Source organism: Papio anubis, chromosome 12 (genome assembly GCF_008728515.1).
Source record: "Papio anubis isolate 15944 chromosome 12, Panubis1.0, whole genome shotgun sequence".
NCBI classification, from domain to species: domain Eukaryota; kingdom Metazoa; phylum Chordata; class Mammalia; order Primates; family Cercopithecidae; genus Papio; species Papio anubis.
The window spans coordinates 39,513,845-40,090,560 of NC_044987.1; the positions used below are offsets into that span (position 1 = coordinate 39,513,845).

Sequence of the window (576,716 nt, forward strand, 5' to 3'; positions counted from 1 at the left end):
CAATCTCGGCTCACTGCAAGCTCCGCCTCCTGGGTTCACGCCATTCTCCTGCCACAGCCTCCCGAGTAGCTGGGACTACTGGTGCCCGCCAGCACACCCGGCTAATTTTTTGTATTCTTAGTAGAGACGGGGTTTCACCGCGTTAGCCAGGGTGGTCTCGATCTTCTGACCTCGTGATCCTCCCGCCTCGGCCTCCCAAAGTGCTGGGATTACAGGCGTGAGCCACTGCACCCGGCCTCATCGTTCCCATTTTATAAAGAGAACACTGAGCCCTACACAGCGTCTTGTCTAGGGTCACACAGATCATACTCAGACCTGAATCTCCCTGCACTGTCTGCCTCCAAGGTTTGGGCTGCCTTTGCAGTGCAGCTGCCCAGAAAGGTGTTTGGCTGTCACTGCCACATGGCTGTGTGGGCCTGGGTCCTGTCCTGTGCAGAGGGAATGAGCCCTGGAATGATTTCATTTCTGCCACTGAGCACCGCTGCAAGACACAAACTTTCTGAGCTTTGGTTTCTTCATATGTAAATGGTGGCTGGTGACACAGGCCCCAGCTACTTTGTGGAGCTATGTGAGGATCACATGAGATGAGGTCAGTGAAGCCATTTTTTTTTTTTTTTTTTATTCTTTTTTTTTTTTGAGACGGAGTCTTGCTCGGTAGCCCAGGCTGGAGTGCAGTGGCCGGATCTCAGCTCACTGCAAGCTCCACCTCCCGGGTTTACGCCATTCTCCTGCCTCAGCCTCCCAAGTAGCTGGGACTACAGGCGCCCGCCACCTCGCCCGGCTAGTTTTTTGTATTTTTAGTAGAGACGGGGTTTCACGGTATTAGCCAGGATGGTCTTGATCTCCTGACCTCGTGATCCGCCCGTCTCGGCCTCCCAAAGTGCTGGGATTACAGGCTTGAGCCACCGCGCCCGGCAGTGAAGCCATTTTTAAAAGCACGGCATCAAGACAATTGTCCAGGAGCGTTATTATTAGTAGTGACGCAGTGTTCAGAGGAAAGTCAAATCTCTTTGCTTTTAAAAGTTTTAAGATGACCTTTAAACAAGGAGCCAGCTGGGTTCTTAGTTCACAGTAGTTTAGCACACTTTAATTCAGAGGCTTTGAAAGCAGAGAGAAGTATTTGGAGGCACGGTTCCCAGAAATAGCCGGAGTGGAGAAACTGGAGCTCCCATGGGGAGTGGGGTTAGGGGGTCAGGAAGCTGGCCCAGATCTCCTCTGTCACCAGTTTCTCATCTCCAGACTCAGGAAATCCTTTCCACCCTGGGGCCGTTCCCACACTGACGTCCCACTTCCTCCTGCAGGGGCAGTGCCCTCCTCTGGCCTCTGGATCTTGAGTTGGGGGTGAGGAAGAAGATGATGGAGAGTCTGCGTGTGGCAGTGGCCCTGCCTATGGGAAAAGCAGGAGGAGGGATGTGTGTGTGTGTGTGTGTGTGTGTGTGTGTGTGTGTGTTGGGGAGAACGCTCTCATTTTCTGATCTTCTGTTGTATTAGGCCCTGGGCTGAGTACTTCATATATTTTATATTATATAGTATATGCATGAGCCCTACAAGAAAGATAACTTTATTTCCATTTCAGAACTGAGAAAACTGAGACTCAGGGCTGGGCCAGACGCAATGTGAGAACTAACGCACAGCCATGAAGTGCTGGGGCTGGATTTAGAACACAGTTCTAGGTGACTGCACAGTCATGACGTCCTGCTTCCCCTGAGGGTCTCTCTGTGTGTCCATTTGAGGGATGTGCAAGCCCAGTTCTGTATGTGGTGCCTGACACCCCCTTTGCTGCTAAACACTGAACACGAAAGCGTGCTCTCCACCAAGCTCAGCAGGGCTTCAGTTATTTGGAAGGACTCAAACCCACCCCTGCACACACCCACCTTCTTCAGCCTTGTGTAGGGCTCACCTCCTCCAGGAATCATTTTAATATTGACTCTATCTCATCTGGTCTCCTCACATTGTATTAGCCACCTGTCATGCTGACATCCTGTACATTTGTGTCATTCAATTGTCCTCTGTAATCATTCACTAAGTGCTGGCACACAGCAGTCTTCAATTTAACTTAACCGGAGCCCTGAAAACAGCAATGGTTAAGAAATTCCCCCTACCTTCCCCACATTTAGCTAAGACTTGCTGCACACTCTTTCTCATGACTCCCTTAAGACTCTCAGTGAGGCCAGGCGCGGTGACTCACGCCTGTAATCCCAGCACTCTGGGAGGCTGGGGCGGGCAGATCATGAGGTCAGGAGATCGAGACCTCCTGGCTAACACGGTGAAACCCCATCTCTACTAAAAAATACAAAAAATTAGCCAGGCATGGTGGCGGGCGCCTGTAGTCCCAGCTACTCGGGAGGCTGAGGCAGGAGAATGGCGTGAACCCAGGAGGCGGAGCTTGCAGTGAGCCGAGATCGCGCCACTGCACTACTCCCGCCTGGGACACAGAGTGAGACTCCATCTCAAAAAAAAAAAAAAAAAAAAAGACTCTCAGTGAGATGAAATCTACTGAAAGGCCAGACACAGATCCTCCAACTCCCTGTTTTTTGTCTCGTGAATGATTGAGACTAGGAGTTTGTCTCTCTGAAACTAATTAGGCATAGAGATAAGCATTTCCTGTTCAGCTCACAGAGGCTCCCTCGATGGCAAAATCATCTCATCTGTAAACCACCCCACCTGTAGCCCACCTACTCCTCCCTGTAAAATCGAAGGCAAAGCCACCTTCTGCAATTGATACGGTTTGGCTCTGTGTCCCCACCCAAATCTCATCTGGAATTGTAATCCCCATGTACCGGGGCGGGGAGGTGATTGGATCATGAGTGTGGTTTCCCCATGCTGTTCTCGTGATAGTGACTGAGTTCTCACGAGATCTGATGGTGTTATAAGCGTTTCAAAGTTCCTCCTTCACGCTCGCTGCCTTCTGAAGAAGGTGACTGCCTCCCTCTCACCTTCCTCCATGATCCTAAGTTTCCTGAGGCCACCCCAGCCATATGGAACTGTGAGTCAACTAAACCTCTTTCCTTTATAAATTACCCAATCCCTGGTACTTCTTTATAGCAGTGTGAAAACGGACTGCTACAGCAGTGCTCTGACCTTCGGTTCTGAGGTATTCTCCCTATTGCAATATCTTAAATGAAGTTGATTTCTTTACTTGTTTGTTTTTTTGTCTTTGATAGAGGAGAGAGACAATAACCAAGTAAACAAAGCAGGTAATTTCTGGAGATGATAAAACAGAGTAATATGGTAGGGAGTTGAGAAGTCCAAGATCTGCAGTTGGCAAGCTGGAGAGCCAGGAGGGCCAATGGTATAGTTCTGGTCTGAGAGTGAAGGCTGGAGAATCAGGAGAGTTGATGTGGGTTGTAGTCCAAGTCCAAAGGCAGAAGAAGACTCATGTCTCAGCTTGAAGGCAGCTAGGCACCATGGCGAGATAAAGCAAGGTAACAAAATGAGTAGTGAAAAGTGCAAGGAAAAGAAAGGAGGGGGAATGAAGAAAGAGAATAATAATACCCCAAGGGACAAAGTTGCATAGCTGCAGTCGCCCTCTGTTCTGCCTGCACAGGGCCGCCCGGGATGTTCATAGGCTCCAAACGGTCTTATTTAACCCATTTCCTGTTTAGAAAAAAAAGTGCAGTTCGCTGTCAGTGCTCATTTAATTTTACATAAACACACTCTTTGAGGCTGAAGCAAATCTGACTAATTTTTCAATGTGAAAATGAAATATAAAAACTGTTCTTGGAGTTATTTCTAAACAGAACTTGTCTCTAATCCTAATGTAGCAGAAATGTATACAATGTCACATTAAGATTAGACGCAAGAGTATTCTCAAGGCAAATGGGAAATGGGTTAAAGGCAGGTGCTAAAGCCCACATGCATGTGAGAGGGTGTGGCCTTTAGAGGGGGTGTGTGACAGGTGACTGAATGTGTTTAAGATGCAACAGGCTGTGCATGATTCGAGGATGTTAAGAAACTTTAGGTTAGTGTAGCCTGTCAGGCATAATTACATCAACTCTCTTCACCATCTCTGTCATGCACACTGTCGTGTCTGCCCCAGATCCCATTCACCCACCCTCCTGCAGCGGCGTGCTGGCTGCTAACAGCTTGCAGCTGCCGCATTCTACAAAACTTTTGCCCTGTCCAGCAGAAGCCCAGGCTCAGGAAGTCCCCCCACTTGAGGCTGTCAGCCAACAGTTGACTGAAGTGGGAAACCAAAGGCAGCCCTCTTGCCCTAGGGTTGGGGAAGGATAATTCTGCGGTGCAGCTGATGCTCCAGAGCCGACCTTTGCATCAGGCTGAGGACAGATTTCACCTGACATCACCTCTTTGCCCAGCCCTTTCCCATTCCCCACCCTAGTCTCTCTCCCTAGCCTCTCTCCTTTATGGGTTTCACCTGAGATGACTCCCTCATGAAATGACATGGGCCCAAATCCCTGCACTGGGCTCTGCTTCCAGGCAACCCGGCCCAAGGCACACATGTCAGTTCTTCTAACAGTGGTTCAGCCTAGTCTCTGGGAGTGTTCGTCCTCAGCCAATTCTAGAGGTCCAGAAGAAAATACAGATACATGCAAAGTTTGCAGCATGCCTCTACCTCCAACAACTTTTTCAGTCAGAGGGCAGCTGGCAGTGGAATACGCACCATTTCCAGGGCTAAGCAGGATCCAGACCTTGCATCCTTGCCCTAGGCTTGAGCACCTGCTGTCCACCACGGCCCAGCCCTCAGTCCAGCAACACCCTCTGATATGTGGTGACCCTTTTCCCGCTAGGCTGCTCTCCAGCTCTGGTCAATAGGCTGAGTCCAGAGCCCTGAATTCCTGCATTGCATGGCCTTTTGCTGTATTAACCCCCATATCTGCTGTAACTAGAGGGTATCCCTCCCCTAAGTTCAGTCTTACCAGAGTCAGTATTTTCAGCTTCTCTTTTGGTCTGTGTGGAAATATTCTTTGGGCAATGCCTTAGGTTTGTTTGCCCTCCACATTTCGGGGGTCTCTGCAGGCCAAGTTTGGAGCATGGCTTCTGGCTCTGCCATTTACTAACCCCACGACGTTGGCCATGCTTGCTTCAGCTAATAAAAGGCAGCAGGGGGGTGGGGGATGGCTCCAATTGCACCTGCTTCAAATAGGTTAAATGAGACAATGCATGTAAAGCAGCAGTGCCTGGCACATGGAGAGAACTCAACAAGTCAACATACACAGGTGACTCTTCTTAGCATTGCCACTGTCTCCAGTAGCAGCAGCCACAGCTTGTGTACTGCCCCACAGAGTTCAGAAAGCACCTTCACACTGAGGATCTGACTGGACCCTCACCACAGTCTCACCAAGCAGGTGGGGTGGAGGTCTTGCTCCCCGTTGACAGATGGGGCAGCTGTGATTGGAAGATTGCTCTGCTTGAGGTCACACAGCTGGTACACAAACTCAGATCATTCCCTTCTAGATCTTGTGTTCCACCTCACTGGCTCGCATCCAGTCTTCTGGGCCTTCAGTGGGCCCCGGGCCATGCGTGGTTGGGGGAAAGGAGTATGTGATCATGGGAACTTGGTGTGTCTTCTTGAAAGGAGGAGTGCAGAAGAGACAGTCTGACAAGCGGATTCTGTGGCTCCTATTTCTCTCTGGGCTCTGCATCAGTTCTGTCCTCCCTTGCTTTCTCCCTCTGTCCCTCCTCTGTGCAGGCATTAACACCCACCGCATGCAGAGACAGGGCTGCAAGATGCGTATTATTTATTCATGGAGAGCACATCAGCTGATTCCTTCTCTATTTGCCTGGTGGAGGCAGGTCAAGATGTGCCACCCTGTGCCCTGTCACCTGTGCCCTGTCACTCCTGGGAGCTAGATTTGCTGGCCATACACATATCCACTCATAGAAAGCAGAAAGAGATATCCATAAATGAATGCAATGTAATTTGCAAAGAAAATGCACCGAGGGGTGGGAAATGGGAAAGAGGTGAAATCTCTTTTGCAGCCTCTGGTCACCATGGCAACAGTGGCACCTTTTTTAAAAAAAAGATAACTGATCATACTAAGTCAGATGCTTTTTTAAAAAAACACATGAAGACAAACTATATCCCAGCCTCTTCTATAATCTGGAATAGATGAGTGGAAGGGGGAGTCTATACCCCAACTCAACACACAGGTATAGAATCTTGGGGGCAAATGTGGATCTGAGCTGAGAAGCCCCTCATTTAGTCCCCTGACTCAGAGCATCCTTTTGAAAACTGTTGGTCAGGCTAGTGGGAACCAAAAGATCCATTCCTGAGAGCCCATGCAGGGAGTGACAGTGGAGAGGTGGGATTGGCCTTTCCAGAACAACCAATAGGGCTCACCCACCTGCAAGGGTTGGGGGTGGTGCTCACCACAATGGACAACAATATAGCAAGCTGTGTGGGACCTGTGATAGGCTAAATAATGATGTCTATGTCCTAATCCCTGGAATCTATGAATGTTACTTTATATGGCAAAGGGAATTTCGCAGATGTAATTGAGAACCCTGAGATGGGGAGCTAATGCTAGGTTACCCCCATGGCGCAACATAATCACAAGAATCATTATAAGAGGGAGGCGGGAGGATCAGAGCCAGAGAAGGTGATGTGCCAATGGAAGCTGAGGAAAACAGATGTGATGGTGGAGGCAGAGGCCATAGTCAGCCTCGAGAAGTTGAAAAAGTCAATGCAATGGGTTCTCTCCTAGAGCCTCCAAAAGGAAGGCAGCCCTACTGACACCTTGATTTTATACTTCTGACCTCCAGAACTGCAAGGTAATAAATGCATGGTATTTTAAGCTACTAAGTTTGTGGTCATTTGATGCAGCAGCAATAGGAAACTCACACCAGGACTGATTTCCATAATGACATCAGTCATCATTGTTGAAATAAGGGATCAGAAGACAATAACCTGCCAGTGAATGATCATATGCTCCAAACTTCTATGTGCCTGGCACCTGACAGCAGGACAGGCCCCTTGAAATGAGTACGCCTGTGCTGGATCATGGAAGAAGAGATGCCTGGAGGAGAGGAAGAGCCCAGTCTTCAGGGGAAGCAGTGTTCAGGAACACACAGCCTTCTCCTCTTTTCCATGGAATATCCAGGGCAGGGGTGAAGGGGATGGGAAAGGGGAACATGAACTTCAGGTCTTTTAGAACCTCAGCCATGGTCAGAGGTCTCAAGTAGCTTTCCCAGCCCATGCAAACAATTGGGGCAGGAAAATAGAACGAAGAAGGGACGTCAGTGTTGTCAGTGCTCATTAACAAATCTTGTCAATGATCCACTTTCTAAATGTGGAGTGGCCATAAAGTCTGGAAATGAATAGTTATATTCTTGAATTTTAATGTAATAACTACTTATGCACATGCACATGTGTACACCACATGTCTCTGGAAGCTGTCTTTCCTTCACATCCATGTGTGTCTCCTAATTCAGTCATATTCATCTGTTACCTGGATTGTGGTAACAACCTCCAACTGGTCCTCCTGCCTTTGCTGTTGCTACCCTCAAATGCATCCTCTACATGCTTTCCAAAATGTTGATGTTACTCTGTCATCTCCTAGATAAAAGCCTTTCCATGGCTTCCCATTGCCCTTAAAGCCAAGATCCTTCACTTGTCTAGGCTAGCACCTCCTCAAGGACAGTGATATTTGTTGGTTCAGAAGACTCACCAGCATGAGAACAGGGCATGTGCCTGGTAGAAACCTTTGCATATTAACTAAACATCTTACAAAAACTTCTATGTCTTATCTTTTGTGACCCCCCCACCACTTCTGCTCCAGACATACTAAACATTTCTTGATTCCTCGAAAGAGTTCTGTTTGTCCTTCAAGTGTTTGTATGTTCCTGTTGCCTCGATCTCTAGCCCTGATTTCCTTGTGTCACTAACACCCACTCATCCTTGAGGATTCAGTTCAAACATCCTCTACTCAGAGACCTGCCCTAATTCCTAGGCTGAGTTCCCTTATTATAGATTCAGACAGTATCTTGAACTTCCTCCACCATAACACTGTTCATACTTCATTTTAACTATGTGTTTAATTGTCATAGACCTTATGCTCAATAATAGGGTTTCTCAACCTCAACACTGTTGACATTTGGGGCCAGATAGTCCTTTATCATGGGGGCTCTCCTATGCATTATAGGATGTTCAGCAACATCCCTTTAGCAACCTCATCCCAAGTCATGACAATCAAAAATGTCTCCAGACATTGCCAAATGGCCCTCGGGAGCCCAAACTGCTCCATGTTGAGAACCACCTCTCTGCAACAGAGCTATGACTACCTCAGTTACTTTGGTATTCCCAATGCCTAGCAAAGTACTTGGGCCATAGTGGGTACTAATAACTAATTGAGCAATTAAAACTCATGGGTGCCCAGTTGTGACATTGTGATATAATAAGAAATAAATATTTGGGCTCTAACCCCAGTTCCTGACATGGAGCTCCCAAAGTGCTTGTAATTTCCTGAGAGATAGAGGTGTCAGGTATACCTTTTTTTCCTCATATTTGGGCTTTGACCCTGGCTCCTGACACAGAGCTTCTATCCCTTAGAATTTCCTGGGTGATAGGATCATCTTTAGTTATTTTCCTTTTGTAGAGATGGGGTCTTGCAATGTTGTCCAGGCTGGTCTCGAATTCCTGGGCTCAAAGGATCCTCCCTTGGCCTCCCAAAGCACGGAAATTACAGGCATGAGCCACTACGCCTGGCTAGGAGCATCTTTAGTTCTAATGAGGCAACTCTTGGTGGGTTTCTGGATGAGAGGCTGGTCACCTGAAAGACCAAGTCACGATCAGAAGCCTGGCAATTTCAGCCCCTATCCCTCATCCTCTGGGGAGGTGAGAGGAGCTGGAGATTAAGTTAATAATAGATCTTGTCTATGTGATGAAGCCTCCATAAAAATTCCTCAGCTATGGAGTTTGGAGAGCATCTGGGTTGCTGAACCCATGGAGGACGCTGTGCCCCAAGAGGACTTGAAAACTCCACGCCCCTTCTCCTATACCTTGCCCTATGCATCTCTTCCATCTGGCTCTTCATCTGTGTCCTTTGCAATATCCTTTATAATGAACCAGTAGATGTAGGTCAAGCACTTTCCTGAGTTCTGTGAGCCATTTTAGCAAATGATTGAACCTGGGGAGGCGGTTGTGGGAACCTCCAATTTACAACTGCTTGGTCACAAGTACTGGACGTCTGGACGTATGATCGGCATGTGAAGTGGGGGGGGGGGCAATTCAGTCTTGGGGGACTGAGCCCTTAAGCTGTGGGATCTGATGCTAACTCTAGGTAATGTCAGAATTAAATTAAATTGTAGGACACTCAGCTAGTGTTGGGCAGAAAATTGATGTATGGGGGGAAAAACCCATACTTCTGGTAGGTCAAAAGTGAAGCATTGAGTGCTGTGAGTGAGAATATAGTAGGAGAAAAGAGTTTGTTCTTTCGTTGTTCTTTCCTTTACCCCAGGCCTTTGTAACCATTAGGTTGTTCTACATGCCTTCTAGGCTGGGGTTCCTATACACGATGGCTTCTTCCCTTCCAGGGTCCATTCTGTCCTTAGAAGTCTTGAAAATGGCTTCCCCTAGGGTGCTGGGTAAACCTCTGAATCAAAATGAGGACTGTGGAGGTTCCACAGATTTTAAGTGTCTGTCTCTTTTTAACATCAAATCCCAGTTGAAGTTGGCTATTAAGGTGAACTCTGAGTCTCTGCGCATTAGAAATTCTGCACGGTAAAAAGCTGTTTAGAATGGTGGAAAGGGGCAGTAGTCTGAGTCAGTTCTACCATCAGAAGCTCTATGACCTTGGACAATTCACTCTACCTCTCTGGGCCTCAACTACCTTAGCTATAAATTAAGGGACTTGGACTGGGAGATCACTGGCTTTTTCTAAACATCTGCAACGCTGTGCTTCAGAAAATGGCATCATGGAAACTGCAAGAGAATAGCAGAACAGTTATGAAAAAAGATTATAGAGAAACAGCTGGCCTGGTGTGGTGGCTCATGCCTGTAATCCCAGCAGTTTGGGAGGCCGAGGTGGGAGGATCACTTGAGTTCAGGAGTTTGAGACCAGCCTGGGCAACAAAGTAAGACCTTGTCTCTAGAAAAAAACAAAAAAAGCCAGGTATGTTGGCACATGCCTGTATTCCTGCTTACAGCTATGATTGAGCCACCACACTTCAGCCTGGGTGACAGAGCAAGATCTTGTCTCTCATACACACACATACAAAAAGAACCCATCGAATTCAGTATCCCCCCTACAATACTCTGTTTTTCCTATCTTAGGATGTATATTGCTTTGACGCTTGTATGATAGTATTTACATTGTGTTAGCTCCACAGCTCAGCTCCCTGGAGGCAGGTACATGGTGTTGTACTTCCCTGTGTTACACAGAGCCTGTTACACAGCAGTAGAGATAGCAAGCACTGAAGCAGTGCCCACAACACACATAGTGCTCTGAATAATGTCTAAAAGTGCTCTTTTAATTCTGACACTTCCCCAATAACTCATTTAGTCTTCAAACCAGTTCACAAGGTAGAATCTATTATTATCTCCATTTTACAAATGTGGAGACTGAGGCACAGAGAGTTTAAGAAACTTACCCAATTTGCACAGGAAATAGCCAAGCCAGGACTCTAGCTTAGGCAGATGGAGTCCGGTGTCTATTTGTACTGCCTCAAGTAGGTGTTCAGCCAATAGGTGGTGACAAATTGGTTGACTGAATAAGTAAATCTGTCAAGTGAGGCATCAGGACAAGACTCCAGACTCTGCACAGAGCCATGGACAAACACACTGCAGGAAAAGCCCCCAGGTGAAGGGTTAGCCACCCCAAGACGTATATTTTTGAATTGTGAAAAATAAGACACCTATAATTCATAGGCTCCAATACCCACACCCGGTACAGCACAGCATTTACCAAGATTATATAACCAACCCCAGCACAAATATCCAAGTCTCAGTGAGCACTAACCCAGCTGTGCCCCAATTTAGCCACAAACCTATCTCTTCCAAAGCTTCATTCATGCTCAGATTCAGGAGACACTCCCCAATATTCATTCCCAAGTTTTAAAGGAAACAAATAGAAAGCCCACCTGGCTTGCTGCACATTTATGTGTTTGGGGACTTTGTCTCCACATGTAACACATGTCAATGACAGGCATCTGTTATTCACTGTGTGCAAAGGGAGCCGCTCTAGAGGTTATCAACCCAGTGCCACCGTTTACCAGCAGTGGAATTTATTTTCTGAGCCTCGGCCTACTTGGCTGTCACATTGGCGATAGTAACATCAACCTCATAAAGTCTTGGGAGGACTAAATATAGGTGAAAGTGATGAAACACATTTGTTCAGAATTGTTCTGAAAGGGGCAGTGTTTACATTGTCTGCTGTCCATCTTGGCCCTGGAATGCAACTCTAGCTGTTTGTTGATTTTTATAGTTGTTGGTCCATCCTGTCAGCAAATTTTCCTGAATAATTTCTAAAAGGCTCTTTTAATTCAGGATATTATGAGAAATACAAAAGGATTAATTGGGCAGAAAAAAAAACACATATTAAGAAATCAATTTTGGTTGGTTTGTTAAGTCTGGGTTGGAAATCTGCATGGTGGTGCAGAGCATAAGCCTGGGAGGCACTGAGGTCTGACCTGAGTGGCAGCTCTGCAATTGCATCTCCTTGGGCCAGTTATTTAACTACTTAAGTCAGTTTCCTGTTCTCTAAAATAGGAATAATAGTAAATACTTCATAGGGTTTTTGTGAATGTTAAATATGATAGTATTTCCATAGTGCTTAGCTGATTCAACATTAGCTATCATTATTGAAACATACAACCGTCTACACACAGTGCACAAGCATACCTAGTACCAAGTCTTAGAAATAAGGCTCCCCTGTAATCGGTTATGCAAGTGGCTAGGGTTGTGCATGTCCAGGTTGGAACTCTTGCCTCTCAATATCCCATTTCTGGGTCACCCTTTCCGGGCCAGATCCCATTTTGGTACATAGCAGTCTACAGCACAGAGGACTTCTTTGAGCCATGGTAGATCTGCTACTACAGATAGTTTCAGTCTCTTTTTTTTTTTTTTTTTGAGATGGAGTCTCGCTCTGTCGCCCAGGCTGGAGTGCAGTGGCCGGATCTCAGCTCACTGCAAGCTCCGCCTCCTGGGTTTACGCCAATCTCCTGCCTCTGCCTCCTGAGTAGCTGGGACTACAGGTGCCCGCCACCACGCCTGGCTAAGTTTCAGTCTCTTGATTGCTCAAAGACTTCTTGTCTTAGCCATGATGATGCTTTCAACTGCAAAAACTTGAATTGCTCTGGCTAGTTCAGTTTGTTTGCAATTGCACAGAGAACATCATGCATTAAAAGAGAATGTTGGAGATGTCTTTAGTGTTTTGCTCAACGAATGCCTGGATTAAAAGAGGTGCTTCGCCGGGCGCGGTGGCTCAAGCCTGTAATCCCAGCACTTTGGGAGGCCGAGACGGGCGGATCACGAGGTCAGGAGATCGAGACCATCCTGGCTAACACGATGAAACCTCGTCTCTACTAAAAGATACAAAAAAACTAGCCGGGCGTGGTGGCGGGCGCCTGTGGTCCCAGCTACTCCGGAGGCTGAGGCAGGAGAATGGCGTGGACCCGGGAGGCGGAGCTTGCAGTGAGCCGAGATCTGGCCACTGCACTCCAGCCTGGGGGACAGAGCGAGACTCCGTCTCAAAAAAAAAAAAAAAAAAAAGAGGTGCTTCATGCGTATTTACTAATGAATGAATAGTGTTATTGAAAAATGCCTTCTACAAAATGCTTACAAATAACCTCACCACAAGTGTTGGCTGCAGCCACAGTGGAAGAAGTCCAGACTTCTGGGCGCTGCCCCATTTCTCAGGAGCCTTTTTCTTTGCTAGGCATCAAATATTCTCTTTAAATGCAGCAACTGGAGCTAAAAAATTGTGTCCTTTCAATAAAATGTGAATAATTTTTTAGTTTAATCATTCACATTTTTTTAGTTTAATCGTTTTGTTTTCATGCCATGGGGATTTCAAATGTAGTTTGAAAACTGGGAAGATCTATAATATAAAAGCATAATACTATTGTTATATGTGAGTTACGCTAGGAGAAGTTTGAAGCAAAAAGAGCCTGGAATTACTCTCTAGTCCTAATATTCAGTAGCCATAACTATTTTTTTAAACTTATCATTTTCTTTATCATTGGAGGGGAGGGAAAGCAAGCAAGCAGGGGTGGGGGTATGGTTACACTATTTAAGGAAGAACTGAATGCAAAGACGATGAATCTTTCATAGTCTCAACAACTCCACAATGAATAACTGTGGATTATCTCATTTATAATTCACACTGGATTAAAAAAAATTGGTTCCCCTCTGTGTATATCAATTTAATTCAAACCTTATCTTCAAAATACAAAGATGAATATTACAAGATAAATTCTAACTGCAATAGGTATTTTCTAAGTAGAAGACCAAACACCAAAGGGAATCCCTCTTTCCAATGTCTTTTGATATGACAAGATTTTGCCAGAGTGGAAGTCTAACACTCTGGCATTCTCATGGCCAAGTAAGAAACTACAGTTGTTGTATGTACTACCCTACAATTACAATATGTATTACATATTAAAATCAGCATTCAATATGCTTGTATAATTATGCTATTAATGATGATAGCAGTGATGATGCTGGTGGAAAAAGCCTGTCTTTAGCCCAAGAAAAGTAAGGGAGAAAAATGTAACAAGCAGAAAGTAAACACAGAGTTGGGCATTTTTTGACTAGGAAAGAGAATTTTAAGCATAGGAGTATAAAAAGAAAAGTACTCCCTTACTTCCCCTATGTGGAGATAATATGAAACATTTATTAGATATACTGGACAAGAACAGAACTAAGTACTCCAACTCTACTGCAGCGTTACAGAAAAATCATCCCTTCACCACAGTGTAAGATTTAAGGACAACCTGCTCAATGATGCATGTTATATAAAACACAGCAAGATTGCTACTGCCCTGCCAAGTACTTCCAGTCCCTTCCCAGGTCCTACTGAAATACTGGTGGTCCCAATTAGTTTTATTGAAATAAATCTTTAAAGAAAAAGATAAAGCATTTAAAAAGACATGTCAAAATGCTTCAGGAACCACATATCCAACACAAACTTTATCCTCAAATGAGTTATTTTTGCCTCGCACTAATAAACATTTTTCACTCAAATTAGAGCAATAATCTTCCATACATAAGTATTTCCCCTGCCCAATAGTTCAAAGAAAAAAAATCCAAAATGATTAGTAAAGAAAAATATAAAAATTAACAGACCCTTTAAATTTGTTTTAAATATTTTTAAGGTTTAGAAAGTGTTTAAAGTGTAATTCCTAGTAGGATAGCATTATCTGAATGAACACCCTAATTGCAAACCACTGTAAAATGCTTCAGCTGCATTTGGGGGAGAGGGGTAGGGATTATCTTCAAAGCACCCCAGCTCTCTTGATGAAAAGGTCAGAGGTACACTGGTTTGTATTATTGTGACATCCATAAGGTGATCTATGTTGCTTTTCCTTCATCAAGGGCTTTATTTATCAGAAGGGCTTTATGCTTGACCTCCAAATTTGGCTGACAATTTATTGATAAGATTCATAACCTTTGGGTTGCTCTGGCATTGTGACATATTTGCTGGGTTCTGAGCCACATCCTGGAAGTCCACCATAACTCCTGGATCCTACAAGGCTGCAAGAACCTCTGTATCACTAAGAATTTTATTGAGTCCAGGCATTCTGGCCATTCCAGGCATGTCCCCTCCCATTCCAGGCATTCCTCCAGGAAAATTACCAGGCATTCCCCCAGGAAAGACACCTGGGAAAGATCCATACTGAGCTCCTGACTGTCGTCTGGCTTCTTTCTCCCTCTGGGCTCTCTCATGTTCTTCTCCAGCCTTCTTAACTCGTTCTATTCTTTCTTTGATCTCTCGCTCTTCACGTTTTCGCTCATACTTTCTCCGATGTTCTGCAATTTTCTGTGCCCTAGGTTGAACTTTCAGCATTGCACTAGCATCTTCATCATAATCCAATTTACAGACAAGGGCAAGATCATGGGCTGCTTCTTCCCAGTGGCCTAGAAGTCTATGTGCTTTCCCTCGCCATTTGCAAGGCTGAGCTGAATCAGGATTTATTTCAATGGCTCTGTCACACAGTCTGGGATGGCAGCATTTGACAAAGACACTGGCCCTATTGGCATACAAGATGGCCAAGCAAAGATTCAGCTTGATGGCATCTGTGAATAAGTCAATGGCTTTCTGCAGTTCACCATCATTTAGGGCTTCAATAGCAGCCACTTTCTTTCTTATCATTTGCCTGATCCATTATCTCCTGTGTTATCTCTGCATTTTCATCTCCCATTTCTTGAGGGGCATCAGTATCTGGTTCAATCACACCTTCATTATCAATTTCTAGATCACTTTCCTTACTTGATGTTTCATCTGCCTTTAAGTCTTCCTCTACCTTCTTACGATCAAGTTTTTCTTCCTTGGTATTTTTCTTCTGATTTAGCTTTCTGAGTAGCAGGTGGTACTTGACCCCCCATGCTCTCCACCCACTCCTTCAGGAAGCACATTTCCTCAGTGTGCAGAATGCTCGGATCCTACTTACACATTTTCACAAGGCCCGAAGCTCGCTCACTTTGCGGCGGTCCATGGTGGGGAGGCAGTGGGCAAAGCTGAGGGCCTGCTGCCCAGTTCCAGGCCCAGGTGCTGGCTAGGCATGACTGTGCAGAAGGGGGTGGCTAGTTCTCTATTTTTAAAGGGATTTAGTGTAGCAAAATTGTATTTGAGAGATACAAAGAAAGAGAAACACAAGATCAAATCTTTTGACTGACTCACTAAACAGTAGTTTGATTGCTGGGGGTCTCTTACTACTGCAGGCAACAGACATCAGTTGAATAAGTAAACAGCAAACCAGAAGCCTTAACACAGGCTCAGGCTACTTGTTTTCTATGGCTGAAGTACATCAATACAGTCATGCCCTGCATGATGACATTTTGTTCAAGGACTAACTACATATATGAAGGTGGTCCCATAAGATTATGACAGAGTGGTAAAATTCCCTATTGCCAAAATGCCTGCTGACATTGTAACTTTCTTAAGGGCACAGCACAACCTATTACTCACATGTTTGTGATGATGCTGTTGTAAAGACATCTACTTCATGGCCAGTCATATTAAAAAGTATAGCACATGCAATTAGATACAGCACATGACACTTGATAATGATAATAAATGACTATGTTACTGGTTTATATATTTACTATACTACACTTTTCATTGTTATTTTAGAGTGTACTCCTTCTACTTATCAAAAAGAAAAAAAAAGAGGAAACTGTAAAACAGCCTCAGGCAGGTCCTTCAAGGGGTATTCCAGAAGACAGCATTGTTAGCATAGGAGATGACAGCTCCATGCATGTTACTGCCCCGAAGACCTTCCAATGGGACATGATGTGGAGGTGGAAGATGATTATATTGACCTGTGTAGGCCTAGGATACTGTGGGTGTTTGTGTCTTAGGTTTTAACAGAACAGTTTAAAAAGTAAAAAATAAAAATAAAGCATTTTAAAGTAGAAAAAAACTATAGAATAAGTATATAAATAAAATTTGTACAACTATACAATGTGTTTGTATTCTAAGTGTTACTACAAAAAAGTCAAAGTTTTAAAAATTGACAAGTTTATAAAGTAAAATTATAGCAAGCTAAGGTTAATTTATTGAAGAAAGAAGACTTTTTCTATAAATTTAGTGTACATTATTTATAAAGTCTACAGTAATATATAGTAATGTCCTGGGCCTTCATATTTATTCACTACTCACTCACCCAGAACAACTTCTAGTCCTGCAAGCTCCATTCATGATAAAGGGATTCATTTATTTTATTTTATTATTATTATTATTATTGTTATTAGTATTATTATTATTTGAGACAGAGTCTCGCTCTGTCGCCCAGGTTGGAGTGCAGTGGCATGATCTCAGCTCACTGCAAGCTCTGCCTCCCAGGTCCATGCCATTCTCCTGCCTCAGCCTCCTGAGTAGCTGGGACCACAGGCACCCGCCACCATGCCTGGCTAATTTTTTGTATTTTAGTAGAGACGGGGTTTCACTGTATTGCCCAGGCTGGTCTTGAACTCCTGAGCTCAGGCAATCCGCCCACCTTGGCCTCCCAAAGTGCTAGAATTACAGGCGTGAGCCACCGCGCCCGGCCTTCATTCATGTTAAGTTCACATCTGGTCATGACCAAAAGCCAGCAGAACAAAGTTATCACAAAACTAGAGTGCGGGTTGAGGGAGAGCCACGATCTTGCCATGAGCACAATAGGAGCTTTATACAAAGGGTATCAGAGAGAAGCAAACCTCCTGAGCAACAAGATAATATTTGCTACCTAAAATGAATTTTGATTAATAATGGATGCAAAACTTCACCATTTAATAACATGGTCTCTGTTACAGAGAAACAGCTGCCCAGGGCATGCCAGTGTGGGCATTAGGACTCAGAACTCAGAGGAAAAATCCATACAGACTGTCCAAGAAATCAACTGGAATTGAGCTGGAAATCAATACCACAATGTTATAGTATTCAGTTATTTTTATGAGCTGCTTGAACAGTTGTACAAAATATAAACATATTTTAGCTTTAATTATCCCCATCTCTGGCTTCACTGGTACACCATGAAATCCAACTTTCCCATCTGTTAACAGCGTGCTAGGCAGATCCCATGGTGTAGCTGTGAATTTGAGGCATTCAAAGTCCAGTCCAGCCTAGTCCTGTGGAAAACTCCATCTCATCTGATTTAAAACTTTCCTCATCCAACTGATGATTCAGAGAAAATACAGAGAACACGTTAAACACATACCTTGGGGATGCAATCAGCAAAATCCAGACTTTAAGGAAATGGCATAGAACAAATGACCCAGTCTCTTCAAAAAATAAATTTCAGGGGTTGTGGGAAGGGAAGAGAATGGTAGAAGATAGAAGGGGAATCTATAGATTAAAAGATATTTAAAAGATATACCAACTAATTACAGTGAGCGAACCCTGTTTGAATCCAGATTCAAACCAAATGTAAAAAATAAACATTTATTACACTTCTGACACTATTGGAATCTTAAACACTGACCGTTTATTTACACCAAGAAACAGTGCAGTTTCCTTAAGTGACAGTACATACAATTGTACAATTGTGGCTATTTTTTTTAAAAGTATGTCCTTATCTGTTAGGGATATATCTTGAAATATTCATGGGTTAAATGACATCATGTCTGGAATTTGCTTCAGAACAATGCAGGAAGGGGAAACTGATGAGGATACCGATGAAGTGAGATTCGCTGTGAGTTAATTGTGGAGTAGCCGGATTTCTTCCTAGACTGCAAGAGGGAAAGTTTGCCACGCCTTCCAAATGCTTAGGGGGCCTCTGCCTCTTCCTCTTCCTCATGGTCAAAGGGAGTCACAGGCCAGTCCTCCCTCAGTGTGGAGGGAGGCACTGTTCTCAGGAGGCATCTGCCACTGGGGCAGTCCTCGGAGACCCACACTGTTCCAACAAGGCCTCCTGCCTTCCCTCCAAGCCCCATCCTTCTCACCTCCCAACCTATCCTCCTTCATAGAGCCCACAGAGGATGTTCTAAAACTCATCCCTAAGTGCATCTTACAAGCTACTATCAAATCTAGTCCAAACTCATTAATATGGCCCATAAGACCCTGCAAGGTTCTTCCTCTTCCTACCTTTCCCGTATCATCTCTGCATGCTGCACCCCACCACTTGCCTGAGCTCTGTTTCAGTCCCTTCCATGCAACCTGTCTGGCTCCTCCAAGTTGTCACACAGGCTATCGCCTCTGGCACTTCCCACTCCCCACCCATCCCACCTTATTACCTGGTGGTTTGTCCCTCAAATCTTGGTTTAGATGCTCCCTATTCTAGGAAGCATCCCTCTGAGGAAGACACGACACTGGATGACCCAGATCCCCCATCGAGGAAGGACTTGCCGTCCAGTTGTGAGGAAAGCATCAGGAGGCAACATGTGGCTGTCAGCTCCACATCCAGTGACTGTCAGTTGGGACAGGGAGGCTCACAGTTTCAGCCTGACTCGTGACCCTCTTGCAGGCAGTCTTCTCTCCAGAGCCCCTGCCTGGTTGGCCACAGCTTCTGCAGGATTGTACTGCAGTTCAGTTTCTTCCTCTGTCTGATTGGGCTTCACCCTGTTCCTTTCACAGGGGTTAATCCCTACTAAACATCTTGTACCCTAGACTCTGTCTCAGCAAATTTTTCCTGAGACTTCCATCTGTAGTACATTCCCATCTCATACCTCCTTCTGCCCCATTCTGGGTAAATGCCTTTTCTGGCTAATCTGATAACATGCTGCCTCTTCCCACCTTATGGTGTCATCACCCTGCATTGTAATTGTCTATGTGAGAGTCTGTATCCCCCACCTGGACTCCACAGGGCAGGATGTGAGCATATCTTGCTCATCTTGGTGTGCTCAGGGTATAGCACAATTCTTGGGATGTAACTGACATTCAATCAATGACTACAAATCTTAGGTGCGCAAGGAATTGGAAATCAATATCAGAATCCCACCATTGACAGTATTCATAAATGAATGAATGAATGAGGGCCCCTTTCTAGAGATTTCCCAAAGTTTGGTCTGAAAAGCCATTGTTTATTAAATGAAAGCAGCAACATTTCAGAGCCACAAAATATTTTAAAGAAGAAGCACCATTTTTTTTTTTTTTTTTTTGAGACGGAGTCTCGCTCTGTCGCCCGGGCTGGAGTGCAGTGGCCGGATCTCAGCTCACTGCAAGCTCCGCCTCCCGGATTCACGCCATTCTCCGGCCTCAGCCTCCCAAGTAACTGGGACTACAGGCGCTCGCCATCTCGCCCGGCTAGTTTTTTGTATTTTTTAGTAGAGACGGGGTTTCACCATGTTAGCCAGGATGGTCTCGATCTCCTGACCTCGTGATCCGCCCGTCTCGGCCTCCCAAAGTGCTGGGATTACAGGCTTGAGCCACCGCGCCCGGCCAGCACCATTTTTAAATGGTGCATTTTTAAATGGATCGTTAAGAGAAACATGCTACAATGAAGTATTCAATGGGTGAAGCCATTCTTTGGGATAGTCAAGACATTCGGGGATACTTTCCTACAGATGTGTTCAAAAGGAGGTTTTAAAAATACTCAAACTCTGAACACTGAATGGAAACTGGTATTCCCTGGGATATGGAGGGACTGAGGATAATATGTGTGTGTGTGTGTGTGTGTGTGTATATATATATATTAGACTAATATATTAGGCATATATATGCTATATATACTATATATAGTGTATATATACATAGTGTGTGTGTGTATATATATAGTGTGTGTGTATATATGTGTGTGTATATATATATTGTGTGTGTGTGTATATATGTGTGTGTATATATAGTAGACCTTTGGGCATTACTTCCTGTAATAGCCACGGGCCTACCTGAGATCATTTTAGGCCCATTTTGCATAAGTAATCTGCAGCCAGGAAGAGACTGGATTCCCTTCATTAGTAGCTGCAGCATAATCAGAGCACAGAGAGAGAAATGCACCTTCTCCATCTCGCTATGCTTTCTTCTCTCTTTCCTATGCCATCCCTCTGCCATCAAGCAGATTTGCCAAATCTCTGCAGAGCAAAAGTAATAAGAATATCTGGGCCAGGTTTGGTGGCTCACGCCTGTAATCCCAGCACTTTGGGAGGCTGAGGTGGGTGGATCACCTGAAGTCAGGATTTTGAGACCATCCTGGCCAACATGGTGAAACCCCATCTCTACTAAAAATACAAAAATTAGCCGACCGTGGTGGTGTGCGCCTGTAGTCCCAGCTACTGAGGAGGCTGAGGCAGGAGAATCGCTTGAACCCAGGAGGCGGAAGTTGCAGTGAGCCAAGATGGCGCCACTGCACTCCAGCCTGGGCAACAGAGTGAGACTCCATCTCAAAACAAACAAACTGACATTTACTGCATCTTCAATTCATGCCAGGGCTGTTTTGGGAACTTGACGCTGGCTATCTGTGTAAATCTCACAGCAGCCCTGGGAAACAAATGTCTGCAAACAAATGAGGAAGCTGAAACACAGATTAAGTTGCTGAAAGCTTACAGGAACATCAGAACCAAGGTTTGAATCCGTCTTTCTGACACCATAGCCAGTCCTCTAGGCCAAAACAATGTCACCTTACAAACATGGTGCCTATATCCACTGACTGAGGCTGCTCTCAAGGGCAGGAGAAAGAGATGCAGGGCAACAATGCAGCCCCTTCACAGGTGTGTGCTCTGTGATGTCAGGAGAGGCCCGGTTGACAAGGTCCCGGGGAGCCTGCTTCTATTTTCTGAAGCATGCCTACTGCATCTTTAGGTGCAGATGGAGTAAAAGCAATTGGCTGAGAGAAGCCAAGACAACTGTCACAATACAATGGAAAAGAACACAGATTCTGGCGTTAGACCTAGTTCAAATCCCAGTCCAGCCAATTCCTGGCTATGTGTCCTTGGACAAGTAACTTAGCACTCTGGCCTTGCCTCGTCTTCTCTGTAAATGGAGAATGGTTTTGTACATAACACAAGGGGTGGAGAGGTTTAAATCACTTAGGCAATGCATGTTAAATGAATCATAAATGTAGATTTCCTTTTCCTCTGCATAATATACCCTCTGAAGCCCCAGGGAAATCTCAGCAGTGACAAAGGAATGAAGACTTGGATGAAGATGGGCCTCTTGGGGACTGTGGGAAACAGACAGGAAGATACTATTATCACCCTTCATTTTTTCCTTTATTAGTTTTGAAGTTTTATGCCTATGTCTGTCCTTTAAGTAGTCAGCCTGGCCCTTTTTTCATGCATATTTAATAGACCCTAATGATAATATTATTCATTACCTTCTTCCCAAACTATTACAGAATTCTAGAGTTAATCAACTGTAGTCACCCTCTCCTAACTTACTGCTATTTTTGTCTAATATTTAAGTTGTATCCCTTTTTTTCCACAATACAAATTAGATGTCATTATTCAGTATTATCACTGTCTTTTTGTACAAGCAATGTTTGGATGTATACAATATTTAGCATATTTATTGTTTACTGTTATTTTTTAATAGTGGTATGTAGTTTTTAAAAATAACAGCTTTAATGAAATATAATGCATGTACCATAAAATTGTACACTCAAAGTATACATTTCAGTGGTTTTTAGTATATTCACATGGTTATGCAGCCATCGGGAGTATCAAATTTCAGAACATTTTCATCACCCTATAAAGAAACTCTGTATTTATGACCAGACATTTCCTATTTCCCTCTGCTCTCAGTCCCTGGCAACCACTAAGCTTCCTTCAGTCTCAACAGATTTGCCTATTCTGGATATTTCCTATTAATGGAATCATACAATATATACAGTCTTTTATAACTGGCTTCTTTCACTTAGCATAATATTTTCAAGGGTTATTGATGTAGCAGGTATTAGTACTTCATTCCTTTTTATTGCCACATAATATTCCATTGTATGAATATACCACATGTTGTTTATCCATTAATCAGTTGTTAGACCGTTGTATTGTTTCCACTTGTTAGCTATTACAAATCATGCCACAATGACCATTGTTATACAAGTTTTGTGCAGACATATGCTCTTATTTCTCTTGGATGGATATTTAAGAGTGGAATTGCTGGGTCATATGCTAAGTCTATGTTCATCCATTTGAGGAACTGCCATACTGATTTCCAAAGTGACTGCACCATTTTACAGTCACACTAGCAATATACGAGTGTTCCAGTTTTTCTATATCCTTACCATTTCATTATTGCCAGTCTTTTTATATTAGTCATCCTAGTGGGTGTGAAGGGGCATTTCATTGTGGTTTTGATTCCTTAATGACTACTGATGCTGAGCATCTTTTCCTATGTTTACTGGCCATTTGTATATCTTCTTGGGGAAAATGCCTATTCAAATCATTTGCCTATTTTTAATTGGGTTATTAATCAGATATATCAGATATATTTTTTGCAAATATCTTCCCCCATTTTATGGGTTGTCTTTTTGCTTTCTTGATAGTGTCTGAAGCACAAAAGTTTTACATTTTGATGAAGTCCAATTTATTTTTTTCTTTTACTGCTTTTGCTTTTTGTGTCATATCTAAAACACTATGGCCTAAACCAAGGTCACAAAAATTTGCTTCTATCATTTCTTCTAAGAGTTTATTAGTTTTGGCTCTTACATTGGGTTTTTGATCCATTTTTAGTTTTTGTATATGCTGTGAGATATGGATTTAACTTCATTCTTTTGCATATGCTATCCAGTTGTCCCAGTACGATTTGTTGAGAAGACTCGTCTTCCCCTACTGAATTGTCTTTAACTCTTGTCAAAAATTAATTGACCATAAATACAAGGGTTTATTTTTAGACTTGCAATTCTATTCCATTGACCTACATGTCTGTAGTTATGCATGTAACACACCGTTTTGATTACGACAGCTTCGTAGTAACTTTTGAAATGAGAAGTGTGAGTCCTTCTACTTTTTTTTTCTTTTTCAAGGTTGTTTGAACTACTCTAGGTCTCTGGCACCTTTATATGAATTTTATGGTCAGCCTGTCAATTTCTGCAAAAGAAAAAGGTAACTGGAGTTTTGATAAGAATAATATTGAATCTGTAAATAAATATGCGAGTACAGACATACCTCTTTTTTGTGTTTCATTTTATTGCACTTTGCAAAGACTACATTTTTGAATGCAGTTTGTTGCCACAAATTGAAGGTTTGCAGCAACCCTGTTTCGAGCAAGTCTATTGGTGCCATTTTTCCAACATGTGCTGACTTCGTGTCTTTGTCACATTTTGGTAATTCTCACAATATTTTAATTTTTTCATCATTATATGTGTTATGGTGATCTATAATCAGTGATCTTTGATGTTACTCTTGTGACTGTTTTGGGGTGCCATGAACTGTGTCCATCAAAGGCTACAAACTTTAATAAATGTTATGTGTAAATAACATCTATTAAATGTTAAAACTGGTTCCAATAAATAAATGTTATGTGAGTTCTGACTGTTCCACTGAGCAGTCATTCTCCTGTTTCAATCTTCTTTCAATATTCTCCAAGAATATTGACATTAGGTCAACTAATAAGCCTACAATGGCCTCTAAGTGTTTAAGTGAAAGGGAGAGTTACACATCTTTTACTTTAAATCAAAAGCTAGAAATGATTAAGCTTAGTGAGGAAGGCATGTCAAAAGCCCAGAGAGACTGAAAGCTAGGCTTCTTGTGCCAAATAGTTAAACAAGTTGTGAATGCAAAGGAAAAGTTCTTGAAGAAAATGAAAAGTGTTATTCCAGTGAACACAAATGATAAGAAAGCAAAACAGCCTTATTGCTGATACGGAGAAAGTTAGCGGTCTGGATAGAAGATCAAACCAGCCACAGCATTCCCTTAAGCCAAAGCCTAATCCAGAGCAATGCTCTAACTTTCTTCAATTCTGTGAAGGCTGAAAGAGGTGAAGAAGCTGAAGGAGAAAAATTTGAAGCAAGCAGATGTTGGTTCATGAGGTTTAAGGAAAGAAGCCATCTTCCTAACATGAAAATGCAAGGCAAAGCAGCAAGTGCTGATGTAGAAGCTGCAGAAGTTATCCAGGAGATCTAAGATAACTGATGAAGGCAGCTACACTAAACAACATATTTTCAATGTAAACAAAACAGCCTTCTGTAAGAGGAAGATGCCATCTAGGACTTTCATAGCTAGAGAGGAGAAGTCAATGCCTGGCTTCACAGATTCAAAGGATAGACTGACTCTCTTATTAGGGGCTAACATGGCTGATGGCTAAGTTGAAGCCAGTTCTCATTTGCCATTCTAAAACTCCTAAGACCCTTAAGAATTATATTAAATGGACTATCTGCGCTCTCTCAATGGAACAACAAAGTCTCAATGACAGCACGTCTGTTTACAGCATAGCTTACTGAATATTGCAAGCCTACTGTTGAGACTTACTGCTCAGAAAAGGAAATTTCTTTGAAAATATTACTGCACATTGACAATGCACCTGGCCACCCAAGAGCTCTGTTGGAAACATACAAAGAGACGAATGTTGTTTTCATGCCTGCTGACACAACATCCATTCTGCTGCCCATGGATCAAGTTCTAATTTCAACTTTCAAGTCTTATTATTTAAGAAATTCATTTTGTAAGCCTATTACTGCCACAAGTAGTGATTATTTTTATTGTTCTGAGCAAAATAAATTGAAAATCTTTTGGAAAGACTTCACCATTCTAGGTGCCATTAAGAACATTCATGATTCATGGAATGAGTTCAAAATACCAAAATTAACAGGAGTTGGAATAAGTTGATTCCATTCAATCCTCATAAATAACCATGAGGGGCTCAAGACTTCAGTAGACGTAAGTCTTTATTTCTGAGTTTTCTATTCTGTTTTGTTGGTGAATGTGTCTGTTTTTGTACCAGTACTGTGCTATTTTGGTTACTATAGTCTTAAAGTATAGTTTGAAGTCAGGTAGTGTGATTCCAGCTTTGTTCTTTTTGCTTAGGATTGTTTTGGCTGTTTGGGCTGTTTTTGGTTCCATATGAATTTTAGAATAGTTTTTTCCTAATTCTGTGAAAAATATCATTAGTAGTTTGGTAGAAATAGCATTGAATCTGTAAATTGCTTTGGGCAGTATGGCCATTTTAATTATACTGATTTTTCCAATCCATGAGCATAAAATGATTTTCCATTTACTTGTGTCATCTCTGATTTCTTTCAGCAGTATTTTGTACCTCTCCCTATAGAGATCTTTCACCTCCTTGGTTAGCTGTATTCATAGATATTTCCTATTATTTGTGGCTATTATAAATGGGATTGTTATCTTGATTTGAATCTCTGCCTGGACATTATTGGTATGTAGAAATGCTACTGATTTTTGTACATAGATTTTGTATCCCCAAACCTTACTACAATTATCAGTTCTAGTAGCCTTTTGGCAGTCTTTAGGGTTTCCAGATATAGAATCATATAATCAGTGAAGAGAGATAGTTGGACTTCTTCTTTTCTTATTTGGATACCTTTTATTTATTTCTCTTGCCTGATTGCTCTGACTAAGGCTTCCAGCACTACATTGAATAGGAGTGGTGAGAGTGGGCATCCTTGTCTTGTTCTAGCCATCAAGGTGAATGGTTCTAGCTTTTACCCATTCAGTATGATGTTGGCTGTGGGTTTGTCATAAATAGCTCTTATTATTTTGAGGTATGTTCCTTCAATGCCTAGTTTGTTGAGGGTTTTTATCATGAAAGGATTTTCAATTTTATCAAAACCTTTTTCTGTATCAGTTGAGATGATCATATGGTTATGGCTTTTAATTCTGTTTATGTGGGAAACCACATTTATTGATTTGCATATGTTGAATCAGTCTTGCATCTCTGGAATAAAGTGTACTTTATCATGGTGTATTAACTTTTTAGTGCTGGATGGTGCTGCTGAATTCTGTTTGCTGGCATTTTGTTGAGGATTTTTGCCTCTATGTTAATCAGAGATATTGGTCTGAAGTTTTCTATTTTCATTTTGTCTCTGACACATTTTGATATCAGGCTGATTAGGGAGGAGTTGGGGAAGAGCCCCTCCTCAAGTTTTATGGAATAGTTTCAGTAGGATCTGATTTTCTACAAGGCTGACAGAAACAAGCAATGGGGAAAGGACTACCCTATTCAGTAAATGGTGCTGGGATAACTAGCTAGCAGAAGAATGAAACTGGATCCTTGCCCTTCATCATATACAAAAATTAACTCAAGATAGATTAGCAATTTAAATGTAAGATCTCAAAAGACCACATTCAAGCGGTCAACAAAACATGGAAAATGTTAATCATTGCTAATCATCAGAAATGCAAATCAATACCACAATGAGATACCATCTCACACTGTCATTAAAAAGTCAAAACACATACCGGTGAAGATGCAGAGAAAAAGTAAAGCTTATACACTGTTGGTGGGAATGTAAATTAGTTCAGTCACTGTGGAAAGCCACCTGGAGATTTCTCAAATAACTTAAAATAGAGCTACCATTCAACCCAGGAATCCCATTACTGGATATATACCCAAAGGAAAATAGATCATTCTACCAAAAAGACACATGCGCTCATATGTTCATCACACTATTCACAGTAGCAAAAGCCTGTACTCAACCTAAGTGCCCATCAATAGTGGACTGGATTGTTAAAAGAATGAAATCATGTCCTTCACAGCAACATGGGTGGAGCTGAAGGCCATAAACCTAAGTGTATTAATGTAAGAGTTTCAAGAAAACCAAATACTGCACGTGATTACTTATAAGTGAGAGGTAAACATTGAGCACACATGGACATAAACATGGGAACAATAGACACTGCAGACTACTAGAATAGAGAGGCAGAGAGCGGAGTGTGGGTTGAAAAGCTACCTATTGGGTACACTCACTGTACATGTAGCCTCATATCTAAAATAAAAGTTGAAACTAAAAAAAGTAAAAGACTTTGGTGGAGGAAGTCACTGAAGATATAGTGGTAGTAGCAAGAGAACTAGAATTGGAATTAGAAGTGGAGCCTGAAGATCTGACTGAATTGCTGCAATCTCATAATAAAACTTGGATAAATGAGTTGCTTCTTATGCATAAGCAAAGAAAGTGGTTTCTTGAGATGGAATCTATTATTGGTGAAAATGCTGTGAAATTGTTGAAATGCCAACAAAGTATTTAGAATATTATATAAACTTAGTTGATAAAGAAGTGGCAGGATATGAGAGGGTTGACTTTGATTTTGAAAGAAGTTCTACTGTGGGTTAAAATGCTGTCAAACAGCATTGCATGCTACAGAGAAATCTTTCATGAAACGAAGAGTCAATCAATGCAGCAAACCTCATTGTTGTCTAAGAAAATGCCACAGATGCCCCAATCTTAAACAACTACCACCCTGATCAGTCACCAGCCATTGTTATGCCCAGACCGTTTATTCCCCGAAGAAGACCACCAGAGTCCAGAGTCAAAGCTAAGCAGCAAGGATCTTTATTACAGGTTCGAACCTGGAACTCTCCCTCGCTCGTGAAACGAGACGGGCAGGAGAGCTCCCCCACTGAGCTCCGAGCAGTGTTATATAGTCTAAGAAAAGTGGGCATAGAGTTATTATACAAATCAGATATATGATTGGCTAGTGTTTGAACAAGGCGATTTGGCTAACTATGATTGGTTCCCGCCATTTCTGATATTTCGGTTCAACCTTTGAGGCGGGAGAGCAGGTTTATGGCAGCAAGAGTTTATCTTACTTAAAACACGTCTTGTGACCTTGCTTCAGAACTTACAAAATCTCTGGTACGTGCAGAAAAGCAGGTACTCACAGAACTTACGGAATCTCTGGTATGTGCAAAGATTAGAGAGCAGAACAAAGGGTTTGGTGGGGGGGGGGGCGGGTACACATCTATCTTTATGTTCTTTCACCATCAACATCAAGGCAAGACCCTCAACCAACAAAAAAATACAGCTTGCTGCATGCTCAGGTAATTAACATTTTCTAGCAAAGTATTTTTAATTAAGGCATGTACATTGTGTTTTTAGACATGTTATTACACACTTAGTAGGTCAGGGTGTAAACATAACTTTTATATGCACTGCGAAAACAAAATTGTGTGACTTGATTTATGGCAATATTTGCTTTATTGTGGTGGTCTGAAACCAAACCCACAATATCTCCTTGTATTGCCATCTTAACAATTTTAAGTCTTTGGATCCATAAACATGGTACATTTTTCTATTTATTTAGGTCTTATTTAATTTTTTCAACAACATTTTGTAGTTTTCAGTATAAAAATCTTGCAATTATTTTGTTATATTTATTTCTAAGTAGTTTATTCTTCTTGATGCTATTGTATATAGAATCATATTCTCAATTTCATTTTCAACTTATTCAATGGTATATAGAAGTACTATCAATCTTTGTATATTTATCTTCTATCCTGCACCTAGCTAAACTCATTTAATTTTAATATTTGTTTTTGTGGCAGTGGATTACTTAGAATATTCTATATACATGATCATGTCATCTCTGAATAAATATAATTTTACTTCCTTTCCAATCTGGATGTCTTTTATTTCTCATTCTTGCCTGATTGCCCTGGCTAGAATACAGTATTGAATAGATGTGGCAAGATCTATCATTCTTGTCTTGTCCATAATCTTAGGGAGAAAGCATTTATTCTTTCATCATAAGTACAATGTTAGCTGTGGGGTTCTTCTTTTTTTTTGTAGTTCTTATCAGGTTGAGGAAGTTTCCCTTCTATTCTGATTTTGTTTAGTGTATTTTTCATGAAATGCTGCTAGATTTTGTCAAATGCTTTTTCTGCATGTATTTAGATGATCATGCTGTTTTTGTCTTTTGTTCTACTAATATGGTTTATTACATTGATTGCTTTTGAATTTTGAACAACCTTGCATTCCTAGAATAAACCTCACTTAGTCGTGGTATATAATCCTTCTTATAGGTTGCTGAATTTAGTTTCCCAGTATTTTGTTGAGGTTTTTTTCCTCCATATTCAAAAGGAATATTGTTCTGCAGTATTTTTTTCTTGTGATGTCTTGGTCTGGTTTTGGCATCAGGGTAATACTAGCCTCATGGGATGAGTTGGAAAATGTTCCCACCTTATTCTATTTTTTTGGAAGAGTTTGTGAAGGATTAGTATTAATTCTTTTTTAAATGTTTGGTAGAATTCATCAGAGAAGCCATTGGGTTTTTAGTATATTCACAGAGTTGTGCAAAACTCACTAGAATTTAATTTTAGAGCATTTCTGTCACTCCCAAAAGAAACCCCTGTAGTCACTAGCAGTAATACCTCACCTCCCTCAGCCTCAGGCAACCACTACTTTATTTTCTCTCCTTGTAGATTTGCCTATTCTGGACATTTTATATAAGTCAAATCATAAAATATGCAGCCCTTTATGACTAGTTTCTTTCACTTAGCATACTGTTTTCAAGATTCATCAATCCTCGTGTTGCTACTTCATTCATTTTAGCTGCTGAATAATATTCCACTGTATGAATATACCACATTTTGTTTATCATCTGTTGAGAGACATTTGGGTTGTTCTCACATTTGCCTATGATAAATAATCCTGCTATGAACATTTGCATAAAAGTTTTTGTATGGATTAGGAATGTTTTGCTTTTAAAATTATATTTGCAGATTTTTATCGGCACTTTAATTGTTTTCATCAGTTGAATTGCCAGAAACATAAATCAAATTTTGCTTTTCTCACTGAGCTCGTACTGCCTAATTGGAGCAAGGAATATGGTCAAAGGATGTGGTGGCCTAGCATTAAGAGAATCTCTAGCAGTTTCATACTTGAGGGCTTTATTCAGGGAATACATACTTGAGGTTATTTCATACTTGAGGGCTTTATTTAGGGAATACAGGACCCTAAATGAAGGAACAAAGAAATCCATCCATCCATCCATCCATCCATCCATCCATCCATCCATCCATCCATATATTTCATTCATTCACTAACTAATAGTTTTTGAGCATCTACAGTACATGTGCCAGGCCCTGTGTGAGGGAGGCTGAAAATTCAAATGAATGTAAGACAGACCTGGTCTCTGCCCTCTAAGAGCTTGCATTTTAACAGAAAACAACCAAACAGGCAAACTTCCACACAGTATGATAGCTACAATGAAAATGGAAGAACAGGTGCCTATGGGAGCAAAGAGGAGGGCTCACCACCCAGTGAGGAGAGGGCAGGAAGTCTTCCCAGAGGCGAAGGGAGCAAAAGAAGAACTTCAATTGTGTATTGGTGAGGGTGGGGGGTTGATGTGGGGGTGAAACTACCCTGTAACATTCAGTTCTTTATCTAGGAACCCTGATGGAGCAATGAATTTCAAAACCCAGGCCCACCTTTTGATAGAACTGCCCACAATGAGTTTAACACAGTGCTTGGCAGACACAGAACAGGTGTTCCGTGTGTGTGTGTGTTTGTGTGTGTGTGTAAACCATGGTAAACTGAACTGTGCACCCACCGCAGTTCATTGTAATCTAGGTGTCTTCCTAGATTGGCAAACTGCTGATAGAGATTTTTCTTTTTCAAGAGCAGAGATGAATTAGAGAATATAGAGCTTGTTCTTCAAATCAGTTCTCTAAACTGTAGGGCTGTCCAGTAGAAATTTCTGTGATGACAGAAACATTCTAGACTTGTGATCTCTTATATGATAGTCACTAACCACAAGTAGTTACTGAGTGCTTGAAATGTGGCTAGTGTGACTGAGTCATTCAGTTTTAAATTTCATTTAATTTTAATTAATTTCAATTCAAGCAGTCAGATGTGGCTAGTGGCTACCGTGTTGGATAGAACAGCAGAAACACTGCTGCTGCTAAAAGTGTGTTATGAATGCACTTTTCAATGAGCTTTACCTCTCTTATGCCTTATTGTCACTTTTAATCCTCACAACAGTCCTGTGAGAGACATATACCAGGCACCATTCATCTCATTTCACAGCTAAGGAATCTGAGGCCCAGAGAGGTGCCCAGCTAAAGACTGATCTGGGCCTCGAGTCCTGGGATCCTGAACAATTAAGGAGAGTGATATTCTTGCCCTCCAGTCATCAGAGGATGACTATAAGGCCCAAATAATGTCTTGCCTCATTGCTATGAGTGTATAAATGATTGGGCAGATGCCTGGAGCTAGCATTGGAGTAGCAGAATTTTCAAGTCTAGATCCTAGGGAGAATGGTGGTCATTCCCACGGTGGGCCACTAGAGGGGGCTTACTGCTCTAACACGAGGTTATTTCTTTCTAGTTACTACCTTTATAGTTCAGGGTGCCGAGACTTTGCAGCACATCTTTTCAAGGCGGAACAGATGACCAACTTCTTGGCAATATTTCTATGTCATTTGCAGGTGTTGACTCAAAAATACCTTTCCTTGAGATCCAAATATACTGATTAAGTTCAGCTTTTTGGCCTAAAGTTATTTAGAGGCAAATTTCCAAAAAATCATTAAGTTTTACCAATCATTTTCTGAAAGCAGGCTTGAATAGGAGGAAAAAAGAACAAGCAGGTAATGGGAGGAGAAACAGAGTTGTGAAGAGGTAAAATTTATGGAAAAATTAGGTCATTGAAAAAGGAGAAGAGAAAAATGAAGATAAACCTCATTATTAGTTCAACTCCTCTTTCACTGTAACAAGAAAAACACATAAGAACTTAAAGGGACTCCAATTATCTTACCTGTGGCTGGATGGGGAGGGAGGGAGGACTGCATGTCCTCCTGGGACAAGGCCACAGTCTGATTTTTAATACCTCCATCTTATCCCAAGAGGAGACACTCTCCCCCAGGACTTAAGCAACACTTCTTGCCTATTTTCCTGTTCAAAATTGTAAACAAGGTAGATAGACAGGCAACACTGCTTGCATTCTATCAGAAACTGAGCCTCGGCTTGCCCAGTGACCTGCCCAAGACCACTAAGCTAGTAAATAGGAGAACCAGATTTAGAGCCAGGTCTATGTGACTTAGCCTGACAATGCACAGTTGTGCAGGTTATTCTCTATCTAGTAGCAGGAAGTGACATGCACATAGGTATCTCCATATATATACATATATATATGCTCCACATATACACACACACACACACACACACACATATATATGTTATTTTCCAGCAAATGGCAATCGACTGACTTGAGGGAGGAATATTCATTGTCTAATTTGCAAAAGGTACCATTTGAGCTCCCAGTAGCCCTGGCATGGCTGCAGTCACTCCTCTATCCACAAGGAAGTGAAGCCATGACAGGCTGTTCCAGAAGCCTAGGAGCTCAGCCTTGAGGGCTGCTCCTGCTCAGTCAGCCTCCTTGTGCACATTTGCACAGACTAATTTCAAAGTCTACCGAGAACCTTCTGACTCCAAGCCAGGCCTTTGGGTAGGGAAAGAGGCTAGAGGTCAGAGAAAGATGCCATTGGTGAAGAAGAATTTGAAAAAAAATCTAAACCAAACAAAAAAAATTCACTCCTTCTTGACCAGGAAGGAGCGGAAGCACCAGTAGGGTGACAAAAATACATGGACTCTAGAGTCAGCCAGATAGTGGGCCAAATCCAGGCTCCATCACTCACTAGCTGGTTGACAGGCAGTGAGTCACCTGATTTCTCTGAGCCTGTTTCCTCATCTGTAAATGGTGGGTGAGTGACTGCATACTTTTTCAAAGGTGGTTGTGATGATTAAATGAAATAATACATGTAGAGGATTTGACATGGTACCAGGCATGGTCAGGGTTTTTAAAAGTTCAGCTGCTGTATCGCTATTTGATGTCAGGTCAGTAGTCAGAGATGTCAGCCTGGAGGGCTGGGCTGGGGATAGAGAAGTCACAGATGTAGAGCCAAGAAACCCTCTGCATTCCTGTTGTAGCCCAAAGAGACTAGGCAGTTGGAGGAAAACTGGCCATCCAGGCATCCTACCCTGAATTATTAACAGGAGAGTATGGGAAGAAATGATCTGATATGCGTGCTGAGCATTCCTGCAAGTTTCCACTAGATATACCAAGAACACAAGTCCCTAAGTGCTCTTTACCCAGATCATTTCTCAGAGTTGTGTTTGCAGCCAGCAATTTTTTTTTTTTTGAGACAGAGTCTCGCTTTGTTGCTCAGGCTGGAGTGCAGTGGCACAATCTCGGCTCACTGCAAGCTCCACCTCCCAGGTTCACGCCATTCTCCTGCCTCAGCCTCCCGAGTAGCTGGGACTACAGGCGCCCGCCACCACGCCCAGCTAGTTTTTTGTATTTTTAGTATTTTTTTGTATACTATTTTTAGTATTTTTTTGTATTTTTAGTAGAGATGTGGTTTCACTGTGTTAGCCAGGATGGTCTCGATCTCCTGACCTCGTGATCCGCCCGCCTCGGCCTCTCAAAGTGCTGGGATTACAGGCGTGAGCCACGGAGTCTCGCTCTGTCAGCCCAGGCTGTTGAGTGCAATGAGCGCGATCTCAGCCTCACTGACAAAGAGTCCGCCTCCCGGGTTCCCGCTCATTCTCCTGCCTCAGCCTCCCGAGTAGCTGGGACTACAGGCGCCCACAACCGTGCCCGGCTAATTTTTTGTATTTTTAGTAGAGACGGGGTTTCACCGTGGTCTCGATCTCCTGACCTTGTGATCCGCCCGCCTCGGCCTCCCAAAGTGCTGGGATTACAGGCTTGAGCCACCGCGCCCGGCAAAAACAGTAGATTTCTTAAGCTCAGTGTCCCTCAGCTGTAATGCACACTCACTGCATGTATAGCATCTACCTGGGGCCCCCTGCATTGCCCTGTATGACCTGGGGGAATGGAAAACTGATGCCAACATGGTGCTCATGCTGCTTGCTATGTTATGAATAACAAAGAAACTCAGCAGTATCATGTCTTCTAAAAGCATTCATAAAACATTAACAAACTTACTTACTACTTTGGAAGTAGGGTAAAATTCCAGACCCTGATGGGAGACTTTCAGAATCTTCTGGTTCAGGGGATAGCCTACAGAAACTTTTCATTTAAAAGCTTTCAATTTTGAAGTTGCATTTGACTATCAAACACACGAGGGGTGGGGTAAAAGAAAAAGAACTTATTGAAATCTATTAAAATACCTACTCCTCTCCCCAAAAGTCCCCTTTGACATTAACACAGCCTTGGATGGAACTTTGAGTGCAAGCAGGCAGGGGATTTGGATCAGGAGCTGCACCCCCAGCCATGCTACCCGCTCTATCCTACAGGGTGGCTTTGGCTTGGTGGTGTGGGCTGCAACATTTTATTAATGATGGAGTATACAGCCTCTCCTACCTCCTGGAAGTAGAGGGCTGAGGCTGAGTGGCTAAAATTTTAAGAGATTTCAAAATTAAGTTACTGATCTTTAGTATTATTAAAGAAGAGCTGAAATTGGGGGTTTTAAGTCACAATTAACAAGGGTCTTCTGTTTCTATTTTATTAACCATTTTGTATGTGTACGTTGCTGGTAGCCCCCTCAATTCCTTGTGGAGAAGATAAAAGATTAAAAACAAGCAAGATCAAGATGACTGATGGACCACCCAACACTTGCCTTCTCGACAGAGAAGGATCAAAACAACAAATAGATAACCACACATTAAATAGAGCATCTAAGAAAGAACACTGGAATTCATCAAAGAAGTGATAAAGACACTCTGAGGCACGGAAACTTGATGTATAGGAGGGGAAGCGAAGCAGCCAGCCAGAACTGGCTTGGAGCTGAGAGCCCCCTGCCCCCTCATTGCAGGAAAAAGGTAGGCAGGAGATCCCCAGCAGTCCACATGCCCACCACAGACACCTGAAATCCTGACTACAGGAGAGCCCCACAGCCCTCATAGGCCCTGAGCCTGATATAGGGAGCTTCCTGGAGTCCATATGACAAGTGGGAATCTACATTGGGTTCCCCTCATCCTTTGGGACCCAGGCTGCTGCAGTATGGTATAATTTTAAGAGCTGAGCCACTACCAAACTTTATCTTGCCCTAAGCCCCAATAGCCCCCTGCCTCTCCATACCACTGGGAAACCAGTGATAGCCACCCTATCACTCATCCAGAGGGCTGCAGCATTATGACACTAGCTGGACCCAGTGGTGAATTTGTGTCGCTGGCATATAAGCCCATTCAGTGCCCTCCATCCTGGGTAACAGGTGGTCCAGCACATCAGGGAAGCTGCCCCCAGGATATAGGAAGGCAAAGCATGGGCTCCTCAGAACCCAAGAGCCACCTGCCTGGGGCTACCACTGCTAGCAGTGATCCTGCCCCCTGCAGTGTCAGGGCTACTATGTGCCCATGTGTGCCCCACCCAGGATCAAAGGATAAGCCTGCCCAGGGGCCCCAATCCCAGAAATATTACCTGATGGCTGCCGCAAACACAGACTAAGCCACTGAGGAGCTCACAGACACCACCGATGTTGGATACAGCCAAAGAAATCATACAAAGAGTATACTACTGTGTTCACCCAGAACCAAAACCAAAGTGCCCCAACCAACCAACACTATAGATACATCTATGGGAAAACATCTTTTCCTACAAAAGCTACTCCATCAAATTGGAAGAAGTGACTGTTACACTAAATGTGCAGATATCAACATAAGGACACACAGAAAATGAAAATTCAAGGAATATGACACCTCCAAAGGAACATCATTCTCCAGTAACAGACCCCAAAGAAAAGCTAAGAAATGCCTGGAAAGAAATTCAAAATAATAATCCTAAGGAAACTTAGTGAGATATAAGAGAACACAGGTAGACAATACAAAAAAAAAAATCACGAAAACAACTCATGATCTGAATGAGAAATTCAATCGAGATGTATATAATTTTTTAAAAACCAAGCAGAAATTTGGAGCTGAAGAATTCAATGAATAAAATGAAAAATACAATGAACAGCTTCGGTAATAGACCACATCAAGCTAAAAAAAAAAAAAAAAAAAAAAAATTCTGAACTCAGTTCTTTTGAAATAACCCAGTATGACAAAGAAAGAATAAAGAAAGCCTACATGACATATAGGACACCCTTATGCAACAAATATTCACATTTTGGGAGTTCCAGAGGGAGAAGAGATAGGAAAGTGTGTAGAAACCTATGTAATAAAATAATAGCTGAACAGTTCCCAAGTCTTCAGAGAGATACAGACATCTAAATACAAGAAGCTTAAAGATTCCCAAATAGATTCAACCCAAAAAGGTCCTCTCAGAGGCATATTACACTTAAACTGTGAAAAGTCAAAGACAAAGAGGATTCTAATAACAGCAAAAGAAAATAATCAAGTCACATGTAAGAGAATTTCCACCAAACTAACAGGTTATTTCTAAGAAGAAACCTTATAGGCCAGGAGAGAATGGGATAATAGTCAAAATGGTTTTGTTTTGTTTTGTTTTTCAAAAAAACCCCTGCCAGCCAAGAATGCTACACACAGCAAAGCCATCCTTCAGAAATGAAAAAGAAATAAAGTCTTTTCTCAGACAAAAACTGAGGGAATTTAACACCACTAGACCAGTCCTACAAGAAATGCTTAAGGGAGCATCTGGAAACAAAAGAACAATATCTATCATCATGGAAACATACAAAAGTATAAAACTCACTGGTAGAGCAGATATACAAATGAGACAAAAGAATCAAATATTATTATTATAAAAAAACTACCAAACCCAAAAGATAAACAATAGGAGGAAGAAAATGAAAATGATACGTAAAACTATCAGAAAATAATTAACTAAATACAGCAGTAAGTCCTCATCTGTCAACAGCAACCTTACATGTAAATTGTTTAAAGTCCTCAATTAAAAGATGTAGACTGACTGAATGAATTTTTAAAAAGCAAGACTCAACTATATTCTGACTGCAAGAAATTCACTTCACCTGTAAAGACACACAAACTGAATGTGAAGGGATGAAAAAAGATATTCCATGCAAGCAGCAAAAAGTGTGCAGGAGTAGTTACACTTATGTCAGACAAAGTAGACTTTAAGTCAAAAATATAAAAAGAGGCAAAGAAGGCCATCATATAATGCTAAAGAGGTAAATTCAGCAAGAGAAGACAGCAATTGTAAATTATATGCACCCAACATCGGAGCACCCAGATACATAAAACAAATGTTATTAGAGTTAGAGACATCTCAATACAATAATAGTTGGGGACTTCAGCACCCCGCTTTCAGAATTGGTTAGCTCATCTAGACAGAAATCAACAGAAACATCAAACTTAAACTTTACTGTCAACGAAATGAACCTAACAGACACGTATAGAACATTTCATCCAACAGCTGCAGAATACACTCTCTTCATCAGCACATGAACATTCTCTAAGATAGACCATATGTTAGGCTACAAAACAAGTCTGAACAAATTTTTAAAAACTGAAATTGTATCAAGTATCTTTTCAGACTACAATGTGCCAAAACTGAAAATCAGTAATAAGAACTTTGGAAGTTGTACAAATAATTAAAAGTTAAATAACATGCTCCTGAACAACCAATGGGTCTATGATGAAATTGAGAAAGATATCAAAACATTTCTTAAAACAAATGAAACTAGGAATACAACATACCCAAACCTATGTGATACAGCAAAATCAGTACTAAGAGGGAAGTTTACAGCAAATGCCTATATCAAAAAAGTAGAAAGGTTTCAAACAAACAAGCTAACAATTCACCTCAGGGAAGTAGAAAAGAAAGAACAAACCAAATCTCAAATTAGAAGGAAAGGAATTGTAAAGATCAGAGAACTATCAAAATAGAGAAATAGGAAAGATAAATAAAATGAAAAGTTCGTTTGTTGAAAAAAATAAACGAAATTGAAAAATCATTAACTAGATTAAGAAATAAGAGAGTAGACCTAAATTAAAAAATCAGAAAAAAAGGAGACAATATAACTGATACCACAGAAATACAAAGGTTCATCTGAGACTATTATGAACAACTATATGTCAACAAATTGGAAAACCTAGAGGAAATGGATAAATTCTTGGGCACATATAACTTACCAAGATTGAACCATGAATAAATAGAATATGTGAACAGACCAATAATAAGTAACAAGATTCAATCAGTAATAAACAGTCTCCCAATAAAGAAATGCCTAGGAGTGGACAGCTTTACTGCTGAATTCCTTCAAACATTTAAATAAGAAGTAATGCCACTTTCTCCCAAGCTATTCCAAAAAAGTGAAGAGATAGGAATTTTTTTGTTTTATTCTACAAGGCTAGCATTACCCTAATACCAAAACCAGACAAAGACACAATAAAAAAGAAAATTACAGGCCAATACCCTTGATGAACATAAACACAAAAATCTTCAATAAAATACTAGCAAACTAAATCTAGCAGCACATCAAAAAGATAATACAACATGATCAAGTGGGATTTATCCCAAGGATACAAGGGTAGTTCAACATACACAAATCAATAAATGTGATACATCAACAGAACGAAGGACCAAAATAATATAATCTCAATAGATGCAGAAAAAGCATTTGACAAAACCCGACGTTCTTTCATAAAAAATTCTCGGAAAATCAAGCGTATTAGGAACATACCTCAGCACAATAAAAGCCATAGATGACAAGCCCACAGTTAGCATCATACTGAACAAAGAAAAGGCAAAAACCTGAATAAGACATAATGCCTATTTCTATTATTCAACATAGTACTGAAAGCAAGATAATAAGATAAAGGGCATCCAAATTGGAAAAGAAGAAGTCAAATGGTTCCTCTTTGCAGACAACATAATCTTATATATAGAAATACTCTACCAAAAAAAAAAAAAAAAAAAAGAAATAAAAACCTCTCAGAACTGATAAATGAATTGAGAAAAATTGTAGGATACAAAATCAACATACAAAAATAGTATTTCTATAAACTAATAACAAATTAGCTAAAAAAGATTTCAAGAAAGCAATCTCATTTATAATAATTACCAAAAAAAGACTTAGGAATAAATTTAACCAAGGAGGTGAAAGATCTCTATAATGAAAATTACAAATCACTGATGAATGAAATTAAAGAGAGTGCAACAAACTACTACAGGAACAGAAAACCAAATACTGCATGTTCTCATTCATAAGTGGAAGTTGAACAATGAGAACACATGGACACAGCGAGGGGAATAACACACACCAGGGCCTGTTAGGGGATGGGAGGGTGAGGGGACGGAACCTAGATGATGGGTTAATAGGTGCAGCAGACCACCATGGCACACATATACCTATGTAACAAACCTGCACATTCTGTACATGTATCCTGGAACTTAAAGTAAAATAAAAATAATTTTAAAAAAGAAATTAAAGGAGATATCAAGAAATAAAAAGCTACTCCATGCTCATGGATTAGAAGAATTAATATTGCTAAAATGACCATGCTGCCCAAATAGATCTATAGGTTCAATGCAATCCCTATTAAAATACCAATAACATTGTTTTTTGTTTGTTTGTTTGTTTTGAGATGGCGTCTCGCTCTGTCTCCCAGGCTGGAGTGCAGTGGTGCAATCTTGGCTCACTGCAAGCTCCTCCTTCCAGGTTTACACCATTCTCCTGCCTCAACCTCCTGAGTAGCTGGGACTACAGGTACCCGCCACCATGCCCGGCTAATTTTTTTTGTATTTTTTTTTTTTTTAGTAGAGATGGGGTTTCACCATGTTAGCCAGGATGGTCTCAATCTCCTGACCTCATGATCTGCCTGCCTCAGCTTCCCAAAGTGCTGGGATTATAGGCGTGAGCCACTGCACCTGGCCACCAATGACATTCTTTACAGAAATAGAAAGGCAATCTTAATATTTGTATGGAACCACATAAAAACCAAAATTACCAAAGCAATACTGTCCAAAAGTAGCAAAGCTAGAGGCCTAACATTACCTGACTTCAAAATATACTACAAAGCTATAGTAACCAAAACAACATGGTATTGGTATAAAAACAGATACACAGACCAATGGAACAGAATAGAGAACTTAGAAATAAATCCATGTGTTTACAGTCAACTGATTTTTGACCAAGATGCCAAGAACATACACTAGAGAAAGGATACCCTCTTCAGTTGTTCATACTAGGAAAACTGGATATTCTTATGCAGAAGAGTGAAATTAGACCCCTATGTCCCATCACATACAAAAATCAACCCAAAAAGGATTAAAGACTTAAATGTAAGGCTTAGCACTATAAAACTACTAGAAGAAAACATAGAGAAAATGTGTCATGGCATTTATCTAGGCAAATATTTTATGTAAGACTTCAAAAGCAGAGACAACAAAAACTAAAATAGACAAATGGGACCGTATCAAACTAGCAAGCTTCTGCACAGCAAAGGAATCAACAGAGTAAAGAGACAATCTGTAGAATGGAAAAAAATATTTGTAGACATTTGACAAGGGACTAATATTCAAAATATATAAGAAAATCAAACAACACAATTGCAAATGAAATTCAAATTGAAAAATGGGCAAAGGATCTGAATAAACATTTCTCTAAAAACAAACAAATGGCCAAGTATACAAAAAACTTCTAAATATCACATATCATCAAGGAAATACGAATCAAAACCACAATGAGATATTATCTTACCCCAGTTAGAATGGCTTTTATCAAAAAGACAAAAAAAAAAAAATGCTGGTGAAGATATGGAGAAAAGGGACATCTTCTACATTGTTGGTGGAAGTGTAAATTCATTACAGACATTATGGAAAATAGTATGAAGTTTTCTCTAAATATATAGGACTACCATATGATCTAGCAATCTTACCACTGGTATTTATCCAAAGAAAAAGAAATAGATATACTAAAGGAATACCTGTACCCCATGTTTATGATGGTAGTATTCATGATAGCCAAGATATAGAATTAACCTAAATGTTCATGAACAGATGAATGGGTAAAGAAAATGTGGCACATATACACAGTGGAATACTATTCAGCCATAAAAAATGAAATCCTGTCATTTGCAGCAACATGGTTAAGCCTAGAGTTCATAGTTAAGTGAATTATAATTAAGTGAAATAAGTCAGGCACAGAAAGATAAATATAGTATGTTCTCACTCATGTGGGAGCTAAAAAGGTCAAGTTCATTGAAGTAGAGAACAGAATTGCAGTTATTAGAGGCTAGGAAAGGGAAGGGGAAAAGAAAGGCTAGGAAGAGGTTGGTAAACGAACACAAAATCACAGGAATAAATTCTAGTGTTCTGTAGCACTGTATGGTGAATGTAGTTATCAATAATTTATTGTATACTTTCAAAAAGCTAGAAAAGAGGATTTTGAATGTTCCCAACACAGATGAGAAGTATTTGAAGTGATGGATGTGCTAATTACTGTTTTGATCATTACATGTTCTATACAACTATCAAAATATATCTCTCCCATAAATATTCACAATTACTACATATCAACTAAAAATAAAAGGAAAGAAAACACAAGCAATCAAATGTCAGAAAGGCAAAATACCCATATTCAGATATACTGAGCAAGACGCTAGTGAAGTTCAAAGGAGATAAGAAAAAGGAGGGAGAGATTTTCAGAACACAAAATTGATGAGCTCTTTGAAAGTTTTGGGTAAACAGAGTTTTGTAAAACTATTTGAAATGCACTGTAGGAAGTAAAGGATCATTCCTTGTCACCAGATCTCAGGAAGCACATGGCCACCTGTTAGGAAGGCTGGGTTTTTAAGCCAGGCATGTCTATATTTAGTGTTGTTGATTTGTTTTTGCTTTTTTCTTTTCAGAAAAGAGAGGAAGGGACAGGAATAGGGAAATAAAGGGAAGGAAATAGGAGAAGAAAGAGAAGGAACAAGAAGTAGATGTAGCTGAACAGAAAGCCTGAGGAGTTGCTGATACATAAGGAGGGGACGGGCATCCCACCTTTGGAGCCACTGGAGTGCTACTTCAGCAGGTCTTCCAACAGGAAGTCCACCGTGACTACATACAACGGCCTGGTGTTGGAAGGGAGGGTTTTGTTGTCATTGTTGTTGTTATTGTTGAGTCGGAGTCTTGCCCTGTCACCCAGGCTGGAGTGCAGTGGCGCGATCTCGGCTCACTGCAAGCTCCGCCTGCCAGGTTCACGCCATTCTCCTGTCTCAGCCTCCCGAGTAGCTGGGACTACAGGCACCCACCACCACACCTGGCTAATTTTTTGTATTTTCAGTAGAGACGAGGTTTCACCATGTTAGCCAGGATGTTCTCAATCTCCTGACCTCATGATCTGCCCACCTCAACCTCCCAAAGTGCTGGGATTACAGGCATGACCCACCATTCCCGACCTGGAAGGGAGGTTTTATGGAAGCCTGAGGGGCAAGGACTGTAATGTATCCTCTAATTACCTTTATTGTGAGCCCTTGATATGGTTTGACTGTGTTGCCACCCAAATCTCATCTTGAATTGTAGCTCTCACAATTCCCACGTGTCATGGGAGGGACCTGATGGGAGGTAATTGAATCATGGGGGCGAGTCTTTCCTGTGCTGTTCTCATGATAGTGAGTGAGTCTCACAAGAGCTGATGGTTTTATAATTCCCTGAACAAGCTCCCTTGCCTTGCCTGCTGCCATGTAAGATGTGACTTTGCTCCTCATTCACCTTCCACCGTGATTGTGAGGCCTCCCCAGCCACATGGACCTGTGAGTCCACTAAACCTCTTTTTATTTATAAATTACCCAGTCTTGGATATGTCTTTATCAGCAGTGTGAGAACAGACTAATACAACCCTCCATGTGCTTGCCTTACTTGGGCCTTTTCTGGCACCAAAGGAGAGTAACCCAACATGCTAGCTAAGGCTAAAGGAGAGATGTATTGGTTCACATAACCAAATCACCAGGACAGAGTGCACCTGGGCTGGGGATGATGGGAACTATGGGCAGGAACACAGCTAGGATGCTCCTAGCTTCTTCTCTCCACTCTCTCTGCTTTATTCTCTCTCAGACCTGCTTCCATAATGCTGGGTACCTGTCCACCAGCTGATTCCAGCTCTTCTGCCCGAGGGGGATTGGAACCTGGTTCAAGCTGAACAATTCTGAATGGAGGGGATGCAGAATGCCAGCAGAGGACTTTCTGCCTAACAGGTCCAGCATAGATACCTGCATGACCTGTGGTAAAGAGGAGGGGAGTAGTGAAGGAAGTAGCCTGAGCCTGCCAGTAACAGACAAGAGGTTTGGTCTGTAAGAAGACAGCAGCCCCTAGTCCAGCCATGTGGTTAGAGGCCCAGACAAAGGGGGAAGGGTGCCGGGCACCCAGGCAATGTAACAATGGATGTCCCCCAGGGTAAGTAAGCCAAAAAATGGGGACATTCTGGAGCTCTGGGTCTTGGTTTTCTATTCCCTCTTCTGAAAGTACCCATAAAAGCTTTCATAAAGACTGCAAAGCTCTTCTGAGGAACTCCAGCTCCCTTCAGTCTGGCTGTGGGCTGATTCCTTGGAGGCACTTGCCTGATGATCTTAGCAGAAGCCTCTCCATTGTAGCTCTTTTTTACTTATTTATTTATTTGAGACGAGGTCTCTCTTTGTTGCTTAGGCTGAAGTGCAGTGACACAATCATGGCTCACTATAGCCTCAAACTCCTGGGCTCAAGTGATCCTCCCGCCTTGACCTCCCAAAGTCCTGGGATTCCAGGCATGAGCCCCCCAACACAGCTAATTTTTAAATTTTTTGTAGAGATGGGGTTTCACTATGTTGCCCGGGCTGGTCTGAGACTCCTGGCCTCAGTGATCCTCCTACCTTGGCCTCCCAAAATGCTGGGATTACAGGCAGAAGCCATTGTACTGGGCCTGTCTGTGCAGCTTTATTAACAGTAGGATGATACCCCAGCCAGGACGATTCTCCCATGTGACAGAAGACTCTGGATAGAGTCCCAGCTGGTAAAACAATTGGACCGAATTCAAAGTTTGAAGCAGGTCCTTGCTTCATTGTGCCTCCCTGTGTATAACCAAGATACCTCCCTTCTTTTCTCCTCAAAGCAGAAGTGAATTTGGCTAAAAATGAAGGTCCTTGTTCATAGCTCCTTTGCTAAGCAAGACCACATAAGCCTAAATCCAGGGCCTCCTGCCCTCACCAGTCACCAGGGCGCAGACCCTGACTCAATGCATCAGTCGCACCCCTGGGGTTGGGGCCAGCTGTCTGTAGGTTCCAGCAACCATGAAGCTGCAGTGCATCTGTAAATTCCGCCCTTCACGCCCTGACCTCATTCCCCATTTCACTGGTTGCTTGATCCTTTGTGTGTGCCTAGGAAGATTTACCCCCGCCTCCACCCCAACAAGTCGAGTGTAAACAAGTTGCTTCCTGGCCCTCCGTAGAAAACAGTGCCGATCACTGAACCATGAAAACTCGTGGTCTGTGAGTCAAGCCCGAGGAGCCACGGGCATCAGCTCCGTGCTAATGATGATAGCTGAACAGATGGAGAGCTCTCTCTGTGCCAAGGTCTGCACTGAGTACTGTTCAGGCTTGTCTCATGCTCCTCATGGGAACCTCTGTCAGAAGGGGACTGTTATTCCCATTTGATAGATGAGGACACTGATGCACTGAAAGGTTAAGTGACTGACCCAAGGTTACACAGATAGTGGAGCTGGTTTCCAACTCTCCCAGTCTGACTCCAGAGACAGACTCTCCTAACCACTCCATGGCCGAGAGTGCATCCGTTCAGGCTATCACACTGCTGGATGTGGAAAGGATTTCATGTGGGTGGATAGATCCCTTGAGGGTGATGTCCCCTCATGTCACATCTATTAATAATGTCTTTAAGCCTAACAGTAATAACAATAATAATATCCATCTCAACGGTTACTGTGAATATTAAATTAGATGATGTCTGTAAAGGGCTTAGCACAAAGCCCAGCCCTTGGTAAGTGATCTGGAATTGTCAGCTCTAAGTCCCTGGTGTGAATATGGGGAGTGGATTTGCAGTGCTTTACAATGGCTAACACAATAAAAAGTCTGCCCTATAGAATATCTGATGCAGATATGGTATGAATTCAATTGGTCAGCAAGATCGGTTGGTTCAACTGCCTGTACAGCTCATAAATCTTCTTCCCTATTTAGTAGTAGCAACATTCTGGGACTGTCTGTCTGTCTCCGTGCTTTCCTTCCTAAGGCTGAGGCGGCAGCAGTGAGAGGGAAAGAGGCTTTGGGGCCCTCAGGCTTGCACTTGGGGCTGACTTCTCCGCTTCTTGGCTGTGCGACTTCAGGCAGGCCACTTCCCATCCGCAGGCCTCCACTTCCTGATAGATGAGATGAGGAGACTGATGCCTGCCTCACAGGCAGAGGGGAGAGGAAAATGAGAAAATGTATGTAAAACTTCTGATGCTGCATCTGGCCCACAGTTGATACCACTGTAGCAGACTGTTTTCCAAAGTGGGCACAGCAGTGTTTCTGGTCCTGTGTGCTTTTCTAGAACCTTGCCGTTTTCCTGTAAAGAGATGAAGCTTATCCCCTAACCCTCACCTCTCAAACCCAGGCGGGCTTTTGTAACTATCTTGGCAGTAGATGTGGCAGAAGTGAGGCTGAGTGACTTCTGAGGCTAGGTCATCAAAGGAGAAAGCGCCTGCCTTGTGTTCTCTCAACATGTCCCTTTGACATCCTGAGCAATCATGCAGCAAGCCCAGCTTCCCTGGACTATGTCAGAGGGACCCTGAGAAGAGACCACAACGAAATGAAGATGCCCCAGGACCCCCCACTGTTCTAGCCCCTGGTCTTTGAGCCATCCCAGTGGGGCCCAGCAGAGATGAACTACCCCCATCAAGCCCTGCTCAAATTGCAGTTATAAGCAAAATAAATGCATCTGTGCATGCTGTTCCCTCTACCCTCTAGCCTCAGCCCTGTTTCCCTTCTCATTCTTCCAAGTTCAACTCAAATGTCACCTGCTTTTCTATTTCCCCATTCCTTTAGACCAACAGAACAGTCTGTACATCTCATGAGTTTGACACTAAACACCATATTGTGGACCTTTCTTGTCTTTTTGACAAGAATGTGAGCTTCTCGGGGGTCAGACACAGCATCTTATTCATCTTTGCACCCTTCATCTAACATAATGAGAATGTTAAACTCATGTGTGTGTCTGTCTGTTACTTTTAAGTGTGTTTCTCAGTATGAATTATTTACATCATGAATTATTTGTGATGCCTTGTACAATTTTCAAATGCTAAGATTCCTAAGGAACCAGGCGCTACTTGTGGTCCCAAGTGACCTGGATTGATCAGACTGTGACAGGTAGCGTCTCTCCAACCCTATATCTCAAAAGCAAAAGGGAACTCCATTTGACATCAGCCCTGTTATCCCTGGGAAAGATCCCCTTTATTTTCATCTGCCACCTTGCTGCCAAGACCATTCGATCTCAGCCCGATGTAAGGTCAAGGGTTTCAAGGTTGTCAAAGAAAGAGTCCCAAAGCATTTTCTGCTGTGATCTCACAATACTGGGCCCACCCCTCCTGGCTCTGCCACTGGGGGAAATCCCAACTCCTCAGTCCTGAACAATGGCTTTGTGGAAGCAGTTGGCTCATTAGACATACAAGTAAGAACATGAAGCTTTTCTGAGGTGACTTCCTGGCCAATTCAGGCCAAGCCCATCACTTCTCAGTTTACTGATCCACAGGCAGGGTAAGGTGCAGGGCTCAGAAAAGACCCAGTGTCCACAAAACTTCAGCATAGATGGCCCACTTTGCCCAGAAAGCACCAACAGGGATGCAAGAGGGCCTGCCTCTAATTGGCTCTGCTGGCCTTTCACCATGACCTTCGGAAAGCACCAAGCTCTCTGTTTGCCTTTCTCCCAGTTATGTTAACAGGAATCATGACAGCCATCCCTAGCTGTTTCTTCCAGCAGTGTGAGTAGCATAAAACACACACCTGTGCTCTTCAGAAGAAGCGCATTATGCACAGGCTGGGGATATTACTAAGCAGAGATTTCACATTCATTGGCCACTCATTGAATGCCCAGTGTTACTCTACAGAAAACAGGAAACAGGAGTCTGGTTTTTGTTTGCTTGTTACCAGAAGCCCTAATTGAGTGGGCTTTCATCTTCCCCTCCAGAACACTATGACGATCTTGACTGAGAGGCACGTAAGACTTGAAGAAGTGGCTGGCTTTGCAGTTTCTGCTCATTACTTGTTTATGGCTGATGTCCAACATTAGTTGTATATGCCTGACAAGTTGTACCACGTGCCTAAGCCCAAGCCTGTGAATTTAGTGGCGATGAGGAGCGGTGATGCAACAAAACATATTTGTTATTAATCAATATATAAAGTATGGACACCTAATTTTTTTTTTAAAGGTACAAAGTATGGTTACCACCTCCAACTAACCCTCTTCCAGGTAAAATAAGATTGAGAACTTACATAGACTGGCAAGAGAGGACCGCAGGGGACACCACTGGCTCTTTTGGGGAGCCCCTCTCAGTGGCTTTTCTGGAAAGGCTTGGACAAGACAGTAGATGTCCCCTGCTGGTGGCAATGGAAAGGTCAGAGGTAGAAGTGGGGGAAGATTCAGACTGGGTTCTCTAAATGTATCCAAATGTGAGACTTCCACATGCAAACTTTGGTGGGGCCTCTGTCTGCTCTACCCAGGCAGGTTGTCCACAGTGCTGTCTCAGAGCCGGGGCCTGCAGTACATGGCGGGGTACCATCAGCCAATTTCTCTCCAAATGCCGAGGGTGGCGGGGGCTTGATAGATATGTCCAGGGATCCTGGTGTACATCCTCCAACAAGGACAAAGAACAAATTGTTTTTCATACTTGTGACCTCAATTAGACTTGAAATTGGAGGCTGCATGATGCAGTGGAAACATCCTGACTTTTAGAGTCATCCAGGCCTGGGCTCAAATGCCACCCTGCTCCTTGCTTGGGTAAGTGTAGACCATGGTAATCTGCTTAGCCTCTCTGAATCTCACTGTCCTTGCTGTTGTGAGGACCAAATGCCACGGTTGACATAAAATGCTTGGCGCACCATAGGAAATCAGTACACTTCCCTGCCCCTCCTCTACCTTCAGGGCAGGATCGCCATGGCATTCTGTATTATCTGGCTTCCCCCCAAGATCTGAAGCATGCTGGGCACATAACTAATTTTCAGTAGTAACCTGATGAGTGAATCATAAACTGGGCTTCTTTTTTCAGGCTATTCCTAAAGCTAAATATTTGTAAAACTGATAGATGCTCTGCAAAATGAAAGTGCCAGGGACAAGGGAAAGATCAATGTCATCAACTCACTGAACAAAGTCAGACAGGACTAGGGCTGAGTAGAATTATGCCAGCAAAATGTGTTCTCTAGGCCAAAGGGTAGGGCACTGGATGGAAAATCAGCCCCTCAGAGAGCTGACAGAGGATTTCTGGATGGAAACAGGGCATTCCAGGCCAGACTGGGCTGAGCCATCAGCTGGGGCCATGGTGCTGTTGAGTCCTTGGGATCCCAATGTCATCATAAAAATCATCAATTTTTTTAGTGCCTGGACAAGCGAATGGAAACATTTTGAGGCGCTGGAGGAACTCAGGGCCAGCATTTGGCCAGGCCTGGCTTATATATTGCAAGTTTTGGCCTCTTTCTTAGGAGAGAAAATATCTCCCCAGCTTCCCCATGCTCTTGGCTCTCCTTTATTGCTGGGGAAATGCTGTGAGGAGCTGGGTGGCAGTGCAGGAGCACCCTCGGGTTTCAGTAAGCTCCCCTTCCTCCACACAAAGGAACACATACCGCCATAAACCACAATGAGAGATCTACACATGCTGCCTGGGAAACCTGCCTATGACCTATTGTTGAATGAAAAAAACAAGTTGTATGAGTAGCATGGTCTTATATTCATTCACTCGTATCTATCTATTTGGTTGTATGTATCTGTAGAGGAGCCTAGAAGGAAATCCTCCAAACTTAGCAGAATTAATGGCTACGTGCAGCAATTTAGAGGAGGCAGTGGCTTCTACTTTGTATTCTCCTCTGTATTCTCATTTGACTGTTTTTAAAAACAAATATGTATTACTTGCACAGTAATTTTTAAATAAAATTTTACTTAAGGAGTTCTACTTCCAGTTTCCCTGACAACAGTCAATGAACATATATGCAATAAGAAGCTTGGGAGAATTCACAGTCAGTTTAACTTTTAATGAGCATCTACTCTAGGTACAAGTCAGGGTTCCTACCCCAGACAGATGAGCTGACAGACACTTGTGTATGTAGTTCACTATAACAGGAGATGGCTTGGGGCAAGGGCTGGATGGATGCTGTGATGCACGGCACTGTCATTTTAGATACGTTACAACTCTTCTCTCATTAAATCCTTGACTCATTCAGTCAACACTCAAGCACCTGTGGTGTACCAGGAACTGCATTAGGTGCCTGATTCACATTAATGAAAAAACAGACATGGTACTTGCTCCATGACCCCTTGCAAGGAAGAAGTTTACAGAAGTTCAACAACTTTCTCCAGGTGACTCAGCTAATAAGGGAAGAGGAGCAATTAATTTTGACCCTGGTGACTGGAAATACCTTCCTGAGAAAAGTGACATTTGAGCCTCACCTGGAAGAATGAGTTAGATTTGGACAGACAAGAGGGCATCCCAATCCCAGGGACCCCATGGATAGGTGCAGAAATGGAAACAAAGCAGATTATGGACACAGTGTGGTTCCTAGAGCAACTTGAAGGTAGGGGTAGAAAGGGAAGTGGAGAGAAACTAGTCAGAGAAGTGGGCTGGGGTCAGATTGTGCAGGGCATGAATGCCACAGCTTTATCCTGAAGGCCACAGGGGGCTAATAGTGCTGTGGCAATTTCCCTCAAAAGAGTGACATTATCAGACATGCCTCTAGAAACTCGGGTTGGGGAAGAACAGTGTGGTCTAGAGGCTCTGGAGTCCGTCTATCTGGGCTTGGATCCCAGCCTTGCCACTCACAAGCTCTAGGACTTTGAGCAAGAAGCTTAAATTCCCTACTTCTTAGTTTCTATCCATCAGTACTATGGAGCTATAATAACAGTGACTGTAAGAATTCAATGTGCTAACACAGGAAAGGTTCACAGGAGGTTGGGTGCATAATAACAATGAGTAAATGTCACTATTACTCTTGCTTTTCTGGTGTCCTTGTCAAGAGTAGAGTAGGATGAGACAGTAGGCAGAAGGTTACTGTAATTGTCCATGTGAGAGATGAAGTCTTGAACTAAGGCCATGGGGATGGAGAAAATAAAAGTACAGAAGCAACGTGGGAGGGTGGAGTGGGCAGGAACAGGTGACCGACCAGCTAAAGGAGAGAGTGGGGGAGGAGCCCAAGGTGACTGGGGACCCTAGCAGAGATGACTGAGTAGATGGGGCAGAAGCAGAGCCATGAATATGGAAGGGAAGGCACCAAGGTTCAGGTGATTGGGAAACCAGGCATAGATGCCTGTCAGGTACAATTAAGAATTTCTTTAGACTGACAGACACTTCCATTTTATAGTCAGCATTCCTGGACCACAAGCTCTGTGGCTTCAGTGTACTTGGGGAAAACCAAGAGCAGGTCCCCAGCCCCTGTGCGGACCTGACACAGCTTCTGCCTGTTGGTCCCTTCTCCACCATGCTGCCTACCAGGTGAATGTTAATAAACAAAGTCTAGCAGGTAAAAATTAAGTATACATCTCACAGACCAGAGCCACTGATCCAGCCTGTCTGTCCAGTGTATGACTTTGGCTGAAAAAAAAAAAGTTGCATTTCCAAAAAGGGCCTCAATGTTTTTTTCAATTAGCCATCTGCTTACCAATTCTCTTTAGAGTGATTAAAAACAAACGCAATCAAACAAACCATCAACACACACACAAACTAAAGTCAAAGGCAACAATTCAGTGCAGAGAGAGAGCAAAGGCTTTAGAAATGAGCAGGCCAGGCTTCTACTGCAGAGCCCAAGTGCACACTTCACTTCTCTTGAGTCTCTTTCCTCATTTGACATGCAGGGGTAATAATGTCCCATAATACCTACCTCTGGGGTTCTTAAGATGAAATATTATTCCAAAGCCAATTCAATAAAACTTAGATCCTGCCTCCCTTGCAGATTTAGAGGCAAAACCCATCAGGACACAAAGTTAGGCATTGTTAGTTTCTAACAATAGGACTATAATTCATATTACTGTACTTCAAAGCACTCAATGATGTAGTCTATGATCCTTATATTATCTGTGTACATATTATGAGTCTCCAAAAACTTGGGGAGAGTCACCCTTTGATAGAACTCCACATCAGATACGGAGGGCTTCCCAGGTTCCCATAAACTCCAAGTTCAATTTTAAAAATCACCTATATATCTCCTAATATTCTAAAAAGGGAGGAACTTTGAAGATGATAGACTCACCAAGTGAGGGAGTCCTGGCTCACTTGGAATGGTCTTGGGATGTCTGCCTCCCAGGAACAGAGGCAGATAAAGGAAGCACATCAAAGACACACTGTCACGCTTGATAAAAAGGCAACAGAAACAGTAAACCATAACGACATTCTTTAATGACAGAAAGCTTCTTTTATTTTGACAACACAGAGCTTTAAGAAAGGAATTTCGCTGCTTCTGGTTTATTTCCCGTTTGTGACCTAATTCCTTATCACCATGAGCCTGGGCAACTTAAAACACATCGCTATCTCTTGCGGTTCCTGAGGCTCCAGCCCAACAGGCAGAATGGAGGCCAGTGTTCCTTCAGGGCACAGACGTGTACCACTGGGAATGACTACACAGAACTGCTGGGATTGAGAACTTCTCTCCTGGGGTGTACAAGGGGCCAAGAGAAAGGTCAGAGCTCAGGGGGTGGCTCGCATGATGTACACACGTGGGATCAGCGTGGGGAGGCGACAACTCAGGTCCTATAAACCCTAAACACAAATGCAGTCCTCCAGCTGTCTTCCCAGAGTCATCCTGACAGGTGGAGGCTGGGGAGCTGCAAGGGTGCATCTTTACATGAACTGAGTCATATTTGCATGCACGCACAGAGATGGCGCTCCCTGCAGAGGATTCCTCGGGGTAGAAGCAGGACAGACAAGAAGCCAGGCAGACAGGAGCATGAGCTGTTCTGCCTCCCAGCATCCACCCACCTTGCACGTGCAAGTGCCTTGGCTCTGCATCAGGTAGACCTGGGTTCAAATCCCCGCCCTGCCATCTTTTGCACATTACTTTCCTAAGGTTGTTTGAGTTTCAGTCTCCTGGGGTTTAAAGTGGGGATGATGACGAGGTTGTTGTGTGACTGAAGAAGATAATGCATATAAATCACACCGATGATTATTGGGGGGCTAGAGATGCGTCTTTCATGCTCCGCCAGAGCTCACATCAAGGAAGCTTTCCCTATGCCAGGGCTGGGGGTGGGTGAGGAGGAGAGAGGCTTCCACTGAAAAGGCATGACCACAGAATAAACAGCAGGCACCACCCTCTCTTAAACACAGTGATCCCGGGGAGGGGCCTTCATGTGGATATTCTCATGAGTCTTACTCTGTTCTGCTTCAGTCCCCGAGGCTCCTGGCCTGAATTTCACCCACTTACCATGTGACTCCTTTCCACCAAAGTCCCGCTTTTTTCTCCTGTGACCCCAAGACGCTAACATAACAGCTCCCATCTCCCATTTCCATCCTCGGGCTCAGAGGCATGGCTGACTCCAGGCTGCCTGGGTGAATTCCTGAGACAGAGCCAGTTTACAGTGATCATTTGCAGGCTCTGATTTGAGGAACCCCAAAAGCGGTCACTCACATGTGATCAAAGTGGACAGCCAGGCCCACAGTCACCCTGCATTTCCTTTCTCCTTATTTGTCTGGCGGAGCCGGGAGTGGGCGGCCTGCAAGCCGCGGTGGTCTGGATGATTCATTTCCTCCTCAGAGTCAAGAGCTGCATGTTGGTGTCAGCGTGAGGCCCACAAGCGGGGAGCCGAGGGCCTCTGAAGCAAAACACTAAGTGGATTACAACGAAATGAAACATTTATTGAGCACCAGTTTATAAGTTCTTTAAGGAAGAAAAGAGCAAGCGAGAGGGAAGAGCCGTTTTGCCATTTCATCCATTTATTATGTACAATATTAAGGCACAAGTTTAAGCAGCAAAGAAGAGGAAAATCTTTGGCTGACCAACAGCATCAATATTTGCTGTGGGGGACAGGCAGTGTTCCTGGACTCCCCACACTGGTACACAGACCCATCTGGCTGTACGGCCACGTACACCACCCCTTAACACAGACCGGCAAAACGAAGATGCCAAACGTTACAGCCGGATACCAGCGTCTGCTGGGAAGAGCCCGGCACGAGCACGGCACACTGCCACCAAGCACAGCGACACACACACACACACAGAGTAGGTGGGAGGGCAGCGGCACTGGGATGGCTGAAACCGGTGCCCACACTCGCCCTTGTTTCACAGAATTTTACACAATTCTGTAAGTGCTCATGGAGGAGGAGGCTCCCTGTTCCTCCTCAAAAGGAAAAAAACAAAACAAAACAAAACTTTGATTCAAATAAAACCAATGTGGATATATTTGCTTACATTCCGTTTTGTAATAAATACTTACAGGTGTCTCTATGTGAACAGACTCCTAGGCACAATCACATGTAAACACAACACCGGGCATCCAGACTTTGGGAGCTGATATAAGAAAATGCTGTATATGTACTTCAATATAGAGGGAGCAGTATTCTAATTCTGTGAAGAAGCAAAGTTTCATGACAAAGAAACACCCCAGTCACATCGTAACATGACAATAACATGCACTAAAGTAAACACAGTTTTACAGAATACCTACCAGATGTTTATATGAATGATTATGCACTTACGTCTGTAGTGTATGCAGAGATGTGAACACATAGGAGGCATGGCAAGAGAATTGATTTTTAAAATCGGTGTGCTAATGAGGACGGTCCTCCCTTGAAGCGGACACTTTGAGAGGCTCTGAGTCTAAAAACTCATTCCAAGAAATTTCTTAGGGATTTTTTTAAGAGACAAAAATGGTGTAACTTACCTTAATTGCCATCTTTATTCATCCAACTGTGCTATCAAGTACTTGAGATTATTTCCAGAACTTAAATCCATCCTCAAAGGACGAGGATTTCTCATCTCTAAGGGGAAACCAAAGGAACGCTACAAGCCTCGAAGGCCGTTCTGGTAGAAGAGTTCCCAAGATCTTTTTACTTGGCAGCACTATAGTCAATCAGCACAGAGTCTCCCAAAAGACACCTTTTAAGGAGGGCGGGGTGAGATGAAACACTTTGATCTTCTGTATGTTAAGAAAAGAAATTCCCACAAACAACCCTATAGTCATACCTCATATGTATGCACTCACTTATACACATGTCTTTATATACCATTAAATTACTAAGTGAGAAAAGGGTATACTACTTAAGAGAAAGAGGAAAAATTGCTCGTTTGTTCCAGGAGAAATTCACTTACTGAAATGCTAACTTTTGCATTTCCCCAGCCGACCAATTTCTGGTAACTTCTTAATTACTTTGCCTATCTCCCATGGAGCCACAAGTCAGAGGCAAACTCATTAAACAATCGTCACATCTAATGAAGACATTTTAAACACTTTAATTACTTAAACAACAAGAAAAGAAACATTTACAAAGCATAAACCAAGGCTGTCTCAGGTTTTAGGATGTGGAGAAGCCAGTGGTAGGCTGGATACTCTCTGGCTACTTAAAACCTTACCCATTTAAGAACATTTGTGGGATCCCACTGACCATGGCCATGGTACTCCTTTGCTTAAAAGGAGTGCAAGATCATTCAGGGAACACAGAGAAGCATGCTCCACTTACTCCAGTGTGGACACGGGGCAATACTCTGGTTTTGAAAAACACATCTCTTTGCTCAGCATAACTCCCTGCAGTGAAAACATGAGCCCCCTGCCTCAAAAGCTCTGATTATCCAATCTATTATCCACTGCTTCGTAGGTCCCCAGCCTCACCTGAGGTCTGTTTCCCTAAGTCTCTGGGACTCAGGCCAGTGGGGAGGAAGAATTTCCCACTCTCTCAGCACCTGGCATGAAGGTGCTGCAGCCACCGCATCATGAGGGTGCACACCCAGGTGAGAACAAACAAGAGGAATGACTGGCTGCTCTGCACGGGGCATTCTGAGCACCTCCTTCGTGAAGCACTGACTTCTGTGTTCCGGGTTCAGAACTAATTTGGTGCAACTGTTTTGGTATCCATGCCAAGCCTTGTGGAGTCAAACTCATACATGAGTGCCAAAGAGCAACCCCAGAGGACTGCACCCAGAAGGGCTCCCATTGCCTGCTCTCCCAACCAAAGCCTGAGGGGGGCCAAGGCAGCCCTGCCCTGCATGCACGGTTAGAACATGCCGAACTCCACAGTGCCATTGGCTGCCAGCCTCTGGGAGGCAGAGAAAATGCTGAGAGAAGAAAATGCTGAGAAAGGGTTCTGCACATGCTCTGAAAGTTCTGGAAAATAATGTGTTTTTCCTGGCAGCATAGCTATATGGACCTGCAGACAGGAATAGTTCTTAGGTACAGAGGCATCTACTTAGTGAAACTCTGGCGTCAGAGACCTGACTCCAACTTCTCCAATTCCATATACTCTCCTGGCAGCACACAGAAACTGCCAGACAACAGTCAAGGGTGAAGCAGAACAATGCTGGAATACCTTCCTGTGAAGCCGGAGCCTCTCCCCTTCACCCTGAGACAGGACCCTCAAGTTCTATAATCAGGCTCCACTGGGAACGTTTGAAGTCCAGGTCTCTGCAAAGTGCAGAAGTATCTTTTAGGTATAGTTTGGAGCTGTGCTTTTGGTGGAACACAGTAATTTCCGTCTATGCCTGGCATTTATAGGCGATTCTAGGAGTTCTGGGCTTAGTCCTACTTCTTAGGCTCTGAGATGTGTGAGAGCTGTGTGTGTGTGCACCCACGTAGGTACATGTGCACATGCACATCACAGACAGGGATAGAGACTGCCAAGATGCAGCGCTGCATGTTAGAGGCCGTACAGGCACGGTCTATGCGCAGCGCCTCTCCAAACTTTGTTTTAAATCATCCTGGCTTCTCCTGGCTGTGAGATTTCAGGAAGGGACTTAACCTCTCTGAGCCCATTTCCTCATCTGTGAAATCAGAATAATAAACTCACCCCCTGTACTCCAGATGGGTGGAGGACTAATTAAAAGGTACTTGCCACACTGTTTGCATACAGTTGGCGCTAGAAAATATAGTTGCATTATTTTTCTGAAAACCTGTTTGAGATAGTGTGAGCTGCCCAGAACTCAGAGCAGGTGCTCAGTATATGGCCGGACTTCAGGAAAGCTCTAATGATAAAAGTATTTAGTGCCCTGGCTTGGCAGGAAATTTCCCACAGAAGGTGGCATTTTAAAGCTAGAGATCCCGTTCTTAAGGAAGAGTCTTAGTAGGTTAAGAGGAAAAAAATGTTGTCAAAGTCCACAATACAATGCAGTTGAAGCCCTGAAACATGGCCATGTGTCCATTTGTATTCTGACAATGAAAACACTTGGCAGCTCAGGCGGACCTTGAAAAGCAAGCAAGTCTGACACCTGACTAGGGCAATGAGGTGTCTGGAGCATGAAGACCAGGCTTCGGGAGAAACGGCTGGGTATCTCACTCTAACCTACGTCTAAGGGAGGCAGCCCAAGTTTGGGGTGGCCTAGACCTGATGGTAGGGGCTGGCAGAGCTGACTTACCTTCCTATCTCTAGACATTTTACTTTCTGGTCCATCCCCAACATACACTGGGGTCAAAATGTCCTTAAGATAGTTGCCATCTCCTAACCTCATCTCCTATTAAATGTGGTGGGAACAGAGATTAGGAAGGGATCTCTATGCCCTCTCCCCACCCATGTCCATCCTCAATCCTTTCCCCAATGGATGAGGCCTCCTGTGCCCTCTTCCCACACCCTAGGACATGGGGCAAGCTCAATGCTCAGCCTCTCAGAGCTCCTCAGTTTTCCCATCTGCACAACATGTACTCCGATGCTCAGTGAGAGACTAGAGGAGGTGATGAGCAAGTGGCACAATGTGCAGTGCCTATGGCAAAGCAGAGCTCCAGAGGGCCAGTTCCCACTCCTCTGTCATACTGGGTGGCACAGAGGCTGGCCAAAGCCACTGATTTCTTCCCTCCCCTCTCCAGCCTACACCTCTTGTCTTCCTTCTATCACCTCAATTTGGGGAGGCTATAACTTCACCAGGGTTACACACCCAAGACCAGTCCTAAAATAAGCTACCCGAGCAATGTTTCCTGAGTAGCACTGTCTTGAGTGTTTCATTTAGAAGGTACTTGGAAAAGGTACTCCCCTTTCTTTCTTCCTCTAAGCAAGCATGAGGAAAGGGAACTGGGAAAACACCAATCCAGCTGACCTGGAGGGACACAAACATCAGGACCCTGCAGGAGCATCTCTCTGATGGCCTGATGAGCTTCTCCTCTTTTCTAATCCAGCATCTCCTAGATTTGTAAAGGAAGCCAGTGTCAGAAGAGTTGAATATGCAATGTCACAGCAGAGGTCTAAGGGACCTGCCACCTAACACACGCCTGCCTCTTTTCCATGGCACTTCTGTCTCACTTTGAATAAACTGCCTCAAAACTGAAATCCTGAAAAACCTGACAACACTGTATATACACTGGCCTGGTAGGTTACAAAAGAAGTTCACAACAGAGGCAAGCTAATGCCATGGAGGTCTGGGTGCTGATCGAGAGCAAGCAGAGGCGTGTGCAGGGGTGGAAAGAGTGTGAATACGCTCATGAGCCTCAATACAAGAAGGTACATGGGAGCTGGTGGGATTCTGGAAACCACTGAGACAACTGTCTGTAAATTGTCATCTGTTTCCTGGAGTGCTGTCCTAAGTCTTCCCCAACAGAGCAATGGAGTTTGGAAATGTCAAGCTCCTTGCAAGAGAGCCGATGTGAGAGACAAAAAAGCAAGTGCCACGATCTTAATGCAAGATGTCACAGGGACCCATGGAATCTCCTGCCTCCTCAAAGCTTGCTTAGTTCACAGTCAGAATGAGGTTCACAGCTGCAACCCAGCTATGCAAAGGTGAAGCAGCCAGGAAGCGGCACATGGCTTTGTCCTACTGGTCACTATCAAACAAGCAGGAATGATGACAGTTCAGGTACTGCTCTCATAAATCCCATACCTAAGGAATTCTGCTATGTCTTATTAAAAACAAAAACAAATGAAGGAACAACAAAAAATTAAAGACCGTAAAGCAGAGACAGAGATGAACTCAGAAGTTAGGATGGATGAGGACTGAGATCATAATCCATCCTGCTTAGAAAATACTGCAGAATTCAGAAAAGCTAAGAAGCCCAATCATCTCTTGGAAATCCAAACCAAACAGGTAATTAGGTGAAGACCAGCTTTCATATCCCCCTCGCCCTCCATGCTTCTTCTCACTGCCACACTCACACACACGGGACATCCCATGGTTGGCACAAGTCACACTGCATTATGCCAAGACAGGCTCTCAAGATTTCTTGGAGGCTCTTCTTAAACCAAACATGCTAAGAGGCAAGGAGAATGGGGGTATTCCAAGGAGGATCCACATTTGGGTTTATCTGTTTATAATCAGAGAATGGGGATACACAAGCCCTCCCCAAGAGATACATTTTCTGTACAACGAAAAATTCAATTTCCTATTTCTTAACTTTGTTTGCAAACCTACACGCCTCTTCTCCCTTCCACTATGTGTAATAAAATCCATCGCATTCTCTTCTATCTTCAGTCATGTAGGTCTCCTGTTTTTGTGTTTAACATTTATAAAATGTGTTCTTATGAGTCTGAAATCTTTATCAGTTCAAATCATTCCTGATTTCCCACTACAACCTTCTAGGTCTTTCTTCTTTCTTTGCCACTTTCCTTGTTTGTCAATGCTCCGTTCTGAAATTCCACAGGGATGGCAGTTAGATGAGGACTTCCATCATCTCTCCGTCGGGGAACTCAGGCTTGTGCAGCAAGCTGCTGACCCGGCCTCTGTGGTCAGGCGACTTCCCATGGCCAGGAGAGTTCTCTGCCAAATAGAGGGGAGACATCAGCTGCCCATTCCTCAGGGGGGGCACAGGCTTTCCAGGCTCTCTAAAATGGACCCACGTCCAATACCACTGCACACCCAGGATTCCCACCACAGTGCATGTGAGATGATCCAGCCCACAGCGGGAACACACAGAATGAGTGGGCCAGGATTCAGACACAAATACAAACCAGGATGGTGATGGCAAAGGATTCAGAGGGTGAGGATGATAGTGGGACTCTGTACAGGGGCCCCTCACACCCTCTACTCAAAACTATCAGGTGCATATTCTGAGCCAGGCACTTTTTACATGTTCTCTGGCTTACTCGGAAAAGAATTACATCTTTAAAAAGTGACAACATTGTATTTACTTGTCTACTCTGAAAAGTGAAAATAAACAACCCTCTTGGAGGAAACAGTTAACTTAGGCCCCACAGAGGCTGCGCCTCCTCAAAAGAATTCCTGAAAAGGGAGGTCCCCATGACCATGATTAGCACAAGGCCAGGTTTATTCTTACCCAGGACACTTCGGGACTCACTGCAAAGCTCACCTCTCCCAAGCTGTCTTCCCTTAGATATTTTAAGCAGCTCGTTAGTCCTGGCCCAACTGCTGTGTCACAAGTTAACCGACTCCGCAGGTCAATCTACCTTCTCCTTCCATCACGATGTCCTCCACTGAGGCCAGAATCCCTGGCAAGTCAGAGCCCTGAAGGCAACAGTGAACTTGTGCCTTTGATGTACCTGGTACCTAATTCTGGCTCCCAAACATACTAGAGGGCATTCAGTCCCTCAGAGGGTCTGCTGTCACTCCTTCCGGGGAAGGGTTAGTTAAAAAGCATGCACTGCCAGGGCAGTCTCGAGCTCTGCACTCATTTCAAATAGTAATAAACTAGACGTGTCTATATGCATATTTATTCCCATAATAAGAAAGGGCACACATATATATCCTAAGTGCATTAGGATAGCCACACTCATAAACATCCCCACAGAGTAAGAGCTAATGGGTGCTCCTGCTTCCTCTCTAGCTCAACAAAAGATTCTCTTAGGCCAGACAGTTCCACAGTTTTCAGGGGCATCAAGGTGGGGTAGCCCACATACCTAGTTTCTCTGCGGTCCCTTTGGCCGCTGGGTGTTTCAGGACAGGGCTGTGAGCAGGGGTCGTGCTCAGCCGGCCGCGGCTGGGGAGGGAGGCCATGCTGGGCCAGAAGAGCTCGGCACTCTTGTCGGTCTGTGTGCTGCTGTCCTTGCTGCCCGTCTTGGCGTGGGCACTGCTGGCTGCCGTCGTGGAGGCTGTGGAGGACAGTGCTGAGCTGGGTGGGGGTGGCAGCAGTGGGGCAGAGGCGTGTTCATGGTGCTCCTTCCCCAGCAGCAATCCTGAGGGCAGAGAACAGATTTTTCAACGACATTCTTTTTTTTCCTTTTTTTTAAATCTAGTCTTGGAGGTCTGTTCCTTGTTGACTGATGACTGCTTCATTCATTCATTCATTGATTCATTCCCCAAGCATTTAATAAACACTTACTACAAGCCTGATAAAATACCAAACACTGAGAGAATAAAAAATGAAAGACCTAGTCCCCTTCCTAAAAAATTGTAGGTTTTTTTTTTTTTTTTTTTTTTTTGGAGTGGAGAAGTAGTTGTCAAGTAAACTGATCATAATTTAATATATAAACTGTAGGATACAATTACTCACAGGGTGGTATGGACGAACAGAGAAGTGCCTAATTGCCAGCAGGAGGGATAGGGAGGTTCCTGCAAGGCTTTGTAGAGACCATGCTTGCTGTCCCCAACGTGGCCCAGAAGGGCTGGCCTGAAGCATGGCAGTGTGCTTAAGAAAAGCTACAAGGCTTCCCCGGTCCTAGACATGTTCCCATTGGCTTGCTGCTCTTCTGAATAGTTCACAATTCCACCCTACTCCTCGTAATGGATGGATGCTCCCCTACAGGCTTGGGTTCAAAGATAAACATGCTACCTGCACATTTCTGCAGTGGAACTGTAGCCCCCCAGAAGCAGAAAGCCAGCCAGCCAGCCTCCTAGGAAAGGCCACTTAGCCCTCTCCTTACCCCCTTCCCCAAGAGGAGTGAGGCTGGGGTGGGGAAGAGGAGACGCTGGCTATGGAAATGGGAGGCGTGGTGTGCACAGGTGTCCATTTTCCTCAGAGCCTTCCTGGAAAGCTGGGCGGGAGGATAACTTTTTATTTTTAAATACAGCACACCAGAAGGAAAGTGCCAGCACCCTAGAACACTAGCCTATAGAAAATGTGGTAAGCACAATCAAGTATTTGTCCTCTTATCTGGTTAGATAGCCAGCAATTCATCAAGTCTCCTCGCCAGGGCTGTTTTAAGGTGCCCATTCAGAACTCAGGGCAGTTCAGTTTGTCGAGAGCAGTGCTTTTCAAAATGCAATGTGCATACCAATGACTTGGCTATATCGTTAAAATCAAGACCGGATCCAGCAGGCAGGGCCTGGGATTCTGTATTTCTAAGAAGCTCCCCGATGGTGACGGTGCCGCTGGCCCACAGACCATGCTGAGCAGCAAAGGCCTTCACCTGTGCTTCCACATCACCTCACTTCATACTGCACGTCCTTCCTGCGAGGCAGGCCTTATCCTGTCTTACAGAGAAGGAAATGGAAGCTCAGAAAAACTAACATCTCACAGCTAAGCAGCAGCAGAAATGGGACTCAAACCCAGCTGTGCCTGACTTGGAGTTCAACCTATGTTCTTTCCACTTCATCGCCCAGCCTGTGGAAACTCCAGAGTCTGCAGGTTGTCCTCGTAGGGAGTGACAGGCTGAGTAAGTCACTAGCCAGCCATAGCTCCTGGGAGCCCCTGGGCAATTGGGAAGGTATATGCTGTCACCTCCACCTCCTTCCAGAGCCCATCACGCAAGCAATGGTGACAACATGTGGGGAACTGCACAGTCACCTATGAACCTGCCTCAGCCCCTAGGAGAGTCCCTCCCTGTGTTTGTGACACGTGGACACCAATGACAACAACGAGGAGGACTATCAATGCAGGAAACACAGCAGCTCTTCCTTCAGACAAGTCCTCCGGCTCCCAGGCCTGGTTTACACATGCCAGGTCCTAGGGAATACAGGCACAGACACCAGAGATGCCTGCCTGGCTGCATGTCACAAACAGGGGACTCCCAGGGAGGTTTCTACCAGAGCTGAGCACATTTTCAAACTCCTTGACCAGGCCTGTCTCAGCACTGCCTCCCGGCTCTCTTGCTGGGCTGGGAGCTAAATGTCCTTGGGACAGTCTTTGATGATCTCAGCTGCCGTACACACATGTCTTCTTTGAAGTGTATTTCCTTTGGGGGCAGGGGCTGCTGAAGCTACCAGTGGAGGAACTTCAAACAGAGATTCTGGCTGGGAGCCTTTGATCCCCCCAACTCTGTCGGGTTCATATGGAAGCTCTTATCCCCTCTGGCCCAGAGCAGCCCGTCTCCTCTGGGGTCCTGTGCTGAGGACAACTGGCTCTCAGCTGCACAGAGAAACAAAAACATGATCTGATGTGGGGAAATGCATCAAAGAAGGGCCAGACCCCTGGAGAGGCCAGAGTGCAGGGAAAGGGTGTGGAGGACCTGTGTGTGGGCACGCTGCCTGCTTCCCCTCCAGCTTGGCTAACCCAGCCAGCCAACAAGCCCACCTGCCCCCAGGAAACCTACTCCTGGCTAAGACCACACTTAGAGAGTGTTCCTCAAAATTCTGCCCATGCAACAATACAGCAAAAACTTATCACCCCCACCTTATGCGAGAGAGCACTTCTTCCAATGTCCTCTCCCCATTATCCCATTCTTCCCTCCCACGCCCCATGGGGTAAAGCAGGCAGACACTGTCCTCCCTTTCTAGACATGGAAGCAGAGGTGGAGCCGTCATACAACTGGTCTAGAGCACAGCCAAGTTCAGAGGTGTGATGTCTCTAGGCTTTTCCATGACAGCCTTTTGTGTTACAAGGGTCACCTCAACTTATAACAATAATAGATAATTATGATCTGAGTCAACCCACGGCTAAGAGCTACTCCAGTGGTGCAGTCTTTAGAATGTACACGGTGCTTCCACATATCTCACTGCATTTCTATAACTGAAGTATGATTGATTTCCCTCCCCACTTCACAGATGAGTAAACTGAGACCAGGAACTATTCAGGGACATTTCCAGGTCCCATGAGTGGCAGAGAAGCTGTCTGATCTTGCTTTTCCAATCATGGCCTGACAGAGGTGTGGGGCCCACCTATGCTCCCCTTCCAGGTCTTCTCTTCCTTCTTTTCCTCGGCCAGCTGGCTGCTGGTAAGAGAGGTCTGGCGAGAGTGTGTCCCAGTAGCTGCTGCTATGGATGGAACGGAGCGGGCAGGACGTAGGCTGGAGGAGTCTGTCTTCCCAGCATCTTTACGAGATCGCTGCTGCAGGACCTTAATCATAGCATCTTTCTCTATGATTTTGGCATGGAGATTTTTAATGCTGTAAAACAAAACAAAACAGTCTTCATAAAAAGCCACTTGGCTAGAAAAACTTGAAACATTTATCTCAGGCTGTCCCAAGGACTTTAATTGTAATTTAGGGATAGAGGATGAAGCACAGTACGAGTCTTCAAATGTTGATAATCTCCAAATTGTTAAGACAGGTCTTTGGTCATAGGTCAAAAGAGTACACCCTTCTCTGGCACCTTGGGAGACTGGGACTTCAGGGAGGTACGGTTAGAATGACTGGCCACATTCCTGGACCGAAGTGGGCTGGGGACCATATTTAGAGGGTCTAGCATTGGCGGCGGGGGCTGGGGGTAGGTAGGGGATAGGGAAGCATAAAAACTCTAAAGCCTCAAACAGGGTGAGCTTTCAACTAAAGTCAATTTCTCTATTTTCTAAGAAAAAAGAACCAAGATGAACAGGTCCTCTGGTAGAAGACGATTTTTCTGGAAGAATGCTGAGTTATTTTCACAACTTTGATAGTAACTCACTGAGCCTGTCTATCAATGGCTCCACTACTCAGCCCTATTTTCACATCTGCAAAATAAGAGGCCTAGGGCTCCCAGGGTTCCACAAGCCCTCAGGTAGTGAAGTGGGACAGGCTAATTTTATTATGTCAAAAAGTCTGCTGGAAATTTTGTATAGCCCATCAGAAGAGTGCATTAGCTAAATATGTTCTTTATTTTGGACTGGAATATATAAATTCTGGCTCAAAAACTCTGAACCTTTGGAATATAATGTTTCCCCTTTTCAGCTCATAATGTCACAGACACCAAGAAATAACACAGACATCTAAATTCTTCTGTCACTAGACTCAGCCTGCATCTTAAAACCTGCAGGTGACATGCAATTTCCCCCAGACAACTCTGGCACCAGACCCATTGCTGAGTGGAACCACGTGCTTAGGTTGGAACCTTTTCCTTCTCTCCATGGCACAGCATGGGGGAGGAGAGTTTTTGGAGGCCTCATGTTCACAGCCTTTCGGAACATGACAGAGAAGCAATCTGTTCTGGAAGGTCTGGAGTGTGAATGCAAACATGGGCTGGCAGGTCCCACGTGCCACACATAGCCGTCCCTTACGTGTATTCCATGTCCTGACACCTTCTGTTGGCCTGCACCACCTCCTCCTCCTCTTGCCAGATGTGGGCCTCCAGAGAGCTCTCTCCGTAGCTGCCATTCCGTGAGTGGTTGATGATCGTGGTGTCCCTGGCAACACAAGGATATGCGTTTGATCACGGGAAACCTTCTTGCTTTGTCTCAATGCAAACAGACACAGAATGGAGGGGCTGGTGTTCATGCTGGAACAGAGATCAGCTCTGCATCTCCCACGGGCCCATGGAGGCCTTCCCTCTCAACTTCCCCAGCTCAGTTATCAATCTCATCTGATGCCCATACAGAGAAAGGTGTAAATGCTTGTGGAGAGGTGACCACAGGGTGCTGTGCTAAAACGCCACAAATTCCTTCACCCACTTTTCCTCTCCTGAATTCTGTCCAATTCTCTTCCTAAACTAGATAGAATTAAGCAGTATCTAAGGAAAACAAAAAAAATTCAAAAATCAAGTCCCCTCTGCCCTGTGACTACATTATGTATTTAACTACATGGCACGTTATGAATATGTAAAACGGGCACCTAGAGATTTAATCTACTAACATATGGACACTATGATGATGATGATGATGATGATATTTGTTGGTATTTCCATGGTTGTACTTTTTCATGCTTGTCCTATGCCTCACCTTTCCCATCAGAGTTTAGGTTTTATTTCTGTTTATCGCCCATATAGCATAGAATGCCTACTTCAGTATTTTACAGTAAAACGGGGGCTCAGTAAATACTTAAAACTGAGACTGGTCCTCTCAGCGAGTGAGGCTCCAAGCTGAAGTCTCCGTTCATGTTGTATTCTGTCTCACTTCTTGTTTTATGGGCCCTGCCTGGGATGCAGGTCAGGACAAGGTAATAGGCATCCCAGGGCCCAGGGCAGAAAGATGAAGGCAGACACTGTCCTTGACAAGTTCAGGTGAGGTGGGTGCACTGAGGGCAAGGGCAGACACAAGTAAATTAAGAAGCAGTTTCACTGCAAGCATCTGTCTGACTATAAACAACCAGTCACTGATAACTATTCCTGCCACTGGTTTTGACAATTGCTGCTAACTAACAATGATTAGTAAAAATAAGATCACTGCATCATCTAAGTGATATATCTCAAGATGAAAGGCACAATAATGGCTCTGACTACATGAGTACCTAATTAGTAAGACATAATGTAGCCAAGTATTTCACATCTTTTTAACTTCATGTTCCAATGTACAATCATACTGAAAAACTTTTTTTTTTTTTTTTTTGAGGTGGAGTTTTATTCTTGTTGCCCAGACTAGAGTGCAGTGGCACGATCTCAGCTCACTGCAACCTCCGCCTCCTGAGTTCAAGCGATTCTCCTGTCTCAGTCATCCAAGTAGCTGGGATTACAGACATGCATCACCACATCTGGCTAATTTTGTATTTTTAGTAGACACGGGGTTTCACCATGTTGGTCAGGCTGGTCTCGAACTCCTGACCTCAGGTGATTCAACTGCCTTGGCTTACCAGAGTGCTAGGATTACAGATGTGAGCCACCGTGACCGGCCTGAAAACTTTAAAGCTTTTTTTTTTTTACAGAATAGCCCAAAACAGAAAAATTGAGGCCCCTTTAATGACAGCTATCAGCTTCACACAGGGACTGGGTAGGGCATGGTACACATGGTCTCTCATTTAGTTCTCCCAACTTGTGCACGAGGTATTATTATCCTCAATTTCTAGATGAAGAAACCAGGGTTAGGTGACATTGCCAAGAATACTCAGTTAGTGAATAGTGAAAATTGATTCTAACTCAGGTATTTATGACTCCAAAGTCCATGCCCCAACCATCACTCTATACTCCTGCAAGTTTCGTATGTCTTTAAGAATAAGGTCTCAGCAAAGATGAGTAAAGATAAAAACAAACCAGAGGGCATATGTGAGAATGTGGCTCAGAAAAGTGCAAAGTGTCATTGAAAATACACTAAAGGCCAAGTGATGTAGAAAGCAAACAAAATGCTTTAAACATATTTGTAAAATTATAAATTCACACTATGGTGCACAAAATCATCAATATAGAAATTAGTGGCTAGAAACATTTTCAACAAATTTACTTTTGGAGACTCTACATGGAGCTGGAAACGAATCTAAAAATTCATGTTTACATTGCCAAGTAAGGATAGCAAACACAATTAGATAAAAACAACTTAGACAGTAAACATATAAAACTCTGAAAGAAATATTACATTGCTTTGAAATTTTAAAAAATTTTCAAAACCTTCTGCACACATACAAGATAAGCTGACTCTCTAAAAATTCTGACCAACAGCATCAAGAGGCGTAAAGATGGGAAAACCAGTTGGTGTACATAAGTTATTTTCTTTGTTTAAAAATCATTGCTTATAAATATAAAGTATGCATCCGTAGTTGAAAAGTCACAAAACTAATGGCTGGAAATAGTCATTTTTACCAATTTGTCTGTGGCCATTTAGCACCTGCACCTAGTCAATAAGAGCTCAAAATGTGTACTTTTCTCAAAAACGCTTCATTTTCCTTTTTTCTCTTACTGAAAGGAAAAAAGCAACGCTGAAATGACAGAGGTTTTCTTTGAAAAGAACATTAAGATTGGGGCTAACTATCTGAGGTTCTCTGAACCTGTTCCCCCACCCAGAAGGGGCAGTCTGAAATGGGAGGGTAGTTGCTCACAGAATTATTAGATGCTTAATAAATATGTGTAACAGCAAAGAAGGCGGGGTGATGGGGATGGAAAGGGGCTCCCTCTACCCATCCAAGACTTCAAATAAGGCAGAGAAGGGGAACGGTGGGACTGGGTAAATCCCACAGAACTCCTGCTCTCTGGGGTAAGAGTAATTTCCCCTTGCACAAAGGATAAGAATAAGGCTGGGCCTAGAATCCTGTGAGCGGGTAATTGTGATTGGGTCTGTGGTTTCTACTCGCCCCCCACCCTCCCTCCTCTGCCCACTACAGGGTTTATGCTTTGGACCCATTCATTATCCTACTCCTGATTTTTACTTTCTAGTCCCATTCATACTCTCAGGGCCCAGGATCCCAAACAGACATCTAACGCAATAAACCCACAGATGAAACAACAATGACACGTGGAAGCCCCTGTGTCATTTCTCCAAGGTCACACATTGACACTGCTACTGGGGCTTTAGTGTTCTCAGCCAGAGCAATGTGGTCAGGTTGCCTGCTCTCATCATTGATATTTCACATGTGATGTAAGTGACACTCAGAAGGGCTTGTCCTGGATCACACACGCACAGTCAGGAAGGGAGGGAGAAGCCCTGAGCGCAGGTGTCCTGCCTCCCTGTGCAGCGTTCTCTCCATTACAATCACAGGGAGGAAGGAAACTCCCAGGGCAACTGCGCATAGCAGTGCACTAGACCACACATGTCTAAGAAGGCCAGGTCCCTTTGTGACTTTGTGATGACCTGTTCTCTTCCTCGGAATGAGAGAGGAAATTTAGTTATTAGCTTAGAAAACAAAAAGCTGAAAAAAAAAAAAAAACATTTCAATTATGTAAAAATCAGCCGATGTTTCAAAAGGCTTCCCTGTGCCCATCCATATACTGCAAGGGCTGAACTGGAGGCTGCAACTTCCCTCCAGCTCTCAACCCAGTACCCCGAGCTTCACCGCACCGTCTCAAGTGTCTATACCTGCTCCCAAAGTCTCACTCTCATAGATACTGCGGGTTGCTTCCCGTCAAAGTGTAGACACACATAAACAACGTGGAAGCACAGAAAAATGATTCCCAAACGGGCATTTTCCACATGGGTCTGTAGGTCTTTCTCGGTGCAAGTGTGCTGCGGCGCCCACTGCAGACACTAACGCCTGAATGGTGGCACTGCTTTCTCCAATTCCTGGAGCTAACATCTGAGCACACTACTGGGGATTCTCCCCTACTTCAGTAATGAGCCTGACAGCCAGTGAATAACTTCAAGAGTATCCCCTCTCCACCCCAACAGGGCTTCTCGTAGTCATTAAAAATATAGTAATCCATCCCAAGGCAATGTGGCTTTTACTCCTTTCTCGGTTCATGTCCTGTCATCCAAATAGCACCATAGCCCTTATTTATTAAGAAGTCCCATTTTCTGGATGCTCCTTTGAAATTTGAGGATCCTTTCCACATAAATGACCCTAAATTTTGATGAATTCCAAACAACTTTAAGTTTAATGCCCAATATAACTTATGGGCAGAAAGCAAACTGGCTGGGAGGCAGTGAGGGGCTGGATTGGTCCCCTGCACAGCCACCCACGTGTGTGCAGCGACTATGCATGCAGCTGAGATCCAGTGGCCAAAGGCGAAGAGTGCCTTGCTCACTCTGACAACAGTATGTTTTAACAGAACATTTAGGAGCTTTTTTTGTGAATTACTGCACACTTTGAGCTAGTTTATAAGGACAGAATAAGTTGTGCACCTACAAAAAGAAGTAAGGCAACTGAGGTAAAAACTGACAGTAGCAGAAAAGAATTTCAAACTAAATGAAATCAGTTTTCAAGCCAGGCAGATCTCCATTTGACACACGGCCCACCACCCACTACCAGTGTGATTAGGAGTCAACCACTGTACCTCTCTAAGCCTCATTTTCTTTGCTTGTAAAATAAAGATGATAATAATATACCTGCTCTCAGGGCTGCTATGAGGATTATCTATTCTTCTAGTTTGGCCCATGATATAAATCCAGCATTAAAAAGTGCCTTAAATATACTTTCACAACATCATTCTTGGTGATTGCACAGTATTCCACTGTGTGATGTACTTTAAATTATTAAATGAACCTCCTCTTGTTGAAATCTAGGCTGTGTTAAATGTATTGATATTTTCAACAACACTGAGATTAACTCTTTAGACATTCATCTTTAGGCACTTATATGATATTTTAAAGATAAATGTCTAGAACTAGAATTGTGGACTAAAGGGAAAATATATATTGCCAAATTACCCTCTAGAAATGTTATACCACTTTGCTCTCCAACTAGCACTATAACCACTTAAAAATAATTTTTAGCTGACCTCACTCCCTAGAATGGGTCTTGGGCCTCTCTGGATAGCCCGTTTGTTTTGCTTTGATTGGTTTTACTACCACCAGAGTTCCACTGGTCTTACCTCTCAGCTGCTGCGGTGGCCGCGGCATTCATAGCAAAGTGTCGGATGGTGCTCTCCTCCAGGTACTTCTGCTCCCACTTCGTCATGTCGGCCTCTAGGGCCAGGATCCGTTCCTCCTTCTCCCGCACAAGTTCTAGGAGGGCTGGGGCATTGTATTCCGGCACATTGGCTGGCTGGCCATTTCCATGTTTCTGAAGGAGTAGAGAAAAACATCTTGATGCTCAAAACCACATCAATGCTGTCTACATAACTGCCCATACAGAACAGATGAAGTTCCCCAGATCCTGCAGCAATTCACACACCATGCTACTTCACCTCCAAATTCCTCTATTGTAGTTAATTCTCATGGTGCTCTGCAAAACAGACAATATTATCCCAGTTTTACAACTGAGAAATGAAGTTTCTGAGGGATTACATTAATGATGCAATGTCCCTCAGCTAATCAGTAGTAGGGTCAGGATTCAAACCTGGGTCTATCTCTGCAGGTCAAGGCCTTTGCATGACAAGAAGTGGCTTGTCAAATGGCATGCAGTTAATTACACCAAAAGCAAGAATAGGAATTAAGTCTTGGCCTCCTGGTCTAGGGTACTTTCTCCAGAATTCCACAAAGTGATTCCAGCTGTTTGTTTCCCCTGAGGCTGGCGGGGGAAATGGAAGGCAAAGGAAGTGGGAGATGCCCTAACTTGCATGCTGCCTAACTGCAATGCTGGGAAAGGAGGTATTCATACCTGCCCCACTCAGAGGCCTGAGAATGAGAATCAAACTAGATAATGCACATGAAAGCAGAAGACCTCTAGCATAAGGCAAGCTCATTTTTCAGTCTTTTCATCTGTGTCAATAAGAGAAAATAAAGCCATTTTCTGGATTGCTTACAAACTGAGGATGTTCATACTTCAGAATCTTTTTCCTTTAATTAGGTACGCTATTTCCTCTAAAGAGCATGACACAGAAGAAGTTGGCGTTCTGAGAAAGTTCTGCCTTCAGAGCAGCAGCAGAGAGAGGTCATCTCGGGGTCTCAGGGTTAGGGGCCCAGTCAGAGTGTGGACCAGGCTCCCTAGTACTCCAGGGAGAATGATTTCATCCCAGCTAGTCTATATCCTGGGGTACACATTCCCCTCATGTTTTCCAGTGATTGCAAATTTTAAACGCAGAGCTGGGTGCAAGATGAGAGGCATGTGAATGCTTTACCCAGAACCACATAATCCCCTAGATTAAGAAAACGACTGGGGAATTACCCAGAGCAACAGCTGGGCAGCCAAGCTGTACTGATGGAATCTAATCGTATCAGAGAGGAAAAAAGAAATGGGTCTATGGATTTTTTGTAAACCAAATTTTGTTTTTATTCGATTTTTTTTAAAGCTACAAATATAAATTACTCTAGGAAGTGGTATCTTGCCAGTGACCAACATTTTAAGTAGGAACACAGCAGAAGGGCACACCTATCCTCACCTGACCTGTGCAGGAAGGGCACTGACTCCATCTGGCTAGGCACCTAGCCTCAGGCAGGAGAACAAATGAACCAGTCCAGCGAGATGAGACACTCCCTTATTTTTAGAAACTTTCCAAGAAAAATCTCCCATGGCCTCACTAAGCTGCCATCTATGCTTGTCAGTTTCTATCTAAATCCCTTCTGTTACCATCTCAGCTGGCTTATTTTTGCAGAATCCTCTTAACCTCACATGAGATCATGACAACTCTTCATAGCCCCCCCTAATTCATGTCATTAAGAGTTATTTACATAAATGCATGAATGTCAACATTCAAGGGTACAGAGCTAGCATGGTCTAATGGGTAAATGTGCTACCGAGAAAAACAGATTGATGGTCAGGTGGGCCAGCTTCTGCCGCCCATTCAGTCAGCTAGACGGCAAGTATTGACTGAGCATGTACCATGCGCCAGGGATGCAACAGTGAACACTACAGATTAAGTCTTCGCCCTCAATGTGTTCATGTGGGAAGAATGTCCTCGTTAGCTACATGACCTTGGGCTGGTCCCTTTAACTTCCCTGTGCCTCATTTCCCTTTTAAAGAACATTCTTCAAGAACCTTCTCTCTTCTTTCTCATAGGACTACTGTGGAAGTAAGATGTGAAAATTAATTTGAGCTCTTTGTAAAAGAGATAAAATTGTGAGTTCTTAAAAATGTAAATTCCCCTCTCTCTCTTATCTTTTTTCTCTTTCACTTCCCTCCCAGTTTCTAATGATGTTGAAGCACTATTTGACCTCCCATGGTAGAGGGGCAACTGCTTATAAAACAGGAACTGTTGATTAAGAGCTTTTCTTTCTGCTAGTCCTATTGTCCCAACCTATCTTTCTCTCTCCATCCCCCTCCAGTAAGCCACACTTCTGTTGACCTTGTTCTCAATGAGGCTGGAAAATCTGGGGTAATGGCGGAATTTGGGAGAGGGTACCAACGAATGCCCTAAAACTTCAAATGACGCTGAAGGTACTGATGGCAATGAAAAAACAGCAGTGAGAGTGATTTGCTTTTAATCAATTGCTAAGTGCAAGGCATTCCAATAAGCACTTTGTTCAGATTTTATTTGTAGTTACAAGTGTGAGGTAAGTATAATTTATTTGCCTCACTTTATAGATAAAGAAGTTGAGGTTCAGAAAGATGACTTACTCTAGGCTACTTTTCTGGTGGGAGGCAGGATTCAACTGTGGCCGGTTTAACCCTGGGGCCCATGCTCGGAATCAACACACGATTCCATGCCTCTCTGCTCATCCTCAGTGTACCAGCCCTTCTGGAAAGGTCCAGAAGAAATAATTGGAGCTGACTCGAGGGCTCTGTGTTGTTAGACGGGGCCAAGTAGACGAGTTCAGCTGTGTCCCGGCATAAGTCAAAGGGCAGAGCCCTTGTCTGGGCTGTTGAATCAACAAGAACTCTAAGCCGCACTCTCAAAAGTCTCTTCAGAATCATGCCCAATGGGAAGTGGTGAGTCCATGCGGTTGGTCTATTGTTCTGTTGAGGGTGGAGATGACCAGGAGCTTTGTGACAGTGGGACCCCAGCATGCTTTCTAAAGCTGTCAGATAACTGCCTTGGACACAGGGATGAAGGAACAGGGTGTGGCGTGGATGGCGGAAGTCTTTCTCGAGGCTGCCTGAGGCTGCTGCCCAAGAACTGGCAGGCACGTTCATGAGTTGCGTGAGGGTGAATGAGGAGGAGGGGATCAGAGAGGCCCTGGATTCCCTTTCCCGGACAGGCTGAGTTCCTCACATGACCCCATGTTCTCAAGTAGACTCCGAGTCATCCCTGGTGAGGCCAGCAGAGCTGCCCCCCAGACCAGCCCACAGTCCCCAAAAATGAGTTTAGACACACTTTGCCCTTTTTACAGTATCTGCCACATGGAACTAGTAAAAACCTCAAGATGTTTCCAGTTGATTTTTTTGTAATAACGTTTTAACCTTTTTTCGGTTATAAGATCATGTATGCTTACTGTGAAAATCAGAAAATAAAGAAGTATTACAGGAAAAAAAATAAGAAGGCTGAGCATCCCGAACCTGAAAATACAAAACCCAAAACACTTCAGGTCCCAAGCAATTCAGATTAGGGATACTCAACCTCTACTTATCTTTTTAATGAGTATCAAGAGCAACAGGGAAATAATCCCTGAATATATTTCATATCATAGGAGGCAGATTAATGCTCTCATTAAAAAACAACACCAACAACAACAACAAACTGTAATGTTATTTTTAAAGAGATGCCGAGCATCACAGTTCTGTTTAGAGACTGTCTCCTCCTCTTTGGTCTCATGTCAGCCATACACAGCTGGGGGTCTGCCATCAGCTCCCGAACACACATTCAAAATGAAAGCAGAGTAATTTCCCAGGAGAGCCTCAATTCTGAAATTTCTGTCCCCCACTGGTGCTCCTCAGCCTGTCAGCAGCCTTCATGCACAGCAGGAATGTTGTTTTTGCCTGCCTGAGGAAACCGTGTGGGTGAGCGTGCATGGGTCTCAGTGTGCATACAGCCAACTATCCTCTGTGGCAATTAAGATACTTTTCAAATAATTCTAACATTATGTTTCTTCTTGATGAACAACAAGGATAACGGAGGTAAGTCTGGTTTCACAGCACGCAGAAGAGCCAAGGAGAAGTAATCTAACTGTAGGTGTGGACAGCATATTAACCGGGAAGGAACATTCTTTTTGTGCTCTAAGAACCAAGATGTGCCCATTTGGTCAGCCAAAGAAAGATTCATCAGTGTCTACTGTGGGCCAGTGCTGTACCTGGAACCAGGGAGAACCCCTGTCCTCAGCTGGGGAAGCGAAGATCTCAGCAACTGAGCAACAGAGAACAGCTGAAGGGTGTAACTCTGTGCCAAAGTATGCGGCACAGTTTATCAGTATTAGAAGTCCACAGACAGATCCGCCTTTTCTTATGAGCTATCCACCAAGCTAAGACAGTGGGAGGCGAAGTGGGTTTCTTAGTTTTCTGGGCAATCTCACTAACACCTCCTTCTCCAGCCAAATGCACACACCCAGAGGGAACCGTACGGGCCTGCCCTGTGAGAGGGCTGAGCTGGCCTGAGTGCATGCGCTCAAGTGTTTTCAAGTGTTTTAACCACAACCACTATGCCCTATCCAGTAGATAATTCCATGGGGCCCTGCCTTGCATTTCCCTGGTATCCCAATTTAGAGCACACCCTTCACCAGCTGCATAAAGGCCTCTGCTCATCATGCTGGGTGATGGTGGACAGGCTTGTCTGGGGTCAGGAGCTTTGACCAGTCTCCTTCCTGCTTGCTGTGGTGCAGGTGAACTCCAGGCTGGGCTTTTCATTCTGTGCTAACTCACAGCTGAGTTACAGAGAAGGACAGACAGCAGGAATAGGAGCTTATGGCCAATGTTATTTTCTAGGGATGGTCCTACATCCCTTCCTCTCCTTTACCTCTGAAAACTCACTGATCATCATGTGCTACTAATGTCACCTCTTATTGGCTCTTCCCTTCAACTCCTCCACGAGTTCTCACTGTCACTACACCCTAGGCTGCACCGACAACCTTCAGGCTGGCCTCTGTGACTTTAACATCCACCCTCTGGATGGTCCTCTGACATCAGAGGGCTCTCTCCCCGATCTCTTGCACCATATTTCTCTCCAGCTTAAAAACCTCCCAGTTGTTGGTACTCTGTTGACTATAGGAAAAAAGCCCAGTCTCTCAGCTTGACCAAATGCCCTCCACAAGTAGCCTTAGTCTCCTCACCAGCCACTGCACTGGGCATTCTCCCTAGCTACCTGCACCCTGCTGCCCTGGACCTGCCATGTCGTTTCATGGCCCTGTCCTTTACCATATTCTCCCTCTACCTATGATGTTCTTGCCCTCAAATACCCAACAAACTCATCTTTCAATGTCCAGCTCAAATGTCCTCCTCTCTGAAGTCATCTAATGCTGCATTCCCCTCTCCCTAGCCCCAAGCTGGTGACCACTTTCTCTCTGTGAGGACATCTGTCACTCCAGTAAGTGGACTGCTCGCCTTCTGTCCTGGTCGTTGTATGGGTTCACTGAGGACAGGGAGTTCCTGTTTCCCACTGAATCCTGGGAGCAAGGTGCAGCATCTGGTCCATGGTAGATGTTCCATACATTTGCTGAGTGAATATATCTAATTCTTTCACCAGTCTATGCCCAGTTCCTTACCTGCTGGGTTCTCAGAGCGTCCAGCTCTCTCTCCAGCCAAGTCCGCAGTCTCCGCTCCATCTGCTCTCGCTTCTCACATGCAGACTGCAGCTGGGTCAGGGCCTGCTGCAACTTCTCGACTTTCTCAACATATGCTTGCTTCTCCCGTAACTGAGTGGAGAACAGTCAAAAAGAGCACAGAATTTAGACCACTGATTCTCAAACCTGGGGTGGAGGAGGTAGGGTCAGATTACCTGGAGATCCTATCTAAACTACAGGTCGGCCAGGCGCGGTAGCTCAAGCCTGTAATCCCAGCACTTTGGGAGGCTGAGACGGGCGGATCACGAGGTCAAGAGATCGAGATCATCCTGGCTAACACGGTGAAACCCCGTCCCTCCAAAAAAAAAACAAAAAAACTAGCCTGGCAAGGTGGCGGGCGCTTATAGTCCCAGCTACTCGGGAGGCTGAGGCAGGAGAATGGCATAAACCCGGGAGGCGGAGCTTGCAGTGAGCTGAGATCCGGCCAATGCTCCCCAGCAAAAAAAAAAAAAAAAAAAAAAACCCCAAAAAAAAACTACATGTGCAGGTACCTTCCACCTCTCTTCTCCTATCCTTCAAGTGCCCTGGAACAGAAAAGATTTACACATAGGCTGCCAGTTATACCTACAATGGCTAGGATGTATGAAATTGAAGACCCTACTGGGGTACCTGCTTTTGGTAATTTGTGCAGCTTTGAGCTCAATACTTGTTTATTGCTTAATAATTACTGCATTTTCAGGCAGTGGAAGTGAGGTAAATAAAGAGTTTTTGCACGTATGTTTATTGCAGCACTATTTACAATAGTAAAGACACGGAAGCAACCCAAATGCCCATCAGTGATAGACTGGATGAAGAAAATGTGGCACATATACACCACGGAATACTATGCAGCCATAAAAAGGAATGAGATCATGTCCTTTGTAGGGACATGGATGAAGCTGGAAGCCATCATTCTCAGCAAACTAACACAGGAACAGAAAACAAAACATCGCGTGTTCTCCCTCATTAAGTGGGAGCTGAACAATGAGAACACATAGGCACAGGGAGGTAACAAAACACACCGGGGCAAGTTGGGGGGGTAGGGGTGAGGGGAGGGAGAGGATTAGGACAAATAGCTAATGCATGTGAGGCTTACAACCTGGATGATGGGTTGATAGGTGCAGCAAACCACCATGGCACATATATACCTATGTAACAAATCTACATGTTCTGCACTTGTATTCTGGAAGTTAAAGTAAAATTAAAAATAACATAAAATAAATAGAATTAAAAAAAGAGTTTTTGATATCATGAAGAAATGCGTATTCTACAATGTCAAGTGAAAAATCCAGAATCAAAAATTATATACAACATTATCATAATGATGTCTATCTATCCATGAAAAAAAGGCAGGAATGAAATACTTAGGGCATTAAGCATGCTTATCTATATGACAGAATGGCAATTACTTCTTTATTCTTTTCTATATTTTTTCAAGTTTTTTATAACAAGCATAAATTACATTTATAATAGAGAAATTAGATATGTATGTATATATGTATGTGTACCCATTTATGTATGTGTGAATAAAAAAAAAATCTTATTATAGACATCTATGGAGTAACTTTGTCCTAAAGATTTCAGAGTCCTTTATAGATTAGTTGGCAGCCCTGAAGAGATGGGAAGTGCATAGTGAATATTCAACAACACAATAACTGAGGAAATGGAAATTAAGGTTAAAATAATTTATGGAAATGTCACATCAGGTATGGATTTAGAATTATGACCAACAACTTCCAACTCTCACTCTCACACTTTGTTTTCTTCCAATTAGGAGTTTGGCCCATGTTCATAAATCCTGGGCATAGTGACAGCATTCTGAGAACTGGCTAGTGCCAAAAATCAGGCTTAGGCATCGACTTGATTTGGTCCTGGGTGAGAAGACACTGGATGCTATTTCCTGTCATTCTGCACCTGGGTGTATTCAATCTTGAGTTCAATGATGACACTGGCAAGTTGGAACACGCTAGTGATTCAGCTGCTAGGTGAGCTTTCTGACTCAGCAGGCAGCACTGCTGTGAGTTATACCTATATCCTGTCCTAGCTGAAGTCACTGGAATAAAATGGAGATGCTTTCACCTTTCAAGGAGGACAGAGCAACTTTACAGACTTTTTTACAGCTGTTCTTAGGATCGATTTTTATCTGGCCCTTTCATTCCTTGTGATTTTGATTGCTCAATTCCCCTGGCTTCTGAAGACCTACTAAGTGAAGGTTCCTGCAGCCTAATCTGACAAAATATTTTGTGTGTGTGATTCATACACCACTTACCATAACTTCCACTGAATATACTTCTCTGAATGTGTAGCCACTAGACTATAAGCACCAAGAGATTTGCCTATTTTCGTCCCCGCTGGGCAGAGTGAACAGGGTGTACCCAATGCCTGAAATAGCGCTCAGCATTTAGTAGGCACCCAGTAAGTATTTGCTAAATGAATAAATATTATCCTTAAGCAATTGCAAGAAGTTTGAAGGCAGGAATCTGTCTCCTTCACCTTTGTATCAACCTTAATTCTAATAAGGCATATATCCTGATGAGGATGATTAATAACAGTAATTACATCAGTCAACACTGTCAGAACACTACCATGCCAAGCTTTGTGCTTTATATGTAGTATCTCATTTAATCCTCCAAATAATAACAGGAAGAGGAGGTAAAGTCCTTTATTATCTCCATTAGAGATGAGAAAAGTCAAGGTTATGTGACTTGCTTAAGGTCACACAGCTGACAGGCCATACAGCCAGGACTCTCGCTTACAGCTGTCTGCTCTAGAGTTCACTCTTACCCATCATGGTAAATTACAGTAGGCTCTCAGTATCTGAACTGAATTAAGACCATTAAAGGAAACTCTAATTAGAAAGGAGTGATGCTGGAAGCAGACCTATGAGACATTCTGGAGAGGCTACATTCAACCAACTAAAGATTTCACAGAAATATAATGATAAAAAAAGACCCATATTGGTTGTTATAACTTGTCTTCAAGAAGCTCACAATGAACTCTTACTTTAATAGAAATATTGAAACTAAAAGATTTTTAAAACCACCATTTTCCTTAGCTCCACTCATGGAGATGGAGATGTCATTTCAGTAATGACAATAATGAGAAGCCCCAGCCTCCTCAAGCATAATAGATCTCCTGTCTTTAAGGGGTTGAGGTCACTTTCTGTGGCAAGTGTTTTCATATTTGATACATTCCTTAGTGGCAACATGGAAGATACCATGGGGGCTGCCGCCCCGCATCCTTATGCTAGTATTAAAATGGTAGTTTCTATGCAAGACTTATGGGGTTTTAAAGGCTTCCAATGGGCGAGACCCTCGTTTACTCCACCATCTTCCTCTTCAGCTGCTTTATCCTTCTGTTTGAAATTTGATGAAACATTCCTGTTACTTAGCATCGGGGGAGGTTTTCTGAAGAGACAGTTTTTTTAATTCAACAACAGTTGGGTTAGTACCAATACTGTTTCCTCTGTGCCCAGCAACAAGCTAAGCACTTTTGTAAGTGCTCAGTAAGCCTGCTCAGGTAAGCCTGTGTAACACAGAGGCACCTGCCGCCACCACCGCAGGACGCTGGAAGGTGCAGGGCAGCAGGCCCCTGGCTGCCTGGCTAGGCCTCTGCTGCTTTTCTTCTTCTTCATCTATAGCCTGGATTCCTTAGCTTGGACCTCAGAAATGGTCATTTTAATTCCTCAGTCAGGTTGAGGAAAAGGCTACCTCATAATGCTTAAGCTAAAGGGTTGATTTCATCAGAAACTACTAAATGCAATGCATGACGCCTGGTAGGACACATGTCAACCGATGGGCTGTAGGCTGGGCTTCACACCGAGTGTGAGTGCTTTGCTGATGGGATTCCCCTGTGCTTTTCAGACTTTGCCTGGCTTTAGAATGCATAGATTCTGTTTTTATTCACTTTTATTTGAGAAGTTTCCCATATTCCTCCCCTGTCTCAACTCCTTGGAATTGGCTCTGGTTAAGGTAGTTGGGTTAGGAAAAGAAAGTGGAAGCACTCTGGGCTCTGCTTCCCCACTTCCCCACCAAATCCCCACAGCCTGGTCTCACCTCCTCTTCCAGCTTGATGACCCTGGCCTGGGCATTGCTCAAAGCCTGGTCCAGGATCTCAATGTGTCTCCGATGGTCCTCACTTGCAGTCCGCACTGCTGCTAACTCCATTTCTAATTTCTCCTTTTCCTTCAAGAATTCTTTGTCTAGAAGGGAAACAAGAACAAAACTACCTCTATCAGAAATTGCTCACCCTCTGGGCTCATGGCCAGTCTACATCTGGCAAGGATTAAAAATAAAAAGCATGCAAATAGCGGAGGACTGAATTGCTGTTTCTGCTCCCTTTTAACAGTGGTGGTATGGAAGGTAACGGTTTTCTCAAAAACCACTGTCAACGCTAGATACATTCCAGGCCACATTGTGAACAGTACACAAAGAACCAGTGACCCCATATTCTCGATAACTCACTTCTCTACAACACTGACTTTCATACTTCAAATTAATCTTGTATCTACGATTACATTTTATGCTTACAACCTTCCCTGCTTCCATTTTCCAAATCTGTGATGAAAGAGTGGGTAATATTAATAATAATATTAACATTCTCATTCACAGAAAAATAAACCAAGTCCAGAGGGGTAAGCTCTTTGCCTGAGGTTAGAGAGCAGAGGGGAGCATCAAGCTCAGGCCTCCAATCTCCGGGTAGATCCTCTTCCCATATGACCTGGCCCCACAATTTATCCTTTTCCTGCTGAAAAGGGGAAAGGGACAAGGCTTTAAATTTAGGAAAACTGCTTTTCTCTCATTCAATGATAATGTAATGATGGCGATCACTGCCTCTCTTTGCATGTAGGAAGCCAAGGCTGGTGCGCTCTTAGTTACCCATCATCCTATACAGACTTCTCTACTGTTTTAGCTTAAGCAGGCAGTCGATAGTGTCATGGGATGAGCATTTCTTATTGAAAATACTTTTCATGTTGCAAAAGCAATATGTTGTTTTTTAAAAATAAGACTCTTTAGATACGTTGCTTATAATATGGAAAAACTTGAACAAACAATACATAAGAGATTGGCCAAATAAACTTCTAGAAACTCTCTGATAGGATGCAGCCATTAAAATTAAATAAGAGAATACTAGTGACATGAAAAAAAGTCTCCTTATTGAAAACAGGTAGTTACAAAACCGTATGCATACTATTCCGTATTTATAGAAAATGAGGCATAGAATTACAATAGTAGCAGCAACAATAGTAGTTAGAAATGGATTTCTGTGTGCCCACACCATTGCAATATTCCATACTGGCTATCTCAATCCTCCTAGCAACCCACACTGAACCATAAAGAACCCAAGTCTGGAAGTGACACCAGTGGTTAACAGTGTTTGCATGCATTCACATTTCCGCCTATATGCATTCGTTAATTTAACGAATAGTTAAAACATTAAGGACCAGCACTGTGTGTTCTGAAGCAATGGAAAGAATGCAGCACACTAACAGGGCAGAAAAATGTGGTTTTAAATATAGAGCATGGAAATTAAAATGACACTATAAGGCTGCAAATATCAGATAAACTCACAACTTTAGAGCCAGAAAGGATCACAGGAAACATCAACATCCAGTTCTCCCTCTTTTGCTTCATTGCTGAGAAGAGGAAAGCCCTGAGGAGCAAAGGCACTTGTCCAGGGTCTCCCAGCCAGTGGGGACAGAGCCAGGGCCAGAATCTGGTTTTCCTGATGTCCCAGTACAATGTCCTTCCTTCTTGACTGCACAACCCTTGCATCGGCGAATTATGTCAACGGAATCAGAGGGCAATGGAACAGCTTCTGAATCGACAGACTGAAGGAGCTGACTTGTAAAGCTAAGCGGTGGCTGTGCTTCCTAGAAGCAATGGCATCCCCTGAAAACAAGATGAGGCCACCAAGATCCCGACTCAGAGCACAGCATTATTTCTGGGTTCTTTATGCCCCACTGCAGTGACCCTCTGCACTGCCCCTTCTCCCTTTCTGTGGCATTTGAAATGGTGCCTCTGAAACTTCCTTCCCAATCCGTGGAAAACAGGCATGTGAGAGACCTAAACAAAGGGGTCGGTGGCAGCCCACTAGTGCTACCCACCCCCATCCACAGCCCTGAAGGGACCAAAGCACCTCACTTTGTGCAAAGTCACTGATATTTGACCACCTAATCCTAGGTTTGGACAACATCTCAATGGTCATAGTGCCTGCTGGCCTTGTCCAAGCTCTGGAGGGCACTCAGGCATTACTAAGCAGGCATCCTGGAAATGAACCTCAGGATCTCAGAGCTTCTACCTGGTTATCAACCTAAGCATAAACATTCTTCTCTTTGTTGAGGGCCACCAAGTATACACTGATGTTGACAAGAAGCAGTAAAATGAAAGTCTGAGCTCAAGAATAGAAGCCACAACCAAAGTTTCTCATGTTCTGTAGATCAGTGATGACTATTATTTATTGTTATATCACAATGATAGCTATTTAGATAGTCCCGAGTCAACAAACATCCCACCCCTCCAACACCCCCCTGCCACATACATACATGATCTCAGCGTTTGCTATTTGCTTGATAAGCAGTATCATATTGTAGCTAAAGAAAGGATTTTAGCATGAGAAAGACCTGGATTCAAATCCTAGGCTCACTACTTTATAATTATGAGGCCTCAGGTGAGGTATTTAACCTCTCTGTGCCTCAGCTCCCTCATCTATCAAATGGCAATGGTAACATCTACATCACAGTGTTATTATGATGATGCTTATAAAGTATAAAGGGACCTGAGTACTCAGGACTTTGTTTTAGTTATTATTGATTCCCTGGGCCAATAAGAGCGCCTGGCTCAAAAATATTGTTGAATGAATGAATGAGTCTTTATTATGTGCCAAGTTCAGTGTCCACAGAACAATAAATCATAGCTCCTGTTAGCTGTTAGGTATTCAGTATCCTCGTGATCTCCTAACAGCCTTTGTTATACAGTTGTCCACTCGACCTTCGAGCCCACTGCTCACTTACAAGCCGCTACACACCAGATGGCTGGTACTGACCATGGATACCTCTGGTTCCTTCCTCTGCCCAGGCTCCCTAAACCCCACAGTGTACACTACAGACAAACATGTGGAGATTGGACAAAAGCTACATTCGTTTCTGGAGTGTTTTGCAGACCTCTGAAATTCATGGGTCAAACATCTCTGTCCTGAATTTGGTGACTTTAGACTTAAAGCTCCAGCATCATCACTTAGTATCACTCATACTGGTTAAGAACTCCTTGACCACTGATAGGCAGTAGTGTTGTCAATTATAAAGTTTTAAAAACAATGTTCATGACAATAGTAATAACAATATCTTCCCATGTTTGTTGAGTAAGTACTGTGTTTCAGGAATGGTTAATTATAGTAGTCTCTTTATTCTAAGTTTTCTGTAGGAGGTAGGCAACATAATTCTTATTTTCCAGCTGAGGAAAATGCCACTAAAAAAAGGGTAAGTAACTTGCCCACAGAGGTGATGATCATCAATGGCAGAAATAGAAGTTGCATTTATATCTAATGTGTGTTCACAAACACGGCCCTGTACTGCTCCTCCTCTCCAAGCACGCATAGGGATAGAAGAGCTCCATTACAACATAGCTTACTATTGCACAGATATAAGTTATGTCACAGGTCATATATCTCTGAAAACATAGCAATTACATTCACATGTGTATCCATTTACAAATATTAACTAATGAAGCATCTACTACACAGAGGCATCAGAGTACTGGTTAAAAGCATGGGTCTAGAATCAAACTGCCTGGGTTCACACCCAGCTCTTCCACTTATGGTTCTGTGACTAGGGTGGTAAACAAATCTCTTTGTGCTTCAGCTTCTTTGCCTTTAAAGTAAGCATCACAATAGTACCTATTTCAAAAGGCATATAGTAAGTTCCCAATGAATGTCAACTTTGATAACACTGCGGTTATTATTGTTGTTACAGGAAGTATGATAAATTCTGGGGCTGTGAGGTGAGTAGGATATAGCATTCTGTACCTGATCTGGTGGGAAAAGATGCAAAGACGTGGGCAAAGGCAATGTGACAAGGTGCTCTAACAGATGCAGGCACAGGGTGCTGTGAGAACACAGGAAGGAAAACTAACCCAGGGCAGGGAATGAACAAGATGGGGTTTCAAGGCAGTCAGCCTACAAGGTGGGCTAGCTATGCTCCCCAACTCTTGGAGACATGGGGACCATGAAGTGTATCAGACTCACTCAGAGGAGTCATCCTTCGGGAGATAACAAGGGACAGCCCCACAGTGAAACCACCTCATAAGAAGGTCCTTCAGTTTATTAGCTAAGCCTCTTCAGATGGATCTCAAGAAAGACAAGTCTCGTGATGAATTTTTGGTAGGGCTCCAATATATATACTGAGAATTCCTAGAACAGGCAAGTTGACACAAGGGAATTCTTGCCCAGAATGGTCTGTTTACTCAGTGGATATGAATTACCCTGAACTGTGTGGCGTAGGGAGCTGTTTAGCTTGATGGCTCTCGTCCCATTTACATAGAAGGATGTCTGCTCATACACTGTTTACTCTTAAGCACAACGATGGCACAGGCTTTGTGGCCAGGCCGACCTGGTTTGATTTTGGCACCTTCGCACAGCAGCTCACCTTGGACACATGACTTTACCTCTCTGAGACTCCATCTCCTCAGATGAAACTCACAAGATCTATTTTGCAGAACTGCAGGTGAGGATTAAAATAAGTATCAGTAAAATGCCTACCACAGGACTTGGCACATAATACTAATACTTGATAAATCACAACAAGAGCTAACATACATTCCTGGGGACTTACTATGTCCCAGTCACTGTTCCAAGAGCTTTAAAACATATAATCCTCCCATAAGCCCCATTTGACAAATAGAAAACTGAAGCAAAGCAAGCTACGACACTTATACAAGGTCGAATGGTGGTCCCATTTGTGTCTCCCTTGCTTGAGGAAAGAACACAACTGGTAGAAAGAAATAGGTCCAATAATTCAAAGATGTCCCCTTTCTGTCTTACCCTTCTTTTTTGTCACTTCTGGGTAAGGTTCCAAGTGGACACCCTGCTGACACTGTTTCTGTGATTACTATCTGAGCACTAAGCCTAACTGCCAGCTGAACCGTGGGACAGAAGACCCCGTTCTACCGTCTTAGCCACTTCTGTTAGGAAATACTGAGGGTGGATGTGTGTATAAGGTCAGGGCTCTATGTGCTGTGCTACAGCTTCAAATTCAGTGCTCCCACTTACGGCTGGGGCTTCTGAGGACAGCAAACCTGTAAGCCAGTACTTCCTACATAGGAATTCATTTCTATGGTTTTCTGATACAATGAATTTTTGAGAAGTTTTTCCCTACCCCACGTAACTGGAGAGAGAGAGGAGTCCAGCTACTGCCTGCTTGATTAAGGAGTGTCTAAGTCACTGGAGTGCTTGGTAAGTAAAAGATAGGTGTTTGCTATGGTTTGAATATGGTCCCCCAAATTTCTTGTGTTAGAAACTTAATCCCCATTGTAACAGTATTAAGAGGTGGGGCCTTTAAGAGATGATTAGGCCATGAGGGTTCAGCCCTCATGAATTAATTAATGCTGTTACTGTAGGAGTAGGTTGGTTATTGTGGGAATAGGCTACTCATTTAAAAAATGAGTTCTGCTTGATTCTGTCTCATGGGATCACTTCTGCCTTCCGCCCTTTGGCCATGCAATAATGCAGCACAAGGCCCTCACCAGGTGCCAGCACCATGCTCTTGGACTTGCCAGCCTCCTGAACTATGAATCAAATAAACTTCTATTGTTTGTAAATTACCCAGTCTGTGGTATTCTGTTACAGCAGCAGAAAATGAACTAAGACAGTATTCTGTTCCTTTTTCAGCTGGAATCAAGGTTTGATCCTTAACCAACTGGGTTGGGGGGGTTTGTATCTCTCAGAGAAAGAGTGAGAGAGAGACGAGAGAGAGGAGAGAGAGAGAGAGGCATATGAAGGCATAAAAATAGGCCAAGCTAATTCTGTTCAAGCTCCAAATTCCAAATGCCCCCACAATGATACATAACTAGCCCATTTTGGCACCTGCTTCTGGAGAGTCAGGTATCTCTCTGGCACTTCTCGAAGAAGGTTCTTGGATGTGGGAAGAGGTGGTGGTGGTGACAGAGTTAAAGGAGGAGGAGGAGGCAGGCACAACAATGAACCTCAGAAATGCCAATGACTGATTTTAGAGGTACAGTCTCTGGGAGTCTCTGAGTGAAGACAGCTTAAAGGGCATTACCAGAGAGGAAGCCACAAAGGAGAGGCCGAGTAGGAAGACTGAGGGGAGCCATGTACAACAATGTCCAGGCCCTCTATGTACCATGCTGGAGCCCCAAGTCCAGCACTGGCGGTTCACTCAGAGAATGAACCTGTGTGAAGAGGCCAATGCTTCCTAACCTGGAATGCTCTATGAAATAGACAAGTTTCCTGCTATGCCCAGCTAGTCCAGTGCTGATCAACACCAAGGGCATCAATTCTGTTAACTAGAAGCTTCTCCACAATGCTGCTGAAATGAAATCCTCTTATGAAAAGATGTCCAAATAATTATCTGCCACATTATCCCTCCCTAATGTTTCTCCTCCATTTCTTCTTCCTCAGTGATCCCTCAGCTCCAAGGTCCCTGGCACCATATCTGATAATACTAAACAGATGTTGGAGAGGATTCTATTTCAAGGGACAGCTACAATTTATAGAGTAATTGAAGGGTCAGATTTATTAGACAGTCCTTGTTGATACCAAAGGTAATTTGTTTTTTTCTGAGGTTGTGGGTGTGGAAAGACAATAGGAAGATATTTCATTTACATTACTGTCTACAAAACTATTTAGGTTCCTTCTGCCTCAAAGATACTCCACACTCAAGTGCCCCTTCTTAACATCTGCCCCCACCTCCTCACCCCAGTTTGAGTCGAACTGATAAACATAGAAAGACTCAAAAAAGTAGAATCCAAAAAGAGCACTGTTTGCAAACACATACGAGTGATCTATTCACATGAGGCTTATTTGATGCAAAACAACATGAAACACGATCTACTTTTTACAGCCACACATGAATTCACAAACAGAAAAGTAATATGATACAACGCTGACCGTAGAAGTCGCTGGTTTGATTTTTTGTTATCTTTTAAAAATTGCTGATGGTTTCTTGGGTAAGGAGCCTTGTTATTTGGGGAAAGGGTCTTCAGCTTTCTGCTGTCCCTGAGTTCTGGTGCAGATTACCAGGGTTCTGCCAGGCGGCTGGATACATAGGCTGCAAGTTGAGTGGTTAAGTGGGTCTATTCACAAACAGGAACACTCCAGCGAGGGCTGGTTTTAAATGGTGGAGAGAGTGGAGTGTTTTTAAATGAGTTCTGTAATAAGGAAAGTTAAGAAGGGGAATTCAAACCAAACTGTTCTGCAGAGCCCAGGGAGAGGGAGAGGGAAGGGAGGGAAGGAAGAGAAGAGACGCTGTGGCCAAGTGGGAAGGAGAGGAATTCTGAAGATGAACCCATCTCAGCCAGAAATTTCTTCAGCTGTCCTGCATTTTACGTATTACACTTCCACACTATCTGAACAAGAGTTCTGAGTTTGAAAGCTACTAGTTTAGTCATTACAAAAGAGATAAAGATTTGTGGAAATGGCTTCTGTTAAAATGTGGGGAAGAAATCTTCCGGAGAGATGGATAATATGGGAAAATGAGGTAAAGCCTAAAGTGCAATGGATTTAATCAAACTCTGTTGCCTAAATGTAAAAGAATAGCAATGTCCCTGTTGACAGAGTGCTGTACAGCAAAATTCTTCTAAACTGTTAATTACTTTTCAAGGCCCACCCTAAAGGCTACAGGCTTCTCCCCCAACCCACTTTTCTTTTTGAGGTGGGGGTTCTTTTGAGTGTGGTTCTCTAACAGGTCCTTGCCACATTCTGCCTTGCACTCCAGGTCCAGTGACTGACATGTGTCTGTCTCATTTTTCCTACTGGATGTCTTCATAGTGACTGAGCTGTCTGCCTTCACAGTGCGTCGAAACCCTTCTATCTTCATAGGACTTTAAAGATCTAACATAACTGATGTGTCTTATATGTGAAGAAATATAAGTTTAGGCAACAGTTTATTGAATAAGAGGATGCTGTTGGTATATAATCAAATTCTAACTGAGTCTTTAAAACAGTTTCCAAATACTTGTTACTGGAAAGCAACAAAGCCTAACCACAGAATCCTCTATTGGTATAATACAGGAAAACAACACATTTTTGTCTTAACATAGTTATAAAATTTTTATTATTTTATATAATTTATCTATTGCTCTTATCCAGAACCCACAGTGAGTTTAAAGCATCAAAAGTAAGATATCTCAAGTACGATTTGGTAAAATATTTATTTTACTCTCTACCTGTAAAAGTTCTCTTAAATACAATTTTCTCTGATCTAGTCATTCTTCACATTGCATTTTACTTCTGGAAATTGTGCTTACACATTTAGGTATAATTCACAGGTTTTTTTACCCACCCAAGCTTATTACATATGCAGTTTACAAACTTGCTTGACTGAGGAGACACCCATTCATCCAGCTCAGCTTCCAAATGTACTGCTCAACCTTTCACTTTATTTTGTTTTACCTGAAATAAAAAAGTACTGCTACTTCGACGGCACTGCCGACAGCATAAAAACAAACTAGACAATGAATAATAATGCCACATAAATATAGGATGCACAGGGCTCTTGGTTTTGACTATACATATACTCGTAATTCCATTTTAAATCAAACCTGAAGATTTAAACTTTTTGTAACCACCACTGAAGAAAAGGGCTTTTTTGCCTTCTTTTTTCTTTCTTTCTTTTTTTGAGACACAGTCTGGCTCTGTGGCCCAGGCTGGAGTGCAGTGGTGGCATCTCGGCTCAGTGCAACCTCTGCTTTCTGGGCTCAAGCGATTCTCCCGCCCCGGCCTCCAGAATAACTGGGATTACAGGTGCATGCCACCATGCCCAGCTAATTTTTGTATTTTTAGTAGAGATGGGGTTTCGTGGTGTTGGCTAGGCTGGTCTCGAACTCCTGACCTCAAGTAATCAGCCCGCCTCAGCCTCCCTAAGTGCTGGGATTACAGGTGTGAGTCACCACGCCTGGCCTTGCCTTCTCTTTTCTTAATATAAAAAACTGACACTTCTAATTGCAGATATGACAAAGTAAGACCCTCCTAGACGATTTGGCTCCTGTGCAGAGAACAACCATAAAACCTGGCCATAATATAAAGAATAATGATCAGAAGGTGTTAAAATGTGAACAGAAGCAGACAGTTTCTGGTGGGGAGTAGCAGCTGGCTTACAGAGGTGAAGAGAAGCCATACTAGCTATACAAATTATGTACCCTGATTGTGCTCATTGTTACATTTCAAGATACGGGACATTTAAAAGTGTAAATTTTATTGGATGTAAATAATGTCTTAACTCTAAGCTCTATTCTGGTCTCAAGGAAATAAATCTGGGGCAGGGGGTATCTGAAGAGGATATACTGATATTAGTCCTAACTAAGACCTTTTATTATAATGTGTGCGTCTAGTTCATATAGATAGACATGTATATACACACACATAAGGCGCAGAATGTTAATTCCAGTAGTTGGAACCTCTGACTTGCAGAAGATGGCTGAACCACAGCTTAGTATTAAAGTCACAAGCTATGCTGGGCTAATCATTACATTTGGCGGAACCAAGTAAGTCTTCTAGTATAAAAATTTTCTGGTATAAAAACTTTGTTCATTTACCATCCAGGATCCTTCGTAGTGTAAAATCATGAAATCCTTGGTCAATCCCAGAGCCGACAGAATTGACCTTCTGGAAAAGGGGAAGGAAAAAATAAGAAAACGGAGGTCCTAATTCTAGTTGTGGTTTAGCCATTAAACACTTGCTCACTCCGGCTGCAGTTTCTTCTTTGCAAAATGTGAACGCTACACTAATGAGCTCTAAAACCACCAGGAGTTCAACATTGCCACCTCTCACATTCTAATATCTCTCCACTTGCCTGGTCCATAGGAGATGGCTTCCCCACGGCAGTTCAGTATGAGTTTGGGCTCCAGAATCGAATGACCTAGGTTCAAAATCTATCTGCTTCACTTATCAGCCTGTATGACCATGGACAAGTTACTTAATCTTCCTGGGCCTCAATTTCTCCATCTGTAAAATACCTGCAATACTTACCTCAAAGGTTTGTTTGGAACAGTAAAAGAGACAATGTAACTGTGAGGGCTAGCGGAGTGCTTGGCTCACAGTAAGTGCTCAGTTAGTGTTCAATTAGTGTTGGCAGCTTGTTACTGTTGTTAAATGACCACAGCCGGGCTGGCCTGAACCAGGTAGGACCCGAAGGATGGAAACTGGGGAGCAAACCTGCAACTCCACCTGAGCATACACTTGTAATCAGCAGCTCCACAGCCTCCAAAGACACGGACACTGGTGGCGGCCATCAGATGGCTGGTTAGTGGGCTCTGGTTCTGAAGACACGTGCATTGCCGGTAACCACACTTGTAACCTTTAAGGTACTCTCCAAATCTGATATCCAGATCTGCAGACCTCATTTCACAGTAGGATGCTTATGGTGAGAATTTATGGAACCACTGGCAGAGGCACCCCTAAGACCTCAATACCCAGCCGATTAACTATCATGGCTAACCACAGGGCTAGTCCTGCCCCGCCCTTTCTCCATCATTAGCTAATTTTGAATCCTCACTGGGTAACTAAAATTTTTGACTGCATTTCTGTGTCTTAGTTTTCTCTGTTTTTCTAAAATGATAATAATGATGTTCCCCTGATGTGGGATTAAGACAGAAAATAACAATTATATCTTGATTTACACATTAAGGCAATTTACAAAGATCTAGGGAATACTTTTAAAGTTCTTTATTTTGCATCCTCCTTCAATATTTTCTCCTTTTGTTAGGGTTCCTTCTTCTCCCTTTTCCATGACTAGTTCCTGGAACTGAGGTCGGCAAAGTATGACCTGCAGGCCAAACCCAGCCCACAGCCTGTTTTGGTAAACAGGGTTTTTATTAGAACACGGCTACACCCATTTGTTTATGATCATCTATGGTGGCTTTGGGGCTACAGGGACAGAGTTGAGTAGCTGTGGCTCTCAAAGCCTGAAATATTTACCAGCTGGCCCTTAACAGAAAGAGTTTGCTGACTTGCGGCCTAAAATACAGTGAGTTGATAGTAGATAGCCTATATGACTGTTTGCTTGAATCAATGATAATGATCATTTCATTCGATGTCCAGCAAATATTTATTAAATGCCTCTAAGTGCCAGGCACTATGCCAGGTTCTGAACATACAATGATTGGGACTCTAATGTGAAGATGACAAGCAGGGCCCCTCCCCTTATGGTGTGTACAGTTTAGTTGGGGAAGATAGAAAAGGATTATCCAAACAATTACTTATTTATAGTTGTGATGAGTGTTTACAGTGGAAAAAAGTACACAGTGCTGGGGGAGTATATAAACGGAAGATCTAACTGTGTCTCAGGAACTCCTCCCTAAGCAACTGCCATTTAATTTAAGCTTAGGCCTGAACATGGGTTTCCTGGTTCTGAATTGTTAGGGAAAGCAAGGGTTCCCTGATGCCAGAAGAAATGCAAATGGATTTCAGTATGTTTTCCAGTTTGTGCTTACTCCATCCATCTATCTGGCTATGTAGTGCAAGGAATGCTGAAAAGTTTAAGATGCTTAATTTTTCAGCCTTATATATAACAGGAAAGCCAAGCAAATAAATAATTTTAAAACCAACAACGTGAAAATCATAACCCATGTTTAGTTGTTAAAGGCCAGACATCAACACGTGACCAAGAGGCACTTCTTCAATCAGCTCCATTCTTTAAGCATGGCAAATCAGAGCTTAATTTGAGCCTAAATTGAGTAACATTAATTTTCACACTTGGGCAGGAGATTTGATTGAACATAAACAGATACCCTGCAGGCTGTGCGCGCTTCTGGTTGTCATGTAGGTTTGAAGTTTCTCAGTGCTGCCTGTCAAGGTTGATCAAGTGGGCTTAAGCACTCACATGCTTTGCTTTCCAAAGTCAGTAAGGCTCAATAAACCATGCAGGCATTCTTTGGGAACACGTCCCACTCTCCTACCCTGAAAGTTGGCAGGTCCTTCTGGAGAAGGTGCATGCCAAAATAGATGCAAGAAGGCAGGGAGAAGTGTTGCAGAATACATGTATTTTATAAACTCTGCTTCACATTTCCTATCACTGGTTAGTCCTCAGAGCTCTGGTGGCTAAACTGGAAGATTCATTCTTCTATTACTTTAAAGGAAATAGAGGTGCAGGCAGATTAACCATCTAACTTCAGGTCTCTGAGCCTGTTAGTAAGACACCAGGCCTCAGGAGATGTGGCAGCTGATCCAAGACAATTTGCTGGAGCCTGGACCTACAAAACTTTGATTTTTAGAACTGCATAGTCCTACTATATGTAAGGGTCATCTCTCAGGAGAATCAGTTAAGACAACTTTCTTGATCAAAATGATGTCACCCTGGCAGGCTTCTTGGACAATCCTTCCCCTCTGCCCATGGTGCAGATCTGCAGTGTCCAGCATGGTCTATGGATTGGTCAGTGTGAGCACCTGGCCAGTGGTTACCAAAACCTTTATATGCCAGACCAATTCTCACCTCCATCATATCCACAGCAGGGTAAATGAGAAGAAGTTAAAGGAGCCAAAAATGGACTATACTAACATCACCTTTCTTGAGAAATACTATTGTTCTTAATAATGAAAGACTCCCATTATCTGGATATTCTTCTATTCTAAAAAAAAAAAAAAAAAAAAAAAAGAAGAAAGAATGCAGAAAAAGAAATTCAGCTATTTTCAAATTGCTTTTATTCTGATAGTAGTTTGTTTAATAATTTTGCCCTAAAGTCTTGAAATAACAGAGGATTACCTGGGGTTTCTCTCAACATGACTGGAACATTGAGTTTAAAAGAATATTTTTATACTGACGCTGCATAAAGATAATTTCAAGCCTATTGTCACTAGGATTTTCCACTTTTATTCATTCTCTCAATAAACATTAATTGGATGCCAGGTACATGAAGATGCAAGGGGTTTTAGTGGGGGATGAATACTGGTAAAGAAAGTCTACAGTTCTCCCATTTAGTGGAGTGTCACCCAAATAAATCATGACCTTACAGGTTGCAGAATAAGTGCTGTAACAGGAGCTTCGCCCCAAGGAGCCCAGAGTCAGGAGGAGCTGCAAGCACTAGTGCTGGTTGGCCCATGAGAGGCGGTAAATCAGTGTGTTCACATGTGACAACATCTAGCCTTCCTTCCTAATGATGCTTGATAGAAACCCACAGCATCTGATGTAATGAAATCTAATGAGGATTCAGAATAATCTCCTTATGCTCTATGTGGGTCAACAGAATAAATGTTTATGTCATTTTAATTTCTGATCCGTGGTTCACACAAGACCTTATAGAAATACAAAAACCAGGAGGGATTTTCTTTTAGGAAATTATTTTAGTCTCTTTTTAGGTTCTATAAGAGACAGAAAACGAAAATAGCTAAAATAAGATTCAAGGGTAAGATGATTGCCGGCTACACTGAAAACAGCAAATTATTATTTTTAAAACAATATGGTCCAACACATTTTTTTCCAGTTAATTTTTAAACCCACAAGAATTTTAAGGGAAATCAAATGCATATAGTTCTGACTCATTTACACTCGTGACTCTTCAGTATGTTGTTTTAAACAAATCATTGAATGTCCAAGAAATCTTCTTGTTAAATGATGAGAGGTGCATCATTTAACAGCCAGAATCTTAACTTCTACAAACTTGAGTTTAACCAGATATGTGGAACCTGCAGTGCCCAGCAAATCCCAAAGCGGTGGAGATAGGCTCTTGTGCAACCTTTAAACATGACTTGGGTTTATTCCAGAATAACACAAACATGCCAGAGCTAATCAGGTCCCACTCAATTCAAGAATACGACAAAGCTTCAACATATCTATTTAAAAACCCCAATAAAATGAAATTTCATTTCTACCAGTTTCTTCACATCTAATGTTTTATTTTTCGCTTTCTGGCCTAGAGCTGATGGGAATTCTGCAGAGCTATCCATTTTCAGAAAGAAACAGTTTCAAAAAGTTTCTGTGACTGAGAAGACACAGCTAAGAATGGTAAGAGGTATTTCCAGGAGTTCTGCCTTTAGCAGACAGTAACCTGCCTCTGGTGTGCATGTGTGTATGTGACAAACAAATGGGAAAAATGAGAACCTTAGTTAAGTTGAGGCACAAAGAAGCCCGAGTTTCTCACAGCCAGACCAAACAGGAGGGCTAGAGGCCCTGGTTTTCAGGAGCAATTTGGCTTTGACATCACCATCCTATAAGCTATAAAAACATGTGGAAAAACAAACAAGCAAGACCAGAAAATTCACAGACAAACAAAAAGTTGAATTCCTCCAAAGAGAATGTTACAATACCATGAGGTGACAGGGGAAAAACATTCCTCAAGGGCATCAAGCTCCTAAGCACTTAATTCCTCAAGATTTTTGGTATAGACAAATCTCATGACTGGGAGGAACACAATGAGCCTGTTTCATGTCCACTTCAGTCTTTAGAATTAAGTAGTCATTACCCAGGCAGTCCACCAAGGCCTTCATAAAACTCCAACTTAAGAGGAGAGTTCAGTTTTTAGAAGAAAACTACCCTGAGCAGAGGGAAATGTTTACATCTGGCCAGGAAGGACTTCTTCCCTCCATTAACTGGGAGATCTTTCAAGTCCCACCTGCTGCTTGAACTGCAAGAGTCGGTTGAGTGTTCTTAGACTTGGATGCCTAGCTTCTGTGTGAACACCTAGCAGAAAAGCTGAGCATGTTATTCTCTACTTCCCCCTTCCCTCTGACTCTCCCATTGCCAAGGTGGCTGGCAAGAGCTTCACAACCTAACTTTGACTTCTTGGTATGTATTACCCTCAGATATAACTTTTTTTTTTTTTTTTTTTGAGACGAAGTCTTGCTCTGTCACCCAGGCTGGAGTGCAATGGCGTGATCTTGGCTCACTCCAAGCTCCGCTTCCTGGGTTCATGCCATTCTCCTGCCTCAGCCTCCCGAGTAGCTGGGACTACAGGCGCCCACCAGCACGCCCGGCTAATTTTCTGTATTTTTAGTAGACACAGGGTTTCATCGTGTTAGCCAGGATGGTCTCAATCTCCTGACCTCATGATCCACCTGCCTCGGCCTCCCAAAGTGCTGGGATTACAGGCGTGAGCCACGGCGCCCAGCCCGAGATACAACTTTTATTGCAGTCTTGCCTTTCTTTTAACCAAGTGCTAGAATTCCAAAAAACTCACTTGAAAAGGATGGCTTCCCTTAAGTGGGCAATATTTATAATTATAATCACTAGGGGTTTGAAATTTATTCTAACAATAGGGTTTCTGAACCAATACACAGATAATGGAACACATTAATAACTAGGAAGAGAGGCAGTAATTCATGCCTGCCATTCTGTACCCACATGCTAAATGAAAGTCTGCCAGAGAGCACCATCCAACCCTCTGCCTATCTTTGCACCTATTGTTATACCTGTTCACTGAGCTCTGGGTTGCAAGGTGAGATGACGAATATGTTCAAACCTTAAGTCATTAACTAATCCCAACCTCCTCCTGCTACATTTTATTGGTAAAGGGTGATCATCCATCCAGCTGCTCCAGTCACATCCCTTTCTCTCACTGCCATTATTCAACTGGTCAACCAAGTCCTACTATCATTTGTTTATCTGTCCCCTACTCTTTCTCGCTATTTCCACTGGCTTAGTTCATGACCTCTCCATCTCCTCCCCAGATACTGTACTGAAATACCTGCTAACTAGTCTCCTTGCCTGTAGGATAGTCCCTCATGAATTTCTCCTCTGTTCTGCCTCCCAAGTTAGCTTCCTAAATATGTGCCTTGGAAACAATGAAATCATACTCACAATTTGAAGAAAACATTGGTGAATATTATTATAACCTGGGAGGGTAACAAGTATTTCTAAGCATGACAGAAAACCTAGAAGGCATAAATATAGTCACTTAAAAACATCTTCTATAAAATAAAGAATAAAGATTAAAAACAACTGGAGAAAATATCTGTGACATATATATGTGGGGGACATGCTAATTTACTTAATAAAAGAATTTTTACAACTCACTAAGAAAACAACCTAACTATAAATTTGAAATAACATCTTGAGTCCATCCCTTGGCCACACTAGGAGAGGAAAAACTAATGTAAATAATTATAAAGCTGTGAAGGCACAAAGTGTCCTGCAAAGATTAGGTGTAAGAAAAATGGTTAGGTATCACCATTACCAAACCTGCTTCAAATGCTCTGCCTCGATTCAATTACACTACATATCGACACTGCGATCCTTTAAGCAGTTGAAAAATGCCTCTGGTCTCTTGTTTTTGCCTTCAGAACACAGTGGAGCATATTTGCACAGAACAAATAATTCCCTGTCAAGCTGGAAGGGCCTCTTTGCTTGATAATTGATGTTTCAGCTTTTAGCCAGAAGGTTAAAGTCTTTCTGAAGAACATTTCTGAGTTCACACAGCACTAAACCCTATTACTCCATTATTCCATACTAGCCTTGGCTGGGAGGCCAGAACAATGCCCATGAGGTGAAACTGACTGGTTTTTCCATTTTGACCTGAACTAAGTGATCAAATTATGTCCCCTGACAAGAAGGCAAAGTATCCACAGAGTGCACAACACTGGCATTGCTGACATACCTGCCAAAGACACTAACTATACCTAGGCATGCGGTCATCCAGAAGGAACGTGTCACGATCCTAAACGCAAGTAGTAAAGACAATTCACCTTTCAAATGAAACCGAGGTGAGATCTATTGCACCCACGGGAAGAGATATAAGATAAATTTTGTTACAAAACCAAGTAATTCAAAGTGCCGATATAGTCTTTTATGTGAATCTGGAACATGGGCCAATCATCTGAGGCCACAAAAGTATCCCAGGCAAAAGCCCTAGACAGTATTAGTGTCCATTTGCAAAAAATTGAATTTAAAAAATAGAGCTAGTATTAATAGCCAGAATGCAATTGTGAATCAATCTGGGGGACACACAGGAGGTTAAACCTAACCAAACAGTATTTGAAATTAGAAAATTTAACCAATTATTTTCCAGTCTTTAAAATGTAGGGCTGCATTGAGGAACCCACACGTCAGAAGACCACTATCATAAGACAGACGGCTAGTGTCTGAATACATTACTTTTTGTTGTTCTAAATTGTCTTAACTTTGTGAGCACTTACTCATAATCTCATTGAGAATTATGATATAGATATGAATTCAATTTTCAGAAAAAGACAGTTGGATTTTAAAATTTCTGGCTAGTGCAATGAATCTGTAGAAATTCAAACCTTGACCAATGGTTTCTCAAAATCCATTTGATTCTATCATTTGCCTCTGCTAAAATTAATAAAATATTCTCCCAATAAATCAAGGCTTACAAAGCAACTGTTCATTATTCCTGGCTGAAATGGGCTCAGTGACTTCTGGAAATGAGTGTCATACATGGAGATATATAATGCGATCACTCAGATAGCTTGCACACTGGCAAGGGGCAGCCAGTCTAGAACTCCACAACTCACATGAAGACAAAACCTCCCTAGAGAGAACCAAACCCCATCACTAGGCCGCCTTCCATTTTCTGAAGAAAAAGGGTTGTAACTTATCTGAAGTAGTGAGTGCCAGGACATGCTGTGATGTTGCTATTGCTTGAAGGGTATTATAGAGAGACAGAGAGAAACTGTAGGTCAGAGGGACAGAATAAACATTACTAAAGCAACATACAGTGACCTCAGCTTTGTCTTGGGTAGACCTAGGAGGGCCTCATCTGAGGCCAATAGGTTGTATGCTAAATTAACAAACTAAAAGCAAACAGCACAAAACCCACTTGAAACTAATATGATTCTTCCCTCAGGCCCTCGTTTTTAAACAAACAAACTTTGAGATAAATAAATAAGTGGAAACTCACTCTGGGAAGCATAATGCCCCTCTGCAGCTTTGTCTTCGTGCCCTTCGTATTCCCTGCTGGAGAGCTGCCTGTTGGCAGTCTCTAGTCGATCTATGAACAAAGAGGAAATGATTACAAAGAAATGTATATGGATTGAAGTCATCATTTAACCAAGAAATGAAATAGGTGCCAAGAGCTGGGGAGGAAGAGATGCTCAGGCAGGAGCTCAAAACTGAACAACTTGGGGACAGACAGTAACTATGTCCCAAAATATCAAAAGAAAAGGCTTCAGATGCCACAGTGTCTTTATGCGATCTAAAGACAAATGACGTGCACCAGCAGCATGCAGCTAGGGACGGGTGCTGAGAAAAACCACCTCACTGCCTTCAAGGCCAGCAAACCCGATTTGAAGTGTTCACAAAGACAGTCTCCTTGGCCTCAAACCCAGCCCTAGTCTAATCTTGATCATCACCTATATATTTTAGCCAGTGACAGCTCTCTGTATCTTAGAATCAAAGAAATAAAAATAACAAATACCAAAAAAAGTCAAAATGACCTAATGTACGAAGACTGTACACAGCAACTTCTATGTTTGCTCAAACCACTTGGTAAATCTTTCATTATTCAATAAATAATCCAACTCAACTAGTATTCACTGGATGCAGATGACACCCAACCCAAAAGAGTTTGTAGCAAGAGAAAAGGTGGGATCTAGCTACTGGGTACTACCAGGACATGGAGTGTTTTGACATATGAAACAACTGAAAATGGCTTGGCTGAAGGTAAAGTAACATTTATAGGTTAACTCATTGTGCACATTGGAGATGGCCAAAATCCAACAGCAGGTGACTCCTATCTTTCAGCAAGTTTATTGTCTACTTATTTCACAACTGTGGGGATTTTTTCCCCCAGAGGGAAAATATGTCTAGCTCTGTCTTCTATGGTCCACCTAGCAATAGTTAAGTGCTACTTTTCAAAGCACGCTACCAAATGACAGCCCCATGTGGAAAGGGTTGTGCGTCTAACATTGATCTTTTCAAACATTCAGATTCTCACCGCCATGAATCGCGGTTGAGTACTTTTAAAGCAAGAAGGAGCCACAAACAGAATCCCTTCCTTTGACAGACTCATGCATACAGGCTGTCACTTCCAAAGCTCGATGCTGCAATATACAACCCACAAGGCAGAAGAGAACAATTCTGCTTTTTCAGCACCTCCTCCCTTCCCCAGATGGTTGAAATATACAACAGGCAGACTAGCACCTGTGGCAAAGCATTCTGGCCCCAAAGTTGTGCTTTTAGCTACACAGGTGGTTTAGGTAGAGAGAACATGAATATACATGCCTCGGAGGTCTCTGTTGAAATCATGAAGTCTTCTAATCTCGCCTTCCAATTTGTTTCTCATCGCCTTGTCCAGTGACTCTCGCTTGGTGGTAGACTTGACCAGACTTTCATAGGCTTCCGAAATTCTCTGAAGTTCTTTTTCAAACTAAAAGAAAGAACTGGCATTAAAGTGGTACCTTTGACATTCATGCTGGTGTCCTGGTAAAACGGATTCTTAGACATTGCAGTGTGAAGGCTGTATCTTCAATGCAGTCTTTCTGCATCTGAAGTTTCATGTGCACCAAATTGTATAATCGATTTCACTCCCCCACCTGCTCTCCAAAGACTACATTAGGATCCTGTAAATTACAGGCTCACAAGTCTGGCCGAACTGTCTGATGTCACCTTGTAAAAGTCCCTCTGTACCAATATTAGAAAGGGGTAAATCTAAACATAACTTAAATCTCTTACACTTTTAATGGCAATTTATAGCTATTATGATTATTCCCAGTTAACATCAGGAAAATATTAAAGTACAAAAAAACTAAAGGACTATAATTAGAACCCAAGTTTCCAGACTCCAAGTAGAGTGCACTTTCCAGAGACACTCCTATCTGTCCCCAAAGGAACGTAAAATCCACTGGAGGAAAGGCTTCATTACCTAGTATTTTTATTCCTTTGTCTATGAAATTATCTATATGGCAGACTGCTCACGCCTGTAATCCCAGCACTTTGGGAGGCCGAGGTGGGTGGATCACCTGAGGTCAGGAGTTTGAGAACAGTCTGGCCAACATGGTGAAACCCCGCCTCTACTAAAAATACAAATATTAGCCAGGCATGGTGGTGGGGTACCTGTAACCCCAGCTACTTGGGAGGCTGAGGTGGGAGGATCGCTTGAACCTGGGAGGCGAAGGTTGCAGTGAGCAAGATCATGTTACTGCTCTACAGCCTGGGCAACAGAGTGAGATTCCATCTCACAAAAAGAAAAAAAGAAAAAAAAAGGATTAATGGACATGTACCTAATCATAAACAAATATATCACAGAATCACAGAAAACCTCTTTATATTCAGCAATTGATAGCCAAGAAATTAAAACCATTTAAAAAAATATTTCACTAAATCAAAAACTAACTGGGGCAGCCTTTAATCTATGGCACATATAAATTGATAACAAGTAGCTCTATTCTAACAGGAGTTTGATATAACAGTCTGGTTTTTATGTAGATATCAATAAATCCCATTGTATTGTTATGTAACATAAATGCAAGAGAAAGGGTAAAGACCAGGTGAGGGTGCCTGCAAACACGGACGGATGCTTGATGAGATGCTGCTAAGGTCAGAATCAAAGGCAAAACTGATGGGGTTGAAAGCACTAGCGCCCTTCACTGGGTCCCAGATCAGAGCCATGTTTTCAGTGCTTCCACAGGACAGCAATGGCACCAGGAGCCAGGGACCCTCTTTTCCCCAACTGCCCGGATCAGAAAGTCCCTGCCAAGACTCCTATAAATAATATATATCCAAACAGATATTCATTGTTTGCTTACATGTCAGGTGTTTTTCCAGATGCTAAGGATACAGAAATAAGGAAGGCAATTCCTGGTCTTTAGGAGCTAAGAGTCTTAAGTTGGCCTGTAAATATTTCAGAGAAATGGTAGTCCAGCGATGAGGGCAAGGTAGAAGTGGCAGGAGGTAGGGCCAAAAGGAAGGACTTTAAATTATGGGCAGGGGAGGCTTAGTGGGGGTCAGAGGTACTGGGGAAGGAAGATTCTAACTCTGATCTCATCCAAGTTCTCATAGAGACAAAACTAACAGATGGGGTTGGAGGGTGGGGGTTTGTGGAAGAGGAGGTAGAAGAGATATCCAGGTAAAAAGCTTATGTAAATAGCTCAATGACAGATGACAAGGGCCTGAACTATGACACTAAAAGGGCAAATTCCAAAGACACTAATGAGTAGAATCAGCAGGTTTTGGTGACTGGGTGCAGACAGTAAGGAAAAAAGCAAGCAAGTACAACATAAACATTCACAGCTTAGAAGATGGGGTAAGGAGACTTAACCAAGATAGATGATTATAAGAGAACCAAGCTCACTAAAGAAAGAAAACCAGTCTGGGTTTGGAGATACCATGTTTGAGGAACCTGATGCACATATTGGCGAAGATTTCCAGTTAGGAGGTGAACATACAAGTCTAAAAGCCAGGAGAGTGGCTGCGGTGTCCTCAATGTACAGATGACAGATGACATCAGAAAGCAGAGACCACTCAGGGAGATAAACAGAAGATGAGAGGGCCAAAAAAGCATTCATGCCAAAGGAGGGGAGGGGCACCAGGGAAAAAGACTGAAGCTAGTGGACCCGTAGGAGCCTAGAAGCCAAAAACTTAAGAAAATGAGAGATACTGTGGTCAGCACCCTCAGAGGTTACAGAGCAGCCAGGATATGGCTGAGAAGAGGCTGATGAATAGGCTGGAGGGCACCAGCGCTTCTGCTGAGCAGCAGCTAACTAGAGCTGAGCTGAGAAAACCAAGGCTCCTTTCGGTACCACCTTATGTTCCCAAAGGCCTCCTTATACCAGAGTTGGTTCTTCCCTGGTCCCCTCATTTCAACAAGGCCTTTCTGATTCGTCCACAGATATCATGAACCGCTGGTAATGCAGCAGCACAGAGGACAGTATGTCCTAAATCCTGTTCATAGCCTTACCATGAAGTATGATCCTGTCTTCAAATTTTATTTACCAAAGAGATGGCTCCCAGGACACACTCACACTTCTTTGCTGATTTTATCTATAAAAGGTGGCCTTTGCTTTCAGACAGCCGGGCATGTCACAGGAACAGTCCCCATCAAGACCAAAGGGTATCTTCAAGTCACCAGGGAAGCTGAGAGTACCACACACTCTTGAGGCATCCACCACGAGTGGTGTTCGGGCTTCCAGCCCAGAACAACTAGCGATGCTTCCTTAACTACACACACAGGGACCCTTCCCTTGGTCTGATTTTATAGTATTTTTGACCTGTTGTGTTTCCCTCATTGGAATTCTAATCTGCATCTATACTTTGCGGCTCTGATTCGAATGCTAACTCCTTGAAGGTAGAATAGCTCTTACTGTCCTAGAACTATGCCTTGCCCATAACAAAATACTGACTAATTAATCTTTAAATGTGTAACTTCTACAGACAGACTTGGACGCTGAATCATGCATTCTTTCCTTTTACTCAAAGAACTTCCCTCTGCATACTGTCAAAGGAAACTTCAAGATCCCTACCACGATATAGTTTACTATCTCAAATCCTAAAACAATCAAGACCTGACATATGGTTGTGTGCTTAGAAGGGACCTAGAGAAAAAAACAAGGGTCTTAGTTCAGAACAAGGTAACTCCTATGAGAACTGATAGCTGTAATGGTAGAGAAAGACTAATCTCCTTCAGTGCGTGCTATGGATATGGTTTGTCCCCACCAAAACTCATGTTGAAATTTGACCCCCCGTGTGGTGACACTGGGAGGTGGGACCTAGTGGGAAGTGTTTGGGTCATGGGTGTGGGTCCCTCATGAATGGCTTGGTGCCTTTCTCGCAGCAGTGAGATTAGATTGGATTTTGCAGGAATAGATTAGTCCCCATGACAGCAGGTTGTTATGAGGAAGGACGCGCTCTTCAAGTTTTGCCTCTTTATACATGTCTGCTTCCCCTTTGACCTTCTGCCACGTTGTGACACAGCATAAAAGCCCTTGTTGGAAGCCAAGAAGATACCAGCATCATGCTTTTCAAACTTCCCAGCCTGCAGAATCATGAGCTAAATAAATCACTCCTCTTTATAAATTACCCAGTCTCAGATATTCAGTTATAACAACACAAAAGGGAATAAAAAAGTATGGTTGCAGAGGACAGAGTTATGAGTAAATATAGGAAGTTAAATATATGCAGGGTTTTTTGGTTTTTGTTTTTTTGACAGTCTCACTCCATCACCTAGGCTGGAGTGCAGTGACACAATCTCGGCTCACTGCAAACTCCACCTCCTGGATTCAAGTGATTCTCATGCCTCAACCTCCAGGGCAGCTGGAATTACAGGGGTGCATCACCATGGCTGGCTAATTTTTGTATTTTCTTTTTTTTTTTTTTTTTTTAGTAGAAATGGGGTTTCACCATGTTAGCCAGGCTGGTCTCGAATTCCTGATCTCAAATGATCCATCTGCCTTGGACTCCCAAAGTGCTGGGATTACAGGCGTGAGCCACCGCACCCGGCTGAGATGCAGATTTTGACTCAACATAAAGAAGTATTTCCTAACTACATTTTCCGGAAGTGCAGTATACCCATTAGTGAGCTTCTCTTCTCTGGAAGCATTCAAGTAAAAGATGAACACCTCCTTTCAGAGAATGACACAAGGATTACTAAGGAATGGGAAGTTGAAGTAGACTCATTTCAAGAATTTTAAGACTGAAGCTTTTTATTTCTGACTGTACACTCCTTCAGAGTAAAACCACACCTTCTTCTTTCTATTTCTCCATGTTCAGAACATCTTAAGCACCCTCTGATATTTGTTAAAGATACAGGAGGGTTAGATAGGCTGGTCTGACACAAAAACTATCCAGACCAGCTCAGACTCTGAGTACAGTGCAGGAGGGGAATCCTGGTTTACCTTCCCAGTTTTCATTCTCCTTTTTGGCCTAGGTGTCAGGGAGCTCTTAGGCCAGGCCGTAAGAATCCCTGCAATCACAGAAATACACTCGATGTCCCAGAGACAGAACTACAAGCAGAGCAGAAAATAAGCAAATGGGCAGAGAAGGCCCTGAGAAAATCTCAGCCATTCCAAGCTCCAGATACTGGTTTTTTCCCTGAGCACCTTCACGTGCAACCCTGAGGGATGCGCAGGACCAAAGAAAGGCATGCTGTGCAAGCCACGGACTGACCAATCAAAGCCACCTTTGTTTCACTCACAAAAGAGGGTCTTCACTAAAGCAAGCCTGGGGTAACTTAATGCTTGGCCCTCTCCCATCAAATGCCCGTCTATTCCCTGATGGCTTTCGAGGCCAACCCACTCAACAGCCCACAATCCGGCCCTGGTAGAGACTCCATCGTTAATTAAGTTTCAGAGAAACTGGGAGGCAAAAAATGCAAAAAACATAACCAAAAGGAAAGACTGAAAACAACAGCTCTTTCTGGGGGTCCTTGACCATCATTCCAACAGTAACAGTGATAATCACTACCTTGTGCCTCTTTGGAAATAGGGTCTTCATATCTAGGCTGGGATTTGACAGTCTCTGAATTTAATCATTCTCTTCTGCTGTGTTCCTGGCACAGTATGCATAGGCTAAACTCTGCAATTAAAAATTCATCTATTTTTAGTTCTGCCCTTACAATGCATCTCTGCAAGGGCCAAAACATTCTCAATGCTGCGAGAAACTCAGATGGGATCAAACTGTGGGCATAGCGGGGTCATATCCTACAACATCGTGCAGCAGGCCTACCCCAAACAGGGGTCACATCCATGCCAGGAGAAATGGCAGCTATCATCCCTGAGAAGCAAAGCTGTCACCTCATCTGACCACCCTCTCTCCAGACCTAAGGCTCAGGCAGCTGCTAAGAACGCTGAGTGACAAAGCTGGGGATGAGGGAGGATCTGGGACTAGGGTGACCTTAGGAACGCAAGGCCTAATACGCCACGAAGTTCATGCAACTCTTGTGTCTCTTGATCCTTGTTGTAAAGAACAGCAATCCAACTTGTGATAAACATGGCAAGTATCCATCAAAATCTGAGGTTTTGAATCGATAATTCCGGTTTTACATATGACAGATTAATGTAGTACAGTAAGTCCTCATGTAACATCATTGACAGGTTCTTGGAAACTGCAACTTCAAGTAAAATGACACATAGCAGGCCCCCAAATAACATCAGTGTTTTCAACTTCATTTCATTGTGATGTTGATGAGGAAAAAATTGGCTTTGCTTAAACTGTAGTTTCCAAGAACCTATTGATGTTATTAAGTGAGGACTTACTGTACTTGTAGAACAACTTATAACATTCAAGGGACTGAAAAAGTTTTGGGTTCACGAAGGGACACAGCTTTTGATTTGTCTCCTCTTCCAGAAGTCATCAAAGTCCTTTTGGCCACAACTTTTAAGAACCATCCTTGGTGCAGGAATATTGAGACACTGGGAGATTAAATCATTTTAGTTTTCAAAATGGAAATGTGCATCAAAATCAAGAAAGAGATGTATGTTATAGGCCAATAAAACGTACATTTTTAATACCAGCACTTTGGGAGGCTGAGGTGGGCGGATCACGAGGTCAGGAGATCAAGACCATCCTGGCCAACATGGTGAAACCCCATCTCTACTAAAATACAAAAAAAAAAAAAAAAAAAAAAAGTACATGTTAATAAAAAGGCAATGAAAAATAACAAGACCTCCAATTTCTGCATCATTTGTGTAACTCTTCAGAAACAGCCATGGGAAAAACCCCAGCACCAAACTCAGCCTTCAAATGGGTCTGTATAGCTTCTGGACATGTCTGCCTTGGAGCTTTATTAGGAGAGAATAAAGAGATGTTTGTTTCCCAAGAAGTGCTGAGTCTGCACTTCCCAATTTTCAGATCATACTAAAAGGAAGCTGCCCAAAAATGTCAGAGGCAAGCTTGGGCCTGTACAGTGTCTTATAGGCTGAAGGCTGAGACAACACACCTATTTCCCAACTTCTAAGGGTGCAAGAGGGGGTGGGAGTGAGGCCACAATCTTTAGGCGGCCCCTGTTTGTTTCTGCCTCTCATTTTCCCCCTCCAATAAAGGCAGCCAAAGCTCCCTCAGCCAAGTCTGGTCTTGACTCCAGGGAGCTCCAGACCTTTTCAGTGGAAGCTCTGCACAAACATGCTGGGACAAATTGTCTGTAAACATATGCACCATCAAATCCACTGCTCCCTGACAGCCCTCGGGAAGCAAGCAGAGCCTACTACTCTCAAACTCTTGACCAGCAAAATGACCAGCTTGACCTGTGAAATCAGCACTAACTGATGAACACTAAATGGGCCAGCTGGAGCATTAACTGTCACATAGAGCCAAAGTGACAATGTTCTTGTAGTCAAGTGGGGTTTATACTCCTATACTTTAACTTTACAGAAGCCCTTTATTGCCAAGGGAAGAGCCCGCACTTACTCTTAGAGGATCACTACTACTACACATGCCTCCTCACCCCCAGAAAGGAAACTCAAGTGCTCTATGGCTGTCCTGCCCTAAAACATCCTATTACCTTTGCCCAACCCCCTTGCATCCTACCTGCAGCACATCAGATGCTGACTTGAGGGTCATCATGAAATCACTGCCCAGCAACAGCTTGTTCTTGCTGGATGTTCCCCTATTTACTTTGGCTCTCAGCATAAATCTCTAAGAATAATGGCTACCATACATTTAAATATTCCAACAGTAACTACACAGGCTGGAATTACTCAGCATCTCCCCACCTGGTAAGTCACAAACGTGCAGAAAGCACACAATAACTTGTACTCTTGACCCTCTCATGTTGAGGCAAGACTGCTTTTTGCAAAGACCAGCTAATGAAATGAACATGACAACACAAGGTTCCTGTCTGAGATTCCTAAATGCAAAGAAAATTTGGTATCTCTCACTTCATTTCTCTGTGGTTTTACTTATTTTTTATTTTTGAGACACGGTCTCACTCTGTCACCCAGGCTGGAGTGCAGTGGAGCGATCTCAACTCACTGCAACCTATGCCGCCCCAGCTCACGTGATCTCCCGAGTAGCTGAGATTACAAGGCATGGGCCACCATGACTGGCTAATTTTTGTAGAGACCGGGTCTTGGCATGTTGCCCAGGCTGGTCTCAAACTCCTGGGCTCAAGCAATCCACCTGCCTCAGCCTCACAAAGTGCTGGAATTACAGGCATGGACCACCGCGCCCGGCCTCCTCTGTGTTATTTACTCTCCGTGTTCCCTCTTCTACATTTGTCCAGGTGGGGTAATCCTACTTAGCCTCAAGTCTCTGGTCAAGAGCCACCTCTGTTGTTCCTACAGTAGACCCTTCACACTCTTACTGAAGGTGTTAGCATATGCAACTCTCTCCGCTTTTGGAATGTAAGCTCCTCCAAGGTCGGAACTGGGTCATATTTATTTTCATCTCCCTAAAGCCTTGCAAAGGGTCTAGTATAAAAAGGGATCTAGTGCAATGTTGGCAAGTCAGTCAGTGCATCAACTCCCCGTGACCAGGTAAAGAATTTTGTCTCCCTCCCATTCCCCAGGGAAGTCACGTACCTTGTGGAGCTTGTCGGCATTGTCATAGTAACCCTGAAGTTCCTGGTGAAGCACCCGGTTCTCCTCTGTTAATATTTCCACCATTTGCTGGGCTCGCTCCACAATCGCAAAGGCATCTGGACCGAGCTGCTGGCTGGGGGAGGCGGCGGGCGGGGGCTGTGGAGCGCCCAGGGCCATTGGGAGTGGAAGCGGCAGGGAGACAGAGTGCAGTGGCCCGCTGGCGGAGGAGGTCTGGGAGGACATGGGGCTGTGCTGCTGCATGGTTGACGGGAACGGAAGTTGGCACGGGCGGCTGCAAGGCAATGGAAGGCAGCAGTTAGAGCCCGGGGAAATGGTGGGAGCAGGAAGGAAGCCCCAACAATACTGGCACTGTTGATGGTTTCCACGGTCAGAAGCCATCAGTGCACTTCCCAGTGGGAGGTATTCACTGTGCTCCCATCTCAATCAGCACCATTCCGGCTATTGGGGAAACAGCAACCAAGACAGACCAGGTCCCTGCTCTCAGACGTTTACATGCTAGGGAGAGACAGGCAAGCCACCCAACAAGAAAGCCAAGTATCAAAACTTAACAAGTACTCTCCAAAGATAAGGTGGAGTGATGTGGCAGGGAATGACCCCATGGCTACTTCCTACTGAGAGGGCAGAGAAGGAGTCTCTGAGAGGGGTGGTTTGAGATGAAGTCACACTGACAGACAAGAACCAGTGGGTTGGACGGAGCGGGTAAAGAAGTGGGGAAAAGGAGTATTCTAGGTAGGAGATGTCAGCTAGCACAGTGGTCCCCAACCACTGGGCCATGGACCAGTACCCATCTGTGGCCTATTAGGGACTGGGCCACATAGCAGGAGGTGAGAAGCAGGTGAGTGAGCAAAGTTTCATCTGTATTTACAGCCGCTCCCCATGGTTCACATTACTGCCTAAGCTCTACCTTCTGTCAGATCAGCAGTGGCATTAGATTCTCATAGGAGCATGAACCCTATTGTGAATTGTGCATGCAGGAGATCTAGGTTGTTTTTTCCTTATAATAATCTAATGCCTGATAGCCTGTCACTGTTTCCCATCAACCCAGATGGGATGATCTAGTTGCAAGAAAACAAGCTCAGGGCTCCTACTGATTCTACATTATGGTGAGTTGCATAATTATTTCATTATATATGACAATGTAATAATAATAGAAACAAAGTGCACAATAAATGTGATGTGTCTGAATCATCCTAAAACTACTCCAACCTCACGATTGTCTGCGGAAAAACTGTCTTCCACAAAACAGGTCCCTGGTGCCAAAAAGGTTGGAAATGCTGAGCTAGCGCACAGGGCCTGAGGCAGGAATTAGCACTGGCACAAGCAAGAAGTATGAAGTACTGCCAGCAAGTAGCAGTGCAAGATAAGACTAGAGTGATGGGCAGGTGCCATGGCCAGACTTTACCTTGGAGTGTACAGAGGCCAGGGGAGGAGCTGCCTCTCCTGTGGTGTGCACAGAATGCAGTGCATGGTGGCAGGAACACATGTACGGAGTCCAATGAGGCCCAGGTGTGGTCTAGGTGAGAACTGAGGAGAGCTCAGAGTAGTGGCAGAAGAGAAACACTCAGAGATTGGGATTTGTTTTGTATATATCATGGATGGGGAGAAGGGAAGTTGGGAAAATTAAAAATTACTCCTGGATTTGGGGCGCTACACAAATTGATAGGGGCACCATTTAATGAAATGAGAAGACTTGGGGAGAAACTGATTTGTTCTGCTGAGGTGAGGAAGGTCTAGAGCTCAAGAGTCTAATTTTAGCCATGTTAAAAAGAACACATAAGGGTGTCTCTTCATGGCTCAAATACCTGGTATTAGTTCCTATCTTTGAGATCATGAATTTCCATCCCCGTCCCCATTCCTAACAATTCCATCCTAACTATTCAGTTAACCTGCTTCCTAAGAATCACTGTATTTTCTTTCAACCTAAGCCAAGGGCTCCTAACAACATTTAGAAGTATAAAGGGTATGAACCAAAAAGTATCTGAGACAGATCTCAATCAATTTAGAAAGATTATTTTGCAAGGTTAAGAATGTGCCCATGACACAGACTCAGGAAATTATGACCACATCTGCCCAAGGTGGTCTGGGTACAGCTTGGTTTCAAACACATTAGGGAGACAGGAGAGACATGAGACGTCAATCAGTATGTGTAAGATGAACATTGGTTTGGTCTGGAAAGGCTGGACAACTCCAAGTGGGGGAAGGGGCTTCTAGGTCATAGGTAGATAAAGAGACAACTGGTTGCATTATTTTGAGTCTCTGATTAGCTTTTCACTGAATACACAATTTACATGTGAGAGGAGGATAAAAGAAAAGTCATTTACACCTTAGTCTGGCTTAGTGAAACAACAGGGCAGAGGAACTAATAACATATGCATTTGTCTCAGGTGAGCAGAGGGATGACTTTGAGTTGTGTCTGTCCTATGTCCACAAGGAATTTCCTTGTGGGCAAATTGTGAGGCAGGTATGTGGCTTTTTTTATCTTTGTAGCTATCTTATTTAAAAATAAAATGTGAGGCAGGTTTGCCTGATGCAGTTCCCAGCTTGACTTTTCCCTTTGGCTTTGTGATTTTGGGGTTCTGAGATTTATTTTGCTTTCACATCTTTCAGAAAAAGCATTTTATAAGAACATGAATGAGCCTCTGGTCTCAGGTTTTATCTGCTCTCTCATGGCTAGGACAGTTTACTCCTAGAAAGGTAGGTGCCAGGTTATTAGGAAAGATCATTTTTAGTAGGTTGTAAAATCTCATATCCTATGAAGAGAAAACAGGATGAGGAAGAGAAAAAAACAAACAAAAAAGATGAAGAAGAATCCTGGAAAATTGATATAGGCCATGTTACTCTGAAGTCCATACATCAATAGGCAGGTATGAAAGTGGTTTATGTATGTAAATAACTTGCTGTTATTTTCTTCTGAAGCTTACATTGTCTAGCTTCAGTTTGCAAGGCTTTAAGAAAGCACAGCTTCATTTTCAGGGATTTTAAATCAAGAAAAAAATGGAGGGAAAATAGGACAGGAAAGAAAGAAAGAAAAAAAAAACAATTAAAAATATTACTTTGGAGACGTGTAGCCAGGAAAAATTTTAGAATTCAGTCCAAACTATAGAAAATAATAAAAATGGAAAAACATTAGATAAGACTAGAATCTAATAACAAGTGTAGTCCAGTTTATTTTGAAACATAATTTTTCTCTCTCCAGTCCTCATTTTCATTAAAGATAAATCACAAGACAAATTTATGTGTAAAATAAGTGTTGGTCTTACTATACTTGGCCTGAGTATTTGCATAAAGTCAGCAAAAAAAAAAGAAAAAAAAAATTTGCCATATAGGCTCTTTTCTTTTTAATTGGCTTTACTGGAACTTTATTTCACAAGGAATCTCAGATTAGACTTACATGCTTTGAGCCCAGCCTGTGCCTGCAAATACCTGTATTGGGTGAATTCCTCACCTCAACGGCCCAAGAAAACAGGGCTCCTGGGTCTGTTAGAAAGTGACATTCTTTACTTACTGCAGGTCAGGAACCTATACAGGGACTGTGTAGACAAAGTATAAGTCCAGCTTTCCCAAAGGGTTTTATTTGGCTCTACAAGTCAACCTCCATTCCTTAAAGCAATCTGGTTATATCTAAAAGCATGCCATTCCAATGAAAGCCCTGGTAAAATAACCAATGTCTCCAATTGTGTCCTATTACAAAGAAAAAGATTCTTATTGAACTTATGCAACTAACTATACTGCTATAAATTAAATACACTTGCAAATAGTTTTCAAATTCTGGAGAAATCAGGTAGAGAGATATATGCTTCAGATTTTGCTCACAGGAGTGTAGCTGACCCAATTATTAAAAGCTGTAAATAGCTCAAAGAAAAAGGGTTTTCTGGATGCAGAAACAAAAGAATTAGCAACATTTCAAACAAAGTCATAAAAAAATTATTTCAGTCTTTCATTAGTCTATGTAATTAACTCATATTCTGCTTGATGTTTATGAACACATTAGCTTTCTATGGGAGTCTTGCAAGTTTTTCCTCTATTCTAGTGTCACAGTCTCCAAAGTCATCAGAAACCTGCATTCAAGAACAACTGTCAGAGTCCTATAGCTGATTATAAAAAACACCTTTTGAAAAGAATAAAAGTGAAACAACTAGATGAGGAAAGTCATGGTTAAAGACACAAATGACAAGGAAACTGGATTATTTCTGTGGCATACAATTTTAGATCAGAATCACCATTACTACTAATAACATTTACTAAGACATATTAGAATCACAGGAATCTCATACAATTCTGGAACACATACTAATAACACATTTATATAAATATAATCCAAAGAAGGTTAAACCCCATTTCATCTTTGACACTACTTCCTGTATGATTTTATTACATCAAATAAGCTGAATATGTCTCTTTTGGACTTCAAGGGATCTAATATCAAAAGATTAATGAGGACTAAAGTTAAAATTTGATTTTGGAAGTCTGTCAAATATAAAAAGTTTAGAACACTTCATATCACAAAATAGGATCACAAGTTGTTGTAAAATAAGCCAATCATTTAGCCAAAGTGATAACTCAATGATTTAAAAAAAAAAAAAGCAAAAACCTTTACTGAGAGAGATTTAACTTCCCAAACAACAAGCCCTAATAAAGACAGCATGAGGCCAATTAAATGTATCTTTTAAAATTCTGTAAGTAAATTTATTAAATTTTAATTATCTTGACCATAAGATATAATTTCCATAAACCTTTTTATAACTTTTATAACCTTTTATTAAGGAGTGAGTTAATGCTCCAAAAAAATCATGTTCATCTGACACAGGGGCTCATAGGCTGGTCTTGCATCAGTGTCATTTGGTATTAATGGTTAATTTATAGAGAAACTGAACTAATTTTCTCTCTCAACATTGGCCCTTACAATCTCATGCCCACCTCTTCCACAATAGTCTGTGGGTCTTGAGGAGTTGGATAGTTTTAATTTCTGGCCCTGTGTCTTACAAACACAGTTTATTTTGGTTGGCATCTTCTACCAGATCTGAAGATGAGGTTTTAACTGCTGTCAGGGTTTAAGACTGAAGAGGACTTGGTGTCCTGTTTAGACCCAGAAGTCAAAGCTCTGTAACTTAATGACACAAGGACTTTAAAAGCAAAATACAGAGAGTTATATGAATGTGATAACTTTAACTTGAAAAAATTTTTAATCTCAGTTTTTTCTAAGCAAACCAAAACTTAATAACAATGGTATAGGAATTATTTCAGTAAAACATAAAATGTGTTTGTTAGGCCAGTTACAAAACGACAAAAGAAAAGATCTTCTGCAGTGCCGCTGCTATTCCCTGTGGGGTGTCCATTTAATATCAATAACCTGAAAGTCAAACTAATAAAAAGGGTATTTCAATTAGACATAGAAAGAGTGTTTCTTAGGTAACAAGTGAAAAATTTTAGATTCATAGAACCATCTAAAGCCAAGAGCACAGACTGATACACTGGAGAGGACATTTCCTTTAGGCCTTTAGGATAAAACATTTTTAGCATGAGGCCACAACAAACAAACAGCACCTGAGGAATAAAACTTACGGAAGCCAAAAGTGAGTTGAAGGAGATATTTAACTATTTCAGGGCTTTTAAAAGGGGAGAGAAAGCTGAAACAGCAAGACACAATAAAAGTTAAACTTTGGGTTAAAAAAAGTAAAATGTTTTGTAATTTTGTTAAGGGTAAATCAATACCTTAAGAAAGTTTCATTGTACTACCCAATTCTTTAGTGCATAAGTGTTTTCTTAAAATATCAAAATGCAATCTCTAGAAAGACCATTATAAATAATTTCTCTTTAATTACAGACAACTTGATCATATAAAGTTTTTCTTCCCCCATAAAACTTTATTTTTACAAATCTTATTATGACTTACACAGACTATTCATGGCATACTTGGACTTTCTGGTGTATCCTGAACATCCTTCTTTCTTAACCAGTCATTTTATTCTAGGATAAAAATTTACCATATAAGATTCTTTCTCATATAAAATTATTTTCCTTTTTAACCTTTCTTGCCAAAAATACCTTTTTATATTTATAATTTTTTTTACAATGCTTTTATATACTGGTTACCATTACCTTGTTTTATCAATAACTTTTAAATAAACTTTGAATTAGACAAAAATTATTTTCCTTTAAATAAGAACACATTTCTTTTTTAGAAAAACATTTTTCTATAATTTATTTAAAAATCAGAAATGACTCAGACATTCAATGAATATGTATTATTTAACTTTAGATTTTAAATTATATGATAAGTTTATTTGTAGGCATTTATTCCACTACATTTATCTAATTAATTGTTTTTTCACCCAGATTACTTATTAAAACTGTGATAGTTATTGTTAAAAATGTTAACCATTTTGTAACCAGTGGAGTTCAGGTTTTCCTAAGAACCTTAACATTAGATAATTTTTGTTTGTTTTTGCCAGTAACTCAGGATTTAGCTGTTTTCATTTACTGGACAATATTGAATTCCTTATTTATCAAATTTTACATAAAGATAATTTTCCTTTGTGCTACATTCATAACTTTATAGCCCTCATGCCAAATTTTTACATCTAGCAGAGATAAATATTAAGCCACTTTACCAATGAATCTAAACAATAATGTATGTTGACAATTCTGAAGCCATTTCTAATTACATTTCACAAATACTTTTAAAACTAGCTTATTTATTAAAAATTTACTTAAGTTTACCCACAAACTTGAAAAAACATTTGGCTCAAAGTCTATTTTTTTCTGATAAAGTGTTTGATTTAAGCACTTTTTCCTTTAAGCCAATTAATTAGAGCTTTTATGTATTTTTAGTAGTGAAACATATACATGACACAAATACACAGATATATTACACACGTAGATAGAAATAGATCTTATAGATTCATAACAACTTTTTTCCTACTATTTTAGACTTCCAATTTCTTGATAACCTGTTTTATTACTCCAGGCAGATGTCAGCTATATAGCACTAAATTTGCATCTTAAAGGACCAACTCTTAGGTGAAAAATCAGATAGTGAAATTTATATTATCTCAAGGTACAGAGAGAAAGAGTCTGGTGGTACTACAGGGAGATTAAAAATGGATGCCAAGTCAAACATAAAATTATAGAAATCTATCATAGAATTGTATAAGGAAACCAGTTTTATTTAGATAGGTAGTTCTAAATTTAGTCTGTCTTTTAACTGGATCTGTGAACTCTGGGCAGAGCCCACAGTGAATCCTGGGTCTCCAAAAAGAGAACTAGTATAGGGCTAGACCATGTGACACTTTCACAGTGCACTTTTTTTCAAACAAAGACATTTCTCTAGGTGTCTAAACTACACTCTTTCTTACTTTAAACACCCCAGAGTAATCTCTGCTACAATAACTATTTCAGTGCAAAAAAAAAAAAAAAAGAAAAGAAAAGAAATGAGGTAATACACTACCAAAGCAAGCAGTTTAAGATCTGAGACCAACATATCTGTTTACACTCTTGGGGTTCCATAAGGAAAAACAGAGGTTTCTCCCCAAAAGGGAGTCCGGTGCCTTCTCTGTTTTCTTTAAGGAATCCTGGGCTATTAGAAACTATTTCAGTTCCCTTATGCAGCAGAGTGTGGCAAGGGAAAGGAGAGAGAGCAGAAGTAAATGGAGAAAACAGAATTCAGTCAACTGAGAAGAGAAAAAAACGTTTTCTCAAAAAAAAAAAGAAACATCCTAGGAGAGAAAATAAATATAAAAGACACACACACACACACACACACACACACACACACACACACACACACACACACACATAATCTTGGATATTAGCTTTTAATTGACTGCTAACCATTGAGCTACTTAAGAAAAAAAAACTTTTAAATCTCATTACCATATTTTAGCTAAAACAAATTGCTGATATTTCAAAACTAATACAAATGTCAAACCAGAAAGAGCTTGATTTAGGAACTAAACCCAGGCTGTTGTGGTGACAAAAAATTGGGGGCGGAACCTTAGCTACCTTTAGCTACTGAACTGCAGAGTGGGGCAACGGCCATTGCTACTCCAGTTTGGCTTGGCTTGTTACGTAAATAAAGGTGCCCTTGTTATGTAAAAAAGTCCCTCAGGTGGTCAAAATCAAAAATCTTTCAGGCCTGCACTGGAGCCTGTAATCCCAGCACTTTCGAGGCAGGTGCTTTGCCTGAGGTCAGGAGTTCGAGACCACCCTGGCTAACATGGTGAAACCCGTCTCTACAAAAAATACAAAAAAATTAGTCAGACATGGTGGTGGGTGCCTGTAGTCCCAGCTACTCAGGAGGCTGAGGCAGGAGAATCGCTTGAACCTGGGAGGTGGAGGTTGCAGTGAGCCAAGATTACGCCACTGTACTCCAGCCTGGGCGACAGAGCAAGACTCCATCTCCCAAACCAAAAAAAAAAAAGAATTTTTTTTTTTTTCCTTTTGCTGGCTGTCATTTTCCTTTTCCCATTTTTTTTTTTTTTTCAGTTGTGGGAATTTAGCCAATTCAGAGGCCTTGTTCACCATAATTTGAAACTCTCCCTTGGATTTGATCAAATCAGACAGAGCTGGTCAAACCCAACAGGAAAAAGATGGAAACAACAACAGAAACAAACAAGCAACAACAACAACAAAACAGTTATGCAAAACAAACAATCTCACAATTCATACAATTACTGAGCACTTTAAAGGTAAGGAGAAATTAAGACCAGCTGGTTGTTAAATTTAGCCAAGACAAAACCCCAATTCAGCTACTTAATCAAGGAGTGGGCCTCAGGCTGATGACTGCTCTCTACCATCTAAGAAACAGGAAAAATCTCTAACTTGCCTTCCCTGTTGGAAGCAAGCTAAAACTCCAGAAAGGCATTACCTGCACTCCATCATGTAGAAAAACTTGCCTTCCTTGTTGGAAGAAAGCAAGACTCCAGAAAAGGAGCTGTACAGCAAAATAAACTTTATATCTTGATCACATTGGGGAGATCAGGGATTCTCTGGAGGGGGAGTTCCCAGGCCTCAGCAAATTGTCCTATTGATCTGAGCCATAAAGGTAGCTTAAGCTGCTACCAAGCACCCGTAGGAGATTTGCCAAAGGACAGAGGAACCACCACTCAGAATCCCTTCAGGTTTCCAACTTGTGAACCCAAAAGTATCTGAGACAGATCTCAATCAATTTAGAAAGTTTACTTTGTGAAGTTTAAGAATGCACCCATGCGGCCGGGCGCGGTGGCTCAAGCCTGTAATCCCAGCACTTTGGGAGACCGAGATGGGCAGATCACGAGGTCAGGAGATCGAGACTATCCTGGCTAACCCGGTGAAACCCCGTCTCTACTAAAAAATACAAAAAACTAACCGGGCGAGGCGGCGGGCGCCTGTAGTCCCAGCTACTCGGGAGGCTGAGGCAGGAGAATGGCGTAAACCCATGACACAGCCAATGAATGTAAGATGTATATTGGTTGGTTCAGAAGGGCAGGACAACTTGAAGTGGGGGAGGGGGCTTCCAGGTTATAGGTAGATAAGGGACAACCTGTTGCATTATTTTGAGTCTCTGATTAGCTTTCAACTGAATACACAATTTACATGTGACAGGAGGGTAAAAGAAGAGTCACTTATGCCTTAGTCTGGCTTAGTGAAACAATAGGGCTGAGAAAGAATCACATGCATTTGTCAGGTAAACAAAGGGATGATTTTGAGTTGTGTCTGTCCTTTGTTCATAAGGAATTTCCTTGTGGGCAAATTGTGAGGAAAGTAAATAGTTTTTTGTTTGTATTGTTTTATCTTTGTAGCTATCTTAAGAATAAAATAGGAGACAGGTTTGTCTGATACAGTTCCCAGCTCAACTTTTCCCTTTGGCTTAGTGATTTTGGGGTCCCGAGATTTATTTGCCATTCACAAAAGCAAACAAAGTCTTGATGTGTAGTTCTCCAACCACAGCTGTCTCTCTTCTGCAGAGATTTGGGAAACTCATTTTCCTCTTAATCTCAACCACTGGGTCGCAATCGGGGAACTGCAGGTTAGATACTAAGCATTAGCATGAAACCCCAAATCATCCACATTCCGTATCAAAGGGCTGAGTCAGTCCTCTGAAGAGCCAGCTGCTTCTAACCAGTAACAGTGACATGTGCGACCTTCCATAACTTGTAGCCATCCACAGCCAAAGCACTCAGAGTTACCCCCATTCTCCACAGGAGGTCACCTAGCCTTATATTTTCCTTTTAAGTATATTTGCTGAAATGTTTGCGAGCCTGTCAGCCTCTGTATCTCTCATTTTGTAAGTATTTCTCATAGCCAGGTTTCCTCTGAATGCAACTCCTAACAGCTAAATGTCAAACTCTAGAAGACAATTTGACAAGGATCACTTCAGCCTTCCCTACATGGATACGCAGACCTTCACATAAATTGCCTCGGAATAAGTCCAACAGATCCTAACAGAGTAATTAGCCTCAGGCCTTGCTTGGTAACTAAACTCAGGATGTATTTCCCAGCTGGATTTCCTTAGGCCTTCAATTTAGCAGCCCTTCCATTTCATGTTGAAATAACTGGGATCAAAGTTCCCCAGGCAAGGTAAAGAACTGGAGAGCTCAATGCAATTGTTTATTCCATAAGTGACTTCACCTTGCAATCATCCGCAGTTTTCAGAAAGGAATGTTATCAGCGGGGACACCTAAATCATCCCTCCTCTCTCTCGCTACACACCCACTGCATAACCCGCCATCTCTTTAGACACAAAGCGTTTCTGCATCTTGGTGAATTTGTGCCCCTTCCACGCTGAAGTGTGTGTGAATATACACGTCGTCTCATATGTACAAAGAGGTCCAACTCCACCACAAGAGTGAAATTCACAATGCCCCGCTTTCACCTCAGGTCACAGGAGCTTCGATCAGGAATGGACACAAAACACCACACATCTGTCACTGAGTCAGTGCTTCCTGCAGGCTGGCTAAATCCTACAATAATACATTTTTCAGGGAAAGAGGTTATCTTGGTAAGAGTCAAAATACCACAAATACACCACTGCTTTCAAATGAAAGGGCAGAAACCCATTCTCACCTCCTGAGTATTCCCCTTCACACTTCACTTAATGTGAAGAAGAAACGCAGCTGTCTCCTGCAGGCTGAGGTGGGCACAGATGAGTCTACAACTCCCTCCCCTCCTACTCAGGTAGCTTCGGGTGGGGCTTCCATCTTTTAGCATTTAACTCTGGGATTTGGAAGTCACTTATGGTCAACTGGGAGCTTATCTTCTCCATCTTTTTATGTCATGTAGCGATTACAAGGAAAACCAAGGAGAGAGGCCAAAATCAGGCGATAGTGCTTTCTTGATGCCAGCATACGTCGTCAGTGATGGTGACTAGTTACCTGAATGACAGTGCAGAAAAGGCAGGTTTGCCAAGCTTAAGGGACAGAAAAGAATGGGCTTTTTCAAAATGGGAAGTTTTCTATCAGAGAGCACTGGCCTCACAAATAACTCAGTTACACATTCATGCTAATAAATACCACATTAGGATGGACAAAGTGCAAGCAGGACAGAAACTTCTATTCCTTGGCTCCACTGCTCAGCCAGCTGGGGTGAGTGAGCTCAAGGTTCTGTATAAGCAGATCTGAGCTTAGTGCAAATGAGGGAGAAAGAGTATCAGGAGGGAACAGGACAATTTCACAGAAAATCATACCAGTGCTATGAAACAGCCCATCCTCGGCTTGCAAAGATAATGTTATTGATGGGTCCCTATCAGGATAAACACGTCCTAGTAATGGGGACACAAAGAAAAGGGGAAAAGAGGTTGGGCGCGGTGGCTCACGCCTGTAATCCCAGCACTTTGGGAGGCCGAGGCGGGCGGATCACAAGGTCAAGAGATCGAGACCACAGTGAAACCCCGTCTCTACTAAAAATACAAAAAATTAGTCAGGCGCTGTGGCGGGCGCCTGTAGTCCCAGCTAGTCGGGAGGCTGAGGCAGGAGAATGGCGTGAACCCGGGAGGCGGAGCTTGCAGTGAGCCGAGATTGTGCCACTGCACTCCAGCCTGGGCAATCGAGCGAGACTCCGTCTCAAAAAACGAAAAGGGGAAAAGAAAGGATGGGAGCCCACACTTATTGATAAACTACTTGTGACTAGAACTCCATGCTCTAATTGTCTATTTGTGAGCCTGTTTCCCTATTAGATTGTGAAATCAGAGAGGAAGCTTACTAGACATCCTGTGTCTCCGTTTCATGGGACTACAATGCCACTTATACAGTTGTTAGAGTCTGATACACAGTAAGCACTGCACAAACGTTAGATGTTCTTACCATGATTATAATTATTATCATTGTATCCCACAGCCCCTAATACAGAGTCTAACACTGGACATTCATGAGAAGCCTGGTAAATTTTTTCTATGATGGCAAACATTTATTGAACAGTTTTTGCAATCCAGCCACCAGGGTATCCACTGCTACATGCATCATTGCATTTTGACCTTTATAGAACAGATATCATTGTCAGCTTATTCAGAAGAAGAAAACAACACACAGGATGGTAACCTGCAAAATATAGAAACAGATAAAGATGACACAGGCATAAACAAGATTCAGGCCTGAGCTTTCCAATTCCAGAGTCCCTGCAGTGAACTACTTCTCTACACTGGTGAATGCAAAAGGGAAGGCAGCCATCCTCTGGACCTGTGCTCCTGAGTTCTTAACGCTCACCTGCGGCCCAATCTGAGCCATCATTGTGTCCACGCTCTACACCCTAAATGGGTAACCTCAGATAAGCAGGAGGGCTAGCAGCCTGCCTCTGAGTTGTTTTCTCAAACTGGAACTTACATTCAACATTATTATCTGCTCTCAGGCTAATATCTTGCCTACAAAGAGGATTCAACTAGCATTTATTGAAGGTCTGTGCTATTTCCTAGGCACTACATTCCATCATCTTGCTTAATTCTCACAGAAATGAGACAGACACCACTGCCCCTATTTTCATGAGAAAACCCAGGTTCAGGAGGTCAAACAACAGCTCTTTCTCCTTTCTCTAGGAACCACATGAGCTTTGGAACACACAGGAAGTGACTGTTTTTCCCTCTGCTACCAAACTGACTGACTATTTATATATGTCTGAGCAGGGCTGCAAGTGCCTCTTCTCCCAAGTCCACAGTTATATATGAAAAACCGAAACCATATGAATTTAAAAGCTATGTGTAAGAGACAAAACATAGCCTCCTAGGCTGGTCCTCCATTGTCAATGATCTGGGCTAAGCTTGTCCAATGCGAGTCACATGCAGCCCAGGACGCCTTTGAATGCAGCCCAACACAAACTCGTAAACTTTTTAAAAACACGATGAGACTTTTCTGCGATTTTTTTTTAAGCTCGTCGGCTATTGTTAGTGTCAGTGTATTTTATGTATGGCCCAAGACAATTTTTTTCTCCCAGTGTGGCCCAAGGAAGCCAAAAGACTGAACACCCCTGATCTGGGCCATGCTGTATACAGCCCAACTCCCAGAATTTGTATCCATTTCTTTCCTCTGAATTTACAACTCTGCCTGAGTCACCCTCACTGGCTTTATGTCATGTTACTGGTTCTCTTAAATTTCTATTTAAAATAATACCACTGAATATTTTATATATGTGCATCTTTTCTCCCCTATCATTAACATGCAAGTTTTCTAAAGACAGACAATTATGACTTACACTGAGTTGGCACCCAATAAACTTTTATCAATTGATTTAGTCCTGAAGCTTAAGAGTAAGTTAGACCATATCTGCTTGATGGGTTTTCAAATAAATAGATAAACCTTCAACACTATATTAAGGGAGAGCTCTCTGGCATTTAGATTTGTTCTGGATATTATAAGTGGACTCTGGAATCATAAAGTTGCCAATATGATAACATAGCTCGGTGCCACTGCCCTTCTTCTCATGAATTTGAGGTCACAGAAGGCAGCTCAAACTGGAGCAATGACATATTCGGATTGAGGAAACAAGGTCATCAGTAACATCTGATCAACCGTCCATTTGCTCCTCTGCATACAACAAGCCTTCATAAAAAAACTCACGTTTTTATATTATGCTTGCAAATAAATGTGCCTTGAATAAATAGCACTTTACATCACTGTGTTCTTTAATTCTCACAAACATTCACCCAGCATTCACTGCTCTCATTCCATATATGGTATTATCCTATTTTATGAGCATCCAAATCAAGGCTCAGAGGATTCACATGACAAACCACAGAACTCACAGTCTGTACAAGGCAAATAATGGGCCTAGAGCCCACCATATTCCCACCTCATCAGGGTACCCCACCATGTGGGTACAGGAGTGCACTGTTCCTTAATACAGGGTCTCTTTCTTTTATGCTAGGATTGCCCTTCTTTAGCCTTGTAATCATGGACAAGTTTTAACCTCTTCGCCATTAAATGGTGATAATAGTACCTACTTCACAGAGTTATTGTGAGAATGAAATGAGATGATGTGCTTAGTGTCTCTCTTTAGGAAAGCACTTCATAATGGTTAGCTTCTGTTATCATCACACACTGCTAATGGATGACAGAAGACAGGCAAGAAGCACCACCCTTGGATTGCCCTTCCTCTTCGAAGACCATGAGCTAAGAATCACAGTCCCTGTCCCTACAGCCTGTGTGAGGAATCACGGCATGATCCAGCACCACGGAATGCAATGCCATGCACAACCAGAGCATGGTCTGGACTGATGTCAGTGCATGTCAGTACACGCTCTCAGACACAGATTCTCATTCCTTCTAGTCCTACACTGTCCAGACGGTGGCCACTAGCCACTAGGCTACTGGGCACTTGAAATGTGGATAGTTTGAACTGAGATGTGCTCTAAGGGTAAAACAGACATCAGAACTTTAAGACTTAGGGCCAGGCACAGTGGCTCATTCCGTAATCCCAACACTTTGGGAGGCCGAGGTGGGTGAATCACTTGAGGTCACGAGTTCGAGACCAGCCTGGCCAACATGGTAAAACCTCATCTCTACTAAAAAATACAAAAATTAGCCAAGCGTGGTGGCACGTGCCTGTAGTCCCAGCTACTTGGGAGGCTGAGACAGGAGAATCACTTGAACCCAGGAGGCGGAGGTGGCAGTGAGCCGAGATCGAGCCACTGCACTCCAGCCTGGGCGACAAAGTGACTCCATCTCAAAAAAAAAAAAGAATTTGGAGACTTAGTAGAAAAGGAAAATACCTCACTGAGAGTTTTTAATATTGATTACCTATTAAAATGACAGTATTTTGGATATAATGGGTTAACTAAATTTTTTTAATGTTTCTAAATGAGTTAACTAAACTATGCTTTAAAATTAATTTCATTTGTCTCTTTCAAACTTCTTAAGATGTCACTGCTAGAGAATGTTTAATGAGATACGTGGTTCACGTTACATTTCTATTGAACAGTGAGTGCTGGTCTAGACCATTGTGCATGTACCCCAGAAGGCCTGGTTCTGGAGAGCCAGTTCCAGATTTCAGTGAGCATCAGAGCAACTCATGCAACAGACTAGCTGTTCCCACTCTGTGGTCTCCAGATCCTCAAGCATGAATGGTGATAAGCAAGCCAAACTCAACGTATTAAACTCTATGTTCATCTATAATTAGGCCATCAGGCTAATATGTAATAAAACACAGCTTGTTTGACAAAAATTTTGCAAAACATGGCAGGAAAAGAAAAACAATCAATGGGTAAACAGACAAAGGATGTAGTAAAGTAATTCATAAAGAGAAAATGCAGGGGCTAAGTACACATTTTCCTATGCAAAATTAATAGAGAAATTAAAATCAAAACATTTCTCAGTTTATCAATATTAACAAATTTCTCAAGATATAATACATATCTGGCTTTTGCCTTTGTAAAAAATAATCCCAAGAAAAAAGACTGCAAGGAACTATTACAAAAGGAAAAAAAGACCAGAAGGAGCTATTACTACAAGTAATGGGACTACAGATTTTTCTTCTACTCTTGATACTTTTCTGTTCTTTACACATTTTCTACAATGAATATGTATGGCTACTTAAAAAAATTTTATTATCTAAATAATACATGTACATTATATATAGAAAAATTAGAAAACATAGATAACCCAAAAACTCAGCATTGTTATTTTAATAATCAGAAAAATGTAAACAAAATGAAATTTAAATGAGGTTAAATAATATAGGGCTTCTTGGCTGTGAAGAGGTTCAAATTTGAATTCCGTTGACTCAGTAAAAATACTTCTTATTTATATACGGCTTTGCAACTTACAGTATTTTCCTATAATTTTCTGGTCCTTGAAGCAACATAGTGAACAGAGGATTTAACAGTGGTATCTCTGGATAATAAGACTGAGGCAATTTCTATTTTCTTTCTTTTGGGGGGTGGAATGGAAGTTATCTGTAGTTCTAAATTTTGTGCAATGAATATGTTTTATTTATCTAAGGAAGAAAATCAGTTATTATGGCAAAAACCACAATTACTTTTGCACCAACCTAATAGCTTTAGGGAAAAAAATCAGCTGTAACATTTAGCAGATAAGGAAACTGAGGCTCTAGAACTTATGCAATTTGCTACCAGAAGGAAGAGCCAGAACCCAAACCCCCTGAATTTTTTTTTTTTTTTGCAAACTCATGGAACTCCCCACCTGGGCCCCTTTGATCATGTAGACACCTTAAATCTCATAACTGTTCAAATGAAGACTCTACTCTTGGGTAAACTAAGATCAGAATCATTGCTATCCAGGGTGGCTACAGATAACCCTCCTGTTTAGAGAAGTCACTCATTTAATGCATTACAGTTGGAATTGTTAGGTTTCCTGAGAAAGTAACCTGAACTTGACCCTAGCTTCTTGAAATACCCAGGCTGCAGAGCCGTTTGTCAGGACACACAGGGCATTTTATTTTGTTCATCCAGCCATAATTCAGCTTAAATACTGGAGAAACTCCTGAGTTCCCATGCTGGTATTCAAAACACATGTTTAGCTGGTGGAATTTAAATAAGGCTCTATGGCCTCATTTTCGTTAAGGGCAATGAATCGTTTTTAATCCAACAGCCCTGGGTCTGGCTTACCTTTTCATCCCACAAAGCAATTCATTTTCATGATTGCATAAACTGCAAATCATAATTCCCCATTTTGGAAACATACACTTACTCCGAAAATTCTCCTCCCTTCTCCAGCCATGTCCAACACAAAGTAAGACAGGACCACCAAACCTTCTTTCTTGTAATACAGCACATTCCAAACACAGAGCCCACTAGGAGTAAGGCCTGTGATTTAGCAAATATCTCCATGCTTGTTCGTGTTTAGACTGGACTCGCTGCACTGCTGAGCTGACAGGGTTCCCTGAGGATAGGCGTTATCTTTAATTTGCCAAATGTACCCTTGGGCTGCCCCCACTTTACTTGTCCCTCCTCCCTGCACTGTCAGTGGGCATGTACCCAGAGAATGTCAGTGCCTCTGACTCTATCTTCAATAAAACCAAATCAGGTTTTCTGGGGGAAAATGCATAATGCATTTTTTAAAGGAAAATAGTGATTTGGGGACTAGGTCATACCACAGGTTCCCTCACTTAATGTATGACACTGCAAGCCCCCTGCCCTGATGAGAAAGAAGGTGGTGGTGATGGCTGTCCTGTGACAAGGCAAGAAGCCTGCTCTACAATAGGAAATCTACAGCTCCTCTGGCTTTGACATCATCTTATATTTTAATCAACCCAGGATAGGAGGGCTGGGCCAAACACTACCATGTCATGCTTTTATAAAATATCTATCTACATACCAAAAAATCAAATTAACGTATTCATAGATGAACAAAATATTAATAAACAGTAACCACTCTTCTCTCCACTTCCGGGAAGCTAGTAAATCAAGTCCCCTATGCTGAACAGATAAGACTGAGCCAAGATAAAGGCCAAAAAGGCAATGCACAGGCTGAGAGAGTGGAAACAGAGCCTTAAGTGTTCTTTTCATTGACAGGAGTCATTCTTAGTCTTTTTCCAAACTGATACTGCCTAAAACACAAATTAGTCTTAAATTAGTATTTATCATCTTCCATAATGGAAACATTCTAATAAAAATGTCTAAAGAAAACCCACAACCCTCCCCCTAGCAATGAAAGCACCTCCAAATAAAAGCAAACCAAAAGACAGACGAAAGCCCACACCCAGAGCTGTCAGCCCCATTAAGTCTGATCTGTGACAGTCTTCCCAGGTATCAGAAGAAAAAGAGGTATCCAGACAGCTTTCGCCTACAGTCTAGAATACTTCACCAGATTTCTGGTCCTGTTGAAAAAAACAGAAGGTGGGCAGAGCACAGGCTGGACATCACATGTGATATATTCTATAAATCTGATTAGAAATTCACCAGATTTAGTGACCCCAAGTGAAAGCTTAAATCTGTGGCTCCACTGCAAAGTACAGTGGCCAAGTGTTTACACTCGTGGGAGACGCAGTGTGCACAAAGAGTTCCAGGTTTGCACCTGGCTCCTGCACTTCCAAGCTGCAGGCTGTTATTAAGTTAGTTAATCTCATTCTTTAAGCCTAAGTTTTTATTGTATGTAAAAATTGTGATATTAACAGTACCCACTCTTTAGAGTTGTTGTAAAGATTAAGGGAGATGAGTAACCCACACAAAGTGCCTGGCACACAGTAAGTATTCTTCCTCTTGCTACCACTACCACAAAGGCTCCATTGTCACCCGCTAAGGGTGAAGACGGAGTTCTAGAGAATGGACAATCAGAGCAAGTATTAGAAAAAAACAGATTTTAGTTTATGCTGAATCCATTATAATATACAAGTCTTAAGAACAAGAAACATAAAAAGCCTATTTTTGAGATCAAATAAATCTAAATAGCAAAGCATACTTCCCTCCCCTCAAAATTAACCTAGCTAGTTATAACGAGTTCAAATAGGAAGTTAAGACTATTTGCAGGCAGGGTGCAGTGGCTCACACCTGTAATCCTAACACTTTGGGAGGCCACGGTGAATAGATTGCTTGAGCCCAGGAGTTCAAGACCGGTCTTGCCAACATGATGAAACCCCATCTCTACCAAAAAAAAAATTACAAAAGTTAGTTGGGCATTGTAGCACATGCCTCTAATCACAGCTACTAGGGAGACTACAGTGGGAGGATCACTTGAGCCTGGGAGGTAGAGGCTGCAGTGAGCTGTGACTGTGCTGTTGCACTCCAGCCTGAGTGACAGGCATCTCAAGACAACAACAGCAACAACAAAACACTATTTGCCTATTAAATTAGCAAAGATTTTGCAATTATAATGATGTAATAACTAACATGGTCAAAGTGCAGTAAAACAGGCATTGTAATATTTTTACAAAGTTTTCTGGCATCAGAAGCTTTTAAATGTTTATTATAATTTACCCAATAATTTCATTTCTAAATAATGATTCCTAAGGAAGTAAGCCAAAACATAGATAATTTGATATGCATGATGTTGTTCACTCTATTATGGAGAAAATGGTGTAAATGGTATACTTTATGACACATTATACAGCAATAATAATGTTGGTTTTGAAAATATAAAGGATTGAGGAAAAAAGCTTGTGATACAATGCTATCTTTCAAAAGCTAGGATACTAAACAATATAATTTATGATTATAATGTGAAAAAATTAATTTGTACAGGAAAAATGTTAGTGGGTGTATTATGAAAGTTGGATATTGTAAGTAATTTTTCAGCATCTCTAGTTCCCAAATTTTTTGAAATATGGATAGCTTTCTTTGGAAAACAAATATACATGTTGACCAATATATTCCAAACTGCTTTGATAAAAATCAGATCATCCCTTGGTATTCATTCATGCATTTGTTTCCATTAACAGTGTAGACTGCATAAACCAAGTCACTACTTCTGTAAGTGGTCTGTTTCCACAAAGAGTCAGAATTAATATCCAAATGCTTGCCTTTGCTAGGGGGTGAGGGTGGTCACAATTCTCCACAGTAACAACCTGTCTAATTCCCATCTTGTCCTCATTCTTACCCATTTACACTTTCAGGTTGAGGAAAATGTATAGTGGAACAAGAGGAAAACCAGAGCCTTCATCCATAGGCAGCACATGTTCCCTGCAGGCCTCTGCTGCCTTAGCACTCCCATCCCCACCAGCTACAGTAGCTCACCCACATGGGCCAAGGTGGGTCAAGTCAATGAGGTCAAGGCCTCATCTCCCAGAGAGTTCCCATGAAAGGAGCCTAAAGGGCCTTAACAATCATCTACCAAACATCTCCATCTTTAGGGCATCAGAGCAGGTGAGAGAATTTGTAAGCTACGGTGAGTCAAGAGTGATCACAAAAAATTCAAATTCTTACTCTTCTCGTAAGTTCTATCACTTGTCTCTTTGGAACTTTCTGCCTCTAAGCAAAAAGGAGTAACGTCTCAGCAATGTAATGGGTTGGACCAAACCACTGAATATTCATTACACACTGAGCCCACGTTTGTAGCACCAGCCAGGGAGATGGACTCCATGATCTCCATCAGAGGCATCTCCTTCTAGTCCAGGAGTCTATGTGGTTGTATGTATGTACACAATGGCCTGCAGCTTCCTAAACCATCATGATCAATGACAAATAAGATAACCCTTTAAGTACAAGATAATGTGTCAGTGAAATGAAAGGGGCCCTACTTGTCTTCTGGGTCACAGGTAAGTTGAACATCACACACTGCTGAGTTTTAGGTCCAATCCTTGGAGTTCGGGCCACGTTAAATGTGTTTGAAGCAGGGCTGCTGTGGATGCAACACTGTTTACCCAGTCAGCCAAGGGCTGCACCACTGGAGCCATGCTGGCTAGCCATGGCCCTGTTCACAAAGGGGCCTTGTGGCTCTGGGGCCCAGCCTCAATGGCCTGTCTGTTACGTCTCCTGAGACATTTCATGCGTCATATCAACCAGCTGCCAAGCCTGGCAGTCAGCTCAAATCTCTCACACATTTCTTCTTCTTTCTAACGTCATAACTTTGAGACAAATGACCTCCAAAAGTGTTCCCCTCCTCCCCTGACCATTTCTCCCACCTCACATCACACCTATTACCAAATAACAAAAGGCAAAGTGATCCACTGTATGTATTTTATGGTATGTATATATTACTTTACAAAGAGTAAAGCAAAGAAGAGGAAGGGGATTTCATTTCAGGACAGTTTCCCCTCTATCACGCTCTAGAAGCTGAGGTAAATTATCGGGAAAAAGGGTGAAATATAATAAGTCAAACTCTGGTATGACGGTGGAATGACATCATGGCTTATTTTAAACACCTGTGGTAAATCATTGTGATGCAAATACCAGGGGTTTGATCATTTATGACACAAGGAGCTATAAAGGGGGAAGAAGAGCCTCCTGGGTCCCATCTTGGATTCCTGGGAGGAGTCGGGTTATGCCCACTTAGGGAGAATGCGTTCTCCTGCCTGGCCAATATCTCACAGTTGGTTATGCTGCTTCCGAGCTGGCATTCTCAGCCTAATGTGGGGAAATGTGTCAGTGCTGGGAAGCCAGTGGCAGATCAGGCCACTCTCCCTCTGCCAAGCTCCAGCCTCTCCTTTTTCAGAAGATGTACAGCCAAGGTATGTCCTGCACATAGCCACTGAGGTCGTTTGGGGAAACCCTGGCTTGTTCAATTTAGAAACAGATAAATAAAGCCCTTCATGAAAATGACATATCCAATAACAGGCAGTGGCCACGTGTCTTCTCTGTTCATGTTCCCTGCTCCTCCTTCAAAGTCAGCAACATCTAAACACTTCTGACTCCCAAAGTGTCATCTTCAGACCCAGTTTATCTCCTGAGAGCTTGATTCGTAATTCCCTTATTTCCATCTTCCCTGTTCCAGAACTTCTGTATCTAACCAATCCCTAAACCCTGTCAATTCTACTTCCCTACTTCTCTTAGCACATAATGCTCCTCTATTCTCACTGCCCAAGCTTCAGCCACCCTCACCAATTCTGATCTGGACTACTGAAAGCATCCTGGAGCTCCTTGTGGCATCGGTCTCCCTTCCCTCTAATTCATGCACTGCCACCAAAATCAGCTGTTAGACATCCACATACCATCCCTACCTAAGAACACCGCTTTTCCCAATTGCTTATGGATAAATTCTAAATTCCTTAGTATGACACCCAGAGACTGTCATCACCAACTTCCCTGTCCAAACATACCTCAACCAAACGGGTCCCAACTTCCCTGTCCAAACATATCTCCTGTCACTTCTTACCACACCCTGGCCCACCAGTGCTCTGCATTATTGCCACTCATTCAGACAAAAATCCTCATGACATCTTTGTCTGAAAACACGGCACTCCCTCGCACAGCACATAGTGCTACTTCATCTCTACCCTACAATTCTGATTTATCCTTCAAGTTCCAATTCAAATGTCACCTCCTCTGGGAAGCACTCCCCAACCCCTCTAGTTGTGAGTTATACCATCCTGTTATCCTAGCATTCTCTGTCCTAGAACAGCACATTGCATGGCAATGATCTGTTCAGATGCTGATTTCCTCCAAGATAATGCTATAGGGTCCTGAAGGGCAGGGACCCCATCTCTGAACCAGGAACAGGGCTGTAGAGTAGAGCATACACTCAGTAGGTGCTGCTGAATCCATCAATCAACTGGAAGAATACAAGTGAAGGCTGTAGGGAGAATTAGGGCAAGGGAATGAATAGATTTTGGCCATCAGGATACTTGAATGTAGCCCCCAGTTGCCTCAGAGTTCTGTCTATGAAATTCATTAATCTCTCCAGGCTTTAATTTCTCATCTGTTGAGTGAGGGATGGCACTATGTGATTTCTACAGTCCCTTTAACTCCTCCATTCTAGCATTCAGACTACATTTTCCTTTAAAATCTACAATGAAAAAACCCTCTGGTAATAATATGTTCCAGGAGTTTGGACGGTCTCCACAAAGCCACTGGAAAATTGCTACTTTGCCAGGCCACTAGGCAGAGCTCCCAAGGATGGCTAACAAGTGAGGTCCCTTCCCTAAACCCATAAATCCCCAACTGCCTGCTGCTATGGTTGGAGAAAATCTCCCAGTTGCCTTCTACTCTATTTCACCCTATATATTCTGGCCACAAAGTGTTTCATTAAATACCATGCACAAGGAAAAGAAAAGCCTGATGACAAAAACCTAATCTGCTCTCAAAATAATAAATGCTAATAACATGACTGCTGAATTTGGAAAGCCTCTACAGTTGATAATCACCTCGTTACCCCATATTCAGGGGGTGGCTGGTACCGCAGGACGGCCACATCTGTTCTCACAGGCTGAGGAGCAGGGTAGGGCTTGACCATCTCGTGGAGCATCCCGGGGTGCTGGTCACCATAGAAAAGTCCGTGCTCCTGGGTCTTGCTGACTGGGGACATCATTTGCTTGGTCTTGAAGGGGTACTCAGGTGGAGGACCCCGAGGGTCCAGCACTTTACCTGCAGGCTGAGCAGGGGAGGGACCCCCTCCTGCTTTGAAGCCCTTTCCATTCCCCGAGCCAGGATGGTGTTGCTTGGCCCCATTCCTCTCCAGGGACAGCTGCATGATTCTCTCGCTGAGCGAGCGGACGTGACCCTGCTTCAGTTCCTTCAGTGCCTCGTCCTTATGCGCCTGTCCACTGTTGGCACGGTTCACAGTGGGCCTCCCCTCAGTTCGGGACTTCTGACTGGTGCCTCCTGCCATGTAGTAACCATGGCCCACTGCCCCCTGCTGCTGTTGCTGCTGCTGCTGCTGCCCCCTGAAGAACTGCGACTGTGCTTTGGCCTCCTCGTAAGTGGGCAGTTCCTCGTTGTTCTGCTGAGGCTGCGTGGACCGGACCTGTTTCTCCATCACCGTATTGTCCACCTGGTGTTCTTGACCCTGCGGTTCTTGGCGTGCTGACTGGTAGACCATTTGTGGGTCTTCTTGAGTGAGGTTTTCCGTGGAAGAAAAGTTGTTTGTAGGGTGGGCTGGTCCTGCACTCCCTGTGGCCTGGTGCTGAATGGCCAGCAAGTTCATGTTCTCGGTTGGGGTGCCATACCGCAGTTGTTCCTGGATCAGCCGCTGCAATACTGTTCCAGCTGCCGCATCCTCGGAACCTCTCATTTCCACCTCTGAGATCCTCAGGAAGTTTGGGGAGTGGAAGTTACAAAGAGGATCTTCAACTAAAAGATAAACATAGGAAAAAATATATCAGGCAGTTCCACAGGAGATACACGCCTGTGGCCATGTGGTACATAATTAACATTCTAACTACAGCAAAATTAAAAATAAGATTTCAAATGCACCATCACCTCCATGTACCTGGCAATGTCTCATGGAGTTTTCTTCTCCAATTTAGAGTGAGTCTACTATTCCCCATTCCCTCTCCTCTGCTTCCCCCTAAACACTGTTCCATCCTTCGACCCCCCTTTCCTCTGATCTCCCCACTGGCCCTTTCTCTTCATCACATAAACATACCCAAGTCTTTCCCATCTTAAAAAAAATACAAGAGAAAACCAAATCAAGCCAAAAGAAACCACCTTTTCTTGGCCCTCCCATATACCTCTAACTACCACCCTGTATCTCTCTTTTCCTTCTCTTCTAGTTGTCTTTGGTAAGTACCCTACACTTGCTGTTGTCTCCCCTTCCCAAATGCTCCATCCGCTAACCTCCCCACTGCTCTGACCAGTAACCAAATCCAATGAGAATTTTCCAGCTCTCATATTATGCACTTAACCTTTCTGAAGCATCTGACATGGTTGGTCACCCTCTTCCTGCAATGCTCTCCTAATTCGGCCTTCAGGTCACCCCACCTCTTGGTCCTGGCTCTTGCCTCTCTCTATGCACCATCTCTGGCTCCCTTCTCTCCACCTGTCCTTTTAATTCTGGTGTTTCCCACAGCTCTGTCCTGAGTGCTCTTCCACCTTTACACATCTCCCAGTGACATCATACCTACCCCTCGTCATCAGCTACTGACTCATGACCCATACATCTACAACTGCCAGATGATGGCCCTGAGTCCTTCTAACTTAACATGTCTTCCTCACCCTAAATGTCTTTACCCATCCATCCCAACCCCTGTATTCCCTGCCTCATCTACTTTCTGTCAAACCAGAAAACTGAAGGTTTTCCAAAATTCCTTCCTCTCCCTTAACCCCAACATCCAGACAGTCACTGCCTGTCCATTTGACCTTCTCAACATCTCTGCCAACCCTCTTTCTTATTCCTGTGCCAATCTCCAAGTTCATCATTAATAACTTCAATACAAGGACAAGAAATACTTTAAACATGTATATGATGTGCCAGGTATTGTACTAAATTCTCTCCATGTGTTATTTCATTCATTCCACATATGACACTAAGAGGTAGATACTAATTCCCTCAACTTACAGGTGAGGAGAGAGATTCACAGAAGGTAAATCGCCAAGGCCACCAGGCAGGAAGAAGCAGAACCAGGATATGACACCAAATGTGTGTTCATTCCGCATTACAAGTTCTCGGCATCACATACCCAGGTCATTCCAATAGCCTCCTTATCGATTTCCCTGACTGACACTCGTCTTATTCCCACTTCCAAACCCACCCCTCTGACCCCAGTGTATCTGGCACACTACCTTGAAAGATTGTTCCAATAGGGAAATCTAATCATGTCACTCCTCTGCACCAAAATTCCTCAGTAATCAATTACAGGATGAAACTGACATTCTATCATATGATGTAGCAGGTACTACCTACCTATCCAACAACATTTCATGCTGCTCCCATCTCCCACTGGCAACCCTTTGGAGTTTAAGCTCCAGCAACACTTATGTACATATAGTTTCCAAGACATGTTAGCTCTCTCCAGCCTCTGGACCTTTGCTTGTCTTCCCTCTGCCTAGAAAGACGCATCTTACCATGTCTCTTGGGAAAATTCTTGGACAAGTGATAGCTCCAAAGCTACCTTCCAAGTAAAACCTTTCCTGCTGCAGCCCTGCAGGCCTAAGCCTCTTTCTCCAATGTCCCCACTCCATTTGTATATATCTTCATTGCAGCAATTCTCACAGTAGATGGCAATTATTTATTTATACAAGACTCTAAACTCCTTAAAGGGAAAGATCATGTCTTCTCATCTAGGTCTCCCCAGAACAAAGCCCAGTGACTGGATGTCATAGGGGCTCAGATATTTAACCAATAAAAGAATACCTACATGAGCTCCATGAAATAAAAAATTTAGCCCATTCCACAACAGGACTATTAAGTAGTGCATTAAGGATATTATTATAGCATTATGGAAGTAAAAATTCTACCACTAACTACTGGCATGACCTTAAACAAATCGCTTTCCCTCCCTGAGCCTCAGTATCCTCCTCTGTGAACTGAGAGAACTGAACTAGACCATCTCTAGGCAGCCTTCACTCCTACAAATTCATGTAATGATGGCTCTATGTTTTATATGTACATACGGCACATCATTTTCCCAAAACAGTCTTTCTTCCCCAAGTTCATCTTTTCTTCCTATAAATGAGATTCTCAAATATGAGTCATCCAGAGAGAAGTGTCATATTCACTTCTGACCTTTTTATCCTTTGCTCTCCACATTTAATCAACTGCCGAGCTCATTTTTCTCAGTCTACAGTGAAATAAGAAAAAAATGAAGGTGGTGTGATATATATAATATACATATACACATGCTTATATATGTATATTAATACATCTATATGTGTATGTAAACAGATATATGCTATTAGAAGGTTCATAACTGCCCTTTCTGAAGCAATGGACTGTCAAGAATCACATCCCTCTTACTTTTTCGGTATTAAAATATGAAAAAAGGTGACAGCAGATGACACTGTTACTGCCCTTGCAATAGCAAAATACTGTAACTCTGTGATGGACCCCTAATTTTCATTAAGAAATGTCACATTTGTAAGAGTTACAAATCACAACCAAGCCCTAGTTTCTACACCAACAAGCTCCCCCATCCAATCCATTCTTCCGTGCCCTCAGCCACTCTCTGGGTTCCAAGTCTCCCTGCCAGCCATTTAGACACCCTGAATGGCCTCTCAATATCTCTTGTCCCTGGCTCCTTCTCCTTTCAATCCATATTGTATTATGACCTGCCTTCCTCTGCCAGATTCAGGCTCCAGAGAGCAGAGAGTTCTGTCTGTTATATTCATGTGTTGCCTCTCCAGTGCCTTGAACCCTGCCCTGATACACAGAAGGTGTTCAGGACATGATTGTTCAGGAAATGAAGCGAGTATACAGACTGGTTCCTGAAGCTCAACTTTGATCATAAGGCTCTCCCTGTCACCCTTACCCCCAAAATCTCAGTTCTGTGGCTTCTCTGAACCTCTCTCCTCTGAAAATGGAGAAACTTTCATATCTGCCTCATAGGAATGTATGTGAAATAAACTGAAATTTATCCCTTACCTTCAGAGGATCAATACTGTAACTGAGATATAAACCCAAAGTTCAACAGCAAAAAAATTTTAAACAATAAAAACAAGCTATTAAACCTCTACACAAGATGAATTGCCAAATATTTGTAATAAACCATTAACTACCCAAGGAAACATAGATCAGTGTGGGTTGGACTGGTCTGCTCATTCACTCTACCATATTTCCTGAAAACGTGTTACAGTTCAGGCATTGGGACAGGAGCTGGGTTACGAGAGTAAAGAGGACACAGTCCTCCCCTCGGGGTAACTGATTTGAAAGACTTAATGGAACAAGCACATTCAAATAGGAATAAAATTTTAAAATAAAATGAATAAAACTTCAAATAAAAATATATTTCCAAAGGAAAATGATATATTTGGATGAGTAATAAAGGAACAGATCTCAACAAGCATGAAAACTATTGAATTCCCCTTTCACTGAAGTAAGAGAGAGATGAGTTATATGCACATTTAGCAAGAACCATGACATCCTTCCCTAAAGTGGTTTAAAGATTCCCTCACAGTTTAACCAGTCTTAAAAGCCCTCAAAAATAGATAGGAAGTTTTTACAAAGGAGACAGCTTCTTCCTTGCTATAGTTCTGAATTACTTCTTTTAACTTCTAAATTATTTGCAAAAAGAGATAAAAACGAAAGCAGAGAAGGAAAAAAGAAATGAGATTCTGAGAAAGGGGAGAAAAAAGTATTTAGGAATCAGAGAAAAACGGGAAATAAGTGGTATAATTCTGAAGTTCCTACACGTTTAGGTATGACGCTCTCAGAGAAAATCACATATTAGAGTAAAACAGTCTATTAACACCTTAGCAAAAGATGATTAAAAATAAGGCATCTATCAACAATCGATAATCCAATATGATGATTTTAAAAACAAGATTAGAGAATAAACATCTGAATTATAAAAAAGAGCTAAAGATGAGAAATGTAAGATCATTTTGCTTTTCCAACACAAGTGCCAGTAAAAGGACTTACCAACTTTTTCCCTGATGCTGCTGGTTGCCTCCACCGTCAAAGCAGATGTTTCATGCCTCCCCGAATAGAGCTGAAAGTCTGGGGAAAAGTAGGTGGCGTCTTCCAGAACCTGGACAGGACTACTGGGGCTATAACAAGCAGGAGGGGGGCCTGGGGGAAAGAAAGCGAAGTGAATATGAGTGCCAATCAAGTCCTCCTTCCTTCCTGCATGACTCACAAGAACCCACCAGGCATTCTCCCACAGCGTTTCAACTTGGCCGAGGGAGCTCTGTCTTTTTGATTCATAAAATTCCAAAGTTACTATTCAGAATTATCACAAGTCCAGCCACCCACCAAAATGACCCGTGAAGTCAACATAACAGTCCTCAAGACACACTGAGTGAAGGCACGAATGCTCTAATGCTCTCACACAACCTGGCAGCAGCACCAGTGAAAAGTCAAGCCCTCTGCGGGACTGAATGTATCACAAAATTCTGAATGGTCAAGGTTGGGGACAGAAGGGAGGGAAGCGGGGAGGCCGCTGAAGGAAAGCTAAAATGGGAAGAGCAGCTGTCTCTCAAAATATATAAAAGATACAGAGAGGAGTGGTCATTCTGCCACACCATGTGTTAGCAAGAGAATGTACTCTCTGCCCCACTCAAAGACTTCTGGAGTCTCATGTTACAACGTGGAGCTGGGGCTATGGGGTCTGGTCTTCTGCCAAGCACTGGCCTTTCAGCTGCAGTTTATCTGCTTCACATACAAACTGGAGTGTGCTTCCTGTTCCAATTAAACGTGACACTGTATTCAGTCCTTCAGTCACTGAACATGAGATAGTACTACAGTAACACTGATACCACACACACAACATCTGTGGGAACATTCGGCAGGACGGGCCCAGGCTGTTTTCCCTCTCTGCACTGATTCCTCTGCGTGGGCATCAAGTTTAAGGCTCTTTTCAGCTAAAGTAACTTCTTTTACTCTGGGGAAAGAATCATAGTACTTTTTTAAAAACTGACATCCTTGCCCAAAAGATAACTTCATTAAAAGAAAAATCCTGTTTTTCAGCTATGGCTTCCAACTGGTAATTTGAAATTTCTCACTAGGTTTGTTATCTACCCATTTCCCACAAGGCCATAGTTAGTAGTAAGTGACTAATTATTGATACCAAACGACCATAAGACGGGAATGTCCTCATCTTCTTCCAGAGTGTCTTTGCCTCAACATATGAAACAGTATGTGCGTGCATGCTCACATGTATGTATTACAGGCACATTTTGGACTAGAAAGAAAAAGGATTCTGACAACAATTTTTTTCTTATATATTTAAAATAATGTAGTTGTAATGCCCATTTTAAAGATGAACATAAACCGAGTATGGATGATACTATATGAAGATCAGTCTAAGACTTCAGTTCCAATGCATTACAGTATCTGCCAGCCTTCTCCTTTTGGCCAACCTGGAAAAACTAACCTGAAAAGAAACTCAGCCCCTTTCTGGGCATCATCCTCTACATCTATAAATCTAGAAGTCTAGGGCTAAAATTAGGAATCACGGATGACCCGGATACAAAGGCAAGTCCTAATCTGGCTTCCTCTTTCAGGCAGGTGGAAAAACGGTGGAAAACGAAAAAGATACGAGGTGCAATTCTGGCTGCACATTAAAATCACCTGAGAAACTTTAAAAATCTCTGTACCCAGGCCCCACCTAGACCTATTCAATGAGAAGCTCTGAGGATAGGGCCCAGGCACCTGTATTTTATAAAGCTCTCCCAACGATTCCAATGTGTAGCAAAACTTGGGAAGCTCTAAGCAAGAGGGAGAACAACAACAACAAAACCAAACCACAAAACACCTTTCTGTGCCTTCATCCCCATCCCTCTCACCAAATCAGAGTAAGAGAGGAGTTGAGAGCACATATGCTTCAATCAAAGAAAGTGTGGTGTTTTCTTAAAATAGACACTGAGTCAGGAATGCCATGTGCCAGCATATTACAACTTCGGGTGATTCTATCCACTCACATGACTAAGAATGTTAAATGAAAACAGAGCAAACTGATAATAAAACTGAGATCCAACTAAAATATATATGTGTGTGTGTACATATATATGAATATGCATATAAAGAAGAGTGTAGGGATGTGTGTGTGTGTGTGCATGTGTGTGTGTGCACGTGTGCTCTCAATGTGGAGCTCAGTATGGATCCCAGCACTAAGCCATTCACAGTCACTACAAGGTCGGTATGAGTTACTTTTCCACGCCTTATCTCAAGGCCTGCCAACTGAGAGTGGATTTAAGAACTCCAGACCACAGAACACTACAGAGGGCAATCCTTGAAGCGGGGTCGGAGCACAGAGGACAGCAAAGATACGCCTTCATCCTTCGCCATTGTTTCCTCAACGTTATGAAAGAACTAAAGCATTTCACACACCTTCACACACACCTGAATTCACACTGAAGGACAGGATGCCTAACTGTCAAGACATGTCAAAGATCACTTAGGACTTCTTCACACATACCCAGGGTCCCGCACGCCACTGAGTTACACTCCCACTGCTGCCGACCACTCCTCAGTGCTGAAGAAAGGCTGGCGAGCAGAGCAGATGAAAACAGACCCGGCAGACGAACATGCCAGGTACCATTCACTCCTCTGAAGCCAAGAGACAACTGGCTGAGCTATCCCAGCACTGACACAGCCTCAAGGAGTCACTTTAACTGCTAGCTTTCTCACTTGAAAGACAAGGAAATGCGACAGTAATGTGAGTCACAGAGTCTACCCCGGATTCCAGGGCCACACAACAAAAATCTAACGGAGGTTGCAGTTCCACCCTACATGTACCTAATCCTTTCCCGCCTATTTTAGTTCACTGTCTTCACTGGGAACTCCTGCAACACAAATTGAGTCTACTTTCTTAGGGAAAATGCAGGGCACGTGATCTAAGCGACAAGGTCAAGGATATCCAAAATGAGGAATTGGAAAGAAACCTATGGCATGAGAGGGAATCTGTCCACAGGCCAATAATACAACAGGCTCAAACATGTCAACAGTTCATGGCCAGGACTGAGAGCTGGGAGAAACCACAGAAGCCTCCCAGATACCACTACCACCCAGAAAGCCCCTGCAGAGCCTGGCTCGGTCCCAGGGGCTGAGCAACCGTGCCAGTTTTTAGGGGAGCCCACAGCCTGCCAAGGACTCCACTGGCCCTACAGTGTGTTCTGTGTACAGTGTAGCTGCCTGTAGGTGCTTCATAAAGACCATTCCCATACAAGCACTTCCGGCCGTTGTAAGTAACTTTTAGATATTTCTTTCAAGCCAGAACCTTATCTAAGAATCACCACTCACACAGCTTTAGTCTGCACAGGGAAAGTGGCAAAAGCAATGGAAAACGAGCTAAGTTCTGAGTAAAGGAGTCAGCTCTCTGGGCAGTCTCCCACTGGGGAGGAGAAAGTACAGCGCCTAGGGCCCTTAACCTGAAGAAAACCTAAAGATCTGTTTTTGCTGCACTCAACAAAGGATGAAATTCTAACATTCTAGTTTAAGGGTACAACATTTCTGCCTTATATTGCCTATGACCCATTTCACCAAGAATGGCTCCTTTTTCTTAAAATCTGCACATCATTTGTCAACATGAAAACTCCTTTGCTTCTGTCTCTCTGAGCGTGACTGCTTTTTTGGCTTGCTTTTCTGAAGCACTGAAAACTTCCTTCCTATATGGTTTTATGCATTACTTTCTTTGTAACAGAGGCCTTTAGGTAATGTGACTCCGAGCGAGACTGTTTTCCCTACTCAAGAGTGGCAATAACAAGGGCTTCATTGTTGAAGGGAAAAAAATGAATTAAGGTAAATCAAGTGAGGTGTCTCGGGGAGGCAAGAGGAGCAACAGAAACCATGATGAGCCACTCCTCTGCTTCACCTGCCACTGGAACGACTAATTCCCGAGGGTCAGTTCCTGAATTTGTCCACAGGCCAATAATACAACAGGCTCAAAGTTTCCATGAGTTTTAAACCCTGGAGGAGGTGAAACTGTCACTCCACTATCACAACACACAACTAGGAAATCACTTGTCCTTAAATTCTACTTCCGGCATGCCACTCCCTTACACATAATGATTTAGGCTATAACTTCAGGGTGGAATTTTCGTGGTTTTCAAGGCTGTCTCTAAACAGGGCGCCTCTCTAGCTGTGCATAGTCCTGCTGGTCCCCTCAGCAACCCAGCATCCTGTGAGCATGTCATCCTCATTCTCCAAGTGTCATCTTCTGGCTTCACATGCACCCCTAACTACTCTAAAGTGCATCCTAGTAAATGCACCTCTTCAGTTTACCTCCTCTAGAACGCCTCTCAACACCACCCCCCATGCCCTGACTGGTCTCCCTTCCCTCAAGTGTCACCACAGTTATGATCTGAGGCACACAAAACTTGGTACTTAAATTTCATCTGCCTAGTGTTTTGCAGCAGTCATTTAATAGGCTGGTGTTATGGCCCTGGTGAAGTCATTAGCCCTTTGAAGACAGGCAGTGTACTGTGTACTTGCTAATTTCTGCAAGCATGTAGCTTGTAAGACGTATGCTTCTTACTATGTGCTGACTGATGGCAAGAACACGGCGTTATTCTCTGGAATGGTCTCATTACCAAGTAAGAGTTTAAGAAAAGTCAAAGATCCCTCCAAAGCCAGTCTCTATGAGAGTTCCAGATAATTCCTTGTACCTTTCAGCTCCGTAAGATGAGGGGGCCCTTACTCTCCCCTATGCAGCAAATACTAGTGCTTTCAACTCTCCAGCCAGCGACCCATTCCTCAGAGAGGCCACTAACTGCAAAACAGCTCCCAGGTGTTATGTTACCGACGTGCAAAGCTTTCTGCCAGCTACATGTAATCCAAAACCTCCTAATGATTTAAAAACCATTTCACTGTCTAGATTACAATAACCTCCCATAACTTTATAACAGAGATTTTAACCACAGCAACAAACAATTCTGTGGCTTCTATCTTACCTTTCAAAGAGCTAAGGAATTTGCTGAGTGTGCCAGCGGCCTCAAAGTTAAATGTAAGCCATCAAGCCTTCTGATTCTGGCAGAACGCGAGGTTTTTCTAGGGAGTTGAATACTCTGCTCAAGGAGAAGGATACTCTGGAAACAATGTTTTTAAAAGGGCTGGAGAACCTATGACCAGTACCTGAAAAATAAGGGCCAGCCTGTTTAGGAGTCCTCATGTGAAACCAAGCCAGCTCATCTGGATTAGCTGATTCACAATCTTAAGGGCAGCACTGACAGGTGGCAGTGCCTCCTCCAAACACCTGCATGCAACACATGTTTTTAAAAAGGACACAGTGTCGGGCGCGGTGGCTCACGCCTGTAATCCCAGCACTTTGGGAGGCCGAGGCGGGTGGATTACTTGAGGTCAGGAGTTTGAGACCAGCCTGGCGTGGTGAAACCCGATCTCTACTAAAAATACAAAAATTAGCCAGGCTTGGTGGAGGGCGCCTATAATCTCAGCTATTCGGGAGGCTGAGGCAGGAGAATAGCTTGAACCCAGGAGGCAAAGGTTGCAGTGAGCCAAGATTGCGCCACTGCACTCCAGCCTGGGTGACAGAGCTAGACTCTGTCTCAAAAAATAAAAATACAAAAACCAAAAAAAAAGAAAACAGTAAGCTCCACCACTAAACTAAAAGCACTCCATGGAATATGCTTTCTCACTCTCTTTTCCCCCAAGCAACCATTACCTGAAACCCAAGGTTTGGAGTTGGGGGTTAAGGGGTGGGGTTTACAAGATTCCCAACCCCTACACGTCAGGTCTTTTGAACGGGCATCAAACTTGAATTCTAAACCCTGGACCAATGCATATGTTCCAGAAAACAAGTGAAATCAAAACCCCAACACCTATTTAATTTAGACTCTCTCACTGAAAGTGGAATGTGTGTTGAATAACTTCAAACTCGTCTGAAGTTTAATTTTGTAATGCTTACTTAAAAATATCTTTGAGATATTATCAATATAAACCAAAATGCAGAGCACATGCTTAACCTTTAAAGTAACAATTGAGTCCAAGAGCTCACTGTGATTGGAGCTATAAATAGCAAGAAATGAGTAAGACTGTCCTTGGCTCTTAGGATTTTACGATTTGGCTCCAGAGACCAACGTGCACACAACTACCCATTTTGATTGCAAAGTTAAGTGCTCTATTAAAGGAACAAACTGCTTTGGAGGTCCATGAGTAATCACTACTACCTGTTGACTGACGGAAGGGACATAGAGCTTCAGTGACAAGGAGAAAGAGATATGTGGGCTGAAATTGAACCGGAGGGAAAATAAGGAGGATGTTAATCCACTGTGGGGTGCGGAGAAGGTGGTAGTGAGGGAAGACTGGCCCAATATGGGAAAAGGAAAAGCATAGGACTGGGTTATGAGAGTGTTGTCTCTTTAAGAAATAGAGAGTTCAGTGTAGCTTGGTTATGGGTAAGGAGAAGGATGAAGCTATACCTATAGACTCAGAGTATTTACTGGCAGGAGGAGGGGGTTAAAAGCATTAGTACCTTATTTTCCTAACATGTTAGCACTGGAAAATAAACTAGAGATTAGGTAGTTCAACTTCCAACTATTACCTACCATATTCCCTTCCTGACAGTCACCTAAGTAAATCCTTTCAATGTTAGAGAACACTGAACTCGCTGTCTAAGTCTAGGGGCAGGTCTGTGTACCTTCCATTACAGAAGCCAAAAGGTCCCCTCCCTGTTCCAGCAGTTAGAATGACCTAGGCTCAGTCAACTGGATGTGCACTGAATCTTGAGGAAATGATGCAAAGACAAAAAGGTGTTGATAAACTACCTGCGATAGCACTATCCCCTGGAGTCCAGGAGCAGCCGCAGTCTCTACAGTGACCTCATCCTAACAAGACAAGTAGCGTGTCTCTGGCTGGGTTCCCATTGTCTATCTGCCTAGATTCCTGCCCATTTTCTGAGCCTTCCAATTAATTTGTGAGCTGCCCAATACATATTTACAATAAATGTCTCTTTTGCTTAAGTTAGCCAATGTCACTTTATGCTTCTTACAATGAAGAATCTCTGATAGATTTATTTTTTTAAAGCAATTGTTCTGATTCTCATTCTAGTGCAGCCTTCCGTTTTGTATCTTAAGTACTACATAACTTAGCACCATCTGCCTGGAATTATAGGAACTCATGTACACTGCCCTACCTATCCTTGGCACCACCTTGTGCAAATACCTGTGATAAATACTTGCAGTTCCCCCATGGTTTCTTCAACTAGAGGGCCTGTCTACCCTTATAAATCTATGAAACTTTTACTTTGGCACGTACTAAATGCTAAAATATATACCAATTATGAGAAAGTCTTTTGAAGCTCTATTCTAGTGCCACTTCCTCCAGGGAGTCATCTTTTCCTCCTCCCCCCAATTTCTAGATGCTACTCAGTGCTCCCCAAGCATTCTATGCATACTGATGCCATAATGTATTAAATTGCCTATGTATTTAGTTTCTTTCCCACCCCTCCCCCTTTAACTCATAAAGAGACTGTGTCTTATTCACCTTTGTGTCTCCAGTTACTAGCAGAAATAAGATCACAGCAAGTACTCAATTTTTATTTTACATATGAATCGTCTGCATATGTTCCTACTACCTAAGAGTTTCTGACACATCATGGGGACTCAACAAATACCTTAGCTTAATAGATATATTAAGATACATTTTAAAATAACTAGTTATAAGCATGTTCTTACTACAGAACTTAGCTCAAAGTCAAGTTTGCCTTTTTTAAGGCCTCTCAAACTACTCAGGAAACTAAGGAACCTATTGGGGGCAAAAGAGAAAGCCACCTAGTGCTGAAACAGGTTAATTACAAGGGTACTGTGATCAGTTGCACAAAGGCTTTGTACATAATGTTAGAAAACAACCACACAGGGATTCTGTAGCTTGAGCACAAACTCACACTTAAGAGAAAGGTGCGCTCCCCTCCTCCTCGGCCCCCACAGGCAGGTCCTGAGCCCACAGGACTGTGCTCTAAATGCGGCCCTTCCTTGGGCTTCCTCCGCAGGTCTGGGTACCGGAGCAGAGGCAGGAGTCCTCCCTTCTCACCAGCCGTAAATACAAAAAGGAATATTCCCAGTCCCACCTCTCACACAGAGTCACAGTGAGAATGCAGTGACAGTATCCATAACAAAAAAGCTTTCTCTACAAAAATAATTTTTAAAATTTAGCCTTTAACATAAAATTCAAAGGTCCTCAAATATCTTGACTCAAATTGTAATATTTATTTTATGTTGATATATTTGTTGCTTAACTTATCTCAAACAAAAAGACTGAAAGTACCTGAACTCCAGAGATTTTTTTCCTCAGGTAAGTTTTAATAAATAAACCCTGTATTTAATTAAGTTACTGAAATTTAAATAATCTTTCATCATAACCTGTTTGTTTATACCTATCTAGAAGTTAAGTATCTCAGGACCACAGTAGTATTCTTTTGGGTGACTCTGGCACACACTGTGGTCCCACTGAGAGTGAACAAGTATTACCAGTGTGTAATACTCACTGCAGACAGTAAGTACTTAATATTTTTTGAACAAAGGAAAACAAACAGGATAGAAAGCTTTAAAATAACCCCCCAGACATGAAATGACAATTATGTCTGCATAATTATGCTCTGCAAAGCTCCCTCTCTCACCCCCACTAAGAGAAAGGAGCAGTTCAGATATTTCCTGTCTGCCACGGATTCCTCCAGCTTTCTGGATCCCATTAGTGTGTATTGTTGCAGATGAGTGACACTGGGATGTCTGTCAGGCAGTGGCATCCCACAGGGACTGGGACTCTCTCAAGAGGCAAGCACATTGCTTCTAATCACACTCAGCCAGCTCCTAAATCAATATGTGCTCATGAATGAATTACGTAATTTAAAGCAACCAACATCTCCAAGAAACTAAATATCACTTAAGTAATAAAGAGTATAACCAGTAAGAGCAGGAGCTACCATTTATTGAGTGCTTACTAGTGCCAGGATATTATAAAAATCATATTATTTATCACCACTCACTCCCATTTTGTTGACAGTGATACTGAGCTCACAAAGGTTACATAATGCCCAGAGTTACAAAACCAGCCAGCAACACAGCCACTCCAACAGAAAAGCTCTTTTGACTACACCATTCTGCCCTCCAAAGACCCCTCAATAATGCAAACTAATTCTAAGTCTTTTTTTTCCCACCAAATTTCTTAGATTAAAATTAGGAGAGCTTTAATGAAATGTTCTTAACTTGTGGATAAAGGGGAAAGTTCCTGGGAAAGTTTATTTCTCTGCATGTATGAGGCAGAGAAAGATCCAGAACCATTTTCTTTGTGTTCTTTTTTTATTTTTTATAAGATCTTCAGGGAATAACAGTGCACTCCCTGCCAAACACCAGAACACCAAGACAACTGATGAAACCACCCTTCCTCATCACTTCCATCTGGCTGCATATTATTTTCTTTTTTTGCACATTATTTTCATGACCATGTTGCCACTTTAACAATGAATCCCAAACCTACAGTGTGTCCGAAACACTCGTGGAGCTTGTTAAAAACATCACTCCCAAGTCCCCACATCAGACCTGCAACACTGGTTTCACCACAAGTATAGACCAGAAGTGATGTTTTTGGACGATCTTTCACAGACAATTTGAATGCAGTCAGGTTTGGGAAGCTTGCACTTCTCTGCCAACATAAGCTCTTATACAACAAACATATACACTCCTGAAAAGTTGTGGTAAACTGAAATGTTGTAAATCAATCACATTTTAAATGCAAAATGTGTTGGATTTAATAAATCCAAAAAATAATGGATAAGTAAAGGAGATTAAACTCTTTCTAAAACTAAACAACTTGCAGTAACTCCTTCAGTAATGTGAAGAATACTTCCTACAATTTGTTACTTTTCAATAAATTCAGATTTAAAGTCAGTAGTTTCAGTGTCCTAGATTTTATACGTGCAAACCTGAATGACTGGATATGAGAATACGGCTATTTCAGTCACATCTAAAATACTGTTAAACAGAAACAAGGTGATTATATTAATAACAAAAAAATACACTCATTTCAACAACATGATGAGATAAAGCTGTGAAAATGCCTAGCATACCATACATAAATGCTTCATAAATCTGAAATTCAAAAATCCTCTGCTAAGAATGGCAGGGTAATCCTCATAAAGTTGTTATGAGGATTTAAGTTAGTTAATGTGAACCAACTACACACTAGTTGGTTGTAGTGGCCAACTGCAGGCAAAAAGTCCCAGTAATATAAGCAGCCATCTAGTTATAGGGAAGGAAGACACAGAAAGTAACATTACTGAGCATGACACGCTACAAGCATTATCTCAGGTAACCTCACGTTCCTGAGAATTAGGTTTCTTTTTTTCCTTTGTGCTATACAAAAACAGGAATGACAGGCCCTGGGTCACAGGGCTCATAGCCATAAGGCTAAGAGGCAAACTCAATTTTGACTGCTCCAAAGCATTCACAAACAACAACAACAACAACAAAAACAGATACATGTGATAGTAGGAGTTACAAAGGATCATGGGTCATTGACAGCAAAAGGCAGAATTATGCACTCATTCATTTGTCCATTCAGTCATTCATTCCACAAAGATATATGACATTGAGCATCTGCCATGGGCAAGACAGTGCTAGATATAAGACCCAAATCTGAAAGTCTATCAAGAGAGACAAACACATAAAGCAGAAAATTGTCAAACAGTGCAGAAATAACAGGTTCAAGGAAGTGTGGAGTGGTGAGCTGGGATACCAGTGCCCACGTTCATCTCAAAGCACACACACAGGATCTAGAACTGTGCTTGGGGCTATACCTACCTCTTTCTCCTCTCTGACCTTCTTGTTTTGGCTCATGATACCCCCTAAAAATGTGTCTAAAGCAACAGAGCTTCTCCCTAGATCTAGAAGGTTGTATACATATAAATAACCCATAATTTATCATCAGCCATGATGCCGAGAGGGAGACTAAGAGGGAAACATGCTGCAAAATAAAATTTTCTAGGGACAAATCAACTACAGGCAAATGGACGTAACCAAACACTGCTGGGAATTTTCTATGTGGAGGGCATTGTTCTGTTTTGAACAATTTGTATTAACTCACTCAATCCCCATAACAACTGTATGATGATTATCCCCATTGCTCAGATGAGGACACTAAAGCACTGAGAGTAACTTGACTAGTGCCATACCATCAGTAAAGAACAAAACTATGATTCAATCCCAGCTAGCCTGGCTCCAGAGTCTATGGCTTTTGCCACTGTAGCAATAGTGCTCAAACTTTTTGGTTTTAGGATCCTTTTAGTTGCCAAAAGAAAGCGTATTTTAATAGCCTCTTCAGATAATTTTGACTATTCTGTGAAACCACACCAAAACTCAACAACTGGCATTTTCTTAAAGGCAATTGCAACATAATATATGAAACCCTGACAGTGGTCTTTTCATGGATACTCCTCCGTACTGTATTACATTAAAATCTATTGGCCTATCTTTCACTTTGAAGGGAGTTGTTATTTTTTACATATGCATGTAACATCATATGTGGTCATCTGGAAAACAATGGTTTAATGAATTATAGAGATCTTCCATACATTGAAACATTTCAAGTGTATAATATCAACAAAATCCCATTTGTTAATATACCATGGATCTCAATCATCAGAAAAGTCTTTTACATATTGGGAAGTTGTCCAGTTCACGGTGGCAGATACAAGTTTCCCAAAATTCCAAAATCCAAGTTTCACTTGAAAGCTTGAGTTTTATCAAATTCAGCAAATAGTAGTTTTTCTTGAAGTGACAAGTTTCCTTTATTTATTCTGGAGAAAATATCTACCTAACGCCCAAGTCAGAATAACCACAGTTTGTCAGTTGTTCTTTCAAGTAAATATGCATTCCATGAGAAAAGCATCTAGTTTCATATTTATATCCCAATTCCATCACACAATGGGTTTTTTTCAGTTCACAGCGGAAGCACTTTATGTATCTTCCCATTTCATCACACAGGATGTTAAAAAGACACACTCAAGATTTGAGATTGAATATAATCTTCTGTACTGCCTGAACTAGAACGTTCCTAAGTGGAAATGGGCTTTTTTGTTATTCTGAGTGTGTGACTAATTGACTGACTGCTACCACTGTCTTGATTCATGGTTGAGAGTATGTCTTAGTATTATTATGAAGATGGTTTTTTTTCTTTTTTTATTTTTTGAGACGGAGTCTCGCTATGTCACCAGGCTGGAATGCAGTGGCGCGATATCAGCTCACTGCAACCTCCACCTCCCAGGTTCAAGTGATTCTCCTGCCTCAGCCTCCTGAGTAGGTGGGACTACAGACATGCACTACCACACCCAGCTAATTTTTGTATTTTTAGTAGAGACAGGGTTTCACACGTTGGCCAGGATGGTATCGATCTCCTGACCTCGTGATCCACCTTAGCCTCCCAAAGTGCTGGGATTTCAGGCATGAACCACCGTGCCCGGCCTATTATGAAGATAGTTTTTAGGTCTCAGAGACCTCCTACCTCAAGGTTCCATGGAACACACTTTGAGAAGCATTGTTCTAAATGACACATCCTCTCCCATGGGGAAAGTCCAAAAGATGTAAATGTTACAGGAGACTTTTAAGATGAAAATGCTGACAATCAATTATAACTGAGAATGAGTTATCTCCTTGCCCAGGCAAAGGAAGACGGCCATGGCCCATGGAAGTCAGCGAAACCTGAAGACACACAGAGGCCCTTTGATATAAAGCACTGCTTGAACTCTATTAGTCAGGCGAATGGACCTCTGTTGATTAAAGAAAATGCATCTGGAGAGAGCTAGATGCCCACCCAGAAAACACCTGCACAAGAATGCACCTTCGGGTCCTTGAGGAATTCTTATAAAGGGGAATATAAGTCAACAATGATTATTTCACTAGGGAAAAAAAAAAGTTCCATGAGATTAGTTTTAGGTGAGGAGAAAAGACATTGCAATAACTTGCCCCGCAGGAAGTCAGGTGATCCCGGACAAAGGGAAGGATGTTAAGACATGATGACTGAAGGGGAAAGAGAATGATGTTGTCAAGCCAAAAGACCACACTATTAGAAAGATTTAAAGAACAAAAAAAGATAGAGGAGAAAATATCCACTAAGCAGGAAGAAAGGACATGCCATACTTTGTTTTTGTTTGGCAAATCTGCTTTTTAAATAATGTAAGAATCCCGGCTGTGCCGTTGATGAGCTATGCGAACACGAGCAAATGCTTTAATTTCTTGGTACCCATTGCCTTATTAGTAAGTGAGAATAATAATAGGGCCTACTATATAGGGCTGTTACGCAGATTAATTGAGACAACAGAAAAGGCTATTAACAGTGTGTACAAGCACATAGGAATTTTTCAGTAAATTTTAGTTTCTGTTCATGAAGACGGGAAAATATAACAGGAATCACTCCCGTAAAGTTCACTTTCAAGAGATGATCACATCAGTGAGCTCTTTAAAATAGAACAGCAACAAGATGCTCAGGCAGATAAGAGATGAAAGCTTTTAGAGTTTTGTTTTGGTCAGACTATTCAGCTAACAAACTACGCTAAAATTACATTTTCAACTTTCCAAGAATTGGGGATGAGCGAAGATCTAAAATACACCATTACTCAGAAAATAAGCTTAAAATATCCAGTTCCATCAAAGAACAAAATAAAAGGCTACATGGTATAGTCAAAAGGTTCTTCAGTGTCTCCTTACCTGGCCCCCTTGGCATGCAAGTCAAGGGCTAAGTGGCCCTGGAGAAGATATCAGAAACCGGACTAGCCTGAATACCCCTCAGCTGCCTAAGAGGCTCCATCTTCAGAGACAGTGACAATAGGGGAGTTACTGAGGGAGGGGGTGACGGATTTGTCCTCTGTACTGAGCGTTACAGATAAGAGGAAAATAATTTTCCTCTCCCTAGCACCTTTGTTCCATAACTTCCCTTTCATTTCATCTCTGATATAACAGGACAGAGATCAAAACACGAACTTCAAATCTCTTCTTCGCAGTGATCTGTTCCTTTCACTGACAACATAGGAAAAAATAACTCTTTACTACCAAAAATGCAGAAAAGTCTATTCCTTCAGGATCATAACATATATGGCAATTTAAAGCCTATTTTCATTCTCAAAACAGTGAGCCTTTTAATGGACTAGCCAATTAAATGATAAAATTTTTTAAAAAGGTCAACCTCACTTCAAGGTATATAATGTGTAACATTTTCTCTAGTATCCTATGCAACAGGTAACTGGATAATTTTTTCAAGTCAAGGATCTCAAAATAGATTTACAATAATTATTTGAAAAAAAAAGTCTAAATCAATGTGATCAGCCATCATAATATAACATTTCTGGAGATTCTATCCATATTCTGTGGATGCTGATCAAGTTCTACCTGACAAGTGCCCAGGGGTCTTACAGTACAATATCTTAAAGGGAAAAAAAATCATGAAAATAGGGCTTTCAAGTGTATTACCCATTATCTCTTGTTTACAGAGCATATAAATGCATTTTATACTAATTCTATCACCATTTTGGACCTTCAGTTACTGTCTATTTTGGAATCATAATCTTGACTATGGAGAGCAAAGCATCTTCTTGGAAGAAAACTATCATGCATTCTTGTATTATCTATATGTCTCTCCCCACTCCTGATTCAAACGACACATCATATTACCGATGTTCATGATGATTATCTGAACCATCAAGAAAATGTTACATAAGGCAGGAGGTGAGGTAGTGGGGAGGGGATCAATCTTACAGAAAAACCACCACCAAAAGTATTTGCTTTCAACTATACAGAAATTCACATCTTCAGAATAACACAGTTTCCAGGTAATCCAAATAGTCAAAGACTTACTGTGGGCTACACTTTTAATACTTTACCTAATGATAACATGATAATGATGATGACTGTAGCAGTCATCCATATCTGTATCTGTATCTGTAAATTCCATATCTGTAAATTCTTTGACACACCTGTAGAAAGGTGGATCCACATCCTTGAATTTAGGCAGGCTTATAAGTCCACTTGGCCAAGAGAAAATAGAGGAGTAACTCTATGTGTCTTCCAAAATTAAATCATAAAAAGCAATGCAGTTTCCATCCAATTTCCTGGAATACTCACACCTGGAGCCCTATGCCACCATAAACAATTCTAACTAGCCCGATCCTGTAAGGAAGCCAAGTCATGTGGAAAGGCAACTTGTTGACACTCTAGTCTGCAGACCTAGTCTTCAAGTCATCCCAGTCCAGGTGCCAGACATGTGAATCCAGTCACAAACCACCCATGCACTCCCAGCCTTCTTGTCCCAGAAATCCCAGGAACGATGGAGCAGAGACAGGGCATCCTACAGTGTCTTGCCTGAAGTCCAGACCCACAGAATCTATAAGCATAATAAAATGTTGCAATAGTAACTGCAACAACCATGATAACTAACACTTAACTCTTCCAATTTGTCCAATATTGTTCTTATACCTAGCATGTAATTCTCCTAACCATTTTTTGAGGTAGGTGTAATTAAGAGCCCTACATATCACATGAGGAAAGTCTACTTGACAGAGAGGTTAAGTAATTTAGCCAAGATTATAAAGCTAGTGAGTGGCACAGGTGAGGTGTGAATACGGGTTTCCAGCTCTGGAGTCTTAACCATTAAGCTCCACAGGTAATTACTGAAATAAAAAAAAAGCTATCCAAAGGGCACATCACAATTAGCCCATTAGGGTCCTCTTCCCACCATCAGGCAGGACATTACATCATACTTTCTCAATTTAAACAGAGTTCTAGTAAGATACCCCTAGACTTCTGTTAATTCTTTGGTTGCCTCTTTGCCCACCATATCCTCCTAATCTGTATTTAGCCACCCTCCCCAGCAGAGAACTCTTCTAAGCTTCTAGAAGTCATGATATCTGCGATTTAAGCTCATTTTAAAGTGAAAATAAAATAAATGCTTGAAAGATAGTTATGAATCCTTTCTTCTCTTCTTAGAGCAGAATGAACCCAGTTCATTTGTTTTTTGTTTTCTAACATCTTAATACATTACATTCCTTTTATAGAATATGAATTCCATGGGGAGCAAAGGATATATACCCCACACCTAGCCCAGTTCCTGGCACATGACAGACCCTCAAATATCAGATGGATGAACTATATATCCTTTTATTGTAACTCCATCAATAAATATTGTAACCCCATACTCCACCTCAGTATGGACTTGTACAATCCAAAGTTATTCACTCAACAGATATTTAAGCAGGAGTGAGTGATTCTGTATCCAAATTTCTGCCTAATTTATATCCTGTCCAAAATAAGAAATGTCATGCTCCCTAATGTCTCTTCTATAAGAGCAATTGAAAATATTCAAAGTAAATTTAATTAGCATAATTGTGACTACTGCCTAAATAAATTACTAAATTTAATACAAGAAATTCAGTATTTTATTTTATGAACAAACAATTACACATAACCCATTTTTTTTGTTCCTAACCTAATAAGTGATTTTAGTCACTTAATAAATATCATTAAAATATAAATATGTGTCTTTATTTCAATTTTTTTCTCCAAACTCCTGGAATTTATTTTGAAGAAATTTGAAAGTAAGAAATGTTAGAATTTGGGGAAATGTAATGCCTCAACTCAGGGCTAAGCTAATATGTATCTCAAAGTAGACTTTTCAGACTCTATTCTTAAGTTTTTTGATGAATATCATACAGGATCAACTCTAAAAGTCAGCTAAGGTAAATTTATTCACCATTTTTATGCCACTTACCACTCATTTTTGATCTGCTAGGCCAGTCAATACCACAGGAAGATAAGTCTGACAGGATTATGTCCTTTAACAAACCTACTAGTTTAAACAAACCTGACACCGCCATTATCTTCAAGGTTTGTATAAATGGTTTTGTGACGCTTTTAAAATTACTTTCCCAGGTGTCTTAATTGAAGCTTACTGTGATTTCAGAAGGCATTTTCTTTGACTCTTTTAGATAAAAGGACCATTAGACCATTTCTCTTTTCAAGAAGCTAGACTGGTTTTACATGTGTTTTTCTGCAATGAATTTAATACTACGCACTGAGTGCTGCATCCACTAATTTCCATAAAAAGTACATTTCCTAATCTCTTTGTCTGCCCTTCTTCTATCTTCCAGCCTTTCCCACATCACCAGGATGAGCAATCAACCTATAACTGCAGTGATATTTAGGAGCCAGTCCCTCAGGAAACAGGGCTTTACCAGAGGATTTCATATTCTCTACTTTTCCCAAGACCCCCAGATAGAGGAGGCTTGCTCACAAAACACTTGGTTCTCAGAGCCCTCCAGAACACAGCCCGTGTCAGACAGGAAAAGGCCTGCCTCACACCTGCTTTCAGGGGTCACATTCCTGGGTCATACCACCCAGAGTAGCGCTCACAGCTAAGAAGCAGCAGCTGAATGTGAGATACCTCCTTCCTCCCTGGCACGTGGCCACAGGGTGTGTGCAGAGCCCTACCTCACAAAGAGAAAGCAAAGCGAGCTTGGAAGACAAGATACCTATCATCCCTGTCTTGCTGGGCCTATTCTGAGAAGGGTGGAGGAAAGGTTGGAGGAAGGAGGGAAAGAAGGAAGGGCAGACTAGGTCAGAAGAGGTGCAAGAAAACAGAAGTGGGAAGACCTGTTATGTGAGTGGCTATCACAATAGTCCAGGAAACAGGTAATTAGCCCTTAAACTGGTTTAGCTGTAGAGACACGCAAAGGAAGGGAAAGTAGGCAAGAAGTATTTTGGAGGTCAACTGCAAGGACCTAAAGACTGACTGGATGTAGGGTGGGCAAGGAAATGAACCTTATTACAATTTACAGAACACTTTCAAAGGAAACAATAGTTAGGATGATGCAGTGTGGAATGGTATCTGAGCATGTCCAAACACTGGAGAGATGAACAAGGGCCAGCTGCCTACCTCATGTTGACAAAGGTTGGTTCAACAGTGGAACAGATCCAGAGTGGAGAAGTTCAGGCTGACCTTTGATGGTCCTCTTCAGGAGGACCTTTCTGTGCTAATTCCACCCAAGCATTTCTATTTGCTTCTCTCAAGGACCAGATCCCTGGAAGAATCCTATGGATGGAACATCCCTAGAAACAGCAGACATTTCTTGATAATGGCCTGGTAAGCTTTGCCGCCAACATAACTCAGTTGCCATGCTGACCCAGCTTTCAAATGGAATGAGCCTCCAAAAACAGAAGTGGTTAAAATGAGGTCCAAGTGAATAGAGCATTCTCAATCAGTTCATACCAGCCCTCCAAGGGAGATGTGGTACATTTCATTCAAAAATGTGTCCCTGTCTTATCATCTGAAGCCCAGTGGTGTTGCCATCAGACAACAGAGCCAATCTCACTATAGAACAACATTCCTCAACAGAAATTGTTACAATGATGGAAATGGCTATTAAGCACTTGAACTGTGGCTAGTGTGACTGAGGGCCTGAATTTTTCATTTTGTTTAATTTTCATTAAGTTAAATAGCCACAAGTGACTAGTGGTTACTATGGACAGTGTAGGTCTAGAACTTTAAAAAAATAGATGTGGGCCAGATCACATCTGTCCTAAACTGCCAGGAAAAAAAAAATGTCATGGAGTTATATTTCTCTACTCTGAGGAAGCTGAATCTCTAATATTTCAACATCTGCTCAAGCAATTTTCCAGCACTGGATTCTCCTTGTTATTACTACAACTACTTATCAATGTGCCTCCAAAACATTTCCATTTGGAAGGCCCTCCGAGACCCTAGCTTAACCATCCATCCACTGCCTGAACCTTCTTCATGACATCCCTGAGTATGTCTGTGGTCCCTGCATATGTCTACGTAACCGTTACCAAGTCCCCCAAGTAGCAGTGAAACTTACTATCAGGAGAGGCGGAGCACCCTAAACCCAGAGACACTGCTCTGAAAAGATACTGAGGATGCAGAAAATAATTTTAAGAAAATCATTTTATACGAAATTTCACCTCTTATGAAGCTCTTTCACACGCACTATGTCACTTAAGCCACACAATAACCTTAGAAGATAAATATTTAGTAAAAACACTTATTTTACAGAGCCTAAGTGATTTACCAAGGCAATATGGTAGCCACATACCCAGTTGTGGCATGTCTTCCAAGGAGCAAGAGACATATGATAGAAGAAAAAGTCATGGTCAGGAAAGTGAGGCACAAAAGAATAGTGATTAGAGGAAGAAATATAGCTATATCAACTAATAACCTTAGAAATTGATCCATTTCAAACTCAACTGCTTGTAGATGAACAAACTCCATTAAAAGGGTAAGCATCTCAGTCCAGGCTATGTTTTAAAATGGTCATTCTTAACATGTGTTTCCAGGACCAGCAGCATCAGCATTGCTTGGAAATGTGTTAGAAATGCAAAGTCTTAGGCCCTATCCTCAATCAACCAAGGAAACAGAAACTCTAAGTGTGCGGCCCAGCAATCCGTGTTTCAATAAGCCCTCTGGGGTATTCTGATGCTCAATCACATTTGAGAACAACTGTCCTGGAATTGTACATCTAAGACCCAATTAATTTCCTCTGAGAAGTAAACAACTTGGTCATCAAGAAGGAAACAGAGCTGCCAGTTAGGAAATTTGAGACACGGCCTGGTGACATCAGCCCTGACTTACTGCACCTACAGTACCAAGCACCATAAACTCTGAGCTAGCCTCCTGAATGCAGAGCCAGCTCCTCCCACCTCCTGCGCGCAGGGGCACAGAGGAAATCATTCTTTCATCGCAAATCATACTTTTATAGATGCAAAGAAACGTTTATTATATAGATAGTAATAGATTGTGAATAGAGCATCCTAGCTTCTATCTCATTCACTAAGTAGTATTTGGTACATGACACAGTGCTCCCAACTGTGAAAAGGAACACTTCCATGAGTAAGAACCGGGGTTCCAGGTTCTCAAAGAAGGTTCTCAAAGAAGATACATGTGAATTTATATATCATTAAAGTGATTTGCCTTGCCTCTCTGCTGTTTTAATAATAATAACGGTAGCAGGCATTTATTGAATGCTTTCAACGTGCCTAGCATTGTGCGCATTGCTTCACTTTGCCCTCATGCAGCTCCATGAGGGAAGAACTATTATTTTCCCCATTTTACTCATGAGGCTTCAGCATGTACAATTCCGAGGTCACACAGCAAGGAGGCGGCAGGGCCAGGATACAAGCAGAGCTACCTGTTCTCAATCCAAAATACTACCTCTCCTTTTTCATTTTAACATATACATAACTCTTAATCTATTCAACTTCATTCATACTGTTTATGTTACTGAGTTTTAAGTACTGTGTTTTCACCTTCTTTTAAGCTATCACGCCATGTACTGTTCAAAAAGGTCCTCAACCACTCAGTTTATGCCAACTCAATCAGCATGTGCTCAAGAATCAGAGTAACACACTCTAAAGAATTCATGGCAATAAAGATCCAAAACTGGATCAAAAGCAAACCAATTTTATTCCCACCATGCTTGAGCAGCATGCTCAGGGAAGCCCTCCCTGACCACCTGGACCAAAGCGAGCCCTCTCTCCTCTCTGTTCAGAGCTCCCACAGTACATCACATGTGTCCCTATCATAGTAGTAACACATGGTAATATCCACATGCCACACCGCTAATCTGTGAGCACTTCAGAGTGGGAACTACACCTGATAGTCCATCTGTGCACATTCAAGACCTAATAGATGGTTTATAAGATCAACAGCAAGACATATAAACTCTTAAGAGGGATAAAAGTGAACTATAACTTAAAAATAAAATGTAAAACTATAAAACTTTTAGAAGAAAACACAGCAGAAAATGTTTGAGACATGGGTCTAGGCAAAATGTTCTTAGATGTGACACCAAATGCACCATCCTTAAAGAAAAAAGGAATCTATAAACTGTACTTTATCAAAATTAAAAACCTTTGATCTGCAAAAGACCTTGGTAAGGACATAAAAAGACATGCTACATACTTGGGAAAATATATGTGCAATCCACAAATCTGACTAAGGACTTGTATCTGGAATATATAAAGAACTCTTAAAGCCCTACAGTAAAATAAATAATCCACTTGGGGAATGGGCAAAAGGCATGAATAGTTATTTCACCAAAGAGGATATATGGATAGCAAATAAGCACATAAAAAAGGCAGACTATTCTACACATAAAAAAGGCAGCAATGCAAATTAAAACCCTGATAAGATTAGAACACCTATTAGGACAACTAAAATAAAAAATAGTAATAACATCAAATGCTGGTGAGGATGCAGATAAACTGGATCTCTCATACACTGCTCATAGGAATGTAAAATGGCGCAGACACTCTGGAAAAGTTTGGCAATTTCTTAAAAAACTAAACACACACTTACCATACAATCCAGCCATCACAATCATGGGCATTTACGCCAGAGAAACGAAAACTTATGTTCATACAAAAACCTATATATAAATATTCATAAAAACTTCATGTGTAATAGTCATGAAGTGGAAAAAACCCACAGGTGAATGGTTAAACCAACCATAGTACATCCATATCATGGAATACTACTCAGCAATGAAAACAAACTATTGATAGATGCAAAAATTTGAATGGATCTCCAGGGCATTACGCTGAGTAAAAAGTCAATCTCAAAAGCTCACATACTACATGCTTGTATTTATGTAACATTCTCAAAATGACAAAATTATAGATATGGTGAACAGGAGTAGTGGTTGCTAAGCGTTTAGCAACAGGGTGAGGGTGGGGAGAAGAGGGCCCACGCAACTATAGAGGTGTAGCATAAGGGAGATCATTGGGGTAATAGAATAGTCTGTATCTTGATTGTGGTGGCGGTTACATGAATCTACACATGAAAAAATGCACAGAAGTACACACATAGAAATACAAATTTTACATGTGCATGTGAAACTGGTGAAATCTGAATATGCTCTGTGGACTGTACCAACGTCAATTTCCTGGTTCTGCTATTGTACTATGGTTATGTAAGATGTTACCAATAGGGGAAACTGGGTGAAGGGTACACAGGACCTCTCTACTATTTTTGCAACTTCCTATGAAGCTATGATCATTTCAAAAAGAAAACTTAAAAAAAAGTAAATAGCAGACATTTTACTTAAAAACAAAATGACAAAATAGAGGTATATAGCTGCAATATTGGCCAGTGAGGTCTCAAACACAGGTTTAAATACACATCTTAGGATGACAGTTTTTGAAAACTTAAATCTAATTCTCCAGTATCTTAACAGCGATACATTTCCAACACCTTACAGCTACTCTCCTACTCCCTCCTAAAAGATGGGGGGAAATGCCTGATGTGTGAGCCCCTTTAGGAGTCCAGGAGTCCTGTGCTGAGTGTACAAAATGAATATACCCTAAGGTTTCACCAGGCCTGGCCATGAGGGCAGAGCCAAGGGCCTCACAAGTTAAAGGAGAACTCAGCTTGGTGCCAATACATAAAGCAAGAGTAGGAGTGGCTTCCTTCCAGCAAAAGTGGAGGACTGCCCTACCCACAATGGCCAAGATTTACATTGTACCTCTCCTCCAAGACAAAACAAAGCCAAGCCAACAAAATTAACTTTAAAAAAATCACTAGGCAAACAAAAACAAAACAAAACAAAACATAAAACCACAACAACCTCAGACTATTTCCAACAAACCTTGTAATCAAATATCTCCCTTTACTTGACCTCCACGCTACCCCTTGCTTTTCGAGGATTTTATTACCTACTTAATTCTGAGTCATAAGAACCTGCCAAAATTAATGAAAAATAGGAGAAAAATTATTCAAAACACTGCAGAATTTTCTGACCTGAGCTTCCTTATGCATTTAAAATGCAGATAGCCACACCCCCCCACCACCAAAAAAAAAAAAAAGAAAAGAAAAAAGGTTACTTTGGGGTATACATCAGAAATATTAGCAGGTCTTACAAAGTTACTTCTTTTTAATTTATTGGCCTGAAAAATCAAACTTTTACAATTTTCACTAGCAATTCCCATTTCATGTCATTAATTATTTTTTTCAAAAGTGTTACATTATATACTGTTTTATCATTTTCAAAGCATTTTCACAAATTACTATGAATAAATGTAGCACTGATACCTAGGGGCTGTACTTTTCGACAGAACTCTCACCAGCCAGCCGGCTCATTTCAATTAGTTCAGCCATCTTTTCCCTAGGCCCTAGGTCCACACTTTTCCACAGGGGTAGACATCAGAAAAGCCGAGTTCTACCCACAACAGCCTCTAGACTAACTGGCCCAGGGCAGACACTCTCAAGTCTGATCAGCAGAGTGCCTTCCCATAAAATCACTCACATTTCTGCATTCATGTGCTTTTCTTAACGACAGCACTTTAAACTCTCATTTAAACTGAAAATCGTCCATTAGCCTCCGTGAAAAGATGTATTTTTAAATGCTTTGATCTCCACATGCCCTTTGGAACATTAGTATTCTACATCCTCCATCATCTGCAAAGAACCTGAAAGACCAAGACTTCATGCATTTTAAAAAGAAGGCGGAGGGAAAGGGGAGTTACAGGTACAGCACCTTCTCTCCTGTACACCTACAGGTTTACAAAGGTTTCCTTATTTATCTTGAAAAATGCATCATAGAAAAACAAAAGTGCACTCCAAGACCTAAACATTCCCATCCTTCCCCCCCCAACCCCCACCACCATCATAAGGAAAAGTAGAGCCTTTATAAAGCCTTCTACTCTATGTCCTACTCTTTTCATTCTGGTCGAATGGGTGTTTTCCTTCATTCTAGTCAAATCAGTGCTTTTCCACCCTTTTTTTTTTTGTTTTGTTTTGTTTTTTTTTTTTTTTTTTTTTGGGACGGGGTCTTTCTTCTTGGCCCCGGGCTGGAGTGCAGTGGCGCGATCTCGGCTCACTGCAAGCTCCGCCCCCCCGGGTTCACGCCATTCTCCTGCCTCGGCCTCCCGAGTAGCTGGGACTACAGGCGCCCGCCACCTCGCCCGGCTAATTTTCTTGTATTTTTAGTAGAGACGGAGTTTCACCGTGTTAGACAGGATGGTCTCGATCTCCTGACCTCGTGATCCGCCCGTCTCGGCCTCCCAAAGTGCTGGGATTACAGGCTTGAGCCACCGCGCCCGGCCAATCCACCCTTTACTAACAGTTCAAAGTATATTAAACTACTGTTCCCACATTATTCTCACAGCCAGCCTTCAAAGTAATACACTATAAGGCTCAGAGCACCTTACTAGGAAGTAAATGTCAGTTGCTCTAGGTTCTTTAAGACCCTGCAATCTAGAGAGCTCCTTAATCGTTAACCTGGGTCTGACTTCCACAGCAGCCGGGGCCCACGAGTGGTAGGCAGCCAGGGGAAATCTCATCCAGTTTGGCAGTGACCCATTAGGCCAGTTTTGGAAGCAGGGAGCCAAGATTGTTTAATATTTCAAGCCCTGACTTTTTGCTTCCCGAAAAGGAAGGAAATTTTCTGAAACTGTAGCTATTAATATCCCTCTATTCTGGTTTAATTCGTTTATGGTGAGCAGGTTAGCACGTTACTGTTTTGGTTAGCCGAAAGCATCTTCGAGGTATCACAACTGGCTCTCCAGACTACGTACCCCACCATCACCAAGGCCTTCTATAAGCCGTACAAAAACTAAATTCTCACAACATGCCTCAGGAGAAGAAAATGGGCAACCAAGGCCTCACAGAAAAAGGGAGCTGAGGGAACACGGGGACAAAATGTTGGGTCCAAACCGCATCGTTTCAGAAGGCCGCACGCCCAGGGCCCACCTCTGAAACCCCAGTCCAGGTATCTACACGCTAGCCTGGCCGAAAGCTGTTTGCCACTCAGAGACAGGAAACCAACACCGAAGCCAAAAAGGCAAATATCTTCGGGAAAAAATGGAAAGGGAAAGTCTTCCTAGTCATCAGTCAAGATAGTAAGAGTAGGGTGCGCGAGGCGCGTGAGCTTTGAGCAGAGACCCGGGATTCTCGGCCTGGGGCTCTGAAGGGGGAAACTTGGACACGTCGCCGCGAACGCAGTCCAGGTGGGGGAGGCCCTAGAGGTGCGCGCCAGGGCTCGTCCGCTCTGCCGCCGCGTCCTCCAGCCCGGCCGCCTATGGGGCACGCTCGGCCCCTGTACCGGCACTGGGCCCCCGCTCCGCTCGGCTGTCATCGGCCGACGTGCCACTCTCCCTTCTGCCACAATGTCACATTCCAACAAAAAACGGTTCCATTTGGAAAGTTTAAATGTTTCCCCCTGAAAGCAGATTATTGTAAAGGCAGCCTTAACAGGCAAGCGGGAGCTGGATGTAACTCGCCAGTTTGTCAAAGAAACTTGTCTGGGGAGAGAACAAAGAAGGAGCAGCAGCTAACGCAATCCGAACGCCTGGGGCTGGGATGCGACCCTTTCGTCGCCCCCACCCGCCAGAGCCCGGTCTGGCCGGCGGGCAGAACGGGTCCAGTCCCGAGCGCCGGAGCCCGTCGGGCGGGCCGGTGCGCGCGCCTTTGTCTCGCGCCGGGGGAAGCGGCACCGGACACCCCTTCCGTCCCCTCCCTGGCCGCGAGACCCGCGCGCGGGCGCGCCTCGGCGTATCGGGCCATATGGCTGCGCCCCTCCGGAAAGGCCAGCCCCGCGTCGGGCGCGCCGCACCCCGGGGCCCAAACTCCGGGGCCACGACTTCAGTCTACGTGGGTCGCGGGGCGGCAAGGCGCTGAGGCCCTGCCCGCTGGCAACTGGACCTGGAGCGGGTCAAGGGAACCCGCTTAAAAACAACAATCTGGGATCTCAGCCCCGGGCCCCCAGGAGCTGCCCCATTCCCTGAGCAGCAGGGGCCGGGGGAGCCCGGGGCGACTGGGTTCTTCGCGTGGGAAACCCGGAGGCGCCCTCCCGGCACCTCGAGTGGGGACTGGTTACCTTTCACCGCAGGCTCACAAGTTCCCCGGCGCAACTTTGCCCTCCACATGAGGCAATCATGGCTAGTTCACTCCCTCGGCTGGGGAAGGCGGCCGCTGGGCAGTGCGCTGGACATGGCCTGGGGCAGCGCCGGGAAGAGGCGCCGGACAATCAACCCCATTCACACAGGGCTTCACCTCCAGCCCCAAACGCGACAACCGCTGCTGGGTCCTAGAGCTTCTCGCGCGCTCCCGCCGCCGTCCGCGCTCCTCGATCCCCGCGCGCGGGCCGGGGAGGGTCGCCTGGGCTCGTCACTATAACCCTACACTCCACCCCCGCCGTGGCGCCCGGCCGCTGGGCCCTAGAGCCCGTCTGCAGACACCCGCCGCCCCTCCCCGGGCCGCGAGACTGCCAGACCGAAATTGCCCGGAGCTCAAGCTGACGTGTCTCCCTGAGACTTAGGAGGGCGACAGCCTCCCTTGCTTTGTTCCCTACCGGGTTTTGATTAATTTCAGAGTCACCAGTTCTCCCTCCGCCTTGTCTTCCTTCCCACCAGCCCAATGTAGGCCAAAATTCTGTTTCCGGATCTGCCAAAAAGTCTAAATCTGCTTAGGCTGTTGTTTTTTTTTTTCTTCTTCTTCTTCTTAAGTGGAATTTCCAGGTGGAAAGTGGCCACACTTTTCTCAGCATTCCCCAGGCCCCAGTGCTTCCATCTCGCACTTGAGATTGGGCGATAAGCTGCTACTATGTGCTCCGCTGACAAACAGAAGGGCCAAAACAGACCTGACAGCCTTGGATATTAAATGTGTTCGCAGAACCGTACATCCTCTGGCCACAAATCCCCAGGCTGTTATCTGCCTGAGCAGAGGTAAAGAAAGTAAGCAACTCTGGGAAAATGTTGCCCCACCTCTTAAAATCAGGCTGCGCTAAGAACTACTCATTCACCTCATTATATTGGTTTATACTCGCCGCTCTCTGGATCCCTGTTCTGGGGTGCCCAAGCGTGCCCCACAGCACTTCTGCCTGGCTATTTCTGGGCAGCTCTACTGCTTGGAGAAGAGAACGCCAGGTTAACTGTGCAGTTGCTGCCCAGGATGTCAGTGGGAGAGTCAGCGCACACCAAGCCTCTCTTATCCGGTGCTCCCTGCCTCTGTTTACCTGCTCACTAGGCCGGGCCTTCAGGGACTACTCCCTGGATTGTGGCAGTTCCCTAACCGGACTGTCAGCAGTTTTACGTCTCATCAATTCGGGTGGGTTGTGTGCCCTGATTCTGATTCCCCTGATGGGCCCTCCTACTGAGTAAACTGCTCTCAAGATAAAGCCCAAATGTAATCACTTAACAATTATTTATTAAATAACTACTCCATTTAAAGTCATCTACCCTGGTACACACAAAAGAAACTTAGCACACAAAAGAAACTTAGAGCAGCTCACCATCCCTTCAAGGATCTGTTATCTGTCTAAGAAGACAAGCTATGTGAACAGAAAACAGGCAAGCAACAAAGCATGAGATCCAAGTACTGCAGATGCCTGGGAAAGGCGGAGAGAGGCACTAACTTTACACAGAAGGAAGAGCCTGGGAGGATGGTGGAGTTCAGACACAGCAGGAAGAGGAAAAGGCAGCACTGGGCAAGCAGAGGCAACAGCGAAGAGGGAGATGACAAGGTCTGGGTGCTTGGGAAGAAGTCATAGAGGAAAGAATTTTTACCAGAAAGGAGGAGAAAACAAGGGAAGGCAGAATAACAACGTCACAAAAATGTAGGCCTGGAAAGAATCGAAGAAAGTGTCAACCAAACCTTTCACTTGCCGGATGAAGAAGCTCAGGCATAGCTGTTGAATGACTTGTCCAATGTTACAGAACAAGTTTAGTAGCAAAGCCAGGGACAGAAACAACTTCTGCCTCAATGTGCCTTGTATTGCACATTGTGAACCCTGAATTGCAAATTCAGCGCTGAAGTGGTTATCTTATGGACAGTGAAGGGACCACTGATTGACCTAGCATTTGTGTGAATTCAATACAAATTGGGGAAGAAGTGATGGATAGAAAAAGAAGAAAGGAAACTAATCTTTACTAATTGCCCACTCCTAGATACCATCCTATATTCTAGGAAGCAGCAGAATTTCCAAGTTACAACCATCAAGTTTAGAACAAAACAGGCATGAGCTGAGTCGGAGCTCCACCATTCAGTAGCTGTGTAACGTTGAGCAAGCTGTCTAACTTCTCTAAACCTCAGTATCCTTTTTGGCAAGATGGAGAAAATAGCATCTCACAGAGTGGTTGTAAAGACTGAATAAAGTAACAAATGTAAAATACTCAGCACAATGCCTGTGGTATTCAACATGCATTTGCTATTATTATTTCAAGAGACTATCTGGGATAGTTGCAGGAAGCAATGATAGGTGAGGTTGATAGAGGTGATAAAAAGGAAATGAGAGATACCATATCTTTGAAGATACCAAATGTCATAAAGAAAGATATCAAATCTTTGAAGCAAGATTTTATTATTCTCATTGACTCACTGTTTATCCTGGGGAAAAGGACAAAGTAATCAAGTTAACCTAGTGATAGAAAGAATAGATCTTGCAGTGTTAGAAGAATGGATCATTAGGCCAATGACAGATGAAGCACAGTTGAGAAGAGGAAACGGTTTGAGAAAGATGCTGAGTGACTTACTATCATCTGGGCAAGAGGAAACAAGGAACAAGGGACTGGGTGAGAAGTTGAGGACAGAGGTGCAGAGGAAAAGAGAGATGAAGCTTTGAAGATCAGTTCATTTGGAGAATGTCCACAATTGGAAAATAGGGAAAGAAGGAGGGAGAAGAGGAAGAATCTGGAGAAGTAGGAGAGCTGGAAAAACTTAAAGGCATGGAAGTCAGAGGAAGTTTCAAGAAATGGGTCCCTCTATCAAATGCTACAGATTCTTAGACCCACAATGAAGTGCTAGGCACGGCTTGTGGGTTCAAAAATCTTCTGATTCAATCAGGTGGACCTAGCCTAGACTCCTCAAATTAATACCCAGTAATCAGATACATGGAAGCACAGGCAGAAAGCACTGCTGGAGGCCAATGTTTCCCTCCTGTGTCTTAATTTCCTCATCTGTGAATAAGCTCTACATCAAATGCAGAAAACAAATCATCTTTTCAGGCCTTAACTTAGTTCCTGAATCTATTGTTCAGGAACTAAGGCCTGCAAAAAAGACTTTGAATCTGACTAACAAGAAATAACATCTTTCAGTACACTTGGCTGGAGATTCTGATGTCTGGTTTGTGTCAAATGAAAATAAAGTATGTTTACCATAAAAAATGAACACACCTTCACTAACAGCAAGGTAATGAACCAGTCCATATCTGTGCTTTCTTTGGATCTATGCACTCATCCTAAAGGTCAGCATCCTTTCTAAAGTGACCCAAGTTGTCATTCACTCACTCCTAGGAAAGTTAAGATGATGGGCCAATTTTAGTGCTCTTTGGGGCAGCCCAGAGAGCAGTCTTTCACTCAAAACAGGACGAATACTAGGATGTTCCAGTGATACCAAGCTATTCCCAACAAGCATAGAGGCGGGAAGAATGTTGAGGTAACAGAGGCATCCTGATAGAGGAGAATGAGCAGGGCCTTTACAGTAAGACCTGTTCTATCTGAGTCCATGTTCTATCTATTTCGAGACACGGACAGCCTCAGCTTCCTCCTCTGTAAAATAATAACACTTGCTTCATAAACTTATTGCAAGGGTTAAATGAGATACTACAGGTCAAGTGCTGGGCACATCTAGGAATTCAGTAAAAGTTAGAAACCCTCCTCTTCTCCAGTAATTTGAAATACCAAGGAATTTAAATACTCCGTTAAAATGCAAATTTCTTTCCCCTCTCACTCTTCTCAGCACCCCTTCTTGACAAACATTTAAAGTCCTTACCAGTTAATACTTTGACTGAATGGGCCCTAAGAATGGGCTTGGGCTTGCAAAGACAGAGAAGCCAAACAGCAAAAGGAGAGTGAATGAACATGACTACATAACGGACAGCTACTACACACAGCCTCACCTGGGACAGGTCACTACAATTGGTAGTTCTCCATTAATGACTGTTGAATGAACAAACCAATGATTGAATGCACCCAGGCTGCTTTGATCAAAATGCTTGTTTTGCTCCTAGAACAAGTAAGGATATTTTTTAAGTTCAAGTTCAAGCACTTTCCGAAGTGTAACTTATGAACCAAAGCATGTAAAAATTTAAATTCCTCATGTTCCACCTCCAAATTTCTGAATCTCTAAAGGTGCAGTCCTGGAATCCACTCGAAATGACTCCTAGCACATTGAGGTTTCCAGCTGGCTCACTGGGGTTAGTCACAGCGCTCCTGCAATTCTCTTTCAGAAGTATTTACTACATCAGAGTGTAGTATGCTAAAGATAAAAGATGATGGTGAACATACTAGAGATTAGACACAAAGCATTATGGGAGCATAGAAGACTTATGCACAGGGGAAAAAGGGCGGGTTCCAAGAAATCCAGGTGCTGAGAGGAGGAAATTTCTAGCAAAGGCATGGACACAAGGAAGGAAAGCGTATACTGCCATGCTTCTAAACACCTTTTCTTTTAACCTCTTCTTTTTATAAACATCAAATGGTCACATCAACCCCAGAGTTAATAAGCCCCCATATGATCACCAGGTGAGAAGTTTTTTTCCAAGCTTTTCTTTCAGCTCTCTGTTTTACAATGGCAATACAGTAGACCCTTGCACAACACAGGTTTGAACAGTGCAGGTCAACTTACACACAGATCTTCCTCCACCTCTGCCACCCTGAGCCAGCAAGCCCAACCTACCCCTTCTTCCTCCTCCTCAGCCTACTCAATGTGAAGATGACAAGGATGAAGACTTTTATGATGATCGTCTCTTCCTCGTGATTTTCTTAATAACATTTTCTTTTCTATAGCTTATTCTTTACTGTAAGAATACTGTATTAATACATATAACGTATGAAATATGTGTTAATCAACTGTTTATATTATCGGTAAGGCTTCCAGTCAACAGTAGGCTATTAGTAGTTAAGTTTTTGGGGAGTCAAAAGTTATATTTGGATTTTCAACTGTATGAGGGGGTCAGCGCCCATGACTCCTGCACTGTTCAAGGGTCAACTCTAGTGTGTTTTTTCTTGCCTTTTTCTAAATATAAAATCATATTCTCAAATAAGCTTTTCCACACAGCACATGTCTCCTCTGAAGATTCTGACACATGCCCTGCCCTGCAAACTGTTGGCAGGAGCATAATTCAGGGAATACTGACAGTGCCTGAAGCAGAGGGTGCTGTGTGTACATTGTCGTAAGGAGAGCAAAGGGCAAGGGGATGAGCCCTTGTCAGGACCAGATTGACTCAGAGTGAAAGAACGAAAAACAAAAAGGAGGAAAATGTGGAGGGCAAGTGGGAAGATACACAAGGTACGACATTTGTGTAGTTCTGGAAATATCAGGTGCCTATGGATGAAGAAACTGCCCCTGGAACAAATAAAATGTTATGCAACAGAAGAGTCATTTGAAAATCCCGCTCCATTTGAAGCTTACCAAGGACTCTGTGTGGATTATGAAAAAAGTTTCCCAACAAATATTTATTAAGTACCTACTGAGGACTAGGCTCTGTGCTACCAGGCTACACAGGTGGTTTGGCTGGATTATTAAGTTATAGATCTGAGGCCTGTTTGCCGGGATGTTTTTAGTTTCACACCCATAGTGAGACACCAGTCTCTTCTTGCTTGACTACTTTCTCCTGTAAGCATATTACCCAATATGCACTAAACACATAATTTTATCTATATAAACACAAGAAACTGAGGATAGATATGCTGATGTCCAGAGAAAACGCACCTGCACCAAATGGGGTTAGGAAGAAGAATGGAGACGTTGGCCCCAAACAAACCCGGTGTCAGACCCGGACTGAGACAGACCAGCTATAAATATAAAGATCCTGGCATGGAATAGATATTCAATACATGATGGTTATTTTAAACATTATTTGCTACCACTACTACAGAAACCTTGGGAGTATTGAAAACTTGTAATACTTCTTTGGCTGATATTATTGCAGGGTTTCTCAACCCTGGCCCTCTGACATTTGGGGCTGATGATTCTTTGTTGTGAGAGACTGCCCAGTGCATTGTAGGGATGGCCTCTACCCACTAGATGCCAGTGGCAACCACCCCCCCCCACCTTCATTTATGAAAACAAAAACTGTCTCCAGACATTGCCAAATGTCCCCTAGGGGGCAAAATTGCCTCTGATTGAGAACCGCTGAGTTAGTTGATTAATTGATGTTGCCCACTTGAAAAGAAGCTCCCAAGCTTCTAATCATATTGATCATTCCATTGAGATACTGGGTGAATCCAATTGCATACTAATAGACAGCAGCTTCAGTTCCATCCACCCTACAATATATCATTCTATTATGATTGCTTCCCTTTCCTCTTTTCATGAGCAAAAAACTAATCATGTTTTCCTCCCTGATTTCCAGTGATGATATAAACATGTTTTTGTTTCTAAAAATGGAATCATACTGAGTTTCTAAAACAACACCATAAAGCCACTATTAAAAATAAGGATTTTCACAATAGCTGAAGACAATGCAGATCAGAATGTTCACCCTAAAGAACCCTTGTAATCCCCATTTTGAAAGTAATTATTGGATGTTTATACTGAAAATGTACCTTTTCAGTTCATAGATAGAAAGAACAGTGAGAGAAATGACCCTTCCACAATCTGTACAGCAATTTTAGTTCTTCTCTCTCCAGAATATGCACTACAGACCAACAGGTCTTATACCTTTTTAATAGCCAAGGAAAGACAGAGAAGTGGTGAAATTCTCACCATTCCCAATGGCTCCAGATGCTCTAGATAGTTCCATTCAGGAGAAAAATTTGTTTTACAGCATAAACTCAAAGTGACGGAAGAAGTTAAAATTCATGTCTTAAATGTTCTATAAGCTATTGATCAAGAAATCAGAAAGCATTTATTGCATCTCAGTCATAGAGCCAGTGTCATGAGTATCATGCTAGGTACAAGTCTTCAGAAAAGTCGAAAGTATGGATTGGGAGAGAGAGGGAATAATTAGAAATAACTAGAAAAAATTAAGTCCTGGTCAGGCGCAGTGGCTCATGCCTGTAATCCCAGCACTTTGGGAGGCCAGGGAGTGCAGATCACTTGAGGTCATAAGTTGGAGACCAGCCTGGTCAACATGGTGAAACCCTGTCTCTACTAAAAATACAAAAATTAGCCGGGCATGGTGGTGGGCACCTGTAATCCCAGCTACTCAGGAGACTGAGGCAGGAGAATCACTCAAACCTGGGAGGCAGAGGTTGCAGTGAGCCGAGATCATGTCACTGCACTCCAGCCTGGGCGACAGAGCGAGACTGTCTCCAAAAAAAAAGAAAAAAGAAAAAATTAAGTCCTAAATAGAGGATTAACTGAAAGCACAACAGAGTTTGAAAGAAGGCAAAGTATATGAGAACTATAATGGTTCATTCATTCATTCATTTATTCAGAAATATTGGCAGGGCACATTGACTTTATTCCTGTAATCCCAGCACTTTGGGACGCCAAGGCGGGAAGATCTCTTGACGCCAGGAGCTCAAGAACAGCCTGAGCAACATAGTAAGACCCTGTCTCTACAAAAAAAAAAAAAATTAAAAATTGACCAGGTGTGGTGGAGTTTGAGGTTACAGTGAGCTAGGATGGCACCATTGCACTCCAGTCTGGGTGACAGAATGACACCCTATTCCCCCAACACCACCAAAAAAAATTATTGATTATATTGATAATCCATGTACTCTGCTAGATGCTCGAATACCCTGGTATGGGCTTTGTCTTACTAAAACATATAAATAAGTCTACAGTTACAAACTGGCCTATGTGCAATGAAGAAAAGGAGCAGGCTGAGAGTGCAATAACAGAGGGGTTAACAATTAGGGAGAAAGTGGCCACTTAGAGAGGATGAAAAGGGAAGCCTTCTCCAAGGAGATATGTAAGTAAAGACCGAAAAGACAAGAAGGTGTGGCCACATAAAGGAGGCAGGAAGAGCATTCCAGGCCAAGCAAATATCATGTGCAAAGGTTTTGTGGCAGAAAAGTTCTCAGAAAGTTCCAGGAACTTAAAGGAGGCAAAGGAAGTACAGTCCCTGCAGGTACTCTGTGCTAAGGATGCAGGGATGGCCGAGGAAAGCTCTTTAGGAATGTTACTTGTCTCCTTTACCTGGGTGTCTGGGAATGGCCCCTTTCTATTCAACCTATATGGTGTAAGGTATATACAATAGGGGTTTCAAATTAAATAGAGGAGAGAAAGAGAACATAAGAAAATGGTCAGTTTGGGATAAACAACAATAGAAAGATTAAATGGAAACAACCTGAAAGTAAACTCCACAGTCTATGTATTTGATTACAATATCTACCCAAAGGATACAGCCTCTTTAGAGCTTTGACTGAGTCCTGTTGAAAACAGGAGAAGACTCAGAATCTTCAGTGCCATTAGGGCCGTGGTTCTTAAACTTTAGCTGTATCAGTATCACCTGAAGGGCTTGGTAAAACACAGATTGCTGGGCCCCACTCCAGAGTTTCTGATTCGGTAGGCCTGGATGGGGCCCAATAATTTGCATTTGCAAGCTCTCTGATGGTGCTGATGCTGCTTGTCCATGGACAACACTTCGAGGGCCTATTTTCTATGCACTCAGAATCTCAACCTAAATAACGCAGCAGGCACATGATATTGTAGGAGAAGAAAGATCATAATCCAGTTTTCTATGTTGAACTAGCACATATGGAGTGTCTCCTCTGAACCACATTATTTCATTCATTATCTCATTCCATCAGTATGGTAGATATCATTACCCATGTGTTACCCATGTGGACTGGAGGCTAGGCGAGGTCCTGTCAATTACCTGAGATCACATGGCTAATAAGTGACAGAGCCAAGATTCAAGTCTGTCTTTTACAGAGCTCTTGCCCTTTTTTTTTTTTTTTTTTGCACCTAAATGATGAAAAACTTTATTCTGCATCAAGGTATCGGAAAATGAAGCTGCATTTGGGGGCACATTATAGATGAGGAATGATTCATATATGGTGAGTACAAAACTCAATTATAGAATTATTTCTCAGCTAGTACCAGATACTCCAAACTACAAATGCTTAAATAAAAGTAAGATATGATTTGCCATACTAAAAGTCTAGAAGTGAAATATGACAGAATTTAAACCAGCAGATATAAATGCAGCACCTATGCGTATATTTTTTAAAAATCAAATATTGGGGAAAAAAATCAAATATTGAGAAAAGCTCTGGCCTTAAACACATCTTACCTGAAATCCAACCAGAAAGCCAGTCCATGATTTTAGCAAATTTTAATTCATTGTATGAAAAAAAAAATTATGAAAGCTAGGTGAATCCAGTGACAAAAAGGGCACCTTTTTGGTTAAAACCACAAAAGAAACTTGTTTTCTGAGAACATTAATGAAAATATTTTAAGTCATTTTCAAAATGTCTAATTGATATGATCTTCAGAAAAAAATATATCTAGTCTGTATAGAAATTCATCTTGAAATAAGAATGAGGCAGAATTTTTTTTTAAAGGGTTATGTATATATATGCCCTTCAGATCAGTGTAACATGACTGTGATCATCTTACAAACAAAACTCAAAATCAATTCAGAGAGCAGCGTGGCCTTGGAGACCACCCACACCCAACACAGTTGTACATACTGGGCTTTGCTATCAAGTTAAGGAGTGAGCAAATGAGTTCGGTGTCAAAGGTCATGTTTTCACAGTCATTCAAATTATATCCCAAAAACTTTTCTTGTATTCTCTACCTTTTGACATTTTTTTTTTCAAAAAGCTGATTGCAGAGTATACAGGAATCCTGCTATACTTTATATACTACTTTAGGTGTAGTCTAATTTTTTTTTTTTAATTTATCATTGCTTTAAAATCTTCAAAATAGCTTAGTGAGGCTCATGACAGCGCTGGCCACATGGAGTAGCCTTTTGTTGCCTTTAAACACTGTCACACCATCTATGACTGTCCCATTGGTCTGAAGTGTACTGGCAAACTAAGCATCCTGTAAGACAAGCTAAAATTTGCTTTTTGCCAATCAGTTGAAAGTCCTGCATCTCTTCATTGACATACTTTCTCTAGGTATTGATAGGCAAAAGCACAAAGCATTTATTATGCATTCAATCATGTAGCTAAACAAAAAACTGAAGTCTCCTGAAGCTACTTAAACCAGCCGTTCCAAAACCTCCTGCCACCACTTTGTTCTGTTAGTACCATCAAAAACTTTCTCAACTATAAATGAAAGAATAAATGGTAGTGCTGCTCTCCAGATATTAGGCACTGCTCCATATCTTTGAACATTTGATTTTTTAGCTAATGACTGTGTCAAAAGCCTCAAAAAACCCTGAAATTAATTGGAAATTAAATGAAATTAACAGATCCAAGATTCAAGTCTGTTTTTGCAAAACTCTTGCCTTTTTTGTTTTTGTTTTTGTTTTTGTTTTTTTTGAGATGGAGTCTCACTCTATTGCCCAGGCTGGAGTGCAGTGGTGCAGTCTTGGTGTACTGCAACTTCTGCCTCCCTGGTTCAAGTTATTCTCCTGTCATCCTCCCAAGTAGCTGGGATTACAGGCATGTGCCACCATGCTCAGCTAAATTTTGTATTTTTGGTAGAGAGGGGGTTTCATCATGTTGGTCAGGCTGGTCTTGAACTCCTGACCTCAGGTGATCCATCTGCCTCAGCCTACCTAAGTGCTGGGATTACAGGCATGAGCAGCTCTTGCTCTTAACCACTATTTTATGTTGCCTCCCGTCTCATGGGCACAAGAAATATGTTTCCTGACTCCAGACCTTACTTCCCGACTGGAAAGCACTCTGAGGCCTGCCCCACTGTGGTTAGTGATGAATCTAGACAGTTTTCACAGACTCCTGAGGACTCTTAGTGGCCTGAATTTGCTGCTAAGCTCTTCCCTTTCCTTATGGGAGACACTAAGAGCTATTTATTAAGCCTCCATGTAAGCATTACGCTAGGCATGTTATAGGCACTCTCTCTTTTTAAACCACCAGAGGCTGCTTCCTCTCTGTGGGAGGCACAGGCTTAGCAGTCAGATGGGCCTGGAATCACCCCTTCTGCCACTTATTAGTCCTATGATGTTGGCCGAACGATTTAAACTTCTGTAAAGCCGTTTTTATCATTTCATAAGCAGTGGTTACAATAGTATCTACCTCAAAAGACTGTAAGAAATTCATGAGTAAATTACATGTAAAGCTCTTAGTTCAGTGCTTAACTTGCAGCAGGTGTTCTAGAAACATTAACTATTATTAACCTGTTAGCCATTTTCTTACAAAATATGATCATTTTGGTGGAGTTTTAATTATTGCTGTGCTAGACTGTGCTAGAAACATTTCTTTTTGTTTATATTTCCTGAATTTTGGGCAGATCCAGGAAACATGAATAATTGTCATCTTGATTTGAGCTCTCCATCTCCCCACCCCCACAAATAGGAAAAATATTTCAAGGTACCATAATAGACAAAACAGAAAAAAATTGGGCTAGGTTAGGTATTTTATATAAATTAATAATTATAACTATATCCAAATGAATATTAATTAACTGATTGATATACACTCAGACAGGGGAGTCGAAATCAAGGGGTCTAATGATCCCACAATGCCAAGTATTGGCCAAGCTATATGTGAAGTGATGTGCTCATGTCTCAGTGCCAAATTTTAAGTGAAGTGTTTCTCGGCTAGAAAGCACTCAGAAGGTGTTGGGCAGGATGGGAATGAATGGGGAAACTCGGTCATATCTAGTGTAGAAAAGAGAAGATTAAGACATTATATAATGACAACCTTCAAATATTTCAAAATCTTTTAGAAAGAAATGAGGAATAGACTTATTCTATATTTGCTCTGTAACACTATATAGCAATAATTTTTTCAAACAGTAGTTGGTCACCCAATTGTGGGTCAGGAAATCAATTTAACAGGGTCCTGACCAGCATTTTAAATAAATGAAATAGAATATAATAGGAAACACCAGATGCAGCCAAATAAGAGTAATTGCTATTCCATGAAATTCTGTTTAGTTATATTTATATTTGTATTTATATTTGTATTTGTGTTTGTGGGTCTAAACATAAAATATATCCTTATGTTGGGTCATAATAATGATATGGGAGGAGGGCAGGGAAGTTCTGGGTAGAGATGGGCGGGGTCCCTGGCAAGGGCTCCATCCTCGGGCCTATGCCCACAAACCTAAATGAGGATAAGCATTTCTGTTTTTGCACCCAAAAAGTTGCTTTTGGCCTGCCACGCCCCCCATCCTGTGCCCATAAAAACCCGAGACCCTAACAGGCACAGACAAAAGCAGCTGGACGTCGAGAGGAGCAGAAGAACACACCAAGAGACACCACCAGACACTGCAGGCCATCGACAGCGGAATTTGGTTGGGGGCAGTCAGAGGAGAGTCTGGCTGCTGGGCAGCCTGACTCCAGGGGAAGGTCACTTTCCAACTCCATCCCCCTTCTGGCTTCCCATCCACCTCATTCAGAGCTACCGGCACTCAATAAAACCTTGCACCCATCCTCCAAGCCCAATTGTGGTCCAATTTTTCTGGTACACTAGGGCAAGAATCCAGGATACAGAAAGCCCTCTGTCCTTGCGATAAGGCAGAGGGTCTAACTGAGCTGATTAACACAAGCGGCCTGCAGACAGCAAAACTGAAAGAGCACACTGTAACACACACCCACTGGGGCTTCGGGAGCTGTAAACACTCAACCCTAGATGCTGCCCTGGGGCTGGAGCCCAAAAAAACGCTCCCCACAACCTTCCTGTCTGCATGCTCCCTCTAGGAGTTTGAGCAGCGGGGCACTGAAGAAGTGAGCCACGCCTCTGGCCTCTGTCGCAGGCCCTGTGACAGGGGTATGGGAACTCCTCCCATTTCAGTAAAATAAATGTTTGAAAGCTCTAGAAGGCAAAACATGGACAACTAATTGTGTGTAAGAAACAGTAAGTCAGGTTTCCGTTCTCTATAAAGAAATCTTTATAATAATGATCACTGTGTAACAATAGACCAGGTTTTCTCAGGAAGCAGGAGCCCCTCCCCCATTCACACAACACCCCCTTAGAAGATGTTCTAGCAGAGGCTGAGTGATGATGCGTTGAGGAGGACGGCATTGGGTGTTCCCTCCAATGAGGACACTAAGATGCTCTGACTCTCCAAAATGGAGTCTATCAGACATGAGCTTCTGCTAAAAGAAAGAATGGAAGAAGATCAAAACCTTAACATTCAGAGCCCAGAAGCCAAATAACCAGTCCAGGAGTAGGCAGTCTTCTGTGTTTATATATTGTGCACAGTGGAGCATCAAATCCCTGAAGTTGTTTAGGATTTCTACTGTAGGAAGGGTTAATTTCAAGCATCCATTTTCTAACTGAGGTGATAAAATAATATGCATAGCAGCAATCAAGTCTCATTGATGTAAGCACCTAAATGGAATCAAGTGGCAACTGAATACCTGGTGACATGGAACTGAGTCACCATTTATTACACCTACTAAGAGCAAGTGGAGTCAAGTGGCAACTGAATACCTGGTGACATGGAACTGAGTCACCATTTATTACACCTACTAAGGGCAAGCCAAAATCCAATGCAAAGGGCAGAGCATCCCCAGATACTGCTCCTACACCTAGGGCTGCCAGATGAAACACCATTTGGATCTGAATTGAAATTATGTGCTTATCTGAAGATAAACAACAAAATATTTTAGTGTTATATGTCCAAAATATTGCAGTGGACATATTTATACTAAAAAAATTGTTCACTGTTTATCTGAAATTCAAATTTAACTGGGTCTCCTGTGTTTTATTTCCTAAGTCTGGCAAATACCAACCTACCTACACTAGGTTATATCCCTAAAATTACTTTAGAAGAGCCTTTAGTCTCTCATTTGATAAACAGTGTGGAATGTCAGCTCTAAGAAGCTGATAGTAGCAAAAAGCAATACTGATAAGGATGGAAAAAGGAGTGAAATGCAAGTGAGCATGGTGTAACAGCTTTGTCCCACTGAATAGTACAGAGCCAGATTTAAGGACTTTTTAAGAGTAAGAAAAACAGATACTGTGAGGCATGAGGGTGTGGACAGCATTTGAGGAAGGAGATAACAAAGTTACAGTCCCACTTTGCAGCGTGGGATACAATCTGAGTTTGTATGAAAGACAAGATTCAGCTTCATTCTTCTGCACTTTATTATTCAGCATTCGGTTGCAGGGACCCCAGAGGAAGAGCTCACAATGGCAGCCGCCAACTGTTCTGAGGCATACATGATACCGTTCAGGTCACACTGTGATGGATGGATCTCATCCGGAAAGCCGGCCTGGCATCTCCTTGACCTCCATGACTGAGTCAAGTTCCTCTTCTCTGGGGTCCCATGTCTCCCTTGCAGTCACCATATAATAACAACAATAATTGCAATTGCTCACAGAGTGCCAAATATGTGCTAGGCATGCTACATGTATTATCTCATTTTACCCCTTCCAATAACCCTATGAAGTAGATATTTACCTTCCCATATCATAGATGAGGAAATTGAAGTCCACAGGGGTTAGATAACTTGCCCAAGGTCACGCAGCCAATAAGTGCTCGTTGGCCTGAAGGAGCTAGAACTCCACGTTGTAAATGTTTCTGTTAATAGATCTTTCTTCCCAATTAAGTTACCAGTTCTTTGAGGGAAGGACTATGTCTCACTCACCCTCGCATGGCTGAGCCTAGCTTTCAGTGTGTGGCAAGTTGTAGGCAGTGTTGTGAGTGGGTCATGCTAAGGTTTTGTAGTCAAACATACCTAGTTGCAAATTAGGGCTCTGCCAAGAATCTGTTATTGAGAATCAGGAGTTTGGGTTCTAGTGACTTGCTCTGGAATTGAAGACGGTGGTTAGGAATCCTAGCAATAGAGAAGAACAGGGCTGGGTTTAAGCCCTGGCCCTACCACTTACCAGGTGTGATTTGGCAACTTATTTAACTTGTCTTAGCTTCAGTTCTCCATCTGTAAGATGAGGGAAATAATAGTACCTGTCTTACAGGATTGTTTTAAGATGATTGACATAATGTTATAATCTAACACATGAAAAGCACTCAATAAATATTAGCTCTTTTTATTACAATACATTTAATAAAGTCATTTGTAATTTATTTCCTTTTTCCATCTTTTTTCAATGTCAGCGAGTGAATTAAGAAAGGAGAAACAAAATGGACTTCAGGGAAAGAAGCCGTACTTGAGAGTGACAAGGCGAGGAGGGGAAGACAGGGGAAAAAAAAAAAAAAAAAAACCAGGAAAGCAGTAGAATGAGAGTAATATTTATTAGACGCTAGTCATTTTCAGGCACTGTTCTAAATGCTTTAAATGTGCTAACTCTTTTGATCCTAATCACCCGTCTATAAGATAGGAGGGGAACCAGTGGAGGGGGAGGCATCAGGTGTTCACCTGAAGTTAACCCCCACCACAGCCAGACAGTGACATACAACTGCCTGCCACACTCCTTAGTTCACAGCAAATATTCAGTCTGGAGTCCCCATTCGAATTTGAGGGAAAATGACTTTTAGAGCTAACAGGTAAATATTTGTATAAAAGGAGCCTAAAGTCTAACACTCTGGCTGACCAACCACAAGAGCAAAAGTAATGGACATTTATTCATGGTCAACAGACAGTAAACAGCAAACCCTTGGGAGAGAGACAAAGGAGCCCTGGCAGGTTTACAGATCCCAGCAGTAGACTATCGTACCCCATCCCACCAGCCCTAAACCCTGTATTTCCCACAGGATTCATTCCAGACCAGGTTTTGTACCCACAGGCCCCTTCTGTGTTTTCTTAAGAACCTAAAGTTTCCAAAAGCTATTTACTGTTAGACAGTAACCTGAAAGCAGTCTCAGTGTCCACTCTTCCCAGTAATCTTTTAAAAAATCCCTGAGAAAAGATTAGTAAGTCTTACCACCAGGTGGTCAGTAACTTTGTCCACTCTAGATTTGGGGGTACAAAGGTCACAGGGGAGAGAATTAAGCAGAAATAAATGTTTATACATATTTGACATTAACATAACCACACATATGTGCCATGGGGATAAATGTTCATATGCAGCCGTCCTGTAAGGAGTGTATTTCAGCAGGCAGCAGACAGCAAGAGACAGCAAACCATCCCTGAACATGTTTCCCCCATTTCGTCAAGGAACATTCTTTTTGTATCCCTTTTTATAATCTGACCTGTTCCATGTTCTGGCAGAGAGCCCTAGGAAGGCAAGCACTGCCTTTTCTGTCCATATTCCAATCTAAGATGGAAAAAGGAAGGGGGAGCAAGAGGAGGCGAGTGGGGGCTGAGGAGGGTGCAACTGACTTAGGGAAACAGAGGCAGAGATGGAGGAGGGAAAGAAGAGAGTGAGAAAAGGAGAGAAACTGGAAAGGAGAAGGGGTGAGCAGGAGAGAGAAAGCAAACCATGAATTTTAAATTAATTTAATGTGTCCACACTGAGCAAAACTGATTTGAGGAGTGTGAGAGTAATAAAAAACAAACAGGATAAATTCCAGAATGATCATCCAGCAAGAACGCGCCCCAGAAACCATAATCATGGTATCCTTGAACAAATCACACTAGTAATTTATACACTCTTTAGACTCCCTTAGTGCTTAACAACTGATGAAATATCGTTTCTGGGGAGTCAGGCTTGTGTTTAATTTTCAGGAATGAATGACCACAGTTCCATTTATTTCTAGTAGAAACATCTCTTTGGCAGGGAAAATGCCCTTCCCATTTTCCTGCATGTGTGTGTGTGCGTGTTTGTGCGTGTGTGTGTGTGTGTGCTGTGTGAATGCATGTGAGCATGTGTATGTTTTATCCCATTACTCCAGATCTCTTTGCTTGATTTTTTTTTGCCGAAGCAGATAACCATTTATCTTCGGAATTTATTGTCATTCTCCACCTTCCTACTCCATTCTCCCTCCCAACTAGAATACCCTGAAATAAAACTTACTTCCTGACCCCAACTAGAATACCCTGAAATAAAACTCACTTCCTGACCAATGTGTAATATCACTTTGCAAACCTGTATCAGGGGAGTGGTGATCAATTTTACATCCAAGTTTGAGTCCACCTGCCCGAACCGTGCTTTTGTATTCTCCTTAGGCTTCTACTACCTTGCCCCAAATTGTGCTGCTGCAAAGGTTTTGTTTCTTTTAGTATCAACACTATTGGGAAACCAGAGGAGATTTCGTGTCCCAGGGACTCTGTGCTGCAATACACAGGAATGAATGGACGGAAAGGGCAGAAAGGGCAAGAAATAAATGAAGGAAGTGAAGAGGAGTTTTTATGGTTGTTGTTTCAGATCAATATTCAGATAATACTGATCATTATCTGGTGGTCTAAAAAAATAAAATATATATATAGTTTTGAGTGCCTACCAGTCATTTTGTTCAAGAAATACGTACTGAATGTCCATGTATTGTACTGCCTGTCCCTGTGCTGGATACTTTAACATATTTTATTCAGCTCCCAATACAATCTCCCTAGGAGGAGACCAACTTGTACATTCTCCTTCCCAGAAAACCGAAACTGGCTCTGGAGCTGGAGATTATATGTTGAATCTAATCTTTGCCTCTAGCCGAGTGACTCCGGGCAGATCCTTTAACCTCTCTGAGCCTCTGTTTCCTCCTTCAGAAAATGAAAATAATTCCATCTGCTTCACTGAGTTGTTCTGAGGATGAAATAAACTAATGTGCCCAACAAGATCAATCATGGAAAAGACTGAGTTACTCAGATTTGGGGAAGTGTAACAATGCTGAACTATTCTGTGATTGTTTTTTTGGAACAGGAGGCCAAACCACACCCCTGTGGTAGGGTGAGGCTTCCTGTGAAGGGAATTGAATTTTCCACTGTCAATCATCCTGAGAAAAAGTTAGCTCTCAGAAGCTGTGTTCAGGACTTGGGGAGAAGGATGGCAGGATACATAGGCTTCTAAGGGGTGGAGAGATATAGGGTACATCCTGGGAGTGAGGTGGGGAGTAGGGACACCCCTGTCAGTTGGAGGCCGGCTCAGGGCTATGCACGCGTAGCCAGCCCAATCCCAAAACCTAGGATAGGTGTGGGCTTGTGTCGCAATCAGAAGGACCGGGGCCCACTCAGAATGTGCACAGGAGAGTAGCATCCTCATCGCTGCAGCCAGGAGAGGGTAGGACCCTGGGAAACCAGTCAGGCTCTCAAGCAAGCGAAGGCCAAGCCTCCAAGTTCTGGTGTGAGCAGGTGCAGCAGCAGCAATGGCCAGTGTCAAGTGGAGAAGAGAGGGCGTGGAGCAGTTATCATGGTGTTCACTGGCCTCAATATGGTGTTTCTGAATCCCATCTCCCCTGACAAGGCTAGAGCAGCCAGAACTGACTCTGTGCATGCAAATAAGCACCATCTAAGGATTTCTGGACATACAACTGGAGGGTAGCCTTTAAAAAGACTTCATTTCTTAGTAAGATGGGCAGGCAAATGCTTGGAAATTGTTATATTTGGGGGTACCATGACCCAAGCCAGTAAGCTGCGTACAATGGTTACATGTATAAAGTGCCTGACACAGTAGGTGAATTCAGCCTGGTTCCTTTCTCCTTATTCATCCCCATATAAATGGGAGGGAGGAAACTTTGCATGCAAGGTACATTTGTCTTAGAACAGATTTGTTCAAAAGTTTTGAATCTCGACTCATCCTTCTGAAACAGGGTAGGGAAGAGGAGGTAAGTGACAGTATTATTTAACTTATATGCCGAATCTTTCAGAAAGCTTTGACCATACTTGAAGGTATCAGAGCACTTGTCTAAGGACAGAAAGACATTTAATGGTACTACAATTGGGCATTTCTCATATAATGCATTTAATCCTCACCACCATGGGCTGCGGTCAGTACTATTATTATCCCCATTGTATCAGTCAGGGTCCTATCGGGAAACAGATGGTATATGCAAAAGGAGTGACTGAAGACAGTCTAATGAAGCAACTATTTACAAAAGGGTTAAAGGAAAACAGCAAATGATGATGAAGCACCCTGGGGCTAGTCACCATGAGGAGCTGCTACCATCCCTATGATGGTTAGTTTTAGGTGTCGACTTGACTGAATTCAGGGATACCTAGAGAGATGATGATGCATTATTTCTGGGTGTGTCTGTGAGGGTGTTTCCAGAAGAGGCTGGCGTTTGAGTACGTAGACTGAGTGGGGAAGATCTGCCTTCAATGTGGATAGGCACCATCCAATTGGCTGGGGGCCTGGATGGAACCAAAAGAGCTGAAGAGAGGCAAATCCTTGCTGTCTTTTCAAGAGCTGGGACACTCTTCTTCTGCCCTTGGACATCAGAACTCCAAGTTGTTTGGCTTTTGAACTCCAGTACTCGCACCAGAGGTTACCCAGGCTCTCAGGCCTTTGGCCTTGGACTGAGAGTTACATTATCACGCTCCACGGTTCTGAGGATTTCAGACTTGGACTGAGCCTCACCATGGCTTCCATGGTTCCCCAGCTTGCAGACAGCTTGTCACAGGACTTCTCGTCCTCCATAATCACAACAGCATATTCCCCTAATAAATTCCCTCTCACTCAACTATACCTATATATATATCCTATTGGTTCTGTCTCTCTAGAGAACCCTAATACAACCCATAAACTGGAAGGGGAAGTTATCAGAATCCAGCAAGACAGGATGCTATAAGAGAGGGCCATTCTATAGGATCTGCGGCCTTCAGTAGAATCACACAGCCCACACAGCCATATTATCCCACAGCCTGATGGGAAGGAAGTAGGTACACTGGGTTCTCTTTCTCACTACACTCCTGTATCCTGCCAGTGCCTCTTATTGGTCAAATCTGACAGGAATCCATGTGATGCATTCCAAAAGGTAAGTGTTTCAGAGCACAGAGAAGAGTGATAAAGGATGGTAAGTGGGTCCGGAAAAGCATCAGAAAATAGTACATGATTTTAAAGTTCAGGAAAAGAAGATACAGATTAAGTAACTTGTCTATGGTCATAAAGCAACTAAGAGGTGGAGCTAAAATTCACCACTCAGTACGGCTTGATACCCATGCTCTTAACCACTAAGATGTGCTTCCTATAACTTGTTAGGAAGATTGCTTAGTCATCCAGCACCTCTTTCTCCCTGTACCCTACCCAGCTATTCTCTGATAATAGATTCCATCCTATCCCCACCCAATTTTCCCAGTTTTCTTGGAACTGTGGGTAGCCATGTGACTAAAGTTCAGGCCAATGGAATATAAGTGAACACCATTAGATGTGTGCAGCTTTCAGGTTGTGCCCACCACTTTCCTTCTCCCTTGTCTGCGGACTAGAATGTGGATGTGATAGTAGAAGCTGAAACAGTCACCTTCAACTACTGCATGGAAATCACATTTGAGGATACAGTTTACCCTAAAGCCACAGATCAGCACTGGACTGCTCATGCTCTAAGTGAAAAAGAAGTAAGCTTACATATTGTGTAAGTAACTGTCATTTTGGCCTTTGTTATAGCAGCCCAACCTATATCCTAAATAATACCAAGACCAGGCACCCATATGGCCCTAATGAGGCTCAGTCATAATGGTTTGAGCAATAAGAGAAATACGACTGGTAGAGTCAACTAGTGATCACCAATGTGTGTGTTCTCCTCTTTTTCCTGGCATATAACTAGACTACATTTTCCACCCCACCCCATTCCATCTGGGTGAGGCTGTGGGACTAGTTCTTACCCTTGAAAAATGAAGGGAAGTGAGTATTTTGCCTCCAGGCTGAGGCAATCAAGGGTGAACATTCTTTGTTGCTCACCTGATTCACTTACCTGACAAATGGATACAAAGCATCAGTGAAAGAATCTGAGCCCCTAGAAATTGGTGAAGCCAGGAAATAGAAGCAGCCGAGGTCCTCAACGACACATGAAGCACAGCCCTCTGACAACTCCACACTGGACCACTGCACAAGCAAGAAATGCAGTCTTCCTTGTGTTAAGCCACTGACACTGGGGTTTAGTGTATCCTGACTAAGGCATAAACACCACGATTCAGAGCTGCAATCTCATCCCATATTTTTGGAGTACAAGGGGGTAAGAGGAGACTGGGAAATATTTAAGTTACTATTTTAAAGAAGTTATATAAATGTCATCATTTGTCCTAATAAGACCCAGCATATATCCTGCCTGAATGAGGAAGGCCAGAATAGCACAAGAAAACACTTTCTCCTTGCATACTGGCCCTCAGGGCAGTTAGCCCTGGTGGCTCCCAAGAATGCTGTTCTCATGACACACTCCTCTCCTGGCACTCATAGGCCAGTTCACCAGGTCTGAGCACAGACAGCAGCAATTGAGCTTGAGGCATGCCAGAGGGTCAAGCAACCCCAAAGGGCAACAAATTATGAAAGGTTAAGAAAACAAGGAACCAGTTTGCTTGTGGGTGGTGAGAGTGAGCTCCCCCACCTCTTCTTTCTAATGTCCAGATTTTCTAAAATAAGCATATATTACTTTTATACTAGAAAACTTAAGTTTAAAAATTGGACTTTTAAAACTTCAATTTTTAAGAAAGATAAAAAAAATAAGCTGGATAAGCCCCCGGAATAAACACAGGAGATATAGGTCACAGGAGAAAGGATCCAGTCCTCAAGGCACTGTTACAACAAGCAGAAAGGCCAGTCATAGAGATATACAACTGAAAAGATAAAGTGTCTCAGCAGTGACACCCTCCCTCCGTCATTCAACAAATATTTATTGAAGATTAACTTGCGCTGGGCACTGTGCTGGCTGCTAGGTTGACACAGAAGAATAAGGTGGCCACAGTGTAGCGCAGTTGTTCACAATCTTAGCAGCATATTGAAATCACTTGAGATGTGATTAAAACCAAGCAAACAAACAAAAAACACAATAACATGGATGCTTAGGTCCACATCCCAGAGATTCAGATGTAATCATTCAGGATTGGGAACTGGTCTCAGGACTTCTAAAAGCTCCTCCTGATTCTAACGTGCAGCCAAAACTGAAAACCACCAGGAGGACCTGACACATGGGATTAGTGTTGATGGCTGGATAGGAGTAAGCCAGGGGAGAATGGGAGAAGGGGGAGGAGAAGCATGCAGGAAAGCATGGAGGAAACCAAGCCAAATATAGAGGATCCCACCATAGTTCCATAAAACTAGAATGTCATAGTGGGTGTGAGTGATGCAGGTTATGGTGTTCCTCCTATGTCAAACCAAATATCTATCCTCCAGGTAGAAGACAGTCAGTCAAGGCTATTCACAGGGCAGACATGGTCACATCTGGGTTCATCCCAACTCTCCACACATTCTTTCTAACCCTCTCAGATTGGCCGTAACTTCTAGCTATGGATGGAACTACAGAAAGGCTATGGAAAGGTGTGGGTTTTGCCTCCTCAGAAAATGGTACCACCATCTCAAGAAAGAAAGCATATTTCTTCACACTCCATCATGGCCACTTTCAATACAGCATTCATTCAGAGATACACCCCTTTCTCTACTGCCTTTTAAAAAATCCCCTTTTTGGTGTCTTAATTTTATTACATGATCTTGCTGCAACACTGAGAATCAATCCCCCAAGGAGCCAATATTTATTCATTTACAGACTGATATAAAAATTCAGAGGTAGAATGGACTACCAATCACGAGGCAAAAAAGTAGCGGAACTACCACCAGAACCTCAGATGGAAAACCGTTCCACATGCCGCTACAGGGACACATCACTAAATAATTCCACTGACCTAATCACCACTCCTGACTACCTCTTTTTGGAGACTAGATAAGTTGTAGAGAAGTTTCCAGAAACAAAAATGGTTTGATTAGTAGGCGGGATAACTGATAAAAGCTATTTCATCCTTCAATCTTGGGAAATAAGTATGTTTTAAATCAAACAATAGGCCGGGCACGGTGGCTCAAGCCTGTAATCCCAGCACTTTGGGAGGCCAAGATGGGCAGATCACAAGGTCAGGAGATCGAGACTATCCTGGCTAACACAGTGAAACCCCGTCTCTACTAAAAAATACAAAAAAAAAAAAAAAAAAACTAGCTGGGCGAGTTCGTGGGCGCCTGTAGTCCCAGCTACTCGGGAGGCTGAGGCAGGAGAATGGCGTAAACCCGGGAGGTGGAGCTTGCAGTGAGCCGAGATCCGCCACTGCACTCCAGCCTGGGTGACAGAGCCAGACTCCGTCTCAAAAAAAAAAAAATAAAAAAAAATAATAATAATCAAACAATAAAATAAAAGCACTTCCTGAATTCCAAGCACATTCAATACATGGACTTTACATACACCATTTACCATATCCACACAAGGTCCCAACTGAGTTGATTAAATAACTGAGGCTTGAAGCAGTTTAATCACCTGCCCAACGTCACAAGAAACTGCAAGAGAATTCAAACTAAAATTTTAGGACTTCTGTGATGATACAATATAATAAAAAATATACATATATTTGGTTTTCATCTCTGGTTCTCAGCACAGAGCTCCTAAAACCCTTGAAATTTCCTGAGTGGTAGAGGTGACAGGAGCATCTTTTTTTTATTCATAACAAGTACCTTTTAACCATACCTGAGTTTATGCTAATGAGATAACTGGTGACTGAAAGTCCTTAGACAGCTTCAGGATGGAGGCTGGTTGTGGGAAGAACCAACCATATTATTAAAAGGTTGGAATTCAATGAGAACACTTGGACACAGGGCAGGGAACATCACACAACGGGGCCTGCCATGGGGTTGGGGAATGGGGGAGTGATAGCATTAGGAGAAATACCTAATGTAAATAACAAGTTAACGGGTGCAGCAAACCAACATGGCACATGTATACCTACGTAACAAACCTGCATGTTGTGCACATGTACCCTAGAAATTAAAGTACAATAATAATAATAATAATAAAAGTTTGCTAGCAGGTCAAGGAAAACAAAGATCAAGAGCCAAGGAAAGCATTCCCTGGAATAAAGATAATAAATTTCAACAAATCAACACTAAAAGTAACTTTATAATATTGATTTAAAAAACTGTGTTTCTTCAATTCTAAAGTGTCATCTTTTCACATTTTAATATCATAGATATAATAGCTAGCATTCATCTTGCACTCACTTTGTACCAGGCTCTGTCACAGGCACTTTACATGTGCTGACTCACAGAATATTGTGTATTTCATCTTGCACTTACTTTGTACCAGGTTCTGTTATGTGTGCTTTACATGTGCCTACTCATAGAACATGGGATATTTCATGGAGTGAAAAATTTCATCTTCTGCTCTCTGAAAAGTTGTTAGTAAACCAATGTTACAAACTTAAACTCCATGACTGTTTAGAATCCAGGAACCATTGTAGGTGCAGAAATAAATAGTGCTTACAGATATACATTAAAAAAAAGTTACATTGAGGGAAAAAAAAAAAAAGGTTGGAATTTCAAGCCCCACCCACCTATTCTCCCCACTTCCCCACCTCCTTTCCCCGCACCCTGCCACACACACACCTGACCTCTGGGGAGGGGAAAGGGACTAGGGATTGACTTAATCACCAATGGCCAATGATTCAATCAATCATGCCTAATGAAACATCCATAAAAACCCTAAATGAAGGGGTATGGAGAGTTTCTGAGTTAGTGAACCTATCCATGTGCCAGGAGGGTGGTGCACCCCAATTCTAAAAGGACAGAAGCTCCTGTGCTTTGGACCCTTCCAGACTTCACCCTTTGCATCTCCTCATCCAGCTGTTCATTTATATCCTTTATAATAACCTGGTAAACATAAGTATAGTGCTTCCTTGAGTTCTCTCAGCTATTAAAGTAAATTATAGAAACCAAAAGAAGGTTGTAGGAAGCCCTGATTTGTAGCCAAGTTAGACATAAGTGTGGGTAATACGTGGGCTCACCACTTACAGTTGATATCTGAAGGGTAGGTGGTCTCGCAGGACTGAGCCCTTAACCTATAGGGCCTATGCTAACTCTGGGTAGTGGTAAAATTTAATTAAATTGTAGGACATCTGGTTGGTGGCTGCAAAATACTGAAGAATTACTTGGTGTAGAAAATCCACACATTGGGTTTCAGAAGTCTTGTGAGTACAGGCCAGGCACAGTGGCTCACGCCTGTAATCCCAGCACTTTGGGAGGCCGACAGAACGGGGGGCGGATCACCTGAGGTCAGCAGTTCCAGACCAGCCTGGCTAACATGGCAAAACCCCGTCTCTACTAAATTTCCAAAAATTAGCTGGGCATGGTGGCGGGCACCTGTAATCCCAGCTACTCAGGAGGCTGAGGCAGGAGAATAGGTTGAACCCAGGAGATGGAGGTTGCAGTGAGCTGAGATCATGCCACTGCACTCCCACCTGGGTGACAGAGCGAGACTCTGTCACAAAAACAAAAAAGAAGTGAGTAGAGAAACAATTTTATTTTAACTTTGCTCTGCCTCTTCTTATATTCTGGCCAGGAGTGAACCTGTACTCATCTGTGCTCCAGAAAGAATGGCTGCTTGACAAGCTCATCAACTGCTGTAAGAGGCATTTTTCCTGCTGTGTGTCTAAGAAAAGCACCAAAAAGCCATCATGACTCTTTCCAAGGGAGAAATGACAGCTCTGTCTTTGACCTGAATAGCATGAAAACAAGGCAGTCTGATCCAGACAGCTGCTCTGTCATGGAGAGAATAACCCTTGGGGACACCATGTACCCAAACAGCATGGCACATGAATATAAACAATGAATACCCAATGGCCATAGGCCTCCTTTGGCTTACAGCCCCTCACAGCACTTTAAGAGGCGAGAATAGAACTGGAAGACACCTCAGGGATCACCAGGCACAACCCCTGCTTTTTGCAGATAAGGAAACTGAGGCTAGTTAACATGTCTATTAAAGAAGCTGGAGCAGGGTGAAAGCTAGAACCTTGATCTCAAACTCTCAGACTTCTGTTTTATTTTCTCTATCACCCTGCAAGCCCAGAACCCAGAAGGGAACCCCACGGTTCTCATCATGCTGCTAAAGACTGAATATTTATATCCCTCAAAATTCATGTGTTGAAACCTAATCCTCAATGTGATGGTATTTGGAGGTGAGGCCTTTGGGAAGTGATTAGGTCATAAGGGTGGAGCTCTCACCGGAGGGATTAGTGCCCTTAGAAAAGAGACAGCAAGAGCTCCCTGGCCCTCTTCTGCCATGTTGAGGACACAGTGAGAAGATAGCCATCTATGAACCAGGAAGCTGACCCTCACCAGACACTGAACCTGCCAGTTTCTTGGTCATGGAATTCCCAGCCTCCAGAACTTGTGAGAAATAAATTTCTGTTGTTTACAAACTACCCAATCTGTTTTTGATATAACAACCCAAATAGACTAAGACACACACTCCAATCTCCTCATGAGAAACTGGGTTTTTACCATAGGGGAGCTGAAGAGAAAAAAACATTGCTTTTTATTTTGTACTGCTAATTTGAAAGGATACCCATATTTATCAGTGCCTCATGGGAGCAGTTCAGTCTGTAAGTCCAAGAGGGAGATACGGAGATGAAAAAGGGTCAAATACCTGGGCCTTCCTGCAGCACAAATCATTCCGTGAATGCAAACAATTTAGTAGTAATATAGTCGGATTTCTCAGAGCAAGCAATGCTCATCCTACCACTGCTTATGTTTGTGTACGATTTAAGAGGAACAAATGGCTTCGTCGCACTGTGGAGTGTCAATGCTGGTGTCATTAACATACAATTATACATGCGTGGAGCAGATCATCAAGTACCTGCCCTCTTAATAAATCACATCATGCAAAGCTATGGCTTAGATGTCACTTTCATTTCATAAAATGATTCACCACAGTATGTCTTAAAAGCTAGTTTTGCTCATGCATTTAGTTTACGATTCCATTGATAGAGATGTGATTGCCTCGCAACTTGTCAGAAACACATCCTCTGAATAAAACATGGTACTCCTCCCTGCCACAGAATGCCAACCTTGATCCAGATTTATTTTGGGCGCTTGGCTCCTAAAAATGAATGAAAGTCGTTGTTGAGGTGGAATTTTGCTTCAGGTCCTGTGGGACTTGATGAGGACATTCTTCCCAGCACAAGAGGCTGACCAGGGACAGGGTGCCACAGTTGAGCATGTTACTGAGGATAAACATATTTAAACCACTGTTTGTGGACAGTTTCCCTCCTCCTTTACTGTCAACATATATCATAAAATAAATCCTTTCATTTCATCTTAGGAAGGCAAGATATTCAGGCTAGTGATGAAAGAACAGTAAGGAGAGACTTGATAGCCCAGACCAGTAGCAGCTAAACTAACCTTGAAAGCAGAAGGAAAAAAAAAAAGAGAGAGAGAGAAGAACCCAATCATTAAGCCACCGAGTAAGAATGGGTGGCGGGAAGAGTTAGAGAGATCTGCCCATTCGCATTTCTTTCTCTTCACTCTCTCTTCAGCCTGTCTCTTGACAAGAGTGTCCCGGTTCACCCATCACAAATCTCCACTTACCATGACAGGCATGAGGATGGAATGTCCTATCTCGAGACACCTACAGGCTAACTGAGGAATAGAAATCAGGGAAGGAAGCAGGTCTTATAGTTTAATAATTACACCGCCGTTTTCAGCCCCTGACTTCATTAAATTCAGGGTAAGGACGACCCACACGACGTCCTTCTCGTGCCAGGTACTTGGCAAGACAGAACCAGTCGCCGCTGTGGCAAGATGAGTGCAGGTTACAGAAGCCCCAGGTCTGGAAGTTTGCTGTGCCAGGCTCCTCGGAGCAGCATCACTGACCCAGACAGACACACACACACGCACACAGACACACACACACGCGCGCGCACACAGATACACGCACACGCGCGCGCGTGAACACACACACACACTCACGGCTAATTGGACACTTGCCCCGCCACCCCGAAAGCACAGCGCCAAGGAAAGGCCAGTTCCCGCTGCGAAGGCAGCAGGTGTGCCCTGACCCTTTTCCTCCGTCCCCCAACCCCACCCCCATCTCTAGCTGAGTTCATCTGGACGCCCCCCAAACTCGCAGTTCTCGGGCAGAATTGCGACCAAGAAATAAAAGACAAAAGGAGCACACTTACCTAACTCGTCTGGGCTGTACGATGCGGGCGAGGCTTCCACAAACTCACTGTCTGAGGGAGAAGAAAAGCAGAAAACAACTCGAATCGCTACCATCCAGGGCGAACCCACCAAGCATCAGCTTAAGCGCAGGTCCCCGGGAAAAGCGCGGGCTTCTCCTTCCCAGCGCTCAGAATCCGTGAGCCGTAGGCCCCGCGGGATTCGGACCGCTGGATCCCCAGGGAGTGAGAAATCGCCGCAGAAACTTGGGGGGCAACTCGGCCCGGGCACCGCGCGGCTTCCAGGCGCGGTCAGGCGCGCGCCAACTTTCCCCGCGTGCCACCCCGCGGCTCCCCGGGCCGGGTGCTGGGCCGCGGCGGCATCCTCTGCCCTCAGCCCGGGGGGCGCATTGCTCTGTCTGCCGGGCCTGGCGCCGACGCCCCAGCGCGGAAGAGCCGCAAAGTTTTCTCGCGGTCCCGGAGGCTCGAGGGCGCGCGGCGGCGGCGGCGAGCACCCCTCGCCCACCCAGGCGCCCAGCGCATCCCCGCTCGTTGCTAGGCGACCGTGGCCGTCACGCTCCGCAGCGGCGTGCGCCGCCTCCCAACTCCCGGCTGACGGAATCCTCCCTAGTCCCCGCCCAGTTTGCCCATTTTCCAAAAAATCAGAGCATAACCCGTTCTAACCCGATTCTCTGCTCTCTTATGTTATGTCTGCCCTCCTCTGATGCTTGGGAAATCGTTTGTTCTGTGGCTTCTCCTGAGGAGATGGAGGATTTTCAGAGCTTGCAGAAAGGTAGGAGGAGCCCCAAATGCCCTCCAATCCCCTCCTGTTGGAACCAGAATTTCAACTCCAGTCCAACATTATTTCCTACTCTTCAAGAGATCACCTGGCTCAAGTGGGCAAAGTAATGTGAGCTCCATTGCAGAGGTAGGGAAATCGAGTCTGAGAAGTTGTTAATTTATGCGTGACATCATTATGATAGGGGTATGTAAGGGAGAAGGCGGGGAGGAGAGAAGAGCAGTGCTCCTTCTACTCTGTAAAAGATTGACTGCTTTCAGATACAGAACGTAAAAGCAGTAGTTATGCTCTGAGAGCTGTAAATTCTGAAGTAATTAATGTAACACTGTGAGAACCTCCCTCTCTGAGTCAGTGGCCTGATAACTTGGACAGATGTGTTATGTATCTCCCCCTAGTCCCCAGGCCTGACTGTGACTGCTCTGCATTAAGGGGGCAAAGGTGCTGGACTTGGGATGTGCTCCAGAGAGAGCCCTGCAGCTGATGACCCATAACGGGGTCAGTAGGAAGGAAGAAGCAAGTATGGAAATGTCCTTTCTCCATCCTTGGAGGACTATTGGAGGGTCAACAGTCTGAGCAGCCTCCTGGGGGCCTTCTATGGACTCAAAGTGATCAGAGCACCAGCTGCAGCAGCCTAAGGGCCCCGATCTGAGCCAGTGTGCTCTCATCCTGTAAACACTCAGCCATCTCAGGCTTTTCCACTGTCAGTTTTTGGTTTACAAATCACCATGAAGGACAGAAAGCTCCTTCAGCCAGCATTGCTCACCGAGCCCAGGGAAGCAGGGGCGGGGCTGTCCTTCCCCAGCAAGGCAGCATGCTTGAGCTGCTGAGCCTCTCTCTCCAACCTCTTCTTTTTCCTGCTTCTTGTAATCTGAGCTCCCAAATCCAGGAATTAAATATGTTTGGGTGAAGGTTTGCACTCATCACTCCATCCCCTCCCACCTCCTAGAATCCTCCCATTTGTCCTCTGGAACTCATGGTTCATTACTAGCAAAATCTATATGTCCTCAGCCTCCTCTCTGAATGTTTCTTTCAGTGACTTGCTCTGACCCATACCTGGCTTTCCTTGAAAATAACAGGCTGCATTACTTGCCTTTTCTACTTATTTCAGCCATCTATGGATCCTCTGGTTGTTCCACCTCATTTCTTGAAGATAATGGCATCTGATTCACTGTCACTTTTCCCAGTATCATTCCTGTGATTATTCTTATTTTTCTCCATCTACATAGTCACACTCTAATCTCTCAACTCTTCTGCATCCTATCCCTTTCTTGACCTGCTGCAACCACACCAGCCCCCTGCTGTCATGGCGACACCATGCATAATATCAATGTGAAGCAATCCACTCTCCTACCTTTCCAGCTCATCCCCTCTGTTATTTTAATCCAATGTGTCCTTGACCCCACCAGCATCTATAATTTACTTATCCATGACCTTTTCTCTGCCCCTCACTCTCCTCATGACCCTCCTTCCTTCCTTATGGACTTTAGTTTCCAGTTTCATTATTATTTCTGTCTTACTTACACCTTCAAATCCATGTTCTGCTCTCTTTCCGTGCTATTTACCTGGTAAAATCACAACCCTAGTAAAATATAACTCCACCTTCTTCCCATCTACACCCAGCTAAACATGATTGAAGAAGCACAAAATTTGCTGGGTGTGGTGGCTCACGTCTGTATTCCCAGCACTTTGGGAGGCCGAGGTGGTCAGATCACCTGAGGTCAGGAGTTTGAGACCAGTCTGGCCAACATGGCGAAAACCCATCTCTATTAAAAATACAAAAATTAGCCAAGCGTGGTGGCGCATGCCTGTAATCCCAGCTACTCAGGAGGCTGAGGCAGGAGAATCGCTTGAACCCAGGAGGCAGAGGTTGCAGTGAGCTGAGATCACGCCATTGCAGTCCAGCCTGGGTGACAGAGCAAGACTCCGTCTCAAAAAAAAAACCCACAAAATTATGCTGTCTGGTCTTATTTTCAATTCATGACCACTAAAATCAAACGGAGCTAGCGCAGCCCAGCAACCACTCTGCATTTGCCTGTTTATTTACCCTCCTGCTCTCCTGTTGCTATGGATGAATCATCTAAGGCCATTATGGCCTCCAGTATGAATCAGATCCCATTCATGTGACTTTTCCCTCTTCCCACCTGGATTAGTATTTTCTTCTGTCCTTGATCACTCCCATCAGTATACAGACATACTACTATGATCTTGTCTTTTTAAAAATCCTTTCTTGACTCTACATATCTCCAGCCATTACTCCAATTCTCAGCTCCCCTTTACAACAGAATTCATTAAAATAATTATCTACAGTGATAGCACCCATTCTTCATTTTGCTCTTACAAGCAGCTTAAACAGGTTTCTACCTCACTCTGCCAGAGTAGCTCTTGTCAAGGTCAAGAATGGCTTTGCCATTGCCCATTCCAGGGATCAGTCCTAGGTCCTAACAGCAGATTTTGACCTGCTGATCTTATGAGTGGATGGGCTCAGATGGGCTGTCTGCAGAATCAGTCTCCTCTGGTTTCCCATAGAATCAAGAAGCAAATAACATTTGTGTCTCAAGAGAGGTGGCCTATAGAGGGCCTTGGGATCAGCCAGACCTGGGTTCTGATACCAGTTCCAATACTCACTAGTAACTTCATTTCTTTCAGTCTTAGCTTTGTGTAAACATGGAGATAATAATCATAGCTAGCATACCAATGTGGTGAGAGTGCAATAAACTAATGCACTTGGAGCCCCTAGGAGAGAGAGTGTCACACTGTAAAAGTCAAATAAATGTTAGTTGATATTGGATGCCATGCTCCTTTACAGCTGACACAAATGGACTCTTTTTATCCCTTAACAATTTAGAGTTACTGAAAGAAGATACTAACCGCAGAGTATGTTTACATTAGGGGAATAGTTCATTGTCTCCAACTTTTAGTTTGCGTTCCAAGAATTGGCTTGAAAGTTGGTTACTTGGAGCTGGCAACAGGTTTACCCCTATGAAGATGTTGCCAGTGCTCCACAGGGTGGTTAGGTTCCGGAGCCTGCCAAACTGTTCTCACAATGGACTTGCCTTCAATTTGTTCACATTAATGGATGACTTGTAAACTAGGAACTATCCTTACAGCACCTTAGTTATTTGAATTTCCTAATCAACTGAGGGTTAATGAGAAGACATTTCTCTTGTTTCAGTATTTGCTGTTGAAAATTCTCTAAAGTAAATGATTCCAATTTTCTATCTTAGGAAGTAGAACAGAGCCAACAATAATGTTTCATATTAATAAAACAAACTTTTATTGGGAATTTACCATGCTTCCAGCGCTGTGCTAGGCACTGCAGACACAAAAGTGATCAGTGCCCTTCTAATAGGGGATTCCATGACAGATCTTATTGAATCTCAGGGCAATGTCCAAAGTGCCTACCCACACTTGACTTTTATAGGTCTCTTATAAAGAACTGGTTCTGCCGGCATGTCACTGAGTTATAATGAACAGTGCACTAGTTTACAGATTTGTATCTCAGCTCTGTGAATTATTGGGTGGGGGGCATTTTCATTTCCTAACAATAATACACACCTCACTGGATTGTTAGGAGCAGCAAAATAGGTAAGGTATGAGACAGACCAGGCACAGTGTCTAGCACACAGTGGTTACATAATAAATATTCATTTTCTGGCTGGGTATGGTGGCTCATGCCTGTAATCACAACACTTTGGGAGGCAGAGGCAGGTGGATCACCTGAGGTCAGGAGTTCAAGAGCAGCTTGGCCAACATGGTCAAACTCCATCTCTACTAAAAATGCAAAAATTAGCTGGGTGTGGTGCAGGCGCCTGTAATCCCAGCTACTCAGGAGGCTGAAGCAGGAGAATGGCTTGAACCCGGGATGCAGAGGTTGCAGTGAGCCAAGATCGTGCCACTGCACTCTAGCCTGGGTGACAGAGCTAGATTTCGTCTCAAAATACATACATAAATAAATATATATTCATTTTCTTCCCGCATAGAGGGCTAGAGCATGCCTGACTGCTCTCCTTTTCGTCCCAGGTGACAGGTGGGCCTTCTGCTGCCATGGCCCCAGCAGACAGCAAGAGGGAGTCCCTGCCTCTATTTCTAGGGAAGCATATTTATTAGAGGTGGGACGTGTGGGGAGGAAATGACAAGGTGGAAATATTTCTGGGGCTCAAGAGGAAGTTTACCATAGAAACAGATTATACAGGGGCCTGGTGTCTATTGGTCACTGTTACTATTGCCATGATATATCATGAATTGAATGGGCTTCTGGGAGCTGGCCCGGGAACCCAATTCCTAACTCTAATGTTCTTTCTTTCCTTATATTATTGTAAATGTTTTAACTTTATTTTTACAGTATAAACAAAATGTGTTTACTGTAAAGGAAAGAACATTTGGTATAGATGAGTATAAACTGAAAAATAAAAGTCTGCTTTCCTGTCCTCTCGTAATCTCCATCTGCAAACTAAAAACCATCCACAACTTCTTATGTGTCCTAGTAGGAGTTTTTAAAGGCATATTCAAATGCGTATACAAATTGTTTAAACAAGTTGGATACTATTATTATGGATTCCAAATTAAAAGCAAAAATTTCTAAATGAAATTTTTCTCCACTCCCAAACATAAGCTGGGGTATGACTCTTTTCTGTTTAGGAAGGCAAGAAAGTATTAAAAAGTCATAGAAGAAAAGTCTTATCAACCATTAGAAAACAGTAAAATCTTAAACAAAATTTAAGTGTTTAAAGGGTAACATAATACTTTAGTTATCTGGAAAACTCAATCATCTCCCTTATTCCTCAGTAAATGAGGTATGGTTATATAGTAACATTGGACATAATGCCAGGATCAAAAGTAATCTCAACTGCATTTCTAGAGCTAAGAGCACACTCTACGTACTTTTTTGGGGTACAATGCCCATCACAGATATTCTGCTTAGTGTGCAGGGACTCCAGCTGTGAGTCAGGAACCTGCCCTGTAGCAGTCTGGGAATGCCATCAAGCCCCTGCACAGCCTCTACTGCAGAGGTGGCAGGGTCTGCTTTGACTGTGGGATCTACTTGGAGGAGCGGCCAACAGGAGGGCCTTTACGGGCTGTTCTCACTCTAGGGGCCCCCAGGGGTTACACAGCTACTTGATTGTGTCCAGAAGAGAAAGAGACGGAGTCTCATGCAGATATGCTTCTTCCTTCAAGAGATGGCTGAGGGGCTAAATGCCACATGGGGAGAAACTTTATCCAGCCAAAGTGTGCTATTAATTCTCTTTGCAAGAAAGAGTTGCACAAATGCCATAATAACAAGTTAAGACAGTAGCTAGGCCCCACTAGGATATGTGTATGGCCTTCCCATCCCCAGCCCCCGAGGAAATCACCAATTTCAAGCATGAAAGACAGAAAGAAGTGAGCTGAGCTGAGTCATCTCTCTGCCTTCCTCTCCTTCCTGGTATTGCCCTTTGATCATCTTCTCTGCAGGTAGCCTTCTATCTCCTGGAGGCCCTCTGCTAGTTAACAGCAGAGCACAGCGGGGAAGCAATGCCTGCTCCTCCTCCCCTCCTCTCCCAGGGGAGTGTGGGCAGGACTGATTTAGAGGGAAGAGGGGCTAAGGCTGCCTGAGCTCAGCATGACTCTCTTCTGTTATCCTTGTCTCTTATCTGCACCTCCTAGGACAAGCCAACAGGTGAAACTAAGGACAAACACATGCCCATCAGTAAGGTTTCATCAAAATGAAATTTGCAATTGATTGGTTGAAGCGTTAGCTTCCAGGCTGAATTGGCCCAATGGGCATTTGTTGTTCTCTAGGATTTAATAGTTTTTCCGTTTAGCACAACTCCACTTCTTTATAAGACTTGATGAAAAGGAAAAAGAAAACACAGTTGTTTTATTTCCCTTAAATGAAAATCAGGCTTCAGGTAACTGGTTTGTTTCGTAATTTCCAGAAGAAAGGAGTGGGCTCCATAGGAAGAATAATTAACCATATCTCACCTAAAAAATTCATTATCCTAAGCAGAAACAATACAGATGTTGTGTGGATCTGCCTCAAGGCCTACAACCAAGAGATAAAATGAAATTAACTCTGACAGGAAGCCAACGATTCATTTTGGTAAAAATGCTAAATATGTCCTCTAAAAATTCCAAGTATCAATGCAGGAGATGATACCAACAAAAGGAAGGTGTTTTGGGAAATATATAAATAAATTAAATTTGTCCCGCTCCTGCACTGCCTTCCCCACCAGATTCCTGTTACCAAGTATAGTCCAGAGATGCAGATTTAAAAGCATCTTCACTCAATATCATATCAAAGGAAATAAAACCTGGCTGAGCCAAGAAGCTGCTAGAAGGTGTACTTGGACATGATTCAGAATAAAGAACGATTCCAAAAATACATACAAGAAAAGGTCCCTGCAGAGGAAAATCATACACTTCCGACTTACACTCAGATCTATTGAGTGAAATCAGACAAAATACCCAGTGTTAAGATTAAGGACAAAAACACTTGCTGCAATTGAAATCTATGACTAAACTATTAAAAAACAACATCTGTAGGATAAATGTGAGTTTCTGCTGAAATGCAGAGACCATGATCTTATATTTCCACCCCAGCATCTAAGGCAGAGGCCTGAGGGGGAATTGCTTCTTTCAGAGCTGCAAATAGAGTCTTCTTGGACCACACAGAGGCTTCTCTTCTTTCACAGAACAGTGGTTTTCCCAAGACGCTATTGCCTTAGCAGTCAGCATAGTGTGGGTGGTGGAAGGAGAAGCAGGAGACCTGGCTGTAGCCCTATTTTTGCCACTAGTCTTTAATAAGTGTCCTAGTCTGCTTAGACTGTGCTCTCCTCTGTAAAACAAGAGTTAAAACAGATGATGGACTTTAAGAAACTAATTGAAACAAGTGCCAGTAGGAGATCACGGATAATGGATTCCATTATATGCATCTGTTTACTATAGAGTATGCAAGAAAGACAGACAAAAAGGATCAAACTTCTCAGAATGGTGGAGATGCAGAGTAATGTTGCCCTTAGAAACTGACAGACAGGAGTGAAATGGATAGAATGCTGCTCTGGAGTACAAAGACCTGAGTGAATGTGAGCTCTGCTGCTATTTGCTGCCTGAGCTGAGCTGAGTTTGCCTTTGCAAGACTCAGTTTTCTCATCTGCAAAATGAAGATAAGACCAGCTACTTCACAAGATTTCAATAAGGGTTTAAATACAATGAAATCATGTACATGGCAATACTTGGCACACAGACTGCTGTCAGGAAAAGTTGCCTCCTTCCTCCTTGACCAGTATTAAAATTCTCCCTGACCCTGAGTGGCTTCAGAAAGGAAATCTGCTCCTTCCTGTTTATATAACCATAATGGGAACAGTACCACTGAATTTCTATGACGCACCTGGCCCACGCTACCAGGCCGTGTTTCCCAGACTTCCTGCCTCTCCCCTAAAGAGGAGCTTAAGCAGGTTGAGTTCCCTGGGAAGCGTGGATGACAGCAGGATTCCCAAACAGCTGAGTGAGCACATCTATAAGAGGAAGAAGAAATATTTTATGGATTTGCTGAGAAGGAACTCCCCTTCCGTACCAAATCCCCACATACATGATGTGGCTGGCGACTGAACAGCCCAATCAACTTGTAATGCAACAGTCAGAAACGCGATGGTGGCCAAACACTGTCTCCCTTTTGTTTCGTGTGTCAGGGGCTGCATGTGATTTCTTTTAGAAAATGTGCTCCAGACCTTTAAAATGAGTTTGAAAACCCACTGGCCCAGATCATTAGGAATATTTTTAGGAATGTCAGAAGCGGGAGTGGAAGAGGGACTTTCCTTCAGAAACTCCTTATCACCCCCAAACATCCGGGGTTCTCCACAGCCAGCTTCCTGGAAGCTCTCCTACCCAATTGCAGCCTGAGATGTTCCGAGGATAATACAAGGGCAGATGTTGTGTGGCTCTGCCTAAAGGCCTATGACTCAACAGGATGACAGAGCCTCCCTGGCAGATAATGCAATTCTCTGAGGACTGCAGGAAGCCAACAACAAAACCCTGAGGTTTGGACACTCCAGGGCTTTCCCTGGTTCCTCTCTAGAAATACAAGCCCCACCAGCCCATATTGGGCCTTATAGATGGAATAGCTGGCACTAGCCAGTGATGGGGAGAGGTGAGGTGGGGAAATGGAATGTTGAGGAAAGGTGCTTTGAAGTAGGTGGGTCAAGGCCTCGGCAATGCATGAGCTGAGATGGCTGTAGGGGAGAGCCCTGCTGTGGGCTTGGATGAGAATGCACATGTTACAACAGCACTGTTTATTTTCTAGCCCTGCTCAGGGTGGCTAGGATTGGACTGATCTCGGTTCAAATTCCAACTCTGCCATTTGTGAGCAGAATGATGTTTACAAGTTTCTCAGCCTCTTCAGGCTCAATTTTTTCATTCATGAAATCAGAATAAAGCTGTTGTGAGAATTAATTGAGATAGTCTATATCTATACAAAAAAGGCTTAGTTAACATCTGGCAATATTATATGCCTAATAAATGGTTAAAATATTTTTCTATAATTCATCGATTTCTGACTTAGCTCTGGCACAGTACACTTCATCTCTGAGTGTCAGTTTCCTCATCCCACTTCAAGACTTCACTCGGTTCCCATTTTGGCACCTGACTCTGCCCTCTGAGGACCTGCACCTTTCTTGGATCTCATCCCAGGCCTCTGAGAACCACACTAATATCAGCTGCCCACAGTGATTTCCAAATTTCAGCCACATTGATTCCTTTTGTCTGTGCTTCACCCACTTACTGCAACACTGCCCTACTTTGTCTTGGATGTCTTCATCTTTGCAGGATATAGACTGATTATCTGAACTGGAACCAGCTATTATGGTATCTGTTGCCTACCAGAACTAAGCTTTTCCTTCAGCCCCAGAAGCGCAACACTTACCCAAGAGCAGTGCCTCCCCTTTAGGCAAACCTAGATACAGGTCTGGTTTCCCTTCCTATTTTCCAGCCTTGTCCCAAAGATTGCAGATAGATGACATGGTAAACACATAGAGGGATAAGGCAGAGCTTGGAGATGCTCACAGTGTGCAGTTTTTAGCCACCCCCTTTTTACAATGATCGCTAAGGCTTCATTCAGTTCTAAAATTCTCTGATAGATGATTCTATCGGCTAGGTTACAAAAGCACCAAGCACCAGTGGGAAAACCACACTTTCTTTCTCTCCTCTACCTTTAGGCTTTGGTAACAAGCCTAGGGCCATTGAATCAAATGCTATAGGTGTGCTGAAAGCAAGGTGAAGTGATGTGGTGGTGCCAGAAGCAGTTGTATAATCAGATAGGTTCCCACAGCCAGAAAAGGCTTTCAGTGAAGGCAGAGATATTCAGAGGATGTGGCCCCAACTGTCATTCATTCATTCATCCATCCAGCTACCCAGCCAGCCAGCCATCAAATATACACCATGAATTTGCCATGCTACAGTAAAAGGGGTGCAAAGATGAATAAAACAAGGCATCTGTCTCAAGCAGCACACAGGCTGTTCAGGATGCAGACAAGCACAATACAGTGTGATGATACATGCTGTGACATGAGAATCTGCAGGGGCTATGGCAGCACTGAGGAGGGAGGAGAGATTCTCCTTCACACCAGGATGGGGGTTGGTGAGAGGTGGTGGCAGGAAGAGATCCCAGAACAGACGACTTAAGCAGAAGCTTCAAAGATGAGTAGGAACTGGCCAAGTGGAAGAGAGATGATAATAGCAGTCTTTGCAAAGGTTCACAGGTGTGTGAGGGAAGGATGTATTCAGGGATCCAGGAAGAGGCTGACACAGTGAGAAGGGAGGGGGTTGCTATTAGTGATAGGCAGTAGGGGATGAATCTAGAGAGGCATTCAGAGGTCAGATCTGGAAGGGCTATGTGTTGAACTAGGGTGGTTCATTTTTTTTCCATAGAGTGTGAAGAGATGCTGGCTTAAGAACTTCTAAAAAGTGGCTAGAGCAACAGTATGACAGGAACAAATGACAGTTGGTTTTTGGGTGGAATGCATCCAAATTTCCTCTCTCAAAGCTTCCCATCTTCCCTTTGGAGACTATCTCATTGTGTGCAGCAGTCTTGGTTGGAAGACATACCCTAATGTAGTGCAGAAGGTCTGCACATGTTTGTTGCCATATAAGTTACCCTGTTTTAGAGGTGGGCACATCAGAAAGTATAGTCTGCTGTTCTCTATGTCTGTCTTGCTCTCACTCTTGTATTACCAGTGCTTGGCACAAAATAGATACTCAATAATATTTGTTGAATAAATGAATAAACAACAAACAAATGGGAGACATATCCTTGTGAAAACATCTGTGAGTGCATTAACCTCAGCAACCTTTCATCGCCCATCTATAGAATGGCTCCTACCATCAAAGTAGGTCTCTATGAGATTCGAGGGATGGAGAAGGGAGTAGACTCTTAGACCTGACAGAGGACCACAGCTCTGTGTCAGGGTATGGTTCTTACATTTGTATTCTCTGCTCCAGGAAAGTAACAATAGCTCTATCATTTAATGCTGAGTCACATTAATTGGATCATCATAAAGAAGGGAAAGAGCTGACCTACTCCGTTTAGACTGGTTGCTTTATCCTCAATTTGAATGTTTGCTGGCTGCTGAGACGAGAGATGAGCAAAACAGGAACAGAGTGCCTGACACGTGTTAGGTGCTCAAAGATGTCTGACCAGCTTCCCACCTGGCCAGGGCAAGAGTTCATTAAATGATGGCTAATGGTCCTCATAACACTGCAAAGTGGGCATTCTTACTCTAGCATTCCATGTTAGAGCCCAGGGAATGACAGATTTTCTCAAGGCCATAAAACTTATAAATAATGAATTCGGGATCTGAACCCAGGTCTGTCTGACTTCAAAGTCCATTCCCTCTCCTCTCCACTCAGCTGCTCTTGAAAAGACAAACAGCACGGGCACACACTGAGTACAGTGGATTGACATAATGAGGTGCAGATGCTGAAGAGTATCATGCTATCAGGGACATCAAAAATGGTCATACCCCCTCTGGTGTTGGCAAAATGATGAATTCCAGCATGGGATAACCAGGCTCCTTCCTCCAAAGTCCATTTTTCACTGAGGTCCATGCTTCCAGCAAGTCCCTTGCATGTGTAGCTTTCAGATCAAATGGAAGCAATCTCCTGAAATAAATAATGAATATAAGAAAGGGATGTGAATTACCATTGATGTTCTCTTGGGGAAGGGAAGCTTTCTTGAAGGAAAGCAGTCAGTTTCTAGCTCATTTCATTTCTTTGGCACACAAAGCTTGTTGTCTAGATTTGGACATGGCCTGAGTGTGAAGTTGCTCAAGCCCACAAACCAGGTTTTCTTCACCATTCAGTTAACAAATGTTTGTGGAATGACTATTATATGCCAGACTTTGAGCAAGAAATTTACTATTTAGTTCTGCATACTTTTATAGACTCCTAGAATTCCAGGGCAGGATATAGGGGGATCTCAATTTTATTTCAAAGGTATATACTCTTCTATTTGCTTAAAAAACAGACTGAAAAAAATTGAAATAATAAGTTAGAAGCAGTTTTCATTGTATTAGAATTATGACTACTTTTTATCTTCTTTGTAATTTTCCGCATTTTCAACAATGAACATGTATCGCTTTTGTAATCTCAAAAAGGTATGCAATAAATATTATTATTTTTTTTTTTAATTTTTTAATTTTTTTTTTTTTTGTGATGGAGTCTCGCTCTGCCACCCAGGCTGGAGTGCAGTGGCCGGATCTCAGCTCACTGCAAGCTCCGCCTCCCGGGTTCACGCCATTCTCCTGCCTCAGCCTCCCGAGTAGCTGGGACTACAGGCGCCCGCCACCTCGCCCGGCTAGTTTTTTTTTGTATTTTTTAGTAGAGACAGGGTTTCACCGTGTCAGCCAGGATGGTCTCGATCTCCTGACCTCGTGATCCGCCCGTCTCGGCCTCCCAAAGTGCTGGGATTACAGGCTTGAGCCACCGCGCCCGGCCTAAATATTATTTTAAAAGAACACTTCAGAGCCAAGAGGGACCGTGGAGACCAATTTTCCTTTTCCTCTTGAAAACTATGATAGAAAAGCACAGTCACGGGGGCTCTTGGCTTTCGTAAAAAGATCATTCCCACTCCATCGGCCACCTCTGAGAAGGCCAGCCTGACGAATCTCTCTATATGCAAACTGTACCTGGTCTGATTACAACTCAGGGCCAAACTCTTGCCCATATGACAAAGAGATCTTGATAATGCTCTGCATGTGGCAGGTTCTTAAATGGAAGTGGTTGAATAATTGAATATGACTGATTCACCACATCTGTGAATGCAGCAAGTGGGACATCCACATAGCAGAAGTCCTGTCAGCCTAACTAGGAGAGGCACCAATCATCATTTGCTGTAGTCAGCCCAGCTGGCTTGATTTGGTCTCTAGAATGCTGTTCAGTGTTGCCCTGCAGGTTCCTGCGCTGCCTGCCGGACTGCAGACATGGTAGATTGACTTGTTGTTTTTTGGCTATCTGCCTAGAGAAATATGATACTGATGGGAGATGCACCAAACAAATAACAATATCTAATAAAATACTAGGAAGTACCAAAGAATGTAGTGTACTTTTTTGGGTACTACTTCTCTAGCGATTTTTGTTGAATCCAAGTACCCAAAAATTTTAGAAGGGAATTCTAGACCAGAGTGAATATGGCACAGTGCAATGGTGGGAATGTTGGACTCATCAATAAATCCAGATTTTAGCCCTGACTCTGCACTAACTGGATGACTCTGGGCAAACCAGTTACTTTCTCTGGGCTGTTTTTCTCCTGCAAAGACCTGTTCAGGCTTTCCAGACTTGCAACCTATAATAGTATGCTTTTGTATACAAAGGCTACCTATCCACCCATGTCAGTGGATTGAGGAAGCTGCATTATTTATCCATTAGCCAACTGAGACATCAACACACAAGAGGTGGCTGATTGAGGCTAGAAATAGTCTGCCATTGAACAAGACACGCTCTCTGTGCAAAACTAAAAACATGTCTGGAGTAGAAATCCAATCTTGGGCCATAATCACACTGGTATCATCATTTAATCAACTGAACTAAATATCCAACATTTTATATCTTTGCTGATTATGAAATAATATTAACAATAATACTACATCCTTAAAAAGCAACACTTATTTACAACAGGTAATTCAAAATCACTTCGTTAATCTTTGCAGTATCTTTGGGACGTGAAATAGAGATTCCAAGAGCTTTGTTTGACAAAAATAGGCTTTAGTGATTAACCGAAGAGTGGTTTTCAAAGTAGATTCCCCATCTCTCTTGGCCCAGTGGCCTAGGTACCCTCTGGATTCCAGGAAACAGATCTGCAAGGTGATATGGATGTGTGAGGTTAGGCTCTCACATCCATGATTTTATTTTATTAATCTGAACTACATAGGCTCATGGCGAGTGTTTTATTAACTTCAACCTGCAACCCCTGCTGGTTTCTCTGATGCTTGAATTTCACACTTCAGCTTGGGAAAACCAAACACTAAATGTAAAATGAAATGGCATCAAACACAAGTATTTTGAGGAAGGCTTTGCTTCATCACACCTGTTACTGAAATTCCGTCACCTCCCTTGAGCCACAGGAGGCCCCAGAGTTACTCAGGAGACTCTGGAGCCTAGAAAAGAGTTTTCAGGCCTCAGGCCATATAAAATAACTCACTGAAGAATTTCTATTGGGTATTTAACCTCCATCCAATTCAAAACCCTGCCATACACAAAGTCCATGAAGAAGAAACTAAAATGTAATGCATCCTTGAGAATTTAATGAAAAAGCATAATGCAACCATGGAAACAGGAAGTGAAGAAATACTTTCCGCTGAAGCAGCCAATGACAGCACAAATACTAATATGCCTGATAAGTTGGGGTGGGTGAGTGGGAAAGACTATCAAAAACTTACAGCTGTAATTCCATCTTTAAGAATCACTTTTTTAGAACTAAACTACCTGCATAGATGGACATTAGGGTCTATGGAATACTGGAATACTATGAATGCATAATTGGCACTTCATAAATATTGGTTGATTGAATGGATGAATAAATGCTCAGTGTAGGTGAGAACTCTACCCAGATGTTAGATCTCATAAAGCTCTCAAAGGAGATTTGTCTACACTGATAGAGTGGTGTAAGACAGACCAGCAGAATGGACCTTTGGATTTAAGAAGGTTTAACTCTCCTGTTAAAACCCATAGACCAGAACTCTCCTGAAACTGACACAGCCTCCTCTTTTATGGGTCTGCCTCTAGAGTCATCTACCCAGCTGCCCAAGCCAGAAACTTGGCCATCCTTGACTTGTTACATCTCATATCCAACTGATCACCATGCTTTGTCCTTTCTTTCAAATGTCTCACTAATCCATCTCCTTCTGTTTTCATTGCCTCAGCCTTTGTTGAACTGCCATCATCTCTCACTGAGCACTGTAACAACTTCAGTGAGTCCCTGGTCTTCATTTTCTCCAACCCATTCTCCACAATTTAGTTGTAGTAGTATTTTTAAAGCACACATCTGATCATGTCACTTCTGGATTAAAATACTCGAGTAATTCTTTGTTCCCAGGAGAAAGTCTGAACTATTTATTTATTTATTTATTTATTTATTTTTATTTATTTATTTTTTTTTGAGACAGAGTCTCGCTGTGTCGCCCAGGCTGGAGTGCAGTGGCGCGATCTCGGCTCACTGCAAGCTCCGCCTCCTGGGTTCACGCCATTCTCCCGCCTCAGCCTCCGAGTAGCTGGGACTACAGGCGCCCGCCACCTCGCCCGGCTATTTTTTTGTATTTTTAGTAGAGACGGGGTTTCACCATGTTAGCCAGGATGGTCTCGATCTCCTGACCTCGTGATCCACCCGCCTCGGCCTCCCAAAGTGCTGGGATTACAGGCTTGAGCCACCGCGCCCGGCCCTGAACTATTTAACATGTTATATAATGCCCAACTATTACAAGGCATTTGCAGTCCCTGAATAAGCTCCCTTCTTCAGTCTTTTGTATATTCAGCCATTCCTAGAGCTCTAGCAAGACTGTTCTTTCTGCCCACCCTCTTCACCTTGCTAACTCCAACTTATCTTTCACATCTCATCTTAGACTTGTTTATGTGTTCCTCAGAGGCTCCCACAGGCTCTCTGTGCTTACCTCATTATAGCATTTTTCACACTGCATTGCAATTTTCTGTTTATATATATATGTATATAGTTTAGTTCATAGTTATGCACTTGAGAGCAAAGATCCTACCTTATTTTTATTTGACCCTAACATTTGCACAGTGTCCTCATAAGGTAGGCACTTAATATAGATTTGCTGAATGAATGAATATGTGAATAAAGAGTGCTGTTTGTCACAAGTGTATTTCAGCTTAACATGTCTTCGTGAAAAGTATTCTGTTTGCAACCTCACCCCAATGGGTGAGGTTCTCTGGAAGGTTCCAGCTTCTCTGGAAATTTCTCCATCTCAAAACCACACCCTATCTGCCTCTGCTTCCTGGCCCCATTCTGGCCTCCTCATCTGGTCTAACTTGCCTAGATTCCCCCACCTCTTCTCACACTTTAGCTTACATAACTGCCCGTCCACCCAGCATGCCACTGGAGTCCCTGCCATTCACACTCCTGCCTCCTTCCCCAAGCTTGGGATGAATCCATATTCTTGGTTATCCATAGGAGACACCTGTCATCTAATGCAGCCAAGTCATACTGGGACTTCTAACCACCAGTTCTAGGGCCATTTCTGGCACTGGAGACTTGATCTAGAAATACAAATTCAGAAAAACCCTAGTCGTACATTGACTATGCCTTAACTGCCTCTATATGGCCCTATCTGTAGAGAAGGAATTAATTAACTAGAAGTGCCATGTCTGGGGAATCAGGTAGCATATTCCATCATTCAGATATTTAAGCAACCCCTGCTTCTAATGCATATGAACACTATCACAGCAAACAAGTGTACTTGCTGGTAACTTACACTACAAATCAGGATATATATAAATGTACATATACTGACATACAAAAATGAATTCATTCATTCATTTGATAAATACTAACTTGGTGTCTCCTAGGTACTAGTCACTGCACTAAACACATGGAATAGAAAAAACAAATACTGTATCTTTCTTCAAGTAGTTTTCAGACTTGAGGAGGAGACACATATATGAACGTACCATTACAGAACAACATACTAAGTACAAGCATAGACGCATGCACAGGGTAAACCAGGGATCTGCAAATAATGAAATCTGGAAGTTGGAATGGATCTTAGGGCCTTTAGTTCAACTCTTACCTTATGCATGACTTTCCAGTATATGCTTATTCAGCCAATACTTAAATACTACCAGTGATAAGGAGCTCACTCCCTCCCCAGGTAGCCCATTACATTTTTGAACGCCTCTGTGAAACAATTCATTTTTAGAGTCTCAACAAAATAATAATATTCACCAGCAATCCTCAGTGCTGCTGAGCTGTTCCCGGAACTCCTGCCCTTTGTTCTGTCCTTCAAAGGCTGCTTGAAGGAAAGATGCTCTCCAGCCTTGCAGATCTAGACCTCCTTCTTCAGTGAGTCAGGAATCAGAAGAAATATTCCATCTTGGTTACAAGTAGAGGGTGTAAATCTTTCTGGTCACACCCAGAAGACAAACCAAACAACCCACTGAAGCACAAGAGGGAAGAGGTCATACAATGGGATCTTCCTTCTCTACCAGAAATACTTAAGATCTCCATTATCTAGGATCCAGGTCTAATTGGTGTCAGCTACCCAAAAATCCCAATCACCAGTGGCCTGTGGACCACAGTAGAATGGAGGGAAGTCTTCTCTTGGGCTGCTTCAAGGGTTTGGTTCTGACAAGTTTCCATTTCTAAGCTTGAAAAGTTATTTTCCTTCTAGCTCCAAATAGTTCCAAACATATCAGAATCTACATCTTCACTCTTAATATTCAAGTGATAAAATTCAGTGACACCTACAATAATCTTACACTTGTTTGGAAGAGAAAAACATTCTAGGTATTCACTGTGAGGAAAAAAAATACCTTTTTACGTGAATAAAAGTACATGAAATGCTAGAGGGATAGACTCCTTCTCTGTCTAAAATGGCTGATGTTTAGAGAGTTGAGATACTTATTCTAGGCTTCTTGTTTGTTTCCAAGAATTCTTACTGGCTTTGTAGAATTGGAGAGTTTGAGTTACTTGGAAAGCATTATTTCAGATTGGTTTATCCAACTGAGCAGAGTATTTGTGAAGCTGCTCGGGAATTTATTGATGTTAATATTTTAAATATTCCAATAAATAATTTATGCTACTTCTCTCTAAGGAGATGTGGCAACAAGCATATTTTTAGGAAACTAATGAAGTTTCAAAATTATGAGGCCCTTTGCAGAACTCTCAGCGACTCAGGCTTTTCATCTCTGAAGTAGATTCATTGAGACTACACTCAGAAATCTCCTCTACCATGAAACCCTACCAGGCAGACTTATTTCTTTCTTCCTTTGTGCTTCTCACAGCTTTTTATATTCCATTAGGACAATGATTTTTCCATTGCAGGAAAATACTCTCCCATTAGAAGGTGTCTCCTCGGGACAAAGTCACATCTTGTTCACCCTTCCGTTCCCACTGTTAGCACAGTGCATGGCCGTACTCAGGCTCAGGTAATTCTTGTTGGATGAAGTAGACTGACATACCGACAGCTGAGAAACTCAAGTGAGTCTATGCCTGCAAACTCCTCACATAAAGCAGGGTTAAATCGGCAATCATAATGAAAGATTTGTCACTGACTTCTGCCAGTAGGCAGCACAATGCCCAAGGACACTGATGAGCAAAGAAAAAGGAAAATAAATATTTCAAAAGAACTGGGTTCTCGTCTGGTTTGTGGCTTTTTAACATGATGACTTGGGACAAATCACCTTATCTCCCCAGAGCTTAGTTTTTCTTGGGTATGAAATAGAACTCATAAAGTTTATTCTTCCATCTTTGAGTTTTGTGAAAATCAGATGCCAACTGGAAAATCATTAAAGCAGTGCACAAATACATAGTACTGTTGTCATTTCAGTAAATGTACTTATAGAGCTCACTTGCTATGCAGCACTGAATTCCAACTTGCTTGCTTAACTTAGGAAGTGCTATAATATGTGAGAGGCAGTATATATGTAGTATAAGAGCAAGGACTTTGGAGACAAATCTGGATTTAAATTTTGGATCTGTGATCTGTGAGCAAGGTATATAACATCACCCATCCGAATTTTTTCCATCAGTAATGGGGTATCATAGCACATGCTTTGTAGGGCTATGGTAAAGATTAAGTGAGAAATGTCTGTGATGTACCTAGTACAGATCCTAGCCAGAAATAAAAACTCGGTAAATGACAATGGTAGTTATTTCTATTATTATCATTATTAACACTTGAAGTAGATACACTTCTGGAAGTGACATTGTCCCATCGGCAGACTGCATTCCATGGGGAACAGAATAACATGTGAGGAATCATTTATCTCAAAGGATAAGCTGCTGGCTAGAAGACACTTCTCTGAAAAAAAAGATGTGTAAAAAATGGGTGAGAGTGCAAACAAGAATCCATTGATATGTGCCAGTTCTAGAAAGGGAGGGGGAAAACTAGTCAGGAGAGAGCAACAGAGGTGTAGAGGCAGAGGAAGGTTCTGTAAGGACTTGCTGAGATGGAGCCATAAACAATACCACCTGGGTGTGGGAGGTTGGGAAACCCCAGGAGAGGATTAAGTGTTGCTATGAGAGAGAAGGAGCTAGGCTGAAGTCTGTGAGGCAAAGAGACAAAGAGCCAGAATAAGATAAACTGCCACAGCTCTCTGATTATAAGCCAAGAATAGGATATTGACACAGATGGAGTCATGTGTCCATTCCTGGTCAGCTGGGCTAAAGAGGTGGTGGGAGCAGAAGAAGAAATAGGGTGCCTGAGGATTGAAGGAGGAGGATGTGGTTAAGGTAGTTTCCCTTAGAAGAGAGAGTGGATGGAACATAAACCATGATTAACCTGTCCAGGCCAAGCATTAGGTCAGCCTTCAGTGAATATTGAATTGGAGGGTAGATTTAAACAGGTGTGAAACTGCTTAAATTAAAGTAAACATGCTAAAGGGAAACCTGTTGAGAATATGTAGAGATCTCTGAACACAACATCTCCAAAGGCCTTTTTCTGGCTGTAAGAATCTAGGCTTTTATTTTTATTTTATTTTATTTTATTTTATTTTGAGATGGAGTCTCGCTCTGTTGCCCAGGCTGGAGTGCAGTGGCCGTATCTCAGCTCACTGCAAGCTCCGCCTCCCGGGTTCACGCCATTCTCCTGCCTCAGCCTCCCGAGCAGCTGGGACTACAGGCGCCCGCCACCTTGCCCGGCTAGTTTTTTTTTTTTTTTTTGTATTTTTTTAGTAGAGACGGGGTTTCACTGGGTTAGCCAGGATGGTCTCCATCTCCTGACCTCGTGATCCGCCCGCCTCGGCCTCCCAAAGTGCTGGGATTACAGGCTTGAGCCACCGCGCCCGGCCTAAGAATCTAGGCTTTTAAAAGATCTTAAGAACCTAGGAGGTCAGGGGAATAAAATTGATTTTCCTTTGGGATGGGGTCTGTACCACGTGTAGCTATTGAGCTTTTGAAATGTGGATAGTCCAATTGGACATGTGGCATAAGTGGCATACGTGAAAATAGACACCAATTTCACCGATTTCAAAGCTTGGGATGGAAAAACATCTAACATTTTCAATAATAATGTTTTATTCTGATTGCATGTTAAAATAGTGTTGTGACTAAAGTGGATTAAATAAAACATATTATTAAATTTAATTTCACCTGTACTACTTTTTTAAAAAAATGTGGTGTTATGGATTGAATGTTTGTGCTATCACAAATTCATATGTTGAAGCCCTAACCCTCCACCTGGTGTGGAAAATCTCACTCAACCAGGGCAGACAATTGATGGGCCAATCAGATACCCTGTCAGGAATATAGAGGCAGAATCAGCAAATAAGGAGAAGCACCAGAAGACACACACACAAAAGAAAACAGAGAGGGAAGGAAACAGCTACAAATATTGGGTTTCCAGCCACTTCTCAGATTTCTTCAGGGAGGGGTTTTAGGTGAGGGAGGTATATGGCTTGGAATAGCTCCTCCTCAATCATTTTCCACATCAGGTTTCCAAAAGCCATTTCATTTTAACAGAGTAATTCTCCAGATGAAAGACGTTTGAAAGGCTCCTGTGAGAGATCTCAAAATAACAGTGATCCCTGGAGCTCTGGTAGAACCTTCCGGTACCAGCCACAGTCTGGGCTTCTGAGGTGCAGCTGTTTCACTGTTTCTGGTTTTCCATGCGATCCCTGCACCTTTCACGGTCATGACTAGTTTACAAGAATCCTTTATATGCTGAGGGAGCCTAAGTGAGTCTACCTTTTAATACAATTACTTTCCACAGAAAGGGATATTTTCATACATATTTGAGCAAAGTTCTTTTCCACATCTCCCCTTGGACTTGTTTGCTCTCAATCTCGAGGCAGGACTTGGGCTGACAGAGAAGTGATGGATTACTTTTGATCACATCCCCAAGTAATTATATTCTGAAAATACCTCAGCACAGTGGCCTTCTGGGGACCCTTTTAAGTCTCACATCATCTACAGCAGTGGTTCTCAGCTGAGGCTGAGCATTCAAACTGTCTGGGGAACTTCTAAAATATGCTGATGTCCCAGGCCCTCCCTCAGACTCTGAAATCAGAAACTCTGGGGCAGGTCCTTGGGTGCCCGTATTTCTTAAAATCCTTCCAAGTAATTCTAATGTGGGGCCACAGTTGAGAAATACTGTGTGATACACAGGATGTGCCCTCACATAGACTTGGGTTCCTATCACAGAAAACCAGATACTGTTTTTAATTATTTTAAAAAGCGTACTTTTTTCTTTTTTAGAGAATACATAGTGAGGAATTATCCAAAGTAAGAAGTTTCACTCATCAGTAGTATTCCCAATGATCCCACTCCCTACAGGTAACTATTGCAGTTTTTTATGTGTCCTCCAAATATTACCTATGTTTTTTCAAATATTTAAATCTCTCTCTCTCTCTCACACACACACACACACACACACACACACACACACACATTTTCCCTCTGGCTTTTTGTCTTAGTAATATGTCTGGATTATTAGCCTAGAATTTCTTTTTGTATAAATTTATAGGGCACAGGTGTAATTTTGTAACATGCGTAGATTGTATAGTGGTGCAGTCAGGGCTTTTAGGATAGCCATCACTCATATAATGTACATTATACTTATTAAGCAATTTTTTATCATACACCCCGCACTCTACTCTAGCCTAGACATTTCTGACAAAGATAAATAGTTTCAGGGTTTGAGTACTTATTTTTCCCAAATAATAAAACAAAACACTGGCCGGGCGCGGTGGCTCAAGCCTGTAATCCCAGCACTTTGGGAGGCCGAGACGGGCGGATCACGAAGTCAGGAGATCAAGACCATCCTGGCTAACCCGGTGAAACCCCGTCTCTACTAAAAAAATACAAAAAAAATCTAGCCGGGCGTGAGGTGGGTGCCTGTAGTCCCAGCTACTCGGGAGGCTGAGGCAGGAGAATGGCGTAAACCCGGGAGGCGGAGCTTGCAGTGAGCTGAGATCCGGCCACTGCACTCCAGCCTGGGTGACAGAGCGAGACTCCGTCTCAAAAACATATAAATAAATAAACAAAACACTGTATGAAACTAAAGTAATTAAAACAGTGTGATCTTGTTACTGGAATAAATAAATAATTTGTTAGCACAGACTAGGAAGTCAAAAAAATAATCAATAGAATTGATGTAGTATATCAAAATATTGGCATTTCAAATTAGTGTGGAAAGAAAGGATACATTGTTCAATAAATAGTATTAAGATAATTATTAGAACAATTGTCTATTCATTTTATTAAGTGGATTCCTATTTTATAGCATATAAAAATTAATTAAAGATGAATTAAAGTTTCACAATAAAACTAAGCATGTTAGAAGAAATAATTTTATAATTTTGGAGTGGGAAAAATCTTACTAAATCATACATAAAATCTAGAAGTCACAAAATAACTTTAGACAGATTAGGCTACATCAAATTTAAATTTTCTCTAAAAAGAAAGACAGAATAAAGAAAAGTAAAATAAAAATAAGGAAATTAAAGGTAAAATTCATAACATGTATACAAAAGATTAATATCCATATTTTAAAAGTTTTCTATGTATCAGTAAGAAACTGACAATCAGCAGAAAGCTAGATAAGGCTATGAACTGATAATAAATAAACAAATATGAATCATAAAAGTATAAAAAGATATTCAATGCAACACTCAAAGAGTCAAGTTAAAACAATCTTGATATCTTTTTTTTCACTTATCACATTGGCAAAATGTTTTAAAAGATTAATATAAGAAATGGTGACTATTTGAAGAAACAGATATTCTCATACTTTGGTAGAAAAATATGCTAAAAACAGTTTTTAAATGGCAATTTGGCACATCCTCACATCCTCTAATATACAAATTCATACGTCATTTGATTTAGCAATTTCACTTCTAAGTATCTATCCTACAGAAAGCAATTACAAAATAAGTGCATACAAAGATATATGTAATATGACATTTTTTTGTAATAAAAAAAGAACACATTTTAATGACTGTCAATAAATGTTTAAAGTAAGGTATAGTTATATTGTAAATCTCACATAGCCATTAAAACAAATAAAATGACTCTATAAGAACTGATATGAAAAGTCAGTAAATTGACATGTAAATTGTAAACAGCCAGGTACAAAACAATTTACAAAGAGGATCCAATTTTTGTCCAAGAAAGATACACATGCACACTTTTAATCACATAGAGAAAGACCTTGAAGGAATAGCAGACTTTTAATAGAGATACTTCTAGGGAAGTAAGTGAGATTTCAAGCTTAAGACTATGAAGCTTAGAAGGAAACTTTATTAACACCATATATTTTACATATTTTTACAATGCATATTTATTAAATCTGTAATTTTTTAAATAATTAAAAGAAGAAAGTTTTCTCACTGTTTTAATTTGTGCTTTATAAATTCTGAGTTTATCTTTCTTTCATATGTTTATTGACCATCTTTATTTCTTTTCTTCTGAACAGCCTGTTCATGTACTTTGCCCATTTTTATTCAAATTCTTTTTTTGTATTGAATGTACTATTTAAAATTTTTAAGTATATTTTGCTCCATTGCATAAATGTTGCAAATTATCTTTTTTCTATTTATCATTGTATTCTGATTTCATTTATACTACTTTTATCACATATGTTTTATTTATATTTTATGTAATTAAATATATCAGTCTTTTCTTTGTATAGCTTCTGAGTTTGGAGTCATGCTTAAAAAATTCTTTTCTACTTCAAGATTATTAAATAATTTACCAATTTAAAAATTATTTTTATTGCTTAATATTTAATATATGTTGTTATTCATCTGGAATTTATTTGGAGACAGGAATCCAGCTTTAACTTTCCTTTCCAAATATCCTTTCCCTCAATACCACTGGGTTGAAACACCACATTGCCATTTTTGTTGGCTCTTTCTGGACTCTTTATTTTTTTCCCACTGATCTCTACAGTGTTGTACCCGTACTTTAATAATTATATTTTGTGACACGCTTTAATTATCTAGCTAGTATGACTAGACTTCCTCTCTCATATTGCTTTTCCTGCTAGAAATTGTTTGTCTCTTCCCATTTTCAATTGTAAAAGTTTATTGAGAGATAAGATGTTACAGACTCACTTTTACCTTTCCTCTCCTTTAAATATAAGTAAATACTCTGGAAATAACTCAACATATGATTGTAAAAGGACTCTGAGAGATGGAAAAAAGAAAGCTGACTGACTAGGGACTTCAGGATGTGAGACACCGTAGTGATTTCCCTGGGTTTTCTTTTTAGCTCCCATATATTTCATGCTGAGCACCAGGGAGGCTTACAACCCCAAACCACCAACAGGCATAGAATAGGAAAACAAACACGAAAAGCCTGCTGTCTCTGGCCAAAGGAAGGGAAAGGGTGAACCCAGAAGAATCCTACCAGAGAAATAATCCTCTGGTCCTCGTGCTGAGCTGTGGCAGGACCAAGAGACTGATATGCCTGCTGCTGCAATAGTAGCACAGCAGACTGAACCACTCCCCATCCCACACATGCTGGCAAGCCCCACTCTCTTCAGTGTCAACATCAGCAAACCCCATCCAATACCAGAATGGTGGTGGGCTCCATCTGCATCACCATCAGTAGGGTACCTATCCCATACCCAAGACAACAGGTGGGCCAATCCATCCTCAGGGGAAGCATTAGCAAACCTGAACAGGACCTATCCCCTCCTTCTTACCCACCAAACAGCCCATGAGGCACTTGCAGTAATAAAGCAGGAGCCCAAATAGCAGCAGAAGAACAAGGTAGACTGTATTAGCATTGCAAGAACTCTGAAAACAAATTGTCATTGGAACTACAACTCACAAAAGCAGACCAGAACTTACACGCTAAGCCCCAAGAGGGTGACTGCTTACTAAAAATAAAAGATCTAAGTGGTATGAAGCGTGTTCTAAAATAATACCCGAAATGTCCAGTGTACGAGTGGAAGTCATTCATCATACCAATAACCAGGAAACATACAACTTTTATGAGAAATGACAATCAACTGATGCCAACTTTGAAGAGACTCAGATGCTGGAATTATCTGAAAAGGATTTTAAGCAATCATTATAAAAATGTTTCAACAAACAGTTACAGATTTTCTTGAAACACATGAGAAATACACAATTCCAACAAAGAAATAGAAGTCATAAAAAAGAACCAAATGCAGAAAATAGAATTTAAATAGACAATAATAAGAAATAAAAAGTCACCAGAAGAGTTTAGTAGTAGAGTGGTGATGATAAGACAGAATCAGTGAACTTAAGGACAAATCAATAGAATTTACTTGTACAAAAAAGAAAAAATAGACAAAAAATTTAACAGAGCCTCAGAGGCTCTGTAAGATCAAAACAAAGATATTTGTATCATTAGCATCTCAGAGGTAGAAGAAAAAAACTGTGGCTGAAAAAGTATTAAAAAAAATAATGGCTGAAAACTTTCAAATTTGGTGAAATGCATAAATGCACAGATTCAAGAAGCCAAGTGAGCCTAAATAAGATAAATCCAAGGAAATTCACACTAAGACACATTATAATTAAACTTCTGAAAACTAAAACAAAACAAAATCTTAAAAACAGCCAAAGAGAAATGATGCATTACCTATAGACAAACACCAATTTGAATGACAGAGGATTTCTGGTTTGAAACTGTGAAGGCCAGAAGGACCTGCCACAATATATTTCAATTCTTAAAAGAAGAAAATCCAAAACCATGAATCCTGTATCTAGCAAAACTATCCTTCAGGAATGAAGAGGGAAATAAAGACATTATCAGGCAAAGGAAAACTAAGAGATATTTGTCACCAACAGACCTACCATTAAACAATGGCTAAAGGAAGCTCTTCAAACAGAAAGTGATAACAAAGGAAGGCTGGGGCTGGTTGCAGTGGGGTCACACCTATAATCCCAGCACTTTGGGAGGCCAAGGCAGGAGGATCGCTTGAGACCAGCCTAGACAATATAGCAAGACTCCAGTTCTACAAATAATAATAATAATAATAATAATAAAAGCATTAGCTGGGAGTGGTGGCATCCATGGAATATTCATCATAATAGACTATATTCTGGGTCATAAAACAGCTATTAACAAATGTTAAGAAATTGAAATCAAATAGAGTATGTTTTCTAACCTTATGGAATAAAACTAGAAATCAGTAGCAAAACAAAAATAGAAAAACCTTTAGACACATGGAAGTTAAACAACACTCTTTTAAATAAACCATAGGTAAATGAGAAAGTCTCAAAGGATATTTTTACAGACCAAATACAACTTAACAAAAATGAAGAAATATCAGAATTTATAAGATGCAGCTAAAGTGGCAAGAGAAAAATTTATGGCACCAAAGGCTTACATTAGAAAAGAGAAATGATCGCAAGTCAGTAATTCAAGCTGCTAGCTCAAGAAACAACAAAAGGAAGAGCAAAATATACCGAAGTCAAGCAGAAGGAAAAAATTAAGATAATAGCAGAAATAAATGAATCTGAAATAGGAAAAGAAATAGAATTCATGAAATAAAAAGCTGATTATTAATCGAAAATTTAATATAATTGATAACTCTCTAGTTAGACTGGTAAAGATCAAAAGAAAGAAGACATAAATTACCAATATCAAACAGGAGATATTGCCACAGATTTTACAGTCATTAAAAGAATAATATGAAATATATGAACAACTTTACACTCATAAATTCAACAATTTCAAAGAAATGGTCTAATTCCCAAAAATCACAATGAAAACTCAACCAAGATGAAATAGATAATCTGAACAGTTCTACAACTATTTAGAAAAATTGAATTTATAATTACAAATCTCTCCAAAAAGAAATTTCCAGGTCCAGATTATTTCACTGGAAAATTTTGCCAAGCATTTAAAGAATTAACACCAATGCCATACAATCTCTTTTTCAAAATGGAAAAGAAGGAATCACTTTCTAACTCATTTTATGAGGCCAGTACTACCTTGATATGAAACCAAGGACAGTACAAAAGAAGAAAAAATTGATATCAATAATTCTTATGAACTGTAATACAAAAATCCTTAACAAAATATCATTAAATTGAATCTATCAATGTTTAAAAAAGAATAATAATCCATGACCAAATGAGATTTATTTCAGCTATATAAGGCTAGTTCAATATTTGAAAATCATTCAAAGCAATTCACCATATCAACAGACTAATGTAAAAAAATCACATCATCATACTGATCATTGAACAAAAAGCATATAACAAAAGCAAACACTCATTCAAGATAAAAACTCTCAGCAAAGCAGGAATAAAGGAAAGATTTCTTAACATCATACTTAATGGTGAAAGACTGAATGCTTTTCCTTTGAGATTGGAAAGGATTTCTGTTCTTATCTCTTTTACTTAACATAGTACTGAGAGGTGTAGCCAGTGCAATAAGGCAAGAAAAAGAAAGACCATACAGAATAGAAAGGGAAAAATACAATGCCTATTTGCAGATTATATGATGGTCTGTGTAGAAAATCCCAAGGAATTTACAAGAAGAAAAAGAAGAAGAAGGAGAAGGGGCAGGGGCAGGGGCACGGACAGGGGAAGAAAGAGAAGGAGAAGGTGAAGGAGAAGAAGGAGAAGGAAGAAAAAGAAGAAGAGGAAGAAGAGGAAGAAGAAGAAGAAGGAGAAGAGGAGGAGGAGGAGGAGAAGAAGAAACAACCTAGAACTAATGAGTTCAACACAGTTGCAGGATTTAATATTAACATAAAAATTAATTGCATTTATCTATATTAAGAATGTATATGTGGAAACTGAAGTCTAATAATGCAATACCATTTTCAATTGCTCCAAAGAAAGTTAAGTACTTAGTATAAATTCAACAAAATACCTACAGAATCTGTATATTGAAAACTATGAAATGTTCCTAAAAAAAAAAAAAAACAAGACCCATATAAGTGCAGAAATTTCCCATGTTAAAGGATTGGAAGACTCAACCTAATAAAAATGTCACTTCTCCCCAAATTAAACTACATGTCTAAGAGGATTCCTATCAAAATCCTAGCAAGGTTCTGTAGATAGAGACAAACTTATTCTAAAGTTTATGTTGAAAGTGAAGGTCCCAAGGATCTCTAAAACTTTTGACAAATAACCCTGAAGTGGGAGGAATAACTCTACTTAGTGTATTGCTTATTACAAAGCTCCCACGCAACTTACTATATAACAGTAGTCAAATACTCAAGAGAGTGTGGTATTGTCAGAGAGATAGGCATATCAATGGAAGAGAATGGAGAACCCAGAGATAATGTCACACAAATATGCCCAGTTGATTTCTTGACAAAGCTGAAAAACCAATCCAAAGAAAGAAGGGGAGCCTTTTAAACAACTGGTGCTTGAGAAATCGGACATACAGAGACAAAAAAAAAAAATTAAATTTGACTTAAACTTGACATATTACATACAAATTAATTCAAAATAGATTAAATACCTAAACATGAAGTATAAAACTATAAATCTTTTAGGAAAAAATATAAAATATTTGTGAACTGGGGCTAGGTAAAAAGTTCTTTTGCTTTGCACTAAAAGCACAATCCATTAAAGGAAAAATTGAGAAATTGGACTTTATGAAAATTAAATACTCTTGTTCTGTGAAAAACCCTTTCAAGAAGATAGAATAAAAAATTACAGGGTGGGAGAGAATATTTGCTAAACATACATCTAATAAAGGACTTATATCTAGAATATATAAAGAACTCACAACACTCAACAGTGAAAAACAACAACAAAACAAAACAATCCAATTAGATAATAGTGGGGTTATTTGTGTTTTGGCTTGTTTGTTTAAGTTCCTTAGAGATTCTGGATATTAGACCTTTGTCAGACGCATAATTTGAAAATATTTTCTCCCAATCTATAAGTTGTCTGTCTACTATGTTGCTAGTTTCTTTTGTTGTGCAGAAGCTCTTTAGTTTAATTAGGTCAAACTTGTCAATTTTTCTTTTTGTTACAATTGCTTTTGGGGACTTAGCTAAAAATTCTTTGCCAAGACTGATTTTCTAGGTTTTCTTCTAGGACTTTTATAGTTTGAGGTCTTATATTTAAATCTTTAATTCATCTTGAGTGAATTTTTGTATATGGTAAAAGGCAGGGGTACAGTTTCACTCTTCTGCATATAGCTAGCCAGCTATCCCATTTATTGGGGCAAAAGGCATAAATAGACATTTGACTGAAGATGAAATACAGATGACAACATGAAAAGATGGTCAGCATCATTGCCCATTAGGCAAACACAAATTAAAACCACAATGAGGTATCACTATCCATCTATCAGAATGACTAAAATAAAAAATAGTGATAACACCAAATTCTGGCAAAAATGCAGAAACTCTATTATTCATATTTTGCTGGTGGTAACATAAAATATTATGGCCATTCTGTATAAATATTAATAGTCTGACAGTTTCTTTTGAAACTAAAAACTTAACATAAAACCCAGATATCATATTTTCAGGCATTTATCCTAAATAAATGAAAATGTATGTTCACGCAAAAACTTGTACATGAATGTTCATAACATCCTTATTTGTAACAGCCAAATACTAGAAACTACCCAAATGTCCTCCAATGGATAAATGAGTGAATGCTTAAGCAAACTGTAGTAAATCCACATTATGCAATTCAACACAGTAACAAAAAGAAAACAACTATTGATACACATAACAACTTGGATAGATCTCAAGGTTATTATGCTGAATGGAAGAAGCCACTGTAATAAGGTTACATCATGCATGATTATATAACATTCTCGAAATAAAATTATATAAATGGACAACAGATTAATAGTCTCAAAGGGTTAGGGATGGGACCATGGCTTTAAAAGGGAAGTATAAAGAAACCTTGCAGTGATGATATAGTTAGTGATATTTTGATTGTGGCAATAGTTTCATGAAGCTAATATGATAAAAACTGTATACAATCACATACACACACACGCACACACGCACAATGTGTACATGGATAGCTGATAAAATCTGATAAGGTCTGTGGATTGTACCAATGTCAATTACCTGGTTTTGATATTGTACTATAGTTATGTAAATGTTAACAGTGGGGAAGGCTGGGTGAAGGGGGCACTCATAGACTCATGAATCTATAAATATTTCGTAATGTTTTTAAAAACTATACAAGCCAGCTATTCTTTAATAGCCAGAGTGTTTGCATGATTCTTTGTTTACAAAATCCACAACTAGACCAAACATAAATTTAATGAGACCCATCTGTCAAACATCAATTCATATATTAAAATTACACAAGGCCAGGCGCGGTGGCTCACGCCTGTAATCCCAGCACTTTGGGAGGCCGAGGCGGGCGGATCACGAGGTCAGGAGATCGAGACCATCCTGGCTAACATGGCGAAACCCCGTCTCTACTAAAAATACAAAAAATTAGCCGGGCGCGGTGGTGGGCACCTGTAGTCCCAGCTACTCAAGAGGCTGAGGCAGGAGAATGATGTGAACCCGGGAGGTGGAGCTTGCAGTAAGCCAAGATAGCGCCACTGCAGTCGGGCCTAGGCAACAGAGAGAGACTCCGTCTCAAAAAAATTTTTAAAAAAATTACACAGATTAAAATTTTGTATTCGCAAGGTATGAATAAAGCAAGAGAATATTCACATTTTGCTCTCAAGAGTGATTTTATCCTTCACCCTGACCTACCAAAGTGGTGGCATCTATCTGTATACTGGTAAACCTAAAATTTTTGGAGTACCTTGGGCTTTGGATCCCATAGAAGTCATCTAACTTCGGTTTCTTCTTAAATACAGCTTAAAAAATAGGAATAAATAGTTATAATATATTGAGCACTGAACTATTCAACTACCTGCTACACACTGGAAGGTAAGAAGAGGTCTCACAAGAAATGAGAAAACATAATCCCAGTTCATGTTGTTTTAGATACAGAGGATGGGACGCACAGGTGTGTTTTTAAGCCTTTGGAAATGCATTTAGGGGCAAAAAGGGGAAAAAAATGACAGTAGAAGAGACATTCAGAATGTGAATATTCAGTGTGATATAAGTACTTATTGAACGCTTATCTCAGGCACCTGTAGTGTGACTGACTGACTGAAGCTCTGGGTTTGCCAGGGAGCTTGTGGCTTTGGGACTTGCAACAACAGTATCATTAGTACCGCTCCAGTGCTGTCACTACTGCCACTGTTAGCTGTTGTTCATTTACATAACACAGATGTATTAGGCACTCCACAAATATAATCTACAAACAGAATCGTCACGCGAACTTTGTGAGATGGCATTACTATCCAGATTTTAAAGAGGAAGAAACTGAGAAGGTATGTCTAGATACTTTCCCAAGGTCAGCAACTAGAAAATGTCAGAGTTCTGATAGGAACCCGGGTCATCCGACTTCAAAATTCATACCTTTAACGAATAGTCTATGTGTCTTCACCAAAGCCTGTTTAAAATCCTCCTCTTTGCTACTCTTTTTTCATGGCTTCAGGTGCTTTCCACCAGGCCTCAAGTGGCACCTCTGGGCAGTTCCCTGATTTCATATTGACTCTGCTCTACCTCCTTCTCCTAACAAATTCCATGTGGAGGATGGGGCACAGCCAATATAGCAGGCAAGGCAGATCTTCAGCAGAGCCTTGTATGAGGAGAGTTGGGTGGGTAGGTATGGAGGCAGATGATGAGAGAAGAATGTATGTGTGAGTGTGAGAGATGCTTTTTCCCTGATTTTATTATAATGGCAAAACGAGTTAGTAAATGAGTCTCTTTCTCCAGCCTTTTTAACCAAAACATTTGCGTAAGTGGTATAAGGCCAGGAAATACGCAAGGACAAAGAACTACCTGGTTGGATTCTTCTATTCCTGACACCACCTCAGGGGCTTAATCTCAGCTGGCTTCAGAGTAATCAACGTTACCACCTTGTTCCCTTTATCTAATGCTGCGTAAAAACCACCCCCAAACTTAATTAATACAAATGGTTATTATCTCTCAGTGTTCTGTGGGCTGAGTGGGCTGAGCTGAGTGGTTCTCATTCAGGGTCTCTCATATAGTTGCAGTCAGATAGTTGTGGGGTCTGGAGTCATTTAAAAGTTTCTTTCCTTACATGTCTGAAGCCTAAGTTTGAATGGCTGGAAAATCTGAGGACTGGTTGGGATTCAATCCTTGTAGCCTCTCCGTGTGGCCAGCTTGGACTTTCTCACAGTATGCTGGTCTCAGAGTAATTGACAGTCATGGGCTTGGGCCAGCTTGTATTGGCTTATAAGAGCTGATTCTGCATATCTCCTCCCAAACCTGTGTTCAGTGCTATCATTTTGGAAGCCATAGTGGGAGTATTCACACCATGAAAGTTGGCAAACACTGCAAATCAGGGAACTTTTTTTTTTCTCCAGAGAGCCAGTTTACTAGCACATGACTCTACATGGTAGTTGGCTTTTCCCAGAGTGACTGAGACAAGAAACCCAGGAGGAAGATGTAAACCTTCATAGAACCTAGCTGTGGTTGTCCCAGAATGTTGCCACCTTCTCATTCTATTGGTCAACCAAGTCCCTAAGGTTAGCCTTTATTTAAGAGGTGGAGAATTAGCATTAATTTATTGTGGGAAGGGTAGCAAAGAATTTATATAGTCTAGGAGCTGGCACAGAGTAGGCACTCAATAAATGCTTGATTAATGAATGAGTGTGTAGTCATTTTAAACACTAATCTGCACGTCCTTAAGCCATTCTAAATATACAAGTCCTTTTTGAAAGTTTTACATCAACCAACGATTTTTAAATCTCTGAGTAGTCTAACCCTAAAACTGCTTGATATAGATCTATTTACACTGTGTCCGCAGGTATTTGCAGACCTGTTTACTCAGGCCTTTCCTGGTTATGTACTCAATTGGTATTACTACACACATTACAATCACAGATTGCTTGTTTTATAGATGTTTATACATGTGCTGTTTAGGTTGACTTTATTTCCCTAAGTAAACTGCAAGTTTCTTAAGAGAGTTCTCATGTATTTCTTTGCCACTCCTTCTTCCTACTATGCAAACTACGGATAGTTTTAAACACATACACATGAATACTGACAAGATAGGTGGTAGTTAGAGATTATAACACTTAAAAGTGAAGGAAAGAAGGAGAGGTACTAAAATTTCTTAATTGCTATGTTTTAGAGCCTTCCATAAATGTTCTCATTTAACTCTTCTATTTACCTAATGAAGCAGGTATTATTTCCATTTCACAGTTGAGGGAAATGAGCCTCATGAAGGTTTAGACATTTGGTCCAAGTCATACTGGGAGGTGGAGAAGCTGGGATTCAAATGAAGACCCACATGGTTCTAAGGTCTGAGGCTTACGCATTCTTCAGGCTGCCTTCCCACTGCTCTCTACATTCCCCATCCTCTCGCACTCTAGCCTCTCTCCTTCAAGCACCTACAAGAGTCATAAAATGCTAATGCTTCTGAACTCCAAATAGAGTAATAAGCATTTCAAGTTCTACTCTGGTAAAAATGTCCTTAGAAAGCTTGGTAAAACAAGAAGCTTGAATGTCTTATACTAGGAGTGAAGTGAGCCTGGTAGCAGGGGGGACCAGCTGAGAGGATACTGCAGTAACTCAGATAAAGTGTGTTGATGGGTTAGACCAAGGTAGTAGTGGTAGGGTAGAGAGATGTAAACAATTTGGAGAGATATTAAGAAGACTGACTCAACAGACTGGTGATTGATTGGATTGTGCAGGTGCTGATCAATTATTTTAGAACCATCATTCTGGCTGCTGCTGGGAGGTAAGACTGGAAAGAGGAGGCCCAGATGTGAGGTTTCTGTATTCCTAGAAGAAAATAAGGGCTTTAAACTAGGGTAATATCTGCAGAGGTGGGGAGAAGTGGATGGATTTGAGAGATAATATGGAGTTTGAATCTGCTGAATGTGTTCCCAAATCAGATGTGAAAATGTGAGGAAGTTTGGAGGGGTGTTTAGGGTGAAATCCAGAAATCTACCACCAGGAACTTTTTACTGACCTAGGGGACACAGAACGGGGAGCAGATTTCAGGTGAGGATGAATTCTGGATATGGTCTAATCTGAGGTGAATGTATAACTAGGCACTGGCAGCCAGTATGCAATTGCATTTAAAACAAGGCAAATATCTCTTATCTAAATGAGAGTCTTTGCTCCCTGTATGGGTTATAGATGATTGTGCCAAATACTATATGTGGCAGGGTTCTGTGCCAAGAAATAAAGGGCTCTGCAATTCTCAACGTTTTCATTTGACAGTGGTTCAACTCTCTTTCCAAAAGCCATTTATCATCCTGCAGGCACCTCTGTCATAAACAAGATGTCTTTATTGAGCCTTCCAAAGCTAATAAGAGCTATATGATTCAATCAGTGACAGAGACTCACATAACTCATAGAAAGTGTTGCAGGGAGATTTTAGTGGTCTCTTGGAGCACAGGGTCTGCCTTCACACACACACACACACACACACACACACACACAGATCTCATGTGCATTTTCTTGGAAGAACTCATAGGGTCAGGCACTAAGATGTGTTTGTACACTTCTGCCCGACATGCAGCAGCACAGCCATTGTTTGAACAAGGTACCTGCATGTCAGAACAGGGATCCTGGGCCCCTTTGTTTCCTGCTACACTCCTGAGAAAGAAGGGAAGCATTCACACCAGCTAAACAGCAAATCAAGGCTCTCCAGAGAGCTGCTTTTCCGCACATCTTTTATAAGGATCAACCCTCTAAGGGTCTACCCAGTCAGCAGGAAGGCAAAGGGAGTATGGATGGCTCTAGCCCAAGAGTCCACTTATAGCTGCTTCACTAACATGCTCATTATACAACTCTTAGAATAGGCACCTAACACCAAGCCCCAATTAGATTCCCATGCCCCCTGTGGGAGCCCACCACTGCAGCTCAAAGCTGACTTTGCCTAGCCATGGTCTGCCACCCCACCAGGTGGGGACCAGCTGCCATGGAAACAGCCACTCTCCCCACCCAATGGAGTATTTCTTGATCTAACTCCAACTCTGCCCATAGATGCCTTCCAAAGTCCCCCCCTCATGTCAAGGTTCCCTAGAGCGAAATCCACTAAATAAGAATTTTCTTACCTGTGAGAAGTCCTGGTGACCGGCAGTGGAAAAAATACTAAGTTCTAACAGAAGTGACAGGGACTCACAGAGCAAATGTGTTCGTTTAAAAGAAGAAAGGTGACTTCATCCCTGGTGCCGTGGAGTTTAAAAAGAGCAACGAGTGCTGCCTGGCTGAGCCAACTCCGCTTCATCAGTGATGACTCCATCCAAATTATGCAGCCATTGCCCAGACATGCTCAGCCTTCAGAAGGTAAATTGCTGGAATCTGACTAACCCTGTTGTTTTCAAAGAACTTCAGAAAATCCTAAGGCACCAATTGCCTTAACTGGCACCAGGGAAAGAAAAATTATGCACTTATTTCCTTGAGTCATGTCATTATCTCCCCCAACTCCAACTCTGAAAAACAGCACTCTAGGGAAGGAAAACAGATGTTTAGACTTTCTGAGAGGTGAAAATTATTGGGGAAGTGGAGGCAGGGAGGAAGAAGAAGCGAAGGTATTTCAACCAGAAGGAGGGGTCATAAGAAGCTGGAAATGACCATCTTGCTAAGAAATTTTCAGAGCTATGAATTTGTAAGCAAAGGCGACAAATAGGTGACTGGACTTTGCAAAGGGAAAAATATTCAGTTAAGAAAAGAGGTTAGTTGCTATAGGAAAAAGTGTGACAGCCTTTCTCAAAAATGCAACCAATTTTTATTTTCTTTTTGTTGTATATAATGCCACTCATTCAATATGGGGTCATTTGTAATATTAACATATCAGTTCAAATCATGCCTGCATTCTAAACAGAAGGATTTGGGGAAAGAGACAGGATTTTTTTTTTTTCCTGTATGTTAAAGGTGAGGCTGGAGGAATTGGATTTGAACATGGGATTCAAGGTCATTTCAAGCTACCCAGTGGGCCAATCACCTACTCTTGATGCCAAGTCCTTGGTCTAAACTTTGGACGAGAGTTCTGGCTGGGGTGCTAGGGAAAGGAATGGTAATGAGTGTGATCTCTGTTGGAAGTGGGGCAGAGGGTTGAGCTCAGTGGCCAGCTGCCCTTTCTCCCAGGCTTCTATTTCAGGGAGTATAAGGGGACTCTGGGTCATTAGGCTTGTATCTAATTTCTTGCTGAGCTATTTTGAGGCTTTGAGATTTTCTTGTGTCAAGTTTCACTCCAGAGAGGTTAAAACAAGAAAAAATGCCCTTTCTATTTAGATAGAGGTATTCAGATCCAACATTAGAGATTTTTGAAATCACAGATTTGAGACATGTCAAAATGACTTACAAAGGGAACTTGCAAATCTTTTGTTTGGGGTGTGAATAATGATAGGAGTAGAAGAGGGCAGTGTTTCATCAGTGATAAGAACAATGAAGGCAGAAGTCATTTTTATCTGGTTCGTCATAATGTCCTTGAAACCTAGCACAGAGAGTACCATACAGCAGGTGCTCAACAGAAGGAGAGCGAATGGTGTCAGTCCTTTTCCATTCCAGGTCTCTAGAATAGATCTGCTGAGAATGCTTAAAGTCACCATCTTGTTGGTGAGGTATTTGGAGAGAGCATGAGCCAGTGGGTCTTGTAGAATGCAAAAGAACTTGGTTATTTGCTCTGTCTCAGCCTCTAGGTTCATCACCAAAGTTAGAATGGAGCAAAGAAGGCCAATTGCTGGACCCAGGAGCCTCCTTTGCCCCCCAGGAGCCTCCTTTGCCTATGAGCTAGACTCTCATGTCTTTTCCTAAGGCCAAGACTCAACCCAATAGGTAATCTGCCAATTGTCTTCAATTAGTTTTTTGTTCTCAAAAGTCTATTAAAATTTTCAAACTTAGAGAAAAGTCAGAAGAATTGTACAGTGAACACCTATATACTTACCACCAGGTTTCTTCAATTAACATTTTACTACATTAGTTTTATCCCATGTTGATTCTCTGCTCATTTCTCTATCCATCCAGCAACTCATTTAATTATTTTTGTTATTGTCTTTCAAAATAAGTTTCAGACATTACTTTATTCGCCCCAAATACCTCAATATTATTAGCCAGAGTTCAATATTTATTTACAATTTCTTTGTTTGTATTCAGATGAAATCTGTATACAGTGCAATGTACGGATCTTAACTGTATCATTCCTGAGTTCCTCTAGACACATACACCTGTGCAATCCAAACTCCCAAGATACAGAACATAACCATCACTCTGGAAAGTTTCCTTATGTCCCTTCCCAGCAAACTCCTACCTCAACATCCCAAGAGATAACCAATCTTCTGGTGATTTTCACCATAGATTAGTTTTGCCTGTTTTAGTATTTCATATAAATGGAACCATACAATTTGTATTCTTTCATGCAAATTTTTGTGCACTCAGCATGTTTTGGGGGTTCATTCATCCATGTTGTTGCTTGTATCAGAAGTTGGTTTCTTTTCATTGCTGAATAGTATTTTACTCTATGAATATGCCAGTATTCTATTAATGGATACCTGGGCTTCCAGCTTAGGGCTATTAGGAATAAAGCTAATATGAACATTTTTGCACATATCCCTGTGAACATTTGTTTTCATATCCCTTGAGTAAATACATAAGAGTGAAATTGTTGGTTCTTAGGGTAGCTATATACAATTTTATACAAAATTGCAAGATCTTTTCCAACACTCTTATGTAATTTTCCTCTTCCACCACCAATGTATAAAAGCTTTAATTGCTTCATGTCCTCACCAACATTTAGTGTTGTCAGCCTTTAATTTTAGCCACACTGATAGATGTGGAATGGCATCTCATTGTGGTTCTAATTTGCATTTCCTTGATGACTAAAGATATTTCATGTTTTTCACGTGTCTATTGACCGTTCACTTACTACCTTTTGTGAAGTGTCCAAATTTTTTGACCATTTAAAACATTTTAAAATTGTTTTATTATTGTTTTAGAAGTTCTTAGTATGTCATGGATACCCATACTTTTTTATTTTTTTGAGAGGGTCTCACTCTGTTGCCCAGGTAAGAGTGAAGTTGTGTGATCATGGCTTACTGCAGCCTTGACCTCCCAGGCTCAAGTGATCCTCTCACCTCAATCTCCTGAGTAGCTAGGACTACAGGTAGACACAATCACACCCAGCTAATTTTTGTATTTTTAGTAGAGGCAGGGTTTTGCTATATTGCCCAGGTTAATCTTGAGCTCCTCAACTCAAGCAATCCAGCTACCTTGGCCTCCCAAAGTGTGGAGATTATTAGCATGAGCCACCATGCCTAGCCAGATACCAATACTTTTTAAGGTAAGTTTTGCAAATATTTTCTTCTGTCCTGTGGTTTGTCTATACATTTTCTTAATGATGTTTCTATGCTGCTTTTCGTTTCTTTAAATTTTGATTATCTAATTTATAATATTTTTGCTTTTTTGGTTTTTACCTCCCTCAAAGTCATAAAGACATTTTCCTACATTTTCTTCTAGAAGTTTTTTAAATTTTAGCTTTTATATTTAGGTCTATGGTCCATCACAAATTAATTTTTGTGGATGGCATAAGTTAAAGCAAGGTTAATTTGTTTCCATATAAAATGTAGTTATTTTGACACCATTTGTTGAAAAGACTTCCTTTCAAAATTATGTCGCTTTGGCACCTTTGTTGAAAATAAAATACATGTATAAGTATGTGTCTGTTTCTATTTCTGGGTTCCTTATTCTTTCCATCAATCTGTTTGTTGATCTTTATACCAGTTGCAGACTCTCTTGATTACTATAGCTTTAGGGTAAGTCTTGACGTCCAACAATGTGAGTCATGTGATCTCATATCAAATTCGAGGAGGTCCTGGTGGAAGGTGATTGGCTCATGGGGGCAGATTTCCCTCTTATCTTCCCCTTGCTCTTCTCATGATAGTGAGTTAGTTCTCACAAGATCTGATTGCTTAAAAGTGTGTGGCACCTCCCCTTTTCTCTTTTTCCTGCTCCACCATGGTAAGATGTGTCTGCTTCCCCTTCACCTTCTGCCATGATTGTTAAGTGTCCTGAGGCCTCACAGCCATGCTTCTGTACAGCCTGTGGAACTGACTCAACTAAACTGCTTTTCTTTATAAAGTACCCAGTCTCAGGTAGTTCTTTATAGTGGTGTGAGAACAGATTAATACATCATCCAACTTAAATTTCTTCTTTCAAGACTTCTTTAAATATTCTAGGTTCTTAGAATCATCTTGTCAGTTTTAACCAAAAGGAATGGTAGAATTATGATTATGATTTTATTGAATCTTTAGATCAATTTGGTAATTATTGCCATCTTAACAATACTGAGTTTTTCAATCCATTAACATGATTTATCTCCCCATTGATTTATATCCTCAATTTTATTCAGCAATATTTTGTTGTTTTAGTATAGAGGTTTTGCATGTCTTTTGCTAAATTTATTCCCAGATATTTTGCTTTTGACACTAATATAAAATTATTTTTTAAATTTAACTGTCCAATTCTTTGCTGCTAATACATAAAAATGCAATTGACCTTTGTATATTAATCTGATATCCTATGATTTTGCTAAATTCACTTAATAAGTAAGTACTTGTTATGTCAATAAAATAGGAATTTCTGTGTGAATACTTATGTCGTCTAACATAGAGATAGTTTTATATTTGCTTTTTCCATTCGGAACTGTACGAATTGTATGCCTTTTGGGTTTAATTTTTTTTTGAGACAGAGTCTTGCTCTGTCACCAGGCTGGAGTGCAGTGGTGCCATCTCGGCTCATTGCAGCTTTTGTCTTCCGGTTTCAAGTGGTTCTCCTGCCTCAGCCTCTCGAGTAGCTGGGACTACAGGCACATGCCACCATGCCCAGCTAAGTTTTTGTATTTTTAGTAGAGACAGTGTTTCACCATGTTGGCCAGGATGATCTCAATCTCTTGACCTCGTGATCTGCCTGCCTCAGCCTCCCAAAGCACTGGGATTATAGGCATGAGCCACCACACCTGGCAGGTTTTAATTTTTAAAATATGCTTAAGTCCTCCCGTCCATTGTTAAACGAAGTGGTGAGATTGGGCATTCCTGACTTGCTCCCAACTTTAGGGAAACAGTGTTCAATATTTTGTAATTAAACATTATGTTAGCTGAAGGTCTTTTGTAAGTGCTCTTTATCAAAGTAAGGAGGTTACCTTCTATTTCAAATATCCTGAATTTTAATCATAAAGGCATTGAATTTATTAAATGTTTTTCTGAATCTACTGAAGTGACTATATGATTTTCCTTTGTTATTCTTTAGTGTTAATAGCATACATTTCTGAATGTTAAACCCCCCTCTCATTTATGATGTTGGTAACTTGTGTTCTCTCTGCTTATTTCTTGATCAGTCTACCTAAGAATTTGTCAACTTTGTTAACTTTTCAAAGATATATCATCCAGCTTTGTTAATTTTTTTCTGTTTTTCTTCTTGTACTTACTTTGGGTTTATTTTGCTTTTCTTTTTCTAGATTCTTAATGTAAAGTCATGGGTCTTTGGCTTTAGATGTTCTTCTTTTCTAATATATTATTTGATTTAAAGCTAAAATTTCCCCCTAAGCACTGCTTTAGCTGCATTCCACAATTTTGAAATGTATTTTATTATCTTTCCATTCAAAATATTTCCTAGCTTTCCTTGTGATTTATTTTAATCCATGGATTATTTAGAAGTATGTGGTTTAATTTAGGATTTTTCTTAATCGCTTATTCATCTCTAATTTAATTCCGTGTGGCTAGAGGACATACTCTGTATGATGTCAATTCTTTTAAGTTTATGGCCCAGAACATGATCTATCTTGATGAACATATCATGTATACTTAAAAGAATATGTATCCTGCAGTTGTTGGGTGCAGTATTCTATAAATATCAATCAGATCAAAGTGACTGATAGTTGTATTAGCTTTCTAGGGCTGCCATATAATTGCCACAAACTGAGTGGCTTAAAGAGTAGAAATTTATTGTCTCACTATTCTAGATGCTAGAAGTCTGAAATTGTTAGGGAAGCAGGAGCCTGGAAGAGCCAGAGTAATGCCATTTTAAAATCAACTCCATCTTAAAACTAGCAAGACACATTCCTTGTCAGTCATGACCCACGGTCCTAAGATGTTTACAGCTAAGGAAGCAGCTTGGTAATGCCTGCAAGGACAAACTCCTACAACAACAAAAGGTCCAGATGTCCCAATACCCATAAAAATATATGCTTTCAAGATAATTATAGTTATGCTTTGGTGTACTTAACACACTAAAATGTCAAGGATAGTTTTCTTTAAATCAATAGAATAATAAATTTTGTCATGTAGGCATAACTTAATTTAGTCTTTACATAGACAAAACCCCTATTAAAAAGAATTAAAGAAAACTTGCAGTAGTGTATGTTAAGATGGTGCATTCCTCTGCTTGCTTACTAGGATGCCCTACTCTGTAACTGAGTAGCTTTCAATAAACTACCTCTTTTCACTGCACTCTGCAACTTGCCCTGAATTCCTTCCTTCCTGAGATCCAAGAGTCATTTCTTGGGTTCTGGAATCCCTTTTCTGGCAACAAAATCAGGTATCAACATAGCCATGCTCCTTTGAGATTTTGGGTAAAATTCTTCCTTACCCTTCTTAGCTTCTAGTCATGGCTGGCAATCCTTGGTATTCTTTAGCTTGCAACTTCATCATTCCAATCTCTGACTTCATCTTCACATGGCTTTCTCCCAGTATGTCTTCACAATATCTTCCCTCCCACATCATCTTCCTTCCCACAGCCTATGCCTGTGTCCAAATTTCCTCTTTTTATAAGAATTAATTATGGTCCCACTCTAATACCTCATTTTAACTTTGTTACCTCTGTAAAGGCCCTTCAAATAATGTCACACCCTGAAGGACTGGAGGGTTAGGACTTCAATATATCTTCTTAGGATGACATAATTTAACCCACAATAATAGTGTTGCTCAGATCTGTGTCATCACAGCGCTTTTATTCAATTGTTCCATCAGTTGCTGCGAGTAGGATGTTCAATTCTCCATCTGTGATTGTGGCATTTTCTATTTTTCCTTTTAATTCTGTGAAGCTTTGATTCCTTTATTTTGAACCTCTGTTATTGGATACATACACTTTTATTATTGTTACTTCTTCCTGATGTATTGACCTTTTTATCGTTATGCAATGTCCCTCTATTTTTGTTAATACACTCTATTTTAAAGTCTACTTTATCTGATATTAATATTGCCAATCAGCTTTCTTTTTTTTTTTTTTTTTTTTTTTGAGGTGGAGTCTCCTCTGTCACCCAGGCTGGGGTGTGCAGTGGCACAATCTCAGCTCACTGCAACCTCTACCTCCCGGTTCAAGCGATTCTCTTGCCTCAGCCTCCTGAGTAGCTGGGATGACAGGCACTCAACACCATGCCCTGCTAAGCCAATCAGCTTTCTTATGCTTACTATACATGCAGTATTATTTTTTCATCCATTTACTTTCAAACTATTGGTGGTTTTATGTTCAAAATGGATTTCTTGCAGACAGCATATAATTGAGTCGGTGTGTTTTTAAAAAATTTCATTTTAAGAATATTTTATTTTCATTTGGTATGTTTAATTAATTATCATTTAATGTGATTATCGACATGGTTGGATTGAGGTCTGAGATTTGGTTAGACTTAAATCCAACTTTACTATTTGTTTTCTGCTTGCTTCTTTGGCTTTTTATCCCTCTGTTTTTCCCTTTGGGTTTCTTTTGGATTAAGTATATTTTAAAATTCCATTTTAACTTATCTACAGGCTTTTAAGGTATACCTCTTTGCATTACATCTTTAGTGATTGCTTTTAAGATTAAATATGTATATGTATATATATTTTCTACTTTTCACAGTTTACTTGGGGTTAATATTGTACACTTCACATAAATATGTAGAAATCTTGCAACCATTTTGGTTCATTGAGTGCCCCCTCCTCATCCTTTATGCTATTGTTATCATATATACTTCTTTACATGTGCTATAAACTACACAATATAATGTCATATTTGTTCTTGAAATAATCGTATTTTAGCTAACTAAGCAGAATAATAGCACTTCATAGTTACACATATTTACCATCTAATGCATTTTACTCTTTCCTGAGTAATTGAGTCTCTATTGGGTTTTGTTTTACATTACCCTGCATTCCATGCCATGCAAGTAAAAAATTGTTCTAAAGGTGTCTTATCTAATTTTTATTTATCAAGGACATTTTCACTGGATATAAAATTTTGGTTGATAGATTCTTTTTCTTTCAGTGCTTTAAAAATGTTGATCCACTGCCTTCTGGGCTCCATTGTTTCTGATGAGATATCAATGGTTATGAAATAATTGTTAGTGGGTTTTGAAATGATTCAGGCAATGTCATTTTCTCTGACTGTTTTCATTATTTTCTTTTTGTGATTTATTTGCAGCAGTTTGACTATGACATGCCTAGGTGTTTTTATTTTTGTTTTATTTTTGATATTAGTCTTCCTTGATGTTTCTTGAGGTTTCAGAATCTGCACATATATGTCTTTTACCAAATGTGTGAACTTTTCACCCATTATTTACTTAAATTTAGTTTCTGGATCATTCTCTCTCCTCTCCTTTTGGAACTTCAATTATATGCATATTAGACCTTTTGGTATTGCTGCAAATATCCCTAAGTTTTTGCACATTTATTAATATTAAATCTCTGTTTCTCCATCTGGATCATTTCTGCTGATCTATCCAGATCATTTCTGCTGATCTATCTTCTACTCCACTGACTCTTTATTCTTTCATCTCCCTTGTGTCGTCAAAAGCATCCACTGAGTTATTATTTTAGATATTGTCTTTTTTAGTTCTCATATTCTTATTGGTTCTTTTTCATAGTTTCTATATCTCTGCTAAGATTTTCTATATTCTCTATTTCTATATTCATTGTGAACATATTTTCTTTTATGTACTTGAGCATGGTTACAATGACTTTTTAAGAATTCTTGTCTGCTAATTCCAGCTTCTAGGTCATCTTGGAGTTGGTCCCTGTCGATTGTTCTTTCTCCTTAAACAAGTCATGTTTTCCTGTTTTGTTTTATGTTGGATAATTTTGGAGCATATCCTTGTTATAATGAATGATATGACTTTTCTTTAATTAGGACTTTAAAGTGGCTGAACACAAACTCCAAAACTCTCTCTCCCCTGGTAGCAACTGAAATTTCAGTTCGGTTTTTTTAAGCCCTACCTGGGCTTCTTAAAGTCTGTTCCTTACATATATGCCTCAAGGGTCAGTCAGATATCTAAGCAGAGCTTATTCATGAAATGTAATGCTTCTTCTCTGCCTTGTATATTGCACACAGGGCCCTGTTCTTAGACTGAAAGCTGTAAATCAGAAAACTCACCTCATAAAACTTACTCTTCTCCCAATTGTTATTTCTCCTCTAGTTTCTACTTGCTTTTGTTCTCTCTCCAGTGTCTTCAACCAGTTGGTCTCATATTTTGTCCAGAGTTTATAGATGTTATCTATAAGAGATTTGGTTCAAAAGGCCTATATGGACATACCAAAGGCAGTTACATTTTGAGTTACTTAGTTTATCTTCAACAAAATAATTTATAGCTCTTTGCTATGAATTATCTTGCATCTCACCGTTTTCCTAGCAGTGCTGAAAAGGATATGGAGCTTCTGCAGAAAAGGTTGACATAATCAATAAGTATTGCTTGCCTTGGGCACAGGATGGGAAGTATAGACCAGATTGTTGCAATTTTTATTATAGTTACTTACAAAACAACGTAATACTCAGAAGTTTGTACCTACTAGAACATGTCCTTGAAGTCAGATTATGATATTTGCTTGTTTGATGGCTAATATTTCCCACTAAGTGAAGAGCAGGGATAGTGCTTGTGAAATTCACTCTTATATGTCCAGTGTCCCTCATGTGGAACATAGTAGTCACTCAATAGTGAATGAGTGAGAGTAGTGTCTAACTAGGACCCATCTCAATTTAGTATAGTTTATCATCAGTGATCTATCCCAGAAAAAGTAGAAAACTTAGGAATACCTCATTCAGCCTAATTTTTGTTTCGGTTTTCCTTTTAAAAATTAAATAATCAATATAGATACATGAAGAATATAAATTAGCAAAAATAAATCAAGCCAAGCCATTTTTTTCCCTCTCAGACATACCATTGTTGTCTTTTCCACATCGTGCTTTGTTATTCTTTAAATTTTCATTCTCAACCTTAGGTATACATTAGAACTACCTGAGGAGCTTTGAAAAGTCTTCATGCTCATGCTACAACCCATACTAATTAAATCACATTCTCAGGGATTGGGACACAGACATTCGTGGTTTTTAAAGTTCCCAAGATGACACCAGTATGCATTCAAGAGGACCTACAGATGTAATAACCAGGATAGCAGAGCTTTTTCAGATGTCATTTTCTATCTCCTACATGGCACAGATCCTGTCCTCCAAGGTTCAGACAGGACTGCACTTGAAGCAATTAAACATGAAACAATTAGAAACAAAAGAACAGCAAATGTACAATATTAGGTGCCAATGTGTATGGAAGTTGTCAGCTAAGCCTCTCAGGGCAGACATCCTTGAGTGCAATCAGAGGTGGACTCATCTTGGTGGAGCCCCACCTGCCACACTGAGGGACTCTTTTCTTCCTTAGATGTTTCTAGCAGCAGGTTGGAGAAAGGGGTACAGTGACACATTAGAATGACATGTGGCACTGATCCTATTCCTGTTTTCTTTGAACATTTCTTCTTTATAAAATCCCAAGATCCCAGACTCCTGGCCTCTGATCTTTCTTTGTGGGAATGCTGTTTTAATTTATTACCTGACTTCAGAATTTGAGACCACCTTCAAGCAGAGAAGCTTCTGTGGAAATGTGCCATCACTGGCCGAATGTTTTGTCTGTCTGCTGTGGAACCCAGGTGAGTTAAGTATAACTATCTACAGCCACCCTACTTCTCTAGCTTGCCCAAGAGAGCTGGGCAACAACAAAGCATACAGCGTGATTCTTGACCTGAGCCACACAAAAGAATCTCTGTGAATATTGTGAAATAGCTATTCCAAGGCCCCACCCCAGAATAATTAACTCAGAACCTCTGGGTGATGAGGCCCAAGAACTGGCATCTTTTTCCAGGCTCCTCAGGTGATTAGGAATTGACCCAGGATGAGAAATATTGATGAAGTGAATGGGTGGGCCATTCTCTTGGGTTGTAGGTGCATTTGAAATCCCCTTCCCTGCTACTCCTGGAGACAACATAGAGAAAAATGTCGGGCTTTATGTTAAATAGGCTAAGGTTTGAATCCCTGCTTTGCTGTCGACTAGCTGTACAACATTAGCTAAGTTGCTGAACATCTCTGACACTCCAGTTAGTTAATGGTATAAGAGGCAAAATAATAGTACCTACTAATGAGGCTCAATGTGATGCCATATATAAGTCAACTGGAACACGGTGTGTACCAGTACATATCTGCTCCCTTCTGTCTCTGTACTCCTCACCTCCTTCCCCCGACTTCAGCATTGTAATAAGCTTGGACAGTTCCGGCTTGTTTCTGAGCTGTTTCTCCTTGACCGACCATGACCACATCAGCCTGGATTTGCATCCCTGGTCCCTGGATCTGGCATCCTGACTCCAGCTTCTAAACTTGATCCGGGTCTTCTTTCCGGGCCCGGTTTCCATCACCTGTTTCTGTTGCTCAGCACTAAGCCACAAAGAGGTGGTTTCTAAAAGCAGCTGGGCCCCATGCTGCCACTGCTCCAGCTGAGTTTTAGCAGTGGGAGGGGGTGTGGATAATTTTAGACTTGTCCTGGACTAGCATCTGAGACAAGGCAAGGCCAGGCAAGTTCAACCTGCCTCCTCAGTACCTTTGGGTTGGGGTTTGCAGAGAAAGGTTGGGGAGATTTTGTTATAGGGCTTGTGTGTCTGTATCACACCAGGCTCCTTATATGGAAATGTAATATATGCAACCATTTGCCTCAACATCTGTTGGAATTTGAGTCTCAGGTGCTGTACTGAGTGGGAGTAACCACAATGTAACCTGGAGTTTTTGATATGCTAATGCTTGTACTGAACTAGGATAGATTGTTTTCTGCCTAACCCAGGGACAGGAATAGGCAGGTGTGAGCAGGATCTGAGATTCAGCAGGAAAAGGGCTAATAAGAGAAAAGATAGAAAATATTATTGACTTATTTGTGTTTAGAGAAACTAAAAAGGCAATCAGATGGAGCAGTGCAGAGACAGAAAGCCTCACTAGGAGAAGCAAGGACAGCATTGTGGCTCCTAGGACAGACCTGGCCCAGACAAGGTGTTTGATGATTGTTGCACAAGTATGGAATGAAGGGCTTCTAAGGTGGGAAAGAAGAGGTGCTTTGGGGCTGCCCAGTGAACATCTTGTGCTTTGGAAAGAAGGGCAATCAGCTTAGAGCCAACTGAGCTGTCCATGGGACCCAAAGCATCAGAAGGGATTTATATCCTCTAGGTCAAGGTAAACTAGCTCTTGCGTGGTCAGGCCCACAGAATGAGGATAGCTAACAACAAAAAAGGGTTGAGCACTCCTAGGATTAAGAGATAAACAAGACAAAGAGGAAGAGTGAGAAGAGTAGAGGGTTTGGAGTGAGTCAAATTAGTTTCTTCATTCCACCACTTAAAGTTGTGTAATCTTATATCAATTACCCAACTCTCTGAGCCACGGTCCCTCATATATTTATAGTGTTCACCAATATATATGAATTCAACATTTCAAGATTCACCAACAATTTATTGAGAGTCTACTATATGTTACAGACCATTTGGCCAATGGAATGAACAATGCAGACAGATTTCTTGCCTGTGTGCATCTCACAATCTGGTAGGGAATACAGACAAGAGAAAAGGGCATGAATAAGTGACAACATATGGGTGGGTGCTGCTTAGTGCCATGAAGGAAGTAAGCAGGATAAAACGAGACAGGTAACTTGGCCAGAGAAAGCCTCTGTGAGTAGGTGTCATTGAACTGAGCCCTAAATGTGAGAAGGAGCCAACACTGTGGAAGATCCCTGCAGGCAGAGGTACAAGAAAGTGCAGAAGCCCAAAACACAAAAGAGCTTGACAGTTCTGAAGAATAGAAAGGGGGTCAATGTGGATGGTGGGAAGTGAGTCAAGAAGAGATCTCTCTGAGACAAGGTGAGGGTGATCATACTGGGCCCAAAGAAGGAGCCTGGGTTTTGCAAAGTGAGAACAATTCCCATTTCTTGGAGAGTGAGGACAGAATGGACAGGGGCTGCTCCTATGGAGGTGCTTCTGTGGTGCTTCTATGGAATAGATGCCACTGGGACATGGGATCCTTAGAATGGAGCCCAGATGTCAGCAGGGGACAAAAAGGTTTGAATCCCTGTAAGAGAAAAGACATTCTAAATCTAGTCTAGGACACAACCTTTTTAGTTGATGTAATTCAGAATCTACTTCTGAGAAGAAACGAGCTTTCCTGATAAAACACTTAATCAATTTTCTGATTATGTTTAACGAGATTAAGATTTGTTCTGGGAATCTAATCATCCACCCACCCACCTGCTCTGTCAGTCAGTTGTCTCAGTGTTTAGGCAATAGTTTACAGCGGGAAAAAAATCGTGTTTTTTTTTTTTGCATCTTAGCTTAATAATAATCCATCATTCTCTTGTCCTACAAAATGTCCCTGCCAAAAGTGAATCTTTGAGTGGGCCTTCTAGTGGCCTTTTCAGTTGCAGCAAGACTATAAAGAAACTTTGACATGTGCTTTGAAATGGATTTTCTGAAATGTTTTCTGTAACACCATTTGGTCAATGGCTAGTGGACACGTGAGGACTTCCTCAAGTTTTCTTCGTCCATGGGTCCATTGTCCTCTGAGCTCCTGCTTGTGCACGTGCTCTCTCTAGCTGCAACACATGGCCCTAGCCATGGGAGTTCCACTAAAATCCAGCCCCCAAAACCCTTGCTCTTTGGCAAGGAGTGAGAGTAGGGCTATTATGTGTTGACTTGTGCCCCCCACAAAAAGAAGTGTTGAAATCCTAAGTCTCAGCACCTCAGAATATGACTTTATGTAGAAATAGCGTCTTTACAGAGGCAGACAAGTTAAAAGGAGTTTACTAGGGTGGGCCCTAATCCAATACAACTAGTGTCCTTGTCAAAAGGGGATATGTGGAGCCAGACACGCACACAGGGAGAGAACCATGTGAAGATGCAGGCAGAGATCAGAGGGATGCTTCCACAACACAGAGAATGTGTCATTTCCAGCAAACCACCAGAAGTGAGGGGAAGAGATTCTTTCTCACAAACCTCAGAAGGACCCAGCCCTGATGACACTTTGTTCTTTGACTTCTAACCTCCAGAACCAAGAGATAATACATTTCTTTTTTTGGTTTTATTTTTCATTGATATATAATAATCGTGCATATATATAGGGCAAAATGTGATGTTTTGATATATGTTTAGTGTGAAATAATTACAACAGGCTAACTTATTCCATTCCTCACATAATTGTCATTTTTTTGGGGAGAAATATTTAAAATCTCCTCTTTCAGTAATTTTGAAATCCACAATACCTTATTATTTATTATAATCACCATTCCATGCAATCGATTACTAAAGCTTATTCGTTATGTATAGCTGAAACTTTCTACGCTTTGATCAACATTTCCCCTTTTCCCAACCACCTCTCTCCCCCAGCCTCTGGTAACCATCATTCTACTCTCTACTTCTATGAATTCAATATTTTTAGATTCCACATATAAGTGATATCATGTGATATTTGTCTTGCTGTGCCTGGCTTATTTCACTTAGCATAATGTTTTCCAGGTTCACCCGATAACAGGATTTCTCCCTTTTGTAAGGCTGAATAATATTCCATATTCATTTTGTGTGTATACTTACATTTCCTTTATCCATTCACCTGATGATAGACAGCTAGGTTGCTTCCATATCCTAGCTATTATGAATAATGCTGCAGTGTACATGAGAGTGCAGATATTTCTTTAGCACACTGATTTCTATTCCTTTGGATATATACCCAGAAATGGGATTGCTGGATCATATGGTAATTCTATTTTTGGTTTTCTGAGGAACTTCCATACTGTTTTTCCATAACAGCTTTATTAGTTTACATTCCCACTAACAATGCCAAGGGCTCCTTTGGCCAATGTGGTATATATAATACCCTTACCGTCACTTGTTATCTTTTGTCTTTTTCATTAATAGCAATTCTAACAGGTGCAAGGTGATATCTCATTGTGGTTTTAATTTGCATTTTTCTGATGATTAATTATAATGAGAATTTTTTCATACATGTGTTAACCATTCATATATCTTCTTTCAAGAGAGTCTATTTAGCTTCTTTGCTCATTTTTGATTGAATTATTTGCTTTCTTGCTTTTGAGTTGCTTGAGTTCCTTATCTATTTTGAATATTAGCATCTTATCAGATGTATGATTTGCAAATATTTTCTCCTAATCCGTGGGTTGTCTCTTCACTCCATCAATTGTATCCTTTGTTGTGCCAAATCTTTTTAGTTTGATGCAGTCTCGTTGGTGTATTTTTTCTTTTGCTGCCTGTACTTTTGGAGTCATATTCAAGAAATCTTTGCCCACACCAATGTTGTGGAGCATTTCCCCAGTGTTTCCTTTTGGTAGTTTTATAGTGTCACGTATTATATCTAAATATTTAATCCATTTCGAGTTGATTTTTATATGGTGTGGAAAAAAAGGTTCAATTTTATTCTGCTGTGGATGTCCAGTTTCCCAACACCATTTATTAAAGAACGACTCTTTCTCCATTGTATATTCTTGGCAACTTTGATGAAAATCAATTAATCATAAATATGTGAGTTTATTTCTAGGCTTTCTATCCTGTTCCATTGGTCAATGTTTCTGTTGTTAATGCCAGTGCTGTTCTATTTTCATTACAATAGGTTTGGAATAGATTTTGTGACGTGAGGTAGTGTGATGCCTCCAGCTTTGTTCTTTTTGTTCAACATTGCTTTGGCTATTCAAGGTCTTTTACAATTCCATACAAATTTTAGAATGTGTGTGTGTGTGTGTATGAAGAATGACATTGTAATTTTAACAGGGAATGCCTTGTATCTGTAGATTACTTTGGGTAGTATAGACATATTAACAATACTAATTATTCCAAACCATGAACAGACAAAACTCATTTGTGTTGTCCTCAAATTCTTTCATAAATATTTTATAGTTCTCAATAAACAGATCTTTCAACTCCATGGATAAATTTATTCCTATGTATTTTTTCATGCTATTGTGAATGAAATTGATTTCTTAATTTTTTTAGATAAATTTTTTGATAAAGAAGCACTACTGATTTTTTTGTGTTAATTTTGTGCCCTGCAACTTTATGAAATTAGTTTATCAGTTCTAACAGTGTTTTGGTGGAGTCTTTAGAATTTTCTCTATACATGATCATGTCATCAGCAAACAATTTTGCTTCTCTTTTTAAAATTTCTTTTTCTTGTCCAATTTATGTGGCTAGAACTTCCAGTACTATGTTGAATGGAAGTGGTGAGAGTGAGCACCCTTGTTTTGTTCCCGATCTTACAGGAAAAGCTTTCAACTTTTTTTTTTTTTTAGACGGAGTTTTGCTCTCGTTGTCCAGGCTGGAGTGCAATGGTGCAACCTCGGCTCAACGCAACCTCCGCCTCCCGGCTTCAAGCAATTCTCCTGCCTCAGCCTCCCAGATAGTTGGGATTAAAAGCATGCGTTACCAAGCCTGGCTAATTTTTGTATTTTTGTAGAAACGGGGTTTCTCCATGTTGGTCAGGCTGGTCCCGACCTCAGGTGATCCGCCCGCCTCAGCCTCCCAAAGTGCTGAGATTACAGACTTGAGCCACCGCGCCCAGCCAAGTTTTCAACTTTTTATGATTGAGTACCATGTTAGCTGTAGGCTTTTCATATATATCCTTTATTGTATTGAGATATATTCCTTCTATACCTAATTTGCTGGGAGTTTTTATCATCAAAGGATGTTGAATTTTGTTATTGCACTTTCTGCATTCCTTGAGATGATCATGTGGTTTTGTGCTTCATTCTGTTAGTATAATGTATCACATTTATTGATTTGCATATGTTGAACTATTTCTGCATACCAGGGATAAATCCCACTTGATTATAGTATATTAGCCTTTTAATGTGCTGCTGAATTTGGTTTGCTAGTTTGAGGATTTTTGCATCTATGTTCATCATAGACATTGGCCTGTAATTTTCTTTCCTTGTAGTGTCCTTGTCTGTCTTTGCTATCAGGAGAATACTGGTCTCAGATAATTAGTTTGGAAGTATTCTTTCTTCAGTTTTTTGGAAGGATTGGTATTATTTCTTTAAATATTTGGTAGTAGAATTCTGCTGTGAAACCATCTGGTTCTGGGCTTTTGTTGGATCAGAGGTTTTTTTTTTACATTATTGATTCAATCATCTTACTTATGAATCTATTTCAATTTTCTATTTCTTCTTGATTTAGTATAGGTAGATTGTATGTTTTTAGGAACGTATCCATTTCTTCTAGGTTATCCAGTTTGTTGGCATACAATTAATTTTTCATGGTAGTTTCCTATAATCATTTGTATTTTGGTGATATCAGTTGTAATGTCTCCTGTTTCAAGTTCTGATACAGAGTTTTCTCTCGTTTTTTCTTAGTCTGGTTAAAGGTCTGTTGATTTTGTTTTAACTTTTCAAATAATCATCTCTTAGTTTCATTGATCTTTTCTATTGTCTTTCTTCTCTCAATTTCATTTATTTCTGTTCTGATTTTTGTTATTTCTTTCCTTCTACTGATTTTAGGTTTACTTTGTTCTTCTTTTTCTAGTTCCTTCAGATGTAATGCTAAGTTGTTTATTTGAGATCTTTCTTCTTTTTCAATGTAGGCATTTGTTGCTATAAACTTTCTTCTTAGAACTGCTTTTGCTGCATCCCATAAGTTTTGGTATATTTGTTCTTCTATTTTCATTTGTCTCAAAATACTTTTTAATTTCTCTTTGAATTTCTTCTTTAACCCATTGGTTATACAGGAGCATATTGCTTAATTCCTGTGTACTTGTGAGTTTTCTAAAAATTCTTTTGTAACTGGTTTCTAGTTTCACTCCATTATGGCTAGGTAATATACTTGATATGATTTTAATATTCTTAAATATGTTAAGACTTGTTTTGCTCACTAACATATCATCTATTCTGGAGAATGTTCTATGCTTGAGAAGAATGTGTATTTTGTTGCTCTGGGATAGAATTTTTTATATACATATACATTAGGTCTCTTTGGTCTAAAGTGTTGTTCAGGTACTCTGTTTTCTTATTGATTTTCTGTGTTGATGACCTGTACATTGTTGAAAGTGGATTATGGAAGTCTGCTACTATTATTGTACTGCAGTCTATCTCACCCTTCAGATCTATTAATACTTACTTCATATATTTAGGTATTTTGATGTTGGATGCATATATATTTAAAATTGTTATATCCTCTTGATGTATTGACCTCTCTCATAATATAAAGACCTTCTTTATTTCTTTATACAGTGTTTTACTTAAAGTCAACTTTTTCTGATATAAGCATAGTCACCCCTGCTCTATTTTAGATACCATTTGCCTGGAATATCTGTTTACAATCCTTACTCTCAGTCTTAGTATGTTTTTCAGGCTACAGTGGGTCTCTTCTAGGTATCATACTGTTGGATCTTGGTTTTTATTTTATCCATTCATCCACTCCATGTCGTTTTATAGGAGAATTTAATCCATTACATTTAAAGTAATTACTGATAGGTAAGGACTTACTTCTGGCATTTTGTTAATATTTTACTGACTGTTATGTAGTTCTTTTGTTCTTCTCTTCCAATTTTGTTGTCCTTCTTTGTAATTTGTTGTATTTTTTGTAGTGGCATGCTTTGATTTCTTTATCTTTATTGTGTCCATCAGAGGTTTGTTCTTTCTTCCTTCCTTCTTTTCTTTTCTTTTCCTTTCTCCTTCCTTCCTTCCTTCCTTTCTTTCTTTCTTTCTTTCTTTCTTTCTTTCTTTCTTTCTTTCTTTCTTTCTTTCTTTTTTCTTTCTTTCTTTCTTTCTTTCTTTCTTCTATTTTGTTTCTTTCTTCTTTTTTCTTTCTTTCTTCTTTCTTTTTTGTTTTTTTTGAGACAGAGTCTCACTCCATCACCCAGGCTGGAGTGCAGTGGTGTGACCTTGGCTCACTGCAACCTCCACCTCCCAAGTTCAAGTGATTCTCATGCCTCAGCCACCAAAGTAGCTGAGATTATAGGCATTTACCACTATGTCCAGCTAATTTTGGTTTTTGTTGTTGTTGTTGTTGTTGTTGTTTGTGGGTTTTTTTGAGACGGAGTCTTGCTCTGTTGTTCAGGCTGGAGTTCAGTGGCATGATCTTGGCTCACTGCTACATCTGCCTCCCAGGTTCAAGTGATTCTCCTGCCTCAGCCTCCCAAGTAACTGGGATTACAGGCACCCGCCTCCATGTCTGGCTAATTTTTGTATTTTTAGTAGAGATGGGGTTTCACCATGTTGGTCAGGCTAGTCTTGAACTTCTGACCTTGTTATCCACCCACCTTAGCCTCCCAAAGTGCTGGGATTACAGGCGTGAGCCACTGTGCCTGGCCTAATTTTTGTATTTTTTGTGGAGACAGGGTTTCGTTACGTTGGCCAGGCTGGTCTTGAATTCCTGGCCTTTAGTGATCCACCTACCTAGGCTTTCCAAAGTGCTGGGATTACAGGCATGAGTCAAGAGGTTTTTTTCTTTATTGTTATCATGAGGATTCTACAAAATATCTTGTAATTATAATATTCTAATTTAAGCTGATAGTACCTTAGCTTCAATCACATGCAAAGCCTCTAAATTTTCACTTCTCTCCCTTACATTTTATACTATCAATGCCATTTATCTCTATTTTATTGTGTATCTATTAATCAGAAGTTTATCGCTGTTTTTTATACATTTGTCTCTTCAACTCTTATCCTAGAGTTAAGAGGGATTTACGCCACACCTTCACGGTATTGGAGTATTCTAAATTTTATATGTATTTACCTTTACTAGTGAATTTTATGCTTTCATATATTTTCATATTGCTACCTATTCTTCTGCTTTAACTCAAAGAACTTTCTTTAGCATTTCTTGTAAGGGCAGACTCATGGTGATGAACTCCTTCCACTTTTGTTTGTCTTGGAATTTCTTTATCTCTCCTTCACCTCTGAGGGATAGATTTGCTGGGTATAGCATTGTTGGTTGGCATTGTTTTTCTTTTAGCACTTTGAATAGTCATTCCACTCCCTCTGGCTTGTCAAGCTTTCTGTTGAAAAATCTGGATAGCTTTATGGTGGATATTTTATATGTAATGAATTTCTTCCCCTTTGCTACTCTCAAGATTATCTGTCTTTGACTTTGGCAATTTGATTATAATGTGTCTCAGAGTGGTATTTTCTTAATTTATCTTGCTTGGGGTCCTTTGAGCTTACTGAATCTGGATGTATATGTCCCTTCCAAGATTTTGAAGTTTTTCCAATAGGACTTCTTTTATTGTCATTATTATTTTAATATTCTTTCATTATTTGTTTGTATTTTTTTTTACTATGTTGCCTATGCTGGTCTTGAACTCCTAGCCTCAAGCAATCTTCCCACTAGAGCATCCCAAATTCCTGGAATTACAGGCATGAGCCATCACACCTGGCCTCTCAGGCAGTATTTCTTTAAAGAAGTTTTCTGTCCCTTTTCCTAACTCTTCTTCTTTGAGTAATCTCATAATTTGTATACTCATATGTTTGACGGTGTTGGGTAGATCCCCTATGCTTTCTTCACTCTTTTTCAATGTTTTTCTTTTCTTTTTGTTCCTCTAATGGGTTAATTTCCATGTGATCTGTACTTGAGTTCACTAATCCTTTTTTTTTTTTTTTTTTTTTTTAAGATGGAGTGTTGCTCTGTCGCCCAAGCTGGAGTGCAGTGGCTCAATCTTGGCTCACTGCAGGCTCTGCCTCCCAGGTTCATGCCATTTTCCTACCTCAGCCTCCCGAGTAGCTAGGACTATAGGCGCCCACCACTACACCTGACTGATTTTTTGTTTTTAGTAGAGATGGGGTTTCACCATGTTAGCCAGGATGGTCTCGATCTCCTGACCTCGTGATCCACCCACCTCGGCCTCCCAAAGTGCTCGGATTACAGGCGTGAGCCACCGCGCCTGCTGAGTTCACTAATTCTTTCTTCTGCATGAGTAAGTCTGTTGTTGAAACTCTCAATTGAATTTTTCAGCTCTTAATTAAATTCTTTTGCTCCAGGATTTCTATTTGGTTCTTCTTATGTTTTCTATTTCTTATTAAACCTTTCAACCTTTCACTTTGTTCATGAATTACTTTTCTAATTTTATTTAGTTGTCTATATTTTCTTGCATCACCCAGGTTGGAGTGCAGTGGCTCAATCAAGGATCACTGCAGCCTTGAACTTTCAGGCTCAAATGATCCTCCCACCTCAGCCTCCCAGGTAATTAGAATTACAGGCACCACTATACCAGGCTAATTTTTGTAGTTTTTGTAGAGATGGGGTCTCCCTGTGTTGCCCAGGCTGGTTTCAAACTCCTGGGCTCAAGTTATCCTCCCATGCTGGGATTACAGGCATTAGCCACTGCATCCAGCCTCACTGAGCTTCTTTAAGATGATTGTTTTGAATTATTTTTCAAACAATGTGTATATCTACATTTCTTTGTGGTCTGTTATTGAAGCTTTATGAAGTTCCTTTGGTGGTGTCGTATATGTCTGATTCTTTGATATCCACGTATCTTTGCATTGGTGTCTGTGCAATTGAAGTGAACTCTTCTTCCAGTTTTTACAGGCTAGTTTTGGCAAGTTAAATTTGTTTTCTGTTATGTCTCTGGGCTGATGAGATTGCCTCTGGGATAGTGGTTGAGTTGGGTTGGGCCTGAGTCACATGACTGATGCTAGTTTTATAGTGGAGATCACAATTTGTAGGTCTATCCTCTGGGTGGCCTGGACTGTCTACAGGACCTTGGTCTTCGGGGCTGGTGCTGAGGTGAGGATCCATTTCAGGATTCACAGCCAGTGGGCCTGTTACCAGGTATGCTGATGGGGTAGCTTCCTGTAGACCTCCAGGAAGGCTCCCATTGGATGACTGGGTGGTTCTTTACTTTATTGCCCTAGTCTGTGGCTGAGGTGGGCTGTAACTAAATCCCAAGGCTCCCACAGGGAGACTTTGTCCATGAATGGGTGCAGAATTCTTGCTGTTATTGGGGAATATGAGTAGGTGAACTCCTATTTTGCCATCTTACTGATGTCCCGTCCTGACAATAAAATAAAGTTCTGTTGTTTAAACCACCCAGTTTGTGGCACTTTGTTATGGCAGACCTAGCAAACTAATACAAGAGCTTTAAAGGGAATACTACCAAACACGATCTTCAGCAAGCCTTCACATGGAGTGGCAGAGGTCCTTCCAGTTATGTTGTCCTATTCTCTCTCCACCTTGCTGGCTCTTTCTCGCTATCTCCCCTACCCATCCCTCCATGATTCCATCATTTTTCTTCTGCCTCCCTCTCAAAAGAAAAGCAAAATTTCTCTTATAACACGCATAAAGTTCTTGTTCCCATCTGAAACAGCTTATCAAATTTTATTTTTAAGTACATATTTATAGGATTATAATATAAATGCAGAGATATCAAGGTACCACCTGATGAAGCCCAGGCTTATGATGAGGTTTCCTTCTTTTCCCTCCTCCTCACAGACCCAGACACTCAGTTTGCTACTAATGCTCTTCAGAACTGCTACTTCCCAAACCTTGAGTTTCTCCTTTCATTTAGAGAGGCCTTTAAAAATTTTAATCACCCAATGAAAGCAGGCAGAAAACATCGAAAAGATAAATGTGAGAGATTAACAAAAATTAAGGTGTCTTTCAGTTGTTTTTCTCAGCCTCTGGCTTCATGTTGACATGGAAACAGAAAATGCCTTTGGATTTTTGTCCTCTACTTCTATTCCTGAGGGTGGCTCTCATCTCATACTCTTAATAGAAGGGCGTGATGACCCTTCTCCCATAAAAGTTATTTGCTTCAGCAGAGGGACTGCAAGGTAATTAGAGCAGAAAAATGGGTGCCCCATGGGTAGAGTTACATGGACACATAGGTAGACCTTGAGAGTCAGCATGCAAGGTGAAAATTGCATAGAATTCAAAATAGCATAGAAACTCTTTTATAAAGGTATCATGTTGGAAATTGAAATACCATTTTCATTAAGTCCAAGCCAACAGTTACAAACTGTACAGAAGTAAAACACAAGATGAAACAACTGGCTTGTAGGGGTCATGTTGTGTAAACATTGTTCTGTCTTTTTTTATTCTAGAATTACATTCAGTATAGCAAGTAGTTTGTGCTGAAACTGACTGAGGGAACACAAGATTTATGTCTCCTATCTGATACTCAATCAGAAGCATATCTTCATTAAATAGAATGGTTAGAAGGTTTTCCCACAATATTTAAATGGTTGTTCTCCCTCTCTAACCCTAAGTGTATATGACTGAATTTGCTTCATACTGAACCTTTACTATGTGATTCAGATGCATTTTTGTCATCTTAAGACCTATCTAGAATTTCTCTTTAGGTAAAAACCTTTATGTGGATTTTTTTAAGAGAAACAACTGACTTTACTTTCAGCTGTATCGGTTGCATCAGACTAATTTACAACAGACCAAACCTCCCACTAACAAGCAAACAGAAAAGCTGGATTTTAAAAATGGTTGAAGGCATTAGAGTGTTACCAATGGAATCCAGGACTTGAGGGGCCAAGTAAGGTGTCTGAGAGAACAGGAAACTCATTGAGGTGAGCCTAACCTGACATTGTAGGCTCCTTTCCTTCTCAAGGAATTTGCTGGCTTAAAATCAGTTTAGGATGAGACATTAAGCTGCCAAGCAGAAAGTGGTGGCTAAGCAGAGGTTTGGGCATAATTGGAGCTCAGGGTTACCAAGGGAGGGAGGGATTAAGAGAGAAGGCAGCAGAAAGAAGTGAGTATAATAATGGGAGACATTTTTCTTCTCAAAGCGTTTGTCTATGCATAAGTAGCACATAGTCATGCTGCTAAACCAAGCAGAAAGCATTTGATAAGAAGATGGCTTAAGCAAAGCTTCAACAATCTCACCATGCTGAGCAGGAGGTAATCTAGAAAACACTTAGGCTTTCACTTGCCAAATCAAGAGCTGTTCCCAATCTTAGGGACAAATCAGAAATAGACCTAGTTTTACAGATACTGAACTGTAGCCTTGAGTCAGTCCAATCCCTGATTTGACTGTAAAGTCACACTTGGTTGCCGTTGCCCACTGAACCCTGGTTATAAAAATCAGCAGAGGTGGCTGGGTGCGGTGGCTCACGCCTATAATCTCAGCACTTTGGGAGGCCAAAGTGGGCGGATCATGAGGTCGGGAGTTCGAGACCAGCTTGGACAACATGGTGAAACCCCGTCTCTACTAAAGATATAAAAAATTAACCGGGCATGGCAGCGTGCACCTGTAATCCCAGCAACTCCAGAGGCTGAGGCAGGAGAATCGCTTGAACCCGGGAGGCGGAAGTTGCAGTGAGCCAAGATCGCACCACTGCACTCCATCCTGGGTGACAGGGCGAGACTCCATCTCAAATCAAACAAACAAACAACAACAACAACAAATGGCAGAGACTCTAACACAGTTCACAAAGACAGCCCTTTCCAGGAACTCTAGAAGACCTGATATGCTGTCCCCAAAGTTCAGTCATTTAATGAGACACGTTAACATCACCTGTTCATGTGTTTGGCATGGCTCTTGAGTGCAGGTACACAAAGGGTTGTTAAGATGTCTTTGTCCTCAAAACACTCATCATCTACAGTGGGAGAGACTGACAAGTAGAGAGCTGATGGCAACTGAGTGTGACGAGTGCTATGAAAGAATTAAAAGAATATCCCAGGAGCTTAGTAGAGGCGCACCTAATCTATCCTTGATGTGGGGGTAGGTGAAACCAAAGTGGGCTTCCCAGAGGAAGGGACACCTCAGCTGAGCCCAAAGGGCTATTAGTATTTTCCCAGATGAAAAGGTAAAAGGTATCAGGCAGAGGAAATAGCAAAGAGAGAAAGAGAGCATGGATTGTCTAAGAAACAACAAATACTTGTGTTTGATAGATGTGTAAATTACCACAGAGAGTGACAGGGACCAGATAGTGAAGGGTTTCTTATATCACAAGTCAAGGGGACCTCCAAGCCATGCTCTGTAGCTTTAACGATCTATTTGAAATGATACATTTACCAAGGGCAATGGTGCTCAGAACCTCATTGTTTGGTTCCTTCTGGAAACACTGATTATCTCACATGATGCACTCTAATTGTCAGGCATGCATGTCTTCATTGAATAAAGAGGCTAGTATTGCAATATATATTGCATATTATAATGGCTTGATTGGTGAAGAGAACTTGAAAAGGGGACAGATATGAGAGATATTTGGGCGTTAGACCTGTCTTATTGGCCTTGATGAATGTGAGACAGAGAGGAGTTAAGTATGACTCCTGGGCTTCTAGCTTGGGCAATTGAACTAATTTTCTTATGACAAATAATTATAGTCTTGTGCTTGTCTGTCTGCCTTCCAAGGTGTGAGCTTCTTGGGTAAAGCAATTCAGAACCGCAAGAATTTATTGAATACTTTCTACATGTCAGGTGTTTATTATCTCTTTCTTTCTTTACAACACCACAAAGAAGTGAATACTATTACTTTTTATCACTTGGCTTCTTATCTAAAACGACACTAGATACCATAACTTGCAAATGGGTGAGTTAGAATTTGAGTTCAGTGTATCTTACCTTAGACCCTGGAATCTTATTATTAGGCTTTTCTAGGAGACAGTGCTTGGATTTGAACTTAAGTCTCCTTTGAATCAGTTCTTAAATCTACCCAATTGGTGTGGCTCATAAAGATGGCCCCATAAGCTGTGGAACTAATGGATATTTCTGGTCCATTTACACTGACAGCCTTAGATTCTGTATGGACAGAATCTGTTCTAGTGGTTAAGATCAGCCCAGCTGTGTGAATGAAACTCCAGGGACATGGCCATTTCTTAGCCTCCTCTTGCTTGTTGGCCCCATTCTGGGAGGCTGAGAAACACAGGTTCTTCCCAGCCATGTAGTGCTTCTGCTGAGCAGCCAAACTTGCATTGAAGAAACAATTGGTGCCTTCTGGGATTTCAGGTGTTTCTGGGAAAGCAAACTGCACCACCAGGGTGGGAGAGTTCTGATTTGAATTTTCTGTTTGGCTATTGTCAGAAGTGGTCAGGGAACTAATTACAGTGGAGCTTCCGTTACATCTTTCTTCCTCTAAAGAGAAGACGTGGAAATGCTACCTTGCATACCACTCTGAGAGTAAAGCAGCCCCCTTCACTCTCTATCCCTAAAATGTCAGTCAGTGCATTTTCATCAGCACATCCCTGTGACCCTTGTGGATTACTTCCTGCAGATGGTCTGCAGACTCCACCTGGATTCATTCCCTGGATCTCAAGGCCCAGATAAGGCAGTGGACATACTACTATGTTAATAATGGTGAGCATAATTATAGTTCAGAATTTGAAAGGCACTTTCACCTGAATTATCTCATTTTATCTTCACAACAGACCTGCGAGAAGAGCAGGGGAGGTATAATCATTTCCCGTGTTTTACGGCAGAGGAAACTGAGGATGAAGCTGTGAAGTGAAGCTGGCTAGTGGCTGCCTCAGGGCTACTACTGATTATCACTGGACCCCTTCAGAACCAAGTATGAATGAAGGCAGGGCATGCTGACTCAGGCAGGCTATGGGGCTCCAGGCCCTGGGGGCCAGTGGGTGGGGTGATTCTCAGAGAGGAGCAGGGAGCTGAGTGTGTGGGAGGGAGCTGGGCTGAGAGGCCCAGACTATGGGGGATTCATTGGAAAGGGAGAAATTCTGAGCCTTTTCCTTTTTTTTTGGTGCCTAGGGCTTATGTTAAGAGCTACCTAGGGGCTGCCTGAATCTGTCTGCACATGCCTACCCCAATCTTTTTTCTGCATGACAGAAGGCCAAGGATCTTAAATCATGCTGTGGGGACAGGTCTAGATTCCTCCAAGTTAGCCTAAAAGAGGGGTGTTAATTATCCTTCAGTACCATGCTGAAAGGCTACTCTTCAATACAGCCTCCAAGGAGGGGACTGAAAATGGGTACTTCCCTGTCTCTCTTACCCTTAGGAGCTGTTCACCACCGTGGAGTTAGAATAGAGCCTAATGCAAATGGGCAAACTGAAGCACATTCTTCCCAGGTAATGATTGCTCTCCTCCTTATGCACATTTATTTGTGTAGAGCTTATATGTCCTTTTGAAAGATGCATGTTCCTATCTCCCAGCTCCCTGCCCTGGGCCCCAAAGCTCTTTGTGGGATCTGTGTCTCTATTAAAGATAGCTTTCATTACCTTGGATTAAGTCCCATGCCCCTGAGCCTGTCTCTTTTTATTCCCAGTATTCCACTAAGTGGAAAGAAGGTAGGAAGGAAAGGAAAAACGGAAGGAATGAGGCCCCCTTGTTAATTATATTACTTTGGTCTACAAGGAGCAGCAATATAGCTTTTGGTTCAAGAAACCTGGCACTGAATTTAGTTCTGTGATTGTAAACAAGTATTTCCACATTTTTTAGTTTGGTTTCCTTGGCTATAGAATGGAGATATTAATACCTTCCCTGCCTGACTCACAAAAATGTTGCCAAGATCACATAAGATAAAACAAGGCTAAATGCCTTATTGTAAGCCTAGGACAGCCTTGTGGCTAGGACTTTCTCTATTGGTAGTTCTTAACAGGAGAGCCGCAACACCAGCCCTGGTTTTGACATAGGCGTTGGAAAGACAGAAATGAAGCAGTGAACTGGTGGTCTTCAATTCAGGAAGACTGGCAGGCCCAGGGCATCACAATAGAGGAAAGCCTTGCTTGGAAATCCACCTCCCACTGTTTCAGCTTTGCTTTCAGCCATGAGCTTTTATACAAAGAGCTTTATGGTCTTGCTGAGCCTCACCTCAGTTCTAGGAGGAGGAAAGTTTCACTAACAGGAGCTACACAGGAATACAGGAACTAAGGGACAGGACCTGGGGCTGCACCCCATGCCTCCTGAGGCCCATGCCTGCACTCTTTCTCTGTATCAGCCACCCTGATGGAGAGGGAAGTTTTGGTCTGGGGTTAGAGAAAGGAAGGGTGAGATTACTTTGGAGAATGGCTCACTTCAGAGAGGATAGGTATAGAGTGAGGGAGCTTCAGGAGGACTGTCTAAGAACCACAGCATAGGATGAGGATCCTGGGGCCTGAGTAAGAAGTAGGAGAGAAAGTGGAGACAGCCATTTATTCCTTCATTCTGGGAGCCCTTCCAGACAAGTGAGATCTAAAATGATCAGACCCAGACTGATAACTCAGGGGCTACAGTGGCTCAGAGAGTGAGGTAAGGATAGGTAGGGATGGGGCTGCTGTTGGACCAACCCACAGAGATTGTCAGAGGCATCAGGGGGAGTCTGAAGTAATAACCAAAGCCAGGCAGATGAGTAACGAGTTTATTAACCCAAAGGGACAGGTCAGAGGAAAATGTGGTTTCAAGGCCTTGGGACTGACACTGGGGACTCCAGAGCAGAGTGAGACGGTTTTAAAGGCTGGAGCTGGCAAGGGGGAGGCAGTCCAGGGAAACCCTGTAAGTTAGGGGTTGAATGCTGAAAAGAAAGCTGGAGAAGTGAGAAGTCAAACAAAAAGAGAAAGGGCATGCCTGGGTTTTCCTTTTAGAAAGACCACTGTGGCTGTAGTATGGAGGATAATAATGGGGTCACAGGGGCAGGAGAAGGCTGAAGGAGGCTGCTGAAGGCCTCAGTCAGTGACAGTGGAGACGGAGAGAAATGAGAGACATGAAAGAGGCAGAATCCACTGGATTTAGTAATGATTTTGAGACAGAGTAGGGACTCCTCTTAAAGGCCTGCTGTCCCCAGCTCTAAGCATGGAAATAAAGGAAAATCTTAGGTTCATTCAGGGGAAATTCCAGGCACCCAGGTAGCCCTGAGAGGTAAATGAGCAACTTGATAAGCAAGAAGGTAATAATAGCTTAAAACAAGAGCCAAGGAAGTTAGAGTCACGAGATGTTCCCTCTAAAAACTAAAGATGACTCAACTTATGTCCCCGAGCTGTTTTGCAGAACCCCAGGCCCCCATCAAATAGACCCACTGCCACAGAGGCCTCAGATAAGGGAGGGCTGAGAACTGAACTCTGACCTCTGTTCTTTGCTCTAAATTTCTTCCTGAGGGACCTGGAGATAAGGCTATGCCCATGAGCAAGAACCAACCTTCCTTTCTGATCTCACATTTTTAGACAAAACTTTGTCTCCTGAGCCAAATGCAAATTAGAAAATATTTGAATCTATCAATCTATCTATAATCCTCTCCTTTGAGATGTTCCACCTTTTTAGGTTAAACCAACCGCTAGCCTCCGTGTATTGACATATGACTGCCTGTAATCTCTTCCTCCCCACCTTTAAAAGCCCTTATTTGCAAGCCATCAGGGAGGTTGAGTCTTAAGCATGAGCTGCCCAGTTCTCCTTGCTTGGTGCCCTGAAAATAAATGCCTTCCTTTCTCCTGCAGCAAACCTCTGTGTAGATGTTTAGCCTTACTGCACTGGGCAAGTGGACCCTAGCTGGGTTCTGTAATAATTTGAATAGCAGATGACTTGTGAAGGAGATGTCAAGAATGACTTCCAGATTTGCTGACTTAAGAGACTAGAAAACTTAATTCAGGCCCTCACTTTGCCATTATTTTCAAACTTTCAGACCATAAGCTGCTTTAAGCCTCAGTTTCTACTTCTCAGGATAGGAAAGGTGATCTAGAGTAGTAGTGTTCTAATGATGGTCCTGGGGCCATCCTGCACATGTGGCTGGGCCTCAGGGAAAGAGCCCCAGACAGAAGTCAGAAGATCCAGCTCACATCCTGACCCAGCCTGTAATGTTGGGAGGGCACAGTATTTCTGAGCCTAGGTCTTCATTTGTATAAATGGAGATAATTATTCATTCATTCAAGAAATACACATTTGGAGCCAAAGATAAAGGGAAGGAAATATGGTCTGTGCCTCCTGGAGTGCACAGCTAAGGAGGAGAAGTAGGTGTACAATCCAATAGTTATAAAGGAGCTGAGTAAGTTCCAGAATGATGGAAACTAAACAAATGGAGGTGGTCCAAAGGAAGGAGGGACCAAATGCAAGAGCTGCATCTAGAGATAGGACAATGGGTAGCCAGGAAGATCGGGGTGAAAGGTACTGTGGCCTGAGAACTAGGCTGAGCCCTCCCTTGCTGGACCCCTGTCTTTTGATTGCCCTTCCTTGATCCTAACCTCTCTCTCCTGTCATCTAAATAGCAATCCCTTTTCTCACCTGCAAGTGAGGCTCTGAGGGATTTTTCAGAAATCACGACTTTGACCCACTCCATATTATTAACGCCTCAGCCTACAAAGAGCTTGCCTAACCCAACATCAAGGGGTGGACACATGATGCTGGACTTCCAGGTATCACAGACAGCCTTACTCCACCTTCTATAAGCATATGCCTACACAAGTAGGCTGGGTATTGCATGTTCTGAAGAGCAGATACTGTATTGAATTCATAGTTGTATCCCCAATGCCTTACGGCAAGCCTGCCACATGGTTGTAACTAGTAATTTTGTGGTGAATGAATCAAGTTCCATAAAGTCTTTAAATTTCAAAGGGTTATTGGCTCCTTTCTCAGCCCTCAGGCAGGATTGCATCTTAATCACCACACCTGGCAGCTGTTCAGGCGCCAGCAGACTTAATGGCACCCACCTGAGAAATAGGCAGAGCAGACACAATACTTCGTATAATTTAACTTTTATTCACTAGACAAGTACGCATTGAGAAGCTCCTCTATGCCAGTCTCTGAACACATAGATGACCTCAAGAACATTACAGCCTAATTGGGGGACAGATATTGCATTCATAATTGCCACACAGTGGAGGCCCAAGGGGGAGGGAATTGGTTCTGCTACAGGGATCTTGCCTGGGAGATGCTTGAGCTGTATCTTAAAAAATGAGTAAGTGTTCAACAGTTGGATAGGCTGATAGGGTTAGGGTAGAGCAGGGGACCTGGGATAAGGGAATTTAAGGCAAGAGATGTCCATATGTACTGTGTTTACAGTAGTGCTATTCAAAGTGCAGATCCACAATGAGATGAGGAATTTGCCCGAGCATTACATCCTTACATGAGAAAGTCTTACTATAAAAACACTGTCCCCTGAACTAAAGTGTGTTTGTGACCATTGATTTACATTCTGGCCCAGGCCCTTCTGTAAGTTGGAAACATTGTTTGTGAACAGGCAGCAGATCTGGAGACTACATCACTGCTTTATAGTTAACCAAGTGCTTTTCACACAAGTTCAAGCTCTTTTGCCCCTCAAAAAATCCTCTGAAGTTGTCAGGGCAGGTATCATAATCCTCACTTTACAGGTTGGATATTGAAACTCAGAGAGGTTAAGGTTCACATCACCCCACTGGTGAGCAGGGAGGCTGGGATTTGAAGCCAGGAGTGCACTCCCAGCCCTTTACTCTTCTCCTTCATCAATGGCTTAGGAAGAAAATGAGGCTGACTTGAGTAATGACTTCATCTCCAGCATGTCCCTAGCAACAAATGTCAGAGTGTGGGGCATAAGTGTGTCACGTGTGTGACCTCCCATGGTATTTCTCATGTTCCTCCATCTCATATTACTGTCATGTCTTAAATAGAGACAGGATGACTTTTCCTTTCCAGCCACCCACTCTGGAGTCGCCTCCACCTTCACTCGCAGGAGAGCTTCCTCCAGCTCAGCCTGTGCTTGACATTTCACTACCTGAAAGGACTTGGCATTGGGCCCATGCAAGGAGACTGTCTCGTGCATTCATAGAGACAGCAGGCATCTACTTAAAATAGGCTTACATTTCCACGAATGCCATTCTGGGGTATGCTGCTCTTATCCTGGCAGGTGGGGCCATGATGCTGTTCTGAGCTGTCCTATCTATTCCCTTGGAGAACAGCTTCCTGAGAACAGCCTTTTTTTTTCCATGCAAAGAAGCCAAAAGCAAATGGAGACAACTACAGGGAAGGTCACATGGGCCAGGAGAGATGGGAGCCTTCCAACCAAAGGAAATAAATCTTCAGTTATGATCTGGCTATTTCTCCAAGCAGCAAACTAGTGGGGAAACCTCAGGGGGCCTGGACCTGTGATTCCCATGGCCCTCTGACAGTGGGCACATTCTACAAAACTTGAGCAAGCTGCAGATGGTCAATGGCTCTAACACCTGGCCTCCTGGAATGAAGCCATGCTGCCCATCAATGTCCTGGAGGGGTTCCTGCCTGGACAGGGGCTCAGCCAGGGTTTCTCACACCTGCAGACCCTCAGCTGGGAAGTCATCAGAATCTTCATCCTTTTAAAAACTGAGTCTTAAAAAAGGCAATATAGACTCACACTGCCAAGGAGGATTAAAGAAAACTACTGGAGAGATTCTTGCTGTATGTGTTTTCCTTCACCTTGGCCTGGAGTGACATATTCTGAAACAGTGCCATGATGAGGAAAGAGAAAGAGCATTGGCTGTCAGTCAGGAGGCTGTCCTGGCCTCAACACCAAATCTCTTTTGGCCCAGGGAAAATCCCTTAACCTTTCTGGGCCTCTGTTTTCTGCCATATAAAATGGGGTACTGTCCTAGCTGCCCCAGGAATGGGGGATGATCCCAACCAATGCCCAAAGGCTTTGAGGAGACATCAGACTCGACTCCAGCTGGCCATATCTTTGGCCACAGTATCTGCCATATTATTTACCTTTCTGTTCTGTTTACCTATATCCATTTCCCCAATATACTTCTCCTCTGATTGTTACTCTCTCTCTGTTCTTTAGAACAACCTTTTAAGATCTTCCCTTGCTGAGAAATTTCTATCTTCATTCCACTGTGAGCATCTTGAAGTCAGGACCCTCCCCTTATTTTTCTTCATAGAACCTAGCATAGTACCTACCTGACCCAATAAGTGTCCGTTGAATAAGAGATTGATATTTTCCACCAACAGAACATGACTCCAAAATAATTTTTTATATTTAACAAGCATGTGTATCAATTTACTATGCACCAGGCATTATTCTTAGCATTAAACACATATTAACACATTTAGTAATGTCATAGGATCCTTGGGGTGTTGCTTTGCCAGCTGGAAACCTCTGTGGCTGGTGGTGCCTTCTGTGTGAGTATTGCTTGCACCCACTGGGTTCGTTCTACCCACTCAGCCTGGCAGGCTATGGTTGGCTCATGCTATCAGCCCTGATCCCACACCTGCCAAGGGCAAGCCACGTGCAGAGTGGCAAGGGGTGTATGGGCGAGTGAGTGTGGGGTCTGGCCACTGTGCACATCCAGGCATGCTGACTGCTTGACTGCTGTGGCAGAGCAGGCAGCTCCAGGTGCTGGCCCAGGTGCTGGCCCTATGTGAGGCTCCAGCTGGACCAGATGTACCACATGCAGCTTCTACTGTGGGCACCTGTTTCTGGATGAGGGGAACACAGTGGTGCCTGGAAGCTTGGAGACAGCAGGGACTGCAGAGCCTAAAAAAGGGTGTCATAGCCCTGGCTCAGGGAGCTCCTAGGTCTGAGCTCTGCAAAGGGCTGCAGCTCTTCTCTCCTTTTCATTGCCTGCAATGTGGTGAGCCAGGGAGAGTGTTTCAGCCCTGTTTGTGTTACAGCTCCTTCAGTCATGCCATTTGGCAGGTCCTGAGTTCTTGTCCCACATCCAGGAAGAATGAGGTATACATACAACTGGAGGGTGAGCAAGGCAGAGAAGCTCTATTGAGTAACAGAACAGCTCTCAGGAGACATGCAGTGGGTAGCTTCTTTCTGCAGGTTGTCCTGACTAGTGTCCAGCTCTCAGCCAAAAAGAGACATGCAGTGGTTAGCTCCTATCTGCAGGCATGTCATCCCAACATCTCTGTGAGTCTGGCTGAGTCTGGGGTTTTTGTGGGCTTCAGAAGTGAGCAAGTGCATGCTAACTGATCCATGGGCAGCCATGAGTGGGCCCAGAAAAAGCATCATAAGTTCTCACTCCCAGCCACGAACTCCACCCGGAACTGGCAGCCCAGCTCCCATGTTTCAGGTCATGCCTTGCTTGAAGATGGAGCATCACGTGGGGCATGCCTCTTTCTGCCCAGGAGCCTGTCTGCCTCCTGCTGGCAACAACATGTTGTCCACAGCACGGAGGCTGTTTGTGCCGAGGGGTTCCTGCAGGCCTGCTCCAAGCCACCCTCAGCCCTGCCTTTGGCCTCCCTTCCATGCTTATTGGTGCCCAAAGTCTGGAGGTGGCCAAGGCAGCAGGGGGCTGGCATGTCAGTGCTGCTTCAAGCACGTGCACACCCAGCTGAGTCACAATAGCACCTGAGCTCAGCCACAACTTTGCTCTGAAATTAGAACAGGCACTGGGAGCAGGGAGAGGCCAGGCAGCAGGAGCAGGCACTTCCAAGTCCGTGAGGGTTGATGGGGGTTCCCAGTCCCTGAGAGCACAGAGATGCCCAGGTCTGCAGCTGTGGCTGGGTGGCTGCAGCTACGTCCAGCAGGGTGGGGCTCCCACCCAGCCAGCTCCAAAGGGGGACAGGGCTCCCACCTGTTCCTGGCTCCCATGGGCTCTATAGAGCATGTAGCCCCTGCTGTGCCTCCCCTGCTGCAGCCAGCATCTTCACAGTGGCCACTCCAGATGGGCCACCACTGCCATCAGTAGGTACTATCGTTATACCTGTTTTGTATATTAACATTTATGTCTAATAATTCCAATAACTGGCTCCTCTATTGGTCTGTTTCTCTTGTCTATTTTTCTCTTGCTTTCATCCTTTCTTCTTGGTCTCTAGTGTGTCTGATGATTTGAGATTGAATGCCAGTAATTTTGCATGAAACTGGTGGAAACCTTTCAAGACTCTGGATTATGTTATGTTTTTCCAGAGAGGATTTGCTTCTGCTTCTGAAGGCAGTCCAGATCAAGACAAGTCAGTCAATCAACTCTGGAATTGAACTGATTTGAATCTGTGCTTTAGTCTTTGTGATGTCCAGCCTGTTTCCAGTTCATCATTACTCTGGAGTGTTACCTTCCATGTGTTTACCAGTGTCCCTCCACCTTGGTGGGCTCTTAATCCCGATTTTTAACTTCCAAAAAATGACTACTGAAAGCTCTGCTTAGCTTCTTAGCTCCTTAGCCACCATTTGCCGCCCAGTTTCTGGGTCTCTTGGCTGCCTCTTAGAAGTCAGAAAATATCTTGAGGGGTGTATCAGTCTGTTCTTGCACTGCTTTAAAGAACTACCTGAGACTGGGTAATTTATTTAAAAAGAAAAAAAAAAAGACATTTAACTGGCTCACAGATCTGTGGGCTGTACAGGCTTCTGCTTCTGGGGAGGCCTCAGGAAATTTACAATCATGTTGGAAGGTGAAGGGGAAGCAAGCATGTCTTCACATGGCAGAGCAGGAGAGAGAGAGCGAAGTGGGAAGTGCTACACACTTTAAAATAACCAGATCTCATCAGAACTCACTCATAATCACAAGAAGAGCAAGGGGGAAATCCACCCCCATGATCCAATCATCTCCCACCAGGCCCCTCCTCAACATTGAGGATGTCAATTCAACATGAGATTTGGGTGGGGACAGAGCCAAACCATATCATGGGGAAAAACTGGTTCCAAATGTTGGGGTAATGTTTTCTTTCTCTTTGGGATTTTGACAATTCAGGTTATCACTGCCTTCCTGCCAATACACTTAAAAAGTAATATTTATCTATATATTATTTTAAAGGTAAGTATATTTAATTTAAAAACATATATACATACAAATAATATATGTATATTATTTTAAAGGCATGTATATTATATAGGTGTGCATATTATATATATATATGTACACACACCTACTTTTACAGTCCTCAGCAACATGGTTATTCTAATTCAAGCTAGTCCATGAGAGTTGGAAAATAAAATACTTATTTTTATTTTATCTACAAAGAAACTGAATCATAGGAATGTTAAATAACTTCCCTAGTTACTATGTTTTAAGTGAAACATTTACTCTTTTATTCAAAAATATTTACTAAGCACCATCCATGTGTTAAACACTGCTGTGGGCATTGTGGATGGCCAAATTAATAAGCCAGCCCTTGTCTTCCAGGATCTTGGGGTTGAGTGGAATCAACTCATAATTCATTGCAGTCAGTGCAACTACTGAGGAAGGGGCAGTTGCTCAGAAGCTCAGGTGAGGGGCCTGGCCTGGGTTTATCATACTCACTTAGACTTCTTTCTCTACATAAATATCTCCTCCAGGACACAGTGAATTTCTTGAGGTCATAGTCTGGGTCATTCATTTCTCCATTTCCAATGACAAACATGGTGTCTGGAACAAAGCAAGTGCTCTATAAATACCTGTTGAATTGCATTCATTCTCAAACAGGGATAGGATGGAGGCTGTAAGATAATGGAGAGTACCTTAGCTGCCAGTCAGGAATACCTGGTCCACCCGCTTCCCAGTAACTTGTGTGAACAGGGCAAGTCACCTTCCCTATCTGGGCCCATTTTCTCACCTGGGGACTGAGGAGGTTGGACTGGATAACACCTAAGATCCCTTTTGCTCTGTGTCCCTATAGCCAACTGTGACCCCACAGACGATGAACGGCCGTAGCCTAACCCAGTGTCTCCCTGTGTGCCCTCTCCAGGCTGCAGTTGCGGTCAGATGGCCTTTTAGACAAAACTAGGTTGGCTGTTCCTAGGTCTATCTCTCTTATTTTTTACTGTGGAAAAAATGTAGAGTGAAAAGCTTTTCTCTGATAGATGCCAGGAATTCTGTGTAGGAGAAGCCTGCTTGAGGGAGGAGGAGTATGAGGAGACGTTTTCTAGGTCCTCTTCCCCTGGACTGGCTCCAGCCAGCCTGCTCTGTCTCTCACTTTTCCCAGCACAGAATTTACTTTCCCGTTTGAGAAAACAGTGCTGTATCAATGGCAAGCGCAATGCTTAGGGAGGAAGCCAATTTCCTCTGCTAGTTTGGCTAAGTGGCATTTCTCTGTCTGGGAAATGGGGTTGCCCAGGTCTCACAAAGGCATCTCCAGAAACAAGTGGACACAGATTTACACTCAGCTGATTAGTGGGGTGACCTGCACCCCCATCACCCCTGCGAAAGAGTATTTGCCTCCAAAAGGCTCTGTGGAAGCAGAGAAATATTGGCACTAGAGCAGCAGGCCAGCTCACCCCATCTCGTGGATGAAAACCTGGGTCCTGAGTGGGTTGGTGGCTCTCCCAGGTCACACAGTTGATTTGCAAGGTAGGGTATAGAGTTTAATGCTACAATGAGACAGCTCGGCTGGCTCCCTGGGTGGGAGCTGGTCTTAATTTCATTCTAGAATCACATCATCAATTTCAGTCTCTGTCTCATCATAGGTGCACAGGTGCCATTAGCCTCCCAGCTTTGCCAGGCTTGAGTTCCCACCCCAGAACCTGAAGTCTGCTGGGGGAAATGACTGGGCCAGTTACGTATTTCCAAACATACAACCTTCAAGGTGGGAGGAGGGAGAGGAGGCAACCAGGGTTGTTTTTGTGGATTGTGCAGTTACTGACCTAAATTTCATATTGAGGGGGGTGGGCGGAAAAAAGAACTGCCACAGGTAACACTGACATGTTGGAGAAAGTGCTGAGGAGATGAAATGCTGACTAGGGTCTTTGAAAATGTTGTCTGTTTTAATTGGATGTGTCTCTTCAGAACTCGCTGGTGGCAGGCCCATCACAGGCTCCTTTTAATCAGTGGAATCCACATTTCCCCACTGCAGCTTTGCACAGAAGAGAGAGCAAGGGGGCAGAGGCCGGAGGGAAGATGTGGTTCCAATTGGAAATATGGTAATTTGGGAAGAGGATTCTATTTCAAATAGAATTGCCAGGTTTCTTCTGCTTTATGCCTAACTGAGTAGATTTTTCGAAGGAGAAACTGTTCATCTTTTGGAGCAAGGGCCTGGGGTGATATCTGACCCATTTTCTTCTCTTCTTCTACAATGTACATGTGTGTATGGTGTCCTTTTCCAAGGTTTCCAGCAGCAGAGTTCACTGTTCCCCAGTCCAAGAGGCAGTACAGACAGGAGACAGAGAGGTACATCTGGCAGGGGCAAGAAAGGAAGGGCCAAGCAGGAGTGGGAGCAGGCCAAAGGCTGGGATCTCACACCAGGGCTCAGGATAGAGAATCTCTGACCAGGGTGAGGCTGAGATTGACCCTGGTGTTCATTCATTCACTCAACAAACATTGGTGAGCAGAGCTACTCACTGTTACGACCTGGAACTCTCCCCTTAGAAGCCTTAAGGGCCCCCACGCTACATGCCAAGCTCATCTTGGGACAAATCCAAACACTTGGGGAGGTCTTGGGACTAACAGAGGTATCTGAAGTGTGTGGAGACCCCAACCACAGAGTACCATCAAAACCCTATGGACCACCCGACACCATAGGCAGGCTCTCAGTTAGGTCCACTCTCCCAGTCTGGTATAATAGAATACCATAGACTGGGTGCTTTGTAAACAACAGAACTTTGTTTTTTCAGTTCTGGGGGCAGGAAGTCTAAGATCAAGGCACTGGCTGATTTAGTGTCTGGAGAGGGCCTGCTTCCTGGTTCATAGACAGCTGTCTTCTGGCTGTGTCCCAACACAGTAGAAGGGGAAGGATGCCCTCTGGGGCCTCCTGGATACTCATCCCGTTCATGGGGAATCACCTCCCAAAGCTTCACCCCCTTATACCATCACTAGGAGGGGTTAGAATTTCAACATATACATTTTGGAGGGACATAAACATTCGGTCTATAGCACCCACATCCTCAGGACAGCCTCAGAATCAATCAGGTTTGAGAGACAGGTAGGAAGAAGTAAAAAGGAAGAGTGCTTTGGGTTGGTTTCTTACGTAACAGTGGATCACCAAAATGGATGGGAAGCCAATAGAATAAGGGTCAGCACATTTTTCTGTAAAGGGTCAGGTATATTTTGGGTTCTGCAGGGCAAATGGTCTCTGTGGCAATGACTCAGTTTGCCATTATCGTCAAAAGCAGCCACAGACCATACATAAACAAATGGGCATGGCTGTGTTGCAATAAAACTTTATTTATGAAAACATGTGGCAGGCCAGATTCAGTGCACCAATTGTAATTTTCCTGCCTGCAATGGAGGGTTTGAAGCAGCAGAGTGATATGCTCTCGTTTAAAACCAAAGAGCTCTTTCTGACAGCCGTGTGGAGGATGGACTAAAGGGGGCGAGAGCTGAGGTGAGGCTGTCGTCAGGTGAGAGATGATGATGGCTCAGCCTAGCATTTTACTAGTAGAAGTGGAATGATTTAATTGTAAATCTATGTTGGAGGAGGCACTGACAAGATTACCAAGACAGCTAATCAAATGGCCAATTGATGATTGCTTTGAGAGAAGTATGTAAAACAAAGCTATGGGAAATTAGAGAAGGGGTACCCAGATTATGGGGATTATGACAGGCTTCCTGGAGGAGGCAACTGCTGACTAGGAAATAGCCAGGGGAAAGACCTGGAAGGATAATCTTTCAGGCAAGCAGAGTAGTAGCAGCTCATAATGGCTAAGCTTGGAGAAGTCCAGAGTGTCAGAAATAAGAGGGAACAGATGGTAATGACTCTGGAGGGCGGGCAGCCGTCAGATCTTAAAAGCTCAAGAGGCCATTCCCTGAAAGACTAAAGATGGAGCAGCCAGCTGAGAGCACCAGTCCTTTTCCAGGCCTTCTTCACAACCATTCTTTCCAAGACTGCCCTAGGACATCTTCCCACTGTGAGTTTCAAGGTTTCCCTCTACAAAGGGAGCTCAGATGTGTTATCAGGAGCCCTGGCTGCCACACTTGATAGATATGGGCCATATCGCAGATCCTGCTGACCCTGAGTTTCCTCATCAGTAAAGTGGTGGTAATAACAATCTCACAGAGTGCTTGGGAAGATCAAATGCGTATGAAAATGCTTTGCAAACGCCGCAGAAATGCCAGGGTTTGTTAAGGTGACAATGTTGATTATTAAAGCAGCACCCTGCCTCTCCTACAGGTTTATTTTGTTGTTTTCTCATTTTACATCCTCCCAATTCTCTCCTGATGATTTTTCTGAGTTATGAGAAGAGCCCTTTGTTCCTTGCTCCAGAGTTCTATGGGGATATGGTCACCCCGCTCCACCGCTGGGAAGAAAGCTGTTTTGGCTTTATTCACTTCCCCCAGGATGCCCAGGAACTAGCGTGGATGTTTCCCAAGCAGTTATCAACTTGGCCTTGAAGCCATTGCTGCAGGCTGGCCGGCCCAAGGAGCAATCCTCCACCACTCCCCTCCTCCCCACCACCAGCAGAGTCTTCCTCATCCTGCAGCTAGCAATTCCTCTCAAAGAAAGTGCTTTTCCAAGAGATAGGTAAATGGCCTTGAAGTGCTCTGCCAAGCTTACCCTTTGTCTCTCTCCCTCTTGTTCTGTTTCTCTCCTGGCATTTCAGAGAAGTTTTCAGAAGGCCTGTGTGCATGTGGCATTTCAGTTCCGTGGCTCAATGCACAGCGTGGTTTCACAGCCTTCCTGAGGCAATTTAACCCTCCATGTTGCTCCATAACCTGCAGGTGTTCCAGGCTCAGCCCAGAGACACAGTCCTCGGCTCAGTGCAGACCCTCATCCCTGAGTCCATAACATTACACAGCTCCTGGAAAGCTGTTCATGTAGACTTTAATGTGAGTGATGCCTCTCAGGATTGACAATGCACAACCTGTGCAGCTGTCCATGACAGCACTGCTCACTCTTTCTTAACCATGTGTTTTTATGGTGATTATCAGAGCTCAGAATCTGACCTTTTGAACTGACCAAGCCTTTAAGGCCTGGTAATTCAATAGCTTTAATAGATCAGGCACAGGTTTTGCATCAGCCTGACCTAGGTGCTAATCCCAGAACCAGCCCTGGCAGGCTAAGAAACCTAGGCAATCTCTTTTTGCTCATGTGGGAATAATACTTACTATATGGGGTTGTTGTGAGGGCAAAATTTCAAACATGGAGCTTATGCGACAAATAAAGAGAGTGAAGCCACTGAGGTTGAGGGCTGGCTTGAACATAGTGTTCTGACAACAAGTGGCACATGATAGGTACTCAATAAATGCTTGATCAATTGAGGAAGCACATCAATAACAGGCCCTCAGGTGGTGATTCTGTGGGAATTTTATTTGACTTGTGTAATTGTGAATGTTTTCCAAATTCCCAACCATGAGTGTGAATTACTTTTATAATCAGAAGTTCAATAAGCATTCTTAAATAAATGCAAGCAAAAAACCAAGAGACACTAGGAACAGCCAGAGATGAATCTGACAGTATGAATTACGTATGAATTAGGAAACTGGAAGTGATTTGGAATCCTCCTTTGTTGAACTTTGGAACAAGTTCCCATTAGTTTCTCTCCACATGGCTATTTCTTGCCCCAAAGGAGTCCACAGTCTAGAGGAGAGAAAGCCTGAAAAATCAATCTGTGTGATAAAGGGAGTCATTGTGAAAGCTACAGGGACAGAGGAAGGCTGCCACCTGGCCTGGGAGGCTAAGGGCTGGTAGGTTAGAAAAGGCCCCACAGAGGCATGGACAATTAAGCCAAGCTGTGACTCCATGACCAGGAGTTATCCTGGGGAAGGAGGAGCAGGTTACTGTGGGGTCAGCATGGCACATGCAGTGGCAGGGAGCTTGGCTGTTTGATCTGGACAATTCACTAACCTCCCTTGGCCTCAACACTCTCTCCTGTAAAATGAAAGGGCTGGACCAGTTCTCTGGTTCTCAATCCTGATTACAAGTTACAATGATCTGGGGCATTTAAAAAAAAATCACCAAAGCCAAAGCCCCACCTTGTATCAATCAAATCAGAAGCACTAGGGGTGGGATCCAGGTGATGGCATTTTTAAAGGGCTCCATGTAGTTATAACATACAGCCATAACTGTGGACCACTGGACTAGAAGTTTGCTAAGTTGCTTTCTGACTGTTCCTCTAACAGCATGTTTTGAGGTTGAGATAAACATCTTTAACTTTTTCACTAATGCAAATTTATCATTGTAAAATCACGCTAAATTATTTAAATTATTTATTATAAAATAAACCAAAAATAACAAATTGATTTCTTTAAGTCATTTACAATAATGTGAGAGTGGTAGAAGAAAACAACAACAACAAAAGGATTAGAAGAGCAAGACAGAAATCTTGTTTCCATATGGGAGTTAACTGCTAGTCAGTTATTATATAAAAAGAAGATGGAAACCTGCTCACTCAGGAACATTCACCCCAAACTGCTCACTTCAAGGTTACATAGGTCTTCCACCAGGACCAGGGACTTGGCAGTTCACTGATCAAATGTAGAGACGTAAGCCAGAGTCTCCATCACAGTAACCAGGCCTGCCTCAAATGTGCACATGGATAGCTAACTGGTTATATTAGTTTACTAGGGCTGCTGTAACAAAGTCCTGCAAACTGAGTGGCTAAACACAGAATTTGTTCTCTCTTGCTTCTGGAGGCAGAAGTTTAGAATCAAGGTCTAAAAGCAAGTCTAAAAGCAAGGCTGTGCTCTCTAGAATGGCTCTAGCTGAGAATCAGTTCCATGCTTTCTCTTAGCTTCCAGTGTAGCCAGCAATGCTCGGCATCCCTTGGCTTGTGGACATATCACTCCCATCTCTGCCTCTGTCACCACATGGTGTTTCCCCCATGCGTCTTCACATTGTCTTCCTTCTGTGTATATTGGAGTTTGTGTCTCTTCTCTTCTTTCAAGGATGCCAGTCATATTGGATTAGGACCCACCCTAATGATCTCATCTTAACTTGATTACATCTGCAAAGACCTTATTTCCCATATGGTCATGCCTACTGGTACTGAGGGTTAGGCTTCAACATATCTTTTTGGAGGGCATACCTCAATTCATAACTCCGGTCTACTTAAGCATTTTGGTGAAGGCCTTGGGCAGTTCAGAAAATCATCAAAGGAGTTGTTGACCTGAAAGATCTGATCTTTGAATTGACCAATGAGGCAAGATGATGAACTGACTAGGCACAGTTTCAGTTTTCATAGCTGATAGGGTGATTATTTTTATTTATTTACTTTTTAAAAGTTCACTTAAAACATTATTTCAATAACTTTGGGGGTACAAGTGTTTTTTTGCAAGAGTGTTTAAAGAACAATAGTGCAACAATGATAACAGAAATCTGACCCAGCTTGGTATGTGAAAAATCCAAACTTCCAAGGTGGAAAAATTATAGGAGGATTATTTCCCATATTTACATATTTACTCCCGTTATTACAGAGGGGTATTTTGATTTATGAAAATGTTTTTCTACTTAGTCATAGACCAATATTTAGACATCACTTTATACTCTATACATCATTTTCATGTATATCCAGATAATCTTCTCAATAACGCTATGAGTTAGATACCATGAACCCATTTTACAGAAGGGGCGAGGAGGCTCCCTTAGAAATGGGAGAACTGGGGCTCTGCAAGGCCCAGCACACAGCAGGGGCTCTCTTTGCCCCCTAAACCGCCTCTCAGGGTCCTTTGAAGAGTAAGTTCTCCTCCTGTGTTCTACATTCGTGAATTTATGGAATGTTGATCTGCAGCTTTTTTGGGAACATATTTACCGTGTAAAACAAAACTCGCCTCTGCTTGTGGCCAACTCTAAAGCACTATAAAGAAAAATTGATTATTTTGAAGAAAAGAGAAAAGGGCTTAGAAATTTTTACTCAGATCTTGATGAATTTAGTTATCCATCAATAGTCTTGGTGACAGATAATCTCTGTTGTCACTACCACCTAATGCTGATCCCTCGGGTCCCCAGGCAATTACTGACTCCTCTCACTATTTAAAGCAGCAGACTGGTGATTTTCTATTGGCATTTGAAAGTAAAATTGGCATTAGGTCACTTTGTTTTCTCTGACTAATTTGGAAAGATGTCACATTTGAAAAAAAATTTCATTAAGAATGAACTTTCCATTTGGGAAACCAGTATCACAAAAGAGCCTGTGACAATTATACTGCTTCTCACATTTTCTTGCACCTTACTCGCTTCAGTGAAGGTATTGATAACACATGTGATAGAATCCCAGAATCATATACATGCTCTAAGGACCAGACTTCATGACATCCCACTGTAATGTTAGACAAATACTTTTTGAGTATCCAATGTCTCCTAGATGGGAGACACACAGTAAATAAAACAGAGCAAAATCCTTGCTCTCTTGTAGAAGAGAAGAGAGATGATAAGCCTACTAAATAAATAATATATGATATAAGGAGGTGGGGTGCAAAAATCACACAGGGCCTTATAAGTCAATGTAAGGACATTGGCTTCTACTCTGAGAAATATGGCGATTTTTAACAATGGAAGTCTTAAGAGGTTTTTGAACAAAGAAGTGACATGATCTATGTTTTGCAAGCACCACTTTGGCTGCTGTTTTGAGAATAGACAGTAGAGTTTGTGGGTTTGTGGCAAGTGTTGAAAAAAAAATGAATTAGGATGTGCTTGTATAGTCCAGGAGAGATATGAGGTTTGTTTGATCCAGGGTTGCAATGGTGAAAAGTGTCTGTATTCTATGGAGATGTTGAAATTAGAGCTAACAGAATTTCCTGATAGATTGGATGTGAGGCATAAGGGAAAGAAAGGAGTTAAGGAAGACTCCAGGGTTTTTCTCTAAGCAACTGGAAGGATAGCGTTGTCATCAACTGTGCTGTGCAAAGCTGAAAATGAGGTTTGAAAGAGAAGATAGAACTTTGGAGACATTTCACATTGGAGATATCTGCTAGATCTACATGGATATGGTTGTTTGGAGTTCAGGGACATTGTCAGCATATAGGGGAAATTTAAGTCTGGAGACTGGGATAAGACATTATCAAAGAAGAGTATAGAGACAGAGAGTAGACCAAGGGAGGCCCTAAGTACTCTGACATGTAGAGGTTGGAGAGATAAGGAAGAACCAGCAAAGGGGACTGAGAAAGAGACTCTAGTGAGGTGAGAGGAGAACCAGGCAACCAGGGGTGCCCAGAAACACAAAAGGAAGAAATGGGATCCACTCTGACCAGAGATGTGGAGTCTGTGGGTTGCTTTTCAAATTTAGTGATGGGAGGCCATAGTAGAATAGGTTTTCAACATTTAGGGCTGTGCCTAAAGATCTGTGTCCAGAAAATTTGTCATGAGACCATCAAGAATTCCTAAATATGCAACTTCTTCTCTAACAATTTTCCCCACTGTTTAATTTGTTCGACACCTTTTATTTTTTATTTATTTATTTATTTATTTTTGAGACGGAGTCTCGCTCTGTCACCCAGGCTGGAGTGCAGTGGCCGGATCTCAGCTCACTGCAAGCTCCGCCTCCTGGGTTTATGCCATTCTCCTGCCTCAGCCTCCTGAGTAGCTGGGACTACAGGCGCCCACCATGTCGCCCAGCTAGTTTTTTTTTTTTTTTGTATTTTTTAGTAGAGACGGGGTTTCACCGGGTTAGCCAGGATGGTCTCGATCTTCTGACCTCGTGATCCACCCGTCTCAGCCTCCCAAAGTGCTGGGATTACAGGCTTGAGCCACCGCGCCCGGACTCGACACCTTTTAAAAGCTAAGAGTAATCACATTTTTAAAATGTCTTCATAGTCTTTATCCCTTTTCACCAACTTCCGAAATCACCAGTGCTACTTGAGTTCTCTTATTCTCTATTTCATTCTGTTAGGTTAGAATCTGTGTTTGATTCCTAATTTCACTTGCTAGCTGTGTAAATGTGGGAAAATATCACCTCTTAGCATCAATTTCCTTACCTCTAAAAATGGGAATTGTAATAAGCACTCATAGGAATTTTGTGGGGGTTAAATGAGAAAATATTTGTGCAGCGTTAATTAGGTGACATTGTAGGGGGTAAACCAAGTGTTTCATCCCTCAATGAGATTACTGCCCACATGACCACGAGCACAGAGGACAGATCACACTGAGAGGCAGATGCTGGATGGTTGACTAGGTTCCCTCAACAGCTATTGAACACTTCCTAGAAACCTACCTCCCAGCAGATGTAATCCAAACTGGAGTCCTACAAAATTAGCAAATTTTTATATGTAATGGATGTTCCATTTGCTTGACAATATTTGGAATTTAAACCTACAAATGCTAATAAGGGCCAACTATTGTTTATAGTGAGTGCATGAAGAAGCAGGTAGGGAAAGGAGGGGTGTAGTAATTAATTCTGCTTGAGTGGGTCTTCCCAGAAGACCCGTAGATTTAGTCTTGATGACTTAAGAAAGAAAAACTATCGCCGGGCGCGGTGGCTCAAGCCTGTAATCCCAGCACTTTGGGAGGCGGGCGGATCCGCGAGGTCAAGGAGGTCCCGGGGCCATCGGCTGCTGCTGTGAAACCCGTCTCTACTAGAAATACAAAAACTGCTTGGCCGAGGTGTGAGCCTGTAGTCCCAGCTACTCGAAGTGAGCAGGAAAATGCGCTGGGAGGCGAGCTACAGTGAAGCGGCCCTCAACAGGTGACTAGGCGAGGGCTCACGTCTCAAAGAAAAACTAAAAATTATTCCAGGTCAAGGGAACAGTATGTGCAAATGTACAGTCTTTAAAGAACATGTTATTTATAGGTAAACAGTTCGGTAGGACCAGAGTCAAGGGTCAGAGGGTCAGGGGAGGGAGTCGGAGTGGGTAATAAGCACAGAGTTGAAGCTGGAGAAGGCAGGGATAACATCAGTGAGGTCCCACAGGTTGTGCTAAGTGGGTGAATTTTTTCCTGAATGGAAGTAACTAGAGTTTCTGAATGGCTTTATGTAGGAAGTGGCATGGCCAGGTTTGTATTTTAGTGCTATCACTTGGACAGCCAAATGGAAGATGGTCTAGAGAGGACAGTGGGATGAAAGGCTGCTGATACCATTTCTAGCTCCTTCTGTTTGACACATTTCATCTCTCTCCAATCTCCAGAGGTATTATGCAAATGTTCTTCTGTTATATACTAAAAAAAATTCTCAGTTCAAATGTTATCACTCTATTCTCTTTCTATTGTATTGTTTATGTTCTTCACAGACACCCCTGAAATTATCCTAAGGGATTTCCTTTGCCTCCTTCATTAGTATTCCAGTGATACCTCCAAAAGTTCTAAACAATGATTGCAGCTTCTCCAAACTCAGCAACTCCAATCTGCAGGAGTAGATGCCATAATGGATACCTCCCCTCAACCAGCCCCCATCTTCTGCCTATCACTGGGGATCCCTGGGTGAGCACAGGCCATATGAGCTGAGTTCTAGATTAAAGATCTTCCAATTAAGCCTTGCCCATACTCTGAACCCCAGGAAGTGTCCTTTTGGGGGACTTTGATTTTCCCTCTGATGTAACCAAGACCCTCAAAAGGACTCTCCTTGGGATTCAGAGTATAATCGTTTTGAGATAATTCCTCCTAAAATGAGCTTCTGTGATATAAACAGCAGCCACTTTGGAGTTTGTGTCCCAGCTCAAGAGGTCTGCCCCACTTTCTGGCACCTTCTTTTGGTTCTTGAGAGGCAAAGCTGCTTCTCCCCACCTGCTCCTGCTGCCTCTTCCTCAGCACACAAATGCTGAGAGCAAACATTCACTGTCCTTGGCCCAATAAATAACTTGAGTCTCTCGACCTTCTATTGAAAGTCACCTCGCTTCATTCACACCCCAGCATTCTTCCTATCAAACCTCATGCATGTTCTAGTTCACTTATAATTAGCCAAATGCACGACCTTCTCCAGAGACCCCCACAGCCTGTTTACAGTCTCCTCCCTGAGGCCTCTCAGAAGCTGGCAGCATTGCTAGTAGCCACTTTTCACATGCTCAAACTTGCTGAGATTTCAAGCTTCTCAAGACCCCTTTCTCCCAGGAATTTCAATATTTGATTTCCTTTGAATATCTTATGGAAGTGCTACCTTGATTACATACTTTTCCAGTTCCCAGAACCTTCCACAATTACGTGGAGTAATAGAATCTCCAAACTGACTTCTAGCGGTCCTGTCTTTTCTGCCTCTGGGCAGGACAATAAAGGCACAAAGTATTTTGCCAAGAACCATAGCACACAATACCTGGCAAGGCACAAAACGTGTATGCGCATGGCTGAGAATGGCCTGGGAACCCACATACAACATAAGCAATTAATAGAGACAGGCACACAATCTTCTCTGGGGATCTGGGGCTGAGCCAAGGAGGAACTGCTGCACAATTCGTGCATTTCCAGGTAAGTTTATTTTTATTTTTTTTAAAGGAGGGAATAAGACAAAGTTTTTTTCTTTGTCTTTCTCAGAATACTGTATCCGAAAATAAAGAAAAAGATCATAGATAAAGACCAACTTCTGGCTAATACTAAGAATAGCCAATTCATCTTGATATTTGCCTTAAGTTCTTACTAGTTATCCTAGAAAAATAAGATGTAATTGACAACAAATACACCAAAGTTAACATCACTAAAAACAGGATATTTGTAAATTTTCAAGTATGTAAATGATTAGTAGCTGGCCTTATTGAGCCAAGGGTTTGATGCTAACCAGAGTGAGGGAGACTGAGGAGCTGAACATAACCAGGCTTTCTCGCTGGGCACTCAGACTGTCTTGCTCTTCAAATATCTAAAGCTCCTGATAAAGCATAGAATTTATCCCCATTCAAGTATAAACGAAGAGCAACAACCTAAAATATGTACTGTTTTTGAACAAGGATCAAAACTAGCTAAAAGTAGACTCACTGAATAATAGCAAGGGGGAATTTGGGACAGTACGTCCCATGCACTGCAAATCAGAAATAAATCATGAAAGGTTGCCTGTGGCTGTCTCTCCTGCTGTGAGCCGGGTGAGGACTGTTTAGAGTTCCAACCACTTATGATTCCCTGAGCACTGTTTCACACTTCCCTCATCCTTCTGTTGAACCCTACTGTTCGCACCTCAAACCCACCTCAGACATTTCCTTCCCGGTCTCCCGGCACAGTTAATCAGTCACCCCTCCTGTGTGTGACCTCTGATCCTAGAATACATCTCTACTGCTGTACTCTGCACGCTATTTCATAATTTGCTCGTTCACATGCCTGTCCCTTCCATTAGCCCACAAGATCTTTAACAGGAGTTTGGATCCTGCGAGACTGGTACAGGGTAAATGTTCAGAAAATACTTGTGACCTTTAATGGAATCAAAAATTGGTAGTGTTGGCGGTAGTGTCAAGCCTGTAATCAGCAGCACTTTGGGAGGCGAGATGGTAGGATCATGAGGTCAGGAGGTCGAGAGACCATCTGGCTAACACAATTAAGAACCCGTCTCTACTAGAAAATACAAAAGCAGCAGGCCCGAGGTGGTGAGAGTGATGTGGTCCCAGCTACTCAGGAGGCTGAGGCAGGAGGGAATGGTAAACAGGTGGAGCTTGCAGTGAGCTGAGATCCGGCCACTGCACTCAGCCTGGGCAACAGAAGCCGAGATTCACGTCTCAAAAAAAAAAAAAAAATTGGTAGTGTTACTGGTAGAAGGTGTCCAGGTTCTTGGCGTCTCAAAGAATTGGACAAAGCACACAAACAAAACAAGGAAAGCAAAAGCAGGGATTTATTGAGAATGAAAGTACATGCCACAATGTGGGAGTGACCCGAGTGTAGAGGCTCAAGAGCCCCATTTACAGAATTTTCTGGGGTTTCAATACTCTACAGTTTCCTATTGGTTACTTGGCGAATATTCTATGTAAATGAGGAGAACGAAATGAAGTCACAGTCATTGACTCGGAATGCGCCCTACTGTAAATGGAAAGGATGTTACCTGGTGTGTGATCTCTGTAAATGGAAAGGATGAAAGCCAAGTTACAAATGGCATGAATGGAGAGGATGAAGTTACAAAGTCATTCACATTCATGTCATTGCTGAGGTGCTTTCATTTAATTCAGTTCTAGGAAGTCAGCGTGGATTGGCCTTATGTGGATTGGCCTTATGTACCCCGCCTCCATGCCCTATTCTCCTGCCTCATCTCCCCACTGAAAGCTGTGATCCCCATAAATCTTTATGGGAAGCAGAGGGACCAATGGCCTTTCGTCTGTGACTGCTTCCTGCTGACATGGGGCGTAGTCCCTACCTATTGGGGATCACATAACTTTCACCCTGATCTGTTTAGTGAAGGTAGGGAAGATCCTTGATGACCCGGGGTGGTGTCTTCACCTCGAGCGGCTGGCACCCTTGTCACATAGCTCAATGATCTCTATGTGAGAGGAAATATTTTAGGTTAAAAGATTTAATGGGAACCTTGGGGTAGATACCTATGCCATCAGGAATATCTGTCATAGAAAGGTATTTTTAAAATTCTGTTTAATGATGACAAAGGAAGTGATTTTTATCTATTTGGAAGAAGGCAATTAAATTGCAAAGATAAAAATGGCTACTATTTTCCACCCCATAGTAACTATGCAGCAAACACACCAAAGAAAGTTGGTAGGCGTTTACTTATCTTTTGGCTGTCTTTTAAACAGGTACTTCGGGGCCTCCACAGGTTCACAGGTGTACTGGCTGATGGGAACTTGGGGTTCCTGGTCTGGAGCTTCTGGTATTGGTGGCTTGATCCTAGTACTTTGACCACAGAAGGCATGGCCAGTATTACTGAAAATGGTCCCTTCTATTCGGGTTGTAATTTTTGGGCAGGTGATCCCTCCTTCCATGTTTTAACAAGTACCTTATCTCCTGGCCTGATTTGGGGTTGCTGGTTAGTTCCAGGTGGGAGGAGCCTTTGAATTCCAAACTCTTGTAAAGCCTGCTGGAATTGTTCTGGGTTGACTAGGTATTTAATTACAGCAACTCTTTCTGGGTCAATAATTAAATGATTAGTTAAGAACGGCCTTCTGTATAACATTTTGTATGGGCTTACATTAATATTTGAGCTAGGGGTATTACAAATTCTTAAAAGGGCTGTGAGCAATAAGCTAACCCAAGTTTCTGATGTTTCCTGACATAGTTTAGCTAGTGCTTATTTTAGAGTTTGGCTAGCCCCTTCCACTTTTCCAGAGGATTGAGGCCTCCAGGCTGAATGTAAACAGTATTTTATTCCAAGAGCCTTAGCAACCCCTTGAGTTATTTGGGAGATAAAGGATGGGCCATTATCACTTTGGAGACTCTGAGGTAACCCGAACTGGTGAATTATTTAAGAGGACCTTAGAACCTCATTAGCCTTTTCTGTTTTGGTGGGGTAAACTTTGACCCAACCAGTAAAAGTATCTATTAGTATTAACAAAAGCTTGTATCCTCTGCAAGCTGGCATATGACTGACGTCTAACTGCCAGTCTTCCCCTGGATAAGTTCCCCTCCTTTGGACTGGTTTTATTACAGGGGGCATTTTTGTTCCCTGGATTGTTAAATGCACAGTGAGCAGGCTTGGCAGACCTGCTTAGCCATTGAAGCTGAGTTAGACCCAGTAAAGAACTCGTTTACCATGGCCAGAGCTGCATCCCTGCCCACATGGAAAGAGTCATGCAGGGCTTTTATAACTTTCCCCTGGGCTGCCTGAGGGAGATATATTTTTGGCCCCATATGTCACCAGGATCCTTGTTTTTTTCCCCCTTGCTTTTTTATTAGCTCTTCTTCCTGTGGTGTGTATTTGGGTTCTACTGGGGACTTGCAGAAAGGAAGCAGTGCTAGGATCTGTTGGGATTGCACTCTGAGGGCTGCTGCTTTGGCTTGCCTGTCAGCATTTCCATTCCCTTGTGCTGTAGGGGTTAAGTCCCTTTGATGCCCCCTACAATGAATGACAGCTATGGCCTTTGGCAGGTGTATTGCCTTCAATAGCTGCAGAATTTCAGGCCCATGCTTTATAGGGGAGTGTTTGCTAGTAAGTAATCCCCTTTCTTTCCAGATTGTGGCATGAGCATGAACCACAAGGAATGCATATTTAGAATCTATATAGACGTTAACTTTTTTCCCTTGTCCCAACAATAATGCTTGAGTAAAAGCAATGATTTTAGCCTTTTGTGCTGATGTGCCAGGGTGCACTGGCTGGGCTTCAATAATTGTGTCATGATTTACTGCTGCATATCCAGCTCTGCGCTCTCCATTCGACAAAGAACTACTGCCATCTACGAACCAGTCATCCTCAGAGTCTGGGAGAGCCTCGTCTTTTAAATCACGCTGGCTAACATATGTATGTGCAATGACCTGCTCACAGGAATGATCAATTATTGGGCCTGTGGGCAGCAATGAAGCTGGATTTAAAGTGTTGCAGGTTTTAAGAGTTATATCTGGATTGTCTAGGAGCATGGGCTGGTATTTAGTTAACCTTTCCCCATCATCCAGATGTGTCCCTTTATTTCTAAGACTAACTTTACCTGATGGAGGGTTAGAACTTCCCGTGGTTGCCCTAGGGTGATTTTAGTGGCTTCCTCCACTCACATAGCAGTGGCTGCTGTTGCCCGCAGGCAACTTGGCCATCCTGAGGCCACTCTGTCCAACTTTTTTGAAAAGTAGGTGGTTGGTCTGGGTTCTGATCCTAATTTCTAGGCTAGTACTCCCACAGCTATGCCCCTCTTCTCTGCTATTTACAAGGAGAAGGACTTAATTAGGCCGGGTATACCAAGAGCGGGAGCCTGGGTGAGAGTCTGTTTTAACTTGGTGAAGGCTTTCCTCATTTCCGGGGTCCATTCCATTAGCTCATTTTCAGGCCCCCTTGTTGCTTCATATAGGGGCTTTACTATGAGCCCAGAATTTGGTACTCATATTCTCCAAAGCCCAGCCATCCGGTACACGTGGCCAAACCACATACAGCTTGCACTCCTTCTCGGGATATTTGCCGGGTTCCAGGTGTTAAGACATATCCTAAATAGTGGACCCATTGGAGGGTAGTCTGAGCCTTCTTTTTGGACACTTTGTATCTTCTGTCTGCCAGGAAATTCAAAGTTTTTATAGTATTTTGGTCAGAAACCTCCTGGGTTGGGCTACACACAAGGTCATCCCTGTACTGAAGAATACCTTCGTTTTCTAACTGGAAATCCCTCAGATCCTTCTCTAAAGCTAGGGCAAAGAAGTGGGGGCTATCCCAAAAGCCCTGAGGAAGCACTGTCCAAGTGTATTATTTTTCTCTGGTATTAGGATTTTCCCATTCAAAAGCAAACAGGTATTGGGGCTCAAGGCCAGAGGAATGGAGAAGAAAGGTCTAGGACTAAGAACCATTTTGCATACCCTGGCACCTGAGCCAGGAGACCATATGGATCTGCCACCAATGGGTGGATGGGAATAACAGCCTCATTCATTATTCTGAGGTTCTGTACTAGCTGGTATTCCTGCAAAGGCTTTAGAACAGGTAAGATGGGGATATTGCAGAGAGAACTGCAGGGTTTTAAGAGCCTATGGGTGAGTAATATCTCAACTATGGGTGCTAGACCTTTGCTTGCTTCCTGCTCAACTGGGTATTGTTTTCGATTGGGAAAATAGCTGGGTCTTTAAGCTGTATTTTAGCACTGCTGTTTTAGCCTTCCCTGGTTTTCCAGTATACCATGCCAGCGGGTTAACCTGTTTATTGACATGGTCTGGGACACTGCCTTATTTCTTACTATTAGCAATTTCACTGGGTGATGCTTAAATTGTAGTAGTGTCACTATTTTCACCATAATATCTCTTCCCAACAGGGGGACTGGGCAGCTTGGTACTACTAAAAATCCTGTTGGAAGATTTGTTTCTCAAATTGACAAACCAAAGAAGGAATAAGAATCTTGTTTGTGGTTTCCCTTCCATCCCATATCACTCATGGACCGGGAGGAAAGTTTGCCTGCATAAGCTGTTAGTACAGAGCAATTCACCTCGGTATCATATAAAAACTGAATATGGGTGCCCATGATGTCCAGAGTTACCCAGGGTTCCTCAGTAGTAATTACAATGTTCCTAGACGGGGCAGTGAGGAAGGCCCCGGGCCCCTTCAGTCTTCATCTGATTCCTCCTTGTGCACTACCAGAGTTTTGACTGACTGAGCCCCTTAGTGGGAGCAAGGGCAGTCAATTCTCCAGTGCCAGGGGTCACAACTGGTGCTTTCGCATTGATGGCAGGGGACTGGCGGGGACTTAGTGCATTCCTGTGCCCAATCCCGCTTTTCTTGCATTTGAAGCAAGAGCATTTGCTAGCATTATCCTTATGGCCCTTTGAGTTTCCCTTGGACAATCTTTGTGCATTTAGGGCATCACCAATGATAGCTAACATAATTTTGGCTTGCCGTTTTTCTTTACTCTGTTTCCCTTCTCCCTCCTCCAGGTCACAATTGTTATACACCATGAAGGCAGTATCAAGAAGCTGATTTTGGTTAGTTTGTGGCCCCATGTGTAGCTTTTGGAGCTTACGTCTAATGTCTGGTGTGGATTGGCTAATGAAATGTTGTGCTGTTAATATCTTGCCTTCAGGAGAGGAAGGGTCCAGATTAGTATACTTTTTAAAGGCTTCCCCAGCCTGCCATAAAACACAGCTAGGTTTTCCTCCCTGCCTTGTGTAATCTGCCTTACTTTATCATAATTTACTGCCTTATTCCCTTTCGCATTCCTCCAAGAGCCTCAAGAAATTTAGCCCAGTTGTTCCTTCCTGTGGGGGTTTCGTAGTCTCAATTAGGATCCCTAGTGGGAACTGTGGCTGAGCCCGGGTGACTGCCCTGAGGGTTTGGGGTGAATAATTCATCCACTTCTCAGAGGGCAGCCTCAAAGACTCGTTCCTTTTCCAAGGAGGTGCAACAGGTTGCTAGAATGAATTGAACCTCTCTCCATGAGAGATCAAAGGCTAAGGTCAAAGTTTGGAGCCCATCTGCAAACTTCCCGGAATCCTCAGAATAGTTTCCTAGCTTTTCCTTACATTGTTGTATATCAGTTATAGAGAAGAGGACCCACACTAGGATTGCCCCCTCAGCCCCTGCGATTTCCCTGAGAGGCAGCAGGGCTGGAGGGAGAGTGGAATATGGTGTTCCCCTTCGAGTGTGAGGGGGACTTAGTTGGGTTCCCCATGTTTGCTTCTGGGTTTCAGCCTCAGGAGCACTTGGCGAGGGGTTATATGGGGACAGTTGCTGCTCACTTTGAGACACAGGTATCCCCTGTAAAAGGGGGTCCATCTATAATATCTAGTTCTGCCCCAGAACTTTCCTTCAGGGGATGGGTTCTGGGAGTTTCCTAGATTCTTAGGTCTTTGTATCGGGTCATGAAGGCCTGTACATATGGGACTTCTGACCATTTGCCCTGCCTCTTGCAAAATAGGTCCAGATACAGGATGGTATCATAATTAAGGCTACTATTGACTGCCCATTGTTCCGGATTGGGCAGCTCATAATTGGGTCACACAGTATTGTGGTAAAAAAATCATACGCCTTCTCTTTAGGTTGTCAGGGTCAAATTCATCCCAGTGGTGGAGGATGTAGCCAGGCAGTGAATCCGGTGGAATAGATAGGAAGTTGTCCACAGTGACACCAGGTAGAATAGGTGGGAAGTTGCCCATAGTGGTCTGGAAAAGAGAAGAAGATTTTGAAAAGTGGAGGGTTTATTAGGTAACCCAAATTTTACCCGGGGCATTCCCCATGGAAAAATTATGGCCCAGCCTGGGATCCATGGCGGCTTTCCCCCTTGAGGGCCTGACTTAGTCTGTTGCACGTCTCCAACCTTAGACGGGTGCAGGCACCACTTTGGAATGGTTCCCTCCTCCACAGAGGACCTACTGTGAACTTTTCCTTGAGGATTTCCTATCCCACTTAAAGCAACCTTTTACCTCTCTAAATTTGGGCGGTAAACCCACACATCAGTTCCTGCATAAATCCCCTTTGTTAATTTCCCTCCTTAATTCTCACGGACAATTTATGACGTATCTGAACCCTCTATCTTGTCCTTAGACAGCTGAGTGGGGGAAGGGAAGGATTTGGCATGAGGAAAGAAGGTTTAAGTTGTCTGAAACATGTGTGAGTTCACCCTGGATGAGCTGCCACAGCAATTGCGTCATATGTTGGGATGAGGAACTCTAACCGGAGAGGTAGAAAAGAATCTTTCCCACTTCTGTGCAGGGCAGCCATCCCTTTTCGTTCCTTGGCCTTCAGAAGGCACCGGAGACTGGCCCTGGCCAGCTGTCCTCAATTACCTGGGAGCTACTAGGAAACGGTCGCCGAAAGACCGAAACAGGAAAAAGGAAAATAACTCAATAAAAGGGAGAAAGGAACAGGACTCAGAAAAATGAAACCAAGGAAAAGGTCCCTCACCCAAGCCGGGCAGTGGCGGTCAGGCGCATCACAAGGAAACCTTTCAGTTTCACCCTCTCTGATGGCCCTGGCTGGAAACTTGCAGTTGTCTCGTGTTTAGGCACTGACCACGGAGGGTCCCAAGTTGGAAAGGAAAAAGAGAGAAAAAAAGATGTCCCTGTATGTAAAAGGGGAAAGAAAAATAAATCCCAAACTGTGGGCCTACCTTGTCTCTAGGCTGGCTTGCCAAAATATATGTTACCAGTCAAAGGTGTCCGGGTTCTTGGCATCTCAAAGAACTGGACAAAAATGCACAAATGAAGCAAGGAAAGCAAAAGCAGGGATTTATTGAGAATAAAAGTACACGCCACAGTGTGGGAGCAGCCCAATCATAGAGGCTTAAGAGCCCCACTTACAGAATTTTCTGGGGTTTCAATGCTCTAGAGGTTTCCCATTGGTTACTTGGCAAATATTCTGTGTAAATGAAGCTAATAGAGTGAAGTCACAGTCATTTACTCAGAATGTGCCCCACTGTCAATGGAGAGGATGTTACTTGGTGTGTGATCTATGTAAATGGAGAGGACGAAAGTGAAGTTACAAAGTGGAAACGGCATGAATGGAAAGGACGAAGGGCAGTTACAAAACCATTCACATTCCTGTCATTGCTGAGGTGCTTTCGTTTGATTTAGTTCTAGGAAGTCTGTGTGGATTGGCTTTATGTTCCCTGCCTCCAGGCCCTATTCTCCTGCCTCAGTAGAGTCCCTAAATCTCTCAGGGTGGGTCTACTCAGGCTAAGTTTGTCTGGAAGCTATTTCTCAAGCTGATTTTTTGGTTGTTGTTGAAAACTCATTGAGTTATTTATTTTATTTATTCATATATTTATTTTTTGAGACACAGTCTTGCTCTGTCACCCAGGTTGGAGTGCAGTGGCGCAATCTCGACTCATTGCAACCTCCGCCTCCTGGGTTTAAGTGATTCTCCTGCCTCAGCCTTCTGAGTAGCTGGGATTACAGATCCCCACCACCACGCCTGGCTAATTTTTGTATTTTTAGTAGAGACAGGGTTTCACCATGTTGGCCAGGCTGATCTCGAACTTCTGACCTCAGGTGATTCACCTGCCTTGGCCTCCAAAAGTACTGGGATTACACGCGTGACCCACCATGCCCGACCAAGTTATTTATTTTAGAATAGGACAAATGACTTCTGCTTTGCCGATAAATATCAGAGTAGTAATCGCACACAGCCTGAAGCTGCCATATTTTATTCTGACCCACTTCATAACAACTCTTAATTGCTCAGAAAAAAAATACTCTTCCTTATTTATTCTGAACTGGCTTTTAGGGGTTGCATTTGGACAGGGGAAGAGTAGATCTTATCATTTAGACCCTGCCAGCCCTGCCAGACAGCAATTCTTGTTTATGAGAGCACTTACCTTCTCCAGCCTCCCTTGCAACTCAGCCAAGCTAGATCTAAGGAGCTTCCTTCCTAGATGAACTTCCTTCCTAGGTCTTTGCTTTTATGTCTCACCTACTAGTCTCTATGTTTGTATCTTAACGCCTCTTTAAGTCTCTCACATCACCTTACAAAATGATTAGTGCATTGTAGATTCAACAAATATTTAACGTTTTTGAAAATCCAGTTACTTGTTTTATGAGCCTCCAATTGCAAACTGAAATTATCTTCTCCATTATTGCCAAAAACAGTGAAGAATTTTCCATTCAGCACCAAGGAGTCAAAAAATACCTAAAAACATTTTTCCTTGCATATAGCATATTGACAACATTGTCTCTCACACCTGTTAAATGTTTTTCCTCTGTGCCAAGTACTATGCTAGCCTTGAATGTATGTCTTACTTTTTATAATAACCTGTGAGGTAGAGGTTTTTTAAATTGTCATTGGTGACACAGAAAAAGCAATTTAAGATACTTATCTACATGCAGCTAATAAATGAGAGAAGCAGGATCTGAACCCAGCTCAGATTCCAAAGCCTGAGTATTTTCTACTACACCACTCTTCAACAGACAGGAGCTAAATGCCACTTAATTCCTGTCTTTCCAGTATGTCACTCTCAATAGTGCCTTGGCTCTGCTTACTTGGAAGCTGTTTCTCCCCTAGAATTTTGAGGAGAAAATGTAAGGACAATTGTTTTTTAATTCTAAATAATTCTCTTATCACTGTCAACAGCAGCAGTCTTGGTGTTCAGAAGCTATGGTAAGACCAGTGGAGTTAACATCAAGACAGGAGTTTGAGCATCTTATGTAACATGACATTGACCCTTTTGTATAGTCTAAAAAGTTATTTATTTTTCCTTTCTGGGGAAAAGTTTGATGTCTTCCTCAAAGAGTCTGACCATCAAGGTGAAATATTTTACCTGCTTTCCTGATGTGTGAATCCATCACAGTGGGATATTTGAAGAGTTTTTGTGAGATTATGTTGAGACTTGGCTGATCTTCCTTTGTGTTCCAGTTACTGTGTAGAAGGGCCCGGTTTTGTCCTTGTTCTGCAAGAAGGAAAGCAAACACAAGAAGCCCAGCCTGGGGGATAACAAACACCCATGGGAGGATGGAAATCTGTGACCCCTCCTCCCTCACCACCACCATATCCAACCTGCCATGAGGCCCCCCTGGCTCCCCAAATCCTCACTGCCATTACATTCACCATTATCCTTTGCTGGGACTGTTGCAGCAGCTCCTGATTTATCGCCCACTTTCTACCCTTATCTTCCTCTGCCTCCCGCATCTTTCCTAAACAGCAGCCAGTGTGATATTTAAAAAAATACAAATCTAAGTATGATACTTTTCTGGTTAAAAGCCTTCAAGGCTTCACGTTACTCTTCAAATCGTGGCAAACAATTTTAAGCAGAGCTTTAAGGCAGTTCCTTTTCTGGCCCCTGCCTGCCTCCCTAGCCTCATCTTGCTCCATTTCTCCTTTTTTCCACCCTACGATCACGTTAACAGATTTTTCTCTTCCACAAAAGTGCCAAGCTATTCCCTGCATCTGGAATGCTCTCCCTGCTGCCACTCTCCTGGATAATAACTTTTGTATTTCAGATCTTAGTTTACATGGATGTGACTACCTCAGAGAGACTTTCTCAACTCTCGAAACTTGGTTAGAGATCCCTCTACTAACCCATTGTAGAAACCTGCGTCTCTCCTTCATAATCTCATTTTAACTCACCTGTTATTTCTGTGGTTGTCTATTTGATGGTTCAGGATCATGCCTGGCCTGTTCACTCCCACGTCCCCAGGATCCGGCACTGCATCTGGCACCTAGAAGGTGCTCAGCAAGTCTCTGGAAAAGGAATGAATGAGCCAGGACTTGCTGTGAGGAAGGACCTGGCTTCCAGCCGTGGTTCTGCCACTTACTAAGTTGTGTAATCTTACGAAGGTCATTTAACTTATCTGGACCTCAATTTCTTCATCTGTAAAACAGGAATGATGACAACTGCTTTTCTTCCAGGGCTGTTGAGAGACCCACAGGATAAATAGAGCTTAAAGCAAGTTGGAAGCTGTAGACCATTATGCAGATGCCATATATTATTACTTCTTTACAATTGGGTTGGTTACTAGAGGACTCACCAGCCCCAGCACCCAGATCTCATGCCTCCTAGCCTTCATGGTTTCCAGACACATTCTGAATAGCCACGGACCAGCTGGTGCTGACAACTTGGTGGATTCTGACCAATCGGGGAGGGAGCTGAATGAAGGGAGGTGGGCAGGGAGCCACGGTTCTTCCTGCCAAAGCAGAATCTTTGCCTAATGTCCCCATGAGAGCCCTACATCCATGAAGAAATGAGAATCACATCAGTAAGTCTCATACTTGAGTTTTGTGTCAGAGCAAGTACAACTTCAAAACTGCTTCTGCCCTCAGGACCAGACATTTCCTAAACACCCCCCTCCTCCACTTCTCTTCTCATCACTGCCTGTGGCTGAGGTATTCTTAATGACAAGCCATCTAGTCCATGATAATCAGCTGAGGAGTGATTCTCATTAGATTTCAGGGAAGGAAAAGGCTCAGGCCATGGCTGAAGGATGGAAACTAAGAAGGAATATAGCTAACCTGGCCTCTTAGAGTCCATCTTGACAAGCAGATTGGAGTCATGACAGCTCAGACCTGAAATGCTGGTTGTTATTTAAAGGAGAGAAGTGGGAAGAGGGGGTTAGAATAAAAAACAACACAGCCATTTGCTGCATAACAAATTACCAAAAATTAACAGCTTAAAACTTAAAACAGCTCCCATAGACCAGGTGTCCAGGTTCAGTGCCTCACAGACTATAATCAGGGAGGGTCAAGCGTCCCATCTGAGGCTCGAGGAGGCGAGGGGCGGGGATTGGGGGGCGGTGAGGTCGTCTTCCAAGCACATGTGGTTGTCAGAATTGATTTCCTTGCAGCTGTAGAACTCAAGCATCTTGCCTCTTCAAGGCTAACAGGAAAGAGTGAGTCTCTGACTCTAGGCTTACTTCTTTCTTACTTGACAGTCTCCAAGAACTGACCTGATTAGGTCAGGCCCACCCAGGAATATCTCCCTTTTCATTAACTTCACGTCAACTGCAGGATTTCTTCACCTTTACTATATTCTACTTTTCAGAAGCAAGTTATATATCCCTCCCACAACTGAATGGGAGAGGATGACACAAAGGTGTGGATACCAGGCAAAGAAATCATAGAGGCCATTTAAAAACTCTACCTACTACATCCTCCGTTTGCTGAGCTCCATGTGTGTGTTGCAGGACTTTCTCCTTAGTTCAGCTAAAGACGGGGTCCTTGTCAAACACCCATGAAATATTAGGCTTGCAGACACTTTGAAGGGTGAGAAAAATGGTATTTATTGGGCGAAAAGGAAAAAAAAAAGGAGAAACAGAGACTCTCCAGAAAGCCAGAGTCCTGCTGGTGCACTTCCGGCCCGGCAAACTGAATCCCAGGTTCCACCCAGGAAGAAGGCGGCAGACTCCTCCCCACTGGAAACCGCGCGAACCTCTGAAGGCTCCACCCCAGCGTGCATTCCTCCCAGTGTGCAGGTCAGTCGGAGGTTCTGCCAGGGAGCACTTCCTACCTGGCTGTCTCGTGTGTGTGTGTGTGTGTGTGTGTGTGTGTGTGTGTGTAACAGAAATCAACTTGTTCCGACTCACCTTAGCAAAATCAGGGGGATTGGTTTTAAGGAAACGATGTGTTGCGGACCCATGGTATGAATGCAGCCTGACCTGCGGAAGGACAGGAGTTAGAGTGAGGAAAGCCGTAGGGAAACCTGCATTCCTATGACTTCATCATTGTCTCTCTGTGTGAACCAACTTTATCTGCTCTCCAAGTTGTGCTTTACAGTTCCAGCCATGGTTCCAACAACCATGCCATCTCATCCCATTGTCTCTGGTAGAATCAGTATCTCTCTCTCTCTTTCTCGCCTCCATTCCCAGTTCTAAATTCTTAGAGAAGGAATCTTGGGCGGTCTGCTCATCTGTAGAGTAGTTGTCTGTAGCCAGAGAGAACAGGATGCATGCTACAAGCATGGCTGCTGGGAATCCACCCATGGTGATCATGTAGAGAAGGGAGGATAGGGTCCCAAGAGATGTCCACTGCATGGTGTAGGCTTTGTCATTAGTGGCCAGTACGTGCATATGCCACATCATCTGGTACACAACTGAGCAGCAAGGCCTTTTGATGAACAGTGGAGGGGGCGGAATGAGACATGTGTAACAGTGTTCCACAGTTAGTACCATGTGCTGCATACACCAGGGCCTTGCTTCCAGCCGGAAGTGATGCTTCCTGTCAAAATCAGTTTACAACTATGTTCCCATCACCCCAGCACTTAGAAGAAGGCTGATCCCACAGAAAGAATTCAGCAGCTGCAGAGAATGAGGATATAGGCACACAGGGCCCAATTTAGAGACACAGCCCTGCAGCATCTCACAAACTTTTTTTAGAAATGGCTGAGAAAGAGCTACTTTGAGCAAGAAGTGAAAGTAAAGAAGGACTGGGTAATCAAAAGCCCGGAAGAAGGAAGGGAATGTTCCAGCACAGACTGTAATGCTCGTGTTCTGCTAAGAAGAAAGTGAGACACACAAATGGCCCCAGACAGGGCGAGTTATTAAACCTCAGACATGCTGCTTAAGAGCTCTTACCAATTCTTTCTTATGAGGAACTGGCTTCCAGATCCCTCGTGTGTCTTATAGTTGCTTTATGCAAGTGTGTACAGGGAGGTATAAACTGGGTGTGATTCTCACCCCAGGATGTGGTTGCTTACCAACCAATCCTTCTGCAGTCTTCACATAGTTCAAAGCCAAAGGATCATTTCCAACATTGACATATTTGTGTAATCCTCAAGGGAAAGGAAAAGGCCAACCCAAGGCAAAGTGTTATTTGCTCACATCACTTAAGGAATTTTTTCAAAATTCTAGAGATTAACGGGTAAGTCTATAAAATTCCAAAGGAACTACTATATTAAAGTAGGGTTGTCATCGCTTCTCCTTGTGGTTATTGTCTCCCTGTCCCCTGGCTCCAAGTGCATTGTGTCATGAGAGGAAACTGTCACTCTTTTCAGTATTGGCTGTTCTGACTTGATATTGTACTGCATGGTGAATTGATGCTGTTGGGAGACAGGTATGCGGAGCATTTTAAGCCACGAAGGTATGTGAACTAAATCCACAACTCGCCTCTTAGGAACAACTACCTGAGGATAGGGTTCTTTCAGAAAACATAAGCTCTGGTGACAAATTCACTCAACAGATTGCCGCACCGTGTTTTAGAAAATGCTTCAAGAGGTAGCAAAATAATTCATGTGAGGATTTATGAAGATGTACTTCAACCTTGATTTGGGAAGAGGTGAGAGAGATGATGTCCACTTATCACGGTTCACCCATGCAAACTTTCTTGTACTCCTACTGTGTCATCCAGTCACTGAGCAAAGTCCTGGACACACTTCATTAAACACAGTACCTGCTCTTGAAGAATTCACAGTCTCACAGGAGAGAAGTGTGTGTAAACTGATGGTTAAAATACATCACAGCGTTAGGTGTTGTAGAGAGGAATGGGCAAAGCGTTATTAGATCATAGAAGGAGTGACTAGCCATGCTCCTTCCAGACTCAGCTTGGGAATCCTCCCAGTACCACGGCTGTGCTCTCCTGCTCTCTGCTCACTTTCCACATGACATTGGTACTTTCTGTTCCTGTGTCTCTCTCCCCAACAAGGCTTCAAGCCAGGGTTTCTCAGCTTTGGCATTATTGACATTTTGGGTCAAAGTTTTGATGGTAGGAAGGGGTAGCCATCTTGTGCATTATCCCTGACCTCTACCCAGGATCCCTGCCCTCTGTGCGCCAATAATACACACACAACACACACGGACACAGACAGACACACACACACACACACACACACCCCACACACTGTTAATGGCAATAAAAAGTCTTTGCCAAATGTCCCCAAGGCAGCAAAATCATCGCGGTTGAAAGTCCCTGCTTTAAGCTGTTCCAGGGCAGCAATGACATTTTCTTCGTCTCTGAATCCCTCGTGCCCAGGACATTTCTGTCACTGTGAACCAAACAGAACATGGATTGGAGGGATGAGGGAAGCCTTAAATAAGAGAACTATCTGATTCAAAGGATAAAGAGGAGTCATCTAGCTCAGCACTCTCCTGTAGAACTTTCTGTGATGATGGAAATGTTCTATGTCTGCACTTTCCAATACAGTAGCCACTACATGTGGCCTTTGAGTACTTGAAATGTACGACTGAGGAACTGGATTTATTTCAATTACTTTAAATGTAGCCTTCAAAGGCCACATGTGATTAGAGCCTCCATCTTAGATAGCACAGCTCAAGCACTGAGTGGGTTGGCCCAGGGTAAGCACTACTCATCAAATGCAAGTTTGGGTTTCAATAGATTCCCAGATGATTCAAATATATATTTACACTTCCAGTTTTTCTGACCATTATCCAAGCCTAAAGCAATATATTTTGGAATAAATTGAATATTCCCATGCTTCATTCTAAAGAGATATTAAAAGAGGCTGATGCTACCCATTGTAAAGCAACCAGGGATGCCCTTATTGAGGGGCTCGAAGATAGATGCTGATGAAATTCTTAGAATCACCCCATTTATTTAAAAGCAGCCCATCTGACTATCTAAGCTTCCATGCATTTATCTACATAATGGATATTCAGGGCTTACCAGGTGCTATTGTTCAATGAGATCACAAAGATATGCAAAACAGCCAGAGAGAAAAATGTAGAAAAAACTATACTGCATTGTTAGAAGAGCAGGAATGGAGTTGTGTGTGGTACAGGGAGGACAGACGGAAAGGAGATTCTAAGTGCCTGAGATGGGCAGAGAAGGCTTGACAGCAGAGCTGACACTGAGCTGAGCTTTAAGTGAGAATTAGCTGAGTCAGTTTCCTAAACTTTTCTGAACAGCCACCAGACACACACACACAAATCACCTGGAGGCCTGTTAAAAAATAAATTCTCAAGCTTCTTCCCTGGAAATTCTTAGTATAGAACTTAGAGTTTTGCAGTTTTAGCAAGCATCCCAGGCAAATATAGGAAATGAGTGTTGGGAGAATGGGACCCATAATTCCCGTGTGCTGATAGAAACAGTGCCAAGGTCTTGATAATGTTTCTGGTAGCTAAAATGTATCAGTATATCACATTTGTCGTATATTAGAAGGCAGGAATTTGAAAAATAAAAGAATGAAAGAGAAACAAAAGCTACCCGTACTTCTACCATGTAGACCTAATATTGATATTTTTGAGAAATATTCTGCTTGTCTTTTTGTGTACACTCACACACACTCACACAAAATTGGAAGAATACTATACCTATTCCATTTTTTACATACACTTTTTTATCTTACAATAATTTTAGATTTAAAGAAAAGTTACAAAGATAGGACAAAGAATTCGCATATACCCTACACCCAGTTTTCCCTATTATTAATGTCTTACATTAGTACGGTGCCTTTGTAACAGTTAATGTACTACTATTTATGTTATTGTTATCAAAAATCCATACCTCATTCAGATTTCCTGAATTATTATCCATTGCTCTTTTCCTATTCCAAGATTGGATCCAAGATATCTTATTATATTTAATTATCACGTCTCCCTAGGCCTATCTTGGCTGTGACAGTTTCTCAGTCTTTTCTTATTTTTCTTGACCTTGACAGTTTCGGGGAGTACTGGTCAGGTGTTTTGTAGACTTTCCTTAAGCTGATATTTTTCTGATATTTTCTCATGGTTAGATTGGAGTTGTCAGTTTTTGTTTCAATTATAATTTTAAGTTTGGTAAAATTTTAAATTACACAAAAAAATAAAAGAATGATAAGACAAAGATGCAAATATCATCAATCCAGTATTGACAGTTATCGTTTTTGTATTTGATTCATTAAAAAAAAAACTAATGAGATTATAGTCAAATTGCCTTTATTGAGCATCCTTACCTATAATTCACAACCCTCCCTGCCTCATAGATGCAACCATTGTCATGAATTTAGTGTGCAATCTTCCATTTCCATTTTTTCCTTTTATATACGTGTACACATACACCTCTAAAACCAGGGAAATATGTGGTATTTATATGTATTTTAATTTTTGTCCATGAATGACATTGTAATCACATCAGACCAACTGGTTCAACTTTTATGTGACAAAGTTGTGAGTTGTTTTTCGGTTGCCATCGACCCCCAGGTTAAAGGGTACATAATCTGAGCATGCCGAGATAAACCAAATGCGCAACCACACAGAGAACCTAAATGCTGGGATGGAGGAGCAGGACTGAATTAAGAAGCAGCGGACACCACATGGCAGGATCCAGCCAGAGCATGGTCCTGGCCTCACCTCACCACCAGATTCAACCAGATCATGCCTTATTACCCATTTTAAAATCTGACCCACCCCCAGCTCAGGGAGACAGATTTGAGCATTTCCTCCTCTCATGTGGCCAGTGGACTTGTAATAAACCTTTCTCACAGCAAAAACCCAGTGCTTTGGTGTTGGCTTTCCACTGCATGTGGACAAACAAGACCCCATTTGGTTTCAGTGACAGCATCGTGTACCCATCATTCTTTAACTTGATTTTTTTTTTCACTTAACTTTTTTTTTTTTTTTTGATAACTATTCATGTAGGTCTACATAGTCTGAGCCAGTTCATTTCTTTTCATTGCTATATGGTATTCTATAGTATGCCTACAGTATAGTTTATCCATTTCCTTCTTATAGACAGGTACAAGAAATTCTCTAAAGTACAAACCTCAAGGTAGAAATGCTGGTTTGTAGGATATGGGCTTCCAGATATGATTGAACCAGTTCATGCTCCTAGTGCAATATTTAAGAGTTTGTTTCTCTGCATTCTCAACAACAGTTATTGCTGATAGATAGTTTAATTTTTTCCAAACTTATAAGAGTGAAATGAAATCTCATTGGTATTTTATTTTTAATTTGCCTTATTACTACTGGTGAAGTTGAGTATCATCTTAGATATTTGCTAGTGAATTACTCTTGGGCCCTTTTGCTACCGGGTGTTTTTGTCTGTTTTTATCACTAACAAACGTTTTTTGGTTTTTGTTTTTGCATATTTGGGTTAACCATCCTTCTCCTGTTGTATGTGCTGCACATATACTGTTTTAGCCTACAGTTTGTCTTTTAGCATTACTACTGTCTCATTTGTCATTCAGAAGTTTACATTTTGACAAAGTCATCAGTCTTTTCCTGTATAATTTATACTTTTTTCTATATTGCTTAAGAAATTTTCCCCTATTGTAATATCTTAAAGATATTCCCTATATTCTAGTTGTTGCAATTTTCTTTTTGTCATGTTTAAGTCTTTAAGCTACATAAAGTCTCTTTTTGTTTTTCATGTGAGCTGGGGGTCTAATTTTCTTTCTATATGAAGCCCAGCTATCCCAGCATCTTTTATTAAATAGTTCATACTTTCTTTCTTTTTTTTTTTTTGAGGGAGTCTTGCTCTGTTGCCCAGGCTGGATTGCAGTGGCGCAATCTTGGCTCACTGCAAGCTCCACCTCCCAGGTTCACACCTTTCTCCTGCCTCAGCCTCCCGAGTAGCTGGGACTACAGGCACCCGCCACCATGCCCGGCTAAGTTTTTGTATTTTTAGTAGAGACGGAGTTTCACCATGTTAGCCAGGATGGTCTCGATCTCCTGACCTCATGATTCACCCACCTCAGCCTCCCAAAGTGCTGGGATTACAGGCGCGAGCCACCGCGCCCAGCCTAGTTCATCCTTTCAACTGTAACACCAGTTCTACTAAATGACAGTTTCATATATGCAGTGATTTGTTTCTGGGATTTTAATCTGTTCATCTGAGCTTTTATCTATGACTCAACCAAAACCACAGTTTTACTTAATTAGCTTCATAATAAACTCTGATACCCAGTAGAATAAGCAACCCTTTCTTGTTATTCTTTTTTGGAGATGTATCAGATATTTTTGGACTTTGGTCTGCCAAATAAATTTTAAAACATTTATAAAGTTTTATGGGAAACCATGTTAGGATTTATATTGGAATTGCATTGAAATTATAGATGCATTTGGGGGAGGATTGCCATCTTTACCATATTGAATCTTCCTGTTCATGAGCACAGTTCACCTGTCCATTTATTAAGACCTTCTTATATGTTCTTCAATCAAGTTTTGAAATTTCCTTAGCAAAAAAATTTTTACGAATGTTTTGTTTTATTTACGCTTAGGTTTCCAATTATTTTTATTGGTAAATTAGATTTTTTTTTCAAGTTCTGTGGAAATACTGGGTTGTTGGGAATGCTATTGATTTTTGAAGGCAGTTTTACATGATTTAACTGTTGAATAATTTTATTCGTTCTGAAGGATCTCTTAGATTTTATAGACACCATACCATGAAGACATAATGATAATTTTCTCTCTTTTTTTATTGCTGTATCTCCATTGCTTTATTGGCTAGAATCTCTAGCATAGTATTAATAATAGCTGTGATAAAGGATATCTTTGACTTGTTTCTGACTTTCTGGGAAAAACTTCTAAACACTTAGTCGATGATACATAATAAAATTTGTTATATAATGTGGGGTTTTGTGAGATGTCTTTTTTTATGCCAAAGATAATCAAGTTTCCTATTATTTATACTTTGTTAGAAATTGTCTTTTTACATCACAAATGAGCACTAAACTTTTCTGAATTCTTGATCTGTACCTGTTACAGTAATTATGTGGATTGGCTTTTAATCTGCTATGTGGTAAATTACATTGATACATTTTCTAAAGTTAAACCTGTGCATTCCTGGAATAAACCATGCTTAGTCTTATTTAAAACCTATTTTTCTATGCTGCTAAACTGAATTTCCTAATGTTTTACTTAGTTTTTTTTATATTGATGTTTACAAGTGACTTGGCATGTAGTTTTCTTTTTTATACTGTCTTTACTGGTTTTGGAATTAAATTATATTGTCTCATAAAATAAGTTGAATGGCTTTGGCTTTGTCTATTATCTGGAACAGCTTGTATAAGATGGGAATTATTTGTTCTTTGACTATAGTAAAACAGCTGCAAATCTCTCTGGCTCTGTTTTCTTTTGAGGAAGGTCATTGTTGACTACTGATGTAATCTCTTGTTATTTTGTTATTTGCAATAGGATACACCTATACTATGTCAGGCTTCCTTCTAATTAAGCATTTCTACAATTACTACTAATCTAATCAATACAACAGTCTTATAAGCTGGGTAAAATTATTATTACAATTTTTCATCTGAGGAAACTGAGGCAAAGAAGCAGAGCCAAAACTGAACCGAGGCAGTAAGAGTTCTGGTTGTAGAATCTATGCTATTAACTACCGCACTATAGTAAGTTTTTCTATTTTCTCTTGGGCAATTTTTGTTAATTTACATATTTCTAGAAAATTATACCTTCATTTAAAATTTTTAAAATTATCGGCATAAGGGTGTCATAGTATTCACATGATATTTTGAAGTCTTTACTACACCTTTTTTTTTTATTCCTAACATTGTTTTATTTGTGCCTTCTCTTTTTCAAGTCATGAATCTTGCTAAAACCGTTCTGAGTTTTTACCCTTAGAAAACCAGATTTTAGTTATAAGAGGCCTAGGATTTGCTATAAAATAATAAAGAAGAGTGCTGAGAGTATATATGAAGATTGGTCATAGTATGGTAATTACTGAAACAGTGTAAATTGGGTTCGTTGTACTATTCTCTACTTTTATCCATATTTGAAAATTTCTACAAAAAAACTAAACAAAAGAAATCAGATTTTGTTCCTTTTCCCATAATTTCTTTTGGGTTTTAAAATTCGTGTTATTTTTCATTGATATATTATTGTTATGTCCTTTTGTTCCCTTTGGGTTTTTTCCTATTGGTCTGTAGCATCTTTCAGTTAGTTGCTTGGTTAAATAATTTTCAGTCTTCTTTTGTTTTCTAGTATGCACATTTAACAATGCAAATTTCCTTGTAAATATCAGTTTAACTTTACCCTACAAGTTTTTTATTATTTAATGTTCTTTTCTCATTTTAAAAAATGTCCAGTGTGATTTATTTGAAGCCATAAACTTTTTCCTTCAATGTGTCTATATAGTACCAATTATTTGGAATTTGTAGAAAATTGCTTTGTGCCCATTAAATCATGTTTGCTAACAGCTTTTTCAAATCTACGTAATTTCTAATAATCATGTCTTTTTGGCCAATTTGTAAGACATACATATTAAAGTCTCCCTGTTTACTTGTGGATTTAAAAAGTTGGTAAGTTTCTCTTTGTAATTCTTGCAGTTTTACTTTTGTGTTTCAAAGCTATAGTTAAAACATGTGCAATAATTCGTGATTGCTATATCTTCTGGGGCTTTGTTTTTGCTACATTTATAAATATATAATGTCCTTACTTTCACCCTTAAATTCAATTTTGTTTGATACTGCTATCCCAGCTTTATTTTAGCTGTTAATTCAAAGTACAGTCATCCCTGGAATATGTGTAGAATTGGTTCCAGGACCCCCACATATTCTGAAATCCAAGCATACTCAAGTCTCACAGTTGGCCCTGCAGAATCTGTGAATACAAAAAGTTGGCCCTCTGTATACATAGGCTTCACATCCTGAGAATACTGTATCTTCAGTCTGCGTTTGTTTGAAATAATTTGCATATAAGTGGATCCATACAACTCAAAAAAGTTGTTTGATGCTCAACTGTATATCTTTTCCTATTTTTTTACTTACAAACTTTCTATGTTTTTCATTTTAGGTGAGTCTCTTATACCCAATATATAGATTTTTAGATTCACTCTCAGTCTCCAATAATAAGTGAAATTAATATTTTACATTTATTAACATTGATTATATTTGTAAGTGTATATCTATCATCTTATTTGGTATTTTCTATTTATCATATTCTTTTTTCTTTGCTCCTCCTCTTCTCTTTTCTTTTCCTCTATTGAATTGATAGCATCCTGTTAAATCAAATAAGCAGTCCATTAGCCTGAGGCTGTCTGTGTACTTTGAGTTTCTGTGTAAGAAACCACAACCTAACTACAGTTGACTCTTGAGCAGCAAGGGTTTGAACTGAGTGGGTCCAATTAAACATGGATTTTCTTCCACTTCCACCACTCCTGAGAAAACAACACCAACCCCTCCTCTTCCTTCCTTCTCAGCCTACTCAGTATGAAGATGACAAGGATAAAGAGCTTATAATGATCCACTTCCACTTTATGAACAGTAACCATATTTTTCTCTTCCTTATGATTTTCTTAACATTTTCTCTTCTCTAGCTTACTTTATTGTAAGAATACAGTATATAGTACATATAGCAAACAACATACATGTTAAAAGACTTTGTTATTCATAAGGCTTCTGGTCAAGAGTAGGCTGTTAGTTAACTTTTGGGGGAGTCACAATTTATATGGGAACTTTCAATTGTGTGAGAAGTTGAAGCTCCAAACCTCACATTTTTCAGGGGTCAACTGTATATTTTTGTAATAAATATAGCAGAGTATCAGCCAATCATAAGCAGCTGAGCTTCAGCCAATCACAGCTAATCATGAGTCAGCTCATGCCAGATAAGGCAAAAGCCTAGCTGATCAGGTGATTTCTCAACTTTGCTTCCATATTTGGCCTATAAAAGCTGGCTGCTTACACTGCTGGGTGGAGCTCTGTGAATCTCTTCTGGTTCTGAGTGCTGCCAGATACATTCTTTGTTCAAACAAACTTTGTTACAGTTAATTTGTCTAAAGTTATTCTTTCAACAATCCTTATCTTCTTTTTTTCCTTTCACTGAATTCAAAGTTATAGATGATGTCTTTATTCTTTTAGAAAATAATCACATACATATTTAACTTTATTATATTCTAATCAAATGTAAAGTTAGAATCTCTAATCTCCTTTCTAACAACATAAAGACTTGAGCTCACTTTAGCTTCCCTATAAATGCTATCATCTTGCTTGTGTTATGTACTTGTATTGCCCATGCTGATTTCTAAATTTTCTTAACATGTAAAAAAAAAATAAATATATACATATATATATATAGATATATATATATATGTATATGTATTTTTTTTTTTTTAGAGACAGAGTCTCACACTGTCTCCCAGGCTGGAGTACAGTGACCCGATCTCGGCTCACTGCAGCCTCCGCCTTCAGGGTTCATGCCATTCTCCTGCCTCAGCCTCATGAATAGCTGGGACTACAGGCACCCGCCACCACGCCCAGCTAATTTTTTGTATTTTTAGTAGAGACGGAGTTTCACCATGTTAGCCAGGATGGTCTTGATCGCCTGACCTCGTGATCCGCCTGCCTCGGCCTCCCAAAGTGCTGGTATTACAGGTGTGAGCCACTGTGCCCGGCCTGAAAAAATATTTTTTAAACAGCCAATACAAGTTACATTTGCAACACATTTAGTGGTTTCTTTGCTCACCCATCCTTTATTCAATGGGTTTATTTTTTGTTCTACTACATTCTTTAGTAGTTCTTTCAGCAAGGGCTGTGCTCAGTAAACTCTTATTATATTTGAACTTTTAAATTTATCACTCACTTGGCCGGGCACAGTGGCTCATGCCTGTAATCCCAGCACTTTGGGAGGCCAAGGCGAGTGGATCACGGGGTCAGGAGATTGAGATCATCCTGGCTAACACCGTGAAACCCCGTCTCTACTAAAAATACAAAAAAAAAAAAAAAAGGTGGGGTGTGGTGGCGGGCACCTGTAGTCCCAGCTACTCAGGAGGCTGAGGCAGGAAAATGGCGTGAACCCGGGAGGCGGAGCTTGCAGTGAGCCGAGATTGTGCCACTGCACTCCAGCCTGGGTGACAGAGTAAGACTCTGCCTCAAAAAAAAAAAAAAATTTATCACTCACTTAGCTTCATATAAAGTTCTAGCTTCATTATTCTTTCCTCTCAGGACTTTAAAGATATTATTTCATTTTTTCTTATCTTTTCTTATAACATTAAGCCTACAGTCAGTGTAATTTCTTCTTTGCAGGGAGTTGGCAAGTCTGTGTTTCTTCCTTGAAACCTTAAGCTTTTCCCTTTATATTTGATGTTATGCAATGTTATTACAATGTATTAGGTATGAAAATTCTTATTTATTCTACTTGTGATTTTTTTTTTCATTGTAAGAATGTATGTTTCAATGTTGGAACACTTTTAAGCATTGTCTATTTAAGAATTGATTCCTATCTCATTCTTGGTATTTTCTCTATCAGGAACACCTACCAAATCTGTGGTGGGTGTCTACTTTTACACTCAATGTCTATCTACTGCATTCTAAGTGATTTCCTAAAGTCTGCCTTCCAATTTACTAATTTTCTGTTCATCTGTTTTTAGTCTACTGCTTAACAAATCTATTGAAATTTTTACTTCAAATATTTTTTCATTTTTAGAATTTCTACTTTCTTTTTTAGTCCACCAATTTTTTCTCCATAATTACTTGGAAAAAATAGGTTAGATTCTCACTTTACACTAAAATGTAATATAGATAGGTTTACAAAGTTAAATGAAATTAAAACCATAAATAATTAATATTTCTCAAATCTCTACATCAAGATAGATTTTCTAGGTTTCAAATTCTAGCATTGCTTTTATAATTTTGAAGGAAATAGTAATAATTTGAATATATAAACTTTAAAGCTCTGTAGCTTACAAGGAAACATAAATAAAATTTGAAAGTACAGTAAATTGGGAGACATAGCTAGAAAAGGATGACAAAGAGTTACTATTTTAAAAATAAAAAAGCCTCATAGAAGCTTGGCGCATTTTTTAATTTATTTATTTATTTTATTTATTTTTTATTTTTTTTGAGGCGGGTCTCGCTGTCGCCAGGCTGGAGTGCAGTGGCAGGATCTCAGCTCACTGCAAGCTCCGCCTCCAGGTTCAGCCATTCTCTGGCCTCAGCCTCAGTGGCTTTGGACTTCTGGCTGCCACCTACGCCCGAGCTATTTTTGTATTTCTTAGTGAGAGCGGGGGTTTCACCGTGTTAGCCAGGATGGTCTCGATCTCCTGACCTGCGTGTCCATCGTGCCCAAAGTGCTGGGATTACAGGCTTGAGCCACCGGCCAGCCAGAGAAAGCTTATTTTAAAACCTGAACAAAAATGCTAATGACTAATAATCATTGAAATTATTTTCCCCTAATATATTATTGTAAAACATAAAACTAGCATCTACTATATTAGCAAAGTTATTTACTTCAATAGGAATATGCAAAACTTGCCAAAGTGCCACTCACGAGAACCCTAAGATGAGACTTAAAAAAAAAAAACAAAGGCAACATACAGCAAGCACCTTAAAAGAATTCTAACTTTTTGACTCAGTAATTTTACCTTTAAGAATCTAAACCAAGGAACCAATACCAAATACTTAGATAAAAAAAACTTTGTGCATGTTTCTATAGCAAACGAACAAAAAAAATGGGAATGGCCTGGGGACACAATAAAGAGGGGAGAAAGTAATTTGTTACATCTGTGCAGTAAAATATTATTTGGTCATTAAAATTTATGCTTATAAAATTTTTTTAATAAAATAGGAAAACACTCATGCCATAATCTTATGTGAAAAGTAAAGTATATAAAGCTATATATCATGCAACTATAAAAGACTAGTAGAAAAATAATTATTAAAGTGTTGACAGTATATACTTCTGTGTAGCAGCTGTGTTGGTGATATTTTTCTATGTCTCTTTACACTTTTCTATGCCTTTCAAATATTCCATAATATACATCTATTCTTTTTATAATTTTAAAGTCAATGTTTTTTTGAAAAAAGCTTTCCCAATAAATTGGAAAGATATTGATTTCAGTCATAAATTCTTCAGTCCTCCTCATCCTCTGTCCCTTCAAAATAAGTCCTTTCCTTATCTTCCAGTAGGAGCTGTTGGATCATTCTTGGCCAGTGGCCCTGGGTCAGATGAAAGTGCAACATACAGGTTAACAGTGCAACATACAGCTTTTGATAACAGCTCTTAAAAGTTGTTTACATTTCATGTCTGATATCTTGAAGTGTGTTAGAAAGATTTAAGGGTAAATTTTCCTAAAGGAAATTGTTAACTCAAAACCCAGTGATATGGTTTGGCTGTGTCCCCACCCAAATCTTATCTTGAATTGCAATGTATTGTGAGAGAGACCCAGCGGGGGTAATTGAATCATGGGTACAAGTCTTTCCCATGCTGTTGTTGTGACAGTGAATGAGTCTCATGAGATCTGACAGTTATAAAAAGAGAAGTTCCCCTGCACAAGCTCTCTCTGCCTGCTGCCATCCATGTAAGACATGACTTGCTTCTCCTTGCCTTCCACCATGATTGTGAGGCCTCCCCAGCCACATGCAACTGTAAGTCCAGTTAAACCTCTTTCTTTTGTAAATTGCCCAGTCTCGAGTATGTCTTTATCAGCAGTGTGAAAATGGACTAATACAGTAAATTGGTATCAGAAGTGGGGTGCTATGAAAAGATACCCAAAAATGTGGAAGCAGCTTTGGAACTGGGTAACAGGCAGAGGTTGGAACAGTTTGGAAGGGTCAGAAGAAGAGAGGAAAATGTGAGAAGGTTTGGAACTCCCTAGAGACTTGTTGAATGGCTCTGCCCAAAATGCTGATAGCATATGGACAATAAGGTCCAGGCTGAGGTGGTCTCAGATGGAAATGAGGAATTTGTTGGGAACTACAGTAAAGGTGACTCTTGTTATGTTTTAGCAAAGAGACTGGCGGCATTTTCCCCTGCCCTTTAAATTTCTGGAACTTTGAACTTGAGATACATGATTTAGGGTATCTGGTGGAATAAATTTCTAAGCAGCAAAGCATTCAAGAGGTGACTTGGGTGCTGCTAAAGGCATTCAGTTTTGAAAGGGAGACAGAGAATAAACGTTTGAAAAATTTGCAGCTTGACAATGCAATAGAAAAGAAAATCCCGAGGGTGGTTCCAAGATAGCCAAATGGGAACAGCTCCAGTCTACAGCTCCCAGCATGAGCGATGCAGGAGGCGGGTGATTTCTGCATTTCCGACTGAGGTACCGGGTTCATCTCACTGGGACTTGTTGGACAGTGGGTGCAGCCCACAGAGTGTGAGCTGAAGCAGGGTGGGGCATTGCCTCACCTGAGAAGTGCAAGGGGTTGGGGAATTCCCTTTCCTAGCCAAGGAAAGCTGTGACAGACGTTACCTGGAAAATCGGGACACTCCCACCCTAATACTGCACTTTCCCAGTGGTCTTAGCAAATGGCACACCAGGAGATTATATCCCACGCCTGGCTCGGAGGGCCCCACACCCAAAGAGCCTTGCTCACTGCTAACACAGTAGTCCGAGATCCAACTGCAAGGTGGCAGTGAGGCTGGGGAAGGGGCGTCCACCATTGCTGGGGCTTGATTAGGTAAAAAAAGTGGCTGGGAAGCTCTTACTGGGTGAAGCCCACCACAGCTCAAGGAAGCCTGCCTGCCTCTGTAGACTCCACCTCTGGGGACAGGGCATAGCTGAACAAAAGGCAGCAGAAACTTCTGCAGACTTAAACGTCCCTGTCTGACAGCTTTGAAGAGAGTAGTGGTTCTCCCAGCATGGAGTTTGAGATCTGAGAATGGACAGACTGCCTCCTCACGTGGGTACCTGACCCCTGAGTAGCCTAACTGGGAGATTCCTCCTAGTAGGGGCCGAATGACACGTCATACACCCAGGTGCCCCTCTGAGATGAAGCTTCCAGAGGAAGGATCAGGCAGCAACATTTGCCGTTCTGCAGTATTCACTGTTCCATAGCCTCTGCTGGTGATACCCAGGCAAACAGGGTCTGGAGTGGACCTCCAGCAAACTCCAACAGACCTGCAGCTGAGGGTCCTGACTATTAGAAGGAAAAGTAACAAACAGAAAGGACATCCACACAAAAACCCCATGTGTACGTCACCATTATCAAATACCAAAGGTAGATAAAATGACAAAGATGGGGAGAAACCAGAGCAGAAAAACTGAAAATTCTAAAAATCAGAGTACCTTTTCTCCTCCAAAGGAACACAGCTCCTCGCCAGCAATGGAACAAACCTGGATGGAGAATGACTTTGATGAGTTGACAGAAGTAGGCTTCAGACAATCGGTAATAACAAACTTCTCTGAGTTAAAGGAGGATGTTTGAACCCATCACAAAGAAGCTAAAAACCTTGAAAAAAGATTAGATTATGGCCAACTAGAATAAACAGCATAGATAAGACCTTAAATGACTTGATGGAGCTGAAAACCATGGCATGAGAAGTATGTGATGCATGCACAAGCTTCAGTAACCAATTCAATCAAGTGGAAGAAAGAGTATCAGTGATTGAAGATCAAATGAATGAAATGAAGCAAGAAGAGAAGCTTAGAGAAACAAGAGTAAAAAGAAACGAGCAAAGCCTCCAAGAAATATGGGACTATGTGAAAAGACCAAATCTACGTCTATTGGTGTACCTGAAAGTGATGGGGAGAATGGAACCAAGTTGGAAAACACTCTTCAGGATATTATCCAGGAGAACTTCCTGAACCTAGCAAGGCAGGCCAACATTCAAATTCAGGAAATACAGAGAATGCCACAAAGATACTCCTGGAGAAGACACATAATTGTCAGATTCACCAAAGTTGAAATGAAGGAAAAAATGTTAAGGGCAGCCAGAGAGAATGGTCAGGTTACCCACAAAGGGAAGCCCATCAGACTAACAGTGGATCTCTTGGCAGAAACTCTGCAAGCCAGAAGAGAGTGGGGGCCAATATTCGACACTCTAAAAGAAGAGAATTTTCAACTCAGAATTTCATATCCAGCCAAACTAAGCTTCATAAGTGAAGGAGAAATAAAATCCTTTACAGACAAGCAAATGCTGAGAGATTTTGTCAACACCAGGCCTGCCTTTCAAGAACTCCTGAAGGAAGCACTAAACATGGAAAGGAACAACCAGTACCAGCCACTGCAAAAACATGCCAAATTGTTAAGACCATTGATGCTAGGAAGAAACTGCATCAACAAATGAGCAAAATAACCTGCTAACATCATAATGACAGGATCAAATTCACACATAACAATATTAACCTCAAATGTAAATGGGCTAAATGCTCCGATTAAAAGACACAGACTGGCAAATCGGATAAAGAGTCAAGACCCATCAGTGTGCTGTATTCAGGAGACCCATCTCACGTGCAGAGACACACATAGGCTCAAAATAAAGGGATGGAGGAAGATGTACCAAGCAAATGGCAAAAAAAAAAAAAAAAAGCAAGGGTTGCAATCCTAGTCTCTGATAAAACAGACTTTAAGCCAACAAAGATCAAAAGAGAAAAAGAAGGCCATTACATAATGGTAAAGGGATCAATTCAACAAGAAGAGCTAACTATCCTAAATATATATGCACCCAATACAGGAGCACCCAGATTCAAAAAGCAAGTCCTTAGAGACCTACAAAGAGACTTAGACTCCCACACAATAATAATGGGAGATTTTAACACCCCATTCTGTCAACGAGACAGAAAGTTAACAAGGATATCCAGGACTTGAACTCAGCTCTACACAAAGTGGACCTAATAGACATCTACAGAACTCTCCACCTCAAATCAACAGAATATACATTCTTCTCAGCACCACATTGCACTTATTGCAAAATTGACCACATGGTTGGAAGTAAAGCACTCCTCAGCAAATGCAAAGAGCAGAAATTGTAACAAACTGTCTCTTAGACCACAGTGCAATCAAATTAGAACTCAGGATTAAGAAACTCAAAACCTCTCAACTACATGAAAACTGAGCAACTCGCTCCTAAATGACTACTGGGTACATAACAAAATGAAGGCAGAAATAAAGATATTCTTTAAAATCAATGAGAACAAAAACACAACATATCAGAATCTCTGGGACATATTTAAAGCAGTCTGTAGAAATTTATAGCACTAAATGCCCACAAGAGAAGGCAGGAAAGATCTAAAATCAACAACCTAACATCAAAATTAAAAGAACTAGAGAAGCAAGAGCAAACACATTCAAAAGTCAGCAGAAGGCAAGAAATAACTAAAATCAGATCAGAACTGAAGGAGATAGAGACACAAAAAACCCTTCAAAAAATCAATGAATCCAGGAGCTGGTTTTTTGGAAAGATCAACAAAATTGATAGACCCCTAGCAAGACTAATAAAGAAGAAAAGAGAGAAGAATCAAATAGACATAATAAAGAATGATAAAGGTGATATCACCACCAATCCCATAGACATACAAACCACCATCAGAGAATACTATAAACACCACTACGCAAATAAACTAGAAAATCTAGAAGAAATGGATAAATTCCTGACATACACCCTCCCAAAACTAAACCAGGAAGAAGTTGAATCCCTGAATAGACCAATAACAGGCTCTGCAATAGAGGCAATAATTAATAGTCTACCAACCAAAAACAGTCCAGGACCAGATAGATTCACAGCTGAATTCTACCAGAGGTACAAAGAGGAGCTTGTACCGTTCCTTCTGAAACTATTTCAATCAATAGAAAAAGAGGGAATCCTCCCTAACTCGTTTTATGAGGCCAGCATCATCCTGATACCAAAGCCTGACAGAGACACAACAAAAAAGAGAATTTTAGACCAATATCTCTGATGAACATTGATGCAAAAATCATCAATAAAATACTGGCAAACCGAATCCAATAGCACATCAAAAAGCGTATCCACCACAATCAAGTCGGCTTCATCCCTGGGATGCAAGGCTGGTTCTACATATGCAAATCAATAAACGTAATCCATCATACAAACAGAACCAAAGATAAAAACCACATGATTATCTCAATAGATGCAGAAAAGGCCTTTGACAAAATTCAACAGCCCTTCATGCTAAAAACTCTCAATAAACTAGGTATTGACGGAATATATCTCAAAATAATAAGAGCTATTTATGGCAAACCCACAGCCAATATCATACTGAATGGGCAAAAACTGGAAGCATTCCCTTTGAAAACTGGCACAAGACAGGGATACCCTCTGTTACCACTCCTATTCAACATAGTGTTGGAAGTTCTGGCCAGGCAATCAGGCAGGAGAAAGAAATAAAGGGTATTCATTTAGGAAAAGAGGAAGTCAAATTGTCCCTGTTTGCAGATGACATGATTGTATATTTAGAAAGCCCCATTGTCTCAGCCCAAAATCTCCTTAAGCTGATAAACAACTTCAGCAAAGTCTCAGGATACAAAATCAATATGCAAAAATCACAAGCATTCCTATACAGCAATAACAGATAAACAGAGAACCAAATCATGAGTGAACTCCCATTCACAGTTGCTTCAAAGAGAATAAAATACCTAGGAATCCAACTTACAAGGGATGTGAAGGGCCTCTTCAAGGAGAACTACAAACCACTGCTCAATGAAATAAAAAGAGGACAAACAAATGGAAGAACATTCCACGCTCATGGATAGGAAGCATTCAGAAGAGTTACTGGGAGAAACACCTGTGGTGAGAGGAAGTAGGAGTGACTAGGGAGGGCCTTAAGACCTCAGTGCTAATCTGAAATACATGAAAGGAGAGTGGGAAGGAAAGAGGATCAGTAGAAAAAGCTCAGAACTTTAGAAAAAGCTCAGAACTTTAGTGCAGTTCTTAGAAAACCTTGGTCAAGACAAAGTGGATTCCCCTACTGTATTAGTCCATTCTTACACTGCTATAAAGAACTACCTGAGACTGGGTAATTTATCAAGAAAAAGAAAAGAGATTTAATTGACTCACAGTTCCACATGGCTGGGGAGGCCTCAAAAAACTTACAATCATAGCAGAAGGCCAAAAAGGGGGCAAGCACATCTTCACATGGCAGCAGGAGACAGAGAGAGAGAAGGGGGAATTGCTACATATTTTCAAACAACCAGATATCATAAGAACTCACTCACTATCATGAAAACAGCAAGGGGGCATTCCACCCTCATGGTTTAATCACCTCTCACCAGGCCACTCCTCTAACACGTGGGGATTACAATTCAACATAAGCTTTGGGTGGGGACACAGAGCTAAACACAGTATATTACCTACCCGAAACGGTTTAATAGTGGAGTCCCATGTTGGGCAGAAACAACCCAGATCTGTTACCTCTCCTGTGCTCAGTAATGGGCTAGAAGCAGCCTGGGGAGGGCATGGTCTCAATATCACCACTGTGGTGGATCCTGAAGCTGTAGCATTTAGAGGCTGTCAGCCAACTATGCTCCTTGCAGAAGGTTCTTTTAAAGGATAATCTGATGAGCCACTCCACGGTGGCCACAGAAATGTATTTAAAGTATACTTTCTTCCAGAGTCTCTCCCTCTGCCCTCAAAATAAAAGAAAAACTACAAAATCTTTTCTATAAAATAGCAGGTGGTAGATTGTTTATTTCTAGAGACAATATTAAGCTTTCCCTTAAGTAGAATTATAGAATTCAGAATCTAGTACAGTGCCTGGCACATAATAGGCACATATGACTATTTGTTAACTAAATTGTGCCTTTTGATTCATTTCCTCTCCTCACGTCTAATAATATGATACTCTTTATTAAGGCCAGATACTTTAGATTTGACATTTCTAATCCTTACAATAACTCTACACTGCACACATTGTTAGACATTTTTACAAGTAGATACAAGAGGCTCAGAGAGGTTAAGTAACTTGCCCAAGGTCACACAACTATAAGTGGTGGTTCTAGGATTCGAATCCAGTGCTGGTCTAAAGCCTGGCACAGGCTCCCTTTCCTCTTTGTCCTTGGTAGCCTAAGGCAAACTAATTAATGCATGTGAGAGGTGGCAATCACATAATGTGAAGCTGAAATAGATCTCATACATTATCTAAACCAGTATTCCTCAGCCCTGGCTGAACATTAGAACCATTTGGAGAACTTTTAAAATATGCGGATGATCAGGCCCCATCCCAGACCAATTAAATCACTATTTGGAGAGGGAGACCCAGGCATCTCTATTTTTTTGTTCTAAAGCATTTTTAACATGGGAACTTCTAATCTTCCCAAGATTAGGCACCACTGGTCTTGTCCAAGCCCTTCTCATATTACAGATTGGGTAACTGAGTCCCAGAAAATGAAGTTATCACATCTGACAACCAAACGTGCTGGAACCAGAGCTCACAGGAAGATTTCTTAGTCCCATGTTGCCCTCTAGGAGTTTACCTGAAATTGTTTGTTGAAGCCAATGACACTGCCATGGTGAAGGACTCTATTCACACGGCAGTCCCTGTGTGCCCTCTGGTGGGTTAAAAGGGTAAGAAGTCATTTCCTGGGGCAGTACTTTAAAGGGTGGGCGCACGCTCTGCAGAAGTTTGTATTGCCTAATCAAAATGCTTCATGTGGATTTATACAAGCTGGCTGGTTAGGTAGTAGGGATTTATATCACCATTCTACTTTGAAGGAAGAAAACAACAAGATAAACACAAAAACAAAAGCCACCACCCTGAATTGGTTCAGTGCCTTGTCTCCAAAGACTTGCTATATAATGCCATCTTTAAATCACATAAGGCACTCCCTCACATTAGAGCTCTAGGAGAAATTTTTAAAATCTTAATCTTTTAGCAAGGTCATAGACTCTTTTGGTTCATCTCACAGGTTTTGCAAACAAACCTGAGGACAAATTCTAGCTCCTACAATTTAATAATCTCAAAAACTTCAGTGAGTCATGTGGTATCTTTAATCCCCAGCTTTACCATCTGAAATGGTAATTATAACCTAATTTATACAGTTCTTGTGGAGATTAAATGTATATATGCAGGACATGGCACTGGCCCTGGAACTTATTAAGTCCCCTCCACTCTCATGCCTCACAAAATGGTTATCCTGTTACTGGAATAGACCATTGTTGGGTGCATTTCTACCATGTCTGGATGCAACTCTCAAATAGGAAAAGAATACTTTCAGGGCAATGTGATATAACCTGCATACTGACATCCCTCCTGTGGCCTGCTTTCCTTGTCCCCAGAGAGCACTTGCCACTCTCCCGCCACCCTTTGTTACAGACTTCCACAGACCTTCCCGTGGTAAGCAGAATTTGAACTCTGATCTATCCCTTATCAAAATACCCTTTGCATGTAGCTGTATTCTTATTGCTGGGAGCATTCTAACATGAAAAGGGTGAGAAGATGAGGAAAAGCTACAAAAGGAGACAGCATGAGTGATCAATGCAGTAGGAGAGAAACCAGGAGAGTGTTATTCTACAGGCCAAATAAAGAGTGTCTCAGAGGGAGGAAATGATTGTCGGGGTCAAGCAAGACAAGGACCAAGAGGTGACCATTGGATTTAGCAAAGTGGAGGTTATTGGCAGTGTTGACTAAGGCAATTTTGCTGTAGTGGTTGTGGTGAAATTCTGATTGGAGTACAGAATTGGATACATCGAGCTCAGACTCTTCTTTTGCGATGTTTTTCCTGTAAAGAAGTGCAAAGCGATGGGGTGGAAGCTAGAGAAAATGTCCTTTTAAGATGAAAGAAATAACAGCATATTTGTAATGCCAATGAGAATGATCCAGTAGTGAGAGGGGAAACTGAAGATGCAGAAAGGAGAAGGGAGAATGGCTAGAGTAGCATACTTCATAGGTAAGAGGGAATGAGATTTAGTACAGAGGTGGAGAGCCTTACAGGAACACAGACATGCTGCACTCATAATAAAGGGAAGGGCAGGCAGAGTCTGTGGGTACAGATGCCGTTAGGTGAAGGCAGAGATAATGAGAGGCTTGCAAAAGTTATCTTCTGATAGCTTCTGTTTTATCAGTAAAGAAGAAGCAAGGTCATCACTAGGAGAAGCCGCTATTAAGTGAAATAAAGTCCCATCAAGAGAGCAAGTGATCAGCTCAGTTTCTGAAATAGAACCCAAAGATTAATGGTGATGTGTTCTAGTGGGTAAGAAGTTTTGCTGAAAATACTTAAATTTGAGGTTCACATGTAATATCAATATAAAATTCAAATAACAACAAACACATGATGTTCTGAACTTTATTTTCTGCTAACTATTTAAACCACTCTACAAAATGCTCTACAACATTAACAAAACCTCAGGAAAATTTGGGGTGGGAATTAGACTCTGTTTATCTATCATTAAAATATCATGCAAACACTTATTTAAGTGTTTAAGATATTTAACTCTGTGGAATTCTTTATAGATGATGGTATATTTAAATTCCATATACGACAATGAAAATTTACCCCAAGCATATAACTCTTTAAAACAAAATAACACACATTTTAAAAAACTGTTTCAGATTAAGTTGTTTTGCTTCTTTTCCCAGACATGAAAACTAAGCGCAATCTTTTTCCCCAGTCACAGCCTTGAGCTTACGGCAGATTTGCACAAAGTATACCAATTTCTTCTTGGATTCTTCATCTATTGATGCCAGTGGTTCATGCCATTACAGGTAGAACAGATGATTGGCTAATTCCAGACTGGGTTCTTTATGAATGCTTTGTGCCACCAGAAAGGTCAGCTTGTGAGCATACTGACATGGTGCTGGGACACTGACTATGCCCTGAGGAGAAAAAAGTATTGATAATAATTAAGAGATTACCTTGTTCTTCAAGGTGATTTTTTTCTGATTTTGTCTACTGGTTACACAAATAATAGAATGGGTTTCTGGGTAAACAATAGCTAACCTCAACCAACAAAAGGTAACCTAACTTACTGGGAACTTAAGCTCACTGGGAAGGATGGAGTGAAAAGTCACCCTAGCTTCATGGTGCTGGGAGTAGGGAGCCATCACACTTCAGACTAGTCTTTGTCCTATGATCTCATGTTTGGAACTCCTTGGAGGAGCTCCATGCAGACCCTGGCCTTGGCCTTTGGGAACAGCTCTTGGCCTAATGCACAGGAACAAAGGGCAGACCCATGCCTGTTAACACTTCCTCACCAGGCACATCTGAGTTGGCTTCAACTTCTTCATCTGTAACATGTGAATAACAATACCCTGATTTCCTCCCAGGTTTGCATAAGATAATGTATATAACAAAGTCCTCTAGAAACTATAACTATTAATGTATTACAATAGTTATTGTTTTGTTTCTATGATAGACTGGTTTCCTCCCACTGTGAACTCAGGAAGTCATTCATTCATTCATTCATTCCTTCTTTGGGAAATATCAGGTATTGTGCTATATCTAGGGATACAAAGATGAAGTGTATGACAATTCCTAGGTGGGACTATTGAGTATCATATTTACATTAAGTAAACAGCTTTCACTCACCGGCCAGTTGTAGTACAGGTGGCACAGTTTGAATGTAAGTCTCTGCATATGGTCGGGCTTCAAGCCATTATCATCATAGATGACATTATAGTAGGTAGGACTAACAGTTCCCCGACAGGCCACCTGGCTGATCAGGTAAAAGTCATACCTGAGGGGGAGAATGAAGTGAATGTGGGAAAGAAGGCAAACAGAATAAGGTCAAACATAAACTGGACATAATGAATGTTTTGTTAAAAATTGATTTTCCAGTGGCACTTGCCATTCGTTACGTGTTGCTTCTGAATCCACGACAGTGCCAAGTGGGGGATTCTGTACAGTGCGGTTCATTTCGGTAAAGAATCGTGGCATGCACTTCTTCCTGACCACAATCACCGACAGTCTTGAGCTAAAAATTAGAGAGGCAAAATATGAAAAGAACTCAATCCAATCTATACAGCTTTCTATTTTTGTGTAATTTAAAAAATGAAATAAATAAAAATTCCATTTGAAAAACACTGCAAAACAAAGAAAATAAAAATTACCCACAATCCCTCCTTCCCTAGAGATACATACAATTTTTTAAATTAGGGATTGTCCATATTTGTTGCAAAAGGATGCTATCCCAAGTCATTTGCCTAGTTTATACCACTCAAAGGGGACAGGAAGGAATGCTGAACTTCAACTGGCACTTTTGCTAAAGATTTTCCAGAATTATCCATGGAGACAAGATATGTGTGTGTGTGTGTGTGTGTGTGTGTGTCATTAGTGACTCAACCTATTTTCCTCTTCACTCTTCCTCTCAATTTTATTTCCAAGTGGCAAAGGAAGAACCACAAGTTATTCCTATTCCTCTAGTCATCCCTTCTGTATTACACAAAACTCATGCCTGGGTGGATGGATGGATGGACCAAATATAGGTTCTGGCCAAATGCTGAATGGTGAAGTGTTAATGTATTTGGTAAGGCCAAGGTGAAATCCTAATATTTGCCATTACAAAAGGCATCCTTACATCCTCTGGGATGTAAGGATCACTGTGGAGTTTCATTTTAAGCATTACAATTATTTTAAAAATTTATTACAAACGTTTTCAATACTGACACTATCAAAAGTTGATGTTACAGTGCAAGAAAAGTAACTCCTTAGCACTGTCAGCTGCTAAATTTACTCCTGCATCCCTCAGTTGCATACCTGTGATTCTTAATAAACACATGCACCTGAGATCAGTGGACAGCGAGGTATTTTGACCCTAACAGTTGGGATAAAGCTACCGGTGATACTGCCCCGAAGCTTTCAGGCTTCCCCTCCACTCTAACAATAACTGACTGAGCTCCTTTGTGACTTGTGGCTGTGACTGTTTGGTTGATGGTGATGATGATGATGTAACCCTACAGATAGAACTATGTGTCCTGCTTGGAATAAGATGCTTTTCAAATATTTTAAGAAGCTGACTTAAGATTATTGTCCTCTCCTATTTTCCAACATTTTCTTGCACTTGCCATTTCACATAATCAGTGCAGAAAATTTTGTACTGAGACACAGAATCTAGAAATGTAACAGTGGAGCAAGATGCCTGGTGTTCAGGATGGTCTGATTTCCATCTGCAGCTCAGCCTTCATGGCACTCAAACTCCTTTGAGAACCTTCCACAGACCTTAAGTGCACATCAGTGCCTGCAATTCAGAGGCTTTGGTTCTGTGTGTATTAGGGCCTTGAATTTGAAAGCACAGCTTGTTTTCTTCCATGTGATATTAATATGTATGAAGCATTTTCACTGCCAGCAGGCCTGCAGGCTTCATGCTGAATCTGTGTCAGCTGCTCTGAGGATACCTTTCTTTGTCTAGGTTCCCCCTCCCAGGGCCCCCAAAGCTTACATCACCCAAGCTATTGATGTTAGATCATCCCAACTACCCTCCAATCTGAAGGAAATGATAGAGCTCTACTGACATAATACAGAAACACAGCAAAACTTAATTGCATAAAAAACAAAGCTTATGCTTGAATATCTTGTGTGTAATAGCTACAGCTGAATATGCTATAATTGGGAGTATGGAGGAAAGAACAATAAGTGAATACCTGGTATTTGAGCTGGATTCTGCCACACTGCTCAGCAGCTGAGGGACTTCGTATTCAACAAGTGTTTTCAGCTGACCATCCCCTACACCAGCACGGTACACAATTATCCGTGCTGGCAAATCATGATTGTACTTGTACCATTTGTTGAGTGCTCCTGCAGAATTTGGTGTCAGTAAGAAAAGAATTACGTTTCTAATGCCAACAAAAAATAACATTCCCATATACTGCAGTGTTTAAATGGGTTTGCTATTTCGGACCACTGTAAAATAGGGCAATACATAATTTGGGTTATATTTGCAATAATATAACAATGGATAACTTTAGGGAGCATTCCTCTGTCTCTGCTATTCAAGGAATCATAATGGTTTCTATGGCATGATATATTCTTCAACTTAGCCTATCTCTTCAATAAAATTTTAATATTTAAGCAATAAATTAAAATTTAATTAATGCAATAAACAAATGCCTAAAATCAAATTAACATTAGTGTCTTCAAGTCTTTAAATCCTCTCATTAGATATAAACTAGATAATTTTATGTCATTTTCTTTCCTAATGAGAATAAATATGAAAATCTAAGGAAATGGTTTTGCTGTTCCTCTGAAAACATATCTTCACACTGACTGACCCAATTGATTCCAATTCTCACTGAGGAAATGAACTCTGAAAACATTTCTGCTCACTGTAACTATGAATTTCCTAAAGAACAGAGACCACAGAGTAATTGCTACCCAACAGAAACCTTTAATAACTGCTAAAAGAAATTACCTGCTAAAAAATATTACCAGGTTTTGATGTGAGGGGAATATAATAGAATGCAATAATTATTTTCATGTATATATCGCATAGTTATTTTAAGAGTTTATTGTTTAGGAAATTCATTTTAGTTTGATAGAAGATAACCATATATGTAAGTCCATTACCAACATGCATAAGCAAATTCACTTTTTAAGAAAAAATATTTACAATACCCCCAAATTTACAGATGGGAAAATGCAGATCAGGAGAGGGAAGGGTTTGCACAAGTCACACTGCCAGGAAATAGCAAAGCCAGACCTAGGCCAGGACTGGTAAAGAAACAGAAACCCTAGATTTGTCTGTGCATTGCATCCTGCTATGGATAGGACACCTTTCCTCATCTGCTGTCTTTCCCTTCTTCTCCTGCTTAGCCACTTTATCTGTTAGCACCCCTATCCTAGCCCTACAGGCTTCCCTCCTAGACCTAACATTGTTCTGTCATAACTCGAGTTCCTCCAGGGTTGGTTTCTTTTGCTTGTCAGGGAAACCAGCAGCCACAAATTTTCCTTCCTCCTGGCTTCATGTTATCACACATAGACAAATGTAAATGTAAATGCTACAGAGTCTGATTGTTGGCCTAAATCAGCATGCAGCTTCAGAGATCTTCAACTGGGTGACAGTTGACACAGACAAGTGTGAAGAGTTTGCTTTGACCTATGTGGTCTTCTATAAGCATGTGGATTTGAGGTTTGAAGGAACAGTCCTTGGAGCCCACCCACATTGCTATATTTTTAGTACCAGTCATGAAAACTTTCAAGCAATCTGCAACATCAGTCATTGTTCTCTGAAGGATACAGCGGGAAAACCACCTAGAGTTAAAAAAAAAAAAAGTAAATTTCAACTTCAAATATTCTACCATAAAAATTCATTAATATTAAACTAAGAAGTAGACATTATGAGTAAAAATCAGTGTTCACAATTTTGCATGTGTTATGTGTTCACAATTATATCAAAAAGTCCCTCTCCCCAAAAAGAATTTATTGAGAAATTTATTGAGAAGATAAGCTAAAGCATAGTGTTGGCATCAGCCATATCTAGCTTCAAATCCTAGTCAGTATATTCACCAGCTGTGTAACTTTGCTATGTGAACCTAAGTCTCAGTTTCCTCATACATACCAAGGAGATTTATAAGATAAGTACATTAGTTACTACCTCATAGGGTTGTGGTAAAAATTAAATCAGATAATATATGTAAAATACTTAGCACAGTGCTTTGCATATAGTAAAGAGTAATAAATAGAGGCCACTATTATTATTATAAATTAATGTACTAATTTAGCAATAGAGCTTCTACTGTCAAAATATTCAAAGATTTCTGAAGCATAAACTTTCATTTCTATAGGTGATCCTTTTGGATTAGAAATCTTAACATTATTAACTTGTGTAGATTTCAGAAACAAGTTCTCTTACTACCACCATTAGTTAAAGCACTTGGAAATGAAGATCATGACTTCATGTTAGGTATGTTCCAGCATTATTATACCTCTCTAAATATATGCAACAACAGTAAAACAGCTATGTGTGGTGGCATAAAACTGTAAGATGTTTTATGTAAGCCTCATGGTAATTATGAAGCAAAAACCCACAGTAGATATTCAAAACAAAAAGAAAAGAGAAAGGAATAAAGCATATTATTGCAGAAAATCATCAAGTCACAAAGGGAGACAGTGAGAGAGGAATAAAGAAACAAATAATCTACAAAAAAATCCAAAAAACAATGAACAAAATCACGATCGTGAGTCATTACTTATCAATATTTTAAGTGTAAATGGATTAAATTCTCCAATCAAATGACACAGTGTGGCTAAATGGATAAAAAAGAAGACCTAACTAAATGCCACCTACAAAGAGATTCACTTCAGCTGTAAGGACACACATAGATTGAAAGTAAAAGAATGCAAAAAATATTCCATGCAAATGGAAACCAGTAGAAAGCAGGGGTAGCTAAACTTAGGCAAAATAGACTTTTGTCAAAAAAAAAAAAAAAAAAAACTCACAAAAATCAAAGTCATTGGATAATGATAAAGGAATCAATTCATTATGAGAATACATCAATTTTAAGTATGTATGCACCTAATAGTTGAGCATCTAAATACATAAATCAAATATTAACATCTGAAGAGAGAAACAGCAATACAGTAATAGTAGGAAACTTCAATACTCCACTTTTAAAAATAGATAGGTCATCCTGGCAGAAAATTAATAAGGAAACATTGGACGTGAATTGTACTTTAAACCAAATGAATCTAATGGAAATGGACATATAAAATGTTTCAACCAACAGCAGCAGAATACATATTCTGCTCAAGCACACATAGAATATTCTCCAAGACAAATCATAGCCAGTATTAACTTTAAGAAAACAGAAATTGTATCAATCTGTTAGTTTTGTATTGCTATAAAGAAACACTTGAGACTGGGCAATTTATATAAAAAAAAGAGGTTTATTTGGTGCATGGTCCTACAAGCTGTACATAAAGCATAGTGCCAGCATCTGCCTCTGGCAAGGGCCTCAGGAAGCTTATAATCATCATGAAAGGCAAAGGGGAGCCAGAGTGTCACATGGTGAAAGAGGGAGCAAAAGAGAGAGATCAAGAGACATGCCAGCCTCTTTTAAACCATCAGCTGTTGCATGAACTAACAGAACAAGAACTCACTCATTACCATGAGGAGGGCAATCTACCCCCATGACCAAAACACCTCCCATCAGGCCCTACCTTCAACACTGGGGATCACATTTTTTGGAGAGGACAAACTATGTCAATCAAGCTTACTATTGTCTGACCATCATAGTATGACACTAGAATCAATAATAGGAAAATTGCAAAATCCAAATATAGAAACACAGCATACTAAAACTTATGGGATGCAGCAAAAGTAGTTTAAGATGGAAGTTTATGGCAATAAATGCCTACAGGAAGAAAAAGGAAAGCCCTGATGAACATAAATGTAAAAATCCTCAACAAAATACTGAAAACCAAATTCAACAGTACATTAAAAGGTTCACAAATCATGAGAAAATGGGATTTATACCTGGGAGATGTAAGAATGAATGGTTCAACATATGCAAATCAATAGCTAGATGCATCACACTTCCTGATTTCAAATTATATTACAAAGTCATAATAATCAAAACAGCCTGGTACTGCCATAAAAACAGACACATAGGCAAATGGAACAGGATAAAAAGCCCAGAAATAAATCCACATATATACAGTCAACTAATCTTTGACAAAAACACCAAGAATACACAATGGGATAAAGAAAGTCTCTTCAATAAATGGTGTTGAAATAACTAGATATCCACATGTAACAAAAATGAAATTGAACCCTTATACCATACATAAATATTAACTTTAAATGGATTAAATACTTAAACAAAAGATCTGACACTGCAAAACTTCTAGAAGAAAACCTAAAGCTCCATGACATTGATCTTGGCAATGATTTTCTGAATATGACACCAAAAATATGAGAAAATAATAAAAGTTTCTGCATAGCAAAGGAAACAATTAACAAAATGAAATGCAACTTACATAACGGGAGAAAATATTTGCAAATCATATATCTGATAAGGGGATAATATCCAAAATATATGAAGAACCTATACAATTCAATAGAAAAAATAATAATCCAATTAAATAAACATTTTTCCAAAGATGACATATAAATGGCCAACAGATATGTGAAAAGGTGCTCAACATCACTAATCATCAAGGAAATGCAAATCAAAACCACAATGAGATATCACCTCACACCTTTAGGATGGCTATGACTGAAAAGTCAGAAGATAGGTATTTGAGAGAATGTGGAAAAATGGTAACCTTTATACATTGTTGGTGGGAATGTAAATTAGCATAGCCAATATGGAAACCAGTAAAGAAGTTCCTCAAAAAATTTCAAGTAGAAATCCCACTCTGGCTATATATCCAAAGGAAAATAAATCAGTATGTCAGATATCTACATTTCCATGTTCAATAGCCAAGATACAGAATCAGCCTGTGACCACTGATGGATGATTGGATAAAGAAATTGTGAGATACACACACACATACACACACGCATATGCACACACAATAGAATATTATTCAGCCTTAAAGAAGAAGAAAATCCTGCCATTTGCAACAACATGAATGAACCTAGAGAACATTATATTAAGTAAAATAAGCCAGACACAAAAAGAAAAATACTGTATGATCACTTATATATGGAATCTAAAAATGTCAAACTCATAGAAATAGGGAGTAGAAGATAGTTATCAGGAGCAGAGGGTGGGAATATTTGATGTTGTTCAAAGGGTACAAACTTTCAGTTATAAGGTGAATATGTTTTGGACACTTAATGTATAGCATGTTGAGTATAGTTAATTATCATGTACTATTGTATAGTTGAAATTTGCTAAGATAGTAGATCTTAAGTAGTCTCACCACACACACACACACACAAATGGTAACTATGTGAGGTAATGGGTATGTTAATTACCTTGACCATGGTAATTATTTCACAATGTATACATATATCAAAACATCACACTGTACATTCAAAATATATACAACTTATGCATCAATTATCAAAAAAGCTGATAAAAATTATAATAAATTTCCTGATAAATTGTGGCCATTTGAGGAAAAAAACTAACGCGGATTCCTACCTCACTCCCTATATCAAAATAAATTTTAGATATACAAAGAAAAAAATGAAAGTCCTTTATCAACTTGATTAATGATGTGGCATATATAAGAAGCATCTCATACAACCTGGAATGAGGTTGTAGGCATGCAAGTATGGTGGTATTATGGTGTTCCTTTTTCTGTTTCCCACAATCCAAAATACATACCTGACCATGAATTTAATGGAGTAAATAAAATAGCTTAAGCCAGGAAGAAAACATTTTGCAAGGGGGACTATAGCCTCAAAACACATTGTTCAATTACAAAGGTTGAAACAATTCTAAGAACCATAATTTAATGAGTACTGTTAGCCAATGTTTAAGGCATTATCCCTGATTTTGCCTGTGTTTAAAAGCTGTGTGAACAACAGCCACATCAAATGTCTGTGAATATTAATAATCATAACAAGAAGTATGTATTGAGTATTCACCATGGGTGGAGATGTTCAATGCACCTTATCTTAGATAATTCCCATAAATGCCTTCTGAAATAGGTATCATTATTATTTCTATTTCACAGATTACCATAGTGAGGCACAGCAAAGTTAAATAACTAGACCTCAGTCACAGAATAAGTAAGTGGCTGACCAGGGTACAAATCCAGGCAATCTGATTTCAAAGCTCAACTGCTCGACATGACATATGTAAAGTACCTAGTACAGTTCCCAGTATGGTGCAGACACTCAGAAAATAAATAAGTGCACAAGAATTTGTACACATCTGTCATTTGGGGAAGATGAGCAATAGCTCACCCTAAAGAATATATAAAATGTTTTTTAATGAGGCTACCTAGTACCCCAATATTATCAATCACATTTTTATATGTAAGTGTAATTTATGAACATAAGTGTTGGTATTTAAAATGAGTGAATAATACAAAATATTCCTTGCTGTTACATTCTTTAGTGAAACCACAATTCATAGTCTAACTAAATGAAGAGTGTGTTCAGGCAGTTTTAGCAGTACCTGGTGATTCCGGGGTTAACACTGGCCACGCATCCAACCACCATCACGTCCTTGCTGAGTGCATCTTTACAGACATCAATACCGACCACCATCAGGGACTTCAACTATAAAATTAAATTTATCATGATTTAATAGGATGAGGTGTCATCTCCCCTACCAATAGTTTAATAGGAAATTTTTTAAAAACAGACTCCAGTTCCTCAATTCTTAAAGTGAAGCTATGTGTAAGGGAGATTGAGATCCGTGAGCCAGATTATTAAACCAGAAATGAGAGAGACTTAAAGATGGCAGGAAGAATATGGTGCACACTTATCTTAAGAGACACACTTCGTCCAAGATAGCCATCATCCTTTGTGGGGGTGGGGAATGGGCACCAGTGGCTAAAGCGATTCTGGGAGTGTGGTCAGTGCATTTATCGCTTGCCTCTGGTCTGGAGGAATCTGAAGAGGAATCCCATTCTTCATTCTTCAGATCTCTAAGGAATCCTCACTTGGCTATGCACCTTTGTGGGGAGTGGGAGAAAGGGAGGCTGAGGGTAACTGTGTTCATCCTGGTTATGGACATGTAAGGAAATGGGCAACACTCCCCCGCTTCTCATTCTCCTCACTTACTCCTGTGGTGGCTACAGTTTAGGGAAGAGAAGAGGATTTACTTAGTACCTTCCGCAGTTTGGAGGTTCAGATCATAGGCTATGCCAGCTCCTCAAGCTCTGGGGAGGCCCCATCCAGGGTACAAGGCTATTCTCAGAGTTAGCACCCTGCTGAAAGCAGGTAAATGTGGAGCCAATGGAACACAGATTTTAAAATAGCAGCCAAGAGGTCCCTATGCTGAGTTAGCAGCTTAACTGAAGCTCCCTGAGAAGCATGGAGCCTCTTTTGGAGATTCACAATGGCTTGTGGAATGCCAGAACCCAGGGCAGGGGCTTAAGAAACAAGCAAACCAAATAATTCTGGGATCATGTGATAACATCTCCTACTTTAATCTTTTAAATTAATTTATTAATTACTAATGGAAAAAACGTGACAGGGTCCTTACAGGTATTTCCACAGCCCACAGTTCGCCTCCGAGCTTGCAAGTCATCTGCATGGCGATCTTGGTGGCGATACTCATCATCATGCCCTGTTTATTCAAAGTCCGAGCAAGCACACATTGGCTTGGGACTGGGCAGTCTGAGCTCAAATATTTTTTAATGGAATCATAATAGGTCTTCTGATTAGAAGGCAGAATGCACATTACCTAAAAGCAAAAACAGCAAAAGATTTTGGAAATTGATTTACTTCTGCTAAGAAGTCGCTTTTTAAAGAAATGAATTCATGAATTATTCTCCAAACATCTTTTGCCCCTAAGTTCCCAAGAAGCAATACTAACATGCCTACAGTTCTCTTAAATGGCCATTAAACCACTGGTGAATTAATGCCATTTGAAATGCTTTCTCATTAGCCATTCACTCTGCAAAGCCCCATCCCACTCGTACCCATCTCCTCGTTTCTCTCCTGATTTGATTCTGTCAATTCCCTCAAATTCCCTTCTCACAGAGCTCCTTCTCCAGCTATCTCTATTCCCTCACCCCCAACTTCGCAGTGGTCCTTTCCTGTGGTTTTCAAGTTATCATTCCCATTGGTCCCTCCCTGACTCCATCGAAAAAGATAAGCAAAATCAAGAATTAGCTTAAACTATGGTGCTTTTCCCATTAGGTAGAAGATAACCAAAAATACACTTAAAAAAAAAAAAACTGGAAATTGAAAGTATGGATATAGGGGGAGGGAAAATAAGGATAGAGAAGTTTCAAGTCCCCTGGCTTTTTTTTTTTTTTTTTTTGGGGGGGGGAGGGGACAGAGTCTCACACCGTCACCTAGGCTGGAGTGCAGTGGCGCGATCTTGGCTCACTGCAACCTCCACTTCCTGGGTTCAAGTGATTCTTGTGCCTCAGCCTCCCAAGTAGCTGGGATTACAGATGCCTGCCACCACGCCCGGCTAATTTTTTGTATTTTTAGTAGAGACAGGGTTTCACTATGTTGGCCAGTCTGGTCTCAAATGCCTGACCTTGTGATCCACTCGCCTCGGCCTCCCAAAGTGCTGGGATTACAGGTGTGAGCCACCGCCCCCAGCCTACTCCTACTTCTTATCAGATGCTTTCCACACTGAAGGGCCTACCTCCGCCTCCTTCCCATCTTTTATTCCCCACTTTCAAAAGCCCCCAAATTGTAGAAAAGATATACACTGTCATGATTGGCAGAAGAAAACAAAGTAATTTTTCCACCTATAGAATTATTTAAAGTCACAATGTCAAAAGCTAAAATTATTTACATTTAAGTATATAAAGTGAAGAAAAATATTTTTAAATTATCAGCAAAAGACTCTTAGAGGCCTTCCTTCCTTCCAATTCATGAGTTTGGCTCCAAGCAAGAAAAGTGGTAGAACAAGGCAGTGGCCCAATGGGCTGAGAGAAGATGGGAGCCGAGTGAGACTGGTTGCACACCAGGGGCTGGACAAGTAAGCAGGTATGTGGGGAATAACAGGAGCCATGCAACATACATTTCCTAGCCGTGCCCATTGAGAAAGCCTGGGGATAGCAACATCCCGGTAGCAATTAAGCATACCAAGTGCTCCAAATCTTTGTATCTAAATACTATTATCTGCTAAAAGGGACTCAGGACTCCCGGGAAAGGTATCTGATTCCAGGGCTGGGAAGCAACACTGTTAGATGAGCCTGGAATATCTTATTTTGCCAGAAATTAAGAAAGTGTTCCAAGAAAGATGGAGACACATGAAAAAAAAAAACACAGAAGCCAGCTTGAAGGGGAATCCCACAAGCAAAATCAGGTACAATATTATGAGCAACAAAATAAATAGTACGAGTAATGGACTATAACAAAACAGGAATCTATGAGTCTATGCAGATGTAAAGAAACAAACAAATAGGGAGAAGAGAAAGTTCTTCCTATGCCACCTAATAACTGCAGAAGGACTGATGGAATGGAAGACCATCATTTGTTAACTATCATAATAATGTGCCACATATTCTGAGGCACAAGAATTGCTTGAACCCAGGAAGTGAAGGTTGCAGTGAGCCAAGATCGCGCCACTGCACTCCAGCCTCGGTGGCAGTGTAAGACTCTGTCTCAAAAAAAAAAAAAGCCAGGGAACTTGAAACTTCTCTATCCTTATTTTCCCTCCCCCTATATCCATACTCTCAACTTCCAGTTTTTTTAAACCATCATAATAATGATGGATTCAGGCAAGAATTATAATAGACGCTAAGACAAATGGGTAAAAGTGTGATGAGAAACAGGATTATTTATATAGTCTCAAAGTATCTACATTTGCACACATGCGACTGATAAAACTTAACTTTACAGTGGAGAAATCGGGCAGATATCACCGTAATCAGTGGAATGCCACCTGGTAGGGTGCACTCAGATTATAGGATCATTGCTGTGCTACTCTTGCCAAAAGTGCATAACGTGAATTTAATCATGAAGAGACATCAGACAAACCCAAATTGAGGAACGTTATACAAAATAACTAGTCTGTACTCTTCAAAATTGGAAGGTCATCAGAGTCAAGGAAAATTAAAGAGCTGTTCCAGATTGAAGGAGAGACTATAAAGCCTGGACAACTAAGTGCAGGACAGTAGAGCCTTTTCCTACAGAGGTGACAATTGAGACAAATGCAGAAAACTGTTTCTTAATTTTGATGATTGTCATATGCTTCTGTAAGACAGAGACCTTGTTTATAGAAAATATGCACTGAAATAGTCAAGGGCACTGGGGCATCATGCCTGTAACTTATGATCAAATGGTTCAGCAAAAAAGATAGAAAAGAATAAAGCAAATATGGTAAAAGGTCAATAATTTAGGATTCTGGGTGAAGGGTATATGAGAGTTGTTTGTACCGTTCTTGTCACCTTTCTGTAAGTTTGATTTAAGTAAAAAATAAATGCTCTTAGGGTGATAATTCTGTTTCATATAAGATCCTTTAGAGTAAAAGAGAAACTCACTAAAAGAAAAGCAAAGAGATAGCACTAAGCTAGTTAGTTCAGTTAGTTTGCACAACATAAGAACAAGAATGTTGGAAGTTGGGCTGAGTGAGCAAGGTAAGAAGGGTAGATGGAATGGACAGGAAAAGCCCTGCAATAGCCCAGGGGTGCTGAGGTCTGGTAGAAGAGTAAACATTCCTGGGAAATAGGAATCGTTGAAAGATGTTTAAGAACAGGGATGTAAATTCTAATTTGTCTGGAATGTTGGGATGTGATGTAATCAAGCCTTGGCCCCAAACAGTCTGCAAAGTCAGTTACACACACATGCCCTTTGGGAAATGAGGCAACTGTGGATGTCCCACCAGGTGATGCAGCACAGGAGGAAGTGGTCCTCAGTGAAACGCACAGAAGGTGGCAAGAATTCAGAGGAAGCAGGAATTTGGGGCCATAGGTCACTTGGAAAGATCTAACCCTCCAAGAATCCCCTGAAATATTGGGAACACTGGATACCAACATTTATGGGATGAGGTGGGAGTCAGTTTATCTTAAATCTTAAGGAAAAGATGATCTCAATGAGTTGCAAAATATGCAGACATCCAAGTGGCTGTTATAGGGGTAAAAAGAAGTACTGTATTTTAAAATTAATTTTAGAAATGTGGAAATGATTAAAGTACTAAGATTAATACTTTTTTGGGTGCTTTGGGGAAATGCATGGCAGTTTGCAAATATATCATGGGAGGGTGTGTTCAGACTGTAGATATAAAGCAGAACTAAAATTACAGATTAAAGGAGTTCAAAAAGTATCCTATACTTACCAACTGAACATCAGGATCAACATATTGCTGTACAGCTCTAACAAATGCAGCTGGATTTTCTTGTACTTTTATGCTACATAAAAAGATTAATTTTGAAGCTATGTAATTTCCTTCTTAGTAGCACATAATCATATGGCATTAGAAATAATACAAATAAATTTTCATAACAGACTAGTAGTTTTAGGAAAAAATTATTAGAGAAAAATAAAAACCTTTTGAGTCTAAAATTGTTTCTTTCACTACAAAATATGACAAAAACATTTAGCAATAATTTTTACAGTGTAAAAAATGGTTTGGTAGAAAATAAGATCTTCTCAATTGTCCAGAATCCCTACAATCAATAATTCTGTAGTTCAAAATGGGGGTGAAAGTGAACTTTTGAAATCCCAAGTCTCATAGTATCAAATATCTGAAACACTGTTCAAGCTCAACCAGGATTAAGATTTCTGTAAGAGTGAATCACTGTAACAATCTAAAAATGAATGTTTCAGAAAACATCAGATTAATGAGACCAAGATATTCAGCTAATTTGCATGATTCAGACAAAAATATATTTATTTTCCTTAGTGGTTGCTTGTCTGGAGCCTGGAACATCTAGCCTTAATCAATTAATCAGTGCACAGCTACTTAACAATTATCTGTTCTGTGCTTACATTATGTTAGGGGCCAGCAGCTCCAGAATTAATTCTCACACACACAGGAATTTGTAAAACTAGCTTCTTTATGTAGAATCAGCCTCTTTTATGTGTATATAAGTGAACTGTCGCAATGCCCAGTGGCCTTTTAAAACTCGCCCAGCAGGTGGCAGGACCGTCAACCCCATGAATGCAGATTTTAACAGACCTATGTGACTGGCTGGCAGAACTGTCTCAGCAACTAGATGGTCCTGACTCGTCCAATTCAAACTCTTGCACTCTGACTCTGCTGCACTTATAGTCCATTCCTTCTAAAATCATCGGGTGAATGTTTTAGAAGACAGAGCTATGCATATAAATCTAACAGGTAAACGGATACTTTATGGAAAAAAGAAGCTGGAAATAAAATATGAGCTTTCAAATAAAACAGGCCAAGGACAGAACACAGCAATGGGCTTGTTCCAGAATTCATGTGAGAAAGAGCCTGCAACATCAGCCCAGGGTCTGCGGACTGTGGCTTCTTTCATAATCATTTCCTGCTTTATTAGCTCATGGGTTTAGAGAAAGTAGAGCGGGTGTTTATTTATCCACGCTATTTATTAACAGATTTGATAAGAGGGGAGATCTAAACAATGGTGTTAAATAAGACTTTGGGATTAATACTTGTGCTGCTGATGTAATTAATTAGTAACTATGTGTTTAAAGAATAACTCCACTATAACAAAGAAAAATAAGTATCTGTTCCTCTTTTCTAAGCATATCAGGTCCAGTAAAGTGAGGCATGACCAACTTTATGGCTTTTCTAAAGCAAAACAGTATTTTCAGTGTGATTGTATATGTATCTCTTACTCAATGAAAAACAGTTTATTTATCTTTGTCATCCTCAGCAACTGGCACAGTATCTACACATATTAGTACTCAATAAATGTTCTAAGAATAAATGGTTGACCCTAGTCTTATCAGGAAACTCTCTGAATGACTAATAGTATACTACAGTAACAGAATCAGAAAAGCTTATTTGAGATCTATTTTCACATTAAATTTTAAAGCATAAAATCTGTCAAGTAAAAATCAGGACATGCAACTTTTATTTTTTAATATTCATTTGCTATTAAGTAAATAACCGATATGAAAAACTGATCTGAAAGAAGGAAAAACAGTTGAGAAGACAATATATGGACTTATTAAAGATTTATATCCCAACTGGTACTGGAAAGATTTTCAGGTAATGACACTACTGCTTAAGAACTGTGTACAAATTTTACAAAGACCAACATAAAATATATTTTAACTTTATAAAAGTTTAGTCATTACAAAATCTATCCACTTATGACTATTTTCTTGGCACTTTACATTAGGAAACCATATTGGGATAAAGAAGTTTTGTTGATACATCTGCCATTATTCCCTACCTTCTTACCAAACTAAATAAATAGGTGAACAAAATTCAATGTATTCTCACATTTTGGGGTAGTCCACATTAAATCCCATGGAACCTGCAACTCTTCTCAAGCAGTTCAGAAAGCTCTCGGCAACATATTCAGTTCTGTCACTACATAAAATCAACCAGGTATTCAAAGACCGTGCATTTAAAATTTTGCAAGTTCGAACATCCTTGGACCAATCAGCAGCAGACACAGGTTGACACTGAGAAACATAATGACCATGAAAGGATTGAACAAATTTATTCAGAGATCAACTAAATAAAGACAGTGTGAAGATGGCCAACATTTGTCATAACTGTTTAACACAGTTTGCTATTCAGTCTTTTTTTTTTGAGACAGAGTCTGGCTCTGTTGCCCAGGCTGGAGTGCAGTGGCGCGATCTCGGCTCACTGCAAGCTCCGCCTCCCGGGTTCACGCCATTCTCCTGCCTCAGCCTCCCTAGAAACTGGGACTACAGGCACCCACCACCACGCCGGCTAATTTTTTTGTATTTTTAGTAGAGATGGGGTTTCACCGTCTTCGCCAGGATGGTCTTGATCTCCTGACCTCGTGATCCGCCCGCCTCGGCCTCCCAAAGTGCTGGGATTACAGGCGTGAGCCACTGCGCCGGGCCTACTATTCAGTTTTAAAACACAGATGCAGGCACTGCACATCCGAACAGAATACATGTGCTTTCTGGGAGTGGAAGCATCTGGGCATCATCCCAGGTCTTCCAGGCACTGGTGGCAGAACCTTGGAGGTTCCTTTAATCTCATGATTCTCTGTGGTGCGCAGAGAATGGTATCTGATTCAAAGATCTCTGAGGTTCCCTTCCAGCGCTGAGTATCTATGCCTTTATCAAGAATGATTCAGGCAAACAGCCTGTATTGCTTCATCTTTTACTTGAAGCATCTAAATATCTCAGAGAATGCTGATTATCGATACTCTAGGTCACCATAATAAAACGAACACACCCGACAGAACAGTTAAGATTATATATTAAGCTAGGAGTAGGTACACCTAGAAGCAAAGATGAAGCCAAGATGGAGGCTCCTTTCTCACTCTCAAAAGGTGCCTCATGTGACCAGGAAGAACAGGTTTCCTGTGTTGAAGAGGGGGAATGTTAGCCTGCTTCCCAGACCCTCTGCTTATATCCCCAGCCTGTAATTGAATGATGCTTTTGGCATAGCAAGTGGGGAAGATCCACTGTTAGAATTAAAAGGGACCACACTGTATGCTCATCTCCTGCTACTTGAAGTGCTGTCAAGCACTACTTGACCAGCAGCATGAGCATCGCCTAGAAGCCAGTTAGAAATGTAGAGTCCTGGGCACCACCCCAGATCCACTGAATCAGAATCTGCATGTTAACATGTCCCCCAAGTGATTCACATGTACACTAATACTTAAGAAACATCCCAATCTTCTTGTTTTACAGACTAGAAAGCTGTGGCTAAGAGATTATGAAACCTGTTGGCAACAGTGACAGGTTTAGAATGCTGGTCTCCTGACATGGCAGCCAGGGCACTTGCAACCAAGCACTCTGACTTCTCTGACTTCCAGTCATCAGCCATCCTCATGATGCCTTCCACTGGCTGGGCTGGATTCAGCTCCAGGAGTCCACCTACCTCGGCCTGAGAGCAAAGGAGAAGGGCTAGCTTTCCATCAATGGCTCTCTCTGGAACCAACGTTCACTCCTGTCCATTAGAGCATGAAGAGAGTTGTAGTCCTTCTGCCCACAACACTTCTTCCTGCTGTTGTCTTATGGGGCTGGGAGGAGACCCAGGACAATGTACCCTGAGACTTGTGGACTTTTAGTTCATTCAGTTCCTAGGAGCTAATTTCAGAAAAGCAGAATGGGCCAAGAACTTGATGACATTGTCATCTTAGACACCTGCTACCTCCAGTGTATGAGTTCTCCTGTTTTAATGCCCTTTCTCCTATGGACACCAGTTTTTACACCAAAAGAATGCAAATAAATAAATAAAAATGAAAGGCTCCGGGAAATACGATTTTGCTTATAGAGATTATGAGACAGATCATTTTAAGTACATAAGTCCTTCTTTACATGTGGATCTGAAACTGAGCTTCTCTTTACTGACCTGTCACCAAGATCCTAATGGGAGTCTACATTTTAGTACTTTACAATAAAGTTTTGTTTTGTTTGTGTTGAAAAATAGTACTCCCTTAGGTTCTCCAATGAGAGTTTTTGTAACCTGGATAGATTATTGTAAAGAAATGACAAGGCCAGGCATGGTGGCTCATGTCTGTAATCTCAGCACTTTGAGAGGCCAAGGTGGGAGGATGGCTTGAGCCCAGGAGTTCAAGACCACCCTGGCAACATAGGGAGACCTGATTTCTACAAAAAATACAAAAATTAGCTGGGCGTGGTGGCGCATGCCTATAGTCCCAGCTTCTTGGGAGGCCGAGATGGCAGGATCGCTTGAGCCCAGGAGGTTAAGGCTGCAACGAGCTGTGATTATGTCTCTATGTTCCAGCCTGGGCAACAGAACAAGACCTATCTGGAAAAAAAAAAAAGACGAAAAAAAATCCCCCATTCTACCACCATGATACATTCATTGTTCAGTTATATCAGTTAGACATACAGGTTTATTACACCAAATAAAGGCAAGAAGAGAGCCTTTAAACATGAAAAGAAATGCAACTGGTTTTTTAAGGTGGGCAAAACTAAGGGGGAGAAGAGAAAGATAATGCATAATTTTTGCATAAAATATTAATAGGTTCATTTCTTCAACAGAAGTCTGGAAGTGGCAATGATTTGTCTCTTCAGGTTTCCAAATGCCTCTCTCCCCAAGTACTATGGCTGGGGCTGGGTTCTGTGCATATTTCTTGACTTCCGTGTCCATTGAGCAGTGTTTTATTTTGAAAGATTAACATACACAACTGACGTAGCAACTGAAAGTCCAGTTTTGGTATCAGAAAACAGTCTTTTAGAACTAATGTTCACCAGTTAATAGAATTTCCTCAGATGACTATGGCCTTTTTTTTTTTTTAAGAGCAATGCACCATGCAACAGAAGATGGGTATATTTTAATTGCAATGATTTGAAATACCAACTTCTTTTTTTTTTTTTTTTTTTTTTTTTTTGAGACGGAGTCTCGCGCTGTGTCACCCAGGCTGGAGTGCAGTGGCGCGATCTCAGCTCACTGCAAGCTCCGCCTCCCAGGTTCACGCCATTCTCCTGCCTCAGCCTCCGAGTAGCTGGGACTACAGGCGCCCGCCACCACGCCCGGCTAGTTTTTTTTTGTTTTGTATTTTTAGTAGAGACGGGGTTTCACCATGTTAGCCAGGATGGTCTCGATCTCCTGACCTCGTGATCCACCCGCCTCGGCCTCCCAAAGTGCTGGGATTACAGGCTTGAGCCACCGCGCCCGGCTGAAATACCAACTTCTGACTAACCTAAATCATGTCCACTGGGTGCCGCTAAGTCCATGCAAGTAAATTCAGATTGACAAGGAAACCACAGGGGATCTGAAGTCTTAGGATAAAGAGATGGAAGTACATGGCCAAACCAAATATTATAAGCACACAAGCCACTCTGGCCAATGCGCAAACTTACACATATTCAAGTAAATACTTTTAAATGAAAGTAAAATCACAGCACTTACTATGTGGTCTTGCATTAATATTTTTTCTGAAGGTACAACCCGGCCAGTCAGAGATATCTGGCTTCCAAAATGCAGTCCCCAGGTCTCTAGTTCAAAACGAGCATTGGTGTTCCTGTTGATAGAGTTGTTTTAAATCATTAAACGGAGGTATATTTACAACTTACTGAATTAGTCAGGGGCTGATTTTCTGTGTCTTCAGGATTCCTGGCTTCTGATTCTACTCAGCATATTTTTTCCCTGCTTAAAAGAATTATGGGACAACTGTGCTCATTTGGGATGTTCAGGAATGGGAAAAGGATTCCAGTGGGAGTACAGTGGTTAGAAAAATAAGCTTTCAAGCCAGACAGACCTGGGTTTAACTCCCGGCTCTAATGTTTAATAATATATGACCTTGAGCAAAGTATTAATCTTTAAGGCCTTGGTTTCTTTACTGGCAAAATGGAAGGATAATAAAAGTACCTACTTCGTAGGGTTGATATAAAGATGAAATATGATAATACACAGAAAGTGCTTACCATAGTCCCTGGCACATGGCATGTGCTCAAAACCTATGAGATATTATCATTCTTGATAACACACTTGTTAATAAAGAGATATTTTGGAGCCAGTGGAAGTGGAGATGTCTTTTGCGAATATCTGAATTTGTTGGGTTGAGAGTCGAGGAAGGACGATAAAAGAAGGGAACATAAGAATTTAAGCTTCAGAAGATTCAGGGTCTTCCTATTACCCTGTCTATCCTATGAGGAGAATATTAATATCAGCAATAATAACACTACTTTCTATTGTGTAGTACTTTCCATTTATAACTTAATAAGCTTTAATCATAGTTGATGTTTTAGCTCATGGGAGTATGATATATGATAACTTCCACTGAGCCATAAGCTCCTTGAGAGCAGCAACCACATATAGGACTCAGCACACAGTAAGCCAGGCATTTGCAGGACATGGAGGTGACCCCCACGCTTTTGTTTCCCTATTAAAGCTCTACCTCTTTTTTTAGGGGAGCTCCAACCTCTTCACCACTGTCTCTCAGGAATAGCTCACTATTTCCACCTATTCAGATTATGTCTTCTCTGGTCACACTAATTCCTTTGAGTTCATTATTTTGCTTCAGATACTAACTGCCCAAGATGAGATGAGTGAGGCCATCATTGGTCAGGAAACAGGGTGAGGTGGGTGGTATTACTGAAAGATGGCAGATAGATGCATCAGGAAGATTAATCCACAGTCACTATAAGGGAAACAAATGAGGAATCCCTTCTGAATTCGGTGTAAGTCTGAGGGATGTCCAGGGTAAATGACGTAAAGTGTATCCATGAAATAAAAAAACTATGAAACCACTAGCATGATAATAGAGGTCATGTTTACCATACAGAAGTGTTTGAGAAAAACCCTGAAGTGAAAAGAGCAAGTTACAAAACATGACGTACAGTACTATACCATTTCTCTTTAAAAAAAAAAATAGGATTAGGCCGGGCGCGGTGGCTCACGCCTGTAATCCCAGCACTTTGGGAGGCCGAGGCGGGCGGATCACGAGGTCAGGAGATCGAGACCATCCTGGCTAACACAGTGAAACCCAGGCTCTACTAAAGAATATAAAAAATTAGCCGGGCGTAGTGGCGAGCGCCTATAGTCCCAGCTACTCGGGAGGCTGAGGCAGGAGAATGGCGTGAACCCAGGAGGCGGAGGTTGCAGTAAGCCGAGATTGTGCCACTGCACCCCAGTCTGGGCGACAGACCAAGACTCCGTCTCAAAAAAAAAAAAAAAAAAAAAAAGGATTATATGCATTTGCAAAGTCTGAAAGAATATTACTAATATGATAATAATTGAATTATTAATTCAATTGTGATTCACTCATTTGTTAAATATTTACTGAGTAAACACACATACACACTCTTCTCTCTCTCCTTGCTTTGTGCTATGGAAATTTCCAAATCCTCCAAGAGCTAGTACTACTTTTAAAAAATTTTTTTTAAAAAAACGACTGTTGATCAGCAATATAGCCCAATAGAAATATAAAGCAAGCTACATATGTAATTTTAAATTTTCCAGTAACCACCTTAAGAAAGTAAAAAAGTGGCAAGTGAAATTATGTTTTAAATATATGTTATTTAACCAATCATTTCTAGGTGTGTCACTAGCCACATTTCAAGTGCCTAGCAGCCACACTAGACAGTTCAGTTTTAGAGGGTCAGAAAGGAAAACCAAGGAGAAGCTCAATTTTCCAATCACATGTTACAGCAAACTGTCAAAAGAACTGAAACACAGTCTGATAATCAGATAGGCAGAACCAGATGGCACAAAGGTATATCTCAAATTTAAAAGGCACATACTGGGGTTTTCCTAAAGTTCAGTCTGCTAAGGCCATTGTATTAAGAGTTGAGCATTCCTGACCCTGAATACTGGGGGCCTGGTGTTTCTCTGGTTGCTTTGTTTGCTTGGATGTTGTTGTTGTTGTTTACATTATAACCTTTTTCTTTATTCAACATTTTATCCGGACCTCAATGTATGAAACAGATGAAAGCAGGGCATGCGGGTAAAGTGAGCGTTATTCCTATCAGCATGGCTTCTCCCAACTCCATTCAACCCCTTAGTCCTGAGACATCTCACATGAAGGGCTGTGGACAGCACAATTCAAAAGCTCCTTGCTCTCAATCAATACGAATGAGACATTTCCTTCAAGGAATACAGTGTTACATGGACCATCTAATACTAAAAACTCAGCCCCAGGCAGGATGCATGCGGTGATCCAGCACCTCTGGATGTTGTCCACAAGCCTGGCCAGGCGCTGCTGCCGGCCTGAAGGAGGGAGACGTGTCTTTTCAGCCACAGCCTTCATCAGCTGGAAATCAGAGGTTGCCTGGTCAGTCAGCCCTATTAAATGCAGATGAAGACAAAGTGAGAAAATGAACATAAGCGACTCAGCCCATCGCAGGCCCAGTTTAAACCTTTCCGCTTGAATGCATTCACCATCTGTATGGCACAACCAATAGAAATGAAAACCATGTATGTCGTTTTAAGTTTTCTGGTAACCACGTTAAGAAAAGTCAAAAAAGAAACAGACAAAATTACTTTAAATAGTGTATATTATTTAGCCCAGTATATCCAACATATTATCATTCCAACATGTAATCAACATAAAACACTTATTGATGAAGTAGTTTCCTTCTTTTTTTCATATTAAGCCTTTCAAATCTGGGCTGTATTTTACAGCATACCTCCTCTCAGTCTTTTGGTAGAGCTAGTCCCAATTCAAGTGCTCAAAAACTCATGTGCTCCTGGCTATTATATTGGGTCCTGCAGACCTACAATATCAGAACACCATTAAGAATGAGCACCCCTTAGGCTGGGTGCTGTGGCTCACACCTGTAATCCCAGCACTTTGGGAGGCTGAGGCAGGTGGATCACCTGAGGTCGGGACTTTGAGACCAGCCTGACCAACATGGAGAAACCCATCTCTACTAAAAATACAAAATTAGCTGGGCATGGTGGCGCTTGCCTATAATCCCAGCTACTTGGGAGGCTGAGGCAGGAGAATCGCTTGAACCCGGGAGGCAGAGATTTCAGTGAGCTGAGATCATGCCATTGCACTCCAGCCTGGGCAACGAGAGTGAAACTCCATCTCAAAAAAAAAAATAAAAAGAATTGGCACCCCTCCCCTCAAGGATTATATCCTCATTAATCTTTCTTTCTTTTCTTTTTCTTTTCTTTCTCTTCTCTTCTCCTCTTCTCTCTCTCTCTCTCTCTCTCTCTCTCTCTCTTTCTTCTTTCTGACAGTCTTGCTCTGTCGCTCAGGCTGGAGTGCAATGGCATGATCTCGGCTCATTGCAACCTCCGCCTCTCGGGTTCAAGTGATTCTTCTGCCTCAGCCTCCTGAGTAGCTGGGATTACAGACATGCATCACCATGCCCGGCTAGTTTTTTATTTTTAATAGAGATGGGGTTTCACCACGTTGGCCAGGCTGGTCTTGAACTCCTGACCTCAGGTGATCCGCCCACTTGGCCTCCCAAAGTGTTAGGATTACAGGCGTAAGCCACAACGCCTGCCCTTCTTATTAATTTTTCTAATGGCAAAATAGATGTATCCGCATCATAACTGACTCAAGGAACACACAAATGCAAAATGTGGAAAGTCTTCCCTTCCCAGCCCTACCCGTTAGTCGAAAGAACATTGTTAAAAGTGCTCAAGGCCGTTATCCAGATTTTACTGTATAGTGAGGATTATATTATGAAAATTCATGCAAAAAGAACGTAAGGATCATTCTGGCACCGATCTACTGATATACCTGAAGAAAATCTAAGTCATATTCCTTCCTATACTAGTAAATTCAAACAATGGCAAAAAGAAACTTGGTTTTAGGATGATATCAGGGGTTCTATTTTACATCAAAGTAATACATGGAATATATGAGATAAAGGAAATAGATTCCAAAGGGCACTCGATTCCCCCAACATGTCTCTATTATTGAATAAATTACTTAAAAGGTCCATCCTCCATGGGTTAAATCAATGTCCTGGCATTCAGGTAACTTAAAGAGAGTCTGCCCACTGCCAAGCATCAGGGGCCGGTATCCAGGAGCCTGACAGAGGTATAAAACACAAATATTACCTGTTAGAAAGCAGAGCTCAGGTATCAGGTGGGCGAGCCGAGCCTCACTGTTGTCATTTCTCTTCCTCTTTAACAGACTAACAAGCATGGGCTGATTGAGGTCAGATAGAGTAATATCATATTGCTATAAAACGCAAGATTAATGAGGGAAAAGTCAACGTGGAAGCACCGCCAGGTGAGCATCCTTACATTCAACAAGGTGATCCTAACATATATAAAAATGTAACCAATCCCATGGTTACCTACTTATTGCTACTTTCTTCCCAGGACCTTTCTATCTGAGGGCCAGTTTTATTATTTTAATTATTTTTTCTAACACAACACCATTAAAAAATATCGTTTCCCTGCTATCTCTCGGTTTCAGCCAGATTCAGAATAGACTCCAGCTGGTTCTATACATAGGTCAATGACATCACTGGGACTGACTCAAAGCCAGCATTTCCACTACTGATGACTGAGGCAGACTGCCCCATGCTTAACAATCTGGCTCTAAACATCTATATTCATTTTGAAAATATCTATACACAAGCTGGAGGCAAGTTATATTGAGACAATCTCAGATTCCACAAAAAAGCATGACTGTCCTTACCTTCTAGGACAGTAGGATGTTACAGGGAAGCAGTCCTGAAGTCTGACAAATGTGAATTTGATCCCCAGCTCCTCTATTTGCTTGGACTGTGACACTGGGGAAGTGACTTAACTTTCCTTATCTATGAAATAAGGATAACAGTAGCTCACAGGCATCCTATGTAAACCATGAGCAAGGGGTCTGGTTTATAATGAATCCCTGGCAACTGTTAGTTCATATTCCTCTCCCTTTGCCATCCTAAACTTCAATTTCAGCATTCTCACCTTGGCAAAAGCTCATTTACCCTCCAGTGACAAACGTTACAATGAACACTCGTTTCCATTATAATTTGATCCACGTTAGTGACAGAATAACTGGAATTATAACGTATAAAATGCCTGGGTATTGTAACACTACCATCAATAATCACAATTAAAGAAGTCAAATGTGAGCATTTCTCTATTTCAAGGAAAACTTTGTCATTAAAATAAAAAACGAGTCAAGAATTTCATTTGAAAGCAGCAGGTGCAACTGATGCTATGGCTAAAAAGCTTGGAGAAGCCTTTATCAAGTGAGTTTGCATACATGACTCCATTAATTTAGAACACATGGTGTGCTTACTGTGTTCCAGAACAGCAGTGGATAAGAAGATAAAAGTAAAAGAGGCACAGTCCCTGCCTTTCTGCATAAATACATTATCTACAAAGCGAGGTCCACAGGAAGCACAAACAATGCATAGCGAAGCACAACAAAGGACAACAAACTGATGAAAGAGATACTATTATTGTCCCCTTCACAGATGAAAAAACACTGAAACATTAAGCAATCTTCCCAAGGCTCCATAACTGGAAATTAGCATAGCTAGGATTGATCTGTTAAGGCTCTGCTTGTTACACCACTCAGTACCGGATCCCCGGGCTGGAGTGGGAGGGGCAGGGAGGAAAAGGAGATGGTGGTAGTGACACAATTATGGCTGGTAAATCAGGGAAGCCTCCATGCAGGTGGAGACCAAGAGAGGACCTTGAAGAAAACATGGGAGTATGGAGAGTCTCAGGTAACAGCTCCAGCAAAACGAAGGCATCCTCCAGGAAGAAGGACTCTACCTGGAGCATGGCCAAGAACTCTAGCCCCTAAGCTGCTCCCACAAGGCAAATTTGACCCTTTCCCTTGACCCAATTTTCTTAGCATTTGAAAATACTTTGTATGATAAGATAAAATAGAGAAATATAAAGGTCAATATCAGGATGTCTTCCACTTTGAAAACTGACTACATAATAATTGAGTCTTTCTTTCCTGGGACGGGGAGGAGGGCATACTAAAAGTTGCCACAGTGTTCTTTCTTTTCCTCCCTAATTACAATATCTATGCAGTGAAGCACAACTCATTTCAAAAAACAGTGACTGGGATTTTTACCATGATTCCCGTTTCAGAATGTCACAGGTCCTAAAATACTTCTGTTTAAATGAACAAATTTAATCATGCAAGAAAGAAGCCCTAATGTTTAACAAACTGTGGGTTTCATAAACACAGAACACATTTTATGCACAAGATGCTTTGCTAGATACTATGCATCAAGGATTAGCCAAACGCCATCCTTGCTCTCCAAGGAGTATGTGTTCAAGAAGCAATGTGATGAATGCACAGGTACTTAGAAAGGAGAACAGCTTGCTCTTCTATGTGTGTGACAGAAAGCAAAGCCAGAGAGGACTTCACACTTGGCCTTGAAGCTAGGATTTGACCTAGGGGTAAAGGAGAAAGGTACAGCGTGGCTTTCTGCAGATGCCTAGTGAACACATGCAAAGGCTAAGGAAGGTGTAGGCCAGTGAGTGGATGGGGGATAAAGGCATAGAGTGCATAGTAGGGATGCTGAGAAATATAAGAAAGAAAGAGGGGGCCAAACTATGTAGTACCAGAGAGGAAGAAGCAGAGGATAGAAAAGGAGGAGCATGGTCTCTACTGTTCTCCCAGTGCTCACAAAGTGCAGGCACACTTCAATGCTCTGTGTGCATAATTATCTTGTTCGGTTCTTACACTACACCATGAAGGTAGACAGATAAATTTCCTTTACACATGACACTCTGGGTTTAGTGATTTACCCAGGGTTACACAGCTGGAGCCAGACCATCTTACTCAAGAGGTTATGCTTTTAATCAGATTTCTGGGCAACACTTCAGAAAGATCTCTCTGATGGCTGTGAGCATGAGGGATCACAGTGAGGAGAGAGCTAGGGCATAAAGAGTGATGGCAGGGGGAGGGGATCCACGAGATGGCCTGCATTAATGCAGCGGGAAAAGGGCTGGAAAAGAGAAAATTCACGGATAAAGGATACAGAACTCGCCTTGGTGACAAGCGAATGAGGAGGTTAACGTGAAGAAGAGGAAGAAAGCAAAATCCTTCCTGTCTGAGCTACAGAATTTCCAAGGAGAAACAGGAATGGGAAAGACAATGAATTCAGTCCGAATTATATTAGTTTGAGATGCCTGCAGGGTATTCATGCAAATATGTTCTGGAAATGGAGATGAATATGTAATTTGGGAATGAGGGCAAGGCAAAAACACTATATTTGAGCCATCTCAAAATACAATGAAAAGGTTCTGTATGAGGGAACCATGGTGAAGAATGGTTCCTTTGTGGGGAAGGGAGGAGGAAAATGTCAAAGGAGAATAAGAGAGAACAACCTGAAAGTAGCGGAGAGCCGCAGGGATGTATCCCAGGAGTTAAGGAAGGAAGAGATCAGTTCCAGCTGATGGGAGAGGTCACAGGTATCAAATGCACTGAAAGCCCTTTAGGATAAGAACAGTAACTGAACTTGACCCTTCTAGAACTACTTCTAAAGCAGCAGAACTGGATACCAGACTGCTGAGGTTTCAGGAAGGAAGAACGGGAAAGGTGCTTGGAGCTGGTATAAATGACTTTCTAAAGTTAGCTAAGGAGAAAAAGAGAGCTTTTCCTGAAGGTGTACAATGATCAAGAAAGGGTTTTTGGATTTGTTTGTTGTTTTAACCTGAATATTACTATACATTAAAGAGAAGGCACTTTCCAAAGGAATTGAACATGGAAGATGAGGGGCAGGGATAATTGTGGCAAATGCGATTAGAGTTTCCAGAGACAGCAACAGATTCCATCAATAGTTTCTTGAGTATCTAATATGCGCAAAGCACTGAGCTAGCCCTGGGTCTCCAAAAATAAGGAGCCCCCTCCCCAGAGCTCAATGTCTAGGATGGGGCTCAGACCATTCGCGTGGTGCCTGTGATGACCTGATACAGGGAGGGGATCCTGGGAGGAATGCTATAGGGCTCCCTTGAGACTTGATGGCTGAGCTGAGTTCACAAGGGTGTCTAGTGTTCATCTGGCTGTCAAGGGGTATCCAGGAAAAGGAAGCAACATGTGTGAAAATGCACAGGGGAGAAACCGAGTCATGGAATCACAAGAGGCAATTACATCAGAGTCAGGCAAGGGAGCAGGGGAATGGGAAGAGATGAGGCTTTAAAGGCAGCATTTGGCCACATCATAAGGAGCCTTGAAAACTCTGCTAAGGGGCTTAAATGTGGTCCTAAGGCAATAAGGAGACATGGAAATGTATTAACGTTGGGAGCAGTGTAATCAGATATGCGTTAAAGGGAGATTACTCAGACTACAGGAAGAAGGAAACAGGAGATAGGATGAGGGTTAACAGGAGACCGGGATGGTGGGGATGAAGGAGAGAGACAAGTCAGAGAATCAGGTCGGAGGCAGACTCAGCCTACAATCTGGGGGACCTCTGAGACTTGGAATAAGTAGACTTCTCTGAGGTAAAAGGAAAGGAGATAGAGATGAATGAAGGAAAGTCCTACCTGCTTGTAGTAATCCACATAGGTGATCTCGGTGCCATCCCGCTTCTGAAAGGTGTGTGTGGGCTTCACTGACCAGTCAATGTCATCAATGGAGTAGGTTCTGTTATTGTATCTGGCAAATATAAAAAGTCTTTAAGATTTTTTAATCATCTAACATAAGCAGCTACTTCACCACACTTTTAATTCAACACATAAGATAGACTCCAGAATGTCAGAAATTATGAAAACCATATAACAAGAATATTCACTTTTTAGAAAATACTCAGCTCTTATCTGAAAAGGGCATTCCTTAATAATTTCATATACAGGAAGACTTCTGTCTACATTCCAACAAAACCTGTGGGGAAGTCCTCAGACCACAGTCTGTTTTTCTCACTGATAGATACACTAATTTCAGGCAAATCATTCTGAAATGTTGAGAGGCTGAAGCATTGCTCAAAACTTTCCCATTATCTTCTCAGATAATGGTGTTTCTGACTTCCCAGTAGTTTTTCTGATAAAAAAGCACCAAAAGAATGCCAATCAACCCACAATGCTGGTGTCTTGCTTAACTTCCCCGCTAGGGCTGGCTCTTGGCAAAACTACAAAACAGGTTAGCTAAGATTACTCTAAGCTCCTTCTCCCCTTCAGCACTGTGTAGCCTGGACTGTCCTCTCAGGATGACCCAGCCTAGGGGCAGAAACTACCACAACAGGTTTCTCTAGAGCTCTTGATTCTTTGCAAGATGACTTTGAAATGTGATAAGCTAATCCATCAAGATCATGACAGGAGGATAAGAGGATAGCCTTCTCATACCAAGTAGTGTGGAATCCAGCCAGTCCCAGACCTCTGCTATATATCCCAGAAAACAAGTTTAAGTGGAAATTCTAAGCCAGAATAGAAGGCTAACAAGTCCCCTAAAAGAAGTATTCTTGCAGCCGTAAAAAGGAACAGGATCATGTCCTTTGCAGGGACACAGGTGGAGCTGGAAGCCATTATCCTCAGCAAACTAAGGCAGGAACAGAAAACCAAACACTGTATGTTCTCACTTATAAGTGGGAGCTGAACAATGAGAACACATGGACACGAGCAGGGGAACAACACACACTGGGGCCTCTCGGGGGATGGGGTGAGGGGGAGGGAGAGCATTCTGAAAAATAACTAATGCATGCTGGGTTTAATACCAGGTGATGAGTTGATAGGTGTAGCAAACCACCATGGCACACTTTTACCTATGTAACAAACCTGCATATCCTGCACATATATCCCAAAACTTAAAATAAAAAAATTTTAAACAGTATTCTTGGACTAGCAGCAGTATATGGTGAGCTTTTTAGTACTCAGGAAGTCATCTAAATTTTCCGTGTTTAACTCGGTTCAATGTGCAATGAAGGCAAATTTTATATACATAAACCTAGAGGTTGCAAAGAAGTAAAATGTGGTCTCAACTTAAAAAGACTCCTGAATCAAATAAAGAAGGTGAGACATGGAACTAAACTTCTGTCCTTTAAAATGAAATAAAATGGCCATAACAAGGTAGCCATAAGCAAAGTGCTATGGGAGCAGCCCAGGGGAAGAAACTGAGTAATTCCAACTGAGTAGGTAAATGGGGATGTCAGAAAAGCTAGGATATGAGAATTGGGCTTTGTGAAAACTGAAGTTTAAAAGGCAGAATTTGGGGTAGGGAATCCAGGCAACTGAAGTGAAGTGAATTGAACTGAACTGAAGCAGCAAAGTGCAGAACGTTGGGGGTTAGAATAGAGTGGCATTGGGGGAAAGGAGGGTACAGCAGGTGAGAATTTGGAATTACGTCAGCTTGTGGACAGTCCAGAATGCCACACAAGGATGTGTGAACTCTAGACAACAAAACCACCAGGTCTTCTAAACAGATGAGTAAACAGATTAGATCTGTGACATCAGGCCAATACTCCAACACTATTTCTATTCCCAAATACTATCAATGATTGATTTCTGAAGAAAAGTTTATTTAGACACAGGCTTGTACCTTGTAAGGACAATGAGCCCTATTAGCTGCTTCTCACACGTCTGGGTGAAACAGGACAAGCCAGTTCTTTGACAGAGAGCAGTCATGAATTCCAGAACCGTCTCATTCCGGAGGACCTTGTAACTCACATCAGCGCTAAACAGGAGCTTGCTTTCAAAATATGATACAGAAATGGCAAACCCAGGCCAAAGGGATAATCTTTAAAAACAAAACAGAAAAAAAGGAATATTGTCAATGTTATACCGGAAACACAATAAAGACTTTTAAATGGTGATTTTCTGTTCTAATTCTCGAGGTCTTAACAAGATAATTATTTTCGGCCGGCAGTGACAGCTCCAAGCCTGTAATCCCAGCACTTTGGGAGGCACGAGGCCGAGTGGATCCAGAGGTCAGGAGTCGAGAGACCATCCTGGCGAACAGGGTGAAACCCGTCTCTACTAAAAAATACAAAAAAACTGCTTGGTACATGTAGTCCCAGCTACTGGGAGGCTGAGGCAGGAGAATGGCGTAAACCCGAGCGGAGCTTGCAGTGAGCTGAGATCCGGCCACTGCGCTCCCGCCTGGGCGACGACGAACTCCCATCTCAAAAAAAAAAAAGATGATTGTTTCTTTAGTTTGATTTCTTCCAGTTGTTGACTGAAATCTTTCTTTCAGCTGCAGTGTCTTTAAGCATACATTTAGAGTAAAATACCTTACTGTAAAGCAGTTTCTCAGCCTTGGCACCACTGACATTTGGAACTGGATAATTCTTTGTTAGGGACCGTCCTGTGTACTGTAGGATGTTTGCATCTCCCTGGCCTCTATCCAGCAGATGCCAGTAGCAGCCTCCCAGCTGTGACAACCAAAAACGTCTCCAGACAATACAAAATGTTCCCTGAAGAGGAAATGCCCCTGCCTAAGAACCATAACTGTAGGAATAAGATGTTTATGGAGTGATCTGTCCCTGCAGGAAAACATCTAGGTTCAGAAAAGCACCCCAATTCAAAGGAGAGGGTAGTGGATAGATTTAATAATGAGATTAAGAAATACAGAAGTGATATCACAAACAGATATACAAGAGAAACCAGAACACAGCCTAGTTTCTTTCCATATAAACTTAAAAATCTTGAATAAGAAGTTACAGAAATGACATGAAATAATAGACTAATATTTAAAAAAATAATTCCAGGTTATATTTTGTGGACTATAAGTAGTCACTGTGATACTAAGCCAGCCTCCAGGACAGGCATACGTGCTGAGCACCTAGGGCAGTTTAGTACAATCTGCACCTATGAGATTTTCTAATCCAGGTGGACAGATTAGTGACAGGGACGAACTGGATGCTTCATAGAGAGCACACTGACACTCTGAATGAATATATGGAAACTGTCATTTTTCCTCCACCAGGCAGAAGGCCAGACACCCCACTCCCATTTTCTATCTTTTATGCACTTCTCCCTTTATGTATCTACGTTTGGGCTACCAGTTGCCTCTCTGTCTACAGTTTGACCACAGTATTTTTGAGAGCTAAGTAACAACCAGTTGAAGACATAGCTGACCACTTTCCCTGAAGCCTCGAATTCCCAGTTTAGGGTAGAAATTCTGCAAGTGTTCCTAAGGATTCTATCCTTCACCAGAGTTGTTTGGTTGGCTTCTCTTTCTGACCTGCGCTGCCCTGACGATTTCATGTCAACCACCTGGCTGTGCTAACATCCTTTCAACAACAAAATGAAGCACCAACTATGTGCTATAGCACAATGCAGCTCATCCTGCTTTCATTATTACTTATTACACACAGAAAATTCAGTTTCTGAATTCCTTCTAGGATTTATGATAATTATCCATCACACTCATATAAGAAACAAAGCTGCTAGCTTCACGTTCACATGCACCATTTTATTCAAAAAAACTTGAAAATTTAAAAAAAATCATTACATTTCATATCACAGAGTCTCTCACAGGAGGCAAAAAATAGTATAATATTGTATCATAAATTATGTTGCTCACATTATAACAATTTTGGAGTAACAGAAAATATAAATAAACCTACTTGTGCTGGGGAATTTCCACTGGCTCTGAAGGATTATAGAAGTTCCGTCCAATTTGGTACATGGACAACTTTTTGAGGATCCTGCAAGTATATTGTTTTGAATTTTTGGTAAATATCAGTCAGTAACAGCGTAATTCTAAGTTCATACCCTTGCTGAACATAATGTTAAAAATATATAGGAAATACAGACCTCCCATTCTCACAGCACTGCAAGGTTTAGACACTAAATATACATAAGAATGTTTATAAAGAACTGTCACTTCTTCATATTTGAGAATACTACAACTGAAATTATTTTTATCTGTCTGGGTTTAGCTGCAATGACAAATATGTGGCCAATTAGCCATTACGGCTGCAGTAGTAACATTTTGGTTAGCTTAGATAGGGTGAGATAAGCCATGCCTTCAGGCCTTTTTGACCTCTTCTCTATTTGGGGATGAGGAACTTATTTCTTTTTTTTTTTTTTTTTGAAATGGAGTTTCACTCTTGTTGCCCAGGCTGGAGTGCAATGATGTGATCTCAGTTCACCGCAACCTCCGCCTCCAGGTTAAGCAATTCTCCTGCCTCAGCCTCCCAAGTAGCTGGGATTACAGGCAAGCGCCACCACACCCAGTTAATTTTGTATTTTTAGTAGAGACGAGGTTTCTACGTGTTGGTCAGGCTGGTCTCGAACTCCTGACCTCAGGTGATCTACCCGCCTCGACCTCTCAAAGTGCTGTGATTACAGGTGCGAGTCACCACGCCTGGCCAAGGATCTTATTTCTAATGAGGCTGCTCAGGCTCCCCAGGTGCTGCCAAATGACCATGGCTGTGTCTTCAGCAAGTAATCCTGGTCACCTTAGGAATCTGACCTACATGGGGGTTTCAAGTCAGGAAACAAGGGTTCCAATTGTGATTCTGGCTGCCAAATGTCACTGAGCCTAAGCCTCCTTCTCTTAAAAATAAGGATTTTAATAGTACTTGCCTCAGGGTGCTCTAGTGAGGGTAAAGTAAGATAAAAGACAAGTGAAAGAACTTTCTCACTGAAAAGCATCTTCCAAATGTCGGTATGCAAGACTGGCTTCTGAAGAGCTGATATGCAGTAAGCTGAGGCTCAAATATGACCAAAAGGTGCTGGACAAGACATCTGACTAGAATTAGAAATCAGGACATGTGGGTGGGGGAAGTTCCTTGATGTGCCCTTACGACTCAGGAAATCCCCAGACTTCCCCATCTTCATTCCTTCCAGAGGCCACCGTTGAACAAAGGACTTGCCTGTAAGGTTTCTAACAGATCATCTTAATGATCCACAGTAGCAGCATGTAAAACAGTGGTTCTCAAGCTTCAGTGTATCCTAAAAATGTGAATTTTCAGGCCTGTCTGTGAACTTCTGTTTACTAACTAGATTCAGTGAGGGTCCAGGGAGTATGCCTTTTACGGAGCTCCACTCTACCCCTAAGAAGACGTAGGAGTATGTGATCCTTAGACCAGTCTTCAGAACACTGAAAAGCTGAGTTACAACCATGTAGATGTGGGGGAAAGAAGTGGGCTGAGGGTGGAGCCAGGGCAGAAAGCAGACAGTGATCTTCTTTCCTAAATTAATCAGCTAGGAGAAAAACAAATTGTTCAGTTTATTAAGTCAAACTTACGAAGTTTGCTAAATGAACTTTTAAGTCTGGGAAGAGACACAGAAAAAGAAGAAGAGGAAAAAGGTACCCTCCCTGCTACCAGTGAGACAGCAATAATCCCCATATCATTTGTCTCAACTTAGGATAACACTGGATGTTAACAGTTTGTGCCACTGAGTGGTTGTAATGGGCTGCGTTGCACATTATTGCTCATGTACGAGAAAGTAGGTGAGAAATTGCCCTAACGGTGGCATCGCTGCTGGCACACTGCCTACAAAATGGTCGATTATTTTAATACCCAGGCTTTCTGCTGAAAGGTATCATTAGCCCAAATTAAATTCACGTTTCCAGTGCCTTACTTTCTGAAGATGATATTGAAGACCTGGATGCACACGGGAGAACTTGATGGCAGCTCCCTCTTCAGGGTGATAGTCATCTTTATAGTCTCGCCTCTTTGAGTTTCACTTGACAATTCTGTGACCTGGGAAGAAGAGGTACTTAATATGCACCCTAGAAATTAGCCCCAAGTGTGCAGAATGCGGATATGATAAAGCCATCACAATATAATATGCATTAACAAAAACAAAACCGCAGGTGTTAGTATATGAGGAGTAATCTAATCATCACATTATGTTCAGAGGGCTTTTTTTCTCTGTATCTTGCCAGTCCTTAAAAAACAACACATCCCTCTACTCCCTAACTTCTTAAGGGAGAATTAAAGCCAGACTCATGGTTCAAAGTTTGGTCCGAAGAGAGTTCTAGAGTAGTGGTTCTTGGTCTTTCTAAGGAGCAGGAGGGAGATGGGTCACAAATTACTTTAAGAGTCTGATAAAAGTTACAGATATTTCCCAATAAAATTTTACACACACACACACATATATATATATATACACACACACACCAAAACAGTGTACATAATTGTACCCATTTTCAGGGTATTCACTGATACTCAGAAGCCCACTAGTGGACTGTCCTGCCCATCCCAAGTTCATGGATTCCAGAGGACAGCCTCCCAAAGTCTGCTTATAATGCAGAAGAGCAGAGAATAAGAAAGAAGGAAAGAAAGGAGAGACGACAAATGAGATGGAAAGTAAACATGGGGAGAGAGGAATAAGTAGTGGAAATCAGAACAGATCAGAAATCTGATTTTATGAATTGCTGAAAGGTCTAGAGAAATCCTAGAGTCCTTATAGCCTGGAACAATGTTCTAGCAATATAGCGAATGCATGAATATGATTCTATTACAGCTCCCACTAAATTTAAAGCTTCTTGAACCAGAAAGGACTCAGAATAGGTTCTTGAAATAAAGGAATATATAAATCAATCAATAAATATCAATCAATGATCATGGATTTTTCAAAGGGATAAGGAATTAGATAAAGTCAGCTAATCAGCAAGCATTTATGTATTCTGCCTCTACTTTCTACAGCTACAGTATGGATTTAACCACTTTTAGGTTGCATCAAGAATATAGGGCAGGAACCAGTCATTGCATGGAAACAAAGAGAAACTGATCTTTTCACAGGGATGTAAGATTTCATCGAGATAATTTCTTGCTTCAGATAAAACTGTACAGAAATCAGAGATGGACAGCTATAGAAAGAGCTCATCAACATTGAGAAAAATCTGGCAGACAGAAGGGATGCCCAGCTCTCAAACTGCTGCAGGGGCTTTAGGACAAAGTATTAAGACAACAAAGGATGTCGGGATGAGTGGTTGAGGGGAGGTGGCAGCAGATGGTCTCAGGAACTACATTTTCAACAACCACCTAAGATCAAACTCTTCAGCCCCCCTTGTACCTCTCCCACCAAACACCCACTCCTCCTTCACTTCCTACATCTCTTATTGGACTTCTGACCCTCCAGTCCCCAGGCTGCTAACCTCAGAGTAAACTTTCACTTCTCCTCAATTCACGATCTAATCAGTTGGCAAGTCTTACTGTACACCAGGAATGTCTCTGATCTATCTCAGCTGTTCCAATACCATTATTTACTACAGTGCTTAAGAGCACATGATATGGAATTGCATAGACTCTGGTCCTCTGCCTCTTACAGCTGGTGTGATGTGGAACAGCTTTCCCCATCTCTAAAGTGGTACTGAGTCTAATTAAAGTCACAGGGTTGTGACAATTAAATGAGATAATGCATTGATTTTATTTCCATCCATTGCACAGGCACTCGGGAATTCAAATAGCAGCACTTTGTATCTCTGTTCAGGCCCTTTTGACACCCTGCCCACACTATTTCAGTGGCACTTTATTAATCTTCCCACCTCCTTCTGTAAACCATTCAATAGGATGTGATCAGATTAACTGTAATTTAACACAGCTGCCATAGAAACACTCTCTCAAAGTCTTCATGATCCATGGAAGAGTCTCTGTTCCTTGGCAGGACATTTAAAGTTCTCTCTAGCTTTGAAATCACAACCTCCACACCTTCCTGGCTAAACCTGAATGAGCAAGAGTTTCTAAAGTATGGCCCTCACTTCCTATCATTGCCTCTTCTGCCTAGGAATCTCATATCTCCCATTGTCCACCTCACTGATCAAAATCCTAAACAAGGAATCATCACTCTCATTGAAGTGTCCTGCTAGAAATAAGCTTATCTTTCATCAAGCTCTCTATGATAATCTTGGGTAAGATATTTAGCCTTACTAGGCCCCAAGGGTGAAATGAGATCATGCTATAAAGAGCCTGGCAGGCCGGGCGTGGTGGCTCACACCTGTAATCTCAGCACTTTGGGAGGCTGAGGCGGGTGGATCACCTGAGGTCAGGAGTTTGACACCAGCCTGGTCAACGTGGAGCAACCCTGTCTCTACTAAAAATACAAAAATTAGCCGGGCGTGGTGGCAGGTGCCTATAATCCCAGCTACTTAGGAGGCTGAGACAGGAGAATTGCTTGAACCCAGGGAGGCGGTGGTTGTAGTGAGCCAAGATCATGCCACTGCACTCCAGTCTGGGTGACAAGAGCAAAACTCCACCTCAAAAAATAAAAAAATAAAAAAATAAAAAGAGCCTGGCAGAGTAATCTGGTAGGTGTAATTGGTAGCAGCAGTGGTGGTAGCAGCTACTTGTGGGACACAAAGATCTGCTCGAGAGAGATGTTGGGGATAATCTGGAGAACAAAGAAGGACAGTACTTAACACCTAGTAAGTGCTCAATAAATGTTAGCATAATAAAAATACTAATTATTATGACACTTATTTCATTCTACCTTACATAGTATTTATTTGTAAAGAATTTTGATTCTAAATTGAAATTTTGGAGAACAAGTACTCTGTTTTATTTATCTTTGTTTGCTCCATGGTCTCAACACCCTGCCAGGTTCAGAGTAGGCTCTTTATAAGTATATGAGAGTGGCAAATAGATGTGAACACGAATAGCAATACCAGTCTGGCTGCAGATGTACAAATGGGGCCTGGACAGGGAAAGGTTAGGAGGTAGCTGAACAGGACTTCTGGAACTCCTAGGAGTGCAATGAGTCAACTAGTGGCCGAGATATTTCAACTTAAATAAGCATCCTAGGACATGTGTAGGGGATAGATGGGGATGCAGAATTAAGCCTCAGTCAATACCAAGATCAGAATAAAAAGGTGAAAGCAGCAGTATCTCCAGTAGGACACTTTCTTTTGCACTGTAACTGGGTGACAGGTCATATGTTTATAAGGAATAAGACAACACTATTCTGTTTAAACCTAGTATCCCCTATACCCAGGAAATGAAATAAACAGGCCTGATTTATCACACCATGTTTTTACGGTCTATTTTCTCACTTGCCTCCTTATTAGGCTCCGTCCCCAGCAACAGAAAGGTGTTTGACACATACTACATGCTCATTTTGAATGAGAAATGAGTAGTAGTAACATATGCTTAGCATTTGTAGAGTATAAGTTCTCTATTCTGTTTAGGTACAATGGAAGTAAGCTGAACACTTCAAGAGTAGTATTTAATAATTTCAACATATCTAAATTTCTAAACTAGTGCTAGAAATGTATCTACAAGAACAAGATCATTTTTAATGATAACAACAGACTTGAAATATATCATTTAAGTATGAGAAGCCATATTAGCATGCTATCAACATCTGGTCATAGGACAAAGAACTGAAGGATCGATAAAAAATTATGGTGAATAAAAATGTTTCTTAATTTACAGATCTAGATTTTCTAAGCCATTAAATTTAACCATATGGTATAATTTTAACGTTCCATATCCACTGCAACAATCATTCAAGCAGCTCCTATAAATCTCAGGGTCTCATAAAAGGCAAAAGGCCCAAGAGTGCTTAGAAACACATTTCTTGAGAAAATTCAAAGAGATTTACGTAGAGCCTAAAAATTTAAATCTAAACTATTGGTACTGAACTCTGCAAACAGTTGAACTAAGGGAGTAAGATTTCTAAGGGATAGAAGCATAAAATGTTAATCCAATGCTCTGTTTTAATTTTTCATAGAGAAATTGGTTCTTTTTTCCTTGTAGTAATTGTAACATTGTTTTAGAACAAAACATATGATGAAAATATACATACTATATTTTAGCACTGGAGATGTTAAATGTATAAAAAAATGGATAAAGGAATATGAAATACACAATAGCTATTTCCAATGGTTGCATTAAAAAACACTTTAAAAATTGACATAACTCATATTTCATATGATAGAGCAAGTCGTTAAATAAATGGCAATTCTAGAATCAAAAATTGATGTAAAGTTATTTGGACATACAGGCACAAGGGTGCAGGAGCAAAAAAAGGTAGAAATAATTTAAAGTTCTGAAGCCATAGGCCAAATGGTGTTTCTTAGTCTTGCCTACTTTGGGAATTTTTTTTTAAGATGCCTATTTCAAGGACACTTACAGCTCTTATTTTTTAAATACCAGACCAGCTTCGTAATTAAGAAATCAATTACTAGTGAAGTCTTAATTAGGAAGTCTTTTTTTAAGCTCTCAGGCAGGGGAACAGGAAAGAGGAAAGGAGTGAATCACTCATTGCAATTGTCATGAAAATCAACTAATCTCTTAAATATATAAGTATATATAAGGGGACTTCAAAAAGTTCATGGAAATATGTATTATGAAAAAACTATGTATAGATTTCAAAAATTTTGCAGCAAAATAAACTCATACTAACTTGTACTAAATTTCTGCACCAAAATAAACTCATACTAACAGGATCCAGTGTGAGGCACTAAAAATAAGATCAATTTGAAAAGAGCCCCTATCAGACCAATATGAATTCTGCTAAGATTGAAGGAAGAACAGATATCAAATTTTTGGTGATACTTGGGTAGAAAAATGGCAAAATCATTGATGTGTAATGAAAAGTTTATGGGAACAATGCCACAAAGAAATCAGCAGTTTACAAATGGATAACTCATCTTAAGAAGGGATGAGACAATGTTGAAAATGAAGCCTGCTGCAGACCACCTACACAAATTTGCAAGGAGAAAAAATTCATCTTGTTCATGCTGTAACTGAGAAGACCAAAGATTAACAGCAGAAACAATAGCCCACACCACAGACATCTCAATTTGTTTAGCTTATACAATTCTGACTAAAAAATTAAAGTTGAGCAAACTTTCCATTCTATGGTTGCCAAATTCATTGCATTCAGATCAGTTGCAGATAAAAGCAGAGCTGTCAATAAAAATTTTATATAAATGGTATCAAGATCCTGAAGAATGTCTTCAAAAAATTGTAAGAGGAGATGAAACCTGGCTTTACCAGTACGATCCTGAAGACAAAGCACAATCAGAGCAATCGCTATTGAGAGGTGGAAGTGGTCCAGTCAAAGCCAAAGCCAGCTCATCAAGAGCAAAGGTCATGGCAATAGTTTCTTGAGATGCTCAAGACATTCTGCTTGTTGACTTTCTGGAGGGCCAGAGAATGGTAACATCCACTTATTATGAAAGTGTTTTGAGAAATTTTGCCAAAGCCTGAGCAGAAAAATGACCAGGAAAGCTTCCCTGGAGAGTACGACAACAATGCTTCTGCTCATTCTTCTCAACAAACAAGGGCAAGTTTGCAAAAGTTTCAATGGGAAATCACTGGGCATCCACTTTACTGCTGATTTGGCTCCTTCTGACTTTTTGTTTTATAATCTTAAAAAATCTGTAAAGGGCACCCATTTTTCTTCAGTTAATAAGGTAAAAAATACACTGCACTGACATGGTTAAATTCCCAGGACGCTTAGTTATTTAGGGATGGACTAAATGGCTGATACCATTGCTTACAAAAGTGTCTTGACCTTAGTAAAACTCTTGGTAAGAAATAAAGGTAGTTTTTAAAATTTTTACCTTTTAATTCTATTTTTCCACAAACCTTTTGGAATCTCCTTGCATATGTGTATATATATATGTGTGTGTGTGTATATATACACATATAATAAACACACATCCACATATACAGTGAAAAAACTAATCATACTATACCTTTTCTTCTAGCTTTTGTGACAGAAAAAGGATGGCACCATCGAATGCTTTTGCTTTGTTGGAAAGTTCACTATGACTATAAAGTAAAGCAATTCTCAGCCTTCTAGATGCTAAATCTGGAACATATGTCACATGGTACTGGTATAGCTGCCAGTCTTGAGGAAAATCTAAGTTAAAGAGGTTTGTAACCAGTTTCACAGGTATTCCACTGGAACCTGAAGACGACAAACAAAAAATAATTTTTAAATCAGGAAATCACATCATGTTAATATTAATCACTTCATTTAAAAATGTATTTGCATATGCATAGTAGTTGCTGTAAAGCAAGGATTTTTGCACAGTGACACAGGATAAACCCTAAAACTTGCAGCCTAATAACACCTTTGGGAGCTAAAATGGGATCATGCATGAAGCAGGCTTCGTAAGAACATAAGAGCTGACACTGACATTCCTGTCCTTGTGAGACGAGAAGCATCTGAACTCAGCCATTCCAGGACGCCTTTCAGAGCTTGCCTTCCCGCTCTCATTTTCTGCAATTCAAATCAGCTCAAGTAATTTTTTCAGATGCTGCTCTGAAATCATACTGCTCTCATATTATAAAGAAACAGTCTGGTTCTTACTATGAATATACAACCCCCAACCTCTGGGAAATCCAGATAATCAAAAGTTAATCATATTTCTGAAAATTCTGAAAAAGTTATATCAGTGCTTAGACCAAATCATCTCAGAGAAGACCCTCAGAGATTAAGGGGAAGGCTGGGGAGAGAGGAGGGAACTGTCATTTTTCCGACGTGAAAACAGACAGGGCTTCTGGGCTTCTGTTTTCTGCAGACACATGGAGGCCATGTGTGCTTCTGGGACTTCCAGCCCCCTACAGACATTTTCATTCACATCTTAAAAGTCTATAGGACAAAACCAGAGATGGCCACAACATAGTCAGTTAGCTCAGGATGGTGTAAGTTCCCCCCAGAGCAGAATCCAGGGGGCACGAAGAAGGTTCTTCTCAATTCCCCTTACAGAGAATCATCCAGTTTTGGTCTTACAGAAAAGAACGATATAGGGGCTGGGCATGCTGGCTCACACCTGTAATCCCAGCACTTTGGGAGGCTGAGGCGGGTGGATAGCTGGAGGCCACGAGTTTGAAACCAGCCTGGCCAACCTGGCAAGACCCTGTCTCTACAAAAAATACAAAAATTAACTGGGCATGGTGGCCCACGCCTGTAATTCCAGCTACTCGGGAGGCGGAGGCACAAGAATGGCTTGAATCTGAAAGGCAGAGGCTGCAGTGAACCAAGATCGCACCATTACACTCCAGCCTGGGCAACAGAGTGAGATGCTCTCAAAAAAGAAAGAAAAGAAAAGAATGATATAGAATAGGTGCTATTTTGCTTTTCTCATGGAGGAAAGCAACCCAGAGACCCCAAGGTGGTGAGGAATACAAGGTATCAGCTGTGCTTCAGTATTTCCTCAGCTTCGACCTGGGGTAGATATCTGGCAGGAGCAAGAAACCTCTGTGCTATTTTAGCTAAATAACAGATCTCTTTTGTTCTCCCAGATCCTGAGGAAATGGCAAATCAACATATTTTAGCTGCTCATATAAAGAGTCGTCAACCTAGACTGTCAGAGCCGGAAAGACCTTTCAAGATCGTCTACACATGATAGTTTTCAAACGGCAGCTGGGTCCCATTAGCGCTGCAGTTATGAAATCAGGTGAGGTGAATCGCATGTTTAATGAAAAGACCGGAATAAAACAGAATGGAAGAGATACACTGTTTCATGAAACTTTTGCTTCAATTGTGTGGAGACAGTGTATATGCTGGATAATAATGTATTTCTTATTTTGGTTTAAAAAGTTTGGAAAACACTGATCCGCATCAGTGATTTTTCACTTTCGTGAGGGGGCCACAAAGCCTTTTGAGAATCTAATGAAAACAACAGACTTACTTCCCAGAAAAGACATATACTGACAATTTGCATGCAATTTTATGGTTGAGCCTGGAATCTGGGTAAAGAATCCCCCAAATAGGTTGTCTTTCTTTTTACAGCTGAAGTCCAGAAAGGTTATTACTTCCCATGTTGGGAAAGAAAAGAAACATCTTTTTAACTCCCACCCCAGTATATGAAGAAAATCTTTTCCAAAAGTGAGATGTCATTTTGGGGAAGATATTACTTCTATTAATAAAAGAGAAAATTAAGGCTAGAAAAACTAAAGTGTCTGGCTGGGCGCGGTGGCTCAAGCCTGTAATCCCAGCACTTTGGGAGGCCGAGATGGGCGGATCACGAGGTCAGGAGATCGAGACCACCCTGGCTAACACGGTGAAACCCCAGTCTCTACTAAAAAATACAAAAAACTAGCCGGGCGCGGTGGCGGGCGCCTGTAGTCCCAGCTACTCGGGAGGCTGAGGCAGGAGAATGGCGGGAACCCGGGAGGCGGAGCTTGCAGTGAGCTGAGATCCGGCCACAGCACTCCAGCCTGGGCAACAGAGCGAGACTCCCTCTCAAAAAAAAAAAAAAAAAAAAAAAAAAAAGAAAAACTAAAGTGTCTAACAGCGCCTTGGACATAGAAGATGTTCAGTAAATATCTGTTAAGCAAACATACAAACTTATTTATTTTAGACCTAGAATTTGGAATTCCTTAAGCAAGATTTGGTAACATTAAACAAGTAAGTAACATAAAACTGGGTACCTGTTTTACAATCTCTCACATGTGCCAATTTTTCTCTGGTACAGATACTCAAATCCATAAAGTCCTGTTTGTTTTTCACACCTCTTTCCATGGAGGTACTTCCAGCATCATCAGAAGATATCCCATATTTATCTAAAACATGAAGAGAATGTGGTAACAGCTCATATTTCATTCTAGTGCTACTGTTTACAACTACTATGTCAAAAATGCATTGCAATCCAAACTTGTGGTTTTGGATACAGCTTGCCCATATTGCTGAAACCATTCGTGACTATACAGAAGTCTTCAGCCTAAAAATGGAAAATTGTGAAGAAAACACAGAATGTTTTGTTAAAAATAACAGATCTCGGCCAGATGTGGTGACTCATGCCTGTAGTCCCGGCACTTTAGGAGGTCATGGCGGGTGGATCGCTTCAGCTCAGGAGTTAGAGACCAGCCTGGGCAACGTGTTGAAACCCTGTCTCTACCAAAAACACAAAAAATCAGCTGGGCGTGGTGACATGTGCCTGGGCTGAGGTGGGAGGATCACTTAACCCAACTCCAGAAGGTGGGGGTAGCAGTGAGCCATGGTCACGCCCGCACTCCAGCCTGGGCGACAGGGCAAGACCCTGTCTCACAAAAACAAAAACAGATCTTGAGTTAGTTCTTACTCTTGTAATATTGTAGACTTTCTCTTCTTGGCTAAGGAGAAAACCCTCCCTCCCCATTCCCTTCTCCATACCTATTTATGGAGGGCAGCTCTCCTGCCCTTAGCTCTTGTGTAACTCCCTGAAGGGTTCCCGACTAACTTCTGTCCTCAGCAACTTCTGCCCAGAAAGAAGCTGAATCTCTGACATTTCCCAATGAAAAGAAGAGAAATTGCCTGGAACATTGCCATCAGTTTTTATTCTAGGTCATTCCCCAGAAGAATAAAAGCCAGTGTTTCACCTCAGGGCATATCACTTACTCCTAGCTTCTAGAAAATATGAAATTAAAATCTGTTTCCAAATGAGTATTTTCTGTTTAAATTAGTATGGGAGATGCTGACTTTCTGGCATGTTGAAAATAATTTTATAAAAATACAAAATGTTACCGCAAAGTAATATGAATTTCTAGAACTCTACATGACCACTGCCTTTGACGTAGTCACTGTGTGAAACCACCCTACATGAGACTACCACCGGCTCAAATGCTGTCCAGCCCCTGCCTCAGTGGAGTCTAAGTTTCCCAGGAAAAATCACAAAATGTATTTAATCCTTAATTCTATTACCCTCACTAAATTGTCCATATAAGCCACTGCTCTTGGTTTCAAAAGATGTTAGGTGGTTTCTGAAGATTCGAGCTACTATAGTATGGCAGTTACCAGGAGCTGGAGGGAGCGGGGAATGGGAGTTATTATTTAATGAGTACAGAGTTTCAGTTTTGCAAGGTGAAAAAAGATCTAAAGTTGGATGGTGGTGATGATTGCACGACAATATAAATGAAGTTCATCTCCCAAGACTGCACATTTAAAAGTAATTAAAATGGTAAATTTTATGTTATATATATTTTAAAATAAATAAAACTCCAATTTTCCCTCCAAGGATGAAGGATTTTCATCATTCACTGTTCATAACAATGTGTGGCGGATGTGAAAAAATTCACAAGGATGGAATAATGTTTGAAAATAATGGAAGGCACTGGGCCTGTCAGAGCAGGGCTGCTGTGCTCACAGGCTGCACATTCATTTGTGTGTTTGGATCACAGGGGTACATACACAGGACTGGAAAATTCCCAGCGAGGAACAGCAGAGTCAGATATGAGATGGGTGGGGGGACTAGACCCTCAGAGCCTGGGAGAACCTAATGCTTAAAGCTTCCATATTTATTAGAAATCAGTCGCTTGGGAAAATAAAAAACATTGTGGTCAGAACAAGAGAGATGGCTAACTGGTTTTTTTCTTTTCTTTTCTTTTCTTTTTTTTTTTTTGAGATGGAATTGGAATTTCGCTCTTGTGGCCCAAGCTGGAGTGCAACAGTGCGATCTCGGCTCACTGCAACCTCCACCTCCCAGGTTCAAGTGATTCTCCTCCCTCAACCTCCTGGGCAGCTGGGATTACAGGTGTGTGCCACCACACCCAGCAAATTTTTTGTATTTTTAGTAGAAAAGTAGAAACGGGGTTTCACCTTGTTAGCCAGGCTGGTCTTGAACTCCTGACCTCAGGTGATCCGCCCGCCTTGGCCTTGGCCTCTCAAAGTGCTGGGATTACAGGCCTGAGCCACCACGCCCGGCCTGGCTAACTGGTTTTATTCAGGGTCATGGGCCTTAAGCTCCAGTGCCTCAGAATGTGACCATATTTGGAGACAGGGTCTTTAAATAGGTGATTACGTTAAAGTGAGGTCATTATGGTGGTTCCTAATCCAGTATGACTGACGTCATAAGAAGAGGAATTAGGACATAGAAATGCAAAGGAAAGATCATGTGAACACAAGGAGAAGTCAGCTATGTATAAACCAAGAAGAGGGTCCTCAGAAGAAACCAGCCCTGTCCCACCTGATCTCAGACTTTAAGCATCCAGATTTGTGAGCAAATAAATTTCTGCTAATTAAGCCACCTAGTTGGTACTACTTTGTCAGGGCAGCCCTAGCAGACTAACACATGGGGCATGCCAACTCCCAGTGTGTGATTGTGGTGGCTTTGCGTTGCATGTTGACAAGTATCCTGAGACCAAATCTGGCTTTGCAGTGAGGAGAGCTACCATTGAATGGTGATGTTTACCACAGGGGAAGAAAGAGAGCAGTGGCTACATCCATACCAGGTTTCTACCATCCTTCCAAGCAACGGCATTGGCATTTATACACCATTCAGATTTTTTTTGCCTTTTTAAAAATTCATATACATTTAAGGCATAAGAGCATAGTTTTGTTACATGGATATATTGCAGAGTGTGAAGTCTGGGCTTTTAGTGTAACCATCATCTGAATAATGTACATTGCAGCCATTAAGTGATTTCTCACTCCCCTCCCACCCTCCCAACCTTCCAAGCCTCCAATGTCTATTATTCCACACTCTATGTCCATGTGTACACATTATTAAGCTTCCACTGATAAGTAAGAACATGCAGTATTTGACTTTCTGTTTCTGAGTTATTTCAGTTAAGATAATGGCCGCCGCCCAGGGGCAGTGGCTCATACCTGTAATCCCAGCACTTTGGGAAGCCGAAGTGTGCAGATTGCCTGAGGTAGGGAGTTCAAGGCCAGCCTGACCAACATGGAGAAACCCCGTCTTTACTAAAAATACAAAATTAGCCAGGCGTGGTGGCATATGCCTGTAATCCCAGCTACTCAGGAGGCTGAGGCAGGGGAATCACTTGAACCCAGGAGGTGGGGGGTGCAGCGAGCCGAGATTGCACCATTGCACTCCAGCCTGGGCAACAAGAGCGAAACTCCAACTCAAAAAAAAAAAAAAGATAATGGCCTCCAATTCCATCCATGTTGCTGCAAGACATGCTTTCATTCTTTTTATGGCTGAGTAGTATTCTCTTATATATGTAAACCACATTTTCTTTATCTAATGCTTAAGTTGATTTTATATCTTTGCCATTATGAATAGTGCTGCAATAAACATACAAGTGCAGATAAATTTTGAATATAATGATTTATTTTCCTTTGGGTAGAAATCCAGCAGTGGGGTTGCTGGATCAAATGGTATTCCTATATAACACCATAAAGATTTTTAAAGTATTTTTTCAAAATTCTTCAGTGAATAGAAAGAAACAGAAACTGGCATCCTAATATCTGTGGAGTCCCATCTACCAAACGGTGTCAGGAAATTCAGCATGTGCTTCTATGTTAGAGTTCCAAAGGCACATGACAAAGGGTATCCTTCAAGGAAAGGAAATCGGGATGTGCAAGAGGTGGACCTACTGCTGTAAGGCTTGGCAGGGCTCCTCTTGCTCCATTCAGGTAGAATGGGACTAAATGAACAGATTGAGTTGCACTTACCGTTCGTTGAAATCCTGCTTGTTCCCAGGAAGCCATTGCTAGAGGATGCTTCATTGTTACTAAGATCAATAGATGTAGGCTAAAATGGCAAAAAAAAAAAAAAGGTTTTGTTCAGATTTACAATGGTAAGTCACAAATCAAAAAATTATCCTAAGAACAGTGTCAGGTCTTCAGATTACCATGAACTAGGCAAAGAAAATGTTAACAGGTAAAACCCTTGAGAGATGAGAAGAGAGTGCCTATTCCAGACAAGACGATAAAGACATACTGTAGTTTTCCTCACTCATCAAACGTTGGTTTTAGTACCAACTGTCGCCAGATACATATAGGTGGAGGTGTAAAGAAGCAGAGATGAGATTCTTGTGCCCAGGGAGCTCACCAGAGGGCATGCGGCACAAACGCACATGGACCTCATGCTTCCATAGCCCATGGACATAAAATGAACAGAGGCCCCGGGTCACCAGCTCAGATCATGATTCTGCCTGAATAAACTGGGCCAAAATAGGTTCACAAAAAAGACCAAGAGAACAATTAGTAGGTTCTCTTTGCATAGTAACTACTTCTCTTTGTTCAAGAAGTTACTCTATCTTGGCTTGCTAAAAAATGAACAAAGTTCATGAGAATAAAGGCATAAGGACCACAAACTACTCATTTGAATACTTGCTCCAAATGCTAAGAATATGTAGTTGTATTAATAACATCACTCCAAAGTTGCTTATTGGCAGGTCAATCTAGTTGCTTAAATGCAGTAAGGAGCTTTCTCTATAGTGGTTGCTCAAGAACAGTAGTTTAATCTAAACCACATGTGTGACAGTATTTATTTTTATATACTAATTAGTCAGAAAAACTGCATTAGATTATATGCCGTGTAATGTTATGAAAGCACATCACTTTTTACCAGGCAATTTAAAACGAAATCATGAAATTAAAACTCAGAAAGAAAAAGAGAATGATATATTTGTCCCCAGTCTTCAGTCCTCTTTACTGGCTAATATACCTACATTAATATCTTAGACAAGATCCCTAGAAGGAAAAAACTGTTAAAAGAAACCTTGGAAAGACTCAAACTTGAGAGAAAAGATAATACGCTACTTCGTAACAGAGAGGAGGAGATACATGTAGAGGAAGGCATTGTTCAGGCTAGAGAGAGAGGTAGGAGAAAATGAAACCATGCGCAATAAGCATGCTACACACCAATGGCGAGGCTTGGGTGCGCCCCACTTCTGTGGCACTGGGGCTGCGGGCGATACCTCTGGCTTTCACTCGGGCCCTTCCACTCATGTTCTCTATGAGCCCACAGTGGCCACAAGAGCTGCAATGTCTCAGTTAGGGTATGTTTTGTTTTGGCTACAGATGGCGAGGCTGTGACGGTGAAACTGCCTGGAGGCGGTGGATGTCCAGCATCCCCAACCTACGCAGGGGCTGGAAATGCGTGCGAGGCTCGTGCGTGGGTGGAGAAAGCACGCTGGGGCGTGGGGATTGGCGCGAGCACGTGGGCCTGTGCGGGACTTCCTTTTTCTTCCCATTACCTCCACCCCACCCCAAAATTTGGCATTATCCCCCTTTTCCATTTTTGCCAACCTTATGTGTATTGGGTGGCATCAAACAATAATTTTTTTTTCAGTTTGTATTTTCTGCTCACCAATGAGGGTAAGTACCTCTTCATACATGTGATATTTTTAGAGTTATCCAGTCTGCAAATTGCCTGTCGCATTCGTTTCCCATTTTTAAAACAGAGTGTCTCATCTTTGTGATTTGGAAGAAAACTTTTTTGAAAACTTTTTTAAAAACTTGTAAATATGCAAATATCTACTTCCAATCTATCACTTGTTAATTTTTACTATGAAATGCTTTAACCCAAATCCTAAATTTCGATGTTGCCAAATTCAGCCATTTTAAAATTTGTGCTTTTGGGATCTTTTTAAAAGAAAATTCCACCTGTCCTAAGTTTACAAGGACAAGGACTTTCTGTCATATTTTCTTTTTATTAACTTCATAAGTTTACTGTTCACAGCAAGTATCTTCTATCCTTCAGGAATTTACACTCACACATATGTAAGTATACAATGTGAGTGAGATAGAAGTTCAACTTTATCTCCGTGTAGTGAGCCATTCTTCCTTGACATCATCTGTTAAATAGCACATACTTTCTCTAATAGTTTGTGAAGCCACCTCCAGCAAATGACAGATTCCCATGTATAAATAGATCTAGTCTGTGCCTTCCATTTCTGCACCAAGACTTTAACACTATGTATCACTATTTCTTTGTATTATTCATAGAATCTGGTGGGATAAGTCTTTGCCCTTTGATCATTTTTTCCAACTGGTTTATTTATTCACAAACTTTATTCTTCCATATACATTTTAAAATAAGTTCGTCAAGTTTCTTTAAATATCTTGCTTAAATTTCAGTAGCATTGTATCCAATATATAAATCAATTTAGGAAGAACTTACATTTTTACAACGTTAGATTTCTCCGTTTACTAAAGTCCTTCTTTGTATCTTTTAATAGAGTTTAATTTTTTTTGTAAAAGTCTCATGTACTGAGTTAACTTTTGAAAATTTCATAGTTCTTATTACTATTGTGAACTATCTCTTCTTGTCATGTTTCATACTTGGTAATTATTAGTGTAGACACGTGATACTGGTTTTTGTAAAGTTGATATTGTTTATCAAGCTTGCTGAATTCCTCAGTTCTTAGAGCTTTTCTTTTGATTTCATTGAATTTGTAGGTAGATAATCATATCATCTACTAATGATAATTTTATCTCATCCCTTCTTATTCTTTTTCTTTTTATTTGTTTTTCTTGTCTCATCATGTTGCTCAGATTTTTCAGTACAATGTTGAAGGTTACTATGGTAGTTGGAATTCTTGTTTTCTTTCTGATTTTAAAGAGACTGAAATGTCTCCATTTTGTTTGATGTTTGCTGTAAATATCTAGTTTATAGTCCTTATCATCTTAAGAAAGCTTTCTTCTATTCCTACTTTTCAAAGATTATTTTAATTATAAATGTGCATAGAATTTTATTAGATACTACCCTGGGTTTGTTGAAAAGCTTGTGCTGAAGTTATAAGGGCACATGTACAGGCTGTTCATCAGAGTATTCTTTGGAGTGGCAGGTAGTTGCAGGCAGCTTATGTGCCCAGCAGAAGGGCAACAGGTAGGTAAAATGTGGTAGACACATGAAGTGGATTACTAGGCTAACATTCAGGAATAATGACCTAAAAATATATTTAGCAACATGGATAGATAGATCTTAAATACATTGTATTGAATAAAGGAAAAGCTTAAAAAAGATTGAGATCTATACAATGATAAAATATTACATTAATTTTTAAAACATTAGGGACACCTGTGTAAGGGATATGTACTAATTTTTTAAGTAAACGTATGTATCCAAGAACAGACACAATAGATTAAGTACTTATATAAGGAAATAAAACAGGAATGTGAATGGGGCAGAGAAAGAGAGAGCAGAAGACAGTACAATATAATATAGAATTTGCACAGACCCATGAGAATCATATAAAATGAATCAAAGAATATGATTAATTCAACTTTCTATTCTTGGGGACTGAAGATTTAATAAATATAATAGCTAATGTTTATTGAATACCTACAGTATGCCAGGCATTATTGCCCCAGTTTTATAGATTAGGAAATTAAAGCTTAGGCAAACTAAGTGACTTGCCCAAGGCCCTACATTATGTGGCATACCTGGGATCCCAATTCAAGTCTGTCAACCTGTAAAGCTCACACTGTATCCACTCATCTCCTACTCTCCTCCCTCCAAGAAGGGGATCTGCCTTACTTTAGATGCAGCTTTTACTAGAGGAAAAAGCCCAAAGCCTGTGTGTTATGCCCTGTTCTGCCATTCTATTTATTCTCCATCAGAATACCCTTTCACCAGGTTCTCTTGGAACATATTAACCCTGACTGCTGGCAAGTGCAAGAGATAATGATGGTCTTGGGCAGAGATGGCCAGCCTTGGACTTGGTTCAGTGAAGCTACTCTACTGAATAATAATAGATTTCTTTGAAAATGGAAGAGTCTGAAAATTGTGAGTGTTCATAAACTGCTGTGTTACAAAGGAGGGGCAGATGGAAAACACAATGTGGACAAGAAATCTACTTCTGAAAATCTGTGCTTTGTTTCTGAATGTAAGAATAGTCTCTAGCCCATGTTTTCCAAATTTACCACCTCCTGATACCACATTCCTTTTCATGTGACCTGCATTGATGTGGTAACATGACAGAGTGACAAGAAAGGCTAAGAATACACGAGACCTTTGAATGGTCAGATCCCTTCAATTTTCCAAATACTAATGTGTTATAAAATCAGAAATATTGATGATTTCTAATCATTGTCTGCATTTTTCAACTTTCCTTTATGATTACTATAATAACCGACACACAAATCAGTCACATTGTGCCTTCCACATAGGCTTTTTAAAATGCACGTGTACTTTCCCTATGGAGGTGATAAATGCAGGAGGAAGATAAGTGGGGGTCCCCAGAGAACCTCTGACTCATCTGCACACTGGGAGAATGGGGTTGAAGCCGCAGCAAGTTGGAACCAACCACTTGCAATGGGGAGGAGCCTGGGCTCTTCAGTTCCTATGTGTGGCCTGGAATGAATCTGTGAGGTCGGGGCCTCTCTATTTGCTGAAAGTTTTTATTTATTTATTTATTTATTTATTTATTTATTTTTATTTTTATTTTTTCTTTCTTTCTTTTTTATTATTATTATACTTTAAGTTCTAGGGTACATGTGCATAACGTGCAGGTTTGTTACATATGTATACTTGTGCCATGTTGCTGTGCTGCACCCATCAACTCGTCAGCACCCATCAACTCGTCCTTTACATCAGGTATAACTCCCAATGCAATCCCTCCCCCCTCCCCCCTTCCCCCTCCCCATGATAGGCCCCGGTGTGTGATGTTCCCCTTCCTGAGTCCAGGTGATCTCATTGTTCAGTTCCCACCTATGAGTGAGAACATGCAGTGTTTGGTTTTCTGTTCTTGTGATAGTTTGCTAAGAATGATGGTTTCCAGCTGCATCCATGTCCCTACAAAGGACACAAACTCATCCTTTTTTATGGCTGCATAGTATTCCATGGTGTAGATGTGCCACATTTTCTTAATCCAGTCTGTCACTGATGGACATTTGGGTTGATTCCAAGTCTTTGCTATTGTGAATAGTGCCGCAATAAACATACGTGTGCATGTGTCTTTATAGCAGCATGATAATAAAATGCTGAAAGTTTTTTTTTCCTTCTCGCCCAATAAACTGTTTCCTCACCCTTCAATGTGTCTGCATGCCTAACTGGTCATGTGACAAGAACTCGGTTTTAGCTGAACTAAGGAGCAAAGTTCTCCATCAGTAGGGAGGCCTGTTCACATCAGCTAATTTATTTGACAATGCCCATGGTTCCTGCTAACACAGAATTAATTCCTCAGGCACAGGTGTAGGTGGTTGAACATCTGTAGAATTAGTGCATCAACGTGTTACCTTCGTTGGGCCTTCTTTTAATAATACTGGATTAATTTTGAACTGTTTCATTCTTTTAACTTTTTATTTTGAAAGATATCACATTTATAGAAAAGTTGCAAGGATAACTCAAAGAATGCCCATAAACCTTTTACCAAGATTCACCAATTAACATTTTGCTATATTTGCCTTATTATTTTTTCTTTGTATGTGTGTATGTGTGTATATACATACATTTTTTTTTTTTCTGGTCCATTTTGCAAAGAAGTTGACATCATGACCTTTGACTCTTAAATAGTTTAGTGTGCACAGCAGGTCTTTGAATAATGTTGCTTCGGTCAATGTCATTTCCTTATAATGTTGATGAAAAAAAATGTATTTTCAGCCACGGCCCCTGGAGTGTGCCTATTCTTCCCATGTCTACATGAGTTTTATCTGGGTACTCCAATTGCCTCCCACATCCCAAAGCTGTGTGTGTTAGGTTCATTGGCATGTCTACAAGGTCCAAGTCTAAGTGAATGTTGGTGTGGACGTGAGTGTTCCCTGCAATGGAATGGAGTGTTGTTCAGGAAGGGTTCCTGCCTTGCACCCTGAGCTGCTGGGATAGGCTCCAGCCACCCATGACCCTAAACTGGAAAATGTGGGTAAATAATTATCTTACTTGTTTTTATTAATCTTTCTTAAATGTATGTATAGCTCACATTTCAATGTTTAATATTAGAAGTGTTTTGAGCCTGTGTTTAGAAGTTTGGTGATATCTTTGTGACCAGAAGTAAGCCCTAGGAACTTCACTCTTGTTTACATCAATTAGCCTACGGTAAAATTGCTTTCATAATACATTGTTTGGCTTAAAGTCGAAGTTTCCAAGAATCTACTGACAACGTTGAGGACTTACTGTATTTCTTAAGAGTAAGAATATTTTTTCATTCCCTTATACAACCACAGTACAATCATCTAAATCGGGAGATTTAAAATGGGTAAATACTACTGATTAAACTATAGTCCATAGTTAAATTTTGCTAAATGTCCTCAAAAAAAGCAATTTTTTTTTTTCTGGCCCAGAATATGGTTAGGTCAGAATAATGCATTGCATTTAGTTGTCATGTTTTTTTACTCTTCTTGAATCTGTAACATGAACAGTCTTGCTTGCTTTTTTAAAACAAATTGTGAGAAATATATTATCGATATGTTCAGAGAAAGAAAAATTCACATTAAGCATTAGATGTTAAACTGCTTAAACATTGTAATGGAAATCTTTCCAAAATGCTTCATCTGCTTGCTTGTCCCATTGTGCTCCAGAAAGGATTTATTTCTATACGTACAAGATAAAATAGGAGGAAATGGTTACAAGAGAGAGCTTTTCTATTCCCTAGTTCTTCCCCTAGTTTCCTCTCCATTAAGTTTGCACTTCCTCACACAAGTACTCTTTGCCTAAGAAAATCCATCCACCTCCAACAGGAATTCCCATTACAATGACCCAATGGTGTAATTTTGACCTTCCTCAGCCCTAAGCACTTTCCTTTGTGAGCTCTTTCTTCCATTACAGGAAAAAATTCTCTCTCTCTCTCTTTTTTTTTTTTTAATAGATGGAGTCTCACTCTTGCTGCCCAGGCTGGAGTGCAGTGGCATGATCTTGGCTCACTGCAACCCCTGCCTCCCGGGTTCAAGCGATTCTCCTGCCTCAGCCTCCCAAGTAGCTGGGACTACAGGCATGTGCCACCATGCCCAGCTAATTTTTGTATTTTTAGTAGAGATGAGGTTTCACCATGTTTGCCAGGATGGTCTCAAACTCCTGACCTCAGGTGATCCGCCCACCTCGGCATCCCAAAGTGCTGGGATTACAGGCATGAGCCAGCATGCCCGGCCGAATTTTTTCTCTTTCGATTTTAAAAGAAATTAAAACATTTTCATGGGCCCCCAAAAGCACTGTGGGCCCTATGCCCTTGCTTATGGTGCCCAACAGATAACACTGGTCTTGCCCTCACCCCCATATGCATTCTGCAAACTAAGTGATTAGATGTAGAGGCACACTCAGTGAATGCAGCAATCAGGTCAGGGATGGCCACTGGCTCCCAGGCCCTACAGAAGTGTGCAGAAGGTGGGGTGAGGGAGGATCCCTGGCCCTCTAATGTCAATGGCCAGGGTAGACCTGAGTCCTTTGCAGTAGTCCCTTCTGTGTGAGCTGCAGGCATGTCCACTTACTCTGTTTAATTATGGAATCTGTTAGAGTAGTGCATGCATCTCTGCCAAGGACAGGTAACATATAGAGGTGGGTTGGGAGGAGGACCGCCTACACTCATACTGGGAAAGGAAATATTTCCTCAATTAGCAAAGCTCTTCCCTCTTTCCCCCAAGTCAGTACTTCCCCCCTTATTGTGCGGAGTTGTATTTGGTGCCTTTCCAGCTCCAGCTTGGGGCCTACCAGGATAAACAAAGAAGTTAGATTCTCTCAACATTGGCTGCTTATTTTGTTACCCCAAGAAAGGGCTCCCAATTTATGACTCAGTTAAACTTTTGATTTTCTCAGCGCTGGGTGATTGGAATGGAGGGGTATCTTTCATTAGCAACTCTGTAAATAAGGGAGCATTACCAAGAGTAACAAACAGGCCTAAGATCTACAAAGTTCAGAGTTGTTGACCTCAGTCTGAAAAATTGGAAACAGTAAGCCTCTGTTAACCACTGAGCTCAACCCCACTAATTCCCTTACTGAACTCATACCTCAAATAACAATGACCCCAATCCGCACTATTGTCAGACTTCATGGCCAGTCAAGTCTTCCCACGTGGAATATGAAAGCTGAGATTTCTTGAGGTAATAAAATTCAAATTTGGTAAAATCCTAATTGGTTCAGACCCTGTTTAGGCCTAATACTATGGTAACATTCACTAGGCAAAGAGAAGGGGACATTGGGGCTTAGTCATTGAGGGGGAATGTCCTGAGTTGGCGGGTGAGGGGAGTCATGAGTGACTCAGCTCCAACAGGACTGCTCTATTCTAATCTGTTTCATATATTGGAATTCTACATAAAATTTTGTCTGAAAATTAGATTCTGCTCTTTTAAAAAAGAAGTTTGAAAGCCACCAATGTAGTCTTTTTTCTTACTTTTATTCCGGAAACTACCTAAGCAATCCTAAACAGAAGCTTAAATATTTAGAATGTTGATCTTTCATCCACCTAATCTCAGGGTGGTTCACAGGGAAAACCAGTAGCCTTGGAGTCCAAGACATGTAGAATCAGCCTTAGCTGTGCAGTGAGGAGCCGTGTGATATGAAGTGAGTAGCTCTGCCTCTCAGTTGTCTATAACAAGAGGATTATAAAACTTAGCTCAACAGGGGGTATTGTGAGTGTAAAATGGGATAATGTAAGTAGGGAAGTACTCAACTTAGATAGCCATATTGCAGCTTCAATAGAATTCACCTTCTCTGAGCTGCCCTCTTCCTACTTAGGTCAACCTCATGTACTCTCCCTGTTAAAGGAACTTCTTTCCTACCCCATGGTACAAAACTCACTTTCTTTTATTTGGGCCCCAGCAAAGATAAAAGATGCTGTTACCAGAAAGGGGTACCAATCCAGACCCCAAGAGAGGGTTCTTGGATCTCGCACAAGAAAGAATTTGAGGCAATTCCATAAAGTAAAATGAAAGCAAGTTTATTAAGAAAATAAAGGAATAAAAAAATGGCCACTTCATAGGCAGAGCAGCAGCATGGGCTGCTGGTTGCCCTTTTTTATGGCTTTTTCTTGATTATATGCTAAACAAGGGGTAGATTATTCATGCTTCCCCTTTTTAGACCATAAGGATAACTTCCTGATGTTGCCTCTGCATTTGTAAACTGTCATAGTGCTAATGGGAGTGTAGCAGTGAGGACAACGTGAGGTCACTCTTATCACCATCTTGGTCTTGGTGGGTTTTAGCCAGCTTCTTTACTGCAACTTGTTCTATCAGCAAGGTCTTTATGACTTGTATCTTGTGCTGACCTCCTATCTTATTCTGTGACTTAGAATACCTAACTTACTGGGAATGCAGCACAGCAGGTCTCAGGCTTACTTTACCCAGCCCCATTCAAGATGTTGTTGCTGTGGTTCAAACGGACAATGCTGCATATCATTCTGAACAATGAGTCCTCATATGCTATAGAAAATTATTTAGTTAGTTACTTGTTTATTTTCTCTTTCCTTCAGAAGGTTCCACCATGAGGACTTGAGCCTTGCCTGAGTGTTCACTGTTTTATCCCCAGCAACTAGAACAGTGCCAAGCAACTTGGCAAAATATGTGTTGAATGATTAAAGATGCTTGAAGACCATGAGAAAATTCCCCTTAGCTTTTTCTTCTCTGGTTTATATTGTCTCATCACTTCACATGTTTCCATAAAGAACCTTTATTCCAGCTCCTTAATCATGTTTCTCAAATGACTGAACAACTTTGGCAATTAAGAAAGCAGAATACTACTTAAAGTAGGACAAAATTGTTTACTCTCACACATCATGATACCTAGAAATAAGTTTAATCCTTCTTCCTTAATTCAACTTGTTTACTGTCTAGGGTCTAGGCACCAGACTGTTATACTTAACAAATAAAGTGAGATATTATATTCATGATGTCAAGAGAATGCAAGTGGAATTTTAAGCAGGATGGCAGGATTGCCAAAGTTGATGTCTAAATAATTGTGGTTAATGGTATATGCTACATGCTTATAGAATTACTGGATAATAAAGGACATTGACAAATCTTTAAAGAAGAAACCTAGTAGAGTACATCTAATTTTCCAAAATGCTATATAACACTTTAGATTATTTTAGTATAAAACAAGGAAAAATAAGTCTAAGACTTTATTAGTCATGCTAGATGAATGCTGGCAAAATAAAGTGCTTTCAAACAGAGCAAGGAAGATGTAATGAGTAAGACATTCATTTCCTTTGGCTTCAAAAGGAGTTTGTTAAGATTCATGGAAAGCATAAATATAATGTAGAAAAGTATAAAAAGAAGAAACATTTTAAATGGCATTTGAATTACTAAGAATTTTATGTTTAATTATGTATGGGGCATGATAAATAGATACTCACTTAAAACTTCAGAAAATACTGCCATCCAAGGGTTTATTGTGCTCTGAAAACTCAAATAGATACATAGCCCAGTGGAAATCCGGGAGAACTTTGTAGTCCATCTCTCTGATTTGCTTTACAGACTGAGAATCAGAAAGCAAAGTTATCTGTGCTACTATGAGTTAATCACCTTTACATCACACCAGTCCTTTTCAATAAATGAATAATATTATTTCATGCCAAGATTTCTGCCTGTCATTTGTGTGGGATAATCTAGTCTAACCTTCCTAACCTCCCTAATGTGCTGTCTTGACATCTAGGATAGCACCACACAAAGCTATTGGCACATTGGCCAGTTCAGTCTCCTGATTAAGAGTATCCCAAATAGGAGTAGCATTTAATCTATTCCTATTAAACTAACAATGACATTCTTCACAGAACTAGAAAAACTACTTTAAAATTCATATGGAACCAAAAAGAGCCAGAATAGAAAAGGCAATCCTAAGCAAAAAGAACAAAGCTGGAGGCATCACACTACCCAATTTCAAACTATACTACAGGGCTATAGTAACAAAAACAGCATGGTACTGCTACAAAAACAGACACATAGACCAATGGAACAGAATAGAAAGCCCAGAAATAGGGACACACTCCTACGACTATCTGATCTTTGACAAAGCTGACAAAAACAAGCAATAGAGAAAGGACTCCCTGTTCAATAAATGGTGCTGGAATAACTGCAGGCCATATGCATAAAATTGAAACTGGACCCCTTCTTCATATGCTATGCAAAAATTAACTCAAGATAGATTGAAGACACTGAGACCTCACAAGCCTCTTGGTAAGCCAGTGCTAGAGATGTGCCCCATATATAGATAAGAAACATTATGTATGTATCTATCTATCTACATACATACATAAATATATATATATATATATATATATCTTATAGATAAGAAAACTCAAATTCAGAGACATTGAGAAACATGTCCACATAAGAAGTTAAAGATCAGTGAGACATACATAAACTGGGACACGGTGGCAAACATCACAGTTACTGCAAAACTTAGACTTAATGAAAGAGTATGATAGTGAAAGAACACAGATTTGGAGTCAAATAGATCTGTTAGAATCCTGGTTCAGTTACTATCTGCATGATTGTCCATGATTAACATGTTTGATTCTCAGTTTTCTTATCTCTAAAATTGGGATAATGCCTGCATTATCTATTGCTGCATAACAAACAAACCCTAAAACAACAAACATCTGTTATCTCATAAATTCCTCGGGTTGGGAATCCTGGTGTGGCCTAGCTGGGGGCCTCTAGCTCAAGGTCTCTCACTGAGATTACAGTTAGGATGTCAGCCTCATCTGAAGGCTCACTTTGGGGACAATCATTTCCAAACCGACTTGTATGGTTGTGGTTGGCAGGACTCAGTTTTTGTTTTTGTTTTTTGTTTTGTTTTGTTTTGAGACAGAGTCTTGCTCTATCACCCAGGCTGGACTGCTATGACGTGATCTCGGCTCACTACAACCTCTGCCTCCCGGGTTCAAGCAATTCTCCTGCTTCAGCCTCCCGAGTAGCTAGGACTATAGGCATGTACCACCATGCCCGGCTAATTTTTTTGTATTTTTTTTAGTAGAGACTGGGTTTCACCATGTTAGCCAGGATGGTCTCGATCTCCTGACCTCATGGTCTGCCTGCCTCGGCCTCCTAAAGTGCTGGGATTACAAACGTGAGCCACCATGCCCAGCCCGGACTCAGTTCTTAGCCAGCTGTTGGACTGAGGATCTCAGAGGCCTTTGTCAGTTTCCTACCACAGGGCAGCTCATGCCATATCATTTGGCTGCTTTCAGAGCAACCAAGCTAGAGGGTGAGAAAGGGCTCCCAAGAAAGCAAGCCAGTCTTTGTATAACCTAATGTCAGAAGCTTCAGCCTTGCATTTCTCCCATTTCCTATTCATTTGTAGTGAGTCACTAAATCCAAACCAAACTCAAAGGGAAAGTTTACAGGAGGGCATGGATACCAGGAGGCAAGGACCAATGTGAGTCATTGTGGCTGCCTACCACAATGTCTTTAACTGAAGAGTTAAAAAATAGAACAATACTTAAGTAAAGCATCCTGTGTATAGTAGGAGCTTAATAAATAACAAATATTAGTGAATTAAAACATCCAGCAAAGAATCCTAACTTCAAAGCCACAAATTTGTACCTCCCCAAGAAGGCTTGATAAACCCTAAATTATCTAAAGTTATCTAAAGGTGTTACTGTTTGATCACCAAGATGGATGTGCTTAATTATATTTCAGAATAAGTTTCAGCTAATGGAACAGAGATTTTTAAAATGTGTACTTAACATATGAGAACGAGAAAAATCATAGGGAAAGGGCAGGTGTTCCTAGTTGCTAGGAGATCAAAATCCCTATAGAGATTAGTCATTTTGAAGGCAATGCTTAATAATAACACTTATTTTTAATTGCAGTATTAGTGAAAACCATCAGGTGCCTAAAGTGCTGAGACTGGAGGCTGCAGCACTTATATTTCTCAGAAATAACATTAAGAAGACTTAGTTTTTGATGAAGGACATTCATTCCTGAAATGCAATCCTCTGACAACTCTGAGGCTCCTACTAAGAGTTAAATTATTTGGTTCTACATTTGATCTAACATATATATCATGTGTTGGGATTATTTCTCTACACGATTGTTTCCCTGACAAGGCATACACTTGTCCAACAGACTATTTTGAGTGCAGGGTCCCTGTTTTAGTTTTATTTACATCCCCAAGTCCTAGCACAGTGCCTGCACATAGAAGCCACTCGAGAAATGTTGGTTAAAAGTTGCTGATTTTAGTCCCATTTCTTCCCCTTTTAAAAATAATTCAGATTAAGATGCTTAGCACTCATGGTCTCATAAGGCATTTTTGTTTTTACTATATTAGGTGAGATTCAGTAATTTTTTTTTTTTTTTTTTAGATAGGATCTCACTTTGTCTCCAGGCTGGAGTGCAGTGGCGCGATCTTGGCTCACTGTAGCCTTGACCTTCTAAGTTCAAGTGATCCTCCTTCCTCAGCCCCTTAAGTCGTTGGGACTACAAGTGTGCGCTATCATGCCCAGCTAATTTTTGTATATTCTGTAGTAACGGGGTTTCTCCATGTTGCCCAGGCTGGTCTTGAACTCCTGAGCTCAAGGGACCCGCCCACCTTGGCCTCCCAAAGTGCTGTGATTACAGGCATGAGCCACCGCACTCAGCTTCAGGAAGTTTTGAAAACATTCATTTGAAGATCTGAAAATAAATCCGTCATAAAAATCCAATTCTTTAAAACTTACCTGATATAGCTTTTTTTTTTTTGAGATGGAGTCTTGCTCTGTCACCAGGCTGGAGTGCTGTGGCACGATCTCAGCTCACTGCAACCTCCAACTCCCTGGTTCAAGCAATTCTCCTGCCTCAGCCTCCCAGGTAGCTGGAATTCCAGGCATGCACCACCATGCCCAGCTAATTTTTGTATTTTTAGTAGAGACGGGGTTTCACCATGTTGGCCAGGATGGTCTCAATCTCTTGACCTTGTGATCCACCCACCTCGGCCTCCCAAAGTGTTGGGATTACAGGCGTGAGCCACCGTGACCGACCTTGAAATAGTTTTATAATAAAGTTCTACAGGAAACTATTAAAGCATATTAAATGTCCAGAGTCCTTAATATTCCTCCCTCTGCCCTATTTTTTTTTTTTTTTTTTGAGACAGTGTCTTGCTCTGTCACCCAGGCAGGAGTGCAGTGGCCTGATCTCGGTTCACTGCAAGCTCCACCTCCTGGGTTCATGCCATTCTCCTGCCTCAGCCTCCTGAGTAGCTGGGACTACAGGTGCCCGCCACATCCAGCTAATTTTTTGTATTTTTAGTAGAGATGGGGTTTCACTGTGTTAGCCAGGATGGTCTCGATCTCCTGACCTTGTGATCCGCCCACCTCAGCCTCCCAAAGTGCTGGGATTACAGGCGTGAGTCACTGTTCCTGGCCTTCTATTCTTTAAAACAGTAAATTGGTGATTATGACAATATAACAAAGTAGATTTCTTTAAAAGTGAATATTGAATACAGATAAAATACACTGTCTAGGAAGGAAAAAATGGCCATGAATGTGAATTTTCCAAGATGAAAAAAAGGACTTTCATTCAAGTTCAAGAATCTGTTGTCATGAATCAATCATGTCAGTTCTATATTTCTGCTAAAATGTTAGGTGATTTCTTGCTAAGTTTCTGACTTTCCCTGTCAGTGAGTTCAGACTTCTTGATTTCACTCCCCATTTGCCGACAGATGCTGTGTTTCGAGCTGGAGCAAAGGTTTCTTTTCAGCATTGTGGCAGAGAGTGGTGGATTTTAACCCATTTCTTCATTCCTGCTGCATGTGTTTCTCCTTTGTCCTGCCACTCTTGTCGTTTAACCCTTATCTTTCCTCTACTTTTCTCGTTTCCTAGCCTCTCCCTTTCTTCTATCTGATCTTCTTTCTCTTCACTTTGTACTTTTACCCCCACTCCCATCTTTCTTTTTCTCTTCACTCCCCATCTATATTCGCCACCTGCTCTATTTTATAATGCACTTTTCTTTTTACTCATTCATTATTGAGTCCTTTTTTCTTGCCAGTCCTGCTTCAGCTGGTCGTCATCATTTTTCAAAGTCTGTGCTTAAAAGAACATGTCAGAATGTGTGTGCGTGCGTGCACGTGTGTGTGGTGTTGGAGGAGGGCAGGTAGGAAAGAAGAGACAATAGTTAGTGTTTATTACCACTTCATATTTTCCTATTTCAATAATTTGAGCATTGGCTGTTAAGAAGAAAGCTTGCCTCCCCTTCTGTCTGCCCATCATCATGTTCCCAGTTCTGATCCCAGTCTTTTTAAAATGGCATTAAATTATGGCATTTAGTGCTAGAGAGAATACATGGAGGGCATCACATCAGAGCACTTAGTAAAATAAACTGGACTGAGAGAAAGGAGTATACTACTTATGCCCTTGGAGATGATTCCTCAGAATAAAGTGGAAAAGACAGGCAAGAAAGAACAAGAGGACAAGCTAAATTGGACTTGGTGCAACACAGAAGAGGCAAAGCCATCACATTCCAATTACCACTCTAGAACTAGTGAACTTACAGAAACTGCCCCAAGCCAAGAAATATCCCACGGGTGAGCACTGAACACATTAGTGCACGGAGGATATACATTATAAACAAGGAGTCATTTTCCATCTCATTATTTTAATCAGTTTGTCAAAAAATCTGAACATGTGTACATAAACATTTGATTTGTTAAAATAATCTGTAGCATAGAAATCCCTGAGACACTTTCAAAAATGACATCTTGACATGTATTCAATGCAAGTATTCACCAAACTAAATACCAAGGACTTGGCTCCTTTCCCTGATATCTGAGGCATATAATGCTTTAAAAAAATATATAGTATACTATATATGTTTACATCTTTGAAGCTAAATCCTATTTTCTTTCTCTGATTCCTGGTTTTCTACCAGTTTACTGCTCCTGCATATTGTCAGTTCCAGACTGTAAGGAAGCCACATTGGAAAGCAGATTAGCACTTTCAACCTTAGGGTGCCAGTTAGTAGAATGACAGCAAGTGGAACTAGGAGGTCCCAAGAGATGATTTTGTCTAACGCATTCATTTTGCAGTTCAGGTGACAGAGGCTCAAAGGGGTTGTGATTTGCACAAGCATGGCTGGTTCTGCCACTGCTACTGTAATCTTATGTGCGTCCTTCAGTGGGCCTGGACCTTGGCTCCTTCCCCGGTAAAATGGACTGATGGTAATCACAGCGAATATTTTCCAGGTGCTTCCTACATGCCAGGCACTATCCTGAGTACTTCAAGTGTCTCATCTATCCTCTCAACACCTCCATAAATTATATATGCAAAGTGTGAAATATTTACTCTCTGGAAAAACGTTTGCCAATCCCTGGTTTAGATCCTTGAAAATGTAGAACATCTTATAATTATATAGCACTTTACAATATACAAAGCACGTTGGCATACATCATCAATCTTTGTTTTGTAGGGGGATGGGCATTCATGCGTTATAAAGGAGAAAGCTGAAACTCAAAGAGTTTAAATAACTTGCTTCATCAAGGCCACAGAGTCACATACCCAGGTTCTGACTCCAAACTGCACGCTCTTTACATGAAACCCCCCTCTCTCCCCTGAATTACTGCTAGGGAAAGACTTGGAAACTGGAAAGAACTTGTGAATACTGAAAGCAAGTCAGACTGTCTCCTGATACAAATGTCATTCCAGGTGCATTCATGTAATTAGAGTCATCAAGTACTAAAAATACTAAATTTGTCATAAATTTGAGGGAAAAGCCTTAAAGTAGGATATGACAATCATAGGAAAGGCATTCTGAAATACATACAGTGCACTGATATGCATTTTTCTTAAGGTATGTTAGAGCTGAACCTACTCAATTTAATATATGCAAAATAAAATGAGCAATTGCCACATTTATCTTACTCTCTGATGAGATTAGTGTTAACACATTTTTCCATATTAACAACGTGTATGTGAGTAAAAATGCAATGGCTGGGCACGCTGGCTCACACCTGTAATCCCAGCACTTTGAGAGGCTGAGGCAGGCAGATCACAAGGTCAAGAGTTTAAGACCAGCCTGCCCAACATGGTGAAACTCAGTCTCTACTAAAAATACAAAAAATTGGCTGGGCGTGGTGGCGAGTGCCTGTAGTCTCAGCTGCTCGGGAGGCTGAGGCAAGAGAATCGCTTGAACCCAGGAGGCGGAGGTTGCAGTGAGCCGAGATCATGCCACTGCACTCCAGCCGGGGTGACAGTGAGAGACTCCGTCTCAAAAATAAATAAATTTAAAAAATGCAATTATACCTTCCTCATGCTAAATATTCCATAAATAATATGGTTAGTTCTAAATGGACTTAATACTAAAAAAATTGGTAAAATAAATGATACTAATTTAACTATAGAGCTTGACAAAAACAAACAAACAAAATATATTCAAAGAAAGCCTAGGTGCTTCTTCCTAGTTTGCAAGTCCAGCTTAATCTAAATGGTAATCATGATTCTTGAAATATGGCTTAGCTTTAGGGACTCATTTAAAATACATGATATGAGGCACCATCCTTTTTATTTTAGATTTATTGTACAACATACCTTGAGGTATAATTTTAGACCTATAAATGGTAAGAGGATATCCTCAAATCAATGCAAGCAAAGAAGGAAGATATAAAATCATCAGTTGGGTGCCTGCTATTTTAGGTACTTTCACTTCCTAAAGTGCTCAAAATGAGCTTGTGAAGTATTTTCCTCAGTCATTTTACAGATGAGGAAGCTGAGGCTCAGGGCTACTACGAATTTACCCAATATCACATAGCTGGAATTCAAATCTAAACTACATTACCTTCAAAACCTGAACTCTTTCCCACTGCCCCATGTAGAATCCCAGGAATATCAAGATCACTGACTGTTATCTCTTAAAAACTCATTTTAAGAACTGAACTTTTATCTTTATTCGGTGGCTGGCACTTTGTGATTGTAATTCTGCCCTCACTATAAAACTTCAATGGGGACATTTTCTCCAAAGCTTTTCATTTCTCCTCTCAAGAAAGTGAACTGAAGCACCTAGATTTAAGTGAATTTTTCAAGTATGTCTGCAAAAACATGTACAGAGAGGTAAAACTTGCTTTTTGATTCAGTTAATTGCACTAATCAAATGCAAAATGACTATTTACAGCAGAACTCTGTATAAAACTAGTTAATCTTGACCCTATCCACAATAATTAGTCACTGAGGGTCCTTATTCTAATAAGTGGAGGAGAAAACTCCCATTATTTCAGGCTTTAAGTCAACTAGCTTTCTCATATTGATTTATGGTATCATTAAGACTGTCACAGTAATCAAACAGGTTCTGCCAATTGTTTTATCAGTCACGTTTACTTTTTGGAAGTGACAGATAATAAGCGCCCTAAAGAGAAGGACTTTGCCTTGTATAATTCTCTGTCTTCCCTAGGGCCTCAAGCTCAGTGTTTGGCACAGAGTAGTTATGTAGTGGCACCTGCTGAATATGCTGCTTACTCAGTAACTTTGTCAAATCAATGCACGTATGTTCAAGATTGGTTCCACAGCACAGTCCCAAGGGCACTGGAAATGTGAGGATATGCTATACCACTACGTTGACTACGAGGGGAACCTGCTGGCACCAGGGAGAAGTGCAGATTTAGCCTTTAACAAGAGACAAGAGTAAGTTAATAGTAGGCACTAATGTAGCTCTGAGGATCTAAACATTTAACTAAAAACTGACAGAGATAAAACTGCCACTAACAGACATCATGAAACTTTTTTTTCTTTTGTATGATTGCATAATGTAGTGCAATACCTTTCATTGTTCTGCAGAGGGTAATGCCAGCACTCCTGCAGGACTGGCATTACAGTTTAAATTTCAGGTCCAGTAAAGACATGAAATAAATAATTGTGTGGAACTGACACTGTGGCTTCCTTCTCTTCTGTCTGTAAACACAGACTGGTTTTCTGGGAAGAGGGAAGAAGGTTGCTTCTGCTTTATTTTCACATCTGTAATTTTAATATGCCTTTAAAAAATCCAGGTTATGGAAAAACAGAAAGACAGAAGAAACATTAGGAGATGCTTATTCACATTGTAAAGGGATAAATTCTCCATAGGGTTTCATTAAATACTGAACTCCCCTAAGTCAGTGAATTTGGGATTTGATTTAAATGCAGCTTTTCAGGAATACATTTCTTATGTAAAGTGAGGTGCACCCATGTATTCATCTTAACTCTCCTCCAAGGACAATCCTGCTTCCATTCACAGGACGGGAACAGATAGTACTTATTAAAGAAGTCAGCGGCCCCTCTTGGACGGCTCTCCTCACCTTTCTCAGGAGCCAAGGCTGTGAGGAATCCAAACAACAAAGACCCACCTGCAGCCACAGTCCTTCCACTCTCCACCAACAAGGCTCCTTCTACAACCAGAAATTTGCTTCACCTCGGTCCAGAAAAATGTGAATCGGGAACAGTGTGATTTGGAGGCTGCACGGGCCACAAATCCGGCCTATGGCAGACGGGGAAATTCAGAGAAACCGCCTCAACGGCTTCTTGCAGCTAAGCTATTTCATTTCTGCACTGGTTACAAGGTGAAGAAGAGCCCCCCCTTCACCCCTAAACAATGATGCTCATCAACAGCAAAGGGGGCCCAATTGCTAGCTGTGCAAAAAATATGGAAACCGGGCCCCCATCTCTGTGCTGAGTAACATTCATTGGTAAAATCGCCTTTTTCCCATAGAGCAAAAATAGGTGTTTGAAGAACTTACTCCCACGATTCGGCAGTCAAGGAGATGCACAGTAGAGGACCAAAAGGTAACAACTTGGCCTCCCCTGGGTCACTTCCAGGGGAGGGCGACTTCACCGCTCAAACCAGCTGGCCAAGTTGCGTATGCTCTTGGGCCGGTCCCCAGCCCTCTGGACAGCCTGGCAGACCCGGCACCAAGGCTCGTCCCAGAAGGAGGTGATGTGGACAGCGTACCTCCGGCGCCAGTGGAAGTAGCGGCGATAGACTGCGGGGTTGCGGTCTAGGAAAAGCAGGTACGAGGCCAGGGAGGAGGCACTTGGGAAGTCATCCACATGGATGAAGGCGCCGCGGGGCATGAAGCGCTCATAGTTGGCACGGTCGGGGCCCAGCACCACCGGCACTGCCCCAGCGAGCAACGAGTTGCGCCAGAGCTTCTCGGTGATATAATCCAGGTGCTGCGAGTTCTCGAAAGCCAGGTAGAACTTGTAGCGGGCCACTGTGTGCAGGAGCCCAATTTCGGGCACCGGCTGCCCGGGCCCGCCCCGGCCGAACACGTCCACGGCCACGTGTTGGCTCAGCTGGTGGTAGTAGCGAACCCGGGCCTGGCGCTCGTCCCAGTGGCTCACCACCCATGCCACCAGCCCCTGTTTCCGGGACAGTGGCGGGGCCAGGCCTGACGGCTGGTCGCCGGGGTGGCTCCTGGGGTAGAGGTAGCCATAAGGCACGAAGATGTCCGAGTCTGCCCTGTAGGAGAGCGTCCAGTTGAAGAGGTTACTTGCCAGGCTTCGCAGCCCTGGGGAGTGCGAGGGCGACTCGAAGTTCATCCAAACCCAGCGCTGGCCTGGGGGCCTGGGGCTGGAGGTCGCCAGGGCTTCTGCCGCCGCCGCTGCCTCCTCGTCGTCCAACACTCGCAGTTCCACCTCCTCGGCACTGCGCGCCTGGACGCCCCAGGGCGGGGGCCAGTCGGGGGGTCCCTTCACAAGGTCGCGGTGGTGGAAAAGCACGGCCTGAGCCTCTCCGTAGGACGCGCGGTCGGTGAGTAGGCGGCAGCCGCTAATGTTGAAGCGCAGCCGGCAGTCGGGGGGCGGCCTAGCGACGTTGCCGCGCCCCCCGAAGGGCTCCCACCACAGCAGCACGCCCACCGGTCGCGGCGGGGTTGGCGACGCCCAGGGCAGAGGCGGCAGCTGCCCCCAGCAGGCATAGGTGATCAGCGCCGTACACGTCAAGCCGGCGGCCGCCAGCGCCCAGACGGTCCATGGCAGCCGCCGGCCTCGGCGCCACCCGCGCCGCCCGCCCGCCGCCGCCGCCGCCGGTGAACCCCACGGCGCCCCCATGGCGAGAACGGGCTGAGCTGCCTCCGCTCGCCACGCGTCCGTAGGCGTGGAGGAGCGGCACCGGCTCTCATGCTGCAGCTGCGACTCCAGCCGTCGCTGTAGCTCGCCGCTGACCCGGGAATGGAAGGGGGCGGTCCTGGAATCCAAAGGCCGCAGGCCCAGCCCTGCTCCTCCCAAGTGCCGGGCGGGGCGAGCCGCCAGGGCAAGGTGAGCTGGCCAGGACGCCCAACCGGGCGCCGCCCGTCCCTTCCCTCCACTGCGCCCGGGGCCCAGCCAGCCCGACCAGGCCCCGGGAGCCTCCTGCGGCGCCTCCGCCCACTCCTTCTCCCAGCCCGCGCCCGAGGGCTCCCGGGCCGCGCCCCACGGGCGCCTCATCCACTACTCCTATTCTCTCTCAGCTGATCTGCTTTCCCTCTGCGCGCGCCCACCGCTCCGCGCCTCGCTCACGGTGGCCCGAACCCTCGCCTTCCAGAGGGAAGGCCCGGTTCATCCCTGGGAAGGTACAGGGGGCTCAAGACCTTCCAAAGCAGCTGCCGCGCAGGAGCAGAAGCTGGAACAGACGGAAGGCGGACCCGGCGCCGCAGGACGGAGAATCCGCGTCGGCTTCCTGCCGTTGGGCCTAGCCACCCGCCAGCGACGCCCGCCGGAGGGAGGGTTTGAGGGAGGGAGGGAGTCCAGAGGCCGGTTGAACGTACGAGCAGAGGCTCGGCCACCGCGTCCGTGGCCAGGACCTCGTGGCCCGCTGAGATGGGCGGATTGTGGAGGCAGCCCCCAGCGGCACGGCCTTCAGAGTCTGTGCATTTCGTGAAACTTGTTTTCAATGTGAGTGCTCATAAGAACATTCCCTTTGCCTGCCAGCCTAGTAAAGGATAGAACAAAATGTTTTCTTAGCAATCAAAACATGTTCTTTCCTTTGGTTCCCTAACAAATAGGTTTGACTTACCGGCTCATAGTAGTATTGCTTGTACCAAGACGCACAGGACTCATAAACCAAAGATGAAGATGTGGCCCCCCCGAGGCCCTTGTCGTCAAGGAATTTATTGTCCGTTCAGTGAGATGAATGAATGAACATCACTATTAATGTTACCAAGCACTTAAACAATGTCTGCACCCATGAAAGTTATGTAAAATACTTTGGATGGTAAAATGATGACGAAGATAAATATTCGAGCACCCAAGTTAAGGGTATGAAGGCAGTATTGCACTGGCCTCTTCTACTTTATTAGTGAGGCGACGCTGGAGACATCTACGTCTACTGTCACTTGAGACATTTTTTACCTACCGGTTGAATTTGAATTTCTGGGTTTTGGCTTTGGTTTATGATATTCAACTTTTATTCAGGGGATTTCCAAATAGATCAGGGGCGGGGCTGCTGACCTAAGGAGAGGAGGCAGTTTTGAGAGAAGTTTTAGTAGATCACAACTGTGCATCAGTGGAGTCCCACTGATATTAGGGGAGAAATGGACAGTGCTGGGAATGGGGCAATCCTGCCAGGTGTTTTTGATGTTATGCCTACAGAAAATAAATTTGGGTTAGCCATATGAATTTATTACTAAGAATGTTTTCATTAAAAATCAAGTATAGGCCGGGCGCGGTGTCTCACGCCTATAATCCCAGCACCTTGGGAGGCCGAGGCGGGAGGATCCCGAGGTCAGGAGATCGAGACCATCCTCGCTAACACGGTGAAACCCCGTCTCTACCAAAAATACAAAAAATTAGCCGGATGTGGTGGTGGGCGCCTGTAGTCCCAGCTACTCGGGAAGCTGAGGCAGGAAAATGACGTCAACCCCGGAAGCGGAGCTTGCAGTGAGCTGAGATCGCGCCACTGCACTCCAGCAGCCTGGGCAACAAAGCGAGACTCCGTCTCAAAAAAAAAAAAAAAAAAAGTCAAGTATAGAGCGTAAAAGCTTCTATAAAAGTGGCTTCAAGTGGCTCTTTCTGCAGGGCCACAGCCTCAGTTTGGAGGCTAGATGGAGGGTGTTAGGTGTTCTGGCTAGGCCCATCGACCTAGTGACGTTTCCTCCTACACAGTAAAACCTTTCATAATGCTTCGGGGTTTTTTTTGTTTGTTTGAAAAACAGAAATTAGAAATCAAATATTTTATTTGAAATTAGACATTTCAGTGAGTTTTCCACTCTTACTTTTAATTAAAAGAAAAAGCTATAAATGCACAAATAACTTGTTTCAACCAAATAAAGGAAAAAGTGTATTGGCTTCTCTTTTTATGCAATTCAGGAATCCAGCCATTTACTCACGTTCTTCTCCCACTTCAGTTAAATAAGACATTACAGATAGAGCCTAACATTTTGTCTGGCACTTGGCCGGTGGGCATTTGGGAAATATTACCCTGCTTGATTGCTTCCTTCCTCCACTCCCATTTTCTCTTAAGCCTCTGAATGTTCCAAGTAAGCCATCTTTTTACCTGAAGAATGCCCGAGGTCTCGTGCATATCAATTTTCTTTGTGCCCTCTTACCTCGGTAGGGTTGAGACCACAAACTGCCCCTACTGTACCCTTATTTGGTGTGGGAGGAGCGGATACTAGGCAGTAAGGTGTGGCTGGATCAATGGAAACCAGTCATGACTTCGCAGACTGCTGGTTGCAGGTCATACGTGATCATTGTGCATCTCATACATGCACAACATTCACAGGGGACTGGATTGTTGTTCTTTTAAAAGAGCCATTGGTAGAGTAGTGGAGAAGGAAAGCGGGGAAAGGAGTTATGGGAAATTAATAAATTTACTCACTTATTCATTTAACAAATTGGGAAACATGGAAAACCGTTGCTACCTTCAAAAATCTACAAGAGAAACAGATAGTGGGGAGGGAAGGGATCATGGAAGGCTTTGAGAAGGTGGCTCCTGCAATAATTAGGAATCATTACAATGCAGAGGAAGAGGGCTGAGGTGTTAGTTCCCACAGAGGGAGCAGCACTGCAGAGGCCAGGGAGGGAAGACTGGGACAGTAGGCGAGGAATTACTAGGGAATAGTTTGGCAAAGGAGTTGGGGTTTATCCTGCAGGCTGTCAAGAAAGTCCTTGGAAGGCTTTAACAAAGGAAGGAAGCGATATTCATTTTTAAAACGAATTCTTATTTTTATTATGTATGAGGAGGTTGACTATATGGATGGGGACATGGAGGGGGGGCTGCGGAACGCTGACTGTGTTTGTTAATGTAGGCTCTGGTTAATGGGTGTGTTTGGCTAAGGAAATTCATCAAACTGTATGCTTACGTATGTACTTTTATCGGTGGATATTATACTTTAGAAAAAAGTTTCTAAGAAAAAATTATGTCATTAGTAAAGAGTGAGTTCGGTAAAAACAGGGTAAGAGTAGGGGTGTGATGTTCAGTTGGAATGTTATTGCTGTAATTCAGATGTGAAATAAAGAGGGCCTGAACTGAGACAGTAGCTGTGAGGATGAGGAAAAAAATGAAAGGATAGATTCAGAGAGATTTAGGAGGCTGGTTCCTTTCTCCAGAAAGGCTTTCTGGATACCCACAAACATATATCCAGGGTGGTTTACATGGCCCTCCTGTGCACTGTCACACGTGCTGCATCGTGGGACATCCAGAGATCATGACTGTTTCATTCATAACTCCATCCTGAGCACCCACCATGGAACCAGGTATCTGGTAGTGTTCATCATCTCAATGAATATTTGTTGAATGAATGTATGCTCTTAAGGTATTACCAAAATTATCTGTTAATATCTCTTTCCCCACTACACAACGGGAAGGTATCCGGAGATCTTGGCTATCTGAATGACTTGCTATGACCTTGAAATGTCCCTTAAGCTTTCAGTGGAAAATATTGTACATGTGTTAAGCATAGTCCTGGCGACAGGCATCAGAAATGATATCAAATTAGGCTGCTCTCATTGGCCAAACCCGGAACGAGTGCTCATTCTTGAAGCAATCACTGTGGTCAGGGAATGGGTACTCTCTTTAGACCCTCCTCTGGAGCTAGAATCAGTCCCATCTGAGTAACAGATGTGGAATAATCTGTTATTCTTGAATAACAGTGCGGGGAGAGAAGTTACCCAAAAGAAAAAATGAGGTGGTGTTACCTGAAAAAGAGGGAAAGAATGCTAGGTGGGCAAAAACATGTCTGCTACCCATGTGGAAGGAGATATTACTATTCTTATAATGAAGAGGCTGGACTAAATGAACTCTAAATCATCTTAGATTTAGAACATGGAAGAAGAGTCCATGATTCTTTTACATTTGGTGACAACAAATGATTCTTTGTGCATTTAAGGGCCTCTCAGTTTCCACAAAATATTGCACAGAAATAACTGACTTTCAGTAGCAAGCATGAAGATGAGATCAGGCATGGAGAAGGATCTTTGGACCCTGAAGGTTGCAAAAGTAGTGTAGAAGAAAGCTCCATAATTCAAGACTCAATTTATGACACTGAATGAGCAATACACTCACAACATGCCAAAAGTGACGTATTAGTTTCCAAAATTTTATATTGGACAGAATTCTTTGGGAGCAAGAACTAGACCAACTGTGGTTCCTAAAATTCGAACTCATTCGTTATTCTTTCTCAAGGAAATAGTTCATTTGATAATATGACTATTCTAGTTCATTTTAAAGCCTCTCCCGGTGTTACTCACCAGAGACAGATTTGATGTTTCCTATGGAAGCCCCAGAATGGGTTCTGACTGCGGTTCTGACTGCCTAGCTTTCCAGGTGGAGCCAAGCTCTGGCAGCATAAACTCCCTGAGATTCAGGCTACCCTCAAATGGGTTGTTACCCTTGGTTGGATCTGAGATCTCTGTGTCTGAACATTGGCCTGCTAAGTATGTTTTAAATTTCTTTCCTTGAAGAGAGAAAAAAGCAGTTGAGTCCCTTTCTACATTGTGTACTTACCAGGAAATGCTGAGGGCGTCAGTGAGCAGGTGTGGTTGGAATGGCTAATCTGTGTGCAAATAGGTGGAGACAGTTTCCTTTGTCAGAAACAATTGTTTAACCATGCATAATTGGACAGATAAGTATGGAATGGACTGTAGGTTAAAAATCAAAAATTGTGTACAATCAACGACATCCACAATCTATTATTCATTGTCCTGCTAAATCCTTTATAGAAAAATAAAACTGCTGGGAGCAGTGTCTCACACCTCTAATCCCAGGACTTTGAGAGGCCGAGGCGGGCAGATCACACAAGGTCAAGAGTTAGAGACCAGCCTGGCCAACATGGTGAAAACCCATCTGTACTAAAAGTACAAAAAAAAAAAAAAATTTAGCTGGACGTGGTGGCGCATGCCTGCGGTTCCAGCTATTCAGGAGCCTGAGGCATGAGAATCGCTAGAACCTGGGAGGCGGAGGTTGCAGTGAGCCAAGATCATGCCACTGCACTCCAGCCTGACTCTGTCTCGGAAAAAAAGGAAGAAAAATAAACCTAACACAAATTTATAAGTGCTTTTCTTTTTATCTAAGTGTGAAAATGTACGGGCCTTAAAAGAAATTGTTATAGATAGTCAATATGGGAATTTATTTTATTTACACTAACGTGTTGTACTTTTTATGCACTCAAGTTCTTCCTGTACACTTACTTGACAGAATAGGAAATGCAAGAATTGTGGATGCTCAGAAAAATGGACATAGTGAAGTTTTGGTTAAAATCAGAAATGCAGTCGTCCCTCCATATCCATTTGCACAGAAAGAACTGGCTTTCAGTCGCAAGCATGAAGATGAGATCAGGCATGGAGAAGGGTCTTTGGACACTGAAGGTTGCAAAAGTAGTGTAGAAGAAAAGCTCCATGGATATCAAAATCTCTAGATGCTCATGTCCCTTATATAAAATGGTATAGTATTTGTATATAACCTGCATAATCCTCCAGTGTACTTTAAATAATCTCTAGATTACTTTATAATACCTAATAAAATGTAAATGCTATGTAAATAGTTGTTACACTCTATTGTTTAAGGAATAATGACCAAAACCAAAAAGGTGTGTACATGTTCAGTATAGACGGAACCATCCTTTTTTTTCCCGAAAGTTTTCAATCCAAGTTTTTTTGAATTCAAGGATATGGAACACACAGATATGGAGGCTGACTGTAATTTCATGATATTTTAAATGTTTCAAGATTTTACCTCTACATTCTCGTTTTTAAACTACCTTTTCCTAAAATAGAGTTTATTTTCAGTCATGTGGAAAAAATTATACAATACAAGGCTTACACAAAATAAAATTATTTTGACATTGAGATAAACATGTTAACATCACACAGTGCAATGCCTGGCACATGCCTGACAAATATTTAATACATATTTATTAAATAAATTAATAAATGAATGAATGAATAAACATCACTATTTATTTTACATTTCTTGAGGCACTAATGAAACAATGTAATTCCTGCACTTATGAAGATTTATATGAAAGAATTTGGACTATAAAATAATGATTAAGATAAATATTATGGTACCGAAGTATAGGGTAAAAATGGTAAGTATCACATCAGACTCTTCAGATCTAATCCACATTCACCAACACTGTTCCTTGCCACCATCCCAAGTCTACTTGAATCCTCAAATGAGTTAGCACAAATCCTGTACAGTTTCAGAAACTCAAATATATGTGGTCTGGGCTTACTGTGGTACCTGTTCTCAGTACTTCTACGTGGCTGCACCCTAACTCAAGGTAGTCAGAGTTTAACTCAGAGAGGTAGACCAACTCTCTTCAGATGGAGGAAGGGATCTTGAGTACCCTCTTCCTCCCCTTTTCTGGTCTCGTTTCTTACACAGACCCAGCATGTGCTTCATGGAAGAAAACAGAGAAATGATGTCTTTTCCTATAGGTAAGGTAATTCTTTGACCACACCAACAGCCAATTAGCACAGAACAGTGGTTCTAACTGGGCTGCTCACGTTCCTTCCTGTAATTCTTCCTCTAAAAGGGCCTGGGGCACTTGTAATATTAAGAAATACTTGTTGGATGGAAGTGGACAAAATTAGGGACAGATAGTAGATTTTTGACAAGTGTAGAAAACGAAAGGGTAAATGCATGTTGCTTACGTTACAAGGAAGAAAACATTCCTGAAGTCGGACAGCCAATTTTATGGTTCCAGATCATGCTTTCTGTGGCCAAATAAACCACAGCCCAGAAGTCTTGCACAATGTATAACGATGAAATCACATTAATAATGCTGGCTATAATAAGATTAATTTTAACCACCCCAAAGAAAATGTTTGCTCTGTATTTAATCTTAGTAATGTTTAGTGCAAGTCAATAAACTTTTGGTCTTGGGCTGGGGGAGGGAGGGAGAGAGAGAGAGAGAGAGAGAGACAGTGAGAGAGAGAGAGAGAGAGAGAGAGATAATTGCATTGCAGGAATAACTGTTCTGGCAGCACCACCGGGCACTGCATGAACGGATAGCCTCTTTCTTGAGTAAGCTCACTGTTCAAACACTTAGTTTCCTGGATCATCCAAGGCAGCAGGGAAATAGCGGCAAGTCTTCAATGAAAAACGTAGATGCATTCTGACCACCCATTCTCTGAGCCCACTCTTCATCATTTCCACCACTGAATAGCTGTTTAGCTTCCTTGGCTCCTTTGAAGCGCTCCCATTTCCCAATTCACAGTCTGAGAAATACTGATGAAGGTTGCTAGTAGAGATTTTGATATGATGACCCCAGTATTTGCTGAGTTACTTAAAAATATACAATATTTAGGTTTCATTTACTTTTATATAAAAGTAAATTAGCAGGCTTATGGTGCTATTTTCAAAGTGTTTCCAAGCAATACAGGACTGAGAATTGTTCTATGTTGATATTTGTAGGGGTACATTAGGGTCAGATCTTATTTGGGCTTACAAATCTGCAAAAGCTATAACTTCATTCAGTAACATTTATCGAATGCCAATTATGTGCCAGGCATATGAGGTGTAACTGAACAAACAAAAAATATCTGCCCTTGTGGGACATGCTAGCTATCATACTCAACCCACCCATTTTAATTATAACTTCAAAGTAATTCCACACCTGAGTCCAAAGGTTGATGTCAGAAGTTGCGCTTGTGTTAGACTTTCAGTAACCCTGACCAATTGCCTTTTGAAACCATATTTCCTTGATTGCCTTATCAATTCATCCTTTATGACTTCTGTATTGATCAAGTGTCATTGTCAGAGTACAAAATTAGACACTTGTCTTTGCAACTTTCTCATCCCCATTTACCATTTGTTAGGCAAGGCTTTTCAGAATGTAAAAAAAAAAAAAAAGAAAAGAAAAAAAAAATTCAAGTTAAAGGGAAGCAAATTTCCTTCTGGGGAAGGAGGTAGACATGAGTCCCTCCATCCAATCTTTTCCACTCTCTCTCCTTTAGTTATGGAGGCATGATGTGGAATTATAAATTAGAAGGAAGCTATTTAGCCCACAAACATGTGCTCCAAGCAAGAACTGTAATTAAGTCAGATAAAACTAAAGGTAGCTGTATTAATTAGGATTTTTTTGGTTACGAACAGCACATATAGAGAAAACCACCCATCACAAGCCCTGCTCTCTAGACACAATGTTCAGCAGATCTCTAGAACTTATTCACCTTGCACAACTGAAATTTTATGCTTTTTGACTAGCAATTCCCCTATTCTCCCCAGCAGTCCCCAACCCCAGCCCCTGGCAACGACTCTTTGCTTCCAAATGTTTTGACTGCTGTAGATACCGCATATAAGTGGAATCATGTAGTATTTGTCCTTCTGGAACTGACTTATTACATTCAGTGTAATGTTCTCCAGGTTCATCCATGTTAACTTCCAAGCCCCCGTCTCTGTGTGTGTGTGTGTGTGTGTGTGTGTGTGCGCGCATGTGTGTGTGTTTTGATAGGAGCTGAAACATTCTGGAAACTAAGGAGGCATAGTTCTTAAAATGGACCATGTTGACTACAAAATTGATCACCCTATTTTCATCCAAAGTCCTACTGATTTCTTCCTTCCAGAGTGTAAACTTGCAGATTTCTGTCAGGATTAGGGAGAGAGTAATCTAGGCTATGAAGAACGCATAAGCAGTTTCGTATGTGTTGTATGGGAGGAGGTGGAAATACTCCTTAAAATGTCAAGTGTAGAAAAATTGGATACAAATGAATGCTAATCAATAAGGCTGAGGTTAAGTAAATTTTGGTATAGCCATATCATGACATATAACCTATAAAATCGTAATTTAGACAAATATTTTACATAGGAAAATGATCATAATGTATGGCTAAGTGAAAAAACGAGGGCTACAAAATGTATATAATATGATAGCACTTTTATTAAAACCAAAAACCTCTTCATTTTATAATTTCTATCTCTATAAATATTTCAGTTGTAAGATAAAGGATGTGTTAATAAGATAAACCATAGGCTAGAGCTCTTTAAAAATGAGATTAAAAAGTTGTCTTTAAAAAAAAAAAACTGTCCCAACAGATGCAGCTGTAAGAAAATAGTTTTCCCAATCAATTTGTTTTTTTATTTTCTACTTTTAATCTGTGTACTTCAAAGATGCTTTTGCCACGACTATTTGGCCAAATTAATTAGTGGGCTGTGGTCGGGCATGGTGGCTCATGCCTGTAATCCCACCACTTTGGGAGGCCAACGCAGTTGGATTGCTGGAGCCCAGGAGTTTGAGACCAGCCTGTGCAACATGGTAAAATCTCATCTCTACTAAAAATACAAAAATTAGCTGGGCATGGTGGTGCATGCCTGTAATCTCAACTACTTGTAGGACTGAGGCGGGAGGATCACTTGAGCCCAAGAAGCCGAGGCTGCAGTGAGCCGTGATTGCGCCAGTATCCTCCAGCCAAGGCGACAAAGTAAGAGAAAAAAAAAAAAGCAGGCTGTAAGCCCTTATGACACCAAGTTATCCAGTATCTGCAGTGACTGTTTCTGGCATGAATTGAGGAAACTCCGAGGAAACGGAAACTGAGGACCCTAAGACAGAAACAGAAACTGAGACAGAAATAGAAACTAAGGGCCCTGAAACTCAAGGACCCTGGAGCCAGGAGGCAGATAAAATGAAAAAGGAAAGTGAGCAAGTTGCAAACATGTTTGGAAAAAACAGCATTTTTGTTTTATTCCAGATCACAGTAGGAGTGTTTCTAGGGTATTACATCATTAAGTATGAAAATGACTGTTGGCTTAAGATTGCTGTATATTTTTATAATTTTAAAGAAACCTCCTTGTAGTCCTGCTTTATTAAGAGAAATACTTATTGAGTTAAGAAGCAAAACAAAACAATTGCATCATATTATATAATAACTTTGAAAATCATCTCCTATTTTAGGCGTTTTAGGTGGTTTCAGTTATTCACTATTATAAATAATTCCTATACTTGGATCCAGTTGGGAAAATACGCAATGGGGCAATGAAGAACAGAATTCAACTACGAAAGGAACTAAGTCCCCAAAGTGGAATAAGAATGAAACTTCAACACGGAAACAGTGCCATGAGAACAACTCTAAATAGTATTAGAGGATGGTCAGAAAAGGAGAGACCAATTCAGAGCACCCAGCCCAGGCAGCAAATCTGAAAATAAATGACAGGGAGCTTGTCATTGGACAATTGGTGGGAATATAGTGGAAGTGAGAAAGGAAATCCCTGAGCATGTTTATAAAGTCATACTGGGAACTCAAGTAAGAACAGGATATCATTTCCAATGGATTAACAAAAGTCCCCCACCCATTGCACTTTCTGCATGACATCCTAACATACACGCAATGAGGTTGGGGGTAAGAATTTTTAGAAGCTTAAGATTTTAGATTTCTACAAATAGTAAATGCTTTGCCCTAACTCTAGGCAGTTTTGGGTGTTATATTTCTTGACCAATTTCAGATGTAATCCCTCAGTTTTAGGCATTGCCCTGCAACACTGTTTTGAAGTAGCCAGTGATGAAAAAGTTCCATAAACAAGGTGGTGGCTGGAGTTGGCTTACATGTAGGATCTCATCTAGCAGGCAGTAACTAAATGGAAATTTTTATATTAAATCTGGAAAGGTTTGGATCTTGACTCAAGATTACTGACTGTTTCACAGTGTAAATATTTTTAAGTAGGGAAGGGACATACTCAGTCAACAAATCTGTTGACTAGATTTGTTACATTAGAAACAATTATGAACTTGGGAACAGGGAACTGAAGGAAGTTTTATAAGCTGAGCCTAGAGAGGAAGGAGAATGAAAAGTGTATAACCAGAATACTAGAAAAAAATAACTTTGTAAGGGGTAGGGGCTGGGAGTGTAAACAAATCACAGCAGTTATGTATAAAATGAAAAATCAGAAAAACCCAAATATTAAAAAAAAAGAGTAATAAATAAACAAGTTTAAAACAAATATATAAAGAATTTATGTAATTATTTAACATGATATTTTAATGAATGGGGCATTATGTAATTCAATAGTTGTTTCTGGAAATAGAATTGCAGATGTTTTTTTTCTGTTACACATCTTCATTTTCCAATTTATCTATACTGCACATACATTACTTTGACAAATGGTGGAAAGGGAAGGAGTTTTTTTCTTCTTTTTAACTTGGCAGTATTATTTAAATACTTTTTTTTTTTCTTTTTGAGACAGAGTCTCACTCTTTCACTCAGGCTGGAGTACAGTGGTATGATCTTGGCTCACTGCAACCTCCGCCTGCCGGGTTCAAGCGATTCTCCTGCCTCAGCCTCCCAAGTAGCTGGGATTACAAGAGTGTGCCACCATGCCTGGCTAAGTTTTGTATTTTTAGTAGAGATAGGGTTTCACCATTTTGGCCAGGCTGGTCTTGAACTCTTGACCTCAAGTGATCGGCCCCCCCTTGGCATTCCAAAGTGCTGGGATTACAGGTGTGAACCACCGTGCCTGGCCTAAATACTCTCCTTTTTTTTATATCTTACCATAAATTTCCTGACTCCTTACTATTTAGTGAACAAGTTCTAGAGAAATGATTAGCTCTACCAAGGTTAGCATAAAAATGTTTGTCTCTGAGTCACAGACTTTTCTTCTGTCATTTATTTACTCACCATTATCTGTATCTGGATTTAGTTCTGTTTTTTAAAAATGGGCTAACACATTACGCTGTAGTAAAGGGTTAAGGTTTATAATGTTTGCCTTGAAGTAAATACTCAGTAAACGTGCCTTTGTTTCATCATTATTTCACATATTTAATAAAATAAGCTGAATTAGAAGCCAAATGAATTCTAACTGTGACAACTAAAAATAAGTATAATATTTTCCTTTATTGTTTTCAGGTACTTAGTAAACTTTACCAATAGTCTTTCATTACTTTGGATTAGTTTACAGATAGGTATTAGTACCAATAATAGTAATTACAGGCTATCATATTTTTTGCACACATCTTAAATCCTGAAACGAGCTTGAGTTTCTTCTCCATTCTTCAGACATCAGCAGAAAGAGGTTCTTCCTTAATGGAAAATCTAATTCATCTTATCCTAGAGTTAAAAGAAAAAGTGAAAAAATAAGTGTTTTACTTTGGGGAGATGCTCTTTAATCTCACCCATTTTAATCTAAATTTGACTTAACGTTCCCATTTGGTTGAGCAGAATGTAAGAGCCATACCCATGTCATCCCAGTAACCGGAAAAGCCACTACTCAGTCTTCCAAACTCTCACAACTGAAGCATAGTTTCCAGACAAGGAGCATCAGCATCACCTGGGAGCTGGTTGGAAATGCAGAATCTCAGACCCTACCCCAGACCTACGGCATCAGGTCTGAATTTTATTGAGATACCACGTGATTTGTAGGCACATTCAAGCTTAGCACCAGACTAGACAACGACTTTTTTTTTTTCCTGGCTTGTTTTATGGCACAGAATAAGAAGGAAATGATAAAAGGTTTTTTGTCATCAACCATTTGTCTGTGTCTCAAACAAATATGTCTCATTTGTTTGAGACACAGTCTTGCTCTGTCACCCAGGCTGGAATGAAGTGGCTCAATCTTGGGTCGCTGCAACCCCCGCCTCCTGGGTTCAAGTGATTCTCATTCTTCAGCCTCCCGAGTAGCTGGGACTAGAAGCGTGCATCACCCCACCTGCTAATTTTTGTATTTTTAGTAGAGACGGGGTTTTGCCATGTTGACCAGGCTGGTCTTGAACTCCTGGCCTCAAGCGATCTGCCTGCCTTGGCCTCCCGGAATGCTGGGATTGATAAAAGTAAATGAATAAAACCTCTTAATGTGATGAAAGCAGTAGACGATTCACAGTCTCTAATGGAAACATGGTTTAGAACTACAGTTGGACGATCATAATTCTAAATTTAAACTTTAAATGATGTGTATGATATGTTGGAAGAGTCCTAACTACCATGATCACATTGTTCATGAGAAAGAGAAAAAAAAAAAGCACAAGTGAATTGTTTAAATTGACCGTGAGATTTGACTGAAGTATCTAACTGAAGCACATTTTATGGGAGAAGTTCCTGGAAAACTCATTGTAAGCCACAGAAGACCTCTCTTTGAAAGTGTTAGTTCCAAGATGTATTTAAAATATATGCAATTTTTCATGATTCACACACTGAAAAGAGTAGGTTGCATTGATTTTCCCTCTATTGTTTGCATTTAGTTTAGTTTAGCGGTCTCAAGTAGAGAAAACGATATACTTTTGAGGGAGCGGGGGAGGTATGTGAGTTAGCAGCAAGAAGATTCTAAACCTAAAGAGGCATTTAACATATACTTACTGGTTCATTCATTCATTGGTCATTCTCATGACTAATAGCAATTGAGCACCTATTGTACCAGGCACTGTGCTAAGTGCCAGATACACAGTGGTGAGTAAAAGACAGTCCCTGCCTTCATGGAGCTCGTGATAGTGTATTAATTACTACTGACAATTTTAGAAAATTATCTGTGGATTTTGTTCATCTATGATATTTCTGTGCCTAGCATCTTCCTTTTTTCACTGATAACAAGAAAGGTCTAATTCTTGGTTATCAGTCTGACATACAGATTGATCAATTGTGATTGTACAGCAGATAGTAGCAGCTCATATGATATGACAAAAATGCAGCTGGCAACCTAAAGAGGTGAAGCTAAGCTATGTGTCAATAACAGTTACATATTGTAACATGACCACTATAAGGGCTTGGCACCAGCTGGAAGTAAATGGAGGGCCGAGGGCTCCTAGGAATGCAGTGTAGATGAGTAAAAATGAGCGGGAGCCATTAAATGTCTCTTAAATTGTATGGATGAAAGGAATGCAATTATGGTCAAAATGAAACATGAATCTTTTATCGTATGTCCCTAATCGATAAATTGGGTAATTTATTGGACTTATATGTCTTTAAATAAAGGAAATTTGTTATTCAATAGGTCTCATAATAGGCATGCAGAAAACCATTCATCTTTAAAACAAATTACTTAGTGAGTTTTCTTGGAATGATGGAATTACCTACGATAAGTGGAACCTAAGAAATTGAGTGGAAAGTTGAGATAAATAGCTTCCAATAGACAAGTGGCCCAGACTTTGGTTGAATCAACCATTACTTCAGGACACTAGTATCTTTGTGGATTATGAAGGTAGCTGCCTCACAGATTCCTAAAACCCTGTGTTCCCATATCCCTGGCATTTGTACCTATTTAACCACAACATTACAACTGTTGCTTGTTGCACAGTGACTAGATTATCTGCCGTGATGGCCCAGTAGTCTTGGGTCATAGTCTTGGAACTGAGGGCATAGTCTTGGAAGCCAGATGGACATGGGTTTGTAGTTCTGGCTCCACTACCTCCTAGACATGGGATTGTAGGTAGTGAAGTGTCTCTATGCCTCAGTTTTCTTACCCAGAAAATGGAGATTATAATCCTCAACTCATATGATCATGTGGATTACATAACTATATAAAACACTTGCTGCCATGCCTGGCACATGATAAATGGTGGCTACTACTACTTTATTATCATTAAACTGAAGTCTTCCTAACTGGTTCTTGTTTGCTACATGAATCCCCTTTAGTAACAAGTTTTGTGTTTGTTTTTTTTAACCTCTTGTCTCAGTTTCTCAGTGGCTGTATTTTTTTCCCTTACTGAGCCCATATCCCAGAGGCTGCATCCCTGGCCTCCTGGGGCCCCTACTCCTGTGTGACACTTTTATTGAGCTCTCATCTCACTTCAGGTTTAATAGACATCCTAGCTTGTGGGCACTTGGCTCAGAGACGCAGTAGTGTCTAGTGGTTGAATGCATGGACTTTGGAGACAGACTGCTTTGGTTCAAATCCCAGCATTCTACTCCTCTACTTGCTAGCTGAGCGACCCGGGGTAAATTATTTCACCTCCCTGTGCCTCAGTTTCCTTATCTGTGAAATGAATTATACTTGTTTCATGTAATTGTTGTAGACATTAGATAGACTATTATATACTATTGTGTGTGCATATATTATATAATATATAAATATATAATACATAAATATTATATATAATATATACATAGTATATAATATATAAATATTATATACTATATAAATATTAGATATAGCATATAAGTATTATATACTATATACATATATAGTATGTATAGTATACTATATACATATATAGTATATACACTATATATACATACATACATAGTATATACATATATAGTATATATGTATATCATATATAATATTCATATCTTATATATTATATACTACATAAATACTATCTATGATACATATGTTATACATAAATATTATATAATATATAAATACTATATATAATATATAAATATATACCACACAAATATTATATAATACATAAATATATGATATATAAAATATATAATATATAAATATTATATATAATATATGAATACTATATATAATATATAAATACTATGTACTATACAAATATTATATACTATATAAATATTATATAATGTATATTATATACTATATAAATATTATATAATGTATATTATATACTATATAAATATTATATACTATATCAATGTTATATAATGTGTATTATATAATATATAAATATATAATATATATTATTATATGTATATTATATAATATAGAAATATTATATATCATATAGAAATATTATATATTATGTATTATATCAACATAATATATATTAATTACAAATTATATAATTATATTATATAATATATAAATTACAAATTATATAATTATATTATATAATATATAATTATATAATTATAATATATACTTACATTGATTATATATTATAATTAATATATAATCTCACTCTGTCACCCAGACTGGAGTGCAGTGGTGTGATCTTGGCTCACTGCAACCTTTGCCTCCCAGGTTCAAGGAATTCTTCTGCCTCAGCCTCCCAAGTAGCTGGGATTACAGATGCGTGCCACCATGCCCGGCTGATTTTTGTATTTTTAGTAGAGATGGGTTTTCACCATGTTGGCCAGGCTGATCTCGAATTCCTGACCTCAGGTAATCTGCCCATCTTGGCCTCCTAAAGTACTGGGATTACAGGTGTGAGCCACTGTGGCCAGCCTATTATTGTATATATTAAGAATCTAGACTAAGCAATGCTATATAGCATTGCTATTATGATTCATATCTTGGTTGAGTACCAAGCTTGAATTTTATCTACTTCTCCCTTTTGACCCAGGGTAATCTCCCAATTGTAGGTCTATTTTAAGGACTTATGTACCTAGCTGCATGACCCTAGATTATCTGGACACTGTGCTTCCATATGAAGACCTCTGTCTTCCCCACATCCTGCTACAAATGTTCCTGGCAGACACTGGCTATGACAGTGAGGAATGAGTAATATTTTGTTCCAAAGTTTATGTCTGCTGAGGAACAACAGTATCCTGGGCCCAGTCTGGTGGCCTCATTCCTGGAATAAGGTGAAACTAAGAGTGCCAAGCAAAGTAGCTGTCATATTCTTCCTTCATTCCCTCATTTCCCTTTCCTCATTTCCACTGGGAAACAATGATCCTCTATCTAGAAGAAAAGACAGTGCAGGATTCCTCTTTAGAAAGGCTGACTGTGTGCTAGAAAGTCTTGTGTAGATAGAAAGTAAAGAAAAAAGTCATGAGTGTAACCCAGAGGATGAACTTCTGTTGTATCCATGGGGGTAAATTGGTTAGATGAATTGTTACAGTTTGAGTTCCATAATGACATAATATGGCCAAACTAAAAGCAACCCAAGAGAAACAAGTCAAAGGAAGGTTGAATTCTGATTGAGATCTTTAAACAGAGCATATACCACTTGTCTGTAAACTACAAAGTCCCCTCAGGGGCTTCAGTGGAAGTCAAGGGCATCAGGGTCTTACTTCTCAGTCCTCCGTGCCTGGAATAGTACTTGGCTTGTGGCAATAAACTGTTTCTGCTCGGCAGTCCTGGCTTCAAGCCTTCCACAGGGAGATTCCTTTTAATGCTCCAAATCCCTTCCAGGGCCACTGTCAATATTTTTTAAAGCAAGAAAATAATTATTAGCATATTCTCTTTTTAGCACAGTATTTTAAAGATTTTAATTGGTGATTTTTTTTATTTATTTGGGTGTGGGTTTATTTGGTTTGACTAATCAAACCACCCAAATCTTTATCATTTGTTTAATCTTTTATTCCATTTCATTCATTCAACTATTCTCTATGCAATTAAACTTCTACAGTGCTCTTAGATCATTTAACTTGCCCCTAAACAAACAGATAATAGAAACATCCATAACAAAACAGAGAAGGATCAGGAATAAATAACAGTCAATAAATAGAATTCATTTAGTCAACTTTATCTGATTCTGATTTAATTCCTACAGTAAGAGAAAATATTTCCAAAGATAATAGGACCAAAAATCACTACATTAATTCATCCAATAGTTAATTCATCCAATAGATCCAAGAATCCTCTAAAAGCCACAAACTAGATGCTGTCTAATCTCCCCTTGAAAAAGAGCAACAATAAACTCACTGGATCCTACGTTTTAAAAATCATTGCAAAATACCTGGAAAGTGATGTTTGCCCATTGATAATTACAGTTCTTGGACCCTGATGCCTTTCAATAAGGTTTAGCAAAGATTCGCACTTGGTTATCCTCCATATCCTAAAATCACCTGGTTACGTTTTGAGACTCAGCAAACAAGCACGTGGTGAATGTCCACTGTGTAGAAAACTGCAACCCAAGTCTAGTAAGTTGGTGAATTTGGGTGAGTTGCCGTAAGTTGTTTTTCCCATTTCTAAGGCTGCAAATATTAATGCCAAACATTCTTCATAGATCCAAGGCTGCCCACTGGCGTCCTCACCGATATTTGATCCCTCTCTAAAGGGTTCCATAGCAAGTAATTACTAGCAGCATAGTCTCTGGGTTCAGAGGAGATCTGGGTTTTGATCTTAGTTCTACCATCTATCAGTTGTTTGATTTTGACCAAGTTATGTAACCCACTATGTCTTAATTTCCTCAATTTTGAAATAGGGATGATAATATCTACTTGAAGGATTATTGTAGGATTTAGATGAGATGGCTGTAAAGTGCTTTGTACTCAATAAATGATAGCTATTTTTTTTACAGGGAGAATGATTTTTACTATCCAAGCATGGACTAAGATTCCGTGACTGAAGGTACAGTCATTGAACTGACTTGCCAAACTGTATGTCAATACCTGCCTCTCCTTTTCCACTCCTGAGTGGAGTAGCTGAAGTTATCTGTCGAGATTAGTTTCTCTCTTCTTCAAAGACCTTCAAGGAAGATTCCACAATCTCCTTCTGTTTAAGACCTTAGAAAGTTTAAGCTGTACCTTCTATCTAACCTAAATCTTCCCCTGCCATGCAAACCAGTTTCCTTTTCTATCCTGTTCAGAGATACAAAAGGGCTGCTCCCGAACTGAAGGAGATAGAGACACAAACAACCCTTCAAAAAATTCATGAATCCAGGAGCTGGTTTTTTGGAAAGATCAACAAAATTGATAGACCACTAGAAAGACTAATAAAGAAGAAAAGAGAGAAGAATCAAATAGATGTAATAAAAAATGATAAAGGGGATATCACCACCAATCCCACAGAAATACAAACTACCATCAGAGAATACTATAAACACCTGTATGCAAATAAACTAGAAAATCTAGAAGAAATGAAACAGTGTGGTCATTCCTCAAGGATCTAGAACTAGCAATACCATTTGACCCAGCCACCCCGTTACTGGGCATATACCCAAAGGATTATAAATCATGCTGCTATAAAGACACAAGCACACGTATGTTTATTGTGGCACTATTCACAATAGCAAAGACTTAGAACCAACCCAAATGTCCATCAATGATAGACTGGATTAAGAAAATGTGGCACATATACACCATGGAATACTATGCAGCCGTAAAAAAGGATGAGTTCATGTCCTTCATAGGGACATGGATGAAGCTGGAAACCATAATTCTGAGCAAACTATCACAAGGACAGAAAACCAAACACTGTATGTTCTCACTCATATGTGGGAACTGAACAATGAGAACACATGGACACAGGGTGGGGAACATCAAACACCAGGGCCTGCCGGGGGTAGGGGAAGGGGAGAGGGATAGCATTAGGAGACATACCTAATGTAAATGAGTTAACGGGCACAGCACACCAACATGGCACATGTATGCATATGTAACAAACCTGCATGTGTGCACATGTACCCTAGAACTCAAAGTAAAATAATAATAAAAAAAAAAAAAAAAAGAAAGAAAAGAGCTGCTCCCCAGCCTCTGGATAATAAACTCTAAAACTTAGTAGCCCATGACATTTATTTAATACCCCCAGTGCATGATACCCTGTGGGAGACCAAGGAAATAGATTTGGACTTGTGGTTGACACTTTGTGAAGATCCAGTACGTGGAAAGCAGTATAAAATCAGGAAGCAGAACCGTGCAGACAAATCACATCAAATTAGATGGAAGAATTGTACTAGTTAAGTGTAAGTGTGCTCTTTCACATGCAATCACAAGAATGTCATAGAGAAAAACAGCTGAAATATAAATGCCGATGCCCAGAAATGCATTAGAAACTCTCAAAGCAAAATATGGTTATGCATAAATATTTGCTATATTCAGGGATAATGGTTGTGGGAAAAAAATAATAGCCCTTCATACTTGTGAAGTGATGTTTGGGTGAAGAAGTTCCAGAAGGTGATACATTTGACTGGATAAAAGCGGGTCTAGAAAAAACCGTGGATGCTCTCTGAGGCAGCTGCTTCTTTTAAGAGAAACTTAACTCCCTCAGCTCAGGGCATGTGCATTCCAGAAGGAGGAAGGCAGACAAAGCCAGAAAGACTTCAAGTGTCGACTCCTCTCAACTGAAAAAGAAAAGGGCAGCAGGCACAAAGGGAGAAAGTAGAAGAAAAGAATCAAATCTGTTCTTGAGGCTCAGAATCCTCTAGAGATTCCTCTTCTCTCTTCCCTTCTCATGCTTCCAGCACTTTCCACTCAGAAACCTTTATAGGTGTATTTTTATACTGAATTTAAAAATGACTAAAGCATGCCTTTATGCCCAAAATTTTAGCCAGTAGGACCTGGTCTGGTTTTATAGGAAACGTAAGCTCACACCTTAAAAATATTTGAGTTCCTTTCAGCTCTCTCTGGACTGTAAATAATGAACATTGGAGCTTGAAAAGCCAGTTTAGAGCCATATCATCTGTACTTCTCTTGTGCAAACAAGGTCAGAGATTTGACTAGAGAAAGAAAAATATAAGTACTTTTAATTTATGTCTGGCGACTCCTAGGCTCTATAATTGTCTCGACATGCCTTTGGTGTCTAGCAAATGCCTCCTATATTGTAGGTGCAGAAAACATTTTAATTGAATGAAATAATGAATAACTCGTGTCTAGTAAATTCCTCCTATATTGTAGGTGCAGAAAACATTTTAATTGAATGAAATAATGAAATATATCCACACTTGCTTGGCAACATTTTGCACTTTCTAAGCTTGTACTTAATGTAGTAAATAAACTGGATTCAAAATTAAGTTTCCATGTATTAAGGCACATGTAGAACTCATTAATGTATTTGGCAATACACTTCTGAAATTCATTGGAAAAGGAAGTGTTATGTAAGGGGAAAATTAATAAGTTTATTAATCAAATTTTTCATGACTACTATAGCCTTTGTAGGTTTTAGCCAGAAAAATACAAAAGCCCTTGCAACTTGAAAACATTAAATTAATACATCACTTTATTTCTGCAAAGTCCTTTATAGAATAGAAATGCAGAAATAGTTTTAAAATAAACAATACAATAAATGTACTAGTTCCATAATGAATGTCTCACAAGCCTACATTTTTCTTTTCTTTCTTTCTTTCTTTTTTTTTTTCTTGAGACAGAGTCTTGCTCTGTTGTCCAAGCTGAAGTGCAGTGGTGAGATCTCAGCTCACTGCAACATTCGCCTCCTGGGTTCAAGCAATTATCCTGCCTCAGCCTGGAGAGTAGCTGGGACCACAGGCGCACGCTACCAAGCCTGGCTAATTTTTGTATTTTTAGTAGAGACAAGGTTTCACCATGTTGCCTGGGCTGGTTTCGAACTCCTGACCTCATGTGATCGGCCCACCTTGGCCCCCCAAAGTGTTGGGATTACAGGCATGAGCCACTGCACTCAGCCAATTCTACATTTTTGTTTTTGAAAAGTTGTAAGGAAAGGAAAATCTTCAGGAAATCACTGAGAATATATGAATGATGGACATTAGCTAAATTTTTCCTTATCCAGAAAGTTCTATAAGTTGCCCAAATTCCATTTTATCTGATTAAAAGATCTGATGAGAAAATTACACTCCTTTTTTTTTTTTTCAGTATGAGGTTAACCTTTTCAAGTAGACCCAGGTTCTTTGTCCTTATCTGATAGGAATGTGGAAAGCCTCTGAAACCCGTTTTACCTCAAATTTGAACCTGGAGGCTAAACTGAAACTGAACTTAGAGAAAACTAGCAACATTTCTTTTTTTTTAACTGAATAGAACACTATTTGCTACTAAATCAATTTCAAATCTCTGTTCCTCTCCGAAGGCATAATCTTATGTTTTAAAGAGAGATGGAAGAACCCAATGACTAAGAGCAAGAACATTAGCTTCTGACAAATCTGCATCCAGGTATCAGTGATTGGACAAGTCACCCCCTGAGCCTCAGCTTCAACTTCTTCAAAATGTGAATTAAAAGAGCATATATCTCACTGGTTATTGCAAGAATTAAAAGAGATTATTTGCAAAAAATGTATCATGTGCAGAAGAAACTCTGTAAATGATAACCATTATCACTATTATTATCACCATAATTCCCAACATCAACATCATCATATAAAAAGACATCCCTAACTCTCACCCTGGCATCCAGTGCTTCTAACTCAGCCCATGTATCACTGCATCAAGAGCCTACAAGGAATCAAAAGTCCACAGAAGGGAGGACAAGAGGCCTGTCAGCCCATTGTTTCTATTGTCACTAATGGCATTCCCTAGACCCAAGTATAGAGTGCAAAGTAACAACCACATGAGACACCTTGTCCATTTCAGTGTCTTCACAGCCCTTATTAGCTGTAGTCACAATATGACCACAAGAACAAGTAGGACAGCTCATTCAGATAAGAGCCCCAGTCTGAACAACTCTTTCTCCTGAGTCTCACTAACTGTGCAACCAATGGTATCCCCAAAGAAATAAAATGTTCATTCTGTTCAACATCCATAAAACTCAACTTCTGAACCTTTTGATTTTTTTTTTTACCAATTTCATTCAACCATAGGAGAAGAGAAAAAGCACAGAAATAACCACACGGCTTCTGGGTACTTCCATAATTGTCACTGTCAACTCATTCAAAAATAAAACATGATATAATTTAAGTTGTTTACCTCCAGGACAGATCGTGCTCTTAACAGACTCTTCAATAAGTTCACCTATGCTTTGCTACATAGCCCAGTATTGCAGTATTTTATCTATGGTTAAGGAAAATCCAGTCTGGACTCTTACTGAAGTCTCCCCTTCAACAATCAATTACTTTGTTGTGAGAGTATATGGAGTTGATTGTCTTAAAATTCAAACAAACCCAGCTAATTCATACATAGCTACAAATATGCTGAGATCCATGCATATATGTTGGGGTCCCTAGAATTTAGACAGGCTTGGGAATATCTGCAAAATAGGATGTAGTGTTTATCCAAAGTCACAAATTCAAATATACATAGGAAGAGGCCAGGCCAGTAATATAAGTAAAGCTGGCCAGGGGTAAGAAATAATTGGTTCTCCCAGTCTTTCCCTTTTTTACTACTTTTGATGAAGGCATCATACAAGAGAAACAATTTTTTCTATTTCTACAATGAGAAGAAAAAACTTGCAGTGGGCACGTGAACATACATAACTTGTGATGTTTCCCACTGGAGTAGGGAACTTGGTGTAGGATGCTGAACAGTGGAGTGGGCAGGTCAGCACGGGGCATTGTAACCCAACCCCAGCCACTGTTGCCTGATGCAAATGGTGCCTTAGTGTTGTCAAATCATCCTTTACCCTCCCTGCTCCATCACCACTCAAGAAAATCTAGACGTCTAGTTGTATATAAAATTTCTATTTTAAAATATTGACAACTGGTTCAGATATTTAAAAAATATACTGCAGGGCAAATAAATATGTCTGCAAGGTGAACCTGGCATACGGGTCAACATTTTGGGATCTTGAGCCAAACTAAGGTACCTCTCACAGTCTAATTAGATGTGGAACATGGTGGTCTGGTGTGGAGATAGGGGATGGCTCTGTGGTTTTGCATTTGGACCTTAGGCCATGCTATTCATTGGGATGGGTGATATAAGGGAAGCAGCAAGTCGGGGAGAGGTGTGAGTTTTTGTGTGTTTTTGTTTGTTTGTTTGTTTTGAGACAGAATCTCACTCTGTCTCCCAGGCTGCAGTGCAGTGGCGGAGCTCGGCTTATAGCAAGCTCCCCAGTTCACGCCATTCTCCTGCCTCAGCCTCCCGAGTAGCTGGCACTACAGGCGCCCACCACTGCACCCGGCTAATTTTTTTTTGTATGTTTAGTAGAGACGGGGTTTCACCGTGTTAGCTAGGATGGTCCCGATCTCCTGACCTCGTGATCTGCCCGTCTCAGCCTCCCAAAGTGCTGGGATTACAGGCATTAGCCACCGTGACCGTCCCAGAGGTGTGAGTTTTGTTTTGGTCATGTTGGGCCTGAGTTATCTTATGACTTATGGGACATCCAGGAAAAGAAGTTTACCTGCAGGGACACATTTCAGAGGCATCCTAGAGAGGCCATAGTGGAAAGTCTGAGAAAATCCCAGGAAACCTAATGGAACAAGATTATAAGACTGTCGGAAACATTCTGATAAACATCAAGATTTGGAGAATGGAGTGAATAAAAAGAGTGCTTAACAGAGGGTGAGAAAGAAGTAGAGGGAGAATCAGGACAGTATCATGGAATTTGAGAAAGGAACAAGGCTGAAGGAGAGAGCCATCAACTATGTCAAATGTTGCAGAAAGCTCAAGCCACCTAGAGGCAGAACAGTATCCACTGCATTTAGCCATAATGTGTCACCAGAGACACCATAGTGAGTAGAAAGTCAATGGGATTGGGGGTCAGATCTGAATTTGGATCTGGTTCTGCTACTTAATGCATAACCTTGGGCAAGTTAAAAACCTCTCAAAATCTCAGTTTACTCATCCTAAGATGGGGATCAGAATATCAATATCATATAGCTTTGTGAGGATTTGGGGTAAGCAAAATTAAGCCCCTATCCTCAGATAGCTTGTGTTCTAGTGGGACAGATAGCCAAAAAAGAAGTATATAAAGAAAGATGGATGCTCCTCGACTTACAATGGAGTTACATCCTGAAAAACCTATCATAAGTTGAAAAAAAATTCTAAGTAGAAAATATATTTCATACACCTAACCTACCAAACATCATAGCTTGGCCTAGCCTACCTTAAACATGCTCAGAACACTTACATTAGAATGGCTAACTAGAAGCTGCGGCTCATGACCACTGCCCAGCATTGCAAACGAGTGTCATACGGCATATCGCTAGCCCAGGAAAAAAGCAACTTTCACACCATCACATTGAAAAATCATTAAGTTGAACCGCGATAAGTTGGGGACTGTCTGCATAAAATTTCAGGTAGCAATAGAAAACAGGAGAAAGAAGAAAGCAGTATAAGGGATTAGAAGGTGACTTGGAGGACAGTTTCTATTTTGACCTGCTGGAGCGGAAAGGCCTCTCTGAGAAGACGGCATATGCAGTTGAAGCCTGAATGAAGAGAGAGGAAGACATCTGAATGTCTGGGTGACATTTAAATGTCCCAAGGGGTAAAAATGGGTTTGGCATGTTCCGAAATGTCAAGAAAGCCTGTGTGGTTAAAGTGGAGTGGGAAAGTATAGGAGATGAGATCAGAGAGGTGAGCTGGCCATAGAAGCATGAAATCTAGTCTCAGAATAATAAAAAGCCATCAGACAGCTTTAAGCATGGAGGTGACATGTAACGATTCATGTTTGTAAAAGATCCCTCTGGTTTCAGTGCAGATAATTAACAGTAGCAGGGGCAGTAGTAGAGGCTGTTATAGGATGCTATTGCCAGGCCTGCAAAAGGTGACAGGGGCTTGGCAACCGTGCTGGTGGGGGATTTAGGATATATACTGAATTCAACAGAATTGGCTGATAGACTGGATATGGAGTTTGAGGAACTAACTTCTAGGTGTTTGGTGGTACCATCTCATGATATGGGAAAGACCTATGGGTTTTTAAAAGCCTGGGGGTAGAGAATAAGAGTTCTGTTCTGGACATCTTAAGATTGAGAGGCCTATTCGACATCCAAGTGGAGAATCAAGTAGGTTTTGGGATTTAAAGGGAAAAGTATGGGGTAGAAATAAAAACTGCTGGAGTCATTAGCCCAATAGGGCTAGATCTCCCAAGGTGTGAGGGTAGGTAGAGAAAAGAGCCTGTGACTGAGCCCTCTAAATTATACAGGCTAGGAGGAGGGAGAGCCAGCAAAGAAGATGGAGAAAGAATAGCTAAAGAGGTAGGAGCAAAACCAGGAAAATGGAGCATTGTGACCTACAGGCCAAGCTAAGAAAGTGTTTTTAGAGGGAAGGAGAAAACAACTACATCAGACGTTACAGAGAGGTTGAGTATGTTGGAGGGATCATTGGATTTGACCTTCAAAAGGAAGGCTATTTGCAATCCTGGGAAAGAACAGTTTCCCTGGACCCATGGGAGCAAACGCTTAATTAGAATAGGTGAAGTAGCAAAGGAGAAGTAAAGGGATGGAGAAAATGGTTAACATGTACTTATATTTTAAAATAGTAGCTATAGGAACCACACAATTCTCTAAAAGTCTTATGCAAAATTCTGCATGTATGTAACAAGATGTGTCTTCCAGGAAAAGAAGCCATGGCTGTCATCAGATATATAAAGGAGGGGTCACTGCAAACTGAACTAGAAGCAAAGGTTCAATGACTGGCCTCTAGGCTCTGAGGCTGGGCTGGAAGAGTGTGGCACCCTCGCTAGATGCTAATTCCCTGTTCTGGCCAATGGTATGTGGCTTCTAGCCATGATATATATTTTAAAAAGAGCAGGATTTCCCACAAGTATATCATTTAAAAACCCAAATTTATAGAATCTATTCTCAGCATTGAAAGATTTTTCTAGGCTAAAATAGTACCTCTGTGCCACCTCTAGTGGATGTTATTTTAAAAAGCAGCCAGACAGTCTTCATTTTATATAAAGGATATTTGAAAAGATTGCTTAGGAAAATGAATTTTTATAAACCAAATGATACATCCTATTCACTCAGACTGTCTCACAATCTAATGTATCCAGTAAGAATAATACAACATACAGCTAGTGTATAAACTAGCTTTTATATAGATTTTTAAAACAATGAAGATAAATCCAAAATATAACAGTATAGACTTAGAAAAAAATGTTAAACACCAGGAAAATAGTACATGTAGGCAGGGCTTCCCAGCTGAAATCTAGTAGGTCATTCCGCATCCATTCGTTTAATTCAAAATAGACTTTAAAACTTTCCTTGAAGATATTATGGGAGCAAATTGCACCATTTTATTGGTCTCTCCTTTTATAAGAATGGGTCATACGAGAAGACCCAAAGGAGTTTCTATGTCTGCTTTAGAAATGTAAAGTGGGGTCGGACGCGGTGGCTCACACCTGTAATCCCAGCACATTGGGAGGCCAAGGCGGGAGGATCACTAGGTCAGGAGTTCAAGACCAACCTGACCAACATGGTGAAACCCCATCTCTACTAAAACTACAAAAATTAGCTGGGCGTGGTGCTGTGTGCCTGTAATCCCAGCTACTCAGGAGAATGAGGCAGAAGAATCGCTTGAATCCAGGAGGCAGAGGTTGCAGTGAGCAGAGATCGTGCCACTGTACTCCAGCCTGGGTGACAGAGCGAGACTCCGTTCCAAAAAAAAAAAAAAAGTACAGTGGGGACAACATACATCATGTAATCTGAAATGATGGACTTCTGGTCCTGCAGCCTATCTCTTAGGAATCCTTAGTGAATTGGGACCTCACTCGCAGGTTGACCAACAATTCTCCATAAAAAATGTCAAGGTCTCTTAATGAAGGAGTCTATGCAATACAATAGTTTTGTTATTTCTTCTAGCAACTGCTGATACCCAAGAGTGTCACAATAAAAATCTGATGATTGGGATAGCATGAAATATACATCTAGTAATCGTTGAGAAGGAACCATGAATAAGAAGGGTGTCAGCAGTTTCAAACTAACATCTGGGATTCTGGGGCTCCTAGAGCATCTCTTTCACACATGAACGATCAATAAGAGCTATCAGTGCTCAGATCCTTTATGGGATGAAATCCCAGGATGATTAGGTTCTGCTAAGTCAGTGATTTGCAAAGTCTGCTAAGTCAGTGATTTGCAAATCCAAATTCTTGGGCCTCACTGCAGACCTACTGAGCCAGATATGCCAGGGGTGGCGCCCAGCAATCTGCTTTTAATGAGCTCCCAGGTAATTCTGATGCAAATCTAAAGTTTGGAAACCACTGTTACTTGTCATACCTATATTGATAAAGATTAAAGATATTATTGTGTTTTTCAGGCACTTGGAAAACATTGTACATGTCATTAAATAGAAATAACTCCACCAAGAAAGTGGGACAGGAAAGTACATATTGATATCTACCTCTTTTTTTGTTTGTTTGTTTGATATGGAGTCTCGCTCTGTCGCCCAGGCTGGAGTGCAGTGGCACGATCTTGGCTTACTGCAAGCTCCACCTCCAGGTTTACGCCATTCTCCTGTGTCAGCCTCCTGAGTAGCTGGGACTACAGGCACCACCACCACGCCTGGCTAATTTTTTGTATTGTTAGTAGAGATGGGGTTTCACCGTTTTAGCTAGGACAGTCTCGATCTCCTGACCTCGTGATCCACCCACCTCGGCCTCCCAAAGTGCTGGGATTACAGGCGTGAGCCACCACGCCCAGCCTATTTTTTTTTCTAGATATGAAAGTTTATTTGGATATAAGCAAATTAATTATAAACTAGTTCAAGAACTATCCAAAAACCTATTTTTACTTCAATAGTATGGTTTTATAATAAAATACTCTGTCATCAAATAAGCAATTTCATATTCATTTCACAAATATACTTCATTTGTCACTGAGATTACCTGCAGCTGGATTTTTAATGTGGCATTCATCTCTCTTAATATAAAGTTCTTCTTCCAGTACTTCCTTAATTCTCTTATGTGGCTCACAATATAAAAATTTCTTCCCTATAACGGCATTAACAAAATCAATTACTTAGTATAAATTCTGCCCAATCTTCTAGCCATTATATCTACATGATAACAATTTTTTAAAAAGAAGACATGTTATTCCATACAAATATCAGACAATTTGCCCTGAAGGCTCTATCTTGGAAAGATCTCTTCCATGGGAACTTTAGGTTCTTTTGGGACTTCACGTTTTCATGTAATTCCTGAACTTGTAGGGTAAGTTTCAGGTACCTCTTTTAGGTGTTAGGAAGAAATATATAAAGTTTTCTCATTAGCTTCAAGAAAACTTGCACTCATTTATTCAATGAACTCTTATTAAAGACCTACTCTGTGACAAGCATTTGGCTAGGGGCTGAAGACAGAACAATGAATAAGACAGATGTGTGTATGGAGCTTACAATCCAGGTACAGAAGAGAGAACAAAATCTCAGCATTTTTAAATCGTCATTTTAAAAGAGTGAAACTGAATTGTAGTAGTGAACCACTTATGGACATAGGACTTTTCCCTGGCTTCTATATCTGGACCTATAGGACATGACTACTACAGTCAAGGACTGAATTGTTTGTTCTAAACACCGTAGCTACATTTCTTCTGCTCAGTCCAGATGTCAGAACTCCAGAGAAACAGAAGAGCTCTGTGCTATTGGGCCTACCCATATCCGCAGTCTCTCCTGTCAGCCTCTCTCTCTTGCTCTCTGAGCTCCAGCCACATGGCCCTTCCGTTCATTCCTACCTTTGCACATGCTGTTTTTGCTACCTGAGCTGCCTTTCTGCTGGTTTTGCCTATATAACTTCTACTCAAATTTTAGGTCTTGCCTTAAACATTAGTTCTTTAGGGAAACTTTCCCTTACGCCACAATCTGGAAAGGACTTTCTATCATGGCACCCTACTTTATTTTTCATTTTACTTATTGCATTTTGGATACAGCTTCATTTCTTTATATACAATTATTTGTGTAGCTATTCATTTAATATCTTCTTTACCAGATCACAGACCCCATAAGGGCAGGGATGTTGCCTCTTCAGTTCATCAGAGTCTTAGAATAGAGCTTGATGTAATAATAAATGCTCAACAAATGTGTGTCCAGTTAGAACTAAGCACTGTTAAATTAGAGCTCTAACTAAAGACTATTCTGTGTGCATGTCTGTCAATGCAGTTATACAGTAACTGTGAATGTCAGTGAACCGGTAGTTCTAATCTCAGTACCCAAAAGCTCAATTCAAGGAACCATTGAAAACCTAAACTTTAGTTGTTTATTATTTGATTTTAAACTCCCATATATATGGGCAGGTATGTCATCTTTTCCAGACTAATCAATAAACAACACAAGTGAGTCAATTTGACGGGGATGCAGACTGGCACAAATGGGGCGAGAGACCTGCTGCTTCCGGCAGTGATCCCAGGTCATTCCCAGTCATGAAGATCCAGACACACCCTCAGACATGAAAAAGTTAGAATTACATACTTTCAGGGTCTCATTCTTGTTTCCCCAAAGTTGGAAGTCATATGAATAAAATATGGGAACAGCATTACTGAAGCCTAACTTTGGTTTAATCTGTTAAATCATGATCTTCAAGCAGAAAAAGGGTTCACAAACTTGGCTAGGAAGAAAACTAAGCCTATAACAGAACAACAGAAAGGAAAAGATCACCTGCTGTCAGTTCAGGTCTCCTGATAAATTTCAGTCCTGCTGCTAGGAAAATGTACAGAAGAAATCACTAAAGGTGATTTGAAGAATTGTGGTAATTGGGAGAGTACTAAGGAGCTAGTACGAACAAATATCTCCTGCTCGGGAGAAGAAAGGAAAGGAGGGGAGAGAAAGGGAGGGGAGAGGAGAGAGAACTTTCAGGCAGAAAAAGTTTTCACAAACTTGGCTAGGAAGGAAGGGAGAGGAGAGGAAAGGAAAAAGGGAAAGAAAGGAGAAAGGAGAAAAGAAAGGAAAGGAAAGGGGAAAGGAAAGGAGAAAGGAAAGGAGAAAGAAAAGAGGAAAGGAAAAAGGAAAGAAAAGGAGAAAGGGAAAGAAAAGGAAGGGAAAGAAAATAAAAAAAAGAAAAAAGGAAGGAAGGGAAAGAGAGAAAGAAAATTCTACAAACTCTAACATAGCAGTTTGATGTTGATCTTTACCAGCATTTTGAGTGGATTGGTCGATAGATGTCTTGTTTATATAGACATGAGGAGCTGTGATCACTGAGAAGGATAACTAAGAACAATGTTATTCCAGAATTTCTTTTGAAACAATATTATTCCAGGTTTTTGGGATTCTTTGTTGTTGTTGTTGTTTGTTTTTTTGCTGAGAGCTAATAACAATTGCATCTTACATATATTACTATTTCCCTTTCTCACAATGACCTATGGGCAAGTATAATTATTCCTGTTTTATAGTTGAGAAAGTAGCTTCCTTAAGTCATAAAACTAAAATCATGAAAATGAGAAGCCACACTTACCTGAGTCTCCCAAGCTCCTAGGGTTATTAAAAATTGTTTATAGTTTATTACAACCCATAGTTATAGATCAACTGCACTCTACTAATCAGTTCATACCTAGAATACAGGTTTCAGTGATTTGATACATTGGAGATTGTTGGAAGAAGTGGCCAGCCAGCCAGGTTAGAGCACTACAAGTGATCTTAAAGGTGACATTGGCCAGGCACGGTGACTCACGCTTGTAATCCCTGAATTTTGGGAGGCTGAGGTGGGCGGATCACTTGAGGTCAGGAGTCCAAGACCAGCCTGGCCAACATGGTGAAACCCCATCTCTATTAAAAATACAACAATTAGCCAGGTGTGATGGTGCGTGCCTGTGGTCCCAGCTACCTGGGAGGCAAAAGAATTGCTTGAACCCGGGAGGGGGAAGTTGCAGTGAGCCAAGATTGTGCCACTGCACTCCAGCCTGGGCGACAGAGTGAGGCTCCATCTCCAAAAAAAAAAAAAAAAAAAAAGCAAAAATTAAATAAAATAAAGGTGACATTAAGTCTATGAAAGATTTGGTTGGTGCTCAAATAGCCGCCTTTATATAATTCAAGGATGTTTACCTGGGAAACAACCACATTTCGTGTTTGAGAGCAGTCCTGTGATTAGGGAGTAGAAGCTGTAGAGAGACTGAAGACTTTTCCAATAATTAGAGACATTTGAAAATTAACTGAGTACTTTGTGCTTGTGCGAACAGCCTGTCTCTACTTAGGCTGAGCCCCTAAAAGGAGGTTCTGATGGAGGCTGAGGCAGGAACTCTTTCATTTTCCCACTCCAACTTTGTGAGCTTGTGAAAGTTTGGACATCTACCTTAAGACATTAGTCCTTTCCCTGAAACTTGTCCAATGCCTGGCATGTAGTAAAGACTCAATATATGTTAAATTGATGAGTGAATGTTAATCCCACCTTTTACTCCTAGAGCCACAGGACTAAAGAAACTTAGATACTAGCATCTTTAATGGGGAAGTTTCCTGATAGGATTTGAAGTAGGAGGCCGGGCACGGTGGCTCATGCCTGTAATCCCAGCAATTTGGGAGGCTGAGGCGAATGGATCACTCGAGGCCAGGAGTTGAAGACCAGCCTGGCCAACTTAGCGATACCCTGTCTCTACTAAAAATGAGAAAAAATTAGCCGGGCATGGTGGTGTGTGCCTGTAATCTCAGCTACTCAGGAGGCTGATGCATGAGAATTGCTTGAACCCAGGAGGTGGAGTTGCAGTGAGCCCAGATCATGCCACTGCACTCCAGCCTGGCAACAGAGCTGTCTAAAAATCATAATAATCATAATAATTTTAAGTAGGAGTAAAGGATCTCCATTACCCAAATATACTGAATTTATGTGGGTAATCTCCATTACCCAAATATACTGAATTTATTAAATATATCTAAGCAAAGTCTCTGCATGCTGCTGATAATAACACAAGGAATGACGTTTCATAGTCATACTGGAGCTGATGCCCAGGGAAGAGGCCCCTTTCACCAGGAGGCAGTGGTTCTGTAACTCCTTGATGAGGTCTCTGGGGAGGAGAGTGTGTGGTCCACCAAAGGAGGTGCTTCGGCCCAACCCTCTCTCCTGGGGCCCGCCAGCGCAGAGGAACCGTGGAGAACCCCAGTCTGCTCTCCAGAAAGACAATCAAGGAGGCGCTGCAGAAGGGCTGGAAACTACTCTGTTCCTCTGGTCTATTATTCTCACCATCATTCCTTAGCACCTACTCAAGACCTGGGGTGCAAGAGGCTGTGAAATATCTGTTAATTCATGAAACAGTATGGGTGAGTAACAACCTGGCTAGGACCCAAATTACAGCCACTTCCACTGTGGCTGTGGGCCAGAACTGTCTTTACCTATTTGAATATTGTGTGTTTGGCAGGGCAGAGAGCAAAGAACAGTGCGTTAAAATGTGACCCATAATTATGAGATTCTAAAAGGATTGGGTAGTTGTAGACTGAGAGTCCAAGAGATGGAAGTTAAAAGTGATTTAAGTATTTCACCTGCACTGACTGACTGTGGCAAGTCACTTTCTTTCCTCTGGTCTAGATCTCAATTTCCTCATCTGTAAAATGAAATAACTGGCAAAATGAGCTGCGTGTTTCTAAGGGTGTATACGCATGCATACATGCACATACATATACATATACAAATGCATGTATAAAATGGTATACATATAAATGTGTGTGTGTGTGTGTGTGTGTGTGTAATTCCTTTCAGAAGAATGCAACTACCGATTAAATCGGAGCTGATGTCCAGACCCTGGGTTCAGCCAGGCTATCGGGAAGGAGGGCTTGGAAAGATGAACCGATGCTTTCTGCCCCAGTGCCATCATCTCTGGCTCTGTCAAAAGCAGCAGCTCCACCTCCCCTGCCCCAAACCTTCTCAGCCAGTTCCACTGCGGTTTCCCCCAGCTGCCCAGTCACTCGTTCTCCACGCCCCTCCTCCCGGTAGCGTCCGCGGCGGGAGCTGAACTCACACTGCTGGCCGTGCTCTACGCGGCCGCGGCCGGGCTCCTCTCGCGCCTCGCACCCCAGCCCTGCCGGCGGCGGAGGCTGCTCCTCTTCGCGACACGCCTCGGGCGCCACCATTGCGGTCACCACTACTGCCTCCTCGCCTGTCATGCCGCAGCTGTCTTCTGAGAGCCCCGGGCACTGTTTCCTTCTCAGCTCAGTCGCAGGCCGCCCGGCACGCGAGGCGTCTCGGGTTGCCATAGTGACTGCCGATTCTCCCCGCCCCTGGCCCGCCTTCCGAGGCCCTAGGTATCTCGCGCGCCAAAGAAGGCGCTGAAGTTATGGGGCTGGGGTTATTATTATCATTGACCTAAGCAAAGGACTTTCCATTAATTTCTCGTTAATTTCTCACACGAGCTCGGCAAGAGAGGCTTTACTATTCCCAGATACAGCATCTGAGATTCAGAAAAAGCGAAGGAAACTGCATGAGGCCTCATAGCGAGGAAGCGGCACCGTTGGAATGTGGACTCAGAAGTCTGGTCCCAAAGCCGACAGAATAGATCACTGCCCAGAACAGAAAAGTTAGAAGTGGAACCGGTGTGCAGGTGAGTACAAGGCACGGTTGCTGGTTTCACGCAGCCTTGTGCCTGTCGCATCCCGCTCCCTGCTACACACACGCAACATGATTGAATAAGTAAATGCTGATGAATCCCAACTTTCACGTTGTACATTATTACTATCATTAAGCTAATTGTAGTTTCCAAGCTCTTTTGTATTCACAAAACTAATAAACTAATAACTAACTTTGCAGATGAAATCAAATTCAGCAAATTTTAATTTGAAGAGCAAGTAGAAAAATTCAGGGTTTTATTTGGAGCATAAGGTTGCTTTTGTCTTGGTTTTGGTTTTGCAGTCCTTAAAAAATGGATTACGTTGTGGTGTTAATTTTATGAAAGTTGAATGTGCATTGTTTTATAGTATTAAATCGTTCTACAAGGCTTGCAACCAAATACAGGAGACCTCCTCTGTCTCCATTGTACCCCAGAGCCAAACACTTTTAATACCAAATCCTTATATTGCTGCTTTTTATGTTTTTCAATTTTAGATATCATGTTGATTTTCATACTCCCTGTGTCACATATACTTACTGCTCCTTTATACTACTATTATAGATAAATTGAAATTTTGACTAGAGTAATATTTAATGTTTACATTACTATCACAATTATATTAGGCTAGTCTTGCATTGCTATATACTTGAAACGGGGTAATTTATAAAGAAAAAAGATTTAATTGGCTCACAGTTCTGCCGGCTTTACAGGAAGCACGATGCTGGCATCTGCTTGGCTTCTGGTGAAGCCTCTAGAAACTTACAATCATGGTGGAAGACAAAGGAGGAACAGGCAGCTCACATAGCAAAAGCAGGAGATCGTGCTCTCTCTCTCTCTTTCTTTCTCTCTCTCTCTGTAAAGAGATATCTATCTATATTTTATATATAGAGAGAGAGGCAATTAAAAGGTTGTGTGGAAAGGTTGTATTCCTTTTTTATATCTCTGTATTTTTGCACTATTTTCTGAGAGATTTTCTGAGAGATTTTTCTTAACAGGAGTTTGAATTTCAAACTGCTCCCCAGTACCCACAGTGTTTCTCCAGGCAGTTCAGGCACTCCTCATTCATTTAATACATATTTATTGAATGACGGCTTTGTGTCAGGAGCTTTTATAAGTGCTAAGGATGTAACCATGAGCAAAACATACAAAAATCCCTGCCCTTATGTAGTTGAGCTCACATTTTGCATAAGATTTGATTTGAACAGAGTTGTTGATGTGTGTGTATGCGTGTGTATAACTTTCACCTAATATGTTTGGAGTGAATTCATTGCCATTCTTACCCAGTTATGTTACTGCCAACATGCCTTGGCTTTTGCTGAGCCCTTCACCTATCAGAAGTCCATATGGCTGAAATCATTTGACAGGTGAGTTATGGCAACTCAAATGGCAGAAATAATTTCCAAAAATTTATTCTAAATGACTTATACTCATTATATCCTTACCTAATATGGGTTTATATAATTTGAAAGCAAAAACACCTAGATTTCATTTGATTGACTCATGATGCTATTTTAACATTATATTCTTAATTTTTATCGAGAACCAATGGGAAAAAGTCAAATAAGAAATATTTCTGAATTTTAAGCAAAACTATTTTTAAAGATGCTGTTCATTCTGTCAACTATCATTTGTAAGTTTTCACAGAATAAACTTAAGATTAGTTTCACCAATATCAGAAATGGTAAATCTATACCTAAAGATCTTACAGGCATTAAAAAGATAGGAAGATATTTTGAATAATTTGATGCTAGTAAATTTGACAATTTAAATAAAATAAATTACTTAAAAGGTTTCCAAAAGAGACACAAGAAAAAATATAGCTTTAATAGAAGTAGTTATAAAAATATAACCACTAAAAATATGGAATTTAAAATTAAAACACATTCCACAAAGAAAAAGCCTCACTGGTACATTCTTCCAAACATTTAAGAATGAAATAACACCAATTCTATCTAACCTCTTGCAGGAATTAAAAAAAAAGTTAACACTTCCCAACTCATCTTTATACCAAAATCTGAAAGAACATTACTAGAAAGGAAAATGATAGGTCAGTGTCTCTCAAGAAGATCAATTCAGATATTAAATAAAATATTAGCAAATGTAACCCAAATGTAACATGTTAAAAAATGGATAATACATCACAATCAAGTTTTGATCATTGCAGGAATGCAAGGTTGTTTAAAATCAATACTGTATAACTTACCACATTAAAAAAATTAAAAAGGAAGAAATGAAACTGTTATTAGCTGTCAACATGGCTGTATACACAGAAAATTCAGGCCAGGCGCGGTGCCTCATGCCTGTAATCTCAGCACTTTGGGAAGCCAAGGCGGGTGGATCACGAGGTCAAGGGATCAAGACCATCTGGCCAACATGGTGAAACCCCGTTTCTACTAAAAATACAAAAATTAGCTGGGTGTGGTGGCGCATGCCTGTAGTCCCAGCTACTCGGGAGGCTGAGGCAGGAGAATCGCTTGAACCTGGGAGATGGAGGTTGCAGTGAGCTGAGATCGCGCCACCACACTCCAGCCTGGCAACAGAGTGAGATTCCGTCTCAAAAAGAAAAAAGAAAAGAAAAGAAAATGAATGTACAGGTAAGCTATTGGAATTAATAAATTTATCAAGGCCAGTGGACACATGGTCAATAGAGAAAAATAAATGTTACTTTTATATAGTAAAAAAAATTAAAAATGGAATGTAAAAGACAGTAACATTTATAACAGCGTTGAGAGCCAAAAAATACATTAAGAATAAATCTTTAAAAAGAGAGAAAGAATTCCAACAGAATACTCTAAAACATTATCAACAAAAAGTAATACCTAAATAAATGCAGAAATATATTACAGTATATTCAAGAACTGTAACACCGAATATTACAATGATGTTAATTTTCCTCAACTAGATCTAGAAATTTCATGTAATCCCAATATGAATCTCAGCAGGGTTGTTTAAAATAAATGTTGACAAGGAGATTCTAAAATTAGAAAGTAAATGTAGCACTTTGGCAGGCTGAGGCAGATGGATCACGAGGTCAAGAGTTTGAGACCAGCCTGGCCAACGTGGTGAAACCCCGTCTCTACTAAAAATACAAAAATTAACTGGGTGTGGTGGTGCGTGCCTGTAATCCCCGCTACTGGGGAGGCTGAGGCGGGAGAATGGCTTGAACCCAGGAGGAAGAGGTTGCAGTGAGCCGAGATAGTGCCGCTGCACTCCAGCCCAGGTGAAAGAGCAAGACTCCGTATCAAAAAAAAAAAAAAAAAAGGTAAATGTAGTGGGCAAGAATGGTCAAAACAACCTTGAAAAATAAGAGTAAAGTTGGGATATCTACACTACCACATAATAAGACTTACGATAAAGCCAAAATATTAAAACTGGGGTATTGGGGCAAAGATAGCTCAATGAAACAAAATAGAGTCTAGAAACAGACCCAACTAAATATGATCACCAGATAAATGACAAAAGTTTCACTGCAATGTAGTGTGTGTGTATTTGTGTGTGTGTGAGGGACTATTCCTTTTATTAAGTGGCATTGATAAATTGGATATTAATATGGGAAAATGAACTTTGACTCCTACCATGTGTCAAATGCAAATATCAACTCAAGAATAGCACTAAAGGTAAAACACAAAAGGTTCTAGAGTATAACAATGAAAAAACCCTTCATGATCTTGGGGTAGACAAATATTTTTCAACCAGGAAACCAAAAGCACCAATCAAAAGAAGGCAATAGATAAATTAGAGGTCATTAAAATTAAGATATTCTCAGGCCAGATGCTGTAGCTCATGCCTGTAATACCAGCACTTTAGGAGGCCGAGGCAGGAGGATGGCTTGAGCCTAAGAGTCTGAGAACAGCCTGGGGCAATATAGCAAGATTCTGTCTCTACAAAAACAAATACATGAATTAGCTGCACATGGTGGCATGCACCTGTAGTCCTAGCAACTTGGGAGGCTGACAGCATTGCTTGAGCCCCAGAATTTGAGGCTGCACTGAGCTCCGATCACACCAGTGCACTCCAGCCCGGGCAACAGCACAAGACCCTGTCTCTATAAAGTAAATAAATAAATAAAATTAAGATATTCTCTTCATTAAAATCACCAGTAAGAGTGTGAAAAGGCAAGCCACAGACTGAGAGAGCATATATTCCCAAAATAACTAGTATTGAGAATATATAAAGAACTTGTAAAAATAAGAAATGACACATCCCATAAAGAAAATGGAGAAAGATGAAGCACTTCATGAAAGAGGAGATCCAAGTGGTCAGTCAGCACACATAAAAACATTGCTTCACATCATTGGTCACCAGGATAATGCAAATTAAACTACAGTGAGCTAATACTACAGGCCCACTAGAATGGCTATTTAAAAAAAAAGAAATGAAAATCAACAAACCTGGCAGTAACAAGAGCCATGGGCATGTGGAGCAATCGGAACTCTCATTTCCTGCTAAGAGTGTAAATTGGTACAACTACTTTGCAGAAGTGTTTTGGCAGTTTTTACTAAAGTGGAATATAAGTACATCCTGTGGCTCAGCAGGCTTTACTAGATATGCACTGAAAGGTATAGTACGTACACCAAAACCATGTACTAGAGTGTTTATGGCAGCACTATTCATAAAATCCCCAAACTGGAAACAATGCAAAATCCCACCAAAAGTTAACAATATCATGTATATATAAATTATTACATATTCGTATAACAGAATACATCAATAAAAAGAACAAAACCCTACTACATGCAGAAATGGAGAAATTTCATAGACGTAATGTTGAGTGAAATAAACCAAATGCAAAAATATACGTAAGTTACTATATTTATGTAGGCAAAACTAAATGATGGAAATAAAAGTTAGATTGTAGTTACCTTTGAGGGAACACTGAGCAGAAGCACAAAGTAGCTGTTGGAGGTGCTGATTATGTTCTAGATCTTGAGCTGGGTGATAGTTACATAACCCTATTCACTTTGAAGAATTCACGAAGATTTCTGAATTTTACTTTGTGTATGCTATAGTTCTACAAAATTATACAAAAATTAAGAATATTTTATTTAGAAAAAATGTCTAAAAATATTTTTACTCATAAAAATGTGGTTTATTTGATCAAATTAAAAAATATGCACAAAACAAACATAAAGAAAGGCTGGGTACCATGGCTCACACCTATAATCCCAGCACCTTTGGAGGCCAAGGCAGGAGGATTGCTTGAGGCCAGGAGTTTAAAACCAGCCTGGTCAACATAGCAAGACTCTGTCTCTATAAAAGAAAAATTAAAAAATTAGCTGGGCGTGGTGGCTTGCCCTGTAGTCTTAGCTACGCAGAAGGCAGAGGCTGGAGGATCAGTTGAGTCCAGGAGTTCAAGGCTGCAGTGAGTCATGATCGCACCACTGTACTCTAGCCTTGGTGATAGAGCAAGACCCTGTCTCAAAAACAAACAAACAAACAAACAAACAAAAAAAGCAATTACTGTCTTCCTCTTTTTTCTTCATTACCAAAAACCTTAAAGATAATCTATCAATTTTAGTAACTATATTGATTTAGGTGGTTTATTTCCTTCTTTCTCCTTCTAAATGGCTTTTGATTTTTTTTTATTTCCAATCGTTATATGTGTGTCTTCAATTATATACCAATGCATATTCTCTTGAAAGAAGTTACTGATACAAATAAGTATGAAAGGTACTGTTTTAGGTATGAACTGTGGTTTCCATTTTTCTCTTTTTAACTTTTTTTTAGGTTCAGGGGCACATTTGCTGTATAGGAAAATTACATGTTGCAGGAGTTTGGTGTACAAATTATGTCATCACCCAGGTAATAAGCATAGTACTCAATAGTTTTTCAATTCTTACCAAAAAAACTAAAAATGAACAACAAAAACAGAATGAAAAATCCCCAGGATAGTTGGCTTATCCTTTAAAAATTTCAATTACAGTCATGCGTCACTTAATGAAATGTGTTACTAGGCAATTTCATCCTTGTTCAAATATCAGAATGCACTCACACAAACCTAGGTGGCGTAGCCTACTACACACCTAGGCTACTTGGTATAGCTTATTGCTCCTAGGCTACAAACCTGTAGAACATGTTACTATACTGCATATGTAGGCAATTGTAACACAAGGAAAGTATTTGTGTATCTTAAGAAATCTAAACATAGAGAAGGTACAGTAAAAACATGGTATAGTTGACTTTAAAAGGTATACCTGTAGAGTGTGTACTTCCTAAATGGAGCTTGAAGAACTTGGTGTTTCTCTGAGTGGGTTAGTGAGTGGTGGGCAAATGTGATGGCCTAAGATAGTACCGAACACTACTATAGACTTTATCAACACTATTGACTTAGGCTGCACTAAATTTATGCAAACATATTTTTCTTTCTTCAATAATAAATTACCCTTAGCTTACTGTACTTTTTTTACTTTATAAACTTTTAATTTTAAAAAACATTTTAACTCTTGTAATAACACTTAGCTTAAAATGCAAACACCTTGTATAGCTATGCAAAACTATTTTTTTCTTTATAGCCTCATTCTATGAGCTTTTTTGTATTTTCAATATGCATTATTTATATATTTTTTTACTTTTTAAACTTTTTTGTTAAAAACAAAGGCACAAACACATACTTAGTCTAGGCCAACAGAGGGTCATCATGATCACTGTCTTCTCCCTCCACATCTTGTCCTCTGGCAGGTGTTCAGGGGCAATAACACTCATGGAGTTACTCCTATGTCATCTCCTATGGTAATAATGCCTTCTTCTGGAATACCCCCTGAAGGACCTGCCTGAAACTGTTTTATGGTTCACTTTTTTTAATAAGTGGAAGAATACCATAAAATAATGACCAGAAGTATATTATAGTAAATTCATAAACCGGTAACATAGTTGTTTATTATCATTATCCAGTGTTGTGTACTGTATATAGTTGTATGTAAACATGACTGGCAGTGCAGTAGGTTTACATTTAGCATCACCTCAAACATGTGAGTAATGTGTTGTGCTATGACCTAATGACAGCTACAACATCACTAGGTGATAGGAAATGTTTAGCTCCATTATAATTTCATGAGATCACTGTCAGTATAGGCGATGCATCATTAACCCAAGACTGACTGTAAATGGAAAAGACCAACATGACCACTAGATGGAGACAAAACCCAAGACTAAAGTTTTCTTATAAAAAGTTACACATTCATGTAAAAAATGAAGTCTTAAAGAAATAAAAAGTTTTAGTATATTACCAGAGTAAATAGGTTACTTCATGTTACTTGTGCTTAATTCTATATATCTAAAACAGGTCTCAAGAAATCATCTCAGTTTGTCTTACAGCACAACCGAATAAACAATGGAATGTTGAATGCTACCGTTTTTCTTCAGAAAAGTAGATGCTAAAACCACTTTGGTAGCCTCTTCTAGGTTCTAACAGTCCTGATTTAAATTAAAAGCCAGCCAAATCCTTCTTATATAGTAATAAACAATGGGACGTTGAATGCTATCGTTTTTGTTTGGAAAAGTAGATGCTAAAACCACTTTGGTATCCTCTTTTAGGTTCTAACAGTCCTGATTTAAACTAAAAGCCAACCAAATCCTTCTTATATAGTAACTAGCTATCTTTTCAAATTTCTTGAATCCTGCCAAATGGACTAATTATTTTAAAGCAATTATTTTGTTTCCCATTCTGTCATTTAATGGAGAAATTGCACCTTCTGATTATAAAGGATGTGTTACTTGGAATTTTAAAATTCCAGTGAATTGGTGAAATGTATTTTTTTAAATAACAGGCCCCCCCTGAAGATATATCCCTAGAATTTGAGGATGAGTTCATCTTATGCTTGCCATGGAAAATAATAAAAGAATAAAATTAGTCATTTCTGGATACCTATTTTTAAAAATCAACTTCATAAAAATATAATTTATGTACAAAAACCCTATATTACTCTTTAAAACCCAGTGACTTTGACAGTTGTGTACACCTGTAAAATCATTACCACAATCAAACTATGGCGTATTTCCATCACCTCCAAAAGGTTCTCTCTGCCCTTTTGTAGTCCAACCTCTGTCCCTGTGACCAAGAAACCACTGAACTGCTTTCTGCCTATAAATGAGTTCATGTATTTTCCAAGAAGATATTCAGTTGTTCCAGCACCATTTGTTTAAGAGAACGTCCCATTGAATTCCTTGACACCTTTGTCAAAAATTAATTGATCATCTATATCTGAATTTATTTCTAGACTGTATTCTTTCCTATGGATCCACATGTCCATCCACCAATACTACGCTGTCTCAATACTGTTGTTTCATAGCTAGTCTTAAAATCAGGTTGTAAAAATCCTGATTTTAACGTTTTCTTTTTCTTTTTTTTGACACGGAGTCTCACTCTGTTGCCCAGGCTGGAGTGCAGTGGCGTGATCTTGGTTCACTGCAGCCTCCACCTCCTGGATTCAAGCAAAAGCAATTCTCCTGCCTCAGCCTCCTGAGTAGCTGGGACTACAGGGGTGTGCCACCATGCCCAGCTAATTTTTTTTGTATTTTCAGTAGAGATGGGGTTTCACCATGTTGGCCAGGATGGTCTTGATCTCCTGATCTCATGATCTGCCCACCTCGGCCTCCCAAAGTGTTGGAATTACAGGTATGAGCCTGTTTTTTTTTAAATATTGCTTTGGCTCTTAGGGTTTTCAACTACTAGGATTTTTGCTTATCTATGTTTGTGTGCCATAAAATGCAATTCTCTCCTTGTTGCATGAGTCCTCTTATATGAGGTGTCTAAAAAAGTCATGCTCCTAGAAACAGAAAGTAGAATGGTGGCTGCCAGGATCTGGGGCAAGGGAAAATGGGGAGTAGCTATTCAATGAGTATAAAATTTTAGTTATATGAGATGAGTAATTTCTAGAGATCTGCTGTACAATCTAGAATCTCTGTAATTCTAGAGATCTATAAGCATTGTGCTTATAGATTAAAAAAAATACTATGCACTAAAATTTTAAGAGGGCAGATTTCATGTTAAGTGTTCTTCACACAGTAACAAAACAAGAAATTTGCACACATGTATGGAATCCTACATGGAAGGGGAATAAAATTAATAGATTTAGTGGCCAAGCATGGTGGCTCACGCCTGTAATCCCAGCACTTTGGGAGGTCGAGGCCAGCAGATTACTTGAGGCCGGGAGTTCGAGACCAGCCTGGCCAACATAGTGAAACCTGGTCTCTACTAAAAACACAAAAAATTAGCTGGGCATGGTAGCGCACGCCTGTAATCCCAGCTACTTGGGAAGCTGAGGCATGAGAATCACTGGAACCTAGAAGGCAGAGGTTGCAGTGAGCCGAGATTGTGCCAGTGCACTCTAGCCTGGGCAACAGTGAGTCTGTCTCAAAAAGAAAAAAAAGAAAAATTAAAAAAAATTAAATAAATTTAGTTATAGCCTATACACAACATATACTTTATATGTGGATAAATGGCAAGCGTATTTAAAAGTAGATATAAGTAACTAAATTCAAAAAATATAAACTGCACCTTTAAAAGAAAATGCAGTTGCTTTTGCTCCTGATAGTAATTTTTATGTCCTCAAACCCTACTGTAAATAAACTACATAAAAATAATATTTAAGAAAATGGAATTTTGGTTATTATGATTGACAGACTAACTGGTGGTATATAGATAATATTTAAAAACACCACAGGTAAAAAGTTGTGATATTTGAACATGAGCTCTCTGGGAACGTAAGAAAATACACTACACATGCACCAAATGATGCATTCTTTAATCAACTTCACAAATACATGTCAAATACTAGTGTGTGGCGAAGAGGAAAGGTGGTAGAATCAGATAGACAAACCTCCATCATGCGCACATAGCATGACAATGGGCAATCCGTGTAAGTTCCATAAGCCTGATTTCCTTTTGTACAATGATATGTATCTCAGATAGTTGTTGTGAGGCTCACATGGTATCACACACGCGATGCACATACAGCATAGTTGGCCTACAGTGAGCACTCAGTTGTTAGCTATTGTCACAGAGGTTTGGTGTACCACATCTTATATATATAAGAACGTTCATAAAGATCAGATGATTTCATTCATGCATTACATAAAAGATGACTGGAGGACATTGATAAACACATGTAGCTTTTTTTTTTTAAACAGTATGATTTCAATGTATTTCATATTGAAATTTATTTTTAAAGTATTAAAGAAATTGACAAAGTAAATTACACCATATGATTTTTACATTTAAATAACAAACTAGCCTACAACAAGATAGACATTATCCCTGATTTACATATGAGAAAATTGAGGTTTTTTTTTTTTTGTCCAAAGTCACCCACAGGTGGCACTGAGGATTTGCACTCAGTTTGTCTCAGTCAGTGTAATGCTCTGTGTAACCATCCTTCTTTGCCTCCAGGGAATGACTCAGGCATGTAGATCTGTGCTTTCAATGGACTAGCCATTAGACAAACATGGCTGAGAACTTGAAATGTGACTAGTCTAAATTCAGATGTGCTTTAAAATACACCCTGTATTTTGAAGATTTACTATAAAAAAAAATCTCAATAATTTTAAAATATATCTCTCATATTTTGGATGTATTATCCTAATATATATACATATAATTAATTTTACCTGTGTTTGTTTTAATATGGCTCTTATGATTTTCAACTTCTAAGATTTTTGCTTATCTATGTTTGTGTTCCATAAAATGCAATTCTCTCCTTATTGCATGAGTTCTCTTATATGAGGTATCTACAATAGTCATGCTAAAAACATAAAATTACATACGTGGCCCACATGTTTCTATGTGTTGGCACTGATTTAGATCATTTCCATTTAGGTTCTAAGAAGTAAAATTTTGGAGTTTCAAAGGGAAATTTCCAGGAATTTAAAACATCAATCAGCTACACTTAATCCTTCTTGGTTTACTCTCTTCTGAACTTAATAAGCATAGACCTTAAATATCCTTTAGAGAAAGCATTTCATATTGAACAAATTGAGTGGTCATCTAGCAACCCTACAGATGGACTGGAGCATCTTATGATAAACAAATTATAGGAAAGACATCATCAAGGATTTGGTGATCTTATTTTGCAGGCAGTTGCATAAATTCCTAGAGCCAATGCAGGCAGGGTCAAGATGGTACATGTGTTGATCAGGAATCAAGAGTTGATCCAGAGATTTCATTTTGGTATAGGACATAAATCTCAGAATAGTCTCTGGGCTTCTTTTGATCATGATTTTCCAGCATAGTGTTAGATAACATAATAGATGTCAAATAACAAAAATAAATGTCTTCATATTATAGTATAAAGACTTTAAATCCCACCACTGTGGTAGGCTGTGGGTTGGAAGGCTCCCTGGAAAAGCATATTTAAGATTCATAAAAGCAAAGCCAACTAGTTCCACTTTAGGCCTAAGAATTATGATATGAACCTTGAACATTCACAAAAATTATCTCTTCCTCAAGCATAGGTTAATCAAAATTAAACCCTTAGTTATGAAAAACTCAGATTTTATTTTTTAATAAGTCTTCGTACAGGCTTTTCAAGATTAGAGAAAATTCTGTTTGCAAACTGAGCTATTTAGCCTGCCTACACTGGAAAGTAGAAGTAATCCTTTCAAAGCACAATTAGTAACTGCCTTCTGTGGACAGAGCAGTCTAGTAAATGTTCTGGAAAGTATAAATGAAGCAGACAATCCAAATTCTGCCCTCAGGGGTGGGATTTGTCTTATATGTAGAATTTGCTCTCTAGCATCAGTGAGTGTTGAGGTCTGAAAACAAGGGAGTAGACACATCTTAGGTCCTTATTGGAAACAAGACTTCTTTGGCTTCATACTTAAATGGAAAGTTTACACGGAATCATGGGTGCAATCCATTCTCAAATGAGAAAGGAGCCATCAGCTCTGTGACTTTCAGGCTAAGCAGCCTCATTCAGCAGTCTGCTTGGATAAATAAGGTCTTATTCTATCATCACTGCCTGTCAGCTGTACCTGTCATTTGGTGTCACTAACTTAGGCCAGATCAAACAGAAAGCAACCTCTTTCTGCCACAAAGCATCTCCCCTAGGCAGAGATCACAACATAAACTAAAGCACTAACTCTCAAGAGCCTGTTGTCACGATGATTCAGTTCATATATTATCTCTGACTTTTCTGAGATCATCTAATAAGTTCTAACCAAAAATAAATATTTAATATTTCATTAAATAACATTATTACTTAGTCTAGGGTGATTGGGTTACATAGGATGGCTTGAAAGAGATAAGCCTTGGTGGACATTTAAAAAATTTAACTGAAGTAAAGAGCAATTGGTTTAGTTCTCTTCCCCTAGAGTGTTCTCATGTTGAGAAGACAAAACTTTGGGAACAATCACAGTGGGGCTAGGTACACAATGCAAAATTGCTGCTGGAGAAACTGAGCGAGTAAATATTAAATAACTAAGTGCACGCTGGATGAATAATGTTCTGGATCCAAGAAAGACATACACAGGTAAAAAATGAATTCATGCCTTTTGTGTTGTTCAAAACTTGTACTTTATTTTTCTCAAATATTTTTACTTATGCTTTTTGTCATTATCCACAGTGTTTTTTGTTTTTTTTTTTAAGCCTGAGCCACTTTGTGGTTTTAGCCTCAATATAATAATCATCCCCTTACTCTTAGACTAATTCCTTTTCCCCTGTCACTTAGGCTTTGTATAGTTTGTAAAAATGAGGACCTTAGAAAATCAACATTTCCTGTGAACTTGAGACTATATGAGCAGTGCCCCAATCAGTAGGATTAGGCATGTAAAACCAGTTGGATAGCAGATATATTATGATCTCTTGGACAAAGGTATAGTTGTGTGCATGTCTACAAGGTCATCGTGATTTGCCATTAGCATAAGGATCATGTAGGTTGACCAGGGTGAGGTAGGACTATCCACAGGATTGTGTAAATTGTGGTAGGGGAGGCAGTATACAATATTCATGAATTAAACACCTAGCTAACTGCTTTCCTGAAAATGGTCTGTGTTCTAAAAGACAAAGATCTAGGTTTTTTGCTGTTTTTTTCTTTAACTTATGAAGATGCAAGCCACTAATACATTACTTGCTCTAGTTTAAAGTGAAAGCAACTGGCTATGGTAAGGTAGAGAAGACAGCTAAATTGTATCAGAATATTTAAGACTTCTAAATTAAGTTCTGAGTTACCTCACCTTATAAAAATATATGTCAATATACTAAGTACTCAACAAAGATCCAGGATGTGGGATATTTAAAAATACATTTCTCTTGGATCAGCACCAAAAATATCAGTTTCTGTACAACCCGTGTCAAGTTTTTAAGTATACACACATTAAAATTATTTCTGATAAAAAATCACAAACTCCACAGAAATCATTAAATATGTATGCAAATTACTTTTAAATACATTCTGACATCAAAGTCAGGCAATTCACTTGGAAGAATGTTATAATGAATATCACTGAATTTTTGTAGTAAGATGTTTGACGTCAACTTTGATTATGGGAATACTTTACATCTCACACAAAGGAGGCACTGGTACTTAGAAACTTAAGAAAATTACTAGAATTGTTAAGACTGAGGTGAAGAATTTGTACAGCCTTCCACAATTTCAAAGAGGTAGTGATAGATACTTGTCCTCCTGGCAATATCAAATGCAGTTTCTTCCAGGTTGTTTTTCAGCCCTGGTTTGACGTAACGGTTCATCAAGAGGAGTTCTAGGGTATCCTTGCTGTCTCTGTTTCCAGCAGCAAGATGCAAGGGGGTCAAGAGGCCTTTTGTTTGGGCATTGATATCTGCATCATGCTGCAGTAAGAAAGAAGCCACTCTGGTATTATTCCACTTACAAGCACTGTGCAGGGGCGTCCAGCCATCCACAGTCACTGCATGAACGTCCGCCCCCTGTGCAATGAGCTCCCGGACAATATCTAAGTGTCCACTGTAGGCTGCGCGATGAAGAGGGGTATACTCATCTTCATCCCTAGTGTTCACATGAGTGGCCTTTTCAGAAAGTAGTCTCCGCACTGTAGTTAGCTGAGAAGAAAAATGGAAATCTTTCAACTCAACTCAAACCAAAACAATAACCAAAACAAAATTGTCTTGTGGTGTTAGATTTAATTAAGTTGAAAAAAAACTTGTTAGTAGATGACTTTAAAATGAAAATAATTTAAGATCTCTTTTTTGGGAGGAGAGGACTACTGGTTTGAGAATGAACAAGTTAGTGTTAACTATACTTTGTTGCTTCTAAGAATGAGATTCTCTGAATATCAAACCATACCCTTACTCCTGGTCCAACTAAGGTTCATTGCATAAAAGCTTCAGTCCAATGAATATCATAGGTTTTAATTGTATTTAATATTTTATATGTTATCTGTGAAGAAAACATAACTGCTTGATTTTTCTATTGGATTATCACACCAATATATACACTATATGAAACTTTTAAAAATAAAACTTTTAACAAAAGAATAAAGTATTAATAAGGAATTCTAGGGATTTAAGAGCTCAATTCCTTCTCAATACAACCTTAGAAACATCCTTTTAGGTTGTAATTTTTAGTTTGTTCTATGGGCCTCTGGTTAAATGTGGCATGCTCTTGGGTTAAAAAGCTATTTAAAATGCAAGACCCTTTTAGTTATTAGTTTACTAAAACAGACATGGGGAAACTTAGTAAAATTAGGTGGAAGTGGCCAAGCAGAGGGAATAGGCTTTTGATGTTCATTCCACTTGGATGATCCTGGGCAAATTAATATTCCTGAATCTCAATTTCTTACTCTATAAAAGAGAAGAATATTACTTATAGAGATACATGAGGATTAAATAATGTAATAAAGTACCTGGTATAGTTAGTATTTAATAAATGTTAGTTTCCATCCTCTTTCCTAAATGATCCTAATGACTTTATATAAATGATTTTAAAATATAGATGATTGCTTGCTATCTTTCTAGATAATTATCCTTAAACCCCCAAATAATACCTAGCATGACACTTTGCAGCTTAATATGTGCTTTCATGTACATTGTCTCATTTGGTCCTCACAATCAAGAGATAGGTATGATGGCCATAATAGGAAAGGCAGGCCTTCTGGCTTGAACCCAGTGCTATTCCTACTGTCACACTTCCTTCTGTAATTTTTTTTTTTTTTACCCGATTTTTTTCAGCAGCCCAAAGAAGCAATTTGCTTGGGTCTTTTTCCATTTTTTTTTCTTGCAATCGATACCACTCTTCATTTTTGTCATCTTGCTCCTCATCTTCATCAGAATTGCCTACCCAAAGACTTTGAGTACCAGTAGGAATAAGGTGTCCATGTGTTTCCAACAATTCAAGTTGGTTAAAGTGTTCAGAAAAATCCAAGGAATTCTCTTGGTCTGGTATTCCATCATCATTTCCTTTTTCTTTTTCCATTTTTACTACTATTCTAAATAAAAAGCATTTCAAATGCCAGGGTATAATCTTCCTAGAGATAAATTATGACTGCTTTATTCATCAAGACCTGAAAACACAAGTACAAAAGTTATTAGTAAAACAATAATTCAGGCTTTATCAACTGCATAGATAAGTCTCGCAAACATATACAATTAAACCCTGTGTAAACTCTTGTTTTTCTTATGGTATTCCTTACATACACTAAATACCGGTGCTGACAGAAAACAACAAAAGAAAGAAGCATTAGACCACTATTAGATCACAGATGATCTTTAGTGGTCTAATGCTTCTTACTTTTGTTGTTTTCTTCTAAGTCAACTATATTATTGTATAACTATTATTATTATTATATTATATATATATATTTTTGAGACAGGGTCTCGCTCTGTCGCCCAGGCTGGACTGCAGTGGCCGGATCTCAGCTCACTGGAAGCTCCGCCCAGCGGGTTCACACCATTCTCCTGCCTCAGCCTCCCGAGTAGCTGGGACTACAGGCGCCCGCCACCTCGCCCGGCTGGTTTTTTGTATTTTTTAGTAGAGATGGGGTTTCACCGTGTTAGCCAGGATGGTCTTGATCTCCTGACCTCGTGATCCACCCGTCTTGGCCTCCCAAAGTGCTGGGATTACAGGCTTGAGCCACCGCGCCCGGCCATAACTATTATTTTTAATCTACTGGTTTAGGTATGATGGTATTATGCTAAGAGTGATGAATGCTTGAAGGTTTTGAAGTATAACTAATACAATGAAGAAGGTGCATTCAAGATTTTTATAAACTAGACACACAGATAATATAGAGCAGAAATAAAAACTTCTAATTCCTAAAAAAACTACTTAGAAGAATCAGGGATTCTTGAAGATGTTAGCCCCCAAAAGGACATCTGTCCCAATCTCTCATTGGAGCAGATATCTTTATCACAACATCTACGCTAATTATCCTATGTCTACTTTGATAATTTCAGGCCTAGGAAAATTCACTGCTTTAAAAAGTAGTCCTATTTATTGATAGGCAACTATAGTTCTTAGTTGGGTCCTTGTTTTCAACTGAATTTTGGCTGCCATTCATTCCTTCATTCAACTAATATGAATAGAATGTCTGGTATGTGTCAATTTCTGGGTACTGGGATTCAATAATGAGCAAGATCCTCAGGAAGCTTACTCTAGTGTAGGCGACTGGCAAAGACGTCATGTGACTGGCAAAGACAACATGATAAGTACTACTACAAGACCTTATCTAGAAACCATGAGTATACAGGAAGTTCATAATTCCCCTAGTTCTAAGGGATTAAAGAAGGCTTCCTGAAGGAACTGATGTTTATTCTGTTAAGCCGCCATATTAATTTATAAACCAGTATCAGCTTAAAGAGTTACACAGCATATAAACCGTAATCAATTACAGAAAAGGAGAATAACCAATAGATAGTTTAAAAATACCAGTTCCCAGCCTCCCAACTCTATTTGTCGAAATCTTATCAGTCTTTCGAGGCTCTTCTCAGATGTTATCTCTTCCATTCTTTCTTGATCCTCTCATTTAGATCACTTTCTGCTTTCTACTTTTTTTGGTGCTACATTGTATTTCACCACTAACTTTGTTCTTGTTTTTGCCCCTTAAAAGATTATAAGTTTAAAGATAATGACCACATTTAACTTATATTTATCTCCTACTTGTCTATAGAAGGCATTAAGTATGTGTAGCATTATATTTAATTAAAGTCTTGTAGCTTGATTTTGCCTGGAAGGGATTCTGAGAAGTTCCAGAGTTAGGCATACCCCCAAGATACTGATTTCTGGTACCTAATCTCACAAGTTTAACAGTATACAATCTTAATGTGGTATTAAATTTTATTACTAGTGGCAATAGCACTAAACTCAAGTTTAAATCTATTACTCACATCCAGTAACTTTTCTGGACCTGTTACTTTATTGTAAAATGTAAGAATTTTACTAAAGTGTTCCTAAGGTCAATCCGGCTTTTCAGTTACCCTTGGAATCAGAGACACCCAATCAGAATCGCTTTGTGTTTTATTAATTCTCCTGGAGTTTCCACTTTTTCTTTGATTCTCAAACTAATTCCTGAACCTTGCAACACAAAAGTGACCATACATCAATTCATTAAACACTTAACAGAGGCTAAAAAATAAAAGTTCACTTGTAACTATATCAAATATAGTAACCTTATACCACAGATCTTATCCTCTTCCTCAACATGCTTTTCCTTTTAATAAAAACTCCCTTTATATAAATTTTGAGTTTACAGATTCAGATACAACAAATTATATATAAAATTTTACTGGTATATTTAGTTTAAAAAGCCAAACCTAGGCGCATCTACCCGATTCACAGTTAAAAAACAAAACTGATTACTTGATGATGACATTCCTGATATTCCATCAGGAATATCAGGGTACGTTTCCTAACTTAAAGGGCATATCCTATTTTGAGAGAGATCCGAACTATGTCAACTCCTTACAAACAACTCAGTGATGGGGGTGGGGGGGAATATAAACCTTACAGATGAAGGAGGTTCAGATAGATAAAACAACTTGCCCTAGATCAAGGACCCTTCAGTGGAACTGAAAGGGCAGACGTTCTAATTCAAAAGTTCCACATTATTTTTCGCTGCACTATACATCTTACTGTTATCAGCACAAAGCAATGCAGCTGTGCTGAACTCAAGGACCTATGGGTGACACCTGTAGAGAGTCTGGCGAGTGGGAGGGAGGGAGAGGGGATCCAGCTTCGACACTCTGCCACGGGCCGGGAACTCACAATCCCGCGAGCTCCGCCTGAGGCCTTCTAAATAGCCAAGAGCGGAGAAGCGGCTTCAGCCCTACCTGGGGACCAGGACGCGGCCTGACCTGCAGGGCTCGGCCTGTGTCCACAGGCTACCCACCCGCACTGGCTCAGGAGTTCTTAGATGGCGCGGGTCCACCAGAAAGCGCGGTCCGGGACAGGGAGTAACTACCCACCTGACAGAAGGGAAAATCGCCGCCTTGCATCTCACTTCCGGGTTTGTCTCCTCGGCAGCTCAAGATTGGCTCCTGCGTGAGGGCGGGGCCTCGCCGCTACTTTCCCCGCCCCTTCACGGCGTGCGATAGCCAATGAGAACCGAACTAGACTTGAAGCGTCTACGTTTCCCATGAAGTGTCGCGAGAGAAACGGACGCCGTTCTCTCCCGCGGAATTCAGGTTTACGGCCCTGTGGGTTCTCAGAGGCAAGTTTGGACCGTGTTGTTTTCTTCTCACGGATCTTGCCCTTTCTTCCTGGAAAGAAGACAGCCTCAGGTCCCTATTGTGGGGCTTTGAAGAGTCCAGGAGTGGGGTAATTTAGGAATCGCATTCGTCTCCTGTTTCTGCAGGTTCCCAGGCTGAAGCCCAGAGTTAACTGGAACCTCGGAAAGAACGGGCCGAGTGGGCCGGGGAGGGGTCCTGGCGGGCTCCGCGTTCTAATTTCCAGGCGCCGGGCGGTGAGGGCGTGTTGAGGCTTGGAATCCCAACGGAATCTGGAGCTCCAGATGTGGTGGGGGTTGTCTCGCGGTGGCAGCCACTCTTCCCCAAACCTGGCTGTTTTCAGTCATCCTGCTGGTGCCTAAAGATGTTCCTCCGCAGACCACGTGTTTGTTTATTTGCACTCGCTTTAAACGCGGGTCCCTTCCCTTTTCCAAACTAGCCAGGTCCTTTAAAAAAAACAAATCGTGTGTTTGAGCAGGAAATACAGGATTGCCTCCGTTCTCCAGAGTAACCTATGCCTGCAACTTAAAAATATCTGCACATCTAGAGTTGTTTGTGTGTTGAACCACAACCATATGTGATCCTTTTTGCCCATTTGTTTAGCATACATTAATTTCCCATAAGAGCACGGGAAAGGAAAATAGGAGTTTAATCATCCTGGTGAAATTAGGATGGCACTGGAGATGTATTATTTCTATGCTTAGTTCATTAAAAAAATTAAAGTATAATGGGTGTTTAGATGAAAATGAGACTTCTAGATTTGCCAGTCTGCTTAAGACGTCTGTACCTTGTGCAGCGTAAATCATGTTGGTTAAATACGTGCAGGCTTTTAAAAAAATGTGTTTTATAATGTAATTTTGTTTTTAGAATTTCTAGAATTTGGAATCGAGTGCATTTTCTGACATTTGAGTACAGTACCGAGGGGTTCTTGGAGAAGAACCTGGTCCCAGAGGAGCTTGACTGACCTTAAAAATGAGTACTGCAGATGCACTGTAAGCACCAGACTTCTGGAATCCCTTGTTATTTTGGGTTTCTAAAGCTCGTCGACTGTGATCACAATAAAATAAAACTTATTTAATAAGCAGTAAATAAAGAACCTGCTTATGAACAGAAATACTAGTCATCAAAAAGGATATTTGGAATGTTTTTAATATTTATCTGTTTAGAAACTAATATGCAGCGATAGATTGGAGTCTTGCTGTAATTTGATCTATTGATATAGTATTAAGTTTATGTTCTTAGGCTTTGTCTTAAATTATTGAAGTTATTCAATTTTCCTGACAAATTCTTATTAGTCAGTGCAGTTCTGTTTAAGATTTTTAGAGTAAATCCTCTAGTATTAAATAAGCTGGAAATGAATTTGAATGAAATGGGAATAAATAAAAGGACTATAAAAGTTATGTGCACTTTGGGAGGCTGAGGCTGGCGGGATCATCTGAGGTCGGGAGTTCGAGACCAGCCTGACCAACATGATGAAACCCTGTCTCTACTGAAAATACAAAATTAGCCAGGCACGGTGGCGCATGCCTGTAATCCCAGCTACTCAGGAGACCGAGGCAGGAGAATCACCTGAACCCAAGAGGTGGAGTTTGCAGTGAGCCGAGATCATAAAAAAAAGTTATGTAGGAAAGACTTTAAACTTGTAGTCTTTTATCCTAGTTTCAAGTCCTTGGACGCTACTAGCTGTGTGATCTTGGGCCAGTCAGCAGTTCTCTGAGCCTTGCCTCAATTTTGCCATTTGTAAAACTGGAATAATTATACCTTTCTCAGATTAATTTTGAGGCTTAAATGAGAGAATTCATGTGAAAATACTTCATAAATTGCTACAGAAACGTGTAGTATTGTGATTTGAAAAGTATTCTGACCTACCTTTTTGGAGATAGCTGTCAGAACTGTGTGCATATCATTTTTGAAGTTTTTGAAGAGGAATCGTTTCTGGAAATATCTTTTATTTGTAAAGATTTGAATTTTGGAGATATATGCAGAGATTTTTTTTAAAAATTCATTGTGGTTTATTAAAAATAGCCTGAGTTTTCATCATGGGTTTTAGTCCCGTTTCTGTCACTAGTTATGTGATAAAACAGTTAATTTCTCTGGGTTTAGCCTTCTCATTTGTCAGAGATAATAATGCCTGACTCTTCATCTATGAGGGTTGAGATGAGATCATAGAAATAAAAGTATTTTATGCAATTAAAGTTTAGTGTAACTTTAGTGTAAGTAGCAATGTAATAACTATTACATTGCTACTTCACATTAAAGTAGCTTTGAATATTACCAAATTCAAATTGAAACGATTCTGTTTTGTTACTTGGCCAACTTTTTTAACGAAATCTAACTCTGTAGAGAGTAGAGTCAAGCAAGTGTCTTCAGGGGCCTGAATGTAAGTTATTAGCGTATTAGTATAAAATTGACTTATAAATTTAGAGGAAGGCTTTTAAAATTAACTTTGATTTTCTTGGAAGAGTACAAAGTCAGGTAAATAACAAGTTTAGATATAGGTGTCAAAACCTCTTTGGTTTTCTAAGAAGAGGAAAACAAGCAAACTTTCGGGCATGGGTTACATGAGTTTGTAAAACTGGTTATAACAAGATTGTAAATTTTTGAAGCAGTTATAGAACCTTGTAAAGATTTATGTACATTTGTTCTATATTGAACTAGTGGTTAGGAAAACTAATGTTAATATATGTTGAATACTTCAGATTTTCAGATGAACTCTAAGGCTGAAAAAAAGATTTTACTCCATAACTGTTATTATTTATTTTATAAGTTTCAGTCTCAATTTGTTTGAATATCCTTTTAATGAATTATTAATATATTAAATGTTTTTTCTTTCTTAATATAGTGATGATGAAAACACATTTAAAATCTTAGTTGCAACAGATATTCATCTTGGATTTATGGAGAAAGATGCAGTCAGAGGAAACGATACGTTTGTAACACTCGATGAAATTTTAAGACTTGCCCAGGGAAATGAAGTGAGTGTGGTTTATATTTGTGCACTTTCTACCGTATTCCCTTGGTCAACAAATTATTTTTCCTTCTAAAATTACAGATTTGTTTTATAAGCTCAGGTGCTTACCTTGCCTGCTTGAGTATCAATATACTAAAAGCTCAAAGTTGATTTTGTGTGCTTTGTGTCTTAAATTCAAGTAGGAGCTACTTTTGTACATAGTCTGTTAAATTTTACAAATTTTTTGGGGTGTTTACTGAATGCAGGATCCTGTGGCAGTGTCTACTTGAAATGTAAGGTGACTGTCAAAACTTCTGCTTTCAGTGGACACAGAAGAAAACTAGTGTGAAAGACATATATCCACAATCCTCAGATGCAAGGTTGTATGTGATAGGAGCCCTAAGGAAATTCTAAGTAGCATTTCCTGTGAGTTTAGAGGCAGAAAAGATCACATTTAGATTATAGCAAGATGAGGGCTGGGCACGGTGGCTCATGCCTGTAATCCCAGCACTTTGGGAGGCCGAGGCAGGCGGAACACGAGGTCAGGAGATCGAGACCATCTTGGCTAACACGGTGAAACCCCATCTCTACTAAAAATACAAAAAAAATTAGCCGGGCGTGGTGGTGAGCGCCTGTAGTGCCAGCTACCTGGGAGGCTGAGGCAGGAGAATCGCGTGAACCTGGGAGCAGAGGTTGCAGTGAGCCGAGATCACATCACTGCACTCCAGCCCAGGGAACAGAGCAAGACTCCATCTCAAAAAAAGAAAAAAAAATAGCAAGATGAGCTTAATGAAAAAGGTTGTGTTTAACTTGGGCTTTGGGGGAAGGGTAGAGTTTTGGCCAGTGGGGAGCATAGAGAATGTACATCCATGTGAAGCAGGAGTGAAGACACAGGTAAGACAGTATAAGGTATGTTAGGGGCCCTGTAGTCGATTTGGCTCACCAGCAGGTCATAGTTAGCAAGCATGCTGAGAGACTAAAAGTAAAGATTTGAGCTACATTAATGAGGACTTCAAATATCAGATTGAGAAATTTGTACCCAGTTCAATAGAAAGTCGTCTGGCAGCAGAGTATAATACCATGAATTAGAGACCAGTTTTTTGAAGTGTTGACCTTAGGGATGGGAAAGAGGAAGTGAATGCAACAGATACTGCAAAAAGAAGATTCGTGTACTTTGGTTAGTTGTAGGGTGTGGGGATAAGGGCAAAGGGGATGACAGTGACTCTGAAATGTGTGGAGTTTGGGTGAATAGTTGTACCAAAAATAGAAATAGGTAGATAGGAAAGAGGTACTTCTTTATGTGGGAAGGTGACAATTTCTGATTTAGACATTTAGAGTTGGAGACTGCAATGGGACAATCAGGGAAAAATTTCAGCAGGCAGTTAACACATCAGCCCAGGAGAGAGTTGGAGAATAAACATAAAAGTTGACTTGCAAATTAACACCTCCAATCTTGACTTTTCTGCAGAGTTCTCTTCAGTTTATCTGCTAGGTCCTTATTTCTTCCTCCCAAATATATATGGTGCCTCTCTACTACTCTCTTCACGCTAATAAACTTAGTCCAAAGCTTGATCATGTTTCACATGGCCTGCAGGAGGTCCCCTTCCATCTTTCTGCTTCCATTCTTTTTTGCTGCATCTACTCAGCATACATCTACTCAGCATAGCAGCCAAAGTGAACTTTTAAAATAATAAATCAGATCATGGCACTCTGTTGCCTAAAATTTTCCAAGTGTCATTCCATTGAATCTAGTATAAAATTCAAACTACAAGGTTCGACTCTATCTTTACCCCTGCCATGAAACTTCATCTGCTACTACTCTCTGCCTGATTTACAGTGCTACATCCACACCGGCACGTTCTACTCTGAGGCCCTTACATATCTAGTTCTTTCTGCTTGGAGCACATTGATCTTGGCGGGGCCTACTTCTGAGAGTTCAAGTCTTACATTTTTGGAGATGTCTTCCCTGATACTTTCAAGCACTCTTTTATCACATTTCTCTGCTTTATTTTTTTCATAGCGTATTTTTAATACCACTATCCGAAATAATTTATTGAATTATTTACTTATTTTTTATCTGTTGTCTTCACTAGAAGGAAAACTCCATGAGAGTGAAAATCTTTTGTTTGTTCATGCTATATCTTAGTGCTTAGAAAGAATCAGAAAGCAGTGGGTATACATATTTTAAGTTTCTTAATTAAGTGAGGCAATGGCTGGATTCTTTCATTTTAGGTTCAGGGGTACATGTGCAGGTTTGTTATATAGGTAAACTTTTATGACGGGTTTGTTGTGTAGATTGTTTTGCCACCCAGGTATTAATCCTAGTACCCATTCATTATTTTTCCTCATCCTCTCCCTCCTCCTGTCATCTGCCCTCTGGTATGTCCTAGTGTCTGTTGTTCTCCTCTTTGTGTCCATGTGTTCTCATCATTTAGCTTCCACTTATAAGGGAGAAGTGGTATTTGATTTTCTATTCCTCCATTAGTTTGCTAAGGATGATGGCCTCCAGCTCTATCCATGTCCCTGCAAAGGACATGACCTGGTTCTTTTTAATGGCTGCATAGTATTCCATGGTTTATATGTACCACATTTTCTTTATCCCGTCTACCATTGATGAGATTTAGGTTGATTCCATGTTTTGCTATTGTGAATAGTACTGCAGTGAACATATGTGTGCTGTGTCTTTATGGTAGAAGGATTTATATTCCTTTGGGTACATACCAAGTAATGGAATTGCTGGGTGGAATGGTAGTTCCATTTTTAGCTCTTTGAGGAATCGTCACACTGCTTTCCACAATGGTTGAACCAGTTTACACCCCCACCAGCATTGTATAAGTATTCCTTTTTCTCCGTAATTTCACCAGCATCTGTTCTTTTTTGACTTTTCAATAATAGAATGTAAGGTGAATTTTTCCTTCCCTGAAGGCACAAAAACTTGTGGCCAAAGGTCTGTTTCCTGCTGGAGAATCCTGCATGTGCTCTTTCTTTTTTAACTCTTGAGCCCTAAAACAGAATCTTCTCCTGAGAGTAAGCTACTTACTTCTACTTTGCCCTTTCCTTCACCTCTGCTTCCACTGTTTCCCTTCCCTGCATTCCTTAACCTTAACTGTTCCAGCCCCCATAACCCCTAGGGACTTCTAGATGCGTATTATGTTTACTCGTTTTCTTGATTTGTATTTAGTATTTCTTATTATTGAAGTCTAAATTCTTCCTGACTTTTAAGTCCCTTATTATGTTGGCCCATGCCCACTAACCAGTCTTAGTTCTGTTCCCTAGATTCTTGGAGTCTTTTTAAAAAAATTTTTTAAATTTTGAAGCAATGTCAGTCTCATAGAAAAGTTGGCAAGAATGGTGCATAGAATGCCTTACTTGTCACCCAGGTTTTCTAACATTTTGTCACATTTGCTTTATCCTCTCTTTACAAATACACATGATTTTTTTCCCTCAACCATTTGAGAGTAAACTGCATGTATAATCATGGAAAACCAGGAAAGTAGTATTGATTCAGTGCTATTATATAATGTTAAGATGTTGCCAATTGTTCCTATAATGTCTGTTATAGCTCTTTGGAGGCTGGTTGGTGGCATCCAGGACCCAGTCCAGGTTTACATATTATATTTAGTTGCCATGTCTCTTTGTCTCCTTTAATCTGGTACATTTTCCTGAATCTGCCTTGCCTTTGTTTTTCATGACCCTGATATTTTGAAGAGTACACAGGCCAGTAATTTTATAGAATCTTCCTCAAATTGACTGTATGTGGTATTTCCTCATGATTAGGTTCAGATTCTGCACTTTTGGCAAGAATACCACAGAAGTGAGTCGTGTTCTTTTCAATATTTCCTAGAGTCACCGCCAGCCAGTTAAAAAAAATTTTTTTTAATGTTCAAATGATGGCAAAATATATTAAATACATAACATAAAATTTCCCTTGTTGGCCGGGCGCGGTGGCTCAAGCCTGTAATCCCAGCACTTTGGGAGGCCGAGACGGGCGGATCACGAGGTCAGGAGATCGAGACCATCCTGGCTAACATGGTGAAACCCCGTCTCTACTAAAAAATACAAAAAACTAGCCGGGCGCGGTGGCGGGCGCCTGTAGTCCCAGCTACTCGGAAGGCTGAGGCAGGAGAATGGTGAACCCGGGAGGCGGAGCTTGCAGTGAGGGCCGGCCAGGGCACCCCAGCCGGGGGGGGGGAGCAAGCCCCCCCCAAAAAAAAAAAAAAAAAAAAAAAAAAAAAATTTCCCTTGTTAACCATTTTCAAGTGTACAGTACAGTAGTGTTAAATATGTTCATATTGCTGTGCAACCAATCTCCAGAATTATTCTCATCTTGCAAAAATGACACCCATTAAGCAACAACTTCTTTTCGCCCCAGTATATTTTTCATTTGGTTTGTTGTTTTTGTTTTGTTTCTTCCATGCCTTTGATTGTGATCATTTTCTTCCTTTTACTCAAATAGTGTTCATTCTGGAAGGCCTAGCTTAAATCTCACATTTTTATTAAAGTTACCCTAACTACCATACGCACAGTGATCTATACCTTGTGTTCTTTTGTATGATTAAGCACTTAAGTTTCTTTAGGTGCATCGTATATGTCTTGAAAGCCTGTATTAGACTTTTTCTGTATGATTTCCCTCCTTCACTGAAGTTATTCCTAGAATGTCTTCCTCAAAATCATTTATCTTTCCTAGTGCAACTAACATGCCATCATGTTAGTTCATCCCTTCTAGACTTTGTGTCCGCAGGCGAATTGTCCTGCCTTGAGTTCAAATTCGTCGTAGTGTCATCTCTGCTGCTAGTTGCTTACGTGTCCATTCTAGTACACCCCAGAGTTTGACTTATGTTTAGATGTATAACAGTTTGCCTCTTCCATTAGAGTTTGAACATATTTAGGATAGGGATGATATTTTATTCATCATTGTATCCTCAGGACTCAGCAGAGGGTCTTGCATAGAGTCAGTATTTAATGAGGGCAGGGATATAATCTGTTTTGTAGATTGCTATTTTTTTAGCTTCTGGAACCTGTAGGAATTCTAAATAAATGCTGAATGAATTACATGAATGATTTGGATTGAATTTGGTATCTCTTCCATACATTCTGTTAAAGTGCTAAGTTTATGTTTGATTCGAATAATAGAAAAAACATGATCACCTTGTGTAGCTTGAGTCAGAGACTTGGTGTAATTGGAAGATGGCTTTTTTTTAAGATAGCTTAGTCAGCTAAATTAGAGTCAGATTAATTACCAGATTGAAAGTCCCTTTGAATAAATAAAATGTAAGTTTTTAAATTGCCATACATAATAGTGTCTTTTGTTTTTTTAATCTCTTTCATCTGCAGTTTATAAAAATGTTACCTGTAAAACATACTAATTTTAACACCTTTTTCTGTTGATCAGGTGGATTTTATTTTGTTAGGTGGTGATCTTTTTCATGAAAATAAGCCCTCAAGGAAAACGTTACATACCTGCCTCGAGTTATTAAGAAAATATTGTATGGGTGATAGGCCTGTCCAGTTTGAAATTCTCAGTGATCAGTCAGTCAACTTTGGTTTTAGTAAGTAAGTATATTTATTTACTTGAGTGAATGATTACTTGTGTATGGTATTTTCTGTATAAGACGCACAAACACACAGTTAACCATTTTGCTTTCCATATAAGCTATTTTCTTAGTAAATATATTCTTTGAATTTTTTGTACATCGTCATATTAATTTATATTTTCCTAATTGATAGTGGGACTGACCCAGCTACTCGGGAAGCTGAGGTGGGAGGATTACTTGAGTCCCAGAAGCAGAAGTTGCAGTGAGCCGAGATTGTGCCACTGCACTCCAGCCTAGGTGATAGAGCAAGACTCCATCTCAAAAAAAAAACACACACACAAAAAAGTTGGGACTGAATATCTTCTCAGGTTATTGTACATTTTGGTATCCTCTCCTTTTCATATTGTCTGCCTATTTTGAAAACTGAGATTTTTTTGTTTGTTTGTTTTTCTACCTGAATTGCAGAAGTTACTTATATATTCTAGTTAGTAAACCTTTGTGATACATATATTTTTTCCCAATTAGTGGCTTGTGGCTTGTCTTTTGACTTCGTTTATGGACTCTTGTTGACAGAAATACTTAATTTTTATGTAGTTAAATCTATTGTTTTTTCTTTTTTTCCATTTATGCCTTTGGGACTATTTATGATATTCGTCAATCCCTGTATTATAAAAATATCATGTGTTTTTTCTTTTTTTTTTGAGATGGGGTCTCGCTCTGTTGCCCAGGCTGGAGTGCAGTGGCGTGATCTTGGCTCACTGCAACCTCCACCTCCTGGGTTCAAGCAATTCTTCCGGCCTCAGCCTCCTGAGTAGCTGGGATTACAGGCGCCCATCACCACATCTGGCAAATTTTTGTGTTTTTAATAGAGATGGGGTTTTTGCCATGTTGGCCAGGCTGGTCTCGAACTCCAGACCTCAGGTAATCCACCTGCCTTGGTCTCCCAAAGTGCTGGGATTACAGCCGTGAGCCACCACTTCCGGCCCATCATGTCTTAAACATTGTACAGGATCTCACATTGCATTTAGTAGAAAAGTTTGCTTAGTTTCTTCAGCCCGTGTCAGGTTTTCTGTTGTCTTTCGTGACCTTGATACTTATAAAGAGGTCAGGTATTTTGTAGACTGTCCCTCAATTTGGGTTTTTCTCTTGCTTTCTATGATTAGATTGGGATTACAGGTTTTGGGGGAGAATATTCAAGAAGTGACCCTTTCGGTCACATCACATCAGGAGGTGCATGACATCAACCTGATTTATCACTGGTGATTTTAACCTTGATCACTTAGTTAAGCCGGTCTCTGCCAGGTTTCTCCAGTGTAAAGTCATTATTTTTTCCTTTCCATATGCTGTTGGTTAGAATTGAGTCTCTGAGTCCATCTTACTCTCAAAGGGAGGGGAGTTAAGTTTCCACTTCTGATGGACATAAAACCACCAAAGTAATTAATAAGTGTTTTAGGGGAGATATTTTAAGACTGTGCAACTTTTCTATTCCTCCTTAAATTTGTTCATTAATTTTAGATTCATCAGTGGATCTTACCTACAACAGTTATAACCGTGATATTCTAATTGTGATTTTCTATTTCCTATATTCTTTCTACATATATTAATTGGGATTCTTTTGTAAGGAAGATTTGCCCCTTGCCCCACATTTGTTTATTCAGTTTTCTATATCAGTTTATTCAGTTGTCTGTATCAGTTTATTCAATTGTCTGTATCAGTAGATACAGACTTTTTTTTTCTTTGGGTTATAATTTAATACTATCATAATTTACTTGTGTCTTAAATTGTTCCAGCTTTAGCCATTGGGCTCTTTTTGAGATTGGCTCCTGTATCCTTTTGATGTACCCCCATATCCCACCCTTTCTTCTGATTTTTTTCACTGTAAGATGTTCCAGGCTGATTTTGTACTTTCTCTTTCTTAGTTTCATACTCAATCATTTCTTCAAGGAGCCCTGGTTCCTTTTGGAGAATGGTATTTGGAAACCAAGACCTGGATGTTAGATGTGCCCATTACTATTGTATTGTTGCTTCTAGGCTCTCAGTGGACAGAGCTAAGAAAAATATATGTACATACTAACCCATGAGAATAGACATACTCATGTTTATTTATTTATTTATTTAAATTTTGCTTTTGAGACAGGGTCTGGCTGTCTTGCCCAGGCTGTAGTGCAGTGGTATGATCATAGCTCACTGCAGCCTCAACCTCCTGGGTTCAAGCTATCTTCCTGCCTCAGCCTCCCAAGTAGCTGGGACTATAGGCATGTGCCACTGTATTAGTCCGTTTTCATGCTGCTGATAAAGACATATCCAAGACTGGTCAATTCACAAAAGAAAGAGGTTTAATGGACTTACAGTTCCACATGGCTGGGGAGGCCTCACAATCATGACTGAAAGCAGGAGGAGCAAGTCATGTCTTATATGGATGGTGTCAGGCAAAGAGAGAGGTTGTGCTGGGAAACTCCCATTTTTAAAACCATCAGATTTCTTTAGACTTATTCACTATCACCAGAACAGCACAGGAAAGGCCTGCCCCCATGATTCAGTTATCTCCCACGAGGCCCCTCCCACAACACATGGTAATTATGGGAGCTACAAGATGAGATTTGGGTGGGGACACAGAGCCAAACCATATCAGCCACCACACCCAGCTAATTTTTAAGAAATTATTTTTGGTAGAGATGGGGTCTCACTATGTTGCCCAGCTGGTCCTGGGCCCAAGCAGTCCTCCTGCCTTAGCTTCTCAAAGTGCTGTGATTGCAGTTGTGAGCCACCATGCCTAGCCCATATTTATTTCTTATTTATTTTTTGAAGTGTGACTTTATATTGGTAGGTAAATTTTTTTTTGAGATTTTGTCTACATGAAAATATGTTTACTTTCCCCTTGATTGATAGTTTGGCTGCATATATAATTGAGTTTTAAAAGATTTGTATAATACTTCGTCCTTGTTTTTAAAAATTATAATCAGTGTCTCTACCCTCCTTCTATTCAAATCTAAAACTCGAGACATTTTTTATTTTTTATTTTTTGAGAAGGAGTCTCACTCTCTCGCCCAAGCTGGAGTGCAGAGGCACAATCTTGGCTCACTGCAACCTCCATCTCCCAGGTTCAAGCAGTTCTCCTGCCTCAGCCTCCTGAGTAGCTGGGACTACAAGTGTGCACCACCATGCCCAGCTAGTTTTTTTATGTGTTTTTAGTAGAGATAGGGTTTCACCAGGTTGGTGAGGCTGGTCTTGAACTCCTGACCTCAAGTGATCCTCCCACCTCGGCCTCCCAAAGTGCTGAGATTATAGCCGTGAGCCACTGCACCCAGGCGGGACATTTTTTGACTTTAGTGTTTTCTTTCTTTTATCTTATTTTTAAACTGCATTCTGTTTTGAAAACTGTTTCCCCACCCTATGTACATGTTTACCTATTTCTTTGCTCACTGTCGTTTCTTGTATTTCATTTCTTTTCTGTAGATTCAGTTTCCTTCTTTCTGAAGTACAGTTTTCAGTAGTTTTTTCATGGAGTGTCAGTGGGTGGTAAACTCTTTTTTGTCGTTGCTGTTGAGGAGTCTACTGTGAGTTGAGTTGCTAGAAAGTTTAGCATAGTGATTAAGAGCGTGGGTTCCGGTATAAAACAGTCTGAGTTCAAATCCTGGTTCTGTCATTTAGTAGTTGTAAAACTACGTTAGTCACTTAACTACTCTGCCTTAGTTCTGTCATTCATGACATGGGTAAGAAATGTGCCAGTCTTACAGAATTGAGAAGATTGAGGTGATAAGAAAAATGCTTAGAGTAGTGACTAGCATAAAGACAATACTCAGGTAACTATTAAGATTTTCTCATTGTTCTTAACATGTTGCAGTTTTACTTAGCTGTGGATTTACTTCTTTTTGTCCCGTGTGGGCTTTATCATATATTTAGTGTAGTATTATTGTTTTTCAGCAACTTGGGGAAATTCCTATTCATTATATTTTCAAATATTGTTTCCCTTGTCTTTCTGAATATCATTTATATATCATACTGTTAAAAAAGAATTGCCCATAACTTTACCCCTTTGTGTTACATTTTGGATAATTTCATCTTCCAGTTTACAGTTCATGTAGAAAATAGACAAAGATAGGGAAATCCCGAAAAAGAAGACTACTAAGGAGTTAGTAGCCAATTAGATTTGAAGTATAACAATGCTACAATAATTGAAAATGTGGTATGGCTTATGAATTGGTAGATAGGTAAGTGAAAGAGAATGGAAACTCCAGAAATAGCCTCAAATACATGTAGGAATTTAGTATTTGATGAAGGTCACTGGCTCATAATGTAGGGGAAATAATGGATTCAGTAAAACTACTAGGAGAAACTGTTAGACATATTTTAAAAATCTAGATGTTGGAAAGGCTTCTAAGTATGATACAAGATCCAGAAGCCTTAAAGATTCATACATTTGTCTTTGCAAAAATAAATTTCTGTATACCAAAAACTGCCTGAAGCAAAGCCAGAAATCAGAGTTCAATCAGGAGGAATATTTGCAACCAATTGCAAATTAAGGCTGAATTCCCCAATAAGCACTTCTTTCAAGACAATAACATTCATGAGTTAGTAAGAAATAAAGAAGATGGACATCCTTCACAGAAAAGGAAATAACATGACATTTAACCTTTTTTTTTTTTTTTTTTTTTTGAGATAGAGTCTCGCTTTGTCACCCAGGCTGGAATGCAGTGGCTTGATCTTGGCTCACTGCAAGCTCCGCCTCCCAGATTCAAGCACTTATGCTGCCTCAGCCTGCCAAGTAGCTGGGACTACAGGCATGTGCCACCATGCCCGGCTAATTTTTGTGTTTTTCATAGAGATGGAGTTTCACCATGTTGGCCAGGCTCATCTCGAACTCCTGACCTCAGGTGATCTGCCCACCTCGGCCTCCCAAAGTGCTGGGATTACAGGCGTGAGCCACCGAGTCCGGCCTAAATGTATTTTTAAAAGTTTGATCTAACTCATAAGAAAAAGAGCTATACTGAAATATTTTTCTCCTATCAGGTTGGCATAGGTCTGTGACTCTCAATCCTGAGTGCACAGTACAGTTACCTAAGAACCTTTAAAAATATGGATGCCCCATCTCCAGGCCAACTGACTTAGAGTCTCTCTAAGTATGTCATGGGCATTGGCATTTCTTAAAAGATCCCCAAGATAATTCCAACATACTGCTAGCATTGAGATCTACTAGCATAGATTTAAGAGCTGGATAATAGACTATGTTAGTGAGGTAGGGGGAAACTGTCCCTCTTGTGCATTGCCATTGCATTATGTATAAATCTCTATGGTGGGAAATTGGCAGTGCCTATCAAAATTACAAATGCACATACTCTTTGACTTAACAGTTCCCTTCCAGGTATCCCTTTACAGGTTGACTCACAAGGGCAACAAGATTACTCACTGTACAAGATTACTTTGTACAAGATCACTCCATACAAGATTACTTTGTACAAGATTACTCACTGTAGCATTGTTTATAAAACAAGACTGCACAAAATCTAAATGTCCATTGGTAGGGAACTGCTCAAACACATCGTGGTAATCCATGTAATGGAGTACTGTGTGGCTGACAGAGCAGAAGAAAGGTCTTCATGTACTGATGTGGAATGATTTCTAAAATATGTTGAGTAATAAAAGCAGGATGTATTTTTGTATCATTTATGTAAGGAGGAAAAAAATCTGTTTGTGTGTATAGGTATAGGATCCTTTTGAAAAATGCACTAGGAATTGCTGACATTGTTTGCCTCTGAGAAGGGGAGCTGGATGGCTGGGGGCAGGGGCTGACAGGAGACTTTAATTTGCACAGGTAATAATTGATAGAGCTGAGAGTTTTAATTTACCTCTTTGGGATTCTAAAGTATATGGGTTTTCTTCCCTCCCCCCACTATGAATAAAAACCATATGCTAAGTTTTTAAAATTTTGAAGGCCTATTAACTTTTCATTAATTAGATGTACTACTCATACATACCGCAAGCACTGTTTATTATAGTTGGGGTTTCTTTAAAATGTAGTACTTTGAGATATTTTCAAACTAATTGAAATGAATTGTCACCTACGATTTTATTTTTTAAAGCTTTAAGCTAGTGATCATATGCCAATGTACATTATGCAGTTTGCCTATGATTGCATTAATATTTTGGAGGAGAATCTTAGGGAAAACAGCTTTTGTCCCTTGTAGAAATTTTAAATAACTTTTTTTTGTTGTTGTTAAGATTTCCATGGGTGAACTATCAAGATGGCAACCTCAACATTTCAATTCCAGTGTTTAGTATTCATGGCAATCATGACGATCCCACGGGGGTAATTATTGTTTTCTTACGGTTTGTTGGAATTTTGGAAATGATCAGTTTAGTTTGTCTGTGGAGAGCATGCCTCCTCTTTTTCTCTGTGTAGTAGTCAAATTGAGTTAAAAAGTCAAGTTGACTTTTCACATTCATACAAACTTTTATACTGCTTTTTAGATTTTTTTAAAAATCTGGAATAAGAATTAGTGTATGAGCGATGCTTTTATTTCATTAGTGCTGATGTTAACAGTAAGAAGCCAGGAGTAGGAGTGAACACCTAACATTTGTATAGCGCTTTACAGTTTGCCAGCGTTTTTATAACTGTCTTATAAAATCTCACTTTTAGGAAATGATTGTTTCATCAACATCTTTAAATCTAAATTAGATTATCTTAATTTAGATGATCTGTTAATCTAATCTTAATTTAGATGATCTGTTAGATAATCTAATCTTAAATTAGATTATCTGTTTAATATGGAGGTAAGACTAGAGATCCTACCCTCAAAGTATTTTTTCATTTTATCTGGTTATTAATATTATGAATCGCTGATGAGCTATGGTCTTTTTTCCCCAGGCTTTAAGAGGTTTGCTTAGTATTACAAAGCTTTTGTCTCATGGCTGATTTTTATTTTTTTGTGGCCAAGACATCCTAAGTTTTGGTGAGATGTTAACCTTGCATTTGGCATGTGATTCCAGTTGCTGTAGGTGATTTGTAGTACAAAAAAATGTAGCAAATACTTTTACTTTTGTAATTTTGTTTTGAGAAAACACTGTCCTCATCTATGTTTTTGTAAGTAGTACATGGAGTATGCTTTTAACAGGTGATATGATATTCATGTAGATACTTTTACATACACACTAACATTCTTTGAAATTATTTTACGTAGGCAGATGCACTTTGTGCCCTGGACATTTTAAGTTGTGCTGGATTTGTAAATCACTTTGGACGTTCAATGTCCGTGGAGAAGATAGACATTAGTCCAGTTTTGCTTCAAAAAGGAAGCACAAAGATTGCGCTATATGGTTTAGGTAAGACAGTTTTATTTTACTCTTTATGTCCATGTGTGATTCTTCAAACAATTGAGAAGTAAAATTTTGGATATAAGTTTGTATCTGTTTGGAAAAAATGGGGCAAACCTTATTATTATTTATTGGTGACTATAAAAAATGATGGATGGTTTTGGTAAAAATTTTTGGTGAGAAAATGTCTTTTCATTACTATTTATTATTTTGGGATTTTTTAAGAGTCAGATGTAGAATCCTGAATGTTAGAATTATAGAATAATTAGCACTTTGATATCTTGGAAGTCTTTGAAAGGTCTAATGCTTCACTGTACAATACCGCTAGCTTATAATTTTGTCCAGCTTTCATAACACCTCTGGCAAGTAGAAAAGCATCATGTTTATTTATATTTTAGAGATAAGAAAAGTGAAATCTGGATATTATATCTGATTCAGCAAGTGATACAGCAGGAAGTGAAATATACTTTTCTAAAAAAAGCTATTAACAGTTGTTTTAATCACTGCAGTGTTATTAGGGATCCTATCTCCAGAAAATTGCCTTTCCTCCTCCATTCACACTAAGGACAGATTTCATTATGCCTCAGTCACCACCAGAAGCACATCTCCCCAGTCATCCATTTTCTCCCAAACTTTTATCTTATCCTGTTCTATTATACCTTCCTTAACTAGACTCTGTCTCTACCCTGCACCTCTCCCTGTCCCCCAACCCTTCATTATAAACTCTAGGAACTCTTTTTATAATTATCAGATTCCTCATTATTATCTCTTCTCTGAATGTTGTCTCTACTTTCTAACCTTCAGTGAAGCCCAGCTGACCCCTGAGGTTCCTGTGTCCCATGCAGTTGTCTTACCCCTGGGCTTTTGGACAAAAGTGGGAATCACTGTTCTCCTTGCTCCACCCACCGTTTCCTTGTCTGCCTGCAAACACCCTGTTCCCTTTAAGCTTCTGCCATCTGGCTAAACTGCATTGCTTTTTCTCTCAGACTTTTTACTACTTACCCACCTTCAATTTTGCCAGTGTTTTCAGTGTTTCAACACTGAAGTAGATTAATCTTCTAATGCCTTGGGCTTTGTGTGCCTTGACTTTTTTGTCTCCAGTTACATGTTCTGCATTCCACCTTAGCCATTTATTCCATTGGCCACTCCTGTGGAATTCTCCTTGGGAGCTAGGCCACTTCTAACTCCTAGACTTCTACATTGTTGGCTTTCCTTCTGAGACCCTCTCTAATCCGTATATAAAGTAGCAGTGTTGTCCACCCTTTTAATTCGATGGTGTTAATTCTCCATCTTAGCATCCTGGCTTTTTCTCCTTTCATAATATTTAATGTTTGTAACTATTTTGTTGACTTGTTTTTGTTAGTTTCCTTCACTAGATCAAGATGAACTTATGGAATATGAGAATTGTTTGAAAGTCATTGAATTATTTAAAAAGCACAATATATTTTATTTATAACAATATAAGAATATTGTTTTTAAATACACTTTTATCATCCCTTTTAATACTTATTTCTGCACGTTATAATATATATGTTAGATCAAAAGAATATATAATTTATAACAAAGGGATGGTGAAAAATAGTATTACTAGAAGTTTTAATAAGAATTTAAGCATAGGAAACTCACATTTTTATTCTACATTTTGCTGGTTTTGAACATATATATGCCTGAAATGGAAAATTTTTTTTAATGCAACTAACTACTGTTTATCAAGAACCTGGAACAGGCTGGGCATGGTGGCACCTGCCTGCGATTTCAGCACTTTGGGAGTCCAAGGCAGGTGGATCACTTAAGGTCAGGAGTTCAAGACCAGCCTGTCCAACGTGGCGAAACCCCATCTCTAATAAAAGTGCAAAAATTAGCCAGACGTGGTGATGCATGTTGCAATCCCAGCAACTCAGGAGGCTGAGGCACGAGAATCACTTGAACCCAGGAGGTGGAGGTTGCAGTGAGCCGAGATCATACCACTGCACTCCAGCCTGGGCAATAGAGCAAGACTCTGTTGAAAAAAACAAAACAAAACCCTGGAACAGCCAGGCATGGTGGCTTATGCCTGTAATCACAGCACTTTGGGAGGCTGAGGCGAGAAGATTGCTTGAACCCAGGAGTTTGAAACCAGCCTAGACAACATAGCAAGACCCTGTCTCAATTAAAAACAAAACAAAAAAAGATAAAAAAAAGAACCTGGAACATACCCATTTATAAATGATTCCAGAATTCAAATGTATCTGCCAACAGTAAAGTGAAATACTTTGAGAAGGACATAATTTAGAAGCAAAATAGATTCATTTTTTAAGCCAAAGTAAGAAAACAATTTAAAAATAATGTAATGTCCATTTCAGGATCCATTCCAGATGAAAGGCTCTATCGAATGTTTGTCAATAAAAAAGTAACAATGTTGAGACCAAAAGAAGATGAGAACTCTTGGTTTAACTTATTTGTGATTCATCAGAACAGGTAAAAGTTTTCTCTGAAAAAGTTTGAGCCAAGTGCTGAGGTTTCCCAGATCTGTTTCTGAACTCACCTATTTCAGTGAAATGCCCTTAATCTTTCAATGTTGTCAGTGCAGGATCAGACAAAATACAGACTTGCTTTGTGTGATTTCATTTTGAAATTGTCTTTAGTATATATTAATACCTGCAAGAATATTTGCAACATACGGATGAGGCATACACCATGAATACTCCTCAATTCAACAAAAAGGTAGAATCTTTTTGTTGGATTATCCATTCCATTATCCCATTCCTTTTCCCTGATCCCACCTGCTTCCCCTTATCCCAAAGGGAAGCATTATTAATTTTGAATGAATTATTTCATTGCTTTTTTTTTTGCTGTTTAATCACATGTATACTCATATTATGCTATATATTTTACAGCCAACTTATTTTCAGCATTACATTACTGAGATTCATCCATTTTGATGCTTAGAAATGTAATTTATTTTTACTGATGTGCACAGTTATGCTTTGCCTCCTGTCAGTGAACAGGAGTTTTTTGCTTTTATAAATCTTGCTGTTATGAACATTCTTATACATGTTTCCTGCTGCATATATGCAAGTGTTCTTCCAGAATATACAAATATAGCTAGATTGCCTTTCTTTTGTTAGTAGTTTTAAGAAGTTTAATCTGTTGGCAGGGTATAGGATTGATTGAAAAGAAGACAGACTTGAAGAAGCAAGATTTATTATCTGATCACTGCAGTAAAAATATGAGGTGGTGACGGTGATGGCAATGAAGCAGAAATGGGAGGGACACACCTGAGAAGTTGTAAGGGAAGAACTCAAAGGATTTGAGGCCTGACTGTATAATTTATTACAGTTGTCCCTTGGTATTCACAGGGGGTGTTGGGTCCAGGACCTAAAATCCTGGGATGCTGAAATCCCTTGAATAAAGTGGTATAGCATTTGCATATAACCTACATATATCCTCCTGTGTACTTTAAATAATCTCTAGATTACTTGTAATACCTGATACATGTAAATACTGTTTAAATAGTTGTTATACTATATTACTTTAAAAATTTATATTTTTCATTGTTTTTTTCCCGAATATTTCAATCTTTGGTTGGTTGAATCCACGAATCTGCCAGTACAGAGGGCCAACTATATTTATTGAACACATTTATTGAATGCAGGCTACTCTGTGCATTCAGTGAATGCAGACTTATGTTAAATACTCGGTAAAAGAAAGGGTTTAAGAAGCTGACTTGTGTTGTCTTATGTGTGAGTTCTTGAATAAACTGAGTTTCAAAGGAGGAGCAGGCCAGAGTTCAGATATGCATGGTCTTCATATAACTTTGCACCACTGGGATTTGTTCCTTCTCTTCCATAGAGCTTCCCAGGTCTACCACTTTTTTGTACTATGTCAAAGTAGGGATGATGAGTTAAAAGGAAAACTCATAAGTAATTCTAAGAATTTAAGCGAGAATGAAAGGTAGAATGGCAGCATTGGTAAGGGGAATGGGTAGTCACCATATGATGTTGATTTTTCTCATTGCCCCTCTCATCATTTGATTAAGGGGATGTATAACAGGTTTCTCTCCTGTAAAGTTTCCATTTTCTACTTTTCAATTAAAAATAAATATTTTTGGGAAAATACTTTGAGACTATGCAAATATCCCATTTCACCTTAAACTTTTACCCATTAATTTTAGCATCCATGGGTGATCTTATTTCCAATAATTAATACTGTGGTATTTTAATTGTAAGTTTTGATTTCCTTCATTCTTTCTATATTTATTAATGGAATTCTCTGTAAGGAAAATTTGTCCCTTCTTCTCTATTTACTTATTTATTTATGTCATTATGGACTTGAAGATCCAGTACTATCAGTTTTTTAGTTGCTACTGTTCCTCAGATTGTTCCAGCTTTGACCATTGCGTTCTCTTTTATGTTGGCTGCTGTGTCCTTTCAGTGTCTCCCCACATGTTTGTGGGGCATGACCTTAGCTTTTTGGTACCTCAAGATGCTCAAGGCTCTTGGCTCTTATAATGGCAAAAATCGTAATTACTTTTGCACCAACCTGATATTTTCCTACCTAGCCCTGGAATCAACCATTTCTCCAAGGTGCTGTGATTCTTTTTGTTGGAGAGTGGTATTCAGAAACCCACAAATGGGTGGTAGGTGTGCTTACTGCTACCAGGACTTGCTCAGCACTGAATAAACAGAGTTATGGAAATAGATATATGTGTGTATAGTAACCCATACATACATACACGTCTATATATGTGCTTTAAAAACCAGTGATAAGTTCAGACTGATTCTAATCCAGCCCTACAAGGTCCATTTTTGTCTTCTCCTTTTCCTTACTTGTGACTTCTTTGTCTAACAGAAGCCTGGATCATATTATAAATGTATATATTTACTTATTTTTTCAATCCTGGTTTAATTATATTTCCAATTCTAGTATAATTTGAAATTATAAAGTAATTTCAAAATTGCTAACTCATATCCCTGTGCAAAACAACTTTCCCAACTAGATTACAATGTTTATGTAAGTTATTTTAGTCTTTGGCCTTTCTGTATCTAATTGAAACATAATTTTCCAAACTAACTTAGCTCCTTTTCTCCCCACACCATTCGCTGTGGTTATGTGATTCTTTGGTAATGCTGTTAGATTCATTTGTCACCGTGTGCATTCTTAAGATGCTTCTGCTTTTGTAAGAGTTATTTGAAAAAAAAAAACTCAGATTGGGTAAGAATCTTGAGCCTTCTGCATTTTGCCTTGTTTCCCATTTGTTTCTCTACATCAACTGTTTTTTTCTCTTGTTTCAAAGAAGAAAGAATCTGAATCTGCAGATGACTTGGTCATGCAAAATCTTTCAACAAGGATATTGTTGATCACTTCTAGGTCACAAACTACAGTCAGCCTACCAGCATCATCCTCCCTTCTTCTAGGAAAGAACCAGCACTCAAGGCACAATGGCATCATTTTGTATTTGGGAATTATTCTGCTTTTCTTTGGTAGTTGTGATAATCTCATACCTTAGATTTATGTTTTTTACATAAAAACTTTCCTGGATGCAAAAGCCTGTGTACTCTTTGATTTTATTTTCTATCTTTCTGCATTTATTCTACTTAGCCCTTCTGTTTTCCTTGCTGTTCCTTGAATTCACTGAACACATTCCCACTTCAGCACCATCTGCTCTTCTACTGCTTAGGACTTCCTTTCTCTGCGTATTGATGCTTCATTTCAGTTCTGTGCTCATTTGACGCTAGTCAGAGAGGACTTTCCTGACTACCCTGTATATGTAGAGAGGAGTATGCCACTTCTATGTCACTTTTCCCTTTATTTTTCTTTATAGCACCTATCACTGACAAATTATGCGTGTGCATACATACACACATGCATATACATATTGTATTACACATTGAGTATCCCTTATCTGAAATGCTTGGGACCAGAAGTGTTTTAAGATTTTGGATTTTTCAGATTTTGGAATATTTGCACATATGTTGGGGATGGAACCCAAGTCTAAATATGAAATTTGTTTACATTTTTTATATATCTTACACACGTGGCCTTAAGTTAATTTTATACATGTTTTAAAATAATTTTGTGCATGAAACAAAGTTTGTGTGAAGTATCTATGTGTGGAATTTACCATTTGTGGTGCCATGTTGGCACTTAAAATATTTTGGATTTTGGATTTTCAGATTAGGGACTCAACCTGTATTGCTTGTTCCCACAGTGGAACAAGGACTTTGTTCACTGCTGTGTCTTCCATATCTGGAGAAGCCTGGGACATCTGACATAAAGTAGACAGTGTTTGGGTAACAGTATTTGTTGGGTGAATGAAAGAATATTGGGTTGGATTAAATGAATGCTCGGGGTTAAAGTGTGTGAACACTTTTACTTGAATCTCCAATGATGTAAGTTAATATTAGGGAAAACTATTCCTTCTTGTCTTCTCTCACCTTGCATTTCATGTATCTTTAAATAATAACTGATATAGTTATAAGACCATAGTTTGCAAATCACTTATTTAATATTTGATATTGAAAACTCTTAGCATTTATGTGAGATTGACAGTTTTACTCCCATTATATTTATTAGTAAAAAAATAATGTTAAGAAATTACTGGACATATTTATACTTAATTTACTTTCATTTTCTGTATGTTTTCTCTAGTGTATAGTTAGACTGATTTATAGATTTCTACTATTGATAGAGTTCATGCTTTTCTGATTGACCAAAGGGGAAATCCTTCCTATGTAAAACCTTTCATGTTCTTCCTCCAAATGTAGAATTGACTGCTTTCTCTTTTAGGGTTTCTACTTGTCTGTGTCCTATAAGTTTGTAAAGCTCTCAAGGTCAGGAATTAGTATTGATGATCTTTACATTCCCAATCCTGTGCACACTTTCTGGTACATAGAAGGATGCAATAAAATCTTTAGTGAATGGAGAAAGAAAGATCTGTGTAGACTTCATTAATATGAAATTTTTCTAATCAAATTTGTATTTTTCAAAATCTTGATACAGGAGTAAACATGGAAGTACTAACTTCATTCCAGAACAATTTTTGGATGACTTCATTGATCTTGTTATCTGGGGCCATGAACATGAGTGTAAAATAGCTCCAACCAAAAATGAACAACAGCTGTTTTATATCTCACAACCGGGAAGCTCAGTGGTTACTTCCCTTTCCCCAGGAGAAGCTGTAAAGAAGTGAGTGATTGTTATATATTTTGAGCCAATTTTTAAGAAATATTTGGTATAATAACTAATCATCTGATAGGTTTAAGGCCTATGTTAAGGTTACCGCTAAGTGGCAGTATTGTAATTTATATGATAGATTTATTTTTGAAAATTGATCCTCCTATGTAGTCTTATTGTTTTTCCAGATTTTAAGCCATTTTCAAAAAGAGAGCATCCAATTGGTGTTATTTTGCTGCTCATTAGGCAAATTCAAGATGCACATTTTTATTATATTTCAAGTTAGATGCTTTAGGCTGATGATTACCAATTTCACAAAGTTCATTTATAAAAAATTCTCCTAAAACCAATTAATTGAAAATTTTCTGATTATAAGTGCAATATCGTGTATCTCATTTTAAAAACATTTTTGGGGCAATAATGTGATTTTAAGAAGTAGTTAACAGTGATTAAACTCAATTTTTATCATGGGCTTTATCCTTTGAATCACTTGTTCTGATTGTTATAATAGGGTTAAGGAATATGGTGGTAGAATCTATGTTCATTGGTTTTTTTTCTTCATGAGTCCACTGCAAAATCATTTTGTCTATATGTGTACATGTATGTACATATACATAGGTATATAGATGTAATACTATAGTCTACATATGCTACCATCATAGTCCTGATATCATTTTATTATACTTATTATGTCTGTCTTTCCTTATAAGACTGACCAGACAGGAATAATAATGGATGAGTTGATTTTACTCTGGGGAAGGAAAATGTCTACCATCTTTTCCTGTGATGATAACATTAAGGTTAAATTAGCAGAAACATTTATTTTTAAGAGTATTATTTTATGAAGAAACATTTTGTAGAAACTAAGAAATATGGAAGCTTTCACACACACGTTTTCTTGAGGAAATTTACGGTGTTCATTTCTCTCCATTTCAGGCATGTTGGTTTGCTGCGTATTAAAGGGAGGAAGATGAATATGCAGAAAATTCCTCTTCACACAGTGCGGCAGTTTTTCATGGAGGATATTGTTCTGGCTAATCATCCAGATATTTTTAACCCAGATAATCCTAAAGTAACTCAAGCCATACAAAGCTTCTGTTTGGAGAAGGTAATTCTTTTTGATAAAGTCAATGAGATCTACTTTAGTTGAAGAATTATTCACCTTCAATTAAGTAATTTAATAGAGTAGAGGGAAGCCTTTATGTTGATTACATTCTCCTGAAGCCTGTAAGGACACTGTTCTTCAGTGAATGTGTTTAATTGTGTCCAAGATTTTTTTTTAAGTCATTGAGGGAGGAATACTGGATGTTAAAAAAACCTTTAATTAAATCTCTCTCCTAGTTTCTTTCTTCCTTTTCAAAAACATAATACATAATCTTTTCTCCTTTTTAATCCCAATTTGATGATTTGTTCATTTTATTTATGAAAGCAGGCAGCAACTTTGATTGAAGAATGAGGGACTATCATGTGTGGGAAAAGCCTTAGCTTCTAATAATCTGTATTAGGCGTCCCTTTCGCCCTGAAAACTACCCCAAATAAAATGTGAAAAATGTGTTTGCTGTCCACCCTATTGCTGCAACGCAAGTCCCAAACCTCCCTCTCTGTGCACATTGCCACCCCTAAATCTCTGTAGAAAATTTCAGCCATTACTGAGGTTGGGTGGATTAATGCATTTCATAATATGTGGGTTGACAGCTTAATTAGCATCACTTGCTGACACTCAGTTCTTACTCTGTGTCAGCTGTCCTACTATGTTTTATTTTCACGAAAAATCATGTAATATAGTAACAATGATAATAATTGTGACCAGTGATACTGATTTACTGTATGTGATGTGCACTGTTGACAGCATTTAATCTAGCAGCCAACAATGCTGTATGTGAGTAGATTCTACCATCTGTAGTTTAGAAGAACTGAACCTTAGATAAGGTAATTCATTCAGTGTCACAGCTTTTTGAGCAATGTGTAACTCACGTAACTAAAAGTGTGCTTGTTTCAAGATGATTGACTCCAGAAACTCAAACGTAGGTTAAGATTCTGGCATCCCTAAATCCAATCTCTCAAGGCAAAGAGATAGAAAATGCATTACTTGCTTTTGCATTGATTGATCCAGGCCTGAGTCATGTGCCCTTCCCTGGAGTCAGCCCTGCGTTTTTCAACCTTGGCTTAGTTGACATTTTGTACTAATAATTCTTTATTGTGGGAGGCAGTTCTGTGTACTCTCGGATGTTTAGCAGTGTTCTCCCTGGTTTGTACCCACTAGATGCCAGTAGTACCCCTTCTAACTGGTTGTGACAATCAATGTTTACTCACCTTGCCATATGTCCTTAGAGAAGCAAAAATCACCTCTGGTTGAGGTCCACTGTATGAACTTCACCTAAATCCTGTGGGCTTTGGTGACATGAATCCAGAGAGGAAAGTAGATGCTGGTGACGTTAAAGTAATAGAGGTTCATTTTAAACACCAGGTGTGCACATAACTTTCTGTTGTCGCTGTATTTTATGTACCTTTCTATTATTGTACTTAAGTTATATTATTATTTATAAGCATGTGAGTCTCTTCTGAACTCTTTGAGGACAGGGCCCATGTCTTACTTTTCTGTCTCAGCACTTGTCCTAGTACCTGGCAAAAAGATGTTCTATAAATGCTTGTTGGATTGAAATAATTGACCTAGGAGATCATGTTCTTATAGATTTTCTATGTGCTGTCTGATATGGTAGTCACTAGCACATGTGGCTGTTTATATATAATTAATTACATGTAGATTTAAAATTCAGTTTCTCACTTGTACTAGCCACATTTCAAGTAGTCTGTATCCACATGTGGTTTTGGCAGCCGTATTGAATATGCACGTATAAAAAATTGAATATGCACATATAAAAACATTACAGAAAGTTCTGTTGGACTTCATTGTTACAGACAAAGGACAAGATTATAAAAAAAATCTTAGATGTGAAAGAAATCTGAGTACAAAAACACTTGTTCTGTATTGTTCTTGAGATCAGAACCAAGTTATAAGAAGGCAGTTTTTGTTCCAACACAAGAACTTTCTGAGAACTAGAATTGTTCAACTATGAAGTTGGCCATCTGAAGATATCTAATCACTATTCACACAACCATTTATGAAAAGAATCTAATACTGTCTCCTTGTAACTTGGTTTTCCCCTTAAGAACAATATAGAACAAGTGCTTTTGTCTTCAGATCTCTTTCAAGTCTAAAATGTTATAATCTTGTCCTCTCAGAGTATGAGACAACTCCAATATTTGAAAACATCAGTCTTATTTTCTTTTACCTTGAACTCTTCCAAGATAAATAATCCAAAGTCCTTGCGTATAGATCCCTAAGTCTTCTGGTGAGTCTCCCATGGATCATATGACTGCAAAAACTAGACTTACTTGGTTTTAAGTTGGTAAGATGAGGAAAGCCTTATTGAAACATGAGTAGAAAATTGAAACATGAGTAGTAATATTTTAAATTTTATTCTAAAAGAATTACTTTAGAGATTGAAAAATTATAAAAAACTTTCATGAAAGTAAAACATTAAGGAATAGTATTAAAGGAGCATTACAAGAAGGTATATTTGAAAAGGTGTCATAAAGATGATTATGTAGTTCAGGAAAATTCCTGTGGTAATAAGCTGCTATTCAACCAAGCTAAACTCAATTTACTACTTTATTTTTTAATCTTTTTAAAAATTTTGAGATTGAAGAAATGCTTGAAAATGCTGAACGGGAACGTCTGGGTAATTCTCGCCAGCCAGAGAAGCCTCTTGTACGACTGCGAGTAAGTCCTATTTATACAGATTGAATATTATTAATTTTCAAAGCGTAGTAATGTACAGTTTACATGGTTTCTTCGAAAAGTAGTGAGGAGAGTGCTCATAGTAATCAGAAGAGCAATCACCATTGGAGGCAAAAACAAAGGTATAAGGATTTGAGTTAATCACAGTTTAAGTGATAGGTTTGGTAACTTACTTTTCTCATTTTCTAAGTAATTTGTTGTTATATTTAATAGATTGGCTGAGCTCTCTGACTTCATCTTTAACTACCTCCTCTACTCACTTCATTCCAGGCACCTTGGCCTTCTCACAGTTTCTTGGGCATGTGTCATGTGCTCTTATCTCCCTTTAGCCTGCTTCTGTGTCACCTCACTGAGGCCCTACCATCAAGATTGCAGCCCCTACCTTCTCTCCTGAGTGAAGTCAGGAGAGTGGGAAGACACTTCCCACTTCCACTGAGTGAAATCAGGAGCACTGATTTCTGCTTCCTCTTTTCTTCTTATTTTTTTTTCCCCATAACATCTACATCTTCTATGTAGATTAGAAGGATGTGTTGTTATTAGGATTGTTTCCTGTGCCTATAAATCTGCTTATCCTTTCTATCGTGTTATAAACAAAGAAACAACAACAGACCTGTTCTTTGCCACTATGCTTTTCCCTTTTCCTAACTCCTACCCCATGTTGCTTACTCTCTTTCAAAGCAAAAGTATTGACCTATATCTCTCATCTAATTTTCTCTTCTTCAGTTCACTATAACCAAGGCTCTGACTTCACCATATCCAGTGGAAAAGATGACCTTTAATTGTTAAATCCAATAGATCATGTCTCATCCTACTGAATTACCTTTGGGCATTCTCTGAGTTATCTGTATCCCTCCCATCTCATAGTTAGCTGTCTTTTCAGTGTAGGCATACAGCTTTAATGACCACCAATAGAGTGATGACTTCAAAATCTTCACATAGACCTCCTTGTTGTTCTATATCTCTGGGAGTCCCCTGAGGCCTGGTACCGAGCAGTGTAGTCTTTAAACCAGCAATGTTGTTGTCACCTGGGAAATCGTTAAAAATGCAGAGTCTCAGACCCTGCATCGGAACCCGCTGTATTTTAACAAAAATCTCCAAGAAATGTATAGGTTCATTAAAATTTGAGAAGTCCTGGGATGTAGACTGTGGAGGTAAGGAGTATAGTCTAGAGCCAGACTTCCTGAGCTTCATTCTGGCCCAGCTACTAGTTGTATGACCTTGAGCAACTGCATCTCTTATCCCTTGGTTTGTATTAGGTTGGTGCAAAAGTATTTGTGGGTTTTGTCATTGAAAGTAATGGCAAAAACTGCAATTACTTCTGCACCAACCTAATGCTTCATAGATTTATGAGATCTAAATGGACTAAGTAGTGTCTGGTGCACAGTAGGTAATCTGGTCCCGTTTCTTTATCCCACTGTCACTGGCATAGTGAAGCCCTTATTAACACTTCCTGGCCTATTGCTGCAGGCTCCTACCAGGACTCTGCCTTCAGTTTCCTTCTGTCTCCAAACTAATGCCAAAATGATCTTTGTAAAACACAGTTTTGGATGTCTTTTCTGCTAAAAATAACGTAATTGTTCCCTAGCACTAACAGGAAAAAGTCTAAACTCTTTTAGGTTAGCATTCAGGGGTCTACATGATCTGATCTAAACCAAATATTTCAGCTCCTCCTTTTCCTTCCATCACATCCAAAGCTCAAGTCTCAGTGGACCAAAAGCTACTGTTCCCTCGGCGCAGTGGAGTTTATTTCACTGGAACCTTTGTCCATGTTGATCCTGCTACATGAGACACACCTCCCTCCTCCTTTCTCTATATCTTCTTCAGCACTCACCTAAAGCTTCCCTCTTCAAAGAAGCCTTTCTTGACCTCCCCACAGAGAACATGCTTCTTCCTTTGTGTCCTCATTCAACTTTGTTCATACCTCTTATAGCACCACTCACTCACATTCTGCTTCCAATGATCTGTTTACATGTTTGTCTTCCCAGTCAGTTTGTGAATTTCTTGGCAGCCAGGATTGTATTTGTTTATGGTTGTGTCCCTGGCCCTGAACAGCATACCTAGAACACTGAGGAAATCCAATAAAATTTGTTAATGACCAAACATTTATAAATGAGGATTTTGAAGGGGAGACCTAATAGCTTTAGCATTTAGTATTTTGTTTTTTATAACATGGTAGCTGTAGAGATGATCTGGTTAAGGCTGGGCGTGGTGGCTTATGCCTGTAATCCCAGCACTTTGGGAGGCCGAGGTGGCTGAATCATCTGAGGTCAGGAGTTCGAGACCATCCTGAGCAACATGGCGAAACCCCATCTCTACTTAAAATACAAAAAGTAGCCAGGTATGGTGGCGCGTGCCTGTAATCCCAACTACTTGGGAGGCTGAAGCATGAGAATCGCTTGAACCTGGGAGGCAGAGGTTGCAGGAAGCTGAGATTGTGCCACTGCACTCCGGCATGGGTGACAGAGTGAGACTCCATCTCAAAAAAAAAAAAAAAGGAAGAGATGGTCTGGGTCATATAAAAATAATTACTTTAAGAGAATCACATAGTTCTCTTCATTATGGCAGACGATCCCAATTTTCTCATCTGTGTCTGCCTAACAGCATTAGAACTAACCAGACTTTAATAGAAAATTGGCATTTCTTTTCCTAAGCACAGTAAATTACGAATTCATTCATAAAACAGCACATACTGTCATATAAGTAATATTACAAAACTGCATTGTACTGACTAAAAGACATTCGTGAATTCATTGACTAAATCCTGTTGAGTACCTGCTATTATGGATGCTACAGGATACAGGGATGATAAAACAGATGAGGTTTTGAATTCGTTGAGCTTATAGGAGGTAGAGATGTGAAGAGAGACATAATACACAAATATCAAATAAATGAACAAAAAACGTTAGCGATAGTGACGATGAGTGAAAGCAGGAGCGCTTCAGTTAGGGAGCAGTCTGGATAAGCTGTGAGGTGGTGCAGTGCTGGTCCCCAGAGCGTGCTTTGGGAACAGCGAGTTTAGAAGAACGTATCTCTGAGAAAGAAAGGTGATATTTGTCTTTGTAAAGGTCTGTTGACTACTACAGACTTCTGTAGAAAGAGCCTACCTTGAGAAAAGTTCTCAGTTTCAGTGAGATACCGTGTTTTGGAGGTAGTCATTTCTCAAGGCTCACAGATTTGATTCTTTATTACCTGGATTTTCCTAGCATTCATCGTTACTGTGAGGCACATCTCTAAGATGATAGACCAATTTACTAATGTATCTAGGGCTAGTATTTTATTTTGGTGTGTGTTTGTTTGTTTGTTTTAAAAGTTCAGAGAATTGTTTAGAAATTCTGTCTCCTTTTCAGATGGTTTGCCCGGTAGGTACCTAGACTATTAGTGTTATCAGGGGGAGATGTAATTCTGCATTGTGGAAATTATTGCAATACCTTGATTCTGTGGAACAAAGTATTTTGCTTATGCTTATAAACTTTTCAAACATTAGTTTCTCAATAGGATAAATGATATAGCTCCATCATGAGCTACTGTAGAAAATTAATTCATAAATTTGAAAGTATCAAGCATAAACACTGAATACTGAAGGATTAGTATGTTTTTTTAAAATTGGCAAATTGTTGTTTCCTAGCCTTCATAGATTATTCTGTGTTTTCAGGTGGACTATAGTGGAGGTTTTGAACCTTTCAGTGTTCTTCGCTTTAGCCAGAAATTTGTGGATCGGGTAGCTAATCCAAAAGACATTATCCATTTTTTCAGGCATAGAGAACAAAAGGAAAAAACAGGTAAGCTAGTTATTTTTACAAGTTAAAAAAAATGTTCTTACAGGATTTGTGAATGAATCTTTAGGAAAATCTGTATCACAGTAATGGAAGATGTTTTAATATGATTGTAATGTCTTAAATTGACTGTTGGAATAATTCTCTTGTCTTCTGAAAATTAGATAGCAATCTTTTTTTTATTATTATACTTTTAAGTTCTAGGGTGCATGTGCACAATGTGCAGGTTTGTTACATATGTATACATGTGCCATGTTGGTGTGCTGCACCCATTAACTCGTCATTTACATTAGGTATTTCTCTGAATGCTATCCCTCCCCGCTTCCCCAACCCCACGACAGGCCCCGGTGTGTGATGTTCCCCACCCTGTGTCCAAGTGTTCTCATTGTTCAGTTCCCACCTATGAGTGAGAACATGCAGTGTTTGATTTTCTGTCCTTGCAATAGTTTGCTCAGAATGATGGTTTCCAGCTTCATCCATGTCCCTACAAAGGACATGAACTCATCCCTTTTTATGGCTGCATAGTATTGCATGGTGTATGTGTGCCACATTTTCTTAATCCAGTCTATCACTGATGGACATTTGGGTTGGTTCCTAGTCTTTGCTATTGTGAATAGTGCCGCAGTAAACACATGTGTGCATGTGTCTTTATAGTAGCATGATTTATAATCCTTTGGGTATATACCCAGTAACGGGATGGCTGGGTCAAATGGTATTTCTAGTTCTAGATCCTTGGGGAATCGCCACACTGTCTTCCATGATGGTTGAACTAGTTTACAGTCCCGCCAACAGTGTAAAAGTGTTCCTATTTCTCCACATCCTCTCCAGCACCTGCTGTTTCCTCACTTTTTAATGATCACCATTCTCACTGGTGTGAGATGGTATCTCATTTTGGTATTGATTTATATTTCTCTGATGGCCAGTGATGATAAGCATTTTTTCTTGTATCTGTTGGCTGCATAAATGTCTTCTTTTGAGAAGTGTCTGTTCATATCCTTCACCCACTTTTTGATGGGGTTTTTTAAATTTTTTCTTGTAAATTTGTTTAAGTTTTTTGTAGATTCTGGATATTAGCCCTTTGTCAGATGGGTAGATTACAAAAATTTTCTCCCATTCTGTAGGTTTCCTGTTCACTCTGATAGTAGTTTCTTTTGCTGTGCAGAAGCTCTTTAGTTTAATTAGATCCCATCTGTCAATTTTGGCCTTTGTTGCCATTGCTTTTGGTGTTTTAGTCATGAAGTCCTTGCTCATGCCTATGTCCTGAATGGTATTGCCTAGGTTTTCTTCTAGGGTTTTTATGGTTTGAGGTCTAACATTTAAGTCTTTAATCCATCTTGAATTAATTTTTGTATAAGGTGTAAGGAAGGGATGCAGTTTCAGCTTTCTACATATATCTAGCCAGTTTTCCCAGCACCATTGATTAAATAGGGAATCCTTTCCCCATTACTTGTTTTTGTCAGGTTTGTCAAAGATCAGATGGTTGTAGATTTGTGTTGTTATTTCTGAGGGCTCTGTTCTGTTCCATTGGTCTGTGTCTCTGTTTTGGTACCAGTACCATGCTGATTTGGTTACTGTACCTTGTAGTGTAGTTTTAAGTCAAGTAGCATGATGCCTCCAGCTTTGTTCTTTTTGCTTAGGATTGTCTTGGCAATGCAGGCTCTTTTTTGGTTCCATATGAACTTTAAAGTAGTTTTTTCCAATTCTGTGAAGAAAGTCATTGGTAGCTTGATGGGGATGGCACTGAATGTATAGATTAGCTTTGGCAGTATGGCCATTTTCACGATATTGATTCTTCCTATCCATGAGCATGGAATGTTCTTCCATTTGTTTGCGTCCTCTTTTATTTCGTTGAGTAGTGGTTTGTAGTTCCCCTTGAAGAGGTCCTTCACATCCCTTGTAAGTTGTATTCCTAGGTATTTTATTCTTTTTGTAGCAATTGTGAATGGGAGTTCATTTATGATTTGACTCTCTGTTTGTCTGTTATTGGTGTAGGAATGCTGTAATTTTTGCACATTGATTTTGTTTTTATTTTTATTTATTTATTTTTTTTGAGACAGAGTCTCGCTCTGTCGCCCAGGCTAGAGTACAGTGGTGGGGGCTTGGCTCACTGCAAGTTCCTCCTCCCGGGTTCACCCCATTCTCCTGCCTCAGCCTACCTAGTAGCTGGGACTACAGGCACCCACCACCACGCCCGGCTAATTTTTTGTGTTTTTAGTAGAGACGGGGTTTCACCGTGTTATCTAGGATGGTCTCAATCTCCTGACTTTGTAATCTGCCCACCTCAGCCTCCCAAAGTGCTGGGATTACAGGCGTGAGCCACTGCGCCTGGTCTGCACAGGGATTTTGTATCCTGAGACTTTGCTAAAGTTGCTTATCGGCTTAAGGAGATTTTGAGCTGAGATGATGGGATTTTCTAAATATACAATCATGTCATCTGCAAACAAGGACAATTTGACTTCCTCTCTTTCTAATTGAATACCCTTTATTTCTTTCTCCTGCCTGATTGTCCTGGCCAAAACTTCCAACACTATGTTGAATAGGATTGGTGAGAGAGGGCATCCCTGTCTTGTGCCAGTTTTCAAAGGGAATGCTTCCAGTTTTTGTCCATTTAGTATGATATTGGCTGTAGGTTTGCCATAAATAGCTCTTATTATTTTGAGATACATCCCATCAATACCTAGTTTATTGAGAGTTTTTAGCATGAAGGGCTGTTGAATTTTGTCAAAGGCCTTTTCTGTGTATATTGAGATAATCATGTGGTTTTTGTCTTTGGTTCTGTTTATATGATGGATTACGTTTATTGATTTGCGTATGTTGAACCAGCCTTGCATCCCAGGCATGAAGCCAAGTTGATCTTGGTGGATAAGTTTTTTGATGTTCTGCTGCATTTTGTTTGCCAGTATTTTACTGAGGATTTTTGCATCAATGTTCACCAGGGATATTGGTCTGAAATTCCCTTTTTTTGTTGTGTCTCTGCCAAGCTTTGGTATCAGGATGATGCTGGCCTCATAAAATGAGGTAGGGAGGATTCCCTCTTTTTCTGTTGATTGGAATAGTTTCAGAAGGAATGGTACCAGCTCCTCTTTGTACCTGTGGTAGCCTTCAGCTGTGAATCCATGTGGTCCTGGACTTTTTTTGGTTGGTAGGTGATTAATTATTGCCTCAATTTCAGAGCCTATTATTGGTCTATTCGGAGATTCAACTTCTTCCTGGTTTAGTTTTGGGAGGGTGTATGTGTCCAGGAATTTATCCATTTCTTCTAGATTTTCTAGTTTATTTATGTACAGGTGTTTATAGTATTCTCTGATGGTAGTTTCTATTTCTGTGTAATCGGTGGTGATACCCCTTTATCATTTTTTATTGCGTCTATTTGATTCTTCTCTCTTTTCTTCTTTATTAGTCTTGCTAATGGTCTATCAAGTTTGTTGATCTTTTTAAAAAACCAGCTCCTGGATTCATTGATTTTTTTGAAGGGTTTTTTGTGTTTTTATCTCCTTCAGTTCTGCTCAGATCTCAGTTATTTCTTGCCTTCTGCTGACTTTTGAATGTGTTTGCTTTTGCTTCTCTAGTTCTTTTAATTGTGATGTTAGGTTGTTGATTTTAGATCTTTCCTGCCTTCTCTTGTGGGCATTTAGTGCTATAAATTTCCCTCTACAGACTGCTTTAAATGTGTCCCAGAGATTCTGATATGTTGTGTCTTTCTTCTCATTCGTTTCAAAGGATATCTTTATTTCTGCTTTCATTTCGTTATTTACCCATAGTCATTCAGGAGCAGGTTGTTCAGTTTCCATGTAGTTGAGCGGTTTTGAGTGAGTTTCTTAATCCTGAGTTCTAGTTGAATTGCACTGTGGTCTCAGAGACAGTTTGTTGTGATTTCTCTTCTTTTACGTTTGCTGAGGAGTGCTTTATTTCCAACTATGTGATCAATTTTGGAATAAGTGTGATGTGGTGCTGAGAAGAATGTATATTCTGTTGATTTGTGGTGGAGAGTTCCGTAGATGTCTAATAGGTCCGCTTGGTGCAGAGCTGAGTTCACATCCAGGATATCCTTGTTATCCTTCTGTCTCGTTGATGTGTCTAATGTTGACAGTGGGGTGTTAAAGTCTCCCATTATTATTGTGTGGGAGTCTAAGTCTCTTTGTAGCTCTCTAAGGACTTGCCTTATGAATCTAGGTGCTCCTGTATCGGTGCATATATATCACTGATACCCTTTCTTCCACTTGATCGAATCGGCTACTGAAGCTTGCACATGTGTCACATAGTTCTCGTGCCATGGTTTTCAGCTCCATCAGGTCATTTAAATTTTTCTCTACGCTGTTTATTCTAGTTAACCATTCATCTAATCTTTTTTCAAGGTTTTTAGCTTCCTTGCGATGGGTTCGAACATCCTCCTTTAGCTCGGAGAAGTTTATTATTACCGACCTTCTGAAGCCTACTTCTGTCAACTCGTCAAAATCATTCTCCGTCTTGCTTTGTTCCGTTGCTGGCAAAGAGCTGTGATCCTTTGGAGGAGAAGAGGCGCTCTGATTTTTAGAACTTTCAGCTTTTCTGCTCTGGTTTCTCCCCATCTTTGTGGTTTTGTGTACCTTTGGTCTTTGATGATGGTGACCTACAGATGGCTTTTGGTGTGGATGTCCTTTTTGTTGATGTTGATACTATTCATTTCTGTTTGTTAGTTTTTCTTCTAACAGTCAGCTGCAGGTCTGTGGAGTTTGTTGGAGGTTCACTCCAGACCCTGTTTGCCTGGGTATCACCAGCAGAGGCTGCAGAACAGTGAATACTCCAGAACAGCAAATGTTGCTGCCTGATCCTTCCTCTGGAAACTTCATCTCAGAGGAGCACCCAGATGTATGACGTGTCAATGGGCTCCTACTGGCAGGTGTCTCACATTAGGCAACACGGGGGTCAGGAACCCACTTGAGGAGGCAGTCTGTCCATTCTCAGAGCTCAGACTCCATGCTGGGGGAACCACTGCTCTCTTCAGAGCTGTCAGACAGGGACTTTCAAGTCTGCAGAAGTTTCTGCTGTCTTTTGTTAAGCTATGCCCTGCCCCTAGAGGTGGAGTCTACAGAGGCAGGCAGGCCTCCTTGAGCTGCGGTGGGCTCCACCCAGTTCGAGCTTCCAGGCTGCTTTGTTTACCTGCTCAAGCCTCAGCAATGGTGGACACTCCTCCCCGAGCCCACTGTACTAGCAGTGAGCAAGGCTCAGCGGGTGTGGGAGCAGCAGAGCCAGGCGCAGGATATATAATTTCCTGGTGTGCCATTTGCTAAGACAGTTGGAAAAGTACAGTATTAGGGTGGAAGTGTCCCAATTTTCCAGGTACCGTCTGTCACCGCTTCCCTTGGCTAGGAAAGGGCTACATAGTCATAATTTTTCAACCTGTGGATATCAAAAAAGAAATGGAAGACTTTCTCTGAAAACTTTTTTTTTTTAAGAGGTCTGTTGTTGTTTCTTTTTTTATAACATGATAGAAAGGATAAGCAGATCTATAGGCATAGGAAACAATCCTAATAATAACCAAAACAAATAAACTGTACATAGATTAGAAGGATGTGTTGATTCAAATGACAGCTGCATTTGATACCTATACATGATTTTCTGCCTTCTTTGAAAAGAATTAATTGCTTTTTCTCTATGTGTTATATTCTCGAGAGCACTTACCATCTTGTATTATAGTCATTTTTCTTCTGGGCAGGGATCCTATGTTTTTACATGTAGATATTTAACATGCATTTACCTGACAAGGGTTATTGACAGAGCAAATACTGGACTCTGTGCTTCCTAACTTCCTACCGAGTGCTCTTTCTAGTCTGTGCCTACTGTTTTTGAGACAATCATCTTGCTTAGTAATGCAGCAGAAGTGCATTAAACATACTTCCCCTTTGTCTCACAGGATGTTAAAAAGATATGTGCTCAAGGGCTGAGATTTAATTAAATTAATAATTTTAGCTGTTAAATCAGAGACATTCTTAAGTGAAAGTGGTGTTGTGTATTGAGCTATGAGTACATGGTCGTGTCTACTGTTCATAGTAGAGTTTTATGCTACTACCTTGACCAAGGCACCAGCAGTACCCACGATTGCTTTTTGCATCATCAGTGTAGCAATGATGGCAGGTGGCAAAAAGGCAAATAACATCTTAGGATTATTATGAAAGTATTTTTGACGTTATTACTTCCTGAATGGGTCTTGAGGACCTCCAGAAGTCTGTGCTTCACCCAGTGAGAACAGCTACAAGACACCTATCTTGGAGGTATGGACAAGAAATACTGACTGTGGAGAAAAGACTGTGGCTATTAACAAAAATGGCTTGTTTTGCCTCAAAACTTACCATGTTGAGCAAGCTGGCAGTTGATAAAGTTTGGCCTTATCTTCTCCACTGACAACTGCAATGAGTATGGGCACTTTAACATTATGATAGAAGCTGTTTTTTGATATACTTCTTTTTTTCTAGGAGAAGAGATAAACTTTGGGAAGCTTATCACAAAACCTTCAGAAGGAACAACTTTAAGGGTAGAAGATCTTGTAAAACAGTATTTTCAAACTGCAGAGAAGGTAATTTCTTACAGTTCACATTTTGAATAATGGCTACCCTATAGTAACAGATTTTAATTTAGGATATGTTTAGTTGATAGTTTAAACAAAATGAATCCTCAGAATGTTTCTATGAAGTAGGGTGACAATTAATTACATTCAATTGCAGTTACTGCACAGCAGGGATAATTAGTGGTTAATGTTAGTTATTAATACTGTTATTAATATAGCTGTTATTATTGATTATGTTATTCTCTTTCTTTGTATCTCTGTTGCAATTATTAAACTAAATGAATAATTTTAACTTAAATCAGGGACATTCTTAAGTGAAACTCAGGGTGACATTTACATTCATTTGCAGTTGCTGCACATCAAAGAAAATTAGTGTTTAATTAATGTTAATTATATCTCTATTGCTAAGATCTCAATCCAGATTTAGTTTTCTCACATTTGGGTGTAATTTCAGAATTATTCTACAAACAAAGACAGCCACATGATGGTGAAGCCACTGAAACTTACTGTCATGAGTATATGCCACTCTAAGATCCTCCAGTTGTATTAGTTTCCTATTGGTGCTGAAACAAATTTCCACAAACTTAGTGATTTAAAACAACACAAATTTATTATCTTACAGTCGTGTAGGTCAGAAATCTTACACAGGACTGAAATCAAGTTTTGGCATGGCGGTCTTCCTTTTTGGAGGCTCTAAGAGAGAATCCATTTCCTTACCTTTTCCAGCTTCTAGAGGTGCCTACTATGTTCCTTGGCTCTTGATCCCCTTTTATCTTCAAATCCTGCAGTGTTGTATCTCTCTAACCATTTCCCCAGAGTTATTTTTCCTTCCAGCTCCCATCTGCCTCCCTCTTCTGCTTTTCAGGACCCTTATGATTACACTGGGCCCACCTGTATAGTCTCTGATAGTCTCCCTATTTTACAGACAGCTGATTAGCAACCTTTATTCCCCTTTGCCATGTATTCACAGGTCCCAGAGTTTAAGACGTGTACATCTTTAGGGGGCTCTTATTTTGCCTACCACATTGGTTAATTTCATCTCTATTAATCAGAGTTGCCATTTTTGAACTCCATATCCTAGCCATCAGGCCTCTACATTTCACCTGTCCTGTACTCCTCTCCCTTTTCTGGTTTTGACTTTGCTTTTTCTGATTCCTGATATTAGTAGGCTTAACTACAACTGTTCATTATAGTTTTTCTCTGGTAACATACCTGGTAATTTTCCTTGCTCATCTATAATTATTTTGTAAAGAATAAATACTATTTCTGCATCCAGTGATTTGTGTCTTATAGAATGTGCAGCTCTCACTACTAACAGAAAGAGGGATGGGTGAAGCAGTACAAGAATTTGTGGACAAGGAGGAGAAAGATGCCATTGAGGAACTAGTGAAATACCAGTTGGAAAAAACACAGCGATTTCTTAAAGAACGTCATATTGATGCCCTAGAGGACAAAATCGATGAGGAGGTAAGTAGCTAATTTGAGTGTCTAGGTGTATTTAAATAGTCTCTCTTTAAGAGTAGCTCTGAGATTTTTTTCTGGTAAATCACTATTTAACCTCTCTGATTTGTTTAGTTTTTCTCATTTATAAAATTGAATTGATAAAATTAAGATTAAATTAGAAAATGTAGAAAATGCCTAGAACAGAGTCTTGCATATGGTTGGTACTAAGTAAGTGTTTTGTTCCCCATGGGTAGTATCTTCTCTTGAAGATCCTGAAAGGGCTTTAAAATGAACCTTATAGGATGCTAACTTTTGTTTATTTTAATTTTTTTAGTAAGTTTTGATAGAGATCTTGAATTTCGTCTAGAAAATTTCTGCTAAACAAGAAGCAGTGGAAGAATTACAAGAAAAGCTGTCTAGACTTGACTACATAGAAATTTTAAATGTTTGCATATCACATTGTCAAAAAACAAAATTAAAAGATATTGACACGAAAATATTTGTATGTGGGCAAAAAAAGGTTAATATTCTTAATATAATATTAATGAGCTCTTAGAAATCTTACAAATAATTAAACATTTTGATAGAATAATTAACAAAGGACATGAGTAGGTGGTTCATAAAAGAAATGTAAATGGCTAATAAGCATATGAAAATGGTGTTTAGCCTAGGATAATCAAAGAAACTGAAATACATCTTTTGTTTGTCAAGTTGGCAGCAATTTGAGAAAAATAGTATCTAGCACACTGCTGGTAGTAGTATTACTTTTGAATAGCTTTGCTGAAAAGCAGTTTGGCAGTGTATATTAAGAGGCTTAAGATTTACCCTTTAACTCAGCCTGGGAAATTTCCCTACGAAAATAGTGAGATAGAGATTTGTGTATGGAGTGATTCATCTCAGTGTTGTTCATAGTGGGGAATAATTGGAAATGTTTTGGTACAATAAATGTTGGTGCATATACCATATAAAATTTTATACAGCCCTTAAAAATGACATTTTGGAAGAACATGAGAAGATATTTCTAATCTAATGTTAATTGGGAAAAGAATTTCAAAGATGAACTGCATAGTATAATCTCAATTATTTTTATTTTATATGTAATCGTGTATGTTCATGTAAATAAAGAAAATATCCCAGATATATTATCAACAGTTATGTCAAGGTAGTTTTATTACAGGGGATCACTTTCTGTATTTCCCAGATTCTCCCTAAGCAGAAGAACAAAACAACATTATTTAAAAAAAAACAACTCATTCCCTTGTTTTAGTGCTTTTTGTTAACATGGTTCTCTTAAAGCCTTATGGTGTCAATGTGTTACTAATATTATTTAATACCAAGTACTTCCAGAGGTAGGACAGGCAGTTCACACTCTAAAACCATTCACTCTATGACTCTGAATGTGTTGGGTTTGCTAATTTATAGCATAAATAGATTTCTCAGGTACATACCAGATATAAAACATGACCATCCCCACCTGGAGTGACATCATGACTCCTGAGCAGCAAAGTCTGTGTGGAGTGTGTGTGTGTGTGTGTGAGAGAGAGAGAGAGAGTGTGTGTGAGTCATGGTGACTCTGGAGCAGACACCCATGTTCAAAATCAAAACCCTTATTAGCTGTGTACCCATCATTGAGTTATCTAAACCCACCTATCCCTCAGTATCCTCATCTGAGGATAAAATGGTGATGGTAATAGGCCCTTCTTCAAGGTTGTTGTAAGGATTAAAAGAATTAATCCATGTAAAATTCTTAGAATACTATCGGACACATAGCGCCTGTTCAGTGTTTCCACTCTGACTCTCATTTCTCTTCTATGAATGGCTTAGCACCTTTGGTATGCTACATATTACGTAGGCACTGTTACATGCTGTGTCATCTTTTAAAATATTGTTATTCTTGTATTTTTCCTTTACTGAATCATAACGAACATGCTGTTATTTCTTTCAGCTTAAGAAACAAAACTCTCAATCCCATTTTCCTTTAGTTACTGCTCTCTGTTCCTCTTCTAGAGCGGAATCGCTTCAAAGAGGTTTCTGTATTTGCTGCCTCATTCTTCTCTCTCCGTTTTCTGTTAAATCTATCCACTCAGGCTCTTGATCCCATCATTCTAGTGAAGCGGCACTTGTCAGGATCACCAGTGACTGCCATTGCTAAATCCACTGTCAGTTTTCTATCTTACATCTCACTTGACCTTCTGTTGAAACTTGTTTTTTATTGGATTTCAGGATACCAGACTCTTGTTATCTTCCTGCCTCCCTGGCTGCATATTTTCGGTGTCTTGTTGATTCCTCTCGTTGCTCCAGTCTCTTACATTGGAGTCTTATTTGCTGTTCCCTCTCCCATATAATCAGTTGATTATAGATTCCATGAGAGCAGGTTTTTGTCTGTTTTGTTAATAATTGTGTTCTCAGTTTCTGTGGTAGTATGTGGCACATTGAAGGTGCTCAGTAAATATGTGCTGAGTAGATTATTAAATAAATAGGCTTAAAGAATGTAAACATAGCTGTATAATAAGAGCCTTGTGAGCAGGAACCATTAAAAAAGAAACCTGTAGTCTCCTTCTTGATACCAGGACCATGCTCAGCAAACCTACACGAGTTGACTGTTGATAAAAATGGATCTTCAGGGGCCACCCACTTCAGATCCCATTTCACAGAGCCTCCTGGATGTCTTGCAGCCAGGTGCATGAGAGTGATTTGCAATGTAATAAATATTTCAAGCCTTGTCAAGGAGATATTTTTGTTTTTAACTAGTTTACTGAAGTGTAACACCCATGGGGTATTAGAATTTTTCCTCTACAGTCAGAAAGACTTTTTCAGTGATGTGAAACATTTTGGCAGCAGGTAATATAATTTTGCTTCTGGTCAATATGAGTTTTTTTTTTTTAAGAGTACATTGTGCAATTTTAATGTTAATAATTGGAAAAATATGATTTATTTACTCTTTTGAGACAGGCTGTTAAATTTGCAAGTTTTATAACATAAAGCATTTCTTAATTGTAGCCCCTTGTTTTATATTTACATAACTGGAATAGGCAACATGTTTGTGATTTACTCTGTTATGATCTAGGTACGTCGTTTCAGAGAAAGCAGACAAAAAAATACTAATGAAGAAGATGATGAAGTCCGTGAGGTAATTATTCTGCTGTAAATTCCTGTGTTTGTATGTCACTTTCTTAAACTAGAATAACCAGTAGGTCTAATTAGAATAGTCAGTCCATAGGTCTGGTGGATAGGAGTGAGCTGGAGTTGGCTTAGGATGGCTGCCTTTGATTGATTTCAGTTCAGCCTACAAATATTCTGCTCTTTTTTTCCCTTCTGCTCTTGTCTAAAACCTGTTTAGCAAGTGCAGTGGCTCATACCTGTAGTCCTGGCTACTCAAGAGGCTAAGGTTAGAGGGGATTGCATGAGCCCAGGAGTTCAAGGCTGCAGTGAGCTATGATTGCACCACCGCACTCTAGCCTGGGCAACAGAGTGACACCCTGTCTCTAAAATAAATTAATAAAAATGAATAAAATCTATTCAATTGTGTGTGTGTGCGGATATATACAACAAAAGCCCCTATTACTCAAAATAATACCTATTCGTTAGCAGAGCATCTTATAGATAAAATCTTATCTTACTGAGCTGATATTATTTTGGGCAAAAAAGAAACTTAAAGTGTTTTGGTTAGCAATGTTAACCATGACTAAGCAAGCATGGGTAAATAGACAATTTATATTATCTATTCTAAAATATTAAAATTAGCTTAAGCACCATCATCGTTGTCTTCTCAGTCTCATTGCAGGTTTGAAACTACAAGTTAGCAACCATTAACTTAAATTTGGGGCCTCTACCTGGTACTTGTTGAATTTATGATTGAAATGTATTTTCTTATTTTCTGATTGCCCTTCGTGTTTTATGATTGCTGTCTAGTATTTAAAAGTTATCTTATAAATGATGTACTGTTAGTTTTGTCTTGATTGCTTTCTTTCAGCAAACATTTTGTATAGTCCCTGTTATGAGTTAGATATTCTGCTTTATATTAGGACTGTACATATAAAAAAGCTATGGTCTGTATCCACAAGATTTTCTCATTTTAGTAGATAAGAGGCATTTGTGTAAAGAAGATATTTATTGAATTACTTTTCCTAGGTGCCTATTTTATAAATGAGGATTCAGACCAGACTGAAGGTCATAGAGTGGGGCTAGAATTTGAACATATTTCTGACTCCAAGTGTAGACTTTTCTATCATCCTGTGTCCTATCAGAATTTTATTTTATTTTTATTTTTTTTTTTTAGACGGAGTCTCGCTCTGTCACCCAGGCTGGAGTGCAGTGGCGTGATCGCGGCTCACTGCAAGCTCCGCCTCCTGGGTTCACGCCATTCTCCGGCCTCAGCCTCCCGAGTAGCTGGGACTACAGGCGCCCGCCACCTCGCCCGGCTAGTTTTTTGTATTTCTTAATAGAGACGGGGTTTCACCGTGTTAGCCAGGATGGTCTCGATCTCCTGACCTCGTGATCCGCCCGTCTCGGCCTCCCAAAGTGCTGGGATTACAGGCTTGAGCCACCGCGCCCGGCCCAGAATTTTAGATTATTATAATATTAATTTGGTGCATTGCAAATGGATGATTTTCTGAAAATGAAAAACTTCTAAAACTGTCATGCAACACATCAGAATCACTGTTGAAATATGCATAGTTGCAACCACTGTATCTTTTACAGTGTTTTTTGGAAGCTAAGGAAAAGAAGCTGTAGATTAGAAATGCCTTAACATGTTTATTATGTTTGTATTCAAAGGTGCACTTAAAATAGAAATAGTTTGCCAAATCGCAAGAATAATGCTAGGAAGAAATGATTCCTGGTTCTTAAATATCCAGCTTAAATTTGATTAACCCTTTCAATTTAACAGGGTACAGAAATATTTCATTACGTTTGAATGAGTTCTTCATGTTTGAAGCCACAAACCTCAATTTTTCATTAAGCTTTTAAAAGAGTAAGAGTGAACGTCTTATACAAGGAAGGTAGGAGAGGCTGTGGCAAATTTCAAATGGGAGTTTTACAGAAGAAATAACGTATGAGTTCAGACATTCAGCTTTATTTTAAGACTAAAATATAATCGGGGCTTCCTAGGTAATTTTTCAGCATACCATAGGATATTATATATTTTTTTCATTTTCAGCATACTATTTAGAACTTAGGTAATGGAGTCTGACACTCTGCCAAGCTGTAATTCACAGCTTTGCAGAGTCATTTGGCTTAGAATATGAATCCTAGCACCATGCTTAAATTAGTTACACTGACAAACAAGACTATTAGCTCTCCTATTTGGAGAAAAAACATTATGCTTTAAAGTCTTTTAGGCTGGACATTGTGACTCAACTGTAATTTCAGCACTTTGGGAGGCTGAGGCAGGTGGATCTCTTGAGCTCAAGAGTTTGAGACCAACCTGAGCAACATGGCAAAACCCCATCTCTACAAAAAATACAAAATTAGCCAGGCATGGTGTCTCCCACCTGTAGTCCCAGCTACTCAGGAGACTTAACTGGGAGGATCACTTGAGCCCAGGAGGCAGAGGTTGCAGTGAGCCAAGATGATGCCACTGCACTCCATCCTGGGTGACAGAACGAGACCCTGTCTCAAAAAAAAAAAAAAAAAATCTTTTGTTCACATGGAAAAACTCTCAAATCTTTTTTTTAAATGATAAATTTGTATTTGAATAAAAGAGCAAACAATAACCAGTAGGCTTTGCAGGCCATGTATGGTCTCTATCACATATTCTTGTGGTTTTTTTTTGTTTGTTTGTCTGTTTTTTTATTAATGGCCCTTTAAAAATATAAAAACTGTTCTTGGTCTTATCCATAGTCCTTAGTTTACCTGGCCTCTGATTTTTTATGTTCTACCTGAATTTGAGGTGGGTTGATACCTTCTTTCAAAATACAATACCAGGCACTATCAACAGTGAAAAAGTGACCCACAGAGTGGGAGAAAATATTTGTAAATCATACATTTGATAAGGGATTAATAACCAGAATATATTTTTAAAACTTCTAAAACTCAACAGTAACAATAACAAAAAAACCCAATTTTTAAAACGGGCAAAGGACTTGAATAGACATTTCTCCAAAGAAGCTTTACAAATTATAGCACATGAAAAATCACTGAAGATCACCAGACATTAGAGAAATGCAAATCAAAACCACAATGAGATACCACTTCACACCCATTAGGATGGCCATTATTAAAACACCATAAAATAACAAGTTCCGGCAAGAATGTGGAGAAATTGGAACCATATACATTGGTGGTGGGGATGAAAAATGGGGCAGCTACTGAGGTAAACAGGATGGCAGTTCCTAAAGTAATTAAACATAGAATTATCATGTAATATAGCAATTTCACTTCTAGGTATATAACCAAAAGAATTGAAAGCAGGAACTTATTTGTACACCAGTGTTCATAGCATCATGATTCACAATAGCCAAAAACTAGAAACAACCCAGTTGATCATGAACAGATAGATGGATAAACAAAATGTGGTATGTGCATGCAATGGAGTATTATTCAGCCTTAAAAAGGAATAACATTCTGATACATGCTACAATATGGATGAAACTGAAAACATGAGTGAAAAAAGTCAGATGCAAAAGGGCAAATATTATATGACTCTACTTATATGACTACCTAGAGTAGTCAAATTCATAGAAACAGATGGTAGAATAGTGGTTACTGGGGAGAGGGAGGAATGCGAAGTTACTGTTGAATAGGTATGGAGTTTCAGTTTGGGATGATGAGAGTTCTGTAGATGGATGAGGGTATGATTGCATAACCATGTGAATGTACATAATGTCACTGTACTATACCTAAAAATGGTAAAAAAAAAAAAAAAATAAGTTTATGTTATGTATATTTTGCCACAATAAAAAAAAGTGTAACAGTAGGATAGTATATTTTCAAATCTCACAAGATGTATATGGAAACATTTTTGCCATTGGCTCTAGACCTGCACTCATGAATTAAGCTCTTAGAAGTAATATAATCCAAAGATTACAGTAAACTCTGTTTTTCATAGGAAAGGTAGAGTTAAAATACAATTTGAATATAATATTTGAGATGATAAAAATGAAGATACAGTATTTAGACAAAGGGAAAATACAAAATTTAGAAATAATGGTTAGTAATTGATTCCAAGAAGTAATCGTAATAGGGCATATTTATTTTAAATTTTGCTAGATACTGCCACGTTAGTCCAAAGACATCTTAACTAGTTTATATTCTCACCAGTAGTATTTGGGAGTGCTTGTTTTCTCACATCTTTACCATCATGATGTATTACTGTATCTTTTGATCTCTACAAGTCTAAAGGGTAAGAAATTATTTCCTACTGTTGTTTTTAATTCATAACTACTTTTTTTAACTAATGAGTCTGAGTAATGTTTATGTTTGTAAATCATTTGTATTTATATGAAACACATGGTCGTTTTATTTGGCCGCATTTTCTCTTTTGAGTGGGTATTGGTCTTTCTTTTTTTTGAGGCAAAGTCTCACTCTGTCACCCAGGCTGGAGTGCAGTGGCGTGATCTCAGCTCACTGCAACCTCCGCCTCCTGGGTTCAGGTGATTCTCGTGCCTCAGCCTCCCAAGTAGCTAGCGTGTACCACCATGACCAGCTAATTTTTGTATTTTTAGTAGAGTCAGGGTTTCACCATGTTGGTCAGGCTGGTCTCAAACTCCTTACCTTAGGTGATCCACCTGCCTCGGCCTCCCAAAATGCTGGGATTACAGACGTGAGCAACCGCGCCCGGCCAAGTATTGGTCTTTCTCTAATTAATTTGTAAGAGCACTCACTTGAACACATTTGTGTGTATGTGCCCTCTGTTTCTCTCTCTGGATACATACACATCATAATATAGCATATTTAGGGTTTTCGATACATAAAGAAAGTATCCACTTATTCCTCAGCTTATTTGTTTAAATCAGGAATGGTTGGTGAATTACATGGTTCCGATTTTATGGGTTTTTTCTTTCTTTGTTATATTAATATAGTGAATTATATTATTATGTGCATAGCTTATTATTGACACATCCTGGTATCACTTTTTAAATCCCCTTTTAATGGATATATTGGTCTTTCCATATGCTTCTGGAGTCTCTGTTTGCTTTCATAATCATAAATAAGATTCTGTAATTTTCTTTTTGTGTATGCAGTTCTTGGTCAGTACTGTGTCATGCTGGCATTGTTGTGAAAACAGTTTGGAAGCTGCCTTTCTGTATGCTCTGGCACTATTTGAAATAGCAGTGGGCTTATCTGTTTTTTGAAAGTTTGGTAGAATTTACCTATGAAACTTTCTGATTGTGGTCCTTTTTTGGGAGTATTTTTCTTTTAATAATTTTCTCAAAATTTTCTTTGATAATTGGTTTGTTGAACCTGTTTTTTCCCCTCCTTGGATCAGATTAAGTTATTCATTTTCCAGATTGTTTAGAATTGACTATTCTCTCATAAGTCTTGGTCTTCCCTCCCATTCTTATTTCTTTTTTTTTTTTTTTTTCGAGACAGGATCTCGCTCTGTAGTGTGCTACCACTCCCAACTAATTTTTAAGTTTTTTTTTTTCTATAGACAGAGTCTCATTATGTTGCCCAGGCTGGTCTCTAACTCCAGGGCTCAAGTGATCTTCCTGACTTGGCCTCCCAAAGTATGGGGATTAGAGATGTGAGCCTCTACACCTGTAGGGCTGGGATTAGAGATGTGAGCCTCTATGCCCGTCCCCTCTTATTTCTAATGATGTGTATTTGTGTTTTCTTCTTTTCTTTAAAAGTTTGTGATTTTTATTAATATTATTGTTTTGTCCCAAAGGACCAGTGCTTATATTTATTCATTCTAATGTGTTTTTGTTTAAAATCTATTAATATATGGTTTTATCTTCATTCTAATACTTGGGTAGGCCTTACATTGTTTCTCCTTTTTGAATACAGAATTAACTTATTTACATTGATTCTTACTTAGCAGGCTATAGCTTTCTTATAAGCATTGCTTTAGCTCTCTCATATGTTGTGATGTGCAATATTCTTGTTATGATTTTCTAGATGTTCCACAACTTTCATTTTGTTTTATAGTTTTGACTGGTTTGTTTTCAGGAGGCAGGTTTTTACTTTATTATTATTAATTTTTTATTGCAGGATGATTAGACAGTGTGATAAATTTATTTCTCCTCTCAAAAATGTATTGAGATTTTTCTTTGCACCCTGTTATATATTAGCTAAAAAGTTTCATGGGGTCTTGAAGTATATTATTAATTTTCAGTGTATAGAATTCAACATTTATCAATTAAATCTATCTTATTAATTATGTGATTTAGGTCATCTTTTTTCTCTTAAGTCTACTTTCTAAAAAACATACAACTGGTTCCTGTTATTTGTGGTAGTTTTGTTGTATAAAGTCACTTCCAGCACAGAATTAGCAAATAGTGAATCATTGCTTCTAGGGGAAATACAAAATTAGGTTTCTGTGAGCCACTGGTAATGTTTTCGTCAGCTGATCAATACATGATCTTTTTAATGTGTTTCTGTTTAAAGATACTGTATTTAACGTATGATTCATTAGCATCGAACTCATAGCCAGTAGCACTTTGACTTATACTTGAATGAAGTTTATCTAATGTACAGTTTTTCCTCCAAAAGTCATATTGCAGCCTTTTTGCATGTAGGAATGAACCCTAAACATGTTGTGGGGAGCTCATTTTAAACACCACGTTACCAAAGCAAAAGTGCGAAAATGCAAAAAATGCAATAATGTGCCACATACAACATTTTGGTCAATGTCAGACTGCATATCCAGTGGTGGTCCCATGAGATTATGATACCATATTTTTACTATATCTTTTCTTTTAAGATATGCTTAGATATACAAATACATAGCTATGGTGTTATAATTGCCTGCAGTGTTCAGTACAGTAACATGTTGTACAGGTTTGTAGCCAAGGAGCAATAGGCTATCTCCTATAGTCTAGGTTTGTAGTAGACTATACCATTTAGCTTTGTGTAAGTACACACTGTGATGTTTGCACGATGATGAAATCACCTGATGACACATTTCTCATGAGGCATACATCATTAAGCAATGCATGACTGACTGTCACAGAAAGAAACCTTATTTAAAGTACACAAGTGGAAACAAGAAGGCAGAGTGGCTCATTGTTCAACCTCAGCTGGGAATGTGTGTGTCAAGCAATTCAAAATATTTACTGCTCTGTGCATCTCCATAAATGATGTCAAAAGTATCGTGAGTATTGATTTTTAGGGTTACAGATAAATTTTGGCAAGTAAGTGAATTTGCAAACATAGAATTAATGAATAATGAGGATTAACTGTATTTTATGTGGGACAGAAAAGATGAATTGAAATCACTGTTGTTTCTTATATTTTTTGTTGTATTTCCTAAAGTGTTTTCTTTTTGCCTTGTAATGCCATATTGAACCCTGCATGTAGTGAGTTAGCTGTGATTTCACCTCAACTGAGATCATCTCGTCATGAAGTTGCCACTTCACTTCCACTTTACTCCCACTTTACGCTGCCCGCCTTGTTCACATCTCCTCATTTAGCCCTGGGTCTCCTTACTTCATGGTATCACAGAGCTTAGAAATGTTCTGGTCAACTATTCTTAGACCCAGAACTGCCATTCCAAGCATGAGGGACTGCTGTCATGTCATCTTGGGATTTATACATCAATTTTGGAGAGCTCTACAATATCTGAAACTCTTCTCACCTTTCTCCCTTAGCCAGGTCAAATATTTGTCATATTCATTAACTCTTCTTTATTTTTTATTTTATTTTATTTTATTTTTGAGACGGAGTCTCGCTCTGTCACCCAGGCTGGAGCGCAGTAGCCGGATCTTAGCTCACTGCAAGCTCCGCCTTCCGGGTTTACGCCATTCTCCTGCCCCAGCCTCCCGAGTAACTGGGACTACAGGCACCCGCCACCTCGCCCGGCTAGTTTTTTGTATTTTTTATTAGAGACGGGGTTTCACCGTGTTAGCCAGGATGGTCTCGATCTCCTGACCTCGTGATCCGCCCGTCTCGGCCTCCCAAAGTGCTGGGATTACAGGCTTGAGCCACCGCGCCCGGCCAACTCTTCTTTATAGAAGAGTTTGTGTGTTTGGGGGTTGGAACTATTTTCTCATTTTATGGAAATTGTATTTTGTTTTTGTTCTCTTATTACCTTTTGATTGGTTTAAGGGAAGATCAAGGCAAATTTGCTTTTATTTATATTTTATTTTATTTTTTGGAGACCCTCTCGCTCTGTTGCCAGGCTGGAGTGCAGTGGTGCCATCTCGGCTCACTGCAACCTCTTCCTCCCGGGTTCAGGCAATTCTCCTGCCTCAGCCTCCCAAGTAGCTGGGACTATAGGGCACGCGCCACCACGCCCAGCTAATTTTTGTAATTTTAGTAGAGACGGGGTTTCACCATGTTGGCCAGGATGGTCTCAATCCCTTGAACTCATGATCCGCCCACCTCAGCCTCCCAAAGTGCTGGGATTACAGGCTTAAGCCACCGCAGCCCCCTATTCTATCTTAAATCTCTATTCATTTTAGAGTTAGAATATTTGGTTAAGTCTCAAACTTGTCTTTTCTAAATAGAGTCTTATCAAATTAAGAATGCATGTTCTTGGTCCTAAGGTGTTTATTCCTTCTTAGGCTTTCAATTGATATATTCTCCTTAATTCTTTCGTTTCTTTCTTTTTTTTTTTTTTTTTAGACAAGGTCTCACTCTGTCACCTAGGCTGAAGTGCAGTGGTGCAATCTCAGCTCACTGCAACAACTCCCCTCCCCGCTGCTTCCCCCAGGCTTGCGCAATCCTCCCACCCCAGCCTCTCAAGTAGCTGGGACTACAGGTGCATACCATCACACCTGGCTAATTTTTTTGTTTGTTTGTTTTTGTATTTTTTTGTAGAGACAGGGTCTCGCCATGTTGCCCAGTCTGGTCCCTAACTCCCAATCTCAAGCAATTCACTCACCTAGGCCTCCCAAAGTGCTAGGATTACAAGGTGTGAACCACTGCACCCAGCCCTTAATTCTCTTTACCATATATTTGTCAGAGATTGTTGCTCATTTTTTTTCTGATTATAAAACTAATTTTTTAGAAAAAGCGTAATATAGAAAATATGTAATATTCAAGAACAAAAAACAAAAGCACCCTAAAATTTTACTGCCCAGAGATAACAGCTATTTTTTGTAAGTTTTTTTCTTATTATTTCCTAGGAGCCGATTCTAAAAAGTAGCTCAAATGATGACAGTCTGTTACTGTCAAATATGGTATTGAATTAGGGATGATTGCCAGTATTCCTTCTAGTTCTGAAAATTTTGATTCTGTGAAATTTTGTTTTTCTTGGTAAATCTTTTCAAAGGGTCTCATGGGTAGTACGGTAGATTGATCTGACAGGATAATAAGTATTAAATTTTATTGGTGGGGATGTTCTCCTTTACACATATATAAGTATTTTTTATTTTTATTTTTATTTTTATTTTTGTGACAGGGTCTCTCTTTGTCACCCAAACTGGAGTGCAGTGGTGTGATCATAGCTCACTGCAGCCTCTATCTCCTAGGCTCAAGTGATCCTCTTGCCTCAGCCTCCTGTGTAGCTGGGACTACAGGTGTGCACCACCATGGCTGACTAATTTTTTTTTTTTTTTTTTTTTTTGTAGAGACAGGGTTTTGCCGTGTTGCCCAGGCTTGTCTTGAACTCTTGGGTGCAAGTGATCCTCCCGCCTCGGCCTCCCAAAGTGCTGAGATTACAGGCGTGAGCCACTGTCAGCCTCCTTTATGTTTTTATAGTATGATTACTTCATGTCAATGCCTAAATTAATGATTTTTAGGATGATACATTATCTCCTTTGTGTGCTTTCTCCTTCTCCCCCTTAGGCTATGACCAGGGCCAGAGCGCTCAGATCTCAGACAGAGGAGTCTGCTTCTGCCTTTAGTGCTGATGACCTTATGAGTATAGATTTAGCAGAACAGATGGCTAATGACTCTGATGATAGCATCTCAGCAGCAACCAACAAAGGAAGAGGCCGAGGAAGAGGTCGAAGAGGCGGAAGAGGGCAGAATTCAGCATCAAGAGGAGGGTCTCAAAGAGGAAGAGGTGAGCGCTGAGTTCAGTCCTGTGCACATTCACACTTGGCAGTTGAGTGGAAAATACAGAATTAGATCTCGTCAGAGTTGAATTATAAGTTTTTATTTCTAAAACATGGTTCTTTAAAAAATCTATTTTTATAATATATAAAGATGGTCTTTCAGGCAGTTCTGACACGTGTCTTTTACTTAAATAAATTTTGAATGGCCACATGCACTTAGGGTTTTAATTGTTCTTAGCACATACCTTATAAAAGCTTCACTGTGTTTGTCACATAGTACCTTTTGGGTACATTTAATGTCGTATGTATTCTCACATGTACACAGTAATAGGCAAATATGAGTTGTTAAAGAAAATAGTTAGCTAAAAGCCTTTGGCAACAGGAGGAAAACTCCAGATCATACAATTATTATTTTTGTTACTGTCATAAGATACAAATACCCACATGCTTATCAAGTAGTCTTTATAATCAAGTCGATTTAAGAAGGAAAACTGCCCCCAATTTGATTTCTAAAACTAGTCATTAACATTGTCATCATTGTATTTACTGTGAGACTATTGTCATTAAGTAGTTCATGCCAGTAGAAATTGGTCATTCAGTGACTTTCTCACACATTATGTCAATTCATCTCTAAAGATTTTTTAAAATTCTTTTTATTAAATATGCATCCATAGGAATTTTAAGCTGGTGAAATGAATATTAATTTGGTTTAAAATCTCCAGGGAGAGAAATCCTCATCTTTTACTGATGATTATTTTCACTATTCTCATATTTACAAAATTTTTCCTTAAAAAATTTTTATTTTTGTTTTTTAATTTTTTTTGAGATGGAGTCTTGTCTTTGCTCTGTTGCCCAGGCTGGAGTGCAGTGGTGTAATTTCAGCTCACTGCAACTTCTGCCTCCGGGGTTCAAGCAATTCCCCTGGCTCAGCCTCCCAGGTAGCTGGGATTACAGGGACCCATCATCACGCCCGGTTAATTTTTGTATTTTTAGTAGAGATGGGGTTTCACCATGCTGCCCAGGCTAGTCTTGAACTCTTGACCTCAAGTGATCCTCCCGCCTCTGCCTCCCAAAGTGCTAGGATTACAGGCGTGAGCTACCACACCTGGCCTATTTCCTTACATTTTAATTGGATAAATTAAATTAGATAAACTAAAGTGTGGCCTAAAAGAATAGTCTCTGAAAATTGGTCAGACTCTAGATGTTTGTTCTTATATATATGTCTAGCTTTTTACAGACAAACTATTTGACATAGACTTATTTAACTTTCATTTTTTGTTGTTGTATGAAATAAACCTTAGCTGCTGATAGGCTTGTATATTGACTGTTTATTTTTCTAACAGCAGACACTGGTCTGGAGACTTCTACGCGTAGCAGGAACTCAAAGACTGCTGTGTCAGCATCTAGAAATATGTCTATTATAGATGGTGAGTATAGACTGCAAGTGATTATTTATAAATTCCAACATTAGGAAGACCAAGGTAATCACCATTGGTAGCCCTTATTTGTGTTGCCATCATTGGAAAGTTAAAAGGGCAATTAGGATCACAGGATAAATTATTTTTTAAAAGATGTTTGCTATGCATTAGAGTTACTAAAGAGGGTAAGCTTTTAAAATTATGTTTTATAGGCCAGGCACGGTGGCTCACACCTGTAATCCCAACACTTTGGGAGGCCGAGGCAGGCAGATCACAAGGTCAGGAGATCGAGACCAGCCTGGCCAACATGGTGAAACCCTGTCAACTGAAAATAAAAAAATCAGCTGGGCGTGGTGGTGCATGCCTGTAGTCCCAGCTACTCAGGAAGTTGAGGCAGGAGAATCGCTTGAACCCAGGAGGTGGAGGTTGCAGTGAGCCAAGATTGTGCCACTGCACTCCAGCCTGGTGACAAAGTGAGACTCCGTCTCAAAAAAAAAAAAAAGACAAAACAAAACAACAAAAAAATTAGGTTTTGTAATTTCTTACTTTCAGACAAATGTTGTTTCTGTTTGGTGGAGATATCCTGGAAAGAGGAAAGTGAAGTAGTTGGTCGCTATATGGACAGTGGTCGAAAGAGAGAGGAGCTGTCTCTACTGTTTCCTTGCTTCCCCCATGCTGCCCTATCAGTCTCTGCTTTCCATATAGAGAAGTCATGTGACCTATATTTAAGAGAAATTATGGCTAGGCCCTTGGAATTAATTTCTGTATAATCCTATGGTCTAAAAATTGTCCTCAAGGGGATCTGTTTAACTGTTTTTAATATTGTAGATTATGAAATCAGCCTAAAATGTTAGTCATATTTACAAAAAGTATGCGTTAAGATAGGTGGTGATACTTTTTTCTACCTAGCGTTTAGAATATATTCATATGTATATTATTTATATTAGTTATTTGAGGTTGTTTCACTTTTTTAATGTTTATAAATATTAATTTATTAAATATTATAATGTTTATAATCTTATAGCTAGGATTAATTGTTGACAAACTGGGGAGCTGAACTAATTCTCAGAAGATGAAGTTTATCAAGGGCAGTATAAACCGCATTTATGTCCAAAAAGAGAGCTGCACAGATAGAGCTGTGAGAAGTATATGAGTTTAACAGCAACCCAGGTGAAAAAGACTTAGGTCAGTAAGAGTTATGCAGGCAGACCCAACTGTCCAAATCTATTGATGTCTTAAACAGTATTTAATGAGTCTTGCAGGGGTGTCCAAGGGAGAGAATACAGTCATGGGTTCTTAGTTTCTCTTTCTGGTTGGGCCAGTAAAGCCCTTTTCTCATCCCTCTTTTCCTCGTATCACTAGTGACAGAAACTAAAAACCATGGCTTCAGGCTGCTAAAAGCCTAAAACAAAAGAAAACGGAACAAAAACAACAAAATGAGGTGGGTTGGACAAGCTTGCACAGCAAGGAAATTCTCCCTGTGTACTAAATTGGACATAACTTGCCAAGAATACTGTATTCCTCTTTGGAATTATATTTCAAAGAGACTGTCAACTATATATGATCATTCAGAAGAGATACCAAATAATATAAAAAATGGTTGGCCAGGCGCAGTGGCTCATGCCTGTAATCCTACCACTTTTGGGAGGCTGAGGCGGGTGGATTGCCTGAGCTCAGGAGTTCGAAACTAGCCTGGGCAACAAGGTAAAACCCTGTCCCCTACTAAAAATACAAAAAATTATCCGGGCACGGCAGCCTGTACCTGCTGTAGTCCCACCTACTTGGGAAGCTGAGGCAGGAGAATACTTGAACCAGGGAGGCGAAGGTTGCAGTGAACCGAGATCATACTACTGCACTGGGTGACAGAGCATCTCCAAAAAAAAAAAAAAAAAAAGATTGAAGAAACTTAGGATATCTAACCTGGGAAAGATTCAGATCTTTATGTAGATAATGTTCTATCATATAAAATATGGAATGAATTAGATTTTAGTCCCAAAGGCAATGCTTTTTAATCTATTTTGGCTTATGGATTCTCTAAAAATCTGATGAAAGCTATGTCTTCTCTCCTTAAATAAGTACTCACATGCAGTTGCACCCAATTTCAAAGGGTTCAGCCACTCCCATGAAGCGCATTTGTGTTCTCCAGGTTAAGAACTTCTGGCCCAATGGGGATGGATGGGTATAGCTAGACACATACTGATTTAAGTTTCTCATAGAATGGACCTAGAAGATTTAAGAACAACTGTGTTCCCCTGTTTTATGTGTGGGGGAACTAAGCCAAGCAGTTTTGCCCTGAGTTGATAAAACCACTAATAGTAGCAATAATAGCTAATATTTATGAAACTGCATGCCTCTTAACAGGTCTATGGAGCAGGTACTTACTATATTATTTATGTTTTACAGAAAAGGAAACTGAGGCTTTACAAAGATAGGTAGCTTACCCTAGATCTCATAACTTGTCAGTACCAGATCTGAGAATGATCTCACATTCTCTGGACTCCACAACCAATAGCTGACCACTGTACTAATTTCCAGAGCAAGATAAGATTAGAGACCTAGCTTCTGGTTCTCCATAGAGGAATTTTTGCATTATACATAATAACCTATGTAATTAATATAAAGATGGACTAATTTGCCTTGGAAGTAAGTATCACTCCATTAAAGGAATTTTCAACATTTATCAAAAAGATATAAAATCAGGTTGATTAAATGACTCAAACCTTACAAAAAAATTCCATTGCTATATTTTTACCCAGTATTATTTAGTACTTCAGAAGAGCCAGCTAAGATCCTTAGCTTTTTGCTTCACAAGCATGTTGTCTTTATTGCCATTTAGGAAATGGTGTCTGGAAAGATGCTGTTCCATTCTTGGTAGGTTTAATATAAAAGCAGAGAGGAAAAAAGAAAGAAAGAAAAGGCAGCCTGGAAAATTGTAAAGGATTCATGCTGAGTTCAACCTTGCATTCAACAAATGACAGCTTTGTGACTTAAGTCAGTCACTCTCCTAGTTTGTTTAGATATGATTGGGAATAATAACCTCTATTGTATTGGGTTATTCTGAAGATTAAATGATCAAAAAGCCTGGCATGTAGTAGGCATACATCAAGTGTTATTAATATTAAAAATAAGGAAACAGGAACATAGAAAAAGAGTGAATAAAATAATGAACACTTCCATGTTAAACCGCCAAAATTGGTTAGCATGCAATCATCAGTCATAGATGTGGATTATCCACCTTTACCTTAGCCCAAATCGCCTTTTTTTGTCCTGTCTTGTTTTTGTTTTTGTTTTTTCTGCCCTGTGGAATCCAGTGTCCTGGCTTGTTTTATGTGACGTTTTCCTTGACTTCAGTGGGTAGAATTCATCACTTAAAGTGAGTCTTTGAGTTTCCATTGTAAATAAGAAATCAGTTATTAGTTAAGCTTGTTGGTTTTTGTTTTTAAAAAAAAAAATCTGTTTTTCCCTCCGCTTGCTGTTTTTGGTGTTCGGCAGTATCACTGTGATCAATCTAAAGACAGTATTCTTGTTTATCCTGCTTAGGATTTACTGGGCTTCATGAATCTCTGAACTGGTATCTTCCATCACTTCTAAAAAATCCTTAGCCATTATCCCTTCAGGTATTACCTCTATGCTATTCTTATTCTCCTTCCTTCTGAGTCTTCAGTTAAATATAAGACCTTTTTATTCTGTCCTCGCATGACTTGTATTTTCTGTTTTCTCTTTCTGTGCTACATTCTGAGTAATTATTTCTGATCACTTTTTTTTTTTTTTTTTTGAGACAGAGTCTCTGTCGCCTAGGCTGGAGTGCAGTGGCATCATCTTGGCTCACTGCAACCTCTGCCTCCTGGGTTCAAACAATTTTCCTGCCTTAGCCTGCTGAGTTGCTGGGATTACAGATGTGCACCCAGCCTATTTGGTTCTTTTAAAATATGCTCTGTCACCGCTGGGTACATGGCTCACGCCTGTAATCCCAGCACTTTGGGAGCCTGAGGCGGGCAGATCACGAGGTCAGAAGATCAAGACCATCCTGTCTAACACAGTGAAACCTTATCTCTACTAAAAATACAAAAAAAAAATTAGCCGGGTGTGGTGGTGAGTGCCTATAGTCCCAGCTACTCGGGAGGCTGAGGCAGGAGAATGGCATGAACCTGGGAGGCAGATCTTGCAGTGAGCTGAGATCGTGCCACTGCACTCCAGCCTGGACTACAGAGTGAGACTCCGTCTCAAAAAAAAAAAGAAAAAAAAAATCTAAAAGTTCTATACATCATTGTCAGCTGGCTTCATGTCATGATGTCATGTTAGCTTTAATTAAAATATGCTTTGTCACTTTTAATACTTTTTAGAAGTTTTCTGAAGATATTTTTAGGCCTGTTTTTAATTTTTCATGTGTACACAGTAAGGATTGTTTTTGTTATTTTGTATCTAATAACCTAGTGTCTGAATGTCTTTGGCCTCTTTCTGTTGTCTGTTTCTGTTGGTTCTCGTTTATGGTGACTTATTTCCTTTCATGCTTTGTTATTTACTGTCCCTAGAAAATTATCAGCAGGAATAATTTGAGACCTTGGATGAAGCCATCTTCATCCAGAGAAGATTCATGTTTGTTTCTCTAGGTTTGTAGGGCACCACAGGTCTTAGACCACTTTAAGCTAAATTTGAGGGTTTCTTGGACCAATCAGGTGATACATGCTTGTAACTAAAATGCAGGTTCAGTCACTTGCTGCTTGCAAAGTCCAATTAACAAGAGCAAGGTGTGGTATAAAGAAAGTGACTTTTTATTCCAAAGCTAACTTAGGGGAAGAAATACAGGCTTCCTACCTTAAGGGTACTGCTTCCCCCTTTGCAGCAGAAAGTGGAGGCTTTTAAAGGGGACCTATCAGGAATGGCATGCAGGGGAGGAAGCGAGCAAGTAGGGGGTCTGCGTGTTAGTTTTATCTACCAGGCAGTTGAATTAGCATCTTCATGGGAAGAAATAGGCTATAAAGGTGGCTGAAAACTCTTTAGGTTGGAGAGAGTTTCATACCCGGACTTTGGGTTGTAAATTGACTGGTATCTCTAGAGGCAGCCCCCTGGTGGGTGACAGTTTCACTCTGGAGCTTCCAAGCACATAGTTAGATGACCTCCCCCTTTAGGGAGTGTCTGATGAAGAGGAAGTAATAGACTATAATTGCATTTCTAAAGAACTAAGTAGAAAGTGGGGGAAAGGAGAAAAGAGAAAAGAAGAGAGAGAAAAAAATAATTGAACTATCTCTTAGAAAAATGGGGTATTCAGTTACATGCTTATGAAATCCTGTTTACCTCTGCTTCTCTCTTTAACCATCGAGGCTCCACCTTAGGAAGGGAAATGCATCAGGGTTTTCACTTTGGGCAGGCTGTGGGCTATCGTAGCCCTCTCTCTTTTTCTTCAGGATTCTCAAAACCAGTGTTAACATTTTCCCAATTGAAAAGGGAACTCAGGGAAAGGACTCAACTTACCTCTCTGAGTTCTAGCTTTTCTTCAGTTTTGGCCTGGTAATTCCTTGCTATGTGATCAGCTCTTCAATGCCATTGAGAATTTTTTTTTTTTTTTTTTTTTTTAATGTTTAGGGTACTAATTTGGATTGTTGTCAGCAGAAGTGAGTTTGAAGACAATGAGAGATCATGTTGTCTGAATAACCTAGCCTGCAATGACTGTTACCCATTGACAACATAGAATAAAACTTCTATTTATGTAGAGAGGCTGGAGACCAGTTATGGTGCCCTAAAAGTTTTACAGATTGGCTTGACTAATTTTTTTAAGGAAACAGTATTCATCCATGAAAAGAGGCTATGTAAATAAACTAAATACGAAACGTCAGATTTCCTGAATTATGTTGTAGGCAAAAATCTTATTATGGTACCTTTTGCAGCAGAGCATGATGGTTAAGAATGCAGGCTCTGAAATCAGGCCCCTTGGGTCAGCCATAGCCAGCTCTTTACTGCTGGCTCAGCACCCTTGCACTGTAAGTGCTGTGAGAAAGGGGTCTGCATCGTTCCTGCTCATCACTGTATCCACTATGCTTGGCACATAACGTAGTAGATGCTTGTTAAATACTTGACAATGACCGAGTAAAAATTACTTAGAGATTGTGTAGCATAAGGGTTAAGACCATGGTTCTAAAGTCAGGAAAATCTTGATTTGGATCCTGACTTCTCCATTTTACTAGTTGTGTGTCCTCCAGCAAATACGTTAAGTTTTTCATCTTTAGGAGTGAGTGTTCTCATCTGTAGGATGGGACAATGATTGTGTCTACCTCATTGCATTATTTTGAGGATTAATGAGAACATGTATGTGAAGTACCAGGCAGTGTCTATGCATATTAAGCCCTCAGTAAGTGCAAACTGGTGTTATTCTACAAGCATCAGATCCCTTAGCTATAAAATTGACAATGTTATACTGACTTCAGAGTAATTATATTAAATGAGCTTAAGTGTTTACAGTACTGATCACAGCACCTGGTAAAAATGTGATAGATGATAGCTGCTATTAGTATTAGTGGTAGTGTTTTGCAATAAGGTTATAAAGATGAATGTTATGTGAATCATTGGTCTAAATTTGTCTTTTATCTAATTGATTTGATATAATGGTTTTGCTAACTTAACTGATTACCTCCAGTACTAGGCTTTTTTTTGAAAAATGAACTGATTTTTTAAGTATAAATTTGTAAAACATTTTTATCAGGTTGGATTTGGTGTTTTGTTTTGTTTTTTAAGCCTCTGACAGAATATCTGTGGAGTAGTAACTATACTTGTCATCACTTTGGAACAGAAGCAACAAATTCAGACTGTAACTTCTAGATCCCTGTTTTAAATGAAGGAGTGAAGAGATAAATAAAGGTCAAATTCTCTTATAACAAGGTCCATGGAGTATGGAAATTTATGTGCTGCAATTTTATTGGAAAAGATAAAAATTACACTTACAGCCACAGGAGTTGTAATAAGAGGTGACAGCCCAGATTTTTCCATTGAAGTTAGTCAGCAGAGGATAGTGACTAAGTGAATGAAACTACCTCTGAAGCCACTGCCTTTACATTTCATTTATACCACTGTGGGTACCACTGCTGCTACTATGTTTGCTACCACAAATAGCTACATGTATTTGAATGCTTTCTATCTGCTAGACACTTACCCTCTCAACAGTTTTCTGCATGAAGTATTAACATTGTTTTACAGGTGAGGAAATTGAGTCTTAAAGAAGCCAAGGAGATTGGCCATAGTCAAGCTAGTAAGTCAAAATGAGTCTAACTCCAAAACCAGAGCTTTTAACCACCACACCGTATTGTCTTCCTAACAGAACATAGTGCTTAGTTTTCTGATAAAATTATTTCACAAACATTCACTCATCTTTTGCCTTCCACTAGGATAAAAAGAAACGTATCTTGTTTTCTAGGATCTCAGAGTTAGAGGAGTCACTGAATAAATATTGAACAGAAATATTCTTTGAAATCATCATGATCTCTGGCCTTTTTATTCAGTTGCTGTGTCTAGCCTTTTGAGTAGAGTAGGATGTGAAACCAGTAACTGAGTAAAGCAGATAAGAATACTGTTTCTGCCTCTCATTTCTCCTCTTAGATATTACAAGTTTGGAGATAGAACCTAGAATAGGAAACATGTACAAACACAATAAATTTAGGTTAGATAGAAATATTCGTTAGTTTTGTGACTAGGAGAATTTTGGACTTTGCAGGATTTTTTGAGTATTTCTTTGTTTTTCTGTGCCCTATTTAGTTTATGAGTCATCTCGGGGAAGATATTTTTAATATCAGCAAACTGGTAAGGCGTAGGAGAAAATAAACCTAAATTAGATGTTTGAAATTTATTATAGGTTTTTGTTTTGTTTTGTTTTGTTTTGTTTTGTTGAGACAGAGTTTCGCTCTGTTGCCCAGGCTGGAGCACAGTGGCACAATCTCGGCTCACTGCAACCTCTGCCTCCTGGGTTCAAGCGATTCTCCTGGCTCAGCCTCCCGAGTAGCTGGGATTACAGGCACCTGCCACCATGCCTGGCTAATTTTTATATATTTTTAGTAGAGTTGGGGTTTCACTGTGTTGGCCAACCTGGTCTTGAACTCCTGACCTCAAGTGATCCACCCGCCTCAGCCTCCCAAAGCGCTGGAATTACAGGTGTGAGCCACTGCACCTGGCCTTATTGTAGGTTTTGATGTCAAGGAAAAAGAAAGGGAAAGATAAAGAGCTAGCTAAACTTCAAGTATCTAACCAAGTTTAAAAGGAAAAGAGGTGTGGATACAAAGGAATTTTTATCATAGAATAAAATATATGCTGTTTTCTAGAATTCTCCTCTGGAATATTTCTTAGATATTGAATATGGCTACTAAGGTAGAGGAAAATGAGAAACTACTGGAACCCGATGGCTCCTAATGTAGCAACAGGGATAAAGGTGTCATCAACAACAAAGAAGGGATTCGGAGGCTTTCCTTCAATACATCTGTAGTTCATTTGGTTAGGTGATTAGATTTTATCCTTCAGGTATTTTTCTATGAAATACTTTTAGTGTGTGCGTATTTATAAACACTACAGTATTCAAATAAGCTGGGAAATAATGAGACTGACAGTTGAGCCTTGAGTTATGTGTACCTATAATTCTATCTCCCTTTAGATTTTAAAAAATATCAAATAGTTTTATAATTAGGCAGCATGCAGTTTTGCAGATAGGACTCAGAAAGTCTTTAGCTAAAGAAGTATACAAGTTTTTCTAAATTATTTTAAGAATAACATAATGCACATTTCATCTTTTTCATTCTAGCCTTTAAATCTACAAGACAGCAGCCTTCCCGAAATGTCACTACTAAGAATTATTCAGAGGTAAGAAAAAAAGTTTTATAGTTGTGTATTAATAATTTATGTTTTCTGCATTATAAATTGTCAACTCTCTGATTTACAAAGTAAATAAAAGAAGAACAATTATGGAACTTTAAAGCTGGAAGGAGCTTTACCAGTTATCTCTAGGGCTTCTAGGATTTGATTTTTTTTTTCTTGGTTGCTCTCTTTGTTTAAATAATGGTTATTATAGAAATCCATAAATGTTATGTATACAGTAATGTTTTCAAGGATAACAGTGTTGAACCAAAAGAGCTCATGCATGGAATACTAATATCGAAGGTGAGTTCAATGGATATAGAGGTTTTATCTATACCAGGTTTCCTTTTGTTACTTACCTTCCCAAAATACTAGCTGTGCCTTAACAGCTGATGGTAGACTTAAGATGAATGAAAAGGCTGGAGTCCAGTGATCCATGTGGTTTGCCCTAGGTTTAGCCTGGGCCTTCTGCTCTTCCTTTGGATTCCAAGAAGAGTCCAATATGGGCTTGACTCTCCTATTACTTCACTTTCAAAACTGTATCTTAACTCCTGAGCCAATACTCTTCCCTCTACATCAGGGTTTCTCCATAGTGGCACCGTTGACATTGAGGACCAGATAAGTTGTTGTGAGGGATTGTCCTGTGCATTGTAGGATATTTAACTGCATCCTTAGTCTCAGGGGCTGTTCATTCAGTATTTGGTCTTTGGCTTCATCCTCATCTGTACTTAAGTTAGATGAACATATGGCAAATGTGTGTATCAAATGTCAAGATGACAGAAAATGTAGAGAAATAGTATTTTGGATGATAGAATCAACAGTCAGAAATATCTTTATTGAGTCTTAACACTAACAAATGGTATTTAAGAGGGACAGATTTAACAGAAAGATACCTAGTATTTCCCACATGGTCTGATACCTCATTTAAAGCTGGAGATGGAACACTGATGGTCTCACCTCTCATAAGAAACCAAGAAGAAAGTCACAGGGTCTGCATACGAGCCTATGCAAGTCATTCACCAATGTAACTGGGTTTCCTTAGGTGCTCAGGTTCCTGGGATGACCAGGAGAGAGGTGAGCAAAAAGTAACATTTGTGAATGAAGAGGGACATTGGAGGGAGGTCAGACTGAGTGTTAGTTTTAATGGTTGTAGCTTTCTGTCTCCTTTTTTGTGGCTCATATATAACTAAGATTTAATCGTTTAATTCATTTCTTCATTTTCATCTTTATTCAGAGAGTCAATTCTCACAAAAACCATTTGTTGCTTTGTTTCCTTGCCAGGTGATTGAGGTAGATGAATCAGATGAGGAAGAAGACATTTTTCCTACCACTTCAAAGACAGATCAAAGGTAGGTGCAGTGATATTCTGCGAAAAGAAACATCTGAAAAAAATTTTAAATTATCCAAAATTCCATAGTTACACATTTTTCTATGCCATATAAGTTTAACAGACTTACTTTCAACTAGTAAAGTATATAGAGGAATGAAAACAGACCAAGGGCTAGTTTATAGAGTTGATGCAGCATTAGTAAAAGGATTTTCAGTGAAAATTGAAATAGCCTGTAATTTTTTTTCCTTTTGACTTTATTAGTACTTTTCTTTTTATTTATTTATTTATTTATTTATTTATTCATTTATTTATTTTTTGAGACAGTGCCTCACTCTGTCACCTAGACTGGAGTGCAGTAGTGCGATCTTGGCTCACTGCAACCTCCACCTCCTGGGCTCAAGCAATTCTCCCTCCTCAGCCACCTGAATAGTTGGGATTACAGATGTGCACCACCACACCTGGCTAATTTTTTGTGTTTTTGGTAGACACAGGATTTTGTATTGTTGCCCAGGCTGGTCTGGAACTCTGGAGCTCAGGCGATCCATCCACCTCGACCTCCCAAAGTGCTTGGATTACAGACATGAGCCACCGCGCTTGGCCTCAGTGCTTTTCTTAATGGAAGACTATGTTCTTTCCAAATAACAGAAAATAATTTTGTATTTTGCTAACATTTGATTTCAGCTTTTTGTCATTGTCTTATTTTTATATTCTTAACTACACATGGTGCTGTACTAAACACCAAAAAGGGGATCACACAGAGTCACTCTGTCTTCAGAGGACTTGCATGCTCTTCCTGTGTGTTTTGCGATTTTTGGCCTATTGCTGTTAAGCTTGACTTGATTCACTATTACCATTTGCTTTTATACATTAACATTTTGGTTGAATACTGCAAAGCTCGATTAATGAGAGTTTCTACTTAATAAAGTAATCAACTGCCTTATTTTGCCTTATTTTCTGTTTGAGCATTATATTAGGTCTGATGAGGGAGGGGCATAGCAAATGCTTTAATATGGCCTCTGTCTTCAGGTAACTTCAGTTGTAGTGGAAAAGAGAAATGAACATATTTGAATTCATCAAAGAATGATTTAGTACATAATTAGGTGTAGAATTTTATATTACAGACCCATAAGTGTGAGTGCTTGTGGGCTGGTGAAAAAAGGAACAAGGAATGTGAGCTAGAAGAAGCAGCTTCATGGAGGGAGTAAAACTGACCTGAGGTTTCAAAGATAAGATTTGGTTTAGTAGGGTGGAGAATGGTGGTCCCAGCTGAGAGTAAGGGCATGAACAGGAACTCCAGAAAGAAGGGTGATTGAGGAAAAACCTTATATTAGTGTTTCTCAAGCTTTTTTTTCATGATCTCAGCCATTTCTTGATTATCCAAGGAGAAGAATTAAGTAACTTAGATGTAATTCAATTTCTCCCTAACATTAGAAATTAAATACTTAAAGAATGAAATTTTTGGGGGTAGGGTTGAGTTTGAGAGGGCCACAAACTATTGTAATAGCTACGATTTTTCATCCCACTCTATCCCCTGGAGCCAATTTTTGTTTTTTGTGATATTGACCCCACTGAGAATATAAGCTGTATGTGACTTAAAGGTTAATGTTAGAACAAGTATAAGTATAGTTCCATGTTCACTTATTAGATCCTTTAAACATCATGCTAGGTTCTGGGGATAGAAAGATAAAAGAAATGTTTCTTCCTTCAGAGAATTTACACTTTAGTGGTATGCTAATTACAGGGCACTGCTAATCCACCAAGATAAATGTTTTATTCAGGTGTAACGAAATCTAAGGGATGTGCCAATATCTTCCTGGGAAAGGTCATTGAAGGTTTTACAAAGAAGATAGGTGACATCTGAGCTGGTGATCAGCCGATCAGTTAGCATGCATTAAAGGAAATGATCTGGTGTAGAGAGAAGAAACAGTGGCACAGGACACAGGCATCTACTTTGAAGGATGGTCAGGGAAAGCCTCTGAGGAGGCTACATTTAAGCCGAAATTTTAATAAGGGAAACGTGGGCTTGCGTAAAGCAGAGGGACAAGTGCATGCAGCCTGTATTAGTCCATTTTCTCGCTGCTGATAAAGACATACCTGAGACTGGGCAATTACAAATCAAAGAGGTTTAATGGACTCACATTTCTACGTAGCTGGGGAGGCTTCACAATCATGGCAGAAGGTGAAAGACATGTCTCACATGGCGGCAGACAAAAGAAGAGAAAAAGAGCCAAGTGAAAAAGATTTCCCCTTATAAAACCATCAGATCTTGTGAGACTTATTCACTACCATGAGAATAGTATGGGAGAGCTGCCCCTGTGATTCAATTATCTCCCACCAGGTCCCTCCCAGAATTCTTAGGAATTATGGGATCTACACTTCAAGATGAGATTTGGGTAGGGACACAGCCAAACCATATCACAGTCTATTGAAGAAGCAGGTTTAATAATGTTATTTAGGAGCCAGTGACTCAAGTGTGGTGGAAAAGGAGGTGGTTTGAGATGAGAATAGAAAAGAGAGGCAGGGTAAATCATACTGCAGGAGCAGGTGAACACTACAAAGGTTTTGAATGTCCTTATAAATGCAGTGGGAATCCACAGAAGGATTTTAAGAGAGGAGTGGCACCTTCTGATTTACATTTACAAAGGATCACTGTGGTTGCAGAACAAGTGTAAATAAACTTAGCTGAAAGGAGGGTGCTGCAGGGAGTTTGAGCTAAGAGAGATGATGGAGGCTTGCACAGGCTAGTGGTAGGTGAAATGGAGAAAACAGATGGTTTCAGGATATATTTTGAAGATAGACATGACAAAACTTGAGTATGGATTAAATATTTGGAATGAGGGAAAATAAGGAATCAAGATTGATTTTCTGGTTTCTTGCTTGAGCATTCACATTGTGCCATATATTGAGAAGGGCATAAAAGAAGAAAGGACAGATGTGTTGTAGGGAATGATAGGCATATAATTAAAAGTTCCACTTTAGATATGAAAAGTTTGAGATGCCTAGAAACTTACATGAAGGGAGGTTATAGGCAACTGAATGTGTGAATTCAGAACTCAGATGAGGGGTTTGAAATGATACTTAGATTTACCTCTGGACAGCATGCAGATGATACTTAAAACCATGGGGATGGATAGGATCACTTCAAAAAAGAAGGCAGAGCAGAAGAGGGTTTGTTTTCCTAGCCTGCAGTTTTAACCTTACCCAACCTTTGGGTAGAGTAGAAAAAAACAATAAAGACATGAGAAAAGTCCAGGAGAGTATAAAGTTGCAGAAGGCCATACTGGCCTTTATAGGAGTAAAAAATACCAAGATGGGCACAGATGCAAGTCAGTTTCTATGTTTATGGTAAGTAGTGGAGGGACTTATTTTAGCTCATGAAGGTTTACTTGAATTTCTTAGGACTCCTTTGGTTCCAGCTGATAGAAACCTAACTCAGATTCTCTTACAGAAAAGGAGATGTATCGGAAGATTATCAGGATACCTCAGGTTTTGGAAGGAAGTCCTTGTTTGGTTGTTGTTGTCTTTGTAAATTGAAGCACACACAAATCAGATCTAGCTTTCTAATTTTTTTTTTTTTTTTCAGAAATGGGTCAAAGTACCATTTTGATATTTTTGATATATGCTTAAGGATATTAAAGAAAAAATAGTTCGCTTTTGTTATCACAGTAGATTGTTTACTCTTCAGCTGTATAAATGTCTGCCGATTTCTTTAGACATGAAATAGTAATATAACTCACCGTTGTTTGGCACTTCCTACGTGCCAGACACTGCTCTGAGCATTTTACATGTGAGTTAGCTTGTGTGGTGCTCACAACTTCCCCAGGAGATAGAGTATAGTTATAACTTTATCATCCCCATTTTACAGATGAAGTGTGAAGCACAGTGGCTAAGTAACTTACCTAAGGTCACCCAACTAGTCATACAAGCGAGGCATTCTGACCCCAAACTCATCTCTGTTGTTGCTTCTTGGTATGGTAACTAACTTCTCTGACCATTGTGCAAGCAATAAGAATCATTTAAGTTTTGAGAGGCTGTTTAAAATTTTAGAGGCAATTTCCAAAATTGACATTTTGGAAACACATCAGAAATCAGCTTTGGCAGATTGGTGTTTCTAATTACAGCATCAAAATGATAATTTAGACTGTTTTTGCAGAATTTTTTAGTAATTGCAGGTTATGCATGGTGTTTTATTTATAATTTAAACTATTTAAGCTCTGCCATCTACTAGAGTGGACCTTGATAAATGTGCTGATCTGCTACCTCTGAACCTTAGTTACTCTTCAAGTTTGCCTGATAAATCCTTCTGTCCTTTCCTTTTGTGCAAAGGACCTGTGAATTTTTCTATTTACTTCTGACATAAGATCTCATGATTCTCATTCTTTTTTCCAGATAAGACCTTTGGACATATTTCTTTTGCTATAATGACATCCCAAAGCATGTTAATAAAATTGTAGACTAAGAATTTATAAACACTGCTTTTATTGAAGACAGGAATCAGCAGAGTTTTTCTTAACGGGCCAGATAGGAAGTATTTTAGGCTTGGCAGGTCAAGAGGCAAAACCAGGGATATTATATAGGTAGACACTTGTATAACCATTTAAAATGTAACCATTTCAAAATGTGAAAACCATTCTTAGCGTATAGGCCATAAAAAAAAAAAACATGGTGCTGGGCTAAATTTGCTTACTAGCGCTGATCTAAAATGACTTAAACGTCTTATTAGTTAAAAGGCATAGAAATTTACTGCAAGTTAAGCTTTATAAGAGTAGGAATCAGCTGGGCGTGGTGGCTCACGCCTGTAATCCTAGCACTTTGGGAGGCTGAGGTGGGCGGATCACGAGGTCAAGAGATAGAGACCATCCTTGCCAACATGGTGAAACCCCGTCTCTACTAAAAATAGAAAAATCAGCTGGGCCTGGTGGCATACTCAGGAGGCTGATGGAGAAGAATCACTTGAACCGGGAGGTGGAGGTTGCAGTGAGCCGAGATCATGCCACTGCACTCCAGCCTGGAGACAGAGCGAGACTCTGTCTCAAAAAAAAAAAAAAAAAAAGTAAAAAGAGTAGGAATTATGATTTTCTTATTAACTGAGATTTGAGTAGAAAATATTTCAATGTTCCCATGGTTTTTAGAAATGGAAGATGGTAATGGATACATTTTGGTATATGATAAGTACTATAATAATGTAAGTAAGCATCGTTGTAGTACTTAATGTGTGTGTCAGGCACTGTTCTAAGTGTTTAAGCATATTAACACATTTAGTCTTTGTAAAATTATTATCCCCATTTTACAGATGAGGAAATTGAAGCACAGAGAAGTTAAGTAACTTGCTCAAAGCCACACAGGTAGTAAAGGGCAAAACCAGAATTCAAGCCTCAGCCCCAGAGTCCTTTTCCTTGTAGTTTTATTGCCTCTGATGTAGATTTTAAGGGAACTGTGTGTTATTTATATTCATGGCAGCTGCTAGACTGAAAAACTTAGCCAGAAAGGCACACCTGATGAATCATGTAGTTCATTGTGTTCGTTTTTGTTTTTGTTTTGCCTCAGGTGGTCCAGCACATCATCCAGCAAAATCATGTCCCAGAGCCAAGTATCGAAAGGGGTTGATTTTGAATCAAGTGAGGTAAATAAGTGATATTGTTCAATTTTAATTAATTTTTAACTTTATAAAGTTTAAATAGAGACTGCTAGCTAGTTGCTGAACTTTTTTTTTTCTTTGATAAATAACTTCATCTTTTAGGTTCAGGGAGTACATGTGCAGGTTTGTTACATGGGAATTGCATGATGCTGAGGTTTGGTACAGATCTTATCACCCAGGTAGTGAGCAGTAGACAGTGTTCCAACACACATCCTACTGTAAGCCTCCCCTCTCTCGTAGTTTCCAGTGTCTGTTGCTCCCATCTTCATGTCCATGTGAACTCAGAGTTTAGCTCCCACTTATAAGTGAGGAAGTGTAGTGTTTGGTTTTCTGTTCCCATGTTAATTTGCTTAGGATAGTGGCCTCCAGCTGCAAAGAACATAATTTTGTTCTTTTTTATGGCTGCATAGTGTTCTGTGTTATATATGTACCATCATTTTCTTTATCCAATCCATATTGATGGGAACTTAAGTTGATTCCATTCCTTTGCTATTGTAAGTGCTGCAGTAAACATATGAGTGCATGTGTCTTTTTGGTAGAATGATTTCTTTTCCTTTGATGATACAGCCAGTAATGGGATTGCTGGGTCGAATGATAGCTCTGTTTTAAGTTCTTTGAGAAATTTCCAAATGGCTTATAACGGCTGAACTAATTTACTTTCCAACACTGTATAAGCATTCCATTTTCTTGACAACCTCACTAGCATCTGTTGTTTTTTGGCTTTTTAGTAATAGCCATTCTGACTGGTGTGAAATGGTATCATTGTGGTTTTGATGTACATTTCTCTGATGATTAGTGATGATAAGCACTTTTTCTTGTTTGTTGGCTGCTTTATATGTCTTCTTTGTAATGTGCCTGTTCATTTCCTTTGCCCATTTTCTGATGAAGTTATTTGATTTTTCCTTACTGATTTATTTACATTCCTTTTAGATTCTTGACATTAGACGTTTGTTGGATGCATATCTTGTGAATATTTTCTCCCATTCTGTAGGCTTTTTGTTTACTCTGTTGATGGTTTGTTTTCTTTTTTCTTTTTTCTTTTTTTTTTTTTTTTTGAGATGGAGTTTCGCTCTTGTTGCCTGGGCTGGGGTGCAACAGTGCGATCTCGGCTCACTGCAACGTCTGCCTCCTGGGTTCAAGCGATTCTCCTGCCTCAGCCTCCTGAGTAGCTGGGATTACAGGTGCCCGCCACCACACCCGGCTAATGTTTTGAATCTTTAGTACAGACAGGGTTTCACCATATTGGCCAGGCTGGTCTCAAATTCCTGACCTTATGATCTGCCCCCCCACCGGCCTCCCAAAGTGCTTGGATTACAGGTCTGAGCCACCGTGCCCGAACCGATAGTTTATTTTACTGTGCAGAAGCTCTTTAGTTTAATGAGGTTCTACTTGTCTGTTTGTGTTTTTGTTGCAATTGCTTTTGGGGATTTAACCAAAAATTATTTGCCAAGGCCGATGTCGAGAAGGGTATTTTCTTGGTTTTCTTCTAGGATTATTATAGTTGGAGGTCTTACTATTAAATCTTTAATTCATCTTGAGTTAATTTTTGTATATGGTGAAAGGTAGGATCCATTTTCTTCTGCACATTGCTAGCCAGTTATCCTAGCACCATTTATTGAACAAGGAGTCCTTTCCCCTTTGCTTGTTTTTGTCAGCATTGTCAAAGATCAGATGGCTGTAGATGTGCAGCTTTATTTCTGAGTTCTCTGTTCCGTTCCATTGGTCTGTGTCTCTTCTTGTACCAGTACCATATTGTTTTGGTTACTATAGCCCATAGTTCAAAGTTGGGTACTGTTATACTTCTGGCTTTGTTCTTTTTGCTTAGGGTTGCTTTGTCTATTTGGGTTCTTCTTTGGTTCCATGTGAATTTTAGAATAGTTTTTTTCTAATTCTGTGAAAAATGACATTGGTAGTTTGATAGTGATAGCGTTGAATCTGTGGGTAGCCCTGGGCAGTACGGCCATTTTAATGATACTGATTCTTCCAGTTCCTAAGCATGGAATGTTTTTGCATTTGTTTGTGTTATCTGTGATTTCTTTCAGCAGTGTTTCATAGTTCTCCTTGTAGAGATCTTTCACCTCCTTGGTTAGCCATATAGCTATGTATTTAATTTTTTTTTGTGGCTATTGTAAATGGGATTGTGTTCTTGATTTGACTCTCAGCTTGAATGTTATTGGTGTATAGAAATTCTACTGACTTTTGTACACTTTTTTTTTTAATTATTCTGAAACTTTGCTGAAGTCATTTATCAGTTCTAGGAGCCTTTTGGCAGAGTCTTTAGGGTTTTCCGGGTATAGAATCATATCATCAGCAAAGAGAGATAGTTTGACTTCTTCTTTTCCTGTTTGGATGCCTTTTCTTTCTTTCTCTTGCCTGATTGCTCTGGCTAGGACTTCCAGTGCTATGTTGAATAGGAGTGGTGAGAGTGGGCGTCCTTGTCTTTTTCCGGTTATCAGGGAGAATGGTTCTAGCTTTTGCTTGTTCAGCATGATGTTGGCTGTGGATTTTCATAGATGGCTCTTATTATTTTGAGGTATGTTCCTTCAGTGCCTAGTCTGTTGAGGGTTTTTATCATGAAGGGATGTTGGATTTTATCAAAAGCTTTTTGTGTGTCTGTTGAGGTGATCATATCGTTTTTGTTTTTAATTCTGCTTTTGTGGTGAATCATATTTACGGATTTTCATATGTTGAATCATCCTTGTATCCCAAGGTTGTACTTGATCATGGTATATTAACTTTTTGATGTGCTGCTATATTTGGTTTGCTAGTTTCTTGAGGATTTTTGCATCTGTGTTCATCAAGGATATTGGACTGAAGTTTTCTTTGTTTTGTTGTGTCTCTGCCAGATTTTGGTATCAGGCTGATGCTGGCTTCATAGAATGAGTTAGGGAGGAGTCCCCCTCGATTTTTTTGGAATAATTTCTGTAGGATTGGTACCAGTTCTTTGTATATACGTCTGATAGAATATGACTTGAATTCATGTAGTCCAGGGCATTTTTGGTTGGCCAGTTTTTTATTAGTTATTAATTTCAGAATTTATTATTGGTCTGTTCAGGTTTTCACTTTCTTCCTGGTTCAATCTTGGGAGGTTGTGTGTTTCGAGGGATTTATCCATTTCCTCTAGATTTTCTAATGTGTGTGAATAGTTGTTCGTAGTAGTCTCTAAAGATCTTTTGTATTTCTGTGGGGTCAGTTGTAATGTCATCTTTGTCATTTCTGATTGTACTTATTTGGATTTTCTCTTTTTTTCCTTTGTTAATCTAGCTAGCAGCCTATCAATTTTGTTTATTGTTTTAAAGAACCAATTCTTGATTTCATTGATCTTTGGTATGGATTTTTGCATCTCAGTTTTATTCAGTTCTTCTCTAATTTTAATTATTTCTTTTCTTCTGCAAATTTTGGGGCTGGTTTGTTCTTTTATTTCTAGTTCCTCTGGGTACAATGTTAAATTGTTAATTTGATTTAAATTAACACATTAACAAATTAAATTGTTAATTTGATTCTCTTAATGAAGGCTTTTAGTTCTGTAAGTTTTCCTTTTAACAGTTTTAGCTGCATCCCTAAGATTTTGTAAGTCGTGATTCTATTTTCATTTTCATTAATGAAATTAATTTTATTAATTAATGAATGAATTTTTATTAATTTCAAAGAATTTTTTTTATTTCTGCCTTAATTTCATTATTGACCCAGGAGTTATCCAGGAATAAATTGTTTAAGTTCCATGTATTTGTGTAGTTTTGAGAGATCTTAATATTGACATCTCTTTTTATTGCACTGTAGTCCAAGAGTATACTTGTTATGATTTTTATTTTTTTGAATGTATTTAGACTTACTTTATGACTGAACACGTGATCTATCTTAGAATATGTTCTGTGTGTAGATGGGAAGAATTTGTATCCTTCCGTTATTGGATGAAGTATTTTGTAGCTGTCAATTAGGTCTAATTGGTCAAGTGTCAAGTTTAAGTCCCAAATTTGTTAGTTTTCTGCCTGGATGGTCTTTCTAACACTGTCAGTGGGGTGTTGAAGCCTCCCACTATTATTCTGTTGCTATCTGAGTCTTTTTTTAGGTTAAGAAGTACTTGATTTATGAATTTGGGCATGTATATATTTGGCATAATTAGATCTTCCTGTTGAATCAAACCCTTTATCATTATGTAATGCCTTTCTTTGTCCCTTTTTACTGTTGGTTGGTTTAAAGTCTGTTACATCTGATAAAAGAATTGCGACTCCTGCTCTTTTTTGTTTTTTATTGCATGTTAGTTCTCCATTCCTTTACTTTGAGCCTGTGTGTGTCGTTACATGTGAAATGGGTCTCTTGATGACAGCAATCAGGTCTTGTCCTTTTATCCAACTTTTCACTGTATTCCTTTTAAGTAAGGGCATTTAGTCAATTTATATTCAGAGTTAGTATTGATATATGAGATTTCAATCCTGCCATCGTATTGTTAGCTGGTTTTGTAGACTTGATTATGTAGTTGCTTTATAGTGTCTCTAAGCTATGTGCTTAGTGTATTTTTGTGGTAGTAGGTGGTGGTTTTTTGTTTCCATGTTTAGCACTCTCTTAAGGACCTCTTGTAAGGCTGATCTAGTTGTAATGAATTCCTCAGCATTTGCTTGCCTGAGAAGGATTTTATTTCTCCTTTGCTTATGAAGCTTAGTTTGGTAGGATATGAAATTCTTGGTTAGAATTTCTTTTTTAAGGATGCTGAATATAGGTCCCCAATCTCTTGTGGCTTGTAAGGTTTTTGCGGAGATGTCCACTGGTAGCCTGATGGGGTTCCCTTTGTAAGTGACTGACCCTTCTGTCTAGCTGCCTTTAAGATCTTTTCTTTCCTGTTGACTTTGGTGAATCTCATGACTGTGTGCCTTGGGGATGGCCATCTTATATAATGTCTCATAGGAATTCTCTATATTTCTTAATTTGCATGTCAACCTTTCTAGCAAGATTGGAGAAATTTTTCTGGACTATAGCCTCAAATATGTTTTCCATATGCTTATTCTGTCTCCTCTCTCAGGAATGCCAATGAGTCATAGATTTTGCCTCTACATAATCTCATATTTCTGATTTTTTTTTTCATTCTTCTTCCTTCTTTTTCTTAATTTTTCTCTGACCAAGTTGATTTGAAGAACTGATTTTCAAGCTCTGAGATTCTTTCCTCAGCTTGGTCTGTTCTGCTGTTAATACTTTCAGTTGTATTATGACATTCTTGTAGTGAATTTATCAATTCCAGAAGTTCAGTATGGTTCTTTCTTAAAACGGCTATTTTGTCTTTCAGCTCTTGGATTGTTTTACTGGATTCATTGGATTGGGTTTTAGCTTTCTCCTGAATCTTGATGAGCTTCCCTGCCATCCAGATTCCGAATTCTATGTCTGTCATTTCAGTAATTTCAATCTGGTTAAGAACTATTGTTGGTGAACCAGCAGGCTCATTTGGAAGTAAGGGGACATTTCTGGCTTTTGGAATTGCCAGAATTCTTGCACTGATTCTTTCTCATGTTAGAGGGCTATTATTCCTTTAACTGCAGTGTAAGTTGAGTATATTCAGTAGGCCTTGTTTCTGGGTGCTTTCAGAGGGCCACAGCTCTATATAGATCTTTACCGTGGCTAGATTCTTGCCCTGGGTGTCACAGAAATGTATATTGGCGAATTATTTTGTTATAATTTTGGCTGTGATCCGGTAGCTGGCAGTTAACATTAATGTCCAGCGGATAGGCTCTTACTCAGCTGCATATTTCTTTTGTATTTCTATGTGTTCGCAGCCGTGCTCTGTGGTGGGGATGGGGAGAGAGATGACCACTCACAAGGGCCACTTCTGGGCCATGAATGAGGCCCCTCCTATCACTGGCACCACACCTGCATTACTGTTGTTTGGTGTCTTGGGTTGCAGGGCTCCCTCAGACAGAGGCCATGGCTGCCAGACAGGCCACACCCTTCCCAGACCAGCACTGTGGAGGAAGGCATGTCCATTCCTGCACTGGCCCACGAACCCACATGTCTCACTCCTGTCAGTGTTCTGAAAGTGGGATTTCTCTCCAACTTGAGTGCCAGCAGCCCAAGCTGTGTGCTGTAGCCCTGTAGCACTGGGACCAGCCTGTGGCTCCATCGTTCGGACCCTCAGGTCAGGCACCAGCAATCTGAAATGCTCCCAGGCTACCAGGAAGGTACTTAGGTGAAGCCACCAGCAAAAACAAGGCTGGGCAGCAGAGGCTGCCCTGTGCACACATTCCTGCAGGGCAGCTTGGCAAGGGCCCTGGAAGGGGCTGTAGCGGAGGAGGGCCTGCAGAACAGGTGTTTCTCTGTCCCACAGGGAAGCTGTCCCCACTCTGTCCTGCCCCAGCATTCAGGTGGGGCAACTCCTACTCGAAGGGAAATAAGAAGTCTTGGGGGATGGGTGCCTACGGCCACCTTCTGCTGCAGCTCCCTTGCGTGTAAAAACCCCTGGGCTCCATGCATTCTGGAGCTCTGTCTCTGCCTACTGTTTGGGCAGATCCCCCACCAGTTGAAATGTCTCCAGGGGGCATGGAATCTTGTAGCTAGGATCTCTGAGGTCCATAGTGAGAGTGGACTGCCCCATTGTCCATTCACTCATCCCGTCCTAGGAGCCTTTCAAGGCCAAGAACCAGCCTTGGCAATGGGCAACCCCCCCCAACAAGGTTCCCAGCATCCTCCCTCTTCAGCTTCCAGTTCGTATCACCTCTCTATCAACTCTTGGTGTTTTTTCTCCAAAGATCTGCTCAAAATATGTTGGCTTACTCGATATTTTGGTCTTTATCAGTGGCAGTGGTGCTTCTTGGCCCTGTCTAATTGGCCATCTTGTCCTTCTTCCACTAAAAATTATTTTTAAAAATAGTTTCAGGCCGGGCGCAGTGACTCACGCCTGTAATCCCAGCACTTTGGGAGGCTGAGGCAGGCGGATCACCTGAGGTAGGAGTTCGAGACCAGCCTGACCAATATGGAGAAACCCCATCTCTACTAAAAATACAAAATTAGCCAGGCACGTTGGCACATGCCTGTAATCCCAACTACTCGGGAGGCTGAGGCAGGAGAATTGCTTGAACCCGCGAGGTGGAGGTTGCGGTGAGCTGAGATTGCACTATTGCACTTCAGCCTGGGCAACAAGAGCAAAACTCCTTCTCAAAAAAAAAGTAGTTTCATTGATAACCTTCCTTTGAACTATAGTTAATGTTAAGAATTAAGAAGTAGCTTTGTTGAGTGTCCATCAATGTAATTACCTCAGATATAAAAGTCCTGTAGATTTTTAAAATATGATATTCACTCAGCTCTTATTTGCCCAGTTAACAGTGGGATCAGAATTGTTTTAGCTTCTTCCATTTACTTATATTTGGAGAGATGATGATGATGATGATGATGATGATATCCCAAGAGCTTTTAATATTACTTTAATGAATATTTATTAAGTACTCACTATATACTCTACAAGTGTCATGTAGAGGGGGGCATATGGTGGTAATTTCATGACATGGAGGTATTCAGGCATTGTCTGAAATGTTCTCTGGGAGGATGTCTGGAAAAAACTCCAATTCCAGATCATGTCTGCAACCATGATATCTCGTCCACCATGAATGAGGAGGAGGAGGAAGAGGAAGAATTATAAGTCAGGACTTGCCTCTTGCCTTTATTAATTTGCTGTTTCAATTAAGTTTAAATAAAACTACATGACTGAAGGATACTGCCCTTTCCCTTTTCTTCATGGCTACCATTTGAAGGGCCTTTGCTCGTTTTTGTTGAATTGCTTGAAGGTGTTTCTCTTAGGCCCATCACCCCTTTCATTTATTTTTTTTTATTTAAAAAATTGTTAATTGTGGCAAAAGCATAACATAAAACTAACCATTATTAAGTGTACAGTTCAGTAGTGTTAAATAGATCCATATTAAACAGATCTTTAGTAGTTTTTCATTTTGCAAAATTGAAAATCTGTATCCCTGAAATAGCAAGTCTCCGTTTCCCCATCTTCATCCCCTGGTAACTACCATTCCACTTTCTCTTTCTATGAATTCAACTACTCTAGGTACTTCATATAAGTAGAATCATAGAGTATTTGCCTTTTTGTGACTGGTTTATTTCACATAGCCTAAGTTCCTGAAGGTTTATCTATGTTGTAGCCTGTGACTTACGCCTTTCATTTTTAGCTTTGGCTGCTGCTGCCATGTTCCCTGTATTTCAGCTGTGGTTTAAAACAACTTGAGAGGACTCAACTCCGGCAGCCAAGAAAAATGGCAGCAAGAGCTCATTCTACCTATTAAATACTAACAGGTTGCTTCCAGGAGGGAAGTGAGCAATTATTGTTTGTTTATTCCAGATCATCTGGATATACATGTGGTTATATGTTACAGTTAAAAATTTGTATACTAGTTCATGTTAACTGCAAAGACAAACTATTAGCAAATTATCTATTAGACTTCATTTGGATTTGTCTCTGGTTTATTTAAGTTTTGCCTTTATAGTAGCAGAAAATGAATCAATAAATGCAAATGAATTTGTATTTCTTAAGGCATCCATTTCTCACCAGAGATAGTTAATTTAGCTAACATTTGGAAGTGCTGATACCACCAACAAAGCCTAGCATCAAATAATTTCTTTTTTTAATGTCTTAAACACAAATTAAAAATTTACAAACAAATTTGCTTTATTTTCTGAATATTTATAGAATACATAAGAATTGGTTTTATGTTGTCTTCATAAAATTGTATAATTGGGCTTATCTGAGATTTGTTTTCATTCTCTTTAATTAAATTATTAGTTAATATCTCATATTCCTATTTATTCTTACCATGCATACAATCTGTAGCCCATTGGCATGGGAACTCTTTAAATACTGCATGTATTTCTTTTTTTATCCAAAAAACTATTTGAAAGCTTGCTTTGCTAGGTTGTTTTTTACATGAGTGTGAGAGTAGCTAGCTATTTCTAGCATTAAATGGGTAATGGGAAATAAAAATTACAGCTCTTTCTGAGTTAGATCTCCATGTGGCTTCATTATTTTTTTACTGTGAATTTCCAGAAGAGTAGATGCAACTGTAATAAAATGTAAATGAGAAAATCTATTCAAAAACCAAATATAAAATGACTTGAGGATTTTTTTTTCTGGTTTACCTATACTTCATTTGTCTTTATTAAGGTTAGTGAGAGAAATGTGTGTGGTTTATATTGTAGATACATGCACACACAGCAGGATAAATTTTCATTTTAATGCCAATTAAGAATTTAATTGTACTTACATATTTCACAGTTATAAAGGAAATAGAAAAATAAAGTCTACCCCATGTGAAATGACTCTCACTGGTATTGTTTTGCCCATAAGAACTTCTGTCTTGTTTCAGTGAAGCAAGGAACAATCACTAATACAACATTTGTATCTCATTTCAGGATGATGATGATGATCCTTTTATGAACACTAGTTCTTTAAGAAGAAATAGAAGATAATATATTTAATGGCACTGAGAAACATGCAAGATACAGGAAAAATCAAAATGTTACAAGCTAAGAGTTTACAGTTTAAGATTTTTAAGTATTGTTTCCTGAGCATGACTCCATAAGTAAGAAATTTCTAGCTCAAGGACATATACAGTAGCATTGATTCACCTTGTTTTTTTAACCTGGTTGTTATAGTAAGAGCTTTGTTTCAGTATCATTCTTGAGTAAAGATTAAAATAAAGCTACCATTTTACATTTCTGCTTCATGATCAAAAACTATGTCAGTATTTTAATATGGTTACATTTAGCCAAAGTTGAGGGAAAGAGCTTATAAAATTTAACTTCTTCGTAATTTTAGTAATTTCCTAGAGGTTCCGGGTTTCCTGAAAGTAAAACAATTTATGTGAACCTGTGCCTAAATTCACTGTTTGTTAATATGTATGTTTTTTTCTAATGCTTCTTAAAAGACTAAATGATTAGATGTACCTAATAGTTTGAACAGATATGTTCTTATTTAAAAGAGTAGAATAACCTGTCAGAATTACTGAGTTTTTTATTCCAGTTGTAGCAAAGATTTCAAAAGATTATGTTCCCATTAAGTGGTAGTAATTTCCTTTATTGTTCTGTATCCTTAATGGTGTTCTCTGTCTCTCTCTCCCCCATTTCCTCCTCTCCCTTTCTCTCGTTCTTTTTCTTTTCTTTCATACATTTGTGTGTGCCTATTTCTAGGAGGAAAAGGGTTAAAAATTGTTTTAAACTACATCCTGAAAATATTAAAGAATTTGTTTTAGGTAGCGTGGTCAGCTGAACCTTACAGTAAAATATAGAAATATATTTAATGTGGAATGTCAATTCCAGGATTTCTCATTAACAATATTTTATCTTAACTTTGGTTCCTGTGAAACATTTCTGAATGGGTAATTCCAGAAATCTTAGTAGCTCATGTTAAGTTTCTGTTTTTTACTTGTTTTCAGGGAGAAATAAGAATTAGGTATCTTCAGATTTAAGTTAAATAATCCGAATCTTCTTTATAATACTCGGTAAAAAGATCCCTGAGATTATTCCTTCTTTTAGTCTTATGCAACAGCTTTACTTTAAAATTCTGTAAGGAAGTTATAGATCTTGGGAGTACAACAGCCCGACGACATTTCTTCATAGGTAGAAACAAATACTTGAGTCATTGATACTCATGACCATTAGAATAGTCATACCTGGAATGTGTCAAATTATAAGAGACAGATGTTTGGTTAGTGGCTGCCTCATATACCACTTTTAAAGAGGCCTAAGTCAAAACTTGCAATATAACATTCTATTGACTTTCTTAAATATATTTTTTCTGTACCTAACTTGAGCATAAGGGTTATTTGAGCAAGTTCCATTAACTTAGCGGAAGGCATTGTCCTGTGAAATATTCTCAGGCAGATCTGCCCACATTTTTATTGCACTTGAAATTTAATATTTCTGGTATTTGAACAAAGCAGAGGGTTAAGTCAGGGGAGAGCAGTGCTGTCCATGAGGGAGTGGAAGCTACCAGGGCAGGCAGTGTCTGGGTGATGCTGTACTACCTACGCCTGCACAAGCCATGCTGGCTCAGACTGAGCTGTGGGCCACATCAGCTAGTGGCTCTTCTCATGCATCAGTTAGGGGGGTCTGGATGAGAGTAATAGTGAGGGAATGGTCACTAAAGTATCCTGACAAGTTCCTAGGAAAAAAGGAATAGGCTTTTTTCCTTTAAAAAAAAAAATTGCTCTTGGCTGTGAAAAGAGGTACTAAATGTGATTCACTTCACCACTAAGGAAAGTGATGCCATAGCAGTTACAGAGGGTGAAAAATCTCTCCAACTAATTCAGGTCATTTTGTGAATAGTATGTATCAAGCCCTGAAAATATGGTAAATAAAACGTGACAGGGAAGCCTTTCTTTGATTGAATATTGTTACATAGTTAAATGTGCTATATATCCTTAATATTTTATATTGATGTTGCAAATCGGTTGGTTTTGGGGGAGTTTCATTTTTTGTTTCTAACAATTTTCAGACCTGTTGGTATAGGAGTGTAGAGGTCTTTCAGATGATTTGAAAGCAGCTGCATTTGCTCTTGGAGGCTTTGGGGGAGCAGGAATGAAAACATTCAGAGGAAAACATCTGTAGGGAATTCTTCTGTTGCTTACCAAAGAATAAATATCTTTCTGGTGTTTTGTTTCCTATCATAAAAATACAACAGTGCATTTACAAGGTTAAAGATTCCTCGAAGTTCTAAGAAATTCTAGAAAATGTAAGTGGTGCTTAGAAAATTCAAGCATTTAGGAATGTGACCTTTTAATTCAGGTACGTGAAAGACTTTTTTCCCCAAACTTTTAAAAGTAGGAAATACAATAAATACAGAAAAGTCATATGGTTGAATAAATTATTATAAAGTGAGCACTGATAGAATCCCTATACAGGTCAAGAAATAGCGCACTGTCCTGGACCCCCATTATATTTTCTCCTTTCTGGGTAACCAGCCCTGACTTCTATAATTTAAAAGCTCCTACTTTTGCCACAAGGTGGTGCTTCTGCCATTACATGCAGTTAGGAGGATGCAACTGCAAATCTAAAATTAGGAAGTTAGTGTAGTTGCAATAAACTTAGAACATATGCATTAATACTAAATCTATACAGTAATACCATAATTAGCCTTCTAATCATGTAAATTGCTTTACTTAGGTATTTCATTTGGTTTAGCCTGTTATGGAATTTACCAGCTTGATAAATTTTGCATATCAAGGTTTATAAAGAAAAGGAAAATTTTATGTTTTCATAAAGAGAAAGATCCATTCTTAGAAAAAAAACTGAGTAAAAAGTATCTCAGTGGGCTGGGCATGGTGGCCCACGCCTTTAATCCCAGCACTTTGGGAGACCAAGGCAGGTAGATCACCTGAGGTTAGGAGTTCGAGACCAGCCTGACCAACATGGTGAAACCTCGTCTCTACTAAAAATACAAAAAATTAGCCGGGCATGGTGGCATGTGCCTGTAATCCTAGCTACTCAGGAGGCTGAGGCAGGAGAATCGCTGAACCCAGGAGGCGGAGATTGCAGTGAACCAAGATTGCGCCATTGCACTCCAGTCTGGGCAACAAGAGCGAAACTCAGTCTCAAAAAAAAAAAAAAACTCAATGTAAAATATCTTATTTGGAAATATAGAATTTAAAAGCAACTTTCACCCAAAGTAATCTGATGTCCTTTTTGTATCTGTCATATATTTAATTCATAGTATTTTGTGTTTTTTTTTAAAGCTAACTAGCACTAAGATCATTATAGAAGTTTGGTGTAATAAAGATTTGGGTTTTTCAGCCCAGGGAGTTTCCATATTCTTGAATGAAAAAGATCCACATTTCATCATTTGCCTGTTTCATTTTCTTTTAGTACTTTTGAACTTAGTTTGGTCAGAAAATACTAGAATTTTAGTTTGATCTAAAGAACCAGCTTACATAACTTGCTATTGCAATGTACATTTGTATGTTTTTGGTGTGTCAAATAACTGGATCTGATTTTAGCTCTTTTTAAGTGGTAAAAACAATGCATTTTTATTCTTCAAATTCAGACATTGAATACATATTAAAATGTGTATGCTTACCTGTCATCTTCTCCCTATCAACAATTAGGAACATGTTTCTCCAATTACTGTTGGCATGACTACCAAGAAAAATTGTTGAATTAGAACCCTAGTGCCGGGCATGGTGGCTCATGCCTGTGATCCTCGCACTTTGGGAGGCCAAGGCAGGCGGATCATCTGTCAGGAGTTCGAGACCAGCCTGGCCAACATGGTGAAACCCCAACTCTACTAAAAAGACAAAAATTAGCCAGGCATGGTGGTGGGTGCCTATATAAATCCCAACTACTCAGGAGGCTGAGGCAGGAGAATCACTTGAACTTGGGAGTTGGAGGTTGCAGTGAGCCAGTATCACGCCATTGCACTCCAGCCTGAGCGACAGAGCAAGACTCTATCTCAGTCAGTCAATCAATAAAAACCCCAGATTGTATAGCTACATATTTTAGTCCCCTTATCAAAGTATATGTTCTCCTTGGTACTTATTTTGATATTCTGAGTTTTCTACATATGCTTTATCAACCTCTTAATTAAACCATCATTGTCTATTTTGAGAGATAACTGCACTGCTTCCCATTGTGTGTTTTAAATTTGTTGTTCAGTTTGAGTCAAATAAAAGGATATTTAATCTGTAGTGCCTTGACATTAAAAGTGGTAAAGTGATTTTTAAAGGGCTCTTGGCTGGTTGTTGCACATTATGGCTGATTAACAACAGACATTTAATGGATATTAGGCTGGTTGGCCCAAACAAACTTTCTTCTGCCTCTGAGCCACTGTGTAGTCAAGATGAGTCACGTACAAATACCCAAAACTAGTACATAAGTACCCTTGATCACAGTGCCTGTTTAATATCAATACCAAGTGTTTCGTGTTTATATTTTATGTAAAAACCAGAATTTTCTACACAGAAGCTTATAACTGCAGTCTTCCTGTTAGTGCATTTGAACTGATTGCAAGGTATATCTGACTTTGAGTACATTTTGCTAGAGGCAAAAGGCCATTGCTTAATAAGCTGAGAGGCCCAACTGCATTTCCATTGGTTCTTGGGTAGTCTAGAAATGAAAGCACATGAACTGAAGGCATCCATTTTACACTCATTAAAGTGTTTTACCGTAAACAATGAGATAAATAAGTAAACCCATCATAGGTATACCTGAAAGTTTCTAGTGGTTTATCATTCCAATACTGATTTCTGAAATTTTTAGTAGTTTTAAGTCCAGATTATATTTTTAAAACTTGAAATTAGTATCAACTTTACAGAAATTTGCAAGAATAATGGAGAACTTTTTATCCTTTTTTCAGATTCACCAATTTTTGACATTTTGTCATTAAAAAAATTCTATATGTACATATATGTGTATGTTATATACATATATTTTCATATCAAATGTGAACACACACATACAGTTTCTCAATCTTTTGACAGTAGGTTGGAATGCCATGTTCCTTTACTCTTTAATACTTCAGTGTATGTTCCCTAGGAACAAGAATATCCTCTTACATATATCCTTTTATAACCACCATACTGTTCATCTACAGCCCATTTTCCAATTTTGTTATTTGTTCTAATACTTCCCTTATATAGCATATTTTTCTCTCTATTCTAGGATTTAGTTTTATTTTGTGAATATGTAGAGTATCAATGTGCTTCCTGAAGTCTAAATCATTCAAATGCACACTCAAGTCTTACTCCCGTCCCTGTTCCTTTCATCCCTTTTTGCCCCACCCATTGTAGGTAACCAATTTCATTTTTGTTTATTCTTTTTGCCAAAATATGCAGATTTGTACATTTTTTCATGTCCCCTATTTTCGTACATAAAAGGTTTTATGCTATATATACTCTTTTTATCTGAACATTATGTCCTACAAACTACTCTGTCATTTTATGGAGATCTTCCTTACTTTTTTATAGCCTCATGGTACTTGAGTTTAAATGCCATAATTTATTCTGTCCTCCTATACTTGTGCCTTTTGGTGGTTCTGATATTTACAATTACAAATAATACTGCAATGCTAATACTAGTATTTTTAATACTGCAATACTAATACTAGTGTTTAAAAATATTTAGAAGTGTTATCTTCAGAGTAAATTCCTGGAAGTGTGATTATTCAGTAAAAGAGTAAATGTACATGTAGTTTTGTTAGGTGTTGCCAAGTTCCTTTTCATAAAAGTTGTATTCCCACCAACTATTTATAGCCTCACCATCAGAAGAATGTGTTGTCGTCAAATTTTTTATTGTTTGCCAAACTGATGGACAAGAAATGGCATCTTAGTGTAATTATAATTTGCATTTCTCTTATGAATTAAGTTGAATTTGTAAAAATATGTTTAAGGTACATTTTTACATCCATTTTTGGTGAATTGCTCATGTGTCTTATTTATCTAGAATGTCTGGTCCCCTTTTTCTTCATTCAATATAAAAAATATTTTTAAAATATTAGATATTAACCCTTTGTCTATGATATATTGTAAAATTTTTTCCCAACTTCTTGTTTGTATTTTTATTTTGCTTATGGTGGTTTTTTTGCCGTGCAACTGTTTGTTTTTAATGTAGTCAGATTTATCTGGTTTTGTATCTGGACTTTTGTTGTGTAAATGGTGTCTAATTGAACAGAGGGTCTTTTAAGGAGCATAACTTTTTTAGTTTTATAATTGCATAATTGGACTTTATGAAGTCCAACTTACATTGATTAAGGTGTAACACTTTTGTGTTCTGTTCAAGAAAAGCATTTCTTATGCTAAGGTCATGTAACTTCTTCTGTGTTATCTTCCAGAACTTTGTGTTTTGCCTTTCCAATTCAGCTCCACAGTCCAGCTGGGAATTGATTTCTGTGCTCTTAATTGCTATTGGGCTATTTTTTTCTATTTTGTTTCTGCTGTGTGCTTTGTTTCAAATCAGATCCTCAGAACATGAAAGAAAATAATTATCTGTTAATTTAAGCCATTGATTAATATTGCATCTTACAGAGGGGGAAATAATGATTAAAGTGGGTTGTTTTTGTTTTAACAACAATACCACGTAAAAATGTCTTTAAGGATATTTCTAGAAAGCATCACCAGATCAGCAACTCATTTTCACACGATGCAAGCAATAGCTATCATTGATCTTACATGCTTTTAAAAAATGCTTCTAATAAGATTTTTTAAATTGCCATTTGAGGCCATTATTTTTGAGCATCAGAGAAAGAAAAGTTGTATTTTTTCCTACTGATTCTAACTGCCTTGTGTTTCATAAAGATCATGCTATGATAAAGACAAATTCTATCAATTACAGTTGAAGACGCAGCTTGCAGGCAGTGAAACAGGGAAGGCTGTGGTGATCATACATCTCAGGGGAAAAATCTGTACACAGTGAAGGAAACATGTAGGATCTGAAGGTGAAAGTCTGTTCTTGACCCACCAGTTAGATTATTCAGCAAAATCACATGATATTATAAAAGGCTGAAATTAAGGGCAGAGTGATAAAAATCTAAATTGTGTGAAGAAAGTGACCATGCCTTTTGTTTTGTTTTGTTTTAAGTTTGGGAAAGTCTTGCTCTGTTGTCCAGGCTGTAGTGCAGTGATGCGATCTTGGCTCACTGCAACCTCCAACTCTCCAGATTCAAGTGATTCTCCTGCTTCAGCCTCCCGAGTAACTGGGATTACAGGCATGAGCCATCATACCCTGCTAATTTTTTTCTATTTTTAGTAGAGATGGGGTTTCACCATGTTGGCCAGGCTGGTCTCGAACTCCCAACCTCAGGTGATATGCCCACATCGGCCTCAAAGTGCTGGGATTACAGGCATGAGCCACCATGCTCGGACCATGCCATTTATGCTATACCTACAAGTTTAATTGCTAAATAACAATTCTTAACAGCAAGTGCCTTCTGGCAGCTGTGGACTCCCAGCCTGGGTTCATCCTGAATTCACCTCTTCCACAACCTTTTATTATGCAATGCCATAACTCTCGACGCTGCCTTTCCCATTAAATTGAGTTTCCTTAAGGGAAGGCCCCTTGCTGTTTTTGTCTCTTAAACCAAGCCTAGCATGGTGCCTGGCACATAGCAGGCTCTTAGTAAATACTTAATGCGTGACTATGTGAAGACATAAATAGATTTTGTTAAAAAAAAATTCCAAAGCACTCAGAAATAAAGCAGAGCTGTTAATTTTACCCTCACTCCTTGACAACCTCTCGTAAACACAAATGAAGTAAAAACTGTGTTATGCAGTAGAGGCATTCGACTCTTAAGTTATGAAGCCAACGACTTGATTTCCAAACAGCTGCTTACCCAAAATTGCCACCCTAGTCAGATTGGTTCGGTTGACTGATCAGACCAGTGACCCATCTCTGACAGTGGCAATAATTAGGAACCTGTTACAGATAAAGATGGATTGTTATCCTCTGTAAACTACTGAGTTTTTTCGAGTACAAATAGTATTTGCGAAAAATGCAAAAGAATATGAAGAAAAAAGATACCATAATCCTGCTATTAACATTTCACTGTGCCCCCTTAACTCTTCACATAATTGAAATGAAATTGTATCAGTTTGTGTCCTGCTTGTGTTATTCTGAAAGCATTTTCTATGTTACTAAATTTTTCTCAAAAACATTTCTTTTAATGGTTGCATAGTGTTTGGGGTCATGGTATGCCACAGCATAATATATTTTTTCACTATAATAAGTAATGCTTGATGGAGTCATCTTTTTACATGAATATTTTTATACTTTTTATGTGGAGTAGGGTGTGAGAAACCTACATGTATCCATCATCCTGCTTCAATCCATTTCTCTTCCCCTGGTCCAGATGATTTTGAAGCAAATTCCAGACATTGTGTTACTTAATCTGCATGGATATATGCACATGTGTATATACAATAAACAACAAGGATTCTTTTTAAATAAAATATACTGTCAGTTGTACGTAAATCTTTAACCACATTTTAAAAATTATATCCATAGGCTAGGATAGAGTAAAAAATAGAATTTCAGGTAAAGGAGATGAAGATATTTTAAGGCTTATGACAGTTTTACCAGATTGCTTTGCAGAAAGGATATATCCATTTATACTCCCACCAGCACCTCTTTCACTGCACCCTATCCAACACCTAGTCATTTATTTGATTTTGTGAACTTCACAGTAAAAGGTTTGGTTTTAGGCTTTAGCAGTATTCTTCACCCAGAAGCTAATAAGATTGTTGATCAGTCAGACCTGGGCTTCAGTCTTCCAATCCTTTCAGCTGTGTGACTTACACCAGTCAGTCTCGGAACATCTGCTTCCCTATTCAGTAGACAAAAATGCCTACCTTGTATGTTTTGTGATTAGATGCAGTGATGCATATGAAGTGATTAGCACAGTTCCAGCATATAAAACCTTCGATGGTTCCATTGGCTGCAAGCTGCATCTCCAACTGTAATTGCTAGAATTTCTTTTATCATAGCATGAACTTTATGAAATAGAAGTCAATGTAAAATTAATATGAAAAAAAGACTTCTTTTTCTGATGCTCAAAATTAATGGCCTCAAGTGGTAATTCAAAGAAATAAAAAAATCCTATTAAAGCATTTTCAAAAGAGCCTGAAATCAATGATAGCTATTGCTTACATCCTGTGAAAATGAGTTGCTGATCCTGTGATGCTTTCTAGAAATCTTTAACAATTTTTTTACTTGGTATTGCTATTTAAAAAAAAAAAACTTTAATCATCATTCTCCCTCTGTAAGATGCAATATTAATCAAATAGCTTAAATATCATGACTAATTATCCTCTTTCTCATTCTGAGGATATGATTCAAAACAAAGCACACAGCAGAAATGAAAAAGAAATAGAAAAAAAAAATAGCCCAATAGCAATTAAGAGCATAGAATGAGAGCTGATGTTAAGAAATGTAACTCAACCTATAGAATTATAGAAAATTCCCTTGAAATATTAAATGCACAGCTCTGCTCATTAGAGGAACTGTATCTTCCTTTTGCCCCCTCTGAGAGCTAATGAAGAAATTCTCATTTCATGAGAACACTTGGACACAGGGTGGGGATCATCACACCCCGAGGCCTGTCGTGGGGTGGGGGGAGGGGGAAGGAATAGCATTAGGAGAAATACCTAATGTAAATGACAAGTTAATGGGTGCAGCAAACCAACATGGTACATGTATACCTATGTAACAAACCTGCACATTGTGCACATGTACCCTAGAACTTAAAGTATAATTTGAAAAAAAAAAAATCTCATTTTAAATGGTTATCCAGCAATAGAACCAGAAAATTGTTACTTTTACAGAAGGTAGGTTTTATTGCATATACAAGATGGATATTGATATCATTTTAAATTAGATATGTCCAAGGTAAACGATCATATCATCAGCAAACAGGGACAGTTTGACTTCTTTACTGATTTGGATGCTCTCTCTCTTTTGTCTGATTGCTCTGGCTTGGACTTCTGGCACTATGTTGAAGAGGAGTGGTGAAAGTGGGCACCCCTGTCTTGTTCCCATTTTCAGAATGCTTTCAACTTTTCCCCATTTAGTATTATGTTGGCTGTGGGTTTGTCATAGATGGCTTTTATTACATTAAGGTGTGTCCCTTGTATGCCGATTTTGCTGAGGGTTTTAATCATAAAGGGAAGCTGGATTTTGTCGAATGCTTTTTCTGCATCTATTGAGATGGTCATGTGATTTTTGTTTTTCATTCTGTTTATCTGGTATATCACATTTATTGACTTTTGTATGTTAAACCATCCCTGCATCCCTGGTATAAAACCCACTTGATCATGGTGGATTATCTTTTTGATATGTTGTTGGATCCACTTGGCTAGTGTTTTGTTAAGGATTTTAGCATCTATGTTCATCAAGGATATTGGTCTGTATTTTTCTATTTTGGTTGTTATCCTTTCCTGGTTTTAGTATTAGGATGATGCTGGCTTCATAGGATGAATTAGGGAGAATTCCTTCTTTCTCTGTCTTGTGGAATAGTGTCAAAAGAATTGGTACCAGTTCTTCTTTGAATGCCTGGTAGAATTCTGATGTGAATCTGGTTCTGGACTTTTTTGTGTTGGTGATTTTTAAATTACCATTTCAATCTCACTCCTTGTTATTGGTCTGTTCAGGGTGTCTAATTCTTCCTGATTTAAGTTAGGAGGGTTGTATTTTTCCAGTAATTTATCCATCTCTTCAAGGTTTTCTAGTTTATGTGGGTAAAGGTGTTCACTGTGGCCTTGAATGATCTTTTGTATTTTGGTGGTGTCAGTTGTAATATCTCCTGTTTTGTTTCTTAGTGAGGTTATTTGGATTTTCTCTCTTCTTTTCTTGGTTAATCTTGCTAATAGTCTATCAATTTTATTTATCTTTTGAAAGAACTAGCTTTTTGTTTCGTTTATCTTTTGTATTTTTTGTTTGTTTCATTTAGTTCCACTCTGATCTTGGTTATTTCCTTTCTTCTGCTGGGTTTGGGTTTGGTTTGTTCTAGTTCTCTAGTTCTTTGAGTTGTGACCTTAGATTGTCTGTTTGTGCTCTTTCAGAACTTTTGATGTAGGCATTTAGGGCAATGAACTATCCTCTTAGCACCACCTTAGCTATATCCCAGAGGTTTTGATAGGTTGGGTCGTTAATTGTCTTTCAGTTCAAAGAATTTTTAAATTTCCATCTTGATTTCATTTTTGACCCAAAGCTCCTTCAGCAGCAGGTTATTTAATTTCCAAACCCTAAGGGTTCCCCCAGAAAGCTACTAGAACTGATAAAAGAATTCAGCAAAGTTTCAACATACAGGATTAATGTACACAAATCAGTAGCTCTTCTATGCATCAAGAGCGACCAAGCGGAGAATCAAATCAAGAACTCAACCCCTTTTAAGCAGCTGCAAAAAAAAAAAAAAAAGTAAAATACTTAGGAATTTACCTAACAAACGAGTTGAAAGTCCTCTACAAGGAAAACTACAAAACACTGCTGAAAGAAATCATAGACGACACAAACAAATGGAAACACATCCTAAGCTCATGGATGGGTGGAATCAATATTGTGAAAATGACCATACTTCCAAAAGCAACCTACAAATTCAATGCAATCACCATTAAAGTACCACCGTCACTCTTCACAGAGTTAGAAAAAAAAAAATTCTAAAATTCATTTAGAACCAAAAAAGAGAGCCCGCATAGCCAAAGCAAGACTAAGCAAAAAAAAATTTGGAGGCATCACACTACCTCACTTCAAACTATACTATAAGGCCATAGTCACCAAAACAGTGTGGTACTGGTATAAAAACAGGAACATAGACCAGTGGAACAGAATAGAGAACCCAGAAATAAACCCAAATACTTACAGCCAGTTGATCTTCGACAAAGCAAACAAAAACAAAGTGGGGAAAGGACTAATTCTAGAAGATAACATTGGAAAAACCTTTCTAGACATTGGCTTAGGCAAGGATTTCATGACCAAGAACCCAAAAGCAAAAGCAATTAAAGATAAATAGCTGAGACCTAATTAAACTAAAGAGCTTTTGCATGGCAAAAGGAACAGTCAGCAGAGTAAACAGACAACCCACAGAGTGGGAGAAAATCTTCACAATCTATACATCTGACAAAGAACTAATATCCAGAATCTACAACCAACTCATGTCAGAAGAAAAAAAAGGCCCATCAAAAAGCTGGCTAAGGACCTGAATGGACAATTCTCAAAAGAAGATATACAAATGGCCAACAAACATATGAAAAAAATGTTCACCATCACTAATCATCAGGGAAATGCATCAAAACCACAACGCGATACCAGGTTACTCCTGTGAGAATGGCCATAATCAAAAAATCAAAAAACAGTAGATGTTGGCATGGATGTGGTGATCAGGGAACACTTCTCCACTGCTGGTGGGAATGTAAACTAATACAGCTACTATGGAAAACAGTGTGGAGATTCCTTAAAGAACTAAAAATAGAACTACTGTTTGATCCAGCAATTCCACTACTGGGTATCTACCCAGAGGAAAAGAAGTCATTATTCGAAAAAGATAGTTGCACATGTATGTTTATAGCAGCACAATTCACAATTGCGAAATCGTGGAACCAACCTAAATGCCTATCAATCAACAAGTGAATAAAGAAGCTGTGGTGTATATATATACAATGGAATACCACTCAGCCATAAAAAGGAATGAATTAAGAGCATTTGCAGTGACCTGGATGAGATTGGAGACTATTACTCTAAGTGAAGTAATTCAGGAATGGAAAACCAAACATCGTATGTTCTCACTGATATGTGGGAGCTAAGCTATGAGGACGCAAAGGCATAAGAATGATACAGTGGACTTTGGGAACTTGGGGGGAAGAGTGGCAGGGGGTGAGGGATAAAAGACTACAAGTATGGTGAGGTGTATACTGCTTGGGTGATAGGTGCACCAAAATCTCACAAATCACCACTAAAGAACTTACTCATGTAACCAAATACCACCTGTGCCCCAATAGCTTATGGAAAAATAAAATACAAAAATAATTAAATTAGATATGTCGCAGGAACTTACTACACAGATAAGAGTATTTAGAGAGACAAAGACCTGCCTCCTGGGTTTTCTGATTCCAGAGCCAGTATCTCAACCTCAGTACTGCCAGTTTTCCCTGTCTTAGTACTAGGCTGTAGGAGACAACATTAGGAAGACAGTAGTTCCTGGCCTGGTAATGCTGACAATTTCATAGGAAATACACGTGTAGCAAATCATGAGACCCCAACAAGGACAGTACAGTATCAGAGAATGAATCATATGTTATGGGAGTACTTTTAAAAGAGCAGATTTGGGAACATTGACTTTGCTTGTTCTGGGGTTGTGGCAGTCAAGGGAGTCAGTCTTCAGAGAGGAGTTAACATTTCAGCTGGGTCTTGAAGAATAAGGAGTTTTTCTGGCTCGAAGGTGGTGGAGAGGATGGCTGTAGGCAGAGAAACAGCATCCTCAAATACATAGTGTCATGTAATTGGTGATGTGTGAGATGACCACAAGATTCTAACCGTGGTGAACAAGTGAACAGGAAAAAGAGCAAGTACAAGAATGTGAGGGAAGAGCAGGATATAATGAACTGAGTTGGGAGCTTGCTGAAGTGGGTGGGTATTCCAGGTCAAAATGTCTAATCAACAGTGAAATGTTACATAATACAGATTTGGAGCTTTTAACAGGTGGTAAGTGAGATACAGATCTTGGAGTCATTGGTGACTAATGGATGGTTAAACCAGTGAAGGTGGCCGAGATCACCCAGGGGGACGTTTAATTCAAGAGGAGCAGATAATGGAGCATAACACCTTGGAGCCCTGAACTTTAGCTAGCAATCCTGTGGTACCATTTATCCATATATGGGTTAAATGGGTTGTTGGATTTGGCTTAAGACCCTAGCCACCATTTAGAAAAGTTTCTATGTAGAAGTGCAGAGTAAGTTCAAGCTACTTACAATTTAATTTGGGGCCACAAACTGAAGTTGGAGCTTGGTTGTGCTTCTTTTTACATATCCTAAATATACCTTTTTACTCTATGGCTCAGTGTGCTGGAACTTGGAAAGCAATTCCTGGCTTAGCCTGCCTACACACTTTGCATTTTTATTGCATTTGAGCATATCTTCAGCTGTACTTGGTATTTGAGGCTTACTTGGTTCATTTGTAATTCAAGTATGATGACATACAACTGGTACAATTAAACTAGGAGTGACTGTCATGTGCCTGGCACTGTGTTGAACTGCTGTTTGTTCGCTTCTGCCACTGTGATTAGTACCCTAAGGAACTGGGAGTGTGGTGAGTTTTTAACTCAAGTAGGGCCTTTTCAGAGAGTAATATTGGAGTTAAAAAGGCATTGTTTGCAGTGTCAGGAATATTGATGTGGCGAGGCTCTCAAAACCTCTTTCTTAGGCCTCTGTGATGTTACAGTAGTCTCACTTTATCCAAGGTTTCATTTTCCAGTTTCTGAAGAAATCTCGCACCACCCTACTCTGTCCACTCAGGATGTGAATCCTCCCTTTGTTCAGCATATCCATGCAGTACCTGCTCCTCAGTCACTCAGTAGCCACCTCAGTTGTCAGAGCTCCCGTAAAGGTATTGCAGTGCTTGTGTTCAACTAACCTTTATTTTACTTATAATAGCCCCAAAGCTGCAAGAGTAGCCATGCTGGCAATTAGCATATGCCAGCTAGAAGCTGTAAAATACTTCCATTATGTGAAAAGGTGAAAGTTCTTGATTTAATAAGGGGGGAAAAATCGTAAGCTGAGGCTGCTGAGATCTGTAATAAGAATGAATCTTCTATCCATGAAATTGTGAAGAGGGAAAAAGAAATTCATGTGTAGCCTGTATATGGTTTGGTACTATCCACAGTTTTGGGCATCCACTGGGAATCTTGGAATGTTTACCCCATGAATAAGGGGGGACTACTATATTCTATAATTCTTGGTCTCATTTTTATTAAAATAGTGTGAAGTGTTTTATTTTTGTTGTTTCAAGTACATTTGAGAGAGTGAAACCCTCTGCTCTTTGCTGTGTTTACTATGTGTGACTATTATTAGAGATCTAGGACTATACTTACTATTTGGCACAAACTGACTATTCAGTGTCCTTGGTTTTATTTGTAATATACAAAACAAGAGGCTGGTTCACTGTAAGAGCTGCTTGTGTCTTCCTGTAACCACTTAGTAAGAACAACAGTGATTTACAGTACCCATAATGCCTCTGAGAAAAGAACTTCTTTTAATAACTCAGCCTTCGTGTGGGGTAAGGTGGGGGGATATTCTTGTTTCATTAAAGACTGTGACTTCAGAAGTTCAGGATAAGTTTGGGGCAGTGGTGCTGGGCTGAGAGGAGGGCTTGGCAGGGCTCAGGAGGCCCAGGCCTGGCTGAGTGGAGAGCTGAATGCCTGTGGGAAGAGGAAGAGGAAGAGGAAGTGATTCCAGACCTCATGCCTACCCTTGGATTTTCTCAGGACCTCCTCCCCTTTCAGAGCACACCAGTGCAACTTGTAACTGCCAGCAGTAGCATTTATTTGCCTGAGTCCTTTTGCCTCTGGAGCCCATTTTGACTATCCACATGGCAGGCCAGAAGTTCAGGAGCATCCTGGGAGAAGGAGCACACCCCTGGGAGAAGCCTTCAACCAGTAACAGGAGGTGGAGTACAGATAACACAGCTCTGTCACCCCTTGGCTTGGATAGCTGATGTGTACACCTTACACTGGCTTCCCAGCAGACTTCAGCTTGTCACCCACCGTGGTAGCTGGCTTGACAACACTCTTTACTGGTTGCTTTCCCTTTCTTGTCACGCTTCTCCACTTCCCTATTGGTGTTTGCCTTCATCTCTCAAATGAACCCTCTCACTAGAGTATTTGGCTCAGGAGATGCTTTTGGGGAAAGCTAAGAAGAACTAAAACACCTCACCTCTTTCAGAGAGAAAGTTTCAGGCTTCTGGTGTAAATGCCCTCACACTTACAAGGTAGGCATGATGAGAAGGGAATCAAAGTGAAGACCTTAGTTAGGTGGCCCAGATTACAAATATGCCTGCTAGCAAGCACCTGTTGGGGTACTTGGAAGAGAGTGCTTGGAAGGGCACGGGCTACCTTTGATTTCTTTCTCTGAGCTTGACGCTGACTATTCCTCTTCTATCCATACACTCTTTCTTGACACTGGGCACAGTTCTTTTGACTAGGATTCTGTTTTCTAAATGATCATCATATTCCAGCCTTGCCTCTCAAGATGATGCCAAGTCATCTTGATGGAGCAGCAAGTCTACCAAAGCTTTAAGTGTTTACAGGCAGTCTCTTGGTTTATTTCCTGGAGCTAAAGATGTATTATTTCGTCGGCCTAGCACCTTGTCCCTTCTAGGATCTGTCACATAATCCCCTATTTCAGCCACTTAATCCTGTGAGACCTGCCAGGTCCTTCAGTATAATTGAGGGATATCTGCTAGCCATCCTTTCCTCCAGACACAGTTGCTTGAAGAGTACATGTGAAGTGGAAAACTGGAGACAAGAGTGATACCTAGGTTTGAGTCATTGTTTGGGTCCCAGCCCAAGCACACTGCTCCCCAGGGCACGTTGACACAATGGAAAGAATCAACATGGTGTTTCCTATTGGGGGTCAGAGGTGGTTACAAGTAGTCAACCACATATCGCATCTCTTGCACCAGAGGGCAATGCAGTGAGAGATGTATACAGGGGTCTCTGAAAACCTCACATTTAGGAAAAGAAAGCCTTTTAACCAAGATCAAAAATGTTAAATGGCTTGCTCAAGATTTCACAGCTAGGAAGTGACAAAGCTGGGATTAAACCCTAATTACAGAGCCCATGGTCTTTACCACAGGCATGTGGGTGGCAGAGGACCCAGTGACTGGGAGAGTTTTCACAGTGGAAGTGAAAACAGGTGAGCATGATAGCAAGGTTTCCTGGAGAACTAGGTGGGGAATGAAAAACAGCATGGCTCATAATACCTCTATAAAGATACAGCTTCACGGACTTCCATGGCAGAAAAACTATTACTCAAGAGGTAAGCACATAGCTAAACTCTTTTCCTTCGCTTCTTTGATGCCATCAGAACTGCTTTGAAGAGTTTCCTTGGAAAACAAAGCTCCCCAGATTGCATTCCTGGGGACTGTCAAACCGTCAACCTTTAATAAGCCCTCCAGCACCGCTGACACCTGGATACTCGGGGGACTTGGAGAATCCTTAAGGTCTCTAATTTCTGGTTTGCCTTTTTCCTGGGACCGCCGGGACGCAGCCATCCACTTCGATATTGAAACTGTGGCAAAGCTAAGGCTTAAGTGGAAACAAATGGAATATATCCTTGTTACTGACCCGGCTTTGCCAGCATGCTCCCTCATCATCCCAAATGCCCCTGTGGGCTTCCTCCCGCCCGCCTGTCTACTTCCTTTACAAGAGGCTAAGCCGACACCACGCGAGCATGTACGCGCTGGGGAAGGAGCCCCCGAAGCGAAGCCCGAGGAGTTACGGGCGGGAGTGGGAACGGCTGGGTGTGGGGGCAGCAACGGCGCCACCGGCAGGGTAGGGGGAGCCAGGCTTGTCAGAGCTGGAGCGCGTCACCGTCGCCGCGAGAGACGCCGCGCTGCCCAATAGGCAGAGGCGCTCCCTAGCAGCCTGGTGGGAGCAGAGATATAAAAGTGCTCCAACAAACCCGGAGCTGGGGTGCCGACCGCGGGCTGCTGGCGGGCTGCGCGGTGCTCCGCGGGTCCGGGCTAACTGGCTCCCCGGGACGGCCTTGCACGCTCTGCGCCCTGCACTCCGGCTGCGCGCCCCGAGCCCGGCGAGAGGGCGCCCGACCCGCAGGCTCCCAGGGGAGGGGTGGCTCCTGCAAAATGGTCCCTCACCTCTTGGTGCTCTGTCTCCTCCCCTTGGTGAGAGCCACCGAGCCCCACGAGGGCCGGGCTGACGAGCAGAGCCTGGAGGCGGCCCTGGCCGTGCCCAATGCCTCGCACTTCTTCTCCTGGAACAACTACACCTTCTCCGACTGGCAGAACTTTGTGGGCAGGAGGCGCTACGGCGCCGAGTCCCAGAACCCCACGGTGAAAGCCCTGCTCATCGTGGCTTACTCCTTCATCATTGTCTTCTCACTCTTTGGCAACGTCCTGGTCTGTCATGTCATCTTTAAGAACCAGCGAATGCACTCGGCCACCAGCCTCTTCATCGTCAACCTGGCAGTTGCCGACATAATGATCACGCTGCTCAACACCCCCTTCACTTTGGTAAGGGGCCCGCTGCCTGCCGCCCCACCTTCTCTCTTCGTCTCCCTCTCCTATCTCAATTCTCTGGCCTCCCTCTGCCGTTCTGTGTCTCTCTGTGGGTCCCCACTGCTGTCTCCACGTCTTTCTTCCTCCTCATTTCTCCTCTCCTCTGCCTCTGTCTTCCTGTCCTAGTCTCTTTTCTCTCTCCTCTGTCATCTCGGTTCTTGACTCTCTCCTCTGTTTTTCTTAGTCTTTCTTTCAGTCTCTGTCTCTCTCTCTGAAGTCTTTCTGTCTTTCTTCTCCGTCTCTGTCTGTGTGTCCTCATCTTTTTTTTTTCTGTCTTTCTGTCTCCCTATTCGTCTGTCTCTGTCTCCTCACCTCTTATCTCTTTTTCTTCTTGTCAGTCTCTCTGTGATTTTATTTTTCTATTCTCTCTCCTCTCCTCTCCCCTCCTCTCCTCTCTTCCTCTCTCTCCCCTGCCACACTCTGATTCCTCCCCACTTCTTTCTGTCTCATCACTTTATAAGCCAGAGCTTCTGCGGAGGTGGCATTGGGTCAATAGTTTGAGTGTCTGCAGCCAGCTGGAAATGAATGACCATTTCCTGTTTAATCTCACTGGGTCTGGGCTTGCTTGATAATTGAGCAGTAAATCAATGCCCCTGAAATGTCAGCAGAGATGATCAGGTCCCCCTCCCTCTGAAGTGCAGCCTATTCAGTGCCCACCCGTACCCATGGGATGCTGCTTTGTGCTACAACTGAAATATCAAACAACTGCTAATTTTTAATGGAACATTAAGTTCATTTTCCCAGACCACTTATTTAAAGTGCATTTCCCTTCTGTGGGTTGATCATGAGGCTGTGTTTGAGGTCTGTGTTGAGGAAGAAATGAGGGGAGTGGGCTTGGGCCACAGAGATCGGGCAGGCTGGGGGCATTTGCACATTGCAGCTGATGGGATTCCTCCCCCAAGCCCTGGCTACTTAGCACTGGTGGTGTCCCGCTGTGATCAGGGAGTGTGGCTCTCATGGATGCTTTGGGACTGTAAGGGCGATGACTGAGCAACCATAGTGACAGTTATACTGCATGTTTCTCTAGTGTGTTATATTTTTTCATTTTATGGAATAACTATTATTTGAGTGATTACTAAAGCAATATCTGTTAATCCCTCTCTGTCTCTCTCTCCGCTATCTCTCATACACACACAACCAGATATCACAGCCAAGCAAAAAACACAGGATGAACCCCCACAAGTCCATCACCTGTGTGAACATCCTTCCAAATCTTATATTGAAAAAGTGCCCTCACATTCTCTTTTTCATCCTCACTTATTAGAATATTACTCACATTTTGCAGATGAGAAAACTAGGGCACAGAGAGGTTCAGTCCCTTGTCCAAAGCCACCTGGCCAGTAGCTGGCAGATCCAGGATGAGAATTCCATCCCCTAACTCAAATCCAGAGGTCGATCCACTAAGCCAGCCAGCTGGGAGTAAAGAACACTCTTGGACCATGTTTAGCTTCTGCTACTCCAAACCCTGGACTTGTTCTGATCTCCTTTCAGCCTACATCTAACGTATTGATAGCTGCTCAATATCCCCTGGGCATTACCCAAGGATGAGTGGGCTTTCCAATACTCCCCTCCTCCCTGGGTGTCTCAAAGCACAAGACAACAGCATCCCTGCCACCCCTTGCCCCTTCCTTGGTTTCTGACCTGAGAACCTACAATGGTGTGGTTGGGCTGGTCTACCCAGATTGGGCACTGGGAAACCACAGAACATGGCCTTTTTTGCTGCTGCCCAGAGCCAGGATGCAGGGCTGGATCTGCAGCAGACACAAGAAGGGGTAGGGAGGCCACGGACTCAAGGACAGGCTACACCTGACAGCTGGCAATACCTGCCCCAGAGGATCTCCTGCAAGAGATCTACAGGATGTCAAGGTCCTCAGAACCCAGCACCCCCTCCAGTATGAGCCAAAGCAGCTTAGCCTTGAACCTGACCCATCAAACTGCCCCAATCCAAACTTGGATTACAGTTTATAAGGTGCTGGCAGGTAGGAAAGGGAGAAGGTTATGGGGAGGGGCTTCCAACCCCTCGGCCTACTCAGCTCAGGCTCCCCCACTGGGAAAGGCATCCCTGCCTTTGGCTGATTGGCAATGATATCCTTCTTCCCTGGTCTCCCTTCCTATCCACTTCATCTACTGCAGTCAGCATGAAGCCCAGCTCTGATAATGGAGAGAAAAGCAGACAATTGCTTACAGTTCCCCTGGTAGATAAGAGATAGATGTACACAGAATGTAGTGGAGCCTGGAGGAGGGAGTCTTTCATTCTGACCCATCAGAGTCCCATGAGAGGGTCAAAGGAGACTGCAAAGAATGTGACATTTCAACAGGACCTGGCTGAATAGGAATTTTCCAGGTCGAGATGAACACTTAGTGCAGACAGAGGGACCAGGGAGAACAAAGGCATTGAAGCATCAAAGTTCATGGTGTGTTGTGGGAACGCTGAGTGGCTCAATGAAGCTGGAGCAGCAGGAAGCACAGTGGAGGAGTGGGCAGGGGAGGCAGAAGCCTCATATGTTGTAATAATAATATGTTGTATGTCTCATATGTTGTAATAATGGCAGTTGATAGCGTTAATGTACTAGGCACTATTGTACCTACTTTACATGTGTTATCAATCTTGATTGATATAACAACCATGTGAAAAGGGTTAGCCCATTTTACAGATGAGGAAAGTGGGGCTCAGAGGGCCCAATGCCTTGCCCAAGGTCACAGTGATCAGTGGCAAACACTCTGCTGTAAGTCACTACATTATACTCCTTCTCTTGGGCCGACTTGCCCTGTTTCTATGCCTCTGTGCCTCTGCCCACTCCCATCCCTATCTGGTGGCCCCATTGCCCTTTGTCTGGGTCTCTACAAAGCATTGATTACTTTCTGTCTTGCACTTGAGTTGACCCTCCTCTGCCCTGGCTGCAAACTCCTTAATCAGAATCAATGCTCAATCTCTCTCAGGCATGGGACGTTACTCACAGGAGCTGCTCAAGTACTGATTGAATGAGTAAATAGTGCTGGGTGATGTGGGATAAGGACCGGGCCTGCTTCTAGGGCCCTACACAGTTTTGAGAGCTTGTCTTCTCTCCCCTGTCAATACCTCTCCAGGTCCCTGGGTCTCCACGCCAGATGATGACCTGCAAGGCCAGTTTAGCCAAGATTTGCCAGCACAGCCTGCATGCATGCTGTGTTGTGACAATTCAGATGTGTCTCCCCTACTAGAGTGAACTTGTGTGGACCAAGAGTGAATTTTGTTATTGCACATAAAAATAGCTACTATTTACTTCTAATACTAGCTGAACAATCTGCCAGACATTGTGTTTTGCCCTTTACAGACATTTAAAAAATTTAAACCTTATACTAAGCCTATAAGGAAGAGATTTTTGATGGCTTTTTTTTTTTTTTTTTTTTGCAAATGAGGAAACAGATTCAGAGAGGTTACCTATCTTGCCCAGGCCCTCACAGTAAGAAACTGTTAGAGGTGGGAAGTCCAACTCCAAAGCCCACATCCTTCCCAAGCTCTCCTGGCACCTAACGGAGCCTGGCCCAGAAGCATGATCAGGGTTTGCTGAATTGAATGAATGAAAATGAGTTGTGCTGGAGAAAATCATGTTTACTCCACAATTCAGTCTCATAGACAGAAAGAAGGGAGGAGCTGGAGGAATCCTCCTAAGGGCATGCTCCTCAGAGACCTCTAGGGATGGGTGTCAAAGTCAAGGCCTGTCTGTCTCCTAACATCTTTGGGCTCATCTCCAGGTTCGCTTTGTGAACAGCACATGGATATTTGGGAAGGGCATGTGCCATGTCAGCCGCTTTGCCCAGTACTGCTCCCTGCACGTCTCAGCACTGACGCTGACAGCCATTGCGGTGGACCGCCACCAGGTGAGGGCACCTACCCCTAATGCTCTGCTCTTCCCTGTCTTGCTTCCCTTTCCTGGAAGTTGCAGGGGCTCTGAAGACAGCGTTTTAACCCAGTTTTCAATGAGTGTGTTTCTCTTCTTGTTGATCAACATGAACACATAGGTTAGTGATATTAAACCCTTTGTCCTAATTGTCACAGAAAGTTATTCTTAGTTTGTTCATCCAATAAATACTCATTGCTGGCATTTTCTTTTTTCTTTTTCTTTTCTTTTTTTTTTTTTTTTTTTTTGAGATAGAGTTTTACTCTTGTCGCTCAGGCTGGAGTGCATTGGCGCCATCTTAACTCAACCTCTGCCTCCTGGGTTCAAGGAATTCTCCTGCCTCAGTCTCCTGAGTAGCTGGGATTAGAGGCGCCCGTCACCGTGCCCGGCTAATTTTTGTACTTTTAGAAGAGATGGGGCTTCACCATATTGGCCAGGCTGGTCTTGAACTCCTGACCTCAGGTAATACACCCACCTCGGCCTCCCAAAGTGCTGGGATTACAGGCATGAGCCACCGTGCCCGGCCATTGCTGGCATTTTCTGTCTCAGAAATTAGTGAGCTTGTTTTGAGGATGGAAAAGCAAACCCGGAAAATCACAGATTAAAGGAGAGGAGTAATTGCAGGTCAGAGACGAGGCTTCAGAGTGAGAGATGAATATTTACCAATTCAGGCTGTTCAGGCGGAAAACAAGCCAGGATGTCCAGGTGGCAGGAGCAGGCATTGCAGTGGAGCATAGCAGCCCTGGGTCAGGAAGGTATTCTAACAGTTCTGCCCGCATGGGAAGCTCATAGGTATATATGGTGAAAGGAACTGACCAGGACATCTAAGTAGGACAGCTTCATGCCAGGCGCCTTTTCCATGCTTACTCAATGAACTCACGTTGTATGCTTAGACCTATGCTGAATTATAGAATGGAGGCTCAGTAAAGTGCATATGTAGCTTTTCCAAGATCATGTGCCTATGAATGGTGAAGCTAGGATTAGGACTGAGGTATGTCTGGCTCCAAGCCCATGTTCCAGTCACTAGACCATGCTGTTCTGAGAAGACTCAAAGGAATCTACAAGGCCAGTATTATGAGGGCCACCAGACACAGAAAGATGAGATTTATTCTGAGTAGCACCATGAGATGCAACAAGGACCACGGGATAGGAGGCTTCAAAGATGCAGTTTCAAAGATACAGTCAGTCCAATGTGGGAAGAATTCTCTCGTAGAAGTGTCTAAAGGTAGACAAACCTGCCTGGGAGGTAATGAGTTTCATGTCACCAGCCATATTTAAGCAAAGTGAGAATGACAACTTGATGGGGAGGTATTTGAGGAGATTCCTGCATCTGATAAGGAATGGGACTAGTCAAATTTTGAGATCTCTTTATCTCTGAAATGCCATAATTTTGTAAGAATCAACTCTTAATGTATGTTGCAGATGCTCTAGTGTAAAGTGTGAAAAGTTTGCATATCAATATTTCCTGCCTTTTCTTAACTGTCTCCCTTAATTTAACTAGAAGGACTTCTGATTACTTTTACCTGGCCTATGCTTACCCCAGATTAATGCAACTGAGCATTGACCATGGGCTAAGGGTGGGTCTGGGAAATAGGGGCAAAACCTTGCTCATGTTGACCATGTTACTGCAACATATACCCCAACAAGGGGCTCTGTCCCAAGGTCAACGGAGTCTTTGAGAAGTGCTTGGAGCCTCTGCCCCAGGCTGCCACTCCCTTCAGCAATCTGAACACAAGAGTGTGAGGGGCAGAGATGGCTGAATCCAGAACGGAGATATGCTGTCAGCTTCTGAAGCCTCATTGCTTCTTCCCATGAAACCTTGAAAACATTGGGAGGAATAAAAAACAAGTTCAGGACACAGCCAGAATGTCCAGTGTGTTCTGGGATGGCATCTAGAGGTGGTGGCACCTCTTCCTGACCTCTTCCCCCTAACACTGGACTAACCTATCCCAAATGCCTTTTTCAAAAAAGAATGTTCTCATCTGAAAATGAGGATGGTTTTAAATCTCTAAGTCTTTATTTAAACCTTTTAGGAGAATTGATTGATATACAGTAGCAACTCCAAGATGCATTTCAGCCTGAAGCCTGCAACACTGAGTTTATTATGGGTGTGTGAGAGCTGGGCCCTGGTGCAATTTTAGTAATGGCTTTCATAAACATGTTGGGAGTTCCCACATAAGTGCCCATGCAGCTTCCCAGGATGAGTGATGAGAATGGTCTCTTCCTGTCTGTCAGCTCAGACCCTCTCAGAGTCCATCATAACCTAAGGGGTCTAGAATCATGGGAAGATGAGCTCAGGTCCCGAGGAGATGGGAGCTGACCATGGACTTGCTCCTCTCCCAGCCTCACTGTGATGCCATGTGAGCAGCCTTCCTCCTGGACCCCTTCCCAGTCCTCTCACTGGACCCAGCCTGAGTATGATCAGCAAGAGGCAGAAGACCTGCCCCAGGTCTCTGAATCCAGATGACCCTTTCTTTCCTCCTCTGGAGGTGGGCTGTTGGGTGGGACATGGCTGGGCCTCCTCTCCCCCAGCAGCTACCTGGTGTAGCTCAGGGGCTCGATAATGAACATAAGGGGTGCTTGACTTTATCAATAGGGCCTGCCTTATGTGACAAGTGAGCTGTGCCATCCAGATTTCTTTTTATTTATTTATGTATTTTCTTTTTTTTTTTTATGAAATGATACTTTTTTTATTTTTTTTTATTTTTTTATTATTATACTTTAAGTTCTAGGGTACATGTGCATAACGTGCAGGTTTGTTACATATGTATACTTGTGCCATGTTGCTGTGCTGCATTAAAAAAAAAAATAGAGAGAGGCAGGGTCTCACTATGTTGCCCAGTCTGGTCTAGAACTCCTGGGCTCAAGTGATTCTTCTGCCTCAGCCTCCCAAAGTGCTGGGATTACAGGCGTGAGCTCCTGCACCTGGCCCAGATATCTGATTTGTTCCAAAACGTCTTCAGTTAGTGATGCGGTTTGCTTGTTTTCCAGGTCATTATGCACCCCTTGAAACCTCGGATCTCAATCACAAAGGGTGTCATCTACATCGCTGTCATCTGGACCATGGCTACGTTCTTTTCACTCCCACATGCTATCTGCCAGAAATTATTTACCTTCAAATACAGGTGAGATGAATTCGTAGGGATCCGCCTGGTGATTCGCATCTTCTCCCGAGTCAGGCTCGACCAAGGAATACCTGAGGCCCCCAGGAGCTCACAACTCTCTGAGTGACTAGTACCTGACTCACTGAGTCTTTCTCTGGCTCGCTCCCATCCTGTTACCTCCTGGTCCATGCCTGTCCTCTACATTTTGTCTGCTTTCTCTCTTCTTTAGCTTCTCCCCTATTCTCTTTCCGGGTTCTCTGCAAGGACAAAGCAATAGTTATCAGCGTCTGTCACCAGGGTGCTGTACTCACGCAGCCTGAGATCCCAGTCGCCAAGGCCTTGTTGAAAAGGAGCAAGGTGTAAACTGCTCACACTATCTACAAACAAAACCTGCATGCAAGTCTAAGCCTGAGGCAGGCTTCTCTATCTCCCCCACCTCCTGTGCATGTTTATCTTATGCTCTACTGAATGAGAATGTCTTTCTTTCAACACACAGTTTTTTAAAACTTAAACTGCTTCATTAGGTGATCTCCCTGCTGCACTGTCAGTTTGGGAAGAACTGGCCCTGTTTCTTTGTTATCTCGGTGATCCCCACACGTAGCTTACTGTCTCCACATAACAAGCTCTTGGTACGCATTTACTGAATGAATGATCTTAGAGTGACTTTTTTTTTTTTTTTTTGAGACAAAGTCTCGTTCTGTTGCCCAGGCCGGAGTGCAATGGCAGGATCTCAGATCACTGTAACCTCCGCCACCGGGGTTCAAGCAATTCTCCTGCCTCAGCTTCCCAAGTAGCTGGGATTACAGGCACGCACCACCATTCCTGGCTAATTTTTTGTATTTTTAGTAGAGACGGGGTTTCACCATGTTGGCCAGGCTGGTCTCAAACTTCTGACCTCAGGTTATCTGCCCACCTTGGGCTCCCAAAGTGCTGAGATTACAGGCATGAGCCACTGTGCCCAGCCTCTTAGAGTGATTTTTGTCATTTGTTATTGTTGTTGTTGGTCACTGGTATGTCTTTTTAAAAAATTTTTAAATTATACTTTAAATTATGGGGTGCATGTACAGAACATGTAGTTTTTTTACATAGATATACACGTGCCCTGGTGGTTTGCTGCACCCATCAACCCGTCACCTACATTAGGTATTTCTCCTAATGTTGTTCCTCCCCTAGTTCCCACCTCCTGACAGGCCCCAGTGTATGATGTTCCTCTCCCTATGTCCATGTGTTCTCATTGTTCAACTCTCACTTATGAGTGAGAATATGTGGTGTTTGATTTTCTGTTCTTGTCATAGTTTGCTGAGAACAATGGTTTCCAGCTTCATCCATGTCCCTGCAAAGGACATGAACTCATCCTTTCTTATGGCTGCATAGTATTCCATGGTGTATATGTGCCACATTTTCTTAATCCAGTCTATCATTGATGGACATTTGGGTTGGTCCAAGTCTTTGCTATTGTGAATAGTGCCGCAGTAAACATATGTGTGCATATGTCTTTATAGTAGACTGATTTATAATCCTTTGGGTACATACCCAATAACGGGATTGCTGGATCAAATGGTATTTCTAGTTCTAGATCCTTGAGGAATCACTACATTGTCTTCCACAATGGTTGAACTAATTTACACTCCCACCAACAGTGTAAAAGCATTCCTATTTCTCCACATCCTCTCCAGCATCAATTGTTTCCTGACTTTTTAATGATTGCCATTCTAACTGGTGTGAGATAGTATCTCACTGTAATTTTGATTTGCATTTATCTGAGGACCAATGATGACGAGCATTTTTTCAAATGTCTCTTGGCTGCATAAATGTCTTCTTTTGAGAAGTGTCTGTTCATATCCTTTGCCCACTTTTTGATGGTTTTTTTTTTTTTTTCCTCGTAAATTTGTTTAAGTTCTTTGTAGATCCTGGATATTAGCCCTTTGTCAGATAGATAGATTGCAAAAATTTTCTCCCATTCTGTAGTTTCACTCTGATGGTAGTTTCTTTTGCTGTGCAGAAGCTTTTTAGTTTAGTTAGATCCCATTTATCAATTTTGGCTTTTGTTGCCATTGCTTTTGGTGTTTTAGACACTAAAAGGAAGTCTTTGCCCATGCCTACATCCTGAACGGTATTGCCCATGTTTTCTTCTAGGATTTTTATGATCCTAGGTCTTAGTTTAAGTCTTTGATCCATCTTGAGTTGATTTTTGTATCAGGTGTAAAAAAGGGGTCCAGTTTCAGTTTTCTGCATATGGCTAGCCAGTGTTTCCAACAACATTTATTAAATAGGGAATCTTTCCCCCTTGCGTGTTTGTGTCAGGTTTGTCAAAGATCAGGTGGTTGTAGATGTGTGGTGTTTTTTCTGAGGCCTGTGTTCTGTTTCTTTGGTCTATATATCTGTTTTGGTACTAGCAGCATGCTGTTTTGGTTACTGTAGCCTTGTAGTATAGTTTGAAGTCAGGTAGTGTGATGCCTCCAGCTTTGTTCTTCTTGCCCAAGATTGTCTTGGCTATGTGGACTCTTTTTTGGTTCCATATGAAGTTTAAAGTAGTTTTTCCAATTCTGTGAAGAAACTTAGTGGTAGCTTGATGGGGATACCATTGAATCTATAAATTACTTTGGGCAGTATGGCCATTTTCATGATATTGTTTCTTCCTATCTCTGAGCATGGAATGTGTTTCCATTTGTTTGTGTCCTCTTTTATTTTGTTGAGCAGTGGTTTGTAGTTCTCCTTGAAGAGATCCTTCACATCTCTTGTAAGTTGTATTCCTAGGTATTTTATTCTCTTAGTAGCAATTGTGAATGGGAGTTCACTCATGATTTGGCTCTCTGTTTGTCTGTTATTGGTGTATAGGAATGCTTGTGATTTTTGCACATTGATTTTGTATCCTGAGACTTTGCTGAAGTTGCTTATCAGCTTAAGGAGATTTGGGGCTGAGACTATGGGGTTTTCTAAATACACAATCTGCAAACAGAGACAATTTGACTTCCTCTCTTCTTATTTGAATATCTTTTCTTTCTTTCTCCTGCCTGATTGCCCTGGCCAGAACTTCTAATACTATGTTGAATAGGAGTGGTGAGAGAGGGCATCCTTGTCTTATGCCAGTTTTCAAGGGAATACTTCCAGTTTTTGTCCATTCAGTATGATATTGGCTGTGGGTTTGTCACATATAGTTCTTATTACTTTGAGATACGTTCCATTAATACCCAGTTTATTGAGAGTTTTTAGCATGAAAAGGTGCTGAATTTTGTTGAAGGCCTTTTCTGCATCTATTGAGATAATCGTGGTTTTTGTCATTGGTTCTGTTTATGTGATGCATTATGTTTATTGATTTGTATATGTTGAACCAGGCTTGCATCCCAGGGATGAAGCTGACTTGATCATGGTGGATAAGGTTTTTGATGTTCCGCTGGATTTGGTTTGCCAGTATTTTATTGAGGATTTTCGTATTGATGTTCATCAGGGTTATTGCCGTGAAATTTTCTTTTTTTGTCCTGTCTCTGCCAGGTTTTGGTATCAGCATGATGCTGGCCTAATAAAATGAGTTAAGGAGGATTCCTTCTTTTTCTATTGTTTGGAATAGTTTCAGAAGGAATGGTACCAGCTCCTCTTTAGAATTTGGCTGTGAATCCATCTGGTCCTGGACTTTTTTTGCTTGGTAGACTATTAATTACTGCCTCAATTTCAGAACTTATTAGTGGTTTATTATGGGTTTTGACTTCTTCCTGGTTTAATCTTGGAAGGGTGTATGTGTCCAGGAATTATCCACTTCTTCTAGATTTTCTAGTTTGTTTGTATAGAGGTGTTTATAGTATTCTGTGATGGGAGTTTGTATTTCTGTGGGATCAGTGGTGATATCACCTATATCATTTTTTATTGCATCTATTTGATTCTTCTCTCTTTTCTTCTTTATTAGTCTGGCTAGTGGTCTATCTATTTTGTTGATCTTTTCAAAAAACCAGCTCCTGGATTCATTGATTTTTTTTGAAGGGTTTTTCGTGTCTCTATCTCTATCAGTTCTGCTCTGATCTAAGTTATTTCTTGTCTTCTGCTAGCTTTCGAATGTGTTTGCTGTTGCTTCTTGAATTCTTTTAATTTTGACGTGAAGGTGTCAATTTTCGATCTTTCCTGCTTTCTTTTGTGGGCATTTAGTGCTATAAATTTCCCTCTACACACTGCTTTAAATGTGTCCCAGAGATTCTGGTACGTTATGTCTTCGTTCTCATTGGTTTCAAAGAGCATCTTTATTTCTACCTTCATTTTGGTATTTACTCAGTAGTCATTTCATAGCTAGTTATTCAGTTTCCAGGTAGTTGTGTGGTTTTGAGTGAGTTTCTTAATCCTGAGTTCTAGTTTGATTGCACTGCGGTCTGAGAGATTGTTATTATTTGTATTCTTTTGCATTTACTGAGGAGTGTTTTATTTCCAATTATGTGGTCAATTTTGGAATAAGTGTGATGTGGTGCTGAGAAGAATGTATATTCCATTGATTTGGGGTAGAGAGTTCTGTAGATGTCTATTAGGTCCATTTGGTCCAGAGCTGAGTTAAAGTCCTTAATATGCTTGTTGATTTTTTGTCTCATTGATCTGTCTAATATTGACAGTGGGGTGTTAAAGTCTCCCATTATTATTGTGTGGGAGTCTGAGTCTCTTTGTAGGTCTCTAAGAACTTACTTTATGAATCTGGGTGCTCCTGTATTCGGTGTGTATATATTTAGGATAGCTAGCTTTTGTTGCTGCATTGATCCCTTTACCATCATGTAATGCCCTTCTTTGTCTCTTTTGATATTTGTTGGCTTAAAGTCTGTTTTATCAGAGATTAGGATTGTAACTCCTGCTTTTTATTTATTTATTTATTTATTTATTTATTTATTTATTGAGATGGGGTTTCGCTCTTGTTGCCCAGGCTGGAGTGCAATGGCACAATCTTGGCTCAATGCAACTTCTGGCTCCCGGGTTCAAGTGATTCTCCTGCCTCATCCTCCCAAGTAGCTGGGATTATAGGCATGCGCCACCATGCCTGGCTAATTTTGTATTTTTAATAGAGACAGGGTTTCTCCATATTGGTCAGGCTGGTCTCAAACTCCCGAACCTCAGGTGATCTGCCCGTCTCAGCCTCACAAAATGCTGGGATTACAGGCATGAGCCACCCTGCCGGGCTTCATTTGTTGTGTTAGATAACCTTCCTTAGAGACAGGTTTTGCCTTAAAGTCAGGTACACCTGCAAGTGGCTAATTGAGGCAGTGCTCACAAGAGCAATGGGAAAGAGAGTGGCAGAGGCTGGACAGGGACCAGGGAAAGACTAAGGAAGGGTGTGATTTCAGGGGAAGCTGTCCCTGCCCCACAGGAGGCTCTGGGGCTGACTGAAAATGCAGAGTTGGCCTCAACTTGAGGCCAGGTAACTGGGCTTTCCTATTTCTCCATCTCTCAGTCTTTTGTTACAGGTGTTTCCTAGAAAAACTGAAAACTGCCGGCCAATTATGGCTGTACTGAATCGTGGGAAGGGCCTTGGGTGGCCTTAAGGGAGTCCTAGGCACCTAGAAGATCACAGGTGCCAGCTGTTTTTTGCTGGGTGGTTGGTTCTCCAGACTGGCAAAGGGGCTCTGCAGGGATCCAGGGAGTGTCTGTCACAGGAGCCATGCTCCACCCCACTTGCAGCACACACTCACACACACACACACACACACACACTCACTCCTGTGACAAAAGCAAGGTCAAGAGAAATAAGCCCAGAAGGTGGATTTCAACTAATTTATAAAGGCCCCCCCCCCCAGGAATTCTAGGACATTGAAATGAATCACATGCCCAGGCCCCCACCCCCCAACATCCAGGCTGCCCTTCTACTTTTCCACATAGAGGACTTATTTTTTTCCCCCCTAACAAAAGCAAAGGAAGTTTCCTCTCTCTCTTGTTAGTGATGACCACCAGCACATAGAACTAGAGCACCAAGCCACATGGATATTCCTAAAAAGGCTGAAGAGGACCGGGGTACATTCCATATAAAATAAATACTTGTTCTATGAACGGCTGAAGAGATGTTAGTTCAGGCTTTACCACTCATATGCTCAAGACCCATCATTTCTTTTCTTTATGCCTTAGTTTTCCCTTTAAAATGGGGAAGTAGCACAATGGGAAATTCTAGGATTTCCTCAAGGATGAGTTACTTTTCAATCTGGGAACATGAGCATTTCATTCATTTATTCAAGAAATATTTATTGGGTCTCTACTATGGGCTAGGAATTGCACAAGATTAAGAGAACACAGAGAAATTCAGGTGTGTCCTTTACCTCTATGCAATTCCCAGCCTAGTGGGGGAGGCAAAAATGTAATCAGATAATTAGGCTACAGCATCAAAAGTGCTTTATTAGATGGATGTACCAGGAGCCCGGTGGAAGGAGAGGCCAGTGCTTCTTGGGATGAAGACTTTCCACACTAATCTCTCCTTTCTGTTACCTCTCTCCCCCTCCCTACTTCCTGCCCCCAGTGAGGACATTGTGCGCTCCCTCTGCCTGCCAGACTTCCCTGAGCCAGCTGACCTCTTCTGGAAGTACCTGGACTTGGCCACCTTCATCCTGCTCTACATCCTGCCCCTCCTCATCATCTCTGTGGCCTACGCTCGTGTGGCCAAGAAACTGTGGCTGTGTAACATGATTGGCGATGTAACCACGGAGCAGTACCTTGCCCTGCGGCGCAAAAAGAAGAAGACCATCAAAATGTTGATGCTGGTGGTGGTCCTCTTTGCCCTCTGCTGGTTCCCCCTCAACTGCTATGTCCTCCTCCTGTCCAGCAAGGTCATCCGCACCAACAATGCCCTCTACTTTGCCTTCCACTGGTTTGCCATGAGCAGCACGTGCTATAACCCCTTCATATACTGCTGGCTGAACGAGAATTTCAGGATTGAGCTAAAGGCATTACTGAGCATGTGTCAAAGACCTCCCAAGCCTCAGGAGGACAGGCCACCCTCCCCAGTTCCTTCCTTCAGGGTGGCCTGGACAGAGAAGAATGATGGCCAGAGGGCTCCCCTCGCCAATAACCTCCTGCCCACCTCCCAACTCCAGTCTGGGAAGACAGATCTGTCATCTGTGGAACCCATTGTGACAATGAGTTAGAGGAGGTTGGGAAGAGGGAGTGGGAGGGGTCTGTCTCCACCCAAGGCAGGGAAAGACAGCCCATTCTCACACATGATCTTCAGAGTGCTGGAAACACGCTCCTGCAGAAGCTGTAGGACTCTTGAATTCCTAGGAAACTGTCCAGCCTCCTAGCCCCATGTGATGTGAAAACTAAAAGGCACCACCAACTAGACATGTGTTCATAAATTCCCATCTAAGAAACACTGGGAGGCACAGCAGTCGGGATCTCTGAGGAAGAGGAGCGAGGACAACTTTGGCCCAGATGGGGGCTGAATCATTCAACTGCCTCCATCTGTGGGGCAGCTGCTGCCCTACAGCCCTTCCTACTGCTAAGCATCCCGAAGGGAGACCTGCATCATACTTTGGGTGTGGTGACCCAGATGCACAGAGCTCTGCTTGAAACAGGTACACGGGCCAGGGAAATGCCAGCAAGCCAGAGTGGGCGTGGAGATTTTTATGCCTCACTTTCTGGAGTCACTGGGCCATGATGAATCAGAAGTCTTCAGTGGCCTAGCAATACGCAGACAAGAAAGGACCCACTTGGGTTCCTTAAAACAAAGGGCACTTATTATTACCACTTAGAAAAATTCAGAAAAAGCATACACACACACACACACACACACACACACACTCTTATCCCATCCATTTGTGATAACATCTGTGAACATGCTGTGGCTCTATTTGCAATGTTTTCCTTTGTGTGCGTGACTGTGCATGTGTGCATGACCTTTTTTTTTTTTTTCATTTATACTTTTTCATTTAGATTGTAATGATTAACAGAAACAGGGGTACCTTTCCCAGGGGTGTCCACCAGAAGAGTTGAAGAAGAGGTGAGAAGAACCCAAGGTGAAGCCTGTCACCGTGCAGACAGAACTGCCCCCTATCATAGACAGTGGTGGGAAGGGCCTGGCTTACATGCCCCTCCTTAGAGGCAGCCTCACGATGAACCAGGGAATCAAACTCAACCAGGAGGCATGATTCCTCCTCTCCTGCTATTGCACAAAAACAAGAGGTGGTGAAACATTGTTCTGTTTTCACAAGAGATGAGGGAGCAGGCTTTCCAATATGCTGGAAGTAATTGTGCTTAGACACCTCATCCTCCGGAGCTGTCTAGAAAGGCATTTTGCTGTGCTGTCTGAATAATGGGAGTTTTTTCACGCCATTTCTCAAAAGGAGATTCACTGTCAATATCATTTTAGTGGTTCAGGTGTCACTTTGACTTACAGAAACCTATGCATCCTTAAGAAACCTCAATTCTTAAAGGTCTAACTGGCCAGAGAAATCTCGCTCCAGGGACTGATTGTTTTTATCACCTTCCATCTGGTCCTGAATGACTCACTGTATCACCCAGAAAAGAGACCTGTCAGGCAGAATCGAGCTTAATTCACCTGCTCTAAACAATTGCGACTGACACACTGTTTTCAGGTTTTCTTCGAGCACCAGATAAACTCTGAAAGCAAAGCATGGATATGAGCTCAGTAGGAAACTAAGGTTTGAGGGAGAGTTTGTCACTTAGACCTCTTGGCTGTTAACTGAAACTGAACCTGGTCACATCATCTGCTTCCCTGTAATGAACGATGAGGGTTCATTATCCTAGTTTCTATTTATGAAGATGGTTGAAAATTTTCAAGACACAAAATTTTGAAAACTCACTTACTGAATTATGGGCAAAACCGTGACTTTCATTGGGCAGAGAGAGTCTTCTAAGTCCACAGGGATCCCCAAATTGACTTTTCAGGACAAAAGGCTCATGTACCTGTACTTATGGTCTCTGTGGTGTGTCAAGAAGTAGCTAATGGTTTCACCTGAAAGCTGCCATAGAAATTCTATGAACCGGCCAGGCACGGTTGCTCACGCCTGAAATACCAGCACTTAGGGAGGCCGAGGCGGGCGAATCACGAGGTCAGGAGATCGAGACCATCCTGGCTAACACGGTGAAACCCCATCTCTACTAAAAATACAAAAAATTAGCTAGGCGTGGTGGTGGGCGCCTGTAGTCCCAGCTTCTAGGGAGGCTGAGGCAGGAGAATGGTGTGAACCCGGGAGATGGAGCCTGCAGTGAGCCGAGATCATACCACTGCACTCCAGCAAGGGTGACAGAGCAAGATTCTGTCTCAAAAACAAAAAAAAAAAAAATTCTATGAACCAGAATGAGACAAGACAGCAGGGATACAGAAGGTTTGTCCTGCTCTGGGAAGCATGGAGGATGTTGCACTTCACTCCTCTCTGAGGGTGTTTAGGAATACAGAAGCTCCTTGACTTACATCTCAGTAAACCCATCGTAAGTCCAAAATATTGGAAGTTGAAAATGCATTGAATACGCTCAACCTACTGAACATCGTAGCTTAGCCAAGCCTACCTTAAATGTTCTGAGAACACTTATATTAGACTACAGTTGGGAAAAATCATTTAACACAAAGCCTATCTTGTAATGAAGTATTGAATAGCTCATGTAATTTATTGAGTACTGTACTGAAAGTGAAAACCAGAATGGTTGTATGGATATGTGAAGTATGGTTTCTACTGAATGTGTATTGCTTTCACATCATCATAAAATTTTTGAAAACCTAAGTTGAACCATTGTTAGTCAGGGACCTTCAGTTCTGCCAAGTCCCAGAGAAAACCTTTTTCTCTGGGGAGCACCCACTGATGGCTCATTAGGTCTGTCCCTTCCCCAAAGTCCCTGTGTGCCTTTGAGCGAAAAGTGACTTGTATTTGTGAATGTAAAATTTGTGAAACTTGAGTTTTTCCAATGTGCTGTAAAGTGTTTTATTGTAAATTGCTCATCTCAATAAAATTTACTTCAGGTGTGTGGACTGTGCCTCTTGGTCTTGCAATTAGTCACAACTGGTAACCTTTAAAGTGGGGTCAGCAGGGATTAGAGGAAGGGAGCATGAAGAATATCTACTCAACCCCGCATTTTGCAGATGCTGAGATTCAAGCCCTGAGAAATTAAATAGCCAGTTGAGGAACCTCTGCCTCTTTGTCTAGTGTTTCTTCCATTGATCAGCTGCCCAAGTTCCTGCTTTTGTAGTTATAATTCTGTGCTGCGTGTTTTAACCTGGGACTCCATCTGTTCCTCAGTGACTCAGGATGAGGCAAAGCTACCACTCAAGCCTTGAGAGCAATTCTCCCACTTGGCAGTGTGCAGTGCACACCACATTCCCTGTGTTTACCATGCTACCCACTGTAGCCTGGGATCCTACAATCCTACGAGGTAAGCTGGGTAAGCCTTCATTACATACATAATTACCTGATGCCATTCAGAGTTCAGGAAATTAGTTTCAAACAATTTCACAGAAGGTTGTAAATAGGGGTAATTTGCTAAGCCTAGAGGAAAATTTGAAAGAAAAATGAAAGGCGTAGGAGGAGAAGGAACTAAGAATTTGTTACTACTGCCTATGTGCAGTATTGTACTAAATGCCTCAGAGCTCATTATCTCACTCACCTTCACAGCAGTCCTCCAAGGTGGGCATTATTATTACAGATGAGGAAACAGAGGCTCAGCTAACTTAAGCAACCTGCTAAAGATCATGCACAGCTAAACTGGGAAAAGGCTATCCTCTTGGAGATTAGGTTCTGAGAAGGTACGTAGAATAGAATCTTAATTTTTAAAAAATCTAGGATTCCCCAAATTTCCCTGATTAAGAGACACCTTTTTGGGTAAAATCTATCAACCATCCTAAAAAACTAGTGCTTGAGTTACATACTTTGGGAAATGCTTGACTAGATGAGCTCCAAAGCCTCTTGCAGCTCAGTGGCCAAGGAATCCATCATTTTAGTACAGGCAAGATCTATGGCTGCTTTGTGAGGTCAATTCTCGTTAGAATTGTCTTCCAAAAAAGCTTCTAAGTGACTCCCAAGTTGCTGAAGCCTGCTTGACTGTCTTAGTCCATTTTGAATTGCTATAAAGGAATACTTGAGACTGACTAATTTATAAAGAAAAGAGATTTATTTGGCTCACAGTTCTGAAGGCTGTACAAGAAGCATGGCACCAGCATCTGCCACTGGTGAGGGACCTCAGGGAACTCCATTCATGGCAGAAGGCGAAGGGACCAGGCATCACATGACAAGAGGAAGGAAACAAGAGAGAGGAGGGAGGTGCCTGGTTCTTTTTAACAATCAGTTCCCCCAGGAACTAACAGAGTGAGAACTCATGCGTTACCACAAGGATGGCACCAAGCTGGTCATGAGGGATCTGTTCCCATAACCCAAACACTTCCATCCGTGCCGCACTTCCAACATTGGGGATCAAATTTCAACATGAGATTTGGAGGGGACAAATATCTAAACTACATCACTGATTATGGCAGGTTGCCAAGGAAAACTGCCATTCCACAGCCAACCTGGGCCTCAAGGTCCTCAGGTAGCACAGGTAGAACGCCACTAAACCCTTACTGCTACTAAGCTTGCTGTGATGTGCTACACAGACCTCTATGGTAATAGCAGTCCTTCTGGGGTGTCTGGATTCAGGGAGAAATCTGAGAAGACTGGGGGTCTTGGAGCTCCCACTGGTGAAACATGCGTGGCTTAGAGTGTAGCCTAAAGGTGGAAGGTGAATGCTGCCAGCCTCCTAGTCCTGATCATTAGCATCTTACTTCATCATCTTCTGCATCTCTGTGCACCCCCCAATTCTCTTTCATTTCAAGGAGTAGTTAGGGAAGGAAGAAATGGAATACATGCAATGCTATATGCATTTTTGAAAGAATAAAAAAACAACAATGATATGTTTAATGTGAGAAAACTCTGGGGCCCAGTCTCCTCTCTGAGGTTTTATAACCTCTCTTGCAGAGAAGAAGCTATCTGCTACTTCATTGGGACAAGGCCTTGATATTAATAGCTCCTTCTTTGTTTCTGTTTCTAGTCCACTGGAGACACTGTCTTCAGACTAGTCATGAATTTAAGATCTTCAGCTGAAACATGAGGAAGACAAATGAATCTTGAACACCGAATTCAGGATGTTGGTGACCTCAGGTGGGAGAGAAGGGGTATGGGTTAGTGTGGGGTGGGAACAAGGTTAGATAATTGTCTAGGTTTTAGATTTTCTTTTGGGCAGTGAGTTCATGGGTTCTTATTACGTTATTTAAAATAACCAGATGGCTAAAAGCAGGTCATACATGGATGAACATTAAAAGGGTGCTAGAATTGGAGTATGATCAATCCAGTTTTGTAACCCTGTGGTCTATAAACAAACAAACAGTAAACCAATGAAAATGGAGGCCTAGAGGTCTAGGCCTTCACTTTTCTTCCCTACATCTTCCAATCAAGTTACATCTATATTTCCATTATTAAAACATGGAAATACAGTTCACTGCCAAGTTAAGACCCCTTTGCAACATGGCCACACACATCGAGTGCTCTGCCAGTCACCACCACAACTGGTTCCCCTCGACCTCCTAAGCTATCTATGCTGCTTTGCTCTGAGCTAGTTGCTCTTTACATCTGCAGAATACCTGTTCTCCCAGGACTTCCCTTCTACTTTCTCCAGTGTTAGCTCTAGTCAAGTTTCCAGGGTTCCTGTCTTCCTCTTATTTAGTTTACTCCCTTATTTTGGAAGTCCGTATCTTTCAGCAGTTTCCCAAGACTGCTTAGATGCATAGGACCTCATTTTTTTGAGACCTCAAATGCCTGAAAATATCTTTAATTTAAACTCACATTTAATTAGTAGTATGTCTAAATACAGGATAATAGGTTGAAAAGCATTTTCTCTTAGAATTTTGAAGACATTTGTATTAGTTTTATATTTCTGCCTTAACAAATTACCACAGTCTTAGTTGCTTAAACAACACAAATGGATCCTCTTACAGTTCTGTAGGTACGTCAGAAGTCTGACACAGGTGTCCTGGAGTTAAAATTAAGGCATCATCAGTGCTGCACTCCTTTCTACTGGCTCCAGGAAGCATCCATCTCCTTGCCTTTTTCAGCTTCTTGTGACTGTGCACATCCCATGCCCTTGGTCCCTTCCTCCAGCTTCAAAGCCATCCACTTTGTACCTTTCTGAACTTCTTTCATAGTCATATTTCCCTGACTTGCTTCTTCCACCCTGCCATCTACTTTTCAGGACTTTTGTGATTACATTGGGTCTACCTAGTAATCCAGGATAATCTATTACTGTATTAAAGTCAACTAATTAGCAACCTTAAATCCATCTGCAAACTTACTTGTCCTTTGCCTGAGCATATTCATGGCTTCTAGGGATTGGGATGAACATCACTGGGAGGCCATTATGCTGCCAATCAGCATTTCTCCTTTCTCTTCTATTTTCCAGCACTTTGGTTGAGAAACTGGATACTTTGCTTATTCCCAGTTCTATGTATGAGAACTAAGCCCCTTCTGTCTTAGGTAGAGACCAACGGACTTTAATAGGAATCCCCATCTCTGTACCTTTCATATATTTGATGTTGACACAAGCCTCTATGGTTCCTCCAAGGACACGATGTTGCTTTTGGTTTATTGTCTTCACTGGAAGGAGAAGCTTCAGGGGCCTGCATGTGACACTACTATAATTGTTCTCATGTGTATTCCAACTCTACACTTAGGAAGTCAGGGACTAACTACAGGCTAGATGTATGCCCCCAACCATAAGCAGGACATAAGTCGAAATTCCCTTTATCATTTGACCCCTCACAAATTCACATGGGAATGTGAACGGTGACTGCTTGGCCACTGCATGCTCTGGGACACCTGTGCCTCATCCTGTAATGCTACCCAGTCCTCATTGCCTTCAAACCCTATGAAATAAGAATAAATTCCAGATTCCCAGGTCCTTAAAATCTGTAGTCTGCCACCATTTCTGGAATGAATTCTTTATTGATCACTGTTCTTTGTTGTAGAAAACAAAAATCATTCTAGCTAGCTTACATATAAAAGCAATTTTACGTAGTATCTGAGAGATTAAAAGATTTTCAGGAACATTAGAGAGATTTGGAAGTTTAACAAGCAGAAATAGTCAGCCAAGAGAAATGCCCAGTTATTCTGTGGGACTGCACTGGAAGAAAATATATTGCTGCAATTGGTTATCAATGAACACTAGAATCTCTGCTGCAGATGCCACAAATAAACCAAATGCCCCCAACTTAGTGTTCACTAGAAGAGCTCTTTGACCTTCTCCCAGCCTCTACTTTACATAGCTCTTTTGCCTTCCAAGTCCCTGTGAGTTTGTCCCCCAACCAGAACCTGGGTCACATGCAGATCACTAACTATAAAAGGGTTCAGGATATGTCATTTTTAAAAAGCATTCCAGCCTCTATAATGTAAGAAAGTCATTGGAATGAATATCAAAATGGAACCAATCTGATGTATTAGTTATAGCAAAGATTATAGGAAGTAATCACTCTCAGAGTTTGAAAGTCTAAAAGTCACTTTACTATGCACTCACTCTGGAATATTAGTTAAGCTGTGTGATGAATAGCAAGTTGTCATTTTCCCTTCACACTTTTAGAACCTTATTTTATTGTTTGTGGCATCTGTTATTAGTGATGCAGAATCTGCTGCTGGAATATCTTTCCGTGGTAGGAAAAATTATTTCCTTTTTATTTTATCTTATTTTTTATTTTCTAGCTTTATTAGGGCATAATTGACAAATGAAAATTATATAGATTTATGGTGTACAGTATAACATTTTGACATAAATATCCATTGTGAAATGATTAAATCAGAATAGTCAACATACCCATCATCTCATAAAATAATCATTTTACTAGTGGGGAGAACATTTAAGATCTACTCTTAGCAATTTTCAAGTATATCCTACATTATTACTAACTGTAGTCATTGTCCTGTGATTTCAGCCTTTATTCATCCTGTCTAGCTAACTGAAGCTTTGTGCCCTTTGACCAGCATCTCCCCATTTCTCTCACCTCCCTCCTGGCATGACCCAGCCCCTGGTAACCACCATTCTACTCTCTACTTCTATGAGTTCAACTTTTTAGATTCCACATATAAATGAAATCGTGCAGTATTTGTATTTCTGTGCCTGGCTCATTTCACTTGACATAAAGTTCTTCAGGTTCATTTGTAGGTAGTTTTTAAGATTTTATCTTTGACATTTTGAATTTTTACTATTGAGTATTTGGGTGTACATTTGTTCTTATTTATTCTGTTTAGAACTCTATAATCCTCACTCTAAAGATTTATGGATTTTACAGTTCTGAAAAATAAAATGACATTATCATATTGAATATCACTGCATTAGTCCATTTTTGTGTTTCTCTACAGAAGTATCTAAGACTGGGTAATTTATTAAGAAAAGAGGTTTAATTGGCTCATGGTTCTGCAGGCTTTATGAGAAACTTAGCACTGGTATCTGCCTGGCTTCTGGTGAGGGCCTCAGGGAGCTTTTACTCATGGTAGAAGATGAAGTGGGATCAGGCAGCAGGCATGTCACATGGCAAGAGTGGGAGCAAGAGATCGGCAGGGAGGTCCCAGATTTTTTTTAAACAACCAGATCGTGCATGAACTAATGGAGAGAGAACTCACTTACCACCAAGCGGATGTTGCTAAACCATTCATGAGGGATTCATCCCCATGATAAAATCACCTACCACCACACCCCACCTCCAACATTGGGAATCACATTTCAGCATGGGATCTGGAGGGGGCAAACATCCAAACCATATAAATTACCTATCCCCATTTTCTCTGTTCCTCACTCCGGAACACTGTCATTTTTGGGGAGCTTCCTATTAGATCTCCTTTGACTCTTAATTTCTCTTTCATATTTTTCATCTCTTTATGTCTCTGTGGTACATCCACATAATTTCTGGAGATCTTTTATTTCATTTCTTCTCTCTAGCTGAATCGAATCTACTATTTATTGCATTTTTAAAAATTCAAGTGACTTTTTTTTTTTTTTTTTTTTTTTTTTGAGACAGAGTCTCGCTCTGTCACCCAGGCTAGAGTGCAGTGGTGGAATCATGGCTCACCATAGCCCCAACCTCCTGTGTTCAAGCGATCCTCTTGCCTCAGCCTCCAGAGTAGCTGGGACTGCAGGCATGTGCCACCACACCCAGCTAACTTTTTTTTCTAACTGTTTTTTAATTTTCTTTTTTAAAATTATTATACTTTAAGTTCTAGGGTACATGTGCACAGCGTGTGGGTTTGTTAGATATGTATACATGTGCCAAGTTGGTGTGCTGCACCCATTAACTCATCATTTACATTAGGCATTTCTCCTAATGCTATACCTCCCCCTTCCCCCAACCCCACGGCAGGCCCTGGTGTGTGATGTTCCCCACCCAGTGTTGAAGTGTTCTCATTGTTCAATTCCCACCTATGAGTGAGAACATGCGGTGTTTGGTTTTCTGTCCTTGTGATAGTTTGCTGAGAATGATGGTTTCCAGCTTCATATGTCCTTATATGTCTACATATGTCCTTATAAAGGACATGAACTCATCCTTTTTTATGGCTGCATAGTATTCCATGGTGTATATGTGCCACATTTTCTTAATCCAGTCTATCATTGATGAACATTTGGGTTGGTTCCAAGTCTTTGCTATTGTGAATAGTGCTGCAATAAACATACATGTGCATGTGTCTTTATAGCAGCATGATTTATAATCCTTTGGGTATATACCCAGTAATGGGATGACTGGGTCAAATGGTATTTCTAGTTCTAGATCCTTAAGGAATCACCCACTATCTTCCACAATGATTGAACTAGTTTACAGTCCCACCAACAGTGTAAAAGTGTTCCTGTTTCTCCACATCCTCTCCAGCACCTGTTTTTTCCTGACTTTTTAATGATCGCCATTCTAACTGGTGTGAAATGGTATCACATTGTGGTTTTGATTTGCATTTCTCTGATGGCCAGTGATGATGAGTACTTTTTTCATGTGTCTGTTGGCTGCATTAATGTCTTCTTTTGAGAAGTGTCTGTTCATATCCTTCACCCACTTTTTGATGGGGTTGTTTGATTGTTTCTTTTAACTTAGTTTAAGTTCTTTGTAGATTCTGGATATTAGCCCTTTGTCAGATAGGTAGATTGCAAAAATTTTCTACCATTCTGTAAGTTGCCTGTTCGCTCTGATAGTAGTTTCTTTTGCTATGCAGATGCTCTTTAGTTTAATTAGATCCCATTTGTCAATTTTGGCTTTTGTTGCCATTACTTTTTGTGTTTTAGTCATGAAGTTCTTGCCCATGCCTCTATCCTGAATGGTATTGTCTAGGTTTTCTTCTAGGGTTTTTATGGTTTTAGGTCTAACATTTAAGTCTTTAATCCATCTTGAATTAATTTTTGTATAAGGTGTAAGGGAGGGATCCAGTTTCAGCTTTCTACATATGGCTAGCCAGTTTTCCCAGCACCATTGATTAAATAGGGAATCCTTTTCCCATTTCTTGTTTTTGTCAAATTTATCAAAGATCAGATGGTTGTAGATGTGTGTTGTTATTTCTGAGGGCTCTGTTCTGTTCCATTGGTCTGTGTCTCTGTTTTGGTACCTGTACCATGCTGTTTTGGTTACTGTACCCTTGTAGTATAGTTTGAAGTCAGGTAGCATGATGCCTCCAGCTTTGTTCTTTTGGCTTAGGATTGTCTTGGCAATGCAGGCTCTTTTTTGGTGTCTTATGAACTTTAAAGTGGTTTTTTCCAATTCTGTGAGGAAAGTCATTGATAGCTTAATGGGGATGGCATTGAATCTATAAATTACCTTGGGCAGTATGGCCATTTTCACAATATTGATTCTTCCTATCCATGAGCATGGTATGTTCTTCCATTTGTTTTTGTCCTCTTTTATTTCATTGAGCAGTGGTTTGTAGTTCTCCTTGAACAGGTCCCTCACATCTCTTGTAAGTTGGATTCCTAGGTATTTTATTCTCTTTGAAGCTATTGCGAACGGGAGTTCACTCATGATTTGGCTCTCTGTTTGTCTATTATTGGTGTATAGAAATGCTTGTGATTTTTGCACATTGATTTTGTATCCTGAGACTTTGCTGAAGTTGCTTATCAGCTTAAGGAGATTTTGGGCTGAGACGATGAGGTCTTCTACATATACAAGCATGTCATCTGCAAACAGGGACAATTTGACTTTCTCTTTTCCTAATTGAATACCCTTTATTTCTTTCTCCCGCCTGATTGCCCTGGCCAGAACTTCCAATACTATGTTGAATACGAGTGGTGAGAGAGGGCAATCCTGTCTTGTGCCAGTTTTCAAAGGGAATGCTTCCAGTTTTTGCCCATTCAGTATGATATTGGCCGTGGGTTTGTCAAAAATAGCTCTTATTATTTTGAGATATGTCCCATCAATATGTAGTTTATTGAGAGTTTTCAGCATGAAGAGATGTTGAATTTTGTCAAAGTCCTTTTCTGCATCTATTGAGATAATCATGTAGTTTTTGTCTTTGGTTCTGTTTATGTGATAGATTATGTTTATTGATTTGTGTATGTTGAACCAGCCTTGCATCCCAGGGATGAAGTCAACTTGATTGTGATAGATAAGCTTTTTGATGTGCTGCCGGATTTGGTTTGCCAGTATTTTATTGAGGATTTTTGCATCGGTGTTCATCAGGGATATTGGTCTAAAATTCTCTTTTCTGTTGTGTGTCTGCCAGGCTTTGGTATCAGGATGATGTTGGCCTCATAAAATGAGTTAAGGAGGATTCCCTCTTTTTCTATTGATTAGAAATAGTTTCAGAAGGAATGGTACCAGCTCCTCTTTGTACCTCTGGTAGAATTTGGCTGTGAATCCATCTGGTCCTGGACTTTTTTTGCTTGGTAGGCTATTAATTATTGCCTCAAATTCAGAGCCTGTTATTGGTCTATTCAGGGATTCAGCTTCTTCCTGGTTTAGTCTTGGGAGGGTGTATGTGTCCAGGAATTTATCCATTTCTTCTAGATTTTCTAGTTTATTTGCATAGAGGCGTTTATCTTATTCTGTGATGGTAGTTCATATTTCTATGGGATCAATGGTGATATCCCCTTTATCATTTTTTATTATTTCTATTTGATTCTTCTCTCTTTTCTTGTTTATTAGTCTTGCTAGCCATCTATGAATTTTGTTGATCTTTTCAAAAAAAACCAGCTCCTGGATTCATTGATTTTTTGAAGGGTTTTTCCTGTCTCTATCTCCATCAGTTCTGCTCTGATCTTAGTTATTTCTTGTCTTCTGCTAGCTTTTGAATGTGTTTGCTGTTGCTTCTCGTGTTCTTTTAATTTTGATGTTAAGGTGTCAATTTTAGATCTTTCCTGCTTTCTCTTGTGGGCATTTAGTACTATAAATTTCCCTCTTTACACTGCTTTAAATGTGTCCCAGAGTTTCTGGTATGTTGTGTCTTTGTTCTCATTGGTTTCATAGAATGTCTTTACTTCGCCTTGATTTCGTTATTTACCCAGTAGTCATTCAGGAGCAGGTTGATCAGTTTCCATGTAGTTGTGTTGTTTTGAGTGAGTTTCTTAATCCTGAGTTCTAATTTGATTGCACTGTGGTCTGAGAGCCAGTTTGTTATACTTTCTGTTCTTTTACATTTGCTGAGGAGTGCATTACTTCCAAAGAACTATGTGGTCAGTTTTGGAATAAGTGTGATATGGTACTGAGAAGAATGTATATTCTGTTGATTTGGGGTGGAGAGTTCTGTAGATGTCTATTAGGTCTGCTTGGTGCAGAGTTCAAGTCCTGGATATCCTTGTTAACTTTCTATCTCATTGATCTGTCTAATGTTGACAGTGCGGTGTTAAAGTCTCCCATTATTATTGTGTAGGAGTCTAATTCTCTTTGTAGGTCTCTAAGGACTTGCTTTATGAATCTGAGTGCTCCTGTAGTGGGTGCATATATATTTAGGATAGTTAGTTCTTCTTGTTGAATTTACCCCTTTACCATTATGTAGTGCCCTTGGTTGTCTCTTTTGATGTTTGTTGGTTTAAAGTCTGTTTTCTCAAAGACTAGGATTGCAACCTCTGCTTTTCTTCGATTTCCATTTGCTTGGTCGATCTTCCTCCATCCCTTTATTTTGAGTGTCTCTGCATGTGAGATGGGTCTCCTGAATACAGCACACTGATGGGTCTTGACTCTATCCAATTTGCCAGTCTGTGTCTTTTAATTGGGGCATTTTGCCCATTTACATTTAGGCTTAATATTGTTATGCGTGAATTTGATCCTGTCATTATGATGTTAGCTGGATATTTTGCTTGTTAGTTGATGCAGTTTCTTCCTAGCATTGATGATCTTTACAATTTGGCATGTTTTTGCAGTGGCTGGTACCAGTTGTTCCTTTTCATGTTTAGTGCTTCCTTCAGGAACTCTTGTAAGGCAGGCCTGGTGGTGACAAAATCTCTTAGCATTTTCTTGTCTGTAAAGGATTTTATTTCTCCTTCACTTATGAAGCTTACTTTCACTGGATATGAAATTCTGGGTTGAAAATTCTTTTCTTTAAGAATGTTGAATATTGGCCCCCACTCTCTTCTGGCTTGTAGAGTTTCTGCCAGGAGATCTGCTGTTAATCTGATGGGCATCCCTTTGTGGGAACCCGACCTTTCTCTCTGGCTGTCCTTAATATTTTTTCCTTCATTTCAACCTTTGGTGAATCTGACGTTTATGTGTCTTGGAGTTGCTCTTCTCGAGAAGTATCTTTGTGGCATTCTCTGTATTTCCCGAATTTGAATGTTGGCCTGTCTTGCTAGGTTGGGGAAGTTCTCCTGGATAATATCCTGAAGAGTGTTTTCTAGCTTGGTTCCATTCTCCCCGTCACTTTCAGGTACACCAATCAGATGTAGATTTGGTCTTTTCACATAGTGCCATATTTCTTGGAGGCTTTGTTCATTTCTTTTTACTCTTTTTTCTCTAAACTTCTCCTCTCACTTCATTTCATTCATTTGATTTTCAATCGCTGATACCCTTTCTTTCACTTGACTGAATTGGCTACTGAAGCTTGTGCATGCATCATGTAGTTCTTGTGCCATGATTTTCAGCTCCATCAGGTCATTTAAGATCTTCTCTATGCTGTTTATTCCAGTTAACCATTTATCTAATCTTTTTTCAAGGTTTTTAGCTTCTTTGCAATGGGTTCAAACATCCTCCTTTAGCTCGGAGAAGTTTGTTATTACCAGTCTTCTGAAACCTACTTCTGTCAACTCGTCAATGTTATTCTCCATCCAACTTTGTTCTGTTGCTGGCGAGGAGCTGTGTTCCTTTGGAGGAGAAGAGGTGCTCTGATTTTTAGAATTTTCAGCTTTTCTGCTCTGGTTTCTCCCCATCTTTGTGTTTTATCTACCTTTGGTCTTTGATGATGGTGACCTACAGATGGGGTTTTGGTGTAGATGTCCTTTTTGTTTATGTTGATGCTATGCCTTTCTGTTTGTTAGTTTTCCTTCTAATAGTCAGGACCCTCAGCTGCAGGTCTGTTGGAGTTTGCTGGATGTCCACTCCAGACCCTGTTTGCCTGGGTATCTCCAGCAGAGGCTGCAGGACAGTGAATATTGAAGAACAGGAAATGTTGCTGCCTCATCCTTCCTCTGGAAACTTCGTCTCAGAGGGGCACCCAGCTGTATGAGGTGTCAGTTGGTCCCTACTGGGAGGTGTCTCCCAGTTAGGCTACTTGGGGTTCAGGGACCCACTTGAGGAGGCAGTCTGTCCATCCTCAGATCTCAAACTCCATGCTGGGAGAGCCACTACTCTCTTCAAAACTGTCAGACAGGGATGTTTAAGTCTGCAGAAGTTTCTGCTGCCTTTTGTTCAGTTATGTCCTGCCCCCAGAGGTGGAGTCTACAGAGGCAGACAGGCATCCTTGAGCTGCAGTGGGCTCCACTCAGTTCAAGCTTCCTGACTACTTTGTTTACCTAGTTAAGCCTCAGCAATGGTGGACACCCCTCCCCTAGCCTCACTGCCACCTTGTAGTTCGATCTCACACTGCTGTGCTAGCAGTGAGCAAGGCTCCATGGGTGTGGGACCCTCCAAGCCAGGCACAGGATATAATCTCCTGGTGTGCCATTTGCTAAGACCATTGGAGAAACACAGTATTAGGGTGGGAATGTCCCGATTTTCCAGGTACTGTCTGTCACGGCTTCCCTTGGCTAGAAAAGGGAATTCCCCAATCCCTTTTGTTTCCCAGGTGAGCTGATGCCCTGCCCTGCTTCAGCTCACACTCCGTGGGCTGCACCCACTGTCCAACAAGTCCCAGTGAGATGAACCTGGTACCTCAGTTGGAAATGCAGAATTCACCCGTCTTCTGTGTCACTCACGCTGGGAGCTGTAGACTGGAGTTGTTCCTATTTGGCCATCTGGGAGGGAATCCTAACTTTTGTATTTTTTATAAAGATGGGGTCTTGCCATTTTGCCCAGGTTGGTCTCTAACTCGTGGGCTGAAGTGACTTACCACCTTCTTCAGCTTCCTAAAGTGCTGGGATTACAGGTGTGAGCTACTGTCCCTGGCCCAAATGGCTATTTTCTTATATTCCTGGTGTGACTGCTTATTCCTTTTTGTAATATGTTTGCTTTTTTCTCTTAATATCTTCTCCTTGTATTATGAACACTATTCCTTCTTTTTATGTCTTTGAACAGGTAAGTCATTTTCTAAGTCCTTCAGAGATTGAACTATTTTCTATCATTTCTTGACTACAAATTTTCCAATTTGTTGTAATTGTTAAATCTCTTTTATGGTGTGAATTTCCATGTGTGTTTTGTAACTTTTGCCTATGAGCTCATATTTGGCAAGAATTGTTTTTTATAGAAGTACTGTGGAAGTGGTATGTATGCACAGGTATTATGCTGAATAAGTTGATATTTGCCTCTGTCAGGGCCCCTGAATTTTAAATGAATTGTTTTGTGATTTTATTAAACTTTATTTTTTGACTGCATCATAATTTAAAAATGTGTTCATTCTGTAATCTTTTCCCATACCAAGATGAAGGTGGACAGACTGTATGACTTTTAAAAATAAGCTTCTATCTTTTAAAATAGTTTTAGACATACAGAAAAGTTGCAAAGGCAGTTCAGAGAATTCCCTATATCCCATACCTAATTTTTCTTTTTTTTTTTTTTTTGAGGCGGAGTCTCGCTCTGTCGCCCAGGCTGGAGTGCAGTGGCGCGATCTCGGCTCACTGCAAGCTCCGCCTCCCGGGTTTACGCCATTCTCCTGCCTCAGCCTCCCGAGTAGCTGGGACTACAGGCGCCGCCACCACGCCCGGCTAATTTTTTGTATTTTTAGTAGAGACGGGGTTTCACTGTGTTAGCCAGGATGGTCTCGATCTTCTGACCTCGTGATCCACCCGTCTCGGCCTCCCAAAGTGCTGGGATTACAGGCTTGAGCCACTGCGCCCGGCCAATTTTTCTTATTATAAATATCTTACATTGGTATGACATATTTGTCAAAATATTGAACCAATACTGATACATTACTATTGACTAAAGTCCATGTTTTATTCAAATTTCCTTAGGCTTTACCTAAGGTCCCTTTCGTGTTTCAGGATTCCCTCCAGTACATCACATTTCATTTTATTTTATTTTATATTATTTCATTTCATTTCATTTCATTTCATTTCAATCTTCATGTCTCCTTAAGCTCCTCTCAGCTGTGATGGTTTCTCCACTTCTCCTTCCTTTTGATGACCTCAACAGTCTGAATGTGTACTGGTCAGGTATTTTGAAGAATGTCCCTCAACTGAGATTTGTGTGATGTTTTTCTCATGTTTAGGTGGGGTTTTGGATTTTTGAGGGAAAAAGACCACAAAAGTAAAGTGCTATTTTTATCACATTATATCAAAACATGAATTGTCACTATTGATGTTAAAATCTGGCTAAGTTACTGTTTCTCTGGTTTTTCCACCATGTATTCATCAGAGTTCTCCAGAGGGACAGAACTTATAGGATATATGCGTATATAAAAGGGAGTGTATTAGGGAGAATTGGCTCACACTGTTACAAGGTGAAATCCCATGATAGGCCATCTGCATGGGGAAAGAAAGAAGCTGGTAGTGGCTCAGTCCAAGTTTGAAAACCTCAAAACAAGGAAAGCTGACAGTGCAGCCTTCAGTCTGTGGCCAAAAGCTAGAGAGCCCCCGGGAAGCCACTGGTGCACGTTCCAGAGTCCAAAGGCTAAAAAGCCTGGAATATGATGTCCAAGAAGAACAGAAGCAAGTGTCCAATTCAAGAAGAAGAAAGAGAGCCAGAAGCCTCAAGAAGCAAACTCATCCCACCTTCTTCCACCAGCTTTGTTCTAGCCGTGCTTGCAGCTGATTGGATGGTACCCATGTGGGTCTTCCTCTCCTAGTCCACTGACTAAAATGTCAATCTCCCCTGGAAACACTCTCACAAGCATACCCAGAGAAAATACTTTACCAGCCATCTAGCCTTCCCTTAATCAAATTGACACCTAATATTAACCATCACACATTGTAAAGTTACTCTCCCCACCAATTCCAGTTTTCACACTGTACTCTTTGGAGGGAAGTTACTATGTTCAGCCTGCATTTAAGGAGTGGAGTTATGCTCCACCTTCTTGAAGGTGAAGTAGCTACACAAATTATTTGGAATTCTGCTACACAGCAGATTTGTCTCTTCTCCCATTTATTTATTCAATCACTTTTTATATCAGTATAGACTAGTGGATATTTATGTTATCTGTTGGTTATAATTCAATACTACTGAATTTTGCTAATTTTGTTCCAGCTTTGGCTGTGAGGAGCTCCTTGAGTTAGCTCCTGTATCTGTTGACATACTTCCATCTATGTCGGTTTTGTTTTTTGTTTTGGGGGGTTTTTCAGTACTTTCTTACTTTCTTGAGCTATGAGATGCTCCAGGCTTATCTCGTATATTTCCTGCTCTTGTCCTAAAATCAGCTATTTCCCCAAGAAGACTGGTTTCTTTTGTTGGAAAATGACTTTAGAAATCAAGATCTGGGTGCTGAGTGTGTTCATTGCTACTGGGATGTCATTACTTCTAGGACCTCTCAGCTGGCAGAGCAAGGAAATATATGTGTGTATATTCTGTGTATGTATATGTAACCATCTATCTATCTATATATATATTAATTATGAGCTCATATTGACATCTTCAACTCTACACCATTGGCAAGGGATCATTGTAACCTCCTCTAAACTCCCACTCTGGCAGTGAGAAACCTGGCTCACATCATCTGCCATCCATTTACTTAATTATTCACTTCCAATATACATCTACAGCAATAGCAGAACTGTTAACTCATACTCCTGTGAGAAACAACTTTGTTAACTAGAGTTCTATGCATATGTGCAGTTCTTTTTGCTTTTAGTCTTACAGGTTCTATTTCCAAAATTACTTTTGGAAAGTTATAATTTCCAAATTCAGCAACTTTATCATCTATCCCCTTCAGTGATATTGTTTTAAATAATTATAATACAGTTAGATTCTTTTGTTCTATCTACAATCTATACTGAGATCCATCCAGGGACCTCCTAAATGAGACCTCCTAAAATGATGTTTTAAATTTGTATACTTTAAGGTTTGTTTTGTAAAGCTTCACGGGCTTTGACAAATGCATAGTGTCTTATATTCACTATTATAGTATCACACAAAATAGTTTCACTACCCTAAAAGATATTCCTGTGCTTTATCGATTCAGCACTCACCTTACTCCTCCACTCTGAACCCCTAGCAACCGCTGATCTATTTACTATCAATATAGTTTTGACTTTTCCAGAATGTTGTATAGTTGGAATAATGTATATAGATTTTTCAAACTGGCTTCCTTCACTTAGCAATATGCATTTGAGATTCATCCATCATTATGGGTTGATGTCTCATTCCTTCTTTTTTTCTTTTTACTGAATACTATTCTACTGTATAAATGTACCACAGTTTGTTTATCCATTTACCTTTATTCAAGGACATAGTGATTGCTTCCAGTTTTTGACATTTTTAAATAAATCTCCTATAAATATTCACTTGCTATTTTTTGTGTGAATATAAATTTTCAAATTTGTTTGGTAGATACCTAGGGGCATAAGTGTTGAATCATGTGGTAAGACTATGTTCAGCTTTGTAAGAAGCTGTCAAACTGTCTTCCAAAATGGGTGTTACATTTTTGCATTCCTACCAGCAATGAATGAGTGTTCCTGCTGCTCTGCATCCTCACCATCAGTTGGTATGGTCAATATTTTGAATTCAGCCATCCTAATAGGTATGTAATGTATCCCATTGTTGTCTTAATTTACATTTTCCTAATATTGGATGGTGCTGAGCATCTTTTCATATGCTTATTTTCCATCTGCATATTTTTTCTGATGAGCTGTTCAGATCTTTTGCCCACTTTTTAGTTGGGTTGTTTGTTTTCTTACTGTTGAGTTGTCAGAGTTCTTTGTGTACTTTGGACAAAAGTCCTTTATCAGTTGTGTGTTTTGCAAATACTTTTTCCCAATTTGTGACTTGTGCTTTTATTCTTTTAGCAGTTTCTTTGGCAAAGCAGAAGTTTTCACTTTTAATAAAGCCCGATATATTAATTTTTTCTTTCATGTATCATGTTTTTCATGTGGTAAGGTCTATGACAATGTGTTTTGCTTACTTTTAAATAAATAGAACTGTACATCAAAAATTGTTTCAAATTTTTGTTTCACAAATTAAAATGTCAGGTACAAGAGTCAATACTTCAATCTTTATCTAAAGCGAAATCTTCCCCCACTTCGCTAACATTTGTGGCAGTTTCCTACTCTGGGAATTAGGGGTATGGCTGGTGTCTACTCTGACATCCCTCATCACAACTTTAACTCTTTAGCTTCTGTTTGGATCTTCAGTGAGAAACGAGTCAAAGAGAGGGAAGAGAGTTAAGAGTTCCTAACTTGGTGGGGTGACTTCATCCTTTCTGGTTTGGGCAGATAGTTGAAGCTAACTTTGTTTTATGGGTATTTTCAATGGCTCTGCAGAGGCTCTCCAAGGACCTCTTGCCATAATCCTCAAAACAAAGGGGATGCATTTGATCAGTGTTCCAGGAACACTCTGCTCTTGGCCTCTTGTTTACTACTGATCCATTCCACTGTGGTTTGCATGCTAGAGTCTATTCTCTCTCCCAGTAACTCCAGTTCTACTCTCTCTCCATGTGATTGACATCCTGTTCACAGAGAACACTCAGGCATTCTTCTCTCCTTAGACACACTAAAGCAATGCAGGCAGTTCTAGCATGGCAGCCTTCTCTTTGCTATACCACCAAAGCAGTGAGTCAGTCCTTATCCTACCTCCTATGAGCACCTGGACCAGACACATGTCCACAGTGTCCCTGGACTCCAGGGGACAGAGAATCTCAAGGAAGCTCCTTTATTACTTGAAATTAAGAAAATAGAAACTCACATTTCTCATCTCTCGGCAGAGGAGGGGAGGAGATAAATGGGTAACAGCTCTCTACAAATTTTTTTTTTTTTTTTCAAAAATTTTTCTCCTCCAAATCTGAGCCCTTTTTATATTCTTGATTTAGCTGAGGAATTCAGGAAAAGAAGACATGGTTTGAAGTCTGTCTCATACTTCGATGTTACTCCGATAGCCATAGAGTGTGTCCCTCCGTGAAACTGAAAGTAGAGTCCAATTTCCCTCTTAGGTAAGTAACACTTCCAGATCCTAGAGATCAGACGCTTTTGGGTAGAGAAACAGGTAGTTAACCCAGACATAGCCACTTCAAAGGAAGAGCTACCTAGCTCTTAGTAGAAAACAGGTAATTTACCCAGACATAGTCACTTCGAAGGAAGAGCTATCTAGCTCTGTCTCTCAGAAATGCTGTATGCATTTTTAGATCTTATACATGCAAATCAATTTTATTAGCCAGATGTTTGATTTTCTTTCTAGTGGAAGCTGGAAACTCTTCTCTCCCTTTTTGTGCAAAGTTTTGCTGAGTCTCCTTTTCTCACTTTAATTACTGTCTGATTAAAGTTCCTTTCCTCTGTCAGCCCCTAAGGGTATTTGCTAGGTTATTGCTTCTGGTACTTCTCATTACTTCTTGTATATCCAAGATATAGAAAACTTTAAAAAAATATATTGGACTCTTATCCGGCAACCATGCTGAATTCAGTAATTCATTTTAGTAGATTTCTTTTGTAGATTTATTAGGATTTTCTATGTACATCACTATGTCATCTGCAAATAAAAATGGTTTTACTTCTTTCTAATATATATGACTTTTATGTCTTTTCCTTGTTTTAGGGCACTAATTATATTTTTGTGTACAATAGTAAAGAAGTGGTGAACATGGATATGTTTGCCTTATTTAGGATGTTAAGTAGAAAGCATGCAGACTTTCACTGTCCAGTATCATATCTGTCATAAAGTTTCTGTAGTACATATTTCTTTCTATTCTTAGACTGCTTACGGTATTAATGAATGGGTGGCTGAATTTTATCAAATGATTTTTTTCTTATATATTGAGATGATAATGTGGGTTTCCTTTATTCTTTATTCTACAAGTATGGTAAATTACATTAATTAATTTTAAAATGTTAAAACAACCTTGCATTCTTGAGACAAATCTTGTCTGTATACACATAATTCTTATCCTGCAACCATACTAAATTCAGTAATTCACTTTAGAAGAATGCACATAATTCTTGGTTGACAGTCTTTTAGAATCTTAAAAATGTTATCCTACGCTGGGCATGGTGGCTCCTGCCTGTAATCCCAGCACTTTGGGAGGCCAAGGCAGGAGGTTCGCTTGAGCCCAAGAGTTGGAGACCTGCCTGAGCAACACAGGGAGACCTTTGAGCAACACAGGGAGACCTCTGAGCAACATAGGGAGACCTCATCTCTACAAAAATAAAAAAATTAACCAGGTGTGGTGGCACATGCTTGTGGTCCCAGCTACCTGGTAGTAAGGGAGGAGTAAGGGAGGAGACCACCCCTCCTATTGTCTTATGCCCAATTTCTGCCTCCAAAGAAAGAAGAAGTAAAAACTAAAAGGCAGAAATGAAATCCACAGGCAGACAGCCCGGTGCCATACCCTGGGCCTGGTAGTTATAGATTGACCCCTGACCCAATCGGTTGTGTTATCTATAGATTACAGACATTGTATATGAAAATCCCTGTCCTGTCTGTTCTGTTCTAATTACCGGTGCATGCAGCCCCTAATTACCGCTGCACTGGTAATTAGAGGGACAGGGATTTCACATACCCCCAACTTGCTCAATGGATCATGACCGTCTCACGCAGACCCCCTTAGAGTTGTGAGCGCTTAAAAGGGACAGGAATTGTGCACTCAGGGAGCTCGGTTGTTGGAGATATAAGTCTTTTTTTTTTTTTTTTGAGACGGAGTCTCGCTCTGTCGCCCAGGCTGGAGTGCAGTGGCCGGATCTCAGCTCACTGCAAGCTCCGCCTCCCAGGTTCACGCCATTCTCCTGCCTCAGCCTCCGAGTAGCTGGGACTACAGGCGCCCGCCACCACGCACGGCTAGTTTTTTGTATTTTTTAGTAGAGACGGGGTTTCACCGTGTTAGCCAGGATGGTCTCGATCTCCTGACCTCGTGATCCACCTGTCTCGGCCTCCCAAAGTGCTGGGATTACAGGCTTGAGCCACCGCGCCCGGCCGAGATATAAGTCTTGCCAAAGCTCCTGGCCAAATAAAGCCCTTCCTTCTTCAACTCAGTGTCTGAGGGGTTTGTCTGCAGCTTGTCCTGCTACATTTATTGGTTCCCGAACCAGGAAGCGAGGTGATTAACAGATGGTCGAGGCAGCCCCTTACGGGGCTTAGGCCTGCCCTGTGGAGCATCCCTACTGGGGACTGCCGTCAGCTTGAGCTATGTGGATCCTGAGAGTGCTCCTGGGTAGGCAATTGCCCCGGTGGAACACCTCGCCAGAGCAGCGCGTGGCAGGCCCCCATGGAGGATCAACGCAGTGGCTGAACACCAGGAAGGAACTGGCACTAGGAGTCCGGACATCTGAAACTTGGTAAGACTGGTCTTTGGAACTTGCCCACTCCATTTGAGTGGAAGCGTGGCTTGATCACCCATGGTGTGACTATACCGGCACTTTGGTTTTTGTTTTTGACTTGACTTGGATTGCTTGATACTTTGGTTTTGGTTTTGACCTGGCTTGGATTTCTTGATACTCTGATTTTGATGTTGATTCTGGTTTGGTATAAACTGTAAAAGTGTGTGTGTGCCCTTTTTACCCATTCTTTCTTTTGTGGGGTGCATGTGGTGTGAGCATGGTGTTTTGTCTCAAAGAAGCATGGGTCAGGCACAAAGTAAGCCCACCCCACTAGGAACTATGTTGAAAACTTTCAAGAAAGTATTTAAGGGAGATTACGGTGTTACTATGACACCAGGAAAACTTAGAACTTTGTGGGAAATAGACTGGCCAGCATTAGAGGTGGGTTGGCCATCAGAAGGAAGCGAGGACACGTCCACAGACATAAAGGAAGTTTGCTTTGGAAAAGAATGGTTATCTTCGAAAAAAAAAAGGGGGGGGGAAAAAGGGGCAGGGGGCAGAATCTGTGTAAAAAGAATGTTATATGGTAAATTATTGTCCTGAAATAAATTAACTGACTGTTTAAAGAAAGAAATGTTTGTAATAAGTCAGAAAGTTGAGGCAAGTCAAAGAATTGTCTGTGAAAGTCGTGAAAGAAAAAAAATTATAAAAAAAGAATTTATGCAAGAAATGTTGTATAATTTAAAAGTAACTGGGCCTCCTCAATGTAAAACAATTGAAAAAACAGTTTATGTATAAGGAAAGTAAAATATACCTTTGGTTAAAGGATTATAAGGAGGCATAAGAATATAAATTTTTACCTACAATTAAAAGGTTAAAAAATTATTGTTTTGAAAGTTTAAGCAAGTTTTAAAACATTAATTGTAAAGAACATTCTGTGTGTAACCATATTAGCTAAAGTTAAAGGGGTATCATCCAGTTTTTCTGTGAACTGGACATTAAAGTAAAAACACAACGGGTTTTTCTCAAAGCACTAATCTGCTCTTTAACAAAGATTATAAAAGGTTAAAAAGAGTCTATAAAAATCTTACCTTATGGTCTTACATTAAAAATTGAATAAATATGTCTACAAAGTTTTATTAAAACTAAGTTTGATATTAATAGTACAGTAATATAAAGGTGAAATTTAGCTTATCTAGTATAAAAATCATACAGGAAGCATTGTCAGATATAAAATGGTGTTTGGCTTCTTTGATCTAAAAACTAATAAAAATAGGTGCTAAAGGAAATTTCTCAGTAGAAAGGCACCAAGGACTATAAAGTCCACTGCTGATGTCCCCACATTTAAAACAAAAGGTCAATTTCTTAGAAATTGTATACTTAGTTTATCTTCCACTTTCCTTTCCCTCAAAACTAAAAGTCTTTTAGCACATGCACCACTCCTACAATTTCCAGTAAACCAGCACCAGCCTGAAAATCACCTTCTCATCAAAAGGTGGAAAGAAGAAAAACTCGAGTCAGCCTAGGAAGGACCCTACCTTGTGCTGCTACCCACCGAGACTGCTGTTTGTGCAGCAGGAAAGGGATGAACTCATCACACCCGAGTCAAAGTGCCACCCCCTCCAGAGTCGTTGGCCACAGTCCCAGGGGAAAACCCTACCAAACTAAAGCTAAGAAAAATTTAACTCTTTCATCTATTCTATTACTCTTTCTTCTTTCCTCACTCTATTGCCGACCATCTGGTTATTAACATAACTACGTTAATTTTGCCTCAAACTATTGCATTTAATGCTTGCCTCGTTATACCCTGTGGGGCTTGCCAAGTCAAGAGAGATCTCTACTTCAGAAAAGCACCTCTGCCCCTCCTGACTCTCCTCAGACTGGGCATTAGTAAATTAGGACCATTTAATCAGGGGAAATTTCAACAAGGTCTCCAGTGTCAACCAGGAGTCTTGCCCCTCAATGTAGAGCTTTTATGCCGTAGTTGGTCCAACATTCTGTGGACCACTAAAGAGCAAGGATGGACTGCCTCAACTGGTTTTTGTAATTTCCTAAAATCATACATTCATTTTACTAGAGGATCATAAAAGTTAAAGACTTAAAACAAACTTTGGCAATTAAGACAGGATACCAAGATGCAAATGCCTGGTTGGAATGGATCAAATATTCCATTCGCACGTTAAACAAAAGCAATTGTTATGCTTGTGCACACGGCAGGCCAGAGGCCCAGGCTGTCCCCTTTCCACTAGGGTGGTCCTCCAGTCGACCAGGCATGGGCTGCATAGTAGCTCTTTTCCAGGATTCTACAGCCTGGAGTAACAAGTCGTGCCAAGCTCTTTCTCTACGATATCCCGAAATCCAGCACCCTGTGGGTCAGCCCCCGAGGGCCATCCAGCTTCCATTTCCCAACACTAAGTTCACTTCGTGTCTCTCACGACAGGGAGGAAACTTAGCATTCCTTGGAGACCTGAAGGGATGGAGTGAGCTTAAGAATTTTCAAGAGCTTATCAATCAGTCAGCCCTTGTTCATCCCTGAGAGGATGCGTGGTAGTATCATGGTGGACCTTTACTGGGCATTCTGCTGAATAACAGAGTGGCACTTGTACTTTAGTCCAATTGGCTATCCCTTTCACCCTGGCATTTCATCAACCAGAGGGAGGAAAAATAAGACAGGGAAAGTGAGAGAAGACCCTTATGGGTCTTTCGACTTTCACGTCTATTTAGATGCAATTGGAATCCCACGGGAAATACCAGATCAATTTAAAGCTTGAAATCAAATAGCTGCAGGATTTGAGTCAATATTTTGGTAGGTAACAGTTAAAAAAATGTAGATTGAATAAACTACATCTATTACAACCAACAGTAAGGAGGTTTTCATGAGTTAAAAGAAAAACTCATGTTGGCCCCAACCCTGGGGCTACCTGACCTGACAAAACCCTTTACGCTCTATGCATCAGAAAGAGAAAAAAAAATGGCAGTTGGACTTTTAACCAGATTGTGGGGCCCTGGCCAAGGCCAGTGGCCTATCTCTCAAAACAACTAGACGGGGTTTCGAAAGGTTTGCCCCCATGTCCAACGGCCCTGCCAGCAACAGCCCTGTTAGCACAAGAAGCAAATAAACTAACCCTTAGGCAAAACCTGAATATAAAGGCCCCCTATGCTGTGGTAACTTTAATGATTACCAAAGGACATCACTGGTTAACAAATGCTAGATTAACCAAGTACCAAAGCTCGCTATGTGAAAACCCCTGCATAACCACTGAAGTTTGCAACACCCTAAACCCTGCCACCTTGCTCCTGTTTTCAGAGAGCCCAGTTGAACATAACTGTGTAGAGGTATTGGACTCAGTTTATTCCAGTGGGCCCAACCCCGAGGCCATCCTTGAACATGAGTAGACTGTGAGCTATACGTGGACGGGAGCAGCTTCACCAGCCTCTGCGAAGTGACTCTGAAAAAGACGACAAGCCTTACTCCAGTTGCACCGGGAAGCTGACTGGTCCACGTACAGCCAAGGCATGAGAAAACTCATCGCGGGACTCATTTTCCTTAAAATTTGGACTTGTACAGTAAGGACTTCAACTGACATTCCTCAGACTGAGGGCTGTTCTCAATGTATACATCAAGTCACTGAGGTAGGAAAAAAAGTTGCTACAGTCCTATTATTTTGTGGTTATTATAAGTGTACCGGGACTCTAAAAAGAACTTGTTTGTATAATGTTATTCTATAAAAGGTATATAGCCCAGGAATTGACCAACCTGATGTGTGTTATGACCCATCTGAGCCTCCCATGACCACAGTTTTTAAAATAAGACTAAGGACTGAGGACTGGTAAGGGCTCATAAATGATACAAGTAAAGTGTTAGCTAAAACAAACAACAATAAAGGGGTGCCCAAACAAGTCACCTTGAAGTTTGATTCCTGTGCTGTCATTAATAGTAGTAAGTCAGGAATAGGATGTGGTTCTCTTACTTAGGAAAGAGGCTCTATGGCAGAAAATAAGTACATTTGTCATGAATCAGGCCTGTATGGAAATAAATGAATGTGGATACTGCTCTTGTGTATTTAGGCTACTTGGATAAAAAATGAAAAGGATCCTGTCCACCTTCAGAAAAGGAAAAGTGGCCCTTCCTGCACCAGTGGTCAGTGTAACCCCTTAGAACTAGTAATAACCAATCTCCTTGATCCTTGCTGGAAAAAAGAGGAGTGTGTAACCCTAGGAATCAATAGGGCCAGACTAGATCCTTGAGTAAATATCGTGGTTTGAGGAGAAGTTTATAAACACTCTCCTGAGCCAGTATTTCAAACTTTCTATGAAGAACTGAATGTGCCAGTACTGGAAATTCCAGGAAAAACAGCTACTCCGGAGGCTGAGGCAGGAGAATGGCGTGAACCCGGGAGGCGGAGCTTGCAGTGAGCTGAGATCCGGCCACAGCACTCCAGCCTGGGCGACAGAGCGAGACTCCGTCTCAAAAAAAAAAAAAAAAAAAACAAGAAATTTGTTTTTACAATTAGCCGAGCATGTAGCCCAGTCTCTCAATGTCACTTCATGTTATCTGTGTGGAGGAACTGTAATAGGAGATCAATGACAATAGGAAGCCCGAAAATTAGTACCTACAGACCCAGTTCCTGATGAATTCCTGGCTCAAAAGAATCACCCTGATAACTTCTAGGTCCTAAAAGCCTCAATCATTACACAATACTGTATAGCAAGAGTAGGAAAGGACTTCACCCTTCCTGTGGGAAGACGCAGCTGCCTTGGGCAAAAAACTGTATAATAGTACTACAGAAACAGCCACCTAGTGGAGTTCAAACCATACTAAGAAAAATCCATTTAGTAAATTCCCAAAGTTGCAAACCGTGTGGACCCACCCGGAGTCCCACGGGGACTGGACAGCCCCCACTGGATTACACTGGATATGGTGGCATAGACCTTGTGCCAAATTACCCGACCAGTGGGCAGGTAGTTGTGTTATTGGCACTATTAAACCATCTTTCTTCCTACTGCCCTTAAAGACAGGCAAACTCCTGGGCTTCCCTGTCTATGCTTCCTGCAAAAAGAGAAGCATAGCTGTAGGAAATTGGAAAGATGATGAATAGCCCCCTGAGAGAATCATACAATATTGTAGGCCTGGTACTTAGGCACAAGACGGCTTGTAGGGATACCGGGCCCCCATTTACATGCTCAACCGAACCACATGGTTACAAGCTGTCTTAGAAATAATCACTAATAAGAACGGCAGAGCCTTGACTATTCTGGCCTGGCAAGAAACTCAGATGAGAAATGCTATCTATCAAAACAGACTGGCTTTCGACTACTTGCTAGCAGCTGAAGGAGGGATCTGTAGGAAATATAACCTTACTAATTGCTGTTTATACAAAATTGATCAAGGGCAAGTAGTTAAAGGCATAGTTAGAGATATGACAAAACTGGCACATGTACCTGTGCAAGTTGGGCATGGATTTCATCCTGGGGCCATGTTTAGAAAATGGTTCCCAGTGCTAGGAGGATTTAAAACTCTTATAATAAGAGTCATAATAGTAATAGGAACCTGCTTACTGTTCCCTTGTTTGCTACCTGTACTTCTTCAAATGACAAAAAGCTTCATCACTACCTTAGGTCACCAAAACGCTTTAGCGCAAGTGTACTATATGAATCACTATCAATCTGTCTTGCAAGAAGACATGGGTAATGAGAATGAAAGTGAGAAGTCCCACTATTGAGTGAGATTCTCAAAGTAGGGGGAAATAAGGGAGGAGACCACCCCTCATACTGTCTTATGCCCAATTTCTGCCTCCAAAGAAAGAAGAAGTAAAAACTAAAAGGCAGAAATGAAATCCACAGGCAACAGCCCAGCGCCACACCCTCAGCCTGGTAGTTAAAGATCGACCCCCGACCTAATTGGTTATGTTATCTATAGATTACAGACATTGTATAGAAAAGTACTATGGAAATCCCTGTCGTGTTCTGTTCTGTTCTAATTATTGGTGCATGCAGCCCCCAGTCACTTACTCCCTGCTTGCTCAATTGATCATGACCCTCTCATGGGGACCCCCTTAGAACTGTGAGCCCTTACAAGGGACAGGAATTGCTCACTCAGGGAGTTCGGTTGTTGGAGATGTGAGTCTTGCCGAAGCTCCCAACCGAATAAAGCCCTTCCTTCTTTAACTCAGTGTCTGAGGGGTTTCGTCTGTGGCTTGTCCTGCTACAGGAGGATCACTTGAGCCCAGGAGGTCAAGGCTGCAGTGAGTCATGAGTACGCCATTGTACACGATCCTGGGTGACAGAATGAGACCCTGTTTTAAAAAATAAAAAAGCTATTCTGGGCATGGTGGCTCATACCTGTAATCCCAGCATTTTGGGAGCTGATGTGGGAGGATCACTTGAGGCCAGGAGTTTGAGACCAGCCTGGGCAACACGGCAAAACACCATCACTACAAAAAATTTAAAAATTAGTTGGGTGTGGTGGCACATGGCTGTAATCCCAGCTACTCGGGAGGCTGAGGTGGGAGGATCACTTGTGCTCAGGAGTTAGAGGCTTTGATGAGTCATGATTATACCACTGTCCTACATCCTGGGTGACATAACAAGCCTCTGTCTCTTTTTTTTTTTTTTTTTTTTTGAGACGGAGTCTTGCTCTGTTGCCCAGGCTGGAGTGCAGTGGCGCAATCTCGGCTCACTGCAAGCTCCGCCTCCCGGGTTCACGCCATTCTCCTGCCTCAGCCTCCCGAGTAGCTGGGACTACAGGCGCCCGCCGCTGCGCCCGGCTAATTTTTTCTATTTTTAGTAGAGACGGGGTTTCACCATGGTCTCGATCTCCTGACCTTGTGATCCACCCGCCTCGGCCTCCCAAAGTGCTGGGATTACAGGCGTGAGCCACCGCGCCCGGCCGCCTCTGTCTCTTAAAAAGAAAAAAAAAGGGGAGGGGACACTGGGTACGGTGGCTCACACCTGTAATCCCAGCACTTTGGGAGGCCAAGGCAGGAAGATCACAAGGTCAAAAGATAGAGAGCATCCTGGCCAACATGGTGAAACTCTGTCTCTACTAAAAATACAAAAATTAGCTGGGCGTGGTGGCATGTCCCTGTAGTCCCAGCTACTCGGGAGGCTGAGGCAGGAGAATGGCTTGAACCTGGGAGCTAAAGGTTGTGGTGAGCAGAGATTGCACCACTACACTCCAGCCTGGGCAACAGAGTGAGCGAGACTCTGTCTCAAAAAAAAAAATTGTTATTCTACTGTGTTCTGACCTCCATGATTTCTAAGAGAACTCTTCATTCATTTGAATTGTTGTTTTTCTGTAGCTACTTCAAGATTTTTTTTTTTCAAATATTTGGTTTTCAGCAATTTCATTATTGCTTTTTTATTATTCATAAAAAAGCCCAGGCTTTTTTCCTCTTTGAATATATTCTGTCTGAATGTCACTGAACTCCTTTAACTTGAATGTTAATGTTTTTTTACCAGATTTGAGAAGTTTTCAAGTGTATTTTTTCTTCAAGTATTTTTCTGTCATGTTCTCTTTCTTCTGTACTTTTTAGACTCCAACGAGATGTATATCAGACCTTTCGATGTTGTCCTGTAAGTTCCTACATCTCTATTTTTTGTCAAGGTTTTCCTTTTTGTTCTTCTAATTAAATAATTTTTTTAAAAAATCTATTTTTAAGTTTACTAACCTGTTACTCTGTCATAAACATTCTGCTATTTAGCCTATCCAGTGAATATCCTATTTCACATGTTTTATTTTTCATTTTTGAAATTTTCCATTGTTTTTTTTTCATAGTTTTTATTTGATGAGCACATCTACTTTTCCATTTACTTCAAGTGAGACCATGTTTATCTCATGAAGCATAGTAACAACAGCTTACTTAAAGTCTGATAATTTTAATATCTGGGCCCTCCTTGGGTTGGCATCTCCTGACTGTCAATTTTCCTTGAAAATCTGTCACATTTTCTTGGTTCCTTGTTCGTCATATAATTTTGGATTGTATCCTAACCATTTTGAATATTGTGTTGCTTAGACTTGAACCCTTTTGTAATTCTGTAAAGAATGTTGATTTTTCGTTTTAGCAGGACATTGATCCACTTCAGTTTAGACTACAAGTTCTGTCTCTTCTATTTTGACCAGTGGTATCAATAACAGTTCAGTTTTCAAATCTTTGCTCTGCTCTTTCAGGTTTATCTCATGTATGCGCCACTCAGTGGCCAGTCTGAGACTTGAGTGTTGGTTTAAATTTTTAATTTAGTTCTCAATGACTTCGCTCTGCTTCTTTCTTTTTTTCTTTTTTTGAGATGGAGTTTCGCTCTTGTTGCCCAGGCTGGAGTGCAAGGGCCCGCGATCTCGGCTCACTGCACCTCCGTCTCTCAGGTTCAAGCGATTCTCCTGCCTCGGCCTCCCTAGTAGCTGGGATTACAGACGCCTGCCACCACGCCTGGCTAATTTGTACTTTTAGTAGAGACGGGGTTTCTCCATGTTGGTCAGGCTGGTCTCGAACTCCCGACCTCAGGTGATCCGCCCACCTCAGCCTCCCAAAGTGCTGGGATTACAGGCATGAGCCACCGCGCCGGGCGACTTTGCTGTGTTTCTATGAGTCTGTCCCACGCATGTGAAGCTCGGGGTAAGCCCAGGACCTATGCTGATTTGAGACAGGAATAATACAGGGTGGTCGCAGGAGAACAGAAAATTCCAGACAGCAGTTTCGGATAACTAACAAAAAGGGAACTTGTTGAAATAGCTGCCTAAGGTAGGGGCCAATAAGATCCCGAAAATCAGGGTGTGGGCCAAGCTGGCTAAGATCAACTGGACCCAGTATGGTACTGGATTGACCTAGGTTTCTCCTAGGACCTCATTATATGCTCATTAACAAACTAAATTACACAACCACCAGCATCATGACAGTTCCAGGAACACTCACATTTGGTATAAAATGGGTGACACCGCAATTCGAGAAATCTTCACCTTTGTCCAGGAATCTTCATGAATATTCCACTCCTGAGTTAAAGAAATCCATAAAGGTAGAAACCTCAAACCCAATGTGCATCTCTCTCTCTCAAGTACACCCACACTCCCCTTTCTTAAGTGTGTACTTTTTACTTTGCAGTAAATCTCCACACTTTCATTATTTTCAGACTCATCCTTGAATTCCCTCTTGCGATGCTGTCAAGAGTCTGGACACTGGCTGAGGTTGGGGTCCTACCGGCATTTGGGAACCTTCCCCAGCCGACCAATGCCAGGTTCACACACAGAATCAAATCCCCTAACGCCCGCGCGGTGGCTCACCCTGTAATCCCAGCACTTTGGGAGGCCGAGGCCGGCGGGGATCATGAGGTCAGGAGATGGAGACCATCCTGGCTAACACAGTGAAACCCTGTCTCTACTAAAAATACAAAAAAAAAAAAAAAAAAAAAAATTAGCCGGGCGTGGTGGCGGGCGCCTGTAGTCCCAGCTATTCGGAAGGCTGAGGCAGGAGAATGGCATGAACCCGAAAGGCTTGCAGGGAGCCGAGATCGCGCCACTGCACTCCAGCCTGGGGGACAGAGCGAGACTCCATCTCAGAAAAAATAAGTCCCCTTTTGTGGGGAAAAGAAAGAGACATCAGCCTGTTACTGTGTCTATATAGAAAAAAGTAGACATAAGAGACTCCATTTTGTTCTGTATTTGAGATGCTGTTAATCTGTGACCCTACCCCCAACCTTGTCCTTGCAAGAGACATGTGCTGTGGTGACTCAAGGTTTAATGGATTTTGGGCTGTGCAGGATGTGTCTTTGTTAAACAAGTGCCTGAAGGCAGCTTGCTGGTTAGAAATCCTGCCCATCCCTGGGCAATGGAACATCTCTGTGTGAGACCCGATTGTAAGCTCTGTTTACTGAGATAGGAGAAAACCGCCTTAGGGCATAAGGTGGGACTTGTTGGCGGGACTTGCTGGGCAATGCTGCTAAGAGGTTTATGCAGATGTTTGCATATGCCTATCAAGGCACAGTATTTTCCTTTGAACTTATTCATGTCACAGAGATCTTTATCCATATGTCTTACTACTAATTTTCTCCCTTCAATGATCCTATTGTCCTGCCACTCCCTTATCTTTAAGATGGTAAAGATAATTATCAATAAATACTGAGGGAACTCAGAGACCGGTGCTGGCGTGGGTCCTCTGTATGCTGAGCGCGGGTCCCCTGGGCCCACTTTTTCTTTCTCTATACTTTGTGTCTCATTTCTTTTCTCAAGTCTCTCGTTCCACCTAATGAGAAACGCCCACAGGTGTGGAGGGGTAGGCCACCCCTTCATCCTTTCCAGACTCTCTCCTCCTCAGGGCACCCCCCCCACCAACACACACACACACACACACACACACTATACTCCTCCAGCTCACAGAGGCCCCTTATCAGGTTTCTCTGGCCAGAATTATGGAGTTTCGATTGAAATTTTAACTATCTACACAACTGCTCTACCATGCTGCTCGGCAACTGGGGCAAAACCTGGAGAAAAAAGGAAAAAGCACCCCCGGACCTGGGAGTGCTACTCCTTAGAGTATCACTTCTCCAAGTTTTGACTCACCTCTACAATCGGCCTTTTTTTTTTTCACTTTTGAGAGTCCTTAAATAGTTGCTTTTAGAATTTGGTTTAGAGTTTTTAGTTGTAATCAGTGGGAGAGAGGCTGTCACCGGCTTCAGCAGCCGTGGTGGTCAGACTTCTGTGCTCAATTCTTTTGGCTCCCAGGTTCTACTTTGTTAAGCCTGGCGCCCCGGAGGGCTGCCTTGTATTTGCATATTTTAGTGGTAAGCCAAGGATTTTGGCAAAACTTATATTCAGATTTCAAATCTCAGTCTTTCTGTAGTGCTCTAGTGTCCAGAATTTCCCTCTTAAATTTTCAGCTGTTCTACCTCTCTGAAACCTATGTGTCCCTCCCACATAGCAAGGCTGCCACAGTTAGTTCCTCACCAGAGCTTGGAAAGTTGGAGAGCTCCAAGAAGAAACAGCCATAAACTCACATTTCTTACCTGATACATTATTGGTCATTCAAGAGTAAACTCTTCACAAGTGCCTGCCTGTCACTTGAACTTTTTGTAGTACCTTCAAATAGTTGTTTTCAATAATTTTGTCCAGTTTTTATAATTGTTATCTTTAAGAGGAATTGTGTGACCTTCTTATGTCGTCATTACAGAAGTCCCATCTATCCCTTGTGTGATTTTTAAAATAACATCTATTTCTCTGCAGAGATTTTCCATCTGTTCCTCTATTTTGAATATATTTTCCTTTAAAATATTAGAATATTTACAATAGTTGTGCTTTAAATTTTCTTGTCTGCAAATTGCAACATCTAGGTCATCTCCAGACTGGTTTTCATTGCCTGATTTTCCTGTAGAGTAGAGGGTCAAATTTATCTGTTTCTTTGTATGTCTAGTAATTGCTCATTGATTGCCTACTGGACATTATAGTGGCATGTTAGAGAGAGATTTTATGTTTCCCTGAAGAGTTTTGTTTTTCTTTTTTTGGTCTTTCAGGAAGTTAACCTTGATGTCCCTTGTGGTGGGCATCAGCTGAAATCTCTACCCACTTTCTTCAACTTTCTCCTGCTGCTTTTTAGCTGGACTCTCTGAGGCCTCCAACACATGCACACTTCAGTTGTCTGCACAGGATTTGGGCTCGGTGTATATTCATATTTTAGGATTCATCCCTTCTGCACCTCTCTCTCCCCTGCAATTTCGCCCCTAACTTTCTTGCCACTCTACAAGCCCTGAGATTCTTTTTTTCTCTTCAACTTTTATTTTAAGTTCTGAGGCACATGTGCAGGATGTGCAGGTTTGTTACATAGATAAATGTGTGTCTTGGTGGTTTGTTGCACAGATCATCCCATCACCTAGGTATTAAGCCTAGCATCCATTAGCTATTCTTCCTGATGCTCCCCTTCCCCCAACCCCACTCCTAACAGGCCCCCGTGTGTGTTGTTCCCCACCATGTGTCCATGTGTTCTCATCATTCAGCTCCCACTTATAAGTGAGAACATGCAGTGTTTGGTTTTCTGTTCCTGCCTTAGTTTGCTGAGAATAACCGCTTCCAGCTCCATCCATACCCCTACAAAGGACATCATCTTGTTCCTTTTTATGGAAGCTCTGACATTTGTCCCTTGAGTTTCATGTATATTGGGAATGTCTCAAACCCCCAAATCACACCAATTGTAACTGCTGTATTTTGAGGGTGGACCCCTATTCAATTTCTACAGGGACTTCATATAGTTGTTTTAATATTTTTTTCCATATATTTAGTTGTTACTAGAGAATCTGACCAAGCTATTTGGCCATTACCATTCTTATGAGTTTTAAATTTGTTTCTCAGCTTAGGCTTTCCATACCTTGCGATTATTGTGAATTTGGCCTTACATCCAAACATGAGCTGTCCTTGATTTCCAGTTTCTTGTCGGTAACTCTATTTTTCCATCCATGGTGCAGGATGAATGAGCAGCTTCTATATCATTACTCATGCCACTAGTCCGCCTTCCACCATTCACTCTGATAGCACATATGTAGGCTTCTACCTTTAGGCAGGGAGTTCCAACTTCCCCTTCCCCACCAATGAATGTAGCCTCCATATTCACAAAGGCAATATAAATTCAGCATCTAAAGTGTATATTCAATCCTGATATCACCATGAGCAGTTATCACATCAATTCCTACTCCCCATTTAGCTGTTAGTTTACTTCTTGTGGATGACATCTGGGCCTTTCCATTTCTTAGTTTTAAAGAACTTTTCTATCTGTTTGTAGTAGTCACAGAGCATCTTGCATCTGCCTCATCATGCATCTTTAACAAAAATCTCATAATTCACTTTGCATAAGTATTCCTTGAGGAAGTTTTTAAAATCCACCTTCTCTTATGTATTAATTATTTAAGACATGGTGTGCCATTTAGTCAAC

General features: G+C 40.8%; 7 protein-coding genes, 3 long non-coding RNA genes and 1 pseudogene across 27 annotated transcripts; 3 read left to right on the plus strand and 8 right to left on the minus strand.

The window, feature by feature from the left end:
- Positions 1 to 3,121: 3,121 nt before the first annotated feature.
- Positions 3,122 to 4,042, minus strand: LOC108582166. Its single transcript, XR_001895363.3, has 2 exons — positions 3,496 to 4,042; positions 3,122 to 3,398 (listed from the first exon to the last, which is right to left on the minus strand). It is a non-coding gene; the product is annotated as an uncharacterized LOC108582166 (long non-coding RNA).
- A 10,418-nt stretch (positions 4,043 to 14,460) lies between these two features.
- On the minus strand, positions 14,461 to 16,803 carry LOC101011033 (annotated as a pseudogene).
- Positions 16,804 to 53,272: 36,469 nt separating this feature from the next.
- Positions 53,273 to 225,238, minus strand: AMOTL1 (angiomotin like 1). Of its 6 annotated transcripts, XM_017948873.3 has the most exons (16): positions 225,009 to 225,238; positions 201,289 to 201,427; positions 189,523 to 189,573; positions 135,561 to 135,710; positions 130,411 to 131,335; positions 107,236 to 107,527; positions 99,008 to 99,152; positions 97,686 to 97,775; positions 84,308 to 84,379; positions 79,722 to 79,867; positions 75,610 to 75,759; positions 69,972 to 70,162; positions 64,867 to 64,992; positions 63,555 to 63,781; positions 60,419 to 60,694; positions 53,273 to 59,321 (listed from the first exon to the last, which is right to left on the minus strand). In XM_017948873.3, the coding sequence occupies exons 2-16, from the start codon at positions 201,371 to 201,373 to the stop codon at positions 59,215 to 59,217; spliced, it is 3,033 nt and encodes a 1,010-aa protein (XP_017804362.1). In that variant the 5' UTR covers positions 201,374 to 201,427; positions 225,009 to 225,238; the 3' UTR covers positions 53,273 to 59,214. The 6 variants fall into 6 exon arrangements, with proteins under 6 accessions (XP_017804362.1, XP_009185395.1, XP_031508886.1 ...); XM_009187131.4 differs by lacking the exon at positions 84,308 to 84,379 and having other exon boundaries at positions 225,009 to 225,236; XM_031653026.1 differs by lacking the exon at positions 225,009 to 225,238 and having other exon boundaries at positions 201,289 to 201,538.
- On the plus strand, positions 190,155 to 327,005 carry LOC103877822. The gene is made up of 4 exons (XR_002517171.2): positions 190,155 to 190,291; positions 251,523 to 251,662; positions 252,107 to 252,177; positions 326,477 to 327,005. It is a non-coding gene; the product is annotated as an uncharacterized LOC103877822 (long non-coding RNA).
- Positions 280,296 to 284,418, minus strand: LOC116269699. The gene is made up of 3 exons (XR_004177403.1): positions 284,262 to 284,418; positions 283,456 to 283,584; positions 280,296 to 280,363 (listed from the first exon to the last, which is right to left on the minus strand). It is a non-coding gene; the product is annotated as an uncharacterized LOC116269699 (long non-coding RNA).
- On the minus strand, positions 308,450 to 357,938 carry PIWIL4 (piwi like RNA-mediated gene silencing 4). Its single transcript, XM_003910564.5, has 20 exons — positions 357,564 to 357,938; positions 356,370 to 356,448; positions 352,409 to 352,540; positions 349,723 to 349,937; positions 343,656 to 343,777; positions 341,690 to 341,770; positions 339,661 to 339,858; positions 337,677 to 337,788; positions 333,276 to 333,399; positions 331,424 to 331,541; positions 328,668 to 328,779; positions 325,080 to 325,264; positions 322,983 to 323,055; positions 319,224 to 319,424; positions 318,189 to 318,292; positions 313,292 to 313,362; positions 311,757 to 311,910; positions 309,965 to 310,090; positions 309,706 to 309,853; positions 308,450 to 308,993 (listed from the first exon to the last, which is right to left on the minus strand). The coding sequence occupies exons 1-20, from the start codon at positions 357,648 to 357,650 to the stop codon at positions 308,877 to 308,879; spliced, it is 2,559 nt and encodes an 852-aa protein (XP_003910613.2). The 5' UTR covers positions 357,651 to 357,938; the 3' UTR covers positions 308,450 to 308,876.
- A 17,327-nt stretch (positions 357,939 to 375,265) lies between these two features.
- FUT4 (fucosyltransferase 4) lies at positions 375,266 to 378,630 on the minus strand. The gene has a single exon (XM_009187130.4). It carries the CDS (start codon positions 377,927 to 377,929, stop codon positions 376,334 to 376,336), a length of 1,596 nt encoding a protein of 531 aa, XP_009185394.1. The 5' UTR covers positions 377,930 to 378,630; the 3' UTR covers positions 375,266 to 376,333.
- An 11,100-nt stretch (positions 378,631 to 389,730) lies between these two features.
- On the minus strand, positions 389,731 to 411,554 carry C12H11orf97 (chromosome 12 C11orf97 homolog). The gene is made up of 4 exons (XM_003910561.5): positions 411,127 to 411,554; positions 406,086 to 406,190; positions 394,769 to 394,894; positions 389,731 to 389,962 (listed from the first exon to the last, which is right to left on the minus strand). Exons 1-4 carry the CDS (start codon positions 411,359 to 411,361, stop codon positions 389,958 to 389,960), a joined length of 471 nt encoding a protein of 156 aa, XP_003910610.3. The 5' UTR covers positions 411,362 to 411,554; the 3' UTR covers positions 389,731 to 389,957.
- A 12,646-nt stretch (positions 411,555 to 424,200) lies between these two features.
- On the minus strand, positions 424,201 to 430,185 carry ANKRD49 (ankyrin repeat domain 49). 3 transcript variants are annotated; one of them, XM_003910559.5, is made up of 3 exons: positions 430,079 to 430,185; positions 426,834 to 427,179; positions 424,201 to 425,719 (listed from the first exon to the last, which is right to left on the minus strand). In XM_003910559.5, exons 2-3 carry the CDS (start codon positions 427,089 to 427,091, stop codon positions 425,258 to 425,260), a joined length of 720 nt encoding a protein of 239 aa, XP_003910608.1. In that variant the 5' UTR covers positions 427,092 to 427,179; positions 430,079 to 430,185; the 3' UTR covers positions 424,201 to 425,257. The 3 variants fall into 3 exon arrangements, with proteins under 3 accessions (XP_003910608.1, XP_009185382.1, XP_009185384.1); XM_009187118.2 differs by having other exon boundaries at positions 429,944 to 430,085; XM_009187120.4 differs by lacking the exon at positions 430,079 to 430,185 and adding an exon at positions 430,003 to 430,021.
- A 25-nt stretch (positions 430,186 to 430,210) lies between these two features.
- On the plus strand, positions 430,211 to 509,011 carry MRE11 (MRE11 homolog, double strand break repair nuclease). Of its 11 annotated transcripts, none has more exons than XM_003910557.4 (20): positions 430,211 to 430,323; positions 431,207 to 431,331; positions 433,182 to 433,314; positions 438,682 to 438,842; positions 445,043 to 445,130; positions 446,002 to 446,143; positions 448,477 to 448,591; positions 453,116 to 453,301; positions 454,226 to 454,397; positions 456,993 to 457,073; positions 460,744 to 460,870; positions 467,317 to 467,417; positions 468,702 to 468,875; positions 471,919 to 471,981; positions 481,743 to 481,962; positions 483,298 to 483,381; positions 492,149 to 492,207; positions 493,483 to 493,550; positions 499,079 to 499,154; positions 508,560 to 509,011. In XM_003910557.4, the coding sequence occupies exons 2-20, from the start codon at positions 431,312 to 431,314 to the stop codon at positions 508,614 to 508,616; spliced, it is 2,127 nt and encodes a 708-aa protein (XP_003910606.1). In that variant the 5' UTR covers positions 430,211 to 430,323; positions 431,207 to 431,311; the 3' UTR covers positions 508,617 to 509,011. The 11 variants fall into 11 exon arrangements, with proteins under 11 accessions (XP_003910606.1, XP_021782139.1, XP_009185389.1 ...); XM_021926447.2 differs by lacking the exon at positions 508,560 to 509,011 and adding an exon at positions 507,323 to 508,553; XM_009187125.3 differs by having other exon boundaries at positions 430,231 to 430,430.
- Positions 509,012 to 521,561: 12,550 nt separating this feature from the next.
- On the plus strand, positions 521,562 to 541,701 carry GPR83 (G protein-coupled receptor 83). Its single transcript, XM_003910556.5, has 4 exons — positions 521,562 to 526,865; positions 530,646 to 530,771; positions 533,783 to 533,916; positions 540,365 to 541,701. Exons 1-4 carry the CDS (start codon positions 526,479 to 526,481, stop codon positions 540,987 to 540,989), a joined length of 1,272 nt encoding a protein of 423 aa, XP_003910605.1. The 5' UTR covers positions 521,562 to 526,478; the 3' UTR covers positions 540,990 to 541,701.
- Positions 541,702 to 576,716: the final 35,015 nt, after the last annotated feature.

Excerpts from the sequence above, each read along its gene's own strand:
- AMOTL1 (XM_017948873.3), bottom strand. The coding sequence starts at position 201,373 with ATGGACCTCAGTGAAAAATGGACTTTGGAGGAAGGAGCCTGGTTATCC. Across the intron at positions 189,574-201,288 it reads TTTTGCCAACACCAGAGGGG|ACAGTGAGTTTGTGGAAGCC; the intron begins GTATGACCATTT and ends CTTCTCCCTCAG. Across the intron at positions 79,868-84,307 it reads GGTAAAGTCATGTGTCCAAG|ACAAAGAATTCTTGAAGGAA; the intron begins GTGAGCTGCTGT and ends TTTCCCTTCTAG.
- PIWIL4 (XM_003910564.5), bottom strand. The coding sequence starts at position 357,650 with ATGAGTGGAAGGGCCCGAGTGAAAGCCAGAGGTATCGCCCGCAGCCCC. Across the intron at positions 331,542-333,275 it reads TGAGCTCTGCTTTCTAACAG|GGCTGACTGACCAGGCAACC; the intron begins GTAATATTTGTG and ends TGCATTTAATAG. Across the intron at positions 325,265-328,667 it reads TATTAATGCAAGACCACATA|TGTCAACCTGTGTCTGCTGC; the intron begins GTAAGTGCTGTG and ends TATGTTTCTCAG.
- FUT4 (XM_009187130.4), bottom strand. The coding sequence starts at position 377,929 with ATGAGGCGCCCGTGGGGCGCGGCCCGGGAGCCCTCGGGCGCGGGCTGG.
- C12H11orf97 (XM_003910561.5), bottom strand. The coding sequence starts at position 411,361 with ATGGCAACCCGAGACGCCTCGCGTGCCGGGCGGCCTGCGACTGAGCTG. Across the intron at positions 406,191-411,126 it reads CGTAGAGCACGGCCAGCAGT|GGAAGAAATTTTTATATTGT; the intron begins GTGAGTTCAGCT and ends ATGCCGTTATAG. Across the intron at positions 394,895-406,085 it reads CATTAAAAATCCAGCTGCAG|TGGCCCTGGAAGGGATTTGG; the intron begins GTAATCTCAGTG and ends AAATATTGACAG.
- ANKRD49 (XM_003910559.5), bottom strand. The coding sequence starts at position 427,091 with ATGGAAAAAGAAAAAGGAAATGATGATGGAATACCAGACCAAGAGAAT. Across the intron at positions 425,720-426,833 it reads GGGCTGCTGAAAAAAATCGG|CTAACTACAGTGCGGAGACT; the intron begins GTAAAAAAAAAA and ends TTTTCTTCTCAG.
- MRE11 (XM_021926447.2), top strand. The coding sequence starts at position 431,312 with ATGAGTACTGCAGATGCACT. Across the intron at positions 454,398-456,992 it reads AAAGCTTCTGTTTGGAGAAG|ATTGAAGAAATGCTTGAAAA; the intron begins GTAATTCTTTTT and ends AAAAATTTTGAG. Across the intron at positions 467,418-468,701 it reads ATTTTCAAACTGCAGAGAAG|AATGTGCAGCTCTCACTACT; the intron begins GTAATTTCTTAC and ends TGTGTCTTATAG.
- GPR83 (XM_003910556.5), top strand. The coding sequence starts at position 526,479 with ATGGTCCCTCACCTCTTGGTGCTCTGTCTCCTCCCCTTGGTGAGAGCC. Across the intron at positions 526,866-530,645 it reads TCAACACCCCCTTCACTTTG|GTTCGCTTTGTGAACAGCAC; the intron begins GTAAGGGGCCCG and ends GCTCATCTCCAG. Across the intron at positions 533,917-540,364 it reads TTATTTACCTTCAAATACAG|TGAGGACATTGTGCGCTCCC; the intron begins GTGAGATGAATT and ends TCCTGCCCCCAG.